Below are 576,716 nucleotides of genomic sequence, written 5' to 3'. Positions count from 1 at the left end.
ACAGTTATAAAAACTCAGCCTGCTGACCTTAACTGTTCAATATAACCTTCATAGAAACTTAAGAATTGTTTACTTGGTTTTGTGGATTAGTAATTCACAACCCTACGTAATATCTGAATGACTGAGATGCAGTCAAAAATAGAGCCTCTTAGGACTCATCACTAAGGCCTTTAATGAAAATATAGAGGCACTTAAAATATGAGATAAAAATGCTTTTAAAGACTATTAATCATTGATATTCATGGGAGTTCCTTCAATGCATAACTACATTAGACTTACTAAAATGTTATGTATATTAAAAGATAATTCCTTTTGCTGAAAGTGGACTATTTTACCTGCCCACTTCCACTCAATCCTTTCTCAGCTGACATGTCCAGTCACCTTTTGGCTGAAGCAAGATAAACCTCAGCCAAATCAGGAAAATTAAAAATACATACAACTCTAGTGCAAGAAAATGTTTTTAGTTCATTCAGAGCACATTACATTTCCCACACAGGCAGTTTGGCGCATTTATAATTTATATAATTATATCTACAAACAAAGGTGATTTGTTTCAAAGTCCTTGAAGGCACTTAGACTTTGAATGAAAGTCTTCTGAATTCCTAGAGGTCCCTGCTCTACCCTTCTACATTTTATGGGGTTGTCTAATCCAGGTCCTAGTTGTTACGCAAGAAAAACAATGTCAAGAAGCAAGTTTTCTTGCCTTCATCACTGGAATTTTCAGTAGTCTTAAATCCGTGGACCTGTAGCCTCCACTGGAGACCTACATGGCTTGAACTGTGTTACCTTGAGAAGCAGCAGGTAAATATGATTAGACAAATGCATCTTCAGAACACAGGCCACTCTTTCAATAGTGTGCGTGTAGTTTGAAACTAAATCATCATCATCTAGTTCCTTGATCAACTGTACTCACATCATAATCATCATCTGCTAAATCAAACTGTCAAACCTCTTGCCACAAAAATTTCATGTCTTGTGCATGTCCAGTAAGTCCACATGGCTATGCAGCTCTTCTCACTTTCAGAATTCAATTGTGTGCATTGCATATATATATATATATATATATATATATATATGCACACAGTCTTATATATATGACTCCTAAGAAAGAGATATACAAAGAAATGATGTTCCACAAACATATGAAGATCAATGTAAGAGGTGTGATCCAGCTTATTCCTCATGTAATACTACTTAAGCATTTCCTAATAATTCATTTTTTCAATTGCCTAACAGGAAAGAAGCATTTCCAACCAGTAGATATATAATATACGTGGAGTGTAAATGACAAATATATACAAGTAATAAAATGAATGTAAAAATCATCAAATTACATACAAAGTGAGCTAGGTTTCCACCTCTATGGCTCAGCACCATATCAATATTAGACCAAACGGAATTTCTCCCACCTTGTTCCGACAAGGCTTTCATACAACTTGGCATTCTGGAGGAGAAGCTTTCTTTCCACTGCAAACTTTTCCATAATGAGTCAAGGTTCCCAGCCTAACGGAGCGCACTTCAGGTCTGAAAATCATTAACCTCAGGGCACCTCAGGCTTCACACAGACATGCCCAAATATGTACAAGGATAGAGCCACTCTTTCTGATTAAAACTACAAAGACCTCATGAGAGGCAGCAAAGATGTCCTGATTAGACATAAACAGCTACCTCCAAATGAGTTGGTGGCAGCAGCTGCAGGCTTGCTAGGGGCAGCACACCACTCCTTGAGAACCACATTGACTTGTAGCACCTAACCTCCTGATCCCATCTGCATCACCTGAGGATGAAGTTAAGCTGGTTTTCTGCCATCCAGGAAAATGGAGACCAATCTGGTCAAAGCACAAAACCACAGAAAATTCCTATTACAAAAGGTAAATATATATTCTCCAAGCAAATAGTATGCATTGCTTGCTCATTTCTTTTATTTTAGTTCAAAAGTTATAACAAGTATATGAGTTGACTATAAAATCATATATATATATATAATTATTTATTGATGCAGGTACAGATGTGGGTGTAGATGCAGACATAGGCCTATACATCAATGTAATTCAAGATGATTTTGTCGTTTTCTTTTTCCTTACATTATTAGAATCATTCTCTGTGTATTATTCTGGGATTTTTCTTCTGATTTATAAGGTGTAATCTACAAACCATACATTCCAACTATTGTATGGTACAGTTCTATGAATTTAATCTACTGTTGTATGATCACATTCACAGTAGAATGTAGAATATTTCCATCATCTCCCAGCTTTCTTATGCCATTTTGAAGTCACCCTTTCCCCCACTTCCAGGCTGAGGCAACCATTGATCTACTATCTATGAGACTTAACAATATATCTTGGAAATTATTCTATGGGAATGGTAAAAATGGAATAAATTCCAGTGGTTCTGCAAAATATAATCTGTGACATGTTCCACACATTTATAATAGAGTTCTCATAGTACATTGGAAATGGAACTACAGATTTGTATAAAAGCCCTTTTCTATTTTTCTATTTTAAGATCTATAGCAAATGCTAAACAAGAGCCATATGGACCACACAACTTTTCTCCAAAAAGATTATCAAGCATTAGGAAAAATTAGCAGCTGTCAATTTACTGTCCTTCAATTTACTGAAAAGCAATGGGCGGGTTGGACTTCCCCGATGGTTCAGTGGTAAAGAATCTGCCTGCCAATGCAGGAGATGCGGGTTAGATTTCTGGGTAAGGAAGGTCCTCTGAAGGAGGAAATGGTAATTGACTCTAGTGTTCTTGCCTGGAAAATTCCATGGACAGAGGAGATTGGTGGACTATAGTCCATGGGGTCGAAAAGAGGCAGGCACGACCAAGCACAACACAGCAACAATGGGCACAGATAGGAAGAATTGGTAGAGAGTAGTGGATAAAGGAAAGAAATATTAAAAACAGTGTAAACTATTTTCTGTGTTTTTTAAATTATACAAATAAGCTTACTATGCATGATAGAGTAAAAATAAATTGAAGAGTTCCTCAGGGCCTGCGTTTTTCAGCTAAGAGGTCAGATCTGAAAATAGTAAGAGTACAGCCAGAAGACAAAGGACTTGGAAGAATTTCGGAGGGATTTTCATCTTCATAGGTTCCTGATGCCAAAAAATGGAACTTTGAATAATTTCTTTAGCACAGCATAACCATGACCCTCAAGTATCAGATTTAATATTCTCATTTCTCATTTCATAGCTTCTACAACGTTCCAAAAGAGAGAAAGTACATTTTTTCCTCCAGATTAATATTTTGGCAAACTAGAACTTGCCCAGAGGAATCCACTAGCCCTATTCATTCACATAATGCAAAGAAAGCTAAGGTTATTGACTAACAAGTTGATAAATTGTAACCTGGCCAACAGCTGTTTTCATGGAATTTCTCTGTATTGAAATGACAGAAGCAGAATGCCTGCATTTTCGCTACGTGGATTGCATCTAGTGGAGTATAGGATTACAAGAAAATATTGCTATTTTACAAAAAAAACCCCACAACCCTATTATTCATGTTTTGTGTGTTCAATTAAACTTGTTGGCTTAAGCAGGTGTAATCTGATGGCAGACATATCACCTGGATGTTCCTGGAAGGGATGACAGAGCTTCAGGCTCATGGGTCAACTAAAGGACAGTATTTTGGAAGTGCATGATAGGAAACTGCAAGGATACTGTTCCAAAGTTTATTCTTTTTAAGAGCCAAAGATTCTGAGTATTACACTGCCAGGGTTAACTCTAGAGAGGGGGATGCAAAATATGCTCTCACCAATATGACAGCAAGAGTGCAGCAGTTTCATAGCAGGGAGACCCTTACTCAGGGGAAGGCTGTTTTTTTCACTTACGATGCAGTTCCCCGATTCTGTTTTCCTGTCAGATTCAGTCCACCACAACACTTGAGGGAAGAATAATTCCATTCCTTTGCTTATAAAGTAAAGGCTTTACTTCTACAATATAATACTTCACCAAACACCACCAAATGACCCAGAAACCTAGGAGGCCCAGGCTAGATTTTATGGCCAAAGAGTTGCAGTTGTTGAATATTTAGTGCCAATATCTCAGTCAGCCTCAGAGAAACCCAGCTCCCAGCCACTGAGCACAAAGAGACTTGCAGATTTCCCTCCACCTGATCCATTTCAGCAATTCTAATCTTAAAGATTGGTGCAGCAGCAGATTCAATTGAAGAGATGACTTAAGAATACAGATCTCAAGACTCAGGTAGAAACTACATTCCTACTTTTCATTTCAAATACATTTCTACTTTTCATTTCAACTAACTATATTTCAAATAAGTATTTATAATTGGTGCAAAAGAAATCAGATCTATTGCTTAATTGAACTATATAGCTTTATTGGTCATTCACTGTACAAAACCCAATAATACCTAGTATTTGCTTCACACTAAATCCTCACAATAGCTATATCAGGTAGGTAGGGATGTGCTTGCTTTGTATGATATAATTGAGTCTTGGAAAGGTTGAGAGATCTGCCCAAGAACTAACAGTTTTTAAGTCAGAGAACTGGAGTCAGAGAACTGGAGGTAGAACCCAAGTCTTCAATGTTTTAGGTGATATTCTATTACAACACAGCTGTCTCCTAAGTCACTTAGTCCCCAAATGAAAGTGTGGCAGAAGTTACAGAGAGTGAATTAAGGAGAAGGTTGGAATTTGTGAGACTCTAATGATTTACAAAACTAGGTATTAAAAATGGTTCTCTAAGATCCTGAAGCCACTAAATGAATCGATTTATTAATACTGGACTCCCTTTATTTTGCCTTAAGTCCCCCAGGCTGAGTCATGCAGAATGTCCCAGAACTTGAAATAGGATCTTTCTTAGTCAGTAGGAATCAGAAGATGGGAATGAGAAATGAGATCTTGCCTGTTGTTGAGACAGAAAATCTCAGGGCTTTTGTTAGGCCGTGGAGATAATCTGGCTCCTGGTATTAAAATCATTCAATTAAAGGAATTGAACTTTTTTAGAAGAAAATAGTACACAGCTTCATTTGCATTATTTATTTGGGATATTTAGATAGATCAATAATTTAGATTTCCACTATAAATTAAACCTTAAGCACAAGATCAGAATAAAATTAGATTAGTATCCAAAAGCCAACCAAAACCACTTCATCATCAAACCAAATGACATTTTGTAACTCAAAGAAAGTATTTTTTGTGTTCTGTGTTTGAGCTCCTAAGTATACCTAGGTAAATATGAAACACTTGCTGATTTGGAGTAGCATGTTAGGGGCTATTTAAGATAATGTCACTTAATAGTAAAATGGATTAGGCCAGGTTATTTATACAATTTAGTGACAGAATGTGTATTTTGGTCTGGTTAGACTATGATAATTCATTCACAATCAACATTTGTTTCCCTACTTCTCAATTTAATCAATTTGATAAAATAAAATGTCACCCTAACATATTAATAATCTGCTCTTAAAATCTGTCTTGTATAATTTTAGCAAATAAACAAGCCCATATTTATGATTTTTGTCTACAACTCTGTTTGAACATGCAAACACATGAAGATAAAATTTTCAGTTATTCTAAGATCTTTGAAAATGTTGAATATGTTTGAGGAAAAAGCATTTTTTTTTAATGAAACAAATATTGATTCCAAGGCTTTCATTAGAAATTAGCTTTTTAACTGAGGAGACTCTACTCTTTCTTTCAAAATTGTTGTATCAGCTGTTTAGTTCTGCTTGTGGTAGACTCAATGATATTGCTGACTGGCTTATTTCAGAGCTTAATGTAGCATTACAATACCTGAGAGTGCATAAAAAATAGCAAGTCACTGTAAATAGCTTGCCTTCTCCTCAAGGTTCCACCACTGCCAAAACCGCCACTTGACTCTGAGTTTATTATGTAAATATATGCACCTGTAATCTATACATATCATTGCCAATACCTTCATTCAACTAGATCTAACTATCACTTCTCTTTTTCCTTAGTCCCAAAATCACCTAAAAGAGGTTTCTATTCTGAGATGGTAATTAAACAACTGCTTTTTGAATTTGGTCAGTTCATTCCAATGCCTTACAGTTGCTTTCAATAAAACAAGATCTCAGCCCGAAGCACAGGGCACTCAGCCATCTTCAGAGTCATTGGATTATGACATGTATTACATATAATCCCAAATGCTGAAGTCCTTCCGACACTCCATTTTTTGGCAACTTAGCCTTTTGGTGAGAGTAAGTCTGTTTGATGGATGGTCCTGAACAGGAGTTATGTGATCTCTGGCCTTTGTGTGAAAGAAAATGCTTTTTTAAAAAAACATGTTTTGTGTGATCCATCATGAAACAATCTTTCAATTTATCTGCTATGACTCCAGTCTTCCCGCACCGACAGAAATGTGCCTCAGATAATGTCAGTCCCAGTTCAGATGAAACTGCATTTGACAATCCACCTACCATTGCCAGCTGGAACGAGGCCTTTTTTAGCTAACAATACACATTTAAAATCCAGGCCCCAACATGGGACAAGCTATCTGTTGAATGCGGATCATGCGTGTGAACAGAGCACATGTGGAAATACTGCCACAGCCAGATTCACACCGCAGGCAGGAAAGGATTCTAGGGGCTCACTGTGATCCAACGGGACTGAGAGAGCCTGAGGGCCATATGGTCATCTCTACCAATCAGTGCTAAAAATGTCATTTGCAGTGTCAAATTAGGTATTTTGTTTTTATCTTATTTTTGTTTAAGTAGCAACATCACTTACTGAGAAGCCATTTTCTTACAATATTTGTGTAGGTGAGAACAAGCAAAATAATCTTGGTGAGTTAGAAAACAGAAAATCACGGATTGCCGCTTGAATTTCTACTTGGCATACCAAGGTTTTTATTTCTGTTTTGGCTGTGGTTTCACAACCCTGAAGGCAAACTGTGGGTGTGCAAATAAACCGATTACTTAAAACACAGGTTCTTCAATCACTTACCCTTCCTCTGTTTCAAATAGCATACAATGAACAATCTGTTTGCAATAATAATGGGCATAAACATCCCCCACATCCCTCCAGCTAAATGGATGCTAATACTAGAACTGCTGTGTTTACTTTGCACCTGAATTCCACTGTGGTGAGTATTTGGGAGATTCGGATTCCAACAGAATATTCCAAATGGCATTCTGGCAGATGACAAAGAATACAAATGTAGTTCATTTTTAGATTAATTTATAGCGTGTCCCAAGCCCCTTGGGCAACCTAGCAAAGTTAGGGAAAAAAAAAAAAAAAAACCTAGAAACCCATCCAAGAGAAATATATCCAAATAAAACCAAGATCGGGAGCTCAAAATAAATGATGCTATAATGAATACCGCAAACTACAAAGGAAAAACGAAGCTTCAGATTACTAACAGCCCTTGAGGCTGAAGAGGTGATTAACCAATTAACCATTGCATAGTATTTTGGAGCTATAAGAAAGCTTTCTATCAATGAGAGTTTTATGAGTTTGGAAGAATGACTCACAAGAAGATGCCCTTCCCAGCCAGTCCTTTCCTGCAGCCCACAGGAATAATTCCAGCTCTGTAAAGTCCTCCCAGCCGCTAAGGTAGGAACAAGAGCAGACTGTCCATCACTTTATTTTAATCATGTTTCAAAATAAACTGACAGAAGTGAATAAACAGCTTCTGAAAAGGAAGCTGTATAATTTCATCCTTAAAACAAAGCAATTACTAGCTTTCAATGGGGAAATTAGAAATTATAAAATGAAGATAAGAAAGATTTTTAATCTATTAAGAAGTTAATTAGATAAGTAACTATATTATGGATTTAACAGAATGATGGAGGTACTTTTTCCTAGAAATAGAAAAAATCATCTTCATCTCAGAATATTCACAGAATCTTTGATTCAAACCCAACTAATAGTGTTCATTAAAGTCTGAATTTAAGTGTTTTGGATCCTCTTTATGTGAAGTTAAAGAGAACAAGAAAATGTCAGAAAATTAATTGTATATATTTTTGATGTGTGATTACATAATGAAAATAACTGATTCTGTCTCTCATGTTTCTGGGACCTGAAACTAGCCCAGTAAGAAGGCAAGCTTAAAAATCTGAAAATGTGATTTAGGGTTGACCCAAGAAGTTGGCACTCCCCTCCGTACCACACCAAAGAGATGTTACTGAGACAAATTTTAGAGTACTGCCAAGACTGCATCTATGGATGAGTCATTAAGACCTTTGTCCAGGCATAACTGTCAATGTACTACTATCATATGAAAATCACACAGCAACAACTGTAAGAAGGTTTGCTTTCCTTAAATGACTGAAATTTGAATGTGAAAGTAAGAGGAAAATAAAACTCAGAATATACCATTAGCAAATCTGTTCAGCATCTGTTCAGTTAAGAATAGGTTGGCATCTGCCAACACTGAAACATAGATTCAGGCTCTTATCATATTTAAATTCAACTTTAACTACCATATAATTGTCTTTGTAAACAAATTACATATTACAATATACTAGGTCTCTAACATATTTAAGCAGAAGAGCAATGTGTATATACGTACACTTTTAAAGAGATCTTCAACAAATGTCAAAATTTTATCTCTAAGCAGACAAAAATAGAGCTGGTCTTAAGGAAGCCAGAGCAGGAGCCTTGTGCTTCTGGGTTGGCCCTCCTGCCTCCCACATCACATAATTATTCACTTGTTTTATTCTCCCATACCATCAGAAATTCATGGAGGCAGAAACTATGCCTGTCTTGTTCCTTCTTATGTTCTGAATATCATACACAATGCCTGATCATAGTTTTAATAAATAAATTTAGAAGATTAAAGGGAGAGGGGAAGAAGTGGGGAGAAGGGTGGGGAGACACTTCAAAGCTTAGAATTTACAAAGTACCATTCTCTACATTTATGTTTGGGTACTCAGGGCAGTGAGAGGTGTAAGCTATGCCTTGGAGGGGCTTTTATAAGGCAAACAGGAAGAAAGGTTCACAGAGATGTTCTTTGCACATTTCTGTATTGTAATATTCATCACATTTTATTTCAATGTCTGTAACATATGTGCATCATCCCACAAGACTGTGAGAACCTCAAAAGCGATGAGTATTTCTTATGCAAGTTTGTGTCCTTCACACTGTGCACAGTGCCTAGGACATAGCAGGTACTTATGAAATACTTGTTGAATGAGTGAGTGATCTTTTTAGCATGTGGAAGCTGGCTTGGAAAAGATCGTGTTTAGTTATAAAATTTTCATCTGAGACACATGAGCGCATATGTTGATTATGTACAGTAAAGCATAACTAGAAATTTTGTTACTAAGTAGGATAAATACCTTTTGTTCCACATAATTTATCCATTGGTATTATAAACCCTAGCGCTTTCAAAAATGCTTACTACACAAATTTTTTATAATTGTGGGAAATCAGAAATCAGTCAAATATCAAAAACTGGATAATGTTCAATTATGTAAATGATTATGCATCTACCTGATGGAAATATTAAATATCTATTTAGAGTTATTATTTTGAAGGCCATTTAGAAATGCTTAAAATAAACAAAAAAAAGAAATGCTTAAAATAGTTGAGATATAAGAACATAGTTATAAGAAACAGTTAACATATAAGAACATCTATTTCTCCTTGTGTACGCATGCACGCTTAGTAGCTTCAGTCGTGTCCAACTGTTTGCAACCCTGTGGACTGTACCCTGCCAGGCTCCTCTGTCCACAGGATTCTCCAGGCAAGAATACTGGAGTGGGCTGCCATGCCCTCCTGCAGGGGATTTTCCCAACCCAGGAATCGAACTCATGTCTCCTGCATTGCAGGCTGATTCTTTACTGTTGAGCTACCAGGGAAGCCCCCATTTCTCCTTAATGGGGATTAAATAATATTTGTTTATTTATTCAGAGAGTTAAAACGGAAGGAAACTAAGGTTTTAAGCGTTGTAATGTGGCAAGCATCATTCTGTTTTTATAGTGTTTGATTATTTCCAATTCCTTTTTCTCATTCTTTGGTATATGCCAAGAGAACAATGAGCAAAGTCACTTCCCCAAGGTGCCCCCTGTAAATGATATACTCTGTCTTAAGAATCTTGTCCTGCAAACTTATGGTTATCAAAGGTGGCAGGAAGGGATAAATTAGGAGTTTGGGACTAACATGCACACACTATTATGTATGTAAAATAGATAACCAACAAGGACCAACTGTATAACATGGGGAACTCTACTCAGTATTCCCATAATAAGCTATATGGAAAAAGAATCTGAAAACAGATATATGTATACATATAACTGAATCAATCTGCTGTACACCTGAAACTAACACAACATTGGAAATCAACTATACTCTAATATAAAATAAAAAAATTTTTAAAGAATCTTGCATATCTATCTGTTTATCAGTGACTTGGAATGGCTGAGAAATAATACCTACTACAATTTGGAACTGAATTAACACAAAAAAGTGAGAAAGATATCTGGTTACTTTGAAGACCTAACTGAAACCCAAAATGATCCTTACAAATTGAAATAAAAGCAAATAATTGGCAGGAAGGTAGTCAGGAGAGAAATATAAATACATCATGTGAATTCAAGAGGAGGAAAAAATGGTTTGCCACAGAGGCTAAGAAGTGCCACTGTGAATCTTTAACTGAACATGAGTCAGCAGCGCATGGTTATTATTTTTAAAAACTGCAAGATAGAGGAATGCAGTAACAAGAACAAAACATGCAAGAACCCTGAAGCAATTGTCCCACTGGGCATTGGTCAGGCACTTATTACGGTATTATATCCAACTGAAGGTCCAGAAACTAAAGAAGGCTAAGGAAACTTGGAGAGGAATGAGAGAAAAGCAGCAGAAAAGATGAAAAGTTCAAATAAAAGGGTCTATGAGGAACTGGAATTCATAGAGAAGGCCTGTAAAAGAGTGACTTTTCTACATGTTCATATAGTTACATGTTTTTCCCATAATCTTTTGCATTTATCGAGGAGATTCTATAATCTCTTGGGCCCCTCTAGCCTTCTAGTAACAGTGGATTCAAAGTCTTCGGGTCGGCAGGGACAGGAAAAGACAGAAACACTAGATGCAATCTGTGTCAGTTTGTTAATTAAAAAAATTATATAATCACCTGTAGAATATCTATTCCTGGTACTTCAAGTGTAAGAAAATAAATTTCCTCTGTGAGATATATTTTCCTTCTCATGTCCCCGTGTTTTTTTCACTATGCATCCAGACACCCAAAACTGACAGAAGCCATCTTGGACTTTTCCAGCTCCCTTATCAACTATTCCAAATTAATGAAGTTACATTGATTCTACCTACTAGTAACTTTCAATTGACCCCTTTCTCTCCATTACTCCCACTGTTGCCACCATCCAGGACTTCTTCATCTCTTACTCAGACTATCACCATGAATTCCTAATTCTGTCCTTTCTCTATGTGACCTTATTTTCCACTCTATCATTCAAAAAAATTTATTTAATTATATCCCTTTTCTGCTTGAAGACTTCTTGAGGCTGTATGCTTCCTGAGGGATAAAATCATAGCTTGTAGCACAACAGCTTTCATCTCAACCTAGCAGCTGGGCTCAGTTCCTTCACATCCTTTCCAAGTACCCTATATTTCAGCCACAATGATCTCTTTACCACTTCCTGACTATGCAGCACTCTTCTTCCATGTCTTCATGATCATACAGTGACTTTTTGCTCTGCCTCAACTGTTTCTACCTTCTTTTGTGTCTCTGGAACTTCTATGCATTTGCATTTTTTGAAAACTCATTAAAGATATTCCACCTCCCCAGAAGCCCCATAAAACCCATGCTCAAGACCTAGGTTGTGTTCCTTGCCTATATGCACCCTTGTGCTTATTTCTGTCACATCACTCTGTTAATATTTGGTTAATATCTCTCCATCCAAAATGTGAGCCTATTGAAAACAGAAAATATATCATTTGCTATTCTTATGTCTATATATTCTCAGCACATAAGGGCCAATCAATAAAATGCCCTCTCTCAAAAAATGTCTCCCCACTAGACTACAAACATCTTAAGAGACTATATCATGTCTTCTCCATATTTTCATATGTACTGAATGAAACTTGAAAGAATAAATAACTTAGAATCATCATTTACCAATCATGGAAACGATTTAGTTCTCCCATAAATTCCTTTTTATAAGCTGATTTTAAATTTCAGTAATAGCACGTAGGTTGGGTTCTAAATAAACAATAGCTTACCTCAGAAACATGATCTAATTTTCATTGGTGTTCACCTGCATCCCAGGAACTTAGCCTGGGTAAACTGTCATAGCTATGCAAAGAATAACTGACTACATAAAATGTATGTGATGTTCTCCTTATCAAAAAAAAAAAAAATATATATATATATATATCAATTCTAGGTAAACATTGGCAGCAGTTACAATTCTATCTGCTAGTTATCTAAAGGAAATATGGACTCTTTCAACCACTCATATACAGAAAATAAATAACTTACATTATTCCTAAATTTGCTCACAGACAGCCAAAAATACCTCTGTCAACAATTAGTTCATAAGGAGAAAACACATTAAAATTACAGAATAATAATAAAAAACCAAATTCTCCAAAATTACAATGAAGGAAAGTTTTTCATACATATTACTTAAAAAAAAGAACTCTTTAAATTATTTAAATATATTGTTTACAATAACTATGGCTATTTAGTTACATATATGCCTAATTTACAATTTAATGAATATTCTAAAATATTATAAGAATTATCATCTTGTAATCGCTCTGGATTTATTGTAAATCTGATTCATTTTAGTTAATAATAGCTGACAAACTTAGATATAAATGAGTCTTATATATATATTTCCTTGGGAGATAACCTGTGCTAAGTAAGGACTTAGAAAACAATGTTTCCTTCCTGTCTACATGTATTCTTTGAAGAAAGAAAATAAACATTCATGAAGAAATAATTTTTTAAGTTTATTAGGTTAAATGTCAATTTTCTAAATACAGTTTGAATGTATGTGTAGTGCTTTCAATTTTAGTTACTGTTTAGATATTTTGGCCAGTGTTATTTTTTGTTGTTAATTGAGATGTCATTTACCTAGTGAAATGTGAAATCCTAAGTACAGTTCCATGAGTTTTGAGGGATTAATAGGCTTATTAAACTAAAGTGAAAGTCACTCAGTCATGTCCGACTCTTTGTGACCCCATGGACTGTACAGTTCATGGAATTCTCCAGGCCAGAATACTGGAGTGGGTGGTCTTTCCCTTCTCCAGGAGTCTTCCCAACCCAGGGATCAAACCCAGGTCTCCCACATTGCAGGTGGATTCTTTATCAACTGAGCCACAAAGGAAGCCCTTATTAACCTACAGAAGTCTAAATAAGATTAACCTCACACAAGATTAAAAAAATTTTCTTGCTTCACCCCAGACAATTCCCTCAGGCCTTTGCCTGTCAATCTCAGGGGTGACCACTGTTTTGATTTCTGAACGGACAGTGGGCCGATTTGTGAGCTTCATATAAACATATATACTCTATCTGTACCTGGATTCCTTTCCACAGCATAACATTTTTGAGATTTACTCACATTGCCTGTTCATTCATTTTTGTTTCTCCCTTCATTTTATTGCCCTATAATGTTTAATTGCAAGAATATATTACTCTTTGTTAATCTATTCTCTTACAAATAGCTGTGAAAAGAAGAAAAGCCAAAAGCAAAGAAGAAAAGGAAAGATATACCCATTTGAATGCAGAGTTCCAAAGAATAGTAAGGAGAGATTAGAAAACCTTTCTCAGTGATCAGTGCAAAGAAATGGAGGAAAACAATAGAATGGGAAAGACTAGAGATCTCTTCAAGAAAATTAGAGATACCAAGGGAATATTTCATGCAAAGATGAGCACAATAAAGCACAGAAATGGTATGGACATAACAGAAGCAGAAGATATTAAGAAGAGGCAGCAAGAATACACAGAAGAACTGTACAAAAAAGATCTTCATGACCCAGATCATCACGATCGTGTGATCACTCACCTAGAGTGAGACATCCTGGAATGTGAAGTCAAGTGAGCCTTAGGAAGCATCACTACAAACAAAGCTAGTGGAGGTGATGGAATTCCAATTGAGCTATTTCAAATCCTAAAAGATGATGCTGTGCAAGTGCTCCACTCAATATGCCAGCAAATTCGGAAAACTCAGCAGTGGCCACAGGACTGGAAAAGGTCAGTTTTCATTCCAATCCCTAAGAAAGGCAATGCCAAAGAATGCTCAAACTACCGCACAATTGCACTCATCTCACATGCTAGCAAAGTAATGCTCAAAATTCTCCAAGCCAGGCTTCAACAATACTTGAACCATGAACTTCCAGATTTTCAAGCTGGATTTAGAAAAGGCAGAGGCACCAGAGATCAAATTTCCAACACCCTCTGGATCATCAAAAAAGCAAGATAATTCTAGAAAACATCTATTTCTGCTTTATTGACTATGCCAAAGCCTTTGACTGTGTGGATCACAATAAACTGTGGAAAATTCTGAAAGAGATGGGCATACCAGACCACCTGATCTGCCTCCTGAGAAACCAGTATGCAGGTCAGGAAGCAACAGTTAGAACTGGACATGGAACAATAGACTGGTTCCAAATTGGGAAAGGAGTATGTCAAGGCTGTGTATTGTCACCCTGCATATTTAACTTACACGCAGAGTACATTATGAGAAATGCTGGGCTGAATGAAACACAAGCTGAAATCAAGATTACCGGCAGAAATATCAATAACCTCAGATATGCAGATGACACCACCCTTATGGCAGAAAGTGAAGAAGAACTAGAGAGCCTCTTGATGAAAGTGAAATAGGAGAGTGAAAAAGTTGGCTTAAAGCTCAACATTCAGAAAACAAAGATCATGGCATCCAGTACCATCACTTCATGGCAAATAGATGGGCAAACAGTGGAAACAGTGGCTGACTTTATTTTGGGGGGCTCCAAAATCACTGCAGATGGTGATTGCACCCATGAAATTAAAAGATGCTTACTCTTTGGAAGAAAAGTTATGACCAACCCAGACAGCATATTAAAAAGCAGAGACAATCCTTTGCCAACAAAGGTCCGTCTAGTCAAGGCTATGGTTTTTCCAGTAGTCACGTATGGATATGAGAGTTGGACTATAAAGAAAGCTGAGGGTTGAAGAATTGATGCTTTTGAACTGTGGTGTTGGAGAAGACTCTTGAGAGTCGCTTGGACTGCAAGGAGATCCAACCAGTCCATCCTAAAGGAAATCAGTCCGGAATGTTCATGAAAGGACAGATGTTGCAGCTGAAACTCCAATACTTTGGCCACCTGATGCAAAGAACTGACTGATTGGAAAAGATCCTGATGCTGGGAAATATTGAAGGCAGGAGGAGAAGGGGGCGACAGAGGATGAGATGGTTGGATGGCATCACCAATTCAATGGATGTGAGTTTGAGTAAACTCCGGGAGTTGGTGATGGACAGGGAGGCCTGGCGTGTTACAGTTCATGGGGTCGCAAAGAGTTGGACATGACTGAGCAACTGAACTGAACTGAATCTATTCTCCTATTGACAGACATTTTTATTGTGTCTGAAAGTGTTAGTCGCTCAGTCGTGTCCAACTCTTTGCCCACCAGGCTCCTCTGTCCATGGAATTCTCCAGGCAAGAATACAGGAGTGGGTTGCCATTTCCTTCTCCAGGAGATCTTCCCAACCCAGGGCTCAAACCTGGGTCTCTTGCACTGCAGGCAGATTCTCTACCATCTTAGCCACCAGGGGAGCCCTTGTGGTGTCTAGGTTTTGGCTACTGGGATAAAGTTGTCCTTTTGTAGCTGTATCCTTTCATTTTTCTTAGGGTAAATGCCTAAGAGTGGAATTGCTGGGTTATAGGAATTGCTGAATATATTTCTGAACAACTACTAACTAGCAGCACTAAGTAATTGTGCCATTTCACACTCTAATCAGCAATGTATGAAAGCACCAGTTGCTTTCCTTGCCAATATTTGCTCTTTTCCGTATTTTTTACTTTTAGCATTCTGTGATTGTGAAAAGGATTTACTTCTCATTTCACTGATGAATAATGAGGTTGAAGTTTTGTTATTGTTTAAGTCATCCTTCCTTTGTATATAATCCTTACTGAATTATGTATTTCAGTCTGCCCACTTTTCAATAGGATGATTTTTATTACCTATCATTGTGTAATAAAAATTCTTTACATATTCTGGTGACAATTTTTAGATGTATGCATTTTTAAATATTTTCTACTAGTCTATAACTTCTCTACCCATTTTTATTTGTTTATTAATTTTTATTGGAGTATAGTTGCTATACAATGCTGTGTTAGTGTCTGCTGTATAGCAAAGTGAATCACATATATGTATACAGATATCCCTTCTTTTCTGGATTTTCTTCCCATTTAGGTCACCACAGAGCATTGAGTAGAGTTCCCTGTGCTATATGGTGGGTCCTCATTAGTTACCTCTTTTATACATAGTAGTGTATATATATATATCGGAGAAGGCAATGGCACCCCACTCCAGTACTCTTGCCTGGAAAATCCCATGGATGGAGGAGCCTGGTAGGCTACCGTCCATGGGGTCGCTAAGAGTCGGACACGACTGAGCGACTTCACTTTCACTTTTCCCTTTCATGCACTGGAGAAGGAAATGGCAACCCAATCCAGTATTCTTGCCTGGAGAATCCCAGGGATGGCGGAGCCTGGTAGGCTGCCGTCTATGGGGTCGCACAGAGTCGGACACGACTGAAGCGACTTAGCAGCAGTATATATATATATATATATCAATTCTAATCTCCTAATTCATTCCACCTTCTCTTTCATGCCTTTGGTATTTGTACAATTGTTTTCTAAGTCTGTGTCTCTATTTCTGCTTTCAAATAAGTTCCTCTCTATCATTTTTCTAGATTCCACATATAAACAATATTATATGATATTTGTTTTTCTCTTTCTGATCATTTGCAAATATTTTCTCCTAATCTGTGGGATTTTTCATTTTGTTTATTGTTTCTTTTGCTGTTGTAAGGGCAAGTTTTGATGAGCTTTAATATTGGTGAAGTTCATTTAATCATTGGTTTTCTTTTATGTTCTGATTAAGAAACCTTTGACTATCCAAAAATTGAAAATACATTTTCCTGTTTCACACAAGAAGCTTTATGGTTTAACTTCACATTTTGGTCTATGATTCATTGTAGGTTAATTTATCTGCATATTATGAAATACTTGTGAACACTGATTTTTTAAAATCTGGATGAAGATCCAGCTGATACAGCACTAAAAGCATTTCCCAACTGAATTGCTTTGATACCTTTATTGAATAAATTGATTATCGTAGCTTTAAGTCTTAAAATCAGATAATGCCAGTCCTCCAAATTCATTCTTTTTCAAGATTGTTTTGGCTATTCTACATTCTTTGCATCTACAGATAAATTTTAGAATCAATTTATCTATTTTCACACACACATACCAAATCTAGCTTTGGATTTTGTTGGCATAAGAATAAATCTAGAGATGATATTGAGAACTGACATCTTAACAACCCATTAATATGGCACATATTTCTACATTTATTTATATATCATTTCATTTCTCTCGATAATGTTTCACAGTCTTCATTACAGAAATACTCCATATATTTTTTAACTTATTATGTATCTTATATTTTACAATGGTATTGCAAATAACATTTTAAAATTTAATTTTCTGGTTGTCTGTTACTATTTTACATAAATACAACTGATTTTCATATGTTGATCATGAATTCCATGAGTTGTTACTTTTAGCCTGAAGCACTACAGTGAGCATTATATAAGGTGGCTAAAATTTGAGTAAAAGCTCAGTCTTACTTGTATGAAGAATTAAAAGACAGAATTCAGAGGATCAAGACAGCTACAAAATGAGGAAAGGAATATGGAAAGGAGAGAACTTTTAACTGGGTGCCTCATATTCTGTGTATAAATTCTCCTTGAAAGTCCTAAGCTATCCATGCACTGGATAAACTCAAACAGACCAGCTAAAAAGCAAAGATTTTAACTGTTGACCGTGGCAGGGGAGTCACAACATGATGTTTGAGCCCATCTATGCTAACTTTCTGATAAAGCAAAAAGAAATCAATACTCTGAGAAATGTATCAGAACCTCTAACCTCTACAATGTCATTCACAATGTCCAGGATTCAGCATTGATCATAGGGCATTGCAATGATACATTATAGTGAATCTGTATTTTGCTTCAGCCTTTAAAAAGTGCTCAGTTTTGTCCATGCAGTTAATTCACTGGTGACTCACCAGGAACATGTCAAAACTTGGTTTCAGGTTTTGTTAAGGCAGATCTAAAGCAGCCCTGGGATTCCCAGGTGGTGCTAGTGGTAAGAAACCCACCTGCCAATGCAGGAGACATAAGAGACAAGGGTTTGATCCCTGGTTTGGGAAGATCCCTTGGAAGAGAGTATGGCAACCCACTCCAGTATTCTTGCCTGAAGAATCCCATGGACAGAGGAGCCTGGAGGGCTACAGTCCATGGGGTCGCAAAGAGTTGGACACGACTGAGCAACAAGGCAGGCACACACAAAGCAGCCCTATGGTGTGGAATTATTTATAACTTGTTGCCTTTGGGGAACTTCAACTAAATGTTGCTTTCTCACATCATCATTCCAGAACCAAAATTCCAAAATGCTTTTATAAAAGTTCATATAAGTATACTAGCAGTCTTTTAAACTAGAGATACCAATTAGCTTCCATTTTACATTTAAACTGAAACCAGACATACTTTTGTTGGAATTCCCTGTCAACTGGAATAGATGTTCCCTGGAAAATCTGAAAAGTCTCATAGTCAAAACAACTACCAACATGTTATTTCTGCCTTAAAATACTTATATAAATGACTCCTTTCTTTTAAGATCTCCAAGGAAATACCAAAGAGGAAGCCCACTTCTCAATTCTCCCAATGAGAGAAAAAAAAATCTTTTAAAATTTTATCATTAGGTCCAGGTATCTCGGCTCTAAAAAAAGTTATCTCACAATTGACAAGAGTATCCAGGTCCTGTTCATAGAGCTTGATGGTCAACAAGATCTTGATAGTAGATGGAGGTCTACTCCACTTAAGATAGGATGGTATTGAGTTTGATCTTCTATTATTCTAGGACCTTTGAAATAGTTCAAGGAGACACCTTACCCTCACTGGGAAGGGCCAGAGAACCAGTGCTGATGTCATTATTATTTTAAGTTTATATCACTGCTGCTGCTAAGTCGCGTCAGTCGTATCCGACTCTGTGCAATCCCATAGACGGCAGCCCACCAGGCTCCGCCGTCCCTGGGATTCTCCAGGCAAGAATACTGGAGTGGGTTGCCATTTCCTTCTCCAACGCAGGAAAGTGAAAAGTGAAAGTGAAGTCGCTCAGTCGTGTCCGACTCTTAGCGACCCCATGGACTGCAGCCTACCAGGCTCCTCTGTCCATGGGATTTTCCAGGCAAGAGTACTAGAGTGGGTCGCTAGTGCCTTCTCTGAGTTTATATTAAGTAGATAGCAAAATAATTTCATTGAAAATGAATATGGTTCATTTGTCTCTAATAAAATATAATGTAACCTATTAAATTAATAGGGTGCTGGGCTTCCCTGATAGCTCAGTGGTAAAGAATCCACCTGCCAATGCAAGAGTCACAGGTTCAATCCCTGGTCCAGGGAGATCCCACATGCTGCAGAGTAACTAAGCCTGTGTACCACAACTATTAAGTGTGTTCTCTAGAGCCTGGGAACCACAACTACCGAGCCCTTGAACCACAATTGCTGAAACCTGTGAGCTCTAGAGCCTATGCTCCACAACAAGAGGAGGAGCCACTGCAATGAGAAGCCCACGCACCGCAACTAGAGAGGAGCCCCTGATCATCGCAACTAGAAAAAAGCCTGAGCAGCAAAGAAGATGCAGGACAGCCACAAAATACAATAAATAAATAATTTTTAAAAAATTAATAGGAGGCTGGCAAAAAGGAAGAAGTTCCCCCCGATCTTTATCACAAAGTACCCTAAATCTCCAACACCTAGTGCAAAAGTGATCTCTTCAAACACAATTTTACAGGAAAATGATTATTTTATCTATTTGTTTTATTTTTAAAGAATATTCTAGTGATGGATTAGTATTAGCAGAAATATATTCCTTGTTAAAATTAGAGTGTTTTCAGTAATATGTTCCAGAATGAGCAAACAGACAGTACATTTGGCTTATAGCCAGTCTTTTGCAATCCAATCCATATATGTCTCATAGGTATTTTAAGAGTAAGATACCATTGCTATTTCTCATGTTGAATTTTAAATGTTCACAAGAGAATAGGGGAAATGAACCAATGAATAAAGAACATTTTGTGTGATAGAAACACTTCGTTACACTTGCTTTAAATATTAACACTATTATTCTGCTACTTAAAAATTATATATTTGCAACAGAGCACCTTGGCTTATAGGCAGGAGCTGTGGTCTAGGTGCTGTGGGCAGGAGAAAGTAAGTTAATGTACATGGGGTTTTGTTTTTGCCTGGAGGAAGACAGAAAATATGGAGGCAGGAACTCTGAAAGGAGCAGAAATGAGGATAATGAAGGAGAAGTGTTGACTTTCATTCTCTTAGCTCCAAACAGCCTGACAGGCAGGTTTTGACCCTTTGTAAGTGTTTTAGGGGAAGAAGCTGAAGGAATTGTATAAATGAACAAGTATGCAACTGAGGAGGCATGGTAGGGCCTGAGGATTCAGGAAATATATGCAGCACAGAGTTAGGGACAGGCCAGTACCTGCCTCCTTGAGCCCACTGCCTTCAATACTAAAGGTGCTAGTGGTAAGGAACATGCCTGCCAATGCAGGAGATGCAAGAGACTTGAGTTCAATCCCTGGGTTGGAATGATCCCCTGGAGAAGGGCATGGCAACCCACTCCAGTATTATTGCCTGGAGAATCCCATGGTCAGAGGAGCATGTCAGGCTACAGTCCATGGAGTCGCATGAGTCGGACACGACTGAGCGGCTAAGCATGCCATGCTCAAGGGCCACTGATGGAGCCCAAGTGTGGGGAAAGATCTTACAGGGAGCAGGCAGAGGTGGCAGGAACAAGGATGACTCTGGGTCATTAATGAGGACTTTAGAAACTGGAGGAGACATAGAGGGGGTTTTAGAAAGAACTCACATTCCTATGGGAGCAAAGTTGGCATCCATAAGACCTCATTTATATACACAGGGTGGAAATACCTGGAGCTTTTAGGTTCTACTCACTAGTATATCTTAGAAAGTTGCATCCGCATATACACAAATAATCACATACGTATTACATCAGATGTATCCTACTTCTATTTTCTTCCTGAAAACACTTCTATCAGTGAAAGTGAAAGTTGCTCAGTCATGTCCAACTCTTTGCAACCTCATGGACTATACAGTCCATGGAATTCTCCAGGCAAGAATACTGGAGTGAGTAGCCTTTCCCTTCTCCAGGGGATCTTCCAAACCCAGGAATCAAATCCAGGTCTCCCACATTGCAGGTGGATTCTTTACCAGCTGAGCCACTAGGGAAGCCCAAGAATACTGGAGTGGGTAGCCTATCCCTTCTCCAGTGGATCTTCTGACCCAGGAATTGAACCAGGTCTCCTGCATTGCAGGCGGATTCTTTACCAGCTGAGCTATCAAGTGACTGCACTTAAATGTTAGCTCATCTGTGATATCAACCCATAGGTCTTCTTTTATTTGTCACAGCAGCAAATTCTTCTACAGACAGACCTTCACTCAGAGGTGGTGGTTGTTGTTCAGTCACTCACTCGTGTCCGACTCTTTGCAACCCCATGGACTACAGCACACCAGGTCTCCCTGTCCTTCACTATCTCCCAGAGTTTGCTCAAACTCATGCCCATTGAGTCAAAGATGCCAGCAAACCATCTCATCCTTGGTTGCCCCCTTCTCCTGCCCTCAATCTTTCCCAGCATCAGAGTTTTTTCCATAAGTTGGCTCTTTGCATTAGGTGGCCAAAGTATTGGAACTTCAGCTTCAGCAACTGTCTTTCCGAAGAATATTCAGGACTGATTTCTCTTAGGATGGATTAGTTTGATCTCCTTGCTGTCCAAAGGACTCTCAAGAGTCTTCTCCAGCACCACAGTTCAAAAGCATCAATTCTTCAGCGTTCAGTCTTCTTTATGGTCCAGCTCTCACATCCATACATGACTACTGGTAAAACTGTACTTTTGACTATATGCACCTTTGTCAGCAAAATGATGTCTCTGTTTTTTAATATGCTGTTTAGGTTTGTCATAGCTTTTCTTCCAAGGAGCAAGCATCTTTTAATTTCATGGCTGCAGTCACCATACCCATGTTTTAATCAGGGTTCTCCAGAGAATCAGAATTAGAATGAGACATATGGACACACATAAGAAGAAACTTATTATAGGAATTGGCTTACATGCTTATGGAAGCTGGGAAGTACCACAGTCTGCCATCTGGAGAGATAGGGGAGTCAGTGGTGTAATTGAGTCCCAGTCAGAAGGCCTGAGCTTCAGGGGCCGATGGTGTAGAGTCTTGATTTGAGTCTGAAAGCCCAAGAACCAGGAGTACTGATGTCCAAGAACAGGAGAAGAATAATGTCCCAGCTCAAGAAGAGATAGTAAATTTATTCTGCCTTTGCCTTTTTTTCTATTCAGGCCCTCAGTAGATTGGATTATGCCCACTCACATTAGTAAGGATGGTCCTCTTTACTCAGCCTACTGATTCAAAAGCTAATCTCTTTGGGAAACACCCTCATTGACATACCCAGAAAAAATGTTTTACCAGTTATCTGGGTAAAGTCCAGTCAAGTTGATACACAACATTAACCATCTTACCACACTTCCATAATTCCCTAAGAAAACTGCATCTGCCCTTCTTCCTCTGTTCTTTGTTTTACTTTGAAATGACAACCAAAAAAACTTACTGAAATCACATTTATTGAGTATGGATGCAATACCATGCCTTATGCTTTGTATAATAGAAGCTATCTTCTGTCTCTAGGGAGATTAAAATCATGTAAGGCAAAGGAGATAATATATAAATGAGTAGAAAACAGGATGGAATGTAATAAGTTAAAGATATATAATATATATAATATATGTATTATATATATTATATATATAATATATATTATATGTATATAATATATATAATATATAATGCTATTATATGAGCATTAAGAAAAAGACAAGTAATAACAGCAACAATATCAACATTTAAGAAGTACTTAATATATGCCAAATGCTATTCTCAATCCTCATAATAATTCACTACGATAGTTACTATTATTCCCATTTTTTTTTCAGTGAGCACACTGAGGCATAGAGAGATTTGGTAACATGTCCGAGGTCACACAGCTAAAAATTGACAGAGCTAGAGTACAGAATAATAACAATTCACTACATAAAACAAAGGAAAACTCAAACTTTCAAGTTGAATTGAACACAATAAAGGCCTGGTTCCATTAACTTCTAAAACACAATGCTGAGAATTTTCAAAAGACATCTTCAGCTTTTCACTTTTCACAGATTAAATTTAAAGTATAACTGCTCCAGATTATGCATGATTTCTTATTCAACTTTATTTTTCCATGTTTTCATCATGTTTTTGCACTGGTATTGTTTTTATTTTTTTCTTTATAATCAAAAGTATTTCAGACAATGGGTAAAGGAGACTTTTAATAGGCCAGCCTGGAAATATAATAAACAGATTTCTAAAGACCAATTTACAAATTAACACCTGAAACACTACTTCTTTGTGAATTGAGGATGTCTAAATAGATAGATGTGTGTTCGTTAGTATGTGCTGGGTGCTGGACTGGATACTGAAGTGTTGTTGTTGTTATCCAGTTGTGTCCAACTCTTTGCAACCCCATGGACTGCGTCACGCCAGATCTCCCTGTCCCTTACCATCTCCCCAAATTTGCCCAAGTTCATGTCCATTGAATTGGTGATGCCATCCAGCTATCTCACCCTCTGACACCTTCTTCCCCTTCTGCCCTCAATCTTTCCCAGCATCAGGGACTTTTCCAGTGAGTCAGCTGTTCATATCAGTTGACCAAAATACTGGAGCTTCAACCTCAGCATCAGTCCTTCCAATGAGTATTCAGGGTTTATTTCCCTTAAGATTGACTGATTTGATCTCATTTTTATACACTGAAGTGTACAAAGATCAATTAAGCAGAGATACTAACTTCAAAGGGTTTTTAATATTGCTTCTAATATAGATAGTATCTTCTTAGATAGGTATCTATCTTTCTAGTATGTGAGAGGAAATAAGACAAGTATATAATTAAAATTTTTATTAATGAACTAGTGCCATTAAAGAAAAGCAAAATATTTTCATGTCAGTTTGGAGAATTCTGTTATACATCAAATAATAGTGATAATCTTTGGATTGATGACAACAAACTAACAACACACTTCTATGAAAATTGAGCATTATTGGTCAAATATTGCTACCGCTAAATAATTGACATTTATTGCATTTAAGCAAGAAGAAAGAGAAAGTACCCCCTTAAAATAAAGCAAAACAACTAGCAGAAAAATTAGGAGACCACGTATACACAGGAGAAATTTGAAGCACTTATGCTTTAGCTTAGTGAGGAGTTTTTGTCCCAATTGGGAAAAAAGCAATTGCAGTATAAGAATCCAGTTCCTCTTGCCTCCCATTTCCTCCCACCTCATACATATACCCACACATAAGCATATACACAATACTTACACAACTTTAGAAAAAAGTCTATTTACTGAGTAAATAATAATTTTAAGTATATTCCTTTATCTTTGGAAATCAAAGATTCACATACTAAAAATACATCTTCCATATAATTTATTTCTGAAATTGGCATCCAAAGTGAAACAATCAGATCATAATATCAGTTTTTTAAATGATCACGTCTTGAAATTTAATGTTACATCTTAAAGAAATTCCTATATAGTAATGAAAACATTTTTTTAGTTGACTCCAAAGGATTTTGTACTTTCATCAATTAATTATCTTATTAAGGAAAATTATTTCCACCTCTCTTTTATTATCCATAAAGGAATCATTGTATTGAACTTAAATATCATTTTCTATCTGCTGTTTTAATTTATACCTTCCTATGAGAGATTACTTCCCTTGATTACTAAGTTAAACATGACTAAAAAAATGTGACTTTGAAGCAATCCTTAGGAAATAACATGAGGATTATCACAGAATACCTGTGATTTAGAAGATGGATAAATTTAATTAAAAAATCTCATTTTAAATTAAGAACAAGAAGGAGACTATCCTTCCACCAAAGCTAGCATATTTAAATCTCCTTCCTCAGATATTATCATTACTTAAAATTGTGGGAACTCCAATATGAAAGTGACTGCACTTCCAAATTAAACCACTCTGATTCAAATTAAATTCAAATTTACTCTTATTACAAGTTGTACCTGCAATTTTGACAAAGAATGGAATGACTTTAGAGGTGCTACATTTCATAAAACTTCCAACACATTTCCCCCTCAACTTTGACAGCAATGAAAACCTTTCCTTTCATTTTAAGTCTTTGTTTTTCAAAGGAAATTTGATTTTGCACATTTCTCTGGGTAAAGAGAAGCTTCTGTTAAAACAAACATCAAAAGTTATTCTAAGTAATTTAGGGGATAGATTCATTTTAATGCAGCATTTTGGAGCTGGAATTCTATAATAGCCATACGGAATGAGGAGCTTGAAAAAGTCTTCTTCGTAATTTATAGCTCATAATTTCTGTAGGATTCTAAGTTGAAGACAGTGGTTTCTTCCTTTTTAATTTAAATCTAAGATAACTTGGTCAGTTCTTTCTGGACGGAACTCTGTAACACTTAAAATGAATGCAGTCATAACACTATGGATACTTGGCTGCTATCTTCACACAGATTTATTTCCAGAAAGTATTTTAGGAAGGCTTGAAAAAAAAAATGGGCTTTTATATTACAATTCAATTACACTAGTGAGACTTAAAGAAAAATTCAGGGTGAGTAATTTTTCCCTTGGTTATAAAAGACATGTTTAAGAAAATATATTAATTAGTCAAACCACCACTTAGTAGTTTCTGTTCCTCTTGAGATATCTCCTGACTTTCTTAAATATGGGGTTTGATTTATTTTGCCACCAAAAAACTATAGTAGATTTATTTATGTGATTAATGATTTACTGAATTATAAATAACCATGATTTCTCAAAATGGTGTCAAGTAGCATAAACCAGAGAATACAAAAGGATTTTTCTCTGTTAGAAATAGATATGGAACATTTTTTCATGATCCTGTTTTAAAAATGGAAAATGTTACTTACAAAAGAACTCTGGCAAGGCTCAGAACTATATTTTGCAAATTTTACTTTTTTTATTAAGGCATAAAATACACTCATAGTCTTAAGTGTACAAATTTTTATAATGGATATTTGTAACCACCACCCAGACCAAAATATATCATTACCGGCACCCTGATTCTCTTAGGGGTCACCACCACCACCACATAAGGTAAGAACTTTTGTATCTGAAATATATCATCCAACATTATTTGTGATATTTTCCTTATGGTTCTATGTCTAGAAATTCATTATTTTCCCATGCCATATTGTATTCTACTGTATGAATATACCACAGTTTATTTATCAATTGGAATTCTGAAGGACATCTGAGTCATTTCTAGGGTCAGAATAGTTTAAATCATGCTGTCATGAATGTCCTTGAATGTTGGTGCAAATATGTATTCATTTCTTTTGGATATACATCTAGAAGTAGAAGTGATGAATCATAGGATACATGTAAGTTCACCTTTACCAGATGTTGCCAGACATTTATTCACATGTGACTTTTAAAGCAGTGTAGGAAGCACCCAGATTCTCCACATTATAGCCAACACTTGGAATACATATATATTTAAATTTTTACCATTCTGGTGGGCTTGTAGTGGTATCTCATAGGGTTTTAAAATTTTGCTTTTCCCTGATAAATAATGATGTTAAGTCCTTTTTCACATATTTATTTTATATATGGATTTTTTGGTGAAATTTCTGTTCAGATTTTGGAGAAGGCAATGGCACCCCACTCCAGTACTCTTGCCTGGGAAACTCTGTGGACGGAGAAGCCTGGTAGGCTGCAGCCCATGGCGTCGCTAAGAGTCGGACACGACTGAGCAACTTCACTTTCACTTTTCACTTTCATGCACTGGAGGAGGAAATGGCAATCCACTCCAGTGTTCTTGCCTGGAGAATCCCAGGAACAGAGGAGCCTGGTGGGCTGCCATCTATGGGGTCGCACAGATTCGGACACAACTGACGTGACTTAGCAGCAGCAGCAGCTGTTCAGATTTTGGGCCCATTTACTTTATCTATTACTTTGTTATTGATTTGTAGAACTGATATATATAAAGGAAACAAGTCTTTTGTTAAATATATTCACATATCTTCTCAACTCCATGACTTGCTAGGGTTTTTTTTGGCCCTTACTGGTGTCTCTTGATGAACAAAAGTGGTCATTGTTTAAACACACACTGCTTATACACCATTTAAGATGTCTTTGCCTACTCTTGAAGTTATGATATTCTCCTATATTAGCTACTAGAAGCTCTATTGTTTTACCTTTCATATTTTGTTGTATGCTGAGAGACGTGATCATTTTGTTTTAAGAATATGCAATTCATTTAGCATTATTTATTTTTTAAAAATCTTATCTATAACACATTGCAAGAGCTCTTTAGTCGTGAATCACGCTGTTACGCACTCTGCTTCATTGTTCTTTCTAGTCATCATTGTCCCAACACCACACTGCCTTAATTGCCTCAGTTTTTAAATGTCTTGATTTTAAAACTTGATCTAGACATTCAAATTTTCAACTTTTTAAATTCACTTTTGACTGTGCTGGGTCTCAGTTGCTGCGCACAGGCTTTCTCTAGTTGTGGCGTGCAGGGGCTTCTCACTGTGGCGGCTCCTCTTGTGAAGCACAAGCTCTAGGGCATGTAGGCCTCAGTAGTTGAGTCTTGCTGACTCTGGAGCGCAGGCTCAGTAGTTGTGCCACAGGAGCTTAGCTGCCCCTCAGCATGTGGAATCTTCTTGAATCAGGGATCAAACCCGTGTCCCCTGAATTGGCAGGTGAATTCTTAACCACTGGACCACCAGGAAAGTCCCAAATTTTCAACTTTTATGCTTTCATTTTCAAGATTACCTTGGCTATTGTTGACTCTTTGCATTTCCACATACGTTTTAGGATCACCTTTTTGATTTCTCTCAAAACACCTTGCTGGAATTTTATTGAGATAGTATTGAATCTATTAATCTGTTTGGGGAAAATTGACATCTATACAATATTAACTCTTCCAATCTCCTCTGTATTCTATGCACAGATCACTCCCAATCAGCAACTTTATACAGTAACAATATTTTTTTTCCTTATGAATCTGGGGATAGACTGGGCTCAGTCAGCATTCTCATGAAGTTACAGACAGTGACTGGAGCACAGACAGTGACTGGGTTGTGGAAATTTATCATGTTGCACACCTTAAATATGTTCAATTTATTGAATGCCAATTGGACTTAATGTATATAGAGACACTTTAAACCATTTTTTCAGCTCTCTTCATTTTGATTGTCTTTCAAAATAGAACTCACATGAAAAATGAAGCACCACTATTTACCAGCAGCAAGAATAAATGGAATGAGAGTGTATGGAAAGTATAAATCAAACTATACCTAATGTTTCAATGTTCTGAACTTAAATATAATCCTAAGTCTGGAAAGATAAAACCACAGCACTAACATAAACATCATAAAGCTTTTAAAACTGCTAGTACACTAAATATTTCTCACAAAAGAGTATTTTTATATTTTTATGTATATATATAGTAAAATATAAAAGTATAAAGAATATATGCATATACATATATAATATGTATAATATTATATATATATATATAAAATAAAGAAAATATAGAGGTTCTGTTTTCTTTAATATATACATGGGTTTTAAAAGCAGAGCATGAACTTTATTCTTTTATGGAATGTTTCCTGGATACATAACCCTGACAGCACCAAATAGCAAGTTATACCAAATGTGACTCTCCATATCCATTTTGGCAAATGTAACATAATGGAAATAAAATATTTACATTAACTCTTTTGACTAGAGAATGGGATATTAAAAAATAAATAAAAGAAAAAAATTTTGATTATATAATCGGGCCAATTTTCTATCTTGGGTTAAATTACTCATTTGGCCTGTTAGTTTCATCTTCACTCAAATAAACTCTTAGGCTTCAAACTTCTCTTTGGTCCAAGAGAGAACAATGAGCCACAACCTTCCCCTGGTAGATCTCCCTAATCCTCTAATACCTCTCAGTTCCTCATGTATTACCACACTATCAGAAAATAAATATCCAACGTAATATATATCTAAATATTAGCAGTGATTGTATCGACAAAACTAGGTATTCTTTTGTTCTCTTAAGTATTTATGTTTACTGTTTTGTGATTGAGATCAATTTTGGGTATATAATTAGATCAGATAGTTATCCACCCAAATGACTGATATCTCTCCACTAAGCTCCTAGTATATATGACCGTACAGTCATTAAAAAAGCCAAAGATGGTAGGAACAGATTTAAACTTTGAGTCAGAGAATATAAAGTTGTGTTCTGAGTCTTCTGGTTTTCTAGTTTTGTGATCTTGAAAAAAAACAGTTTTTATAATTTTCCACCTAAGAAATAGGAATGATATCATATGATAATCCATTGTATATATTTAATGAGGAAATGTGCACAGAAAGTGGTTTTTAAGCAACAAAGTACCATGCAAACACATACAGAAGGTATTGTTATCTGATTAGCAGAGGAAATAGAAGAATGTGTATTCCTATTTTGGGTCTTTCTAACTTCCTTGTGTTAACAGGTTCATGAATTGTTATTTCTTGCTGAGGATAAGCCCCTTAAAAGTGGCTTCAGTACCTGAGATAAATGGTTCTCCTTCTCTATAAACATTCAAATTTGAAGAGATACTCAACTTTGCATACCAACTTCAAAAATAAGTATCTACCATTATAATTATAGACTCAGTAGTCTATAGTTTACTGCCAGGCTGATGAAAGTGTTTTCCCTCATATTTTGTTAAGTTGCATAACTGACATGAATGATGCTCTGTTGACATGATTCCTTGATAGATAGGGTGATGAAATTAAAGCTGCATGATGCAGTTACCTCAGCATCAGTCACTCCATGAAAAAAATCATTGACATTTGAATTTGCACCCTTAAACATCTGATAGCTTTTTTTTAATTTGAAAATAACTAGAGTACCATTTATTTTACTGTTTGAGTTAGTCTTTTATAATTTATTTCCCCAACAATCTGGTCATTAGGATAGCAATGACTTTCACATAGATGACAAGACATGTCAGCACAGATATAAAATTTCTGCAAATAGCAACCAGTAGTTAATCATATGCTAGATCCACAACCGCTATTCTGGTTGCATGAAATAGAGGAAAGATGGTTTGTTAATAGGAATGAACTCACTAGCAAAGATCACAAAAAATTCCAGGCAAAGACTGAAATAATATATCATTACATGAAGTATTCTTTCCTGATCTTCAGTTGCACAGTGGAAAGGGGGAAAGGGTAGGAGAGCAGAGGAAGGATGGTGCTGTGGAGAGACAGAGCACTATGAAGTAATGTGAAAACCAGTAACTAGAAACTGTTTTGAGATTATTCAGCTTTTGATCCCATTTTATGTTTTTAAGACACTGCTTGAACTCAGCTTTAAATTTATGCTTGATTTTATTTCAGGAAAAGAGTTAGAAAGGAAATAAAGGAGTAAATCCTGTTGACTGGTGTTGCATCAGTGTATGAGAAAAGGTAGACATGGTAACACAGATTGAGGACACAATTTGCATATTGTAGTATTATTCCAATTCTGGCTCACCAGGTCCATATTCTAAAATCTGTGTCCATCAGGCTCTTCGTGGTAGTCTACATGAGCTGACTGTGGTACATGTGGTCAACATGAATGATTCGCTGTGAATTGGGTATGGGGATCACTTCTCTCTGCCTAACCCATACATTCCTATTTTTAGATGGTAGGAAATAAACTTTTTCCCCTATAATATTTAGTGTCTCCTCTAACTGCATTAAATAAACTCATAAGAAACAAAAAAATTCTTTAATGCTATGACTTTACAGAAGTCATAGTAATTGAGAATGTTAAAATGTATATTAATACTATATTTTGGGGCCTCTAAGCATAAAGATTCCATTTGCCTTTTCTCACTTCATTCAATTTCATCATCTTCTTTCAAGCTGCTTCATGCTCTCAGCAAATTATCCCACCCTCAAAACTGTATGAATTAAAAACCATATTTCAATAGGTAATTTATAGAATCCAATAATGATGGGAACATTTTCAAAAATAAATTAGTTTTTCATTTGTCTGTTTTTGTTTTAAACTTACTATGCAAGTACTGATAATACAACTTCATTGTGACTTTATGTAAATATTGATAAAACTACTACTATTCAATGAACCAACAAATAAAGTAATAGAAGGATGATAAAGAGATGGGAATACCAGACCATCTGACCTGTCTCTTGAGAAACCTGTATGCAGATCAGGAAGTAACAGTTAGAACTGGACATGGAACAACAGACTGGTTCCAAATAGGAAAAGGAGTACGTCAAGGCTGTATATTGTCACCCTGCTTATTTAACTTATATGCAGAGTACATCATGAGAAACGCTGGGCTGGAAGAAACACAAGCTGGAATCAAGATTGCTGGGAGAAATATCAATAACCTCAGATATGCAGATGACACCACCCTTATGGCAGAAAGTGAAGAACAAAAGAGCCTCGTGATGAAAGTGAAAGAGGAGAGTGAAAAAGTTGGCTTAAAGCTCAATGTTCAGGAAACTAAGATCATGACATCTGGTCCCATCACTTCATGGCAAATAGATGGGGAAACAGTGGAAACAGTGTCAGACTTTATTTAGGGGGGCTCCAAAATCACTGCTGATGATGATTGCAGCCATGAAATTAAAAGTCGCTTACTCCTTGGAAGGAAAGTTCTGACCAACCTAGATAGCATATTTAAAAGCAGAGACATTACTTTGCCAACAAAGGCCCGTCTAGTCAAGGCTATGGTTTTTCCAGTGGTCATGTATGGATGGTCGAGTTATACGGTGAAGAAAGCTGAGGGTTGAAGAATTGATGCTTTTGAACTGTGGTGTTGGAGAAGACTCTTGAGAGTCCCTTGGACTGCAAGGAGATCCAACCAGTCCGTCCTAAAGGAGATCAGTCCTGGGTGTTCATTGGGAGGACTGATGTTGAAGCTGAAACTCCAATACTTTGGCCACCTCATGCAAAGAGTTGACTCATTGGAAAAGACCCTAATGCTGGGAAGGATTGGGGGCAGGAGGAAAAGGGGATGACAGAGGATGAGATGGTTGGATGGCATCACCGACTCGATGGACATGGGTTTTGGTAAACTCCGGGAGTTGGTGATGGACAGGGAGGCCTGGCCGTGCTGCTGTTCATGGGGTCGCAAAGAGTCGGACGTGACTGAGCAACTGAACTGAACTGAACTGAAACTATAACAGTTGTTTCAGTAATCAAAATGGGCAAAGCCAGAAGCGAAGGATTAATTCACTTACCCAACAAGTATTTATCAATCAATTCACTGTGCACCAGGGAAAAACAGAGTAAACTGATGAGCAGAAAATCATTCTACAAAACTATCCTCTAAAGAAAACTGGATAAACACTATTGTTTCTATCGGTGATGGTATCATTCAACAGAAAGTAGAAAGATGTGATCCTTGGACAAGTCACTTAACTTAAGCCTTAGTTTTTCATCTAAAACATGCAGGTGGTAATAATAGTACTTGTCTCATATTGTTCTGATAATTGGTTAAGTAATACATATAATACACTTAGAAAAGTGGCAAAAAGTAAACCATAAATATATAAAAATAAAGCCTAAAAAGCATATTGCATTGTCTCTAGGTTATAATTAAACAACCTAATAAATGTAAGCCTGAATTTTTAATGTCTTAGAACAGAATCTGTATCATTTTCTCCTTAAGCACTAGATATACAGAAACATCTTTATCTCAAGCCGTTCCCATTTTCTGTGCTTTTGTCCTGAACTTTGTGATTTCTGTGTCTGTTCTGGTTATGTTGATCCTGAATAATCAATAATGGCGATCCTGAATAATAAATCAGTGTTTAAAAGAATCTGCTTCACCTGTTCTTCCTGAAACCTGCCAATATAATGCTATTACTGAATATAATTTCTAAGCAACAAGGGTGAAGGAAAATAAAACACACATTCATCCCCCAGATGAGGCAGACTATACATAATACATACAACTACTTGCAAGGATATTTATTGTTCCTGTTAAAAACAATTTTTTACGTTAGACTCTTTGCTTCAGAAATAGTCTACACCCATCAGTGAAACCAACAGAAATTCCACATTTGGACCTGAAAATCACTGAGAAAGGAAGGTATCTTTTCATGTACATACTGACAATTGCCACTGATTGACTGGAATTGGCAGGTACAAACTTATGAGAGATGATTTTGTCCATTTCCTTCCCATTTTTACATTCAGTGACAGTGGTAGCTTAAAACCAGCCAGCTCACTAGATTTTTTATTTTAAGAACAGTGCCCAGAGATTTTTTACTTCAGTCATCCAATTATCCAACCACCTGCCATCTTTCCTTCCATACATTATCCACATCTTTCCACCTATTCATTCAGGTACCCATCTATACATCCATCATGTACATCTATACATGTACCCATCTATACATCCCCTCATGTATTTACTCACCCACCCATCATTCATCCAGCTATATCTGCATCTACCATCTACATCCTAAGTTTCTAGCTTTAAATCACCCCATGGATGGCATAAGCTAACATTATTAACTTTGGGGTTTCTTTTAAAGAACTATTTGTACCACAGCTTCCTTATCCATTCGTCTGTTGATGGACATCTAGGTTGCTTCCATGTTCTGAGAGAATAGCATTGAAACATGTATATTATCACATGTGAAACAGAACACCATTCCAGGTTCGATGCATGAGACAAATGCTCAGGGCTGGGGCAATGGGATGACCCAGAGGGATGGGATGGGGAGGGACATGGGAGGGGGGTTCAGGATGGGGAACACATGTAAACCCATGGCTGATTCATGTCAATGTATGGCAAAACCCACTACAATATTGTAAAGTAATTAGCCCCCAACTAAAATAAATAAATTTATTAAAAAAAAAAAACTATTTGTTAAACAGATAGTGGTATTTAACACTAGCATTACACTGACAATAAACTAGTGACAGCTAGTGACTGTTCCCTTCTTCTGGACTTCTTTTTTCATTATCAAGTAGCAGCTTATTTTAAACTGACCATAACCTAGATAGCATATTTAAAAGCAGAGACATTACTTTGCCAACAAAGGCCCGTCTAGTCAAGGCTATGGTTTTTCCAGTGGTCATGTATGGATGTGAGAGTTAGACGGTGAAGAAAGCTGAGCACCGAAGAATTGATGCTTTTGAACTGTGGTGTTGGAGAAGACTCTTGAGAGTCCCTTGGACTGCAAGGAGATCCAACCAGTCCATCCTAAAGGAGATCAGTCCTGGGTGTTCATTGGAAGGACTGATGTTGAAGCTGAAACTCCAATACTTTGGCCACCTGATGCGAAGAGCTGACTCATTGGAAAAGACCCTAATGCTGGGAAGGACTGGGGGCAGGAGGAGAAGAGGATGACAGAGGATGAGATGGTTGGATGGCATCACTGACTCGATGGACATGGGTTTGGGTAGACTCTGGGAGTTGGTGAGGAACAAGGAGGCCTGGCATGCTGCGATTCATGGGGTCACAAAGAGTCGGACATGACTGAGTGATTGAACTGAACTGAAACATCATACAATGGTTGAGCACCCTGCTGTATCAGGCCAAGGGGTCTGTTTGCACCTTTCCTCATGTAGAGGAGTACACAGGGAACCTTAGACTCAGAAAAGGCTCAGCAAAGAGGACCTGGAATGAGGCGAGACAGTCAGGAGGCCAGGATGCTCAGTGTTTTAAGAGGTAGAATTTGGGGGGTGGGCAGGAGAGGACGGGGAAATAGATACACATTTTACTCTTACAGATAGTGTGAAATACATGAAGAAATTTACATTCTTCCCTATAATTGAATTTTTTTTTCTTTTGAGGTCTAGTCCCTGAAATTCTGAAGACTTAATCTCAGTCTTCCCTACCCTCTCTTTGGAGTTACACCTAAATTTAAGGCCAGAGTATCAGTGTAAATTGCAAGGGTTGTACAGTGTATCACTGGTGATCTCAAATACTCATACTGACAGCTCATCTGTTAAGGAATACACATTCCCACCTTCTTTCCCTTAACTGATTTATTCAGATCACCGTTAGATGTCTTTGTCACGTGATAGCTATTCTACTGCTCCCATAAACTCTGAGCCTTAGGAAACTGTGAGGCTAATTCAGAAAAGTCTGTCTAGAGAATCTCCACTCCCCCAGGCTCTACTTGGAGTGCTTTGGGGAAGGTGGTCACACAGGACTCTCCTGCGCTCAGGTACCTGGACTTATCTGAGGATTTGTGATACAATTTTCCTCCTCTTGGGATACAGCAGAACTCTTTCTATGGGATCTGTCAGCAGAAAATGATTTATTCTCCCTCATTCTCTCATCTCTCCCCCTCGTCCTGGGAATGCTTTTCAGTGTAGATAGAAAAGACGACTTTCTTCTACAGCATCATGGATTTTACATTCCCTAAGTTTTTCAATTCAAAGATTAAAATCGGGGCAATTAATAGGTCTTTTTTTTTTACTTTCTGCTCCATGTTTCTCACCTTAGAGGAACACCTCTGACTATATGAAACGCTGAGAGGTGGGAGAAAAGAGAAGTACAGAGAACAGCAAGTACATTTGATAGAACGTCAAATAACCATATCTCACCATACGTGGTTTAACATCTTTTCTTATGTGACAAAGGGAGAAACATCTTTCAAAATAATTACACGGCTTATATTTTATAGGTGGTTGCAGAGTCAAGTGAGGGGTTACAAGCAGAGTGCTTGGGCAGGAAACAAGCAAACATTTAAGGATAAAGTCCAGGAACATCTAGTATAGAATGTGATTTGACACCTGTATCACAGGGGGGTAGTTAAGGAGACCAGCATAGCTGCATGCATTAGAAGGCAGAAACACACACAGGCTTGTTTTATATTTTCCACATGTAATCTCCTTACCTTTTTCTCCTAAATCCTTGAAAATTAGAGTGAGAGCATAGGTCTCAGGGTACATATAAAAGTTGTCTTTTGACTTTCCATTTCAAACATTGGCTTTGGAGGATTAGGCTAAAATCTAATCAGGAATGTGAGATATCATAAAGGCCCATTAACTGCTGAAGCTCAGCAATGTTTCTGAGTTGTTAAAACATCTTAAATCATATTATCCCTAAAATATCCTTTTTTTCTGAAGAATGTGAACTACCGATATTATATTCACAACCGTTGGTACTCTTTTCCAAGCTTTCTCAATAAATCACAACTTCTTCTAACTTCCATAATCTCATAACAGGATGATGAATCATTGTAAAAGTGAGCTCAAAATAAGTTATTTCACTTCCCAAAGAGAGAAAGAAAATGTCACACAGAACATCTATATGAAAGGACTGATGCTAACCCCACTCTATTCCAATAGGAGGATTCATTCAAGTACATCTGTTAATCTTTCTCACAAAGACAAATTTTGCAAGAGTTGGCCAAGGAAAGACAGATAATATAACATGGAAATCCCCTGCATGATTATGGATTTCTCTAGAGCATGCTTATTATTAACTTATGACTTTGCACCTTCCATGAAGACTATTGGGAAGAAATTCTCCTAGGCGCTTTTATTTTGTTGAAGGTAAGTTCATAAGTAAGACAATTTATTCCAGAAAAAATTATAGGGCATTATGCAGTGTTTTAAACTAACTCTTGGATTCTTATTAACATCAGAAAGGAAAAGGGTAAATGATGAGTAGAGCAAAAGTTGTTTAATGATTTCTATACAACTCCCTCTTAAAAATGTTACAGTAAAAACCCAGGAGACCCAAATGACCAAACATGAAGAGAAAGTCAAAGGAAGCTATATATATATATATATATACATATACATATATATATATATTTATATATAAACACTGAATTAGGGAATCCCTGTGATGCCTAATGCTTATTTCACTAAGTGCATATAATCTCTTATATATCTAATGAGATATCTTTTATCCAGGATTAATCAATGCTAAGATAACACATAAATGACTCCCCATCAAGGAAGAATATTAGAATTTTCTTTATTTTTTTGCCTTGGAAATAACATCAAAACAACACTAAAAACGACAAGTCTATAGGTATCGCTATTGTCATTTGGAAAAAAAAATCTTTATGGCAAATGCCAAGACTGGGCTGGCAAAGCTACACACTGAATCATAAATACATGGATTTTGTGTATCAGTTATAGCAGCTTGAGGTCAGATTAGTTTAACTCCACAACACTTAGCAAAAACTAAGTCTTTTATAAAGACAGAAAATAGCATTAAGTTCAAGCAGAATGGCATCCAGAGGATAACCACTTGTAAATTCTCTTCAAATCTTGATCGATTCATGCTTATAAGCCACTTAAAATCAGTTCTTGCACATCATATCCTATTACTAATTTAAGTGGATTGACTGGTTATTTGTTTTTGGAGGCAAATAAATCTGGCTTTCAATTCTAATGCTTTCACTTAATAGCTATATGACTTATACACATTCCAATAAAAATTTGGGGGCATTAGTTTCCTCATTTGCTAAATAGAGATAAAATTATTTAAACTCCAAAATTATTATGTGTGTGTATATATATATACATGTGTGTGTGTATATATATATATATTCAGTTCAGTTTCTCGATCAGGTCTGACTCTTTGCGACCCCCTGGGCTGCACGCCAGGCCTTCCTGTCCATCACCAACTCCTGGAGTTTACTCAAACTCATGTCCATTGAGTCAGTGATGCTGTCCAACCATCTCATCCTCTGTTGTCCCCTTCTCTTCCCACCCTCAATCTTTCCCAGCATCAGGATCTTTTCTAATGAGTCAGTTCTTTGCATCAGGTGGCCAAAGTATTGGAGTTTCAGCTTCAGCATCAGTCCTTCCAATGAATATTCAGCACTTATTTCCATTTGCATGGACTGGTTGGATCTCCTTGCTGTCCAAGGAACTCTCAAGAGTCTTCTCCAACACCATAGCTCAAAAGCATCAATTCTTTGGCACTCAGCTTTCTTTATAGTCCAACTCTCACATCCATACATGACTACTCGAAAAATCATAGCTTTGACTAGATAGACCTTAGTTGGCAAAGTAATGTTTCTTCTTTTTAATATGCTGTCTAGGTTGGTCATAGCTTTTCTTCCAAGGAGCAAGCATCTTAATTTCATGGCTGCAGTCACCATCTGTCCTGATTCTGGAGCCCAAAAACATAAAGTCTGTCACTGTTTCCACTGTTTCCCCATCTATTTGCCATGAAGTGATGGGACCGGATACCATGATCTTAGTTTTATGAAAACTAAGTTTTCTTATATGTATGTATGTGTGTGTGTGTGTGTACATATATATATAAGCAGATATATAAAATATATATATATAAAATATATAATATATATAATATAATATAATATATAAATATATATTATATATAATATAAATATAATATGTAAAATATATAATATAAATATATATATATAAAAAATAAGCAGAGTAACTAACCCAAAATCTGTACTGGCTAAACACTGATTCTCTCTTATCTTCCTTCTCTTCTCTGTTACTAAACACAAAAGACATGTTGAGAAAATAGGAAAAACACAAATCATACTCACACTCAGTTCTGAAATCTACTTTGGAACATCCCCTTTGCCCAGGTTCCCTATAAATAGAGCTTGAGTCAGAGCTTGAGCACTGATGCTTTGTTGGGCGATGCCAGAGTAGCAAAAAAGGAATACAAGGCAAAGAAGAACAAGAAGTGAAAAGGTGTGAATTACCCAGAGGTCCGGGTTTCTTGAAGAGATATAAACTTCTCTTTTGTCACTTACAATATCAATAGTCAGGCTATAAAGAAACACTATGCCCCAAAATGGACAAAGAAGAGGAAATGGAGAGGGATTTTATGTGTCTGCTTCCACCATCTTCCATTGGTCAATGTTTGCCCATGGGGAGTTCTGGTTTGCATCTGACAGGTCAGATAATGGAACTGCCCAGAGTTCATTGGGAGTAGTCTCCTCAGCAGCAGCCAAAGCAGAGCAAAGGTTCAAGGGAGAGACAGGTAAACAGAGACTCTGAAGCAGCACCTAGGAAATGTCACCATGGATATTAATACCTTGTCTGTCACATCATTCGCAAATATGTCTCCCTTTCTGTAGGTTGTCTTTACGTATTTTTAATAGACATTTCTCCAAAGAAGACATACAGATGACCAGTAGATACATGAAAAGATGCTCAACATCACTAATTATTAGAGAAATGCAAATCAAAACTACATGAGGTACCACTTCATACCAGTCAGAATGGCCATCATTAAAATGTTTACGAATAACAAATCCTGGAGAGGGTGTGAAGAAAAGGGAACCCTTCAACACTGTTGCTGGGAATGTAAGTTGGTACAGCCACTATGGAAACTAGTGTGGAGGTTCCTCTTAAAACTAAAAATAGAATTACTATATATCGAACAAGCCTACTTCTGGGCATGTATCTGGACAAAACTATAATCTGAAAAGATACATGCTCCCCTATGTCCATGGAAGCACTATTTACAATAGTCAAGACATGGAAACAACCTAAATGTCCATAGACAGATGAATGGATAAAGAAGATGTGGTACATACATACAGTGGAATACTAGTGAGGCATTTGCAGCAATGTGGAAGCAACTAGAGATTATCCTACTAAGCAAAGTAAGTCAGAAAGAGAAAGCCAAATACCATACGATATTACTTATGTGAGGAATCTAAATATGGCACAAGCAAACCTATCTACAAAACAGAAACAGACCCACAGCCATAGAGAATAGACCTGTGGTTGCCAAGGGGGAGAGGACTGGCGGGGGGAAGGACCGGGAGTTCAAGATTAGCATATGTAAACTATTATATATATGACGGATAAACAACAAGGTCCTACTGTATAACACAGGGAACTATATTCAACATCCTGCGATAAACCATAATGGAAAAGAATATTAAAAAAGAATGCCTATATGTGTATAATGAGTCACTTTGCTGTACAAGAGAGATAGGCACAACATTGTAAATCAACTATACTTCAATAAAAAAAAATTAAATTAAGGTAAAAGAAAAATATGATCATCTTAATATATTCAGAAAAAGCTTTTGACAAAATTCAACACTAATTTATGATAAGAACTCACCAGAAAATGAGCAAAGATGGAAATTACCTCAACATAATAAAGGCTATACATGACAAACCCACAGCTAACATCATTCCCAATGGTGAAAAGTTGAAAGCATTCCTTCTAAGATCAGGAACAAAGCAAGGATGTTCATTGTCACCACTTTTATTGAACACAGTTTTGGAAGTTTTACTGTCTGAGCCACCAGGGAAGCCTTTGGAAGTCCTAGCTGTGGAACTCAGAGAATAAAACAAATAAAAATAATCCAAACTGGAAAAGAAGAAGTAAAATTGTCAGTGTTTGAAGATGACATGATACTCTACATTAAAAATCCTAGAGTCTACCAGAAAATTATCGGAGCTCATCAATGAATTTGGTAAAGTTCCAGGATTCAAAATTAATACACAGAAATATTTTGCATTCCTATACACCAACAACAAAAGATCAGAAAGAAAAATTGAAGAAGCAATGCCATTTACCATCACATCAAAAAGAATAAAATATACCTAGGAATAAACCTACCTAAGTATACAAACGACCTCTACTCTGAAAACTATAAGAAGCTCATGAAAGAAGTAGGAGATGACACAAACAGATGGAAGGATAAACCATGTACTTGAATTTGAAAAATCAACATTGTTAAAATGAATATAATTCCCAAGGCAAACTACCCAATGCAATCATTATCAAATCACCAATGTCATTTTTCATAGAACTAGAACAAAAAATTGTAAAATTTAGATGGACATACAAAAGACCCCAAATACTTGAAAAAATCTTGAGAAAGAAAAATTGAGTTGGAGGAATCTCTGACTTCAGACTATACTACAAAACTACAGTAGTGAAAATAGTACAATACTGACACAAAAACGGAAATATAGATTGATGGAATAGGATAGAAAGCCCATAAATAAACTCACGTACCTATGTTCAAATAATCTATGACAAAGGAGGCAAGAGTATACAATGGAGAAAAGACAGACTCTTCAATAAATGGTGGTGGGAAAAGTGGACTGCTATACGCACAAAAAAAGAAAAAATTAAATTAGAACAGTCTCTTAACAACACATACAAAAATCAACTCAAAATGGATCAAAGACCTAAAGGCAAGACTGGACACTATAAAACTATTAGAGGAAAACATAAGCAGAACACTTTTTGACATAAATCGCCATAACATCTTTTTGGATCCACCTCCGAGATAAATGAAAATAAAAATATAAGCAAAAGGGACCTAATAAAGCTTAAAAGCTGCTGCATGTCAAAGAAAACCATAAGCAAAACAAAAAGACAATCCACAGAGTGGGAAAAAATATCTGCAAATGAAGCAACCAACAAGGGATTAAGCTCCAGAATATACAAACAGCTCATGTAGCTCATTAAAAAAAATAAACCCAATAAAAAATTACATAGAAGATCTAAAGAGACATCTCTTTAAAAAAGTCATACAGGTGGCCAAAAGGCACATGAAAAGATGTTCAATATCACTAATTATTAAACAAATAGCTAACCACTTCCTGAACTCAAGCTGTCTCATGATACATCTCTCTGAGACATAGATTCCTACTAAGGTAAAGTAGTCTTTTCCTAAGAAGTTGTGAAACAGAGACTTACTCATGAGGGCAGGTGGAAAGAGCTATATTATACACTTCCAACACATTTTCTAAAAATATCCTCTGTATACTTACTGTAACACTGTTGATGAGACAACCTATGAAGTGTTTTTTTTTTTTGCAGTTACCCTTGATACACAATTCTAAATATTAACTATGAAATAGCATTTTTAAGCTAAAAACAAAAAGAATTCCATGCTAGCAGCCAAGATGCAAGGTTATTTCCCCTGCCTCCTACAACCATCACTGTATAGCTTAGTTTATAAAATTAAGAAGGTGATGAAAAAGTCACCATACTCACAATAGCAAGGGATATGAATCCTCAGGTGGTGACACACAGGCACAGAGATATTCAAGCAGAAATTCTGGGTGACAATCAGGAATGCTATGGAACATGTTAAAATTTCTCTTAATTAAGTAAGAGTCTCAGCAATTCTAGACTCTATGATTATTTTCTACCCTAAACTTCATGAAAGTTGTTTTAAAACAGGTAAGGAGAAGGGAAAAAAAATAGGATCTTATGACTTTAGATTTTCAAGGAGAATATTGCTCAAAAAAGATGGAAGATTCCTAAAACTAATAATCTGTCCCTACAATTTTATATAATTACATTAGGGAGAGACAACATCTAAACTAGTGGTTCTCAAGGCATGGTCCATAACACTGAGGGGTCCCTGAATTACTTTCATGTAGCTACAAAACCAAAGCTATTTTTCCTAATAACACCAAGGCATTATTTATGGGCTTTCCTGGTAGCTCAGGTGGTGAAGTATCCACTTGCAATGCAAGAAACCTCCTGCAATGCAGGAGATGTAGATTCAATTTCTGGGTCAGGAAGATCACCTGAAGGAGGCAATGGCACCCCTCTCCAGTACTCTTGCCTGGAGAATCCCATGGATGGAGGAGCCTGGTGGGCTACAGTCCATGGGGTCGCTAAGAGTCAGACACAACTGAGTGATTTCACTTCACTTTTCACTTTCATGCATTGGAGAAGGAAATGGCAACCCACTCCAGTGTTCTTGCCTGGAGAATCCCAGGGACGGGGGAGCCTGGTGGGCTGCCGTCTATGGGGTCACACAGAGTCGGACATGACTGAAGCGACTTAGCAGCAGCATGTGTATTTTCAGATATTAATTGTTTTTTCTCAGTACTTCAGTACCCATACTAGCTTTCTTCACTTTATTTCTTCTATAATCTCTGTGATGTTATTATCATTCATAACCATTGAATCTCAGAGTTTTCCTTTCACTTACTTGTAAACACAAACAGTTGGTGCACATTATAGTCCTATTTTGGAACAGTATTTTTAAATTTGTTTAATACAGGAAAAGTCTCACTCATCTTCGATAGTATTGAAGAGTATAAAGAGATCCTGATATGAAGTTTAAGAAGCGTTGATCTAAACAAACTTCTTTGCCTAAACATGGTGATCTCTAATGAGCACACAAAACTATATAAAATTTACAAAGAAGTGCCACTGTTGTTAAAGATAAATCCAAAAGGCTACACAAGCTAGAGCTATTAGTCAGAAAATCTAAATTCAATATCAAAGACTTGATCATTTTAGAAAAAATAAAGTTAGAAGTACTTTGCTGAGAGAAGATATCTAAAGCTAAATGAAGACAAAAAATGTTTCCAATATTATTTTTACAATTGAAAACAATAACTTCTGTGGTCAGTGGGCTTATTTTGGGCCAAAGGAAAATATATTTATCTACTACTCCCTTTCTGTTGTTGTGGAAAGATACTGCTATGGAGTATGTTAGCCTCTTTCTTTGTTGGTTGGACAGAGGAACAGAATCTTAAAAAGAGAGAAGGCAGACACAAGTTGTATATGAATAAATGTCTATCTTGTTTAACTGGTTAACCTTTTTGGTAGCTCAGAATGCTGAAGACTCCTACAGTAGCACTAATAAAACACCATGTATTAATGGTTAATAGCTTAGTAATCTCCTATGTTGGGAGAAAACATCCCATATATTTTATAAATTTCTGTGTAAGTCTCCTCCAAAGACAAATCACATTTATATTAAGGGCTCTTAACACAGGTTTTTTGGTTAGATTTCATAGATGCTATGAATATTTCACTTAATTGCTTAAAAAATGCTCATATGAGAATATGTGGACATTTTTCTGGGCAGATGAGCTAAGCATTGATCAGATGCTCAAGGAAGTTTCAGTCCCAGAAAATATTCTTAATATTTAATTAAAAATATTTATTTTTTAAAAAGTAAAATTAAGTTTATTTTATTTAATAAAAAACAAAAAGTAAACATTCTTAAAATGCTGCTTATGATTAATGTTTAAAATAACATTTAATTGAAATAGCAAAGTAATGCAGCAATATTTTAAAAAGTTATTGTCATCAGGGTCTAAATTTAAGAAACAATTCTTTTTTCTTATCTATAATTTACAAATATATATCCATATAAGCCTATGGAAATACCATCAGAAATGCCCTACATAATCAATCTTGAAGAAGGTCTGAATTTCTGAAAGCTGTCATAGTTTCCAAAATAAGCAAGACAAATGTATAGTATGTAATGTTTAATTGGGGATAATTCACATTCTTCTAATGTTTATCTTATAAGAAAGTATTTTAAGATAATATGGAAAGCAGTTGATTAAATAAGATTTATGATAATGTGTATTTCATTAAGTCTTAGTATTTCTTTCTTAAACTTTGAATGTGCCCTTTAAGACTAAAATGGGGTACTTCCTGTTAGTTTCAGCTTCAGACTTGGAGTCAAACTTTCCTCTCTTTTTTACTCTAATGGAAAAATAACTGAACTGAAATGCATGGAATGACATTTTGAACACAGGGAAAAAAAGAATTAGATACTACTAAGAAAAGTGAATTTATTTCATAAGTAATAAATATTTTTATAACTATATATAAATACGTAATTTCAAAACCTTGTTGTTGTTCAGTTGCTCAGTTGTGTCCGACTCTCTGTGACCCCATAGACTGCAGCACACCAGGCTTCCCTGTCCTTCACTATCTCCCAGAGTTTGCTCCAACTCATGTTTGAGTGGGTGATGACATCCAACCATCTCATCCTCTGTTACCCCCTTCAAAATCTTGGATCATATCTATTACTCATATTAAATATAATGAATTGGGAAGCGAAATACATTTAATTTTGTCAATCTGTGCTAGATATTGTAATGAGCTAAGAAAATGTTACAAAGTTTGGAGGGCATATTTTTCAGTAGTAGGTTCAATGACATATAACAGAAAAATTTTAATAACAGGGATTTAAGGAGAAATTATTTCTCTCTCATGTGAAAGAGACACAGACAGCTAAAATGGACTAACGAAATAACTTTTGAAAAGTATTCAGCCCCTTCCAGCTTCCCCTCTCCCGTCCCTGGGGTGTGGTCCTTGACTCCATTTTCAAGGAGGCTGCCCTGCTCCCTCAGCAGCAGGATGAGCACAGAATGAAAAAAGGAATCTCCTCTCCACTTGAAGGTAACTCCCGTGAGTCGTACACAACATCTCCATTTCCATTCATCAGCCAGAACCTCATAATCACCGACTGTGGTAGATGGAATGGCTCCCCCAAAATGTCTACCCCCAATTCCTGCAATATGTGACTATGTTAAATTAAATGGCAAATGGGACTTTGCCAATGTAATTAAGGTTATAGATCTTAAAATAGGGAGAGAATTCAGGTGGGGCCGACTTAATCATATGAGCCGGTAAAAAGTAGAGCACTTTCTCCAGCTGGAGGCAAAAGCAGGCCAGGGTATAAGGCGAAATCAGACATGCCCAGCATGATTCTAAACACAGCACCTCTATTGGCCCTGAGATGTAAGGACACACATGCAATGACCAGTGAGAGGCCTCATGGTGCAAAGAGCAGCCTGAAGCTGACAGCAGGCAAGGAAATGGGGTTCTGGTCCTACAAAACCAAGGAATTAGATTCTGCCAACAACCTGAGTGAGTCTGGGTATGAATCCTTCCCCAGAGCCTTTCAAATGAGAACACAGTCACTGTGACACCTCGATTTTTGCTTTGTAAAACTTGGGAGTAGAGAAACCAAGCTAACCCAGACTTCTGAACTGCAGAACCAGGATGTAACAAATTTGTGTTATTCTTAGCTACTAAATGTGTGCCAATTTGTTACAACAGCCATAAAAACTAATATACCTGGTCACACCCAGCAGCAATAAAGGTGGGGAAATATGATCTTTCTTCTAACTATAGGGCAGTATGTGCCGCTGAAAACTCTGAGCCAGTTTGAAAAAGAATGGGGAGAATACATTTTTGTTCAACAGCTAGTCTCTACCATAGAAGGAGAAGAGCGGTTTGAATTAATGAAAAAGGAGGAATAAAACAGACTTAGTATTTTAAGCATAGAATTGAATCAAAGCAAAAGTAAATGAATATAACTCTCAAAGAAGTTTGAAATTATTAGGGATCTTTCAAAATTGCAAACTCTTTACTTCTGATTTTGCCACTGAATGTGCTGTGCCTTTACAACTGAAATACAAGGTGATACTGATACAGTCAAAACTCTCTCAATCCCTTACCTATGAAACTGGCAATTGGTCAGTTAATAATTTTCTTAAAAGTCAGTTACATTGGGGAATCATAATTAAAACTACATACCTTAAAGATTCTGTTTTAACTTAAAACATAAGTGTATATTCATAAGCAAATGTTTTTATGTAGAGTCTAAACCATTCTTTGAATGTATGGCAAATAATAGTTTTATTGCTGCTGCTGCTGCTGCTAAGTCACTTCAGTCGTGTCAGACTCTGTGCGACCCCATAGACGACAGCCCACCAGGCTCCCCCGTCCCTGGGATTCTCCAGGCAAGAATACTGGAGTGGGTTGCCATTTCCTTCTCCAATGCATGAAAGTGAAAAGTGAAAGGGAGGTCGCTCAGTCGTGTCCAACTCCTTGCGACCCCATGGACTGCAACCTACCAGGCTCCTCCATCCATGGGATTTTCCAGGCAAGAGTACTCGTTCTAAAATCTCTTGTTTTAGTTTCTTTAAAATAAAGCAAAAACTTAAAATTTCAATGCAATCTGAGCACATAATCTTTCTAAAGTTTGTTTAGAAACCTATCTCTTCCCACAAGTAATTCTTTACCATTTCTTTTATCTACATACCCATATGCTTCTCAAAAGACTATTCAACTGTTTTCTACAACTTTCATTTTTGCACGCATTTCACCAGTGTGCATAATATCTATTAAAACACACAGTTCCAGCAATAAGTACTGTTTGCATGTACAGATTTGGCTGTGGACGAATGAGAAAGAAGTGAGGGGGATATGCTAGACTGTACTTGGTGCTTAGACCTTCTCAGTGGAGCAGGCAGAAGGCAGAATATTTGCAGAGACAATAGAGAGCTACTCAATTAGGTGGGTCAGTTAAAAAGAGGAGGATAAGAAGATTTACAGTTTTCCCTATGGAAAAACAAAACAGTAAATTGTATTTCTATCTATGGATTCAAATTCTAGCTTCATTGAGAGCTTTGAACTATATCTCCGTCAAGTAAGTAGAACCATCAAGCAGTTCTCACACTCAAGAAACTGTTATGGCCTAAAAAAAAAAATTTGCACCATTTCCCTCTTCCTTTGGAAAAAGCTCTTTTTCCTTTTTGAGCCCTATAAGTCAAGTAGAGTTTCTAGATAAGAGGTGTGGTGGAGGAGAACTCAGCAAGGAAGAAAGGTGCTTATTTGTCAAAATGGAGTGGGCTGGGACACGGAGACATGTAAAAGAGGGAGGAAGCAGTGTGAGACTCTATTCTATAAACATTCTTGTCTTCTGAAATGGCAACTGTAATGCAAATTTCTGAAGAGGAAAAATAAGCATTTTCTAGTAAACCAATTGAAAATTCACCCTCATAAACTAAACTTTGTCTGCCTGAGAGTTTCCATTATGTTCTGACCTCCCAAAGCGATTTCGTGTTTTAAAACAAGTTGTAATTTTCAGTTGAGAATGATTGCTTTCCAGCACCAAGCTTTAAATTTCCTTCACTGAATTAGTTTAATAGCTTTAATCTTTCTAATTTAATTTATAAAAATCTAATGGCAAAATTTCAACACTGAAAAATTTTAAATAAAAAATTAACTATGACTCTTTTCATTCCAAGAAAACTATTTTCCTTTTAAACTTCTACGCCCGAGTTTTGTCTATACGCATACAGAGTTTTGATATAATTGTAAACACAATGTATATGTTTATTATATTATTCTTTTTACAGTTGACATTATGTGATAAACATTCTTCCATGTTTGTTAAATAGTTTTTACAATTATCATCTCAGGAATTTCTTTCTAAACTAACATATGCTTCATGATAGGAACGAAATTCTCTGTATCATAACCTTGACCATCTTATTACAACATGCAGATAATTGTTCGTTAGCTATACACTGACACTAATAGCATGGTTTCAAGTTAGGGCTTTGAAATCAGGCATATTTTGCTTTGAATCTGGGTTCTGTCCTGTAGAAGTTATGTGACTTTGGATACCTGAAGTTGCCATTTGTAGTTTTGGGGAAAAATAGTATTTAAGTCCCAGAAAATTGCAAAGATTGAGTAAAATAATGTATAGACAGAACCTGACTACAATAACTGACACATAGTATTTAACAAATGATAGTTATTGTGAGATAATTAGTATCTGTTCTGTTTAAACACTATATATATTTCTCACCTTTGGGGCTTCTCAGGTGGCTCAGTGGTAAGCAATTCACCTGTCAATGCAGGAGATGTAAAAGACATGGGTTCCATTCCTGGCTTGGGAAGATTCCCTGGAGACGGAAATGGCAACCCACTCCAGCATGCGTTCCTGGAAAATTCCCTGGACAGAGGAGCCTGGCGGGCTACAATCCAGGGAGTTACGAAGAGTTGGACATGATTGAACATGCATGCAGACACTTCCCTCATTTATAATACTTCCTAACTTAAAAATAACAACTGAGAGAGAGGAAGACCTACATTAAACCCTACCCTCCTCATAATCTATTCCTTACCACATTAGCCCTTGATGTTGTACACCTGCTACTACCCTACTCACTGGCTCAGCACCTGCTATTGTGTGTTACTGTTTATTTTCATCAGAATAAGCCGTATCTCTTCAAATAAACTGTAAGCTATCCAAGGCCAGGATAATATTGTGTCTCTTTGGGGCTCAACAAGAAGATGTCATCACTTTCAGTCTGCTCCATCTCCAAAGCAGTGTCTTTGTCCAATATTTCCACATTGCCCTGGGTACTGGCTTTGCTTCCAGTTTGGCTCATTTTCTAACTGGATTTTATAGTTTTGACTCCTTTTCTTTGGCCTAGCTTTACACATCTTCTAAATTAATGTTAAGAACATTTGGATTTAAAAAGAAGAGATGGTGGAAATGGAGCTTTGGACGAGAAATAGAGTATTTCAAGCACTAAATGGATAAGTAAATTTAAAACATTTGTTTAAACTTGTTTTCCATTGTATTTATTTACTGTTACAAATCCTTTACTGAAGGAGTCTTAAACACAAGCGTATTTGAAACAAGAGGTTATTTTAAACATATGTGTGGGCATTGTCCAAAACTATGCAGTAAGCCTTAGCCCCAGAATCAGCCAATTTCACTAAGTTTGGCAGGTTTCAAAACTGATTTTTATGACAGGGCCCAGTGGAATCACAAACTTTGTTGTATTAGACAGGTTTATCTCTCAAGTCCCACACAAGCCAAACTCCACTGACACAAAGATTGAAAGACACCCATTTCAATGACCACAGGAAAGTCAAACGAAATTCAGGCAGAATAGCTTCACTGTACATTCATATCTGTGACCTGAAAATATCATCAGTCATGTGTCAAACTTAATGCTGGCAAGGATTTCATTTTATTCTGCTGTTGCCAAATCAAAAGTTATTACTCTTTAACTTGCTGGGTCCTTAACATACCACAGCATATAACAGGAAAATATCTAGCTGACCACTATTCAGGCACTAGAGGCATAGAAAATCACAAGTGTTGAGCAGGGATCCTGTGAAATCTCAGCATCATTTAACTCTAATTACACTTATGAGTTATAGATGGTTTCTAAACTGATGAAAGCTTTATTTGTGGTATTTAGAGTTTTCTTAGGACAAAAATAATATCTGATTAAAATTGAATTTGTAAAACTCAACCTCATAAACTTATGCTCTGGTAAACCACAGACCAAAGACATTCCCTGAAATCAAGTCTCCTCACGTTTTGCAGGGCAGAGCATAGGAGATGCCCAATCAGAGCATTGTGGGGGAGGGACACAACATTCTAGTTATACAACACCCGGAACTTCCACTGTTAGTGTCTATATTAGTAAAAGTCTGATCCATGGATGAGAACAATTATAAACTAAGGAAAGGCCAATCACGAGAGAGAAATAAAAGATGACTTCTAAAAAGAGGAGGAACTTTCATGAGCCTCTTCATGAGCGAGTAGAATTAAGTTGTTTGAAGTAGCATCCACTTGGAATTCCTTTTTCCCCATCTCTCCCTGGTGAACCCCTACCTTTGCTTCCGACACACTCTCCAGTTACCTCTTCGTAAATCCTTGCCTGGTGATACCATCTCGTGGCTCTCCCAATAGAGCCAGACTATCACAGCCTCCTGAGCCAGGTGTCTTTCCCCTGTTAAATTCCCGGCTTCCTGGGGGCAGAGAAATCATCTGTGATCTTTAGATGCCCCTACCTGGCGCCTAGCATAATGCCTCTTAAGTAGGAGGGACGTAATTTGAACTGACTCCTATCTGTATGGGGCTCTCCTACGCACAGTCCAGCAGATGGCAGCAGTGCTGCCTTCAGCAGAGGCAGTGGGGCTCTTAACATTCTGACCTCCACTCATTAATGAAAGCACAGCTGCACTTTCTTCTTTCTCCTTCATCCATGGCTGAGCAGTCATGAACGTTAATTCACAGCGCTGTGCACGACAACAATGTATGAGTCCCGGATTTGCAACTCTCTGTGTAATTACCTGAAAAATGGAGGTGGAAATTTTGAAATTTAATAATCCCCATTCCCCCTCCTCCCACTAACACACACACTTTGAAACACATGGGATAATTGCTACTAACATAACAGATCACACATATGTGACGAGTTAAGTGTGTTGGCGTAGCAGGCGGATCTGTCCGCCATTCCTCTTGTTTCCAGCTGGGGAGACTTTAGGTATAATTGCAGAAACCAGTTAGCTTTGCGTTCCACCTGGTCTTATCCCTCCTTAAGGGAGAATTAATTGGTCTAATTGGTGGATGGGGGGAGAAGTCACTGAGCAAGTTTATTCAGCCTTTTCCTTGTTTTCTCTCTTTCTGGAGTCATTTATGCAAGGACCCTGCCTTCCCTGTCTGCTCCATATCATGTGGTAAACATTCTGATCATGAGGGAGGTCTGTGTTATCAAGCATTGCTTATGCCAGATGAATTAGTGTGTCTAATAGTGGGACAGTGTTAGGAAGGATGAGGCTCCCAAGTGGCTTAGTGGTAAAGAATCTGCCTGCCAACGCAGGAGACACAGGAGACTTGGATTCTATCCCTGGGTCTTGACGATCCCCTGGAGGAGGAAATGGCAACCCATTCCAGTATTCTTGCCTGGGAAATCTTGTAGACAGAGGAGCCTGGCATGCCACCTCCACGGAGTCGCCAAAGGTTCAGCCATGATTGAGTGAGTGAGCATGCGTGCACCTTAGAAAGGATATTGTGGCTGCGAATCAAAGTGCTTTCTTCAGACCAAATTTTGATTAGTAATAAAGCTGGCATTTTTGATCTACATCTATCTGACACTTTAGTGTACCCTCATAAAGCAGAAGAGAGTATTTTATTTTGTTGTTCAGTCACTCATTCGTGTCTGACTCTTTGTGACTTCATGGACTGCAGCACGCCAGACTTTCCTGGAGAAGGGAATGACAAATCACTTCAGCATTCTTGCCTTGAGAACCCCATAAACAGTATGAAAAGGCATTTTATCCACCCCCCCAAACCTCAGCCTTACTTTTTAAAGCTTAATCAAAATTGAAATTTACCCTCATTTTTGCATACCTAAATATTTCTCTTATTTTACAGCCAACATTTAAATTAATGTTCTTTAAAATTTCTTTCAATAATTAGTTGCTTCATCAAATGCTGAAATTAAGTAATATTTTTTAAAAAATAAGCCCTCAAAGACTATTCTTTTTTTACCACGAAAAATTGGCAGCAAAATCAGTGGACATAAGCAACTAGTCTTTGCAACAAAGTAATTTTATGTGGACCTGACATCTCATCACCCTCCTCTACCCTCCTCCAGCTGGGGAATTTTCATTCCTTCTGCCATACTTTAAACATTTGGTTAACCAATTGGAACAAGGCATGCTCATTTACCTCACTGAATAAAATGCTCAAAAGCATTTTGCTTTTTTGACTAGCCAAGTCTTATAGCTTTGTATATGCTCTATTTCTTAATGAGGACTTAAGCAACTAATTATTTCAAAGCCTTCGAGTAGTCTTGAATCTACTCAAACTAAGCCTTGATGTTTCTAGTTGCTAATCAGCTACAGCTGAAGGGAAAGTTCAGAAGTGCTAATAAGATGGGATAATGATGTATACATGTTTATTTCAAAGCCCCAAATGCTCCCTTTTTATCCTAAAATTCACTCCAGTACTCTTGCCTGGAGAATCCCAGGGACGGCAGAGCCTGGTGGGCTGCCGTCTATGGGGTCGCACGGAGTCGGACACAACTGAGGCGACTTAGCAGCAGCAGCAGCAGTATCCTAAAATTAGCATAATCATTAACCAATCTGAAATCAAGACTCAAACAGCAACATTTGTAGCCTCATCACTCCTCTCCCAAAAACTCTTAGATTAGGGAATTTTATGAACTGTCAATAGAAATGCCAAGTTTACACTGTTTCCTCTTATAGTCTTCCTTTCACCCTGGTTCTTCTTTTCTATTTTGAGAATCTTATATGCATAGAATGGGATTAACCAAAATCTATCCGTTTGTGTTATATTCTTATCATTGGTATTCATGATATGCTTGTATTTAGTTATTCTGTTTATAATTTTAATAATAGGATAACTACCCATAATCCTACCACTCACACAAACAAAGATTCCTGTCCTTAAAGATATATTCAAAGATTATATTCTAGTGAGAGCAAAGAAACTAAACAAAAATTTAATTTTTAAGTAAATATACTCAAAGATAAATATATGAAACATACACACACAACACAAAGGAGAGGAGGATAGGCAGATAGGAAACGCCAAAGATGGGAGACATACGAAATAAGCTGGTCATGGTAGGCTTCATTTAGAAGGTGAAATTTAGTCAAAACCTTAAAGGAGACAAAAGTGTTGTCGATTCAGATATCTGGAGAAAGAACATTCCAGGTAAAAGGAATAACCAAATGAAAGATCTCAAGATAGAAGCGTTCCTAGCATAAGTGAGGAATAGCAAAGAACCTGCTGTAATTGTAGGAGACCGAACAAGGGAGTAGTAGGAGAAGTCAGAGAAGAAATGGAAGGTCTTACTTAGCCTTGTAGCCATCGTATGGACTATAGTTTTTACTCTGAATACAAGGGGGAGCTATGTCAGGATTTAAAGGAGAGAAGTACCACCTATTGCTGTATGATCCAAGTTTTAAGAAGCTCACACTGGTTTATTTGTTGACAATAGACTCTGAGAAGATGAGGAGAGCAGAAAAACTGATTTAGAGATTCTAGTGACTCAGTGGAAGGGATGAGAAATGGGAAAATTCTGAGTATATTTTGAAGTTACAGCCAACAAGATTTCTTAAAAGATTAGACGTGGGGTGTGAAAGGATAAAAGTAGTCAAAGATGGCTTTCTAGTTGTCATAAACAACAGCAGGGATAAAGTGGCCAGAACTGAGATTAGTGAAGCAGAATTGTATCTGGGTAAGAAGTTCGCTTTTGGACATGTTGAGTTTGAGTGGTACTCACATTTAGAGGAAATATACATGGATATGTGAATGTTAAGTCTGGAACATTCTGGAAGTTAAGTCTGGAAGATAAATGGTCCTAGAGGTATGAATATGAGAGTAATTACCATAGAGATGTTTTTAAGGCTATGAGTGTAGGCAAAGAGGAGGAAAAAAAGAGAGAAAATCTAATATTCCAAATTAAGAAATCAGGAAGAAGAGAATCCAGACAAGGAGACTGAGAAGGAATAACCAGAAAGGAGGGAGATAAACTAACAGAAAATGGAATTCTGGAAACTAAGTGAAGAACATTTATTAAGAAAGTGAATGAATGCTCAGTCGCTCAGTTGCATTTGACTCTTTGCGACCCCATGGACTGTCGCCCGCCAGGCTCCTTTGTCTGTGGGATTGTCCAGGCAAGAACACTGGAGTGGGTTGCCATTTTCTTCTCTAGGGGATCTTCCCGACCCAGGGATCGAACACGTGTCTCCTGTGTCTCCTGCATTGCAGGTGGATTCTTTTACCACTGAGCCACCAGGTAAGGAAGAGGAGTGATCAAATGTATCAAAATCTTTTGCTTGCCAAGAAATGTTGTGGTAGGTAGAGTTGAAAACAGGTAAGAGAAATATTTTTAAGATAAGAAAAAATTCATATTTATGTATTTGTGAGAATAATTCAGTAAAGAGGGAAAATTTGATGATTTGAGAGGTAGAAGGGAATATTGAAAGAACATTGTCCTTGAGTAGGCTACAAAGAAGTTTAGACAGTGAAGAATACAAGGCTGATAAAGGATCTGAGTTTTTATGAGGGTAGCAGTGTAGAAGGATCAAGGGAGGAACAAAAAATAAAATGGTAATGTCATTCCCTATATGGAGCTTCTCTTAATTTTTCAAACACTATGTAAATACAAACACTTCACTCCAAATTTAGTTTTTGGCAACTGACTGCCCAAAGTGTAGATTAACCAAGACTTTCCAGTCCATTGTTTACCCTAATCTCTGAGGGACTGGTAAGGAAAAGAAGTGGAGATAAAACTCAAAATCCATATCAATTACGAACATTTTTAGCAGAGCATCAGATTAAAGTTGAATAAGGATAAAAGATTATTCATAAAATACATTTAAGAATTTTCTGAGCACTTCACATACTTATTTACATTTTCCATTGCCACGATATTTTCAGGTTTCATGTCTGAGTATAATTCTATCAATGTACAACTCAAAATTATAATTTTAAAATAGAACAAATAGATTTTATGGAAATCTGAGATTTGGGCCATAGCTAAAGGAGAATAGAATTCCAATTATTAATTAAAGTAAACAAATGTGTCCATAAAGACAGCAAGGAAGCACATTTTTTCTTGTGAAAATAACCGATTGGTCGAGGACATGCTGGTCCAGTGGAATAGTATGTGGGCCTTAAAACAGGTGTATATTTATTACCTGAGGTGAAAACATTTCTAATATTTCCCTGGTGAAAAATGCTGGTTAAAACAACATGTCTAATATTCAATCAATATAAAATTAGAGAAAAAGTCAGATGACATTCCTATAAGAATATTCAACAAAATATAAAAGGCTGCCTTGTAGTGGTGAGAATTCAAGTGATTTTATTATTCGCTACACTTTCTATATTGCTTAAATTATTTCTATTACCTTTATAATTAGGAAAAAATATAATAACAGCCATTATTATTTTGAATAATAAAAGAGGCAACGATCAAGAAAATAACAGATTCAGCACCCAGTTATGTAATGCTAAAAAATAGTTTCAGCTACCATCACAGAACACAGAATGCTCAACTTTAACCTTAACTCTATCACCGTCTTGCTAAGGTGGCTTCAAGCAAATAAAAAGATCATTTACATGACTATTGTCTCATTGCAAAAAAGATAGAGTAATTACACCAGGGTGTGACAGATTAACTAAACTGCCTGAAAGCAACTTGGGGAAAGTGATATAAATTATTTTTAAGATTTTTTTGTTTGTTTCATAGATTAAAGTCTGGGCTTTTCCAAACAAAAAGATCAGAGCTCCAGAGATTTTTCAGCTCCAAAAGCCAAACTCTGCCCTCAGTTATGTGTATGCAATTAGCTGCATGTGTATAATTGAGGGAAGAATTTGGCATACAAAATTTGGAATAATCTGGAAATTTTTTAAATCTGGAAAAAATAAGAATCTGTTTGATAAAATAAATTATGATGTGATCCAAATTCAAACGGGCTTTGATGTGTTTAAAAAATGGTGTTTTCACTTACATGAGAAAAGAAAATTTTCATTTAGCCCAGTCTAGGAAAGACAATTCTGGAGGATGAGACGGAAGAAAATACCAGCAAGCAAACTTTTCCCAGGATTACAAATATCATGTATATCCATGATAAGAAGTGAGTTTGTGCTCCCTTACTATACTAATGGTGCATCACACAACAAAAGAAAGAGAGGAGAGGAGAAGAAGGGAGGGGAGGGTCTGTGTGTGAATACTCTTGAACTCCCCCGAGTATTCTTACTGCGGCTTTCCCATGCATCTGGTATACTTTTATTATCTACAAATCCCCCTCTCCTGCGCTCCCTGCTCACTATTAGGGTGAGCTCTTCTGCAAATCGCTCCTTCCCCAAGTCATCTATCAAGTATAAAATCAGCCCAAGCAACGCAGACTTTCTTCTCAGCTTTTGTTCCTACTTCAATATTCCTTTCACATGTCATCTGAACAGGACCACTAATGTTTTGCTTCTACTAATTTCTGAAGCCCCTTTCAATGTTTCATTTTAAACCAGAAATTGAAAATAAATAAAGTTCCATACCTAGACCTTTATCATATTCTAAACTTTTTCTTTCAATGTCACATTTTAAATTCTGACATATCCTTTTTAGCCCTGCCATGTCACCGAGCAAGGAATCAGAACAGAGGAATAACAAAAACCACAACTCCTTTCCCCCATTTCTGCCTTGCGGGGTGTGGGGGGCGGGGGGAGGCTAGCTGTGCAATGTGCAGAATGTTCATTCTTCTGGCTGTGTGTGTTGAGCTATTTATCAACCCACAAAGTATGATCTGTTTCTCCTTTATGGTCCTTTCAACACACAAAAAATATTGGCGTTGCTTCTCCCTGCCCCTCAAGAGAGTCATCTGGATTATAACCACACTACCCATGGGATTAAACCACTTGTAAAGAAGTGGAGTCTTTTGCTTTTGGATCTTGAAACTTTGAAAACAACCTTAAGCTATTCTCCTAAAAACATTAAAAGGAGCATTTTTGTGTGTTCTTCAGGCATCTTTACAAGTTCTTGTGAAAGGATAAATGTTGCTGGTTTGCATTTTATATGTTCGTTATTTTTCAGAATGGCCCTGCCTATCACCATAGATATGGTTATAAAATCAGAAGAGAAAAGCCAAAGTCTTTCTAAATGGCCTTTTGCCCCCTCTATGCGCCAAAGGCAAAATATTTTATAATTAAATATTAATATGGTCTCTGACCACTGCTTCAATAATCGAAACATGTAATTGTTCAGAGACCTGGTGCAGCCCATCTCGAAAACCCAGTAAATCTTGTTAAGTTTCAGTTCAACTTTTTCAAGAGGCTAATCTATTTTTGTCAGAAACTAAATAATACTCAACACTTCAAATTTTTTTAATTTATTTATTTGGCTGTGCTGGGTCTTAGTTGCGATATGCAGGATCTTTAGTCATTGCATGAAGGGTCTTTTAGTTTTGGCATGCAGCATTTTAAGTTGCAGATGCAAACTCTTAGTTGCAGCATGTGGAATCTAGTTCCCTGGCCAAGTATCGAACCTGGACCCCCTGCATTGGGAGTACAGAGTCTAGAAATCCTCCTTCCTAATATCAGCATGAGTTTTACCCTCTTTGAAGGTAAGCTCCTAGTTTTGCAGTATATTAGATTGCTAAGGATGCCATAACAAAATACTACAGCTTGGATGGCTTAAACAACAGAAATAAATTTTTTCACAGTTCTGAAGGCTGGAAGTCCAAGATCAAAATGTCAGCAGCGTTGATTTCTCCCGAGGCCTTCTTAACTTGTACTCATCACATGGTTGTCCCTCTGTGTGTGAGTCCCTGGTTTCTCTTTTTCATCTTATAAGAACACTAGACATATCTGAATTTGGGTCTCAACCTTAGGGCCTCATTGTAAATTAATCACTTCTTTAAAGACTTTATCTCCGAATACAGTTAGATTCTGAGGTACTGGAGTTTAGGGCTTTTAATATATGAATGAGGGGGCACAGTTCAGCTCATAATTTAACTTCTTTTTTTATATTACAGTCACCCACACTCCATTGTAAGAATTGTGGCCAGGCAAACATTTGGTTAGGTATATCTTGAGGAATAATATTACATCTTAAAAATACACAACAGTTTTTATTAATAGCAGTTTTGGAATATTTTGTTGTTCAGTTGCTACATTTCTTGTCTTAAGCAAGGTATGAAATCAGTAAATAACTGATAAGTTAAAAAGATATCAACTAACCAATGAAATGTTAGGTTGAGTAAAAAAGTTTGTCACTGGCATGGCAACTTTCAGATTGCATCACCCCACCATGCCAGTGGTCATGATGTGATTTTATAAATAAATGTGCTTCTAAGTACACCTCTAATAATCTTTTAATCCCAAGTAATTTCTTTTACTGGGATGAAAGACCTTTTTTTAAAATCCTCTACAAGACTTCCCTGGTGGCCCAGTGGTTAAGAATGCAGGGCACAATTGGGCTTGATCCCTGGTTTGGGAAGATCCCACATGTTACGGATCAGCTAAAGAAAGCCCGTGTGCCAGAACTACTGAGCCCATGCTCTGGAGCCCGGGAGCTGCAACTACTAAAGCCTGTGTGCCCTAGTGCCTGGGCGGCACAACAAGAGGAGACACCACAATGAGAAGCCCGCACACCGCAACTGGAGATTAGCCCCTGCTTGCCACAACTAGAGAAAGTATCTGGACAGCAATGAAAATACAGTGCAGCCAAAAATAAAATAACTTAAAAAATCCTCTACAATATTAGGTATAACTGATTTCATAAACTAAATCACTACAAATTCCCCCAAGGAATTATGAGTGTTCCACCTGGCCCTTCCACATAGACACTCCCCAAGGTCCTCTCATCAGCTGTCTTTTCAGCTCACTTTGCACACATTCCCATAGTTTTATTCTGACCTTCCCACCGGTGGCTCCCGAATCTATATCTTCCTGAGGACCCAAACTTACATTTCCACTGTCCAGTGGGTTTCTTTGCAGTGTTGCAGACATCTTACAGGAAAACCTTCTTCTCTAAAAACATGATTACCATACAAAGGTTGTGATTCCGTGACATAATTAGAAATTTATATATTTGGTCTTCATCCCTGGTTCTTGTCACAAAACTTCTAAAACCCTTGGAATTTCCTGGGTGGTAAAAATGAAAGGAGCATCATTTATTATTCATAAGAATACAAAAAAAGCTAGTGGAGTTGATGAATTCCAGCTGAGCTATTTCAAATCCTAAAAGATGATGCTGTTGAAGTGTTGAACTCAATATGCCAGCAAATCTGAAAAACTCAGCAGTGGCCACAGGACTGGAAAAGGTCAGTTTTCATTCAAATCCCAAAGAAAGGCAACGCCAAAGAATGTTCGAACTACCACACAATTGCTCTCATCTCACACGCTAGCCAAGTAATGCTCAAGGTTCTCCAAGCCAGGCTTCAACAGTACGTGAACCGTGAACTTCCCAGATGTTCAAGCTGGATTTAGAAAAGGTAGAGGAACCAGACATCAAAATGCCAACATCCGCTGGACAATAGAAAAAGCAAGAGAATTTCAGAAAAACATCTACTTCTGCTTCATTGGCTATAATAAAGCCTTTGACTGTGTGGATCACAACAAACTGTGGAAAAATTCTTGAAGAGATAGGAATACCAGACCACCTTACCTGCCTCCTGAGAAACCTGTATGCAGGTCAAGAAGCAAAGGTTAGAACCAGACATGGGACAACAGACTGGTTCCGAATTGGGAAAGGAGTCCGTCATGGTTGTATATTGTCACCCTGATTAGTTAACTTATACACAGAGTACATCATGCGAAATGCCAGGCTGGATGAAGCACAAGCTGTAATCAAGATTACTGGCAGAAATATCAATAACCTCAGATATGCAGATGACACCACCCTTATGGCAGAAAGTGAAGACGAACTAAAGAGCCTCTTGATGAAGGTGAAAGAGGAGAGTGAAAAAGTTGGCTTAAAACTCAACATTCAAAAAACTAAGATCATGGCATCTGGTCCCATCACTTCATGGCAAATAGATGGGGAAATAATGGAAACAGTGAAAGACTTTACTTTCTTGGGCTCCTTGGACTGCAAGGAGACCAAACCAGTCAATCCTAAAGGAAATCAATCCTGAATATTCATTAGAACGACTGATGCTGAAGCTGAAACTCCAATACTTTGGCCACCAATACTTTGGTCTTTTCATTAGAAAAGACCCTGATACTGGGCAAGATTGAAGGCAGGAGGAGAAGGGGATGACAGAGGATGAAATGGTTGGATGATATCACTGACTCCATGGACATGAGTTTGAGCAAACTCTGGGAGATGGTGATGGACAGGGAAGCCTGGCATGCTGAAGTCCATGGGGTCACAAAGAGTCATACATGACTGAGTGACTGAGCAATAATAACCTGAGTTTATGCTAACTATTGACTCTTGAGGTCTGGTGGGGGGTTGGTTGCCAATGGAGCTAGCCATGTGATTGGAGGATTGGAACTTACATTCAGGCCCACCCTAAACTTCTAGAGAGGGGAATGAGGCTAGGGATTAAGTCAAATCACCAATAGCTGATGATTAATGAACATGCCTAAGTAATGGACTGTCCATGAAAATCTCCTTAAGAGCTTCCAGGTTGGTGAATTCATCCATGTGCCAGGAGACTGGTATATCCCAAACTCCATAGAGACTGAAGTTCTTGCACTCAGGACCCTTCCAGAACTTCCCCTGTGTACCTTTTTAACTGATTGTTCAGTTTATACTTTATAATAAACCAGTAATGGGAAGTAAAGTATTTCCCTAAGTTCTGTGAGCCATTATAGCAAATTGTAGAAACTAAGGTGGGTGGGGGAAAGTCGTGGAAACCCCAAATTTGTAGCCAAGTCAGACAGAAGTATGAGTAATCTGAAGACCCACTACTTGTAATTGGCATCAAATTTGGGGGGGACAGTCTTGCAGGACTGAGCCCTTAATCTACGGAAAGAAAGTGAAAATGTTAGTCTCTCAGTTGTGTCCAACTCTTTGTGACCCCATGGACTCACCACACTCCTCTGTCTATGGAATTCTCCAGGCAAGAATACTAGAGTGGGTAGCCTTTCCCTTCTCCAGGGGATCTTCCCAACCCAGGAATCGAACTCGGGTCTCCTGCATTGCAGGCAGATTCTTTACTGTCTGAACCACCAAGGAAGTCCTGTGGGGTCTATGCTGACTCTGCATAGTTAATTTCAGAATGAATGAAATTGTAGGACACCCAGTAGGTGTCCACAAAGAATTGGAAAAGTTCTTGTGGAAAACTCATACATGTTGTGTCAGATGTGTTCTTAGTAGAAAAACAGTTTTCCTTTAAAGATAAAGAATATAACTGATCTAGGTTCCAATCCAAATGTTTATGCAAACAAACTGGTGACCTTGGACAAGTAACTCAAGTTCTCTGAGCCTTGAGTTAATTAATCAAGAAACCAATTAACTAAAATCTGACTCTTTTGTAGGAACAACATGAAGATTAAATAAAAAGTTTAAATTAAAAAGGATGTACTTAGCATTTACTCAATAGATTGAAGTGCTACAGACCTAAGAAAAGTAAGGAAGGGAAGAAGGAAGGAAAATGGGAAAAAAGAAGGAAGAGAGGGAAAAGAAGAAAGAAAGAAGGTTGAAATATATTATGTATATATATTCTTTAACTTGATTAATGAAATATCATTCTCCCAATTCATATTGTTGAAATTTTTGTCAAGTTCTGCTTCTTTCTTTTCCACATCTTTCACATCTGGTCAACAGCTAACATCTGTTGATCTCCTTCTAAAATGTGTCCCTAATACATATACTCTTTTCCCTGCTGACTGCTTTGGTTCTGACTTTTATTGCTACACAGCTGGATAAGATACCTAATCTAATTTTCGCTTGTTTTTTCTCCCTTCTCCCCTTCTCCCACTATTTCAATTCCTATCCCTAAATTTCCTTCATACTGCTCATATCTTCTTTATGTGACTATATCAATTAAATTTTTCCATGATTCTTCATTCCATAGAATATCAACAACCAACATTTATCTCCATTCTATTTTATCCAATATTTTTTCCATGAAAGTTCTCAAAAGCATCTCGTGCACCAGCCATAAAAGATGTATCACTCACAAACCCAAATGCAGAAGTGGGCAACCACTCTGCCCACTTTTATTCACATCACTCTGTGAATCTCCTTCCTTATATTCACCTACCAAAATTCTACCCAATTTTCTCATGTGAGAATAATTATTCATACCAACTCTGTGTTCCTCCCCATGAGCTGAGTTGACTGAGAATAGATACAGCAATCAGATGAATGTTTAGTCAAATAGACATTAAATCATTGTCGAAATATTGGTTTTACTATCGGCAATATCAGATTAACAAACACAGCTTGATCTATGACAAGGATTTGTTTTGTTTTACTCTCTTTCACCAAACCTACTGATCAGGACTGTTCCTCCAAAGAAGAGTTAAGATCTTCAGATCAGAAACACTTATCCAGAATCCTCCCATTAGGCTCTGGGACCCCATAGATGTGAGTCTTCAGGCCCTTAGACCCTGAACTGGGGGCACTTACTCTATGGAGGAGCCTAGAAAAAAGAAAGAAAGAAAAGAAAAAAAGAAAAAGAAAAGCACACTTCCTCAAAGCAGACAGATCTCAAAGAGGAGGGTGAGATATACTGAAGCCAAGCAAATGCAATGACTATCTTTTCAATTTCTCATATCAATTAAGTCAGTCTTCTTGAGGGAAGGAGAGGAAGAAATGCAAATGAGAGAAAAGGTCAAGCTTCACTTTTCATTCGTTACAGAAGGATCAAAATTTCTACCTCTTGTGTGTGTGCAGGCAGGAATACTGGATGAGGGAAAGTGTGGTCCCATTTATGCCCTGCCTTTCATTGTTTAACTTAAGATCCTAAAATGTGCATAAAAAGTAAATTGTCCTTTTGTGGGAAAGTTGAAGCTATAGCTAAACATATAAACTGCATTAAAAATATGAATAGTGAAATGAAGCAATCAGGTAATAGAAGGAAAAAGAAATGAAAAAGTTGACTTGCCAATATGGAAACAAGAAAGAACAAAAAACATATGGAAACTTTTTCAAAATTAATTATTAAGGCACATATGGCCAAAAAAATAAACACAAAAGTTTATGTATGTTTAAATACATTTGAATTCCTTTTTTCTCTGTAGTGGGTAACATCATAAGGCAGATTTGTGTTTTATTTAGTTGCTTTGTTTGTATTTCCTGAAAGGAAAAGTAAAGACTATTTAATACAAATAAAGAAATTTTGGTGCCTTTTCCCATACTATAAACGTGGAATTAGAAAGTTCAGTTTGGTTTTATTGCTGATAGTACCACAGTGTCATGGTATAATTACGATTGAGAAAGAACTTGAATAAGATATGAAAACAGGTACTTGAGTCCTTCTCATTAACAAAAATTTATTATATGAATACATATATATAATTTTTATTACACACATACATACACACACACACATGGGCTTCCCTAGTGGTTGATACAGCAAAGAATCTGTCTGCAATGCAGGAGACCCAGGTTTAATTCCTGGGTCAGGAAGATCCCCCGGAGAAGGGAATGGCTACCCATTCCAATATTCTTGCCTGGAGAATTTCATGGCCAGAGGACCCTGGCGAGTCCACAGGTCGCAAAGATTCAGACACAACTTAGCAACTAACACTACTACTATATATATGCATACATATACATATACATGTCTCCTTAGGCCTAATATTTTCATGCTCATTTTTCAGTTCAATTTTTTTTAGAAAATATTAAATGATTCCTCTTAATCATTTTTTATTTATATGAATATTATTAAATCATGCCTTTTACATCAAAAATAGATTTGTGTTTTTGTTGTATTTGGATGAGTCCAAACTATGCTTTTGAAAGAGAACTTTGAATTTGACATACATTAAAAGCCTTTTTGATATATTAGGGGAAAAATACACCTGGAATTATAAATAGCCAAATTGAAAAATCTTCAGAATTGTGCTTAAATTATCTCAAATATTGGATTTTCCACTAAAACTATAGTAAGACTCAAGGCAAATGAAGTATTCCAAATTCTAAAGTAATGAATATGCAAACATTATCACATTAAATCACTAACAAGCAATATAAAGGAATTTAGTCACTTATTCATTATTCAAACAATATTTACTTGCTGTCTATCATGTGTAGAGAACAATTTTAGGGTTTTTTTTCCACACTAACAAGCAAAAAGTGATAAAAATTTCAGCTCTGACTGTGCTTACATTTAAGGGAAGGGAGACAGATTATGAATAAGCAAAATGCATAGTTTATTATGTTCAAGTGGTACAAAGGAAATGGGCTTTCCCAAGTGGCGCCAGTGGTAAAGAACTTGTCTACCAATGCAGGAGATGTAAGAGACATGGGTTTGATCCCTGTGTCAGGAAGATCCCTTGAGAAGGAAATGGCAACCCACTCAGTATTCTTGCCTAGAGAATCCCATGCACAGAGGAGCCTGGCAGGCTACAGTCTATAGGTAGCAATGAGTTGGACATGACTGAAGCAACTTAGCACACATGCATGCACAAAGAAAATATAAAGCAGGAAAGGGAATATGAACTATTTCAGGGGATGGGGAGATAACTACTACACTAGAAACATTCATCAGTTTTCAAAGATCATGTTCTATCTCAGATTAGGAGATGGTGAAAGGGAGCCCTGAGCCTCACATTAGTTCACACCTGTCAGATACCCTCCCTTAGAAGAGCCACTGATTAGACTTACGAAGGATGTAAGAACAAAGTGGGTACCTCTGTGCTCCAACCTCTAAGGAATCAGCTCTGTTCTCCATTTACACATGGCCAAACGAAACCCAGGGAGTTTAAAACAGATACACCGAGTTTAGTTACTGGCAGACTGAGTGAAAGTGAATTTGCTCAGTCGTGTCCAACTCTTAGCGACCCCATGGACTGCAGCCTACCAGGCTCTTCCGTCCATGGGATTTTCCAGGTAAGAGTACTGGAGACTAAGCACATACTAAAAAGTGCTATTTAATGTGTGGTTCTCTAACAGCAGCTAGTTCATAAACTATTGTACTCATTCTCAATAAGAGAAGAATCGAAAAAAAAGCATTTGGAAACTTTTGAGACAAAATAGAGAAGTTTTATGTCTATTTCATCTAACAATACAAAAAGTTGGAGCTTGTTTCTTTTGTCTTTACATTTTATTTTCCAGTAATTCACTTTTTATATTTTATAGAAGACTCAATATGAGACAGATTGGAAAGTCCAAAGCAAACTAGTTCTTCTTCACAGTTAGTTTGAGAGGTGTTGAACTAAAATACTGATCCGACTCAAATTCATTCCAAAAACAACCACATATTAGGATGAGTGCCTTTTTTTAAATATGAAAAGTAGATATGTTTATTTTTTCAGATTCTTTGTTTCAACAAATATTTTTTTAAATTAAAAGTAGTTGCATTTGATAAGAGGGCTTATTCTGTATCAAGTTTACTTTTATTTTAATTCAATACAAGAAAGGAACATCAATATGAAATTAAATGATTTTCAAGTAAATGATTCCTTCTGTGATTTTTATTTTCATTATTTTGTGCGTGTGTGTGTGTGTGTGTGTATCAGGCACAGTGTTAAGGGCCATAGATTTAGAAACAGTCTATGCTTTCATGGAGCTTACAGTACAGTGAAACAATAAACAAGCAAACATGCTCTGGGCAGGATTTCAATGTTTTCCATTAAATCTCATTGTCTCCAGTTTGTATGGACTGAAACAAAATCTTAGATCATGTGGTCATTCATTCCATTCATGCCACTAGTTTTAGATTCACAGCTTCTGGGAACACATGTGTTACCCATGGTGACTATGTGTTTCTTTTGAGTAGGGACCTGAATTTGTCTGTCAAAGCAAGGGATCTTGGGGAATAAGAAATTGCCTTCAAACGATCTTACTGCTGCTGCTGCTGCTGCTGCTACTAAGTCGCTTCAGTCGTGTCCAACTCTGTGTGACCCCATGGACTGCAACCCACCAGGCTCCTCCATCCATGGGATTTTCCAGGTAAGAGTACTGGAGTGGGCTGCCGTTGCCTTCTCCGAATGATCTTACTATGTTGGGTGTATTCCACAGTATAGTAAAAGGGATATTCTATCTGCTGCTGCTGCTGCTAAGTCGCTTCAGTCATGTCTGACTCTGTGAGACCCCATAGACAGCAGCCCACCAGGCTCCTCTGTCTCTGGGATTCTCCAGGCAAGAATACCGGAGTGGGTTGCCATTCCTTCTCCAATGCATGCATGCATGCTAAGTCACTTCAGTCGTGTCTGACTCTGTGTGACCCCATGGACAGCAGCCCGCCAGGCTCCTCTGTCCACAGGATTCTCTAGGCAAGAAGACTGGAGTGGGTTGTCATTTCCTTCTCTGGTATATTCTATCTGCAATCCCCAAACCATGATTCCTATTCTTTTGCTTTAGACTGCCAAAAAATTTATTCACGAATATTCAACAACTTTGTGACCTACTATAGCTTTAAATATATTTTTAAATTTTAATCTTGAGTTTATAATCTTTGAATTAAATACTATAATTAATCATTAGACTAAACAAATCCTTTAAGAGGTATACTTAGAAAAAAAGTTCTAGAGTCTATAAGTACTCTAGCCTTGAATCTACCTTAGGTTTACAATGAGATTTAGCCTGAGATGATGGTATTCATTTTGCTTTGTTATTCTAAATTTTATTCAGTGGTTTGCCCATATAGCAATGATAAAAGGCTGAAATAAAAGAGATTGGGAAGAGATATGTGAGACATCTTGAAATGTCCATCCAGTGGTCTCTGTTTGGTAAAGAAGCCTCAAATTCATCTAGCAATAAAAAATAAGTGCTAACTGGTAACTTCTATAAAAATAGCAGAGCAGTTGAAAGAGGATTTTAAGTTGATATTTGATAGTCAGGAGGGGGAAAAGTAAAATTGTGCAACTGATTGAGGTGTGCAACTGATAGTGAAGGGTGTCCCAATATTTCACAGGGTAAAATAATGAACAACAGTCAGGAGTAATACTTTTGGCTCAGCTGTCTATACCACTGTGAATAAAGGGACTAGACAACTTAAAGCTGCTGCTGCTGCTAAGTCACTTCAGTTGTGTCCGACTATGTGTGACCCCATAGACAGTAGCCCACCAGGCTCCCCTGTCCCTGGGATTCTCCAGGCAAGAACACCAGAGTGGGCTGCCATTTCCTTCTCCAATGCATGAAAGTGAAAAGTGAAAGTGAAGTCGCTCAGTCGTGTCCGACTCCCAGCAACACCATGGACTGCAGCCCACCAGGCTCCTCTGTCCATGGGATTCTCCAGGCAAGAGTTCTGGAGTGGGGTGCCATTGCCTTCTCTGGACAACTTAAAGAGGGGATCTCAAAAATGCTACTGAGACCCTCTAGTTATTGAGAGATATTTCATTTCTTTAAAAGAAGAATGTTTGGTAAATTTACAGCTTGCATTGAAAATTTAATCTCTCTTTAAAAAAAAGGAAAGAAAAGAAAATTTAATCTCTGAGAAAGCTGATGAAGCAGTGAGAAAAAATTCCAACCCACAGGACTTGATTGTTTGCAAAGGGAAATCACAGCTATAAACATGTCACTTCCCAGCCCCAAAATCTTCAAAGACCACAAGTTGTTGGCTGAATAAAGTGCTAATAGTAAGGTCCCTCTGCAGTTCGTCTCAAGATTCCTTTCCAGACTAATTCCCACGAGTTACTTACAACAGAAGGGATAGAATGGATAAAGAAGTGATATAGATATTTATTTGAGGATGTACTATAAGCCAAGCACTGCATTATGTGATTCCATTTTATCTTCACAACTGTTACATCATAGGATTTTTGTGAGGACTGAATAAGGTCATTAATGCCAATTGCTTCACACGGGTATTTATATTAATAGAACTATTGTGCTTAGAACAATGTTGAACACATAGTAAGACCTCAGTGAATACAAGCACTTATTAGTTGTTTAGAAAAACCCAGGGAGAGGAAACATCAGCATCTTTCTTTTAGGATGAGGGAATGGGTGATGATAAACTTTAAGCTGTTTACCAAATTGACGGCAGGGCTGGGATTTTATGTGACTCACAAGTTCTTGTTCTTCCCACCATACCAACCTCTCTCCACCGTGGCACTCAATTCTTCAACTAAATTGGACTCTGCTCTTCCCCAAAAGACATCACAAGTTTCCCCAGCATTTTACCTTTGCTCATGCTTTTGATCTCTCCTGCACTGTCCCTGCCTTCAACCCTGTCTTCTTCAAGTAGAGGATCAGCTGGAAATAACTGTACATTTCATAGTTTTTCCATCCCATGCATTTGCCAAATGCCTGCACAATTTTTACCAAGCACCTACACAATAAGTGCAGTGACTAAAATTAACCTGGCTTGTTTAATTTTTTTCGGCATTTTGACCCTATTATTTCTGAATTTTTAAGGCAAGGAACAAACTCATATTTTAATTTATTTAAAATGTTTCAACGAATAATTATTGAATTCCTACCATGTGCCAGACAATGGATATATATCAGAGTATAACATGTACAGGATGGAGAAAAGAGACATATACCCACAGGACTTAATAAATACTTGTTGACTAATTGTTCTGTAAATATAGCTTTATAGAAAAGCAAGACCCATCTCCCAAAATATATAGAACAAACCTGTTAGATTTGAACTACCATTAGCTCAAATGATAACTTAATTCTATTTCTAACACAACCCCATAGCCGGTTAGTCTCTCCAGTCATGCCCGACTCTTTGCAACCTCTTAGCTCAAATGATAACTCAATTCTATTTCTAACACAACCCCTCATACACATCCTAACTGGGGGCAGCCATGTCCCTATACATTATTGGATTGATTTATTGTGTGTAATACTTGGGTCTTATTTTTCCTTATCATTTATCCCACAGTACCATTCCTTGGGGAAGAAATACAAAAACATCTCAATCTTGGAGGCTTGCAAAGTAATTTTTCTAGACTTGATAATAAACTGTTCATACAAAGCCCATCAAACATACTTATCCCAGAAAACACTGCTTCCTCAGAGACTAAGAAGAGATTGAGCTGTTCATAAATTCCTGTTGGCATTCTTTCCTCACAAATGCTGATCATCCTCCCAATTCCTCAAAGTCAAGCGACATCTGATTAATTGGAAACTTGTATTGCTATTTTATTAACGTTCCTCCCTAGTTCACTTTACTTTGTGTTTTATAGGAACAAGCCTTTTTGCCAGATAACTCATATTTTATCTCTATCACACTGTGCCATTTGGATTTACCTTGTTAACCAAAGACTATCTTCTTTTGGATGTTAGTGTATTTGATTGCTTGCTGTGGCTCATTAAAGTGTTTCATTTTAAAAGGAAATTGTTTAGCCATTTAATGCAAAGAGTTTAATGCCAATTGAACCATTTGGGTTTATTTGGTGGGGTGTTTAAAGAAGATTCTTTTTCAAACTGGACATTTATTCCAAATGGCATTCAAATAATTAGTTGAAAGTTCCCTTAGAAAAATACGATCCCAGATTTTACAGTCACCCTGCTATGGTTCAAAGTTGTGATAAGAGTTTATTAAGGCCTGGGTCAGATTCCTGCAACCCGTCTCCTGTGAGTCAAGTGTGGGAATCTGCAGACAGTGCTAGCCTGGGACATGAGGTAGCTTTCGATTGGCTGTTTTGGCATCCCTTAAAAATGATGGTCTTCAATTATGCTGCATTCAACTTCTCCAAAGACTCCCTATTGCCATGAGGGTGAAGTACAATCTCCCCACAATGCCTGAAGACCTTGTACCTTCAGGCTTCTGGAACATCTCCAAACCCACCTCTCCATTTCCCTCTATACTCCAGTCACTCACCTTATTCTCAATCTGCCTCTGCTCCTATGTCAGAGATGCTGAACTTATCCTCCCTCATCCTGGAATGTTCTTTTTCCAGATCCTCACATGGCTGCCTCGTTCATATCCCTTTGGCCTTTGTTCTGATGCGATATCTTCAGAGAAGCCCTTGCTGACACTCTACGGCTAAAGGCTCCAAACCTGTTCCTGTCCTCCCCTCTCCTCTCTCCCAGTAGCTCTCTACCCTATCACCCAATTTTGTAGCAAAATCTCCATTTCATAGTACATATCAATATCTTAAAATCCAATATTGAAAAAACTAAGATCATGGCATCCTGTTCCATCACTTCATGGCAAATAGGGAAAAAGTGGAAGCAGCGATAGATTTTATTTCTTGGCTCCAAAAATCACTGCAGACAGTGACTGCAGTCATGAAATTAAAAAACGCTTGCTTCTTGGAAGGAAAACTATGACAAAACTAGACAGTATATTAAGAAGCATAGACATCACTTTGCTAACAAAGGTCCATATAATCAAAACTAAGTTTTTTCCAGTAGTTATGTATGGATGTGAGAGTTGGACCATAAAGAAGGCTAAGTGCCGAAGAATTGATGCCTTTAAATTATGGTGCTGGAGAAGACTCTTGAGAGTCCCTTGGACAGCAAGGAGTTCCAACCAGTCCATCCTAAAAGAAATCTGTCCTGAATATTCATTGGAAGGACTGATGCTGAAACTGAACCTCCAGTATTTTGGCCATCTGATGGGAAGAGCTGACTCATTGGAAAAGACCCTGATGCTGGGAAAGATTGAAGGCAACAAGAGAAGAGGGCATCCGAGGATGAGATGGTTGTACGGCATCACTGATTCAAGGGACATGAATCTGAGTAAACTCCGGGAGATAGTAAAGGACAGGGAAGCCTGGTATGCTGCAATCCGTGGGGTAACAAAGAGTTGGACACAGCTTAGCAACTGACAACAATAACAAATCAATACCTTAAATTGTATTGATTATGTTTTACTTATAATTTGCCTCTCTCCACCAGAATATTAGCTCCACAAAAACAAAAACCTTTTCTCACCTGCAACTATATTCCCAGCACTTGGAATCCACCAAAGTTGGTGCTAAATAAATATTTGGTTAGTCATTAGATACAAACTTAATTATAAGAGGGACTAAGAATTTCATGTGGTAAGATCAAAGGAAGAAGTCTGTTAATGGCAGCTGAGGCCTCCACCCTGCTGTCTGAATAATTAAGCAATGCCCTACTTGGGAATCCTCAGTGCTGTGGTTCACTTGGCCCACCCTCACTGCAAGATGGCTTGGTGCTATAGGGCCATGCAGGAGTCTCACTTTCTTCACCATCTCAGTGGTGTATCAACTTTTTCATCCCAATCACTTACAGAACTATCTCTGAAAGGACTTCTTATAGGTAATAGTCTCCATACTAATATATTTCCATTGATGTTTTAAGGGCTCATATGTCTGTCTGATTGACCAATCTTCCCCCTGGTTTGATAGACCTTCAGTATAGTCCACAGAGACTTAATAACTCCATCCTCTTCCCATAGTTTGGAGGATGCATATTCATTCATTCATTCATTCCACGTGTACATATGAAAGATGAGATATTCTATTCTAGGCACCTTTCTAGATACTGGAGATAAAATAGTAAAAAATAATGTTTTAAAAATTAAAAATCTCTGCTCTCCTATAATTCACATTCTAGTAGAAGAATCAGACAATAAACAAAATAATTGGAAGTATATTACATAATATGCTCAATGTATTAAATGCTACTGAGAAAAATGTGGGGACTGAAAATGAATCAAGTAAAGGGGCATAATTTTAAGAGAAAGGTTACAGAAACTCCCAATAAGAAGTGAAAATTTAAGGAAAGACTTGAAGGAAATAAGGAAGCAGATCATGTGAGTATCAGCAGCAAAGGTAAATGTAAAGGATAAGCAAAAATGCTGACATGGCCAGAGTAAGTGAGTAAGGTTGGAGGAGGTGGAGATATGAGAGGTGGTGAGAGAGATGAGGGGGCCAGGTTACAGATGGTATGGACCATAGTGGCCACAGCTCTTACTCTGAGGGAGATGAGAGCTCTTTAGAAGGTTTTGAGCAAAGAAGTGACTTGATCAGCCATATGTTTTAATAGGACCACTCTGACTTCTGATTGATAATAGACTGTAAGAGAGCAAGGGCAGGAGAAGGACAAGGCAATAATTCAGAAAACAGATAATGGACCTTGGACGAGGGTGGTTATATGCTGTTAGGAAATGTCTGGATTCTGGATAATCAATGTTTGTTGACACACCGCTCAGCTCTCATAAAAAGGAAAAGCAGTGGAACACAGTGGATAAGAGCACAATCTCTAACACCAGATGATTTGCGTAGAGCTCGTGACTCTGACATCTCCTTAACACTTGAATTTATACAAGTTACTTGTCCTCCCTAAACATCAACATATTCCTTTGTTAAAAGAGAGATGGTATGAGTATTAGTTAAAGTAATGCTAGATATTCTAATAGATCCAAAGCTGAAAAATGGCTCTAACAGGACAGAAATTTATTTCAAATTGATGTAAAGTCTCATGACGGTATTTCTGATCAGTGAGGTTTCTCCCATAAAAAGTGATTCAGAGGCTCAAGTTGCTTCCATCTTATAGTGCTGCTGTTTTTCAACTTTTGGCTTCTGATGTCTCCCTGGGTATGGATTTGCAACCAGCAGATGGGACAAAACAGAAGTCTCATGTGTAGAAAAATGTTAATGGGCTGAGCCTGGAAGCAATACAATCATTTCTCCCCCCATTTCATTAACCAGTGAACTCACCCCTTGGTCCCACAGTCACTTCTGACTACAAGGGCCCTGGGATACTTGCTCTCCCTGTGTGCCCAGGAAAAAGAAATGAGTCTGGTGACAGCTTATCAATCTTCACTATCACTCTTCATCAGGGAACTACTGTGGGGTGAGACAACAGTTGAGAAGTACTAACCTGAAGGCCTGCAAGAATACAAGTGTGTGCTTAGTCGCTCAGTTGTGTCCGACTCTTTGCAACCCTATGGACTGTAGCCCACCAGGCTTCTCTCTCCATGGGGATTCTCCAGGCAAGAATACTGGAGTGGGTTGCCATGCCCATCTCCAGGGGATCTTCCCAAACCAGGGATTAAACCCAGGTCTCCTGCATTGCATTGCAGGTGGATTCTTTATAGTCTGAGCCACCAGAGAAGCCCATTGCTAGAATACATGGTTGTTACTAACTCAGGAAATCACAGAGGAAGGAGAAAGCCATACACACAGGTGTTTTTTATCATCCAACTCAGGGTCCTTTCTGCCCATTTGGTTGGAGGAGAGCTGGTCTTAGAAGAGTTCCCCAGTTCTCTCCTTCTGTGAGTACAAACCCAGAGCCTTTCCACTCAGCTTCCTCAATGTTAATTAAGACAGAATACCAACATTGATGTGGGAGCAATATTATTTCCTTTCACATACAATCTTAGATGCCATGCTTAGTAATATAAAAAGTAGGTATCAAAAATTCTCAGCCTTTAATAGAAATAGTCACTGAGCTAAACAGGGGGACCCACAATTCATCTTCTCTTTGTTAAAAATAAATTTCTAAACAACATCTATGAGTTATAATTTATATGCCTCACTTTACGAGTACAGTTCAATTATTTTTGGTAAATTTATATAATTTTACAACCATCACCACAATTCAATTTTTAAAAAATTTCCATCATCCCTAAAAGTTTCTTCACGCCCATTTGTGGTCAATCCCCTCCACTATACCTAGTCCCAGGCAACCATGAATCTACTTTCTGCCTCAATAGATTTGCCTTTGGGGGCACTTTACAGAAATGAAATCAGACAATATGTTGTCTTTTTGTATCTGCCTTCTTTCCCTTATCACAATTTTTTAGAGGTTCATCCATGTTGCAGTATGTATCAGTAGTTCATTCACTTAGGTTGTTTAATAACATACCGACTCAATGGACATGGGTTTGGGTGGACTCCGGGAGTTGGTGATGGACAGGGAGGCCTGGCGTGCTGCGGCTCATGGGATTGCAAAGAGTCGGACACGATTGAGCGACTGAACTGAACTGAACTAAACTGATTGTATTGATATGGCATTATTTTGTTTATCCACTTATCAACCAGCATTTGAACTGTTTCCATATTTGGCTATTGTGGATAAGTCTAGCAGGGTTCCCATCCTTGCAATGGTGGTCAGATGCTGTCCTCTTAGAGGCTTTGTCCAGTTGGCAGTGGCATTTACAATAACAGAGTGGCATAGTGGAAAGACAATCAGAGTTGATAGAAAAATGACTTGGACTTAGATCTCACTTCTCCTTTTTTTCTGAGATATCTGGTAGGGGATGACCTCACACTTGATGGTATAAAGAGCCTACAGTGGTTTTTGAAACAGTAAATGCTTCACAAATGTAAATTCCCACTCTATTGCCCTCACTCCATTGTCTCACATTCTCTGTAAGAAAACTCAGAACCTCTTATCAGCAACCCCAGGTGCTGAGCCAAAATTCCTCCTATTTACACGCCTTCTTTTATCAAGTCTGTGAGTAAAATAAGGTACCTTTTGTACCTTATGTAGAGGAAGCTATTTTTTCTCCCTCACTCTTCTCCTACTGGTCCATAAAATAAGAGCTCTGCCCTCTCAGAAGTGTTTATCAGAAGTGTTCACTTTTCTTCTAGATCTCATTGTTCCTCTCTACAGGAGAAGAATGACTATTCTGTTTGACAGAGTCTGATAGTTGTTGATCTATATTTCCCCAGTTGTCATAGTTAACAGGGTAAGTCACTGTACCCACAAAGGAGACCTCTTGCTTGTTTCCCTGACTGGGCTTCCTGGCCCAGCATGGTAAGTAATTGCTGGTTGGACAAGTTTTTGCTCTGGAGGCCTTACAGGCCAAGAAAATCCAAATTAAATCTGAAAAAAAATTAGGAAGCCAGATGGACCACATTCAAGCTACATTTGCCAATCAAGCTTTACCTTCAAAAAAGCTGACAATGTAATTTTCTGATTCCTCTGCTTAGTTCTCAATCAGCTGCCATTTTGAGGAGCAAAGGATCTGATTAATTCTCTCAAGCCCAACATATGGAGGCTGTTTGTCTCTTTTAGAAACAGAGCTGGGAATATATTTAGGCAAACTGATGGTTGTAGTCCTATTTTCCTTCCACGCGTAGAAGACTCTTCTTAGGACTAACCACCCAGTAATGTAATATTAGTATCCTATCATTTAGCACAAGTTTATCCAATCCCTCTTGGGTTTTCCAAAAGAATTTGTTAGCCCTCTTTCTCTGAAGTAACAAATTATAGTCTAAGTCTGCCTCATATACCACATCAATCACTTGTTCAGTCCCTGGGATTGCTAAACGGTTGACCCAATTGGGTAGCTTTAACTATCCAATCATTTGGATTTGGGGTGTTAAAACAACTGAAGTGGTCTGACTACTTAGACTTAAAATGCCTGACAAACCATGATGGAGACTAAAACATCCAATTTAACTGGAAAACAAAGTTGTGGAATCTTTTAGATGTGTTCACATGTGTTCACAAGCACACGAAGTGTCTCTTAGGTTCTCATTCTCTTTTCCCTTCCTCCCTCTCCCTTCTCCTTTCCTTTTTTCCTCTTTTCTCCCCTCTACTTTGTCTTTCTCATCTCTCATGTTTGGCAACTAATCATAATAATAAAATAGTCATTTTTCATTAGCAGTGCTTCCTTCTCATTTCACCCAACATCAGAATCCAATAAAGACTAAAAATAATTGTTACACTTGTTTTCTTGACAACTGAGCCAGTCAGTGAAATAGTTCATCCTACATAAGAAGAAACAATGTGATATTGCCAGAAGGAGTTGAGATACAAGGAACACCCCAGAGAATATAACAGGCCACAGCATATTACTAAGATACACCAAGCCTCCTTGCAGCCCTTGGCACTATTGAAATCTCTAGAATAACAACTTGAAGGTTGCCCTGTTCATTTACAATCCAATGTTATCCTCTTGGCAGCCATCCTTATCCTTTGTCTCTCTTCACCTCTGAGTGCTTTTGGCCAAGTTCCTTAAAGAATGGTAAATCCCTAACTCTGAGGATCCAAGCCTCCAAGCCCAAAAATGATCACTGAAGTAAGATGAAAGCTAAACAATTAGGAAGCGGCAGGAGACACGTTAAACTTTTAGCAGAGGAAGATCATCACCTCTGGGCTTCAAGTTAATCTCTGATATCACAAGGTCATCCTTTAAGACTGGGAAATTAAAGTTGCAATGCCCCTCATGTGGATTCAGAGAAGGCAATGGCACCCCACTCCAGTACTCTTGCCTGGAAAATCCCAGGGACGGCGGAGCCTGGTGGGCTGCCGTCTATGGGGTCGCACAGAGTCGGACATGACTGAAGTGACTTAGCAGCAGTAGCAGCATGTGGATTAGTGCTGAAGACACAGCTGGGCACTCCCAAGGGGATCAATGCCTTGTTAATGATACAGCAACAAGCCTTAGGAAAATCCTATAAGCAGCCCTTTAAAGCTGGTTGTCAGCCATCATGCAAAGTTAAACATCCTCATTTGAAGACATCTCTCAAGGGCTCAGCTTTTGAGATTTTGGCTTATCAAAATAAGTTACTCTCAGTACTATTGAAATCAACCATATTCAAAACACGACAGAGCCCTGTCTAAAAGAGAATGAAAGGACATAAAATTTTCTCTAATGTGTAAAGGGAAGAGTGCAAAATGTCTTAATTTAAAAAATGTGATGTTTGGAAAGTACTTTCTATTATGCAACAGACTACTTAGTACATCAAATGTTTGGGATTTTTTCCTGAAAAATGGAAAAATTTAACCTTAAGATCATTAATGTGTTACAAATTGACTTTTGTTTCAGTTTCTTTAGATTTCTTTTAAAATAAACTAACAATTGTCCTGCTGTCGAGACTCACCCTAAGATACAATAACATTTTAAATATTTAATTCTGGATTTCACTTAGACCTGAAAAACTAAATAGAGAGATGGGAAAAATTTTTATATTAATTTAATCATATTTATTTATTAGATTTGGACACATTTTAATGATATCTGGAGAAGGCAATGGCACCCCACTCCAGTACTCTTGCCTGGAAAATCTCATGGATGGAGGAGCCTGGTAGGCTACAGTCCATGGGGTCGCTAAGAGTTGGACACGACTGAATGACTTCACTGTCATTCAGTGATTCCCTGCAGAAGCAAATGGCTACCCACTCCAGTATTCTTGTCTGGGAAATCCCATGGACAGAGGAGCCTGGCGGCTACAGCCCACGGGGTTGTGAAGAGTCGGACATGACTAAGCGACTAACACTTACTTATGTTGACTTCAACTTTGTTAATATAGGGCTTTCGTTATTGTTCATTTGTTTCTTACTGGGAAATAAATTACTGATAAAGTTAAAATTGCCATTGTACACTTAACATTGTTATGTTTCCCTTCCTCTTTCCCCATATGCAATCTCTATCTTATGTTTAGTTTACACGTTCCTGTTCATATTTTTATTACTTCTCTCTATGGAAATAGAGATGATTGAGACAGAGATAACCAGGTCCAATGCATAGGCTATTTCATCATAATATACATGGTCTTCTTATTGTTTTCTCATTAGGTTTTTTTTGTTGTTGTTGTTCTAACAGTATCAATACATGTAGATATAGCTCTTTTAATTACAATAATCTACTGGATTAACCAAAAAGTTTGTTCAGTTTTTTCCATACCATCTTACAGAAAATTGTTTAGTTTGCTAGAAAAATTTATTAAGGCAATGCTTTGTAAAAGCATGGCATTAATTACTTGGGAGAAGATAGAAAATATCATACAAGTCCCTGCTGTGACCAAGTTGGTCTTCTGAGCAGCCCAAAAGAACTTCAGGAAAAATAATATCAGTAATAATAATGACTAAATTGTATTGAGCTCTTACTGAGCTTTTATTGTCGTATTTGAGCTGAGAACAAGTACTTTTCTCAGCACTTTACTCTCCTAACTCATTTAATCCTCACAATAAGGTAAGAAAGTTAAGTTGAAGTTAGTTTGCTTTTAAGCACACTGCTAGAAAGTAGCAGCACTTTTTAGTGTCTCTGAATGGAAAAATGTGGACTATTAGTCTTTTGTTCTCAACTGCACATGCTTAACAATAATTTTGAGTCAACAGGACATCCCTCTGGGTTCCTGACACTACCTGGGTCTGTATTTTGATTTACACTAATCTTATCATTGTTGTGGTCTTCACTGTAAGTCATTGCAGCTAAAGATAAAAAATTTCTTTCCCCTTAAATCTGCACCATCTCAATATGCTCCTCCTACATATTAAAAAGCAGTCACAATTAAATTCACTTTTAAGCCTTTTAAAAATTTGATATGCTAGCTGATTCAAATTCATCTGAAATCATCTCTTTCTTTGAAAAGCTCATGAACTCTTATTAACTTTTAAATGAAGAGTATATGTGATCTCATATGTTTATATTAATAAACAAAAGTCCTAAGAGACTATAGAAGTTTCACAGTTCAAGGTCTCATGGAGAGTTAGAGGCAGAATTGTACTTTCACAGGATTTCTAGCTAAGCTTTTTGTTTGGTCTTCCATAAAATGCAGATGGAGATCGGACACCTCAGATACTGAAAATTAGTTTAAATAATGTTTAGCAAGTGATATAATAATATCCTGGAGAAGGGAATGGCAGTCTGGTATTCTTGCCTGGAGAATTCCGTGGACAGAGGAGCCTGGTGGGACACAGTCCATGAGGTTGCAAAGGGTCAGACACTACTAAGCAACTAACATAGACAGATAGTAATAGATATCATTTCTTCAAAAAGAAGTTAAAATAATATTGCCCTCTTTCCCTGCTGCCCCGGACATAATTTGATTCTCTATATGTTAATAGCAATAGAGAACTTCAATTTCAGAATATGCATAAATCGAGTGAAATAGAACCTTAAATAAATTTATTTAAAATTTTATCTCCTTAAAATTTATAATCTTAGTTGAAGTTTGATTTTGTTTCCATACATTTTCAAGGATTCTACTGTCAAGCCTTGTTGTTGAAGAGCCCTAGCCATGTGACACATGAGCCCTTGCGGCTAGCTGAGTGTACAGGGCATAAGGAGACTCCCCCCTCTGCCCCCCCGCCACCAATCCCCGCTGGAAATCCAGGCCTCCACTCTTTCTCTCTTCATCCAGGGACACGATTGCATTAGAGTAGTGGTTCTAAACCCACTGTTTCATCTAATCAGCTAAAATGTCTACTTATCTAACTGCACAGCTTTTATTATAAGCCCATACAGTACAAGTCAGTTGTAAAGCAATAGACTACAACCTGAGGTCAAATGTAAAAAGGTTTGCCTCTCTGAAAGAAAACCACTTCTCAGACAGCACTGAATAAAGATTATGCAGTGCTATATTTATTTATTTGATGCTTTACATAGAGTTTAGTGTCTTAAGAGCTGGACTGGAAACATCCTCTAAAAATACCCCAGAGTGCCCTAAAGAACTGGCGTAATTCATTCTGAGCTTTTAGTTATTTCTGGCCTCTTCAATTTATTTGGCTTTGGTCCTGATACTTAGCGCTTGATTCTATTTCTGGCTGACATAACAATATATAAATAGCCATAAATGCAAAAGTTATTTTAAATCCACATCAGACCTGTAATTCAGTTCAACAAAAGCAGGAGTTTGTGGCATTCTGCCTTTAAGATGTCTTTGTTATGCCGCATGTTAGAAGTATTTAGCATTAATCTAAGATATGTGGTAATGATGCTGAGGTCAGAATTAAACATAAGTTGTGGACATGAGCTCCAGAGTATGAACCTCTACTCCTCCACTTACTAGCTGTGAGACCCTGGGTAAGAGACTTAACTTCTTTGTACCTCTGAGACAATAATGATACCTATTTCATAGGCTGTAAGGATCAAATGGAAAAACATCTATTATATACCTTGTATATAGTAAGGACTCAATCAACATCAAGTTGTAATACATGACAAATACTACAAACTGAGCTATTTGTTGTTGTTTTGTCACTAAGTCATGTTCAGTTCTTTGTGATTCCATGAACCATATGTAGCCCATGGGATTTCCTAGGCAAGAATACTGTTGTGGGTTGCCATCTCTCCAGGGGATCTTCCCAACTCAGGAATAGAACTTGCATCTCCTGCATTGGCAGGTGGATTTTTTACCACCGAGCCACAGGGAAGTCTAAAACTATGCTCTGTAACACTTCTAATTTTTATAGCTTCCGTTTGCCAACAATGGAGCATGATTCGACTTGCAATACAACTAAATGTATGCTATAATGAGCTTTAGTTTGTACACACAAATGACCTAGATTATCCAATTAACATCAAAAATTTTAATTTAAGAAATACTAATTAATGTCCATTAAAATTTCTATTTTTTGAATTAACATTTGTGTCAGTCTCTGGTTTTCAAAATCTCATAAAGTTATTTTTTCTCTACTGTTTTCTGGGACTCAACCTCCTCATTAGGCATTTTGTCATCTTCTAACCGGAGAAGGCAATGGCACCCCATTCCAGTACTCTTGCCTGGAAAATCTCATGGATGGAGGAGCCTGGTAGACTACAGTCCATGGGGTCGCTAAGAGTCGGACACGACTGAGCGACTTCACTTTCACTTTTCCCTTTCATGCACTGGAGAAGGAAATGGCAACCCACTCCAGTATACTTGCCTGGAGAATCCCAAGGACGGCAGAGCCTGATGGGCTGCTGTCTATGGGGTTGCACAGAGTCGGACACGACTGAAGCGACAGCAGCAGCAGCATCTTCTAACATTAACAACATTTAAATCCCTCCTTTGTCATCAGTTTTGTTTTTACTTCTATAGGTCATCTCTTATGTTAGAAACAATATTTTTTAAAAAAAGAAAATCTAGAAGAATACATATGCAGTTTGGCTCTGCCCAGCTAGACTCTACTGAGCAGAATATGGCATATTTTGACTAGGCATCCCTGATACACTTGCCAATTCTTCATTTGGTTCTGGGACTGTTGATTCCCTGCCTGCCTCACTATCATCTATCATCCTTGTTCCTGAGAATGGACACATTTTGAGGAATTATGCTGCCTAAGAAAAAGTTCTCTCCCTCTTCTGTCAAGTGCCAAGAAAGGGTGTGTTGTTAGATGAGACTGCTAGAGAGAAAGGAGAAATGTCTGTTGTGACTGTGGAATTATCAGAATGAATCTGGAGTTGGACTACTCAGAAGGAAATCATAGTTATCAATTGACAGGTCAGATTGTTTGAATCATCATTAGTACTTGGTAGTTATAAAATAATTTGAGAGAAAATAGAACCATTTACATAAAAGACTGCAAGACCAGAATGCTTGGTAAGTTGTTTGTCTCATGCCTACTTTGATAGTGGCTTTGATAACCAGCTGGTCCCTTATATTCACAAATTTAACTTCACCTTCAAATAAGGTTTTCTAGGCCTTCATCTTCCATGTGTTGGAACATGTACCTATATAAAAGTGTGATGAGGTTTTCCTGTCCTCAATGAATATTGCCTCATAGATCTCAAAGACTGACAATTCAACGTGTGCTTCTGTGACCCAACAGAAATACCATCTCTCTGAAATCGTGTCACACAGAGGTGTAATTTTATCTATTTTTAAATCATATTGTGTATTTTTATAAGGAAGGAGGTTTATATCAATGAGTATGTCTCCTCTAAAAGACCTGGTTTCTTAAAAACCTAAATTTGCTTTCCAAGTAAAATTTAAAAATAATAATACAAACACTTAAGGTTACATTACATCTGTTGTCTTAGAATAATTATAGCTCCCCCTTTCATCTTCACATGATGGATTTCATCCACTTTGGTTGCTCAATTATACGGTCACTATATAACACTTGCTAGGTGTTACATGCAATTTACATGTATTAACTTGTTTAATCTTCATAACATCTCAATAAGGTAGGCACTGTTGTTATCCCAACAACAAATCACAGCATAGAGTGGTTAGGAAAATTGCCTAAGGACAACAGAAGGAGTTTGAAGCCAAGCAATCTGTTTCCATACATTTATGACCCTACCCTCTATGCTACTGTAGACTATGTAAGTTTTGATACTTGTTTTTCTTCTTCCCGCTGTTTGTACTTTTAAATGACCCTGTGGTCATGAGGACAACTTCTGGGCATTCCCTAGAAACAAATTATATATGAACAAAAGGCCCCCAAATGCTTTGATACCCTGGGGTGTTCTTATGTAAACTTTCCAGAATTGGTTGTCTGAATAAGGACTCTGGAGGATGGGGATGAGGGAGAAGGAAGGCCTAAGTGCTATCATCAATTCCCTTTTAGGAAACCAAGCTTTTATTCTCCTGGGACCATGCTGTAAAAAATGAGTTGTGGAAATGAGAAGAGAGGATGAGTTGACATTTGGAATTTAGAGATGACTTAACTGCACAACAAAGAGAAAGATAAATCTTCATGTTTATGTAAAGATTATGACATCTGAGCTAAGAGAGCATTCACTGCAAGAAGATGCTTTTAAAAGGGACTTAAAATAAAGGAGAAAGAGCTCAGTTCCCACTCCCAGCACTGGAAGCCAAGGCTGTTTTTCTCAGCCACTGCCAAGATCCACCCAAATGTGGCAGGTCTGAGATCTTCAGTCACTTAAACCTGTGTAAAAAGATAGATTCACATCCAGGGATTTGTGTCAAGAGAACTTTTCAGTTTCTTTAAACTTGATCCAAGGAGAGAAGTCTGCAATTCTGTTTCACTGAAATCCTTATCTAAGCCATTCCAACTCACATTTCCAGGCAGCTTTGGAAGTTTCTCTGAGGATACTCAAAAATCCAAGAAGGGCATGTCGTCCTCTGTTTTCATCAGCTTATATATCTTCCCTAATCTCAACATATTGTTGGAATACAAAATGGTCCTCAGTATCAGCAAAATCACATCAATTTTGTCTTAAATATTTTTAGACATAATTTATTCATGGGTCTATAGCTTTTTAGTTTCATTTTAAACAATTTAATTTTTTAAAGTTTTTGAATAAATATTTTTCTGTCTGATCTTTTTTACTTCTGGGCCACATCCCCTACAATTATTAGTAATAATATTCAAGCATTTGGAAACTTATTTTGGAATTCATACTTAGTTCTAAGCTTTTTACTTTATACTTCAATATAATCATGAGGTCTCCAAGATCACCCCAAGGTTTGGTGATTTACTGGAAGGGCTCAGAGAACTCAGCATATAGTCTTACTCACAGTTAAGATTTATTACGATAAAAGGATACAAAGAAGAATCAGCAAAAGGAAAGGGCGTATGCGGTAAAGTCCAGTGGAAACCAGGCACAAGCATCCAGAGTCATCTGCTGATGGAATCACAAGGATATGCCTAGTTTCCCCAGAAATGAGTTATGACAACAAACGTGAGATGCCGTCTACCAGTAAAGCTTGTTAGGATCAGCACCAGGGTTTCCATTTGAGGCTAGTCATGTAGGCACCCTTTGCCTGGCATGCACACAAATTCCAGACTCCCAGAAAGAAAGCAGGTGTTCAGCATAAACCATATTATTTGTATAAGCATTTATGGCATAGCCAGTCACTCCAGTGAGGGAATGGGGGGAACTCTCCTGAAACCCAAGTTCCCAGATGCCAATCAAAGGCCAACTTGTAAGCAGGCCTTACTAATGACAGCAGTCAAGCTTGCTCTTTCCTCCACGTATTTCATAACCTGATTTTCCACAGATAAAAATAACTTAAAGAAATCACATTATCTTCTCATAACCATGCATTTCTAGTTGGGCCAGTCCCCAGTTATTCCAAATCCCTATCCAATACTTTTTCCAGTAGATTACACAGCTGCTCAGAAAAGCATCTGATATCCAAGCAACTGAAACTGATTTAAACAAATTGAAAGACTAATAATCAAAGATGCAGTTGTAGCTTTTTGTCACTCACATATGAACTAGAAATAATGATAGTCTCTAGATTAGCACTGAGAAGTCTGTGAGAACTCTCAGCAAGAATGGAAATCTATAATATATTCTGTCTAGTTCAGCAGCCACTATTAACATATATCCATTGGGCCCTTGAAATATGGTTAGTGTGACTAAAGAAGCATTTAATTTTGTTTAATTTTTTAAATTAATTTCTTTAATTGGAGGATAATTACTTTACAATATTGTGGTGGGTTTTGCCATACATCAACATGAATCAGCCGTGGGTGCACATGTGTCCCCCCTGTCCTGATCACCCTCCCACCTCCCTCCCCACCCCATCCCTCTGGCTTGTCCCAGAGCACTGACTTTGAGTGCTGTGCTTCATGCATTGAACTTGCACCGGTCATCTATTTTAGGTATGGTAATATACATGTCTCAATGGTATTCTCTCAACTCATCCCACCCTCGCCTTTTCCCACATGATCCAAAAGTCTGTTCTTTACATCTGTGTCTCTTTTGCTATCTTGCATGTAGGATTGTCATTAGCATCTTTCTAAATTCCTTATATGTGCATTAATATACTATGTAGGTGTTTCTCTTTCTGACTTACTTCACTCTATATAACAGGCTCCAGTTTCATCCACCTCATTAGAAATGACTCAAATGCATTCCTTTTTACATTTGAGTAATATTCCATTGTGTATATGTACTACAACTTCCTTTTCCATTCATCTGCATATGGACATCTAGGTTGCTCTTAATTTTAACCTTTTTAAATCTTATTTTAATTTTGTTTAATCTTATTTTAAACAGCCACATGTGGCTAGTAGCTACATACTGGAAACACAGTTCTACATAATTTAGGACTTAGTTTATTAAAGCAAACAATAGCCCCTGGAACACTAACGTTTCCTTCAGGTTTCTTGAGGGCCATATCAATACCACCATATGGTCTCTCAAAAGTCTTAATTTCTTGTGGTCTTAATCCAAACCTAGGAGGTATAACCAGAATAAAGAATACTATATGCGAGACAGAATAAGAGATACAGATGCATAGAACAATTTTATGGACTCTGAGGGAAAAGGTGAGGGTGGGACGTTCTGGGAGAATAGCATTGAAACATGTATATTATCATATGTGAAACAGAACACCGTTCCATGTTCGATGCATGAGACAAGGGCTCAGGGCCGGGGCAATGGGATGACCCAGAGGGATGGGATGGGGAGGGAGGGAGGTGGGTGGGGGGTCCAGGAAGGGGAACACATGTAAACCCATGGCTGATTCATGTCAATGTATGGCAAAAACTATTACAATATTGTAAAGTAATTAGCCCCCAACTAAAATAAATAAATTTATTAAAAAAAAAAAAAAGTAAAAAAAAAAAGAATACTCCAACACCACTGCATGGACTGTTTGTTTCTCTTGAGTCATTTAAAAAAATAACCTACTGTCTGGAGATTGGTAATAGTTCATCTGCAGCAGTGGCTCTGACTGACAGACCTCAGGAAAAGGAAGAGCAGGCATATGCACTGGTGCAAAATCAGTCAGTGAAACTCAATGTTTAATATCAATTCAAGTGTTTTTAGAGTTTACTGGTAACTATTTTAGAAAAGAGGGAAAGGAGAAAGCAAGCACAATAGTTTTCCTTAAAAAGGTAACTAATGAAATAAATTATAAAATTTAACTTACTTCAAATATTATGTTTGGCATACAACCTTCATAATATTACATCCCAAAAATCCATTAGAAATTATTTTTGCATATGTATAAAACATAATAAAAAATGAAAGCATATAAAGTAAGCAAGGTCATTTTTTAAATACAGTGAAAGTTCTATTTTTGTTATCTATGCCAGTAGAAAAATCACAAGTTTTCATCAATGGGAACTAAAAACAAAGGAGTGCCATCTTGTGGTGGCATCTACCACTCCTAGATGATACTGTAGATTGCTCCTACCTTCTAAAAAAGGCTTCTTAGTCCCTATTTTCTATGCTGTGACCTTAATCTCAGGCATTCTTTCAGATTTGGTCTCTGGTTCAGTTTCAGAATGTACAAAAGAAAAACAAAATTGAAGAAGTATATGTAGAGGGAAGGGCCTGAGATTGTCTACCTGAAGAGAAGTAAATACCAGGGTGAAAAAGATTTCTGTGAAAAATAAAGAAATATTGGGAGTAGAGAAAAAAATTTTAAAATTCATCAGGTGAAGCTGGCAGCCTAAGGAGAAAATAAAATTGTACATAATGCAAGGTCTCTTTAAGGGAGAAGAAGGAAAAACTACATAAATTAATGTTTACCCTACTGGTACTAAGATTGCTGATAAATGAAGGGAGTAAGAATCAAAAGTGAATATATGACTAAATCTATTTTATTCTACCTGTTTTTAAAAGACTAAAAAACACTACCATGTGTAAAATAGATAGCTAGTAGGAACTTGCTGTATAGCATAGGGAGCTCAGTTCACTGCTCTGTGATGACTAGATGGACAGGATGGTAGAGGGAGGCTTGGGGGTTGAATATACGCATACATATAGCTGACTCACTTCATTATACAGAAGAAATTAACACAATATTATAAAGAAATATTACTAATGTTACTAATATACTACTAAATATTACTAATATCATTAATACAAAAAGTGCTTTCTTACTAATAAATACAAAGTACTATTCAGAATAGAAAATGGCATTTGAAACTAGGATGCTTGACTGCAGTGGGAGACAAAAGTGAGATTTGCCTATGGATGCATCAGAGTAGTTTATGGCACTAAAACACAGTGATCCATGCATGACAAGTGTTAGGAAAGCTAAGATAAAAACAAAAGAGTTTCTTATGGCAGGATTATTCAGAATCTTTAATATGCTCATATGCATTGTGAATACTCGAGTCAGATTTGAGTTTCATTATTTTCTAAACTTTTATGGGTAAAAAACCATTTTCTCCCTTTGGAGTATATCCAAGTACTAATGTTCTACAAGAACATTTTGTGAAATGTTGTTCTCATTCAATAGTTCCAAATCCTTGAAGAAGACTTTCAGCATCTTTTCTCATTGCTCTGCCTGAATACGTTATCACAAAAGAAAAGTAAACATACAACTAGGGAAGCTGTTGTAACCCTAAACGAGAACCTGCCCTATTAAACATGAGTTGGACATCACTTAATGTTACCAATACAGCCAATGACTTCTTTTAAAACTTTTACTTGTAGCAGTGGGCTAATAATCCCATTCATAGCCTCTAGGAGTACTGACAGTCTTTTGCCAAAACAACTGACAAAATTAAGGAATATGGCAATGACTGTTGATTGCATGACCACTGGTAATATAGGCACACTATATAAAGCGGTCTTTGTGGATAAGTAATTTGTATCACAGACTGGGTAACTGTTCACCAAATTATTTCACTTTTCTCCTAGTCATAAACTAATGTACATTTTCTAGTTTCCTTTAGTTTTGAATGGTTTCCTCTGCCTAATATCTTACCAGTGAGATATGAATGAAATAATGTACATAACTTCCAGGTTTGACTCATAGATATCTTTTTTGTGGTCATATACTCTCTCTCTTTTCCTCAATTCTTCAGCAGGAATTAATGCCTAGAAAGACTTGGACACCATAGATTGAAAATGAGTCTTGTTCAGTGTGGATTCCTGAATAACAACACGGTGCAGAGGCCACCCTCTACTACCACCATTTCTGATTGGACTTTACATAAACAAAAAAGAAAGAGCTGTTATCAGATACCAAGATCTCAGGGTTTTCTGCTTATAACATCTGTGTATGTGTGAGTGTGTGTGTGTGTGTGTGTGTGTGTGTGTTAATCACTCAGTTGTGTCCAGCTGTCTGAGACTCCATGGACTGTAGCCCACCAGGCTCCTCTGTTCACAGGATTCTCCAGGCAAGAATACTGGAGTGGCTTTCCATTTCCTCCTCCAGAAGATCTTCCCGACCCAGGGATTGAACCCAGGTCTTCTGTATTGCAGGTGGATTCTGTACTGCCTGAGCCACCAGGGAAGCCCACTTATAGCATCTAGCACTATTTTAATTATTAAAGGAGGACATATAATTGTTTGCAATCAAAGACTTTGAGAAATTTGGCTAAATTCACTGTAAATTTTGTGGCAGTACTTTCTTTTTTCTTTTTCATGAACTTCCATATCTTCCGCATTTATTTTTCATATATTTGGAAAACTAGTGAGAAAGACAATGCAAGTAGAATCAGAAAGCCTGCCTTTAATCTCAGCCACTTGCTAGTCATTGATTTTGAGTGTGTGATTTTTCCTGAACTGAATCATCTTTGACTCTGTGATTCTCTTTTGTGATACATGTTTAGCTTTCTCACCACCCCCATCCCCAAACACTCTCCTAATGTATCCCCTTTTGTGGTTTTGACCTAAGCTTGTCTCTTATTCCGTCTTTCTCTAGTGCAAATTTCTAGTTCTGAATTTTGGTAACACAGCCTCACTATGTAATTATGTTTTCTTGCTCTAGCTTGCTCTTTAAAATCACTGGTTGGTATGAAATTCCTCTATTGAAATTAACAATATTTAACCCAAACACATTTACTCTATCTGGCTCCATGTCTGGTTCAGCCTCATCCAGGACAGGTCTCCTCACTAAGTTGTGACCATGTCCTTAGCATCCAATTAGGATACAACTTCAAGGTATGATACCAGGACTCAAGGCCAGGCTTTCTGTTACTGAGAAAAACCACATACTGGGCAATAAAACAAACCACAACAAATTTTAAAATAATTTAAATAATACAAAATGTGTCCCTGATATAATAGAATCAAACCAGAAATCAATAACTGAAGACCAACAGGAAAATCTCTAAACATGTGGGAATCAAGCAATACATCTAATTAATTCATAGGTCAAAGACAAAGTGTGACAGGAAAAAATTAAATGTGAAGTAAATGAAAATGAAAATACAACATATAAAATTATTTGGGCTATAGCTAAAGCTACAGCACCAGGAAAGATGTTTCTAGCAGTAAATGCTTAAGTTAGAAATAAGCAAATATTGCAAGTCAGTAATCTAAGTTCCTAACTCAAAAAACCAGAAAAGAAAGAGCTAAATAAAATGGAAATAAGCAGAAAGAAATATTAAAGAACAGAAATCAATGAAATTGAAAATAAGTAAAATGATAGAAATCTTCAATAAAACAAAACACTACCTACCTTTTTTTAAGCAAGAAAATTGCTAAATCTTTAGCAAGACTGACAAAATAGAAGATATAAATTACCAATATAAAAAATGAAATAGGAAATATCACAACAGAGCCTGCAGTTACCAAAAGGATAATAAGGGAATACTATGAAATACTTTGTGCTTGTAAATTTGACAACTTAGAAGAAATAAATCAATTCCTTAAAAAAAAAAACACACATGCTACCAAAATGCATCCAAGATGAAATATATAATCTGAATAGTTTTGTAACCAGTAGATAAATATACTTAATTTTAATTTAAAAGTTCTCAAGAAAGTAATCTCCAGCCCAGATGGTTTCACTGGAAAATTCTGTCACACATTTCAAAAACAATTACACTAATTTCTCACAGTCTCTCGTTTAGAAAACAGAAGGAAGAACACTTTTCAACTTGTTTTGTGAGAACAGTTTTACCATGATGCCAGAACCAAAACAAAACAAAAGCTATTGACCAATGTATATTATGAATTCAGGCATAAACATTGTTAACAAACCATTAGCAAACCACATTCAATAATGTATAGAAAGAATTATATACCATGGAATTTATTCCAACTCTTCAAGACTGGGTTCAACAACAACAACAACAAAAAGACTGGTTCAACAATCAAAAATTAATCAATAAAATCCATCATTACAACAAGCTAAGTAAACAAGTCATGTGATCATATCAACTAAAAAATTGATGCTGAAAAAAGCATTTGACAAAACCTAAAATCTATCCATCACAAAAACTCCCAGCAAATCAGGAATAAAGGAGAACTTCTTCAACTGACACAGAAAATCTTAAAAACCTCCAACGTGCTTTATGGTGAAAGACTGAATGCTTTCCTCTAAAATTAGGAAGATAGCGAGAATGCGTTTCACCACTTTTATTCAACATAATATTGAAAATTCAAGTCACTGAAGTTAAGAAACACTGAAAAAGAAGAAACAAAATATCCCTATCTGCACCTAGCATGATTGTCTACATAGAAAATTCCAAAAAATGTCATACACACACACAGAAAAAACTCACTTAGCAAGGCTTCAGGTACAAAACCAACACAAACAAAAAGTATATACATTTTTTATACTGACAGCGTGAATAAATAAAAATTAAAAAAAACAGAATACTCTTTACAATCACTCCAAAGAAAATGAAATATTAGGTGTAGATTTAACAAACATATATAAGAACTACATGTTGAAAATGATAAAATATTGATAAAACAAATAAAGAAATTAAAATAAATGCAGAGACATACCATATTGAAAGATTCAACAGTAACGATGTCAGTTCTTGCAGGGAGAGATAATTAGGGAGTTTGGGATGGACATGTCTACACTGCTGTATTTAAAATGGGTAACGAACAAGGATCTACTGTATAACACAGGCAATTCTGCTTAATACTGTGTAACAATAACCTAAATGAGAAAAGAACTTGAAAAAAAAGATACATTTATATGTATAACTGAATCACATTTCTGTACACCTGAAACTAATACAACATTGTTAATCAACTATACTACAATATAAAATAAAAAGTTTTAAAATGTCAATTCTTCACAAATTGATCTACAGATTTCATGAAATTTCCATCAAAATCTCAATAAAGTTTTTTGTAAATGTAGTCAAGATTACTTTAAAATTTATATGAAAAGACACAGGCCCTATAATAGATAGAACTGTTTTTATGAAGAATAAAGAGGGAGGGATCTATCTGACACTGAAGCTTACTATGCTGCAGTAATCATGACAGTGTGGTATGGATGGAGGCATAAACACATGTAAACTAATGAAACAGGACAGATAACTCAGAAATAATCCCACACAAATATTTCTAGTCTTTTCTATTCTATTGGTGGGAATGTAAATAATCCAACTACTCTAAAAATGTTAGACAATTTCATATAAAGTGAAACATGCAATTACTATATGATCCAGCAATTCCACACTTGAGCATTTATCCCACAGAAATGAAAAATTATGTTCACATAAAAAACCTATATAAGATGTTTATAGCAGCTTTATTCATAATAGCCAAAAGTAGGGAAATAAACTTTATCATTTTATATGATGAATGGTTAAACAAACTATAGTACTATGTATCTCACATACCATGTAATACATATGCTGTATAAAATTACTCAGAAGTAAAAAGGGAAAACTATTAAAGTTGACAACGATTTGAATGAATCCTCAGAGTTTATGCTGAATGAAAAAACATATCCCCCCCAATTACCTGCTATATTATTCAAAGTACAAACACATATATGTATGCATATATAATATATATATATATATACACATATTTGAAATACTTAAATTTTAGAAAAGTGGAACAGATTAGTGTTTTCTAAGGATTAGTGACAGGATGGCATAGGGTGGAAATGGAGAGGATAGAAGGAGGTGCATGTGGCTATTAAAGGGCAACAAACTAGGTGTATCCTAGTGGTGATGGAACAGGTCTGTATCTTGACTATGGTATGGGATACAAAACTTACAAATGCATTAATTTACATAGAACTAAATACAGACATAGAAACATACATACACACATACAAAGGATAAGTAAAACTAGTGAAATCTGAATCAATGTTTTGTATTGATTGTAATGTCAATATCAACATCCAGATTGTGATATAATTTTGCAAGATGTTACCACTGGGTAAAGGGTACACAAGATTGTTCTGTATTATTTCATACAACTACATGTAAATCTATAAAATTTCCAGTAGCATTTCAGTTAAAAATACACAGCCTTGATACCAATAGTTACTGTTCCTCCACCACCATCACCAGCAACACCTCAAGTGACCAACCATCACAGTTTGCCCAGTACTGAGAAATTTCCTAGGATGCAGTGCTTTCTGTTTTAAAACTCAAGACAGTTTCTCTGTAGAAAATCCTAAAAATTCCAAAACAAAACAAGACAAACCCTATAGAATTAATGAGCAAATTCAGCAAAGTTGCAGGATATAAAATCACTATATAAAAATCAGTTGCGTTTCTATACACTAAAATGAACTATCCAAGAAAGAAATAAAGAAAACAATTCCATTTACAAGAGCATCAAAACAATAATATACTCAGAAATAACTCTTAGCAAGAAAGTAAAACACTAGTACACTAGAAACTACAAAGTATTGCTGGAAGGTATTAAATAAGACACAAATACATAAAAAGAATTTGGGGTTAATGGATTGAAAGACAGTATTTACTTGAAGTAATTATACTTATACTCGAAATCATCTACAGATCTAATATAATCTCTTTCAAAATTCCAAAAACATTTTTTTGTAGAAATAGAAAAAAACATAAGGGAAAATCTTCTTGATATTGGACACAGCAACTATTTCTTGGATATGGCACCAAAAGCACAGGCAACACAATTAAAAGTAGACAAATGGGACTACATCAAACTTTAAACCTTTTTTGCAGCAAAGGATACAATTAACAGACTAAAAAGACAACCTATGTAATTAGTAGGAGAAAATACTTGCAAATCATATGTACCTGATAAGGAGTTAAGATCAAAAATATTGTAAGAACTACAACTCAAGAATAAAAAATCAATAACCCAATTAATGAATCAGAAAAAAACTTTGCATTTCTTCAAAGATTACATATGAATGACCAGTAAACATATGAAAAGACATTTAACATAATAAAACATCAGAAAAATGAAAACTATTGTACAACAAGATATCATTTTGTACCACTTGGGAGGGAAGACTACATTCAAAAAAGCAAAACAATAAATAATAAAATGAGGATGAGGAAAAACTGAAACACTTATCACTGTTGGTGGACTTACAAAGCAGTACAACTGCTATGGAAAACAGTATGGAGGACCTCAAAAATTAAAAATAGGACTACTATATGGTTTAGCAATCCCACTTTTGAATATATATCAAAAAGAATGAAAAGCAAAGTCATAAAGAAATATTTGCACAGATCCATGTTCATAGCACTATTCACAATAGTGAAGAGGTAGAAGCAACCCAAATGTCCACTGAGGGATATATGGATTCAACAAAATTTAGTATATACATACAATGGAATATTTTTCAGCCAAAAATAAAAAAGAAATCCTGTTTAATGCTACAATACGAGTGAACTTTGAGGATATTATGCTAAGTGGAATAAACCAATTACAAAAGGACAAATACTACATGATTTCACTTATATGAGGTATCCAAACCAGTCAGACTGATAGAAACAGAAAGTAGAATGATGGTTAGTAGGGGTTGTGGAGAGGAGGAGAAGGGGAGTTGTATAATGGATATAGAATTTGAGATATGCAAAATGAAAAAGTTCCAAAGATCTATTTCACAACAACGTGAAAATACTATATACTAATGAACTGTACACTCAAAAATGGCTAAGATGGTAAAATTTATGTTATGTGTTTTCTATCACAATTTAAAAAAATAAAACTGAGACAGTTCCAGGCAAACTGGAGCAAGTTATTCACCCTAGCACCATCGCTGAGCAAAAGGAACATTGTTGTAATTCCATATTAGGAATAATGAATCCTCCTGCTTCTTGGGCTCAAAGAAAACTGCTCTCCTGCAAACTTGAACACAGTACAATTTTCTTTAGTCCTCGAGGACAGGTGGACACAAGATTAAGAAAGACTAAGGAAGACTTAAATGAAACTTAGAATCAAAAGATTGAGACTCTTACATTTAGATCTTTAATTCATTTTGAGTTTATTTTCGTGTATTGTGTTAGAAAGTGTTCTAGTTTCATTCTTTTACAGGTGGTTGACTAGTTTTCCCAGCATCACTTGTTAAAGAGATTGTCTTTTCTCCATTGTATATTTTTGCCTCCTTTTTCAAAGATAAGTTGTCCATAGGTGCATGGATTTATCTCTGGGCTTTCTATTTTGTTCCATTGATCTATATTTCTGTCTTTGTGCCAGTACCATACTGTCTTGATGACTGTAGCTTTGTAGTATAGTCTGAGGTCAGGCAAGTTGATTCCTCCAGTTCCATTCTTCTTCCTCAAGATTACTTTAGCTATTCGATTAAAGATCTAAATGTAAGACCAGAAACTATAAAACTCCTAGAGGAAAACACAGGCAAAACACTCTCTGACATAAATCACAGCAAGATCCTCTATGACGCACACCCTAGAGTAATGGAAATAAAAGCAAAAATAAACAAATGGGACCTAACTAAACTTAAAAGCTTTTGCACAATGAAGGAAACTATAAGCAAGGTGAAAAGAAAGCTTCAGAATGGGAGAAAAATAATAGCAAACGAAGCAACTGACAAAGAATTAATCTCAAAAATATGCAAGCAGCTCATACAGCTCAATACCAGAAAAATAAACGACCCAGTCAAAAAATGGGCCAAAGAGCTAAACAGACATTTCTCCAAAGAAGACATACAGATGGCTAACAAACACATGAAAAGATGCTCAACATCACTCATTATCAGAGAAATGCAAATCAAAACCACAATGAGGTACCATCTCACGCCAGTCAGAATGGCTGCTATCAAAAAGTCTACAAACAATAAATGCTGGAGAGGGTGTGGAGAAAAGGGAACCCTCTTACACTGTTGGTGGGAATGCAAACTAGTACAGCCACTATGGAGAACAGTGTGGAGATTCCTTAAAAAACTGGAAATAGAACTGCCGTTCGACCCAGCAATCCAACTACTGGGCATATACACCAAGGAAACCAGAATTGAAAGAGACACATGTACCCCAATGTTCATCACAGCACTGTTTACAATAGCCAGGACATGGAAGCAACCTAGATGTCCATCAGCAGATGAATGGATAAGAAAGTTGTGGTACATATACACAACAGAATATTACTCAGCTATTAAAAAGAATGTATTTGAATCAGTTCTAATGAGGTGGATGAAACTGGAGCCTATTATACAGAATGAAGTAAGTCAGAAAGAAAAACACCAAAACAGTATATTAATGCATATATATAGAATTTAGAAAGATGGTAATGATGACCCTCTATGTGAGACAGCAAAAGAGACACAGATATAAAGAACAGACTTTTGGACTCTGTGGGAGAAGGTGACAGTAGGATGGTTTGAAAGAATAACATTGAAACATGTATATTACCATACGTGAAACAGATGACCAGTCCAAGCTCGATGCATGAAATAGGGCACTCAAAGCCGGTGCACTGGGACAACCCAAAGGGATGGGATGGGGAGGGAAGTGGGTGGGGGGTTTGGGGTGGGGGACATGTGTACACCCATGGCTGATTCATGTCTATGTATGGCAAAAACCACCTCAATTTTGTAAAGTAATTAGCCTCCAATTAAAATAAATTAATTAATTTAAATTAAAAAAAGATTGAGACTATGCACATGCTCTCTCCCTGAAATACATAAGGATGGAACACCCGAAGTGATCAGCAGAGAGAGAGATGTCTGACGAGACTGATTGTTTCATTTTTAATTGCTGGTCAGTGTCAGGGTTTGTCTCTCAGTCATGAGACCCCATTGACTATAGCTCACCAGGCTCCTTTGTTCATGGAATTCTCCAAGCAAGAATACTGGAGTGGGTAGCCATTTCCTTCTCCAGGGACTCTTCCCAATCCAGGGATTGAACCCAGGTCTCCTGTGTTGCAGGTAGATCCTTAACTGCCTGAGCCACCAAGACAGATAATTATTGGTTATGTCCTTATTGAAAAGCCACTATCACCACGTCTTTAGGAATGCCTTAATTACTGCAGTCTGGTCTGCAGGAATGTGAGGAACTGAGAGTTAGCTGGTGTGTCCACACTTGGGTCTTGGGGTTAAAAAGAGAAAAGTGTTCTCTTCAAACCAGGATTGAACAACTGCCCAATTTAAAGGTGAATGCTGGAGCCAAAACTGTGCAAGCAGCCACCCCTTCCCAAGTTGCAGCTCTCACTCTACAGACTCTCTTGGAACCTTAGTGATTAAATTCTTTGCCTTATCTACTTGACAAATATTTGCTTTAAGATATAGCTGAGTGAAATTTTCTTCATAAAGGTTTCTTCACATCTACCTCTAGATAGAATGATTGTCCCTAAATTCTCTCTTGCAGCTTCCAACACAAATAAGAATAGTTTCCATGGACCTCAGAGCACATTTTCCAAGACACATTGCATAGGACACAGCAGAATGAACAAACTGGACTCCTCCCATTCCTCCCCTATCACATCCTATGACAAAAATTGCCCCATTGTACCTTCTCTTTTGTCGACATTTTCCTTCCACATACCTTAAAATAATTGGACCATAGAATGACTTAATCACTTTCCAAATTTCCTGTTCTTAAAAAATTAAAAAGTATGGTTTTAATCAGAAAGAACAAAAGAAAAAACTTTCTCATTCTTTCAGAAGTTGAATATGACTTAAGAATTCCTTATGATCAAATTCTACATGCAGAAAAATTATTCCTTCAGGGTTTGTGTTCTGTATCCTCTGAATCAGGTTAGAATTAATGGCTAGTGTTTTTTTTCTTAACCCTATGGAATCATTCTTTTGAAAATGAAATGCTATTAGAACACTACCAGCAAGATCCCAGGCAGGGACTTTTGAAATTTCATGCTCTTGATTTATTTATCTACTGTGATATTCCCACCACATTGATCTCTTTAGCAGTTCCTAAAGCAAACCATACTTATTAAAATATTCCTTTGTCTTTGCACACGTTGTTCTCTTTGCCTGAAATATCCTTCCTGTTTCCTTATTTTCCCACCTTTCTCATTCTAGCAAAATTCTTCCCTTATTTGAAGTAGCAGACTATTTTTGTTCAGTCACTAAGCTTTGTCTCACTCTTTGCGACCCGATGGCCTGAAGCGTTCCAGGTTTCCCTGTCCTTAACTATCTGCCAGAATTTGCTCAAACTCATGTCCATTGAGTCAGTAACGCCATCCAACATTCTCATCCCCTGTTGCCCTCATTTCCTCCCGCCCTCAATCCTTCCAGGCATCAGGGTCTTTTCCAATGAATCACCTCTTCCCATCAGAGGCCAAAGTATTGAAGCTTCAGCATCAGTCCTTCCAATGAATATTTGGGGTTGATTTCTTTTAGGATGGACTAATTTGAACTTCTTGCTGTCCAAGGAACTCTCAAGAGTCTTCTTCAAGAGCACTATAATTTGAAAGCATCATTTCTTCAGCGCTCACCATATTTATGGTCCAGCTCTGACATCGACACATGACTACTAGAAAAACCATAGCTTTGACTATATGGACTTTTGTCGGCAAAGTAACGTCTCAGCTTTTTAATATGCTGTCTAGGTTTGTCATGGCTTTTCTTTTCTTTTTTTGTCATGGCTTTTTTTCTAAGGAGCAAGTGTCTTTGAATTTCATGTTTGCAGTCAGCATTTGCAGTGATTTTGGAGCCCAGAAAAGAAAATCTGTTGCTGTTTCCACTTTTTCCCCATATATTTGCCACAAAGTGATGGGCCCAGATGCCATAATCTTAGTTTTTTTGAATGTTGAATTTTAAGCCAGATTTTTCACTCTCCTCATACACCCTCATCAAGAGGATTTTTAGTTCCTCCTCATTTTCTGTCATTAGAGTGGTATCATCTGCATATCTCAGATTGTTGATATTTCTCCTGGCAATCTTGATTTCAGCTTGTAAGTATCCTGCCTGGCATTTCGCACAATGTCAGTTCAGTTCAGTCGCTCAGTCGTGTCCGTCTCTTTGTGACCCCATGGACTGCAGCACGCCAGGCTTCCTATCTCCCAAAGCTTACTCAAACTCATGTCCATCGAGTCGGTGATGCCATCCAACCATCTCATCCTCTATCATCCCCTTCTCCTCCTGCCTTCAATATTTCACAGCATCAGGGTCTTTTCCAAGGATTCAGTTCTTCGCATCAGGTGGCCAAAGTATTGGAGTTTCAACTTCAGCATCAGTCCTTCCAATGAATATTTATGGCTGATTTCCTTTAGGATGGACTGGTTAGATCTCCATGCAGTCCAAGTGACTCTCAGGAGTCTTCTCCAACACCACAGTTTAAAAACATCAATTCTTCAATGTTCAGCCTTCTTTATAGTCCAACCGTCACATCCATACATGACTACTGGAAAAACCATAGCCTTGGCTAGACGGACCTTTGTTGGCAAAGTAATGTCTCTGCTTTTTAATAAGCTGTCTAGGTTGGTCATAGCTTTTCTTCCAAGGAGCAAGCATCTTTTAATTTCATGGCTGCAATCACCATCTGCAGTGATTTTGGAGCCCCCCAAAATAAAGTCTCTAACTGTTTCCATTGTTTCCCCATCTATTTGCCATGAATTGATGGGACCAGATGCCATGATCTTAGTTTTCTGAATGTTGAGCTTTAAGCCAACTTTTTCACTCTCCTCATTCACTTTCATCAAGAGGCCCTTTAGTTCCTCTTCACTTTCTGCCATAAGGGTAGTGTCATCTGCATATCTGAGGTTGTTGATATTTCTCCTGGCAATCTTGATTCCAGCTTGTGCTTCTTCCAGCCCAGCATTTCTCATGATGTACTCTGCATATAAGTTAAATAAGCAGGGTGACAATATACAGCCTTGATGCACCCCTTTTCCTATTTGGAGCCAGTCTGTTGTTCCATGTCTAGTTCTAACTGTTGCTTCCTGACCTGCAAATGGATTTCTCAAGAGGCAGGTCAGGTGGTCTGGTATTTCCTTCTCTTGAAGAATTCTCCAGGGTTTGCTGTGATCCACACAGTCAAAACTTGGGCACAGTCAATAAAGCAGAAATAGATGTTTTTTGGAACTCTCTTGCCTTTTTCAGAATTTCAGAGTTTTCCACAGTTTATTGTGATCCACACAGTCAAAGGCTTTGGCATAGTCAATAAAGCAGGAATAGATATTTTCCCAGAACTCTCTTGCTTTTTCGATGATCCATCAGATGTTGGCAATTTGATCTCTGGTTCCTCTGCCTTTTCTAAAACCAGCTTGAACATCTGGAAGTTCACAGTTCACATATTGCTGAAGCCTGGCTTGGAGAACTTTAAGCATTACTTTATTAGCATGTGAGATGAGTGCAGTTGTGAGGTAGTGTGAGCGTTCTTTGGCATTGCCTTGAAAATTTTGAAAGAGATGGGAATACCAGACCACCTGACCTGCCTCTTGAGAAACCTGTATGCAGGTCAGGAAGCAACAGTTAGAACTGGACATGGAACAACAGACTGGCTCCAAATAGGAAAATGAGTACGTCAAGGCTGTATGTTGTCACCCTGCTTATTTAACTTATATGCAGAGTACATCATGAGAAATGCTGGGCTGGAAGAAGCACAAGCTGGAATCAAGATTGCCGGGAGAAATATCAATAACCTCAGATATGCAGATGACACCACTCTTATGGCAGAAAGTGAAGAAGAACTAAAGGGCCTCTTGATGAAAGTGAAAGAGGAGAGTGAAAAAGTTGGCTTAAAGCTCAACATTCAGAAAACTAAGATCATGGCATCCAGTTCCATCACTTCATGGCAAATAGATGGGCAAACCATGGAAACAGTGGCTGACTTTATTTTTCTGGGCTCCGAAATCACTGCAGATGGTGATTGCAGCCATGAAATTAAAAGATGCTTATTCCTTGGAAGGAAAGTTATGACCAACCTAGACAGCATATTGAAGAGCAGAGACATTACTTTGTCAACAAAAGTCCGTCTAGTCAAGGCTATGGTTTTTCCAGTGGTAATGTATGGATGTGACAGTTGGACTATAAAGAAAGCTGAGCACCGAAAAATTGATGCTTTTGAACTGTGGTGTTGGAGAAGACTCTTGAGAGTCCTTTGGACTGCAAGGAGATACAACCAGTCCATCCTAAAGGATATCAGTCCTGGGTGTTCATTGGTAGGACTGATACTGAAGCTGAAACTCCAATATTTTGGCCACCTGATGCAAAGTGCTGACTCATTTGAAAAGACCCTGATGCTGGGAAAGATTGAGGGCAGGAGGAGAAGGGGACGACAGAGGATGAGATGGTAGGATGGCATCATCGACTCAATGGACATGGGTTTGGGTGGACTCTGAGAGTTGGTGATGGAAAGGGAGGCCTGGAGTGCTGCAGTTCAAGGGGTTGCAAAGGGTCGGACAGGACTGAGTGACTGAATTGAACTGAACTTGCCTTTTTGATTATCCAGCGGATGTTGGCAATTTGATCTCTGGTTCCTCTGTCTTTTCTAAAATCAGCTTGAACATCTGGAAGTTCATAGTTCACGTATTCTTGAAGCCTGGCTTGGGGAATTTTGAGCATTACTTTACTAGCATGTAAGATGAGTGCAATTGTGCAGTAGTTTGAGTATTGTTTGGCATTGCCTTTCTTTGGGATTGGAATGAAAACTGACCTTTTCTAGTCCTGTGGCCACTGCTGCATTTTCCGAATTTGCTGGCACATTGAATGTAGCACTCACACCATCATCTTTCAGAATTTCAAATAGCTCAACTGAAATTCCATCACATCCACTAGCTTTGTTCGTAGTGATGATTCCTAAGGCCCACTTGACTTCACATTCCATGATATCTGGCTCTAGGTGAGTGATCACACCATCGTGATTACCTGGGTCATGAAGATCTTTTTTGTATAGTTGTTCCATGTATTCTTGCCACTTCTTCTTAATATCTTCTGCTTCTGTTAGGTCTATACACAGGGACAGGGGCTCTGGGTCAGTAGACTTGGGTATGGCATAAGCCCTCTTGAAAGTCACCATTAACCATGCCATAGAGCTGCCAGATCTTACACAGGACTGGCAAATAGACTCTTGGAGGGCACAAACAGGACCTTGTAGGCACCAGGACCCAGGAGGAAGGAGCAGTGACCACACAAGAGACTGACCTGGACTTGCCTGTGCGTGTCCAGGAGTCTCCAGCGGAGGCATGGGTTGTCGGTGGCCTGCTGCAGGGTTAGGGGCACTGTGTAGCAGTACATGCATGGGATCTTTTGAAGGAGGTCACCATTATCTTCATTACCTCCACCATAGTTTGGCCCAGGTAAATGGCAGGGAGGGAACACAGCTCCACCCATCAACAGAAAATTGGATTAAGGATTTACTAAGCATGGCCCCACCCATCAGAACAAGACCCAGTTTCCCCCTCAGTCAGTCTCTCTGATCAGGAAGCTTCCGTAAGCCTCTTACCCTTATCCATCAGAGGGCAGACAGACTGAAAACCACAATCACAGAAAACTAACCAATTTAATCGCATGGACTACAGCCTTGCCTAGCTCAATGAAACTATGAGCCATGCTGTGCAGGGCCACCCAAGACAGACTGGTGATGGTGGAGAGTTCCAAACAAATGTAGTCCACTGGAGAAGGGAATGGCAAACCACTTCAGTTTTCTTGCCTTGAGAACCCCAAGAACAGTATGAAAAGGCAAAAAGATAGGACACTGAAAGATGAACTCCCCAGGTCGGTAGGTGCCCAATATGCTATTGGAGATCAGTGGAGAATTAGCTCCAGAAAGAAAGAAGAGACAGATCCAAAGTAAAATCAGCACCCAGTTGTGGATGTGACTGTGATGGAAGCAAGTCCAATGCCGTAAAGAGCAATATTGCATAGGAACCTGGAACGTTAGGTCCACGAATCAGGGCAAATTGGAAGTGGTCAAACAGGAGATGGCAAGAGTGAACGTCGACATTTTAGGAATCAGCGAACTAAAATGGACTGGAATGGGTGAATTTAACTCAGATGACCTGAGTTATATCTACTACTACTACTACTGTATCTACTACTGTGGGCAAAAATCTCTTAGAAGAAATGGAGTAGCCATTATAGTCAACAAAAGAGTCCTAAATGCAGTGCTTGGATGCAGTCTCAAAAACGACAGAATGATCTCTGTTTGTTTCCAAGACAAACCATTCAATATCACGGTAATCCAAGTCTATGTCCTGACCAGTAATGCTGAAGAAGTTGAAGTAGAATGGTTCTACGAAGACCTACGAGACCTTCTAGAACTAACACCCAAAAAAGATGTCTTTTTCATTATAGGGGACTGGAGTGCAAAAGTAGGAAGTCAAGAAACACCTGGAGTAACAGGCAAATTTGGCCTTGGAGTACAGAAAGAAAGAGGGCAAAGTCTAATAGAGTTTTGCCAAGAGAATGCACTGGTCATAGCAAACACCCTCTTCTAATAACACAAGAGAAGACTACACGTGGACATCACCAGATGGCCAACCCCGAAATCAGACTGATTATATTCTTTGCAGCCAAAGATGGAGAAGCTCTATACAGTCAGCAAAAACAAGACCAGGAGTTGACTGTGGCTCAGAGCATGAACTCCTTATTGCCAAATTCATACTTAAGTTGAAGAAAGTAGGGAAAACGACTAGACCATTCAGGTATGACCTGAATCAAATCCCTTATGATTATGCAGTGGAAGTGAGAAAGATTTAATGGACTAGATCTGATAGACAGAGTGCCTGATGAACTATGGATGGAGGTTCATGACATTGTATAGGAGACAGGGATCAAGACCATCCCCAAGAAAAAGAAATGCAAAAAAGCAAAACGGCTGTCTGAGGAGGCCTTACGAATAGCTGTGAAAAGCAGAGAAGCAAAAAAGCAAAGGAGAAAAGAAAAGATATACTCATTTGAATGCAGAGTTCCAAAGAATAGCAAGGAGAGATAAGAAAGCCTTCCTCAGTGATCAGCGCAAAGAAATAGAGGAAACCAATAAGATGGGAAAGACTAGAGATTTCTTCAAGAAAATTAGAGATACCAAGGGAATATTTCTTGTAAAGATGGGCTCAATAAAGGACAGAAATGGTAACATCACTACCTGCTTACTATTGTTTTCAATTGTTGATAAACTCCAAGGCAGATAGAAAGGCAGTCTTTCTTGTGACCCCAAGAGCTAGAATTCATTCAGTGGTTTGACATCATCATCTTTAAGACGTTTTTATTGAGTGACATGAAAGAGTACTAACAAATTACAAAACAAAAACAAGAACCTAAAGAAATTGAAGACAAATCATAGAGAAAAAGTTAAAAAGAATTATTATACTAGTTCAATAGCTTTTCCCTCCATAGAAGACTGTGATTGTGATTTTTATATTGCATACAAATTACATAATTATTTTTCACATCTTTTTCTTGGAGAAAAATTTCTCCAAGTTTAATTTAAAGCATAATTTCCTGGAATTCAACCACATAAACATGTTTGAAAACTAAGACCCTCTTTCATTTTTTACTTTGCCTCCATCATCAACTCTGTCCTGGGCATTTTCTTCTGACATGAGCTGCTTCTATAACCTTTTAATATAAAAAAAGTGACAGAAACAATGAGACACTTTTAATCATAGAACTCATACTTCTCATAAGAAGACATATTCTAGTTATCAGCCTCAACTACAAAGTCTTTAGAAAGAACAGGCTTCTAGCATAAAACTAAAGTATAGGAGTTATATGAGTTAATTATCATAGGTAATAATACACCATCCTACCTTCTCTATACCTCCAGCGAATGAATTACCTCTCTACATGTTAAGGATTCACATGGTAATATGCCTTAAATAGAGGATAGCAGTGTGTATTACCGCTGTTTGTTCCTTTGTGGAAGGATTTATTTAAATTTCACTTTATCTATGTGAGCCTGGAGAATTCTCTTTAGCTATTGTTAAAAGGGTTTTTATTGAGTGGTCCATTAATCTGACATTAAAAATGGCTACCAATAGCACCCACTTACTGCATGCAAAAACTCTGATCCAGGGCATATATAGCCATTATGATATCTCAGAAGATCTAGAAAAATTATTTCAGGAATGAGAATGAGAATGTTGGTGGTAATGACGGTGGTGGTAGTGCTAGAAATAGAAGTCTGATAGTGCAGTAGAGATGATGTTATTGGTGGTTGAAGTTACAGCAATGACAGTGGTGATGGTAGTGGTGAGAATGCTAATGGTCATTGCTGGTGGCCATGATAACATGGTGGTGCTAATGGTTGCAGTGACAATGGTAACCATGGTAATGGTGATAGTGGAAATTCTGGTGATGATTTTAGTGGCTGTTTTAGATGATGATAATAATAGTGATGCTGGTGGTATTCACAGTAAACGGTGGTGGTGGTGATAGAGCAATGGTATTTGTGGTTGTTTTAGTGGTAATAGTAATGGTAGCAGCAGTGATGGTAGTGGGCTTCCCTGGTGGCTCAGATGGTAAAGAATCTGCCTGCAATGTGGAGACCCGAGATCAATCCCTGGGTTGGGAAGATCCCCTGGAGAAGGGAATGGCTACCCACTCCACTATTCTTGCCTGGAGAATTCCATAGACAGAGGAGCTTGGCAGGCTGCAGTCCATGGGGTCACCAAGAGTTGGACAGGACTGAGCAACTTCCACTCACTCACTCACTCAGTGGTAGTATAGTACTTTTCCTGTTTAGTATTTTAGATACTCAGCACAGGACTAAGAAGGGTGACTTTTTAAAATCAAAATTCAGTATTTTAATTTATATTTAAATGTTAGCTATGTAGTAGCTAAATATGTTTATATATGAAGAAATTTATAGTATACATACTTTATTTTTAATGAAATATAGTTGCTGTACAATATTATCTTATAGGTATATAATATGGCGATTCACAATTTTTAAAGGTTATATTCTATTTATAGTTATTATAAAAATTGACTATACTCCCTGTGTTGTATGAGATATCCTTGAGGTTTATTTCATAACTAATATTTTGTACCTCTTACTCCCCTACTTTTGCATTGCCCCTCCCACCTTCCCTCTCCCCACTGGTAACCACTAGTTTGTTCTCTATATCTGTGAGTTTGTTTTAAGAGAGATAAACTTTTGAACAAGCTCCTGACAACTCTTCTCCATGAATATACAAGATAAAATGAGTAATAGATTAATGCTAGGAAAAAGTCTCCCCTTTATATTTAAGTAATATCACGCTCAGAAGTGTGCCTCAGATCCTTTAAAACCATTTCTTGCTGAATGCCATCTGGTATCTGCCCCTCACTCCCAACCCTCAAGCCACACATTTCACACTTTCATTCACCCCTTTCAATATTTACGCAGAGAACTCAAACCAAATGTCATTTCCTCTGAGAAACCTCCCCTGATACCAACCTCATCCTAGTTCCCAGGGCTTTCCACTCACCAAGTATTTATCATAGTTTTAAACTATTTACTTATCTATCTCTCCAGTAAATAAAAAAGACCCTTGAAGAAGGCAAAAACTATGCCTTTTCATCTCTGTATTCCCCACATCTAGCACAGTGTGTGAAATAAATTTTTGCTGAATACCTACATGAAAAAGAATGAATCTTTCCTATAAAATGGTAGATTTCTTAGAAGGAATGGAGTTATGTCTTTTTCATCTTAGTAATTTTTTGCTGACTATCTCCCAATGTTTTCTACAGTTGGCTCTTTGTGATAATGGAGGAAAAATAAATTTAAAAGATAATTTTAATATTCATTTGATCCAGAAAATAACACTGAGACAGGTAGAGACATTAGTTCACTAATACCCCTTCCATTCCTAAGACTCAGCAGTGCTATGAAACTAGCGAGGTATAATTATACCTGAGAAGTTATACTGACAGCCAACAATGTCTTACTTCAGTCACCCAAGATTTCAGAAACAAAGTACAGATTGTGCCCAGACCTTGTTATTCCCTTTCTAGTTCTCCTTCACAAAATCATATTACCTTATTGCTCATTTTTTTCTCTTCTAATGGGTCTTTTTCATATGTTGTATTAAGAACTGACTAGAACAATCCTCTTCCAGTAAGTCATAGAATTAATAGTAGTCACACTATTTATGTTTCAAGAACACTACCTCCTCCCCAGTTAAAGCAAAACGAGTCACCTTAGAAAATAAGACCTGCAAAGATGTAAACAGAATTGATTTGGTCCAGATGGTAATGCTTGGCAGTTGCCTAAACATTCACATGACCAGAGCTTTAGGACAAATCAATTCCATCACACCTTTGCTTGGAGATGGGCTGAAGACAAAAACATGGTCAATCCCCAGTGTCATTGTAGTTTCTTTGATGTAGAGTCTCCTTCATTAGGGACATAGTTCTGGCACCAGAGATCAAAACAACTGGTCTTTATTATCTTTTGCTTGTTCCCTCTAATGCTGCTTGTGCCAAGAAAAGGAGGTGAATGATTTCCAACTCGGGTTCGGCCCTCCTGAGAACTTTGTGGTTTCATGAGTCTGAAAGCAGTATAGTCATCCCCAAGACTACTTTGTCCTATAGTGTTCATAGGGTCCCCTGTTCCCAAAGCAGACCTCTAAAAGCCATTTCTTCCAGTTCAACCAGCAGCCAAAAGTCAGCCTTGATAAATACGATTTTAATAAGTGCTAGAAAATCAGGAAATTGCCGGCCCTTGGCTCTTGTGATTTTTATCATACCGAGTTCCCTACAGAGAGCTGAAGAAGAGCCAGTAATGTGTTGTCCTTTCTATCAGAGTCCTGCAATAAAAAAAAAAAAAGTTTGCGTTGAAGAGATATTTTCCTGTCAGGTACTACTGTATTTCAAATGTATTCACCTCTAGGAGAAAAAAGATGAAATTAATTTGAAAACAAAGAGAAGAGTCTGTAGCAACACTGGCAGAGGACAGAGTTTATAAGCCGACCCAAGAGTACTCCAAATCTACCATAAGGGAAACATCTGACAAAGAAAAATGTGTGCTGGCAACTTGTTTGATTGTAATTTCAATGAAAAATTGAAACCATACTTCCATGGGATTAAGCTTCCCTCATTCACCAGAAGGAGGTTCCTGTTAACAAATACAGACCATGTTAGCATCCCCCACACTTCTCCTTTCAGGCTGCTTGCCCTTAAGTATACATCTTGAGCTGGAGATGGAAGAAATTTCCTCAATGTGCTCAGAGGTGGTAGAGTTGGATTTTAATATGCTGAGGACTAAAGTGGCTGCAATGGTGGCAAAACACAGACATATGCCTTGCAGATGCAGTATTAATTAAGGGAATAAATAAGGCCAAAGTGGTTCCCTTCCAGAGAGATAATAAGACTCTCTTGATAGTATACAGAAGAGGCTCATAGTTTACCTATTACAGTGTAACAATACTGAATAGTAGAAGATTCTTTATTTTTCCCATGGGTATGTATTTTCATTGTTGTCATACACAGGAGAGTGGTATAAGGAAACTGGTCATGTTCACGATTTGCAAAAGAATAAATGTTTGGAAAGGGAAAACAATGCACCAGAACCCAAGGGTCCTTCACAGAATGTGTCTACAAAGAATATCAGAGCTGTTTACAGTATGTAAATATCTCAAGGAGTTAGTCAAATCAGTGAAAATTAATGTGTTTAAAGAGTAATGAACTCAAGAATGGTATGTGGAAAATAGAGCTGAGAGTTTAGCAAAGGCAAAGGCTGGAAGAAGAAATTATTTTGTCTGCATTTTTACTTACTTATTTTAAATAAGACTGCTGCTTGTCTTGCATTATGGTTCCTGCTTACCTCTTTCACAGTCCTCTGACCATCCACAGAAATACACAGATATTGACCTTCTGTGAGAAGGTGTTCCATGGGAAAAAAAAAAATCAATCCTTGGGACAGAGAAAGGATTCTTTACTCCAGTGAAGCTATTTCACTATACAAAGCATTGAATTATTTGGGAGTGTTTGTAAGAGAAATACACATCTGGTGGGAGGAAGCAGAATGCATCTGAAGGTTAATCCCTTATGAAAGGGTCTCAGCCAAAGAATCTTCTATAGAGTGTGTGATGAAATACACTTTCCCCAGGTAGCCCTAATTATGCAGAAAAATGTCCAGTGTTGCCCTACCATGTCTACATTTTGCATAAGTTCCCAAAGGCAGGACTTATGTCTTTTAAACATTGACTCTATTATCTGGCATATGATTGATGCTCAATTAGTAGAGTCAAATGAAATACCCTTTATAGAAACTCTGCTTTTATACATTTCAAGATAAAGTATGTTAAATCAGAAGCCAAGAATTTTTTCATTACAAAAATCAACAAGAGCTGCTATAACCAAAGAAAAAGCAGTTAGGTTTTCAGATATGATTAACTCCAGTCCCACCAATATTAGCCCAAGCCTGATTTGTTTTATATATTTTGTGATGTGTATGTGATAAGTTGTGTCCAACTCTTTGTGACCCCATGGACTGTAGCCTGCCAGGCTCCTCTGTCCATGGGATTTCCCAGGCAAGAATACTGGAGTAGGTTGCCATTTCCTATTCCAGGCAATCTTCCCAACCTAGGATCAAACCCACCTCTCTTGTATCTCTTGCATTGGCAGGTAGATTCTTTTACCACTGTGCCACCTGGGAAGCCCCTATACACTTCTCCCATTACTTTAATGGTCAGCCTAAAACTTGAAATTATCCTAAGGCTAAATTGCTATGAGTGTGCACTCTGGGAGGAATCACTCCAATAATTCCAACACCTTTCTGCCTGCAAAGCAAGAAATGACGTACTACTTACTTCAGAATGTACACAGGTAAAAGTCTACTGGGGCACTGAAGATACTATACATTTCTGACTATATGTGTGGATCTCAACAAACTGTGGAAAACTCCTAAAGAGATGGAAGTACCAGACCACCTAACCTGTTTTCTGAGAAACCTGTATGCAGGTCAAGAAGCAACAGTTAGAACCAAACATGGAACAATAGATTGGTTCAAAATTGGGAAAGGAGTACAACAGGCTGTATAGTATGTTGTCACTCTGCTTATTTAACTTATATTCAGAGTATATCATGTGAAATGCCAGGCTGGATGAATTGAAAGCTGGAATCAAAATTGCTGGGAGGAATAACAACCTCAGATATGCAAATGATACCACTTTAATGGCAGAAAGTGAAGAGCCTCTTGATAAGGGTGAAGGAGGAGAATGAAAAAGCTGGTTTAAAACTCAACATAAAAAATAAAACTAAGATCATGGCATCAGGTCCCATCACTTCATGGCAAATTGAAGGGAGAAAAGTGGAAACAGTGACAGATTTGGGGCTCCAAAATCACTAAGGACAGTGACTGCAGTCATGAAATTAAAAGACGCTTGCTCCTTGGAAGGAAAGTTATGACAAACCTAGACAGCATATTAAAAATCAGAGATCACTTTGCTGACAAAAGTTCATATATTCAAAGCTATGGTTTTTCCAGTAGTTATGTATGGATGTGAGAGTTGGACCATAAAGAAGGCTGAGTGCCAAAGAATTGATGCTTTCAAACTGTAGTGCAGAGAAGACTCTTGAGAGTCTCTTGGACTGCAAGAATATCAATCAGTCCTAAAGGAAATCAACCCTGAATATTCATTGGAAGGACTGATGCTGAAGCTGAAGCTACAATATTTCGGCCACCCAATGTGAAGAGCCAACTCATTGGAAAAGACCTTGATGCTGGGAAAGATTAAAGGCAAAAGGAGAAGAATGTGGCAGAGGATGAGATGGTTAGATAGTATCACTGACTCAACGGACATTTATTTGAGCACACTCCAGGAGATAATGTAGGATAGGGAAACCTGGTATGCTGCAGTCCACGAGGTTGCAAAGAGTTGGCTACAACTTACTGACTGAACACCACCACCACCACCAGATTTTGTTTAGAAACTCTTCTTTAAAGAGGAAAGAATTGTTCTTCCACGTCCTGGGTCCTAGAAGGCAGGCCACATGTCTTGGTAGGAGGAAGTTTATATTATAAATGGCCTGAGGGAAAATCTCTTTACTCTGTGAATAGCTATTACAGCTCTACCAGATTATGATGTTGCTTGCAGGAAAAAGGATGAATGAAAACTCTGTTGTCCTGGATAGTATAAACAGAGAGAAGAGTTGTTTTCCAAAGTTCTGTCTTTCCAATGTACCAAAAGGCAAACTGAAGAAATGAAAATCACCAGAAACACAGGATACACAATCACAAAGATCACAAAATGCGGGCCCTGGATCGGCAGCATTAGCATCAACAGGGTGTGTGTGTGCTCAGTCACTCAATCATGTCAGACTCTTTGCAAACTCATGGATGCCCACCAGTTTCCTCTATCCATGGAATTTTTCAGGCAAGAATACTGGAGCGGGTTGCCATTTCCTCCTCCAGGGAATCTTCCTCACTCAGAGGTTGAACCCACATCTCTTGTGTCTCCTGCATTGACAAGCAGATTCTTTACCACTGTGCCACCTGGAAAGCCCAGGGAACCAGCTCCAAATGCAAATACTTGGGACTCTTTGAGACCTACTGATTGGAAACTCTAGAGGTGTAGCCAAGCAACCTTTGTTTTATCAAGTCCTCTAGGTTATTCTTTTTTTTTTTTTTTTATAAATTTATTTATTTTAGTTGGGGGCTAATTACTTTACAATATTGTAATAGTTTTTGCCATACATTGACATGAATCAGCCATGGGTTTACATGTGTTCCCCTTCCTGGACCCCCCACCCACCTCCCTCCCCATCCCATCCCTATGGGTCATCTCATTGCCCCGGCCCTGAGCCCTTGTCTCATGCATCGAACATGGAATGGTGTTCTGTTTCACATATGATAATATACATGTTTCAATGCTATTCTCCCAGAACGTCCCACCCTCACCTTCTCCCTCAGAGTCCATAAAATTGTTCCATGCATCTGTGTCTCTTATTCTGACTCGCATATAGGGTTATCGTTACCATCTTTCAAATTCCATATATATGCATTAGTATACTGTATTGTTGTTTTTCTTTCTGGCTTACTTCACTCTGTATAATGGGCTCCAGTTTCATCCATCTCAGTAGAACCGATTCAAATGTATTTTTTTTAATGGCTGAGTAATATTCCATTGTGTATATGTACCACAGCTTCCTTATCCATTCGTCTGCTGATGGACATCTAGGTTGCTTCCATGTCCTGGCTATTGTAAACAGTGCTGCGATGAACATTGGGGTACACGTGTCTCTTTCAATTCTGGTTTCCTCGGTGTATATGCCCAGCAGTGGGATTGCTGGGTCATATGGCAGTTCTATTCCCAGTTTTTTAAGGAATCTCCACACTGTTCTCCATAGTGGCTGTACTAGTTTGCATTCCCACCAACAGTGTAAGAGGGTTCCCTTTTCTCCACACCCTCTCCAGCATTTATTGCTTTTAGACTTTTGGATAGCAGCCATTCTAGGTTATTCTTAAACTTGCTGAAATTTGAAAACTACTGTGGACTAAGGACAAGGGCGGGGGTGGGCGGGTAACTAGAAACAAAAGCACTTGTTAGATGGCAAAGATTTGAGAAAACACCAATAGCTAAAAGATAGCACAGTGTAGATGATAGCTGTAGACAGTGGACTACTACAATATTTTAACACTGTAATTCTTAAGTATGCATTGTACTTGATCTGTGAAACAGTGATCTCATCGCATTCAGTACTTTCTGAACTTCTGCCTTAATATTGAATAAGGTCTAAAGTTGTGGAGGTAAGGAGAAACATGACATTTTTCCTATTAAAGGATCATATATAAATAGATGTCAAGTATTCAAAATAAAATAAAAATCAAATAATCTGAAAGTCAGCGTGAAGAAAATTCAATAAAGATTTTCGTTCTTAACAGATTCTAGTTTAGTAATCAATAATTTTTCTCCACAGGTGAATAGCTCCAAATTGTAACAAAGAATTTTAGTTGAGTAGGCTTGTTAAGCAATAGAATGGTTGACACAAATAAGGTGCATAATCTTCTTTTTTGTTTTGTTTTGAGATCTTAAATGAATTCTTATCTCCTGGGATGGTTTATGAGCAATCCAATTGAATGACACATTATTTTCATATTTATCTTTTGATCTCAGTTTATGATTTAATAAATACAATTTTCATAAAAATATATATTTCCAAGCCCTATATAATTTGACAAACAGATCTTTTCCTTCTGAAGAGAACTCAGGAAGCATTAGATGGGTGCTTAGAGATCAAGCATTTAAGAAACAATATGCTGGACTATATAATTTTAAATAGTTTTAATATCTTGACTGCATGAGAAGATTAAAGTCTTACCCTGTTTCTTCCTAGCTGTTTATCTTGAGACAAGTCTCTTGATCTTTCTGAAACATATTCCTTATATTTAATATGTGTGTAATCATACCTGTCTCAAAGGTTATAAACTTAGATGGAATAATGTATTATAAAGTCTTGGTGAAGTTTACTTTGTTTGGTATATGAACAAAAGATATGGCTTTTAAAATATGGAATATTCATATGCTTTAATATGCATCCTTTTAGAATCACTTAACATAATACTCTCTGAAGTATTTATCACCAAGAGATACAATATTTTGTGAGGAATCTTTAATTTTTATCAGTAAATTAAAATTTTCACTCTCTAATATAGTGACACTCAGTTTCTTCTGAAACTTTATTTTTTACATATTAAGTTTATTGGATTGAAATTGTCATTCTTAAGACTAGCCAAAATGACGCTGATAAGCATTATCTTGGCTTGTGCTAACACAGGGAGCAATTGTAAAGGGAATCCTTGGTTTTCCTTATTCACTTTGCAATTTATTGCCCAAAATAGTGATGCTCAAAGAGCTGTTTTGTAATATCTCTGTCCTTCAAATATGTCAAAAGGCCATATGATGTAGCCTCTGGGAAAAATAAGACATTTGGGGAGCTGTAAACAGAACAGCAGCTTAAATGCTCAGGTGACCTGAACTACAGACAGATCACACAAGGATTTGCCAAACAAGAATGAAGTTCTTATGACACAACACAGCTGAGAAATGAGTTGATCTGATGAACTTTTACATGATTCATAGTCAGAATATAATGAAACACAAGGAGACCTGAGAGATTCATTGAGATCCTATTAAACCTTTATCACTCTTTAGTCTCCAGAGAATCTAGTTATTCAAAAAATGTGACATATAATCTGGTTCATTCAACCTTTCAATGCTATTTCCACTTCCAGGAGGAATACTGCCCCTTGGCTCATTTTGCTCGTGGCAATATTTGATGAAATATTCTATTTGAGAGTGATGTGTGGGGGTGGGGAACTAATTCTCCTCAAATAACCTACCACTTCTATGAAATCCTGGCTTTGTAGTCTATGTCGTTGAATTTTACAGAGCAGGATTTTTTTTTTCTTTTTACATTGGGAGAAAATCCAAAATAAAAAGACTTGGGAAATAGGACTCACTTCACTCTGCAGATTCAACAAAGAAGCTTCATATGTGCTGAGAGTGTACTTTCTTAAGTAGTTACATATGGTTTGCATCTGTTCATCTCTTGAGCACCTTATATCTTTAGCATTTCTTTGTTTAGTGAAATTTCCATTAGCTTTAATCATATAATAAAAAATCTTTGCAAAATGGCACCCTTTTGAGTTGTGAGCCTTGTATCCTTTGCTAAGGTAAATCATTTTGTGGCTGTTTCAAATAATAGAAATCTCCTGAGAAAAGTGCTAATAATTTGAATCCATTCATTTCATTCAACAGATATTTATTGAATGCGTATTAAGCTAAACGCTGGATATTTCTTCTCAGTTTTTCCTCTAATTCTCACCATTTATTAAACATGCACTCTATACACTGATATTCCTTTGACTATTAATTGGAAATTTTCAAGAAGACCATCAATTTCTATTTAAAATAACACTATTTATTTATTACCCTATATGCAAATAAATTGGGATGAAGACTATGAATCCCAGGTTCTAGTCTGCACAGTCTTAAACAAGTCCCTTGATCTCTGTGGTCTTGGGTGTTCTCCTGAGTGAGTTAGAAAATCACTAAGGTCCTTCTCATTCTAGGACTTGTGGGTTCTCCATGGAATAGTGCACTATCAAAATGTGATCTGAGGGACTTCTTTGGTGGTCCAGTGGTTGAGAACTTGTCTGCCAATGCAGAGGACATGGGTTCAATACCTGGTCTGGGAGGATCCCACATGTCACTGGACAACTAAGCCCAAGCACTGCAGCTGCGAGCCCACGTGTCACAACTACTCAAGCCCACACACCTAGAGCCCGTGCTCCACAACAAGAGAAGCCATTGCAATGAGAAGCCTTCACACCATAACTAGAGTAGCCCCTGCTCGTCCATCGCAACTAGAAAAAAACCTGTGCAGTAATGAAGACCCAGCACAGCTAAAAATAAATAAAATTTTTTTTAAAAGTCCTGGTGATGGATGTGTCCAAAAAAAATAAAAATTATAATCTGAAATTTCTGTCTCCAATGGCAATATGCTCCTGACAATTCCTACATAATATTCTGTCTTCAGCATTCACTGACTGAGAGGAGGCACAGATCACTTGGGGTGAACACTATAGTCATCGACTCAGAATTACTTTTATCAAACACAATGATAACTACTTCCTCCACATTCAATGTCAAACTCAATCTCTAAACTAAAGGTTAACTGCTCTATGGTCTAACTGTCAGCTGCACACAGTCTGTCTGGTCGAACCTCTGATGACTGGCTCTGGCTGTCAGGCGAGAAGCTGGTTAGAAAATATTTGGATCCTGGACACTGACTCTGGGGCTTTCTGAACCAGAGGGAGGTATCAAATATTATGTGGATCAGGCACTAAGGCCCTTCCCAACATAGTCAGTTTCCGCCGTAATTGCAATGCTATAAACTGGATAGTTGCTGCCTCAGTGTGATGTGTCTCAGTCTAGAATGGTCTGAATGGTCCAGTGGGAGCACACTTTTAAGGCCCTCCCAAACATAGAGCTCACAGCAGCCTCCAACCCCACCCAGGCTGCACACAGCTGCTTGCAGCCTGCCTAACTTGTGCTGAACATTCCCTGACATATTTAAGTCAGCTGCCCTTGTATTTGAGGGGCCAGAGGGAAAAAGAGAAGAGGACAGAAAGTGAGAGAGAAGGAAACAGGGGTCTTCATGTCCTATATCCTCAAGGAGTTGGCATCTGAATAAGTTTGAAAATTCTTTCATTGTACCGAGTCACTGTGTTTCTCCAGATAAGAGAGATGAACCTCAACATGTTTAACAACGTCTGAAGCATTTCTGAAATTAGGTCTGTTAATTTGATTAAATACCCAGAGAGCAGATTAATCAGTCTTATTTCTGCCTTTCACAACTCCTTCACAAGCCCTACATCCCAGGGCCCTTTTTCATTCCTCAGCCTCCACCTCCACAAGCCCTCATCTCTCATTTCCCTTCTAACTCATAGTGTACATGTCTCTCTCTGAGTCTCTCAATGGTTCCCTGCATGTGTCTGTGTGTGTCACTTTCTGTCTGTCTTTCTCTGTCTGTTTCTGACTTTACTTCAACCTCTCTTGGGAGAAGGCAGTGGCACCCCACTCCAGTACTCTTGCCTGGAAAATCCCATGGATGGAGGAGCCTGGTAGGCTACAGTCCATGGGGTGGCTAAGAGTCCGGCACGACTGAGCGTCCTTGCTTTCACTTTTCCCTTTCATGTACTGGAGAAGGAAATGGCAACCCACTCCAGTGTTCTTGCCTGGAGAATCCCAGGGACGGGGGAGCCTGAAGGGCTGCCGTCTATGGGGTTGCACAGAGTCGGACACGACTGAAGCAACTTAGCAGCAGCAGCAGCAATCTCTCTTGGCCTATGACTATGTGAGTTTCTCTTTCTGAGTTTCTCTTTCTCCTTCCTTGCCTCTTCCCCAAATCGCTCCTGATCAAGTAGAAAATAAAACAAATATAATGTTTCTAAATACACATTTGCCACTGATATAACTGCCAATTCTTCTCTTAGAAGTTAGTGTCAATATAAATGTGTATTGAAAAAGAAAATATAGACTTGCTCTCTTCTAGGTATTTCCCATAAAAAAGGGGTTGGGGAAGACCTGGAAATTCTCTTCTCAGGCTTGAGAATGAGGAGTCAGCAGGGCTCAGATGATGGCTACCAAGGATCCCAAATTAGGCCTCAGCACCTGGACCCCCTAGTGGTGACACTCAGCCCTGGGGGTGATGGTATGTAGTATAGCTGCAGCCCATTCACTTCGTGGGGCCCTTGCTGTATCCAGGGGCTGGTGCTCATCTCTGCTCTGGAATCCTTCCAGTAAGTGTTTTTTTTTAGGTAGCAAAACAGATTTGTAGAGCACAGGCTTTTCTTCCCTTTTCTTTATATATGAAATGGAGATGACACTAATCTGCCTTATGAGAGTTTTAAGGTACTTGGGACAATGAAATGATGTGTAGTGTACGGGGAATTGCTTTTTGTTTGGTTTGGTTTTCTGGTGTATTAATTCTGAAGAGCAGTGGTTCTCAACTGAGGCAGTTTTGACTCCCAGGGGACATTTGGCAATGTCTGGAGACAATTTTGGCTGTCACAACATCAGGGATATTACCAGAATTGACTGAGTAGAAGCCAAGGATGCTGCTAAATGTCCTGCAGTGCACAGGGCATTTCACCACATCAAAGAATCATCCAGTCCAAAATAATGCCAATAGTGCAGAGGCTGAGAAACCCTGATTTAGAATGATAAACTTTTTAGAATGGTTTTATTTCTCTTATTATTGTATCATCATTTTATTTCCATTATTTTATTATTTTTAACATGCCTTTCCTATAAATGTATTTTACACATTTTATCACCCTGGCACATCTATGATGGTACTCCATGCCTTAAGCTAAGGGAAGTTGGCCACCTTCTGCTCTTTGGCCATCCAGCTCCTAATATCTGTTCCTTCGGTGAACCCCTGGGCAATAAATATAACATGTTATATTAAGTTATGGGCTTTCCTGGTGGCTCAGTGGTAAAGAATTTCCCTGCCAGTGCAGAAAATGCGAGTTTGATCCCTGGGTTGGGAAAATCTCTGGAGGAGGGCATGGCAACCTACTCCAGTGTTCTTGCCTGGGAAATCCCACGGATAGAAGAGCCTGGTGGGCTACAGTCCATGGAGTTGCAAAGAGTTGGACATGACTTAGTGACTAAATAACAAAAGCAACAAAATATTTAGTTATACAAAGATTCACAAGTCCAAATGACAAATATAGTAATTACAAGTCCAGTGACAACATGGCTCAATTTATTCACTCAACCATTTGAAAAATGATCATTAATTTGGGTGAGGCATTGTGATAAGTGCTGGGAAACAGATTTAAAATAAACCCAGATATGATCTCTACCACCAATTCACAGTTAAATTTTAATAAAAGTAAAAAAATAAAAAATCACAATTAAATTCGTAACTACGAACTAGAGTAAAGCAATAAGTATGGATTCTAGAATGCAAACAACTGAAGGGATTTTATTTTAAAGGTGAGAAACGGTTGAGAAGCATCAAGGAAGGTTTCTCTGATTGACAGCTGAGCTATGACCTGAGTAAGGGTAGGAGTTAGCCAGGCTAGAAACCTTTCCAGAAAAGAAAACAGCACGTGGCAAGACTTTAAGGTCAGAAAAGCTGAGTCACTTAAACAGTTGAGATTTCAAATATATTTGTCTCCTTGTCTTGAATCATCCAATTTCTTTGTGAAAACTGGTAACTGCATAAGGCTGCATTTCTAACTGCTTATAGTCTCATAAAATGATAAAGCTTTTTTGAGGGGAAAATATATTCATATAATCAGTTCAGTTCAGTCGCTCAGTCGTGTCCGACTCTTTGTGACCCCATGAATCGCAGCACGCCAGGCCTCCCTGTCCATCACCAACTCCCGGAGTCTACCCAAACCCATGTCCATCGAGTCGGTGATGCCATCCAACCATCTCATCTTCTGTCGTCCCCTTCTCCTCCTGCCCCCAATCTTTCCCAGCATTAGGGTCTTTTCCAATGAGTCAGCTCTTCGCATGAGGTGGCCAAAGTATTGGAGTTTCAGCTTCAACATCAGTCCTTCCAATGAACACCTAGGACTGATCTCCTTTAGGATGGACTGGTTGGATCTCCTTGTAGTACAAGAGACTCTCAAGAGTCTTCTCCAACACCACAGTTCAAAAGCATCAATTCTGCAGTGCTCAGCTTTCTTCACTGTCCAACTCTCACATCCATACATGACCACTGGAAAAACCATAGCCTTGACTAGACGGACCTTTGCTGGCAAAGTAATGTCTCTGCTTTTAAATATGCTATCTAGGTTGGTCATAACCTTCCTTCCAAGGAGTAAGTGTCTTTTAATTTCATGGCTGCAATCACCATCAGCAGTGATTTTGGAGCCCAAAAAAATAAAGTCTGACACTGTTTCCACTGTTTCCCCATCTATTTCCCATGAAGTGATGGGACCAGATGCCATGATCTTAGTTTTCTGAACGTTGAGCTTCAAGGCAAGTTTATTAACAAATGTGATATGATCATGAATAATAAGTCCCAAATAAGGAAAGTTAAAGTCTATAAATATTGTATATCTGTAAGAGATGCTTAACTCCTTAATTTAACAATTGAAAACAAAGAAACTGGGTGGCCTCCATGAACATCACACCTCAAATTATCTGTAGGGCTAGGACTAGACCCAGGATCTCCTGACTCCTGACTCTTGTCCTTATTTGGGATGTAGCACCCAAATATTGTAGTAGCATCATGAAATGCCACAGTTTTTCTATAAAATATCCCATGTTTCCAAAATCAAAGACAAGCATTATTATATATTGACAACCAGCCTAACATACCGTGGAAATTTTTTGGTCATTTCATTCAAAGATTAATAAATTAAGCAGATCTTCTTCAAATAAAATGATCAAAATATAGCAGATCAACAAAACTGAATCATACTTTTTAATAGACGAAATAATGTAGAGAAGAAAATATATTAAAAAATTTTTCTTGTGTATGCTGGATAAATTTTGGCTGAACTTTCAGATTCACTCTTTACCTTTCTTAAACTTGCTTATGCACAGGCTTGATGGGGGTGAAGGGTAGAGGTAGTGGCAGAGGCTTGATCTATATACACTGTATCAACACTGTATCTGGCTTTTGGTTAGGTTTGACCGGTTGGGTAGCATGGGCAGGAAGGAGGGAGGGAAGAGATTAGGATATTGATTAGCTCAGGCTGCCTCCATGCAGGGTGTCCATGGGATGGCTGCACCCCTTGATCACAGTCTCCTGTCAGGCTTCCAACTCAAGAATTTTCTTTCTCTCCCTCTCCCCCTCTTTTCCCACTCTTTTTCTCTCTCTCTGTTCCAATAACCACATCCCCCCTTCAGGTGTAGAGGCGATGGTAACAAAGCCCTATTTACTCACTAATGCCAGACTACCATATCATCCTTTTGGTTTACTTACACTCTTCCCACACCTTTGGAATAGTCATCTTTAAAACAGTCTCCTCAAATTAACTTAAATGTCCATCAGTTAGCTATGTTTCCTCAATCTGCCATTCCCAATACTGAACAGGAAGAAGGTACTGCCTATCATTAAACAACCTCCCTGTTAGCTTGTCACACATACATGAAAGTTGCAGAGTACAGTGGAGTTCTTTATTTCATATTTGAGTTGTATCTTTCAACCCCCAGAGATCTCACAATGAGATGAGGCTTCAGTGTTGCCTTCTTTATTCATTTTGTGTGTGTTCAGTCATGTCCGACTCTTTGCCACCCCATGGACTGAGGCCCACCAGAATCTTTGCAACCCACAGATTGAACCTGCCTCTCCTGCATTGGCAGGCAGATCCTTTACCTCTTGAGCCACCTGGGAAGCCCTCTTTATTCATAACCCATTCCTCAATGAGCCTGGATCTTTGACTAATGCTTTTGAAGCCTCTACAGTGACTATTTCTCTTGGAACCATTTGAGGCCAAACCCCTCCCTTTCAGACCCTGTTGTAGGTTGAAATGTATCCCCTCAAAAGATATTGAAGTCTTAAACCCCAGTACCTGTGAATGTGACATTTTATGGAAATAGAATCTCTGCAGACAAGTCAAAATGAGTTCATATTCAGTTAAAGTGGATTCTGATCCAGCATGACTGTTACCCTTATTAAAAAAAAAAAAAAAAGATGAGAGAGACAGACACAGGGAAAATACCATGTGACAATGCAAGCAGAGAATGGGTGATATGTCTACAAGCCAAGGAGCACCAGGGATTGCCAGCCGCACTAGAAGCTAAGAACCCGCATGGAAAAACTTCTCTGCTACACCCTTCAGAAAGAGCATAACCTTGATAACATCTTAATTTCAGACTTCCGGCCTCCTGAATTGAGACAGTAAATTTCTGTTGTTTTAAGCTGTCCACATTTGAAGCACTTTGTTACAGTAGCCCTAAGAAACTAACGTAGACCCTTTTCCTCCTTTTTTCCCTTTTGCAAGTCTCTTCCATCCTTTTACCCTTTTCTTCCCAGGCCCTACCCCTGAACTCTCACCTCACCTCTTCAGTCCTTTCCATGAGTAGCCATGTTAAGGACTCTCCAATTTCCTTCTGCATGAACTTAGGGCACTTAGATCCAATGTGTGGGCAGCCACAAAATAATCACACTTCAATATGACCAGATAGGCCTCTCAAATGTTTCCATTTCCAGAGGAAAATGTGTAGAAGTGGCGATGGTGAAAAAAATGTTAAAAGGCAACACACTAATTTTGTTAGACTTGCATCTAACCTAGTGTGTCTCATCCAGGGGTGATTTTCTCTCACCCCAGGAGGCAGTGTGTGGAGACAATCATAGGAGGCTGCTACTGGTATCTAGTGGGTAAAAACCAGGGATGGTGCTAAACATCTACATGGCACAGGACAGCTCCCTACCACAAAGGATTATCCAGCCCAAAAAGTCCACACTGCCAAGGTTGAGAAATCCTGCCCCAGCGCATGCCTTAAATATGTTCACTTCCATCTTGTCTATTGAAAGAGAAAAATGTGTTTGACTAAGTAGCAATGAGAAATAATTCACCAAGCAGCATGAAAATAGCTCTTCCATTCTGTTCTATTTCATTGTGATGAAGTTCTTTCAGAATCACTCTACTATATATAAAATAGATAACTAATAAGAACCTATTGCATAGCATAGGGAACTCTACTCAATATTCTGTAATGATCTATATGGGGAAAGAGTGAAGCTAAGACAGGGGAAAAGAGTTTAAAAAAAGAGTAGGTATATGCATCTGTATAACTGATTCACTTTGCCGTCCAGAAGAAACTAATATAACACTGTAAATCAACTATACTTCAATAAAAATTAACTTAAAAAAGAATCACTGTATGTATTTCAGAAGAAGAAAGATTGTCTTTCAGTCAGTGCTGCATTGCAAAATTCAATTTCCATGTCAATACACATTTAGATTCTTCAATCTGGAACTAAACAAAAAATTTTGGCACAAAGCAGTTTCCTTTTTTGGTGCCCTGTCCTCATTATGATATCTGCTTGCTCCTAAAGCTTACAATACAGACATATGTTTCAGTTCTTATTCCCTGTCTCCTCTTTTTCCTGTTTCTACTCTCTTTTTCCTGTCTCTAACCCGCCCAATTACTGGTTTTACTAAATTTTGCAAACTTGTGGACTTTTAAAAAGATTAATCTGCCAAAATTCTGAAACATTTTAAGGAAACCATAACTAACATAAAACATGTAGGTGTGTTGTTTTTTTTTCCTCCAGCCAAGACAGGCTGAAACTCAGTCTAAATGAGTTTACTTTTACTGAATTTGAATAGAGTTAATAAATACTTCTTCCCAATAAGTATTTTAAAGCATCTTGCCATGCTGTCATTTTTATCTTTTAAGTCAGAAACTTGCTAAACAAAATATCATCTCATCTGAGATTTCTTGATATATTTGAATTTCCAATTTTATTCTTCTGTAACCATTTGGCTTGATCTTCCTAAAAGATTAAAACTAACAGTGGGCATTGTAGTTCATATGAGATCTACCTTATGTGAAAGGAAATCCTGATTAGTAAGTTTGATTGCTGAGCTTCGAAGAAGTGAAAAAAAAAATGATGGTTACTGTTTTGTCCTTGGTTTGTTGTATAACTTTGAGAAACCTAATTCATCTTTCAATGAAATTATTTATGTTCAAAATAGAGATGATACAAATCCAAAAAATTATTTAGCCTTCCATTTGCTATAACTGAACTGTGAGTGTCCCCTCAATGCAGGTTGTTATGATTCATCTTCATCTCAGTTCCTAATGTTGAAGCATGAAAGAGTTGGTTCAGGGTAAAACATCTTTCCTCACACTTAGTCAAACCACATATGGACCCAATACTCATAATAGAATGCAGTTAGAATATAGAAAACAAAGAATATCCCACCCTGTTTTACCATAAAGTTTGAAATATTGGTTTTAAAGCTGTCTGAGTAATTTCAAACGTTTCAAACTCATTGAGAAGATTGCTAATCCCTTTTGTCACATCATCACATTGTCAAATGCCAAAATAAGTTTTCTAAGAATCAACAATGAGAAATTTGTTTCTTTTAAGTGACAAGAATTAAACAGTCTGGATAAGGACTCGAGTGAGACATCTTTTGAATAAATATGACAGATTTGGAAACCAAAATGCCACCCTCCATACTAATGATCTTATTTTAATAATCACAGGAGTGTTGCACTGTTGTAGGAAAGACTCTAGAACTTCAAATATGTCGCAGTCTGTTCCATGTTAAAACAATGCACAGTGTCAAAAAAATGTGGCTTATGCAAACTAGAAAAAAATAGCCTAACAAATTTTGTTCAATATGCAAATGTAAATGACAAGTCGTTGATCTACCAAATATGCAGTGATGACTGTATTTCATCAAATCAAAGACACTGTCAATTGTAAGACAAATCATTATTTTAAGTACAACTAAGAAAGGAAAAAACAAACACTGTTAATTCACAGTAAGACCATTATTTTAAATATAAGTAAAAAAGAAAAATTGATGCCAAGTGAATTATGACATAAGGCTTTCTAACTACATTGACTATAAAAGAGGCATCTCAGTTTCAGTTATGCTAAAATGTGAAAAACAGGCAACTTAGAATAAATGAAGTAAGAAGGTTTATCTCTTTCTTTGAGTTCTATTGCATGAAAAAAATGTGTTGAGAAAGCTTTTTTCTTCTCTCTAATCCCTTCTTGTGAGGCTTGGAATATTTTGAAACTTGAAAAACAAAAGGGGAATTTAATGGTATTCTTCAAGGCAGAGGGTTTCCCTGGTGGCTCAGTGGTAAAGATTCAGCCTGCCAATGCAAGAGACTCAGGTTTGATCCCTAGATTGGGAAGATCTCCTAGAAAAGGAAATGGCAACCACCTCCAGTATTCTCGCCTGGGAAAGCCCATGGACAGAGGAGCCTGGCAGATGACAGTCCATGGGGTTGCAAAGAGTTGGACTGACTGAATGACTAACACTTTCACTTTGGTTTTTTTTTAAGGTAGGAGAAGAAACAACAGAAACTCTTTTGGTGTCATCCTGAATGGAATTTGTTTGTAAACACTGGTTGGTGTCAGGGAGCCTTTTGCTCCTGGTAGACTAGCAGGCCATTTGGGGAGGCAATATTTGCTAAAGTGCTTACTGCCAAGCAGACTGCTTGCTATTACACTATCTGGCCAACTGTTTAACATTGTAACTTTTAAGATTCACCATTTCAACTAATCAAGAGGAAAATAAAATGTGAGAAAACAACTAGGTAGGTTTAGTCTAGCTGATATTTGATTAGACTACTTACAAGATGTACTATTTTAAGCAATGGAAAACTTAAAGCATTCAAAATGACTATCAGCTGCCACGGCCACCTGAAACTAATCAGAACTGAGTCCAAAACTGCCTTTGGATGCTCTTTACATCTCTCTCTAACCCAACTTTAGAATCCACCACTCCTACCAAGATCACTATATTAATATGTGTTCTGTTATACCCAACTGACCTAACATCCTAACAGTCTAACATAATAAAAGTTGCTTGTTCATGCAACAACTCAGAGCTGGCATTACTGGCCAGAAGTCCTGAATCTCTCCTCCAGAGACTCCCAAGAACCCTGCTATAGATCTTTAGAGCTCCTTTCACTAGTTTGAAAGATGGGGAAGTAGAATCATATGTGAGAGAATTCCACTGGACAGAGCTTATTTATGTGGCCGTATATAACTGAAAGGGAAGTATACTTGTGTGTCTGAGAGAAAAAAGGAAATAAAGCAGTTTCTGCTACAATTAGTAGTACTTCCAGGTGGCTGCATATATTTGTATTGCTGGAACTCTCAACAGAATTCAAGACAGTGACCATATACTTCTTATAGCATCATTACTTGGCCTCTATGACACCACACTTTACTAGCTCTCCTGTCTCAGGACTCAAAACTGCTCAGTCTTCTTTGCTGACCCTTTCTGCGCCCAATAGCCAAACACTACTGTGACCCAGGACTCATTAGACACCTTTTTTGTTATATTTTATACATCCTTCCTAGGTGATTTCATTCAGTCCTGTAGCTCCAAATTCACACACAGATGACTCAAAAAAATTATATTTCTGGTCCTGAGTAATCACCTCGTGTGGATATTATGTTCTAGGTTAAATAGTTGAGAAATTTATGTGCGTGTGTGTGTGTGTGTGTGTGTGATGAAAGAGTTACTTTTACCTGTAACTTATCAAAAAGACTCTATCATCCACCATTATATTAATACATATAAAGATTTATATGGAAGATTTAGATTAGATTTTTAAAGAAGATTAGATTAGATTTAAAAGAAGATTTTAAAGATTTATTTATAAAAGTTGGACTATAAGAGCAATATTGGAAAATATCAGAAGAACACAGAGAAGGAGCTAAGAATAGCCAAGTAACTTAGATATATGATATTATTTAATGAGTACCATTAAAGACATATAATTAAATATTTAACATGCTATTAATATATCTATTAAAACCAGCAAAGATTACATTTAGGGTGTCACCCTAGTGAAGGCTGGAGGGCACACTGTGGCAGTCTTGGCAGGTCAGCTAGAGCACCAGACACTTTTGAACCTGCTGCCTTTGCGCTGGCAGAGTAATTTACAGCAGAACTGGGACTGGAGGAAGTAAATTTGCGCATGTGCTCTTTAAAAGTAGAGTCTCCTTTCCCTATTGCCTCTAGTTCTCTTGGTCATTAACCTGCTAGTTTCCAAAACCAGTTAAGATGTTCACTTCCTGGTGCCAGATTCCAGGACAGGGGTGCCTAAGACAGGGCTTGAACCCTTGGGTCCTTAGGGAGGACTTTTGAGTTTATGATATGCTCTTCCTCTTTTGGATCTCCCACTGAGATGTGTGTGCTGACTAGATCATTTCTCTTCCCTTCTTATTCATCTCGGTATGGTACTTTTCTTTATATTCTTAGTTGTGGAAGAGCTATTTTGCTAGTATTCAGGTTGTTCTCAGAGAGGGAGTTGTTCTCTATGTCACTGTAGCTTTGGTGTGTCATGGCAGGAGGTGAGCTCAGGGTCTTCTGCTCTGCCAGGGTGATCCCTCTTTCCCTGTAACTGCATGCTTTGTGTTCCTTGGCTCATAGCCCCTTCCTCCATCTTCATAGCCAGTGTTATTGTGTATTTCTCTCTTGCTTTGCCTCCCTTAGTTTCTGTCACATGATCCTTTTCTCTACTGGGTCAAATCTCCCTTTGCCTCTTATAAGGACACTTGTGCTTGCATTTAGATAATCCAGGATAATGTCTCCTCATCTCAAAATCTTTAATCACAACTGCAAAGTCTCTTTTGCATTATGAGCTAACATTCACAGGTTCCAGAGATTAGAACCTGGATATGTTCAGGGGCCACTATTTAGCCAATTAAAAGAATATGCTTTTTGTATTTCATTCTGTTTCTATCTTTGTATAAGAATGGTTCTCTGCTTAACTTAACCATATTTCTGGAATAGCTATGTCAAGCTATGTTCAATATCCTAAACTCTAAACCTGGCTTTGGTTAGTGCACAAATATGTGCAAGGCAGCAAGCCAAGTGAAGGGAAAAGTTTTGTCAGCTAACCAAGACTGTCTGGTGTTCTGCCTATCAGGGAAAACATGAACTATTAACAGAGGATATCCCATAATCCACCTTCTATTTTCCAGACTTACTTTTTACTCTTATGAGTGGTTTATTCATGATGCCCTAAAGTTACTTTTCAATTATCAGTCTAAGTTATATAGGGGGTCTTGTTATTCTAGTCAAATTAAAATCCTATTCAGACTCAGATCTTATGTCTCAGAATTTAAGTTGCTAGGGCACAGCAATAAAAGCTTCTGGTAAAGAATTTTAAAATATGGGATTTTTAGCACAGTTTGAAATAGAATTTTCAAAAAAATAGAAATGCAATAGTAACAGTAAATAACACCATTATCACATGAGGGAAAATAGATCTATGCTACTCAAACCTTTTCTCTTTTATTCATTCAATACAGTTCCTATTATATACAAGTTCTAAAATAATTAACAGAGTATTTTTTCAACTAAACTGAAAAAACAGAAACACTAGAAAGCAAAAGGATGGAAAATACAGAAGAGAGCACAGAAACATACATGGAATAATTTTAAGTCTAACATATATATTTAAATGAAGCTTCAGGAAGGGAGATAAAGAATAGAATAGAATTAATACTTGAAAGATAATTGTCAAGAATTATCCAAAACTGACAAATGGATTATAAAATGTCTGTAAAACTGTCCATCTGAAGCAGAATAAACACATACATACAAAATCACAGGGCTTCCTTCATAGCTCAGTCGGTAAAGAATTTGCCTGCAATGCAGGAGACCCAGGTTCAATTCCTGGGTCGGGAAGATCCCCTGGAGAAGGAAATGGCAACCCACTCCAGTATTTTTGCTTGGAGAATCCCATGGGCACAGGAGCCTGGCAGGCTACAGTCAATGGGGTCGCAAGAGTCGGACACAACTTAGTGACTAAACCACCAACCACCACCACCATACAAAATCACAACTAGGTTCATTATAGAAAAAAAGTGTCTACAAACTAAAGACAAAGAGAAAAACATCTTCAAATAAGAGGGAGAACATAGATCTTTTTTGGGGTCTTCTAGGTCTCCAGGTATCAGTGTAAACTTGGGCCCTGTGACAACAGCCTTTCCCCAACAAAATAACCATACATCTGCTTGGGGAAAGACAGTGAGTTACTACCACAGTCACTTGTTTTAATGTTATAGGACTCTTACTATCAGTATAAGACCTCTTTTCAGTCAGGGGGTCAGTTATAATACTTGGCTAAGATCAAGAAACAAGCAAGGGACTGTGATGTTTTTGAGTGCTTCTTCTTAGACTTATCCATCTTCAATTTCACTGACTGTATATATTGAGAAACGCCCTTGTTGACTGCCCCTAGGAATATATTATTCTATAAACCATCTCCACATCTCCCTGTGGATCTGGTCCCCTGGCTGCTATTCTGACCTGGCGATCTTTTATAACTGTCCATACATTGCTTCTAGCAGTTAAATGCTGTCACGTGGGCCTCTCTAATTTTAAGACCCTAGTTCTAAGAACTAGGGTCTTGGGTGTCTGGGAGCCTAGTTTTGCAACAGCATCTCTTAGCATTAGCCTTGGCCTACAGAGGACAGCTACCACCTCACCAGTACAATCCTTGTGTTTCTGTTAGTTGTTCAGTCATGTCCAACTCTTTGTGACCCCATAGACTGTAACCCACCAGGCTCCTCTGTCCATGGGATTCTCTAGGCAAGAATGTTGGAGTGAGTTGCCATTCCCTTCTCCAGGGGATCTTCCCAACACAGGGATTGAACCCTGGTCTCCTGCATTGCACGCAGATTCTTTACCATTTGAGCTACCAGGGAAGCACAATCCTTGCCACTTTGCCGTATGAGAGCCTTCTGGGCTCTCTCACAGAATATAGCCAGGGTGGTGGATTTTCCAGTCTTAAGTAGTACATCCACTTCAACATCCTCACTTTCAATCCTCTCACTTTTCTGAGACTTGTAATCCTTTCTGTCATCTGCTGTGGCATTCAATTTCTATTTAATCTGGAGGACACCATAATTTTTTTCCAAGAACAATTCTCACTGCATATTAACACAATCTCCTGGGCCCCTAGCCAGGGTGATAAATATTTCATCATGTGAGAGTACTCCCATATCAATAAACTCTCCCTTAGTCAACTTTATATTCTACACCCCTTGATCCAACACTTCAGGATCTAGTACCATATATTTACACTACAGTGCATCTATTGCCCAAAATCTAGTACCACTCTTCCTTTCTCCTACCAATACATGTTGATTCGTCCTGACTTGTCCTGAAGCTCATCCAGTGTGTAATGCTCAGAGCATCCCTTATCATGCCTAACACATCAGTTATGACTTAATCCTGGCTATAGCTAAGAGGGGAAAGTAAACTTAGATACTGAAAGGATCTGAGTGTTGCTTTGCTGACCAGGGTCAATTACCCCTGGCAAGATGGTGACTCCTCTTGTCACCTTTTAATCTCTGAATTTAAGCAATCCATAGTACCCTGGTGGGAGCCGTAACTTATAATTCTGAGAGACTCAAGCTGTGTTATAAAAGGATGCAAACTCTTTATGGACCAGGATATTCTTCCCAGAGTTGCAGATGGAAAGCACAGAGTACCACAGTGGGTCATTGGGAATGATGATTAACGGGATCTCCTTGCTTCCACTGCTTTGATTCTCAGATTCACATATTCTTATTGGGGAAACAACATACAGAGATCTCTTGACTACTCCCGTATGTCCACCTGCCTTCCTTTTCTTAAGTCTAATCTTCCAGGCATTTTCCTTCTAGGTCTGGGCCAGCTGGGCAGGTTATTAGTCAAAGACCTCAGGATACTGCCCCTTTTACACAAAGTGAATGACCCTATGTACTACTCACAGTCTCACAAATCAGAAAGTTTTCTTTCCACTGTCTTTCAGGGCTATATTCCCTCCATTCCCTATGCTTCCGTGAATGTGGATGAAATGCAGCCATTATTTATTTTCAGCTGATATCTGTATATTGAACTGACTTCAATTCAGTTCAGTTCAGTTTAGTCACTCAGTCATGTCTGACTCTTTGCGACCCCACAAATTGCAGCACGCCAGGCCTCCCTGTCCATCACCAACTCCCGGAGTTTACCCATAACCCATGTCCATCAAGTCAGTGATGCCATCCAACCATCTCATCCTCTGTCATTCGCTTCTCCTCCTGCCCTCAATCTTACCCAGCATTAGGGTCTTTTCCAATGAGTCAACTCTTCCCATGAGGTGGCCAAAGTATTGGAGTTTCAGCTTCAACATCAGTCCTTCCAATGAACACCCAGGACTGATCTCCTTTAGGATGGATTGCTTGGATCTCCTTGCAGTCCAAGGGACTCTCAAGAGTCTTCTCCAACACCACAGTTCAAAGGCATCAATTCTGTGGTGCTCAGCTTTCTTCACCATCCAACTCTCACATCCATACATGACCACTGGAAAAACCATAGCCTTGACTAGACAGACTTTTGTTGGCAAAGTAATGTCTCTGTTTTTAAATATGCTATCTAGGTTGGCCAGAACCTTCCTTCCAAGGAGTAAGCGTCTTTTAATTTAAGGGCAGCAGTCACCATCAGCAGTGATTTTGGAGCACGAAAACATAAAGTCTGACACTGTTTCCACTGTTTCCCCATCTATTTCCCATGAAATGATGGGACCAGATGCCATGATCTTAGTTTTCTGAATGTTGAGCTTTAAGCCAACTTTTTCACTCTCCTCTTTCACTTTCATCAAGAGGCTCTTTAGTTCTTCTTCACTTTCTGCCATAAGGGTGGTGTCATCCGCATATCTGAGGTTATTGATATTTCTCCCGGCAATCTTGATTCCAGCTTGTGTTTCTTCCAGCCCAGTGTTTCTCATGATGTACTCTGCATATAAGTTAAATAATCAGGGTGACAATATACAGCCTTGATGTACTCCTTTCCCTATTTGGAACCAGTCTGTTGTTCCATGTCCAGTTCTAACTGTTGCTTCCTGACCTGCATACAGGTTTCTCAAGAGACAGGTCAGATGGTCTAGTATTCCCATCTCTTTCAGAATTTTCCACAGTTTATTGTGATCCACACAGTCAAAGGCTTTGGCATAGTCAATAAAGCAGAAATAGATGTTTTTCTGGAACTCTCTTGCTTTTTCGATGATCCAGCGGATATTGGCAATTTGATCTCTGGTTCCTCTGCCTTTTCTAAAACCAGCTTGAACATCTGGAAGTTTACGGTTCATGTATTGCTGAAGCCTGGCTTGGAGAATTTTGAGCATTACTTTACTAGCATGTGAGATGAGTGCAATTGTGTGGTAATCTGAGCATTCTTTAGCATTGCCCTTCTTTGGGATTGGAACAAAAACTGACCTTTTCCAGTCCTGTGAAGTGACTTATCCATTGACAAAGGATAAGGCCTTTTCCTTCAGTTAGTCATAGAAAACTTTATAAAAAGATGTGATCTGAAGGAAGAGCACTGGAGTGACTATAATAAATTTATTGATGTCAGAGTATTTGGGATCCGGACTACCTGCTTATGCAGTGTGCTTGATCTCTGGTCTTACTTTGACTTGATCCCAGATGTGTCATTTCCATGTTACAATAAAATGCTGCTGGACACACTCAATTTTATGACTTTGTAGACCTGACACCACCCAGTTCCTAATGGATATCTCTGGACACAGAGTCACTTGGCACTTCATGATCAAGCATTCTATCTTTACCAGGGCCAAGTAACATGCCAGGAGCTATTTTTTTCAAAAGGTATTTAGTTTTCTTGTGTGTGTAGATGACATGGCTTTGCCCTAGAATCCCAGATATCAGCATTGTGTATCTCCAACTGAGATTTGCCATAAATTCCACACTGCCTGTGTTTAGAGAATTAACACTTTCAACATCATAGAGTCCATCAGATCACATGTCCCAGGCAACAGTACTGACTGGATCACAGTCTAGACTACTGTGGATAGATTCCTGTACTGCTTCTCTCCTAGTCCCACTCAAAACTGGCAGCTTTTTGTGTAACCTGAAAAATGGTCCAAACAGTAGTTAATGTGTGAAATATCTTTCCTCCAGAAGGGAAAGTGGTCTGCTGGACATTTTCTTCTTTGTTTTAGGCAGTGAAGGATGCAGCACTTTGTCTGTTACTTTGTAGAGGAAACTGATATGGGCTTGACCTTTTGATACCTAAAATATTCACTAAAGTGGCAAGTTCACTCATCCTTTGGAATATATATCTTTCCAAGCCTTTAGCATACTATCCACCCCTTGCTCATCCTATCAATCATCGTGATATCATCAATGTAATACATTAGTGTTCTGTGAGCTATCAGGAAGATCCGGATCACTTAGAAGCATTTTATGACATTTTTTTTAAGGACCCCGTAAATAAACATTTTGTCAGTTCCACATAAATGGATACTCTTTTGATTCTGCTTTGTCACTCTGCTTATTTAACTTATATGCAGAGTACATAATGTAAAATGCCGGGCTGGATGAAGCACAAACTGGAATCAAGATTACCGGGAGAAATATCAATAAACTGACACCACACTTATGGCAGAAAGCAAAGAGGAAGTAAAGAGCCCCTTGATGAAAGTGAAAGAAGAGAGTGAAAAAGCTGGCTTAAAACTAAACAGAGGAACCAGAGATCAAACTGCCAACATCCCCTGGATCATCAAAAAAGCAAGAGAGTTCCAGAAAAACATCTACCTCTGCTTTATTGACTATGCCAAAGCCTTTGACTGTGTGGATCACAATAAACTCTGGAAAATTCTGAAAGAGATGGGAATACCAGACCACCTGACCTGCCTCTTGAGAAACCTGTATGCAGGTCAGGAAGCAACAGTTAGAACTGGACATGGAACAACAGACTGGTTCCAAATAGGAAAAGGAGTATGTCAAGGCTGTATATTGTCACCCTGATTATTTAACTTATATGCAGAATACATCATGAGAAATGCTGGGCTGGAAGAAGCACAAGCTGGAATCAAGATTGCCGGGAGAAATATCAATAACCTCAGATATGCAGATGACATCACCTTTATGGCAGAAAGTGAAGAAGAACTAAAGGGCCTCTTGATGAAAGTGAAAGAGGAGAGTGAAAAGTTGGCTTAAAGCTCAACATTCAGAAAACTAAGATCATGGCATCTGGTCCCATCACTTCATGGCAAATACATGGGCAAACAGTGGAAACAGTGGCTGACTTTATTTTTCTGGGCTCCAGAATCACTGCAGATGGTGATTGCAGCCATGAAATTTAAAAGACGCTTACTCCTTGGAAGGAAAGTTATGACCAACCTAGACAGCATATTAAAAAGCAGAAACATTACTTTGCCAACAAAGCTCCGTGTAGTCAAAGCTATGGTTTTTCCAGTAGTCATGTATGGATGTGAGAGTTGGACTATAAAGAAACCTGAGCACTGAAGAATTGATGCTTTTGAACTGTGGTGTTGGAGCAGACTCTTGAGAGTCCCTTGGACTGTAAGGAGATAAATCAGTCAATCCTAAGGGAAATCAGCCCTAAATATTCATTGGAAGGACTGATGTTGAAGCTGAAACTCCAATAATTTGGCCACCTGATGCAAAGAACTGACTCCTTGGAAAAGACCCTGATGCTGGGAAATATTGAAGGTGGGAGAAGGAGATGGCAGAAGATGAGACGGTTGGATGGCATCACTGACTCAATGGACATGAGTTTGAGCAAGCTCTGGGAGTTGGTGATGGGCAGGAAAGCCTGGCATGCTACAGTTCATGTGGTCTCAAAGAGTCAGACACGACTGAGCAACTGAACTGAACTGAACTGAATTTTTGATTCTATATTCCAGTCAAAATAGAAAACAATGCATGTGCCAAATCAATGGCTATAAACCATTGAAGCCTTATTAATCCTCTCTAGCTTCTTATTATATCACATCCAGTAAAACAGCTACAATCGTGCTGCTACTTGAATGAGTTTGCAGAGTCCTCAGGGAGAAATGAAAAATATCTTAGTGTTTTTATGCGCTTACGGAAAGAGGAATGAATTGAAGATACAAATGGAGAGGGCCAAGTGGCTGAAATGTAGAAACTCACTCACTCTTTCATTCAGTATATGGAGGTAAGTGACATGGAAAAAATAAAGAGGTAGGTGGAATAGAAATTGACAAGGTAGGGCTGCTATATTATATATGTTGTCAATAAAGAAACTCACAACATTAATGTAACATTTGAGCAGAAACCTGAAGGAAGCGGGGAAATGAATCTATGGATATGTGTAGAAAAAGCACAACTGATGGAATGATTGACTGAGTATGTTTGAAGAAGGCCAATGTGAGTAAGCAGAATGAGCTAGCATAGAATGGGAAGAAATAAGGTAAAGAGAGCAGGCTTGGGGGACAGAGGGCAAGGAATAGGGCAGGGACCGTAAATCATTGTAAGGTCTAAGTTTTTTGCTTTTGTTTTTTCTGGGTGAAGAAAAATCCATCTAAATATTTTGACCAGAGGGATGCTGTGATGCATTTATGTTTTAACTTAATCCCTTCTATCTTGAAAATGCACCACAGGAGAGCAAGAGTGAAAGCAAGGAGACCAGTTAGGCAAGTATAGCAAAAACAGAAAGTAATATTTTCTAACGCTCTGATAGAATCACCTTTGCATAGGAAGAGATTCTCATGTTCTAGCAACTTGGGAGGGGAAAATATTAAACAAATGGAAACAGAATGTAGCTGGGGAGAAATATGAAGGGAATTTCACCAGGTATTCTTTCCCCTATTAGGCAATGAAAATTTTATAGCCTACCGTGTTCCTTTTTGTTTTGACTATTAGGAAGTTCAGAGACAACTTTAATGCTTAATGAAATCATTCATTAATGTAGTCATTCACTCATTTCTGTGTTCAATCAATAACCATCTATTTCATGGCTAATGTGCTTACACTGTGCAACAAGACAGAGTCCCAGGGTCTTGAAGGTCTTGACAAAGACAAATATGTAAAAAGAAATTGCTGATTTTTTTTTCAGAAGATAGATACGTTAAATTTTTTATCTAATTTCTTAAAATTATACCACTAGTGAGTATTAAGGAACAAATTAAAATTTTAAAAGAATGCTGTGTATCATCTCAATACAAAGAATGGTTAATCTCACATAAATAATATACAGTCAAAATTACTATTTCTCAGAAATGACTAATTGATAAACTCTAATTTTCTTTTGAATCAGTGAATTGTGAATAAGATGTTCGTTTGAATCACTTTTGAATAGTGGAAATAACTAGCATACCCAAAGTATATAAAATCAATATTTGAGTAGAAACAGCTATTGTATTAATAATTTGTGGCAATGTTGCATAGAGAAAAACTATCTTGCTTACATAGTCTGACAAATTATACAATGAAACAGCAGTAATGAGAGCTGGAATGTTTGAAGTGCTCTAGTTTTACCTCACCACATACCTTCAGTCTAGTTAATTTAGGAACTTTAATGGTAATCCATAAGCACTCTTTTTATCTAGGATATGGTAAAAGAATCAATGTTGTACCAATAAGCTAGGCAACTCAAGCATAATTAGATTAAGAGAGGAAATAAAAAGAGTAATATTTATTTTAAAGCCTACTTTAAAAAAACCTGAAAATTGTTGTGGAAAATCCAGTTTTTAGAACATAAAAAGCCAGAGGGTATTAGGAAGAGAGTCACTTAATGAGAAGAATAATTTTGGGAGTTCAGATGTTACCAGACAGTGATTATTCAGAGAAAGAGAAAAAAGTGAAATTTCTCCACTTGCTAAATTGACAATTCCAGCAAAAACTTAATGGGAAACAAAATTAAATCTACTCCAAGTCACCATGAAAATATTTAATTATCTATGAATTCCATTTAGAGCCATTTTTCCAGTATTGGGGAATGCATTGGCAGTTACCATCTTTATTTTCAAGCTTTTTTAGTAAGAGAAGATATTTAAAAACCTGTACTAAAAACTTAACTATTGCTAGTGCAGTAAAGTAACCAGAAAACATAAAGTTTGGCTTTTTAAAATACTTTTTAACACTTGATCTTTTGTATTATGTATTTTTCAGTGATACTTGACTATAGAATTATTTTCTTGGTTTCTGATGAACCAGAATGTCTATGATTTCTCAACCTGTATGTGTTTTTACAAACCAAAATAAAAAGATAGTTCTTAATCATTTTTCCTTTTGGCAGATTTTGTTTAATTTTGTTTCAGTGAGGATATCATAATTAAGGGGGAAAAGTAGAAAATCCTTTCATCTTTTATTGAGCTAAATACTATTTGAAGACTGGGGTATAGTAGTGCAGTGTGTGTTAGTCATTCAGTCATGTTCGACTCTTTGCAACTCTATGGACTGTAGCTGGCCAGACTCCTCTGTCCATGGAATTCTCTGGGTAAGATTATTGAAGTGGGTTGTCATTCCCTTCTGCAGGGGATCTTCTCAACCCAGTGACTGAACCCAGGTCTCCTGCATTGCAGGTAGATTCTTTACCACTGAGCTACCAGGAAAACCCATAGTAATGCAAATTTCTCCCTAAAAATTTCTCAGTGCTATCAATTACCTCTGTGATGTTTAACTTCATGTGTCAATTTGGCTAGGTGTGGCACTCAGTTGTTTGGTAAACAATAGTTTTTATGAAAGTATTTGCTGTGAAGATAATTTTAAAATATGATTAAGTTTACATTAGTAGGTTTTGAGTAGATTTCCCTCATTAATACGGGTGGACTTCACCAGTCAATTGAATGTCTTAAGAGAAAACACTGAATTCCCCTGAGGAAGAATGAATTCTGGCTCTACACTGCCTTTGGACTCAACACTACAACACCAAATCTTTCCTGGGTCTATAGCCTGATGCAGATTTCAGGCTTACAAGTCCCCACAACTGTGGGAGCCAATTTTCTAAAATAAATCTCTCAGATAGATAGACAGAGATATATCCTATTGGTTCTTTTCTCTGGGGAATCCTGACAACCTCCATGATACTAAATCCAATTTTGGATGCTCATCCTCTTTTTTCTCAGTAATATTTGACTTAGTTGATTATCCCTCTTCTTTAGTATACTTTCTTCACTTCAATTCTAAAATACCACTCTCTTGATTTTTCTCCTACATCATTTTCTCTCCTATTCAAATCCCCTTGATGGTTGTTCTCTTCTCTTGATTTCTAAATGTTGGAGTGGATTTGGGTTACTGTACGATTCCTTTCTCTTTTGTATCTATACTTCTCCTTTGCTGATTTCACTCAGCTTCATAACTCTAAAAGCCATCAATTCTTGGGATTCCTCATAGTATCAATAATTAAATAATAGAAACAAAAATGTTTAAAAATGGATTTTCTATATCAATATGACAGTTATACGAATCTTTTCATTTTCTAGTAATAAAAGAAATATATGCGGCATAAACCTCCCCCAGAAAATTTTGAGATGATATCCAGGTTTCACAGTACATCAGAGTCACACATCAGCAGTACATTAAGAGAAATTGGAAAAAATATAATAAATACCAAAAAAAAGAGAAACCCACATGGAAAAGGAAAGTACTCAAGATTGCTCTTAACTTGAAATCAAGAAGATGCCAGTACCCATCCACTTTTTTTCCCCCTCACATTGTGCAGCTTGTGGGATCTTAGTTCCCTAACCAGGGATTGAACCTGGGCCCTTGGCAATGAGAGTATGGAGTCCTAACCACAGGACCACCATGGAATTCTCCAATCCACTTTAAAGATCTGGTTGATGAGTTGTCTAGATAATGTGCTACTAATCCACACCTTTACTGTGTTTGTAATTAAGCTCAGAGCTGAATGTAGTAAGAAAGAGCATGGTAAACTTGCTTTAAAAAATGTAGTTCCTTTCAGTTTGTCAAAACAATCTTGAAGTCATATGGTTTCAAATATACTTCTCAGTACTTAGTTCTTTTTGTAATTTATTGTGAAGAGAAAAAAGAATTTTATGATAACCTCTATTGCAGAAAAACCATGCTCCATTTTGTGAAAGGGAGAGAAAAGACTACAATTGAGTTTTATGATTTCATGCATTGTCTATTTTAGTATGGTTACAGAACATTTGCTAAACCAGGTTTTATTTCTTTAATAAATTCTTTCTCTCAAAACACACAATTAAAATTAATAAGAGAAATACAACCTTAAATGAGAGCTTATACACTGCATTCCTTACAACAGCTGCTTCTATTTCATTTTAAATCAGCCAAGATTTATGTAGTCTTTGGAGCTGATCTTACAGAACAAAATACTTTTAACCCTAAAGCACATGTTTCCGATTTTGTGTATCTAAGATAACATTTCTTATAAAATTTAAGAACTAAAAACTGTATTGCACCTGAGAAGAAAAAAAAATCTGCGTATTGTTTAAAATATCATCGAAATCAATATGAATGATACCACTGACGGCACAAAGAACTGTAGACTTTATTTCACTTTTACTTAATCCGCTATTTCTACTTTCTAGAGAGCCCTTTCCCAAAAAATAAAAACAGAGCCCACATCTTGACATCTAAAATTAACAATGTAAATATGATAAAAAGAGAGATTTTCATCTTAATTTTTCTTCCCAGTGGAAATTTTGTTTATGTGTAACAAGTTTCTTCTATGGAGCTTACAAAATCTTATGTACACTAATTGGTGAATTTCAACATCCTTATGAAATAGGCAGGAAATTCCTGCTCCTCAAGACAAGAATGAAGCCAAAGTTATGTTCATTGTTTTTCCATGCAAAAGGACATCTAATAAATTGTTGCAAAGAAACAATTAATTAGCTATTCTTCTCTGTTGAGAACCAAACAAAAGGAAATTGGTTTAAAATGTCCTTAAATTACAATAGGGGTAATATGGACATGAGTTTGAGCAAACTCGGGGAGATAGTGAAGGACAGGGAAGCCTGACGTGTGCAGTCCATGGGGCTGCAAAGAGTTGGACATGACTTAACGACTGAACAACAACAAAAGATAGCAATATAAGAGACTTTTTTAATGCAAAGTAAAAATGAAACTGAATTGGGTTGACTAGCCTATAGCATGCACATTAACAGTGGAATACAAGATGACAGGAAAGGGTTGGGATCATGAGAGGCTGTTTTGCACATCAATGTTCATTGTAGCATTACTTACAATAGCTAAGATATGGAAACAACATAAGTGACCAATGATAGAGGAATGGAAAAAGAAGATGTGGTATACATATACACCTGAATATCATTCAGTCATAAAAATAAATAAATAAATAAATGAAGTCTTGTCACTTGCAACAGCAGGGCTGGATCTAGAAAGATTTGTGCTAAGTGAAATAAGTCAGAAAGATAAATATCATATGATCTCTTTTAAGAGCAATCTAAAAACAAACAAAACAAAATAAAAACAGACACAGGTACAGAGAAAAAATGAGCGGTTGCCACAGGGGAGGGGGTTGTGGGTAGGTGAAGTAGGTATAAGGGATTAAGAAGCACAAACTTTCAGTTATAAATTAAATACGCTATGAGGATGTACAACACAGCATAAGGAGTATAGCCAATAATATTATAATAACTTTGTGTGGGGAAGATGGTTATTAGACTTATTGTGATGATTACATTCATAATGTATGAAAATGTCAAATCACAAAGTAATACATCTGAAACTAATGATCTTTTCACATCAAACATATTTCACTAAACAAATCAGTAAAAGAATGGTTTCAGGCAGACTATAAATGAATGCTAAAATCAGTGAGCAAAATTATGATGAAAACCAGGATATTTGCCATCTTAAAGTATATCTCCATTAGAAGAAAGACTCTTTCTAGAGGAGAAAAAGAGAAATTTCACATTGGAGAAAACTGACAGACATTATCTTCAACAAGTAATCAAGATATACATCTTCAGTATGAAGATATAGAACATTCTCTAACACCATATGAAAAAATAGACTCAGAATGGATTCAAGACTTAAATGTAAATCTGGAGTCAAAGTTGTTTGAGAAGCAGTTACATCCCTAGATATCTGCCTACCTCCAGGCTACTAAGCAACTACATGATTTTAAGGTAACCAATGTCTCAAAAAATTTACCATCCTACCTGAGAAAGCTATGACAAACCTAGACAGTGTATTAAAAAGCAGGTATATCACTTTGCCAATAAAGGTCTGTGTAGTCAAAGCTATGGTTTTTCCAGCAGTCATGTATGGATGAGAGTGTTGGGCCATGAAGAAGGCTGAATGCCAAAGAATTGATGCTTTCAAATTGTGGTGCTGGAGAAGACTCTTGAGAGTTCCTTGAACAGCAAGGAGATGAAACCAGTCAATCCTAAAGGAAATCAACCGTGAATATTCAATGGAAGGACTGATGCTGAGCTGAAGCTCCAATGCTCTGGCCACCTGATGTGAAGAGCTGACTCATTGGAAAAGATCTTAGTGCCAGGAAAGATTAAAGGCAAAAGGAGTAAGGGGTGGCAGAAAATGAGATGGTTGGATAGCATCATTGACTCAGTGGACATGAATTTGAGCAAATTCAAATAGTAGAGGACAGGGAAGCTTGGAATGCTGCAGTCCATGGAGTCACAAAGAGTCAGACACTACTTAGCAACTAAACAACCACCTGAGAAAGAGGTTACTGGAGAAACTGCTCATTAGGAAACCAGTAAAGAAGAAGTGTGGGATACAAAATATATGAAATGGAACCAGGAGAGAGATGAAGCAAAAAATAAATGAATGGGATCTAATTAAATTTAAAACTTTGGTACAGCAAAGGAAATCATCAACAAAACAAAAACAGTCTACTGAATGGGAGAAAATATTTGCAAATAATATGACTAATAAGGGGTTAATATCCAACAAATTAATAGCTCATACAACTTAACATCAAGAAAACAACTTCAGCAAAAAAATGGGTAGAGGAACTGAAAAGACATTTTTCCAAAGAGGGAATGCAGATGGCCAAAGGAGATCAGTCCTGGATGTTCATTGGAAGGACTGATGTTGAAGCTGAAACTCCAATACTTTGGCCACCTCATGTGAAGAGCTGACTCATTGGAAAAGACCCTAATGCTGGGAAAGATTGGGGGCAGGAGGAGAAGGGGACGACAGAAGATGAGATGGTTGGATGGCATCACCAACTCGATGGACATGGGTTTGGGTAGACTCCGGGAGTTGGTGACGGACAGGGAGGCCTGACGTGCTACGGTTCATGGGGTCGCAGAGTCAGACACGACTGAGTGACTGAACTGAACTGAAGGCACATGAAAAGAAGCTGAACATTGCTAATCATTAGGGAAATGCAAGTCAAAACCACAATGAGATATCACCTCACACTTATAAAAATGGTTATCATCAAAAAGATGACAAGTAACAAATGCTGGTGAGGATGCAGAGAAAAGAGAGCCTTATACATTGTTGGTGGGGATGTAAAATGATGCAACCACTATGGAAACAGTTTCTGATACAGAGCTTTCTCAAAAACACTACTACCATGTGACCCAGTAATTTCAATCCTGGGTATATATCCCCCACAAAGCTGAAAAGACTAATTTAAAAAGATACATGCAATGCAATGTTCATAACAACCTTATTTATACTTGCCAAGATATGGAATCAACCTAAGTGTCCATCTACAGATGAATGAGTAAAGATCTGGTACACATATACAATGGAATACTACTCAGCCATATAACAGAATGAAAGTTTGCCACTTGTGGCAACAAAGATATATTTGGAAGGTGTTAGGTAAGTGAAATAAGTCAGACAGACAAAGACAAATACCATATGATATCACTTATATATGGAATCTAAAGAAAAAATACAACAAATTACAATATAAAAGACACAGACTCACAGATACAGAGAACAAACTAGTGGTTACCAGTGGGGAAGTGGGGTGAAACAATATGGGGTGGAGGAGTTTGAGGTACAAACTTTTGAGTATAAGATAGGCTCAAAGATGTATTGTACAACACAGGAAATATAACCAATATTTTGTAATAACTATAAATGGAAATTGATGTTTAAAAATTGTATAAATTTAAAAAAAAGTTAAATAACTATTAAAAATACTAAAAAAAGAAGATATACCAACATCAGATAACTACTGATATGATTCACTGAGAAGGATGTGTCACTTCTGTGGTATTGCAAAAAAAAAGAACAATCTTAACGTAATATTGAGAAAACATTAGACAAACCTAAATACATTCTACAAAATAACTAAACTAAATTACTCAAAAAGTGTCAGGATCACAAAAAACAAAGACGGACTTTTATGTTTATTTTGTTATAATAAAAAAAAGTTAAAGAAAAAAGTTTTTCTTCAAGGTTTCTGAACACCAAGAATTTTTCTAAAAGCCTTTCTATGATTAATTAGCCTCTGAATTTAGACAAGAATAAAAGTCAAACTACAATAAAGCCTGTATCATGTTAGTTTTCATATGAGGCTGTAGTAAAAGGAAATCTAAAGAGTCATTTAAAACAACTTCACATTAGATTATACTTGAGGTTAAAAGTCACATTTAGGGTATGCAAAATATAAATTGGCAACCTCATTATTTTTACATCCTTTAGAGAAAACATGGGGAACTAAGAAAAAAACGCAAACACATGTAAGTGATTTTTTTGTGTGTGTTGTTTGGACTTTGGAAGCATAGTTTGTTTCAAAGCTGAGACCAATCAAGAAAAGAAAAAGAGAGCACTCCATGAACCACAGCAAAAACTCTAATGAAACAAAACAAACAACAACAAACTAAAAGTGAGAACACATACAGAAAACTGATTTTATAATTCTTCAGTATATGTTTTGCCTTTAAATATTCACATCACTTAACTAAGTAACTTCTAAAGTAGACTCAAAATAAAGTCATTTGTGGAGCAAAACTTTCACGAAGACAGTGATTAAAATATAGGAAGAAGATAATGCTTCTGGGTCTTCTTACATTTTTTCCATTCCATTTCTATGCAAATGATTTTACAGAAAAAAAAAATCTCCACTCAGAGCAATGAGTTTTCTTTGGAGTGGGAAAATCAGTGAGTACACAGAAATCGGCCATTTTCTCTCTCAGAAATTTTATCCCTGTGGGTTTTGAAATTCTTGGTTTTGGCTTCTTGAATTTCTAACTAGAAATTTCTTCCTGCAAACTGTGTAAGTGTATCAGAACGGCATAAAGTTACTCATTGCATGCTCTCTGGAGAAAAGAAGGAATGATCTTTCCCAATGAAGACAAGAGTGATAATGAAAATCGAATGTGAAGTAATCAAACTCATGGCAGTGCGTTTTATAAGGAAACATTTCATTATTTAAGTTAAGACATTAGCTAATGAACTGTCAGGGTCATAACATAACACGGAATTTAGTCTTGGATACACTTCAGGTAATAAAATATCTGAGTTTTTCACTCTTTTACCTCTAAATCATTTTATTCATTCATTCATTTAAAAACCATTTATCAGGCTTCCCTGGTGGCTTAGATAGTAAAGTGTCTGCCCGCAATGCGGGAGACCGGGGTTCGATCCCTGGCTTGGGAAGATCCTCTGGAGAAGGAAACGGCAACCCACTGCAGTACTCTTGCCTGGAAAATTCCATGGATAGAGGACTCTTGTAGGCTACAGTCCATGGGGTCACAAAGAGTCAGACATGACTGAGCGACTTCACTTCACTTCTATGTTGCCAAGTGCTACTCTTCTCAGGCCTTCAAGAAGCTCAGGATTTGAGAGCAAGCTGGACAAGAAAGTTAGTAGTAGCACAAAATAGTAAGTGCTTTGAGGGGTCTATGCCCAGAGTTTGACAGGTGCTGTTAAGAGAGGAATTTAACATGACTTGGAGTAAGGGCAAAAAGGTGCAAGAAAACTATTCTCAGTAGAGATTACTTGAAGGATAAGTGATTTTTATCAGACAGAGAAGAGAAAGGAAGGTTTTTAGCTGCAGGAAGAAGCATGGACAGATCTGAGAGAGTTTAGAAGGTGAAACAGCACCTGCTAATCAAATGTGGGAGATGATGGGGGAAAAGGTCAAATAAAGAGAAACAAATCAATCTCATTTCCCACATATGTGTAACTTCATCAGCACTTACTATCTACCAGGCCAATGAAAAATATATGGTCATTGTCCTTGAAAACTTCCAAGTTTAGTTAGTGTGGGGTATATGGGGAGGAAGTATAGGAAGACTCTCTAAAAGCAAGTGCAATTGTCATACTGTGATGTATAATAGGAAATATATAGTTGGTCTTTGTTCTCTTTCTGGCACAGAGCTCCTAAAACCCTTGTAATTTCCTAAGAGACCCAGGCACCTTTTGTTAAGTTAATGAGGTAACTTTTGGACCTTACCTAAAGGTGGGGGATGATTGCTACTGGAGCCAACCAGGTAATTAGAGACTTGAAACTTTCTGTGTCACTCCCTGACCTCCAGGGAGGGGAGAGGGGCTGGAGGCTGAATTACTCACCAATGACCAACGACTTAATCAATTATGCCCATGAAATGGAAGCCACCATAAAAACCTAAAGGACAAGCTTCTGAGAGCTTCTAGCTTGGTGACCATGTTGAGATTCTGGGAGAATGGCATGGCTGGAAGTTCCATGTCCTTTCCCCTTGCTCTGTCCTTAGCATCTCTTCCATCCAGCTGTTCCCGAGTTACACCCTTTTATAATAAACCAGTGCAGAAGGCAATGGCACCCCACTCCAGTACTCTTGCCTGGAAAATCCCATGGACGGAGGAACCTGGTAGGCTGCAGTCCATGGGGTCGCTAAGAGTCAGACACGACTGAGCGACTTCACTTTCACTTTTCCCTTTCACGCACTGGAGAAGGAAATGGCAACCCACTCCAGTATTCTTGCCTGGAGAATCCCAAGGACGGCGGAGCCTGGTGGGCTGCCGTCTATGGGGTCGCACAGAGTCGGACACGACTGAAGCAACTTAGCAGCAGCAGCAGCAGCAGCATAATAAACCAAGGATCTAGTAAGTATAATGTTCCTTTGAGTTTTGTCAGCTGCTCTAGCAAATTAATCAAATCTGAGAAGGGAGTAGTGTGGAACCTCAGTTCTGGTCAGTCAGAAGCCCAAGATCGGTGTCTGAAGTAGGGGAGGGAGGCAGTTTTATAAGATTGAGCTCTTAAACTGTAGGATCTGACACTTTCTCAGGTAGGTTGTGTCAGAAGTGAGTTGAATTGTAGGAGCCAGAGACTTGCTTGGTGCTGTGGGGACCTTGCCCCTACGTTGATACGGGGTCCCAGAATCTTTAGCAATGACATGTTGTGTGTGTGACTGAATTCGTTAACAGTATACAAGGAGAGACGAGGTCCATTTTATCTGGGTGTAAAGTAAGGACCAGTAAAGTTGTTCATTCAAGACTCCATCCCTCTCCTTTCACATGGTTAATCTAAAAAGATCACAGTATCCTCCCCCAAGCTAGATTAACTTTTCAAACTACTCTAAGCACCCACAGACAACCAGAAATTGTACTCACCAGCTGCAAAACTTAAGGAAGAGAAAGCAACATGGCCACACGTTGCAATTCAGTTTTTAGTTCTTGAATTCTATAAGCCTCAGAACAAATAGGGAGAATCCCTGAGATAATGACTTAAACTGGTTCTCGCTCCTAACCAGAGGGGAGAGGACAGAGACCAGGCAGATCCTCAGGTGGAAAGGCTGACGGCTTTGGCCTATGTCAGCCCTCTGTACAGTGTGTCCTCTAGAAGGGAACTGGAAAGAGCTCCATGGCCCACATACATCTTTGGTTTTACAGCAAAGACCAGAAACAGGCGGAGAAAAGAGAAAGAGAAAACCAGAAAATGAGGTCACAGGAAAAGATTTATGTTACCTAAGTGGGATAAGCTATGACCAACCTAGACAGCATATTAAAAGGCAGAGACATTACTTTGCCAACAAAGGTCCATCTAGTCACAGCTATGGTTTTCCCAGTAGTCATGAATGGATGTGAGAGTTGGACTATAAAGAAAGCTAAGTGCCGAAGAAGTGATGCTTTTGAACTGTGGCGTTGGAGAAGACTCGAGAGTCCCTTGGACAGCAGGAGATCTAGCCAGTCAACCCTAAAGGAAATCAGTCCTGAATATTCATTGGAAGGACTGATGCTGAAGCTGAAACTTCAACACTTTGGTCACCTGATGCAAAGAACTGACTCATTGGAAAAGACCCTGATGCTGGGAAAGATTGAAGGCAGGAGGAGAAGGGGACAGCAAAGGATGAGATGATTGGATGGCATCACTGACTTGATGGACATGAGTTTGAGCAAGCTCTGGGAATTGATGGACAGGGAAGCCTGGCATGTTGCAGTTCATGAGGTCGCAAAGAGTCAGACACAACTGAGCGACTGAACTGAACTGAACTGAAGTGGGGATAAAAGAGAGAGTAAATTACAGAGCTTCAGCAATACGTGAACCGTGAACTTCCAGATGTTCAAGCTGGTTTTAGAAAAGGCAGAGGAACCAGAGATCAAATTGCAAATATCCGCTGGATCATCAAAAAAGCAAGAGAGTTCCAGGAAAACATCTATTTCTGCTTTACTGACTATGCCAAAGCCTTTGACTGTGTGGATCACAATAAACTGTGGAAAATTCTGAAAGAGATGGGAATACCAGACCATCTGACCTGTCTCTTGAGAAACCTGTATGCAGGTCAGGAAGCAACAGTTAGAACTGGACATGGAACAACAGACTGGTTCCAAATAGGAAAAGGAGTACGTCAAGGCTGTATATTGTCACCCTGCTTATTTAACTTATATGCAGAGTACATCATGAGAAATGCTGGGCTGGAAGAAGCACAAGCTGGAATCAAGATTGCCGGGAGAAATATCAATAACCTCAGATATGCGGATGACAACACCCTTATGGCAGAAAGTGAAGAAGAACTAAAGAGCCTCTTGATGAAGGTGAAGGAGGAGATTGAAAAAGTTGGCTTAAAGCTCAACATTCAGAAAACTAAGATCATGGCATCTGGTCCCATCACTCCATGGGAAATAGATGGGGAAACAGTGGAAACAGTGTCAGACTTTACTTTTTTGGGCTCCAGAATCACTGCTGATGGTGACTGCAGCCATGAAATTAAAAGACGCTTACTCCTTGGAAGGAAGGTTATGGCCAACCTAGATAGCATGTTTAAAAGCAGAGACATTACTTTGCCAACAAAAGTCCATCTAGTCAAGGCTATGGTTTTTCCAGTGGTCATGTATGGATGTGAGAGTTGGACGGTGAAGAAAGCTGAGCGCCGCAGAATTGATGCTTTTGAACTGTGGTGTTGGAGAAGACTCTTGAGAGTCCCTTGGACTGCAAGGAGATCCAATCAATCCATCCTAAAAGAGATCAATCCTGGGTGTTCATTGGAAGGTCTGATGTTGAAGCTGAAGCTCCAATACTTTGGGCACCTCATGTGAAGGGTTGACTCATTGGAAAAGACCCTAATGCTGGGTAGGATTGGGGGCGGGAGGAGAAGGGGACGACAGAGGATGAGATGGTTGGATGGCATCACCGACTCGATGGACATGGGTTTGGGTAGACTCCGGGAGCTGGTGCTGGACAGAGAGGCCTGGCGTGCTGCGATTCATGGGGTCGCAGAGAGTCGGACACGACTGAGCGACTGAACTGAACTGAAATTACAGAGCTCTTATTATGAATGGCAGCAGTAACCAGTGAGACCTTATGGAGGAGGAAACCCAGGCTTTCTTGTTCCTCAATATAAAAACAATCTCAGTATAGCATCAGAAAAAGAATGGAATGCTCATCAATTATATTACAAATAGATTGGCATTAAAAATGCAGCAATGTTTGCCAAAAGCAGATGGAAAACAGAAATTCAAAACAAGGTGAGGTAATTTACAAAATTCCAGCCCTGCCACTAACTCCCAACAGCTGACAGGTCTTCTGCATCAGCATGGTGCTGATGGATGGTGTGGGGAAGAGAGGAGGCCAAATGGCGGGGTCGGGGTGGGGGTGCCAAAAATAGTTATAGGTCCTTTCCTCCCCATAATTTTCCAATATGTAGAAAGGCATCTCCCTTTCCTCTTCTATTTAATAGGCATTGGTGTCAATTTTAAGTCAGTGAATTGCTAAGTTGCATCCTTGTGGGAATCAGGATTTCCTCCATTATATCAACTCTATGTACGAGCTAATTAATCTCAGACACTGCAATTTAAAAACCAGCCAAACTCTTGATAATTTCTGATCCTCAGTATGGATGATAATTCTCTTTCAATAATATTGGAACTGTAATTCTGAAGCTTGAAATAATTTCATACAATCTAGTCTGTCTTCTGTTCCCTATTGGGGAAAGTTAAATTCAGAAAAGTCTGAGAATTTGCCTTAAGTTTACAGAGCATGTTAGTAGCAACTCCAGTGCTAGAATTCAGGACTTCTGGCATCTGGTACTCTATAAAACTGAAGAAAACGAACACGTTGGCTTTGAATAATTAATTCAAGAGTAAGGCTTACAAGACTAGTTATTAAGTAGTGATGTAACTAAAATAGCAGGAATGATAAGCATACATAAACATTACTCATGACTCAAATAATTTTAGGACACAGTTGTCCTAAAAAGCTTTACAAAAGCTTACAAATCTTTACAAAAATCCTCTAAGAACTCTTGCCATAATGAAGACTTACTTTGCTTAAAACAAACAACAGAGAGATGGGTGGCAAAAACTTTCCCACCTACTTCTAAAGGAATTAGAAAAAGCTAACATGACAGGCAGAAATTGCAAAAGCGAGATCATATTACTTTAATCATCATCATGAGGGAAATTTTTCTGACAATCACTGTAGTTTTGCACATTAAGTCACTATTCAATTATCTAAATTTGAAACAGAAAGTACTGTTTTCTTCTACAAAGGGATTAGAAATTAAGACATTACAAATTATGAGAAGTTGACTATAATCAGTCATTCTTGCATTTTCTTCTTTTCTTTGTGAATTCTTCAAATCAGGACATACAAAACATGGTTTCCAGAAAGGCATGTGGGTAGGTCTAGAAGCAGATAGAATACTTTTTCTCAAGATAAAGAAGCACTATTGAGTACTATAATTTTTAGAGTTAAAGAAAATAGTTAAATGCTTTTAAATACTAGAATCCTCACTGGTTTTAAAGAAAAGCAGGCTTCTGAAGAGAGATAAAATTGACAGATATATGTAGAATGCCTGGCATGCTGCAGTCCATGGGTTCACGAAGAGTTGGACATGACTTAGAAACTGACAACAACAATACAAATATCTTCAATGCTTAAGCCACTGTTAGTTGAGTTTTCTGTTATTAGCATCTTTAAAAAAAAAAAATCACATTAGAACTGTGGGTCAGTTATTTTACCAATATGAGTCCCAAGAAAGCAGTTAGTGCCACCACCTAACACTATTTTATGAACAACGGGATGCGGTGTGAAAGTATTTGCCTTCTGACCCTTCTACTCTATCCCTCTCTGTTTGCCAAAAGACTGACCTTTATGAATCTCCTCAGTGGACTCCTTCAGCCAGTGGAGTCACCAGTAAGAGAGAAGAGGGTGGGAAGGGAGTGAAGATGGGTTCTTACTTCCCCTCCTCTTTTCCTTGTGGGTCATGGTAATAGGCATTCTCTTCACCCTTTTTCTGGAGGCCACAGTTCCTGTCAGGTAACCCCTACTCTCTCTGAGTTCTAAAGGCTACTTCCTTCCTTAACCCCTCTGGGCAGGTAATCTCACACTCTCACCATAGGTTACCACTCCACCTTTGTTGGTTTCTCTTATCAGTGCTCACCTTATTAATATAGTCCCCTTATCAATTCTCTTTTATTACCTTATTTTTGTTTGTTATCTCTTTCTGGCTACCATTCTGGCTTTATTAAGTAGAATGAGTATGGGATTTTGCAAGTAAACCAAAGATACAAATTACAAATTATTAACTAAACTGACACCAAGTTATCAAAAAGGGATAAATTTTGCAAGTGGGGCAATAATAGCTACTCCAATGGGTTATTGTGAAGATTCACCTGAAGTGTCTTAACGGTGCCTGGGACACAAAAGATGCTTAATAAATGCAAATTCCCATCCCCTCCACTTCAGCTCTTCCACGAATTACTGACTGAGAATCTGTAACTAGAATAAAATTTCAAAGGCACCAACTTTGTGTAGAAGACCTAAGGCCTACTGCTTAAGATAGAAAATAAAGAAACAGCTCACATACGCCTACCCTCTCTTCATCACAGCCACGGCAAATATCAGCAATGGATTAAGGTACTTGTCCTCTCTCAGCTCAAATGCGATCTCAGACTCCTTCTGAAAAAATCTTTCTAAGATGTCTTTTCCTCTCGCCTTCCTCAGACATCTTTGTTTCTAATAATTCCAGAAACATGAACTTGCCAAATTTAAACTGTGTTGTTTACAGTAACAGACAAGAGTCCACATTTTAAAAATTATCTCTGACATCCTATGGCAGCTAAGTATTGGAATGTGCTTTGTGAGTGGTTGAAAAATGAATTGTATATTTAGCTCCTGGCATCATTCTATCATCTTGGGTGCAACTTGAAATAAATAAACAAGCTAATAAGGGAAGAAAACAAGAAACTCAAGGAGTTGTTTTTTTTTACAAACAACAGGTTAGTATATTAATGGAGTTGTGCAACATCTCTACTATCTAGTTTCAGAATATTTTCATCACACCAAAAGAAACTCTATGCCCATTAGTAGTCATTCCCCACTTTCCCATTCACCTGATGTCTTGGAAATTACTAACCTACTTTGTGTTTCTGTGAATTTGCTTATTCTGGACATGTCATGTAAAGGGAATATGTGGCTTCTTTCAGTTGTTATTGTTGTTAAGATGCTAAGTTGTGTTTGACTCTTTGCGACCCTGTGAACTGCAGCATGCCAGGCTTCCCCATCCTTCACTATCTCCCAGAGTTTGCCAAAACTCATGTCCATTGAGTTGGTGATACCATCCAACCATCTCATCCTCTGTCATCCCCTTCTCCTCCTGCATTCAATCTTTCCCAGCATCAGGCTCTTTTCCAATGAGTAGGCTCTTCCCATCAGATGGCCAAAATATTGGAGCTTCAGCTTCAGCGTCAGTCCTTCTAATGAATATTCAGGGTTGATTTCCTTTAGGATTGACTAGTTTGATCTCCTTGCTGTCCAAGGGACTCTCAAGAGTCTTCTCCAGCACCACAATTCAGAAGCATCAATTCTTCAGTGCTCAGCTGTCTTTATGGTCCAACTCACACATCCATATATGACTACTGGAAAAACCATAGCTTTGACCATATGGACATTTGTCAGCAAGTGGTTATCTCTGCTTTTTAATATGCTCTCTAGGTTTGTCATAACTTTTCTTCCAAGGAGGAAGTGTCTTTTAATTTCTTGGCTGCATTAACAGTCCACAGTGGCTTTGGGCCCAAGAAAAGAAAATCTGTCACCATTTCCATTTTTTTCCCACCTGTTTACCATGAAGTGATGGGACTGGATGCCATGATCTTCATTTTTTGAATGTTGAGCTTTAAGCTAGCTTTTCACTCTCCTCTTTCATCCTCATCAAGAGGTTCTTTAGTTCCTCTTTGCTTCCTGCCATTAGAGTGGTATCATCTGCATATCTGACGTTGATATTTCTCCCAGCAATCTTAATTCCAGCTTGTGATTCATCCAGCATTCCTCATGATGTACTCTGCATATAGGTTAAATAAGCAAGGTGACAATATACAACCTGGTCGTACTCCTTTCCCAATTTTGAACCGGTCCATTGTTCCATGTCTGGTTACAACTGCTCCTTCTTTCAGCTAACATGATGTTTTAAAGGCTTATCCATGCTGTAGTATGTGTCAGCACTTCATGTGTTTTTATTGCCAAATAGTATTCCATCATATAAATCTACAACACTTAATCTATCCATTAATTAGTTGACGGACATTTGGATTGTCTACACTTTTTGGTTGTTTTGAATCATGTTACTCTAGCTAGCCATGTAAGTTTTTGTGTGGACATATGTTTTCATTCCTCTTAAGTATGTATCTAGGAGTGATGTTATGGACCTGTCAAATTAACACTTAAGTGGAACACAGGGTGCTGGATGGTGAGTCACAGTTCAACAACAGACCATAAGAGCATATGAAAGAGAGATTTGTTAGTCACAGTTCCTAAAAAAAATTGCTCGGTACAGCTTGAGGAACCACACAGAAGGGTCAGGGCACAGAGTGACAGGACCCGGAGTACATGCTTTTACTAGGGTCTGTGGGTAAAATGTTTTGGGGTTCTTAGGTTAAGGCCAGATTGGCCAATTAAAACCAAGAGAGTGGGATTTTGGCAAGTCCCACAGGGTTCTTACCTAAGGATTCCCAAGGGGAAAGCACTGGAAAGCAGAAGAGATGAAAGAACTGTTGGGAAAGTCATAGTAGGAACTTATAACTGCTTGTGACTCTGTAGGCTGTTATTAAGTACATATACTTGCACGAGGGGCTAGTGTCAGTCTGAGATCCCTGAAGGGCACTTGGCCAAACACAGTGAATGCTAAGGGAGTAATATAATACCATGGATTAGCTTAGCTAAACTCCCAACAAGCGGAATTTCTGGTTTACATGGTGACTGTATACATTTAACATTTTGAAAAGCTGCCCAAGTGACTGCATCATCAGCCATGTAAGAGGGTTCTAGTTTTTCCATATTCTCAATAACACTTATTATTGTCTGTCTTTCTATTTTAGCTGTCCTAATGTGTGTGAAGTGGTACCTCATGTTTGGATTTGGTTTTTATTTTCTTAATGACTAATGGTGCCCAGCATATTTTATGTGTTTATTGGCATTGGTATAATCTTTGGAGAAATGTTTAATCTTTGCCCTTTGTTCAATTGGGCTGTCCTTTTATTATTGAGTTGTAGGAGGTTTTTTTTTTTTTAATATATTCTGGATTGAAGTCCTATATCAGATACGTGAGTTGCAAATGTTTTCTCCCATTCTGTGGGTTGTTTTTTCATTTTTCTTGATGTTCTGTAAAATGCTAAAGTTTTAAATTTTTATGATGTTAAATTCAACTATTTTTTTCCTTATCACATGCTTTGATGTCATATTTAAAAAGAAAAACATTGCCTAAGCCAAAGTCATAAAGATTTACTTCTGTGTTTTCTTCTAAAAGTGGTACAATATTAGTTAATTAATTTTGTCTATGATCCATTGAGTTAATTCTTGTATGTGATATGATGTAGGGATCCATTTTACTTTTCTACATGTGGATATCCAGTTGTCCCAGAACTATTTGTCGAAAATTCTATCTTTCCCTCTTTGAATTGTTTTAGCACTTTGTTGAAAATCACTTTACCATAAATGTAAGTATTTATGTCTGAATTCTCAATTGTATTCCATATTTTTATATATTTATCCTATGCCAGAAATATCTTTTGAGTCTTGAAAGATGAATGGGTTACATAATGCCAGTTAGACAAAGGTTCAAGTGAAGTGAGAGTAGGGAGTAGAGGGCATTCCAGACAAGGAGTGGACTTTGACTAAAGCATTAATAACTGTGGAGCACAGTATGGACAGAGAGAATGGTAAGAACTAGGACTAAGGAATTTGGTTTTTACCATACAGAAATGTGGAGCTTGTGAAGATTTTTACACATGATCACATTTGACTCTGGAAAAGTCTTTCCAGCAGCAATATGCAGAGAAAACTGGAAGACTGAAAGGAAGGCAGAGACATCATTTTAGAAACTATCTCAGTATGACCAAGCAGTCAGTCAGAAGAGCCTGAAGTCAGACAGTACAGTGGGGCCAGAGAAGAGGTATGGATGCATTGGTCAGATGTTTATAGGAGGAAAAAATTAGTGATGTTTCTTCAGCAGTTGTTAGATTGAGATAAAGGGAAAAATTATTTCTACAAAAGAGTGCTAGAGAACACAAAAGAAGCATAGGGTTAACACAAATACAATCATTTCCATTTGGGACATGTGTCAGACACTACCCCAGTTGTTTCCCTTATAGTATTTCATTTTATGTATATGAATTGTAAAAAGCAATCAATAAACAGAGATTTCAATTAAGTAGAGCTAGGACCAAAGTGGGGAGCTCTCATATCCTGCTACACAGAGGAGCCCAATAGGAAGAAGGAAAATCTCCTCTTCTTTCCCGACAAGTACTCAGACAATGAAAAATCAAGGACTCTTTGTTTACTATAGCCCTCTTCACTTACTTTCTCTATATAAAAGCATTCTCTTTCTCTGGCTATGCAGTCACTTGCACATGATTTGCCATGATTACAGACCCCAAATTGCAATTCTCTGCTGATCTGGAATAAACCAATCTTTGCTGGAGAAATATCTGAAAGTATATTTGTTTCAGATCATCAGCATTATATCACTAGGTTTTTATAGATTCTGTCTTATAGAAAAGAAAACTAGTCTGGAGGGAAGATAAAAAAACTTATACCTTTCTGCTCGTGAGTAGTGGAGCAGATATCAAACTCAGATCTATAGTTTTTAATAGCTTTACTATTTAAAGTACTTTCATAACCATATTTCACCCTAGAAGGCCACTATAAACTATGTGTAAGCACAAAACAGGAAATGTACCCAGTTCTTTACACTTATAATTAATTACCTTTCATTTCCTGCACTGTCATGTTTGTAGACACAAAAATGGTTTGGAATGAGATGCAGACTGGAAGAAAACTGTATATAAAATCTGCCTTATTATAAAGACAAACTCAAATTCAACTTATATTTATTAAGCATCTACTATAGTGAGAAATTTTGTGGAACACATTTGTATAGAACATCTGTCTTAACCCCTGCAATAACCATCTGAAGTAGATCATTATTTTTGTTTTGTAAAGAAGTGACCTACTCTTAAAGACTTCCTTGATTTTTAATCCATTTCTTTACGTTTTAGTTTCTATTCTTTGGCATTTCACATAAGGTATTCATGAAGTGATCATTTTTCTGACTGACTACAACTATTCTTTTAGGTGCCAATAAAGGAGAGAAACAAGGCAATTGAAACTTAATGATTTTATAACAATGATCTGGAGCCTGGGTGTGTTCAGATCCTGAAAAGGTTTTACTTGAGTCTTTGAGCATCTCCTATGGTATGAAACACATGTGAGATTTAAAGAAATATACCAATAAATCTTGCATAATTTAAATTGCCTACAATTATTTTATCCAAACTCTGATTCCTGGAAAACAAATGATGTACCTAGCATGCAACTGTACTCAACAGTATGTTTTGAACTTACTAATTAATTAGTTATCTTTGGGTTCAATTTGAATATGCTTTTACATCTTCTTTAATATTGACAGTGCTGACACATTTCCATGGTATTTTACTTTAAAAAATAAAATTCTTCCCCAAATAATTATCTTTATCTGAAACAATAGTGATATTTATTTTACTTATCTTTAATGCACAGGAGAAACAGCTTAGGGGGAAATATATATTTTCATACTATGTGTTGTAAATATCATTAATAATACCTATTGTCACACCAGATTGTGACACCATCTATGGATTTATTTTGTATAATATCTCCTCGAAATGTTTTTTTTTTGTCCTTTTATTATAATATAAATTAGTGCACACCACAGAGTTTAGAAATTGCTTTTTAAGGAAATCAACCCTGAATATTCATTGGAAGGACTGGTGCTGAAGCTGAAGCTCTAAAACTTTGGCCACCTGATATGAAGAGCTGACTCACTGGAAAAGACCCTAAAGCTGGGAAAGACTGAGGGCAAGAGGATGAGATGGTTGGATGGCATCACCGCCTCAATGGATATGAGTTTGAGCAAACCTCAGGAGATGGTGAAGGACAGGAAAGCCTGGTGTGCTACAGTCCATAGCCCATGGGGTCACAAAGAGTTGGACACGACTTAGCAACTGAACAACAAAGAATATCCGACGTTAGCCCTTAAAACCAAGTATTACAGGGGACTTCCCTGGTGGTCTAGTGGCTAAGACTCTGTGTTCCCAATGCAGGGGGTCGGGGTTCAATCCCTCGTCAGGGAAATAGATTCTACATGCTGCAACCAGGATCTGGCACAGCCAAATAAAAATATATAAATATTAAAAAAGAATAAGTATTACATAACATGGTTGAAAATAAAGTTAGTATCACACAAAGGACCACCTTAGGCCATAAAGCTGTTTTGCCACTAATGTATGCAAACTACTTCTTGCCATTTGTTTTGCCAAATTAAGCTTACTATGTAAACATGATCTTTATTCTATTTGCAACATCCTGTATACCTTCTCAAATTGGCCAGAAGACCAAATTCAACTCTTCCACCACATCTAAGCTTACAACAATATGTTTCAGATAAATGTCTCCAAATACTGTGGGTCTAGAGTTTGCTTTTTAGCCTAGCAATTTTATAGCAATACTGTAAAGCAATGACTTCAATTTCTCATAATCATGCTTGGCACAGATAGTGGCTCTTATCCAGAACTATTTAATTTCACCTTTTAGGAATTATGTAAATATCATATGTCTCTTTTCAAAATTTACCACTACAGTGTTACATTACTGAACTCATCTCTCAAAGACCACACAACATATCAACGTTAGCATTTGTCTTTTTTGCACTTAGCTCATGTGGTTTGCACCTGAAAACCATTCTTAAAACTTACCACCCACTCTCTCACCTGCTCTGCCTCTGACTTTTAAATCACGCTTGTTAATTTCTGTGCAGACTTGACTGACAAGCAGGAGGTGATGTACTGTGCAGGGCCATGTTCACAGAGGTACAATATGGGTCAGTATAAGATTTTAACAACGTGGTTATTCATGACAATTATTGCATATGACCAGAATTAAGTGAACATAAGCAAAGGACTTACGTGGAGCACTTAACATTTTCCTTTTTGCATTTATATCCATTTCATGGCATACTGAATAAGCATATGGTCTCTGGACTCAGGTAGGCCTTGGTTGGAGTTCTCCTCCTGCTATTTCTAAGCTGTATGACCTTGGGAGAACTCTTCTCCTGAGCCTTGGTTTCCTCACGAAGAAAGTGACAATAATTGTGCCTATGACACAGACTTGTTATGAGAAGTACAGGAAAAAATTCACATGAAACACTTAGTACCTGTGTGCCTCATAGCAATTGTCCACAAAGCACAGTTGTTATCACTATTGTTGTTATTGCTGCTATTATTTGTTGGGGTTTAATCTTTGTGATTAAAATGGCCTGGATCAATAAGATTGGGCCCAACACAGAAGCAAAGCACAACAGCCAAATTTCAACTAACTCGGGACAACTTTTACTTTTTTCTTAGAAAATCCATCACTTCTTGACTTTTATGTTTTAAATTTTTCCAAAACCATTCTGGGGAAAATAAGCATAAAAATAAGGTACCAATTTATCCATATCCCCATATCCCTCTGCCTTCTTCCAGTGCACCTTTTCCCCTTCTCCACACGCTGGCATACAAAACCCTACCATTCCGGCCAAGTGCTGCAGCTGAAATGAAAACAGTAACTAGTTGAGCAGATGTATGTCAACAACTACACTCTGAAAAACAAAAGCAGAATCCCAATTCTGCCACTTACAAAGTAGACAAGCATGAATACGTTATTTAACTTTTCTGTGCCTGAATGTCCTTTAACATGGCGTTAATAATAAACACTTCAGAGCGAGGGCTATATGAGTTAATATATTAAAGTGTCTAAAACAGTGCCTGGCATGTGTGCTACATAGCTTTCCTTTACGGTATGCTGAACTCATACAGGGCATTGCATGTACACATACACACAAACAGGGAACTGACTTTTCCTTTTCTGCACCGTTACTAACAACCTTTATTTCTATGCTGCGTCCTTAGGTAATCTGCACTGCACAGAAATCTACAAAGGATGACAGTCATTTCACTCCCTTCTCAGTATCTCCATCACTCCTCAGTATTGTTAGGAATCTGGAGATACCAATTTCCTATTTTAGCCATCTTTTTAAGGTTAAATGAAGGACTACCAAATAGTAAGAGGCTCCCCAGGTGGCGCTAGTGGTAAAGAACCTGCCTACCAATGCAGGAGACTCGGGAGACCTGGGTTAGATCCCTGGGTCGGGAAGATCTCCTGGAGAAGGAAATGGCAAACCACTCCAGTATTCTTGCCTGGAGAATCCCATAGACAGAGGACCCTGGCCGGCTACAGTCCATAGAGTCCCAAAGAATCAGACATGACTGAAGTGACTTAGCATGCACGCACCATACAGTAAAGCTTTGTCATCCAATACTTTATCTCCTAAAAACACTCAAGAACTGAATTTAATGCTAATAACTATACCACTCATATAGCTAATAATTCTTTGACAGAAGCCTGGTAAAAACATCCTGTGTCATGAATGATGCCTTTTGCATAGTTTAGTTAATGTTATAGTCCATCATTGGGTAAGTACGTCACACTCACACCCTACCTAACTTCAATATGGGATGGAAAGATACCAAGGGAATATAGGATTTTCTGACCTTTCTACAGTAATTAGCAGTATCTTTCATTGGTCCCAGTGTTTCAGATACTGTGTTATCAGCAAATTTTAGTGACAGTATCTGGGAAGTTAGTGCCATACCACAGCTATTGCTAGGAAGAAAAAAATTTTACATTTTCTTGGAAAGGAAAAACTAGTTATCCTAGAAATATTATAAGCATATTATACAAGTTACAGTTATTATTTGGGGTCTATTTTTCTTGACTTGGGTTCTCAGTTTTTTTTTTTTTTTAAAACCATTTCGCATAAAATGGGAGATTTTGTAGCATCAAGTCAAGGAAAAATCAGGTGTAGCATCTGATATCCATGGCTACCACTTTATCTGTAACTATTATCCATGGCATTCATGACACTTCGTATCATAATAAGTGAAGTTTCTAGTGTTTTCTAGAACATTACTAGAAGCATTTATAACATATAAATGCTTAAAACTGAATAATAATAAAGTCTCTAAGAAGTTGAAACTAGCCTAGTGTCTTGTCTCAAGGGCTAAGAGGTTAAAAACTTTACTAATTACTGTAAGACCCTCTGTTTCTGTGCATTTGGCTAATAAAATATATTTATCTATACAGGTTGAATACATGTTATATCCTGGGTATGAAGAATATATCATATAAGATCTTTGACATACAAAATTATTTTTGTATGAATATATTTGCAGTGACATTCTGTATTACACTATATTATCTTATTTCTCAAGAGTAAATAAGAAGTCTTTTAGCAAAGAGGATCTAAACTAGGGTAAAGAATTTAGCAGAAATTTTTCAAGAATAAGGCTTGGGAATTTCAAGATGACTTGAATTCAAACTTTACTGATTGTTCTCTTGCTTTCAAAGTTGTATTCATTTCTCCAATAATGACATATATTTGTATAATGACTCACTATATTGTAATTGAAAATGAGTGTACTTGTGATTCTCAATTTTCAGCATAATTGGCTTGAAGTTGGTGATCAAACATTTAGTTGTTGTAAGCCAAATCATTCATTATATCCTAGAGGTATCAGGTTATAAATTTCATTTATGTTCATGGAAATCCACTTCAAACAAAAGTACAAAAGTCAAATGCATACACATATGTGCACAAGTACATGTTCATATGTGCATATATTAATTAAGTATATAAAGTCAAACTCAATGAAAAGTCATTATAGAACAAGAAAAGGGATCTAATGCTAGAAATGGAGATAATTATACATTAAAAAATGAAAATAGGGTAAAGTGTGTTAATTATACAATGAATCACCAAAACTGACATAAGAAGAGTCAAATTACTATGGCAGTAATCTTTTTTAAGTTGTTCTGAAATGACCTCCAGAAAATTGCTGGGCCTGGTTGTTTTGTGAAGGTTTCTTTGAACTTTCAAGGGATCTTAATTGCCAAGGTATCTAAATTATTGCAGAGCATCATAAAATAAACAAATTTTCCTAATTCATTTTAAGAGTTTAGCACATTCCCGATCAAATATAGGATAAAAATAGAAAGCTACAAACCAGTCTTACATTAATAAAGTTGCTAAAATAATAAATATTAGAAAAGTGAGTGCAGTAAACATTAATAGGAAAAAAATACCATATTCTTATTAAGTAATTGCCAACAATTACCCTTGCCTACATGCACTTCACATGCTAAACAAAATCCCATTATTAATGCGTCTCATTACAGTAATGGATCTTAAAGATGAGAAGTAAACAGGGAGAACATGAGTTGGAAAAAGAAATGTATTTACTGTGTCATTCTCCAGAGAAGCCACTGGGCCATGGGTCCCAGGAAATAAAAGATTTTGAAATGATCCTACTTTTCTGTGTTCTTTTACCAATTTCCTGCTTTAAAATATACATATTTCACTTATAATCCTAAAAAATTAATCAGAAATATTCAAGGAAAACAAAAAATAAACAAAAATTGATAGTAACAACACCAAACAAAAACCAAAACATCATAAACATTCCTTTGTGGGGATGAGATTGGTAGGGTCTTTAAAATATGAAACCAACCAAGTTTGGACTGAAACCTTTTCCTATCCCCAGCAATATTCCTGTTTAAATATGGACATTCTTCATTGTTCCAAGAACCTTCAAACTATATTCAAATTAGAACCATTTGTCCAGAAAACTTAAACTGCTGATCAGCGTTCTCTAAAATTTTTGAAAGGTGCGATTTGAGTCTTACTCTAAGACTAGCTCAGGTGTAATCAATCAAGTCGCCACCATCTTTAGCCAGCTTGTCACTGTTTCCTTTGACTTAGAGCAGAGTTGGCCAAGGTTAAGATCATTTAGACATCATAAATACAGATTCTGGTTATTACTCTAAGGGTCTTCTTTATTATGAAAAGACATAACACAAGCAAGGGGTTCACAGTTCAATGCAAACTAGAATTTGTCTAAAATTTTGAGAGTACCTTTAAACCAAACTGCCATAAGTCAAGAGCTACTTATACTAAATCAGTTTTATGGCATATAGCAACATAATTTTACTGAGTATAGAGACACATAATTTACATAATTATGCTGCTGCTAAGTCGCTTCAGTCGCGTCCGACTCTGTGCGACCCCATAGACGGCAGCCCACCAGGCTCCGCCGTCCCTAGGATTCTCCAGGCAAGAATACTGGAGTGGGTTGCCATTTCCTTCTCCTGCAATTCATGGGGTTGCAAAGAGTCGGACACGACTGAGCGACTGAACTGAACTGAATGTATACATACACACATTAATACATGAGTGTGTATGAGAAATAAAATCTATATAATTACATAAACATATCTGTGTGTATATACACACACACATACACACATACCAATTAATATTTGATATTAATGTGTGTGTGTTAAGGGCTGAATTATGTTCTCCTGCCACCAAATTCTTACGTTAAAATCCAAACCCTCAGTACCTCAGAATGTGACTGTATTTGGAGATAAGGCCTTTAAAGAGGTAATTATGTTAAAATGAAGTGATTATGATGGGTCCTAATCAACTATGACTGGTATCCTTACAAAAAGAGGAAACCTGACATGCTGAGCAAAGTCCACATGAAGACACAGGGAGAAGACAGCCATTAACAAGCCAAGAAGAGAGGCCTCAGGAGTAACCAAGCCATTGACATCTTGATCTCAGACTTACAGATTCCAAAACAATGAGAAAACTAATTTCTGTTTTTTAAACCACTCAGTGTATGGCACTTTGCTATGGCGGCCCCAGGAAACTAATACAGTGTGTGTGTGTGTAATTTAAAATATAATTGTTACTATGTCAACTAGAGTCACCTTTACCACATAATATCTCATTTTATAGACTGGAAAATTCAAGGTCCTCCCAAAGATTCCTGCAAGGGCCTAGGGACTAGAGTCCTAGGTTCAACCTCCTCTCTCCTGATTCAGTTCATTTTACAATCTCCAAATTTTGTGGTCCTTTTCCTGTGCTAACCTAGGGTGGACCTCAGGTCTTTCCATAAAAATAAAATAAAATCAGGGAAAAGGTTAACAATAATTCAAAACAAAACAAAAACAAAAAGGTAATTGTGAACACAGCTGATTTTACAGCCCAGAAATGTAAAACATTAAAGTTGAACATTAGCTGTCTCTGCTCTAACATAGTCCCTTAGCCATTTCCATAAGTGGGAAATCCAGCTTCCTTTTATGTTCTAATGTTATAGCTCTTATTTTCTCCTTCTGTCCTTCACCTCCTCATTTCTCTTCTATCTGTCCCTTCTACTTTTCCACCCTCCTTCCCTTCCCCATCCTCTAAATACCCAGAAAATCTTTACTCTCCACATCCTCCCTCACCCCCACCACTCCCCTCGGCTCCAGCAGTTTGACTCCCATTGTCAGTTAATTTGGCTCATGCTCTCAGGAGTCCCTTCTCTACAAAAGGAGCTAATCAAATTATTTTCTCAAACAAGGACAGTTCCTGTTCTCAGAGAATTAATTCCTGAACCCACTATTAAAGTTATCCCTGCTATATTATGTTTAACCAAGTTACTAAAGAGAGTGAAGGTAACATTTCAAGTTGTTTTTTTCACCTTGATTCAAAAAGAATGAACATCAATCATTAAAAAATCATCAAACACCTACCAATATAATACCCTTTTATATGATCTCTAAATTGACACAGATCTAACACTTCTGTTAAATCTGTTGCAAATTGTTTTTAAATTCTGCAGTCTCATTGAAACTTTTCACTATACGTGTGAACTCTGAATTTTATTTTTTTAAACCATCAACTGTTGCACTCAGCAAATTATTTAACTATCATTTCAAAGAGGACACTTTGAAAACTCAAGATCTTCTACACTTGTCACTTGATATAAGGGACCTAAGAAAGAAGGCTTAGTTTTGCCTTTGCTCAAAAGATTTTCCACACAATTAATATGTATTGATATAAATTGCCTAGTTGGAGAATGTCAGGTTACGGACTGAGGAAGAAAATGAAAATAAATTCTGGTTCAAAATAACTTCTTAGGAAACAGGCTGCTACTGCCACCTGGGGGAGGCTCTTTCTGCTTCATTCAAAAAAGTTAAATGTGCTTCTCAGATGAATGAATACAGTTTATGTTTTCTTTGTTATATCCACACAGGAAGATTTTCTGCCCTTATGAAGTCATAAGTCATTCCAGATGTCTCCAAGATTCCTTCATACAGAAGTACATACTTCACAGACTTTTTGAGAGGTACAAGGAGATGAACCAGAATATAACAAAACAAAGGTTTCTACAACTTATACACTAAGAAAGTATGTTGGTAAATGTGGCTTATATATTAAAAAGTGTAAAAATCAAATTTAAGCTTTTAATAATAAAATAAAAACCTAATTTTAAAGCAAAGTTTATATGGCTTTAAGTTGTAGTTAATTGTACTACTTTTCTGAAATATGCTATCATTAATTGATATGGAAACTGTATATGTTGATATAATCATGCTAGTGATACCAAAATAATAAATTTCAATTGCATGGAAATAGCCAAGAGAGTTTTTTTAGAGAATTTTTAAATTTATGAACTAAATACTGTTATGAAGTCAATATCTATTGTATGTATATTACATATCTATTTGTTGAAAAATTTTCATGAATTAGTGATATGTCAATTACAAAGGAAAAAATTGTGACCTTTGCTTTTAAATGTCTAGTTTCTATTTAACACTTGACAATATTGCATTTCTTTAGGCTATATGATAAGTTGTTACCTATTAACAATTATCTTAAACAAATAAGTTAATCCTGGAAATAGAAATTTCAGGAAGTACCTATTGAAATTACATGTCTGTCAAGTGACATAAAAAAGTCAATGCTGATTAGAGGAAGACAGCTAATCATTTATAGAAAGTATTCTGGTAATAGATTAACTAAATAAAATACATACAGTTATCAGTCTCAGAGTGGTACAATGACACTATCAGAAGGTTGAAGTTCATACTGAACAACCATACCAGCTTGAGGCAAGTCTCTGGAACAAGCATTTTTAAGATTGGAAAAGGTACGTGACATACAGAAAACTGGTTGGGATTCCATAATTAATTCTTTAAAAAAAAAAATCAGACATCTAATTCTGGAGTAAAAAGAAATCTGAGTGACTATGGTGCAGCTGCCACAGCTGAATGAGCTGGGTAAGGTGGGATGAGGTCATCTTCAGGGCCTCCTGAGGTCCTGAAGGGTGTAAGTTTTATATGAGGGTTTAAGTTTCCTTCAACATGTTCATATTAAGGTCTGGAGTGAGTAAGGCGACAGGCATTAGAGGACAAGAAAGGCCAGAGGCACATAAAACTTTATAGTCGAAATACAAGTTATAAGCAAAAATAGTAATTATGCAATTTTAAATGTCTTTATTTCTGAATCAACAGATTGAGTACATTTGGTGATTGGCCAGTAGCTTTGCCTTATCGATATAATGAAAATGACGGATGACCTTAAAATACACAAAAATAACTACATTTTAGGGGTGTTTTAATGAAAGATTCTCCCAAGGTTCTCCTCCCTCCTAAATGAACTGTACAATGTGCTGGTCTTGCCTTTCTTTGTTGAAGAGCCAATACTGAGCTATGGTGAACCACGGAAATGATTAATTATTTCATAACAGAAATTAAAGTAATCATTTTCATCAGAATGTTGCCCAGTTGTTAAAAAATTAGTAAACAGAAACAGAAGTCATCCTTTAATATCATTCATGTTTCATAGGAGAGAAGCATTCAGGAAGTCAGGAAAGATGATTTTTTGCAGATGCCACTTCTATATTCAAGGGGTGGGGAGGCAGGGAGTGGGGAGAGGCAGAACATTGTTTAAAATGCAAGAAGGGCCATTTCTTCCACTGTACTGTTCCCATTTCTCCACCAAGAGTCAATCATTTTCAAATATTGCTGCCATCTTTGTTTCTGAACTGAGGGACCTCAGCACCCATTATTAAACCAACTCACCTACCACATTGATAAGTAAACAGTCCTTCTAAACATGGCTTACACCATCTTCATGTAATTTTTTTCATTTTCCTACAATTATTGCTTCCTCCCCCTTTCCTTATCTGTATTTGATTTCTCTCTCCTCTCCAAGTGTAAACTACTATTTCCACTTTCCCTCTGTCACTGGGGGGGAGGATCTCAGCTTCAGTGGTGTGCTACTCCATGCTTTAGACACGAAGGAGGGGAGAGCAAATCAGAGGCAATACTTGGGGTGCTCTAGGCCAGTTAAGAAGCCTTACATTGGCTGAGGGGAGATGCCTGACTGCTTATGCTGAGCTTTTGTTTACCCAGAGCCATGATGAATTCCAACAAGATGACCATCAACTTGGCCCTCTTTGGCATGACTCAAAGTGGAAAAAGTTCTGCTGGGAACATTATTCTGGGAAGCACTGACTTCTACAGCAGCTTTGCTCCATGCTCTGTGACCAAAGATTGTAGTCTGGGCCGCAGCTGTCACTTCCGCAGCTTCATGCGTCGAGGGGGGCAAGAGGTGACTCTGCAGGTCCAGGTGTTGGACACGCCAGGTTACCCACACAGCAGGCTGAGTGAGAAGCACGTGAGACGGGAGGTCAGGGAGGCCCTGGCACATCACTTTGGGCAGGAGGGTCTGCACCTTGCGCTGCTGGTCCAGAGAGCAGACGTGCCTCTCTGTGGACAGGAAGAATCGTCCCCAGTCCAAATGATCCAGGTAATGCAAAGAGCAGTCACACCAGTGACATTATCCCCATTTTGAATGGCATCACCTTAATAGGAACGAACTATGAAAAACTGGTTAAAAGTGATATTTTAAACAAGTAGTTTAAAACAGGTGCTGGTCACATAGGAAAAAAATTGGTAAAAATTACTTGATTCTCCCACCAAGAGTCATTTTTACAAATTCCTTTGAGGAATTCAGTCAGTCATTTTATAACTGGGAAATGTCTTATTTTATAAAAGAAAACAAAACAAAAATGAGATACTGAACTTAGGTTAACTAAATCTCAAACTCCTAAGAACTGAGAATTTGATTGTCTATGTGGTCGCAAACTATCTGCCTCAGAATCAACTGAGCTGTTTGTGAAAAATGCAGATTCATCCAAGCCTTACTGAAACAGAATCTCAAGAGTAGAGCTTGCCTATCTGTATTTGCTAAACTTTCCATATATTTCTCTAAAACAGTCAAGTTTAGAACCACTGAACTAAAATCCCGACTTGCATCCATTCAACAAGGGACAACCTCTTGCAGTTCACCATAAATAGGGGGCGGGCTGGTCACTCTGATTCAGTCATTGAACACTGTATTGAGTACCAGCACAGAGTTTAATGATTGGTGAGTGATACATGAGCCCTGCCCTCAAAACACTCACAGTCTAGAAGAGACAAATAGATAAAAAAGTATATGACAATACATTAAGTGCCAAAACAGTGCAATGTATAACTCCTCAGTGAAGGAAGCATAACTGAGACCTACACCATGGCAAACATTCAGGAGAGATTTATACTTTATTTATAGGAAAGAAATCAGGAATTGTAGAACCTTTGCTTGCTTCATCTGTAGAGTGAGTAACTGCTCCATGCCAGCCATGAGATCACAGGGACCTCAGGGTGAATAAAAATAACATACACTACCTTTCCCTAATGGTTCATCTGTTTGTTCATTTATTCAATTTCTTGATTCTCCAGTCTAGGACCACCCAAATTTAACTGCTGAACTTGACTAGTATTACTCAGTAGCATCATTAATTGACCTAGCTCAGAGATCTCATCTCTCCTAGAAGTTCCAAAGTAAACTACATGGAGAATAGAGAGTAGACATTGTCAATCAAAATGAATTTGAATGAATGCTACTCTATTTCTGGCCCAATCTCTGATTATGTTGATGTAGAATTTGTTACACTTAGGAAGGTAGTATACTTTGCTTTAAAGAAAGATACTCTCCTTTAACTAGTAAAGACATAAGATTGTTCTAAATGACAGACACACATTTTCTTTTTCAGTAACTGTGGCTGTTCCTAAAAAAAAAAAAAAAAAAAGCCATATGTGTAATCACAAGAAACTAGTGGAAAAAATTAGGGTGACAAGAGTATAAAAAATAATCCTCATCAACCAACTCCTGAAAAATCAAGAACATTCTGTACAAAAGCAAAGATGATTGCAATTAAGAAACAATGTGAAACCTAAGAAAGCCCACGAACCTCCTCTAACCTATTAAAGCCGGCATTTCAAACAATATTTCTGGTAGAAATCAAAAGGAGGGCCCTGGAGCCATACTGTCAGTGTAACTTTTAAGCAGCTTAAAAAATTCATTTAAAGCTGCTATTAAATAGACATTTAACTTAAGCTATAGATGGATGTAATCCAGTAAACTCTGTAAATGGATAAATATTTCTCAAAAACTAACCTTTCTCCATATGTCTCCAGATTTTTCTTTCTGCTGATCCAAAAAGGACATTTTAAGAGACATACATTTTGAAAATAGATTTTTCCAGTTTTAGGAAACAGGACTATATTGTAATCCCCTATTTTTTTTTTCATACAAGTGAATTTGTTTCATACGTGTCTCTCTGATCTTTTTAAATGGTATTCGGCATACATACAGCCTTCACTTCTTATGGCTGCCTTCCTTCAGTCAGTGTCCAATTCAGGAGTTGAAGGCAGAGAGAAGATGTGTGAGGGAAAAACTCAGATCCAGAATAATTTTTCAGGAGTAAGTAACCTGTCTCCCAGGAGAGATTCAGTAATCCTCAGCAGGGTCATGACCCCTGGGAGGCACTGCAGTCCGATTCCGGGCTTCCACCTTGATCTCTGGTTGAAGATTGCCTAAGCACAGGCTGGCTGTTTATGACCTTCTTCCTGAAGGTGCCTCAGATACTAGTGGCAGCCATCTGGATGTGCTCACAGATCCGGAGCAGCTGCAAGATGTCTGAATATTCAACAGGACCCACAGCTGTTAGGAAGGAGCAAGGAGTGGTTAAGGTCCTCTGCTTCCAGACACACCCTGGATTTCTTTTTCTTCCTGGCTCATGCAAAATGAGGAACAGAACATCTGCCTTCCCCTTTGCCTTTCTCCCTTTCTGGGGGCACCATGGAAGGAGTCTTCAAGACCAGTGCCAGAGAAGTGGCACCTTCCCTTCCTGCACCTCCCTGTTGTCTCTTTAAATATCTCTCAATTTGTGCTCGAATATTTTATAGAGGGGTTATAACCTGCCAGTTGTGACAACTGAAACGGTTCCTCAAATGATCCTTTTCTGTCAGGCCTTCCTTAATCCACAGCAAAACAGTAGAGATAGTGAGTTGTCTCCCCAAAATGGGGAAAAAAGGGAGTGAGTCATCTGAATTTTATCATTTGAATTAAAAAAAATCCATAAATTATAGATTAGAGCATATATAACGGGCTCCTCTGGTGGCTCAGATGGTAAAGAATCCCCCTGCAATGCAGGAGACCTGGGTTCGATCTCTGTGTTGGGAAGATCCCCTGGAGGAGGGCATAGCAACCCACTCCAGTATTCTTGCCTGAGGAAGAATCCCCATGGACAGAGGAGCCTGGTGGGCCACAGTCCATGGGGTCGCAGAGTTGGACACGACTGAGTGACTAAGCACACAGTATATATAATAAAGTCTCCTTAAAGAAAGTGCTAGCATGCAGTCAAACTGCACTAGGAATTGAATCCAGGAATTGATTACATTCTTTCTATGATCATGGTATCATGTTTGTATTATTACTGTATACAATCAGGTTTTCAAGCAAGTATTTTGATTTCGAATGAACTTGACTGCTGATGTTATAGATAGGTGTACACAGACGGGGTTCAGAAAGACCAATGCAAGACTGGCACATACTGAACAGAAATCATGGGCTTAGCTGTTCCACAGAATTCAGTTCAAATATAAGTCTGTTACAGTTCTAGGTATGACTATAGATGTTACTTATCGAAACTTTCTTGGCTTCAGTTCCCCATTTATAAAATGGGGATAATTTGCCTATGTTAAAGAGTTCTGAAGTCTGTATTTAATAAATGTAATGTGCTTGGCAACGTGCCTGAATTACAGTAGGTTCCTAATAGGTTTGCAGAAAATTGCTACTACTATTATTGTTTTGTCATCATCACTATGTAGACTGTGATGAGTAACTTATTCAAATGAACTACTAGATATAAGCAACACATTACAGAGGTTAAGAGCCTGGGTCCTGCAGTAAGTTATCCCTGTGTTCAATTTCCTATTTAGTTACTTGCTATGTTACCTTGGGCAAATAACTTCTCTAAACTTCAATCTTTTCTGTGATAAATTGGAAAAGATAATACTTTTCTGGGTTACTTTTGGAATGAATGTCATATTAACATAATGGTAAATTAATTCAAACACTACCACATGTCAAGTGCACAATAAACGTTACCTATGATCACTATAACATTTTTGCTAGTATTTGTTTTACCCTAAAATTGGGACACGGAGAAGGCAATGGCACCCCACTCCAGTACTCTTGCCTGGAAAATCCCATGGACAGAGGAGCCTGGTAGGCTGCAGTCCATGGGGTCGCTAAGAGTCGGACACGACTGAGCGACTTCACTTTCACTTTTCCCTTTCATGCACTGGAGAAGGAAATGGCAACCCACTCCAGTATTCTTGCCTGGAGAATCCCAGGGACGGCGGAGCCTGGTGGGCTGCCGTCTATGGGGTCGCACAGAGTCGGACACGACTGAAGCAACTTAGCAGCAGCTTAGCAGCAAAATTGGGACATATTATTTGTAGCCTTCTTTGGAATTATTTTGATAGGCTTCAGAAGAAAGAGTGAAATCAAACTTACACAGCCCTGATGTATAAGAACTTCCTTATTAATTTAGGAAAAGAAAATCTGGGGAAAAAAAATTCACTGGCTTAGTAACGTTAAACTGAGAAGCCTCAATTTAGTGGGAAGGACAGGGGCCTGGCAGTCAGGGAACCTCCGTTACGGGCCCAAGTCTGCCAATAATCAGCAATGTGGCTTTGGCCAAGCCATTTAATATCACAAGGCCTTAATATCCTCATCTGTAAAATAAGGCAATTTTGACAGATGATCTCTAAGGTTGTCTATTCTCTAAATCTGATCTAACAAGGCTTATCATTCAGCTTTGGCTCTCTAAGAAGAAAATGTGGTGCTCTAAATGGGAAGAGAATAAGGGAATAAATAACATAAAGAATGGTCCTTATTGTCCTCCTGATCCATGATAATTTTTTTTTCTCAGTTGATGTAATAGTTGGCTTTTTTTAAAGTTTCCCCCTAAAAAGACCAGATGCTATGATTTCATCAACCACAAACAAATGGGGCAGGGCTGGTGAGGTCCTGGGAAAATGAACACAATTCCTGGAAAACAAAGTTTATATCCTAACTAGTTGTCCCAAAAGGACTAGATGGACTCATACCCATTAGCACTTTGAAATCAAACAATTCATGATTGATTATAAATTTTCCATCTAGCTCAGTATTATATTTAAATTGTTAACACCAGATAACTTTACATTAACTTATCTTTCTTTTGGATTTTTATGTGAGGTATCAATCAACTGTGATTATTCTCTGGGTCCGTAGAGAACATTTGGCCACTAACATGATGACTATACACCAAGCGACACTACTTTCAAATATTCAACTATTTTCTGGCCAAAAATCAATTTAAAGAATATAAGCTAAGTCAACCATTCTCTTCTATTTTTGGCAGTAATTCAAAAGTGCAATTTCTCTCACAGTTTAGGACATGAGCATCTTTTCATAAATAATTACCAACATGTAAAAACTTTCCAGTGGCTGAACACACGGACTCGTAAGTGGTGTCAAGCTTACAAATCTATTATCCTTAGGTGCTTTAACTCATTTTTCCTAAATGATATTATGGTTTAAAGTATAGCAAATGTCTGGTGGAAACAAAGCGGGGGAGGCATGTTCATGTTACAATATAGAAAGCCAGGAACTAAAAACACACTGTGAATGTTATACCATTTAATGCAATAAGTATGAACCAAGCAAGAGGCGAGTTCTCTGTTATAATATATAACTCAGGAGAGAACCACTCGAGCCAAACAGTTTATTTAACATTAATTTGTATTATGGTGATGTTGTATAAATATTTAATAACAAATATAGCCCATGCATCAACCAATACCCAGAGAATAGTTCTGGCAGTAGCACTCAAGGGAGCTTAAGGGCAGTAGCTATTTATTAACTTATATTAAACATTTCAATATGAACACATCAATAATGCACTGGGGAATATAAGGTCTGGCTCTAAATTTGAGAAACTTCTAGAGACAAGGATGATGAAAGATCAATAGTTGTACTTGTTAAAAATAAAATCCCAATACTATACAATTCCCAGTAATGCTCAATCACTTTTTTTTACTTGGTATGTCTTTATCACCTGAGAAATTCCTTGCTAATTTCTATGCTCAAGGCATCATCACATGCCAGATACATTTTCTGATCCCTCCCTCTACCCCCACATTACCCCCTATCCAAAATTAGGCTAAATGTCTGCCTCTGTAGCACCAATGTATTTTCTATCACAGCATTTGCGAGGACAACAAATTAAATGTACTTTTCCCCTATGTGTCCCTCTTCCTTAGCCCTACGTTTAGTTAGGAAACAAGAATTTACAAGCAGGAAATGCATCTGTTTTGTACCATTCCTTGTTTGCAGAACAAAGTAGCCCCCTCAATAAGTATTTGCAGAAGGAATAAATCCCCCAGAGAGCTTTTAAAAGTTCACATCCCTAAAATAAAAAAAATAAAAAAAATAAAAATAAATAAATAAATAAATAAATAAAAATAAAAATTCACATCCCCACGTTCCATCCTTGAAGATTCTGATGCAATTTTAGCAAGCACCCTAAGTGATTCTGGTGTAAATGGCCTAGAAATCTTATTCTCAGAACCTAAATCTGTTATATTTAGCATGTCATTGATTTTTTAACCATTTGGGTTAATTTTCTTGGGTTGCAATAAAAATGCCACCAACTCAGTGGCTTAAGCAACAGAAATTTATTGCCTGTCAGTTCTGGAGGCTAGATGTCTGAAATAGATGTCAGCAGGTGAGCTTCTTCTGAGGGCTGAGAGTGAGGGATGTGTCCAAGGATTCTCCTCTTGGCTTATGAATGGCTGACTTTATGCTTACCTGGTGTTTTCCCAGTATTCATGTTTTTGTCCAAAGTTCTGTTTTATAAAGACATATTGGATTAGAGTCCCACCCTAGTGAATTTATCTTAATTAACTGCATCTGCAATAATCCTATTTCCAAATAAAGTCACTTTGGAGGGACTGGAGTTTAAGTCTTCAATATATCAATTTGGAGAAAGGGTTTATAAGCAATTCAATCCACAGTATGGTTTATTTATTTTCCAATTTTCTGACTTCTCTCCCGCTCTCTCTGTTAAGAGTACACCGAATATACAAAAAACTCAGGTCTGCTAATTTTCTATGTCACTATTAGCTAAAATGTGATGTTGACATTGCACATATACTTTGATTTACACAAGAGCTATGTTCTTCAAAGGTTGGGGTAAAGTTTTGCCAATTTGCATTTTAAAGGCACATAAAATATGCCAACAGAAGTCTCTCTCTGCAAAACTCTTTTTTGTAAAGTTAGAATCTGTTAAAATAATTATTCTCTAATGTACTGATCTTGAAATGTCTGAGGATTTTCTTGAAGCAGGGCATTTTTAGGAGAACCAGAAGCATACAATTATTCTATGGTGTAGACAGACCGATATGAGGAAAATTTGGGGACCTATACCTTGAGAGAGTCTCTCTGAATACAAAATAGAAGGTGCAGACCACAGGCGAATTTGTGTAGAAAAGAAAAGTTTCACAGGAAACTGCAATTTTGTGTCCCAAAGATTAAACTTCAAAATTGAGGAACCAAAGTTAATAAATAAAACCCTGAAGCTTCTATTTAAGATGATGGTGAGGGTCTAAATCCCAAGTTAATCCAACATATTTATTGAGAGTGTACAGTGTATTAGAGGCTTTGATTGATATAGGAAGACACAGACTTTCCTTCTAAGAAGTCATGGTCAAGTTATAGAGATGAATGTGAAAATAAATAACTCTGATAAAAGTTAGACTGTATTAGGAGCTATAACTGGTAACTGTGGTCGAGATGTTTCTAATTTTTAAATATATTGTTCCACAGTTCTTATATTTTCATATTAGATTTACAGATCCCAATTCTTCTGTCCTCCCTTCCTTCCTTTTTGTTTCACCCTTGTTTCCTTTATTTTTTCCAGTGGTTCAATATTATATGACTCATACTTATTTAAAAGTTTCCCAAACTATCTTTCAATTTTTCAGTATTTTTATAATCTAGAGTTTGTATTAATCTAATACGTCTCTATAGGTTTGTACTCAACCTCTGTACATCAGTTTCTCCATACCGTAACTGCATCTCCCACAAATCATCACACTGAACTTCAAAAGAGGTAAAGCTTTAGCATAGTATCTGGCACTAAATATTAGTTGTTCTCCCTTCTTTTAATTTTAGAGGTTCTGGATATTCATTATTAAATTATTCCTAAGTATTTTATATTTCTCTTGCTATTATGGTAGCAGTTTTGGAAATATTTTTGTAATGGGAGTGTTTGGAATGGAGTGAACTTTACTGTTGCATTGTCATGATTTCATATAACTTTGCAAATATTCACGAAAGTTAAATGGTTATTTCTAGATGCCTTTCATACTGTGTTAATGATCTGCAACATGCTATTACTTCTGCTTTACGTCAGCTTTTTACTAATCAAATAAGAATTTATTACATAACCAACTTCTACATATTACTAAACAAAGGAATACCAGTATTCAATATTTTTCACCCACATTAGAGGAAGTCACCCAATAAATTGGGTTTGAGTCTACGTATGTGAAGAGGATGTGAATCACGGTAATATTTTGTGTTGTTCCAAATGACCAACTGTATTTTGATAGCATTTCCATTACATGTCATCCGATTCATCAATAGATTGTAACCAGATTATGTAACTATAAATTCTCAGAAAATTCTTTTAGTGATGATAATACAATATTCCTACAGAAAAAGATATGACATTGTCCTGAGCAAGGTCCTCTGACTTAAAGGATTTCAGTGGTTCTAACAGATTCAGGTTGACAGGCAAGTATGTACGACTGCTGAATGCTGTAAAGGTAATTAAATCATGCAGCACTGATAATATGCAGTTTTGAAGCTGTAGTTACATAAATTACAACAAAATAAAATGGAGAACTTAAGCCTTTTTTAAAAGAAAGCCCACCCATCTCTCTGCATTTGCTTACATTATTTGACTCCATCATGACTTCCCATCATATATTTCAGTTTTAGAAACATAATGAGGTACAGGTCTGTTTACTGTCTGTGTTAGCTCATACTCTTCTGCTCATCTTTGAGAAATAAGTCAAAGGCAAATAGCCACTTACCTCTTTTCTTTCAGGAACTTCTGGGCCACGCTTGGATGAATTACACTGCCATTCTTTTCACCCATGCAGAAAAAATAGAAGAGGCTGGGTTCAATGAAGATGAATACTTACGTGAGGCCTCTGATACACTGCTAACGCTACTAAATTCTATTCAGCGTAGGTATATTTTCCAGTATAAAAAAGGAAACTCGCTTAGTGAACAAAGACTAAAAATCTTAGAAAGAATCGTAGAATTTGTAAAAGAAAATTGTTACCAAGTACTTACCTTTAAGTAAGATTTAGGTGAAAGGAAAAGGGCTTTGGGTTTTAGAGTCAGCAACCTGGATTCCAATGTGCCTTTGTGACCATAATGTGGACCATCAGAATTTCCATATGCTGCCAGTGAGCATGTACATTGATATAACCACTTTGGAAAACCGTTTAGCAATTAAAAATAAGATTCCTAAGGCAAACCCTATGACACGATAATTATATATGTACGAAAGAAATGTATAAATCTGTGCACTAAAAGACATGTATGTACAAGAATGTTCATAGCAGTACTACTTATAATAGCTAAAAACTGGAAATTACCCAAATGTCCACTAATGGTAGAATGGATAAACAAATTGTGGTATATTCACACTATGAAATATTATGCAGTAAGGAGAATGAACAAACTAAACTGCATGTAACATGATCAATGAATTATCCAAATGTAATGTTGAAAGAAAGAAGCCAGACATGAAAGAGTATATACTGTATGATTTGACTTGTATAAATTTCAAAGAGTTAAAACTAATGTAAATTAAACTATTTTGATGTGAGAATCACAAGGAAGTCAAGTTACCCTTGTGAGGAAGAGGTGGGAGAGTGAGTGAAAGCAAGCACCAGGGTGGCTTCTGAGATTCCAGTAATGTTCTATTTCTTGATCTGGAAGCTGGTTTCACACAGTGTGTTCCCATTGTGAAAATAAAACAACAAAACACTTCTGACTTATGAACTGTATACTACATATGCTATACTTAAATAAAAGTTAGAGATGAATAATTACAAATTTTCAAAACTTGCTCCACTGCTTACTTGATGCTAAAAACTTACACTTGTGAAGGCCTATTCCTCATGTGAGATACCTACTTCATATTTACTCTAATCATGAAACAACTTAGCATGTAGTAGATGCTCAATAAATGTTAACTTCCCTTTTCCACTTTCATATAATCCCTGGTTCCTATTTAGGCTTGGAAATGTAGGGAAAAGCTCAGAACCAAAGCCTGCAGCACAAATAATGGAAATAACTGTTAACCAAATACAGATAAAGCTTTGACTGAAAAAGAGGCTTCCAGTCTGCCTTGGAAGGTCAGTCAATCTGGATAGGGAGAAAGCTCCAGGATAATCTCAAAGACAGCAGTAAAGATCAAAGGAAATCTATTCGAGTTAATCACAACAGCCAAGTCCATCAACAAGTCAAAATCAGATCACCCCCAAGTTTAACATTTGCATGAGTGTTATCACTTACAAGATTCTTTCCTAATACAGTCTCCAATTCACAGCTTGTTTTCATAAAGATAATTTGTAAATGGCTTTAGTGTGCATTATACTTTATTTTCCATTAAAAACAAGATTACAGCTGGTGCTTATTCTCTCAGACTAGTCCTCAAATATGTACTTAATGTTTAATATTATCTGAACTTCTAACACAAATCTGTAAAGTGCTTCTAGGAGAAAGAATAATACAAGTTCCAACTTGAAACAACATCTCTATTTCTCTGCATGATCCTCTTCTATCGTTGTGGGTCCAGGATTGTGAAGTGGGAGCATCAACAATCAGGCTGAGTTTGGAAGTTAAGCAAAAATCGACACTTCCCCAGGGGTTGGTGGCTCACTGACAAAGAAACAGATTTGAGGCCGAGAAGTTGAAACTGCAGTGACTCGTGAAGAACAGAGTGGAAAATTTATGTTCGAAGTCCTTCATACTCTTCATGTATGTGATGTCAGATAACTCTTCATGGAACACAAACATTTTGTTAGCCTCAGGAAAGATATGTGGTGCAGAATCATGAAGGATTCAAGATCTCTGAGGCGGGAGTAGTGCTGTGTCTTCTAGTTTCAAAGAGGAAGACCTCTGTGATGTTCTTCCCTGAATTAGTTTAATTTGTATATATATATATATACATATATATATATATATGTATGTATATATATACACACATATTTTACATAAATCCCTGAATGTGATATTATCTATTTGACTTTTCTTTAGCAATCTTATATTTTGCTTTTTTCAGTTAACTTTTACCTCTCCTCCTTTTCATGCAAATCAGCCATTACAGATAGGTCAACAAAAAGGATGGTATACACTATATTTTCTGCATGGCCAGATAATCACATACATACAGAGTGTGCATACACATAAACATAGTTGTTGTTGTTTTTTTAATTTTCATAGTATACTATTGCTTTTTTTTTTAACATCACCTCATATAAATTACTGCAACTCCAAAATGTAACTTAAACTCACTGTTTTTAAAGGCTGCATAGCAGGATGTACATTTCTGGGAGCATATGTAATAAATTTATGTAACTATTCCTCCAGTTTTATGCATTTCAGTTTTCTGCCATGCAAAGTCATGCTCCAACATGTTCCTGTACATATTTAATATTGATTTCTCTTCTATAAGTTATATTCCTAAGAGTGAGATTTAGGTTGTAGTATATATATACTTTAACATATCTTTTTAAATATATCTTATGCAGTTTCTACTCATAAATGTTGCAACAAACTTAATTTTCAACAACAGCATTTGAGAACCCTTTTCCAATATTCAGGTCATCAGTGTTTTCTTACACATGAGCTTGGCAAACAAAATCATACCTTGCTTACCGTTTACCTTAATTTGCATGTTCCAGACTACTATTTAATTAGAGCATTTTTATAAGCATGTTTGTCATTTACTCTTCTATGAACTGCCTCTTCACATTATTTGTCTTTTTTGTCATTTTTCTATTCGATCACTTCGCACAAAGTTTCTTTGCTTGACAAAAACTTTAGTCAGGCTTCTGAACCTTCTAGGCCCATCTGTGCTTAACTTAGTTTTGGTAAGAACCTCGCCAATAAGTCAGTTACCAAAATCTACCCACAATATCTGATCAGGTTCCTTGTCTAATCACCCTGGTCTGTCTTCAGCAAAGATCCTATTGGGTGGGTTTACCCAGACACGCTCTGACCCTTCCTTGTGTTCAGTATTTCCCTCTTGGTAATTTCCCAGCCTGTTCCTTGGCTATAAATTCCCACCTGCCCATGTTGCATTCAGAGTTGAGCCCAATCTTTCTCCCTCACAGTAAATTCCCATTCCGGTAGTCCCTATACCTATCTTGATGATCCTTTCTTATCATCAAAAGTCACAAGTGTCACTGAATATGTTTTCTTTAACAGTTCCTGCTTTAAATAGGAAGAACTCTACATATATTACAGATATTGGCCCAGTCTTTCATGTTGTAATTTTTTTCAATTCTGTTATTTGTCCCTCAGTTTTGGTTATGGTAACTTTAGCCAACGTGAATTTTCTTTAGTCATACATTTCTAAGTACATGCTACAAAACGGTTTTAGATTCATTTCCTTGTAGATGGGTTACCAAGGATATACAGGTATATAAATATATATCTTCTTTATTTCTAGATCTATTCTAGATTCTTAATTCTTTTCCATTATCAATTTGATATATATTACTATCAATACCATAATGATTTAATTCAAATGATTTTTATATCCTTCCTTGGTATCTATGAGGGCAAGTTTCTCTTTTTCTTTTCTCAACATATTTTCTGACTACTCCCATTCATTTATATATATTATTTTAGATCTCATTTTACTTAATTTCAAAAAACTTACTTTGCAGTGTATTTATGACAAATGACATTTTGTAATATTAAAAATGACATTTTGTAATGATTGCTCCCATGCAAGCATACAAGATGTTTCTCCATCTTATGTTTATTATTTTTTTTAATATTACTGAATTTCTTACATTTTTCTTTTCCTCAGTTTTGCCAATTTGATAAAGCTGCTATTCAGTTTTTCCTCTCAATAGGAAGTTCTATTCTAATTTATACCCATTAAGAATTATTTCTTTGTCTCTGAATTCAGAATCAAGTACTCACTTCTCTACTATTGTTTGGTAACAAAGTAAGAACTGTTTCCCTAAGAACTCGATCCCCAATCCATTATTCCCTCAACTTATTTAAAGACCTTTAGAGCACTTCCATTTCCTTCCTATCCTTTTCTCTTAACCTCATTTTTCCCATGAAAGAAGTCTTTGGGATGCTTCTCCTTTCCCCTTCTTGCTAGATTTTGCTGATTATTTAATTCAAGATTTCCCCTTACAGATCACCCCTTATATTTCAAAATTCCCTTCTTACCGTTTACATTGAGCATCCGTTTACATTATCTCTTTTACTTACTTAATATACAAATATTAGATGGTCCACTCCTCACCAGTTTTCTTTTCTCTCATCTTCCCTCATCTTTCTAGTTAGTGCATTTTCCTAAAACACCTGCATTCTAGCATAGTATCCCAGAGGCATTAATTCCACATACGGTCTTCCATGAACCACTCTGCAATAGCAATTCTAGCTCCTCATGATAATCAACATAGTGGATGTAGGGAAATGATTGCTTAGTTGGTAATGAGGTTGTTAAAACATAAGAATACCAAGACACTGAAGCAAACACCTGGCTGCTGTGCCACCTAAAGCTGACTGGCTTTTTCTGGATGAGAGCACATGTGTATCACTGAATAAACTTACCACCGTTTTCATTGCTAAGTCTAAGTCATGTCCTACCCTTGCTACCCCATGGATTGTAGCCCACCACGCTCCTCTGTTCATGGGATTTCCAGGCAAGAATACTGGAGTAGGTTGTCATTTCCTTCTCTAGGGGATCTTTCCCACCCAGGGATCAAATCCACGTCTCCTGCATTGGCAGGTGGATTCTTTATTGCTGAGCCACTTGGGAAGCCCATAAACTTAACATTACTGGAGATAATTACAACTTGCAACAAAACAACCATGTGATCAGAATTTGCCCCAGGTACAATAAATGTTTAGAAAGTTCATCTTTAGTACGTTGCCACCTTTCCTATTAAGAGTCTGTAATTTGTAATCTTTCCTCACATCTCTCCAGGTGGCCGTCTGTATGCTATTCTCACTTGGAAGATGAAAATCTCTACTAAACTTTATATGTGAAAGTGCTTTGAACATTTTAGATAACTGGAGGATAATATACTTGACATTTTTGTGCACCTGGGGTTATAACCTCATTATAACCATACATACCATCCTAGGTACCTACCATCCTAGTGAATTAGAAATTCACCTCTAGTAACTCACCAGCTCTGACCCTTAACTAGGTTTGTTCATCTAGATACCATTAACTCAATTAGTAATTTCAGATTTCCTTTTTTTAGTTATCTACACTCTGCCTTTCTAAAAAATAACTTGCTTAGGTTTTCTCTTCTACTGATTTTCAGGTAGATCACAATTCTTTTACAAAAGGCTAATGCTTTAAGTGGCACTGCTATTTCCCAGATTCTCACTCAAACTTTATTTAAGAAGTTTCCTTTCACAAGTATCTAAAATTTTTATTATCAATTCATATGCTTTAAGAAAAAATGTTATCCTTTTATATGAAAACTGAAGGTTATGGAAAGAGCTATTTCTACCAAAATCATTCTTTTGCTAAACTTAGTAAAAGTGACTTTTGGTTTGTATTTTTCATTAGTCTTTTTCAAAGAGAAATCAAATTGTGTTGTTGATTTTGGATGACTTCTGCACTGTTCTTTCCAAATTCCCCAGGTGTGAAAAGTTGAGTGGGTTTTAAATTAACAAGTATCAGCCAAATATCTTAGGGCTGAAAACTTAAGTGTATGCATATATTGAGAGCCTATCTCTATTGGGATGTATGATACTCTAAAGAGCCCATTTACAGAAACAAATGTAAAACTGTCACAGCCTTGATGTGAAGGCTCATCATGTCAATGCCATTGTAGAAATAAGCAGACGTTAATAACTGCTACTTGAACAATTCTACATGCATTATGCCAATAAGAGAGTCAAGAGTAGTAGTCGGCCTTTTCATTTAAAAGGATTATTCTTTTTTCTGCAATTACTGAGCCCATGGCTTGTTTCTGCCGCTGTTGCTAAGGACAATAGCCTGCCAGATAGGAAATGATGTTGATGAAGACATAAAATAACACTTACACACATATTTAACTCAAAAATCCAGAGAATTGGGAATACGGTATGTTAGGAGTGAGGTGGGAGTAAGGAAAGGGAAGGAAAAAAAAAGGGAATACATAAGGGTGAAAAAATAAAATATACAATAATCTGCTGAAATTCCAGATGGCTCACTTTCAACTAACAATTATTTCATTGTTTTGAGCCCTTTCTCTAATTTTTTCTTATACTCCTATGAATTATCTCTGCCAAAACTCACACAAAGTTAAAATCATAAGAAGTTCAATAAGTAACAATGTATATATAAATTACTAATTCTTTTCCATTCCAAAGAGTTGCTATCTGAAGCAGATCCAGTTTTGTATAGAGGCATATTAGCCTTCAGCTATCTTTCATTATTACTGTAAAACTTTGGGTTATCATGCAAAGAGTACTGCAAGCGTGTACCGTTATAGAAGTGTTCCTGGTTTAAACATCTACTTTATCTAACCTACCTAAACTGAGTGATATCTTCACAGGCAGACTTCTGGGACAGATGTCATCACAGGACCACGCCCTTGGTAGCAGCGTGTTCTCAGAATCAAGGCACAAAATGGTTCTTTAGAAAGGCAACAGCCGCGAACAGCAGCAGCCTAGTTTTGCCAAGTGATTCTTCCTAATCACTTCCTCAGCAAAAAGAAAAAAATATATATATACAAATTCTCTTTGTAACCACTTCAAAGGAGTGCTTAATGATGTCCTCTCCTGTTAAAATCTCTTAAATACTCCACTAAAGGAGCTGCCCTAACCCCTTTACATGAACTACTGAAGTTTAGGTTTTTTTAAATTTATTATCATCTTTCCCTACAGTTTAAAAGAAAGAGAAGTTAAATCTCTCATTCAAATGAGAGAAATCACATTACTATTTCACTGAGAAAGAGAAAAGCAGACTATTAGTAAAATCTGTTTTATACCTTAGCATTTATGTAAATTGTTGTTTCCTTGGGGCAAATGGCTGGCTTACCTCTAGGGAATAAAACTGACAAGATGTGTTGAAAGTACTTAGCTAGCTATGAAGGATTAAATTTTTTTTACATATAGTTCTCTAATAAAACCTATGACAGTAGACAGATATGGGCTTCCCCCGGGGGCTCAGCGGGAAAAAAATCTGCCTGCTATGCAGGAGATCCAGGTTCGGTTCTTGGGTTGGGATGATCATCTGGAGAAGGAAATGACAACCAACTCCAGTACTCCTGCCTGAGAGATCCCAGAGAGAGGAGCCTGGTAGGCTACAGTCCGTGGGGTTACAAGAGTCGGACATGACTTAGCAACTAAACCACCACCACCCCTCTCACTTTCGTTAGAAAAGGAAATAGGTCTTCCTTAACTAAAATTTTGGAAGGTAAAGCTTTCTCCACAAAACAGCAATTAGCAATATTACTGTTAGATCAGTTAACATTAATTTGCTTCACTAGTTTATGTTTTGTATCTTGGCGAGAGTTTTAGTTTCCATACCACTGCACAGCACTTAGAACCAGGAATTGTGTCATAATTTAAGTAGCCAAAGTACACAGCTAACACAGTACACTTTGATATTCTTATATATTTAAAGGTACAACATATAACTCCCTAGAAAATTCAGTGAGTATACTCATGCCCGTTTTAACACCCCTGTCATAAGCAATAGTGAGTTGCTCCTCCACTTACCAAGAAACTGAAAGGCCAATTGCTTTTATTTATGTTACACTAACACACAGTAGTTATTAGCAGATGTACTGTCTTTCCAGTCTAAGAAAATTGCAAAACAATTTGAAACTTTATCAGTTATATTAAACCAGTGAAAGGGCATCAATGAACAGGGCTGACCAGCATCGAAACACCTAAAACAGGGATTTCAGTGGGAATGCAGGGAGAGAAGAGAAAGTTTCCATAAAGAATATCTCTAGTAAGGGGAGAGATACTACATCTGGTATAGAGGAAGAATCAGGTTTGTTGAAAGACAAGGTTTGTTCATTTCATATACACCAAGGTCTGTTCATTTCATATATACCAAGTAATCTTCTGAACAAGAATTCAACCTCTCAGGAACTCTCATACCATGAAACAGGATAGAAGAGAGAGAACATTAGTTTCTGTATAACACAATATACATCCTCACAACTCAATGAGGTAAGTACTATTATTACACCCATTTTACAGATGAGGAAAGTAAGGTATATAGAGACTAAACAGTTGTTCAAGATCACACAGGCATTTAAGTTGTACAGCTGGAATCAAAACTAGGTAATCTGGTTTCAAAATCAATATTACTAAGATCTACAGAATTGTCAGCATCTCTAAGAGTCATAAATACAAGTCCAACTTGATAATGTGCTTATTAAACTTCAGTGAGTTACTCTGAATATTTTGTAAATAGTATAAATGATAATTTACATGTTTTTTAGAAAGCAACAACAAATTATCTGTTTGGTGGACACAGTGCTCTTGTATTCACAGAGACTTAAAGCTCTTCATAGAAGCAAGGTAGAAAAATTTTCCAATTTTATATTAACATGTCCTGAAAATGACTTATAAGAATAATACACATGGAATTTCTACATATACAAAAAGTTAGTACTGTCAATATTCACTATAAGATATACTGGGTCAACACTGCAAGAGAAATTATCTTGAGGGAAGGTCAGCTATTGTTTTTCCTGGTTTAGTTTGCAATATATAAATATATAAATAGATGCCAAGAGGCACCAGCTCTTTAGTGTGTGACCTAATACCATTTCCTACTGTTGAAATTCTTAAAGGGCTGAATACCAGTCAGAAACCACAAGGGTTTTTTTTTATTGATTCTCTAAGAGCTCTCATTCCAGCAACATAAGTAAAACAGAATTAAGTTTTCTGTAAAAATAACAACTGAATGGGGTTAAGTGGATAACTTGATTGAATAATGCTTTCATGTAACTTGAAAAATTGAGAATAAATATTTCAACTACCTAAATAGTTGAAATACTTTAAATTTTATTAGAATTATTTATAGAAATGTAATATAATTGGGAAAAATCAGGAAATATTCATGAAATCTTTTTCCCGAAAGAATGTATCTTGAGTACAAAATAACTTTGGAAATTCATTTGTGTTTAATTATCAACAAATGTTAATGAGTCTGTTAATATTCAGTTTTTCATGAAGAAGATACAAATTTCTATGATATGGTAACACGTCTTAGCTTACCAGAACTCCTTGGATGTAAATGAATGATACTTTTTATAAATCAGCATGCAGGACTCAAACTATTTTGCTTTGTCTTTCCTTCTTATTGTAAGCTATAAACAGCAACAGTGCTACAATACTGTGTGTGATTTTTCTTTTAAAATAGATAGTCCTACCTCCATAGATGCATCTCTTTTTTGGTAACTCAGTCATCATCTCAAGGTGGGTGAACTTGAAGTTCATAGTGCCTAAGTTAATTTTCATTGTTCCTACAATATCTGAAAGATGAATGAAAATAGGCACTTGACATTTTAAACTTACGCATGTTAAATTTTTGGCTACAATTTATTTTAATATATATTCTTGAAATATATTTAATGTGTTTAATATATATTTAGTATGATGGTACATGAAAAATAAAATATATCAATCTGAAATGTTCTTCTAAAGATAAAAGCTATAAATAATCTTATATTAGGTATCTAAAGAATCTTTGAAGTCACCCAGGATAAAAAGTGGACTATTGCGTTTATGGTCAATTTAATGGAAACTACATTAGCAACACTTTACAATGTGTTTATTCTTTAGAGTTAGTCAAGATTTATTACTATTACTATTTATTATTTTGTTAGATGCAAAAATAAGTTCACTACACAGTTGGAAGTTTCAGTCTTTAAAAAAAAATCACTATAAGTATACAAATCTGGGTTACTCTGGCAAGCAATAACAATAATGTTCAAATGCCATGTCTCCTAACTTTTATGCTGCTTGGCTCTTTAGAATCAACAGATGGTCATTTTCAATACCATTACAATATGACTAGTTAATAAGCCTGACAGAAATTTTAACTTGTCTTTTTAAAGAGAAGACATTTATAATAAAGATACTAAAAAGCCAGGGGCTTCAAATTGTATGCAACATGTGTCTACAAATGAGAAACTAAATGTTAATCTGAAGTTTTCTAAATGTATAAAGAAAAAGCAATGTGCTAGCCAACACAATCACTGAACAATAAATCATCACGAAACACAGGCAAATTCCTCCTTGTAAGCTCAAAACCTACAGGTACAAATGTAGTGTTTCTCTAATCAATGGAAAACAATACATACCAGGTAAAAGACTACTCAAATCTAGAAGAGAAATAACCACAAAAGTGAGCCAGTTATATTTTAGGTATGAGTGACAAATGTATTTCTTTTTATTGCTTTCTCTAACGTATTTCAGAAACTGAAGTGTTTTATTTTATTCCACTGTTGGCCATAGTTTGAGCCCTACACACTCCCTTCCCTTTCACCTCAAAGGGAGAGCCTTTGTATGTAGCCACGCATACATCATTAGTGTAAAGATCAGGCTGGATCTGCTCCCAAATCTTCTTCTTAGGATTCAGCTCCTTGTCAGGCTCTCCTGTTGGGAGAGGGAAAATAATACATAGCTAACATACTAATAAACTGTTCTCAGAGATTTCTAGTGAATTGTCCTAGATACAATCTCTGATCTTTAGACCTGATAAGAATATAAATATTAACTTTTAACACTTACTTTATTTCTATGAACTTAGCACTTTTATATCCTTGATTGGTAAAACATTTTGTCATTTCCTTACAAATGTTAAAGGTATTATTTTTCACTCTTTTAAGAAACAGCTGTACAGCTAATTTATTCCCCAAATGACTAGAATGAAAATACAAGATAATCATTTTATCACTACATATAAAGAAAGATTTTGAACAGATGAAAGCATAATTTGATGTGTTGCATTTTTATACATGGCAGAAGCAGCTTATGCTTTACTATATGTTTCAACACAAAATGACTAAATTACTGCTACAGTACTTAAAGATTTCCTACAGTACTGGAAATAACTTATGTGTTAGGGTTATCTAGCTAAATATGATAACTACTCTGAATTTCATCTGCTGCCCATTCTACTTGGTGAGATGGAAAGAGAACCAGCTGAATGAGAGAATAAGATTGCAAACAATTTGGCTAGTAAGGTGCTGATATCTAAAATATATAAAAAACTCATACCACTCAATACCAAAAAAACACCCCATTTTTAAACAGTAATTGGGTGCAAAAGCTAAAGAGTCTTGCATATATACATGCTTTGAGATTAACCATCAACTCAGATTTATTAATAAGACTCAAAACTAACAGGAATAATCATGATATCAGAAAAGTCTGAATGCAAATTTCCATTTATTATGAGACTAAAACCAGTGCATTCTCAAAAAAAAAAAAAGGAAAAGAAAGAGGAGAGAGTGTCAATGCCTTTGTTTTCTTGCTGTAATATTGTGCTCAAGTTATTTTTGGTTGATACTTTAGGGACTAGTTACTATATTGAAATAATTTATGGCTTTATACATTTAAGACTAAAAAAGGAATGGGGAGGGGTTTTAGCCATTATTATAAATGTATTACGTGGTATCTTCTAAACTTTATGGAAGCAACGGTTTTGTAGTTGGAAAATTATTATTCAAAGCCAATTAGCAATTCAAAGGTTTGAGCCCCAAATGAAATTTCTATACCACACTTACTATAACATGAAATGTATATCTCTAGACACTGAGCACAGCAAATGAACATCAAAATGTACCAGCAGACACCTGAAGCTTTAAAATGTAAAACATATGCTGAAAATAAAGTATGGATAAATCATGGCTCTCTCTGGGAAAAGAAAAAAAAATACAGTAAGACTAATGATCTGTTGCATACATAGTATTAACTGTTATTTCCTTTCAGATTTACTGCTACAGAAGCCGTAACTGATGTGCATAAGCAGGATGAGAATTAACAGACCTCACGTCCCCAAGTTTATCAATAATTTGATGCTGTTCAGCTTGGTGAAGCATTTTATAAGTTACAAGAGTACAATTCAAACAACTGCATGGGCCACATAAATGTTAGTTTTTTTCCCTTTCACTTTAGAAAATTTTTTATGTTATCTACATATTCATTTACTAAAGCACAAGGAGCAACTATGAATATGAAAAGAATTTTAGACTTTGCAATGATGTATATATAAACACACACCAACAGCCAAACAGATTGAAAGATTAAAAAATATGGTAAAGGCAAGAAATCCACTCTGGGCTATTAGCATCTCTAATGCTAAGTCACCGAGTAGCTTAAAAAATCTCCACACTACTTAACGGTGATGTCCAGATAATAACAACTGATTCAAGTGCTGAAATATTTACCTGTTAATTCTATATAAGGTAAGGGGAATGAAAGCTGTCATAGAAATAAAAGAACTATAAGCCTTCTCTGATGAAATAGCCCATATAAATTCATAGCAAGCAATGATTCACCAACAAAAATGCTGGTAGTATCTGAGATTCAGGCACATCTATTTTTTGATCCTTCTACAAACCTTAAGTAATAGGTAGCTAAGTTCTATTGGGTCTTGGTTTCTAAATTTGTAAAACAGTGGGTTAAAATAAATGATTTCTTCCAGTTCTAAATATCTGACTTCACAATTTATATATAAAAAAATTTATATAGAAAAATGCACTATCAAATATTTAAATAAAAAGGAAAGCAAATGTTAATCTGAAAAGATAAACCAAGATTTTTTTTTCCTCAGTGTATGCTGAATCTTAAAAGAAAAAGTTCACTTTTATTTTCATTCCATTCCAATTTAGAAAAATAGAATTTCAGGTTTGCCAGGTATACACATGGCATCCTAACCAAAAGCATAAGGTTTGGGGAAGTGTTTTGATTTCCCGGTAAGCAGTGGTGATTGTGTCCTCCTAGAACCAAAAGGCAATATAGTCTTTCAATTTCTGTTTTTCCTCTTAAGAGGTCTTCCACTTTTATGAAAGAAATGTTTATTCTACATCTGCCAAACATCCTTTCTTTACTGCTTCAAAAGACCTATTTGAAGAAACTTTCTCACATATTAGGAAGCTTCATCTGTCTCAGAAGCACTTTACTAGAGAGAAGAAACAATATGAAATAAACCTTCCTTTTAGATTATTAAAAAAATATGAATTTCAATTTAGAGATTTCCTCTAAATCCTAAAGGCTAGTAAAAGCATATGCAAATATATTACTAGGTTGATTTTGAGAATTATACATTTTCGGCTCCCTGTCTGAACTTTTCATCTCTTCATTTTTCTATGTTGCATTCTGAGATAATCTATGCTTGAATGATTTTGTAGCACATTAACTGGTTCTCTATCCGTATTACACTCTTCTGTTATGTAGGTATCAAAATTAGTATTTCCCTTAGGGTACAATCTCTCTGGTGTTTTATACAATTTGAGTGTTCATGGGGAAGGAATAATTAGACAGTTTTGCTTAATGTACCATCTTATGCCAATCTCAATAAACAATAATATCACTAACAATGGTCATTTAGTGTCAAGTCTTGCAAGTCATATACAGGAGTGATTTTAAATTTAAACATTCCAAACATAGCTTTCAGAACCATGATTTCCAAACTACAAACAGTACTAATAAATACTTACCAGGGAAAGCATCAAAAGTAATCCTGTCCCCAGGAACAGATCCATCAGGAGGTGCCAAGATTTCCACTTTCTCTGGTGAACTTGCACACATCACCATTGCCTGAGACACTACTCCCCTCATCTTTGCAGGTTTCAGGTTACAAAGTAAAACCACCATCCGATTTTGCATCTGTGTGAAATATACATTGATGATTAAAGATGTACAGAGATTTAGAATAATCTTAGCTAGAATACATTAAGGTACATCTAATATGCTAAATATCAAATGTTCTATTTTTGTGGCTGTTTTATCCTTATCTGTGTCCAAAATCTTTTACGTTAAAGAAGCCTTGTATCAACGTGAAAAAAAAAATTCTACAAACTGACAATGCATTATAGATCAAACAGCAGAGGCAATAATATTTCACTTAAAAATAAGAAATGACTGAGTGAAACAGATTTGGTTTTAAATTTCATTGCTAGTTCTCATGTACTAGCGATGAGACTCATAAAGTTGATCTCCCTGTTTCCTTATAAAATGAGGGAAATTATATAAAGATGCCACAAGGATTAAATCACAACATATATATATAAAGCATTTAGCTTAGCAATAGCACTAAAATAAATGCCCATTTTTCCCCTACATGTTTGATCATTTTTAATACTATGCAAGATTCATTTCCCAAATTAAAAAGTACTGATCACTTAACAATTTAAGCTTTATGCACAGCACAACAAACAATGATAGCTATTTCTACAATTTGTTACATAAGTAAATATAAATTTCTTTAAACTTCACGAGTTGAAGTCTCAACTTTTTTCTCAATGAGCAAAAATAAGGGATACAGTTGTTTAAATTCTTTCAGAAGGTTTAAAACAAAATAACGTACAAGAAGAATCACTGCATGTGGGGACAAGACACATTCTAGATGAAAGATGGTTTTATAAATAAATGTTACGTGCAAATTTACCCCAACATTCTATGATTTAAAAAAAAAAAATGTACCTAAGGTTCAAATGGGAAAAGCCCCCTTTTTGGTGATCTTCATGAATTCTTATTCTCTTCAGACATTAAATAACTTTAAGATGCCACAAATATGGGAACTTAATAAAAAAGTTACACCAAATATGTATAAGAAAAACAAGAGGGTTAGCTAGATGCAATCTGTTAAGAATCAGATGACAGCTGTGGACTTTTACCTCAGAAAAATAAACAAATGTACAAAATTTGGTATACAGTTTTAGGGAGCTAAGTGCAGTTACTTTATAGACTGCTGACTAGTACTGACTTGATGGTTAGATACAGATATGTATATAAATCACTTTGCATATGGCTGTGAATGACAGCTTTTGGAAGAGAAGAACTAGTCTGTAACTTAGGAGAACAAAAAAGTTGAAGCCCCAGCGAGGAGGAGTTTTTTGAATTTAAGCTGGCTCAAGATCAATTGGTTCTTTCTCCAAGGCTCCTTATGAACCTAACTTCATAAGCAGCTATGAGAGGGTCCTGCTCCTATACAAAATGAATGTTAAAAAGAAAATGCGCACACCAGTGTCATCTATCTTTTTTCATAGATAAGAGAAATTTCTTCACAGATCTCAATTCCATCTTTCTTCCCTCAACAAAGCAAACAGATGATACTATTAATATGTGAGACAGACCATATTACCCCTTAGCTCAAAAATCCTCCAGTCGCTTTCATCTCACTCAGAAAAAAAGCCAAAGTCTTTACAATGATCTCTAGGACCCTACAGCATTTGGCATCCTTATCTCTGACTTCATCTCCCAAGACATTTCCCGTTATTTAGTCTGCTACAATGACAATGGCTTCCTGCTGTTCTTTGAACATCCCAGGATAACATCTGATTCAGGGCTGCCTGAAAATGCTATCTCATGTCATAAGACAGAACAATTTGTTTTCTTCATTTTCTTAGACCTTTACTTAAATACCACTTTGCTCTTCCCTGGCCACTTTTTTCCCCTAGCTTCAATACTTTCTAGATTCTTTCCTTACTTTATTTTTTTCCTGATATTAACACACTGTATATCATGGAAGTTCTGATTCTCCCATAGGGATATGAGCTTCACAAAGGCAGGGCCTTTTGTTTATTTTATTATTATTATTGGCCGTGATGGGCCTTTGTTGTGGCATGCAGGCTCTTAGCTGCAGCGTGCTACCTTTAGAGCACACAGGTTTAGTAGCTGCTACACACAGAGTTCTTTCTAGTTGTCCCATGGATGTGGGATCTTAGATCCTCAACCAGGGATCAAACCTACATCCCCTGCAATGAAAGGCAGATTCTTAACTACTGAACCACCAGGGAAGTCCCAGGGTTTGTTGTTTTTTTTTTTAAAACAAATCTATCATCCATCTATCTACCTATGTTTCTTTCTTTCTATTCACTTGCCTACAACAGTTCCTGGCACAGTGCAGATTCTCAGTAAATATCAGCATCTAGAAATAAGAATAGAGTCGGACACGACTGAAGTGACTTAGCAGCGGAAGAAGTAAGAATGAATTAACGTAGGGACTTATGCAGGTTCACAAAGTCAATCAGCAACAGAGATGGCAAAGAACCGAGAGGCAGAACTATTTTAATGTTGAAGACTATGGTCTTTGCAGTATCTCTGAGGCACCATGGAGCAGAGGAAATAGGTAGATGATGCAAATTTCTATAGAAGATGTCTAGCGAGAGCAAGTTAAAAATTATTAATGTCTTTGACACTGGAAATATAGATATATTTAAATATCTAAATAATAAAATTTTAAAACATGCTGTTTTTAACGAATAAAGGAATACCATTAAAAAAGTCAAGTTCAATCTTCACAATTCCCTCTCCTCTTCTTCTTCCAGTATGAAAATTCTTGAGTTATAAAGATATAAAGCTTGTTTTCTTAATTTTAGATTGGTGTTTTCGGAGCTTATATAATGGTGATTTTAAAATTAAAATCAGGGAATAGAATTCCATGATGGAACAGTGATGATAAAATAACAAACTAAAAATACTTTTAAAAATTGAGAAAAAACAATACATCATTTCCTTTTTCTATGGTCATGACTTTGATCTTAATTTACACATCTTTTGCAAGTTTTTGGTAGTTTTGCGTACTTTTTGGTGGATTTATCATATCAAATAATCAACTGAATTAATCAATACTGCCTCATGTTGTGTGGTCTGATACAAAATCACATGAAAAAACATTAAGCAAGAGGGATTGACAACGAAACGCATATGTAGAAACAATTTTAGCTATATAGATTACCTGTTCAAGAGGAACATGATTCACCAGGCCACTGACCACTGTTCTTGGGGCTATTTCTCCAACATCTACTTCTTCTACATACAAAGAATCTGCATCAGGGTGTTTTCTGGCAGTGATGATACAACCAATTCGAAGATCCAGACGGGAAACATCAACAGGCTTAGAGTCAGCACTTCCTGCTACTGGTTGCTGTTTTTTCTCCTTTTTCTCTCCTAAAAAACAGTTACAAAAGGTAAACTTCAGAAGTAAAACAAAAATACAGTATGAAAATCCACAGAATTGATTCTGATGAGTTTAAAAGAAAAAAACAGGAGGGTTTATCTTCTATCTTCATTTAAGTAACAAAGGAAAGAATTATGCATGTCACAACATCTTGAATCCCCTTTAAGCTCTTTCTCTATTGAACTGTCTATATCTCTAGTTAAAGACTCAAAGTAGATGTTGGTAATCTATGGCTCAAGGTCAAATCCAGCCTGCTGTCTGTGAAACAGTTTTACTAAAACAAAATCATGTTCATTAATTTATATATTGTCTATGTATGCTTTGGTACTCTGGCAGAGTAGAGTAATTTTAACAGAGACTTTATAGCCTGTAAATAACCCTCTACAGAAAAAATTTCCCTTTCCCTGAAACAGAGGGAAAAAAATCCTTTAAGATTTACCGTGACTCTACAAGAGTGAAAAATTCTTTAGAAAGACTATCATAAGTAGCCAAATGACAGCATGAACTACAGTCAAATATAATTTCACTACTAAAACGTGTTGCTCACCACTTAGATATACCAGTAAGCATACAATGAATTTCTCCATTTCTTATACTCTTCTGAAGACTTATTAGGACTTTAGATTTGTCTACAGAAATAACTTGAGTGGAAGAAAACATTTTATTCTGATTATGTTTTCAAAATTCTACTTTTATTTACATGCTGATAATATAACTCTTATAGCATAAGATCATATAGCAAAGTTGGCTTAAAGCTCAACGTTCAGAAAACTAAGATCATGGCATCTGGTCCCATCACTTCATGGGAAATAGATGGGGAAACAGTGGAAACAGTGTCAGACTTTATTTTGGGGGGCTCCAAAATCACTGCTGATGGTGATTGCAGCCATGAAATTAAAAGATGCTTACTGCTTGGAAGGAAGGTTATGACCAACCTAGATAGCATATTTAAAAGCAGAGACATTACTTTGCCAACAAAGATCCGTCTAGTCAAGGCTACGGTCTTTCCAGTGGTCATGTATGGATGTCAGAGTTGGATGGTGAAGAAAGCTGAGCGCCAAAGAATTGATGCTTTTGAACTGTGGTGTTGGAGAAGACTCTTGAGAGTCCCTTGGACTGCAAGGAGATCCAACCAGTCCATCCTAAAGGAGATCAGTCCTGGATGTTCATTGGAAGGACTGATGTTGAAGCTGAAACTCCAATACTTTGGCCACCTCATGCGAAGTGTTGACTCATTGGAAAAGACCCTGATGTTGGGAAGGATTGGGGGCAGGAGGAGAAGGGGACGACAGAGAATGAGATGGTTGGATGGCATCACCGACTCGATCGACATGGGTTTGGGAAGACTCCGGGAGTTGGTGATGGACAGGGAGGCCTGGCGTGCTGCAATTCATGGGGTCGCAAAGAGTCGGACATGACTGAGCGACTGAGCAAGCGAGCTAGCAAGCGAGCATAAGTTCACTTTAGCCATTAAGTCAAAATGCAACCTGAATACAGTTCAAATTCCTAAAGTTCACATTTATCTTCTCTGGCAGAAAAAAAAAATTAAGACAAAACAAAAACTTATTTACCTCCTAATCTATAGGACATAAGCTGCTATGACTTGAAAGCATTGTTTCTTAACTACTTCTTTGTTTCATCTTTGGATAAATATTTACTGATGTGCGGTATTTTGCTGAAAGTATAATTAGAGTGGCTTCCAAGGTGGCTCAGTGGTAAAGGATCCACCTGCCAGGCAGGAGACATGGGTTCAATCTCTGAGTCAGGAAGACCCCCTAGAGAAGGAAATGGCAACACATTCCATAATTCTTTCTTGGGAAATCCCATGGACAGAGGAGTCTGGTGGGCTATAGTGAATGGAGTTACAAACGAGTCGGACATGACTTAGTGATTAAACAACAACTAGAGTAATGGATTGGAGAAGGCAATGGCACCCCACTCCAGTACTCTTGCCTGGAAAATCCCATGGACAGAGGAGCCTGGTAGGCTACAGTCCATGGGGTCGCTAAGAGTCGGACACGACTGAGAGACTTCACTTTCACTTTTCCCTTTCATGCACTGGAGAAGGAAATGGCAACCCACTCCAGTATTCTTGCCTGGAGAATCCCAGGGACAGCGGAGCCTGGTGGGCTGCCGTCTATGGGATCGCACAGAGTCGGACACGATGGAAGCGACTTAGCAGCAAGGCACTGAAAAAAGTAAGATGAGTGGCCCACACTAGCCAGGCACCAAAAATCTCTTATAAGACAGACAGATCTGGGCTTCCCTGGTGGCTCAGTGGAAAAGGATCCACCTGCCAATGCAGGAGACGCAGGTTTGATCCCCACGATCCAGGAAGACTCTACATGTGGTGAAGCAACTAAGCCTGTATGCCACAACTATTGAGCCTGTGCTCTACTACTGAGCCTGCGCCCTGGAGCTGCAACTACTGAGCCCACAGGCTGCAACCACTCAAGTCTTGAGTGTCCTAGGGCCCATGCTCTGCAACAAGAGAAGCCACTTCAATGAGAAGCCAGTGCACCAAAACTGGAGAGCAGTGCCCACTTGCCACCCCACTAGAGAAAAGTCTGCACTGAAGATCTAGCATGGCCACAAATAAAATAAATAATATTAAAGAAAAAAAAGACAGATATACATAATGAACATGTGATAAACATTACAAATAAAAAGAAATAGAGAAGCACAAGGAAGAGCAATTCTGTCTGGAGTGGGAATAGATGATTTTGCATAAAAGACATTCACAATTTTCACAAAGATTGCTTATAAAAGAGGAGGTAGAGCTAGTTCAAAATAAATGACAAATTTTTAGTCTCATTAGCAAATTAAAAAAAAATATCACTTTCTATGTAACATATCAGCAAAGATTTTTTAAAATAGTTAAGAGCCTTAATGATAAAGAAATATATATATAATTACTACAAAAATCTTAATAGTTATCTTTGAGTGATAAATTATGTATTTATTTTAAAATACTACATATGGCAACCCACTCCAGTGTTCTTTACTGAAGAACCCCACAGATAAGAGGAGCCTGCCGAGCTACAGTCCATGGGGTTACAGAGAGTTGGAGACATGTAAGTGACTGAACAACAACAACATACATACTACTATAACAATATGATATAGCTATATTCATGAATTTTAAAACTTTAGTCTCTATGCATTTGAAATACCTTTTTCAGGGATCTACATCACACAGGTGATTATAAACATGAAATTCCATACCAAGAACTTTGATAGTCATCATAAAAGACTTTAGAAATGTTTCATTAACAAATGAGTGATGCTCATAAGTGTAGTACAGAAAGACTGTATGGGTGCCACAGCCCTTGAGAGAGCAGAATTTTGGAATCTGGCAATCTTGGCAGTCAACACTGATGAAACAGCCCTCTATTCCAGCACTGTCCAATACAGTAGTTGCTGACTCCATACAGTTTTTAACATTTAAATTTAAAATAATTTAAAATTCAGTTCTTTAGTCATACTAGACACGTTTTTAAACATTCAGCAGCCACACATGGCTATGTCTACTGTGTCGGATAACCCAGCTATACAGAACAGAAAGTTCTACTGAACACAGGTATTCAAGACCTAGATCTCCATTTGGTCTTAGATGCTCCCTCCTCGAAAGGAAGACTTTGTTGTCTCATTTAACCACAAGGTTGACTCATCTTGCAGCCACAATACTGCATCCTCTTTGAGGATGGACTTTTTACCAAACTTATAAAAACAGGTTGCATGAATGTTTTGTGCCTATTTTATGAAATTCATAAAGAGAAAGAATCAGTCTGACTTGCTTTCATTGTAACCATACCACCTAGTGGTGAAGTGATGTAGCAGAGGATATACAGCACCTAGAAGCTACTCACGCTTATCAAAAGGACTTGACAAGAGTTAGGTGCTAAAATGGCTTAGATCAGTTCACAAATCCCTCAGCTGTTTTATATTTTCCAATAAAATTTTAAAGAGCTTAAGTACCATGAGAGGCGTGTGTAATGAATTATAAAAACGTATTTTATGACATTTGGGAAAATGAAGTCCAGAAAGGTATAAAGGAAAGTTAATAAATAAGCAGTCGGATTTATGATTAGAAAAATAGCTTTAGCAGCCAGGTAAGGACAAACTAGAAAACATGAGGCTTTAACATTAATTCAGATGAGATCATGAGAACCTGAACTACCTGGTATCACAACGTGTTCAGTCCCTTGTGTTGGATTCTTAGTGACCCCATGGACTGTAACCCATCAGGATCCTCTGTCCATGGGATTTTCCAGGCAAGAATACTAGAGTGGGCTGCCATTTCCTCCTCCAAGGCATCTTCCCAACCCAGGGATCGAACCTGAATCTCCTGTCTCCTACACTGGCAGGTGAATTCTTTACCACTGAGCTACCTGGGAAGCCTGAATTACCTGGTAGCACCTAACAAAATGCAGGCACAGAACTGGGCTCCGGATAGGTTTTGGTGGTAGGAATTACAGCCAAAGCTGATTTTATTGTGCTTCCCTTTATTGTGCTTTGCAGATACTACATTATTTACAAATTGAAGGTTTGTGGCAACTCTGCATCAAGCAACCTTCTTGACACTGTTCTTTCAACAGCATTTGTCACTTTGTGTCTTGGTGTCACATTTTGGTAATCCTCAAAATATTTCAAAGTTTTTCATTATTATTATATTTGTCATGGTGATCTGTGGTCTGAGATCTTTGATGTCACTATTGTAAATGCTTTGGGGTACCACAAACCATGCCCATATAAAATGCTGAACTTGATAATTGTGTGTGTTCTGACTGTTCAACCATCAACCAACCCATCTGTCTCTCTCCCTTTCCTTGGGCCGAAATTAAGCCAATTAAGAACCCTACAATGAAGAAAGAGAATGCAAATATCTCATTTATAATTTCTATTTTGATTACATGTTCAAATAATATTTTGAATGCATTAGGTTACAATGTATTATTAAAATTAATTTCACTTGTTTCTTATATTAATGAGATTGCTCAAAAATGTTAAACTATATATACACTTCATGTTATATTTCTATTGGACAGAACTCTCTTAGAACATTATGGCCCAATAATACAAAAAATGAGTTTAAATGTGTATGTTTTTGTTGCATAAAAGTATGACCAGGACATCAATACAAGACTCTGAAGTGTAAAAGCAACAATAAAACTTTAAAAATCTGTCATTAAAAAAAAAGAACCCTACAATGGCCTTTAATAAGTGATCAAGTGAAAGGAAGAGTCACACATTCTTCACATTTAAAAGCTAGGAATGATTAAGCTTAGCGAGGCAGTCATGTTGAAACCCAACACAGGCCAAAAGCTGGATCTCTCGTGCCAAACGGCCAAGTTGTGAATGCAAAGAAAAAAGTTGTTGAAGAAAACTAAAAGTGCTACTCCAGAGAAGACATGAATGATAAGAAAGCAAAACAGTCATGATAATATGGAGAAAGCTTTAATGGCCTGGAGAGAAGAGGAAACCAGACATAATATTCCTTTAAGCCAAAACCTAACCCAGAGCCAAGCCTTAACTCTCTTCAATGTGTGAAGGCTGAGAGAGATGAGAAATCTGAAAAAACAAAAGGTTAAAGCTAGCAGCGCTTGGTTTATGAGATTGAAGGAGAGAAGTTGTTTTCATAACATAAAAATTCAAGGTGAAGCAGCCAGTGATGTAAAAGCTCTGATTCAGAAGGTCTAGTTAAGATAATTAATGAAGCGGCTACATTGAATAACAGATTTTCAACGTAGATAAAAACTGTAAGCCTTCTATCGTAAGACACCACCTAGGACTTCCATAGTTAGAGAGAAGTCAATGCCTGGCTTCAAAGGACAGGCTGACTCTCTTGTTAGGGGCTAATGCAGCTGGTGACCTTAAGTTGAAGCCAAGGCTCATCTACCATTCTGAAAATCCTCTGGCCCTTAAGAATGACACTAAATCTATTCTGCTTGTGCTCTATAAATTGAACAACAAAGCGTGGATGACAGTACATCTGTTTACAACACGGTTTACAAAATATTTTGAGCCCTCTGATGAGAGACTTTCACCTCACAAGAATGATTTCTTTCAAAATGTTACTGCTCACTGGCAATCCACCTGGTCACCTAAGAGCTCTAATAAATAATAAAGATGTGCAGTGAGATTAAGCTTGTTTTCATGTCTGTTAATAAAACATCTATTCTACAGCCCATGGATCAAGAAATAAATTTGACTTGCAAGTCTTATTCTTAAGAAATACACTTTTTAAAGCAACAGCTGCCACATACAGTAATTCCTCTGACAGAATGATGCAAAGTAAATTGAAAAGCTTCTGGAGATGATTCAACATTCCAGATGCCATTAAGAATTCATGGAAAGAGGTCAAATACCAACATTAACAGGAGTTGGGAAGAAGACGATTCCCACCCTCATGTATAACTTTGAGGAGTTCTAGATTTCACTGGAGGAAGAAACTTCAGATTTAGCAAGAGATCCAGAATTACAAGTGGAGCCTAAAGATGTGACTAAATTGCTGCAATCTCATGATAAAATATTAGTGAATAAGGGATTGCTTCTAATGAATGAGCAAAGAAAGTTGTTTCTTGACATGGAATCAACTCCTAGTGAAGAGGCTGTGAAGACTGTTGAAACGATAACAAAGGATTTAGGACATTACATAAATTTGGCTGATAAAGCAGTTGGCAGAGTTTGAGAAGACTGACCCCAATCTAGGAAGAAGCTCTACTGTGGGTAAAATGCTATCAAACAGAATCATATGCTACAGATAAATAGTCTGTAAGGCAGATTCAACCACACAGTAAACTTCACTGTTGTCTTATTTTAAAAAACTGCCACAGCCAGTCAACCATCAGCAACCATAAGCTTGATCAGTCAGCAGCCATCAACACTGAAAAAAGACTCCCCCATCAAAAAGATTATGACTTGCTAAAGGTTCAGGTGATGGTCAGCATGTTTTAGCAATGAAGTATTTTTATTAAGGTATGTACAGTTTTTTGTTTTTAGGTATACTGCTATTGACCACTTAAAGACCACAGTATAGTGTAAGCATAACTTTCATATATACTGGGAACCAAAAAATTCTTGTGACTTGCTTTCTTGTGCTACGTGCTTTATTTTGATGGTCTGGAAACGAATCTGCAATATCCCTGAGATATGACTATACAGGTTTTGGTAGTCAATTAGATACGAAAATTGAGGGACAGTGACAAGTTAAGGTGACTGCAAGATTTCTACTCTAGTTGTCTAAGTGGAAAGTGATATACTTTCTACTTCAGTTCTTACGGATTCCTAAAACATTAACACCCCAATGCTAGTTCAGACATTCTACTTTGACTGGAATATCGTTTTCCTATCTTCATGACTGCTCCTAAGCTAACTTTTTACCTGTGCTTTCTCTGAAATTGCTCCCTACAAATATATTCAAATTCAGTCATACCAAACTACATACGGTTCTCTACTTTCTGGTTTTAGTTTTGCTAGTCCCTCTACCTCAAGTCATGCTCTTACCCTGTCAAGCTGGTCAACCTTTACACACCCTTGAGGGCCCACCTTTAATGTTCCATTATCCTACTGTTCTTAAACTTTATTCTAATTCATAAAAGTTTGAACTTTCTTCTTGACACCATTATAAAAAATGTTGACATTTGGTAAACTGATCAAGTGCCAAAAAAATACCTTTCTTTTCAGTTTTCTCTTTCATCTTCTTTTCTTCTCCTCCTCCTCCTTTTACTTGCTCTTTAGCACCAGAAGATATGGTTGTTATTGGTATAGACTGTATCTCATTTTCAGAAACCATAGAATCAGTTTTTAGTGGAGTACCAGATGGAAACGGTATTTGTTTTACTGACAAAGAAAATGAAATAATGTCATTTATGTTAAACAAACGGGAAATTGTGTGTCATAAACTATTTTGAAACAAATACAGTTGATATACAATATTATATGTTATAGTGTTCAATATAGTGATTAACAATTTTAAATGTTATACTGTATTTATAGTTATTATAAACTATTGCCTATATTCCCCATGATGTATAATATATCCTTGTAGCTTGATACACAATTATTTGTACCTCTTAATCCCCAACTCCAATATTGCTCCCTCCCTTTCCCTCTCTCTGATGGTAACCACTGTTTTGTTCCCAATGAGTCAGCTTTTTTTTTTATTGAATTCACTAGTTTGTTGTAATTTTTAGATTCCATCTATAAGTATTTGACTTTTTCTGTCTGATTTATTTCACTTGGCATAATACCCTGAGTCCACCCATGTTGCTACAAATGGCAAAATTTCATGCTTTTTTATGGCCGAATAGTACTCGAATAGTACTCTATCGTGTGTGTGTGTGTGTGTGTGTGTGTGTGTGTGTACGCCACATCTCCTTTATCCACTCATCTGTTGATGGACATTTTCGTTGCTTCCATATCTTGGCAATTGCAAACAATGCTGCTGGAAAATTGGGGTGGATGTAATCCTTCCTAATTACAGTTTGGTTTTTTGGATATATAACTAGGAGTGAACTGCTTGGTCATATGGTCGAATATGAATTCTTCTTAAAAAAGAAAATTCAGCATATATGATTATCAAGTCTCTACTATCTAAGACTGTAAAAAGGCTGCCAGGAAATTAAGTATATTTTAACCATAAAAGAATAAATGCATTATTCTCCTTCAATCACTAATGACTAAACTGAGAAAATTACAGATAACAACCATATAAACTAATATTTATTATGAACTTACTGTGTCCCAAACACTTTTCCAAATGCTTTATCTGAATTAACTCTTACAATTCTTATAAATACCCTAAGCAGTATCCACATTTATAGATGACCAACTTGAGCAAGAAGGTTGATCAGGGAGATGAGAAGCACAGCTTTTAATTAAATCACAGAGATTACAAGTGCATCTTTTTAAACTCCAATTTTGATACTTTTTGCATGATTTTAGGCAAGATCACTTATTTGCCTTTTCTAAGTTGCTATTTTCTCTTCAGTATAAGATGATAAATGCATGCCGCCTTTCTCATGAGTAACCAAACATAAAATCTAACTTAATAAACAATATATGAAGTTAAGAAGCTGGTTCATCACATACATAGTGAATTAGGGATATAATATTTTATACCGAGGCAGTCTGTTTCCAGAGACTACACCTCTCATGGTTTGGCAAGATGGCATGTTTTTCACTCAGGTTTTCTCTTAAACTGAATGATCAATTGGAAAGATGTTTTAGTAATAGTCATTTTTATATCAGAATTAATAGACAGTAGCATTACTTGTTCATAATTTTATCTCAAAAAACATTTTAAAGAACACTGCTCCAGCAATGTGAAAAACATATTCACTGCCTAGTAAACATGGAAGAATATAATCTTGTGAGGGATTATGATGTGGCTTATTTTCCAGCCAATATTCAAACCACTCTTCTGAGGTACATGTAAAGTTCCTTGGAAGTTACTGCTTCATTTAGTAATGAGAAGCTCCATCTATTCCTATTTTATTAATGTCGTTTTATAATAATATGAATTTATCTAGACACTTTTAAAATAATTCAATAAAAACCTTCATTTCATTTACAGCATACCAGGTGAAATGATAATTATCTGCTGATTTGGATAACTTAAAAAACAGTATTTGATTTCAGGCAAATTACATCTCTAAGCTTCAATGTATAAAACAAGAATATTTGTGTACATAAGATTTTAAGGATAAAATATATAAGTTATATGAACCACCTGGTAGTGCCTGGCATACAGAAAAACTTAATAAGTGTTAACTAAATACTATCATGGCTTATTTTCAACAACTATTCAACAGGGAATAGTAAATGATCAAGTTTAATAGGGGATCAGTGATGATCACAGTAGAGATTAAAAGTGCAGCTCTCTAAACTCCAATTTTGGCATTTTTTGCGTGATCTTAGGTAAGATCATATATCTGCCTTTTCTAAGTCTGTATTTTCTCTTCAATGTACGAGGATAAATGCATGAGAAGGGCAGCTGTGAGGATGAGATGAGTAATCAAGCATAAAACGCAACTTAATAAAGAATGTAATAATTATTGTTATGAATCAACCTATCATTTCTATAATTAATCACCTCCGTTTTGAATTTCTGCCTTAATTAGCTCTTGTTTCAATCCTTCAATTTCTTTCTTCAATTTAGCATTTTCAACTCGAAGTTTCTTCTCTTCTCTTAAAGTTGCCTGCAAAACTGGGATCAAGAACCACCAGTTAAGATATAGCTGTGTTTTCTAAAAGGTTTCTTATGAATACTACTTGATAAAAGCATAGCCAGTATAAACCAAGCTAGAACCAAAAGTTTCACCAGTTCCTCTGTATCAGTTTAATATTTATTAAAACAACATGATATTTAAAAGAGAAAGGGAGAAAATCTGTGAAGTAAAAACAACAGAAGAGGTTTTGTTTATCAATCATTTTCCTAGCTTTTATAAAAATGCTGTGACAATGTAAGAACCTCGTTCAGTGTTAGTAACGGATTAACTGAGACAAATATCAGATATATTAAACTTTTTTCAAAAGTCTAAGATCTAATAATGATACCAAACAATAAAAAACTGTTCTCATTTCTTCCTTTTTAATCAGTATCTTGTAAAAAGATATGAAAACTCTTTAATTCCTAATGTCTCAGAAGTAGAGCTGGTCAAACATTAAATGAAATGATTTGCTCAACAGAGTGTGTTAAAGGTGAGCAATAGGGTATGCTGCTGCTGCTAAGTTGCTTCAGTCATGTCCGACTCTGTGCGACCCCATAGACGGCAGCCCACCAGGCTCCGCTGTCCCTGGGATTCTCCAGGCAAGAACACTGGAGTGGGTAGCAATAGGGTATACAAAATATAAAAGACAAGGATTCTCAGTGGGGTTGCTACTGCTCTCTAGGTGGGACTTTGAAAATCTGTAAGGGAATTTTTGGCTGTCACGAATAATGGGAGTCAGTACTAGCATTTGGAGGGCAGAGGTCAGGGATTTCAGATGTTCTGCAATAGGTTAGATATTCCTGTGAAATGAAGAACTGTCTCACATCCTGCAGGATTTTGCAGTGACATTGTACAGATACACAGGTGAAATCCTCTTTATTATTTGAGCCTAGATTCTAGTTATTTTTTACATTTAAACATTTTAAACAACTTCATTATACTCTGAATTTTCTAGGAATCAAGCATGCAAATCAAGGGTGGACTGTACTTTGTTCTGTTCAAGAGTTCTACCTAAAGAAACATCATTCATCATTTTGAGTAAATTAAAAACATGACTCAAAGCTGATTTTGGTATCTGAGTTGCCAACACAAAGGCACACTATTATATCAATCTGTACTATGCCTGTTGCATTTTTGCTGATTCCATGTATGCGAATCACATAGCATGTGATACTCTTGTATCAAGCAGTATAGTCCTGCCCATGTATTTACTTACATACACATATTTATTACTACTACTGTCCATAAATTACTTCCTTTTTAATTCTCTTCTATATTACATACATCTCTATAATCTATTCATCTTTCTAATGGAAAGAAGCATTAAGAATTTTAAAAAACAGTAAGAAAAATCCTTTTTAAATTTTAAGAAAAACAGTAAGAAAAAGTATTTATAAAACATTATAAAAATAATTAAAACAGTATTTAAAAAGAAGAAAAATTTGACAAAGGGAAAAATTTTTAGATAGTAAATGTAGGATTCTGTAAGTCATTCAGTTTTATGTAGCAGAGAAAAGCATTTATTTAAATAAGTGACGGTAAAAGATTTTGGAATTTTCATAGCATTACCATTGGCTATTGAGAAATAAAATACACAAAAAACAACCTAAAATCTGGAAGCAGAAATTTAGATTTGATATTTTTTGAATACATCATGGCAATTTCGAGGTAAAACTTAAGCACCGGAAAAACTGTAAAAATTACTTCAGAAAATACCCGAAAAGAGAGCAATGTGAAAGTAAAGATTTTCTTTTATATGAAGTTAAAGGAGATATTTGAGTTTCTATTTGATTTTACCCAGCTTTCTTCATTTTTAGTCTCTAACTCTATACTTACTTATTTTAAATATTAATTTTTATTAGTCTTGAATTAATACATTGTTTTCTCTAAATATTACGTGTTCACCATACACCAATTCTAACTTATCTTAATCCCAGAATATTTGTTCACTCATAACTGCAATATTAAAGGAATACAGAAGTCATCACCAAGACTGTGAAATAATATTGTCTGTAGTAAACACATTTTTTTTTGCTGTCACTATATGAATTCATTTTAAGTATCTCCCTAGAAAACTTAAATTTTCAAATTTTCTTTACTTGCTTTCTCCTTAAGAAGAGCAATTTGCTGCTTAAGATATTCAATAATTTGATCTGCTTCTGCACCCTTCTGCTCCAATCTCTTCAGAACAGCATCACCGGTTGCCATTTTTGCCAAGAAACGGCAGAAAATCCTAAGTGAAAAAATGGAAGTGATACATTATACTGTAGAATGAGTAAGTTTATTGTACAGGACACCATAAACAAGCAGTCTGAAAGGAAAAACATTTTCTACTGCAATAGAACTATATAATAGAAAAACAAATCAATTAAGAGGCAATAGGTTAATAGATTAATTCTTCACTCTGATTGGAAAAGAAAATCAATTTTTTCCCAAAAGCAGAAAGTATGATATTTAATCATATTTCAGGTTGGAAAGTTTTAAAGAGAGCTTTAAATACCGCAGAATATTATGACATAAGACAGGAACACTAAGACACAGACTAGTATCAACCTTAACTAAGAGATAACTGAGTACTATACCTGAGTTCCAAAGTAAAGACAATTACTGAATTTCTTCTTTATATGTTTCTTTCATATATTGGATATTTCTACTGTCTATTTAATTATGTACAAACTTACATGTAAGGAAGAACATGTAAGTTAGGAAAGAGAGTATTAAAGGAAAAAGATCAACAATTAGGAAAACATCAACATTAATCATATACATACTGAGATATAATGTCAGTGTGCATATATATATAGAATTCTTTATATATAGACATATATAGACACATACATACATAGAATTCTATATATATATAGACACACTGACATTATATATAGAACTCTGTATATAATTCTACATAATAGAACATACTCCAATATGATATATATTATATATACATACACTGACATGACATATATAGAATTCTGTATATATATAAATCTATTTTCTTTTGTAGAAGAAAATAGGAATTTAATTTTATAACAATTCATAGAAATTAGAAGCCATCCTATCAGTATGCAGATAATGCATATATAAGCAAAATTCTGAGATTAATCCATGTTCAAAAGTTCAAACTTTTGAAGCCAAATTCACAGTTTATACTGCCAAATATTAAGACAGTCACAATGACAAAAGGTTAATCATTAACAATACTAAGAATTGCTTTTTACCTAATTTAACATCAGTCTACAGTTCAAAGCATGACACAAACATTGTTGAAATAGTTCTAATTTTAAATAAATGATACACAGTGGGGAAATTTTTTTATTAAAAAATTGGCTAATAGTGGACAAATAAGATAAGATTGTTTTAAAATTTCAAATTATTAGGCAAAGAATACTGAGATGTTTATTTTTTTATAAAACGAAAACCAACCCTCAAAAATTTTTGTGCTAACGGAGACAATGTATGATATAGAAGCAGTTTTAAAAACCCTATAAAAATAAAGTTGTTAGTAATGAAGAAAATATAAATGGGGCAAAAGTGGTTAATCTGGAAAAGCCACAGTAAACTGCTCCATGGACTATTACTTAATAGCTTAGAAAAATAGAGGAAAAAAAAGTACAAGAGTGAAAATGATGATATAACTTCTTAAATTCTGCCAATTTTTTTTTACCAAAAGTGAATACACAATAACCCTGTTATTGTTCCTCAAATGTCTGCAAAGCCAGAATTCTAGAGAAAAATATATGGACATATGATGAAAATTTAAAGTAAAAAAGTTATGTTTTTTTGAACTTTTAGTATCCCAGTTACAGCATTCTTTTAGTCTGACGTCTACTCTATTTCAGTTTAACATAAGTAATGACCAAATATTACATATTTCAATAGGTGAAATACAGCTATTGCTAACGAAACAATGATTTGATTTGGCGTTAAGTTGTTTGGCGTAATTGTAACTTTTGCTTCCCTACCAATGAAAAATTTGATGAGTGATACAAAGATGAATGTGAAATTAGTGATACACATTAGAAAAAACCCTAGTAAACTTGTCTTAACAGACATGAAATAAATAGATTTAAGTGTAAAACAGGTCTCATAAATTGAACAGTAGGTCCACAAAGTCATCTCATAAATACATCAAGTTGCTTACAAAACCAAATATGAAACATGTGCCCTAACTTACAAAACACAGCTTCAAAACTAAGACTAAAAATAATTCACAAAATACAGGTAATAAATCCTAGTCTACAAGCAAAAAAGATCTATAATTTTACTGAAATAAATCTATTAACTACCTGGAAAACATAGTTATAATAATGAGTTAAGTAAAATATAACTTGTGATACATATTGAAGCACAGGCTAAGTTTAGGAAGAGAGAATGCCATGTTTCAAAACACAGAAACTCAAATAAGTCAAACATATAAATACACGTACACATAAGAGAAAACAATGCGATAAAGGGAGATGATAGAATAATCCTCAAAATCTTTGTTATCTAATGGTGAGGGGTTAGGATATATAAAGTAAAAAGACTAGCCATTCCAGGGAAACCAGTATATTATTATCACAAATTGAAAACAGGAAAAAATTACAGCTAGTTAAGACAAGTTAATAATTCATTTGGTAGAAAATGGTTTAACAATCAGCTTTAAACATTTTTATAAGTAAACTTTATTTTATAAGTAAACTTTAAACAAGAAAGTTTTTTCTCAATAAAATGTATGTATCTCTCACTCAAATACAAAGAGGTAAAACGCCATCCAACTTTTCTTATACTTTAAATATTGCAGGACACTAATATATTATCCATATAAAAGTAACTAATATATTTAATTAGAATATATTAACTTAGTTAGTATATTATAAAAATAAGTATAATTTATATCCTTAGCCGTAAGTGTAAAAATACTTGCTTACATTAAGGTCTAGTTTTAAATTGGTAAAAACCAGAACTTAGAAACATAAACTACCTGAAACATTCAGTAAGTGGATAAGCAAAACAGGAGAAATAAGAAAGAAAAAAGAAACAGTATTAGTAACAGAAATGTTACTGGAAAACACTTCTGTGAGCCATGAAATCTTAAAATACTGAGAATACAGAAGGATCCTATTCAACCATTCATACATAAAATAATTGTGGATGAAGCCATCTCGATTTTCTTCAGGTACTGGTTAAAGAAGCGACTGGCTACCCACTCCAGTATTCTTGCCTGGAGAATGGACAGAGGAGTCTGGTGGGCTACAGTTCATGGGGTTGCAAAGAGTCAAACACCACTGGGCAACTAACACTTCCACTTTCCACTTTCATGTTTAGGGCAACAGTGCTAGCTTAACAACATCATTGCTTTATGTTCAGACAAATGTTTTATCATTCAACCCGGTGCTCATTTCACTACTGTGTGCCGACTGCTCCACAGCGTTCAATTTTACATTGAGTATCCACTGGATTTCAAAATTTTAGGCCTGCTTAGTCTCCTCAGAGCTTTTAATATGCTAAATACATATAGGATTTCTCACAGATGATAAAGTTAATAATAGGTAACTTCTGCAGAGCATTTATCGTGGGCTGGCTAAATGCTTTACATAGATCAGCTACAAATACAGTAATTATCTCCATTATATACAGAAGAAAACTTGACTTAAAATTAATTTGCCTCAGGTCATGTGGCTAGTTAGTAAATGAGGATTAAAACTTAGGTCTGTCTGATTCTGGAGTTAGCTCTTTTAATGCCCAAGCTATAATTTCGATAAAGGATATGATTATGAAGCACTTCCCAAAGTATTTAGCCATGGAATACTAACCAATGAAAAGCTATTAAAATTTACTTGAACAAGTATTTTCCACAACAGTTTGGGAATGCTGACTTACTCTGTGCCAAAATTAAAAAAAAGAAAAAGATTATGTGATTAAAATAGATATAATACTTAACTGCATGCACAGTAATCATAAATCCAAAACATTTACAGAGAAGAAAAAGTATACCCAGTATGTTAACTGTATTTGGATAGTAAGAGTTAAAGCTTTTTTCCCTTTTTCCTCTACTAAATTTTAAAAACTAAACATTTTTATGATAAAAAGCTTTGAAAAGTATTAGCTAAGTTATTCTGCCCTTTCACATTGTTTTTTTCAACATAACCACCATATTTCACCAAACCTAAAATGCTGCTGTTAAGATGCCACTAATCATAAAATCAGGTGAAGCTGGTTTTATGAAATACATAAATTCAGACTGTATCTTAATCATTAAAACACATACATAAAAGGTTATTTCTGAGATTCCTATCATTTCTGTTTTCAAGGGTTTTTTTTTTTAATGGACCATTTTTAAAAAAAACTTTTATTGAATTTGTTACAATACTGCCTGTGTTTTATGATTTTTTTTTTTTTTTGGCCACGAGGCATTTGGGATCATAGCTCCCTGACTAGGGATCAAACTCACACTCTCTGCATTAGAAGGCAAATCATTAACCACTGGATCATCAAAGGAAGTCCCTGAGAGCCCTATCATTTCTAAACGGCTTCCCTTTACTTCAGCAATCTCTTTAGTAGTCTTCCCCACTCTGATTTTAAATTGCCAGTATTTAAAAAATTAACAAATCTTCGATCCCAGTCTATCAATGTTAGGAACCAAACAACCAAACAATTGCTTTGAAATGGAAGTTTTAACTGCAGATTTTCATTTTTACTTTAGAGTATAGAGAACTCCACAAAAATTTGGAAGTGATTCTCTATTTCTCAAAATATCTGATTTTGCTGTTTCAGAATTGCAATTAGCTAAAAATTTATATTCTCCTTAGACACTCTGAGCATTGTATCTCAACAAATACAAGATGCCGTCAGTTCTAAAATGGCTCCAGTAATTAAGGAAAAAACCATAGCTGATTTAACTGATCTAATGCTCTCTTACATTTAGTTACATCCTGTATTACGTACTGAAATACCTGCTTTAATTTACTGCTTTTTGCTTTCAAGTATTTGATCAGGGAATGAGTTCAAATTTCAGCTCTGCCACTCATTCATTAGCTGTGACTTTATTACTGAAGTATACTGATTTACAATGTTGTGTTAGTTGCAGGTGCACAGCAAAGTAACTCAGATACACACACACACACACGTTCTTTTCCAGATTCTTTTCCCATATAGGCTGTTACAAAATACTGAGCATAGTTCCCTCTGCTGTACAGTAGGCCCATGTTACTTAACCCATTTTATATAAAGTAGTGAGTGTAAGTTACTCCCAAATTTCTAATTTACACCCCCGTGCCCCATCTTTCCCCCTTGGTTACTATAAGTTTGCTTTCTACATCTGTGAGTCTGTTTCTGTTTCGCAAATAAGTCCATTTTTAGAATTTACATATAAGTGGTATCGGAGAAGGCAATGGCACCCCACTCCAGTACTCTTGCCTGGAAAATCCCATGGACGGAGGAGCCTAGTAATCCCATGGACGGAGGAGCCTAGTAGGCTACAGTCCATGGGGTCGCTAAGAGTCGGACACGACTGAGCGACTTCACTTTCACTTTACCCTTTCATGCACTGGAGAAGGAAATGGCAACCCACTCCAGTATTCTTGCCTGGAGAATCCCAGGGATGGCGGAGCCTGGTGGGCTGCCGTCTATGGGGTCGCACAGAGTCGGACACGATTGAAGCGACTTAGCAGCAGCAGCAGATATCGTATGATATTTGTCATTCTCTGACCTAACTTCACTTAGCATGATAATCTCTAGGTTCACCCATGGTGCTGCACACATGGCATTATTTCATTCTTTTTTACGACTGAGTAGTATTTCATGGTGCGTATGAGTGTGCACACACACGTGTGTGTCTATACACACCATATCTTCTTTATCAATTCATCTCTTTGATGGACATTTAAGTTGCTTCCACGTCTTGGCTGTAGTAAATAATGCTTAGGTAAACAATGGGGTGCGTCTATCTTTTCGAATTACAGTTTTCTTCAGCTATCTTCCCAGGACTGGGATTGCAGGATCATATAGGTAGGTCTAATATTGGTTTTTTAAAGAATCTCCATACTGTTTTTCATAGTGGCTGCACCAATTTACATTCCCAACAGTGCAGGAGGGTTTCCTTTCCTCCACACCCTCTACAGCATTGAATTTGTAGATGTTTTTGATGATGGTCATTCTGACTGATGTAAGGTGACAACTCATTATAGCTTTGATTTGCATTTCTCTAATAATTAGTGATGTTGAGCATTTTTCATGTGCCTTTTGGCCATCTGTATGTCTGCTTTGGAGAAATGTCTATTGGATATTCTGCCCATTTTTTGACTGGTTTGCAATGTGATCACCACAATAATCCAGTTAACATCCTTTACCATACATAGTTATAATTTTTTTCTTATGATGAGAACCATCAAGATTCAGTCTCCTATTTTCTAATATGCAAAACTATTATTAACCACAGTCACTACGCTGCACATTACATCTCTGTGACAATCATTTTACAACTGGTAATTTGTATTTATTCTTAATTGTTTTTCTTTACTCACCAGAGCCTTCTTCCCCTTTATGAATGAGGACACAGGGGATGCTGCAGGGCTTAAGGGATGGCTATGAGAGTATGGCTAAGAGAAGACAGTCCATGTATTTCAAACACTATGGCCATTAACACAGAAAAGCTTTTTGTCCAGTGACATATACATAAAATTTTAAAAGGGATACGTCTTGGTTTCCCAAAACCCTCTACCAAACAAGGTCATCTTTCACCTGGTCAGATTTTTCCCAATAGGATTTCACCAAACCTTTACCTTATAGGTGCACTCACCACTATTTTTTATTTTTTCCATTTCTAATCCAAGAACACAGTTAATAATAGTAGCCACTATTTTAATGGGCCTGGCATATTACATACTCTGTCATTTAATCTTTATAACCTTGTGACACAATATTTCCAGTTTATAGATAAACTCAGAGAAATTATGTGACTTGTCTAAAATCATTCAAATATTAAATAATAAAGCCATGATTTTAACTTTTGTATTTGATACTCCTAACCTCACACTAGGAGTCATTTTAAAGTATTCCCCAAACAAAATTTAAAAAGATTAACTCATCATCCATTAAAATTCTTGCATAACTAAATTATGAGGACTGAAAATCTCATTGGCCATTTCTTACCACCCCTAGTTAAGCCACCACCGTAACTCTCCAGAATTTGTGCACAAGTCTCCTACCTGGTCTTTCACCCTATTCCCTCCAGTCTATTCTGGACAGCAGCCAGGGAGATCCTTTCAAAAGGGCAGTCAGGATATAACACTTCACTGCGCAAAACCCTTCAATGACCTAGATGCCCTTCAAGATCCTTCATGACCTGTTTCTGCTCTCTGATTCTTTCTCCAGCTTTAACTCCTTCACTCAACTCTGACCTACAAGCATCCTTGCTGTTCAGGCGAGTTTCTGCCTGATGCCTCAGCCTGACTCCACTACCGCAAAAATATGGTTGTTGTTCAGTCACTAAGTCCCGTCTGACTCATTGTGACCCTATGGACTGTAGCCGATCAGGCTTCTCTGTCCCTGGGGATTTTCAGGCAAGAATAACGGAACAATTTGCCATTTCCTTTTCCACGTGATCTTTCTGGACCAGGGACTGAATCTGTGTATCCTGCATTGGCAGGTGGATTCTTTACCACTGAACCGCTAGCGAAGCCCCTCCCCCAAATACTCTTACAATTAACTCTCGTTTCTGTCACTTCTACTTGAGAGTGACCTTTTCAGTGAGACCTTCAATGGCCACACTAAAATTTCAAGCCATATCCCCCTTTCTTGCTTTACTATTTTTCTTTTCAGCACTCATTACGACCTAAGACACGGTAATGTTTTAAACCTTGTTTAATATGTGTCTTCCTCCATAAAACGTGAACTACGGGAGAAAGGAATTTTTATCTGTTTTACTCATTCCTTTATACCAACGCCTAAAACGGTGCTTGGAACACGGTGGACGTTGAATTACATGTGCAAAGAACAAATTCCTATCACTGCACCCAGTGCTCTCTCATACGCACAAAAGTAAACATGTTTGTGCATATACTTTTTCCAGTAACATCCTTTCCCTTGGCCCCGCGTTTCATTTTTAAAACTTGGCTCCTTCAAGAGGTCCCAAGCTCTTCCATATTTCCTCAGGCCTAGATCCGCGCTGCTGTGCGCGGGCTTCCCACTAGTACCCGCAGGCCAGGTCCTATCTTCCGAAGGCGAGTGAGGGAAAGGGGACTCCTACGATCGTAATCCGCCCTCCCCGGGACCCTCTGCGTACAACACTCACATGTATCGGTGGACTGAGGCACCTCAGCAGCCTCGGCCGGGAGCAGGTAAAGAGCGCCTCCGCCTCACGAAGGCAGCGAGAAAGGACCCAATAAGGTGTCCTCGCTAAACGCCCGAGCGGTCTACAGAGTTCACTCCAAATTCTCTGTCCCCCCCTTTCCTGTGCGCAGGCACACCACATTCCCTGTCGTCCATTCCCTCAGTGAATAACGCCAACCATCCTGCACCTCTTCCTCGGTCGCTACATTTTCTCGCCAGGTTGGGCAAGAGGCAAGATGCCAGACGCCGGGGTCTTTCCTTAGAATGCCGTCGCAGAATCTGTGATGTCAGAGGAAAAGGCCGAGCTGCGGGTAGCTGGGAGAGCTGGGAGCTGTCAGCGGAGAGCGCCGGGCTCGCCCTCCTGGGTGGATTCCGAGCTGGCAACCCGCGCTGACTTCGCTCGCGGGCTGAGGGCAGTCTTTGAGCTCCCGGAGCTCCAGGAGCAGCCTCTATTGTAGAAGTACCTGCAGTGCGCGGCCTGATGCCCTAAGCAGTAGCGGCAACACCAGCCACAGCGACAGCTCTGGGGCCCTGTGTAGCAGCTCCATCCCCTTGTCTTTGTGTCTGCCTGCGTCCTCAGACCCAGAGGCAGGTATTTGGGTTTCCCAGTTTTTTATGGGTGGGTGTGACGGGAGGTAGAGGAAGGTCAGGTGCAGCGAGTAGCCCCGCACTTCCCGCTGTGATTGAAAGAGGTCACCGGTGCTGCTTTTGGCTACTGATTACAGTATCCAATCCCCACCTACAGCCCTCCTTCTCCCTGCTCACCTGAGTCCTTGGAGAACTGTAGGCAGCTTTTTAACAGGAACTGCTGCCTGACTGTTCCAAAGGAAGGTTGAAAGAGGAGCTTAGAGAATGTGGATTCCGCTCTCCACCAGTCAACGTACATTCGAACTCTTGCTTTGGTTTGTTCCTTGTTTTCAAAGGCTTAGTCAGTTATCGAGATGTGATATTCACTTGTGAAGTGGAAGAATGTAAAAGAGTTGTCAGTGGTTGCTTTTCAAGGACTCATGTCCTTGTTTTTGTTTGGGCTAGAAAGACAACTGTTTGCGGAAAAGTATATAAAGTAAATGGACTAGTGTTATTAACCCATTAAAAACGTGTAAACTGTTTTATTTATAATGAAATAAGCATCTTTTGACCAATTTTTGACCTTTTTTGCCTATGATGCATTTCTACTTCAAGTTCTTTGAGGGCAAATATTGTCATGTTTGTTCACTGGTGGGGCAGAAGCTGGAAAAGGGCCTGACTTAAAATAGGAACTTCAGGATATTTGGTGAATGGATGAATGTTCAAATCCAGCTTCTTATATTGTTTCTTTTTTTCCCTCTCTCTCTCAACTAATCTCTCATCTCAGCTGTTTCCCGCCCCCCGCCCTCCCACTACTTTCTTCCACTCACCAAGTGTGAGGAAATCTATGTGAGTGTATTTGTTATATGTGAACCTTTTTATATATACCCACCTTAAGACGTAGTTGAAGCAGAACGTTGATGAAATGGTTTGTGCTAGTGTTTTATCGTTTTGAATTATTTGCGTTTTATTTGGTGATTTGATCTTTAGTTGTCTAAGTGATAGGTGTGTCTAATTGAAAATCAAAAGGCATAGGATTGCATAATAAAATACAGCAGCTCAGTGTCTTCCTTCCTGCCCTCAGTCCTGTTCCTTCAAAGATAACCACATTTAACCTTTTCTAATTTTAGGTATGTATGTTGAATAATATGTTAAACTGCTAATTCTTTTTTTTTTAATTGACTTCTTAAGATAGCCCACACCATCCACAACCTCTCTTCTACAAATTTTTGAGTGGTTATCACAATTTTTAGTATTAGTACTGGTTAATTTCAAAATTCTAAATAATATGTAAACTTTATTTTTTCACATCAACTTTTGAAAATACATATATTTGGCTCCTTATTTAGTAAAACGAGGAAAGTGTTGACTCTACCTTTAGATGGCAGAAACCACATCCACTCACTCCTGCCTTTCAGTAGATGGACTTTTCCTTATACATTGACAAGGTTATTAATAGTTACAGTGTATTTCTTAGCTCCAATTGTTTTTTGCTTTGTTTATGCGTATAAAAACCAGTAAAATGTTACAATATTATGATTTTGTAAATAAACTTCAGTGCATAGCCAAGAAATATGCCATTATACATTTTCTTCCAAGTGTTTAATTTCATAACCTATGTACCACACTAATGAGATTTGTAATATTAAAGTCAAATGGATTGTTCTTTCTTCTTCTGCAGTAACAAAAATTATGCCATAGTTAAGTGTGCTTAATTTTTTGGGTTATATACTTGTATAGTTTCTGACCCTCCTCACTTTCACAGAGGACTTTGTACTTTTTTAGAGGGAAAAGATTCATGTGCTTTATTCACCAAGTCCTCTTATTCTTTGTATGAGAACCTTCCTGACATTTCTCTGCTTGAAGACATTCCCCTTGGAGCCCCATTACTTTCTGTTTGATTTGAACAGATTACTTCTGGTCCTATTGACAGCTTCTATACTGGATTATATTCATTGAAATCTTGAATAAGGTACAATGTTACAATATTGTACAAAGGTACAATAAGGTACAATGTCTTTTACTACTTGGTTTTCTCCTCTATTTTGGTAGAATACATCCTTAAAAAATTTATTCATTAAAATATGTGGGTAGTAATTTTATTTTTTAATGTTTGCATAGTGTAAATTATTATTTTACTATTATGATTGATAGTTTGGCTGGGTATAGAAACTAAATTATGTTTCTTACAAATTTTCAAGGCTTCACCATCTTCTAACTTCCATTGATGTTCTTGAGAACATGAGAATGGGTGTTGGATCTTGATGTTTTGATGCCTGAACTATTTGTTTTCTCTCTGAAATGATTAACATTTTTAGTTATACTTGAAGCTTTGAAAATCTGTTATGACATGTTTTGTTCTAAGTTTGTTCTCCTTGCAATGAACTCATTCAGTGAAGCCTGAATAAATATCTCTGGTTAATTTAGTCTTCTTAAAATTAGAAGCCTCTTTAATTTCCCTTCAACAGTGGGGGATTTTCTCCTAGTCTTTTATAATTTTTTCCTCTTTTTCTCTGTTCTCTTTTGTTGAAATTCTTGTAATGTGGTTGTTGATTTCTTGGTTTGATTCACTGTGTTTGTAATCTTTTATGTTTTTATCTGTTTGTGCATTTGCTTCATGTTCTGAATAGTAGTCTCAACTTTATTTTCCAACACTTCTATCTAGTTTGATAATCATATGTTTAATTTCCAAACACTAATTTTTAAAATTATTTTTCTCATATTCCCTTAATTTTGTTTCACTGTTCTTTTTTTAATGAGATAAAATTTACATATACTAAAATGCACTGATTAAAAGTGACCAGTTTGGTGAGTTTTGATACATGTCAACAAACATGTAACAATCACCACCCTAATCAAGATGTGAAACATTTGTACTACTCAAGAAGGTTCCTACCTTTCCCTTTCCAAGACTGTTCCCACAACCCTCCTCCCCATCCCAGGCACTACATTCTCATTCTTATCACTATAGTTTAAAACTGTAGTTCTGTAACATTTAAGTGGAGCCATAGGATATGAACTCTTCTGTGTCTGCTGCTTTCATCAACGTAATTATTTTGAGATACGTCCATATTTTGGCATATTTATTCCTTTCTTGTTGCTTTGAATAGCATTTCATTGGATGAATATACCACAACTTGCTTAGCAGTTCACTTGTGTGATGTTTACATTGCTTCCAGTTTGGGGCTTTTATGAATCAAACTACTGTGAACATTCTCGTACAAGTATTTTTATGGACATTTTAGTTTTTATTGTGTTAATACCCACTAGGAATGGAATTTGAGTCTTAAGGGATACTATTAACTTCAGGACAGTTTTTCAAAGTCCTTGTGTCATTTTAACACCACCATAAGCAGCAGAGAATCAGCTCCAATTCCACATTTCTCTCAACACTTGGTATTGCCAGTCATTCCAATTTTAGCCATTCTGGTAGTTGTAAAATGGTATATTGTGGTTTTAATTTGCATTTTCCTGCTGATTAATTACATTGAGAACTTTTTCATGTGTTTATTGTCTATTTGTATTCCTTTTTTGTGAAAATACACATTTCAGATTTTTACCTATTTTGTGTTGACTTGTCTCTCTTTTTATTATTAAGTTGTAGGCATTCTTTGTATATTCTGAATGCAAGTCTGTTACCAGGGAAGCCCTATTATCACATATACAAACATACATACATACATATATATATATATTTGATTAAAATGTCGTATGTATAGATAGATAGATAGATATTTTGTAATTAACTTTAGCTTGGATTTGTATTTTCTCAAATGTGGCTTGTGATGGGCAAAGTTTTTAATTTTGATGAAGCCCACTTTAAAGTTCATCTCTTTAAAAAAATTCTCATTGTTTTGTTTTTAATCGCCTCAGATGAGATCTGTTTTCATTTTAATTTCCATTTATTTGTTGCTAGGACAGAGAAACAATAGATTTTTTAAATAAAGTGGTTTTTTGAAGATTTATTTATTTATATTTGGTTGTGCATTGCTGTGCATGGGCTTTCTCTAGTTGCCACGAGCAGGGCAACTCTTTGTTGTGATGCTCAGGCTTCTTATTGCAGTGGCTTCTCTTGTTGCACAGCAAGGCTCTAGGACTCATGGGCTCAGTAGCTGTGGCTTGTGAGCTCTAGAGCTGGGGCTCGGTAGTTGGCGGTGCATGTGCTTAGTTGCTCTGTGTCATGTGAGATCTTCCAGACCAGGAATTGAACCCGTGTCCCCTGTGTTGGCAGGTGGCTTCTTAACCCCTGGACCACCAGGGAGGCCCCTAACGCTCATTTTTTATGGCTTTTCTTACCCTGCTTGAGCAATCTTTGCCTATTCTAAGTTGCAAAACTATCCTCTTTTTCTTTTTTTCCTCTTGTGCAGAAGGCTTTCAGTTTTAGCTTTTACACTTAGGTCTATAATCCATATCAGACTTCTGTGGATGTAGCAGTAGGAATTAAGGTTAATCTTCTTCCCATATGAATGTCTTTTTGTAGTACCATTTATTAAAAAGATTGTCCTTTTCCTATTCAATTCCTTGGCCTTTGTTGAAAATCAGTTCATTGTGCTTAAAAATGTTTTTCAATTTAAAATGAGAAAAGCTTTCAATTTTATGAAATATATTGTATATAGCACATATATATAGATAGGTGGAGGTACAGAATGTGAAATTACGGAGAATAATGTGAACACCCTTAACCCGTCAATTAAGAACTAGGGTATTACTTAGTATTTTTGAAGTTTTTTATGGATTCTTCCCTAATCTCATGACTGCTTTTCATATAATCGTGCAGTAGTAACCTTATCCTTGGATAGGAGGATAAATAACTTGCCAGTAACGGGGGTCAGGTGGCAAAGTTGAGTCTTCTATTCTTCAGCCTTTCAAATGCTATATTTCTCATTTCAAATATTCTTCTGACTGCTGTTGTTCACCACTGTTCCCTCCTCCTCTGAATCTGAAGCCTCTGATCTGAAGAGGATGAGCACACCTCTTAACTATACCATAGATTGTAACCTCCTTCTCTCTGTTGTGACAATGCTCTTACCTATTCAGAATGCTTTATAGGAGTTTCTTGAAATCAGCTCTTTTTGCCCTCTTCCTTGTTATGAGTTTATACCTTTTAAAACAGTTCTTTTTAATGTTTTAATGAAGTTTCTGGACAGATATATGAAAAGCAGCCTATTGTCTTGATTTAGAATTCCAGGTTTTATTGTGAAACCTGAAAGGGAAGAATGCAATGCCTGACCAATCAATGTCTTTTTAGTGAGACACCTAGGTGAGAGAGATATTTTTTGTTGGGAGACCTTTTTTATTGTGGTTGCCATAATGTGATACAGATTTTAAACTAAGCTTCTTAATCTTCAGGCCATTTCATGATAAAATGCTGGACACCATTTGCTTTGGAAACTATGCTGCTAGGACCCCTCAGGATCTTCAGGTAGAATATCTATTTCTAACCTGGAGGCAATAACATCTGTCAAGATCAATGAGGGGAGTAAAACACCACTTGCAAAGCACCTGGCTTTAAAACAAAAATTGATTAGTTATTTAAGTAACATTATAAGGCTGTTTGTTATCTAGTTTAATTATTTTTATTTTTAAAAATTTATTTATTTTTAATTGAAGGATAATTGCTTTGCAATATTGTGTTGGTTTCTGCTATCAGCATGAATCAGTCATAGGTAGACATATGTCCCTTTCCTCTTGAACCTCCCTCCCACCCCATCCCACCCCTTTAGAAGAGCCCTTTGAAGAGCCCCAGTGTGAGTTCCCTAAGTCACACAGCAAACTCCCATTGACTATCTATTTTGCATATGGTAATGTATGTGTTTCCATGTTCTCTCTCTATTCATCCCACCCTCTCCTTCCTCCCCACCCCACCCCATGTCCATCAGTCTGTTCTCTCTGTTTGCATCTCCATTGCTGCCCTGAAAATCTGTTCATCAGTACCATCTTTCTAGATTCCATATATATCTATTAATACACATATGCATTAATATATGATATTTGTTTATCATTTTCTGACTTACTTCACTCTGTATAATAGGCTCTAGGTTCATCCACTTCATTAGACCTGACTTAAATGTGTTTCTTTTTATGGCTGAATAATATTCCATTATATATATGTACCACAGCTCTTTATCTGTTCATTTGTCAATGGACATCTAGGTTGCTTCCAAGTCTTAACTATTATAAACAGTGCTTCTTGAACACTGGGGTACATGTGTCTTTTTCAGTTTTGGTTTCCTCAGGGTATATGCCTATTAGTGGGATTGCTGGGTGATGTTAGTTTGATTCTTAATACTGTTAGTAGAGTCCTTGATTATTTAAAGTTCTGGTTGGTGTCCTTATTTCCTCTTTCCTGACTCCTTGCACTGTGAAAAAGAAAAGTACTTATAGTCTGTGGTATATTCAAACTTTAGGTAAAAAGAAGAGCCTTATTAATATGAATGTACAATAACAAACTTCTTCTGAACTCTTAAAATTGTCAGGCATCCTTGCAGAGGGAGTGTTCTGTCTTTTCCTTTATATGCTATTGTAAATCTTTGATTTTGATTTAGAGCTGCAATATAAATTCATGATTGGGTGGTTTTTCCTCTTTGATATTATCTTGAAATTTTCTCACATTGATAATTTTGCTGTAAAATGTACAGATTGACATTTCCCTCCAAATTGTATATGGTTAATCATATTTAAGGTGAGAAAACACTGGTTTAATGCTTAGCTGATCTATCAAAAAATTCTCTCCTTTTCTAGATTACAAGGGAAGATTTAGGACTCTGAGAATGTTTCCCTTGAAGGATGCCGAAATGGGTGCCTTTACCTTCTTTGCCTCTGCTTTGCCCCATGATGTCTGTGGAAGCAATGGGCTTCCTCTCACACCAAATTCCATCAAGATTTTAGGGCGCTTTCAAATCCTCAAGACCATCACTCACCCCAGACTGTGCCAGTATGTGGATATTTCTAGGGGAAAGCATGGTGAGTTGTTGTTTTCTCATATTTTGTGTTCTCTACCCTGTTACCCTGATTAGGTTATAATACATACAGTAAGTGTTAATCGCTCAGTCCTGTCTGACTCTTTGTGGCCCAATGGACTGTAGCCCACCAGACTCCTCTGTCCATGGGATTCTCCAGGCAAGAATACTGGAGTGGGTTGCCATTCCCTTCTCCAGGGGATCTTCTCAACCCAGGGATCTAACCTGGGTCTCCTGCATTGCAGGCAGATTCTTTACCATCTGAGCCACCACAGAAGCCATAATAATAAACAGTAAACATATAAAGTAATCAGAGTGTGTATGTTTGCTTGCCATCACTTTTCACTCCAGCCAAACTGAGCCATTTGAGTTTTCCTGACTGCATTTGAATGATTCATATTTCTCAGATCTGAGAATCAGAATTTTTAATATTCTTTTTTAAGGGAAGCCCCTATCCTCAAGCATATTTCTTCATCTCTCTAAAAAGGAAATGAAAGTTCTAATGTTAGAAACTCTGTGTTCTGTTACTCGTTATGTCCGACTCTCTGTGACCCCATGGGCGGTAGCCCACCAGCTGCCTCTGTCCATGTAATTTTCCAGGCAAGAAGACTGAAGTGGGTTGCCATTTCCTTCTTCAGGGTATCTTCCTGACCCAGGGATCAAACCTGCATCTCTTTCATCTCCTGCATTGGCAGGTGGATTTATTACCAGTGAGCCACCTGAGAAGCCTGATAGAAACTTTAGAATTGTCTATTAGAATGTACTTTATGATTGCAAGTAATACTTTGGGCTAAGTTTCTTCCAATGAAAAGAGGGTCACTAATATCTTTACCTCTTCGTAGCTGCATTAGTCTTTTTATATAGGATTTCATTTAGTAGAGTTGAATTCTATTGGTTAAAAAGTCAGTATTTCACCAGGAAGAAGTTTACTGCCTTTTTAGTAGTATAGTCGGGGCTTCCCAGGTAGCACTGGTGGTAAAGAACCTGGCTGCCAGTGCAGAAGATGTAAGAGATGTAGGTTCAATCCTCTGGGGGAGGGCATGGCAACCTACTCTGTTATTCTTGCCTGGAGAATCCCATGGACAGAGGAGCCTGGCAGGCTGTGGTCCATAGGGTCACAAAGAGTTGTATATGACTGAAGCGACTTAGCACGCACGCATGCAGTAGTGAAGTCACGTTCTTCTGTAACTTGTATCTTAGCCCATTCTCCTTGCTAAAATATGACACTATGAACCGAGTGGCTTATAAACAAGAAGAGTCCATTTCTCACAGTTCTGGTGGCTGGGAAGTCCAAGATTAAGGCAAGAGCAGATGCTATGTCTGGTGAGGCCCACTTCTTCATCAACAGTCATCTTCTCCCTGTAACCTCACTTGGTGGGAGGGGAAAGGGAGTTTTCTCAGGCTTCTTTTACAAAAGAAGAGCACTGATCCTGTTAATGAGGGCCCCACCCTAATGGCTTCCCATGTGGGGCTAGTGCCTGTCAATGCAGAAGATATAAGAGACTCGAATTCAGTCCCTGGATTGGGAAGATCCCCTGGAGAAGAGCATGCCAACCCACTTCAGTACTTGCCTGGAGAATCCCCATTGACAGAGAAGCTTGGTGGGCTACAGTCCATGGGGTTGCAAAAAGTCGAACATGACTGAAGCAACTTAGCATGGACACCCTCATGATCTAATCGCCCCCTCAAAGCCCCACCACCAGACACCATCACACTGAGGATTAAGTGTCAACATATGGATTTGGGAGGTGGGGCATAAATGTTCAATCCATAGCACCCCTGAAGGTGCTTATGGTGGCAATATTTTAATTATTTTAAAATTATTTTTGAAAGCTTAATTTCATGCTTAAAATTATTTTAAATGCGCTTCAGTGAAATATATTTAATTTTTCTAACAAAATGAATTGTGAAAGTTAATCCCATATACTTACTGATATTGTACTGTTTTTATTCCTTTAAAAATGGCATTTTCAGATGTTTCAACCTAATATTAAAGATGCTGAAAAAAAATGCAAACTCTATTTCCTTAGTTTTGCTGAAAAACAGGCTAAATGATACTTTCAAGTAGTCTAGTTTATGCCCCTTGAAAATAGTTTCTCTGAAAGTTTTATAGAATTTGAGTAGAAGATGTTTTTTGTAATAAATATTATTAATGGCTAACATTTATTGAGTGTTTATTACTTACTAGGCAGCATTCTAAATGCTTTACATATTTTAATTAACTTAATCCTTATAACATTACCATGAAGTAGGAACTCTCATTGTATTCACATTTTACAGATGAGGAGATTGAGGCACAGAGCAATTAAGTAGCCTAGGAACTTTTGGCAAGTTTGTTGTTTACAAACAAGCAAACAAAAAAAAAACCTTTTTGCTAAAGTTTTTGTTGCTAAAGAGCTTCAAGACAATAACTGAATTATTGATATCATTTGGGGCTTTTATATAACCAAATAGTTGACAGATATTGTCAATCCCTGAATGCCTCAAATACCACCCCACCCCCATCCAATTACAAATTCTAAAGAATTTTCGCTTGTGGAATTGGCCTAGTTCCAAAATCACTCCAATATGGCTATATGGTAGAGCATTATCATCTATAACCAAAATTTGCTGTTGTATATCTGAAACTTTGGACTATGCCTATCTTCCCAAATTCTTGCCACTTTACTCAGTTCTTGGGACTTTTTCATTTCTTTTTTTTTTTAAGATTGATTGATTGATTGATTTTTGGCTGTGCTGGATCTTCACTACTACTCGGGCTTTTCTCTAGTTGTGGCAGTCGGGGGCTACTCTCTAGTTGTGGTGCTCTGGCCTTCTTATTGTGGTGGGTGGTCTTGTTGCAGAGCCTGGGCTCTAGGGCGTGCAGAGTTCAGTAGTTTCAGCTCCCAGGCTCTAAAGCACAGGCTCAACTGTTGTGGTGCATGGGCTTAGTTTCTCCTTGGCATGTGGGATCTTCCTGGATCAGGGATGGAACCTGTGTCTCCTGCATTAGCAGGCCGATTCTTTACCACTGAGCCACCAGGGAAACCCCGGACTTCTTTATTCTTGTATCCTGAAGTGCGCTTTATTCTCTCCCACTGACTGGAAGCCTATTTGGAGCATCACTTCAGATGACTGGGGTCTTGCGTCTGTCCAGTTTTCCCTAGACTTTTTGGAATAGGCTTTTTGGGATTATTGACTCAATAGTCCTAGAGTCAAGAGTCTTGAGCTCCTTTTTTTCATCCCTCTACCTAAGTGAGCCTCTGTAAATACTGAACCAGAAAAACCTTATGACATAATCTCTCTGGGGAGCCCTCCTGCTAACTGCACAGGAAACTTCTTTTTAGTTATAAATGTCAGGTAGGAAGTAATCCCCTTGGACACTGTTAGGCTCTGATGTGGGTAGTCTCCTTAGGCCCAATCACCATGTTCCTGGTTACTCTGTTTCCCCTGATTGCCCTGCTCCTAGGTCTCCACAGCCCTCTCTTCCAGAGACACACAGATTATGGATGTGTATAAAATTCATATATTTTAAGTTTGACTGCCTGGAATGAAAATATGTTATTGTCAAAAGGTTAGGGAATTCGATTACCTTTTTTTTTTTTTTTTTACTGTTGGCAATGTTCATTGTCCTGAAAAGTCGTAAGCATAAGGAGTAACTCATGAAATTAGAGTAAGTGTTGTTGTGAAGGTCTGTTTGTTCCAACTATCCCAGTCATTTCAGTTACATTTAGCTTGAAAAATTTGAGAAGTCAACAGTCTCCTAAGTGAACAATGCATATTTCTCAATGATGTAATCATTTTGGTTTGGACTGTACTTGTCTCCTCAAAGAATCTTGATTTTGGTCCCTTTATTCTGTTCTTGCTACGCAGATATCTCTCATCTTGTCATTGTTAGTCCCACACTCTCCCCATTTTACTTGGAGTAAGTGTAACATGTGGTTCATTTTAGTAACATTATGTTTTCACATGTTAGGTTAGCTCAGAAGTCAAGCTTTCACTGTTTCCAACAGATCATTCAGAACTGATTCAAGATGATATTAGTTTCTTGCTAACTCAGCAGGTTGATGTATTTAATCTCAAGAATAGTTTACATTTGAATTTTTGAACTTGATTTATCAAAAGAGAAATTGAGTAAAATATTTTTAAAAGAAAAAAGATCAGTAAAGCCTGAAAGTACTTAAGTTAACAAACTTAATTTTTTTCTTTTGAACTTGAAATCTCAGCAGTTTTAGAAGCATAGAAAGGATCATGAATGGTAATATATTCCAATTGATTTGGTATTGATTGCCCAAAAATCTTTTTTTATTGCTAGGAAAATCAAGAAAAAAATTATTTTAATTAATAGATTTGAAATTTAGGTGAAGAATAATTGAATTGTTAAGGGCCTATAAGATAATATTGTATCTCTAACTGCATATATATATTTCAACCTGAGTGTCTGTATCAGTTTAGAGTTCCATCAGAGAAACAGAACCAGTAGGACATAGATGGCTGGATAGCCTGATAGCTATAGATTAATTGGTTGGAGTTGGTTTATGTGATTGTGGGGGCTAGGCAAGCTAGCCTGAAATCCATAGGGCAGATCATCAAAGACTAGGTGAATTTTTATATAATAACTGAAGTCATAGTCCCAAGCGTGGAGTTTCTTCTCCAGAGAAGACTGGATTCTGCTCTTAAGGCCTTAGTAACTGATTGAATCAGGACCACCCAGATTATCTAGGGTAATTGTCCTTACTCACATTAAACTTGCCGGAGTCCTGCTCCAGCTGGTCCAGGGTTCCCTCAGGATGGACGACGTCGGCGATGCGAATGAGAAGACACAGCGAGTCTCGGTGTTTCCAAGTGTCTCCTGACTTTATTGTTTTCAAGGCAGTTTTTATATTTTTAGTTGTACATAGAAACAAATGTAAAGTGTAGAGTCATGCCAAATCAGATCAATGGGTCAGCAGTTTTTGACCCTTATCGGAACCAGGACACTGTTTGTGTTTTTAGTTACAAAAAGTTTAAAGTTGTTTACATCATCTTATGGCCTGGAGGCCTGCTAACATCTGGTGACTCTTTTATTGATAAGGGTTGATCAGCCAGGACACTTTTTCTAAAAGTATTTTTGTATTAGGCACAGAAAGTACCAGGGTTACATTTTTTTAAAGAATACAGGCACAGCAGATTATGACAAAGAAAGAATTCATAAACTCAGAGTTTCAAGCTAAAACCTGTTTTCTGTACTCTATCTTATGCCTTGAGCCTAACAGAGAAGAATGTGGTCCCATAAAGTCATGGCACAGCAAGCTGAAAACAATGTAGTGCCAAGGTCAGTGCTTAGCAAAATCACCAGCTGAATTAACAATTGTCTTATTATTTGTATTAAAGCTAAACTTCTATTTATAAAAATCTCTAACTATTATGCTTTCATTATATAGGCTAAATACGTTAAGAGCAAAAACATAGTGAGTAAATATAGACTAAGTAACAGTTTCATAAAGCAATATCTCTTATATTTCCTAATAAGCCTTTTTTCTTACAAAGGGCTCTGTGCCCATTGGGGCTTTCTGTGTGGAGGCTCTCAATGCTGTTTATTGTTAAGGAGCGGTCATGCACATTAGCTCCAAAGGCACAGGTACATTTATTAAACAAACTAATATGCTAGCAAGAGGAATTTAGATTAGTATACCCTATATCTTAGATAATTTTATTAGGGTGTTACTGTTCAGGGGCCTTGTCGATTGAGGTTTCAGAAAGATCTATTTTAGAAGAGAATCAGGAAAGGCCTTTTGTCTAAGTTACAGAAAATAAGAGGTTTATTATAACAAACGTCAGAAAGACAGATATCATCTTTAAGGTGAGCGCTGAGGCAGCCTTCCGGGAATCCCTGAGGCCTGAGAAGCCGTGCTGGATCAGTCCTGCTCCTCATGACTCTGTCATGGGTGGGATCTCATGAGCTGGCTCCTGGCAAAACTAATTGTACATTTTAATCAATTATTTAATGCCTTCACAGTAACACCTAGGCTAGCGTTTGAATAACTGAAGACTATAGTCTAGCCTGTTGACTCATAAAACTGATCATCACAGTGACCTAGTAATGGTATTCTCTTAAGCACAGAATCACCCTTTATCAGTTCGACTGTATTAATATTTATTTAGATATTTTATGTAAAAGGTGATGAGCTAGTCTCAGTTTTTACTGTAAATAAAGAAAGAATGATGCAGTAACTGTATTCTAATAACCTTTAATATTATCTTAACACATTCACAATTTACTTCTTTCTCCAGATTAAAAGTTTTGTAAAATCTTTCATTTAGTCCCTCTTTTTATTCAACTACTTTATTATCTGTCTTGCTTAATATTGTACTCTCTTCCATTTCTTAGCATTGACTTAAAACTTACAGTTCAAGCCATATGTACACTACAGAGATACTTGGCACTCATCAAATATTTCATATAGGAAAGATTATTTCATGGTTCTTATATGTTATACTCTTTAAAATTCATCTTGGTGTCACATTTGTTTTTTATAAATAATGCCACTATATTGCTGACTTATATTTGGCATGTTATGATTCTCAAATATTTTTGTCATATTTTATTCTGTGAAATTATATTGTCTTATAACAAGCAGAAGTTATTTTCAAACAGTTGTTTAGAGTTTCAGGATGAAGTCTCTCTAATGATTTTTTGGAAAAAAACCTAGTTCATATTGGAAGCATTGTCTTGGAATATATTCCATTACCTCTGGGAGAATCTTTGATATTCTGCCAGGATTATGGGTCTGCTATATTAAAGTAATATTTACTTTAAAGTTCCATAGGATCCTGAAGCTTTGGCAAACTCTAGTTTATGAAGTTTTGAAGGATTTCCTGAAGAAACTTGATAATTTTTTTTCTAAATCATTGTAAAACCTTTTTTATACTAATGCCAAACACTTTAAAATCTTTGATAGATATGGAGACTTGTGAGTATCTAACTTAAAATTATTAATTAATGGAGTATGCACATTTTAGCATATTCTGATGGTCTTTTATATTAAAATCAGTGCTATTGTGATATTATTACGCCTTGTTTACAGAGCAGGCATATACTTTTCTACACAGGACAGATTTCTATTTAGAAAATGACAGTCATTATATGAGACTTATTCATTTCTAATGGCCACATTGAGCCTTTGCTCAAGTTAACTAATTTAACAAGTAATTTTAAATTAGATGTGTATGTCTGAGATATTTTAGAAACTGGTGATGCATTTTGAACAAGACCAAAATCTTTTCCTGCCATCAGGAAATGCATTATCTAGGAAAGAACAAAGACATTAGATAAAAATGTATACAAATCCTTAGGATTTCAAATGAGTGCTACAAAAGAAAAGTACATTGTGAAATAGATGATATTATAGGAGGAGTGAATTGATTTGGGGGGACCAGGAAAGTGTTTCTGGAGGAAATCACATTTAACTGTATAGTAATAATAATAGCTAACACTTAGTGATTCTTATATGCCAAGTCCTTATTTTGTATTAACTCATTTCAACCTCACAACGGCTCTATGAGGTAGGTCCTTATTTTTCCTTCATTTTGCAAAAGAGGAAACCTTGGCATAGAGAGGTTAGCAAACTAATGAGTATTAAACCTAAAATTTGAACCCAGACCATATAGTCTGTGCTCTTAATCACTGTATTTCATGATAGGAGTTCACTGGGGGAAAAACAGGGAAGATCATCTTAGACAATAGGAATCCATGTAATAGTACTTTAAGGTAGGAAAGGTGAAGGAAGACCAGTGTAGCTGGAAGTTGGTGAGCAATCCACAAAATAACAAAAAACAAGGCTATACCGGGAGTTACGTATTCAGTTTTATTAATTATTATTTTAGCACTTAGATTTTTGCATGAAAATATGTAGGAAGGCAGTAACAATTAATCGGAGATGATTGGTTAAGAGATTGTTTTAGTAATCTAGTAAGAAATGATGTTGGCTTGGACCCAGATTGTGGCAGATGAAGCAAACTGCAGATTCTGTAGACATTTGAAAAATAGAAAGAGCAGTGCCTTTTCTTTGGATTTGAGAAATGGAGATTACTCCTAAGTTTGTAGCCTGAGCAGCTAGCAGGATAGTGGTACCACTTACTGGTACTAAAGGGAAAGGCTTAAGGAGCAAACTATAAATTCAATTTGAGTTCTGTTGAGTTTGAGGTGACTTATATTAAAGTTAGAAATTGGCTATTGAGTTTAAAAGAGAACTCTGGGCTTGAGGTAAAATTTAGGAGTGTTTCAGCCTTGGGAGTAAATAAGGAGAAAACACAGTTGAAGACCCAGAATCAAAGGTGGAGGAACTAGAAGTATTTAAATTTGGGTAGAAGAGTTACCAGTCTACTGAGGAGACTAAGGAGTGGTAGCCAGTTAGGTGTAAGGAAAACTGACAGAAATGCTGCTTCCCATTTTGGTTTTCTGACAGTATTATTTGCTTTTTCCTTCTAGATCTTCATGAAGTGAAGTGAAGTGAAGTCACTCGGTCGTGTCTGACTCTTTGTGACCCCATGGACTGTAGCCTACCGGGCTCCTCTGTCCATGGGATTTTCCAGGCAAGAGTACTTGAGTGGGTTGCCATTTCCTTCTCCGGGGGATCTTCCCGACCCAGGGATCGAACCCGGGTCTCCTGAATTGTAGGCAGACGCTTTACCATCTGAGCCACAGTTGTGCTAAATCACTTGGAATTCAACTTTGCGTGCTCTTTTCTGTATTGAAGAACTAGACCTTTTATCTCACAGCTTTCTTTCCTATTCATTTTCCTTTTTTTCTCTTCATTTCATGGTCTTTCAAATTTAATTTTCTTCAGGTTCCTGTTCAGATCATCTGGAGCTTTCTTTTTTCCCCTGAAAGTGATGGTATTCATTTGTAGTAGTTTAAATTTTGTGTTTCAGGTCATTCTATATAATGCCAGCACCTCAGTTTGAACTTCCAAGAAGTGACCCATACGATATCCTGCCCTCACACTTCACATGGTTGCCTGTATTCCATTGTCTGTCATCTCTGCTATCAGCAGGCCAGACCTTACCTTACCTTGAACCAGTGCTTACTGAGATTTTTTCCTTTTACTAGATCTCCTCCTCTGAAATTTTTCCTATCTTCTGCTCTCATTTTTCTACCTTTGCCATTTTTCATTTTTCACCAAACCTCTATGTAGTCATCACTATTTCCGGTCCCTTTTCACTTTACTTCTTTTTCTTGTCTTAGTTTGCCATCTGAGAAGGAAATGGCAACCCGCTCCAATATTCTTGCCTGGAAAGTCCCATGGACAGAGGAGCCTGGTGGGATACAATCCATAGAATCACAAAGAGTTGGACATGACTTAGCGACTAAACCACCACTACCCTTTTGTGTTTACTTTCTTCCTTGTCTTAGAACTCATTTTGCATAGATATACATAGTACCCCAATTTCTTTTAAAAACTTAATCTCTCCTGAAATAACCTTATCAAATCCCCAGCCACTTGTGGGCCCAATTGTGTCTTTCTCTGGTTCCTCTCACATTGTTTCATCCCAAAAGAAGGAGTTTGTTGATCTGCTACTGTGTCAGACAATGTGTCAGTCAATAATTAACTAATGATTACATTAAAAATGTATGGACTGACCTTCAAAACTGTGCTGACTTATTCTTAGACAGTTGATCTGTTGGAAAATAAAAATTCCATCATACTATATATTGTGCTCATGAAAATTTTATATTATTACTAATCTCAGCAGGCCCCATGATGTTACAAACAATCGCAAGTTGATTTTCAGTTCTTTCTCCATAATCGTGATTCAGAACATTTCTACTTTTCTCCAGTTTCTGAATTCAGTTTTAAAGATCTTATGTTTGAGCCAGACTGTCAAGACAGTTGTCCCTAGATCCCAGTTTCCCCTTCACTTCAAAATTTCTTTATATCTTCATCCAAGCTTTTTCTTCTGCTGGCCTGTGTTAGAAGAAGGATCACTTCTTTTTGCCAAAGGTAAACCTTTCCAGCTGTTTTTCCTAATGCACAGGGGAGAAATCATAGAGAAAAACACAAAATGAAGATTGTTATTTGATATATTGTTTTATAACACATTTATCTTGTTATTCTAGATATCTGATTTTTATGTAGTTAATACAGACTTTGAAAAGCTCTTTTCAAACATCATTTGTACTATATGTTAATATCTTTAGTGGAGTATATTGTTTTGTTACTAAAACATTGTATTAATCAAATATAAAGTGCATTTGTTTTTTTCTTTTTTTTCTCACTCAGAGAGATTGGTGGTGGTAGCTGAACACTGTGAACAGAGTCTAGAAGACTTGCTTCGTGAAGGGAAACCCGTGAGGTACTGTGTGTAATATCAGCACAATTAAATGAAAAGCAGAAATTGGCAAACAAAAAGCCGTTTTACATAGAAACTGCAGGGTCTTAGTTTCTTCTGTTACTTGTTTAATGATACAATCCAGTTGTAAATTTTCATTTTAAGAAAATTAATTCACAGGCCTCATAGAAATTCAGCATTGACATTATCCAGTGTTCAGCTTTTGTAGGCATTCTGCAAAGTACTTGATAAAAAATTACCAAAGAGGATATATGTGAAAACTTGAAATCTTTTTAGTACTAGGCTTTTCTTTAGCATAGCTGAAGTTAAGAGTATTTTCCAGAGACAAGTACATGGTAATTTCTCACAGGGTACTGGTATTGCTAAGAACATGGTGAACTGTATAAACTAAGGCCACATTGAAGAATAGAGAGAAATAATAATCATGGCTTGGGTGGAATCTAATCATACAGTTTAAATTCAGTTATTTTGATGACATATGAAATTTGCTTTCCATCTCAGGCATTTTTGGCAAGAAAAATATATGATCTAAACTTTATTGTAAATGTACTTTTTTTTTTTTTTTCTTTTTTTTTTTTTTCCCTTTTTTTTTTTTTTTTTTTTTATAAATTTATTTATTTTACTTGGGGGCTAATTACTTTACAATATTGTAATAGTTTTTGCCATACATTGACAAGAATCAGCCATGGGTTTACATGTGTTCCCCTTCCCGAACCCCCCACCCACCTCCCTCCCCCTCCCATCCCTCTGGATCATCCCACTGCCCCGGCCCCGAGCCCTTGTCACATGCATCGAACATGGAATGGTGCTCTGTTTCACATATGACAATACACATGTCTCAATGCCATTCTCCCAGAACGTCCCACCCTCACCTTCTCAATGAGCTTCTTCATTGATTTTCTGAAATTATCTTAAAATTATGAAAAATATTTTTAATGGATAAAATTTTACTAAAGCAATGAAGATTGCTTGCCTTGAGCTTTTATATGATTGTAATTATCCATTCTAGATTGAAGAAATATTCTTATTCTTGGTCAATAGTTTTTAATCATTGCTATGTTATAGATAATGATACATCTTTTTCAAGGGAGGAAAAATGTGTGTCTTAATAAATGCTAGTAATTTAATAGCAGCAAAAGAAGTTAGTTGAATAAAAGCACTTTCATTGCTACTTTAAATGGTTTGGTTTAAGTGGTCTCTGGAATGCAAGATGCAGATATCAAATCCACTATTGCCTCACTTGCTTTTTTATAAAAGTCTAATGTGACCTGGAGAAGGCAATGGCAACCCACTCCAGTGTTCTTGCCTGGAGAATCCTGTGGACAGGGGAGCCTGGTGGGCTGCCGTCTGTGGGGTCGCACAGAGTCGGACACGACTGAAGCGACTTAGCAGTAGCAGCAGCAATGTGACCGTAGTAATAAAAGTGACTTTTCTGTATATTAAACATAACTTAGTAAATATGTTTTTATAAATATAATTTTTGCATGTCACAAATCTTTGATTGTATTTGTTAAAGAGCATATTGCTCTTTGCTCACCAATTTAATTTTATACTTTAATTTATAGGCCACCTATTCTGAAATAAAAAAAAAAGAAAAATCTTCATGAAAGTTCAGTTCAGTTGGTCAGTCATATCCAACTCTTTGCGAACCCATGGACTGCAGCACGCCAGGCCTCCTTGTCCATCACCAACTCCCTGAGTTTACTCAAACTCATGCCTGTTGAGTTGGTGATGCCATCCAACCATGTTATCATCTGTCATCCCCTTCTCCTCCTGCCTTCAATCTTGCCCAGTATCAGGGTCTTTTCAAATGAGTCAGTTCTTCACATCAGGTGGCCAAGGTATTGGAGTTTCACTTCAACACCAGTCCTTCCAATGAATATTCAGGACTGATTTCCTTTAAGATGGACTGGTTGGATCTCCTTGCAGTGCAAGGGACTCTCAGGAGTCTTCTCCAACACCACAGTTCAAAAGCGTCAATACTTTGGCGCTCAGCTTTCTTTATAGTCCAACTCTCACATCCGTACACGACTACTGGAAAAACCATAGCTTTGACTAGATGAACCTTTGTTGGCAAAGTAATGTCTCTGCTTTTTAATATGCTATCTAGGTTGGTCATAACTTTTCTTCCAAGGAGCAAGCGTCTTTTAGTTTCATGGCTTCAGTCACCGTTTGCAGTATTTTGGAGACCCCGAAATGATCTGCCGCTGTTTCCAGTTTCCCCTTCTATTTGCCATGAAGTGATGCTACTGGATGCCATGATCTTTGTTTTTTGAATGTTGAGTTTTAAGCCAACTCTTTCACTCTCCTCTTTCACTTTCATCAAGAGGTTCTCTAGTTCTTCTACACTTTCTGCCATAAGGGTGGTGTCATCTGCATATCTGAGGTTATTCATATTTCTCCCGGCAATCTTGATTCCAGCTTGTGCTTCATCCAGCTCAGCATTTCTCATGATGTACTCTGCATATAAGTTAAATAAGCAGGGTGACAATATACAGCCTTGACGTACTCCTTTTCCTATTTGGAACCAGTCTGTTTTTCCATGTCCAGTTCTAACTGTTGCTTCCTGACCTGCATACAGGTTTCTCAAGAGACAGGTCAGATGGTCTGGTATTCCCATCTCTTGAAGAATTTTCCACAGTTTGTGGTGATCTACACGGTCAAAGGCTTTGTCGTAGTCAATAAAGCAGAAATAGATGTTTTTCTGGAAGTCTCTTGCTTTTTCGATGATCCAGCGGATGTTGGCAATTTGATCTCTGATTTCTCTGCCTTTTCTAAATCCAGCTTGAACATCTGGAAGTTCATGGTTCACATATTGTTGAAGCCTCGCTTGAAGAATTTTGAGCATTACTTTATTAGCATGTGAGATGAGTGCAATTGTGTGGTGGTTTGAGCATTCTTTGGCATTGCCGTTCTTTGGGATTGGAATGAAACTGATCTTTTCCAGTTTTGTGGCCACTGCGGCTGCATGGCACTGAAACAAGCGGCGGTGTGGAGATACCCCATGTCCAAGGTCAGGAGTGGCAGCTGCTCTTAGCTGGAGCGGGTGTGAGGAGATACTACACTTCCAAGGTCAGAAAAACCCCAGTAAGACGGTAGGCGGTGGAGGAGCTGTAAGGAGATATCTCAGGCCCAAGGGCAAAAGAGAAGCCTCAGCAAGATGGTAGGAGGGGTGAATTTGCGTTTAGAATCAAACCCCTTTCCCGCCAGAGACGCTCAGAGGGCTCAAACAAACCTCGTATGCACCAGGACCCAGAGACCCCACAGAGACTGAGACTCCTAGGTAGAGTAACCCCTTAAATTTGTGCCCAAGAGGCATCTCATTTGCCTCCTTGTAGTCCCAGCCCTGCCTTGGTATTCGATCAAGAAAATGCATGTCCAACAAAATATTTGCACAAGAATGCTTCCAGAAACATAGTAGCCCCAAACTGGGAAGAACTCAAATGTCTGTCAATGGGAGGATAGGTAAGCAGATCGCAGTATGTTAATCAACAATAAAATGGACTCAACTACTGATATACACAACATGATGAACCTTAGAAATATTATGGTGAGCAAAAGAAGGCAGACACAAAAGTCATAATTCTATTTATATGAAGTTCTAAAACAATTAAAACTCATCTACGATGGTAGATATAAAAACAGCGCTTGACCCTGGTTGGGAAGTGGGAACAGGAACTGATTCCAAATGGCCTTGAGGGAACTTGCTGGGGAATGGAAATTTTTACATCTTGATTGGGGTATTACTTACATAGTACATATTCTTGCAAAACTTGTCAAAATTCACTGAATATGCCTTAAGAGCATGCATTTCACCTATGTAAATTATACCTCAAAAATTTGTAAGAGCCTGTTGAGATATTTACTTGGCTTGGATTGTGAGTCTCTCATATAGCAGCAATATTTGTTGTTAATGAAGATGCTTCATCCAGTGGCATACTTTTGTATTTTTTTGTTTCCATAAGAAGAATTATTATGAATTAGTTATTGTTGAGGAGAAGGGCCACTCCAGTACTCTTGCCTGGAAAATCCCATGGACAAAGGAGCCTGGTGGGCTACAGTCCATGGGGTCGCTAAGAGTCGGACACGACTGAGCAACTTCACTTTCACTTTTCCCTTTCATGCACTGGAGAAGGAAATGGCAACCCACTCCAGTATTCCTGCCTGGCGAATCCCATGGATGGCGGAGCCTGGTGGGCTGCTATCTATGGGGTCGCATAGAGTCAGACACGACTGAGGCGACTTAGCAGCAGCAGCAGCAGCAGTTATTGTTGAGTAACAAACTACTTCAACACTTAGCAGCCTAAAACAGTAATAAGCATTTATCAATTTATATAATTTCCCTGTGTCAGGAATTCAGGAATGTTTAGCTGAGTGGTTTTTTACCTCAGGATCTCATGTCATTGCAGTCAGTGTATCAGCTGGGGGTGTAGTCGTCTGAAACCTCCATTAGGGATTCAAGATCTGTTTGTAAGTTAGCTCACTCATCTGGTGCCAGTTGTTGACAGGAGGTTTAATTTCCTCCCTATCTTGAGGGCCTTTCTACAGACCTGTTGGCTGAATTCTTACAGTATGGTGTTGGCTTCTCCTAGAGTGAGTGAGTGAACAATCTACGAGATGAGAGGAAACAAAGTGGAAGCTGCAATGCCTTTTATGACCTCGCCTCAGGAGCCGCACATCACTATATCTTAGTGGATACAAAGGTCAGCCATTAACTCTATTCATTTGGGAGAAGACAATACAAGAATGTGAATCCCAGGAATCCAGGGGCATTGGGGATCATCTTAGAGGCTGGCTATCACAGAAGTCTTGAAGGTCATACAAGTATTAAAAAAAGCCGGGGGTGGGGAATAGGAATGAAATACTAAATCAACATTAACACTAGCTGAAAAATAAAGTTCCAAAATTATTCAATACTCATTTAGGGCACTTGGGATGGAAGAAAGGAAGAAGTTTACATCATGAAGAGATGATAAACAATTAAGGGAATATTCCAGAAGTACCAGAGGACAGAGCTCTGCTGCAACTGGAATTGCTTTACACATCTAAATTGATGTTACCCAAGGTTTTATGCTTCCAGCCATTCCTGAGGACTCTGTAAACCACAAGCAGAGTAGTTCTCTGTCATCAAGATGGTGGTAACTGTAGGATGTTCCTTCTGATCTCCACGTTTCCTTCTCTGCCCATATACTGATATGTCCTTCTTGGACTTACTAGAAGAACTGAAGGAGTGAGAAGCTGGTGACTCAGAAGATAAATTTCCATTTTCATCATTTTACCTCAACTCTGTCCTTTAAGTTTATTTACATTTGCACTGTATAAGGACACAATTGCCGTTGTTTTACCAATAAGATTAAATCCATTAGCTCATGAAAAGTTTTACTTTTCTTTTACTGTCATTGTTTATCCTTGTTTTAGAGATAATAAATCTCATAACATTAAATACCGTTAGTCTCAACCGTGTACAGGTGTAAAGAAGCCACCTTTCTTTAAGCCACCTTTCATGAAAAGTTTTACTTTTCTTTTACTGTCATTGTTTATCCTTGTTTTAGAGATAATAAATCTCATAACATTAAATACCATTAGTCTCAACCGTGTACAGGTGTAAAGAAGCCACCTTTCTTTAATGCCTTTTATATGTCTTCATGAGGATAAAATGTTATAGGTGGATGCATATTCTTTGAGTAGATAGTGGCACATCAATAGGATTAAATGCAAATTTCATGTTGTCTTTCATGCCATTTACATAGTCTTTCTCATTTATTTAAAAGAGAGTCCGTGATAGTCTTACAGGTCTTTGTAATTTCTTCAAGTAAGATATGTTTAAACATTTATGTAAAGTACTTTTTAAAATCATTTTGGTAATAGATTAAAATTCAGTATTTCCCTTTCTTGTTTTGGAATATAACATTCAGCAATTGCCACCTTTGAGTAAAAATGCTTCTATCTGGTTCAGTTCCAAGTTGTTATGTGATCTATCCATCTAAATTAGCTTTGTTGTAAACTATTTGACTTTCTACATATTTGGATTACTTTTGTGTCCAGTAACAGAGCCGTTTCATGTGCAGAGTTGATGTGCTGCAATTTTAATTAACTCTATAACTTGTTTATGGAAAGTGAGAAGATGTTCTTGTGGCTTATAAATCAGTTCTTTCCCTTAACTGCCAAAAGTAAGCATCCTGCACCTGTAAGAAAGGCTGATGAAAAGTAAACAGGAAATCTGTTTAGATGGGTTTGCTATTTGAGACCCATGATTTTTACTTGTCCATCTGTCTCTGTTGCAAAACTGTAAGCTTCCACTTGTCTAGTAGCTATTTGCAGTTAATTATCCAAATTAAGCATCATTTAAGGCATAGATCTTACTGGATTTATATTTTAAAGAAAATTTTGCGTCTTCTGTAAAATCATTGGTTCAGGGGATAGACTAATGAAAACTAAAAACTTAGAGAAAGAGTCTGATGTCAATTTACTCACTAATTTTTTTCACAATAAATTTAGTATCTTTAAAGCAATATGTGTACTAAAACATTATGGTAGTAATTTCTACCACAACTGTATTGTATTTAAGACTATAAGGAGTTTTCGGATCTCACTAGAAAATTGTGTTTTTTTTATAGTTTTAATAGCCATAAAATGCTTTCAAGAATTCATGTTATCCAAACCAAAGATAATAATTTTGTACTATGACCTGGAGCTAATTAATGAGTCAGTCTTTTATGAATTAATGTTATTTGTGAGGTTAGTTTGCTAACTTGGCTTGAAAGAGAAAACTCATCATTTTCTTTAGAATCTATTCAAGCTTGAATCTAAGGAATTAATTTTTGGAATTTGCTGCTCTCTTTTCAGTGGCTTTTATATGTTACTTGTGCCAGAGTTCTCTCTTGCCAGTATTCTCTCCAGTTTCACTTAAATGATCAAAATTATTTTCTGGAAACATAGAAGCATGGAATTCAATTAAACTCCTATAACCAGTACATTTCAAGGAAAAAAAATAAACAGTGTTTGAAAGATTTGTTTGAAGTCATCTCATATCTAGTGCCTGTAAATCTATTTAATTGCTACCCTAAAGCCAGATTCAAGATACTGAAAACTGGAAAATTTTAAACTATATCTCATTTCTAAAATATTTTCCAGAGAATGTTAAAGAAGAGATAACACCTTTGTCACTCCCATTAAAGTGAGCATGAGGAAAATGGTGTGCATTTTAAGTCTAGGTGCTATTTGGAAAGCATTCCCCGTTTGTGTTATTCAGAGCATGTACTTTTTCTTAATCTATAAAAGTGCCAGCAAGTAGAGTTCATAGGCAGATATTCAGCAGAGTTTTGGCACTTGAAGTAAAGTTCCTGCATTGTCCTTAAATTTGCAAGTGAAGGCAGGGTGAGTAGTGCAGGCATATTTCTTTAATAAAAGGTAGTTTGTCATATGTTTTTAGGGTTATGGTTTTGAAAATTTACCAGAGAAACATCAGCATTGCAGAGGTTATATGTGAAACTTTGATGGGAAGCAGGCTATGTCTGCAGTTGTTCACTAGCTTGATGGAAAACATGATCTGACTTAACTCGATGAGTAAGTTTTATTTGCCCCTATTAAAAGACTGCTCACTCACTGACTTAGATACTCCAAAAGTTTTTTGAACACATTCTAGAATCTGTTCCACAGATGGATAATGAGCCACAGGTCATTGTCATCAGAAATAGGTAGTAGATATTCTTATTTTAGAATATAACCTGATAGTAGAAGACTTTTGTACACATTTTTTGCCTTCAAGGGCCCTAGTTTCAGAATGCATTAGAAATTACAGTAAGTCAAGTAACTTAGAGATTTATATAATTGATATATATTTTTCTTCTCGGTTTACTTGTTTTGTTTAAAGACAGATTCTCCAGGCAAGAATACTGGATTGGGTTGCCATACCCTCCTCCAGGGGATCTTCCCAACCCAGGAATTGAACCCAGGTCTCCTGCATTGCGGACAGATTCTTTACTGTCTGAGCCACCAGGGAAGCGCTAAAGACAGAAAATAATGCCTCAAAAAGATGCTTTTCACTCAGGCATGGCATCTTGCAGCTATCTTTTACTTTCTCTCTCTTTTGTACTGTTTATCCCATTTGTCACTGAGTATTGTTCATACACCCTTGGTGATACCTCTTATCACTGCTGTCCTCTACATTCTTTAGTTCAGGCCTTAATTAACAAAGAGTTGGACTATTGCATTGCAACATTCTCTAAACTGGTCTTACTGCCTTCAGTTTTTCCATACTCCAGTTACTTCTGCTTTCTACTGCTATAAGAGTATTGTTAAAGATCAGTGCGTGCTAAGTCGTTTCAGTTGTGTCCAACTCTTTGAGACCCTATGGACTTTTGCCTGCCAGGCTCCTCTGTCCATGGGATTCCTCAGGCAGAAATACAGGAGTGGGTTGCCATTTGCATTCCTCCTAAAAACATCTGGTGGCTGTGTGTGTGTGTGTGTGTGTGTGTATGTGAAGAAAATGCATTTTATAGCCATTGGATTTGCCTTCAAACTCTCTAAGTTATTTTCAAAGAGTGTCTTGAGTTTTTCAAGTAGCTTTTACTGTTGCCAATATGTGATTGAAGAGATTGAGTGCCACAGAATTGAAATGTACCAAGAATACCAAGCTGTCTTTTTGCCCAGTGGTATATCTCCAGTCTTTGGTACAATGTACATAACACTTCTTCAAGTAATTCACTTACCTCTGTCCCCTTCTATACCATATCAATGAACCAAAGCAAAAACTATATTTTCTCCAAATTCCTTCTTTACATTGTATCTCTAATTGTTTCCCCTTCTAGCTTATAATTATTTTCCTGCAGTTATTTAATTAAGGTATAGCTTCCTTTCCTTTAATTAACCATACATTTTAACATGCATACAGTATTTTTAAATTTTTCTGTCTTCCAAAGTTGTTAGCGTAAGAGTTTACGTATAGTCAATGTGTTATAAATTAACTGTTGAATGAACTAATTTTTTAGTTTAGTCATGCAGTTGAATTCTGGTTCCCGATTATCTTCCTTTTAATCATGTGTCATAATTCTGTTTCCCAAACAAATGAGTTTTGGTGAAAATATGATATAAATGTACCTTAGCAACTTATTATTTTATTGGAAATACATTATTTCCAAGATTTATTGTTTTCTTTAAACATGGAGGGCTTCCCAGGTGGTGCTACTGGTAAAGAATCTGCCTGCTACGCAAGAGACATAAGAGACGCAAGTTTGATCCCTGGGTCAGGAAGATCTCCTGGAGAAGGGAACGACTACCCACTCCAGTATTCTTGCCTGGAGAATTCCATGGACAGGGGAACCTGACAGGCTACTGGGGTCATAAAGAGTCAGACATGACTGAGTGACTAAATTTTTTTTTTTTAATGGAATGATTGGAGGAAACAAATTGTCAATTTCCTTTCTCATGACTCTGGAGAAGAATTCACTTCTAAGCTCATGCAGGTTGTTGGCAGAATTCAGTTCCTTGCAATTGTAGGACTGATTTCCCCGTTTTCCTTGATTACTATCAGCGAGGGGCTCTCTCAGCTTCTAAAAGTCATCTTCATTCCTTGTCATGTGGCTGTCTCCATCTCCAAAGTCAGCAATGGAGAACACCCCTTATATCACATCTTGCTCATTGCAGGCTTATTCCCATTGTTGGTAGAATTTAGTTCCACACACTTGTAGGACTGAGATCCCTGTTTCCTTGCTGGCTGTTGGCCTAAATCATTCTTAACTTCTAGAGGCTGCCACCATTCCTATGTCTCTAACCTCTAGACCCAGAATTCAAGGACTCCTGTGATAAGTTCAGCTGCACGATAGAATATAACATGATCATTAAAGTACAGTTTATCCTATTTATCATCTTGGGGATTATGCCAGGTGTACATCAGAAAGTTTGCATTTGGGGAACCATGTTAGAATCCTGCCTACCACAATTTGGTTAGTAAAAATTTGAGAAAAAAAAATTTTAATTTTATAGCAAGTGTCATTTGGCATTCTCTTTTGTGTTAGTAAGTCATTTTGGCTGAGATGGTGGGAACTGTGATGTGTCCGGGGTCACCAGTTCCCAGCTTCAGTGATTCAATAGAAGCACTCACAGAACTCGGATATTATTTTACTCATGGTTTCATTATACTCACTGCAGCAAAGCGGTACAAAGCAAAATCCAACAAAGAGAAAACTATTGGTCAAGATAACTGTGGAAACCAGGCCCAAACCTTTCCAGAGTTTCTCTCCCAGGAGAGTTGTAGAAGATGTACTTAATTTCTCCAACAAAAAAATTGTGAGGGTATGTGAAAACTATTGCATATTAGAGAAACTTGTCTGAGCCTAGGAGTGAGGATTTTTATTGGTGGTTGGTCACAGAGGTACATAACACCTGTGTGACTGATTGCAGTTAATGATGCTCAAGACCCCCCCCAGAAGGAAAGCAGGTGTTCAACATAAATCACATTGTTTGCACAAGCTATTCAGACAAGCTAGAGTGATTCAAGGCCTCAAGTGGGCAAAATTTATCAGTTAAGTATTCCAAGAGCATAATTCCCTGAAGCCCACAAAGGGCCAGCTAGGAAAATAGGCACCTTTAGGAGAATGTGCAAGATTTGAGATTGATGAGAGATTCCTTTTTGAGGAAGTATTAAAAGTAGATTTTATAGCTACTCCAGTAATTCATGAAATATGTTGTGACTATGGACCAGTGATGGCTGGTCTTGTTCAGTTAGTGTGTAAAGACTCTTTTTTTCACTCATCAGCAAAGTATTAGCCCTCTTTTGTTACTGAAACATATTACCACAAACGTAGCTGCTTAAAACAACACAGATTCATTATCTCATGGTTCTGTAGATCAAAAGTCTGTTGAGTTTGGGTGAATTCTCTGCTTCAGGTCTGGCAAAGCCAAAATCAAAGTGTTGACAGAGGTATATTTCCTCTAGAGGCCCTAAAGAAAAATCCGTTTCCAGGCTTATTCCTGTTGTTGGTAGTATTTAGTTCCAGGCAAATGTAGGACTGAGATCCCTGTTTCCTTGCTGGCTGTTGGCCAGGAGTTGTTCTTAGCTTCTAGAGGCTACCATGATCCCCTGGCTCGTGGCCCCATTCCATCATCTTCAAAGCTAGTAGCAGCAGGCCCACTCCTTCTGAGGCTTTGAATCTCTGACCTCTTCGGCCACTCTCTCTGATTTTTCTGCTCTGCTTTCTACTTTAAGGGTTCATGTGATTACTGTGCCCCACCTAGAAAATTTGGGGTACTCTCCCTGTTTAAAATTCACTGATTAGCAACCTAATTCCATTTCTGCAAAGACCCTTTACAGCTGTATCTAGACTGGTGGTTGAATTAAAACCCTGGTGACAAGAATCTTGGGAGGATTCTGCATACTACATTCTTTAAACAAGTAATTACCAATGTTTTCCCTCCTCACTTGTATCTGAATTCCGTATTGTTAATTATACCTCAATTTCTGAAAAGATAAATGAGGGAATTCCATGGCAGTCCAGTGGTTAGAACTCTGTGCTTTCACTGCTATCTCCATGCTTTCACTGCTATGAGCCCAGGTTCTATCCCTGGTCAGGGAAGTAAGATCCCACAAGCTGTGTGGCATGGCTAAAAAAAAGATAAATGATTAATTAATTAATTAAGCAATACTCCTTTCAACAATTATAATCATGTTTAACTTCTGTATTATTGTCAAAAGAATTTTTTCTGAGTCATTCAAGTTGTCAGTTATAGTAAGGAAAAAAAATCAACCTTTAATAAGGTTTAAATTCAAACTTTATTATATGCCATTTTCCAGAATTATAGTCGAGTAAGCCCTTTGTTTGTTAATATAAAATTCCTTTTGTGGAGAGGGAGCTACTTCAGTGTCTATGCACAAAAAGGCTGGCCAGAGACCGTGTAAATATGTTGATATACAGTGCTGACCTGTTATTTTCCATTAGAAACATTTTTTTTTTTTTTAGGCCAAATACATCTTCAATTGAAAGTTTTAGTGAAGTAATAGGTGCGTGCTATTTTGATAGAAAGCATGAGCGAGAGTGCGCAAGAGTAAGGAACCAGAGTGAGGAAGGAAGAGAAGACTGGATTTGGGATGGGGAATATTTGTAATAGAGATTATAAACTCATTTGAGGTCAGGCAGGTAATTTAAATGAGTAAAGTGTACCGAACTGAAACTGGGGTAAACTGGGAAGCAGGTAACATTGAAAAGAGGCAGCTAATCTTCATTCGGGAGGTGCAGCCCCGTGTTGCCTTGTGAGAATGTGTCCTGGTGTTACCGTCTCTTTCAGATTTTCTAAAGGACTTAGATTCTGGATTCTTATATGAGAACCTCTGAATTTCTTAACATTTTCAACTAGTTAAAAAGTTTTAAAACACCATGATCCAAGCAAAACAAAGTAATGAGCTAAATTTGGCCAATGGGCAGCCAGTTTACAATAGCTGGTCTAAGAAGCTAAGTTATTGCTGGCAGATACTTTATGCTTTATCTGATTTAAATGAATGGGGGTCATGGTGAAAAGAAGGGAAAAGTACGGATTTTTCTTTTTAACTTTTAAGAGTCATTCACTTATTTAACACATTATGGAAAGAAAAGGTGAAATATCTGGATTTTCTAATTTTACTAGTGTGGTGGGAATTATATACTTGTAAAAGATTGTTTTTTGTTTTAATAATAGAATGATCTGAGAATGATCGGACCCATCTGTGTTGGAAATTATTTTCACCTATGAAAACTTTCTGCTTTAAAAAAATCTGTATAGCCTCAGTGGTCAACTTTCACAGCATTTTTTCCATTTGCTCATTGTTTTGCCTCTTATTAGGCAAATTAATTCCTTCAGTGAGTGAGGACATTTCAGTAAACTAACTCAGGAGATAGGAGTTACACTGACTTTAAGGGAACACCTTGAATTTTATTCTGTGGTGTTATCTATACCCATGAAAAGCAAAAGAAGGAGCAGATAGTAATGAAATTAACCAGTCCAATTTCCTATTGGGAAATGTTTGAAAAGCAGAAACTGCTGAGTTGATAAATTATAAGATGTCAACACATAAAGGAACACAAATAAGTACTTGCAATAAGTCTGTAAGAAGCTCAGAGGGTACTTTTTACTGTCTTATTTTTATCTTTGGTTTTTTTTTTTTTTACTATTTTTTTAAATGACTGTGGTAGTGGTTATAATATACATCCTTAATTTATCATAGTCTTCCGTGAATTAATATTATGCCAGTTCATATATAATGTTGGAATCTTATAACAATATACTTCTATTCACCATTCTCTTATCCTTTGGTATTGTTGTCATACATTTTACAGTCTATATTAAAGACCTTGAGAAATGAGGGAAAAAATTCTTTTGCATTTAACCACATATTTACCATTTCCTGAACTCTTAATTCCTTTCTTTTGATCCAGGTTTCCATCTGGTATCATTTTTCTTCAGTCTGAAAAACTTCCTTTAAAATGTCTTTTAGTTCAAGTATGATATAGGCAAATTCTTACAGATTTCGGTCACCTGAAAATGTCTTTATATCACCTTAAATTTTTTTCTGGTTAATATTTTGTTATTAAAAACTTAAAACATAGCAAAGTTGAAAGAAGTGTACAATATACCTATATCCTACAATTAACATTTTTCCATTTTTTGCCATATCATATAACTGTCCATCACACTACCTGCTCATTAACTCATTCTATTATTTTGATGTGTTTCAAAGTCAGTTGCACCATCAGTGAACTTTAACCCTAACTCTTTCAGCATATATATCATTGAGTATAATTCAGTATGTATTTATGATTTATTTTTAGGTAAAATTTATTTTCAGTGAAGTATGAAAACTTGTGTATCATTTGATGGGTTTTGAACAACAAATGCATCTCTGTAGCCCCAATACACATCAAGATTAGGTCACTACCATCACCCTAGAAATTTTCCTAGTGTCCCTTCCCAGTAAATCTTTGCAATTCACCCTACCCTTACCTCCCAGAGGCAACCACTTTTCTGTTTTCCCCCTAAGATTAGTTTTGCTTATTTCAGCACTTTATATAATTAGAATTATACAGTATATACCTTTTTTTGTAAAGATTCTTTCTTTTATCCAAATGTTTCTAAGAGGTATCTAAATGGTTTCATGTACTTATCTCATTCCTTTTTTTATTGTTGAGATGCATTATATTTTATTAATATGCATTTAGCAATTATCCCTTTATGAACTCCTGGGAAATTCCCAGGTTTTTGGCTGTTATAACAAGTTGCTATGAATGTTCTCATAAAGTCTTTTTTTTTTTTTTGTGGGCAAATGTTTTCATATCTCTGGGTATATATGTAGCAGTAGAATTGATGGCTTATATATGTATAAGCATATGTGTCTGTATATGTATTTATATAAGTATATAATTAATACTATTAGAAATCACCAGACCTTTTTCTAAAGTTTTGTACCTTTTACATTTCTGCTTACAGTGTATGAGGGCTCTAGTTCCTCCATATCGTTGTCAGCAGTTAATGTTTCATTCTTTTAGTCATTGTAGTTAGTATAAAGTGTATCTCACTGTAGATTTAATTTGCATTTCCATGATGATGTTGAGTGCTTTTTGTGTACTTACTTAGCATTCATATCATGACATACATATCTGTTCAATTTGAGGGATCACATTTTTAAGTGTGTTATTTGCCTTTTTATTACTGATTCATAGTCATTCTTTGTACACTCTCTATATTCTTCATAAACATGCTTTGCTAGATATTTTTTGCAGATATTTTCTGCCAGTCTGACTTGCCTGTTCTTAAGGTGTATCTTGATAAGCAGAGTTATTATTTATAATGAAGTCTAGTGTTTTGATTTTTCCTTTCATGGTTATTGTCTTTTGAGAAACCTTTACTTCTTCCCAAGTCATAAAGATATTCTTATATGTTTTCTCCTAGAAGCATTATAGTTTTAGATTTTATGGTGGATCTTTGATCTTTCTCAATTTAATATTTGTATATGGTGTTCAAGTTCAGTTTTTGCCATATGGATATACAGTTGTTCCAACTCTATTTGTTTAAAAGATTTTACTTGTCCCATTGGATTGCTTTAGTATTTTTATTGAAAATTAAATGGCCATGTAATTGTAGGTCTGTTTCTGGCCTTCTATTTTGTTTCATTTATCTCTTTTTCTATCCTTATGCCAGTGCCATACTGTCTTAATTATGCTAACTTTATAGTAAATCTTGAGTCAGGAAATAAAAGTTTCCAAACTTTGTTCTTTTGTTTCAAGATTGCTTTAACTATCTTTGGTTGTTGGCATTTCCAGATACATTTTATTATAAGCGTCTCAGTTTCTGAAAATGTCTGTTGGTATTCTGATTGGGATTGCTTTGCATCTACAGACCAATTTGGGAATAACTGACATCTTAACAATATTGTCTTCCAATAAATGAGCATGTTGTTTCTCTCCAAATTTTTAAGTCTTCTTTAATTTTTCTAAGCAATATTTTATAGTTTATAATGTAGATTTCTTGTTCTTTTGTTAAATATATTCCAAAGTATCTTAGGTTTTGTTGTGATTATATTTATTACAAAATTGTTTTATCTTCCTTGTGTTCCTAACTCGTGTATAAAAATGCAAGCAGCATAGGAATAATATATAAAAATACAAACATGAAATAGATCAAGAAAAACATAAGGCATGAAGATTGTAAGAAGAATGAAGCAGAGGAAGGATTAAAAGGGAAGGAAAAGTTGGAAACATTTCTAGTTAATGATGATATAGTTCTTTATGTGGAAAATCCTAAGGAATTACAAAAACTACTCTTTGAATTAACAAGTGAGTTTAGTAAGGTCATAGGAAAGAAAGCTGATATGAAAATATCAGCCATAAGATGTTCAAATATGTTGCTTGCTTAACAGTGAATTACCCAAACTACTTAGCCTTTAACTTTTTTCTTAAGTATTTTTGATTAAATCTTCCTTTTGGAAGATAAAGGAATCCAGTGAGGTAGAAAGTGATTGTTTAATGTAGTCTTTGAATAATATTAAGGTCTAGGATAGATTCACCAGCTTTTAGTCCCTAGAACTTTGGTGAAACTATTTTAGATAGGGTGCCAGAAATCACCAAACCGGGCACTTGTGCTACAGCAAAGACAAAATTGACATGCTAGTTTCTGTCTAGTGGTCATCTCAGATGAGACCGTTGGAACACTGAGATAGCCAGTGTATTTGAAGATACTTCCTTAATGTTTTAAGAAAGGACTGTTATTTGAGACTGAATGGAGGGTGATCTTATCTCTTTGTGAATATGGGTTGCTGTCATAATTGCTAGGAGGGTCAGAACTTTTCTCAGAGAGCAAGTTTGGATCTGATCAATTTCTTGAATACATACTTGATTTGAGCCCCAGGGGACAGCAAAATAAAACATGGGAGAAATTATCTTTGTTTGAAAACAGATTTGAGGATGGAAGCTGTCAAATGTCCTCTCTCGTAGAATAAGCCAAATGTGTCCCTCATAAAATTTTAAAATTTGAGCAAGTCTGCAAGGGTGAACTTGTCAAAATAGCAAAACTATCCCCCAGATACCTAGAAGAGTTAACTTGTTAAAAGGCGTACTTTAAAATTATTCATCTGGATGTCACCTAGACTCTCCAAAACGATTTCAGTTTTGGCATAATTAAAGATTAGAACTTCTTTCAAACAATGATTGGCCATAATTTCTTGAAGCTATTTCTGGATGGAGGATCATGTCATCAGTATGTAAAAGGACCACTCTGTACAATGTCAGCAGGCATACATCTAGTTCACATAAAAGCTATTCAGGTTAAGAAGGGGAGGACTATCCCTCGCTCTTTGTCTTTTTCTCTCAAAACAGATTTTTGCCCTGACAGAGTGGACTAATTTTGCTAATTCTTAGTCTTATGAATATATTTCCTTAAAGGCTTTTTGAGGAATGTTAAAAGTCTTGAGATAATGTTTATGTTTTATAGTTTGGCATAGAAGTGATGATCATATGTGTTGTCAAAAGCAGATGGTGTGTCGAAAAAATCAATCAAAAGATTTATTAACAGACACTGACTGTAATAGACAGTAATTATGACAATGGTCAGTGGTATGGTAGTTATAACTTTTCCTTTCCTCCTGTAAATGTTAGCCTGTAAAAATTATGTCTTTAATTTTTAATGACTAGGCAAAAATTAATTTATAGGCAAATTATTAGGTAATTAATAGGCAAAAAGTTTTTAGGAGTCTAACTGAGCATTGTCTACATTTTTAATAGGATATGTTAATGCTTAACTCCTTAACCCTAACCCTTGATATATACTGAGGGAATGATATATATAAAGAATTGAATAAGTTAATGTTGGCAACACTTTTAAGAGCTTTGGGACATTCTTTAAGTGGGGCAATTTTAAATTTAAAACAACCATGTCATTCATAAACAAAAAGATACAAAAAAGGAAGGGATACAGTATTTATTAAATATCTACTATATTCTAGTTATTTTGCTATATACTTTTTATAGGTAATTAGGGGTTTTGCTGGTAGCTCAGACAGAAAAGAATCCATCTGCAGTGCAGGAGACCCAGGTTTAATCCCTGGGTTGGGAAGATCCCTTGAGAAGGGAATGGCTACCCACTCCAGGATTCTTGCCTGAAGAATTCCATGGACAGAGGAGCCTGGCAGGCTACAGTCCACGGAGTCACAGAGAGTCAGACACGACTGAGCGACTAACACTTTTACTTTTCACTTTAAGGTTATTAGTCCTAGTTAGTGAGTAATCTAAAGTTTACAGAATATGAAAAGTCTGCTGAAGTCACAGTGTAGCATAAATAGTGAACTGTGCTTCTAAAAGTCCTGTTCTTTCTGTAGCCTTTCTTAGAGCAAGTAAGCCTTTCTTAATACTCCAGAATCTCTTTATGAGGGGTGCTGTTCAAAAAGCACAATTTTTTGAGAGAATGAGCAATTTAAAATTTCCAAGTTCAGTGAGCCCTGTCCATTAGTTATCAGACTATCTTGATGGCTCTGTGCAGATTTCTTTGTTTCCTAGCATTTTTATCAAACTGGAAACCAGAGAACCCTGTCTTTCCACTTTGTCACACAAAGCAGCAAGCAAAATTGGTTTCTTTATGACAAAAATCTTTTGGTATAACTCATGTCAAAATGAGTTCTGTTGTAAGATAATTGGAGTGGAGAAATGAAAATGCATATCTATAAAAGAATATACGTATAGAGTTCATGAGATTTCAATTCCATCTTGGCCTCCTCAGTCACCTGTTTTAATAATTTACAAATGCAAAGTTTAAATTAAATGATTTATTTATCCTAAATTATTCAGGACCTCAAAGGGGAAGGACTAGACAAAAATAATAATGATGATGGTAACAACATTGTAGTACTTTGTGCTAGACATTATCCTAAGCACTCTACAATGGTTATCTTTTTCTTATAGGAGCTCTATGATGTAGTTTACTAATATTACTTCCATTTGATATAGGAGGAAAGTTAGGCTCCTATGAGGGATCCTAGAAGTTAAGTAATTTTCCCTTGATCATAAAGGTAATAAGTTGTAAGAGTTCTAGATTATCCCCTATTGATGGCAAAATGGTCATCTCTCTTAATTTCATATCTTCTCAATCTTCCAGAAAGGAGCAAGCAATAACCCATTGTTATTGGTTGCTGTGTAAGACCTGAGATTTTTCAGTCAGAACAATTATTATAGCCAGAAGAAAACAGTTGGCAAGGCCTGATTCATGTTTCCTCCCCTAAAGGCAGAAATGTGAGCTGAGGAGTGTAGGAAAGAGTTGGAAACGAAAATGAAAATTTTAAGTTAGCATTAGAAGAAACGGACAGGTTACCAGAAAGGGAAACAACAAATGTCTACTGCATTTTAAAGATAAAGTACCTGCTCTAAACCTCAGTTATTATATCATTACCTGGAGCTCAAACTCTCTTTTGATTTCTCCATCCATGCTGTTAAACAGAGAAGCAGTATAGTGTGGTTTTTAAGGACTTGGACTGTAAGATCAACCAGCTGGATCTGAGTCAGCTCTACCATTTACTCACTTCCTTGAGTGCCTCTATACTTTGATTTTCTTACCTTCTAGGACAGTGGGGAGAATTAATGAACTAACAGATGTGAATTATTTATAATAGCATTTGGTATAGTATATAGATATTGTACTTGATGTAATACAAATTATCTAAGTGTTCCTATTAGTAGCAGTAGTGGTAATAGTGTTATTATTATAGCTACTGTGCATGCATGCTAAATCGCTCTAGTTATGTCTGACTCTTTGCGACCCTGTGGACTGTAGCCTGCCAGGCTCCTCTGTCCATGAAATTCTCCAGGCAAGAATACTGGAGTAGTTTGCCATTTGCTACTCCAAGGGATCTTCCCGACCCAGTAATCAAACCTGCGTCTCTTACTACTCCTGCATTGGCAGGCAGTTTCTTTACCACTAGCACCATCTGTGAAGCTTATTGGATATTGTTATCAATAAGCCTTGCCTGTGGATTATAGCCTTTCTATGATGACTAATTATGATGTAAATTATGATTAATCTACTCAAGGATTATTCTATACTTCTTCATTAAGTACATACATATTTCAGATACTGGGGTAGGTGCTAGTGTGTCTGAAATGAAAATAAAATGTCCTAGTCTTTAAAGAGATTGCTAGTTAGTAAGCAGGCAGAGTTGTAACAAACAATTACAAAATACCATTTTTTGAAAAGTACTTATGAGAGGTATATGCAAGTTGTCTTGCTAGACAGAGTTCCTTGCAACCAGGAGAATCCAGAAAATTTTTACTAAGAAAATAATGGTTGTATTGAATTTTTAAGGATAGTTAAGTATTAACCAAGTGGGCCAACTAGAAGTGCAGAGAAAATACCATGTGCAAAAAGACATTGATATGAATTGCAAGCATATGGATAAAGTAGGGGCAGAGGGTCCTAGTAGCTAAGTACCCTAGTAGAGGGTCCATGAGAAAGTGCTGAGCGTGTTCTCCTTATTTTCCTTTATAAAACAGTTTTGGAGGGTAAGAGTAGGCAGTCTTGTTTAAGACGATGAGTCTTAAATATTGGTGCTATTTCAGACAGTGACTTAAGATGAGAAAGTAGTTATCATATGAAGAATGAGAGATTTCCTGCTTATAAGCTCTTCCCACATTACCTAGAAGAGAGATTATGATTTTTCTCTGCTCTAGTCGTCTAAATCAATGAGAGTTTTAGCTCTCTTTTATAGGCAGTCTAGTCAATGCATTTGATGTGAGCTTGCTATTAGTATCTAATTGTACTTGTTCTATTTATATGTTAGTTTATTCACTAGCTAGTTATTTTGTCAGTTGTCAGTGTTGTTTGTCTTGGTGATAGGCCATAAAAAAATCATTTCTGTTTTTTACACCATTTACCTCAGTTTCAAATGTAGATAAGTACTTCAAAATTGTCATGATAATGACAGAGCATCCCCAATTCTGGCACATACATCTTAGACAAACCCCACATCCTTATTTTCATGTTCTGATATTCTTCCTTATTAGTTTAGGCCCATAAATTTTAATTACTTCTCCCATAACAACAGTTTTAAGAATATGTGACTCCCTAGAAATCTGGGACTCCTTCTTGTTCTTCATTTTCTTGTGAAATTTTATGTTTAATGTGTCTGCGTTTTTCCTGGTAAAATACTGTACTATGCTGAGCTGTGAAGAGTCTGAAAGAGAAAATGTCCTTCAACAGATGAGTAGATAAACATATGACATATGCATTCAAGTGAAGTACTATTCATTAATACAAAGAAACAAATTGCTAATGCAGGAAACAACATGGATAAATCTTAAGAACATCATGTTGAGTTAAAGAAAACAGGTTTGACAGAAAATAACGCTATATCATTTCCTTTATTTGAAAGTCTTGAAAAGACATACTTAATCTGTAGTAATAGAAAGCAATTTGTTTTCAGCCAGGATTAGGATATGGGATTGGCTGGGAAGGGGAACAGGAGAACCTTTTGAGTTGATGGAAGTGTTCTGTTTCTTGATTTTGGCAGTGCTTATGTTAGTATATACGTTTGTCAAAACTTTTCTGATGGTATGTTTAAAATGAGTATATTTTATTATACATAATTTGTATCTAAATAGGGGCTTCCAAGGTGGCTGAGTGGTAAAGAATCTACCTGCAATGCAGGAGACGTGGGTTCGATCCCTGGCTGGGAATATCTACTGGAGAAGGAAATGGCAACCCACTCCATTATTCTTGCCTGGGAAATCCCATGGACAGAGGAGCCTGGCAGGCTACAGTCCATGGGGTTGCAGAAAAGTCAGACATGACTTAGCAGCTAAACAACAACAAAGTTCATTTAAAGAAAAGTATCAAGCGGGAATTATCCTGTTATAATCATGCCATGATGGAGAAAAACAAGTCATCTTGATGTCTTGCACATCTTTCTAGATAACTATGTTTGTTTCTATGACTGCTGCTACAAATTTCCAGAAATTGAGTGGCTTAAAACAACAGAAATGTATTATCTCACAGCTCTGAATGTCAGAAGTCAGGAATCGAAGTGTTGGCAGGGTCTACTTACTCCCTTTGGAGTTTCCTGGGAAGAAGCTCTCCTTGACTTTTCTAGTTTCTGATGTCAGTATTCCTTGGCTTCTTTTTGGTTTATGGCCACACCACTCCAGTCCCTGCCTCCATCATTACATCTCCTTCTCCTCTGTGTGTCTCTCTCTTATAAGGACACTTGACATTGGATTTTTGTATACAACGGGATAATCCATGATGATCTCCTCAAATGCAAAGACCCTTTTCCCAAATAAGGTAACATTCACAGTTTCCAGTGATTAGATTGTAGACAATTTTGGGGAAGAGGGAATACAATTTAGGCTACATCGACTATATTATTATTCATTAATATAATGCTTCTTGGTGACTTGGTAAAAATCCTCCAATTTTTAAACAGTATTCTCTGGTCATTATGGGATTCCATGAGTGAAAGCTTTCTCTTACTCTCTCTTCTAAAAACATTGTGAAATGAATCTCGCATCATAGTAGTAAGACCTATGACTCTAGTTGAAGGTGAGGAGAAACAGACAGAACTGACTTATTTAGGCAATCTGACTTAGGACAAAGGAGTTAAATAAGTAAACAAAGCTCTGAAGAGTTCTGTTAATACATAAAGTTTGAGAACAAAGCCCTGGCTATTAAAGTTATCTTGCCTTGTCCTGTCTTCTCTATGAATGAAGAACCTTACAAAGTTGATAAAAGTAGTTAAGAATAAAATTTGATTATTTTTGGGTTCTTTGATCAAAATATGATTACTGTATCACTTCAACTTCTGATAAATAGAATAGGAAATTTTCAAAAGTCATATTTCTTATAATTTCAATGCAGACCAACATAGCATTGAACTAAACATTTCAGTTTGATAAATTTTTGTTTGCAGCAGATATTTTATTAACGTGCATACAATGCAGGCCATCTCCTGTTCACTGGTTTGATGATTGGGGGTGGGGTGACAAGATTGTCTAAAAAAAAGTGAAATGTTGATCTACTTAAAGAATGTAAATTGTTCTCAAATCAAAATTCTGAGCAGTAATATATTCATTCTTTGTTCACACAGTTATATGTAAATAAATTGGAAGTTTAATTGAAAAAAAAAAAAGCCTTTGAAATGAACTAGCATGTGTACATGCATGCTAAATCACTTCAGTTGTGTCCAGCTCTTTGCAATCCTATGAACTATAGCTCTCCAGGCTTCTCTGTCCATGGGATTCCCTGGGCAAGAATACTGGAGTGGGTTGCCATGCCCTCCTCCAGGGGATCTTCCTGACCCAGGGATCAAACCTGCATCTCTTAGGTCTCCTGCATTGGCAGACAGGTTCTTTACCTAGCACCACCTGGGAAGTCCAAACTACGGTGCAGATCCAACCAAATATGAACCATTATCGGTTCTGTCTTAGAGAAAAGTTACAGCTTTATATCATCCCAAATGCTGCCTGGGCTTGGCAAGTGGAACTTATTACCCTGTGCATTTGCACTGCCAGTATCAATAAACACTGATAAAAAAAAATGGTTTTGGAGTTTTCTGTGTCAGAATAGTAAAGCTGCTCGGGAGAAGAAAACATTGATGGGGCAGAAATATACCCAGATCACCCTGGGTCCTCCAGTTCTGCTTATCAAATGGTGATTTTATTCTTACAGAGAAATTAGAAAATCTTTCTTCTGATTGTGCTGTGTTTGGGAAATAATTGATGAGGCCAGTTTATAATCTTTGTTAATTTATACAAATATATACACAGATACATTGTAACAAAATGGTATTATATAATTTATTATAAACACCCCAGGGGTAGTTGCAGTTTGTTTTGTTCTACTTTTAAGATGGTCAGCATTCTGTGTAGGGCCAATAATAGCTCACTGATTTCCATTTAGCCCCTGTTTGGTGTTATATTTCCCACTTTATAAATTTGCAAACTGAGGCAGGATGAAGTTGGAACACTCTTCAAGCATAGCAAATCAGTGACAGAGTCTCCTGGCTTTATGTCTGAACCTCAAACCACTAAACTATGCTTTCCATATGTATTTTGATCTTCTCAAAGTAATTTTTTGCTGAGAAAGGAAAGTTATCTAGTATTCAAGTTAGAAAGTTAATTTCTCAATTTATTGTAGCCCATTGAGAATTAGTCACATTCCAGACTTATAGCTTTCAACCTTGTTTTTTTCTGGAGTGAGAATTGAATTATAAAGTGTGCTTAGTCTCGCAAGTTATGAACAACTTATGGACAGATGGACTTTTTTTTTTTAGATCTATTACCAAATAATCTTTTGGTAAGCAGTTAATCAATGCAACTTCCTTTTCAAAACATCTGAATCTGAAGCAAATTAATTCTTAAATTTTATATCCTTTTAGGCTCAAACATGTGTGCCAGTAGTGAAATGGGTTATTTCCTTTTTCAATTCCAAAAGCTTTCTTTTTTCTTTTTCCTTTTGAAGAAACATTGCTGTTTTAAATGTTATGATTTTTTAACAAAGTTTTAAAATTTAGTAATTGATAAAAGACAAGTTAAAACCATCAAATGCATTAATTCATCACTGAAAATACCCCTCTCCAAATTCTGAAATTACACACCAGTGAGTCATTAAAAATTCTGTACTAGTTGAGTTCTTTTACCTTGAAACTATAGGAGGAGAGTTTAGGTTAAAGATAACACAGTGTTATACAGTTGTTTTATTATCTGAACATTAATCCCTAGTGTTTTATTTTTCCTTTCCATTTCTTAAATCACACAGTAGCTAACTATATTTCATCTGTGCTTCCTCTTTCTAAACATTTTACCTCAGGCTAATACCTAGTAAAGAAAGCTTTAGACCAAAAGGAAAATTTCTGTGGGAATGATCAGGTTTTATAAGGTGAAAGAACATCTTGAACTCATAGAATCCAGAAGTGTGTTTCCTCTGTTGGTTTGCTGACTGTATGGGTACTTTGGCTTATGGAGGGGCCCTTAAATATCATGGATTATGGATCTGAGGAAACAGCATGTGTGATTTTAGTTACCATCCATCTGTGAGTGACTTCCAAATCTATGTCTGTGAGCCTGACCTCTCATTCTCTTTCTTGGCCTCTGTTTCATGCAATCTGAATAACATATCTTCTTGGAAACTTTGCAAATACTGTAAAGAACTGATGGTTTGAAGCGGATGGGAATAGGACTTTCTCATTTTAATTAATTTTTTAACATTTTTATCGAGTTATAATTAATATACAAGAAAACTGTAAGTATTTTAATGTATATGTTTGGTGAGTTTGGATATATGCAGGCACCCATGAAATCATCATGATGGCTCTAAAGAATCCACCTGCAGTGGAGGAGACACAGGTACACTCTCGGTGGGGAAGATCCCCTGGAGAAGGAAATGGCAACCCACTCCAGTATTCTTTTCCTGGAGAATCCCATGGACAGAGTAGCTGGCAGGCTATAGTTCTTAGGGTTGCAAAGAGTCGGACACGACTGAGCACGCACGCACTCACACACAGCAGAAATTTCCTTGAGTCTTATTTATTTGTGTGTGATCTCACTTAACATGAGATCTACTCTCTTAACAAATTTTTAAGAGTGCAGCACAGTATTGTTAACTATAGGCATGATGTTGTATACCAGATCTCTAGAACCTAATGACATTGCATAACTGAAACTTTACACCAGTTGAACAGTCCCCCTCATTAATTTTTTTAGCCTGTGCTTTCTTACATATTTTTGAATATTTATTATTATTATCATATACACAAAAAGGGACACAAAGGAACTTTTGAAGGTAATGGATATATCTGTTACCTTGGTGATGGTTTCATGAATGTATCCATGTCCAAACCGATCAAATTGTGTATGTTAAATATGTGCAGTATTTGTATATCAATTACATCCCGATAAAATTGTTTTTAAAAAGTAATAAAACTCTGCAAGACACTGAAGTAGACTTGAACAAATATTAGCGCTTCCTTTTTTCTTGGATAGAATAACTCAAATTCATAAAAATGTTGTCTCCCTTTGACATGTGCAGATTTAATGTGAATGCAACTCAGATACCAAATACTAACAAGTATTTTTTCTTTTGAGCTAGAAAAATTGTAAGAATTTAACAACTTAGTCTAATTTTCAATTTTAGCTAGATGATAAGATTATTATAAAAGCCACCATATGGTGGCTCATTCTTTTTTCAATAAATAAAAGACTAGAAGGAGAAGTGCATTTTTAACAAATTATTGATAGTACTTTTTGTGGATAAGCATTGTTTGAACTCAAGCAATTCATGCTTTCTTGATTTACTGAGGAATTATATACTCTCTTATAAATGAAGTTTACACTGTTAACCCATTACTAGCCTAACATACTTTTTTTGAGCTGTTATTTCCTTAGTGGTTATAAACTTGATCTTATCTTCACCCTCTTACATTGTCATGGATGTCACTGTATACATTTATGAAACACCTATTATTTGATACACATTTCTTGAGCACATTCCTTATAGACACAGTGACAGGCATAGGGATTCCATGGTGAATAAGCTTCAATGTACTCAAGGTACCACTGCCACAAGGTACAGTGAGAGAGACAAACATATACAGAAATTATTACCATAGAATTAATAAACCTTGCAACTATGTTTAGTTGCAGAATATAGAGATGTACAATTCTACCAGGGCTAGAGCCATTGAATGAGAAGCCACTAAGGATCCTGGCCAAAAAAAAAAAAAAATTATTGAAGTTACAGAATAGATCTAGAATAAAGAAGAATGTCAAAAAAAAAAAACAAAACGAAAAAATGGTTAAGATAACAGTGGAGGCTTAGAGAAAAGGGACTTCAAGGTCTTAATGAGATTAGAGAGCAGGTCCTCAGGAATGGGGAACAGAGAAATATAAGATTTTAGTTGAAAATCAAGATGTTTTGAGTAAGTAGCCATTGAGCAATGTCTCTTGACAAACTATCTGTATTTCAGGATATTGGCTGGAGTTAGATGAAATATCTGTGGTTATACACATGTGAAGCTAACTAATCCTTATAGATTTTAAACGCATGGTCTTGGCCTCAGTATATTTTAACCAACTAAGCTAAACAGCTGCAGATAATTTACAGATGATTGTCTCAGAAGAGCACAGTATAAATTTCCTTTGAAATACATCTGGAAAGGGATAAACAAAACATACTTTGTATTGTACTAACTTAATAGATTTGAAATTCATTAAGCCATATTTAAAATCCAAATACACCCAAGTTGACTCATGCCTAGAAATTATCAACATTTGCTCTTGATGGCAGTGGTGGTGATGGTAGTCATGTTTTTCTCTCTTTTAGTTTTTAATCTTACTTTCCCAAAATTTATGATTTTGTAGGTCATTTTGTTCTAACCAATGTAATAAATAAATTTTTCTGTTTTCTTGTCCTCTTAAGACCGAGGAAAAGGATGATTAATTATCATCTCCTAACTTATCACTGAATTCCAACTGTATCAAAATTCTGTTGAATTCAACTATATTAAAATTGTCAGTTTTTAAATCTGTCTTTTCAACTATACTGTGGGTTTTTTGATTGTAGAGATCAGTTTTTATTCTTGGTGTTCATGGAGCTTAAAATAGCAGAGGCCAAAAATCATAATGCCAAGCAGTTAATAGCCACTTAATTGATGTATTTGAATGTAAATGAAAGTATCTCAAAATATCATCTTGCTTAATCAGAAATTATCAATCATTATTTTAAAGCTATCTTTAGTCATATCTATGTATTTATAACAACCGAGGATTCTTATGCTCATTAAACTTTTCAGATTGTCAGAGACAGTGGTAACAAAGTAAATGTTTACCCCCCCCAGTCTCTGAAAGTAGCTAGTAATTAATAATTTCAAAAGGAAGAGAATATTTTCTGACCTGATTTAATTCACGTTTTCCAGGTTAGTGATAGATTTCTTTATTAACAACGTTCGAACTTAGAAATTGTGTAGAATAAAGTCCTGTTATCCTCTACATTTTTTTTTAATTGTACAAGTCCCATTCTCTTTATCCTAACTCTTCTTCTGGAGTCCATTTTCAATTAAACTGTAACATACTATTATTGAATATATGATGTTTTGCCTTGTTGTTGCATTATACTTATACTGGCTACTTCAAAAGAAGTTTTAAAAGGATTTCATAATTTAAGTTCTTGGCAGTGTTAAATACAGCTTTGAAAACAAGTAAGTATACAAAATTCCACGAGTATTGATTTCTTCTTCCCACTATAGAAAATAGCATCAGCTTCTAATATTTTCTTTTATACTTATATTTTAAAATAAATTTAAAAATTAAATCATAAGAGTACAACAGGCAGAAAAGCAAATCTGATTTCCTGTCTGATTTAAACTGAAGAATACTGGTTCCATTAACCATAATTCATGTATAGTCTTTAGTAGCAGCTATGTTTTATGAGCTTCAGCTTTATAATTCATATTTTAAAAAATTGTGTCAGTGTAAATGCTTATCAGCTCAGTAATAGCATGAATGTGCTTTTTGACATGAAGGTGTTTCCCAGTTATATCTTAGAATCAGCTAACAAAAGCTGGTAAATTAAGTAAAAGATGTAGTCTTCTGTTTTCAGCTGTTTCAGAACTGGTTTAATAAAAAAATCATTTTAAAGATTTGGTTTCAATCTCATGAGACAGACATCTGTATTGAAATAGTGTGCAACTGAGGTCCTCTAGTGTCGCAGCTGAATATGGCATCAGCTTTTAAGATTTTGTGAAGTGTTACGTGTGTATGTATTTGTGTGTGAGAGAGAGACAGAGACAGAGAGATACAGAAAGAACAAAGACGAGATATTACTACCTGAAAGCTGACTCACAACAAATGATCACAGGAAACTTTATTCTTATGTTTTATCTATCTATTAATCAACCTCGAGGAAAATTTTCCTTTGTTTTTAAGAGAGGAGGTGTTTGCATTCTTTAATGTGCACATTTTTATCAATATTATTGTAGTTGTTTTAAAGTTTGGAATCTTTTTGTTTACATAGTTGGTTTTTATTTTTATTTTTTGCAGATGTTAATGAAAACTATTAATTCTAAATTGTTCTTGTGCCACAGATTCCTTATTTGCTAAATACTGGCTATTGTGGTGCTTTAATATGGGAGGAACTATTTGATAAATTAGAATAGTTTATAGATCAGTTTAATAAGAATTCTTTGTAAATAGTAAATTCTATTGTTTTATTTTTTACATACTTCATGTAGAATATCAACTTATTGCTTTATTTTAAAATATGGCTGACAACCGGAACCTACCAGACATATGAGGGAAGACAGTTTGAGAGAAAGAGAGCTGAGGAAGAAAAAAATTTTTTTTAAAACTTAGCCCAGATGAAATGAAGATAAACACACTTTTTGTTTTCCTAAATTAAAAATAATTCTAATAATTATCCTCAGAGAGACTTAGAAGAATAATAAATTCATAGCCAAAGAACGGGAGGTACTGAAAAGGAACAACGAGAGACCAGAAGAGAGAGCTTGGAAATTAAATAATAGGCCATGATCATAGGAAATAAAACATAAAGTTGTTAGAATAAATCTAATTTTCATCTGCCGCATAAGAGTTCTGACTAAAAGATACAGTAGAGGGAGAAAATAATCAAAGATACAACAAATCAACTTTTCTTTGTTAATGTTTTTGTCTTAATGGAACATGAATTTTTAGATTGAAAGGGCACATCTAATACTTACAAACACAAATTCTCAAATGCCCACACACTGGACATATTGGACTAAATTTTTTATAGGTCTAAGAATATGAAGTATAAAAGGATCCTGAAAGCTTCCAGAGAGAAATAATATGGTATCTACAACAGAATTAAGATCAGACTGATACTACATTTATCACTATCAATAAAGGACATTTGAAGACAAGGAGAAATTCTATGTTTAAATACAATAGTAAGACATTGTAAGACATGCCATGCTTTAAAATATCTACTCCTGCCACCCTTATGAAAAATTTTCTTATGAGTTTATCCTAGCTAAAGAAAAAATAAACACAAAAATGAGGTATAAAAATGGTTGTTGCTGATGATAATCTTCATGAATAGAGTTATAATTATAAAATTATAGCATCTAGAGTTATAATTATAAAATTATAGCATCTATTAATCCTGATGATAGAGATATCTCTTGAGAGCTAGGGGTTAAGTTGGCTTAAGTTTTTATTTCCTTCTCTGCTTAGTTCTACTGTGAATTTTTACTGTATGTCGAAATTTTACTGAATGTTAACTGTACTGTACTGTATGTTGTGTAGCAGTGTACCAATCACTTCCCATCTGTCTCAGAGTAAAAGCCAAAGACCTAAATGGCCTAAAGTAATCTAGCCTCTGACCTTGCTACCTCTCTGACCTCATCTCCTATCAGCCCTACCCTTTGCTCACTCTACTCCATACACAGTAGCTTCATTGTGTTTTTGACGGTTTTTTCCCTAATTGTTGCATTTGTTCTTTGTTCTTTTCTCCTTTTATTCTACTTGCTTTTAGATTAACTTTTTAAAATTATTTCATTGTGTCTCTATTATTAGCTTGTTATTTATACCTTTTAAAAATTAATTTAGTAGTTATTCAGATATTAACTTAATTTTTTAAAGTATGATTTAAAATGTTAAAAAAATGAGAATAAAAGAAATCTATACCCTAATATTAGTGGTTTGGGGGATTGCGTTTGAACTAGTCTCCCCTACTTTTCTGTATATTCTTCCTAACTTTCTATATGAATGATGTTTTATTAAAAAAAAAAAAAAAGGAGAGGGAAGGAGAGAGAGAAAGAGAAAGAAACTGGGCATCCCTATGGAAGTTGGCTTAAGAGAGAATAGGATAGGAAAGAAATATTTGATAAATCATTAATTTCTGGACATTGCCTTGCAGATTGATATGGATACAAGTAAGCTCATGTCTCTCTGCCATAAAATATAGCTGTTTTTCAGGGACATAGGTGTTTTGTCTTGAGCAGGATCCATGGTTTTCATTGATTTGGTTCTGCCATATATCTGAAATTTCCTGATAATTTGTTAAAGCCCAACCTGCAGAAGGTCATTTGCACCCCACCAATATTAATCTCCCTTCCTGGAGAATAGGCCTGCAGTTGGAATAGTTGCTTGGAAACTGTAGGTTCTTTGTAAGATCAATTCTGCTGTAACTGTAAAATCAAATATGCCTGAGTAGATATTTTAGAAAATGTATAGGGTCTATTTTCTCTAATTAGAGCCGGTACAATAAAAAGAAAGCTCTTTGGGAAATTCCCTGGCAGTCCAGGGACTCCATGTTTTCCCTGCTGAGGGCCTGCCCAGGTTCAGTCCCTGATTGGGGAACAGGAACTAAAATCCCACAAGCTTCATGGTCAAAAAAAAAAAATATATATATATATATATATATATATGTGTATGTATCTAGGTAGATCGTTGAATTTTATCACTGAACCTCATTTTATTTCTTAAAACAGGTTCTATATCTGCTTTGTAATTGATCTATTGATCTGTGACTTTTTATTTTCTTTGTAGCTATTCAAAGGTTTTGTGCATAGCATTTGAGGTACTTCAGGGCTTGCAGTATATGAATAAACATGGTATAGTACACCGGGCACTGTCTCCTCATAATATCCTTTTGGATCAAAAGGTAATCATCAATAGTACATTAAATATTTGTTTTTTTATTGCAGGTTGTAACCTGATGAAAGAATTAGAATATGTCTTAAGAGAATTCAAAATGAAAAGATTATATGAATGTAATGTACTTGTGGTTGTTTAAAAAGAAAGTATCTCTAATTATATAAATCCGTGTGTCTTTTACACGCACTATTCTTTTTTCTCTGGACTCATTTTCTGCCTTCATGTTTTATTTTTCCTTTCACTCATTTTGTGAAATACACATTGAGACTTCCCAGTCTACTCTTTCTGTGAATTTGCTTTTATCTTAAAAAAGATTCTCTGATTATTTACATAGAATATTTTTCTCATAGTACAGCTGAATTGTGTTTTCTCCATTTTATTCTTCGTTACTACTTTCTTTTTTACTTTGTCATTTATTTTCTTTGTTTACCAGCTATTTGTACATAGCTTATTTTTAAAATTGGAGTGGTGATTCTCTGCTTGGAAATCTTATGGGGGATTAAATAAGAAGCTAGTCCACCCCTATTGTGGGTATTATGTGAATTATGGGTAGCAAGGTGATTTTTTCAAGAATTTTATTATTTTTTGATAAGCATATAAAATAGTTTGAGGAAACTTTTTCTGGGGTATTTTTTTTTGTATTAGTAGGATTTTCCTTTTTCTTCCAAACTTTCAGTATATGCTCTATGATATTAAAAATAAAGAAATAATGGTGCTTATAGTTTCATAGTTAAGATAGTAGAGTAACTAATTGAAATTGCTTTTAAAATATAAATGTTTTATAATTCTTGGAAAATGCAGTTCTTAAGAAAAAGAACTTCTAAACTGAAAAAAAGTTTAAGTTCTAAACATCTAAAAGGGGAAAAACTTAGGAGATTTATACAATGTGCATTTGCCTTTTAAGAATCTTACTTTTATGGTATTTATGGTTATTCTAAAGCAATATAAAAATTGTTGGGAATAAAGCAGATTCACTAATACCTTGATTTGTGAACATACCTTTTCAAATTAAAAGCTTCCATGTCAACTTTAAATCATAACATTGTGAATGGACTTGCAATTCCTAAAAACAATTTCTTTTGTGAAAATCAACACAAAATATTCTAAGCAAGGATTCAAGACAACTAACAACATATTTTGCTTTTTAAAGGAGCTCAAAATATAAGCAGCAACAATTTTTAAATGTTATTTGTCATTTTGATATATATATATATAATATATGTTGTATTTGTATATGTTTGTAATGAATATAAAGCAGATGTCAAACACTGACAAATTTTTTAAAATAAATTTATGATAAGTCAAAATATAATTTTTCTTAATGTATCTGACTATATGATAGTGTTACTTATAAAATGTATAATCATAATTTTCCCTGCCAGTCATATGAAAATATTTTATGTGATTTTTTTCTTCCTTTGTCATTGTAGGGACATGTTAAATTGGCTAAATTTGGACTTTATCACATGACAGCATATGGTGATGATGTTGATTTCCCAATTGGGTAAGAATATGTTTTGGGTTTGTTTTTTTGGGGGTTTTTTTTTGAGTTCTATCTTAGACTTTCTAATCTTTTATTAAGGGTATATTTGTTAATTTGTTATTTTTGACATGAAACTACCTCTTTAAAATTAAAAATGTCTTAATTTTCCATATACTTTTAAGAGGAGACAATGAGTTTTTCCCAGCATACAAAAGTTCCCTGACATTGATTTTTCATTGAGTTAGTAGTGAGGCTAACAGGTTATTGAATTTCTTCACTATCTATTACAAAAATTAACTTTATTTCATTCAGAATTAGGTAAATTTAAGGTAAAAAGGCTGACAAATGATAGTGTGTGTTCCTGAAAAGACTGAGAAAAATCACTCTCATGTTATTTTCTAATGTTTTTAATTTAAATCCCTGTTCTCTAAGATATAATGGGATATTAAGCCTCAAGTCAGGTCACTGTAACTATCAGTAATGGGGTGGATTCTATAACTGAAAGTCTGTATGTAAGTTTGGAGAGTTTCTTTATATGGAATTCCAGATTTATATTGGCTTCCAAAAAGAGAATGAAAGTTTACTTCATCCTGGACTCAATTAAGGCTTTTAATATAGACGTTTGTATTATATTTATTGTGTGCTTGCTTTTTAAATATGTTAATAATATAATACTTTTATAAGTGTTTAATTTTGACCTTATCTTAGGTAATAGAAGTTACAAAATAGTACAAAAAATTTCCCATATAGCCTTTACTTAGAGTCCCCAAATGTTAATATTTCACAACTTTTGTTTTCTCTCTTTCTCTTATATGTATATGTGTTGTTGTGTATAATTTTTTCTGAATTATTTAAGAATTATTAGTGTATATAATGGCCTTTACCCTTAAATACTTCAGTTTGTAATTTCTGAAGTAAGGAGTTTTCTTTCACAACCACAAAATAATTATCGAAATCAGGAAATTAAAGTTGATATAATACTATTCTTTAAAGGTCTTAAGGATATTTTTTAATTGCTGTGTGATATGCTTAATGGTATGCATTTGTGTTTTATTCTTTGGGCTCTCTAAAGTCAGTTTTTGTCACTCCATTGTTGGAAATTGTGGTTTGGAGTTATGGTGTATGTTTCTTCAGGAAAATATTGCTTAAAAACTTAAGTAGATGTTTTAAATTTCTTTTTTTTTAAATTGAAGTATAATTACTTTACAATGTTGTGTTAGTTTCTACTGTACAACTCTGTGAATCAGCTATATGTATACATATATCCTTCCCTTTTGAGCTTCCCTCCCACCCTCCATTCTACACATCTGCTGCTGCTGCTAAGTCGCTTCAGTCGTGCCCGACTCTGTGTGACCCCATAGACGGCAGCCCACCAGGCTCCCCCGTCCCTGGGATTCTCCAGGCAAGAACACTGGAGTGGGTTGCCATTTCCTTCCCCAATGCATGAAAGTGAAAAGTGAAAGTGAAGTTGCTCAGTCGTGTCCAACTCTCCGCGACCCCATGGACTACAGCCTACCAGGCTCCTCCGTCCATGGGAGTATCCAGGCAAGAGCACTGGAGTGGGGTGCCATTGCACAAAACACTGAATTGGGCTCCCAGTTCATAGCTATAAAGTAGCTTCCCACTAACTATCTGTTTTAGACATAATAGTGAATATGTATCAGTGCTACTCTCTCAATTTGTCCCACCCTCCCCTTCTCCCACTGTGTCCACAAGCCCATTCTCTATGTCTACATCTCTATTCCTGCCTTGCAAATAGGTTCATAAAAATGATCTCATTTATGATTTTTTTGTCTCTATAAGTTAACTTCTAGGTTTCTTACTTAAAATTTTCATTTGTTTGAACATAGCCAATCTAAAAATAAATTGTTTAACCATTCCTTCCTTTATTTATTAAGAAAATATTTATTAAACACCTTTTCTTAAGGCTTCTGGATATACAAAAATGGATAAGATAGGTCCCCAACTTCAAGAAGCTCATTATTTAATGGAAAATTTTCTGTTTTGATGACTTATTAATGTGCATGAATTCATAGTTTATAGTTTTGAACACCATGTGGCTGTAGGCAACAAATAGTTGTTCTCACAAACACAGAAACAGTGTTTTATAAAAATAGTCTATGCTTTATTTGTTAAAAGAAAACCTTTTCAAATAATAAAATTAAATTTATAGTAAGGCTCTGGTATTGTCATCATGTGTGATAATTACACTTTGAAATAGCTTTTAGGCAGCTGTAGTAAGCATGATCCTTCATTTTGTCTAAATTTATGTAAGTGAGAATTCCAAAAACAATACAAACAAAAATTACTTTAATTTTTTATCTTTTACTTAAAGGTGCTTTAGGTTTTAATAATGAATAGAAGAAAGGAAGTGATTTTTTTTAACCATATCAAACATTTTGAAGAGTTACATTTGAGTTTAAAATGCTTGGATAGAATTGGTCTCATGTGCCGTTTGGTTTGGCTTACTTTGAAGTCTTGGACGCAAAAGGTCTGACCAGAAAGTATCAAAGAGCAAAATGTGAAACCTTAGCCAGGAAAAATAAAGTGATCAAACAGCTAAGTCATGAAAGAAAATATTTACACCAGACGAAGCTTGCAGTTGATTCAAAAGACAAATATTAAGGAACAACAAAGTAAAACATTAACATCTGTTTCAAAATACTGTAATGAATTAGAAATTGGACATTCATTTCAGTTGGCCAGTAGCTTAATACCTTGTTAAAACATCAGACAGATGGTGAAAACCACTTACATTTATCTCACCAGTCATATTCACGGCAGAGTTCTGGTAATTTTCTCTGAGTGTTAAAATGTAGTGCTAAAAAAGAGGCACTTGCTGGAAGGAGATAATCTATATTAAAAAAATAAGCCTAACGTTTACTATTTTTATTAATTGACTTAACATGTCCTTGATTAAAAAGGAAATTAGAATATTTGGAGCATAAGTTACCTCTATACTTCCAGAGGTCATCAGTCAGAAGTTTTAGATATAACAGTTTGCCTGTAGTATTCCTTGACTTTTCACTACCCATTTTATTATTTTGGAGTTAGATGTGGTGGAAATCAGAGTTAAAGATGAACAGTTTGCCTTCTGGATGTATCGTGCTAATGATGACAGAAATAAAGCATTGCATTTGTGTCTTTTTTCATTTCTATAAAACTTCTGTATGTATTCATGAATATTTATAACAGTTTTGTGAGAGAGAAATTATTGTTCCTGTTTTACAGATTAAGAAACCCAAATCACATATAAAATGTGTGATAGGACTGAAATTAGAATACAGGCTTTATGATATAAAGGTCATTGCTTTTCCACTAGACTTCACTTATCTGAAGAGATTTTACACATTCATTTACAAGAGCAGTATGATCAACTAAGGGTAAAATGGCATCATAGTGCCAATTTTTGTGTGTGAAAATGTACCTCAACCTTTTTAGTTATCAAGGAAATACAAATTAAAACTATTGTACAATGATTTGTGAGTCTCACCTCCAGATGGCCAAATATTAGAAAGTCTGTCACTGCTGTCCAACAAGTAGTGGAGAAGTAAGAAATAGAATCTGTTGTAGAATCTGTTGTACACCGCTAGTAGGAGTATAAATTGGTACAACCCCTCTCAAGAAGCATTTGGTGTGGTGTTATAAAGTTGAAAGTGCATATGTCTTATGGCCTAGAAATTCAGTGCTAGGTTTATACTCCTGGGGAGACTTTTGCTGGAAGTGTTGCTATACAACAACATACTATGTGTAGAAATACACATACTATATCTAGCAACATAGTTTATAGTACAAAAAGAAAGAAAATAAATGCTCATTGACATTTGAATGAATAATATATTCGTAAAAGAGACATGAAAATTAATGACTTAAATCTACATACAGCAATGTGAATGGCTCTTTTAAATAAATAATGTTGACTAAAAAAGCAAATCACAAAGGAATAATGGCAGCGTAACTCCAGTTCTATAAAGTTCAGATATGTGCTTGACGTGGATCACAATAAACTGTGGAAAATTCTTAAAGAGATGGGAATACCAGACAAAGATAGGCTCGATAAAGGACAGAAATGGTATGGACCTAACAGAAGCAGAAGATATTAAGAAGAGGTGGCAAGAATACACAGAAGAACTGTACAAAAAAGATCTTCACGACCCAGATAATCACGATGGTGTGATCACTCACCTAGAGCCAGACATCCTGGAATGTGAAGTCAAGTGGGCCTTAGAAAGCATCACTACGAACAAAGCTAGTGGAGGTGATGGAATTCCAGTTGAGCTATTTCAAATCCTCAAAGGTGATGCTGGGAAAGTGCTGCACTCGATATGCCAGCAAATTTGGAAAACTCAGCAGTGGGCACAGGACTGGAAAAGGTCAGTTTTCGTTCCAATCCCAAATAAAGGCAATGCCAAAGAATGCTCAAACTACCGCACAATTGCACTCATCTCACATGCTAGTAAAGTAATGCTCAAAATTCTCCAAGCCAGGCTTCAGCAATACGTGAACCGTGAACTTCCAGATGTTCAAGCTGGTTTTAGAAAAGGCAGAGGAACCAGAGATGAAATTGCCAACATCCGCTGGATCATTGAAAAAACAAGAGAGTGCCAGAAAAACATCTATTTCTGCTTTATTGACTATGCCAAAGGCTTTCACTGTGTGGATCACAATAAACTGTGGAAAATTCTGAAAGAGATGGGAATACCAGACCATCTGACCTGTCTCTTGAGAAACCTGTATGCAGGTCAGGAAGCAACAGTTAGAACTGGACATGGAACAACAGACTGGTTCCAAATAGGAAAAGGAGTCCGTCAAGGCTGTATATTGTCACCCTGCTTATTTAACTTATACGCCGAGTACATCATGAGAAACACTGGGCTGGAAGAAACACAAGCTGGAATCAAGATTGCCGGGAGAAATATCAATAACCTCAGATATGCAGATGACACCACCCTTATGGCAGAAAGTGAAGAAGAACTAAAGAGCCTCTTGATGAAGGTGAAAGAGGAGAGTGAAAAAGTTGGCTTAAAGCTCAACATTCAGAAAACTAAGATCATGGCATCTGGTCCCATCACTTCATGGGAAATAGATGGGGAAACAGTGGAAACAGTGTCAGACTTTATTTTTTTGGGCTCCAGAATCACTGCTGATGGTGATTGCAGCCATGAAATTAAAAGACGCTTACTCCTTGGAAGGAAGGTTATGGCCAACCTAGATAGCATGTTTAAAAGCAGAGACATTACTTTGCCAACAAAAGTCCGTCTAGTCAAGGCTATGGTGTTTCCAGTGGTCATGTATGGATGTGAGAGTTGGACGGTGAAGAAAGCTGAGTGCCGCAGAATTGATGCTTTTGAACTGTGGTGTTGGAGAAGACTCTTGAGAGTCCCTTGGACTGCAAGGAGATCCAATCAATCCATCCTAAAAGAGATCAATCCTGGGTGTTCATTGGAAGGTCTGATGTTGAAGCTGAAACTCCAATACTTTGGGCACCTCATGCGAAGGGTTGACTCATTGGAAAAGACCCTAATGCTGGGTAGGTTTGGGGGCGGGAGGAGAAGGGGACGACAGAGGATGAGATGGTTGGATGGCATCACCGACTCGATGGACATGGGTTTGGGTAGACTCCGGGAGTTGGTGATGGACAGAGAGGCCTGGCATGCTGGGATTCATGGGGTCGCAAAGAGTCAGACACGACTGAGCGACTGAACTGAACTAAAACAATATATTAATACTTTTTAGGGTTACAAATGTGGTAAAACTGTAAATAAGTTGCAAAGAATTATCAACACAAAAATAGGGACTTTTAGTGATAATTTCATATTCATTATTTAAACTGGTTGGTAGGTACATGAGTGGTCTTTTAAGCTTTATTCTTTACACCTTATTCACATTTAATAGTCTGTATTTTATATTTACTAAAGCAATTTTTTTAAAAACTTATGTTGGTGAAGGTTAAGGAAAAGAGGCAGTCTTATGAGAATATAATTTGCCATAACCTGAAAGGGCAACTTGGCAACATATATAAAAATTTAAAATTCATCTACCTTATGACTTTGTAGTGCCATATCTAGGAATTTGTCTTTCATCTATATATTTATGGGCAGTGGGATATCTGTAATATATCCATGTGAGCATTTTAAGTAGTAGTCAACTTCCAAATATCCTCCTTCAGAGTTGTATCACATAAATTAAGTGTATCAATGCAATGAAATTATTGGCAGTTTTCAAAAAGAATGAGACAAATCTATACTTATTTTATAAGAATGATCTCTAAAATATATTTTGAGTGAAAAAGTACAGAATAGTGCATATACTATACTTCCCTATAAGGCAGTGATGATAAATGATCAACTTTATTTGTACATAAATATGTGAGAGTGCCTGGAGTACAGAGATTGGAGAGAGTCTTACATTTCAATTTATATGTTTTTACAGATTTTGACATTCTTACTATTCAAAAGAATAAATACTTTTTTCGCAGATAAAATTTAAATAAGAGTTAGGTATAAAGAGAAGATAGGCAATAAGGAAGAAGGAAAAACACCTGGAAACCTGGAAGTTGGAAGGCAATGTGTTAACACGGAGGAAAACAAAGAAAAGAGCTAAAGTCGAGATAGGTTTAACTTTCCTTGAGACTCGTATATTTCCTCTTGATTCCTAGACAAAAGGCCTGTATTATGGTAGTTAAGAATTCTTCCTAGCAAGAGTTGTTCATTTAATCTCATTGAGCTTTTGTATGGATTATACTGTACTGATAGTAAAAACGTACCACTACATACATATTTCCCCCTTTCTAGCTCATGGTAATAAATTCATTCTTAAATTATACCATTTTAGGTATCCATCATACTTGGCACCTGAGGTAATTGCGCAAGGAATTTTCAAAACCAGTGAACACGTGCCAAGTGAAAAACCATTGCCTTCTGGCCCCAAATCAGATGTCTGGTCTCTCGGAATCATTTTATTTGAGCTTTGTGTGGTATGTATAAAGAAATATTAAACTAATAAAATAGTGTGTTCATTAGAAAAATATTTTGGGGTAGGAAAGCTATTTAGTAATAGCATCTTTTTATCTTTTTTTGCAAATTGACTAGATATGGGGATAAAAGGCTGAAATCTCAATTTGATTTTTTAAAAAATCCCGCTTGACAATTTACGTGTATATTATTTTGGTATATATAGAAATATTTGCACCTGTACTAAGTATTAAAAACTTACACTGTATTAAGTGTAAAAAGCATATTTAGAAAGATTTGCACTAAAACTGCTTACACATCTCAGTATATTCATGCTCTCTTTCCCATCTATGGTATTCTTTTTTCCTTAAATACCTTTTCCTCCCCAATTCTGTCTTCAATAAGACTCACTTATAAGAGTTGGCTTTTTATGAGGCCTTCCTGAAATATCCTCTATATTTATTTGTGTAATAAAGACTATACAGCTATTGTAAACAAAGGAATTAAAAATGTAGTAGCTTAGAGAGTTCCCTGGTGGTCCAGCTGGTTAAGACTTTGAGCTTCCAATGCAGGGGGCACAAGTTGCATCCCTGGTCAGGGAACAAAGATCCCACGTACATGCAGCCAAAAAAATAAAATGCCAGTATCATCATAATAAAGATTTTTTTTAATGCAGTGCCCTAAAGAACACAGATGTTTTTCTCTCTCATGTAACAGTCCTCAGAAAGAGTGGGCTCTGTTCCCCCATGTCATGCCAAAACTTAGGCTATCAGGGATCGCTCCAAAAGATACTGCTTTATCCTCCCTTTTAGCCATAAGAAAAGGAGAGGAGTGAATTCTTGGTAACTGTCTTTAAGAAGATGATGTAAAAGTTGCAGGTATCAACTCTGCTTTTCACTAGTGACAGTTTACTCATGTGGCCATAGATAGGTGCCTAATAGATAGATCAGGATGAATTTGGAGGGACAGCTAATATTTTGTTGATTCTGCCTCCAAATACCTACCATGGTTAGTCTCTGTTTTCTTTGTTCTCTTCTGTTTTAGCATTTGTTATATTTGCCTACTTGGACAATGAGGTCTTTAGGGGCAGACAATTTTATTATTTATCTGTTGTTCTGTCTTCCAATGGATTGTTAAAATATTTTTGAAATATTAACTCATTGATCTTTACCATATCTAAGGATTAGGATGATATTATTTTCATTTTGTGTGTTTTGTGTACCAGTTCAACAGCAGAAGTAGTAAAGCATAATAGTTAAGAGACAGGCTTTCATAGTCAGAGAGAACTTGGTTTGAAATCTTACGCAACAAAGTGTAGTCGTGTGAGTTAAGGTAACTAATTTAACTTCTTAAGGCTTTGGTTCTACTTTCAAAAATAATAATAATATCTATATTGTAAACCTATTGGAAAAATTAAATGAAAAACATATATAAAGTACTTAGTATAGGGTATTACATCACAGTCCATAAATGTTAGCTTTTATTATTAACACTTAAATGTTAACAATAACATGGTAGCTTATACATTGGCATTGCTTTTTCTAAGCGAAAATGCCAGACTTGCTGATTCTTTGCTATCCTTTGTCTAGATCATCTTACTTTTCATTGGTATGAAAATATAGTAAATCTCATTTTTGTTTAAAATCATAGCCTAAATGAAGAATTTTGTTGGAATGTAAAGTATACATAAGTGTAAATGTGACAAATGTAGCTTTTCCTTTTTATTACCATTACTTATATTTAAACTACTTATGATCTAAATATTTCTTATATGAGTAATTCAGTTCAACAAATGCTGACGAGTATTTATTTTGTGTATAATAACACAACAGGAATAAACTGTGATTAAAATGTATTGTCAAGAAGCCTATAATGTAATGCAAATCCATAAACTTTGAAGATAAGCGCAAAGAACTGCATGAATTATAAGAAAGGTAATATTAATTCTGTAATAGGGGCAACGGAGAAGGCAATGGCACCCCACTCCAGTACTCTTGCCTGGAAAATCCCATGGATGGAGGAGCCTCGTAGGCTGCAGTCCATGGGGTCGCTAAGAGTCAGACAACTGAGCGACTTCACTTTCTCTTTTCCCTTTCATGCACTGGAGAAGGAAACGGCAGCCCACTCCAGTATTCTTGCCTGGAGAATCCCAGGGACGGCGGAGCCTGGTGGGCTGCCGTCTATAGGGTCGCAGAGTCGGACACGACTGATGCGACTTAGCAGCAATAGGGGCTTCGTGACATTTTAAGAGGTACTCAGAGTTTAGACAGTCCAGTTTTGGGATGGTTTAAATCTTCCTCTACCTCATCAAACCTTTAGGCTTCATACAAAATATTAAATACAAATTAATAAGTAAAATGGATAGGAGCCATATCCTAGGAGACTTTGAATGCCATATTGAGAGTATTATATTTATATAAGGTAGGGGGGACATTTAAAGTTTTTAAGCAAGCTGAAATCAAACCTGCAGTTTTAGAAGATTAATTTTTTTAAAGGTGGGTCTTTTTTAATTTAATTTCTATTGGAGTATAGTTACTTTACAATTTTGTATTAGTTTCAGGTGTAGAGCAAAGTGAATACACCCACTCTTTTTTAGATACTTTTCCCAGATAGATCATTACAGAGTATTGTATAGCACTTCCTGTGTTATACAGTAGGTCCTTAATAGTTATCTATTTTATATATAGTAGTGTGTATTATCTATGTCAACCCCATTATCCCAATTTATCCCTCCCTCCTCTTCCCCCCAGAAACCATAAAATTGTTTTCTACATCTGTGACTCTGTTTTGTAGATAAATTTATTTGTACCAGTTTTTTTTAGATTCCACATGTAAGCAGTATTACGCAATATTTATGACTTATTTCACTCAGTATGACAATCTCTAGGTCCATCCATGATGCTGCAGACAGCACTATTCCATTCCTTTCAATGGCCAAGTAATATTTTATTGTACATATCTTCTTTGTATTTTATTGTTTCATATCTTCTTTATCCATTCCTCTTTCAGTGGACATTTAGGTTGCTTCCATGTCCTGGCTATTGTAAATAATACTGCAATGGACATTGGGGTGCATGTATCTTTTCAAATTATGGTTTTCCTGGGGTATATGCCCACTAAATCATATGGTAGCTCTATTTTTAGTTGTTTAAGGAACCTCCATACTGTTCTCCATAAAGGCTGTACCAGTTTACATTCTCACCAGCAATGTAGCACTGTTCTCTTTCCTCTACACCCTCTCCAGCATTTTTTATTTATAGATTTTTTGATGAGGGCCATTCTGGCCAGTGTAAGGTGATACTTCATTGTAGTTTTGATTTACATTTCTCTAATAATTAATGATGTTTAGCATCTTTTCATGTGCTTTTTTGCCATCTGTGTGTCTTCTTTGGGGAAATTTCTATTTAGATCTTCTGCCCATTTTTTGATTGGGCAGGTTTTTTGTTATTGAGCTGCATGAGCTGTTTGTATATTTTGGAGATTAATCCCTTGTCAGTTGGTTCATTTGCAAATATTTTCTCCAATTCTGTGGGTTTTTTTCATTTTGCTTATGATTTCCTTTGCTGTGCAATAGCTTTTAAGTTTAATTAGGTCCCTCTTGTTTATTTTTGTTTTTCTTTTCATTACTCCAGGAGGTAGATCAAAAAAGATCTTGCTTCAATTTATGTCAGAGAGTGTTCTGCTTATGTTTTCCTATAAGAGTCTTATGGTATCTGGCCTTACATTTAGATCTAGAAGATTAATATTGATAGTAGTGTAAGAGATTGAAAAGAGAGAGAGGAGGGGCAATTTGTTTTCAAATATTTCTCCACCTGTAGTTCTAATTTCATAAGACTTTAAGAAAGTTTTTTCTTCTCTATTAAAAAAAAGAAAATCAGAGCCTCTTTCGCTGCATAAAGACCAAGCTGTCTTCTTAAACCTTCTCCTTCTAAGTCTTTTTAAATGATCATACAAGTTTACTTTGTTTATAATAATAGAAACATAATGATAGCCAAAATTTATGAAGCATTTTCGTTATGCAGAAAATGCTAAGCAGTTTTTTAAACATCATATAACCTTCACCGCAACCTACATGGCATGTATAGTTAATATTCCAATTTATAAATGTGGAAAGTGAGGCTTAAAGTGGTCAAGTAATTTATCGATAGTATATAACTCGTGGTGGAAAGTCCAGCTTGACATACAATAGTTGCTCAACACATAATCATTGAAGTTGTGCTTGATTCAAGACTCTTCTTCAAGGAGCCCTCTGAAGCCAACTAATAAGGAAACAACTAAAATATAACATATGTATCTTAAAATAAAGGCATATACCAGCTACTATGGAAAACACAAAGATAGTTGTCTTAAGTCATTTTGAGAAGAGGAAGGAGTGTTGTGGAATATTTCTCAATGGAGACAACAAATTACCTGGATCATGATATATAAGTAAGAATTAGTTGGGTAGATGAAAGGGTAATAAGACATTTTGGTCTGTTAATCAAATAAGACTCCTGGAGTCCCTCTAGATAACCAGATATATGTGGGTCTCAAAAATGAAGAATGCTTGAGATCAAACTAAAATGTAATGATTCTTAGATATACAAAATGTTTAAATGGTAAGCATTATGCAACATTAAAAAAATATATGTCACCAATGATTTTTCTTTAGAGGAGCCAGTTCAAAAAAATCTAATAAAACCTCTGAAGAGGAATAGAGATAATTGAAAAATCATTTTCAGCAATGAAAAATAAAACCTCCCTGGGAAGAATATGTAAATGTTAACAAGAATTTCTTTTATCTTTTATGTAGGGAAGAAAATTATTTCAGAGTTTGGATATTTCTGAAAGATTAAAATTTTTGCTTACACTGGGTAAGTGTCTCACAATTGATTATCCTTCAGTTATAAATATAATCTTTAGTGAGAGCAATTATGCACATAGAGAATGTGTTCTTCAAAATAGTGACTACACTGAAATATCTTCACTTTCTTCAGTTTTCCAATGATCAGTGAAAAGCATTAACAGGACAGTTTAAGCGCCCTTGAGGTACTATAGGAGAGCCTTTCCTTATTCACTGTAAGTAATTATAATGTCCTTGGATATAATCTTAGCTTTATGATCTAGCCAACCAAACTGATTTTTGAATCAAAATATGAAATTATAAAATTGTACTTCTCTGTAGCAGTTACCTTCAATGTACTGTAACTTTTTAGCTTACTGTTCAGTGAATTATATGTAAGTAATGACTGAGGAATAATGTTTATTTTACCTTATAACAAGCTCATATATTTCACATGTGTATACTTGTAATTCACATTTATAAAAATTTGTGCAATCCACTTTAGAGTAGAATAAGTTAAAGGATGTGTGGTAAAAAAAAAAGGAGAGAAAAACAGTGATAGACCACTTTGTATAAAAGAGTGTCAGATTGGTGTCCAGGTTAATAGGGTCTACAAATATGGATGTGTATAGAATAATATTAATGAATATTAAATAACAATGAACTGTAAATAAAATTGTATAAAATTTTATGATTTTATCACTTTAATTTCAAAGATTGGTAATATGGCTCTTAAGGAGTCTTGGAGATCTATAAATGGTGTCTATAGGATAAATCTTATACTCTAAAGACCAGAAAAATGTGTGTACATTCTTCAATTGTATTTAATAAAAGCAGTCTTATAATCATAAAAATAAAATAAAGCCTTTTTTCATTTATTAAACATATAAGGAAACTTGACAAAATCTCAAGCTTTTTAATATTCCAAGTTCCAAAATTGCATTATACAATTTAAAATAATGTTATTAAAGTTTAATTCCCAGTCTGGTAAGTTGTAAAAGCATCTTTAGTTCATGTAATTTTCCTCTTTTATAGACTGTGTAGATGATACTATAATAGTTCTGGCTGAGGAGCATGGTTGTCTGGACATTATAAAGGTTTGTCATTAATTTGTTATTGAAAATTTATTTGGCATACTTGGGATCCAGGAGCAAACTATTTTAAAGCAAAAGCTTTCCAAAAAAGTCAAAACTTCTTAAAGTAGAAAACGATGTAAGTAATATAAATTTTTAAGTGGATTGTTTATTTTTTATTTTTATTTTTTATTAATTTATTTATTTTAGTTGGGGGCTAATTACTTTACAATATTGTAGTGGTTTTTGCCATACATTGATATGAATCAGCCATGGATTTACATATGTTCCCCATCCTGAGCCCCCCTCCCACCTCCCTCCCCATCCCATCCCTCTGGGTCATCCCATTGCCCCAGCCCTTAGCATTTGTCTCATGCAGCGAACCTGGAATGGCGTTCTGTTTCACATATGATAATATACATGTTTCAATGCTATTCTCTCAGATTGTCCCACCCTCACCGTCTCCCACAGAGTCCATAAGACTGTTCTATGCATCTGTGTCCCTTTCTCTGTCTCGCATATAGGGTTATCGTTACCATCTTTCAAATTCCATATATATGCATTAGTATACTGTATTGGTGTTTTTCTTTCTGGCTTACTTCACTGTGTATAATGGGCTCCAGTTTCATCCATCTCAATAGAACTGATTCAAATGTATTCTTTTTAATGGCTGAGTAATATTCCATTGTGTATATGTACCACAGCTTCCTTATCCATTTGTCTGCTGATGTACATCTAGGTTGCTTCCATGTCCTGGCTATTATAAATAGTGCTGCGATGAACACTGGGGTACCTGTGTCTCTTTCAATTCTGGTTTCCTTGGTGTGTATGCCCAGCAGTGGGATTGCTGGGTCATATGGCAGTTCTATTCCCAGTTTTTTAAGGAATATAAGTGGATTGTTTAAAATAATTACTTTCTCTCTCTGTTTACCAGGAGCTTCCTGAAACTGTGATAGACCTTTTAAAGAAGTGCCTCACCTTCCACCCTTCCAAGAGGTTGATATCAAGAGTTTGAGATTATTTGAGATCTTAACATATAAGTACTTAATTTTTTAATACTAGTGGATTAGAATATTAACATATGTAGTAATGTATGATTGATATTAGTATCATAACTGTTAGGTTTGGCTTTAATGTATGGTCATAAGAGAAGAAAAAAATAATAAAACATGATCAGAAAGCTGGCATATACCAAAAGCAGCCAGTAGTTCATTTCCTAACCTCCAATTAGAAAATCAGCTAAACTATGGAAGGTAGATATGCCTAGATACAATGATATGAGAAAAATGATAACAAAAGTTTATTGGCAAATAAGTATTATAGAAAAAAACTTAAATAGTGAGGTAAATTAATAATTGTTGATAATGTAAAAGGATTTCTTAGAAGTTTTATTATTTTCATTTGATGATGTCACTGTTACCCATTCATTTGTCCCTAAACTCTGTTCAGTTCAGTTCAGTTCAGTCGCTCAGTCATGTCTGACTCTTTGCGACCCCATGAATTGCAGCACGCCAGGCCTCTCTGTCCATCACCAGCTCCCGGAGTCTACCCAAACCCATGTTCATCGAATCGGTGATGCCATCCAACCATCTCATCCTCTGTCGTCCCCTTCTCCTCCCGCCCCCAAACCTACCCAGCATTAGGGTCTTTTCCAATGAGTCAACCCTTCGCATGAGGTGCCCAAAGTATTGGAGTTTCAGCTTCAACATCAGACCTTCCAATGAACACCCAGGATTGATCTCTTTTAGGATGGATTGATTGGATCTCCTTGCAGTCCAAGGGACTCTCAAGAGTCTTCTCCAACACCACAGTTCAAAAGCATCAATTCTGCGGCGCTCAGCTTTCTTCACCGTCCAACTCTCACATCCATACATGACCACTGGAAACACCATAGCCTTGACTAGACGGACTTTTGTTGGCAAAGTAATGTCTCTGCTTTTAAATATGCTATCTAGGTTGGCCATAACCTTCCTTCCAAGGAGTAAGCGTCTTTTAATTTCATGGCTGCAGTCACCATCAGCAGTGATTCTGGAGCCCAAAAAAATAAAGTCTGACATATTTGAAAATAATATGTTCTAATTTATCTTTATGAAAATATCTTTACCAAGACATGTTCAAATTAGAGGAATGGTATTAAAAGTATAATTTTGGGTAAATATACCACATGAATTTAACTCAGATGACCATTGTATCTATTACTGTGGGCAGGAATCCCTTAGAAGAAATGGAGTAGCCATCATGGTCAACAAAAGAGTCCAAAATGCAGTACTTGGATGCAATCTCAAAAATGACAGATGAACTCAGTTCATTTCCAAGACAAATGATTCAATATCACGGTAATCCAAGTCTATGCCCAGACCAGTAATGCTGAAGAAGCTGAAGTTGAATGGTTCTATGATGACCTACAAGACCTTTTAGAAGTAACACCCCAAAAAAGATGTCCTTTTCATTATAGGGGACTGGAATGCAAAAGTAGGAAGTCAAGAAACACCTGGAGTAACAGGCAAATTTGGCCTTGGAGTACAGAATGAAGTAGGGCAAAGGCTAATAGAGTTTTGCCAAGAGAATGCACTGGTCATAGCAAACACCCTCTTCCAACAACACAAGAGAAGACTCTACACATGGACATCACCAGATGGCCAACACCGAAATCAGATTGATTATATTCTTTGCAGCCAAAGATGGAGAAGCTCTATACAGTCAGCTAAAAAACGACCAGGAGCTGACTATGGCTCAGATCATGAACTCCTTATTGCCAAATTCAGACTTAAGTTGAAGAAAGTGGGGGAAACCACTAGACCATTCAGGTATGACCTAAATCAAATCCCTTCTGATTGTACAGTGGAATTGAGAAATAGATTTAAGGGACTAGATCTGATAGACAGAGTGCCTGGTGAACTATGGACTGAGGTTCATGACATTGTACAGGAGACAGGGATCAAGACCATCCCCAAGAAAAAGAAATGCAAAAAGGCAAAATGGCTGTCTGAGGAGGCCTTACAATAGCTGTGAAAAGAAGAGAAGCGGAAAGCAAAGGAGAAAAGGAAAGATATAAGCATCTGAATGCAGAGTTCCAAAGAATAGCAAGGAGAGATAAGAAAGCCTTCCTCAGTGATCAGTGAAAACAAATAGAGGAAAATAATAGAATGGGAAAGACTAGAGATCTCTTCAAGAAAATTAGAGATACCAAGGGAACATTTCAAAGGTGGGCTCAATAAAGGGCAGAAATGGTATGGACCTAACAGAAGCAGAAGATATTAAGAAGAGGTGGCAAGAATACACAGAAGAACTGTACAAAAAAGATCTTCACGACCCAGATAATCACGATGGTGTGATCACTCACCTAAAGCCAGACATCCAATAATGTGAAGTCAAGTGGGCCTTAGGAAGCATCACTACAAACAAAGCCAGTGGAGATGATGGAATTCCAGTTGAGTTATATCAAATCCTAAAAGATGATGCTGTGAAAGTGTCACATTCAATATGCCAGCAAATTTGGAAAACTCAGCAGTGGCCACAGGACTGGAAAAGATCAGTTTTCATTCCAATCCCAAAGAAAGGCAATGCCAAAGAATGCTCAAACTCCCGCACAATTAGCACTCATCTCACACACTAGCAAAGTAATGCTCAAAATTCTCCAAGCCAGGCTTCAACAGTACATGAACCATGAACTTCCAGATTTCAAACTGGTTTTAGAAAAGGCAGAGGAACCAGAGATCAAATTTCCAACATCTGCTGGATCATTGAAAAAACAAGAGAGTTCCAGAAAAGCATCTATTTCTGCTTTATTGACTATGCCAAAGCTTTTGACCTTGTGAACCACAACAAACTGTGGAAAATTCTTAGGCAGGTCAGACCACCTGACCTGCCTCTTGAGAAACCTGTATGCAAGTCAGGAAGCAACAGTTAGAACTGGACATGGAATAACAGACTGGTTCCAAATAGAAAAAGGAGTACATCAAGGCTGTATATTGTCACCCTGCTTATTTAACTTATATGCAGAGTACATCATGAGAAACCCTGGGCTGGATGAAGCACAAGCTGGAATCAAGATTGCCAGGAGAAATATCAATAACCTCAGATATGCAGATGACACCACCCTTATGGCAGAAAGCAAAGAACTAAAGAGCCTCTTGAGGAAAGTGAAAGAGGAGAATGAAAAAGCTGGCTTAAAACTCACTATTCTGAAAACTAAGATCATGACATCCATTCCCATCACTTCATGGCAAATAGATGGGGACACAGTGGTAACAGTGAGAGACTTTATTTTTGGGGGCTCCAAAATCACTGCAGATGGTGACTGCAGTCATGAAATAAAAAGACACTTACTCCTTGGAAGAAAAGTTATGACCAACCTAGACAGCATATTAAAAAGCAGAGACATTACTTTGCCAACAAAGGTCCATCTAGTCAAAGCTATGGTTTTTCCAGTAGTCATGTATAGATGTGAGGGTTGGCCTATAAAGAAAGCTGAGCACCGAAGAATTGATGCTTTTGAACTGTGGTGTTGGAGAAGACTCTTGAGAGTCCCTTGGACTGCAAGGAGATCCAACCAGTCCATCCTAAAGGAGATCAGTCCTGGGTGTTCATTGGCAGGACTGATGTTGAAGCTGAAACTCCAATAGCTTGTCCACCTGACGCACAGAACTGACTCATTTGAACAGATCCTGAGGCTGGGAAAGATTGAGGGCAGGAGAAGGGGACGACAGAGGATGAGATGGTTGGATGGCATCACCAACTCAATGGACATGAGTTTGGGTGAACTCCGGGAGTTGGTGATGGACAAGGAGGCCTGGCGTGCTGCAGTCCATGGGGTTGCAAGAGTCAGACCTGACTGAGTGACTGAACTGACTGAACTGATACCACATTAAGAGAGTAGGAAGAAAATTAGAAGATAGTATTGGTTTATAATTTTATTATTTAATTAAGATATTCAGTGATGCAACTTTATGATGGTCAAGCTGAAAGTAAAAAATGGAGATGCTCATATAAAAAGCACAAAAGAGGTAAAAAAAGTCCATGTTTACTTATAATCACTTGATTCTTTTTTAAAGGTATATATCTAGACTCTAGTAAGGAGAGCTTTATTATTTTCTATGCTAATGAGGTGTTTATGACTTTTAATTATTCCCTTGTAAGTGTGCCATTATTCTAGGAACATTTTAATGAGTTTCATTCATGTACTGTATTTTAAATGTGTTTCTTAAGGCCAACACCAGATGAACTAACGCAGGACAATGTGTTCAGTGAAGTGTTACCCTTATACACTCCCTTTATCAAACCTGCCAGCCTGTTTTCTTCTTCTCTGAGATGTGCTGATTTGACTCTGCCGGAGGATATCAGTCAGTTGTGTAAAGGTAATGATAAAGAATACTAAGAATAGAAGCCATGTTTTTAAAGGAAGTACCTTTATCCTAGTTTCAGTTTTGAATTTGTCAACAATATATATTTATATTAGTGAGACTTTTTGTATACTTATCTGAGAATTAAGAAGTAATTTTGGAAGTGGCTAAAATATAACCTAACATTTTAATCGTTAAATTACTTTGGAGCAAGGACTTTAAGAATCAAAGAAAGGAAGTAGTATCAAACAAAAAAATTTTTCTTATTATGTAAACCAGGGTCCTAATGCTATAATCAGATCTTCTGGTTTCCAGTGGAATTTCTGTTACCTCTATTTATATAGATTTCATAAAATTTATTATAAATTATCTAAAAATCATATTATTGATAAGTCCATTATTATTATATTCCATGTTTGTAAGAGAATACCACCTTTTCTCTTTTTCATTCCTCTCTGAAAATTACAGCTCTCAAAATATGTTTTTTAGGGACGCCAGTTAGTTACGTTTATATAAAAAATTATCATGACATAATCATGGCAGGAAGTACTTACTAAACATTCATTCAGTCAAATACTTATTGCGTTTCTACTATGTTCCATACACTGTATCTTCAAGTATCATTTGTGCCAACTGGGGAGGTAAACAGACATTCAATCACACAGTTACTAGTATAAATGAAGATCCAAGACTTTTTGGCATTCCAAGTGGTTAACATTCTGCACTTCCTGTGCAGGGGGGATGGGTTCAATCCCTGGTCGGAGAACTAAGATCCCACATGCCGTGTGGAGTGGCCAAAAAAAAACTAAGTGAAGGTCAATATGAACATAGTGCAATGGAAGCAAAGCCTCTGTGAGACATCAAGACTTTTAAAAGAGGCAGAAATTGTCTCAAGACAAAGGATGGGACAGGGTGTGCTGGTTGCCTACTCAAGTGCTTTTTTTTGCCCCAATTTTTTCCTGCAGGGCTTGATATAGCTAATGTATATGTCTGTGTGTGTGTGTGTGTGTGTGTGTATGTGTGTGTATCTCCCATATATAGATATACATATGTATATATATCTCTGATATAGAGGATAAAAATCACACTTTTTTCTCCAAGAAGCTGGATGCACAACCAGTATGCATATCTGCATTTAATCCTCTATGCATTTTGTAGTATGAATATTGTAAGAGAATCTTACTGTGTAGTTCAGCTTTTACTGTTTTAAAATGTCAGCTATTATTGCCTGTTGCCTTTTAATAAAAACAAAGTGTGATAGCTATTTTTTTTAATTTTCCATTAATAGATATAAACAATGACTACCTGGCAGAAAGATCTATTGAAGAAGTGTATTACCTTTGGTGTTTAGCTGGAGGTGACTTGGAAAAAGAGCTTGTGAACAAGGAAATCATTCGATCCAAACCACCTATCTGCACACTCCCCAAGTAAGGAAAGAAAACATCTCTTCGAAATGAGAGAAATCTAATAATAACTTTTTTTAATTTGATAGTTTTTTCTTTTGGTAGGTAGACATTCTAGCTAAGTGATTGTGAAAACAATTTGAAATCAATACCTTGCTTTCTTGGCAGGAGTTTCTTTTTTTTTTCTTTCAATTTTTCCATGTTTTTTTAATTTTATTTTTTAATTGGTGGAAAATTGCTTTACAATTTGGTGTTGGTTTCTGCTGTACAACAACGCAAATCAGTCATAGTTATTCATATATATATACCCCTTTCCTCCTGAGCCTCCCTGCCTTCCTCCAGTCTCACCCATCTAGGTCATCACAGAGCACCAGGCTAGGTTCCCTGTGTTATTTAGCAACTTCCCACTATTTTACAGATGGTAATATATATATATGTCGATGCTGCTTTCTCAATTCATCCCACCCTCATTGTTCCCCTCAATGGACATGAGTTTAAGTAAACTCCAGGAGTTGGTGATGGACAGGGAGGCCTGGTGTGCTACGGCCCATGAGGTCGCAAAGAGTCAGACACAACTAAGCGACTGAACTGAACTGAACTCATCTTCCTCTGTGTCCACAAGTCTGTTGTCTACTAGGTTCATTATTACCATTTTTTTTTAGGTTCCATATATATGCATTAATATGCAATACCTGTTTTTCTTTTTCTGACTTATTTCACTCTGTATAAGAGGCTCTAGGTTCATCTACTTCACTACAACTGACTCAAATTTGTTCCTTTTTATGGCTGAGTAATATTCCATTATATAAATATACAACTTCTTTATCCATTCATCTGTTGATGGACATGTAGGTTGCTTCCTTCCTGGCTATTGTAACTATTGCTGTAATGAACATTGGGGTACTTGTGTCTTTTAGAATTCTGGTTTTCTTTGGATATATGACCAAGAGTGAGATTACTGGGTCATATGGTAGATTTATTCCTGTTTTTTTAAGGAATCTCCATACTGTTTTCCATAATGGCTGTATCAGTTTGCATTCCCACCAACAGTGCAAGAGGTTGACCTTTCCTCCACGTCCTCTCCTGCATTTATTGTTTGTAGATTTTTTGTTGATAGCCATTCTGACGGGTGTGAGGTGATACATTATTGTAGTTTTGATTTGTATTTCTCTAATAACGAATGTGAGCAGCTTTTCATGTGTTTATTGGCCATCTGTGTGTCTTTGAAGAAATGTTTGGTAGGAGTCTCTAACTGCAGAGTTCTTATCAGTGCTTTTGTTATTTTTTAAACTACTATTTTTAATAAATTATTTGCTTTATGGTCTGTTTGAAGTAAAGGTATTATTATGGAACATCTCACAATAGTTGGTGATCAATAAAAAAATTGTACAAATAGAACAGTAATATTTAAGAGAGTTAATATACTAGGCTAGTATGTCCATTATGAGGAACTATTTTTTTTTTTCTTCTAACAATATTTTAAAATGTACTCAGTGACCTCATTGCTTGTCCTAGAGATCATCATGGTACTAAAGCACTGTTGAAAAACTGCAGAGTTGTATAAGGTCTTAGACACCATCTTGTAAATTACTTAGAAGTTAAATGACAATACAATGCTAGGAGCCAAAACTGTTAATTGTTCCATTGCTCATCATATTCATTCATAAAAATGAGAACCTACATCCCTTTCCGTCAGTGCTTTAAAGTTTTAATTTTAGGTTTTAGGACTAGATTTGATCTTTGTAGGTAACTATAAAAAACATCTGCTGATCATTTTTTTCTTCATATATAAATTTTAGGTTAATTGTTTGAATACAGCACTAATTCTCTACCTTTCCCCCCTCTTAAACTGATTCTTAAATATTAACTTCAATTGTCCTGTTCACACGATGAATTAAGTAGAAAAATCAGAAATAAGATGATGGCAGTTCCAAGAGTAAATGGTTTGAAGGATATAAAAATTAATTCTCTAAAATTCTAAATATGTTTGTTACTCAGTATTCTTTCTCCTGAGAAGTTATCATCATTAGCATTTTATTTTCTTCCTCCTTTTATCATTTTTTACCCATATAAAGTTCCTCAGGAACGTATTACATACTGTCTGTAATTTTATCATTGCACCTGCATGAACAGTGTAAATCATATTCTTGTATCCCTAAAATGCTTTATATTTATATACTGTATTTATAGGGGCCCTCTCAAGTGGCTCAGTGGTAAAGAATCTGCCTGACAATGCAGGAGATGCATGCAGGAAACTTGGGTTCAATCTCGGGAAGAACCCCTGAAGGAGGAAGTGGCAATCCACTCCAGTATTCTTCCCTGTAGACATGGACAGAGTTGCCTAGCAGGCTACAGTCCATGGGGTTGCAAAGAGTCGGACACAACTGAGTCACTGAGCACACATGCACTGTGTTTATACAAACTCAACATATACTTAAAAATGAAGATTTTTTTTTGGAGAAATTTCAACCACCAATTATAGATTTTATTCAGTCTAAAATTTCTTTTGATGAAGAGATTTATGATTTAAAGTAAATTTTATTTTCTAGAAGAAACAGTAAATTGGATTTCTATGCTCGTTAAAATAACTTATTTTTTAAATCTCTTTTCAGTTTTCTCTTTGAAGATGGTGAAAGCTTTGGACAAGGTCGAGATAGAAGTTCACTATTAGATGACACCACTGTGACACTGTCATTATGCCAGCTAAGAAATGTAAGAATGGTATTTTGGCAAATTTGCTTCAGACTTTTTTCCTTCTTTGCTTTCTTCCTTCCTTCTTTCCTCCCTACCTCCCTCCCTTAGTGGCTTTTTTTTTTTAATAAAACCTTACAGATACACATGAAGCCTTAGATTCTTTCCTGGTACCATAAAATATGTGAGCATTTCTTTAAGATATGTGCCCAGGAGTGGCATTGTTGGAAAGTAGGATCTGCAGTCAGTCTAGTATGCAACATCATATATTGGTGAAAAGAACTGTTATAAATAGATCTTCAATGAAAGATTTCAAGTTTATCTAGCTGTTTACTATTTGTGTAGCTTTTTTGTCAGAGTAAAATCCTCAAATGTCAATGTTCTTATCTTCCTTACTGTCTTTAGATTTCTCTGGAAGCATAGAATCTGAGGCTTGCAGTTCTTTCAGCTGGAATCTCCTGTATCATACAGAAACTTTGTTGTTGCTCAGTCACTCAGTGTCCAACTCTTTGCAACCCCAGGGATTGCAGCTTCCCAGGCTTCCCTGTCCTTCACAGAAACTCGACACATGGAAATAAGATAGGGGAAGGAAAGTAGATTGAAGGGCTAATCCTACCATTAGGTCTCAGTGTTTTAGTGAGCCTGTGTCTCTGGGCTGTGGAATTCTCAGCTTCCCTCCCTGTTGCTTTAGGTGAGACAGGAAGGCTAGAGAGAGCGGTAATTGGGTATTTCTCTTCCCCACATCAAAGACTAGAAGGACCTAGAATTTGTATTTCCCTTACCGCAGGTCATCTAGGCTCTGGTAAAATAGTTTCCCTGAAGAGCAGGCCTTTACTTAAGACAACAGGATACCAAGTAGTTCAAAATGGTTATTTTGCCCCTTCTCGTGCAAGAGACAGGAGGGGATTTTTCTTAGTCCTTCACCCTGAGAACATGTTGGGACTTATGGGGGTAAAACTCAAGGAAGTATGAAGTTTCCCTTAGGTCTGGGCCTTCACAAGTTTTTATCTCTCAAGCTCCTATTATCTCTCAAATTGCTAAATCTGCAGCAGTCAATTACCCCTCAAGTGTTTTACCAGGCTCCAGCAGTGGCTTCTGTTCCAGCTTAGTTGTGATTCTTTGTATTTGTCATCACTCCACTTTTCTGGGTCACATTTTGCCCTAATTCTGATAGTTCTTTTTAAAGGGTTGTTATTTTCAGCTTTTTCAGCTTTTTTGTTGTTGTTAGGGCAGAAAAGATGACTTCCACGCTGATGGAGTATTGGTCTGAAAATCAAAATTTCTAGCCTTTTTATTTTTAATCATTTATGTGCATCCTCAGTCGTGTCCAACTCTAAAGATAAAATAGGTAATTTCCCTTGTCTGTCTCTAGGCTAGCAGTTCAGCACCCTCTCCCCAGGCATGCACGCACGCACACCTATACCCGGAGTTCTTTCTTTACCTGGATGTAGCAGAGTCTCCCTCCAGTTTGACTGCCTGTTGATTAAGTGCCTGAGGCTTTGTCCTGTTGAACTCTAAAACCCTAGTCCACAGTTCTCAGTGTCCTTTAGTACTAGCTTAGCTCCTTTCTCTCTAAATACAGCTTTGTGTCTTCTGTCACTGCATTTTCATTACTCTTACAGGCTTTTCCTCTCATTTAATATTTTAAATGTTATGCAGCAGGAGGATATTAGAATTTCTTACCTGCTTAAATGCCAGCAACAGAAAATTAAAATATATAATTATTACACTTGATATTCTAAACTTACCATCCCTTTGAATTGAAAGACTGTGTACAGTGGATAAAATAAGTAGCAATACAAGGTGGTAAAAAATAAAATATATCCAAAATAAATGTTTCAACTACTTTTGTTTAACTCTCAATTTGTTTCTTTAATTTAAATATGATACAAATGACATGAATACAAGTTAAATGAATGTAGACTTTGGTTTTATTTCCCCAATTCCCTTACAATTCCACTTTTGAAATTTAAAATACTTCTTTCTATAATTATTAAGAAAAAATTTTAATGTTAATTTTTAAAATAATATGGAAATAAATAATAATTTTACCTTATATTTTTCTATGTAAGAATTTTTGCCTTTATAAACCCATAATATGCTAAATTTTTAGCTAGAAAAAAAGCAGAAAAGATATTAACTATATTTATGACTTTCAGGACAGTAAAACTTAACAAATGTAAGTCAATAATACAGTAAAATTTGTGAAAATTTTAGTTTTCAACTTAGAATTTTAATCCATGAAAGAAATACCTAAAGTCTTAAAAGCAAAATGGGAAATGCATGTCCAATTTTAGAGAAAAGCTAGGTGTGAAGTCACTTTTTATCAGATTCTTAGTGTTGGGGTTTTTTTTGGCTTTTAAAAATTCTGGGAACAAGTTTCATGGATGAGTGCATATAGATGCTAATCAACAGAAGATCAATGCTGGCTCTACACAGAGCTCCATCTTCTATGTCAGTCCCCAGAGAAGCAGATACTCTGCCTTCCAGTTGGAAGTTGAACTGAGCAGCAGACAGAATGGCATTAACTTTAATCACCCTGCTTATAGTGTATCTAAGATTTTACTTTACTCTGACAGCCTTCTTCTGTTTTTAAAGAATATCTATAATTCTGCCAATATTATTATTTGGAGTAACATTTATTATAATGACTTTGTGAAAAAAATAAAATAATTGATTTTTGTTTGTTGATTTATCAGCTCTTGAATCATTTACGTTCAAAGTATGATGTGAGAAATTCTTTTGAATCCTTTTCATTATCCTCTTACTTTGTCTTACTTTTTTATTAATGTCAAAACAAAAATCTGACTTTTAATTAAGGAATATGTATTCAAAAGTACCTTTTAAAATAATCTTCCTATTATATGTAAGCATATAATTTTAAAATAGTTATCCATTTGTTAAAATTTATACTAACTTTAGTATTTCTGAACATCTTATTTAGTATTTATGTTTGGAAAACTTTTATAATAGGTATCTAATCTTTACAAGAGGTACCTAGAGGTAAAAAAATCAAAAAAACAAAAAGCATTTCTTCACAGATAAATTTAATCACTGGAGGCATGGCATATTTTCATATTTATGTTAGGAATGAATTTTAGATTCTATTTTATACTTGTTACCTTTATAAATTCATAATTTTATGTAATTTTTTCTTTTAAATATGGATCAGCATTTCTGTCACAGATCCTAAATATCAAATATTTTCTCTCTCAATTCATAGAGGTTAAAAGATGTTGGTGGAGAAGCATTTTACCCACTACTTGAAGATGAGTGAGTATATCACTCCTTTTACATTCATTTTTCCTATCTGTTTATGTTATGTTATGAAACTTGTACATTTTCTTTGGAAAGTTTTTCCTAAAAAGAACACAAAAATATGGTATTTTAACTTTTAAAATTTTTATACCTTTTGTCAATTTTTCTGCTTTTGTTTCTCTTTACAGTCAGTCTAATTTACCTCATTCAAACAGCAATAATGAGCTATCTGCAGCTGCCACTCTCCCTTTAATCATCCGAGAGAGGGACACAGAGTACCAACTAAACAGAATCATTCTCTTTGACAGGCTGCTAAAGGTAGAGATTCTAAAGTATAAAGTGTTATAAGTACTCATATACAGTCCTTATCTTTTATTCATACATAATTCTTAGGGAATCTTGATGTCATGCGAAGACTAATTCTTATGACTTATGTTTTCTGATTAATTTTAATTATAAATGATACCTGTTCATAGTATATAAAATTAAAAAGTAAACAAGATGCAGGAATCTATGCACGATCATATTAGATATTAATATCCTTACTATTTAAAGAACACCTAAAAACCAAAAGAAAAAAGCACTATTATCTAAACAGGGAAATAGATAAAGAACACAATAGAAATACAACTAGTCAGTAAATCTATTAGAGAATGCATCCTTACTACTAATAGAAATGTAAAAAAATAAAATAGCCTTTTCTTGCATACCAAATTAGCAGAGTAATTAAGATATATTAAAATTGGAACTCTCATTCTTTTGGAATAAGTGTAAGTTGATAGAAACATTTTGTAAAACAATTGAAGGTATATATCAAGAGCATTAACAACATCCATACCCTTTATCTTGATATTTCTCTTCTAGAAATTTCTCATGACATACAAATTTACAAATAGACAAATTTGTATGCAAAGATATAGGAAACACTGTAATAATTACTTTCTGTTATTTAATAAATAACATTTATTTAATATTTAAATAAATATTTAATACTTTAATACATATTTATTTAATACTTAACATATTTATCTAATCTGTATCATCAGATATTTTACAAAGAACCTTACTTACATTACTTTATCTGTATGGAACTGATAATATTATTCTCAGAATGAGTCTTTCTTATCTCACAGAGCACAAGATAGAGAGGGATGACTAAAAACAGTAGAGTCAACTCCTCTCATTGATTGTGTAATACAAGATTTACAGAAGATAGAGAACTATTTCACTGCTAACTTTATGTAGTAATAACACCAAAGTAATTTCAGGTGCTTAGAAATATTACAGTTCCCCTTCAACTTTTTCACTGGTATATTGAGAATTGGCTAGACTAGAGAGATGACATTGGTAATTCGAGGCGTTTTTCGTATCTTTTTTTTTTATCTGTAGGCTTATCCATATAAAAAAAATCAAATCTGGAAAGAAGCAAGAGTCGATATTCCTCCTCTTATGAGAGGTTTAACCTGGGCTGCTCTTCTGGGAGTTGAGGTAAAAAAGAAAAGAGAAGATTGGAAGCTGATTAATAGTACTAGGAAAAAAAGAATGAAAGTGCCTTCTGAATGCGTACTTTTCAAGTTGTTAGAAAATTATGTAGTAAAATATGAGCATTAAGAATCTTTGGCAATTTTAAGTGAAAGCAATAGAGGAGTAGATGAGATAGAGTAGAAGAATATAATTGAAAGGTTATTTATCCTAATATTGTATTTAATGAACTCAGATTATCTTGATTATTAATTTTAAAATCAGAATATTTTAAGAATATATGTGCATCATTTGTAAGTCTATAGACCTGCATATAAAGTATGTTCCTCTAGGAATAAGTTTGCCTATTTATAAGTAGTTCTGTCTAAGTTTGGAGAAGTCTTCCACTCTAATTTGAAGCTTGTCAGAAATCATTAACATAATTTAGTGCCTTTTGACACATCTGTCTTGTCAGAAGCACACTGCTAAGAGAAGTAGCAACTTTATCTTGTACTTTATCTCTTGCAGTGAGGAAAGGAGAGGTGTCACAAAATTATTAGGGTGACTTGCAGTGCTAACAGAGAACAGCAGTCATAATAATGAGCCAAATACTACCAGATTGTTCCCTTTCCTGTCAGTTTCCTTGGCATCTTACCTTCATCTGTTCTCTTATAGATATCTTATGGATGTCCATCACCTATTTTTTGTGTGTGAATTTTCCCAAATATTTTTAATCCTTTTCACTGTCTGTTGAAAGATTTCCTTTCTTCATTTTTGATTCCTTTGGTGAGAATCTCTGAACATTTTTGAGTTTGGTTGCTTTTATGAGAATGTCTAATGTTCTATACCATACATCAGTAGTTAGAATTGTAATACTTTAATATAGAATAACTTTAAGCATATAATGTAACTTTAAGCATATAATGTTCAAAAGTTCAAAAGGACTTCAAGGTCTAAATCCTTCATTAAACAGATGTGCCAGAGAAGTTGATGCAGCTCATAATGTAAGAATTCAAACCCCAAATTCCTGGCTCTTTCTCTACCATTAAAGTTTACCAGACCAGTAAGAATTGTTCTGTGCTTAGTCCTATAGAACATGACCAAAATTTTAAGTGGTTTATTCAGTTGTTCATTCTATAATGGTATAACTGAAAATGTAAATGATTCCTCTAGTCTCTTAATGATTTTGTAACTACATGATATTCCACTCTGATTCATCCCAAACTTCTGCTTCCTTGTGCTGAACTACCACTCCTGTAAACAGTTTCATTTTATTTTTGCTTTCATTACCAACTTTAAACAGGAATATTTCTTATGGGCTGAACCCTACTCCCTTCCCCTGAATTTAAAATAATTTTCTCCTTGAAGTTTACTATGCATGAGATACAGTGAATAAAGAACAGGAAGGCTGTGTTTTGTGTTATTGTGGAGGCTGGGAGATTGGCTAAGCATATTCATTGGCCATGTGACTCATTCAACATGTATGTCTTACAGTATGTATGATTCAAACATCTGCCCCAGCAAAATGGTAAATTGTTTCAGACTTTTATCACAAACTGTCAAAATGTAGAAAAGTTTTCTAAGGGTATACTTTGAGCTTGAGTGTACCTGTCTATAATTGAGTGTGTTTTCAAAGATAGATGTTTTTAAGTAGATTTTGCCTAAATTTATAATTTATCAAGGGTATGATGAAGTAATATATCTTCTCTTTTTTTTTTTTGCAGGGGGCTATTCATGCCAAGTATGATGCAATTGATAAAGATACTCCAATTCCAACAGATAGGCAGGTATGATATAGATTTTCTTAAACAACCTAGATGAGTTTGCCAAATCTTTCAACTTTAGAAAGGCATGAGAAATTTTCTTCCTTTCATCATGAATACTCAGCAGCCATTATATGCATATGATATTAGAGAAGCATAAGTCTTACCTCTCTCAGATATCGTCTAACTCATTACTGAATCAGAACTATTCCTTTAAGGAGTTTAAGCCAAGTAACTTTTCCTAGTATGTATTTTTTTTGTCTGAAGAATTTATGCTTTATTTAGACCAGATTGTGAAGTAAGATTTTTTGAAAAGTAAATTAACACATACTTTTCCAAAAGAAATGATCTGCTTTTCTTGTTTAAGTATACTGAAAACTTTTTAGTATTCCTGGAGGATTAGTATAAAGTTCAAACACTTCAAAACACCAGGATTATGTAGGCGGCCTATTCTTGAATTCATAATACAATTTCTCCTCTTCTTTGTCTTGTGATTTATTGGTGATCTGTCTATTATAGTTCTACCATATTGTTTTGCTCTTTTACAGATTGAAGTGGATATTCCTCGTTGTCATCAATATGATGAGCTGTTATCCTCACCAGAAGGTCATGCAAAATTTCGGCGTGTCTTAAAAGCCTGGGTCGTGTCCCATCCTGATCTTGTGTATTGGCAAGGTAACTTTTTCCCCCAATTACTAAGACTTTTTGAAGTGTTAGGAACATGTTGCATGACTGATAATTTTAGAATCAAAATGAACTATCAAATTATCTTTGGCTTTAAGAAAAGTCAATACTAAGCTATGCTCCATTTTTTGAGATGTTTATATGAGAACTTTTTTTAAAAACTTTATCTTAATGTCTAGTGAATATCATTTACATGCATGAGATTTAATGAGACAACTTGTCATCATGTTGATTAGCAAAGTATAACAAATATTTTGTACTATTATAGTCTTTGTGAATACATTTTTAATGCTTGATGCAAATAATAAAATAATTTTGTACTGTAAATAATTTGGGGCTAGTTTATATTCTCGACATTTAACGATTTACAACTTTTGCTTGTCAGATTAGGATATTATTAGGCTATTAAGAATTGGGGAATATGTATCACCCTGAAGTTCTCACTTTTTCTCTTTTTAAAAAATATCTATAATGCTCCATCTCCTTGATTTTTACCTTTTCTCATTACTCTTTTTGCTGTCATTTATAAATTCATGAGTGAGAAATCCATTCCACCTAGTGTTATTTTTTAATTTATTGTTATGAATAGTAGTCTTTTTATTTCAATTCTATGTCTATTTCTGGCCAAACCTGAAAATAAAGCTATTGTTTTCTTCTAGCTGTATTCATTTTAGAGTTCTATGTCTCCTTAACAGTTATAGATAAATTTATATACATTCTTTTAGCATGACAATGTGTGAATAAAATGTCATGTATTTATATTTTACTTCACAATTTTTTAAAGAATTTTTTTTCATCTAATAAACATGTAAGAAGAGAAACATGTAAGAAAAATTTTCATCTCCTTGACAAGAAAACCTGTTTGGGGTTAAGTGATTGCCAAAATCACACAGACAGGGAGTGTATTCAAACCTTCTATCATTTGTACATTTTTCTGTTACTATATTTCTCTCTTCAACTTATAATAACCTTAATAATAATAATGGTTGATTTATATTGGATGTTTACTATGTGCTAGTCACCATCCGTTACTCCTCACAATAACCCATAACATATTTCTGAATGGATTATATGTATGATACTGAATCTATATGGAAGTAATGCAGAGATCTAAATAAGGTATGTATCTACAATTCTGCTGGATTATGTTTATTTGAATTTTTTCCCCAATCTCTCTCCATCAGGTCTTGACTCACTTTGTGCTCCGTTTCTATATTTAAATTTCAATAATGAAGGTAAGCCTGTTTATCATTTAAATAATTGTTGTGTTTATTGTTCTAAAATATTTTATTCAAACATGAAAGCTTGCTCTCTTCCTAGTGGAGCCTGTAAATTTTTGTGAAATAATCTGTTGTGACTCATTTTAGAGGATGTAAAGGATTAATTTATTTCTGGAGGTTTTTAGCTGTAACTAGAGATTTAGAGAAGGCAATGGCACCCCACTCCAGTACTCTTGCCTGGAAAATCCCATGGACAGATGGGCCTGGTGGGCTGCAGTCCAGAGAGTCGCCAAGAGTCGGAGACGACTGAGCGACTTCACTTTCACTTTTCACTTTCATGCATTGAAGAAGGAAATGGCAACCCACTCCAGTGTTCTTGCCTGGAGAATCCCAGGGACGGGGGAGCCTGGTGGGCTCCCGTCTATGGGGTCGCACAGAGTTGGACACGACTGAAGCGACTTAGCAGCAGCAGAGATTTAGAGAGAACCTGATAGATTATTCTAAATGCATTCATCTACTTTGGTGACCATTTTTATGAAACTTTTGGAGAAAATTCTTTCCTCTAAAGAAGACATTTTTAGAGATTAGTTTTCATTTATATATACTTCGTAAATGATTTGTAAGGAAAACAATATTGATCTTGCATCCTCCAGAGTCTTTTATTTCAACTATTACTTCCTTTTTTTTAAACCACTACTTCCTTAATGAAGACTTTTCTTACCCCCTTGCGATTTGTATTTCCAGAAATTTGTTTTCTGTATGTTTCGTATCACAGTTACTTATATACTAATATAAATATATAGTGAAGGACAGGGAAGCCTGGCATGCTTCATTCCATGGGGTCACAAGGAGTTGGACACAACTTGGCAACTGGACAACAACAATATACTAATACAGTAACCCTTCTTTTGGTTAGTGGCTTTTTTTTTAATGACAAGGGTTTTTGTTTTGTTTTGTTTTCTGTCCCCTGACATAATGCCCTTTTTATAGTCAGTTTTTCGATAAATATTTAAATATTTATTATGAATATCCCATAGCATGAATCCTTAGAAGCCTTAATCTCAATCTCCATCTCTTCAAATTCTGTTTCATATCATAATTTGCATAGATTTCTGGAATTGAGTACTGGTAGCATAATCCCAGGGAACTTCACTATTTGAGTGCTTTTTAAAAATGCCTGTTCTCTAATATTACTTTTTAATCTAGACAAGAGGCCTTGCTGTGTTTAGTTAAGCATAATTCATTATGATACATATTGATCTAAGAATGGCAAAGGATCTATATTTGAAAGAACAGTTATTACTAATGTTTTTAAATCCAGTGTTCTCAGACTCTTTTCTTTGCATCAGTAAAAATTATGGGTATTGAAGTTTATATAGCACATTAATGATTATTATGTTTAGAGATTTTAAAATGCATAAAGTTCTAATAATAAAGATTTTTATTCTTGTAGGATAACGGTTTCTGCAGAAGTTTTAGTTTTAGTTTTGTTTTTTGGTTGTTGTTTTTTCTTTTTGCTGCTGCTGCAGTAGTTTGAAATTGAAAAGCTACTGGAGTGGTTATCTCTTGTTGTGTACATTATTTTCTGTAGGGTTTTTCCCCATATAATTTTGTGCTTCCATCAGTTATTAAGTAATTCTTGTTTAAAAATAGATTCAAGGAATGTGTGCTGAGTCTTTCAATGACTGCTGATCTTTTACCTCGTTGATTTGTTATATTTGCCTTACTCTTTCTTAGCTCTGGCTTATGCCTGTATGTCTGCTTTTATCCCCAAATACCTGTACAACTTCTTCTTGAAAGACAACTCACATGTAATACAAGGTAAGGAAATGTTTCTTTGCCTTTTTATAGGGAAAGTTATTATGTCAAAATGATCAAACTCAGTTAAATTTATGGTTTTGACCCAACAAAATATGGTGACAGTTTATTACTAAAACACATTAAGTTTAATCTTTTCTCCAAGTCCACAAAAAATTATGGTGTTTTTCTAATAATTATTTAATATCTAATCTGAGTTTGGTTCAAATTCAGGTATGCCAGTTTAAGAAAATAAAAGTCCAGCTGTTTGTCTCTGTCACAGTTAACGTTGCTTACAAAAAGCTTTACCATGGAGCAAGCCTACTAGGAATTAGTAAAAATGAAGTGTGACCAATAATAATAAAACTTTCCTAGTATGTAATAAAAAAGCTATGCTATAGGAGAGGAATAAGAATTTTAATATGATCATATTAGAAGAGAGAAAGAGTATTCATTTTATATCTCATTGCAAAAATTGTTTAAACTACAAAGCTTCGTTAAAACAGAAAATTTATATGAGACATGATGGTGTGGAAAAGTACACCATTAAACCTCACTTGAAATTTAAGTGGAAATTTCATAAATATCTTGATTTTTTTTTTTTTTAAATGACATTTACCCCAGATAGTGCAGTGTTAAAGAATCTGCCTGCCATTGCAGGAATATCAGGAAACATGGATTCAGTCCTTAGGTCAGGAAGATCCCATGGAGTAGGAAATGGCAATCTACTATAGTATTCTTGCCTGGAAAATTCCATGGACAGAGGAGCTTTGCTGACTGCAGTTCGTGGGGTCACAAAAGATTCAGATGCAACTGAGTGACTGAACACACAAACACACACACCCATACATAGGTCACCTATCAGAAAATACTATTTTGGAAGGTATTTTATCTCTTGATGGAAATTTTCATTATTATAAGCCAAAATTAGAGTATTTTATGGACATTTTAAAAGATTCAGTAGTAAATCCATGGAATCTATTGTTTTAATTTTATTACTAGTTTGTTTTTCAGTAGCTTCTGTTAAATTCTCTTAGATTGGTATACAAATCAAAGGACATATACATTTCAATTTGTTTCGTTTGTTCTAAGGAACTGTTAAATGCATTTTTGAAATAACTTGAAATTTGACATAGTACTGATATGACAATGCTGCTATCATCAGTTCTGCCATATCTTTTCCTTTAAAGAAATTTTTCTAAATGTAACAAGCCATACTGTATCTCATTCTAAAGCCTATCCTGAGCAACCAAAACTTATGCCAGCCTTATAATGTATATTTACATATATGAAATAATATATAGTATATAATAATATGCAAAATGATTATATCTACCTATTTTTGTGTGTATTATATATATATACACATATATTTGTGTCTGTGTGTGTATATTTTTGGACATGAACTTGAGAAAACTCCAGGAGATGGTGAGGGACAGGGAAGCCTGACATGCTGTAGTTCATGGGGTCACAAAGAGTTGGACACAACTTGGCAACTGAACAATAGCAACATATGTACAGTTATAATACATATATAAATCCAGCCATAAGTGTTTGGCAGAACTCAAGGGAAATGTTTTCATGATGGATTAGGTTTCTTCAGTAGATTCTTAATTAGCCATGTAATCCACCATAGTAATTATTTTCTATCAGGCTCAAATAAGAAAGACATTTAATAAACTGGAGCATAGCTGTGGAGAATTGCCTGAGGTGTGACTTTCTGGTTTAAAATGAAGCGTGCATGCGTGCTTAGTCGCTTCTGTCGTGTCTGACTCTCTGAGACCATATGGTCCATGGCCTGCCAGGCTCCTCTGTCCATGGGATTCTCCAGGAAAGAATACTGGAGTGGGTTGTCATTCTTTCTCCATTTTATTAATAAAAGTTAATAATCATATGCTTTCGTCAACATAAAGTTGAATGCATATGATTGTTGGTGTAGTATACCTCTGGCTTCTAGGTAAATTGGGACTATAAACATACCATCCCTAGCTGGAAAGAGAAAAATGAAGTTAAAAGTTAAATCCAGAAGTTCCCCCTTTGGATCTGTCCTGGATCTTCACTTTACTGGAACAAATTTCTACATCTGTATATGTAAATAAATTTGAGGTGTAATTATTCTATATGTGACAGTGTTATTCTCTATATAAGTATCTGTTTACAGTTTCTGAAAAGATGATAAATGTGAGACAGGTTTAATATCACTAGAGAAAATCATTTGTTGAATTTAATAGGGAAAAAGTCATTCATCATTTGAATAATTTGTGATTCAGGAAATGAACTGACAGCTCTAAAGGTAGAAAATAAGTTGTCACATAGCCTTTAACAAAAAGCTTTTCTTGTTTAATAATTAGCCATAAGTGATTGAAATAGTAACAAAACAGAAAATTATTTAATCAAGTGTGTTTTCTTCGTGGAGAAACTAAATCTAATTCAAAGTGTAAATAAAACTGTAATTTATGTGGATTTAATGTCTTTATTTGATGTACTATGTAAAAACAATGATTGTTTTAAACTTTATTGTCATTTCAGAGTATCTGACTGTGTTCTCTCAGATGATTGCATTTCATGATCCAGAGCTAAGCAATCATCTCAATGAGATTGGATTTATTCCAGATGTAAGTACTTGGTGCATTAATAGAAATGATGTAAAAAAAAAGAAAAAACACAGAAATTGGCAACACAACAGAATGAAACTGTTTTTAAAGTTTTGTTGCCATAAGACGTCCATCTATCTAAACAAGTTTCTGCTACTAACTATAGACTTTTATTATAAAGTTTATATGGTTATGTTCCATGTCTTCACTTAGTAAAGGGAAATATCTTGTTTTTCTTGATACTATCAAATTAATTTGAAAATCCTGTTAGTGGAGTGTTGTATTAAATTGTGCTGTCAGCAGTTTTCACTTGGATTTTATGATATTCAGGCTTGTTTTTGAAGAAGTAGGAAATTGGAACCTAGTCAATTCTTAAGTATTAATAGGTGCTTCAGGAGAAGGCAATGGCACCCCACTCCAGTACTCTTGCCTGGAAAATCCCTTGGACAGAGGAGCCTGGTAGGCTGCAGTCCATGGAGTCGCAAAGAGTCAGACACGACTGAGCAACTTCACTTTCATGCATTGGAGAAGGAAATGGCAACCCACTTCAGTGTTCTTGCCTGGAGAATTCCAGGGACTGCGGAGCCTGGTGGGCTGCCATGTATGGGGTCGCACAGAGTCGGACACGACTGAAGTGACTTAGCAGCAGCAGCAGCAGCAATAGGTGCTTCTGTGTTTTGCTTGAGATATTACTTGGAAGCTTTGCCAGATTTTGGCTTACTTCATTAGCTTCTCAGGTTCCTTATCAAACCAAAAGTCAGAGCTGACTCTTGTTAATCAAAGTGTAGCTTAGCCTGTTACTCACATGTAGCTTATGGCATGGAGTCAAACCTCTTTAAAAGGCAGTTAGAGTACAATGTCATAGGTTTTTGTAAAACTAAAAAAAATCCTTTTTGAGTTAGAGATCTCATTATTCCATCTTAACCTTCTTTGTTTCCTGATCATACTGCAATGGGGAACTGAGTTCTGTTTACAGAGGTGAAGAATACCTTTCCTTTTAAGGCTTATATCCAGAAAACAGTATGTTTATGGTAAGATTAGGAGTGAATATGTTTATATTAACACTATAAATGCAGTTAAAGTGTTAACACTTAAACAGTATAAATACTTGCAGGGTGATTTGAAGTTTAAAAATACTTTCATAAACATTTCATTTGATACTCAAGTCAAATATGTAAGGTGCATGAAGCAAGTAATTTCATCATTTAATAGATAAGAAATTTAGTGTTTGACAAGGTAATAAAACTTAATCTCAGGACATAAAATTTTAACATAGCATTTGACAACCCTCTGTCCCTAGTCTGGTTCATCTTTCGGCAGGGGAACAAAGGCAAAACATAAGTGTACTAATTCTAGTTCATTGCTCTGTGTGTTGTGCTGTAACTCTGTGGTGTGATCGTCAGGCCTAAAGTAACAATGCTTAATATCCAGTGGAATTTGCTTCTAGGCCTGTGGAGAAATACCTTTTAGTGGAGTACATGGCTTATTCAATGAGGGCTCCAAAGTATATACACATGTTATAAAACAACAAATAAATAAGACTAAACCCTACAATTATGTATGGAGATGAAAAATTATAAAAAATTAACCAATATAGATATATATTATCATATTAAGTATTTATTTTTATATAACTCTGCCTTTCTTGCTTCACATTGTAAATGTGAGATATATTACCAGACAATACTAGATTAAATCTTATGGCTGCAATTGAAGAAATTTCAGAGGAACTGATTGCCTAATTAGTAATGGTGTTACATTTCTGAGGGAAAAAATACTAAGCTGTAGACTTAAAAAAAAGGATTTCTTTTCAAAAAATTCCTTTGAAAGCACCACTGACCACTTGTGACTAAAACAGAAAACTATATTAATTTAGTTATACAGCTGGTGCTTAAAGAATCCACCTGCCAGTGCAGGAGATGTAAGAGACATGGGTTTGATCCCTGGATTGGGAAGATCCCCTGGAGGAGGGAATGGGCTGGGAAATTCCATGGACAGAGGAGCCTGGGAAGCTGCGGTCCGTGAGGCCACAAAGAGTCGGACACAACTGAGCAATATACAAAAATATGTATGAAATTATAAAGAGAGTCTGATAAAATCATTAGATATATTCTTGAACATAGGTAGTATTAAAACATCACATATGGAAAAATAGTTTATCGTAGTTAATCAGAATAATTAAACTCTGGAAGAATGTGGTATATGAGAAGAGGCAAGCAAAAAACAGTATTATTAAAAAAATAATAATATAAACATAATTTAAGTGCTTACTGTGCACCAAGCACTGCTCTAACCCTCTTTTAGCACTCATCTAATCTTCACAAGTTTGAAATCTAATTAAACAATGACTGTTAAATATTTATGCATAATATCAATTTCAGAAAGACTAATAGCATGGCAGAAATAAAAGTCTAGATAACAATAACATGAAAGGTAAGAGTCATTGGGGTTTCAACTTAAAAGTTTTCTAATGATTTTGCATCATTTGAGGGGAAATTAAATATGCTCTTTATAATATAGAAATAAAGTCAGGGATCCTTTCAGATCTTGGATTTGATTTTACCCTACTTAAATCTAATAAATGAGCCTCTTACTGTTTCATGGATACTGGGAGAAAATCCAAGACTCCTTTGTCAGAGATAAAGGGCTTTCTCACTCACAGCACAGCAAGCAGTGTGAGCATTAGCATGTTTCTCTTGATTTCCCTGGGGCTCCCCTGGTGGCTCAGTGGTAAAAAATCTGTCTACAATGCAGGAGCCTCAGGAGACTTCTGTGGGTTCCATCCCTGGGTCTGGAAGATCCCCTGAAGGAGGGCATGGCTACCCACTGCAGTATTCTTGCCTGGGAAATCCCACGGACAGAGGAGCCTGGTGGGCTAAAATTCCATAGCCTTGCAGAGTCAGACAGGATTGCCATGACTTAGCACACAAGCATGCACTTGATTTCCCTTGTTGCCAAGTCCCATAGAGATAAACCAGAAGATCCAGATGCTGCCTCCATATGCTGTGGATTGCACTACAGAGGGGAATCTTTATTATTAATTATTTAATAATTCCGTAATTTTTATCAGTTTAGTTCAGTTTAGTTTGCTCAGTTGTGTCCAGCTTTTTGTGACCCCCATGAACTGTAGCACACAAGGCTTCCCTGACCAACTCCCGGAGCTTGGTCAGACTCATGTCAATTGCGTCAGTGATGCCATCCAACCATCTCATCCTCTGTCATCCCCTTCTGCTGCTGCCTTCAATCTTTCCCAGCATCAGGGTCTTTTCCAATGAGTTGGTTCTTCGCATCAGGTGGCCAAAGTTTTGGAGCTTCAGCATCAGTCCTTCCAATGAATATTTAGGACTAATTTCCTTCAAGATTGACTGGTTTGATCTGCTTGCAGTCCAAGGGACTCTCAAGAGTCTTCTCTAACACAACAGCTCAAAAGCATCAATTCTACGGTGCTCAGCTTTCTTCATGATCCAACTCTCACATCCATACCTGACTACTGGAAAAACCTTAGCTTTTGACTAGACGGACCTTTGTTGGCAAAGTAACATCTCTGCTCTCTAATAATGCTGTCTAGATTTGTTTTGGCTTTTCTTCCAAGGGGCAAACATCTTTTAATTTCATGGCTGCAGTCACCGTCTGCAGTGATTTTGGAGCCTAAGAAAATAAAATCTGTCCCTGTTTCCATTGTTTCCCCATCTGTTTGCCATGAAGTGATGCGACCGAATGCCATGATCCTTGTTTTTTGAATGTGAAGTTTTAGGCCAGCTTTTTCACTCTTCTCTTTCACTTTCATCAAAAGGCTCTTTAGTTCCTCTTTGCTTTCTGCCATAAGGGCACTATAATATGCGTATCTGAGGTTATTGATATTTCTCCCGGCAGTCTTGATTCCAGCTTGTGCTTCATCCAGCCCAGCATTTCTCATGATGTACTCTGCATATAAGTTAAATAAGCAGGATGATAATATACAGCCTTGATGTACTCCTTTCCCTATTTGGAACCAGTCTGTTGTTACATGTCCAGTTCTAACTGTTGCTTCCTGACCTGGATACACATTTCTCAAGAGGCAGGTCAGGTGGTCTGGTATTCCTTTCTCTTTAAGAATTTTCCACAGTTTGGTGTGGTCCACATAGTCAAAGACATTGGCAGAGTCAATAAAGCAGAAGTAGATGTTTTTCTGGAACTCTCTTGCTTTTTCGATGATCCAGCAGATGTTGGCAGTTTGATCTCTGGTTCTTCTTCCTTTTCTAAAACCAGCTTAAACATCTGGAAGTTCACGGTTCATGTACTGTTGAAGTCTGACTTGGAGAATTTTGAGCATTACTTTACTAACGTGTGAGATGAGTGCAATTGTGTGGTAGTTTGAGCATTCTTTGGCATTACCTTTCTTTGGGATTGGAATGAAAACTAACCTTTCCAGTCCTGTGGCCACTGCTGAGTTTTCCAGATTTGCTGGCATATTGAGTGCAGCACTTTCACAGCATCATCTTTCAGGATTTGAAATAGCTCAACTGGAATTCCATCACCTCCACTTGCTTTGTTCATAATGATGCTTCCTAAGGCCCACTTAACTTTGCATTCCAGGATGTCTGGCTCTAAATTGGTGATCACACCATCATGATTATCTGGGTCATGACAGTCTTTTTTGTTTAGTTCTTCTGTGTATTCTTGCCACCTATTCTTAATATCGTCTGCTTCTGTCAGTTGTTTAGTTCTTCTGTGTATTTTTGCCACCTGTTCTTAATATCGTCTGCTTCTGTCAGGTCCATACCATTTCTGTCCTTTATCGTGCCCATCTTTGCATGAAATGTTCCCTTTGTATCTCTAATTTTCTTAAAGATATCTCCCGTTCTATTGTTTTCCTCTATTTCTTAATTCTTAAAGAAACTTTTTCTGAAATGCTAGGAATAGCTTTCAACCTGCAAATTATGAAATGTTATCAGGTGAACAGTAAGAAACATGACAAAGGCTGTATTCCAGTACTATACATGCCTCTTGAACCTACTGTCACTGCTAAAGATAACATCAACAAATTCAGTGATAAGTATGCTGGCAAAACCATTGTCATTTAACTACAATCTTAATGGATGTTTATACCACTGCTGATTTTCTCCTTCCCTAAACGTTTATCACTGTCATTCTCCAAAGTTCTATTTAGCCGAGTTTGTAGTAACTAAAAGTATGAAAGGATTTCTCAGAAATATTTATATAATCTATTTATTTGCTTTGTTTATTAATTGGTTCCATCATTCGTTCCTGGCCTCTATGTTGTTATTGTTGCATAAAGAAATTTTAGATTTTAATCTACAGAGATTGGTGACAATGAATTTTTTAGAATTTTTTCTATTTTTAGATTTTTGTCTAGTGTGGTTACAAGTGGAAATGGAAATGGGAACCCACTCCAGTATTCTTGCCTGGAGAATCCCATGGACAGAGGAGCCTGGTGGGCTGCTGTCCATGAGGTTGCACAGAGTCAGACACGACTGAAGCGACTTAGCAGCAGCAGCAGCAGTGGTTATAAAGTAAATTAGAAAATTGCACCTTGTTTAGAATCTCCATAATAGGAGTCCCTGCTAACCTGTCCTAGACCATCCTAGAGTGCTGTGATGTGTCCTTTGGCTGTTTCTGTTTACCTGTTTTTCTCGTTGTTCGGTAACTAAGTCTTGACTCTTTACAACCCCATGGACTGCAGCACGCCAGGCTTTCCTGTCCTTCACTATCTCCCAGACTTTGCCCAAATTCATGTCCGTTGAGTCAGTGATGCTATCTAACCTCTCATCCACTGCAGCCCCCTTCTCGTGCTGCCTTAGTCTTTCGCAGCATCAAGGTCTTTTCCACTGAGTCAGCTCTTCACATCAGGTGGCCTAAGTGTTGGAGCTTGAGCTTCAGCATCAGTCCTAATGAATATTCAAGGTTGATTTCCTTTAGTATTGACTGGTTTTATCTCACCGCAACCCATGGACTCTCAAGAGTCTTCCCCAGCACTACAGTTCAAAAGCATCAATTCTCTGGCACTCAGCCTTCTTTATGGTCCAGTCTCACATCTGTACTTCACTACTAGGAAACCACAGCTCCCCTGATTTTACTCCTAACCCATTCCACTGGCCTTGGATTCTTTAAAGCCCTTGAATACAAAGGGCTTGTTGAGCTCTCTTACAGTAGAGATTAAATTACCTTTCAGAAAGCACTCATATCATAGAAGCCCAAGACTAGTCCCATAAGCAATGACAAAGTAATGTTTTGGTATCTTCTTGCTAAGAACATATACATAGAAGTTAAGTATCCACCAGGTTTCCCTTGTTATTAAGTTCTCAAAGGCAATGGCAACTCACTCCAGTACTCTTGCCTGGAAAATCCCATGGACGGAGGAGTATGGTGGGCTGCAGTCCATGGGGTCACGAAGAGTCGGACACGACTGAGCTACTTCACTTTCACTTTTCACTTTCATGCATTGGAGAAGGAAACGGCAACCCACTCCAGTGTTCAGGCCTGGAGAATCTCACAGACGGTGGAGCCTGGTGGACTGCCGTCTATGGGGTCCACAGAGTCGGACACGACTGAAGCGACTTAGCAGCAGCAGCAGCTGCAACACAAGACAAGACTGTACAAATGGACATCACCAGATGGTCAACACTGAAATCAGATTGATTATATTCTTTGCAGCCAAAGATGGAGAAGCTCTATACAGTCAGCTAAAAAAAGACTGGGAGCTGAGAACTCCTTGTTGCCAAATTCAGACTTAAATTGAAGAAAGTAGGGAAAACCACTAGACCATTCAGGTATGACCTAAATCAAATCCCTTATGATTATACAGTGGAAGTGAGAAATAGATTTAAGGGACTAGATCTGATAGACAGAGTCCCTGATAAACTATGGACAGAGGTTCGTGACATTGTACAGGAGACAGAGATCAAGACCATCCCCATGGAAAAGAAATGCAAAAAGGCAAAATGGCTGTCTAAGGAGGCCTTACAAATAGCTGTGAAAAGAAGAGAAGTGAAAAGCAAAGGAGAAAAGGAAAAATATTCCCATTTGAATGCAGAGTTCCAAAGAATATCAAGGAGAGATAAGAAAGCCTTCCTCTGTGATCAATGCAAAGAAATAGAGGAAAACAACAGAATGGGAAAGACTAGAGATCTCTTCAAGAAAATTAGAGATACCAAGGGAACATTTCATGCAAAGATGGGCTCGATAAAGGACAGAAATGGTATGGACCTAAAAGAAGCAGAAGATATTAAGAAGAGGTGGCAAGAATACACAGAAGAACTATACAAAAAAGACCTTCATGACTCAGATAATCACAATGGTGTGATCACTCACCTAGAGCCACACATCCTGGAATGTGAAGTCAAGTGGGCCATAGAAAGCATCACTATGAAGAAAGCTAGTGGAGGTGATGGAATTCCAGTTGAGCTATTTCAAATCCTGAAAGATGATGCTGTGAAAGTGCTGCAGTCAATATGCCAGCAAATTTGGAAAACTCAGCAGAGGCCACAGGACTGGAAAAGATCAGTTTTCATTCCAATCCCAAAGAAAGGCAATGCCGAAGAATGCTCTAACTACCTCACAACTGCACTCATCTCATACGCTAGTAAAGTAATGTTCAAAATTCTCCAAGCCAGACTTCAACAGTACATGAACCATGAACTTCCGGATGTTCCAGCTGGTTTTAGAAAAGGCAGAGGAACCAGAGACCAAACTGCCAACATCCTCTGGATCATCGAAAAAGCAAGAGAGTTCCAGAAAAACATCTACTTCTGCTTTATTGACTATGCCATAGACTTTGACTGTGTGGATCACAATAAAGTGTGGAAAATTCTGAAAGAGATGGGAATACCAGACCATCTGACCTGTCTCTTGAGAAACCTGTATGCAGGTCAGGAAGCAACAGTTAGAACTGGACATGGAATAACAGACTGGTTCCAAATAGGGAAAGGAGTACGTCAAGGCTGTATATTGTCACCCTGCTTATTTAACTTATATGCAGAGTACATCATGAGGAATGCTGGGCTGGAAGAAGCACGAGCTGGAATCAAGATTTCTGGGAGAAATATCAGTCACCTCAGATATGCAGATGACACCACCCTTATGGCAGAAAGTGAAGAGGAACTAAAGAGCCTCTTGATGAAAGTGAAAGAGGAGAGTGAAAAAAGTTGGCTTAAAGCTCAACATTCAGAAAACTAAGATCATGGCATCTGGTGCCATCCCTTCATGGGAAATCAATGGGGAAACAGTGGAAACAGTGTCAGACTTTATTTTCAGGGGCTCCAAAATCACTGCAGATGGTGATTGCAGCCATGAAATTAAAAGACGCTTACTCCTTGAAAGGAAAGCTATGACCAACCTAGATAGCGTATTAAAAAGCAGAGACATTACTTTGCCAACAAACATCCTTCTATCAAGGCTATGGTTTTTCCAGTAGTCATGTATGGATGTGAGGGTTGGACTGTGAAGAAAGCTGAGGGTTGAAGAATTGATGCTTTTGAACTGTGGTGTTGGAGAAGACTCTTGAGAGTCCCTTGGACTGCAAGGAGATCCAACCAGTCCATCCTAAAGGAGATCAGCCTTGGGTGTTCATTGGAAGGACTGATGTTGAAGCTGAAACTCCAATACTTTGGCCACCTCATGCAAAGTGTTGACTCATTGGAAAAGACCCTGATGCTGAGAAAGATTGAAGGCAGGAGCAGAAGGAGATAACAGAGGATGAGATGGCTGGTTGGCATTACCAACTCTATGAACATGAGTTTGGGTAAACTCCGGGAGTTGGTGATGGACAGGAAGACCTGGCATGCTGTGATTCACAGGGTCACAAATAGTCGGACACGACTGAGCGACTGAACTGAACTGAACTGAACTGAATTGCTTTCAATCTCATGTATCCTTATACTGATTGAGAGACAATTAAAAGGAAGTATATCTTAGTAAAATAAGTCTGACAATGACAAATGCTCTATGATACCACTTACATATAGAATCTAAAAAATAATATAAATGAATCTATGTACAAAACAGAAACAGACTCACAGACAAAAACAAATTTATTGTTACCTAAGGGGAGAGAAGGAGCAAGGAAGGGACAAATTAAAGAGTATGGGATTAATGAAGACTGATTACTATACATAAAATAGGTAAGCAACAGAATTTACTGCATAGCACTGGGGATTATACCTAATATCTTATAATAACATATAATGGAATACACTCTACAGAAAACAAAACAAAACTGAAACACTACTCTGTACACTTTAAACAAACACAATATTGTAAATCATCTAGACTTCAATTTTGAAAAAAAAGTGTATAATATGATGCAGTAGTTCTCAAACTTTTTGGCCAGTCTCAGGACCCTTTCACATTTTTAAAAGTTAGCAAGTATTTCAAAGAGTTTATAGGTAGGGTTATATCTATCAGTATTTACTGAGACATTTTAAAAATTACATATTAATTTTTTAATGAAAATAGCAGAACTATTATATGTTAACAAAATAAAATTTTTCAGAAAAGTAATTGTTTTCCAAAACAAAATAATGGAAGAGTAGTATTGTTTTATATTTTTGCAACTTCTACTTAGTTGAGGAAAGTTAGATTCTCATATCTGCTTCTAAATTCAATCCTGTTGCAGTTCATCGTTCTGGTTGAAGTACATAAAGAAAATCTATTGGCCCTACACAGACATATAATTGCAAAAGGTAGTTTCTTAATGCTTAACTGCAATATACAATCTAAAACTATGTCAATGAACTTTTTATATTCTTTTATATTCAAATCTATCAGTCTGTCTTACACTTTGAATGGCTCTTTTACTCATATGTGATTTTGTGATGTTGTACATTGGTCATTTAGAAAATACCAGTGCATTGAATTATGCAGATCTTTCATAAAACATTTAGTTATATATATCAAAAAATCACATTCGTTGCTATCACCACTGATCTCATCCAGAAATTCATTAAGTATTGAGAAGCTGCCAAGCTCACACTGGCAGATACAATTTTCCAAAATTCTAATCTTCACCTGACAGCTAGAATTTTTTATTGAAGTGACAGGCTCACTTCATTTTCAAGAAATGTCCACCAGATATCCAAGCATGAAAAAAATTGTTTTTATTTTATTTTTTAAATATAACATTAAACATGGCGTTTCTTGAAAAAGTCACCTACAATGGCTCATAGCTCAAACCATTGCCCAAATGCTTTTTCCTCCAGGCAATCTTTTTTTTTTCTCTCTTTTTGGCTGAGTCACATGGCATGTGGGATCTTAAGTTTCCCAACCAGGAATTGAACCTGCAACCCCTGCATTGGAAGTAGGTTTACCACTGGACCATCAGGGACGTGCTTTCAAGACAATGTTTTACTTCTGTACACAGTACAAGTGCTTTATACATACTTCCCATTTTTCCTCATAGAACATTTTAAAAAACATTTTGCAAAATTAATCATTTTTAATTTTTAACCTTCACAAGATTATGACTTTTATACTTTAGTGCCCCTACTTTGATTTGTGATATTGTGCCAGCAGTTTTATCCACCATTGGTTTTGTACCATTAGCACAAGTGTGAACATAATAAAAAAAAATAGAAAAAGGATCAAAAACATCTTAGTATTGTTATAAACATAGTTTTGAACTTTGGGGCCCTGGCTCTTGAAGATCTCCAGGAGTCTGTGAACACAATTTGAGAATAAGCACTCAGACACAGGTGTGAAATGGGACAGAGTTCTAATCCTGACTCTTCAACTTAGTGGCAAAACAGTTAAGTTAGTTTCTTTTATCCATAGTCTTCTTTAACGTTGATTATAATAAATCTTATGTCTTAAGATTATTGTGAAGATTAAATGAGATAATATGTATAAACGGTTCAACACAGTTCCAAGTACACAGTAAATTTTAAGGAGTTAGCCATTATTAGTGTTCTTGTTTTATTTATTAGAGTCTGATCATGTTGCACTGTTTCTTTGGTCATATTCATAGGATTTATATTTAGAAAAGCATTCTATTACAAACTATAATGGATGTAGTATTTTACTGTATCAGTTAGCAAACACTTTGCTGGAGTAAATAATGATACTAACAACAGGAAAGACTTTCTTTTTGATTGGTAAGATTGCCACTCCATTTTAGATTTTAACATTTTTTATTTGCTGGATTTTTAAGGTACTTTTCTAAGTGCTGCATAGCATGTTTTATAGCCTTTTACTTAAATTAAAATTAATTATTTGAAATTTTTAGAAAACTTTTTTTTTTAAATGCTCAGTGAGATAATTGAAAAGTACTTTGGATGTATAGCTAATATTTTCCAAAAATGATAAATTTGGATTTCAGAACCATTAAAATGCCCAAGTGATTTTGTTATTGATTTCTGTTTTATAGTTTTTTGGTTCAGTATTATAAATCAAGTAATAATTAATAGAGAAAGGTATATCTATGCAGTTATTTTTAATATTATGGAAATCATTACTTGCAAAAAATATAACTAATATAACCTTTGGTATACAAGGGAAAACAAGTTAACCATTTAACATCTGGGTCCAATGGATCTTTTAAATTATTTTTGTATGTTTAAGTTATTTTTTTGAATAATTTATAGAAGTAGCATAAAAATGTAGTAAAAACCAAATAACTATTAAAAATTTTAGAAAGCATTTAAACATAGCAAACCCCAAATTTTATTCCATATATTGAAAGTGTGTGTATATGAAATGTATGGTGTCCTTTTCACTTACTCCTTGTCTGTCATGCATGAACCTGGAGCTTATCTATCCTGTAAATTTGATTCTAGATTTCAAATACACATCTTACAGGCTCTAGCTTTTTTCTGGTTCTTCTTCTTGTACTTGCACAGTCCAGACACAATTAGAACAAAATATTGACAGGACTCTTAACTTTGCTGAAGAACAGCTAATCTACACTTTAAATTTTTACAGTACTGTATGTCAATTATAGCTCAATAAAACTGGAAGAAAAATTAGAACAGACTGTAATGATGTCTCCATATATTTATTTATCTTCTTAAAAGATGATATAACACTTTGGATGACATAGTACAAAAAATGAAAGATGGTAATAATAATGATTTATTTTAGTACTGTGAAATGAAGTGAAAGTCACTCAGTCGTGTCTTACTCTTTGTGACCCTATGGACTGAATAGTCCATAGAATTCTCCAGGCCAGAATACTGGAGTGGGTAGCCTTTCTCTTCTCCAGGGGATCTTCCCAGCCCAGGGATTGAACCCAGGTCTCCCACATTGCAGGCGGATTCTTTACCAGCTGAGCCATAAGTGAAGCCCAAGAATACTGGAGTGGGTAGCCTATCCATCCCTTCTGCAGCAGATCTTCTTGACCCAGGGATCGAACTGGGGTCTTCTGCACTGCAGGTGGATTCTTTACCAACTGAGCTATTTAGTACTGTACCATCCTTCTATGAAACTGCTTTATAAAAATGGTGATGTTGTAACATGTTGTTGTTTAGTCGCTTAGTCCTATCCAACTCTCTTATGACCCCATGGACTGTAGCCTACCAGACTCCTCTACCCGTGGGATTTCCCAGGCAAGAATACTTGAGTGGGTTGTCATTTCCTTCTCCCAGAGATCTTCCCAACCCAGGGATCAAACCCACATCTCCTACATTGACAGGCGGATTCTTTACCACTGAGCTACCAGGGAAGCCTTGATGTAATGTGAGCACAATAAAGAAAGAACAGTTAGATTCTCTAATAAGCTTTAAGTCTGAAACCAAATTACCAGGGTAGTTTTTAAAAAGGGGGTGGGGGCTTCCATCATCATTGGTGGATCTACCATCAATAATCTGTCAGAGAATGCCAGATGATTTAGATGTAAATCAAAAAATCAGGGCTTCCCTCGTGGCTCAGATGGTAAAGAACCTGCCTGCGATGCGGGAGACCTGGGTTCGATCCCTGGGTCCGAAAGATCCCTTGAAGAAGGGAATGGCAACCCACTCCCGTATTCTAGCCTGGAGAATTCCATGGACTGTATAGTCCATCGGGTCACAAAGAGTCGGACATGACTAAGCAACTTTCACTTACCTGTATTATGTGTTTTTAAAATTTATGTTCAACCCTTTCCCATTCCACCTAATTTATCCTGATTTATCCTGAATCATCTTTGTTCATTTTTGAGAATGCTGATAGTCTTTTGAAAATGAAAAGCACTTTGAAACAGTAAACTCTTTTATGGAACATATTCTTGATTTTCAAGAATTCTTCTTTGTTTCAACACATATTATTCTGTACATGGTTAAGAAGGCAATAGCAGTCAGATACAGACAAAATAATGTATCTTCTAGAATTTGAAAAGTTGAGGGAAAAGATTTTATGTAAGAATATTTAAAATTTTGTGACCTCAGAGTAGCTGACGTGGGATTGAGGAATATAGATTTTGAGAGCTGGCAGAACTGTAACTACCTTAGCATTCATTGCCTGTGCCTTGCTTTAATTGAGTCTACCTCAACCTGTGAAACAAGTGTATAGTTCCCAGTGCCCAGGATTCTTTTCTCTTTACCTTCGAATCTTGTCTCCTGGTTCCAGAACATATGTAGCTTTTGTTAGATGTTTTCATGAGTTTGACTCAGAATTTTGCATCAAAATACTTAAACAAAAGTATTTTGTTGAAATACTTTCCTATTGTAGAAGCTTCTGGGCTGTTAATGAAGAAGAATAATTGTACTTCCTATGTTGACATCTGAAATGTGTCACATCTTCTGCCAGGTGTTTTAAAGCCTTTAACTAACCTTCACAACAATCCTGAAGTTTCAAAGGGATTTGTAGCTACCAGATCACAAAGTTCATAGTTTCAGGAAAATATATGGTCTACTCTGATGCTTTGAAAATCTGCTGTTTTTCAAGAATCCTTTATTTGAATGGCTAGATGTACATTTCCCTATTACACAGAATCATTGCAAGATAGTCAGCTTGCATTTTACAGAGGTGGCTGACATTAACTTAGATGTAAAAGTGCTTCTGACTTGAGGTAAAGAGAAAATATGCTCATAAAAAGATAAAAGTCAATTAGAAGGTACTCTCTTTTGTATTAATAATTTTTATTATTACTATATATGTATATATAGAGAGAGGTGAGAGAACACAGTATGTATGTATATAAATCCATTTTACAAAAGATTCATCTAGAGTTTTAAGAAATGTTTCCTTTTTTAATCTTTTACATTTTTTATACATTTGTAAGTTTTTAAGCCATAATTTATGCTCTTGAAAATCAAATTAATGAGCCCCTGCCTTTGTTTTTCCTATTGATGTTTCTTACATTACCAGACCATATAGAAAGATCTCATGAAATGGTAAATACCGCTATTCTTTCTTGATATTGCCAGGGGGCAGTATTTACTCATCTGACTCTTTCTAGCAGGCTAGCACTAGACCAAATCAATAATATACAATTTTATGATCTGGAGAAAATAATTAAAGGATGTATAATTTCTTTTTATGGTTTGTTTCTAACTTTAAATCAGGAGAGAGCTGGTAATATCTCCAACTTAATTAAGACTAATTATATATTTTTTTTATATTTGTAAGAAAATATTTCATTATTTGTTATTTTTAAAATTAAAGCCTATTACTAGCCTATTAGTATTCTCTATGGTGTCTTTTTGTGTATTACATTGTATTATGAACATATACCAATATGCTAAGAAATTATTTAAGATGAAAATATCAGTTAAATTTTTAATAGGGAGAAATATGGAAGGAAAGAATAACAGGCATTCAGTCTCACAGAGTATATCACCTATTTATTTATTTGACTTCAGTTGGTAAGAGGTGATTGGTGTTAATGAGCACCTAGGAGTTGTTGTATATTATATTAAAGAAATGTATTCTGCTTGAATTATTACTTGTCAGTACCCATTAGAATATGCTTCATTTTACTTACTTCTAATAACTGTTTTCATAATGGTTGTCAAAGTTTAGGTATTAGTATATAGTTTAACATTTCAAATTTAATATTTTTTCAGTATTCACCACTATTTAATATGAAGGATAAATATATATAAGTGCACACACATATACATACACACCCCCGCCCCAAGGAAGATTAACTGATTTTCTCATTATTACATATTTATTAAAAATTTCTTAAGAAATTATGTCATCTTGTGACTAATCTTTTAATCTGTCCCTTTCAGTTATCTTTATTATATATTTCATTCTTTCCTCAACAAATATTTGAGTGTACCAGGCATTTTCCTAGGCCCTGGGTACATTGATGGAAAAAGAAGACAAAATCTCTACCCTCATTCAACTTACATTTAGTGGGAGATAAAAAATAAAGATCAATATACTACATGATATGTTAGGTAGAGGTAAGTACTAAAGAAAAAAAAAAACCAGCTTAAGCAGGGATATGGAGTTAAGTGGTCAGGAGAAGAAGGAATTGAATATTTAAGTAAAGTAAAGCCTCACAGGTTAATTTTTGAGTAAATGTCTTAATGAATTGCTGTGTTATCACATTTACTAACCTTTTCTTCTGCAGTATCTGATCTGCTCTTAATCCTATTCATTGTATTTTTTGACTCAAATATTGTATTTTTCATTTCTAGAAGGATTTTTTTGGCTCTTTTTTTATCTGCTCTTTCTCTACATAACATATTCAGTCATTTCTTAGCTTTTTGAACATATGTAATACCGATATAAAAAACATTTTAACATCTTTGCTTGGTAATACAAACATTTATTCTGGTTCTTTGTCCATTTTGATTGAATGATTTTTCTCCCCATTATGATCATTTTTTTCCTCTTGCTTTACTGATATTTTTTAATAGATTCCAGTCATTGTGAATTACTTTGTTGCATATTGGATATTTTATGTCCTTGTAAATATTCCTGGGGCTTCCCAGGTGGCTCAGTGGTAAAGAATAAGCCTGCCAATGCAAGAGACATGGGTTCAATCGCTGGGTTGGGAAGATCCCCTGGAGAAAGAAATGCCAACCTGTTCTTGCCTGGGAAATCCCATGGACAGAGAAGCCTAACAGGCTCCAGTCCACGGGTTGCAAAAGAGTCAGACATGACTTACCAACAAAACAACAACAACAAAATATTCATGAGCTTCATTTTGAGATGCAGCTAGGCTGAGATGCAGCTAGGTAACACTGAAACAGTCTGATATTTTAAAGGCTTGCTTTTAAGGTTTGTTAAGTGAGACCAGGCAGCATAATTTGAGAGCATAATTTTGCCCCATTACTATGGCAATATCCTTGTGAGTACTCTACCTTATGCCTTGTTTATTACAGGGTTTTTTAAAATTCTGGCTGGTATTAAGATGAACTATATTTGGCTTTGTGTGAGCTTGGCATGTTTTTCCCCTAGGTTTTCAAGTGGTTCCTCCCCACTTTCTGTTTTTCCTCATATACATGCCCCCTTTGATATGTGGGAAAAAGTGAAAGTAAGTAACTCATAAGATTCGTAATGACAATTGGCTTTGATCAGAAGAATAGAGGATAATATAATTTATGTTCTGTCCTTTAAAAAAAGAAAAGTTAAATAATAGTGATGGAATTTATATCTACTCATTGTATATTTAAATTGAAATTAGGCTGAAGAATTTAGATTTTGTTATAGTTTTGCTGTTTTCTGCAGTCCATTTGTTGTTCACTTTCTCAGTCATGTTTGACTCTTTGCAACCTCATGGGCTACAGCATGCCAGGCTTCCCTGTCCTTCACCATCTCCCAGAGCTTGCTCAAATTCATGTCCATTGAGTCAGTGATGCCATCCAACCAACTCATCCTCTGTCATCCCCTGCCTTCAGTCTTTCCCAGCATCAGGGTCTTTTCCAATGAGTCTGTTCTTCACATCAGGTGGCCAACGTATTGGAGCTTCAGCATCAGTCCTTCCAATGAATATTCAGGATTGATTTTCTTTATGATTGACTGGTTGGATCTCCTTGTAGTCTAGGAGACTCTTGAGAGTCTTCTCCAACACCACTCTCACATCCATACATGACTACTGGAAAAACCATGGCTTTGACTAGACAGACCTTTGTCAGCAAAGTAATGTCTCTGCTTTTAAATATGCTGTCTAGGTTGGTCATAGCTTTTCTTCCAAGGAGCAAGCGTCTTTTAATTTCATGGCTGCAGTCACCATCTGCAGTGATTTTGGAGCTCAAGAAAATAAAGTCTGTCACTGTTTCCATTGTTTCCCCATCTATTTCCCATGAAGTGATGGGACCAACTGCCATGATCTTCATTTTTTGAAAGTTGAGTTTTAAGCCAACTTTTTCACTCTCCTCTTCCACCTTCAAGAGACTCTTTAGTTCGTCTTCGCTTTCTGCCATAAGGATGGTGTCATCCGCATATCTGAGGTTATTGATATTTCTCCTGGCAGTCTTCATTCCAGCTTGTGATTCATTCAGCCCAGCACTTCACATGTTGTGTTCTGCATATAAGTTAAATAAGCAGGGTGACAGTATACAGCCTTGATGTATTCCTTTCCCAATCTGGAACCAGTCTGTTGTTCTATGTCCAATTCTAACTGTTGATTCTTGACCTGCATATATGTTTCTCAGAAGGCAGGTAAGGTGGTCTGGTATTCCCATCTCTTTCAGAATTTTCCAGTTTACTCCACAGTCAAAGGCTTTAGCTTAGTCAATGAAGCAGAAGTAGATGTATATCTGAAATTATCTTGCTTTTTCTATGATGCAGTGGATGTTTGCAGTTTGATCTCTGGTTCCTCTGCCTTTTCTAAATCCAGTTTGAACATCTGGAAGTTCTTGGTTCATGTACTGTTGAAGCCTAGCTTGGAGAATTTTGAGCATTACTTTGCTAGCATGTAAGATGAGTGCAATTGTGTGGTAGTTTGAACATTCTTTGGCATTGCCTTTCTTTGGGTTGGAATGAAAACTGACCTTTTCTAGTCCTGTGGCCACTGCTGAGTTTTCCGAATTTGCTGGCATATTGAGTGCAGCACTTTCACAGCATCATATTTTAAGACTTGAAATAGCTCAACTGGAATTCCATCACCTCCACTAGCTTTGTTCATAGTGATGCTTCCTCGGGCCCAACTGACTTCATACTTGCAATCCATACTCGATAATGAAGTCTCATACCTCTGTCTTCCTCCCTTTCCCTACTTGTAATGACTGTGTCAGTGTGTATAAGTGATGATCTTGTGTAGAGCAGTGGGTTTATTTCATATACAATACTTAGATTTTAACGTAGGTCGGTACACAACTGTACTTATGGTTCGTGACTGGCATTTAACAATGTAAATGCTCAACTGTGTACAATGCAAAGAAACGTGGAACTTTAATCATAAATTTACAATTGATAGGTGCTGAAAAAACTATATTCATTTAAAACCCCATAGGTAGTACAAAAATATTTGTCTATTAGGAGCCAGCATTGACATAAAATATAAAATAAAAGTAGAGCTTTTTCAGATTTTTCTATAAATGACTATGGTTTTTTATACTTGTTATTAACAAAGGAGATTTAACTCTACTTTTAGAAATTAAGAATGAGTTCTTACTTCAAAATCTCACAAAATTAATTGGGGGATGTGTGTGTTTCATTTCTAGATATTGCTAGGAAGATAAATTTGTCATCTGAAAAACCATATTATTTCATTCCTAGGTCTCACAACTTTTAGTCTCTTATGAAGCTTTCTGTTAATTTAGAAAGTGGTAATAGAAGATATAAGCTTCATAAAAACTTTTTAATGACACATTTTGGATATTTTTCAAATATCATCACATCACATCTCAAAAAGTACTCGGTAAAGGTAACTCAACACTGATGAATACTGTTCAAATCTCAGAAATATTTTGTTCCTAATAGCAAAAGTTCTCCTTTGAAAAGTATGCCATTGAAGTTAACATGTTAATATTGTGTTTGGAGTAGGCATTGTCTTGAGTGTATTCCTTGATGAAATGAAAATACTCTGTGGAATAAGTCTTAGCAGAAGGGTCATCTGCAACATTTGTAATAGATGTCATTATGTAATAGAGTATTTGTGATAATAATTGTAATTATACTTTCTGTTATATTTTTCATTTTTATTGAAATACAATTGATTTACAGTGTTTGTTGTGTTAGTTTATTGAATATGTATATATATGTGGGGGGGTATATATATAAATATTTTAGATTCTTTTCCATTATAGATTATTATTCAATATTGTGTAGAGTTCTCTGTGTTGTACAGTAGGTCCATATTGGTTATGTATTTTATATATAGTAGTATGTGTATGTTAATCCCAAACTCCTAATTTATCCTCCCTCCTTTCCCCTTTGGTAACCATAAGTTTGTTTTCTATGTCTATGAGTCTGTATCTGTTTTATAAACAAGTTCATTGTATCCTTTTTTTAGATTCCACATCTGTGTGATATTATATGGTATTTGTCTTTGTCTAACTTACTTCACTTAGTAGGATCATCTCTAGGCCCATCCATGTTGCTGCACATGGCATTATTCCATTCTGTTTTATGGCTGAGTAATATTCTGTTGTATGTATCTATCACACCTTCTTTATCCATTCATCTGTCAGTGGACACTTGGGTTGCTTCCATGTCTTGGCTACTATAAATAGTGCTGCAGTGAGCATTGGTGGGGCATGTATTTTTTGAATTACAGTTTTCTCAGGATATATGCCCAAGAATGAGATCACTATGTTTTTAGTTTTTTAAGTGACCTTCATTGTTGTTGTTGTTTAGCCTCTAAGTCATGTCCAACTCTTTTATGACCCCATGGACTGTAGCCTATCAGTCTCCTCTGTCCATAGGATTTACCAGGCAAGGATGCTTGAGTGGGTTGCCATTTCCTTCTCCAGGGGATCTTCCCAACCTAGGAATCAAATGCATGCCTCCAGCATTGACAGGAGGATTTTTTACCACTGAGCCACCTGGAAGCCCAAGGAGCTTTCATACTGTTCTCCATAGTGGCTATACCAATTTACATTCCCACCAATAGTGTAGGAAGGTTCTTTATCTCCACACCTTCTCCAGCGTTTATTATTTGTAGACTTTTTGATGACTATTCTGACCAGTGTGAGATGATACCTCATTGTAGTTTTGATTTATATTTCTCTAATAATTAGTGATGGTGAGCATCTTTTCATGTGCTATTTGGCCATTTGTAGGTCTTCTTTAGAAAAATGTCTGTTAAGATCTTCTGCCCATTTTTTGTTTTTCAATATTAAGCTGTGTGAGCTGTTTGTATATTTTGGAAATTAATTCCTTAACAGTCACATCATTTGCAAATATTTTCTCTTGTTCCATAGTTTGTCTTTTAATTTTGTTGATGGTTTCCTTTGCTGTGCAAAAGCTTTCAGTTTAATTAGGTCATGTTTGTTTATTTTTCTATTTTCATTACTCGAGGAGGTGGATTGAAAAAAATATTGCTGCAATCTACGTCAAAGAGTGTTCTGCCTATGTTTTCCTCTAGGATTTTTACAATATCCAGTCTTACATTTATTATTATTCTTTAATTAATTTATTTATTCAAATTGGAGGATAAATACTTTACAGGATTATGATGCCTTTTGCCATACATCAGCATGAATCAGCCATAGGTACACATGTGTCCCCTCATTCTGAACCCTCCTCCCACCTCCCTCCCCACCTAGTCTTACATTTAGATCTTCAATCTAATTTGAGTTTATTTTTGTATATGATGTTAAAGAATATTTTTAATCGGTGGAATAGATTAAAACATAGCACTTTTTTTATGATTCAGTTTATTGGAAGTCATTCTAATTATCTCTTTTATTTCCTCTTTTATCCATCCCTTGCATCCTTTTCTTTTTCCACTCATAGCTCTATGCCATCCCTTGGTTTCTCACCATGTTTACTCGTAAGTATCATTTTCCATTTTCTTTCAATATTGTATTAGGAAAAGAACAGGTCCATTCTTCCCCAGGATATTATCAGATTTAATTACATAAGTATCCTTATGTAATTCTAAGGTAATATAGTTGAGTAGAAAGTTTTTTCAATTGTTCTGACTGGGGAATATCAAAAAGAGTATTCTATAGAATAAAAACCTATATGTCATAGCATTGATAAAATCTCTCCCCTCTATTGAAACATAAGTTAATATTAACTATACTATTTACATAAAGTTTAAGAAGGCAACTTTTACAACCAAATCAGACTCAATTTTTAGAGACTATCTAATAACTAATACTTTTGTTATTTCCTAAAGTAGAATTCTTCTAGAAATAGTTTATGTGAATATGTAATACTTTAATCTATTACACATATTAATCCAGTAGATATCTAGATTAAATATGCACATATGATAAATGAAATACAATCCTTGAAGTAGATCTGCATGCACTGGCCTGAAAAGGTGTTGAGAGTACTGATAAATTAAAAAAAAGAAAGTTTCAGAAAATAGAAAACTATTTATGGGAATTTCAAAAAGCAGTTCTTAGAGTGCATAATAGAAATATAATGATACAGAAATTATAACAATACTAAAATTCTTCTAAGTAAATAAACTTGTTAAAATAATATAACCAGAAAATTCTAGGAAGAAATTGAATGTAAGAGCTATACCGAGATTGATAATGGAGGGTAGGAAATGTCATCTATTTGATCAATTAGATTATAAATTTTTTAAGCCTATCAATTTTACTGCCTTGGGAAGCAGTAAACCTACAAAGCCAAGTAAACATTTTATAAAAATAGTTTTCCAATATTTGTTCTTTAGTTTTGACCATAAGGGCATTATCAGGAATTATGACTAGTAAAGCAGCTTGTTGTTGATTTAATTTTTATTTTGTTTTAAATTTTTTTAATTAATTTATTTATATTTGTCACTTTACAGATGTATTTCCACTGCACAAAATTTTCCACCTCTGGGATACCTTACTGCTTGGGAATTCCTCCTTCCCATTCTGTATCGGAGTAGCAATTCTTCAGCAGCTGCGTGACCGACTTTTGGCTAATGGCTTTAATGAGTGCATTCTTCTCTTCTCTGACTTACCAGGTATAGATATATAAAAATGGAATCACTAAGTGAAATTTAATTATGGGATAATGAGACATCCTTAAAACAATTTTCAAAAATAATCATCCAGATCTTCAGAATCTCTTCTGCTTGAGCCACATCCTTCCTCTCTGAACTCTCTCCCTTGTATACTACCTCTTTAGCTGGGCCAGCATTGTAGATACAAAGCTGGGTCATACTAGCTCACTATCATTTAGTTTCATGTTAGTGATGACGCCAAAAGGTGAAAGACAAGGGCAGGGGAAGGAGGAGAAGGGAGCAGTGTGTGACATATTTGCCTTGCTTGGGATAGGCCTATTTATCTTCAGGAGATAGATAGTAAATAAAGGCCACTTGGGAAGGTGTTTGAGAACCCAAGTTTTTACAAAGATGTAATTCTGATGGAACGTTGCCCTCTCCTATCCATAGTTAACTTGCTAACTATTTAATAGTTTAAAGAAAGGAAACACTGTCCTCTTGAGAGAGCAAATCATACTCCAGGGGAATTCTGTGTTATGCTGCATAGTAAGTAAAGTTATATATTGTATTCATAAATGAGGAACATGTAAGTCTAGGAGTTGAATGGTTAGTGTAGAAATATAGAATGCAAGTATAGTTTAAGCTTTTATGCTATAGCTGAAAAGATGGAAGTAGTATGGTTGCATAGGATATAATAATCTGTGGCAGAGAAAAAAAAACTAAACTACATTTTTGCAGAAACCAAAGTATTTTTCAAGTAGAAAAATTCTATTTCAAATTGCATTTCATTGGCTCCAACTCATCTATGAGTTTATTGCTATTCTTCATATTTGTAGGCAACCAAGGTGATTACTGAAAATAAACACACTTAAAATTATCCAAGAGATAAATTTGTCAAAAAATGAAAGAATAAAAGAAAGATGTCTTAAGATTTTATATTTAATAAATACTCTCAAAAGGAATAATAAACCGCTGCCTACCCCAGTTTTTATTTTTAGTGGCTGATCTGTACCTGGTATTTCAGCATTTTTCTGTTGTTGAAAATCTTCATCCTTTTTGAGAAACTAATAAGAAACATCATGGGATTTATTTAAAACTTCTCTTTCTACTTTCCTCTCAAACTAAAAGTATCACCAGCAGCTTCCTAACTTATCAAACTTTAATTAAAGTTAATAACTTCTTATATGAACAACTGGTAGTTTAGTTCTTATGTTTTTTTTTTCTGGGAGATTATTAATGTAAATCAAGTTATCTCGAGTTTTCCTGTTAATGTTGAACAGTTACCCAAAAAAAAGCTAGTTTCACAAACTACAAATACTGTCTGTAACCCTGAAGATGTTTTCCTCTTGTTCGTAACTTGCCAAAGTAAACAGAGGGTGATTGATTAGGATGAAAGGAATTTTTCTGGTCATGTCTAAAAAAATATACGTTAGAAATGATGATTGTGGATTTTTAAGCAAAGCAAATTTCTTGCCTTTCCAATTACATACATAAATGTTCCAGTTATACACTGGTGAAGGAATCTATTTTCATATTGAACAGGCAGATTAGTGGTAACTCTGCATGTACATTAAAATAAAGTCATTATTTCTGAAATCAGTAAGAGTTAGCACTGACTCATTGAAAAGGAAAACACTACTTAGTTTTGAAAGTAGGATAGGATGCCTTCTATTGATGTGATTTGCATGGACCCTCAGTGCCATTATTCTGGCTCATCATTTACTTGGCCACTGTATATGATTCCAGTTGGGAAAGAAAAAAGTTTATAAGAAAAAATGTGACTTAAAAAAAAAGAAGGGCAGAGGGGTTAAATGTAAACTTTGCCCTCAAGTACACCTATGTTTCTTTTTATTTTTAATCACAGTGCACTTATTTGGGATGTCTTTCCTACTTAGATCTAAAAGATGCCTCTTTTCATCATATTGAGCCCTCTCACTATGCCTGATGCTTAAGAAACTCAGAAGTGGTTATGGGAAGACCTAAAAAGTGAATCTGGATTAATATATATACAAACACACTGAATATGCCGTTTCTAAACAAAATATTATGTGACATAAACTTACGACGTATTTGAAAGAAAAAAAGCCATTTTTTTAAGACTGTAAAAAAAGAAGAAGAATAGTAGGCTAGCTCTATATTTTACCTTAATTCTTGAGATAGACTTTGTAGATAAAGATAGGTTAGGATTAAACATTAATTTGAACTCATTAAATATATTATGCTTTACTGAAATCCCCACTTAAGTGTGTTTGAAAACATAAGTAAGCAATAACAACAAATTTAGCTAAATTCTTTTCTGAAGCAGATTAGCAAATTCACTGTTCAAACATCTGTTGACAGTAATGTAATGGAATCACCATCCAGTTGGTAATCTTGTAAACAAAATGCCCTTGCATTTTTTTTTTTTAATTGTCCCATTCTGGTTGCTTCTTTGTACAAAGAGAGGTCCAAACGGCTAGTGACTAAGAGCATGGAATGTGGAGCCAGATCACTTGTGTTTTAGATACTAGCTCTACCACTTTCAATTGTGTAACCTTAGGGACCTGACTCAGCCTCTTTGTATGTGTTTCCTTAGCCCTGATTTTATGTAAATGATAACTCTACCTACCTCACAGGATTGTTGTACTAAGTAAATCAGTGCATCTAAACAACTTAGAGCAGTCCTTGCAAAGAGCAAGTGCTATGTAAGTGATTATTATTAATGTTATCATCATTATTATGACTTCCCTCACTTATTCCTTTCTATCGTGACTGCTTTCCTATTGGTAGAATAAATGAAGCAATCACCCCATTTGGCTTTTTCTATAAATTATTGAGATTGATATCAATCATATAGATTTCCTTATTAGCAAAAGCAATTGAGGAATTACCTGAGAAGCCAAGTAAGCCTTCAATGTATATATATGTATGCATATTATGACTAAGAAGAGTATTTCTTCATTGCTCAGAGACAATATAGTCTACTGGATAGAAAGCACAGTCTTTGGAGTCAAGACATAAGAGTTTGAGTCCTAACTGTTCCACTCACTACCTGTGTGATCTGGGAAACTTTCAGTATGGTTCTTTTGCTGAGAAGAGTGATATGTAGAGTGAAATAGATATGAGTTCACCCCCCAACTCTGGCATATATTAGCTTTGTGAACTTGAACAAGTTGTTAATCTCTTTGGAAAGAGAATCCTATACATTATGAAAGCTTTAGCAAAATGGAGCTAAAAATATCTGTTTTAGTGTTAGAGTGAGCACAACAGATAATATGCATAATGTACCTGACACAAAACCTGATACCAAATACTCATAACTATTTTTTAAAGTATTTGTCGCATTTAATACTTTAAACATACAAAGAAAGTGTGACATTCAGTCTTTGTAAATTTCTTCTCTTTTCTTCCTCCTTTGCATAACTACTTTGTACTAACCTTTTAATTCTTGAAGAGAGAACACAGCAGAAAGGCATTATTATTTTTGCCAAAAACTGCTTCCAAATTCTGTTCCCTTTAGTAAGTGATATAGTGTGATGTCACATTCCAAGGAGGTACAAGTGGTGCTAGAAAACTTTGCTGGACGTTCTTAACATGTATTGGTATGTGTGTCATTTAAGTACTAAAGGAAATAACCAATGAGAGCAGTATATTTGGCATTTTTCATACAATCTAAAAATAGTAGTAGGGTATTTTGGAAGAAATACTGGTTTTTCATAGCACCATTCAGTACTGGATTTTGGCCACTGGTGTTAAGAGTATAGTTTCCAAAGTTACCATCCGTTAAACCCAACTACAGAATGAGGTCTGTCAACCTTCAGCCATATTATTCTGCTATCGTGTCCATCTGGCTGACAAAATAATTTTTTTGAGGATACATCTAAGCAGTTCCCAAGATGAATATGATAATCTGACTCAAACCAAAATGGTAATAATTTTAGAGTGGATTTGTAATAGCTGAAATGTTTAATTGCTTTTTTGCTTTGTTGGTGTATATTCTTTTTACAGTTAAAAATTAATTCAACATGTTTATGTAATTATGGTTGAAATAAATTCTCAGAATGCATAACTTTGTACCTCTGAACATATTCAAAGATAGGAATCTTTTAAAATAAGAAAGAAGTTTTTCTTAGAGAATCTATAAAAGAAATTAGGAAATCTGTATGGAAGAACACTTCACTTACCCTCAGAGATTAAAATATTTACTTTACAATTGAAGGAAAGAAAGAAGTATGTATAAAGTATTTTGAAGGAAATACTGTGTATATTGAAGGAACTTGAACGTGTGAAAAGTAAATCCTTTTTGCAATTGAAGGAAAGAAAGAAGTATGTATAAAGTATTTTGAAGGAAATACTGTGTATATTGAAGGAACTTGAACGTGTGAAAAGTAAATCCTTTTTGCAGGAAGAAATCAGCAGTTGGTTGAAACATGTTAGTTGTCTGATGTATGTTTTATTACAGAAATTTGATTAAAACATTTTAAATAAAACTTTAAGATGTTATCTCAGTATTACCTACATACTTTACAGTAGCATTCAACACATACATGAAAACTACTGGTAATGTCTATCATATAGCACTTCACTAGTTCCTCAAAAATATTGTAGCTCAGCAAAGTTACTTATCCATTTTGACTTAAAGCAGTTTTGTAATGCAGTCTTTATCGTTATTTAGCATAGTATAGAATATGTCACAAAAATCACATGTATTTTGAGCAACACAGTTATGTACCAGGTTGCCTAAGATGTATGCTGAGAAATCCTAGCCATTTATTTCAAATAACATGTACATATTTTGAGACTGAGAGAAAAGTTATTAAAGTTATTAAAAACTAAGAAATAGAGCCAAGTACTAAAGTATGTAGAATCCTTAAAGCTATGTCTTGTTATTTTCCTGTTTGTCCACAAGACGAAACTGAAAATCAATGATAATGAGAGAGTGAGGAGGAAATTCAATTTAGTTTATGAAATCATAGATTTAAGGTACTGGTGACACTCCCTGTGATAGTAAAGTGGGAAAGAAGATCAATAAGAACTGATCTGGGTTTTCTTTTTTTTGGATAGGGTTCAGTGAATAATTTCTTGCTTTCATTTAGGGATAAGTATAAATTAAATAGGGTTTTCATAGTATTTATGTATAATCTCCCAATTGTAAACAGTGGCCCAGATTTTTTAAAACTATACTTATGACCCCTTTATTAAATAAATAGTTATAATGGTGATAAGTGCTGCAGAAAGCAGTAGGAATTTATCACAGAACACTACCAAGTCTGAGGGAGGTAAAGAACCTTCTCTAAGAGAGTGATGCTAAAGGTAATATGTGAAATTAATTGACTTTGGGAAGTAAGAAGTGGAGAGAGGGCAGCATCTTCTAGACAGAGGGAAAAAAGTGCTGCAAAAGCCCCCAAACAACTCAAGGAACTGGAATGGTGTCCTTGGTGCAAGAAGGAAAGTGGTTAGAAAAGAGAGTGAAGAGATAGACAAAGTGATCAAGCAGGATCTTACAGGCCACATTAGGGATATTTTTCAAATATATCTGTAGAGGTATTTTCTTTCTTTTCACTGTTTTAAAAGAATGAAAAGTATCCTTGAAAAGATACTTCTCCTTCAATATAGCATTCCCAAAATAGAATGCTGTACTGATATTTGAGGAGCATTCTAGTGTCTGAACATTCCTTTCAAGAAGCTCTATAATGAGCAAGAGGCAAAGGATTCTTAACATGAGTATTCTCAGTAGGTATCCACAATTTCTTTTTTTTCTGGCTCGTGGAGAGCTGATGAGATGAAAAAGTAGAGCAATAATAGTACCCAGTTATTCAGTGAAGGTTTCGTATTGTCAGCCCTCTAAGATTTTATACTGTTTTACCTGAAGCTGAGAATCCATAATTGTTTACATTTTCTGCTCGTAGCTATGTAATGTTAATGCATGTCTATTTCTAAGCACATCTTCATGGAATTGCAAAAGGAAAATCGTATTGGAAATTAAATATGGAGATTTTATCCCCACCCATAGAAATTACATGTTAACATTAAGATTTAGATGAAAGATTAAATTCTTCTGAATTTAAATTGGTTAAGGAGAGAAGAAAGAGTAATGTGTTTTTATTGACATGATCACATAGTCAGTGAAATGAAAATCATGAAAATGTATTTTCAAAATCTTACTAAGTTATCTCCTTGTTGGGAAGGGAATACTGTATTATTTTATGGAAAAGGGGAAAATATAAAAGCAGATGTTAGAAAACATGACTTCCAAGCTGAAAATAAATGTCTATGAAAAAACACAAAGCCAGTAGAATAACTCGTAAATATTCAAATTGTAAGCTGTTTTTCGGAAGCTGGATAAATTCCTTTAACACTGAGCTAGTTGTTGCAATTAGCACACCACTAATTTTGCAATACGTAAATAGTTTATAAAGTTAGAGGTTTCTTATGTATTGGGAACTATAATGAAAAATAAGGTTAAGGTTGATCAGAATTTTCTACTTACCTTGAAAGTTAAGAGTATATTAGAGTCCTAATACATCTTAAAAGTTGGTCCCAAGGTTTCAAGGCTCTTTTCCATAGGAAGACTCTTCCCCATAGGAAAGCGGTCTTTTTCATGATTGACAGGGATTCTGCTTTCTGAATTTTTTTGAGTAGTCCAAAAATTATCTTACAGTCTCAATCAGGTATTAAACGTACTTCGTTTCAGGACCTCAATGATGGAATTTGTTTATTTTTGTTTTACTGTTGAGTATTTATGTGTGTGTTAGGTTTGTAAAGTATTTTTAAAATATACAGAACAGTTTACACTTCTGAAGTATCTTAAAAGTAGTCAACCTCAAAAATCTTTAAAAGTCAGAAGATATGTTTAAAATTTTCCCCGTATATACTGCTGACGGATAATGAAAATAATAATGTAAGGACCAAAATGAGTATATATATATATATGTGTGTGTGTGTGTGTGTGTGTGTGTATATCAATATCATACCTAAAATGACTTTTAATATATATTGTTCTATATGTCATTTTTACTTTAAAATGTAATAATACTTTTCGACCGCATTCTTTCCAGTCCTCTACCTAGCCTTTTGCATGCATGTATGCTGTCACTTCAGTCGTATCCTGCTCTTTGAGAACCCATAGACTGCAGCCCACCAGGCTTCTTTGTCCATGAGATTTTCCAGGCAAGAATACTGGAGTGGGTTCCCATTTTCTCCCCCAGGGGATATTCCCGAGCCAGGGATTAAACCACTGTCTGTTACATCTCCTGCATTGGCAGGTGGGTTCTTTACCACTAGTGCCACCTGGGAAGCACCTAACCTTATATCACTATACAAAAATGAAAGTACAGATAACCCTTGAACAACGCAGAGGTAGGGGTGCCTTTGCTTGCCACAGTTGAAAATCAAAGTATAATTTACCGTCAGTCCTTTGTATACCAATTCCTCTGTATCTGCTGTTCCTCCACATCCACTCTTCCTCAGTGTCAACGGTTCTGCATTTATAGATTCAACCAACCGTGGATGGTGTAGTGCTGTGATATTTACTATTGAAAAATATCTATGTGTAAGTGGACCCATGCAATTCAAAAGCTTTGTTGTTCAGGGGTCTGCTGTAATCCGATGTGTTCTTATTGCCTTATCTTAAATAATGATCCTCAACAGAATGGAAAATAACTCCTTACTACATATCCCCTCTAAGTGTGAGTGCACTGAGTCACACAGAAAACAAACCAATAAACGAGATCAGAGAAAATGAAGAGGAATAATATGCCATATGCTTATAGGCCAGTTAGTAAATATTATATAACATAGAGGAAATAACCAAAATTTTCTTACTTTTATTTTAAAAAGCTACATTGGATTAACTTGAAAAATGTAAACCATTCAGTCCTTCAGTAAAAACATGTATCAGTCATATGAAAAGATGCTTACTGAACTTGAATACAAGGTTCTATTGCCAAGAAAGAATCAGATTTCCAGTTTTGTTTTGGATTCACTGTTAAGTATAAAAGAAAAGGAGAAAACGATGGCTACTGCTGATGTGGTGCTGGATCTTCCAAGCTGCTGCATTGCTCTTTTTTTCTGAAGTGATCTGTGTTCTATTAGCAACACCAGCTGCTTTGCATCATAATATGTATCTACTCAAGTGCTAAACGTTCAAGACAATTATGTTAAGAATAGAAAACAGTTTAAGTATCCGTGTGTCAGTAATGCTTATTGCATCTCCTATTTTATTTCTCACTTCATTGTAGGCACTAAGCAGCAGAGATGACAGATGCTTAGCAAAATGTGCCAGTAAGCACATGCACACATATCAGGAATGTGAAAGTCTGAGTGAAGTAAAGTAGGAGCCTAGTAATGTATTGTACCATCCTTTCCCCCTTAGACTGCATAACCAAGATTGTGCTTATAAAATGTGCTCAGTCCTTCACTCAACAAATATTTATGTGTGTGTGTATGTAATGTATACATATATGTATGTGTATAATTAATCTTATTACTGGTTTATCATTCTTGTACTGGCCCAGAGCATTTTTGCCTAACTATTTAAAGGTGATTCAATGGTACCCTGTAACTATGACTAACACTTCTAATTTGAATTATATTAATTCCATGTAGTATTACTTCCTGGTTCCATTAAGTCACTTTACTAAGGAGGGGTTAAAAATGACAGTATAAAATTAGGCTTTTAAAAGACTATTTAGAATGAATGAAAAGATGACAACAAATTACAAAACAAAAATAGCATAATATTTTTATTCATTAAATGTCTGACATATCTCTGTATTTGTCCTCCTCTTTTGCTTCATATTCATTGATTCATATAACAGTAATTATACATTATTTTCTATAGAAAACATGAATAATCAGTCTTTTGACAGGCTTAGTTGGTTGAAATTTGTTTTTTATTATTGATAAGAGTAATGCATACAACATATCACTTACCCTAGGTGTGACTTCTGTTTGTTTGCTGCAAGTTTGTTTCCTGTAAACACAGGAATGCTATTTTTTGTGAAGTTCCTGTCAAAAAAAAGAAAAAAAGTTAATGATGCACTTATAATTGTATATATAGCATTATTAAAGTTTATTTCTAGAAGGAAAGTATTTCTCTTTTGATGAGGCATCAATGAGAACCTAATTCTCTGCTTACAGTTTCACATGTTTAATGTTTTGAATTTTTCAGTCTTATTTTTGGCTGTGTACATGTCAACTATGTTTTTCCTGCACATAAACTTTTGGTGCTAGAACACATTCACATTGCTCCTATATAGTAGGCATTGGGGATATTCCAGGAAATCATTTCTAGAGTTAGCAATAACTTTACTATATTGTCAAAAATAAGCAATGCCAGACACTAATTAAAGTGGTAAGCACAGGTTTTAATCAGTATTACACTATTGCAATAATAGCCCAGCGTGAAGTGAAAAACTGTAAAATTTGTGAAGGAGGGCATTGGGTCCACGTGAAATACATCTGCATTTGCTAACAGACACCAAAGTTAAGCTCCTACCTTCCCACCGAGGTACCTATCTTCAGACAAAGACACTATCTTCAAGTATTTCCTGAAACAAATAGTAAATTCTTCTGGCAGCCTTGATTTGAGGGATGTGACCTTGAATTGCTATATATTATGTTGAGAGTTTTGTTCAGGCCAACTTTTTAGGCCAAGGTTGAGACAGAGTCGAGAAAAGGCTTAGAAGAGTGGCTAGACTTGGTCAGGGAGAAAATCTATGTCAATACCCAAAAGTGACTTCACATAACAGAAAAATACCCATTAAACCATACTAAATGTATCTCTAGTTTAGCTTAGTTATATCAGAGTATTCACAGCCACTATGTTGTCCAACACAAGAGGAAGTATAATGGAGTTGAAATTGGTATAAATAAAGACAAGTTTTCACTGATTGTGATTTAAATATTTTTACTTTTGCAAATTTTGCAAAACATGACCATAGAAACAGTAAATTTGGAGGTACATTCTTTGGAGTAGTAGAATCAAGAGACTTGAAACTCAGAATCAGCAGCATAGCCAAGAGCCAGAGTGAGGAAATGTAGACAGTTACAATTTACAGTCTTCTCCATGGTCAGCTTCTAGAATACTGGCAAGGATTAGTTTAGACAGGTTAAAGAATAATTCTCTGGAGAAATGCAATGTTCCCCAAAAGAGAAATAACTTGATTTTGGGAATCCTCTAACAAATGACCATATCCCCAAGCTACCTATAGTGAATCCACCAGTAACAAAGCCCTGCCCACATATTCAAAACTTCCAATCTAATTTTTAGTGCTGATCTTTTAAATATGTATATCACCAAACCTCTGAGGAAAGTCTCCAGCTAAAAAACACAGACTAGCACCAACTGAATAAAGGAATAGCCTCAGAAAAACAATTATGAGGAGATACAATAGCTATGAAAATTCAGGATTTTTTAAAGTATTAATATGACAAAAAAGATTTACTGGAAATTAAAAATGATGTGGAAATGCAGTGAGCTTTATATGAAAGAGTTGGATGATAAAACTTAAGAAAGCCCTCAGAGAATACAAGAAAAATACAGATGGAAAGTAAGGGGAAATGGCAAAATTATTAGAAAATCTATTCAGGATGTTCAGGACTCTTCTAATGAAAGAAAAATGAGAAATTATTACAGATATTACACAGTAACTTTTTATGCAACTGAAGGATTATAATAAGACCATCATTATGAAATTTCAGAAAACCAGAACTCCTAAAAGTTCACAGAAAAGAAGAAAATCACATATATGTGACCTTAAATCAAAATTGCATCAAATTTCTCAGAAGAAAGACAATAGAGCACTTGCCTTACATAACTCTGAAGAAAAATAAATCAATCCTAGATTCTTATGACTAGCCCAACTATCAGTCAGGGGCAGAATAAATACATTAAAAACATGGACAATTACAAAATAATTTGCTTTCTAGCATCTTTTCTTAGAAATTACTGGGAAATGTGTCCCACCAAAATGATGCAGTAAATCAAAAGGGAGAAAATAATATCTTAGTACCCAAGTTAGGGATCAAATATAGAGGGAATTCAGTTCAGTTCAGTTCAGTCCAGTCGCTCAGTCGTGTCTGACTCTTTGCAACCCCATGAATCACAGCACGCCAGGCCTCCCTGTCCATCACCAACTCCCGGAGTTTACCCAAACTCATGTCCATGGAGTCGGTGATGCCATCCAGCCATCTCATCCTCTGTCGTCCCCTTCTTCTCCTGCCCCCAATCCTTCCCAGCATCAGGGTCTTTTCCAATGAGTCAACTCTTTGCAGGAAGTGGCCAAAGTATTGGAGTTTCAGCTTCAACATCAGTTCTTCCAATGAACACCCAGGATAGAGGGAATTAGATGATGGTAAAGAGAAGTGCCATGTAAACAGCTGTTCACTACATCTGGAAAGCAGTTCATACTCATTAAAGCAAAAGAATGGAGGGCTTCAGGAGAGATGTCTTTTCCACTTACCCTTGCCCAAATGTAACATGAGTTGCATTTTATAATTTTAAAAATAGTTCAGTATTTATGAGAGAGAACAATAGTAATAGATAAGATAAAGAAACTACGATTTACAAAAGTTATTTTTCTGAGTGTACCTCATGGAGCTTGGAATCAAACCTGGGAAAGCATAATCCAGGGTACCTACTTTTTCACAAATGCATTATATCAAAATGAGAATGCAAGGTAGAATGTAGTAGTGCTCTGGGATGAGGTTATTTTTAAAAGAATAAATGCGTATTTTAATGTACAGTTTATAAAGTACTTTTCATAATATTTTGGTTATGATAAAGTACTTTGGAAGGATTTTGAGATAGAAGGATGACATGGGTCAAGTGAATGGAGAATGGGATATTTGCCAGTAGTAATAATCAGGCTCAAATCGGGGTGGATGCCAGTGAATTCTCACGATTCCCTGTAAACCTTTTATGGTATTGGTAGGGTGTTTTGGAAGCAGATATAAATGACTTTTCCATTGCCAATGATTTAAGGACTGAACTACAACCTCTCATCTGCATCAGTAACTTGACCTCAAGCTTTTAATGGGTGACAGATGTGTCAAACTGATTTGAGCACTACGGATGCAAAATTTATGGTCCAAAATTCTTTACCTTTGGAAATTAAACAATGTGAAGTAGATAAACTTTGTTTTTAAGATGACAGAGTTTTCTCTCCTTAGCTGCAAATTTTTATCTTAACGATATTAATTAGAAATGTTTTAAAATGTATGGAACATATCTCTTCTGTCTCAAGTGAAGTAGAGGAATGTATCTGAACTTTTATTTTTCTTCTCATTGGTGTCTGTATTCTCTTTGTGGAATACTAAGTTGATGATGTTAAAGAGCTTTTTAGAAGAATGTATTTCACTATATTGACAATTTCTCAAATAAATGGGCCCATGCTTCAAAACATGTTTAACTCTTGTTTTATAGAATTTATGTTAGGAATAGCATATGGTGGTGATGAAATCTGACCTCTTTGTGCAGCAATGGAAGTAACCAACTGTGAAGTTGGCAAGCATTACTAAGAGCAGATAAAGGAATGTTTAATTAAGTAACTGGTCTTTCTAGAGCTGCTGGCTATTGTTTCCCAAATCTAAATAAATTGGGAAATGAAAGATGCCTTATAATCCTTTAGTAACTTCAGAGATTCTACTGGTAGTAACAACACTTAACACATTCAGTCACTTAACTTCATTATGTGTTAATTTCTTCATTTTCAACAGAAATCAGGGGATTGCATTACCTGTCTACAGGAATCACTGAATTAAAGGAGCTAAGTGAAAGTATACAACACCTGTCACATAACAGATGTTCACCAAGGGTCCATTTCTCTGCCCTTCTCTAAGAGTTTTCCACCTTATAAAAGCAGACTATTCTATAAAGGCATGACTCGCACCTTTCACAGAATCAGTTGAAGTGCCTATTTCCTTTTTCCTTTATATATAAGCACTTCATTCCAAAAAGGGAAATAGAGACCTTATCCCCCTGTAAGGGATTTGATGTATTTTTCTCCATTGCTTATCTGAATTGACACACTTGGACTTTTACAGAGGAAATGATGATAACTACTATTTACTCTATGATGAATTTAAAAAGGAAAAAGCTGGTCCATGCTAAACTCCTTCATCCTAGCCAAATTCTTCAATTTCTACTGCTTTTCTGTGATAACTCCATTTTCCCCATAGAGTTATAGCTTTACTCTCCGTCAGGAATGTTAATATTAATCTCCTCATGGGTTGCAGTCTTATTGAAACACACACACAATAATTTGGCATTGTAATAAATTTCCTATGTATATTACCTCTGTATCAAAGGTGTTTAAATTTCTTTCAGATCAGAGAAAGAAAATTTTCTTTGAAAATATTTTCTATCATTTTAATCGGGTACATTTTATTTCTCTATATGTGATACCTCACTTAAACTTTTCTGCACTTAAATCAAGAAATTCTTTTTAAAAAGGGGATAAATACTGAATTTAGATTTTGATTAATTTTTGTCCTGATTATTTTATATCTTCTGTAATAGGTGGAAGTGAAACTGTTAGTACACTTTACTTGAAATCATGGCATATTAACATCTGAATCTTTTGTTTGCCCACTCCCAAATTCCAGCCTTCTTTCTACTCAACCTTTATTTTAATTTGAGAAAGTGAAAATATTATTAAAGTTAATGAAGCAGATTCTCTAAAAAGATGTATGATTAATATATTTAAATTTTTGAATAATGATATACTGAAATATACTCTATATATGTATCATGTATCTATATAATAATACCAGATACCCTCTACCATTCTAATCATATGTTGATTAATATCCATATTACTTTTTACTGACATCTTTTCTAATTAGTTATCATTTTAGCCATATTTGTGCATATGTATTTAGGAAAACTTGTGGTTCTTACATAAAGAGAGCAATAGCTTCTATATTTGCTTTTTTATTTTAATATTTTTTTCTATCTAGAAATTGACATCGAACGTTGTGTGCGAGAATCAATCAACCTGTTTTGTTGGACTCCTAAAAGTGCTACTTATAGGCAGCATGCTCAACCTCCAAAGCCAACGTCCGATAGCAGTGGAGTCAGAAGTTCGACACCTTATTTCCCCACTGAGTGTCCAGATCCTCCAAAAACAGATCTGGTATGTATTTGCTGACTTAATTTACAAACTCTAAGAAAAGATGGATACTATATTAATACACTTTAGTATCTTTATTGCTGATAATACGATTATCACTTACGTTCTTTTAACATAGCTATCTTCTAGTATGTTATTGTATTCATACAACTGTTTCAGGTCTTGAGGCCAACCAAAGGTGAGAGCTTAGTTAAGGCCTTCTCAGGTCTTTCCTATGCATGTAAACATCCTGTGTGTGCGTAGATAGACTTCTAGATTCCCAGGATCCTGTTAGCACTTTCAAATTCCCCTGTGGACGTTGAATTCCTCAGCTCTTAATTTTAGTGTTTTATTTTTACTGTCAGCTTTTTCTTTGCTCCTACTGTTATGGCCACTTCAGGCAGCCACAATATTAAATAATTGCTGCTGACTCTCTTTGACAGATATCTTCAGAGAAATGTCTCTTTGCACAGAGAAGGTTCTGAATCAGGTCAAATAAAGGCAAGCATTGTAAGGAGAGGTTTCTGGGAAACTGGAAGACAGGTCAAATAATCATAACCTGCTGAAATGACACTTTTGGGGAGATCTAAAACCATTCTGTCCTGTCCATTGGTTGCTGGATTTCTGGTTTGTGAGACTTGGTTTTTAAGGTGACTGTGGAACTGAGGAGAGGGAAATGAGAGTAGGGAAAATTAAAACTCCACAAAACTCAGATTCTTACTGAAATTCAGCTGTTTCTTTTGACTATATACTCTATAGATTGCAGCAGACAGACCTTTGTGTAACTTCCAGAATTCTAAAAAGTTTATTTTGATTCTGCCAGTATTCTCATTATGTTTTAAAGGAGCAACTCTTCTGAGATTCTTTGCCATTCTCACTGATGTCACTCATATTCTATGCTATTTGTCCACTACATTTTAATTCCTCAGTGAAACAAAATGATTGAGAAATAGTTGATTTTAAAAGCTCAAAAAGGAATAGCAACAGCTCAAGTAATGTGAAACTTTCATTTTGTGATTAAGTGAAATTTTACTAAGGAAAATTGCTGTTTATTTTAATTTTGAATAAGTGGTTTTAAACTTTGCCCTTACACTCTCATCTGACATGAGATTTTTGTTGAAAGTGTTTAATAGTTTGAGTGTCTCTAAACCCCAAGTCCCTTTATATGTTGCTAATTATGATAAGTCTCAGAGTACTGGGTCAATTTGCTAAAACTTTTAATACAAAGCTAACTTTTTTTGTGTACTCATAAATCAGATATATTATTCCCAACAACAATACTAAGAATGAAAGAGAAAAATATGTTATTTACATAAAATGTTGCTATCTGAAGAATATTCAAGTTTTGGTTCACTTTTGTTTAGAATTTATTTCATTCTTTTTATATTTCAACCATAAAGAAAAATATAATGAATAGTGTAAAAAATCAATGCATTGTTTTTCAACAATATGTCTGAATATGTACTGTAAAACAGATGTCATTCAAGTTACTGAATTAAGAGCACCTACATTCAAAATTTGCATTTAGTGGAGGATATACTGACAGAAAGCAAAAAAAGTAAACATTTAGTGTGTTTTCTAGAGTCTACCAGAAAAGGCAATGGCAACCCACTCCAGTACTCTTGCCTGGAAAATCCCATGGATGGAGGAGCCTGGTAGGCTGCAGTCCATGGGGTTGCTAGGAGTCGGACATGACTGAGCGACTTCCCTTTCACTTTTCACTTTCATGCATTGGAGAAGGAAATGGCAACCCACTCCAGTGTTCTTGCCTGGAGAATCCCAGGAACGGGGGAGCCTGGTGGGCTGTCATCTATGGGGTCGCACAGAGTCAGACATGACTGAAGCACCTTAGCAGCAGCAGCAGCAGCTAGAGTCTACATATAGCTAAGATCATGTGGTATTTGTCTTTCTCTGTCCAACTTATTTCACTTAGCATAATATCCTCTGGATTATCCATGTCGTTACAAATGGCAGGATTTCTTTCTTAATGGTTGAGTAATATTCCATCATATACATATACACGACACTTTCTTTATACATCTATTGTCAAATATTTAGTGGCATTTAGGTGCCATTGTGGAAAGTAAACAATAAGGAAAAAATAAATGGGACTAAATCAAACTGAAAAATTGTTATACAACAAAGAAAACTATCAATAAGACAGAAAGGCAGTCTAATGAATGGGAGAAGATATTTGCAAACTATATATTCAGTAAGGGGTTAACATCCAAATTACACTAAGAACTCATACAACTCAAAATCAAGAACATACAACCCAATTAAGAAATGGGCAGAGGACCTGAATAGACATTTTCCAAAGTCATAAAGTATATGTTAATTGCTCAGTCATGTCTGATTCTTTGCAACCCCATTAACTGTAGCCCACCAGCCTCCTCTATCCATGGAATTCTCTAGGCAAGAATACTGGAATGTATTGCCATTCCCTTCTCCAAGGGATTTTCCCGGCCCAGGGATTGAACCTGGGCCTCCCACATTGCAGGAAGATTCTTTGCAGTCAGACCTACCAAGGAAGCCCTTCCAAAGGCATATAGATGGCTAACAAATACATGATCAACATCACCAATCATCAGGGAAATGTAAATTAGAACCCCAATTTGATATGCACTCATACTGTTACAATTGCTATCATCAAAAAGACAACAAATAATTATTGGCAAAGATGTGGAGGAAAGGGAAACTATGTGCACTGTTGCTGAGATGTAAATTGATCCAGCCACTGTGGAAAACAACATAAAGGTTCCTCAAAAAATTAAAAATAGAACTGCCATATGATCTATGGCAGTTTCACTTCTGGGTGTTTACCTGAAGAAAGCAAAATTAATTTGAAAAGATATCTATACATGAGTGTTCATAGCAGCATTATTTACAGTAACCAAGATATGGAGGCAACCTAAGTGTCCATCAATAGATACATGGATAAAGAAGATGTGGTATTTTCATACACACACAATGAAGTATTACTGAGACAAAAAAGATTGAAATCTTGCCATTTGCAACAACCTGGATGAAACCTGAGGGTATTTTGGTCAATGAAATAAATCAGAGAAAGAAAAATATCATATTATCTCACTTATATGTTGAATTTAAAAGACAAAAAAAATAACAGAACAAAGTGAGACCGTACTTACAAATACAGAGAACAAACAGGTGGTAGCCTGAGGAGAAGGAAGTGGCAGAGGGATGTGTGTGAAATAAGTGAAGAAAATTAAAGGGTACAAACCTCCAGTTATAAAATAAATAAACCATGGAGATATAATACACAGCATAAGGAATATGGTCAATAGTACTGTTATAACTTTGTATAGGGTTATATGGCTAGTAGACTTACGGTCTTCCCTGATAGCTCAGTTGGTAAAGAATCTGCCTGCAAGGCAGGAGACCCTGGTTCAATTCCTGAGCTGGTAAGATCTCCTGGAGAAGGGTTAGGCTACCCATTCCAGTAGTCTTGGATTCCCTTGTGGCTCAGCTGGTAACAAATCCACATGCAACACGAGAGACCTAGGTTCAATCTCTGGGTTAGGAAGATCCCCTGGAGAAAGGAAAGGCTACCCATTCCAGTATTCTTGGATTCCCTTGTGGCTCAGCTGGTAAAGAATCCACCTGCAACACGAGAGACCTAGGTTCAATCCCTGGGTTAGGAAGATCCCCTGGAGAAGGGAAAGGCTACCCACTCCAGTATTTTGGCCTGGAGAATTCCGTGGATTGTATAGTCCTTGGGGTCCGCAAAGAGTCAGATATGACTGAACGAGTTTCAATTCACAGACTTATGGTACTGATCTTTTCATAATGTCTACAAATGTCAAATCACTGTCTCAGTTCAGTTCAGTTCAGTTCAGTCGTTCAGTCGTGTCCAACTCGTTGTGACCCCATGAATCGCAGCACGCCAGGCCTTCCTGTCCATCACCTACTCCTGGAGTTTACCCAAACCCATGTCCATAGACTCGGTGATGCCATCCAACCATCTCATCCTCTGTCATCCCCTTCTCCTCCTGCCCCCAATCCTTCCCAGCAGTAGGGTCTTTTCCAGTGAGTCAACTCTTCGCATGAGGTGGCCAAAATATTGGAGTTTCAGCTTCAACATCAGTCCTTCCAATGAACACCCAAGACTGATCTCCTTTAGGATGGACTGGTTGGATCTCCTTGCAGTCCAAGGAACTCTCAAGAGTCTTCTCCAACACCACAGTTCAAAAGCATCAATTCTTCAACCCTCAGCTTTCTTCATCGTCCAACTCTCACATCCATACATGACCACTGGAAAAACCATAGCCTTGACTAGACGGACCTTTGGTGGCAAAGTAATGTCTCTGCTTTTAAATATGCTATCTAGGTTGGTCATAACCTTCCTTCCAAGGAGTAAGCGTCTTTTAACTTCATGGCTGCAATCACCATCAGCAGTGATTTTGGAGCCCCAAAAAATAAAGTCTGACACTGTTTCCACTGTTTCCCCATCTATTTCCCATGAAGTGATGGGACCAGATGCCATGATCTTAGTTTTCTGAACGTTGAGCTTTAAGCAAACTTTTTCACTCTCCTCTTTCACTTTCATCAAGAGGCTCTTGAGTTCTTCTTCACTTTCTGCCATAAGGGTGGTGTCATCTGCATATCTGAGGTTATTGATATTTCTCCCGGCAAACTTGATTCTAGCTTGTGTTTCTTCCAGCCCAGCATTTCTCATGATGTACTCTGCATGTAAGTTAAATAAGCAGGATGACAATATACAGCCTTGACGTACTCCTTTTCCTATTTGGAACCAGTCTGTTGTTCCATGTTGTTCCTAACTGTTGCTTCCTGACCTGCATACAGGCTTCTTAAGAAACAGGTCAGAAGGTCTGGTATTTGCATCACTTTCAGAATTTTCTACAGTTTATTGGCTGCAAAGAATATAATCAATCTGATTTCAGTGTTGACCATCTGGTGATGTCCATGTGTAGAGTCTTCTCTTGTGTTGTTGGAAGAGGATGTTTGCTATGACCAGTGCGTTCTCGTGGCAAAACTCGATTAGCCTTTGCCCTGCTTCATTCTGTACTCCAAGGCCAAATTTGCCTGTTATGCCAGGTGTTTCCTGCCTTCCTACTTTTGCATTCCACTGTCTAGTACACCTTAATCGAATATAATATTGTATTCCAGCTATATTTCATTTTTTTAAAGGAAAAGAGGAAAAGGACAATGGAAAATGCCAAGAAGTGGGAGTCTGGAGAACATTAGAGAAGAGTTACTATTTTATATGAGAGACTCAAAGAAAATCTGTCTGATAAGGAGACACTTGGGAAGAGAACCTAAAAGAAGTGAGAGAGTGAGCTATTTATATTTCTTGAGGAAAAAATGTTCCATCTTGCAAGTGCAAGGTAGTAGCATTGCTTTGAATGTTAGAGGATCAGTAAGGATACTGTATCTAGAATGGAATGAGTGAAGAAGAGTGTTGTTTTTGTTGTTTAGTCACTCAGTCGTGTCTGACTCTTTTGCAAACCCATGAACTGTAGCTGACCAGGCTGTTCTGTCCTTTAAAGGTATACAAACTTACTATTACAGTAGTATGTATTAATATATTTTGAAAGAGAAACCAACAGATATTGCTGACTCGTTGAATGTGAGGTACAAAAGAGAGAGTGTGTGAAAGAACGTGTCAGTTGCTCAGTCATATCTAACTCCTGGACTGTAGCCTGCTAGGCTCCTCTGTCCATGGAATTCTCCAGCCATTCCTTTCTCCAGGGGATCTTCCTGACCCAGGGATTGAACCCGCATCTCCTGCACTGTAGGCAGATTCTTTACCATCTGAGCCTCTTCGTGGTTATCCAGGTCATTAAGACCTTTTTTATATAGTTCTTCTGTGTATTCTTGCCACCTCTTGGGCTGGCAAAAAGTAATAGAAATAAAATAAAATAAAAAAGAAAGTAATAGAAATAAAAACAAAGTTTTCTTACTACCTAGAAGTTAAAAAGAAAGCAAAAAATAAACAACTTCTTTTTTAACTCTTCAAATAAGGAAGACATTTCCAATAAAAAATTCTAGAATATCTAGAAAATAATCAGAACCTATTAGTATAGCACAAGTAGATATTTCTCTTACCACTTACATGATACCTCATGTATATTAGATATTGATTGATTGTCCCTATCAAGTCATTTTATTTCAGCTAGCTTTTAAAGATTGATAGGGTTTATATAAGTAAAGAAGATAAATAATTTCTTTTTTATCACCATGAGAAATCTCAACACCATTCTAAAGATTTATGGAAAATAAAAATAATATTCCGTATTCACCTAATTTTGTTTTACTTACTCTTTCCAAAGCATACTCTGCTTTGGTAAAGAGCAGATTCACTGGAAGAGGCCACATTTCCTCTGCTAAGGAGGGAACTTGCAACGCTATGGAGTTTCACCATTAATGTTCTGGAGTGTTAGGTATGCAGAGGCTAAGATTTTATAACACACGTGTTGTGACTTTGTGAATACTATGTAGAGAGTTGAAAGAAACTGGGTCATTGTAATTATTCATAGTGAAATAAAGGAGTTCTTAAATACACAGATTTGAAATTAAAATTTAAATTACTCATTACAGTTTTTCTGCTTATGTGTTTAATATCCTTTTAGTTTGAACATACCTTTCTTGAGTTCTATAGTCTAAGCCTACCAGAGATCATTTCTTCTTGTTAACTATTGATAGCATGGTATTGTGTGTGTGCAAGTTGTATTTAATTGTTACATTTTATTTAAGTGATGAATTTAGTACTTCCAAAAATTACTCTGTGTTAAATATCATGAGGAAAAACGTGTGACTTCGTATTTATAAAATGTAGCTCTGTAAGTTGCTGAAGGAGGAAAATGGAAAGTGGATCAAGAGAAGTGGAAAGCCAGGGAGGCATATTCTTAAACTCTAATTTAAGTTGGTTTCATTAGTACTGTATTTTAATTAATTATGAGACCTTATACAGAGAAGAATTATATTAGGGGAAGCTCAGAGTCCTTGGCAAGAAATATCTTGATTAGGTGAGAGGACAAAAACTACTCCAGCAAGACTTCTGGAGTCTCTCTAATGTTAAAAGGGGAATCTTGACATGAACAGTCATTCCTAAACAGAGCTGATGCTCAGAGGGAGAATATCTTTGATCTCTCTCTAAGCTAAGTCAGATTTTTCCTTCTGTTAGTCGAAGAGAGAATTCCTCCAGATTGGATAGAGCTAATGAGAACTTGTTTCTGAGGTTAAGGAAGTGAATTTCTCACACTGAGTAGTCTGTCAGAGTCCGACACTTAGGACTGGCTGGGTTAAAATTACATGGCAACGCTGTATCTATTAACATAATAAGGAAAATGAAGTATAATAGGTCAGGGCTTCCTATTTTTGAAATCCATAGTATCTGCTATTCTTTAGTGTTTAATAATATAGCTGATTATTTTCTATACATATAATTTATCTTGTTAGTCATTTATAATAGCCTAGCACTATATTTTAATCCATTTAGCATGATCATGAGGGTGCTAGATTATTCAGTTATTTAGTCTCTATATTTCCTACATTTAGCCTATATTTCCTTTATTAAACTAAATTCCTGAAGAGTAAGAACTGCATCTTAATGATTTTTGTGTTCCTTTTGTTTAGTATAATGCTTGATGCATCGTAGCCTCTTAATAAATGAAATAATAAGATACATCTCTGATAATTTACGTGTACATTAAAGATCCCCCGGGCCCAGTTCAATGGCCAGGAAATAGTGTGCTCTCAATATACATGTGTTTAGTTGAAGTAATTACCACAAATAAGGTTTTACTAGTGAACTCTCAGTTGAACAAAGCATTAATCCACAACTCATTATTCATCAGGCATGTTAACTTCATCAACTTTTCCTTCATAGCATACATTTTGCTGATAATTTTAGTGGTGCATGTTTGCCATTGCTTTCCGTCATTGACTGTTCATATTTTTTCTCATTTTAAAATTCCATTTGTTTCACTGCACCAGTCTAAAACTTGAAATAGTTACATATTGAATATCTGAAACATTTACTGCTACCCCTTTTTTTTGAAGTGTGAGAAATCAAAATTCCAGTTGCATAATAAAGATATGTCTTCTTCTGAGTTATAGAAATCCCTGGGTCTTCTTTTGCTAAATCATTAAATTAGTAAATGCCACTTTTCTGACTGTAGATACTTCAGTGTTCATAGTCTGTTCTGAATGGAGCAGTGCCCTCTTAATTCAGTGAGTGAAACAAGGGCAGAAAAATGCCCAGAGCCAGACAAGAATCAAATAATGACTGAAAGAGCAGTCAATTTCTCAAGTGTACTGTACTGAGGAAGGTTGGATTGTGGAGATGGATCTTGGGAAGGAAAAGAGATGTTTACAAGTTTTGGATAGGAGGGTATTGAGGATGGAGTTCTTGATAGAAAACACAAAAGAAGAAAATAATTAAGAAGTCTTGTCATCTTGGTGAAAATAACACTTGTCATGACTTAGGGTAGAGTATCCTGTTTAGAATAGGCCCAGGCCAGCAGCTGGACTGATCTGAGACACAGCACACTTCCCCACAGACATCAGGGTGAGACTTTGACACAACATTAGCATATCTACTTTGCAGTTGACAGGAACGTTATGCTGGTGACAGTTTTTATTCCTTTGCAGTTTGATTTAGTTCGGTATGAATTTGAGACAGTTCCTAAAGCAGTGTTTTTTCATAAGTAAGTCTATAGAATATATTTTCTTCATGAAGACTGTTGGGTACAGGTAGCACAATTCCAACTTGCTAATGAATATCTGGGTTCTTGGACTGAGATCTTCCTTACGCATACTCAAAGTCCAGGATGTCATTTCATGTATCAGTGACATTCCATGGCATTTAAAGAGAAATGGATTCTGGCGCTATTCTACAGAAGGGCTAGCAACAAGAGACACATACAGGATTCTGTGAGTCTAATGATTTTCACAATCCCAGGGTATAAATGTCTTGTTTTTTTCAGCTATCCTTCCAGGATATCCTATAAACTATGCAAAATAAATAAACAAGCCTTGTTATATGATATATACTACCAAAATTTCAGTTTGTTAACCTAATTTGTATATGTGCTAACAAATAGAGGTGAATAATTAAAAAGAAAAAGCAGCTTTTATCTGCAATATTCTCATATCTCTTAGAGAATTAATGTTAAAGTTTATTTGTTTCTTCATTTCTCCCCAAAGCCAAAATGAGCAACTAAACTGGAATTATTCCAGATATGTCTATCTGAATTATAGGTTATTGTTCCTAAATCCTATAGAAATTAAGTAAAACAAGCACTAGAAAGAGTAGATTAAAATCCTGACATACTTCATTTAATTAATGCATTTTAAACTTTCATGCTTATTAAATAGATACTTGAAATAGTTTAAGATTAATAAAATGTTTGTTTTCTTGAATAAACTAAATGGTTCCCGCTGAATTCAGATAGCCCTCTTACGGAAAACTAGATTCCCACATGTACTTATATCCATTTCCGAATCCTATTTTCAGTTATATTCCTCTGTTTCAGTTTCTTTTCCAGTACTACTACCAAGAGGTTATTTAAATTATAATTATATCATACGTTTGGCACTGTGTTTCTACATGAATTGTAGAATTGGCTTGTCTTTCTCCCTCCTCCCCTGGGAAGAATATCATTTTGGTATTTATGTTGTGATTAAGTTTATAAAAAGTGGAGAAAATCGATATACAGTAATGAGTTTTATATTTTCCAAAATCAGGATATGCCTTTCTATTTATTCATGTCTTGTAGTTTCTCTGTGATGTTTTATTTCTTATGTATTTCTTATTTAGCTTATTACTATTTTAACCTTTCTCTTGCCATTATTATTAGGGTATTTTATTTCATTATATTTTCTAGCTGGTTATATATAAAGAAAGATTGCTGACTTTACAAACAGTTTAATGTAATGGTAAACAACTACATTGTTTAGAATAGATTAGAATTTCAAACCCCAGCTCTGCCATACCAGCTGTATGACCTGTTTATCCATAAAACAGAGATTAATAATTTTACATACTTCATAGGATTATTGGGAGTATTAAATTAGTTAATATATTCAGAACATTGCTGGCACATAGTAAACACTCTGTAAGTTTTCACTTTCATCCTCATTATCATTATCATTTATCTGCCATGTTAATGTTCTCTCATTATTTATAAGTTTTTCAGTTGATTTAAATTTTCCAGTTGTATATCATCTAAAAATTGTAATTTTGCTTCTTTTCCAATTCTATCCATCTTATATCTATCTGTTGTTTAGTTAATTCACCTCAGTCTTCAGAACAGTGTTAAATAACAATGGTAATGATGGACAGGGCTTCCCAGATGGTATAGTAGTAAAGAATCTGCCTGCCAGTGCAGGATATGCAAGAGACGCAGGTTGCATCCCTGGGTCAGGAAGACTCCCTGGAGTAGGAAACGGCAACCCACTACAGTATTCTTGACTGGAAAATTTCATGGACAGAGGAGCCTGGCCGGCTACAGTTCATGGGATCACAAAGAGTCGGACATGGTTGAGCACGATGGTGGACATCTCTAGTTAACATTTAGAGTTAGTGACAATGTTTCTAGTGTTTTACTTGCTGAGTTTTGACTTCAAAGATAAATTTTATAAGTTATGAAAGAACCATGCATTCTGATTTCCTACGAGTTTTATCAAATGTCTTTCAACATGTTTTTTGGATATTCAGAAGTAAATAAAGAGAAACAATAACTATTTTTGGCTCCTGAGCTTTTTATTGTTTCAGCTTTTGTAGCCAGCTGTAAATCTAGGCTCTGTCCTCATTTCTGTTTATATAGAGGGTATTGACAGTAAATACCACAAGCTCATTAGAGATCTCACCAGCCTTGTCTTTGGTTCAGCAATCTCTAGACTTTCTCCCATAGGGATTTCTTGGCGCTTCCAGCCAGAGAGCATTTCAGTCATTACTTGACTTTGGTTATATAATGAGGAGAGTGATGAGAGAATTTCCCAAGTGACAAGGAACACAGGAGCAAAAATTTCCTTTTATGTATAAGGAAAAAAGTGAGAGAGAACGTTAATGATGTCAATAACCCAATTTAAGTAAACGCTGTACCTTGGAAAGATAGAGTTATAAATGAGAATATCAATTTAACTAACTAAAACGCCTCTTTGTCACCAGTTGGCTCTACTCCCTGAGTCTCTGTTGCCATTGAAAGTTGACTATAAAGTTCTGTGTGAAGTAGCAACTCTGTCGCATTCCAGAAGGAAGCTATCATATGTTCTACCTTTAGGAGCTTAGCTGAGGGGAGCCACTCTCATGTTTAACATATTCATCTTGTTTATCTCAACCTAGGAAATTTATCAAGTTCTGGTTTTATTTCAAAATTATTTCCAGGAGCTTTTAGAAAATTGTAGAGTAGCACCAGCACCACCACTGCCCATATACATCACGATGTTATCCATGTTTTTGATCCCTAGATCACTGTGAGAGTTCTCCACTTACTGCCTCGGTGTCTTCCACCCTCACTTCAACCACAAAATATTTCCCAGTTACCTGTCTTTGAAATGGCATAAGTTCTTATTGATCAAAATTTGTATGTATGTTTATACATACAAACAGTACTAAGCCTCATAATTAGAGTCATTCCTGAATCTCTTTAAGTAGAAACTCCTCTGATGTCATTAAGTGTTATGTACATGTTTCTAACTTTTGTCCTAAGAGATAGGCAAGAAATTTTCCAACCCATTAACAGTTGAAAAATCAATCAGAAAAAAATTGTCACAGAATTCTAGAGCTGAAAAAAACATAAGATGTCTGCTCCTGGCCCTTCATTTTATACATGAAAAAGCTAAGACCCAGAGAGATGAAATATCTCCAAAATATTGATATTGTATATCAAAGAGAAAATTACTTTCTTTACAGAAATTTAGCTTACACACAATTTGTTAGGAGCACATCTGTGAAAATTTTAGCATAAAATCCCTAATCACTGAAAAAGTTCTATCTCCATATGTTTCATATTCATGTACATTATCTCACTTATTTGAGGGAGAAAAATATTCTCTCTAGTTTGAGAGCTATATTATGCATCTTCCAGAGCATGACAGTTTTATTTCAGACTTCCATTTCAGATGGATCTTAGAAATAGTAACCTTTCCTAGTCTCTCTACAAGCAAGAGGGAGAAATGAAAATACTATAATGCCATTGAAACAATTTATTTTTTAAATATCTTTGCAAGTTGATAAAGTTTTTGAGGATTGTTTTTCTTTGTTAGTGTTCCTTTGAGAATGGTAGTTAATGGCACTGCCGGTCCCTCATATGTTAGCTAGAAATATCTATTACTAAGAAAGCAGAGTCTGCTTATGGTAGACATGTGGGAGAATAAGAATTACTGGATATTGCTCTAAAAACTCTCAACTTTATGTATTCTAAGCCTTACTAATAGTTTACATAATGTAAGATTTACGTAGCAGTGTATGGATGTACCTAACAAAAGTAACTTTTTTCCTTTCCCTTTTTCTTCAAAAATTGTTTAGTATTTCTTATGACCTAATCTGCAGTTTTTATGCTGATAATTCCAAAAATATGATCCTCTAGCTATTGTTGTTTGTTGTTCTGTTGCCCAGTCGTGTCTAACTCTGTGACGCCATGGACTGCAGCGTGCCAGGCCTCCCTGCCTCTCACCGTCTCCCAAAGTTTGCCCAAGTTCATGTCCATTGCATTGGTGATAACATCCAGCCATCTCATCCTCTATCATCCCCTTCTCGTCCTGCCTTCAGTCTTCTCCCAGACACCAGTTTCTGTCTCCAGCCACATCTCAACACTTCAACTTGGTAGAGAGACCCAGTGCATCCTGTTTCACAAGTCTAAATCAGAACTTGTCTTCCCCTACTGTCTGTCACTGTTACTGTCTTCTTCTCTCCTTTAACCACCCATGTCCAAAACATAAGTGCCATCTTTGCTCATCCCTGCCCTTTATCTTTCATAAATTTTCCTACAGTGCCTCTCATGTATTCTTCCTTTACCTTTAATCAATACACCCAATTTTACTGAACAGCTACTGAATTTCAGGCTCTCTGCTAGTTAGTGCAAGTATAAAAACAAGCCCTAGTCCCTGCTTTCAAGGAGCTCATGGTATATTTATTGGAAGAGACCAGTATGGAACAGGGTCTGTAAACCTGAGACACTCTGGTTGAATACTTGTGAACTAAACTTTAAAAAAATTGTTTCAAAATGAAAATAGCTTCCTGACAAATTTCTACCCTATTCATAGCAGGACGAATTGAAACAAATGTGGAAAGGATTTTAAATGAGAAATTTATTCAGCATACCTCCTAGAGGTAGAACCAAAGTTTTAGAATCAAAACAGCTTCCCAGTGTGTTTGATTGAATTGCTTCACACAGACTATGCTTCTAAACCCCCACTTCTTTTCTTCACAAACTCCTATTCATCCTTTTAATCTTTACTCATACGTTACCTTTTTAAAAAAATGTTTCCAAATTGTCCACTTGCTGCTGGGCAAATGAACCACTGCTTTTCCTGTATCATGACAGAAACCACATTTCAATGAGTTCAGGAGTGAATGAAAAGAAAGTAGAGGTGAGAAGATAGATAGTAGCTAGGAAAGTACTTGCCCCTTGGAGAGTAATTATATTGTTTAGTGTTTATTTTTACATTTAGCTTTCACTATGGATAGGAGAGAATTGAATGTATTTGTAGGCCAAGGGAATGACTGAAGGAAAAAAAGATAATGAATAGAGCAAAGTTCTTAGTTTCCAGTGTGATCACTTAATCTAGATATTCATAAAATTCACTTTATTACAAGACTTTCTGCCTATTATTTTTCACATCTCTAATTCATCCTGCAAAATATGGCCAAATTAATCTTCCTAAAATATTACTGTTAACATGTGACACATTCCTCCAAAAATCCTATCTATTTCTTATGTCCTTGAGCTTCTCTATCTTCAGAGCCCTCATGGTCTGTCGCCTACCTACTTATTCAGTACTATTTCTCTCTTTTCCTCAGGACAGATGTTCATTCAGTAAAACTAGTCTCTTCATTACCATTTTCATACCCACTGACTCTAAGTTCTATCAGAACAAGTATCTTTGTTTTGTTCATAATTGTATCCCAGGCACATTGTGTATACCTAGTGGGTGCTCAATAATTATTTATGGACCAGTTCCTTGCTCATCCATACCTTAGAACTCTTACAATTACCTACTTTTGCAACACTCCTCTTCCTTTTTTCTACTTTTCTAAACCTTACTGATTTTTTCCTGACTCAAGTCCTACTTCTTCCACCTATTTTTTGCTAACTACTTCTCCCCATTATTGTGTTTATTCCTTTCCCTGTATTCTCATAGTATGTAGCTGTGATTCCATACCATGAATCTTATGACAGAAGCAGTGTAATAATGTGGTTAAGAGCTCAGACTCCAGAGCCAAACTAAAATTGAATCCTGGCTCTGTTACTTACTGATTATGTGGCCTTTGTTATTTAACCTTTCTCTGCCCCAATTTCCTCACCTGTACCATGATCAAAATAATAAAATCTACCTCACAGAATTGTTGCAAAATTGAAATGAGCTCATATATGTCAAGTGCCTATCACAGTGACCAACACATAGCAAGCCCAATATGAATGTTTTCTGTCATTATTGTCTAGTTTTATTATTGCTTTTATATTAGTATTTTCCAATCAGATTAGGGACTCTTTGAGGTGAAAATGGTATTTTATTTCTATCAAGATGGCTCAGCACAAAGCTGGTTGATTAAATATTTTTTTAATTGATGATTTATTAAAAAAATTTAGACTATATTAAGACTACCATGAAATTCAAGATGCTTCATTTGGGATGTGATTTTTTAAAACAACTTATTTCATATAAAGATACACAGTCTACCAAACATTTTTACCCTTATTATATCAATTGATCCTTATAATAAATTGGTGAGGTGTCATTATTCTCACAGTACAGCTTAGAATTGTATGGTCAGAGAAGGTAAGCATCTAACACCCTCTCTCTCAGCACTACAACATCCCCTTACTTCTTGCCTGCTCAGACAGGTACAGGACAGATTGTTAAGACTTCTGTATAAACAGACATTGTACTACAAAAGAAAATATCACTACCCCTTCTTTCAAGTATGTCCAAATCTCTACAAATGACTGTCTTGGGCACTCCCCTTCACTTACCTTGTGAGAGAGCGAGAGGGAGTGATTTGAGTGTCCAGAAACACCTACTTCTCTACTCTGCAGGATGAGAAGGGAGGGGCATCTTATCTTGAACACTGTGCTCGCCATGAAGTTGACCCACACCACCTCCAACTAAAACTCCTTATGTAGCTTGGGAGGAGAGAGGACACTGGGATAATAATTGGAAGTTGTGATTTTAGTCACTTCTCACCTAGCCCCGGGCAGGAGGGACGGGGAGGGGACGGGCGGGGGAGACGTTGGTGGCTTCTGCTGGCAGTTTCTGTTTCTCCTTAGCATGTTAGAGCCTCTTTGTTTCAACCCAGGAACAACATCATTCAGCATCCTGTTACACATGCATACATTCATTTATCAAACATTTCAGCACCTTCTCTGGGCAGAGCCCTCTCATCTCTTGGTATGAGAGATACAAAAGAAATTTAAGTAATTTAAGCTGTTGATATACCTGGCTCTTTGTTGTCATCAGCATGTTTGTATTGATCCTGTCTCTCTCCTCAAAACATGATATGTCACTTGAAGGATCTTTGGAGTAGAGTTTTCCTTAAGAAAGTGTATTTCAAAAAAAAAAAATATTTTCATTGTGTTGAAATATGCATTATTTAATACATAAATAGCTAGCCCTGTGATGTTCGCCATCTTATAAGCATGCCTACTTTTGCTTTTCATGCTTTCTGATTTCCACCTTTCTTTTAGAAGTTTATCTTTATTATTACAGTTGGTGTTCTAATTCTAAATGTTTTTGCTCAAAATAAGTAGATCTCTCTCTGTAGGAAATGTATACAATATGCGTCACTTTCTGTGCTACCTCATTTTAGTTTCTTGAATTAGAAAGTAGATATTTAATAGATACTGCTTTCTTCCAAAATGAAGAAACTTTAAAATGACTGAAAGAATCAGTACTGTAGACATTCTAAGGTCATCCTGTCCCAGAGAAAAACCCTTAGAAGCTCCAGGAAACTATCAATCTATCGTGTATTTCCTGAACACCACTGCTGGCCTCATTTATACCCAGGTATGACTTAGCAACTAAACCACCACTGTAAATGTCATTTGAAATCCTTAATCTCCAAGTGGCTTTAGAAAGGCTAATTTTTTATATTAAGATTTTATCTTTCTTTCTCACCCTCCCCCTAAACACACACATACACAAAATAATATATGAAAACTGCTTCCTTCCATAGGGAAGGATTGTTGTTTTTAACCTTCTAATATACATTATAAGCATGATCACATAGGGAGTTGTTTCTGAATGCAGGATCAAAATACATTACTCTTAAAGGAAATGTAATTCTTGCTAAGAAAAATAATAGCCAGTAAGCAGTAATTGAAATAATTTCTAATCTTATATTAAACTAGAAAAACCTGTATAATTATTTAGTGATGGTAATGTAATTTACATTTATGTTGATAGAATCTTAGAAAAGTATATTAAATATTCTTCCATGTAGCCAATAGGCCCTTTTCTCTAAATTCTTCATACATTTAATGAAGAGGTGGATAAAGATCAGTTTATTCAAATATTTTTTCATGCAGAAGACAGGGTAGTTCTTACCAATGAAACATGGCAGTAAACATTTTTTCTTTTTTATTTAACATATTTTAAACATATTTCTCTACACATTTTGTAGTGCTAGATCTGGTTACATACAATGGTGACCATAAGTCACGAGTTCTCATTTGTGAAGCCTTTTTATATTGCTGTAAATATTTGGTAAGAATTATCTTCATACAGATTAGATTCATAGTTATGAAGTATTTAAGAGAAGTATATAATAGTGCTGGTTGAAAATAAACCTCATATTTTTATAAATGTTTAAATTTTCAAAAATAACTCATGCTTAATGATTAAAACTTAAACACAAAAAAGCATTAAGATAAAAAGTTGTTAATTCCACTGACTCACAGACTTTTACAATTTCTATGCATCATTCTTATATATATGAAAATATATTTATATACACATGCATGTGTTTATGCATGCACACATATTCACTATGATATATGTCACCAAACTGGTATTGTAGTGAATTTATTGGGTTTTTTAAGTATTTATTTTATCTATCTACTTATTTATTTGACTAGGTCGGGTCTTAGTTGTGGCACAGGATCTTCATTGTGTCATGTGGGATCATTCGTTGTGGTGCACAGACTCTCTAGTTATGGTGCTTGAGCTAGTTGCTCTGCAGCATGTGGGATCTTAGTTCCCCAACCAGGGATCAAACCCTCGTCCCTTGCATTGCAAGACAGATTCCTTAACCACTGGACCACAAAAGAAGTTCCAAACTTATTGTTGTATAGGATCTTTTTCCCCTTGATAATACATCTTTAATGTTTCCTCTATTAAGAAATATTTTTCTAAAATGTGATTTAATGGGTAAATGGTATTTCTTTACATGAATCTATTGTTTTATTTATCCTATCACCTTTTATTATGTGTTTACAGTATTCCAGTTTTTCATAATTTAAGAAAAACAATATATTTAATAAATATTTTCCCATACTGCTTTGTACAATCTGTGATTATATCCATGGAACAGATTTCTAAAAATAAATTTCTATTGCTTTCGTATTTGAAAGTTTTTTTAATGCATATTATGATTTTTTCCTCCAGGAAGTCTATGTTGATTCACATATCTAAAACGTGTGTATTTTATTTATTTTTATGGAAGTATAGTTGATTTACAATGTTGTGTTAACTACTACTGTACAGCAAAGTGATTCACTTATACATATTTACATATTCTTTTTTAAATATTCTTTTCCATTATGGTTTATCATAGGATATTGAACATAGTTCTCTGTGCTATACAGTGTGTGTGTGTGTGTGTGTGTGTGTGTTAAGTCACTTCTATTGTGTCTGACTCTTTGCGACCCTATGGACTGTAGCCCCCTCCCAGGCTCCTCTGTCCATGGGATTCTTCAGGCGAGAATACTGGAGTGGGTTGCCATTTCCTCCTCCAGGAGATTTTCCTGACCCAGGGATTGAATCCTTGTCTCTTATGTCTCCTACACTGGCGGGCAGGTTGTTACCACTAGCACCACCTGGGAAGCCCTGTGCTATTCAGTGGGACCTTGTTGTTTATCCATTCTACATATGAAAGCTTATGGAGAGGCTCCCACTCCATCCCTCTCCCAGGCTCCACCCCCTTGGACCCCATGAATCTATTTTCTATGTCCATGATTCTGTTTCTGTTTGACAGATAGGTTCATTTGTGTTATATTTTAGATTCCACATATAAGTGATATCATATGGTATTTGTCTTTCTCTATCTGACTTGCTTCACTTAGTATGATAATCTCTAGTTGTATCCATGTTGCTGCTGCAAATGGCATTACTTTGTTCTTTTTGTGGCTGAGTAGTATTCTATTGTATATGTATACCACAGTGTCTTTATCCATTGACCTGTCAATGGATATTTATGTTGTTTCCATGTCTTGGCTATTGTGAATAATGCTACCATGAACATAGGGGTGCATGTATCTTGTTGAATTATAGTTTTGTCCAGATATATACCCAGGAGGAGGATTACTAGATCATATAGTAGCTCTAGTTTCAGTTTTTTGAGGAATCTCCATACTATTTCCACAGTAGCTGCATCAAGTTACATTCCTACCAACAGTGTACAAGGGTTCCCTTTTTTCCACACCCTCTCTGGCATTTAATATTTGTAGATTTTTTAGTGGAGGCCATTCTGACAAGTGTGAGGTGGTGCCTCGTAGTTTTGATTTGCATTTCTCTAATAATTACTGATGTTGAGCATCTTTTCATGTGCCTTGAAACATAATGTGTTTTTGAGTTCTTCCCTACACGCTTACTGTCAGAGTTCAACCAACAGCAAAAGATTATATACTCACATTAGAATAATTCAAAAATGGTTTATTCAGAGAGATAATAGTTACAAAGATGATGGTGGAATGTTGTTGGTGAAAATATGAGAGATAATGCAGTAAATTATGAAAATTAGCAATAGCACTGTTACCACCTAAAAGCCAAAGGGATGAGGAAGGAAGAGATTATCAGAACACGGGAAATGAGAAGCAGGTTGAGAAAGCCATCTTGAGAGGAACAGTGACCTTTGGTCAACAAACATAGCTAGATCAAGGTGAATTTTCAAGTACGGAACCAGGGAATTCTATTACCTTGACCTACTCTCTCTCATCTGAACCACCTTGAAAGCCAGAGGACCTGGCTCCAAACAGAGGCCTTCTAGGTCCAAACAGAGGCCTCCCTCAGTAGAGAACAAGCAGGAACCAATGGAGAGTGAATCTGGAGAGACAAGCAAAAGATATCCAGAACACTTACCTACTTTTTCTATGTCTTTGATTGTACATATGTTTTTTATATATCTGTGATTGAGGTAAAAACTTTTTCTTTACTTATTTGTGTTTATTTTGTCAAGTATATGTGTATATCTCCCCTCCCTTCATTTTAACTAAGCAGGCTGTCTTTTCTTATTGGTTTGTCTTATTGATTAAAAGAGTTCTTTATATATTAAGGGCATCTTAAATTATTATTTTTCACATACATTTCTCTTATTTAAGAGTTCAGCTTTTGCGATATGCTTGAAATTAATTTAAGTCATCAGTTCTTACTCTTTTGTGATTCTACTTTTTACATATAATTTTTTGTTCAACTTACAAATCATTTTACTTTGTAGTATAAGATAGAAGCATGATTTTATTTTATTCTAAGTAATAAATGATGCCTACACTATATCCTAAATAATACACCATTTTCTCCAGTGATTTTTTATGGAATCCTATTCTTTTACAGCATTCTTTTGTTTATTTAGTTCTTTCTATACACCCCATTATGGCCTGTTAGTCTCATAGTCAATTCTGGTGAAATATCACATGGTGATATTTTACATGGTTTTAGCATATGACAATGTATTTTATTATTTTTCATTGTTTTCTTGACATTCTCACCTATTTAGACAAATGAACTTTAGAGTTTTTGTTTCAAAATCAAAAAGAAAGATCCTTTTAGAGTTTTGATTAAATTGTAATATGTTAATATATTGTTTGAAGAGGAAATAAAGATCTTGCAATACTGAATCTTTCTTTCCAGATAGCATTTTATGTGTCTCAGGTTTTTCAAATGCCCATCACAAAACTGTTTCATTTTCTTTAAATATTATTCTTTTATTTCTAAGTATTTTGTTTTGGAGGAATCTTTTGACATTGCGATTGAAAGCTTATGTTCCTTGGGTTTTTTGACTGGCTTCTGCTGCTATTGACAATAGCTAATGATTTTGTTGTATATATATTGTGACTAAAACTTTACCAATTTCTTACCAGTTTTATTAGACTTTCCTCTAATTAGTCTGGATTTTTCTAAGACTATTGTATTATCTAAGAAATACATTTTTTCCCAATAAGTCTGCTTGTATGATTCATCATTAAGTAGAATGTCAAATATTTGAGATGAAGAACATCTGTCTTAATGAAATCTTTCATCATTCAGATTAGCTTTCGTTCTGATATGTGTTTACCATGAGTTTTTCTTTTTCTAAAATTGGGAATAAATGTGAAGTTTTATCACGTATGGCTTCGTGTCACCTACAGTGATGAATTACATACTTTGTATCCTTTGACTAATTAAAGGTGATGAATTACTTTTCAAATTGTCCTTATATTGAGCCATCTTTCATTCCTGGAATATCCCATTTGGTCATAATATGCCATTCTTTTAAATTGCTACTGCATTCAATTTTCTAGTTTTGAGATTTTTTGAAAGAATCTATATTCATAAGGAATATTGAGGGGTTGTGCATGCATTTGTGTTTGATGCCATTTTTGTTAGATTTAAGTATTAGGTTAAGGTCACTTCATAAAATGATCTTTCAATGTTTTCTTTGCCTTGGAATAGTTATAAGATAGAAGTCCTTGGGGAAAAATTGTTTGGCACCTCTCTTTAAAGCAACTGTTTAAAAACTTTAAAATCTTACCCGTTTTTACACAGTCTATTTAGTTGTTTTTACAAAGTCTACTTAGACTTTGTAAATAGTCTATTGTATTGCAAAGCACACACACACACACACACACACACAGGTCATCATTCTCCTCAATTTTACCTTGGTCTATGAATATACAGGTCTATTTTCTATTCTTTTGAAAATATTTGGAATCAATTATTCTTTCAAATATTTTTACATGCTTATATTTATCTCATTTATAGATAATTAGAAAGGTATAAAGAAAGGAAAAGAGAGATATAAAGAAAATATAGAGAGAAGGAAAAAGAGAAGCATATTTACTTATATTTTCCTCATTTATCATCATGCACATGGTTCATATACAGCTTTTCCAGTTTTATTGATATTCCCCTAAGTTTCAGCTCTAGTATTTATCTATTTTTTCCTTCATTCATATTTTTTATTATCATTAAATTACCTGCTTTACTAAGGATAGTTTTGTATGTGTGTTTATTTTTGCCTTCTTTATATTCACCTAAGCCTTTCAATTAATTAGAACATGTTTTGTAAGCTTATATGGTAGCAGCTGTCATCTTCAGTTTTTCACTTGAGGAAAAGAGAGATGGCTGTGAGAAATTATTGAGGCAGACACAGGTTTTAGTATTCTTGATTAACCATCACAGTGCCCAGAAGCTAGAGAATCTGATGATTTGCCATCCCTGAAGAGTCTGTCTAGTGATCCAGACAAATAGCTTTGCTCTGTAGTGTTATTTAATCACATTTTTATTCACTCATTCATTCATTAGATACCTATTAACAATTTTTGGTGCCAGACCTTGTGCTGTCTTTTGGAGATACAAATATGAAAAGACGTAGAACCTGCATTTAAGGATTTTGTAATTCAAGTGAAGAAACAGATAATGTATTACAAGTATAGTAATTACTATGATGCAGGTATGTACATGTTTGGGGAAAATTTGTACATACCCCATAGCACAAAATTACTCAGGAAAAGTAATAGAAAATTTAGAAATACTATTTTATTCATTCATATTCAACAAATATATTATGTGTCAGATAATATGCTGAAACCTGGGGAAATCATAGGTGTAAAAGTAACTTTCCTTGTCTTTGAGGAGCTGTTAGTCTGATGGAAGTAAATAATCCTATTACAATAAAGACATCTACCAGATACCTGTGGGGACACAGGAGAGAAACTAAATGAGCCTGTCAGAGGTTAAAAAGACTTTGTTCACAGAGAGAGTAATGGTTGAACTGATACTTGTAAGGTGAGCAGGTATGTATTAAGTGGACAAGGTGTGGCATTCTAAGCAGAGGAAGCAACATGGACAAAGCTGGCACAGTGGTATAAAAAGGCAGATAGTCTGCTAATGCCAAAGCACAAGGTACAAGGTGGTGAGGGGTGAGAAAAAAGGTGAAAGATACCAAACATTTATTAAACTCTGACAGCATGTCAGACACTATTCTAAATGTTTTATACAGATTAACATTTAGTTCTTACAGCAGCCCAGGAGGATTTCAATAATTGCTGTTATCCCACTTTATAGATGAAGAAATTAGGTAGAGAGTTTAAGTATCATGTCCAAAGTCATATACTGTAAGTGGGCTGGCCAAAATTTGAGTCCTGGTAATCTGACCCCAAAGCCTATGGTCTCTTGCCTACTATAGACAGATACCAATTCATAAAAGACTTTATATTCTATACCAAAGAATTTGGATTTCACTCCATCAATGTCTAGAAGCCAGTGAGGTGTTCTTAATTATAAAATCTACATGATCAGATTTTCAAGTGTATGTTCGCTGCTCAGTTGTGTCCGATTCTTTATGACCCCAGGGACTGCGACCTGCCAGGATCCTCTGTCTATGGAACTTCCCAGGGAAGAATACTGGAGTGGGTTGCTGTTCCTTTCTCCAGGGGATCTTCCTGACCCAGGGATCAAATGCAGGTCTCTTTCATTACAGGCAGATTCTTTACCATCTAAGACATCAGGGAAGCCTGATCAGGTTTTTATATTAACTCAAGTAGCATTTGGAATATGGATTAGAAGGGCTGACTTTATGTGAAGACAATATTGGAGGAAAAAAAGAAATAGCAAGAGGGGCAAACAGCTTCTACAGTCCATTTGAGGGATGATGGAGGCCCTGAAGTAGGGCAATAAATCAGGGAACAGATTTGGATTCAAGAGTTATTTTGATGGAACTTGGGGATTTGTTATATAGGAATGAGAAATAAGGAAGGATGAAAAGTCTGCAGTGGTTTTCAGATTTCTGTCCTTGGTAACTAGGTTGAAGTTAGTGCCAGGACATGTGACAGAAAATATGGGAGAAGGATTCTAGACACTGGTTCTTTATTCTCGTAGTTAATATTTCCAGGGATAGAAGGATTTTTAAGTGTCTGCAAATCAATGTGTGATAATCACATTAACAAATTAAAAAATAAAACCATATGATTTTCTCAAAATATACAGAAAAAGCTTTTGATATAATTCAACATCCATTTATGATTTAAGGAAAAAACAACTCTCCAGATGGTGGGCATAAAGGGAAATACCTCAACATAAAAAAGGCCATATATGACAAACCCACATCTAACTCAATGGTGAAAAGCTAAAAGCATTTCCTGTAAGATCAGGAACAAGACAAGGATGCCCACTCCCACCACTTTTATTCAACATAGTATTGCAAGTCCTAACCATAGATATCAGACAAGAGAAAGAAACAAGAGGAATCAAAATTAGAAAGGAAGAAGTATCACTGTTAGCAGATGACATGATACTATAATAGAAAATCCTAAAGATACCATCAGAAAACTACTAGAGCTCATGAATTTGGTTAAGTTGCAGGTACAAAATTAATATATAAAAATCTATTACATTTCTATACAATAACAATGAACTATCAGAAAGAGAAATTAAGGAAACAATCCCATTTACCACTGAATCAAACAGAATAAAATAATAAATAAGGAATAAACCTACCTAAGAAGGTAAAGGACTTCCCTGATGGCTCAGACAGTAAAGCATCTGCCTACAATGCGGGAGACCCGGGTTCAATCCCTGGGTTGGGAAGATCTCCTGGAGAAGGAAATGGCAACCCATTCCAGTATTCTTGCCTGGAAAATCCCATGAACAGAGGAGCCTGGTAGGCTACGGTCCATGGGGTCGCAAAGAGTCGGACACGACTGAGCGACTTCGCTTTCACTTTCCATTTTCTTTCAAGGAGGTAAAAGATCTGTACTTGAAAAACTAAAAGACACTGATGAAAGAAATTGAAGATGTCACAAACAGATGAAAAGATATACCATGTTCTTGGATTGAAAGAATTAACATTGTTAAAACGATCATACTTCCCAAGGCAATCTACAGATTCAATCCCTATCAAAATACCAATGGCATTTTTCACAGAACTAGAACAAATAATTTTAAAATCTATATAGAAACACAAAAGACCCAAATAGTGAAAACAATCTTAAGAAAGAAAACAGAGTTGGAGGAATCATGCTCCCTGACTTCAGGTTATACTGCAACGCTACACTAATCAAACCTGGTACTGGCACAAAAGCAGACACATAGATCAATGAAGCAGAATAGAGAACCCAGAAATATACCCAAGCACCTGTAGTCAATTAATCTACTACAAAAGTGACAAAAATAGAGACAATTTCTTCAATAAGTGGTACTGAGAAAACTGAATAGCTACATGTTTAAAAAAAAAATCAGAACATTCTCTAACACCATATACCAAAAAAAGTCAAGTCTTCCATTACAGACTCTTAGGTACCATGACAGAGTGATTCTCCTAGTTTAATGGACACAGGAAAATAACTGTCATGTTACCAGGTTTGGATTTTTGCTTGCTTGCTCAGCGTTATCACTAACACATTTAGATAGCCCTTTCAGAGAATCCACTCTACTGAAAGATAGTTTTTGTCAGTAACATTACTAAATAAATTTTGACTCTAGTTTGGAAATGGAATATTATGCCTCTAAGTGGAAATTGTATGAATAGTGAAATTGTGTATAAAACTGTCTAATAAAAGAAAAACTCGATTCTGAATTTTTTAGTATTATAATTATTTTCTTCATAAAGCAAAGTTGTATAATTTATCCTAAGTATAATTTACTAATCTCCTAAATTTAATTTGTAGATGAACATGCTTGCAACATATTAAAGTTCTTTGATGATACACACTCAAATTTCAGAAAGTTATGAATTTGTCAGTGACTCCTGTTTCCTTCTTTTCTTACCATTTCATAAGACAATCAGTCTTTTCTTTGAAGAACCTCCTCACAAATGATGCATTTGATTGGAACCAACGCCAAGGTTAAATCTTTCTTTTATCAATCAGTTCTTCATAGAGAATACTTTGGTAAAATTCTTTCCTTCATCAGTCAGGCACCCCTTCCGTTCAGACAAAATCTCTTTTAGAAATGCCCCATTCAGCACTGAATGACTGAAAGCAGAACTAGAGTAATCAAGAGTTCTTTATTTTATCTTCAGAAATGTATAGCTTCATGTGAAGGCTGAGGAAAATACCTATAGAGCCAGCAATCTAATGAAAAAGAAGATAGAAGCATTGATTGTATGACTTGCTGATTTTAAAACTAATCTTTCTGAAGCAGTTTTAATTTCACAATGTTTAAGTAGATTTAATTTCTAATACTAAAAAGTTAAAATTCCTAATTCCTATTTTTTATTAAGGGCAATAAACTCATAAAACTTAGCAACTTCCATTTCTATTTAAAAGCTAATAAAGTGAGAGAACAATTGCTTTACTCTTACTACTAAAGAATTTATACCATACATAGTCACAGAAACCCAAGGGATGAGGGCTGACATTCAAACTCCAAAAACAATTGAGAACAATTTTTTTTTTCAAAATAAGTCTGTCTGTTACATAATTCATAGGCTTTATTCTCTCCTGCCTAGAAAGTCTAAATTGGGAATTATATATGTGGAATCCCAATATGAAATTGAGGAAAGAGAGAAAATAAGCAAATGAGATAATAGTTAGACTCAATCTTGAAAGCATATTAAGCATATAAGTAAAAATTTTTTGAATCCCCATATTTTAAATCAAGTGAATTTTGAAAGTTCTTAAATTTTCAAATTATGTTAAATAAGTTTTCAAGAGTGACTACTAGTGTTCAACAAGTTTGTGTTGAATTGAGATGTATTGTGTTTCCTTTTGTGAAGGTTAGAGGATCCTCCTGCCTACCAAATAACATGAAGAATAATTATGAATGGCCCTTAGTCTGAATTGGGCTTCCCTCGTGGCACAGCTGGTAAAGAATCTGCCTGCAATGTGGGAGACCTGGGTTTGATCCCTAGGTTGGGAAGATCTCCTGGAGAAGGGAAAGGCTACCCACTCCAGTATTCTGGCCTAGAGAATTCCATGGACTATATAGTCCATGGGGTCACAAAGAGTTGGACACAACTGAGCGATTTTTTTTTTTAAGTCTGAATCAGTATTATGACATGTAACAAACATATACAGACAGGTTAGATGGTCTGGAGTCTGATTTTACCTCCTTTACAATTAAGATACATTGTCAATTTGCTTTAATTATCTAAGAAAGCATTATGTTGTTCTTCATTTCTGAGAATCTAATTTCCACCCAACCATTCATAAGTAACATAAATCATGTTAAAAAAGTTCAATACTGAGTCACAAAACAATTTCTCATATTACCAGAGCTTTAATTAATGCAATTTACAACAACATAATAATACTTGAAGAAAAATGAAATGTGCTTAAAACAGCTGTTTTTAAAGATAAACAGTGCTCTCATAAGGAAAAGTCGACCTCATTTCTTTCTACCACATTTGAGCCAAGAAGTTGTAGTGAAGGAAAAGATTAATGGTTTCCTATGTGTGCTTTCCCAGGTGGCTCAATGGTAAAAACGTCTGCCTGGCAGTGCAGGAGACACAAGAGACAAGAGTTCGATCCCTGAGTTGGGAAAATCCCCTGGAGAAGGAAATGGCAACCCACTCCAGTATTCAGTTCAGTTCAGTTCAGTTGCTCTGTCGTGTCCGACTCCCTGTGACCCCATGAACCGCAGCACACCAGGCCTCCCTGTGCATCACCAGCTCCCAGAATTTGCCCAAACTCATGTCCATTGAGTCGGTGATATCATCCAACCATCTCATCCTCTGTCATCCCCTTCTCCTACTGCCCTCAATCTTTCCCAAAATAAGGGTCTTTTCAAATGAGTCAGGTCTTCGCATCAGGTGGCCAAAGTATTGGAGTTTCAGCTTCAACATCAGTCCTTCCAATGAACACCCAGGACTGATCTCCTTTAGGATGGACTGGTTGGATCTCCTTGCAGTCCAAGGGACTCTCAAGAGTCTTCTCCAACACCACAGTTCAAAAGCATCAATTCTTCGGCACTCAGCTTTCTGCATAGTCCAAATCTCACATCCATGTATGACTACTGGAAAAACCATAGCCTTGACTAGACGGACCTTTGTTGACAAAGTAATGTCTCTGCTTTTTAATATGCTATCTAGGTTGGTCATAACTTTCCTCCCAAGGAGTAAGCGTCTTAATTTCATGGCTGCAATCACCATCTGCAGTGATTTTAGAGACCCCAAAAATGAACTCAGCCACTGTTTCCCCATCTATTTGCCATGAAGTGACGGGACCAGGTGCCATGATCTTAGTTTTCTGAATGTTGAGCTTTAAGCCAACTTTTTCACTCTCCTCTTTCACTTTCATCAAGAGGCTCTTTAGTTCTTCTTCACTTTCTGCCATAAGTGTGGTGTCATCTGCATATCTGAGGTTATTGATATTTCTCCCAGCAATCTTGATTCCAGCTTGTGCTTCTTCCAGCCCAGCGTTTCTCATGATGTCCTCTGCATGTAAATTAAATAAGCAGGGTGACAATATACAGCCTTGATGTACTCCTTTTCCTATTTGGAACCAGTCTGTTGTTCCATGTCCAGTTCTAACTGTTGCTTCAAGGCCTGCATACAGGTTTCTCAAGAAGTAGGTCAGGTGGTCTGGTATTCCCATCTCTTTCAGAATTTTCCACAGTTTATTGTGATCCACACAGTCAAAGGCTTTGGCATAGACAATAAAGCAGAAATAGATGTTTTTCTGGATATTATTCTCGCTTTTTTGATGATCCAGCAGATGTTAGCAATTTGATCTCTGGTTCCTCTGCCTTTTCTAAAACCAGCTTGAACATCTGAAGTTCATGGTTCACATATTGCTGAAGCCTGGTTTGAAGAATTTTGAGCATTACTTTACTAGCATATGAGATGAGTGCAATTGTGTGGTAGTTTGAGCATTCTTTGGCATTGCCTTTCTTTGGGATTGGAACAAAAACTGACCTTTTCCAGTCCTATGGCCACTGCTGAGTTTTCCAGATTTGCTGGCATATTGAGTGCAGCACTTTCATAGCATCATCTTTTAGGGTTTGAAATAGCTCAACTGGAATTCCAACACCTCCACTAGCTTTGTTTGTAGTGATGCTTCCTAAGGCCCACTTGACTTCACATTCCAGGATGTCTGGCTCTAGGTGAGTGATCACACCATTGTTATTATATGGGTCATGAACATCATTTTTGTACAGTTCTTCTGTATATTCTTGCCACCTCTTCTTAATATCTTCTGCTTCTGTTAGGTGCATACCATTTCTGTCCTTTATTGAGCCCTAGTATCTCTAATTTTCTTGAAGAGATCTCTAGTCTTTCCCAGACAACAACAATATGTGTGACTAATGAAAAAGTAAACATCAGTGGTAGGAAATAGGTACACAGTACACTGCTAAAATGAGATATAGTTTTCTGTTCTCCCATATGCTATAATGATTGATATCAAAAACTTGAAGATATTCTCTACTGGCTATAGTTTGTCTCTCTATAATATTGTTAACATTTGTATTATTTGTTCATTTTTTTCAGTCAAGAGAATCCATTCCGTTAAATGACCTAAAGTCGGAAGTATCACCCCGGATTTCAGCAGAGGACCTGATTGACTTATGTGAGCTTACAGTGACTGGCCACTTCAAAACACCCACCAAGAAGACAAAGTCCAGTAAACCAAAGCTTTTGATAGTCGACATCAGGAATAGTGAAGAGTATCCTTTACACATTTGGTTTTAAAGGGTGGTCCTGCTTTATTCACATTGCTTCCTTTTCATTTAAAGGGCATGTGGTAAAAACAATGAACATATTTGGAATTCTTCTGAATTCAGATAGCTAAATAATTCTCAAACTGGATGCCAGTACAGACTTGCATAATATTAATATAATGTTTCATAAGATAACATAACATCCCAGAGACCTTAAAATACTTTCCAAACAACACTAGAATAGTGGGCTATTTTCTTGGTTTTTGTGTTTCTCGGGTGTATATTGGTGCTCCTGGGGGAACTTGAATCCTTCCTGGCATAGATAAAACTTGGGCAGAGATGAAGGGTAAGTGTTTACCTGGTCTACCTCATAGCCTAGAGAGGAAAGTTCACCAGATCTCAACACTGAACTTTTATTTATTATAATTGTCAAAATATTGGCTTATAGGGAACATGTTAAAGTATTTTCCACTAATATTTTACTATTAAATGTACCATAACTTATGGCGGTTTTGCTTGGCATTAAATATGAAAAGTTACAAAGTAGTAATAGTTTAGTCTTTCTCCTTATATTTTCATCTCTATCAGATTTTTGTAAAGCATGCCTTGATTCTTTATACTCTTAAATCCAGGTAAATGATTTTCTGTTTGTTTTTTTTTTTTGAACCAGGTAACTACCTCTTAAAATAAAATCTTTCTTAGAAACTCAATATATTTTCATTTCTAATTTTGTTGATTTGATTTTTCTCCCTTTGTTTCTTGATGAGTCTGGCTAATGGCTTGTCATTTTATTTATCTTCTCAAACAACCAGCTTTTGGCTTTGTTGATTTTTGCTATGGTCTCTTTTGTTTCTTTTGCATTTATTTCTGCCCTAATTTTTAAGATTTCTTTCCTTCTACTAACCCTGGGGTTCTTCATTTCTTCCTTTTCTAGTTGCTTTAGGTGTAGAGTTAGGTTATTTATTTGACTTTTTTCTTGTTTCTTGAGGTAAGCCTATATTGCTATGAATCTTCCCCTTAGCACTGCTTTTACCATGTCCCATAGGTTTTGGGTTGTTGCGTTTTCATTTTCATTCATTTCTATTCATATTTTGTTTTGTTTTTTGATTTCTTCTGTTATTTTTTGGTTATTCAGCAGCGTCTTATTCAGCCTCCATATGTTGGAATTTTTAATAGCTTTTCTCCTGTAATTGACATCGAATCTTACTGCATTGTGGTCAGAAAAGATGCTTGGAATGACCAGTTTTTTTGAATTTACCAAGCCTAGATTTATGGCCCAGGATGTGATCTATTCTGGAGAAAGTTCCGTGTGCGCTTGAGAAAAAGGTGAAATTCATTGTTTTGGGGTGAAATGTCCTATAGATATCAATTAGGTCTAACTGGTCCATTGTATCATTTAAAGTTTGTGTTTCCTTGTTAATTTTCTGTTTAGTTGATCTATCCATAGGTGTGAGTGGGGTATTAAAGTCTCCCACTATTATTCTGTTATTGTTAATTTCCACTTTCATACTTGTTAGCATTTGCCTTACATATTGCGGTGCTCCTATGTTGGGTGCATATATATTTATACTTGTTATATCTTCTTCTCTGATTGATCCTTTTATCATTATGTAGTGTCCATCTTTGTCTCTTTTCACAGCCTTTGTTTTAAAGTCTATTCTATCTGATATGAGTATTGCTACTCCTGCTTTCTTTTGGTCTCTATTTGCATGAAATACCTTTTTCCAGCCCTTCACTTTCAGTCTGTATGTGTCCCTTGTTTTGAGGTGGGTCTCTTGTAGACAACATATATAGGGGTCTTGTTTTTGTATCCATTCAGCCAGTCTTTGTCTTTTGGTTGAGGCATTTAACCCATTTACACTTAAGGTAATTATTGATAAGTATGATCCTGTTGCCAGATCATCAAGAAACAAAGGGAGAAAAATCAAATCAACAAAATTAGAAATGAAACTGGAGAGATCACAACAGACAACACAGAAATACAAAGCATTATAAGAGACTATTATCAGCAACTATATGCAAATAAAATGGACAACTTGAAAGAAATAGATAAATTCTTAGAAAAGTACAACTTTCCAAAACTGAACGAGGAAGAAATAGAAAATCTTAACAGACCCATCACAAGCACGGAAATTGAAACTGTAATCAGAAATCTTCCAACAAACAAAAGCACAGGACCAGATGGCTTCACAGCTGAATTCTACCAAAAATTCAGAGAAGAGCTAACACCTATCCTACTCAAAGTCTTCCAGAAAATTGCAGAGGAAGGTAAACTTCCAAACTCATTCTATGAGGCCACCATCACCCTAATACCAAAACCTGACAAAGATGCCACAAAAAAAGAAAACTACAGGCCAATATCACTGATGAACATAGATGCAAAAATCCTTAACAAAATCCTAGCAAACAGAATCCAACAACATATTAAAAAGATCATAGATGATGACCAAGTGGGCTTTATCACAGTGATGCAAGGATTCTTCAATATCTGCAAATCAATCAATGTAATACACCACATTAACAAATTGAAAAATAAAACCCATATGATTATTTCAATAGACGCAGAGAATACTTTGACAAAATTCAACATCCATTCATGATAAAAGCCCTCCAGAAAGCAGGAATAGAAGGAACATACCTCAACATAATCAAAGCTATATATGACAAACCCACAGCGAACATTATCCTCAATGGTGAAAAACTGAAAGCATTTCCCCTAAAGTCAGGAACAAGACAAGGGTGTGCACTGTCACCACTACTATTCAACATGGTTTTGGAAGTTTTGGCCACAGCAATCAGAGCAGAAAAAGAATTAAAAGGAATCCAGATTGGAAAAGAAGAACTAAAACTCTCACTGTTTGCAGATGACATGATCCTCTACATAGAAAACCCTAAAGACTCCACCGGAAAATTACTAGAGCTAATCAATGAATATAGTAAAGTTGCAGGATATAAAATCAACACACAGAAATCCCTTGCATTCCTATACACTAACAATGAGAAAACAGAAAGAGAAATTAAGGAAACAATTCCATTCACCATCACAACAAAAACAATAAAATACTTAGGAATATATCTACCTAAAGAAACAAAAGACCTATATATAAAAAACTATAAAACACTGTTGAAAGAAATCAAAGAGGACACAAATAGATGGAGAAATATGCCATGTTCATGGATCAGAAGAATCAATATAGTGAAAATGAGTATACCACCCAAAGCAATCTATAGATTCAATGCAATCCCTATCAAGCTACCAACGGTATTTTTCACAGAACTAGAACAAATAATTTCACAATTTGTATGGAAATACAAAAAAACCTCGAATAGCCAAAGCAATCTTGAGAAAGAAGAATGGAACTGGAGGAATCAACCTGCCTGACTTCAGGCTCTACTACAAAGCCACAGTCATCAAGACAGTATGGTACTAGCACAAAGACAGAAATATAGATCAGTGGAACAAAATAGAAAGCCCAGAGATAAATCCACGCACCTATGGACACCTTGGAGAAGGAAATGGCAACCCACTCCAGTACTCTCGCTTGGAAAATCCCATGGACAGGGGAGCCCAGTAGGCTACAGTCCATGGGGTCGCAAAGAGTCGGACACGACTGAGCGACTTCACTTCACTTCACTTCATGGACACCTTATCTTCGACAAAGGAGGCAAGAATATACAATGGAAAAACAACAATCTCTTTAACAAGTGGTGCTGGGAAAACTGGTCAACCACTTGTAAAAGAATGAAACTAGAACACTTTCTAACACCATACACAAAAATAAACTCAAAATGAATTAAAGATCTTAAACGTAAGACCAGAAACTATAAAACTCCTAGAGGAAAACATAGGCAAAACACTCTCCAACATAAACCACAGCAGGATCCTCTATGACCCACCTCCCAGAATATTGGAAATAAAAGCAAAAATAAACAAATGGGACCTAATAAAATTTAAAGCTTCTGCACAACAAAGGAAACTGTAAGCAAGGTGAAAAGACAGCCTTCAGAATGGGAGGAAATAATAGCAAATGAAGCAACGGACAAAGAATTAACCTCAAAAATATACAAGCAACTCCTGCAGCTCAATTCCAGAAAAATAAACGACCCAATCAAAAAGTGGGCCAAAGAACTAAACAGACATTTCTCCAAAGAAGACATACAGATGGCTAACAAACACATGAGAAGATGCTCAACATCACTCATTATCAGAGAAATGCAAATCAAAACCACAATGAGGTACTATTTCACGCCAGTCAGAATGGCTGCTATCTAAAAGCCTACAAGCAATAAATGCTGAAGAGGGTGTGGAGAAAAGGGAACCCTATTACACTGTTGGTGGGAAAGCAAACTAGTACAGCCACTATGGAGAACAATGTGGAGATTCCTCAAAATACTGGACATAGAATTGCCATATGACTCAGCAATCCCACTGCTGGGCATACACACCGAGGAAACCAGTATTGAAAGAGACACATGTACCCCAGTGTTCATCGCAGCACTGTTTATAATAGCCAGGACATGGAAGCAACCTAGATGTCCATCATCAGACAAATGGATAAGGAAGCTGTGGTACATATACACAATGGAGTATTACTCAGCCATTAAAAAGAATACATTCGAATCAGTTCTAATGAGGTGGATGAAACTGGAGCCTATTATACAGAGTGAAGTAAGCCAGATAGAAAAACACCAATACAGTATATTAATGCATATGTATGGAATTTAGTAAATTGGTTAAGATAACCCTGTATGCAAGACAGCAAAAGAGACACAGATATATAGAACAATATTTTGGACTCTATGGGAGAGAGTGAGGTCAGGATGATATGGGAGAATGGCACTGAAGCATGTAAATTATCATATGTGAAACGAATCGCCAGTCCAGGTTCGATGCGTTATACAGGGTGCTCGGGGCTGGTGCACCAGGATGACCCAGAGGAATGGGATGGGGAGGGACGTGGGAGGGGTGTTCTGGAAGGGGAACACATGTTACACATGACAGATTCATGTCAATGTATGGCGAAACCAATACAATATTGTAAGGTTAAAAAATAGATAAATAAATAAATTTTTTTAAAAAGAAACTATGTAAAATGCAAATGAAAAAATGTTTTACAATTAATTTTCTTTGTAAGTTATCATTTGTAACATTTACTAACTATAAATAAGGGTTATATGTAGATGAAGGATGGCAAGTTGGTGGTTTCTTATATGCTGAAGTTGGCATATAATATTTCATGTGAGTATTTTCAATCACAATCTTTGAAATGAAATTTAAAATGAAATTCAAGCCATACATTTCCAGAACTCCTGAAGCAATCCCTAGAATCTTAGATTACTGAAAATACACTTTGAGAGCCTTCTACTTCAAATGATACCTCGCTATCTTTTCTGTGAAAAGTTTCTACTTTCCCTAGACTGTGAGACCCCAAGTTTTGGGAGAATATAAATGTTCATGTTCCTGGGGTTAGGGCTTTAGGAATATTAAGAGTTCCTCAGCAGAGTAGAGTGGACTCCCAAAAGAAGCATTCGGTTCCCATTTACTGGTCAGGGACCCCTGATGTACAAGTTCTTCTTATCTATTATTTCGAATGTTTTAAGTACTTTTAGTTTCTTAATGTTTTAGTTTATGTATCTTTTGGTTGACCCTTTAGTTATTGACTCATAAAACCATCCAAAAAAGCATAATTTTACAGTAATCTATCCTGATGTTAAGAACTATTAGTAAAATAATTAAAATAGTTTATGTATACACCACACTCCTGATATTTCCTTTCAAGCTACTCAATTTTTGAAATTTTTAAATACACACAGTATGAAAGGAACATTCAATCCAAGTTTTCCAAAGATTGTAGTCTGACTTTAATTTTTATTAATACTCTCCTTTATTTTCTGCAGAATAAATAGAACAGCAGAAAGCAGAGCAACTCGCCTGAACATTGTTCTCTGATAAGTATAGGTGAGTTGCCCAACGTAGGAGTGTCTTTATGTCATCCTGCCACTCTTGGTTCAAGGTTGGAGCTAGGCAGAAACCTGGCTTCAGTGACTTTATCTCCTCTGATTTCCTCTCTTACTGTACTTGCTGGTTTCTTGCTGGTCCAAAATGGCCAACCATATTTATACATTAAGGTCTTTGCCCTCTCTCCTCCTGCCTAGAATATTTCTCCCCACATCTTTTATAGCCCACCAGTTTACATCATTCAGCTCTGCTGAGATATCTCCTTTTCTCAAAGGAGATAAAGTCACTGAAGCCAGTAGGTATGGCTTCAACCAGAAGTAAGAAATCTCTACAGTGTGATTTTACAGTTATTAACATACCTTTAATTACTTGACTACCTGTAATCACTATTCCAAAAAATCCACAATGAGAGATTTATACTGTTGGTTAAAGACTTTTCACTGTCCTGTTGAAGATACATGAATGTACGTAGTGGCAGTGTTATGCCTGACCTGTTTCTTTAAAATGAGACACTTAGAATGAATAATTTATTAAGATTTAATAGATTTAAGTGAATTGACTTCCAATAATAGCAATCATTAAGCTCTCACAGTGTGCCAAGCATGGCATAAAATAATATCTCTATTTTACTGATGAAGAAACAGAGGCTTGAAAAGGCTAATCAACTTTCACAAGGGCATATAACTGACAGTTGGTAGAGCTAGCCTCATGTTCCAAGCTTTATTCTCCAAGCTTTATCCAGGTGTCTGTTTGGTCTTTTCATAGGACTATTCAGCAAGCATAAACAAGATTGAGATATGTCACTTACTATAAATTAATGACTGAATGAGATGTGTATTGATTGCAAATTATGTGTTCATACACTGTATGTCCGTACGTGTTCAGTCGTGTCTGACTCTTTGCAACCCCATGGACTATAGCCTGTGAGGCTCCTCTGTCCATGCAATTTTTCCAGGCAAGAATACCGGAGTGGGTTGCCATTTCCTACTACAGGGAATCTTCCTGAGCCAGGGATCAAACTCGCATCTCCTGCATCTCCTGCATTGGCAGGTGGATTCTTTACCACTGCACTGCCTAGGAGGTCCCGTACATGGTATACATTCCTTCAGATCTTACACACAAACTCAACTATTAAGATTTCAGTGCCTCTGTATGTAGAGGGCTTAATCCCAATTAAATAAATCCAATAGTTATCTTTATACAGACATAGAATCAAAGAAAAATGAGTTATTTTAAATACTATAAAGAAAATTTGGCATGCTTTGAGAGAGGAAACATGTTAGAAAGGTTCTTTCCTACTGTAGTAACTTAATTTATAAGATCTAATGCTCTCAAAGTATGTTTTGTTAAAATTTTCCAAAACTCACTAAGATGCTGTAATTTTAAAACTAACAAATTAGGCCTGTTGAAATATTCATTTTTTGAAGGAATCATTTTTGTCGACTAACTTAATTTTTCAGTTAAACTCTGGGATTAACATGACTTTTCCTATCTGTTTAAGAAATGAATAAATATTTAACACTAGTATATTTTTAAAATAGTTTTATTTCTCCAGTGCCTACAAATTATAGTCCTATACAGTACAGTGGGGAGGAAAGAAAAAAAAAAAAACCTCTGTAACATCTTTTTCTTCCCCTAAGAAAGTTATTTTTTTAAGTGTTGTGTATAATACTTAATTGTTTATAGTCTTCTTATGTCATTTTTATGCTTCCCAGGTGGCTCAGTGGTAAAGAATCCACCTGCCAAAGCAGGAAACACGGGCGACACAATTCAGTCCCCAGTCAGGAAGATCTCCCGGTGTAGGAAACGGCAACCCACTCCAGTATGCTTGCCTGGAAAATTCCTTGAACAGAGAAGCCTGGCGGGCTACAATCCATGGAGTAGCAAAGAGTCAGAGATGATTGAGCACACACAATCATTTTTTATCCTCTATTTTGCTTTTATGGATCATTTAAGCAGGAAAATTTGGCTAATACAGTTCTTCATATAGGTGATACATCTTTATGTCGGTGAAAACTTTGTTTTTTCCTCATACATTTACTCTCCTGAAAACAATTTCAGGAGAGTAAATGTCTAGAATTAAATTTCATGTCATCTTTCTTCACCTATGTAAAATAATTTAAATGATCATTTATGAAAAGGAAGGAGGCAGTGTTATCCTTCAGCAAGATAAGTGACTGTCTACCAATGAATTCAAAGGACAGCCTTACCCCTCCCTAGAACTCTGCTATGCACATAGGGAAAGAAAAGTATCTTTTTCCTCTACTTTTCTAAGTTCTTTTCTATAGGGGCCCCTATAACAGAAGACAAATTCACAACAGAAAAGTATACAGGTTTTATTTAATAAAAGTTTTACATGACGTGGGAGCTTTCATAAGGAACACCTAAAGAATTGGCTAAACCTGAGTGTTTTAAAGCTAGGTCTGATGAAAAGTGGACAGCAATGGGAAAATGTGATAGAGCAAAAGCGGTTTGAGCTAAGTTTTGTAAGCTTTTGTAGTAAACCAAGGAAAACTTAGCAAGGCCTGTCCATTCATATTCCTCTTAGTGTTCCTCAGTCTTGAAGATAGGATGTTCCTATCCTCTAGGTATTAATATAAAGAGTGTGCGTGTGTACTAAGTCACTTCAGTCATGTCCAACTCTCCAAGCTCTTCTGTCTGTGAGATTATCCAGGCAAGAATACTGGAATGGGTTGCCATGCCCTCCTCCAGGGGATCTTCCCACCCAGAGATCAAACTTGCATCTCTTATGTCTCCTGCATTGGCAGACAGGTTCTTTACCACTAGCGCCACCTGAGAAGCCCAATATAAGCAGGGCATCTCTCAGTTGAAGGTTTTATGACCTGATGCAAGGGAAGGTCAGAAAGTCCTTCCTGCACATGACGTTTCTCAAATTCCTTCGGCTTAAAATATTCAGTATGTCAAGATGCTGTAATTTGGGGTGGCATGTCCTGAACCCCATCACCTGAAGTTCTGTTAAAGCTTTAGTCATTTAGCTTATGATATAAACATTACCAGTTCAAATAAAAATACCCTGCAAGAGATAATATTTTAATCTATTATCAGTTTTTGTGATTGTAGGTGAGGAGAAGCATGTCAAAAATCTGAGAGAACTACCTCTAACCTTAGAGGAGACCAGGAGAGGAGGGGAATTTAGGCAAGGAAAGCTGGAGGACATGAAGACAGACTTGATACACTTGCAATAGAGATATAATCCCAGCTTTAGAATACAAAGAAACCCTAGAGATAATCTAGTTCATATACTTAATAGTCGAGCTAAACGGCTTATATCAGGGAGGCTAAACAGCTAAGTTTTTGTTGAAATCTGATTTTATTTTTGATTTTATAAGAAGGAAACATGAATTGTTAATCTAGGTAAAGGTTCAGGTCAGTTATTTTTGTCCTTCAATACATAATGGAGATTTCAGAGCAAACAATAATTGAATATTTTAAAGAGGCAATAGAAAATGTTCCTCAAGTAGTACATAAATTTCATAAGTACTTAAAGATAATACACAAGTTTTAAAGATAATACACAAGTTAAACTGCTGTTTTCTTTAATATTTCTAAATATTTCATTTCAAATTTCCTAGAGTTCATATTTAGTGTGGTCTTAGTCATATAATTGGAGAAGGCAATGGCACCCTACTCCAGTACTCTTGCCTGGAAAATCCCATGGACGGAGGAGCCTGGTAGGCTGCAGTCCATGGGGTCACTAAGAGTCAGACACGACTGAGCGACTTCACTTTCACTTTTCACTTTTGTGCATTGGAGAAGGAACTGGCAACCCACTCCAGTATTCTTGCCTGGAGAATCCCAGCGACGGGGGAGCCTGGTGGGCTGCTGTCTATGGGGTCGCAGAGTCGGACACAACTAAAGCGACTTAGCAGCAGCAGCAGTAGTCATATAATGTGGGTCCAACTGTTATCTATGAACAGAAATACTTTGATGGTCTGTTCTCATTTGTTTGAAGTCAAGGTTGGTTTTGAAGCTCTATTTTTAAAACTCTTAACTTTTTTTAAATATCAGAAGCTATAAGAAAGACCTCAAGCTTACACTTTTTAATTTAAAAAGCACATAAATTCAGTTGTTTTCATTATTACACCACGTTATTCATCCTTAGTAAATGCTAGAATTGCTCTTGTCTCTATGTCCGGAAGAATTAATTTCTAATAAAGTCTTCAAAGTAATATTGAGGTACTTGTGTTCAGAGCAAAGTGGTAATAAAGAGGCTTAGTAAGATTTTTGTTTGGATCTAGATTGAAGATACTTGAATTACAGTTTCTATTCAAGTATATTACCATAGCTGAATGGACCTTGTATAATGTGGGAGTGTATGGTAGCCACTACTGAAGAATGTCTCCACTGTCTGGATTAATAGTTTTGAGAAGTACATCAATTGTTGTTCAGTTGCTCAGTGGTGTCCAACTCTTTTGCAACCCCAGGGACACTAGCCTGCCAGACTCCTCTGCCCATGGCATTTCCCAGGCAAGAATACTGGAGTGGGTTGCCATTTCCATCTCCAGGGGATCTTCTTGACCCAGGGATCGAACCCACATCTCCTGCATTATAGTCAGATTCTTTACCATTGAGCTACCAGAGCAGGAGAGCTCCTAGTTTCTCTGACACCTATCCATTGCCCCAGTTCGTGAGTTCCATCAACCTTATTTAAACAGCCCGTCAATCCTACCTGAGAGCCTACTTTGCTGGTTAAATCAGAGCCCCTGCCCACAGGAACTCACAGTCTTATGGCTAAGGCAGACAAATGAGATAGATAATTGCCATTCCGTGTGAAATGCTGTATGTCTGAGCCATACTCAGAAAGCCATGGGAATATAAGGATGGTCATCTAAGCCAGATAATGCCTGAAATGGGTCTTAAAAGACAAGTGGAAGTCACCCAAGCAATGAAGAGAAAGAGGACACTTGAGACTGAAAAAACACATAGTGTGTGGGTGCAAAGAATGTGAGGAAGACTCATTAAGGGAATTACAAGTACCCTGGATATACTTGGCTGGAATATATGAGGTTGGAAAATGAGACTAAAGTAGGCAAAGGCAACTTACAGAGAATGTTGTATAATGTGCTGGAAAGTCCAGGTTTTATTCCATAGGCTGTGAGAAAGTGTTAAAGAATTTTAATCAGTTAAGTGGCATGCTCAGATTTGTGTTGCAGTGAGAAGAATGACTATGGAAGGAATGGTGCAGGCAAGACTAGAAGGATGGAATCACCCAGAGATTTGATGTACTTAAATATTCCTTTATATTTGCAGTCACAGAGAGTGAGGTCTCTAGCTTTACCCTAAAATAAACTAGTTTTACTGGGTCCTTTGGGTTGGTATCTGTGCTGGAGAAAATCCAGGGAAATGACTCCTGTTGCTGTGTCTTTTGCCTCATACTGTATTTTGACAAAAGATAATTATGTATCATGACACTTACAAGTATTGATAGGTAGTGGTGCCACAAGCTAGGAAGGCTAGGAGGCATTTAGTGTGTTTGCCCCTGACACTAGTTACTCTAGGTTTGGCACAATTCTGAAATCTGTTTACTCAGCAAATATGTTAGATGTATTCTAGACACTAAATTGGAGAAGGCAATGGCACCCCACTCCAGTACTCTTGCCTGGAAAATCCCATGGATGGAGGAGCCTGGTAGGCTGCAGTCCATGGGGTTGCTAAGAGTCGGACACGACTAAGCGACTTCACTTTCACTTTTCACTTTCATGCATTGGAGAAGGAAATGGCAACCCACTCCAGTGTTCTTGCCTGGAGAATCCCAGGGACGGCGGAGCCTGGTGGGCTGCCGTCTGTGGGGTCGCACAGAGTCGGACACGACTGAAGCGACTTAGCAGCAGCAGTAGCAGCAGACACTAAATTAAGCATTGTAAGAGTTTCATAGATGAGATAAATACAGATCCTTTATATAAATCATTTAAAGTCTTGATGAAAGTCAGGTACATTAGTATGTGTTAGTGGTTTTAGTCGCTAAGTCATGTCTGACTCTTGCAGCCGTCTGGACTGTAGCCTGCTAGGCTCCTCTGTCCATGTGATTTCCCAGGCAAGAATATTGAAGTGGATTGCCATTCACTTATCTAGGGAATCTTCCCAACTCAGGAATCGAGCCCATGTCTCCTGCATTGACAGGCAGATTCTTTACCTTTGAACCACCAGGAAAGCCACATTAGTATGTGTTATAAAAGATCAAACACCTGTCATGAGAGATATACAGAGACTGTAGGAAGGGAAACTTTCCTTGAAGAATTCTCAAAAGATGGATAATATTTGAACACTCAAAAATATAGAGAAAAGCTATTTAAGTAGGGAAAACTACAGGAACTAGGCCGAACATACACTGGAAACAGTGTGTGATCCAGTTTTGTTGGAATTGATGTAGTTTGGTTCTGTTCATGAGAAACCATGGAAGGTTTCTCAGCATGGTAATCAGAACTTTGTTTTAAATGTTTTAATATAACAATATTGTGAATAAAATGGATTTCCAAAGGAAAAGAGAATTGGAGAAAACAAAAAGCTATTGCTATAATCTAAGCTCAAAGTAATGAGCGTCTGAAATAGGCAAGTGGTAATGGGATAGAGATAGGACAATGGGATTTATGAGTACAGTACAGTTGAATGTTACCTCGAATGAGATGACAAAAATGAAGTTTTAGAGTGACTTGGAGATGGTGATCCTATTCAAAGAAAGCAGCAATAGATTTAGCAAAGAAAAATGATGATATCGCAAGAGTATAGTTTTTATATCAGTTAATACAGCTTAGTTATATAATAGGAAGCTTTTGGCTTTCGATATACTAAAGGTATAGTCTTTCCTTTGAGCTCTTTAACACTAACTATAATTTGCTAACATAGCAAACAAAGAAGCCAACATATAACTGAGCATACCTTCTTGGTCTGGTAAGACACACAAGTATGCTTTGTGTATAGAAGTGTGATGTCACCAAGAGAGAAAAGCTGTGCACTTTTAGAATTTAGAAAACATAAGATTATTTCTGTACTGAATTTTGAACCATCAATTATTTAAAGGAATTTTAAAATCTTATAGTAAAGTAAAGAGTTTTTCTGGAATATGAAAATTTGCCTATGTAACTTACCTTTATCATGTATCCATATTATTCTTAGAACTGATATTTTTTCTGCATTCTTCATTAAAGTGTGATGCATCTTCTTGTACCATCATATAGACTGACTTGTGACTGTAAGAAAGTCTTCATATCTTAGAAATGTACAAGATAATGCACATCATTCTTACCTGTTAATATTGTTCTAATAACGCAACTCCTTTATCATACACAAAAATATTTAAGGTACAAACACACCTGACCTAGTGACTGCTATAGTAATCAGATGCTTTTGTGTTTTTATAGCTACTACCATTCCATAGAAGAGATTTCATTGTAAGTTCTATCAACTTCTTTAATCATGTCTTATATCTTTTAATTCCTTCAAATTCATCATTAAAGATCCTAATAGCAAAAATGTCTTATAAACACTGAAAAGATAATAGCTAGTGTTTATGTGTGTCATTGTTTTTATTGTGGTTTTTGCCAAAACCAATCTTAAAATTATGGTGAACATTGTTATAAGTACACTATCAAGATGTATATATGATTGAGGCTAATTACCACATAAATACTTGGGCTTCTATAGCCTTGGTCTCTAAACTGGATACGTGAAGCTGAAGCTTTTTAAGGTTATAGTTTGTAAAATAGTGTAACTGTCCGTCTGCTGGGAGTACACCCACTATAGAACCTCTTTAAGTGTAGGTGGATTCTTTACCACCTGAGTCTGCAAGGAAGCCCAAATGCAAAAGGCAAATGCAATGAATCCAAATTTTTGTGTAGAATATGAGGAAAGCAATGAAGTAACAGTCACAGTTCTAAAAAATATATTGTTGCATGTTCATCTCTCAGTTCAGTCACTCAGTCGTGTCCAACTCTTTGTGATCCCATGAACCGCAGCACACCAGGCCTCCCTGTCCATCACCATCTCCTGGAGTCTACCCAAACCCATGTCCATTGAGTCGGTGATGCCATCCAACCATCTCATCCTCTGTCATCCCCTTCTCCTCCTACCTTCAATGTTTCCCAGCATCAGGGTCTTTTCCAATGAGTCAGCTAAAGAACTTACACATATTTGTCCTCTACTGAAGTTCAATGAAATAAAACTTAAGTCCTTTGAACATGGAGAAAGTGCATATTGCAGTGTATTCTTATATCATTTTGCTCTCCTTGCCATGTTGTGCCCAGGATTAATCAGAGTTACTATATGTCAGAAATCGTCTTCTGTTTCACTGTACTTAATTTTTCCTATTAACACAAAATATACAGAATCTGTTCTTTGTTCATTTTTCAAACACCTAATACTTTATTATGATTATGAAAGACTGAAGATTTAAAAAAATCTTTCACTACCTGCCTTTACAATACAGTCTGACAGCCTCTCATGTGTTTAGAAATTGCCTAAAAAAGTTCTACTTCATCATATGATGTTTGCATCATATGAGAATCTCTGTTGTAGGCAGTGAAATGTAAATAATTGCCAAGGAAACAAGATCTTTAAATAACCAAAATTGTCTGCATTGTCCAACTTACTTAAGAAGAGAATGTTCATTGTAAATGTATTAATATGTAACTAGACCAGTCTCATTCTCCTCTGCTATTTGCCAGTCACACAGTTAATAGCTATTTAGAGGTTTGACCATTCTGTCTACAAGCATCCGTGTTTACCCAGTCTTATTTGCACTATAAGTTTTATGACAAGAGTATTCTTGGATGAGTGCTTTTATATGTTTTCCAGGATTTTTTTGACTGAACTAAACTAAAAATGGGGCAAGTGTGGTTTAAGATTTTTTTCTTTTGTATCTTATTGTCCAAAGTGTTAAAATAGCCTTAAAAAGGTTTGAAATAGTTTTGTATTAGATTCTAACTTTTCTCTTACCCAAAGGACTCTGTTGCCATCATACTTTGTCAGCATTTTAACATTTAATCTAGTGAATTTTTTTTAAACATCAAACCATAAAGCAGAAAAGCAAATTCTAGAATGATAAATTTATGACATACTTGTAGTGACTAAAAGGCAATTTGGGCTAAAATCTTCTTTAAAAGCACATAATAAATTGGTGATACTGAACCCAGAAACTCATCTAGATGCTTGTCTATGATTTTAGATACAGATATTAGATATTGGATATTTGGATACAAGTGGGTACTTTTTTTAAACCAAATATTTATAGAATTTATCTTGTAAAATAAATAATTTTATTTAATTCCTTAACATGTGGCTGAATAAATTATGTATAGAGAAGGCACTCAAATAAGTTTAACACGGTCTGAGCATTGTCTTTTATCTTTGATTTTGAAGAGGGAGAATCTAATTGGCTCAGCCTATGTCAGATATCCACCTTCACCCTCTCCCTCCCTACTATCCTATCAGTCTTGATTGTGGCAGGGTCACCTGACACAAACATGACAGCCTAGGCTCATCCTTTCATCAGGGTCAGCAGTTGAGGTCCTTTCAAACAAGAAAGCGGGGTTTGGGCAGGCAGTACAAACGTGTCTGCTAGAGCATTTAACTAGTATAGATTTGTATTGTTTTTGCTACTGAAAAAACACTAAAAAGGAAAAATGTCCATGGTTGATACTGGCTGTTTGATAAACACAGAAACTCTCTCTGACAGTTGATTCAGGCTGGCAGATGTAGATTCCTTTGCTGAAAATAGTTGAGTTGTCATGTTCACAGTTTGAGAAAAATCAAAAGTTTTTATTTTAAGGTATGTCCTATTAAAGGTTAAAGTGCTATTGTAGTAATTATATGCTGAGGACAAAGTCATTTCTGTTCATGAAAACTGAAGCCGATACTTTGAATACTGAGTCATTGTAAATGTTCCAAAAACTAGAGCTGATGAAATTGAAGGGTGATCTGCCTATGAACATAAATTCTCTGTTCATTCTACAACATTCTAACTAAACAGTGTACCTGGAATGATATCTATTCTACTTCTCATTTCATTTTCCAGAACTTTTTACATCCTTTCCCTCACTATTAGTGCCAAATGCTTCTCTTTAAAGAAAAATGAAGTAACAGCTGACTAGAAGTTTAAGATATGTGTTCAACCTCCACCATCAGTCTTGATAGTAGGAGCCTCAAATTTCTCCTGTGTTAATGAGGGAAAAAGAGAGATTGAAAGAAACAGAGAAAAGTAATACTCTAAAGATGAACCTACAAACTGGGGCAGTCGAGAAACTGTCATGTCAATAAGTAATTATAATTTTTGCCCTTCTATAGCAATGACTGATGAGTTTTTTTTGGGGGGTGGCAGATATTGGTTGCTTGTGATATAACCTTTTAAAATGCTATGACTTTTCCATTTTGTAAAGAACATATCTAAAGTGGAAGTTCAGAGGGAGATGCTTCTATTGAACATAAACATCTCTTCATGATTATCAGTGATTGTTAAGGAGGAGACAAGATACAGCCTAGACAGACGTCTCACAAACTAACCTTCACATTCACTCTCTTTCTAGCCTTTCTCCAACTTGTTGCCAAAGTGCAAATGTGATCTGTTACTTATCTGCTTAAAATACTTCCTGATTTTCATTGCTCTAGGAGAAAGACCAATTTTAACATGATCTGCAAGGTGCTGTATGATCTGACCTCTGCATTCATTTCCAGGCTAGTCTTATGCTGTCTTTGCTCTCTGCATTCCACTATACTGGCCTTCTTTCCTTTCTCTTGATGAGTTATGTGCCTCCCCAATACACACCTCACATTTCTGCCTGAAATCTTTGTCCCTTCCACTACCCTATACCACCTGTATTCTATTCTGTTGCCTAACTTATGAATTATTCAACTATAACTTCAGCCATCACTTGATTCCCTAGTGGAAACCTTCCCTGTCCTCCTCAAATTGACATGTCCTATCAAAACATCATATACATCTCTTTTAGGGTAGTTTTTGTAGTTGTTAATTTATGCTTTTTAAAAAAAGTGATATAATAATAATCTTTCTCTATAGACTATAGGAAGAATCATCTTTTTAATTGCACTTTCTTTTTTTTAAATTATTTATTTATCTATTTTTTTACTTTACAATATTATATTGGTTTTGCCATACATTGACATGAATCTGCCATGAATGTATATGTGTTCCCCTTCCAGCACCCCCCTCCCACCTCCCTCCCCATCCCATCCCTCTGGGTCATCCCGGTGCACCAGCCCCGAGCACCCTGTATCATGCATCGAACCTGGACTGGCAATTTGTTACACAAATGATAATTTACATGGTTCAATGCCATTCTACCATATCATCCCACCCTTGTCCTCTCCCATAGAGTCCAAAATACTGTTCTATATATCTGTGTCTCTTTTGCCGTCTCACATACAGAGTTATCTTTACCGATTTACTAAATTCCATATATATGCGTTAGTATACTATATTGGTGTTTTTCTTTCTGACTTACTTCACTCTGTATAATAAGCTCCAGTTTCATCCACCTCATTAGAACTGATTCGAATGTATTCTTTTTAATGGCTGAGTAATATTCCATTGTGTATATGTACCACAGCTTCCTTATCCATTTGTCTGATGATGGACATCTAGGTTGCTTCCATGTCCTGGCTATTATAAACAGTGCTGCGATGAACATTGGGGTACACGTGTCTCTTTCAATTCTGGTTTCCTCGGTGTGTATGCCCAGCAGTGGGATTGCTGGGTCATATGGCAGTTCTATGTCCAGTATTTTGAGGAATCTCCACATTGTTCTCCATAGTGGCTGTACTAGTTTGCTTTCCCACCAACAGTGTAATAGGGTTCCCTTTTCTCCACACCCTCTCCAGCATTTATTGCTTGTAGGCTTTTAGATAGCAGCCATTCTGACTGGCGTGAAATAGTACCTCATTGTGGTTTTGATTTGCATTTCTCTGATAATGAGTGATGTTGAGCATCTTTTCATGTGTTTGTTAGCCATCTGTATGTCTTCTTTGGAGAAATGTCTGTTTAGTTCTTTGGCCCACTTTTTGATTGGGTCATTTATTTCTCTGGAATTGAGCTGCAGGAGTTGCTTGTATATTTTTGAGGTTAATTCTTTGTCCGTTGCTTCGTTTACTATTATTTCCTCCCATTCTGAAGGCTGTCTTTTCACCTTGCTTACAGTTTCCTTTCTTGTGCAGAAGCTTTAAATTTTAATTAGGTCCCATTTTTTATTTTTGCTTTTATTTCCAATATTCTGGGAGGTGGGTCATAGAGGATCCTGCTGTGGTTTATGTCGGAAAATGTTTTGCCTATGTTTTCCTCTAGGAGTTTTATAGTTTCTGGTCTTACGTTTAGATCTCTAATCCATTTTGAGTTTATTTTTGTGTATGGTGTTAGAAAGTGTTCTAGTTTCATTCTTTTACAAGTGGTTGACCAGTTTTCCCAGCACCACTTGTTAAAGAGATCGTCTTTTCTCCATTGTATGTTCTTGCCTCCTTTGTCAAAGATAAGGTGTCCATAGGTGCGTGGATTTATCTCTGGGCTTTCTATTTTGTTCCACTGATCTATATTTCTGTCTTTGTGCCAGTACCATACTGTCTTGATGACTGTGGCTTTGTAGTAGAGCCTGAAGTCAGGCAGGTTGATTCCTCCAGTTCCATTCTTCTTTCTCAAGATTGCTTTGGCTATTCCAGGTTTTTTTGTATTTCCATACAAATTGTGAAATTATTTGTTCTAGTTCTGTGAAAAATACCGTTGGTAGCTTGATAGGGATTGCATTGAATCTATAGATTGCTTTGGGTGGTATACTCATTTTCACTATATTGATTCTTCTGATCCATGAACATGGTATATTTCTCCATCTATTTGTGTCCTCTTTGATTTCTTTCAACAGTGTTTTATAGTTTTTTATATATAGGTCTTTTGTTTCTTTAGGTAGATATATTCCTAAGTATTTTATTGTTTTTGTTGTGATGGTGAATGGAATTGTTTCCTTAATTTCTCTTTCTGTTTTCTCATTGTTAGTGTATAGGAATGCAAGGGATTTCTGTGTGTTGATTTTATATCCTGCAACTTTACTATATTCATTGATTAGCTCTAGTAACTTTCTGGTGGAGTCTTTAGGGTTTTCTGTGTAGAGGATCATGCCATCTGCAAACAGTGAGAGTTTTACTTCTTTTCCAATCTGGATTCCTTTTATTTCTTTTTCTGCTCTGATTGCTGTGGCCAAAACTTCCAAAACTATGTTGAATAGTAGTGGTGACAGTGGGCACCCTTGTCTTGTTCCTGACTTTGGGGAAATGCTTTCAGTATTTCACCATTTAGGATAATGTTCGCTGCGGGTTTGTCATATATAGCTTTGATTATGTTGAGGTATGTTCCTTCTATTCCTGCTTTCTGAAGGGCTGTAGGCTACAGTCCATGGAGTCGCGAGGAGTTGGACACAACTGAGTGACTTTACTTTCCCTTTTCACTTTCATGCATTGGAGAAGGAAATGGCAACCCACTCCAGTGTTCTTGCCTGAAGAATCCCAGGGACGGGGGAGCCTGGTGGGCTACCGTCTGTGAGGTCGCACAGAGTCGGACACGACTGAAGCCACTTAGCAGTTTATCATGAATGGATGTTGAATTTTGTCAAAGTTTTCTCTGCGTCTATTGAAATAATCATATGGTTTTTATTTTTCAATTTGTTAATGTGGTGTATTACATTGATTGATTTGCAGATATTGAAGAATCCTTGCATCACTGTGATAAAGCCCACTTGGTCATCATCTATGATCTTTTTAATATGTTGTTGGATTCTGTTTGCTAGGATTTTGTTAAGGATTTTTGCATCTATGTTCATCAGTGATATTGGCCTGTAGTTTTCTTTTTTTGTGGCATCTTTGTCAGGTTTTGGTATTAGGGTGATGGTGGCCTCATAGAATGAGTTTGGAAGTTTACCTTCCTCTGCAATTTTCTGGAAGACTTTGAGTAGGATAGGTGTTAGCTCTTCTCTGAATTTTTGGTAGAATTCAGCTGTGAAGCCATCTGGTCCTGTGCTTTTGTTTGTTGGAAGATTTCTGATTACAGTTTCAATTTCCGTGCTTGTGATGGGTCTGTTAAGATTTTGTATTTCTTCCTGTAATTGCACTCTTTCTTAATAGAGCTTTAAAATAATCACAGTAATAGTAATAGTAGTAATAATGAATTGAAAGCCATGAATGTTGTACAACCTATGTGATTGCCATTGATTTGCTGCATTCTGATCACTTTCACAATATTTCATTTAATCAAGAAAATCTCGTTTACATCTTTGGCTGATCTTTTTCCTTTCTGTCAAAAGTTCAGTGGAAAAAATAAGTAAAACTGATGAATACTAAAGTAGTAATTAATAAAAGTTAATTAATAAAGTAGTAGTTAATAAAAGTTCATTGTATACACACCAAAAGACAGTTTGCAAACCAGGAGGAGTTGAACCAAAACATGGAGTAAGGCTCAGAGGTATGTTGTTAAAAAGCAGCAGTGACTATTTTTCAGTGACTGGTTACAATATTAGAATTTTCTTAAATGAAAGAGAAATGGTTAGTGAGCATCAAATATCAATTTAGGGAGACAATTTAAGTTTCAATTACGATTTTCAGAGGCATAAACAAGAAGTGACCCAGGTCAAGTTAGCCTCACTTGTCTTGCAAAATAAGCTAACCTTTGCTTGTATGACTAAACTGGTTTTGTCTGTTCAGGGGATTTTCAAGTCTTATCTCCATTTGTGTTTGATTTTAATGGTACTCTCTTCTGAGAATTAATTCCCTGTGAGGTTCTCTCACACATTCAAATCTGCACACAAATAAATGTTTCCCTTAACCTTTTTTCTCAGTTTTATTCGGGGTCACATTTCAGGCAGCATCAACATTCCATTCAGTACTGCATTTACTGCTGAAGGGGAGCTTACCCAGGGACCTTACACTGCCATGCTCCAGAGCTTCAAAGGGAAGGTCATTGTCATCGTGGGGAATGTGGCAAAGCACACAGCAGAGGTAAGTATACTCAGAAATGTCATATGGACCTCTCGATGAGTTATTTACCTGCCTACTGCAACAGGTTGTCTAAAAGTCATTTCTTCAGGAGCTGGTTGCAAATCAAATGAGCTTTGAATATCTGTCTATATTCTTACATCAAAGAGATTGTCTGCCTTTTCCCAGTAAAAGAATTTAAGCTTTTTTTCCTCACTGTACAGTATCAGGATCAATACTAAGCTTAGGAAACTTCAAATGATAGCCTACTGTGTTTTGTTTTGGTTTTGATGTTTTGTTTTTTAACTGTTTTCTGAAATTACAAGAAGTAAATTCAGTTCCTTTCATTGGAGAAAAACAGTGGGACTTGATTCTGAAAAGCTGATCATGATGGAATTTGTTAAATTTGTGGGTTTTGTTTCTTACAGGCTCAAAGCTTTATGATAATAGAGAATTTGGGAAGGATATCAACTTTCAGGAGTTTAGGAGTATATGAAACAGTAAAAGGGCTTTGCTCTCTTCTGGCTGTGTTCTTAAAATTTTTGAAACATGAAACAGTAGATTCTGGAGGTCAAAACTTCACCTTTATTTTTTTTAATTTATTTATTTTTAATTGAAGGATAATTGCTTTACAGTATTGTGTTGGTTTCTACCAAACATCAACCTTTACTTTTCATAAAAGACAAGTTAGAGGCTATATGGAACATGAGAGCCAAATGTACTTATTTACAGATCCCCCAGTCAAACATTAAAATGTACACTTTGAATATGTATAGGTTATTGTATGTCAATCAGAGCTCTATAAAGCTGTTTTTAAAATGACATATCTAGATGTAGGCAACATTGAACCAGGACAGGCCCTTTTCTGAAAGGACAGAAGAATCTGCTCCTGAAAAAGTAGCAGAGATAGTTTGCTCCCTGAAGATAGCTTATGCAAATAAACTGAAAAATCCAGAAAGGATATCTATGGAAATGTAGTCAAGTGAGAACTTTAAGACTGTTGTCATAGGCTGTTTTAAGCATCTAATAATCTTGTTTCAGAAGTATTGGCTTTTGACACTAAATTAAAGTCATCCTTGGTAAAAAAGCTTAATTGACCAAACTGAAGAAATATCTGAGTGGATATTAGCTATATAAGTCTTAAATCACTCATCTCTCTTTTATGTCACTGAATCTAGTAACTGATAGGGAATCTAAATATACCTATTTCAGAGAAAGTCAGTATAGTAAGTGACTAATGTGTAATTTTAATAAGTGAGAACATTTTAGAACTAAAGTCTTGGTATTTCAATTATTTTTATGTAAATTGGCTTTTATTATTATTATTACTACTATTACCACAATACTGCTGCTGCTACATTAATCCATATTGCCATATCACTCCAATGAAAAATATCCATTTTCCATTACAATGCATATCAATACATTCAACTCACAGAAACAGTATTCAGAATCACATATTTCTGTGTTGCACATAATACACAGCCTTAGGAAGAATTGTTTTTTATTACTCCAAATGACCTGGACTTTTTTTAAAAAATTTTATATTTTGGCTGCACCATGAGGCATGCAGAATCTTAGTTCCCTGACCAGGGGTATAACTCACACCCCCTACAATGAAAGCATAGAGTCTTAACCACTGGATTGCCAAGGAAACTTTCAGGAAGAAATGACTGGTGAAATTACTGAATGAAATAACTGAAGAAATTACTGACTGGTGATTGTGTGCTTGGCATTGTGACAAGTACTTTATATGTTATCTCTTTTTATTCTTCATAACAATTCTATGAGGGAGGCATTATTTACACATTTTATATACAAGGAAAACTTAAATTTGGAGTTTATCTAATTTGCTTGTGTCAGAGCCAGGACTGAAACATAGGTCTATATGACTCTAAGCCCATACTCTTGACTTAGTGAGCAAGTAAGGCTTTTGAGTCTGAATGCTACCATTTGTCCTGCTTTTTCAAAATACACTTGTGCTGATTTTTCATGGATCACAATAGTTCCTCCCAATTATGCTCTCAGTGCTAACAAGCTTAAGGCTCTACTTTCAGAAAGCATTAACCATTTGAAAGATGGTATCAAGTGGACCTGTATAACTGAATCTTCTTAAATGTGTCAAATGCCTCCAAACATCCCACTCATTGTATTAATCTCTAGATTTATGTTTATTCTAAGTTTACTTTATCATAAAGGTCAAAACATATATACAAATAAGTGGGTAACTCATTTCTTTCATTAAATAATGAACTATAGATCATATGTCATGTTGTGAAATGCTAGTGTATCACAATGTGAATAAATTTAAGAGTTCAGCAAATGAAGGAAATCTGGAAGCAAGACTATTTAGATGAAGTAATAAGAATATATAATAATAATGGTATATAAAGAGCCATCACATTCCTAACAAATTATCCAGTGTTTTCCTTATCAGAAACCAGATGCTATCATAGTAGTTCCTTCTTCCTCAGACTCTACATGATGATTCATACTTGCAGACAAGTGACTGAACAGAGTGTATGCTGAGCTATTAGTGCTTCAATCCAATGTCAGAAAGTAATTTTTGAGGAACAGTTTTAAATATTTGTATAGAGATGTGTCAACTAAAGAACGCACAATCTAAAATCTGAGAATCATGTTTTATTCAGCAGACTTAGTGGGAACTTAAGCTGGAAATACAGCCTCTCAGCTCTTAGGGAATGTTCCAAAGAGGGAAGGGAGGAGCCAGGATATAGAGTTTTTGCTGAGGGGGAAAAAAAATGTAGTCAAACATCAAAGGATTACTGCTAATCACGAAAACAGACATCTCAGTGGTACTAATGATTTTAGTACCTTTCTGTGTGTGGCAAGATGCAAGAGTCTGGGCTTTTTGAAATTATTTCTTTGATCTACATCTTAACTATCTAGGGCCAGTATCCTGTTTTTATCCATCTGTAATTCCCTTCAACGTCCATCATCAGGGGCTTCTACCGTGGCTGATGGTTTTATGGCTGCAACATCCTTTGTTTATTGAAATGGCTAATGACATTCTTTTGTCCACAGATGTACTTTTAATATTTTTTCTCATCGTGGAGCTAAAGAGAGCTTTTGATATTCATTTGCTTGTATTGTTCCATCATCTTTTTGTCTGCTCTACAGATCTGTATGACTTTACTAATGCTTCCTTTCCCCTCACCCTCCTCTAAGTTGTAGGCATCTCAACTTAAAGCATATTTGCTAGAATTCTACTATGTGTCCATGGTACTAGATACCTTTTACTTACCCTACCTCCCATCGTAGATCCATTCTCCACACTTCTTCACCCTGCTCCCTGTGCCAGATGGCAGACTTCCATATCTTCTGGCTTCCAGTTATTGAGCTAATGGGGACCTCTGACAAGTTTTGGGAGGGAGGGAGGTCAGGATATTTATCCTCCTGGTTTCTCCCCTCAAAGTTGTCTCAGTTTTACAGTGTTCCTCTACTAAAGGTTAATGCTTCTTTACAATAAGCCTTCTCTATACTCACTTTCCAGCTCCTGGTCCCATTAGCTCTAGGGGCAGCCAACAGCTCTGCTTTTTGGTAGTTGCAAAGTTACTACATCATCTTATATGGTTCTCTTACATTCCATAATGTTGTAATTAATCTCACTGTAAGTAGAAACCCCTCAATTTATCCTGAGGGCTTGTAGGAACTCTGACTGTTACAAGAATGCTATTTAAATGTATGATTTTTTTAGTCAGACTGTATTAGCTGCTCTGTTCTGTTTCTTACTAGCTGTTAAACTGTGCAAATGGTTTAACCTCCCTAAGTCACCACTGATTCCTTTATAAGATGGGGAAAATAATACCTACCTCATGGTATTGTTGAAAAGATTGCAGATTAGGCAATAAGGGGTTCAGTACACAGCCTGATAATAGTAAGCACTCAATTAATTTCAGCTATTAATTTTATTTTCCAGTACTATATAATTTGCATATATGTGAATTTGGTAAGTACTGTTTTATATATGATGATAGTATAAAAGTTCTAGAGTTTGCAAGTAACATCAGCAAAATGGCAGAGTGAGCAGTGCTAATCTCCCATTCTTCCACAGAAACACTGAAAAAAAGTAGGTTCTATACTTTTTTGAATAGAAATGGCAAGAGCAGGCATCCTTGTCTTCTTCCTGACCTTGGGGAAACAGCTTTCAGTCTTTCACCATTGAATATGGTGTTAGTTGGATTTTTTTCATACATAGCTTTTGTCACATTAAGGAAATTCTCTTCTATTTCAGTTTTTTGAGTATTTTATCATTGAGTGGTGTTGAATTTTATTAAATGTTTTTTCTGCATCAGTGGAGATAATTATAATTATGATTTTTCCCTATCTTCTATGAATGTGGTATTGTTACATTGATTGATATCCATATATTTAACTATTCTTGCATTCCTAGTGTAAATTCCATTTAGTCATGGTACATAATCCTTTCAGTAGCCTCCTGAATTCAGTTTGCTAGTCTTTTGTTGAAGTTTTTACATCAGTAGTCATCAAGGGTTTTTGTCTGTAGTTTACTTTTCTTGCAGTGTTTTTGTTTGATTTTGACAGGAGAATGATGCTGATGTGTAGCATGAGTTAAGAAGGGTTCTCTCCTGTTCAGTTTGTTGGAAGGGTTTGAGAAGGATTTGTGTTAATTCTCACCAGAGCAATTAGGCAAGAAAAAGAAATAAAAGATATCAAAAATGAACATACGTTAGTTTCCTAGGCCATTAAAAATAATATAAACTGAGTGGCTTAATACAATATAGTTCTAGATGCTAGAAATCTGAAATCAAGGTGTCAGCCATGCTCCCTCTGAGGCTGTGGGTTGAATCTTTCTTTGCCTTTTCCTGCTTCTGATGGTGGTCAACAATCCTTGCCACCCACAAAATGGGAGAAAGTATTTGTAAATTATGTATCTATAAAGGATTATTATTGGAATACAAAACAAACACACAAACATTAGTTATATTTCTATTCACTAACAACTCCTACAACTCAACAAAAGAAAGGCAACCAAATTTTTAAGTGCACAAATTTTGGGACATTTTAGACATTTCTCCAGAGAAGATATACAAATGGCCATAAGCACATGAAAAGATACCTGACACCATTTGTCATTAGGGAAATGTAAATCAAAGACACAGTGAAATACCACTTGGCACCCAAACGTTGGCAAGAAGTTGGAGAAATTGGAACCCAGGTTCCAATTTCTGGCAGGGAGAGGGAGAATGTAAAGTAATGTAGCTTATGTAGAAAACAGTTTAATAGTTTGGCAATTCCTTCAAAATGTAAACATAGAATTACCGTATAATAAGCAATTCCACTCCTAGGTAAATACGCAATAGAATTGAAAACATGGACTTAAACAGGATACTTGTCTGCCAGTTTTCATAGCAGCGTTATTTATGATGTCCAAAAGTAAAAACAGCCCAAGTGTCCCTCAAGACATAAATGAATAAACAAAGTGTGGTATATACATATAATATACTTTGGAATAAAGTTCTGATACACACTACAACATGGATGAGCCTTCAGTTCAGTTCAGTCGCTCAGTCGTGTCCAACTCCCTGCGGCCCCATGGACTTCAGCACGCCAGGCTTCCCTGTCCATCACCAACTCCTGGAGTTTACTCAAACTTATGTCCATTGCGTCGGTAATGCTATCCAACTACCTCATTCTCTGTTGTCTTCTTCTCTTCCCACCTTCAATCTTTCCTGCATCAGGATCTTTTCCAATGAGTCAGTTCTTCACATCAGGTGGCCAGAGTATTGGGGTTTCAGCTTCAGCATCAGTCCTTCCAATGAATATTCAGGACTGATTTCCTTTAGGATTGACAGGTTGGATCTCCTTGCAGTCCAAGGGACTCTCCAGGGTCTTCTCCAACACCACAGTTCAAAAGCATCAATTCCTTGGCACTCAGCTTTCTTTATAGTCCAACTGTCACATCCATACATGACTACTGGAAAAACCATAGCTTTGACTAGACGGACCTTTGTTGGCAAAGTAATATCTCTGCTTTTTGATATGCGTCTAGGTTGGTCATAGCTTTTCTTCCAAGGAGCAAGCGTCTTTTAATTTCATGGCTGCAGTCACCATCTGCAGTGATTTTGGAGCCCCAAAAATTAAAGTCATTCACTGTTTCCCCATCTATTTGCCATGAGCCTTCAAAACAGTATAAATAAGACAAACACATAAAAGACAAATATTTTATGTTTCCCCTTACATAAAATATCTTAAATAGGCAAATTCATAGATTCAGAAAGTAAATTAGTGCTAGTAGGGGGCTAAGGGCTAAGAGAATGGGATTTTTTATTGCTTAAATAAAAAAGGGTTTTCTATTAATGATTAAAAAAAAAATGGAAATGACCAGTGGTCATGTTACTGGGTCCAAGCTTGCTCTGCTCACTGCACGAGAGGCCAGTGAATCTGAGAGATGAGGTGTTGAGGCAAGGAATACGACTTTATTCAGAAAGCCAGCTGACCAAGTAGATGGCAGACTTATGTCTCAAAATAACCATCTTTTTGGGGTCTGAATGCCAGGTTCTTTTATGGATAAGAAATGGGAGGAGGTGAGGAAGCAAAGTAAAAAGGCCGTTTAATCTTCTAAGTATCTCCTAAAATGGCAAGCCTCAGGCAGGGGGACGTGTTAATTTCTTCCTTCCTGCCATCTACAGGTGGACAGGGTTCTGAACAAAGGCACTTCAGCTTAACAGTCAGGCAGAGGGGCAGGATTCTCTGAGGCAGGCCATTATGTGTGATTATACTAACAAAAGCAGCCAAAGAAACAGATCTAGCGTGAAATAGTCAGACTCTTCCCTATTAGAGTTATAGTTATACAACATTGTGAATATACTTGATACCACTGAATTGTACACCTAAAATGGTTAAGATGGAAAATTTTATGTTATAAATTTTTTATATTGATTTTCTTTAAGTCCTAGAGTTTGATATCTTCAGGATACCCCCACTGTCCCCAGTTCGTATGAGCCCTACAATTTTTGGTCAGACAATAGTGAGGATCTTTCATAAAAGCTGTTCTGATCAGGTCTAATATTTTTCCTCTGTGTGTATCAAAACCAAAACAGTGATTTCTAAACAAGCAACAGCTTTTCTTCTAAGCTGAAATCAATGCACTGCAACTGGCACAGTCATATTTTGAAAAGATTAAGAAAGCCATAGTTGAATGCTGTGAAAAGAAAGCAGAGGTACCAATTCTAGTTAGTATGGTTACAAATTATCTTTGCAGATGTTTATGATTTTATGTCAAACACAAAGTGTTTATGATTTGGACTTAGGAACTTTCTTTTTGCAAAACAGTAGGCACTGATTATAATTTTTCTAGTTTTACATCTGCTGTTAAAACATAGTAATAAGTTAGAAAATTCATCAAATGAAATAGTAAATGAAATGAAGTATAGTTCAGTAAAAGAAAAATCTCTCAATAGTGGATTTACAACTAGCAAAATATCATTGAACAACTGCAAGAGAGAATAAATGAACCACTTATCTTGAATATGATAGTATTAAATCACTCATTTGACATAGCAATTAGGACTATTTTTTGTAATACAGGTATGAAGGAAGTACTCTACAGTGACCAGATATATTGAATGTATTGTCTAAAATCACATAGAAGACAGAACAGATCTGAGAAATATCACTTATTCATGTAACTGAGAAACTATAATCAGAAGATATATGATTCCATTTTAATTATGTATTCATGAACTATTTCCTGTAATTACAACTGATTAGCAACTCTTTGCTATGAGTTAGCTTCTTTACAATTACCACTTCATAAGGCTTTTGTTTTTGATCTTGCTGCCACATTAAATACATCAAAAAACTTTTAGAATCTGACATTTCTTATCTGGATAAAGCATTACTCTTCACCCCCGCCCCCCTCAGAATAGGACAAAAAAGGAGGACTACAAAGATCTTAGTTTAATTAGTATTCTATGTAGAGGCATCTTCATACCAGAGTTAAGTCCTACTAAATCTCACTTGTCAGTAATCTTTAATTCACCTTAACCTTCAGGTTAAATAAAGCAGTGAACCATGATAGAATCAAGCATTTCCAGATATTTTGTGAACAAAGTTATGTCAGCATCAAGGAAATTCAGATAGTCTCCAGTGAGTAGAATCCCTAGTCTCTGAAATGTATACTACTGTTCAAGGGTGGATCAGGTTTTGTGCTGATCCTTGCTGCTGTATAGTCAGAAAGCATTTGACAAGCCAAGTATTAACAGGCTGCATCTGTCGCTAGGGTTTATGGGAGTAGGAAGACCCCTGTATGAAAAGAAGGGTAAAGTCAATTCAAGCTTTGTGTCACATTTAAATGAAAAACATGGCAAAGTCTCACTCTTGTCTTCTTGCAGAAATAATCATGTCTTTGAAACTCACATGAGAAACTGCATCTTCGATTGTTAAACTAGAATTAGATTCCTTGGGCATACAATGAAACATGCTGAATTAATCTCAGAGAGCAAGTATATAAATCTGAGAATTAAGGCAATAGCTTTTCAAATCAATAGGGAGAGGCACAGATAGTCTACTGTCCATGTCCTGGATTAAATGAACTCAGGAAAGTTCATTGTTATATTCTTGAGTGGGTTACTCAATTTTAACAGAAATTTTTATTTTAAGCATTAATCAAATATTATCCATGGGCAAATGTATGATTTGTTTTGATTCTCTTAGCAACCATTACTCATGCTGTCTTACCCCCAGCCTAAGGTCAAAGTCTTATACATCTTAGCTTGACAAAACATCGTGGTGAATCCACTTCTTTCCTAGAAGTACATAATAATGTTTAGCAAGAATGAGGACTTAGCACAACAGCATGCTTTAAAGTGTTATTGGGTTTCCTTTTTTCCCTTGTGGGGAAAATAATGCAGTGGGATCCAACTCTTGAGCTAGTGATGGGTCTCAGACAGGAAAATGGCCAACAACATTGACCAGAGCAGGATGAAACTCCATTCAGTGTTTACTTTCAATGAGTCCTTTCAGCAGTACATCATATTACTATGTTAGTCACTGAAACACATGAAACTCTAAAAATAATTACTCTCTATCTAGATTATATTTAGTGGTTATAAGACCACAAAGATTTCATCACTGCTAGTGTATCCCATCAAAAAGTTATCCAAGAAAGAAATTGAAGAAATCTTTGCATTTCACTTTGACTTGTCAACAACACTTTAGATATCCTCTTGGCATGAAATCAGTGCTTTTCTTTTGTCATCAGAAGAAATATTCATCTGAGAACATAAGAGCCATCTTCAGTAATAAGCTATGTGTGTTATTATTCTTTTCTTTAAAACCAAAACAAAATAGCAAAACATAAACACTTCTGAATAGCATTTGATTCAGAAGCCTAGACAAGAGATGATTTTTGTGGCAATTCTATGACTAAACATTGTGTGTAGCTGATGTTTTCTATCCTTGGCTTGTAAGGATTAAATTTAAAATATGGCATTTGTTTTCAAATGAAAATAAGCATATTTATAATAAGCAAGGCATACTGTTGCAGCTATTTTTTAAAATAAGACACTTCTCCAATTGTGTTCATTTACAGACCTCTGGAGGCCAAGGTTATTTGACCTTTCGATGTCCGGTTGGAAGTTAATTTGTATTGCAGTAATAGGAGGCTCCTGCCCTCCAGTCCCACCCCGTTACTTCCTGGATCCCTTAACGAAGCTAAACCAAGATTTGTGATACTGAGATAATCACTAGTAGCCCTTGCCTTTTCCATTTTTCTCTAGCTCCATCTCCTTTCTTCCTCTCTACTTAAGCTCATCCCTTAGCTTTTGGCCTCAGGCATTTGAGATTGTCCTCCTCCAAGTGTGTGTTCAAAGGGGACCAAATGATTCTGGAAACACCTTAAACCAATTCAGTGTATGTGTTACCCCTATAGTAAATTTCTCTAGCCCCTGATAGTATCCGTCTAGTTTGTCCAATTAATATAATACCTTTACTTTGTATGAAACCTTCTGTCAAAAATACATTAGGTCTCTTTATAGTTGTACCTTAGGCATTTTGACAATAAGAAGGGAATCTCCTTTATAAGTTCCAAATATGTAAGGAATTCTTTCTTGGTCTTGTTAGAACTGTAGGCACTGGTTATGGTTAAACTTGGCTTTTCTCCTGACCTTTTCCTTGCCTTTTTGTCAGCAGATTTTTTGGTCTGTGGGTTTATATCAGATTATAAGGAAACAGTTTAGATATTAATGCAACTTGAAGACACTGGACATCATATGAGGCTTAAGAGTAACAGTGAAAACTCTTCTATATAACTTTACATCTGTTAAGCGATGGAGGATAATTTACTTTAAAAAGCCCATGAACTAAAATAAAACCTGCCCTGAGAATCCCTATTCTTATAACCTTTCAAAAATTATATGAATTTAAAAGCAATGTAGGAGTTGCAGTAACGGGAACCCTAAAACACCTAGCCCAGACTTTGGTTTCTCAACATGTTTATTGGATGTATTATGTATATAAGCAATTTTTTAAAAAACAGAGGGAGCTGATTTCCAATTTCCAGAAAAAAAAGCTGCCAAGTCATTATCTGAATCTTGTGATCTCTGGCACTATATTCGTGACCTGTCACTGGACAAAAGTTATTTTGTCTTAATATGTGTTATTCTGTATACCTAAACCTGCTCTCCATAGCCTGCCATTTAATTAATTATTCCTTCCCACAGGAATGTTTGTGGCTGAATGAGAAACTAACCATACTCACCCTCCCTCTTGACCTACAAAGTTTGGGGTTTGGCCGTGATCCATCACAGCCCTCACTTTTGAATCTGAGTTTTTATTGTGTACATCCCTTTCAGAGCATGGAATACTGTGTGTAATATGACTAGTGCCTTGGACACAGTATGGGTTTACTGTTCTCAGTTGTCTAGTATGATTGTTGCTGAAATTCTGGTCCCCAGTATTGCAGATCATAGGAAAATGTGCCGCAAAACTCATTAGAGCTCCTGATACATTGATGGTATTAGATGATGGAATTTTATCAAAAGAGGCTTATCCTCTAATACAAGCCAGTATGCTTTTATGTCATAAAAACAAACTTTTATGTCATATCCAAAATGTTTTCTCCTATTTCTTTAATGTCAGCTTTTCAGAAAACTTCCACACAGCCATTCTTAAGAGAACTTATTTGAGAGTATAAGCTGTTTTTAAACACTAATCTGTAAATCTATAGAAAGATCCCAATTTGCCTTATGCATAAATACTAGGTCACTATGAACTATCATAAATTTTTAAATTAAATGAATTAATGTAAAGGAAAAATTTTAACCTAGAATTCATATGAGTTTTAGAAATTCTTTGAATTAATTAAAATTTTATGCAAAGTATTATATACATATGTGCTATATAATATATTTTTTCAGAGAATAGGTTCATAAGCTTTCTTCTGATTGCCAAAACTATATGTGACCCAGCAAACTATAAGAGTCACTGGTATAAATTACTGTTCCAACATAAACAGTTCACCATTTACACTGTGAAGCCCTATATTACATTCCATATGGGAAGAACTCTGCTTTTTTAAGTTTGAGTCTGTACAATTGCAGGATGTTGTGAATTGCTTTCCTATTAAAGGATCATTTGGGGAAAGGAAAGAGGAGAAAAGGAGGAAACTAGCTTTATAGAAACTATTTAGTATGAATCAAGCACTTATACATACAATATCGAATATAAACCTCTCAACACTTTAAGTATACTAGTAAAATGTATTATTATTCCAGATTTAACAGGTGAAGAAACTAAGGCCAAAAAGGCTAAGTGACTTATCTAAGATCCCACAGCTAACCAGTGGTATTAACAGAACGCTGATTCAAAGTCTGTGCTGTCCAGCTACAAAGTTCCTATACCTTTCTCCATACCACCCAGCCTATCTGACTGAAATAGTGAATTTTCTCTCCTTCTTTACTGGTGGAATAAACTTTATGGAAAATTACTAATTGTCTTATCATCCTGTTAAGTAGGTCTGAAATTCTCTCATATTCATTTCCAAACTGTCTTCCCTGAGATCAATATCTCATGCCTAATCTACTACAGTTTCCCATTGTCCTTACCTGCAAGCAACCTTCTTCCCCTAGTTCTACCCTACAACCGATGAGATTTGTGAAATGGTATCTGATCATTGTCAGAATGCCTGTATGACTTCCCATTGCCATCAAAATTCAAACTCTAATTGTAGTTTATAAGGCCTTTCTTGAACTGGACTCTGTTTTCCAAGCTCAATCTCACTGCTCTTAGATTTCAGCCATAATTAAACTACTCATAGTTCCTTATATACTGTCTCTTCGTACTTCTATCTGAAGCATTCTTATTTCTATTTACCCTTTTGTCTTGAAAAGCTGTTCATATAGCATTTCTTCATGGAATTCATTCTTAATTCCTCAAGTCTGGAACTAAGGAGCCTTTCCAAGTGCTCATAGAAAATATTTTACTTACTCTTATAGTGGCATCAAGACCACTCTCATATACAGAGTTTCTGTGTGCATTAGATAAATATGTTCATTTAGGAACACAGTACCATGTAAGGCCACAAAACTTGGATCAGAGAGGATGGGGCTACATTTCATGCTTCACTTACTTCTTTTCCATGTTCTCTCATGTCAGGCACAATTTGCACAACCTTAAATAATGGTTCTGTGTAGCATTTATCAAGTGGCATTGTAGTCACCTGTCCACTCACCTGCATCTCCTACTGAACTCCAAGCTCACTAAGGACAGGGATTACATTGTATTCATTGTCATACCCCCAGCCCCTAGCATAGTGCCTTTCAGGTAGCAAGCACTCAATAAATATTTGATGGTTAAATTAATGACTAAGTTAAGAATGAACATCTTAAAAATAATAGTTTGCAGTAAACAGTGCACTTATAGAAATTGGTAAAAAGAAGATGATAGAAAAAATGCTAATATCAACTACAAATTTAGTTTAAGACAACAAACACTGAGTGTCTACACGATGGAAACTATTACGAGGAAGCAGAAATGAGAAAGGCAGTCTTTGGCCATATAAAACTTGCAATCTAATTAAGATAAGACATGTATGAAGTGAAAAAATCTAATTAAAAAGATAAGACACATATACAACTGATTAAAACAAAAATGGAATATGGCATGTGCTATGAGATTTATAGTTAAAGTTCTAGAAAATCAGTGAGAAGGAAGGAATTTCTTCAACTTAAGTGAAGGATTCCTAATGTTTCATGGGGAAGGTGATAATAGACCTAGATCTTGAATTATCAGGAGATTTCAGTAAGGAAAAGTGTTGAAAGGAGGGCGTAGTCAGGAGGGAACATTCCAGACAAAGGAAATAACACAGGCTGATTAGAAAGCACAGGGCTTCTCTGAAGAGCATCTTAACTACAGATAAGGCTGGAAAGATAGGCAGGGTATTTGGTTATAGAAGGTCTTAATTGCTATGCTAGGGAGTTTACATTTTAGCAGTGGGGAGCTATTAAAGATTTTAAAGAAGGAAAGTAACATTCTCAGCTGTAGTTTAGAAAATCATTTGGAAAGTTATTTTTAAGTGTCTCCCCTCTCTTTTGTCCATGTTCCCAATGAAATTGAAATTTTCAAACACCAAGAATTAGAGACCAGTTAAAGAATCTCACTCTTCCTACATTCCCAGTCTATTTCAGTGCCAGATTCTATCCAGATTCTACCTTTAGTTGACCTTCTGTCTTAAGCTTGCAGTCTCCCACTGTCTAAATAGTTTCTAAGCCCCGGGTGTCAGCAAAGCTCAAACGGCTGTTGAGAAAAGATAACAGAGGGGTTTGTTTGAGACTGACAGCCAAAGCTGTGCAACTTTCAAGAGATTTCAGGAAATGGCCTCCCTGCTATTATCATGTGACTCAAGGCATCTGGTAACATCCTGTCACTATCTTCTCTTACCTTATTTAAGATACTAAAGGACAACCTTCTCATTAAACTTTAACCTAAAGAATAAGCAAGTATAAGTCTAAAATGAATTTCTTTTGTCATTCTCAAAATTCAAAGAAACTTTAGGCTTAATATTATCAAAATGAAACTTTGAATAAGAACTTTTAGGTACTACAGATTGCCCATACTGACTATAAATAAGCAAGCTATTCCTTATAAGAAATCCACAGATCTTGCTGAAGGGCAGTAGCCCTACGAAGGAACATATCTCTACACAACAGTTACTGGGGATTTCCTAAGGGTCCTCCATAATGTTACCATGTTGGTAGCAGCGTACTGAGTAAAATGCAACGGGAAGAACTAAAAATGCAAGAACCACTGAGGGACTAATTCAAGAGTAATTGGGGTCTAAAATGAAGTATGAGCTGAGGAATGGAAAAGAGGGAATGGATCCAAGATAAATCACATAACTAACACAGTTTTGTGCCTAATTGAATATGGAGCCAAAGGAAGTTTTGATTTTTTTTAAGTAAAATATCACCTTAAAGTTTTCAGGTTTGGTTTTGGGAAGGTTGCCGATACCTTTAACAGATGAGGAAGAGAAAATAAAGTAGGTTTGGAGGGAATGTAATGATGTTGGGATATACTGAGTTTGAAGTGCTCATGGACACTAGTATAAAAAATGTCAAGTATTTAGAGGTTCAGACTGGAATTCAAAGGAGAGTGAAAACTATATGGTTATGTAAAGCAGAGACATTACTTTGTCAACAAAGGTCCATCTAGTCAAGGCTATGGTTTTTCCAGTAGTCATGTATGGATGTGAGAGTTGGACTATAAAGAAAGCTGAGCACTGAAGAATTGATGCTTTTGAACTATGGTGTTGGAAAGACTCTTGAGAGTCCCTTGGACTGCAAGGAGATCCAACCAGTCTATACTAAAGGAGATCAGTCCTGGGTGTTCATTGGAAGGACTGATGTTGAAGCTGAAACTCCAATACTTTAAAGGGCCACCTCATGTGAAGAGTTGACTCATTGGAAGAGACCCTGATGCTGGGAAGGATTGGGGGCAGGAGGAGAAGGGGATGACAGAGGATGAGATGGCTGGATGGCATCACCAACTCGATGGACATGAGTTTGGATAAACTCCGGGAGTTGGTGATGGACAGGGAGGCCTGGCATGCTGCGATTCATGGGGTCGCGAAGAGTCAGACACGACTGAGTGACTGAACTGAACTGATAGATTCCTTCCAGTTATAAACACTTAGTATTCTACAATACAAAACAAAAAGACATAGGGCTTTTCTTTGTGTGTGCTCACTCACTCAGTCGTGTCCAACTGTTTGCAACTCTATGGATTGTAGCCTGCCAGGCTCCTCTATCCATGGAATCTCCCAGCAAGAGTTGCCATTTCCTTCTCCAGGGGATCTTCCTAACCCTAGGATAAAACCCACATTCCCCTGCATTGCAGGCAGATTCATTACCACTGTGCCACTTTTTATAAATGTATTGTTTTAGGAGAGGAGACAAAGTCCAGCTGATAGCCTGAAAGGAGATTATCAAAAGACCATTAAAAGATATAACTTGTATTTGTTTCAAGAAATTGTAAAAACCAATTGTCTCCATTACAAAATATTAATATCTTATATATAAGAAAAATTTGCTTTAGTGCAAGTGATTGGATTTATTGTTGTTGTTCAGTCTATCAGTCAAGTCCAACTCTTTGCGACCCCATGGACTGCAGCACACCAGGCTTCCTTGTCTTTCACCAACTCCTGGAGCTTGCTCAAACTCATGTCCATCGAGTCAGTAATGCCATCCAACCATCTCATCCTCTGTCATCCCCTTCTCCTCCTGCCTTCAATCTCTCCCAGTATCAGGGTCTTTTCAAATGAGTCAGGTCTTCACATCAGGTAGCCAAAGTATTGGAGCTTCACTTTCAGCATCAGTTCTTCCAATGTATATATTCAGGATTAATTTCTTTTAGGATTGACTGTTTTGCTCTCCTTGCAGTCCAAGGAATACTCAAGAGTCTTCTCCAACGCCACAGTTCAGAAGCATCCATTCTTTGGTGCTCAGCTTTCTTCACAGTCCAACTCTCACATCCATACATGACTACTGAAAAAAACATAACTTTAACTTGACAGACCTTTGTCAGCAAAGTAATGTCTCTGCTTTTAAATATGCTGTCTAGGTTGGCCATAGCTTTTCTTCCAAGGGGCAAACGTCTTTTAATTTCATGACTGCAGTCACCATCTGCAGTGATCTTGGAGCCCAAGAAAATAAAGTCTGTCACTGTTTTCCATGGTTTCCCCATCTATTTGCCATGAAGTGATGGAACTGGATGCCATGATCTTCATTTTTTGAATGTTAACTTTTAAGCCAGCTTTTTCAGTCACCTCTTTCACTTTCATCAAGAGGCTCTTTAGTTTCTCTTTGCTTTATGCCATAAGGGTGGTGTCATCTGCATATCTGAGGTTATTGATGCTTCTCCTGGCAATCTCAATTCCAGCGTGTGCTTCATCCAGCCCAGCATTTCGCTTGATGTACTCTGCATATAAGTTAAATAAGCAGGGTGAAAATATACAGCCTTTACATATTCCTTTCCCAATTTTGAACTAGTCCATTGTTCCATGTCCAATTCTAACTGTTGTTTCTTGACCTGCATACACATTTCTCAGGAGATAGGTAAGCTGCTTTGGTATTCCCAACTCGTGAAGAATTTTCCAGTTTGTTGTGATCCACTCAGTCAAAGGCTTTGGCATAGTCAATAAAGCAGAAGTAGATATTTTCTGGAACTCTCTTGCTTTTTCTATGATCCAAAGGATATTGGCAATTTGATCTCTGGTTCCTCTGCCTTTTCTAAATCCAGCTTGTACATCTGGAAGTTCACAGTTCACATACTGTTAAAGCTTGGCTTGGAGAATTTTGAGGATTACTTTACTAGGGTGTGAGATGAGTGCAACTGTGTGGTAGTTTGAGCATTCTTTGGCATTGCCTTTCTTTGGGATTGGAATGAAAACTGACCTTTTCCAGTCCTGTGGCCACTGCTGAGTTTTCCAGATTTGCTGACATATTGAGTGCAGCACTTTCACAGAATCATCTTTTAGGATTTGAAATAGCTCAACTGGAATTTTATCACCTCCACTAGCTTTGTTCATAGTGATGCTTCCTAAGGCCCACTTCACTTTCCAGGATGTCTGGCTCTAGGTGAGTGATCATACCATCATGGTTATCTGGGTCATTAAAATCTATTTTTGTAGATATTGTGTGTATTCTTGCCACCTCTTCTTAACCTCGTCTGCTTCTGTTATGTCCATACCATTTCTGTCCTTTATTGTTCCATCTTTTCATGAAATGTTCCCTTGGTATCTCTAATTTTCTTAAAGAGATCTCTAGTCTTTCTCATTCTGTTTTCCTCTATTTCTTTGCATTGATCAGTGAGAAAGGCTTTCTTATCTCTCCTTGCTATTCTTTGGAACTATGCATTTAGATGGTTAATTTTTTCCTTTTCCTTTGCCTTTCACTTCTCTTCTTTTCTCAGCTATTTGTAAGGCCTCCCCAGACAACCATTTTGCCTTTTTGCATTTCTTTTTCTTGGGATGGTTTTGATCACCACCTCCTATACAATGTTAAACCTCTGTCCATAGTTCTTCAGGCACTCTATCAGATCTAATCCCTTGAATCTATTTGTCACTTCCACTGTAAATTGTAAGGGATTTGATTTAGGTCATACCTGAATGGTCTAGTGGTTTTCCCTACTTTCTTCAATTTTAGTTTGAATTTGGCAGTCAGGAGTTCATGAACTGAGCCACAGTCAGCTCCCAGTCTTGTTTTTGCTGATTGTATAGAGTTTCTCCATCTTCGGCTGCAAAGAATATAATCAATGTGATCTCAGTATTGACCATCTGGTGATGTCCATGTGTAGAGTCATCTCTTGTGTTGTTGGAAGAGGGTGTTTGCCATGGCCAGTGTGTTCTCTTGGCAAAACTGTTAACCTTTGCCACGCTTCATTTTGTACCCCAAGACCAAACTTTCCTGTTACTCCATGTATCTCTTGACTTCATACTTTTGCATTCCAGTCCCCTATGATGAAAAGGACATCTTTTTTCATATTAGTTCTAGAAGGTCTTATAGGTCTTCATAGAACTCTTCGACTTCAGCTTCTTCAGCATTGGTGGTTGGGGCATAGACTTGGATTACTGTGATATTGAATGGTTTGTCTTTGAAATGAACAGAAATCATTCTGTCATTTTTCGATTGCACTCAAGTACTGCATTTCTGACTCTTCTGTTGACTCTGAGGGCTACTCCATTTCTTCTAAGGGTTTCTTGCCTACAGTAGTAGATATAATGGTCATCTGAATTAAGTTTGCCAATTCTAGTCCGTTTTAGTTCACTGATTCCTAAAATGTCAGTGTTCACTCTTGCTATCTCCTGTTTAACCGCTTCTAATTTACCTCGATTCATGGACCTAACATTCCAGGTTCCTATGCAATATTGTTCTTTACAAACATTGGACTTTACTTTCACCAGAAGACACATCCATACCTGGGCGTTGTTTCTGCTTTGGCTCAGCCTCTTCATTCCTTCTGGAGCTATCTCTCCACTCTTCTCCAGTAGCATGTTGGGCACCTACCTACCTGGGGAATTCATCTTTCAGTGTCATATCTTTTTGCCTTTTCATGCCATGCATGGTGTTCTCAAGGTAAGAATGCTGGAGTGGTTTGCTGTTCTCTTCCCCAGTGGACCACATTTTGTCAGAACTCTCCACCATGACTCGTCCATCTTGGGTGGCCCTGCACAGCATGGCTCATAGTTTCATTGAGTTAGACAAGGCTGTGATCCATATGATCAACAAGGGAAACAAAAGTCAAAGGAAAATGGAAAAGGAAGAGAAGGAAAATATCATTTGGACGTGTGAGAGAAAAAAAAATCTGATATCGAGCTATAAACAAAGCCAATAATGGAGCAGAAGTTGCCTTGACTTCTGTTGTGCTGTTGTATCTTGTGACTTTGGGAAATATTTATTTTTCTTGTCATTTCTATTCAAAATGTATACTTTAAAACATTAAAATTATTTTCATTTCCTTTATTCCTCTGGGATTTTGTTAGAATCACATATGACAGTAAAATAAGAGACAAAGAAGAGAAATTTATAATTGTACATGAAAATATTAACATATCTTTTTTTTATATACCCCTTGAGTGGCCCAAATTACCAAACCCATTGAGAGAAAAGGGACTAAGAATGGAGGCCAAGAGTAGAAATGAAACTTGCACTGTATCGTCTTCATATTCATTCATCTGCTTTGGTTCCTTAACTGTGGAAATGACAGAAAACATTGTCTCTCATCTGACTACTCTTTGGATTCTACATAAAAATTATCACAAAGTTTATTATTTCTATATAAATTTCATCATAATTACTTTTTTGTATAAATGTTTTTTATATTGATAACTTTTAAAGACATATTTAAAAATCACCTTACCTCTTTCAACGTATGCAAAATTTGAAAGAATACCCTATTAGTAAAGGATAAAAAAAAAAATAGCATTTAACTCTTACCAGAACCAATTTCCTTGCTGTTTGCCCAAAAGTCCTTTTTACCTCCTCCATTGGCAGTAAGGCAGCTTAACCAGTACCTAGCATAATACCTGACACATAGTAGGTATTCAGAAAATATTTGTTGAATAAATGGATCTGTTATTCAGCAGATATTAGAGAAAATGCTATGGACTAGACACTGTTCTGGGACAAAGTCCTTACTTTTATGAAGCATACGGTATATTGGGAGAGATGAATGAGTAGGTAACATATATGAAGTAATTAGAAATTTGAACACTTACTGAATATTTAATTGTATTAGGGATTATTGTTAATATATTGAGTGTGATAGTCATCCTATGGTTATATTTTTCAAGTCATTTTATTTCAGAGATACATATTTATGTGCTAAGTGGTATATGGGATTTATGTCAAGATGATAATTGTGGTTGAGAGGCTTGAGTAGGAGGAATAAATGAAACAAATTGTCTATGAATTATAATTTTTCAAGCTGGGTGTTGGATACCTACAGGCTGATTATACTCATGTATGTCTATTTTCATTTTTTTAGATATTTTTCTTAATGAAAAGGTAAAGAGAAAGAGAATGGGAAGAAATGAAATGGAGACAGAAAATATTGGCAACAGAAAAGTAAAATGAGAAACACATTGAGTTAGTGCACTACAATTATTTATATGTCCTCTTACATAAAACAAAGCAAGTAAAAATGTTTTTTAAGATGAAATTTTTATACTATCACATTTCTTAATCCCCAAAGATTAGTTCTAAGAATAGAAGACTAATGTATACCATAGCATGGATTCTGAATATCCCAAACACCATTAGGATAGTTATCTCTAAAAAAAATCATGGACCAGAAAGCTTAGACCATATAATATCTGTTTTTGTAAATTCTCTTTTTTTTTCTTACAGCATAATTAACCATATTTCAGTATATAACATGCTAGACTAATACTCTGGAATTACCTATCCTGCTCCTTACTTGTCACAGATACCTTTGATAAGGGTGTAAGATGATTACTGACCTTGTGTTCACCTTCTTGGTTTTGCCCTCCTGCTGATTTTGCTTCTGTGAGTGAAATAACAAAGTAAAGTAGCCACTGCCTAATTGTTACTAGATGTTAATACCGTGGATGGAAACGGCTTCACACCTTATATAGCCCTCTTTTTTGTTTCGGTGTTAATAAGGTATAATTGACACAGAAGAATTGTATATGTTAAACGTGTACAACTTGATGTTTTGATATATATACATTATTAAATGATCACCAAAATCAAGCTAATTAACATATCCATCACTTTCACATAGTTACCATTTTCTTTCTTAGCAAATTTCAAGTATACCATGCAGTACTGTTATACTTGCTGTATATACTAACTGTAGTCACTATGATGTACATTTGATCTCCAGAATTTATTCATCTTGCACAACTGAAACTTTGTACCCTTTAGACCAACATCTGCCCATCTCCTCCCATTGATCCCCTCACTCCTGGCAACCACCATTCTACCTCTGCTTCTATGAGCTTGACTGTTTTTAATTCCACATGTAAGTGAAATCATACAGTATTTCTACCTCTTTCCTACTAATACTTGTCACAACTTTTATGTTTCTAATTGGGATCACTGAGTTGTACAATTAAAATGATCAGGACGTTTATTAGTGACCCCAGAAATCTCAGGGGTCAGGACAAGACAGTACTTGAGTTATATTTGACCCAAGGCTACCTTATTCTCTAGATGGAGAAATCACCTGTATTTTGTTCATGTTAGATTTCTCAGTTTGACTTTCACAAGGGAGTTGGTCAATTCATGACCATTATCAAGTCCCCGCTATGAACTTAAAGCTCACAAGGCCAGACTTCCACATCAAGGAACTTAATTATCTGCAATGCACTCCTTGCGGAATCTCGTAGAAGCCCAGTTTTCTTAAATTCCTGCTGCTACTATGCATTCTACTACAGAGTTTCCTAGGATACTCAGTGAGAAACAACATGATCCTGTTCTAGTCCCCTCACACCTTTTACGTGTTCTCAGCTGTGATTTCTTGGCCTTGGTTAACCTGTACTGCTCTGTGGCAGATCAAAAATCCCTCTTCTCCACTCACTCTCCTCCTACAGTAGAACTTGATTTCCTTGGACAAACATGCCAGCCTCTTACTGCAAGCTAAGATGCCAGATAAAGAGAGAAAACAAGATGAGTGGCACCCACAAGAGCCTGCCATTTTCAGACAGGGCTGATCTGAAATGTGCCTACCCTAGAAACGAATACCACTGCCAGATCCCACTAACCAGAGGCATGATAAAAATGCAAGAGCTTTGCCCTCTCCACATGGGGGTACATCCTACAAAAAATGCAGCTGCCGCTGCTGTCATAACCCCCAAAATTCTATCCCAGAAAATACTACATTCTGCCAACTCCACGTATGATGTTGTCTTCTTGTTGTTCAGTCGCTGAGTTATGTCCGACTCTTTGTGACTTCATGTACTGCAGCACGCCAGGCTTCCCTGTCCTTCACTATCTCCTGGAGTTTGCTCAAAGTAATGTCTCTTGAGTCAGTGATGCCATCCAACTATCTCACCCTCTGTCACCCTCTTCTCCTGCCCTCAGTTTTTCCCAGCCTCTGGGTCTTCTCCAAGATCTACACTGATTGTGCAGTTTGAGGAACCCCATTGTCTCCATACAAGACTTGGTCTTGCAAATTCCAGCCCCACAACATGGCAGCCTCTTTTAGTGCAAAGTAACTTGCTCTCCACACTGGACTATACTTACAAGAATTACAGTTTGAGGTCCCAAACAAACATGAACCGCAAATGAATCTCGTTATCTAATAAAGCTATCATCAATCGGGTTACACAATAAAATCACATTGCATTCTAGGTGAATAAAACAAAAATGATACTGGAGCTTCATCCCAATAAACTCGACTTCTTACTGATGTAGAGTGGACCTGGGTATCACTGTTTACTAAAAGCACCTAGATGATTCTGATGGCTTCATAGCACTGGTCTGGTATGATATATTGCTACTTCCACTGAGGATATTGTGCAGTAAGTCTAGGTTTGTGATTTCTGCTTGAAGTCAGGCCTCTCCCAGAGTTTCAGTTGCAGTCTACACCAGGCCCTTCACACCAAAGCCGGTGCCGGACAGAGAGCAGAAGTTGCCTGAAACCTGAACTCTGTACGCCTGGTTCTCCTCTCCTCCACCATGTATCTTCTCCATAAGTGATGTGGCTGTTTTCACACAGTGAATTCAAAACCCTTTCTTTCCTCCCTAACCTGTCCATCTATAGCCTCAAATGTTGGTATAACGCCTTTGGCCATCACACCTGGGTTCTCATTCCCTCCAGGTATCACTAATGAAAGAGGAGTGGGGAGAGGGCAACAGCTCCCTCTCCAAACCTCTGTTAAATACAGAAGTACCTTGAACTTCTGCTTGTGTAATAGTAATACTGCTGAATATTGTTACTGTCTCCTCCACTGTAAGTGCTGCAAAAACTGCAACAGGGCTTGGTACTTCGTGGGTGTTCAGTGAAATGTTTGATTGATACATAAATGAACGAACAAATGAATAGATGGAGAAGACCTATTTCTATCACAGAAGTGAAAAGATGCTGTCATGGCTTCACTGTTAGGGGCCAGCATGTTACATGGATCATTGGAACAACAAGCAGAGGATTGGGGGAGCAGAACTCATAATCTTAGCCTGAAAACTCAATACTTGCTCTTTTTCTTAAGCACAGGCTTGCCTCTTTTCAAGGCACCTAAACATGTGCCATCTCCTTGTGCTCCATTTCTGCTTTTCTTCTTAGACCTCCCACATTGTAGCGGTCTGATTATTATAAAATGCTCAGTTCTGCTTGCTTTGCCTTTACCATTTTCCAGCTCAATAGTAACCTACTCGTTATGTCCCTCCTTAAAATAACAGTGGGAGCTTTCCAGCTCTACAGCAGAGTTTCAGAGAGATTAGTTAAATGTACAGTAAGTCCTGTCTTACTCATTTTCTGACTTCTGCAGTGTTTTGAAAGTACTGAACGCTAAGACTGCTTATCCACAAGACCTTTTGAATAATGGTATGTTTATTTTAGAATTTCGACCTAAATGGTAATTGTATCACTGCATGTGGGAGAATGAAGCCAAGGTGTTTCAGTAATCATATAGTACCAGGGGCTTGCTGCCTCCAACGACTTAGGGCAGATGAGTCTGGTGCCTCTGTTCTGAAGGATTGGGGTTCAAGGAGAAATAAGCAGGAAGAACAGGATGAAAATCAGCTCCCTTTGCACTCTAGCTCACGTGATACATTTTGAATCAAGGGACACTGTTTCTCTTCAACATTAGCTACTGTTAAGCAGACCCTCAGTGGCTCTGGAAGAGTTTAGGGTTTGAAAGGTACATGGTCTTTGAATCTCTCAAGGCTCTACAGAAATGGAGAAAATAAGTGAGGTCAGCAATACTGAGGTCCATTTCTGTGAGTTCTGAAAATTACTAAGATCCAAATCCAGCAACATCTGTTTTACCTACTTACCAATACCTTTATCCTTTGGGCTTAAGATAGTATTTTTGAAAATATTGTGCACAGACCTGCTTTAGAATCATCTAATGGTGTTTGTTTAAAAACAAAAAACCACATTTCTGAACCCCAGATCTATTGCTTATTAGCAGAATCTCTGAATGAGGCCTCAAAGTTACCCTGACCAAACCACTCAGCTGATTCTCTTGAACCATAAAGTCAAGACTGCTGGCTTGAGATTCCACCAATATTAAGCTTCAGATAAGCTTCAAATATTCCCAAGAGACAATAGTATTGTGAGCAAGTGTTAGTCATTTTTCTTGAAGAATCTGAGATCAGCTTATGATAAAGTAATTGAGAAGAACGTGAGGACACAAACACCCAAGGAGGAGAAACAGGACACCACATATAGAGAGAGAATGCCAGAGAGCCCAAGAAAACCTTCTCTACTTCACTCTTTTGCCCTCAGTTATTTATCCTGTATCATAGTTTGGTTCAGACCAATAGGTGTATATTGAGTCCCTGCCATGTCCATGGCATTAGAGATAAAAAGATATGGGGAACTTCCCAGGTGGTCCAGTGGTTAAGACTCTGTGCTTCCACTGCAGGGGGCACAGGTTCGATCCCTGGTCAGGGAACTAAGATTCCACATGCCATACAGTGTGGCCAAAAAATAAATAAACATAAACAACACTGTCACTGTCCAAGAGGAGTTTACAATTTGCTAGAGAAGCAGACCCTTAAATAGGCAATTTACATTGATATAAGCCAAAGATAAAGATTTGCACAAAAAACCTGGGGGCTAAGAAGAGGGTCTCCTAATGCAAACTTGGCTCCTAGACAAGGAATTGCCTGAGTAGGGAAATAAATAGAAATTAGGCAGGTGGGGGTGGGTTGTTTTGAGGAGAAACTAAAACCCGGGAGTTGGTGGGAGCTGGAGCCTGTTTCCAACAGACAGTGTACAACAAAAAAGACTCTGAGTCCTAAAGTGATCCCTATCAGGGGACTGATTACAGTCCACAGCTGAAGTACAAGAAGTAGAGAAAGGTAATCAGTGATCCTGGATCCGTAGACATAGGCAAGCCAGGGAGATGTGTGTATGTCTTAATAATTTTTCAAAGCCCTCTTTGCTAGGCATCTAGACTTCTTGGAGCAGTCCTTCCTATTTATTCCAAGTTTATAGTCTCAAACTGTTCATTGCAGTTGCTCCAAAAACATGTTAGAACCAGTTTATGGGCCCTCCCTTCCCTGGTAGCTCAACAGTAAAGAACCCACCTGCCAGTGAAGGAGACATGGGTTCTGTCCCTCATCCAGGAAGATCCCCTGGAGAAAGGAATGGCAACCCACTCCAGTATTCTTGCCTGGGAAATCCCATGGACAGAGGAGCCTGGAGGGCTACAGTCCATAGGGTCAGAGAAGAGTTGGACATGACTTAGCAACTAAACAACAACATTGGCCCTCTCTGGGATGTTGTGCACATAATTGCAATAACTAATATGTTGAAAATACTATAAAAATTGTTCAAAATATAGATTTGAGAATGTTTTGGCAATCACTGGAAGGATATAGGAAAAATAGGAATGTTAATGATTTCTGGGAGTGGGGGACAAAGAAGAAATGTAAGAGGAGTTTAGGTCTCACTGCTTACCCCTTTATATTGTTAGAACTGTTTACCATGTATATTTACTGCCTATTCAGTTCAGTTCAGTTCAGTTCAGTCGCTCAGTTGTGTCCGACTATTTGCGACCCCATGAATCGCAGCACGCCAGGCCTCCCTGTCCATAACCAGCTCTCGGAGTCCACCCAAACCTATGTCCATCGAGTTACTGATGCCATCCAGCCATCTCATCCTCTGTCATCCCCTTCTCCTCCTGCCCCCAACCCTTCCCAGCATTAGGGTCTTTTCCAATGAGTCAACTCTTCGCATGAGGTGGCCAAAGTATTGGAGTTTCAGCTTCAAAATCAGTCCTTCCAATTAACACCCAGGACTGATCTCCTTTAGGATAGACTGGTTGGATCTCCTTGCAGTCCAAGGGACTCTCAAGAGTCTTCTCCAACACCACAGTTCAAAAGCATCAATTCTTCGGCACTCAGCTTTCTTCACCGTCCAACTCTCCCATCCATACATGACCACTGGAAAAACCATAGCCTTGGCTAGATGGACCTTTGTTGGCAAAATAATGTCTCTGCTTTTAAATATGCTATCTAGGTTGGTCATAACCTTCCTTCCAAGGAGTAAGTGTCTTTTAATTTCATGGCTGCAATCACCATCAGCAGTGATTTTGGAGCCCAAAAAAACAAACTCTGACACTGTTTCCCCATCTATTTCCTATGAAGTGATAGGACCAGATGCCATGATCTTAGTTTTCTGAACATTGAGCTTAAGCCAACTTTTTTACTCTCTTCTTTCACTTTCATCAAGAGGCTCTTTGGTTCTTCTTCACTTTCTGCCATAAGGGTGGTGTCATCTGCATATCTGAGGTTATTGATATTTCTCCCGGCAATCTTGATTCCAGCTTGTGTTTCTTCCAGCCCAGCGTTTCTCATGATGTACTCTGCATATAAGTTAAATAAGCAGGATGACAATATACAGCCTTGACGTACTCCCTTTCCTATTTGGAACCAGTCTGTTGTTCCATGTCCAGTTCTAACTGTTGCTTCCTGATCTGCAAGAGACAGATCAGATGGTCTAGTATTCCCATCTCTTTCAGAATTTTCCACAGTTTATTGTGATCCACACAGTCAAAGGCTTTGGAGTAGTCAATAAAGCAGAAATAGATGTTTTTCTGGAACTCTCTTGCTTTTTCGATGATTCAGCGGATGTTGGCAATTTGATCTCTGATTCCTCTGCCTTTTCTAAAACCAGCTTGAACATCTGGAAGTTCACGGTTCACATATTGCTGAAGCCTGGCTTGGAGAATTTTGAGCATTCCTTTACTAGTGTGTGAGATGAGTGCAATTGTGCGGTAGTTTGAGCATTCTTTGGCATTGCCTTTCTTTGGGATTGGAATGAAAACTGCCCTTTTCCAGTCCTGTGGCCACTGCTGAGTTTTCCAAATTTGCTGGCATATCGAGTGCAGCACTTTCACAGCATCGTCTTTGAGGATTTGAAATAGCTCAACTGGAATTCCATCACCTCCACTAGCTTTGTTCGTAGTGATGCTTTCTATGGCCCACTTGACTTCACATTCCAGGATGTCTGGCTCTAGGTGAGTGATCACACCATTGTGATTATCTGGGTTGTGAAGATCTTTTTTGTACAGTTCTTCCGTGTATTCTTGCCACCTCTTCTTAATATCTTCTGCTTCTTTTAGGTCCATACCATTTCTGTCCTTTATCGAGCCCATCTTTGCATGAAATGTTCCCTTGGTATCTCTAATTTTCTTGAAGTGATCTCTAGTCTTTCCCATTCTGGTGTTTTCATCTATTTCTTTGCATTGATCGCTGAGGAAGGCTTTCTTATCTCTCCTTGCTATTCTTTGGAATTCTGCATTCAGATGGGTATATCTTTCCTTTTCTCCTTTGCTTTTCATTTCTCTTCTTTTCCCAGCTATTTGTAAGGCCTCCTCAGACAGCCATTTTGCTCTTTTGCATTTCTTCTCCATGGGCATGGTCTTGATCCCTGTCTCCTGTACAATGTCATGAACCTCTGTCCATAGTTCATCAGGCACTCTGTCTATCAGATCTCGTCCCTTAAATCTATTTGTCACTTCCACTGTATAATCATAAGGGATTTGATTTAGGTCATACCTGAATGGTCTAGTGGTTTTCCCTACTTTCTTCAATTTAAGTCTGAATTTGGCAATAAGGAGTTCATGATCTGAGCCACAGTCTGCTCCTGGTCATGTTTTTGCTGACTGTATAGAGCTTCTCCATCTTTGGCTGCAAAGAATATAATCGATCTGGTTTCAATGTTGACCATCTGGTGATGTCCATGTGTAGAGTCTTCTCTTGTGTTGTTGGAAGAGGGTGTTTGCTATGACCAGTGCCTTCTCTTGGCAAAACTCTATTAGCCTTTGCCATGCTTCATTCTGTACTCCAAGGCCAAATTTGCCTGTTACGCCAGGTGTTTCCTGACTTCCTACTTTTGCACTGCCTATTCAAACAAGGTTAAAAGAGAACTAAAGAGACATTTATACCATAGTATGAATACTTTTGAAAAGAGGGATTTAATGTATATTAAAAACTAAATTAATGATTCGTTAATAGAACAGTGACAGCAGTGATATCACTATTGTTTTGTCTATTACAGCTTGAGAAAAAAATAGAATTAGACAGATACCAATTTTGTGTATCCTTTATAAATTTGTCCTTTCTTTTTTCAGTTTGCAGCTCATCTTGTGAAGATGAAATATCCGAGAATCTGTATTCTAGATGGTGGCATTAATAAAATCAAGCCCACAGGCCTCCTCACCGTTCCATCTCCTCAAATATGAAGAACAAGAGCATGGCTGTTAAAAGGACAGAGTAGCCTCACCCCCAGCAGCACAACTGTCCACAGCCTTGCCACTCTGACAGAACTAGACTTCCAGATTTTTACATCTTCATAAAGTTTTGTCATGAGACATTTATTTTTTAAAACGCATGACCCAAATGTTCAACTATCCAGGAAACAAACTTGGCTGTACATGTATTGCTGAAAGAATTTTCTTAATGGTGAAATCTGACCATGTATTTTTACCACATCAACACAAAGCCAGAAGAATTCAACTGACGAGGCAGGTTTAGCGTTATCAAGAAATCTTGTTGCACTGCAAAGGCTGTCTTCCACAGCACTGAACAGACAGTCCTGACAGAGGTACTCTTTAGAAATATAGACTGAATGTGGGCTGAAATCATTCTTGCATGATAAAAAAAAGTGAAAAGCTATTTACAATACATTCCTTATAAGTACATGTTATATTTGGTAACTCATTTTTGGCCCAGACGTGTGTGTGCATTTAGAGGGAGCATTATTTAGCCCATCGGAGAAAGTAATAACAGTTCTAGAAAAATGAAAGTCAGAAACTATTCATATTATATAGAATATTGTTCAGTTTCTGCAGCTGAGACACTAAAAATAGGAGTGACTTAGACAAAATAGAACTTTATTTTTCTCTCATGTAACACCCTACAGAGTCAGTGTAGGGTAGTGTATTGGATTCATAGTGATTAAGAACTCAGGTGTCTTTTTTCATTGCTCTACCACCCGCAACGCTGGGTTTCTGTCTCATAGATCAAGATGGCTGTTCAACTCCCACCATCACATTCAGTTTGGAAGGAGGGGAATCTCAGAGGAAGGAGGGGGAAAAAAAAGAGAAGGTAAAAATAGGGAGGAAGAAGAGAAGGGAGGGCATGTTGCTTCTCTTTAAGGGCACAAACCAGAAGTTGTACATGTTACTTCTGCATACATACTGTTAGCCAGAACTTAGGCATGTGGCCACAATTAGCTATCAAGAAAACTTGAAATATAGTTTTGATTGGGCAGTCACTTACCCAGTTAAAATTTTTATTACCGTTTAGGAAGAGGAGAACACATTGAAGGACAGCTGGCAGCCTCTGCCACATAATTCTAAAAATCAAGCATTTCATTGAATCTACGATATATCACAGTTTTATGCACCATGAAGAAAAGAAAAATGCAGCCAAATAAACTGTGACACCCTATCAATTATAGGATTCATTTCCATTTCAGAAATGTGAAAAAATATGCATCTTAGAATTATTAAAATACAGTATGTCTTTTTGACTATTTTCAATTTTGTTTTAACTAAAACATGTTCTTTTATCTTTAACTTGTATTCCTCTTTTCAGTATTAGGACTATGTAAGTAGAACATTTCAATAAGAGTCTCAGTCCAACTTTCTGGACTATGGTTTTATCACTGCAGTTTGTTTTGAGGTTTTTTGTTATCTATGTTTTTTATTCAGATATAATTTATATACCTTAAAATTCACCCTTTATAATGTATAATTCATGTTTTTTAGTAGATTCACAAATCTGTGCAGTAACCACTGTTAATTCCAGAATATTTTCAAAACTCAAAAAAGAAATCCTCTACCTATGAGCAGTCATTCCCCATTGACCCCCTCCCAAGATCTTTAATTTGATTTTTCTGTATGGAGTGAGACAAGTAGCCAACATCATTCTTGCACGTAGATGTCAAGGTGTCCTAGCAGCTGTGTTGGGTTTTTTTGCTCAATTAAATTATATGCAGTCATTCACCAAATATATTTTGAATACCACTACTTGCAAGACACTGACATAATCAATGGTTGTATCATTCTGTGATCTCCAGAGAATATACAAAGAAAAATGTGAGAATTAATGAGAAAAGAAAATTTTACCATGATTCCTCTAACATCATTTACCATCATCTACCCTGATTAGGAAGATAAGTCATCCTATCCATTCCTTCAGTCTTTGATGACTTATTTGACTGCATAATCAGTGTAGCACTGATGATTGTTTGGAAGAAGTGCTTCTGAGTCTTAACTTTGCCTTCCTGAAAAAGCAGAGAAAGATGGAGGAGCAGAAATTTGAACTGAATAGGATAATAGGTAGTGAGAGAGGGGGAAGACCTGAGTGTTGTGAGGGCATCTGTGTGAGAACACAATAGTAGCCAACCTGCATTACAACTTTGCATTTGTTCTTTCTTAAAATGATACATTTAGGCTTATTTTGAAAAACTTGGAAGTTTTTTTTAAACATTCAAATTATGAATAATATTTAATATTCTCAACAGTAAAATAAGCAAGCATACAATCCCTGCCACATCTACATGCAGGGTATGTTATTTGATGGCAGATGGTTTCAACAAAGTTTACCTCACAACTGTTTGTTGAATTAAACCCTATATAACCCATGACTTGTAGAGGTCCTTTTTAATATATTATTGACTCCTACACAGTCACTATCAGCACTGTTTATTTTGGCATCAGCAGTCTCTTCCCTCTGCCTGGAATGTCCTTATACCACCACCAGCTCCATAGACACACACACACACATACACACACACACACGCACACATACATTTACAGATTCTTCATAATCTAGCACCAGTAGCATGGTCTCCAGTTTTCTCTGACTTCTGTGTGCTGCATTGAGCCTCAAGTCTATCAAAGCATTCCATTCATACTTCTAGTAATAGACTTATTACATCATTTTGCAATTATCTGTTCACATTTGGAGCCCCTATTTTTAAAATATGAGCTCCCTTTAAAGTCAGAGTCTATAATTTATACCTTTTGTTATCTTCAGCAACCCAGTACACTGGCGATGCTTGATATATGCAGAACTGAATCTCTAGCTTAGAGATTTTATATGAATACAAGAAATCCAGGTAATTTTTTTCAAGTGCCAAACTCATCTGGTACCTGATGATATATAAATAAATTGAAATTTCAGTTCATGGAATAAAGATAGGATCTCTAATATTGTACCCAACTCTAAAATTCTATTCAACAGGATAAACTAAGTTAGTTGCATCTACTTTCCAAAACATAGAAATGCTAAATTTAGAAATATTAATAAAAATATCTCATCCTTAACCAAGACTGAAAGAATAAAACAAATTTCTGACGTCAGCTATGAAGAGGAGCTGGGATATCAGATATCAATATAGGTTCTAGGAGCTGAAGTTCATAGGGACAGAGGCCTTGGGTCTTCTGGTAAGGAGTTGGAACTAAGACTCCTTTACAAAGTGACAGTTTCAGAGAACTCTTTGCTCCATGAAATGACTAGAGATGGCTTTGAGCCAAATCGAGGAAACTATGGGGAAGATGGTCATGGCCTGATATTTAGGGGGAAGATATCTGTTATAGACAGATGGAGGCATTCAATGGAAAGGCTGTCCCCAGACTAGGACAGGCTTTAGGGCATGTATTTATCTGACTATTTAAAAATGAGAATAATGGACCTTCCCTGGTGGCACAGTGGTCAAGAATTTGCCTGCCAATGCAAGAGACACAGGTTTGATCCTTGATCTGGGAAGACCCTAGATGCTGCAGGGAAGTGTGTGCTCCACAGCTACTGAACCTGTGCTCTAGAGCTCGGGAGCCGCAACTACTGAAGCCCTCGCGCCCTAGAACCTGTTCTCTGCAACAAGAAAAGCCACCACAGTGATAAGCCTGCATTCCACAACTATAGAGTGCTCTGGCTCACAGCAACCACAGAAGAGTTCACATGGCAACAAAACCCAGCACAACCAAAAAATAATATTTTTTTTTTTTTAAATGAGAACAATGAATTATATCCAACTTCTGGAAAACATAGTTAGTACCAGATATTTGTTTGACTCCTTTGTTTCTTCCTCCAAATAGTTACCAAAAAATGCTTCTTTAGAAAAATTAATAGTAAAAATGTGGTATAGTCTTTCAAGAGGACCTCCGGCAGTAGTCTCATCTGGTGAAATCCACTGCAAGGAGAGAAGACTGCTGCCTTGACTGCCATGGGTTGTGGGCCTTTCACTCTGTCAAAGTCATATAGTCATCTCATTGGTATACTTTCTGGCTCTACGTATGCCTATTGTTAACCAAATAATGCATTTTTCTTGATCGTTCATTAAGCCAAAGAGTGGAAGCAAGATGATATTATGATTTTTATGATTTTTCTTTTTCAGTGTTCAATGTGTACTAGTTCTAATAGTTTTACCTCATTTAGTATTAGGACTAGTACACATTGTAAATAAGCTATTTAAAAAGTCGTGTTTTTTTTTTTAAGTTGCATGTATTTTTATCTTCTCTGAGTAATTTTCTTGTTAATATCTTATGATAGGTGCTTGTCACATGAAGACTAAACTTGGATCTTGGCAAATTCCATATTCTATAGATAGACTGTTATATTTGTAGCTGGTACTAGTGACTTTCAGGCCTAACATCTCCTCTTGGAGTGATGCTCTTTGATATCTTTTCTCTTCCCTTTGAGAGGACTCATTTTTAGTTTTCATTGTTTGCAGCATTTTAGTAATACCGCTCCATTTTAATGCGCACGGTGGCCAATAAGCAGTGCATGCATAGGTACCCAGGTACAGTATTGCCAGCATTCCTTGATTTCATATACTAATCCTCAGGGTGATGGAGATGTAAACACTGTCCTATCTTGGCTTAAGACTAATCTCAGAGCTATAGCAAATGCATTTAAAGCTTTATATCAGATTCTAAATACTGCTTCTTGCCACACTGTAAGAGTCAACTTTTGAAACTATTATTGTCGTAATAGGTAGCTGTGACTTTTTGAAAAACATTACATGGCCTACCAATCTTTTAAAAAGCTGTTATAGTGTGATCATTTAAGTATTAAAAATTGAGACAGTCCATGCATTAATTTTCTCATTAATGCTGGAAACACTTTTTTTTTAACCATTATTAATTTCTTCTCAACTATATTTGCATACTCTTCAGTCTTTTGTGGTAGAATAATTTACTGTTTTCAGGCTTATAGTTTGTTAGAACTGTTCCTAGTGGCTTGGAACTGCTGAATGTGCCCATTTCTTCCCAATTTCACATTCAGTGACCTTGGTAGCTTAAAATTGGCCATGGCAGGAGTATTAAGAAATAGACAGACATCATAAAACATGGCTTTCTTTTCACTCATTTTTATTGTTTTGAAAGCCAGTTAATAATATTTACCAGAAAGCTACTGACTTTAACCATCCTATGCTCAGTATATTATCTGTAGATTGTAAATCATGAAGATAAATTTAAAGATCATCCAATCCAAACATCATTACCCAAACAATAATAACAGTGAAATGATTTTGTGCAAATCACATAGCTAGTAAAAGATCCAAAATTACAATTCTGCTTTCCTGATTCTTAACACATTTCTCTGTCTACAACATACAGATGGAGAAGGTAAAAAACACCAATACTGACCCATTACACACTTATTACAGGACAAATTTAGGTCAGGCCTGTGTTATGTATAGGATATGAAAATGAAGCACAAAAAAATGTTGACTAAGCTCACTGTTAACTAACTCTATGATGTAGAAGCGTCACTTAGTATTAACTCCTAGCAGACGCCTCTCTCACTGCCCCTTCCATATTCACTCACAACAGTAAAGATTTCCAAGATAAGAAACAAATTAAGTATCTGCATTCCCCCAAACTGAGGGAAGAACCACTGTTCTCAGGAACTCCTGCTGTATATTAAGTTACCTCTTCAACTCCAAGACAGTATTACCCAGAAAACACTTCTTTGGTAGAGAACCACAGTGTTTTCTATAAACAGTCAAGTCCTTGAAATACCAGGTCAAAGTTGGCCTTTAACCTTTGCATTCTATGTCTTTGCTAGGCCCCAGGCTTGAAGAACTGGAGAAGTCCTTCAATCAGCCCCCCAGTCACATGTGGAAAGCCAAAGAGAGGGACTACAAGGAGAGAGGTTAGTTAGCTAGTTTCTAGGTCTATTAATCATAAAAGAAAAGAAATAGACTTTAGTTAGGTCATAGGTCAGATAGTTTACTATCTTAAAAAAATTAATTTTATGCCTGAGGTAAACAATCATGATAATTTATTACTTGTCAGATATTATATCTTTTCTAAAATTATCTTTAAGATCATTAATAATCTCATGTACCATGCATTCATTTCCATGAATTCAATATCGGGTTATAAAGGGCCTGAAAGTCATGGGAGGAATATGATCACTGGATTGAGCCCAAATGACACAAAGAGTAATTTGCATACTAATGTACAACCAATAAAAGAGAATCTTTTATTTCAATATGTAATAAGGATTAAAAGCAATCTCTGCGCTCACACACCGTCATTAATTATGTTTGGCAATACAAGATTACAGTATAAAACATCTAATGCAGTGGTCAGTATGAACATTTGTTTTTGTTCAGTCTTTAAGTCAAGTCTGACTCTTTGTGACCCCATGGACTGCAGCACACCAGGCTCTTCTGTCCTCCACTATCTGCTGGAGTTTGGACAAATTCATGTCCATTGAGTCAGTGATGCAATCTAACCATCCCATCCTCTGTCACCCCCTTCTCCTACCGTCGATCTTTCCCAGCATCAGGGTGTTTTCTGATAAGTAGGCTCTTTGCATCAGGTGGCCAAAGTTTTATAGCTTCAGCTTCAGCATCAGTCCTTCCAATGAATATTCAGGGTTGATTTCCTTTAGGACTGACTGAGTTAATCTCCTTGCAGTCCAAGGGACTCTCAAGAGTCCTCCAGAACCACAATTCGAAAGCATCAATTCTTCGGCACTCAACCTTCTTTACGGTCCAACTCTCACATCTGTACATGACTACTGGAAAACCCATAACTTTTGACTAGATGGACCTTTGTTGACAAAGTGATGTCTCTCCTTTTTAATATGCTGTCTACATATGCTGTCACAGCTTTTCTTCCAAGGAGCAAGCATCTTTTAATTTCATGGCTACAGTCACCATCCACAATGATTTTGGAGCCCAGGAAAATAAAATCTGTCACTGCTTCCACTTTTTCCCTTTGTATTTGCATGGAGCTGCCTGTGGCATAGATCATGAACTCCTTATTGCAAAATTCAGGCTTAAATTGAAGGAAGTAGGGAAAACCACTAGACCATTTCAGTTCAGTTCAGTTCAGTCGCTCAGTCGTGTCTGACTCTTTGCGACCCCATGAACCGCAGCACACCAGGCCTCCCTGTCTATCACCAACTCCCAGAGTCCACCCAAACCCATGTCCATTGAGTCGGTGATGCCATCCAACCATCTCATCCTCTGTCGTCCCCTTTTTCTCCTGCCCTCAATCTTTCCCAGCATCAGGGTCTTTTCCAATGAGTCAGCTCTTCTCATCAGGTGGCCAAAGTATTGAAGTCTCAGCTTCAACATCAGTCCTTCCAGTGAGCACCCAGGACTGATCTCCTTTAGGATGGAGTGGTTGGATCTCCTTGCAGTCCAAGGGACTCTCAAGAGTCTTCTCCAACACCATAGTTTAAAAGCATCAATTCTGCGCTCAGCTTTCTTTATAGTCCAACTCTCACATCCATACATGACCACTGGAAAAACCATAGCCTTGATTAGACGGACCTTTGTTGGCAAAATAATGTCTCTGCTTTGTAATATGCTGTCTAGGTTGGTCATAACTTTGAATCTTATGCAACAATATAGCAACTATTTTAAAATTTCAGTGGTGACTTTTATAACTTAACATAAAGCAAGACATTATATACTTATACAGAAACTATCCCATAAGATGACAATAGCTCAAGCAGAAGCTGACTTTATTAAGTGCCTTATAAATAATTAACTCTATAGTTATTATTAACATTCTGAAATGAATTTAAAACTGCCCCTTTTGATTAAGTGAAGTAATATAAAAAGTCATAGTGAAGTTCATTACTGTCAGCTACATTAATTCAATTAAATAAAAAAACATAAATTAATGAAGAAATTAATGCAATTATTTAGCCCTTTGAATTACCTTGTCCTGCCTAGGACATTAGCTGAGCCTTTTAAAAGGGTGCTAGGCATTTATTGTAAAGCCTGATTCAAATTTTATTAGAATTGTATTACTTACCAGCTAGAATAAAAGATGATTCTAAGATCTGAACAAAATGCTAAGTAAAATATCTGATACAAATTAGTTGTATAAAAATTACCAAAGGATCCCACTGGCAGCTCTAAAGTCTGTCATTCCCAACATAGATGCTAAACCTGACAAGTCTTGGCCCCTGGTCATGTTTTTGTTGCCCCATGAGGGCACATGAGTGATTCAGCTATCAATATCTCAAGGGTAGGTGATATCATAACCCCTCAGTGACACCTTGCCCCTGACATGGCATATATATTTTTGTTTACCCAGATCTTGGAAGGCTGGAATGAGGAAGAATTCTGGGCTGGGGTTTCAGATTGGCTGGCAATTGTTTAGTGCTTATAGTTGAGAGAGGGGTTGAACTTTCTCAAGGATCTTTCCTTTCACAACACTAAGTACCCTTAAGCCCCCCAGAATTCTGGTAAATCTCACTTCCTGCAGCACTATTTAGGAAGCTCCACCTCCATCCTCTGTGGCTGTCCTCAGAGCAGGGCCTCCCAACCTCCCATCAGAATTTAATCTCCAATAAGAAATTTTAATATGTTTCAAGATCCCAACACTATCACATGAAGAATTGTCAGAAGACCACTCTGAGAAAAAGTGCAAGTTCAGAAAGAGGAAGAGAGAAGAGTTAGAGTTTTCCTCTCCCTTAAGAAACCAGAGATTAAAAAAAAAAAAAAAGAAACCAGAGATTAGAGGGAGCATACAGGGAGACTGGGGCTTCTCAGGTGGCACTAGTGGTAAAGAACCCACCCGCCAATGCAGGAGATGCGGGTTCGACCCCTGGGTCAGGAAGATCCCCTGGAGGAGGGCATGGCAACCCACTCCAGTATTCTTGCCTGGAGAATCCCATGGACAGAAGAGCTTGGTGGGCTATAGTCCGTGGGGTCACAAAGAGTTGGACATGACTGAAGCAACCTAACACGCACAGGGAGACCAAGAGTAAGAAAATCTGGAATCTTCTACCTCTCCACTGTGGCTGCTGGCATGTCCCTGTGCAGTGCACTTAGGCTCTCAGGCTCAAGTTCCTCATGTATGAAACAGGAATAAGAGCGCTGATCCAGCCTGTCTCCCAGGCTTATGCTGGAGCTCATGAAAAAGCATTTTATAAAGGGAAAAGTGTTACTCAAGTGTAACATGTTTACAATTTTTATAAAAGTCCTAACTGTTCTATAAAACCATCAAGCCAAATTTTTTAGCTACCATGTTGTTTTTAAATAAGAAATTTGACACAATAATGATTACTCTTACAATCCATAAATATGGCCCTATTATATAATATACACACAGGGGAAGGCTCTATGAATGGTGATAAGATTGTACACTACACATTGGCTACTGTTTGGTGAAAAGCAACCATTTTTGTTAAGTCGATAAGTTTTATCCAAGATCTTTTCAGATTTCTCTTTCTTTTCTACACTCCCCTTCCCCTAACCCAGTTTTACCAACTTAAAATACCCTCTTTTAAGAATAATCTAAATTATTCTCTCTTGATAAAATCTAGCAGTTTCAGCTTCGCCAATAGTCATCTACACCTCGATGATAGAGATTAACTTCATTTCAAATCCACTCTTCCCTTCAGTTTTATCTCCTTCTTCCCTTGCAGCTCTCTCCTGGACTTCAAAGCAGCTTTGTGGTTTGCCTCGCAGAAAATCAATGGTTGGGAGATGAAAAGCAGCTCTTGTTAATCTCTACCCGCTGAAGGTCATTCTGCTCAGTAGCATCCGTGTGAGATCCACAGCCATTTTTCCTTACAGAGGACAGGAGTAAACTGAATACATACCTGAAAGCCATTATAAGGAGAGAGTGGTGCCCATTTTAAATGAGTAGGATCACAACAGAACAAGAATATATTAGTATGAATAAGTAGTATAATGGAGTACTGCTGTTTGGAGTATAAATTTAGACTGTTACTGAATATGACCCTGATTTAAAAGGAGAAAAAAAAGCTATGTCTGGACTTAGTTATGAGGCCTAAAATTATAGCAGATATGGCTAGAGTTGTTGGCCTTGCTTACCCAGGTTGTGTATTAGTCCCTTTTCAAACAGTGATGACACATTCTAACCCAACCCTGTCATATGTACTGCTTAGCTCTCGGGGTTCTTTTTGTTCCAAAGTCATTTCTTTGAGGGCAAGTTTTCATTCTGCTATTTCCCACAGAAACTAGTACATCATCAGCACAGAAGTGGGCTTCAATGTGTGTCTATTGAACAAATGGAGAGAATCATTGTTTACAACAAAAAGCGTCGATCAACAATGATTGATTAAGTACCAGGTATGTGCCTGCATCCTAGGATAGGCAGTGAGTGACATTAAAGAGGTAGACATGGTCCCTGTTAGAAGGGTTGGCACATACAGAGGAACTGATGTAACCTTGTGGCACAGGTTATACACTTAGTCTGTGTGCTCAGCAAAGCTAGGCCAGGCACTTCCCTGTGAGCCAGGGCTCTCCATAATGAGACCACTTCTCAAGATTGGGGGTTGGGGGGCTCTAGTACTTTGGACTTCAACACTTTGCCACTTGCTGAATGTGTGACCTTGAACAAGTTCTGTCTCTTTCAGCCTCAGTTTCCTAATCTGTTAAACAGGATTGATCAGGATTGATCAGCCCTGCTTTGTGGGCTGGCATGAAGAGTAAAGGGAAAAATGACTGTAAGGCACACAGTGCTTAGCACCTACAGCACATAAAAATAGAAGTAGCTATTTTTATACCTTTTATTGTTAACCTGCCAGAGGAAAGCCTTTTACCTCATTATTAGCTCACCTTTAAAAGCACAATTTCATGATGTCTCCATGCTTGAGGCTTTTTTCCACTCATTAGGTGGGAATTAACTAGCCAAGACAGAAAAGATGTTAAGGTTTACAGTGGGCATGACCAGAGCCAGAAAAGAAGGAAATAGGGTCCTTTCTTTTTGAAGTTCACCGTGAAATGAGGGCCATCAGGAAGCTGTGAGTGTTAAACAGCCATGCACTGGGCACCGTGGAATTCTGTGCAGTTGTTGCTAATCCTTGGGGAAACAGCACCTGTGTGCTAGAGTTATTTGCCAGGCATCCTGAGAGCCATCGGGCAATTGCCTGCTAAAAAGAAAGACGCAGCCGCGGCCAGCTGTTGCTGCTCCCGCACTGAACCCTTTTAGAACATCTGCCCTGTGACAGATGAGGAGCTCCTGTGAGGAGCTGTGCAATCCTGCCTCCAGAGCCAGCTTCCCTCTAGCTCTGATTTCTCAATTTCAGGGATCCTATTTTGAGTCAGTTGTACTGAGGGGCAAGCTGAAATGCCCTTTTAGCTGCTGCCTGTTGCTGACACTGTTCTTGCCTTTGTCCTTAACATGCATCCATTTCCTAAAAGCACTGCAAGCTAATTCTGCTGCAGGTGGTGATGGCCCGCCGTCCCGGGCACTTCAGCTCTTTCACAGATTAGTACATAATTCTGATGCCACTGAGCACATGAGTGCCATGATGAATCTTTCCTCTGCTGCTTGATTATTGATATCAGTAATAAGTTATTATTATATTATTTCTAATATTAATAATAAATTGGGATTTCCAACTTATTACTGCCACCAATGCAGTGGTAAAGAACCATCCTCCTAATGCAGGAGACGCGGGTTTGATCTCTGGGTCAGGGAATATCCTCTGGAGGAGGAAATGGCAACCCACTCCAGTATTCTTGCCTGGGAGATCCCATGGACAGAGGAGCCTGGTGGGCTACAGTCCATGGGGTCGCAAAGAGTCGGACACAACTTAGTGGCTAAACAACAACAACAAAGTAATAAGTTAGTATTTTGACTGTCTGAGGATTCATAGGCTCTGGTAAGAAGGAAGAAATTTTAATTCACGACCTTGTTACTCTCTTCCTGTTTCTACTCTAGAAGCAGTCTAATTGCTTAATCTAAAAAAATATATACACAGTGATTCCTTGAAACAAGTTTTCTATTGGGATATTTAACTTTAAAAACTACCTTAAATGTATCTCTTATTACAAACACTCCTACTAAACTGGAGCTAAAATTTAGCAGGTTAATTGTTTATTAATTAATTAACTAATTGTTTATTAATGGTTGCTCTATATTATTTCCTTAAGAAAACATACCGGCAGGTCATATAGGAATTTCTTCCCTAAGTATACCTCGATATGTTTAAACACATCTGTAATGGTTGGAGGAGTGACTGGACATTTCATGTGCTCAGGATGCCCTGATGCAGTGCTCTGAACAGCAGGAGGTGCTTCAACAGAGTGTGCGTGAAATCATTAGGTGGGAACCTGACTTTTCATTTTCCAGCTGTGGCCTGGGACATTTAATGTTGCTGAGCCTCGGTTTATGTCTCTGTCAAGCAGGTTTAATAACCATGTGTGTTTCACAGGGCTATAATGAAGACAAATGTGATCACAAATGTAAAGCACTTATCAAAGTGCCTGGCACACACCTGGGCAGGGCAGGGTTCAGTACAGGACAGCTAATATTATTAATGATATAAAAGCACCATCCTGGTGTGTGCTTTTCCTAAATTCTCGTGCTACTGAATGTAAGCAGTGGTGAAATGGGCCAAGCAAGATGCATTTCTTGGCTAATAGAAGCAGCTTCCTTTATTCACGGTGTCTATGGGCCCAGGAGGGACTGCTGCTGCTGCTGCTGCTAAGTCATTTCAGTTGTGTCCAACTCTATGCAATCCCATGGACCGTAGCCCACCAGGCTCCTCCGTCCATGGGATTTTCCAGGCAAGAATACTGGAGTGGGATGCCATTGCCTTCTCCACAACAGGAGGGGCCAGAAATACAAAGAAAAGGAGCAGCTGCCAGCAGTGCCTACAGAGGTGTTAGAAGATGGCCACAGGAGGCGGGTCATTGTGGAGCAAGAAGGCAGAAAGAGGCCTGGGTTTGCCGAGGTGACAGGAGACCATGTGCTGAAACCTAGTGAGGAGTAGACGAGGGGGCCAGTGCTGGCAGAGGGAAAAGAATGCCCAGAGCTAGGAGAAGAGGGGAGAAGTGGAGGATGTGCAAGGGGCAAACTGCCTGTGCTGAATACTTACTGGGCCTGTGTAAGGACACAGATGGAGGCCCTTCTGCACTGTTCTAAAGGGCACGGATCCAGTGGGATCTCTTTAAGAACTATGCACGAGATACAGTATTTCCCAAGGGGAATTCCGGGCGGTGTTACTTCTACCAAATGCTGAGGGGAAACAAGAAGCTGTCTACCATATCCTCTCTTGGAGACTCACATATCTCATACTAAAGCTTAAAAGGACCCTACCAAAGAGATACTCATTTAACGATTAAGCTGCTGCTGCTAAGTCGCTTCAGTCGTGTCCGACTCTGTGCGACCCCATAGACAGCAGCCCAACAGGCTCCGCTGTCCTTGGGATTCTCCAGGCAAGAATTCTGGAGTGGGTTGCCATTTCCTTCTCCAATGCAGGAAAGGGAAAAGTGAAAGTGAAGTCACTCAGTCGTGTCTGACTCTTAGCGACCCCATGGATTGTAAGCCTACCAGGCTCCTCCGTCCATGGGATTTTCCAGGCAAGAGTACTGGAGTGGTGTGCCATTGCCTTCTCCCAACGATTAAGCTAGCATTTTCTAAACTGATCTCACCTAGCACGTGCTAGCTTCTTCAAGCCCTGGTAAGCCACTGGACTCTCTGCAGGAGGCCGGCTGGAGGCAGCTCCATGGCTAAAGCCCCAAACCGGTTCCAGGTGGCCACACTAAGGCCGTGTGATTATTGACTCTCTGGATGTCAGTTTCTCATCTATAGTGTAGAGGAATTAAATGAGATGACCTTGAAGATCCCAGGGGTTCATGACATTGGGGAGATTCAGTTTTCTCACACTTCCTTTCCCAGAGCTCTGTGCCTGTCCCATTGCTGCCAAACTCCAAAGTTGGGACAAACCAGAAGAGCAGACTTCACACTAGATAAGCTGTCTCCAGGAGCCTCACTTTTCCATTCTAACTTCCGCTTTGATCCATCGCAGGCCCAGCAGATGCCATAGTAATGAGCTCTGTAATTCCATGGGAAAGACGTGGGAAACCCAATCATAACAGCAATAATTCAACAGCCTAGCAAGTGCCAGATTTAATGTGTGCTTCTCCCATAGCATGACAGATGATATATGAGAGCGACAGAATGTTCATCTCTGACAAAAGAAGTTCAACACATTTACTGAAATCTCTGATTTGCAGCAAGTTGAGTTCCAGTTTGTAGGTAAGTTAGTTTGCATCTTCTCATAACACAGAATCATTTGACATGGTTTAGACTCCCAGGAATGCCCTTTGCACTAAGCCCATTTAATCCATGATGAAACAATAGCTCTGACTGTATTCCTCAAAGACTGGACATGTGAAGGCATCCGTTTAGTCCTCTTCCCCTCATTCCTCTCCCTGGCTTTACAGCTTCTCTTATTTCATCATTCAGACCTCCCACACATCACTAACCTTACCAATTCACCAAGAGAAAAACATGGCTATCCCCCAAATTAATGCTCTCTGTAGTGAGAGGGAGGAGGCCACAAAAATGGTTATCTTCAACATTTAAGCAAGCCCCACCAACCCCACCCCCAGGATGGTGTTGTTCAACCCTTCACGCATAGTGTTAGTTGTTTTCTTGTCCAACTCTTTGTGACCCCATGGACTGCATCCCGCCCGGCTCTTCTGTCCATGGCATTCTCCAGGCAAAAATACTGGAATGGGTTGCCATGCCCTCCTCCACGGGATCTTCCCAACCCAGGGATTGAACCCAGATCTCCCACAATGCAGGCAAATTCTTTATTGCCTGAGCCACCAGGGAAGCCCCATTCACACAGAAATCACATGCAAGTTTGAAATTCCTAAGTCAAATCCTAAATTGCCACAATCCAGGCAAGTAATGTCGCTTTAAAAGCAAAAATAGAAGGATCAGCATTTTCTCATCTTCTTTGATGGTATTGGAGCTTGAACCTAAATTGGACCCTCTCCAAAGATCCACATATGTCCAGGCATGTCTGTCCTGTTGGTGGGCAGGAACCACCAGCAAGACAGTGGTTGGGACAGGAGCCCTGGGTCAGCCCAGTGCTGATCTAGAACCGTGGTTCTCACAGTGTGGTCTTCAGACCAGCAGCCTCAGCGTCGTCAGGGAATTCATTAGAAATGTAAATCTTGAGTCCCAATCCAGACTTGCGAAATCAGAAATTCTGGGGTTAAAACCCAGAAGGGCTTCTTAAAGCCTCCAGGTGATTCTAATAAATGCTAACGTTTGAGAAGGCTGATCTGCCTGCCTAGCCTTCTGAATTCTTGTCTGCACTGCACTAAAAGGGAGGGCTACAGGCAGAAGCTGAAGGATACATTCTCATAAGGTGATGCGTGACCTGGTAGCTTGATCGTCGCTACCTAGGAGGCAAAAGTGACAGAACAGGGGGGAGGTGGCATCACCCAGTGAGAACTTCCAGAAGTGCAGCAGCTCCTCGGCCTCCTGCTGATTTGGACCATGAGGAACTGGAGACCCTCGGGGGAATCTGGACTGTTGAAAACACCAGAGCCATGAGGAGGTGAGGAGAGGCTCAGCCACTTTCAGGTCCCCACTTTCTTGGTCCCCAACCAGGGAACCCTGAACAGAAGACCATAAAAGGTTGTTCCTGAGGTCACAGGAGACCCCACTGGGCAGTATCTGAAACTGGGTGAGACTTTAGTGGGGACGTTGAAGCTGGCAGGGGAGGGTGTCGGGGAGGAGTGGAAAGTGAAGGGAGAGTGGAGAAAGCCTGTGATATTCAGGCTATTGCTGCAAATCTAATCCTGTTAGAGGGGAGAGGCCTGGGGAGGCTTGAGTTACAGGAAAAACAGAAATTCATCTTTAGCATAGGCTTTAGTACAGAGAAAATTTTGATGCCTTCACCTCTCTCTGATGACTCGGTGGTATAAACACCAAGCCGAGAAAACTCTTAGCTTGGGTTTAAAAGCAAAGACGGCCATCCCTTCCCCTACACCTTACCCCAAAGGCATGCACACAGGGGTCTGCATACTACACTGTGGTGGGAAATTACCGAGGGCTTCCTGGATGACAGGGAAAGACTGCTTGCCCGAGTATCAGTCAGATCCATAGCTTTCCCTGATGATTACCCCATCAGCTTCAGCCCCTGGTAAAATAAATGAGCCCTTTCAAGTCTGCTGGAAGCTCCAGTCCCAAGCAGTGCCTCCTTGGATGCAGTGGTTTGGCAATTTGGGGTCTCCCTGGGCTCTCACGAAAAGGGTATCACATTTCTGACCGCTTTCCCTGTGGTTGGACTTACTCCTCCTCCTCTGAACCAGCATCTCCCTTTTCTTTCCTACTTGTTTACCCTCTTGTAACTTTGAAGGCAATAAAGCCCAAGTCATGAAAATTGTTAATCGCACCCTTCAGTTTTGTTGAACAAAAGAACTAGTGAAGACTTCGGCTGGGGCTACCAGGAAGTTCAGGGCCTGTTTATTTGGCCTGGGATGCCTGGAGCCCACACTAAACATCTTCTCACCTTATGGAGCTGCCTCCTTCCCGAGATGTCAGCTTAATATTCATATTGCTACTTTTTAAGCTACTGGGTATCTGGGGGCACTCTCTCTCCAGAAGGTATTTTTTTAGAAAATTAACATTGGCCGGAAGGGTGGGGGGTGTGTTCACGTGTTATATCTATTCATCCTAGACTCCTTCAGCTTGGAAGTGCAGTCTCCAGGCATTAGTCAGCACTGGTTCCTAATGAGTATATCACTTCCCCAGAGGCATCAAGACATGAGACAAGGACACTAAAATTCCTGTCAGTGGCTCCATGCCCTCTACTTCTTGTCTCCTGTGGCTTTGTGCCCCTGGGTCATGTAATACAAACCTCATCTTGCTTGCTATCTTTCCTTCCCAACTTGCAACTGGATTTCCTCCACCAAGTAGCAGGCGAGTCAAAGAATACAAATGTTTCCCAGTGCCAAAATCTGTGTGGAGCTCAGTCTCCAGGGAACTCAGCCTCAAGTACCTTTCCAGCTGCCCACCTGCCAGAGAATCCAAAGCAACAAAATCTTCCTGCCATCTGCCTCTCTGTCAATTTTGATGAGGGGGCCTTAATGCTGGAAAACTGACCACATAAAATGGAGCCGGGGGAGAGAATAAGTGGTCCACCACATCACACGCTCCACCGTTTTGACATAGAGACCCGAGAGTTGTAGGAAGCAGTGGAGGCCACCCTGAAGGGTGCAGACCCACCATGTGTGATGGAGATTTACTGGAACCCGTGTCCCAGTAGGGGCTTGCCGGGCATGTGTGATCTCCAGGCTCCCCTGGGTCAGGATGGACTGCTTAGTTCTGCAGTGGAAATAAGCCTCTAAACTGAGATCACATGTCTCCTGTGGAGGCGAAAGCAGAGTTGGTAACAATGGCTTCTTTGGTGACCTGGGAAGGGATGGCTGTTGGCACAGCTCACCCATCTCCCTTTGTGAGGGACATTGCTCCATCCTCCCTGTTTCCCTTCCTTCCTCCCCTCGTCCTGGGTGATAAACAGGCCAAACAGTATCATCCGTTTCACCTTGAACGAGCTCTCTTATCCTCCTGTATCGATGTCACTGACATTTGATGCCAGGTACTGCAATAGATGATAAACAACTTTACCTTTTATCTTACAGAGGACCCAAGAAGAGAGGATAATGAGAATAAGCAGGTTCATTGTTGACAGAGAGGCAGGCTATTCACTAGGATACTTTTCCTTCCTTAGAAATGGCCTCACTGATCTGGCAGAGCACAGTGATAGAGGTAGGGGGTAGAGGAGGTAGGGAGGTATCTTAGAGTTTGAGAGACTTGTTGCCCCTAAGTTGAAAGGTTTTCTGGCCTGATGTCAGTAGTGGTAATGTTAACTATTGGGCTGGGTTCCCATTCCGTGTTTCTCTTCCTAATCAATCCTAATGATATTTTGCTCATTCATGATCTCATAACCTAGTGGTGAGATACAACATCCTTCGTTTTCAGACTAATAGTGGAAATAGTTATCAAGTAATGGATATTTCCAGTTACGGCTTCTGTTGCCCATTTTGTGAAACCAATCTAGACATTTCCCTGGGTCAGAAAGCTTTACCTCATAAATAAAGAAGTAAAACATGATGATTCTTACTGTCTAAACTAATTGACAGGGAAGCCTTGTAGGGTCATTGGAAGGACCTCGCTCTAGAATTAGCCAGACTGGGCTTCAATTCCCAACTCTACAACTTACTGACTCTGTGACATTGGGCAGGTCACTGGACCCTTTTGAAAGTCAGTTTTCCAATCCATGAAATAGAGGCAATAATAGTCATCTTGTGAGGATTTAGTAAACTAATTTAGGATAAATTCCAGACACTTGCTCACCAACCATTGCATTTAATTCCATTCTATTCTTAGCTCCGTGAAGGCAAGGATATTTTGTTCAATCCTATGTCCTCAACACATATTAGCTATTGAGTAAAAAATGTTTAAACAGATTATTTGGAGGACAAAATCTCTGGGATTTCTTTCTTCCTCATTCCATACACCTTTTTGTTACCCCATCCTGTACTTCCTCACCAGTCTTCTGCTTCTGGACAAAACGGAAAAACAGGGGCGTAATCTACTCTTACATCTTGTAATAGGATGAATCATGTCCACCCAAAGATATCAAGTCCTAATCCCTAGGCTAGTAAATGTTACCTTCCTTGAAAAAAAAAAAAATGTTACCTTACTTTCAGATGTATAAATTGAGAATTTTAAGATGAGGAGATTGTGTAGGTGGGCCCTAAATGTCACAACTGTCTTTATGAGAGAGAAACAAAGGGAGTTAACACAGGCACACAGAGGAAAGGTGGTGTGAGGACGGAGGCAGAGACGGAGGTGATGCCAGAACATTCTAGGAACACCAGGACCGCCCCCAGAGGCTGGAAGAGGATTCTCCATTAGAACCTTCAGAAGGTATGTCCTTTGACACCTTGATTTCGTATTTCTGGCCTCCAGAACTATGGGAGAATAAATTTCTATAGTTTTCTGTTGTTTTCAGCCACCCAGTTTGTAATTTTTTACAGCAGTCCCAGGAAATGAATACACATCACAAACAACTGAAAAAATAGACAAAACACATGAAAAAAAAATGATTTTCAGATATTGGTCAATGGACACTGCCAGACACTGACCACTGAGAGAAGGGTAACTCTGCCCCAGCTTACCTCCAGAGGGTTTCCAGGCTGCAACACAGCAAGGAGACCATGGTTCTCTGAATTTGGCGGTTCAGCTAGGCATGCATGTGGAAGGGCTGGGCTGCTTTCCCAACATTGGTCTGGCAAGTTGTTTATTGTATAATCTCCTGAAGCAGTTCTTTCCTTTTCTTTCTTTGCTTGAATAGTTTTTTATTTTTAAAAAAGCCTTTAGTTAGCTTTTCCGTAGATTGTGAATCTCATTTAACTTAGATTTGTGTTAAATTTGGCAATTTTTAAAGAGAAGAGAAAAGGTTTCTTCCTATTGGTTATGTTCTTGATTAACATGGTCATAGAGATGTTCACTGATCTGTTCCTTTAACAGATGGGAAGTGGTCCTGGTTCCTTTCTTCTCCGCTAGGGTATAAACTCCCTGAGGGCAGGACCTCTGCCTATCCCCAGAGTCTGGACTGATTCCCAGCACATAGGCAGAGAATGAGACCATATCCTGCCCTCAGGGTGTTTATACCCTAGTGGAGAAAAGAGGAAACAGCACAGGTGAGGGAACTCTTGTGCCCCAAGACAAGTCATATTTCACATGAGAGATTTAAAACTTCTTTCCCTTATATTGCTTTGTTTAATAGATTTTGAATTGTAGGAGAGGGGGAAACTCAAGGCATATCTCCAGTTTTATTCCTAATCTGCACAAGTAAGAAGCAAAAATATAATCTGTCAAGCGGCCCTCCCTGGACGACTCTGGTTAATGTTTCCAAGTTCCTCTAGAAACGATTATCCTCATTTCAGGAACACACTGGTTTTCTAGTCCACACCAGATCCCACCAACTTGTTTTGTTCACAAGAAACAGGTTAGCAAAGAGGAAAAATCTTCCCTCCAGCCCTCTAACCTGCTTGTCAGAGAATTAGAGCCAGATCACTGACGTATCTGAAAACAAGCCTTTCCTGGTTATAGCAAAACCAGTGGTGCTCAAAGGTCTTGAATTTAGAGATAAATGAAGCACTTAACAGAGGCTCTTGGAGAAAGATTTTCTCTCTGGAAGTTCATTAGAGAATGATTTTATTAATGATTTGCTCGATAGGCCACCATTTGTTCAGAAGGTCATAGGATTTATTTTTACATTTTTTATATACAGAAAAGTATGTAAAAAACATAAATGTACAATTAAAAATAATTATAAAATGAGCACTTACATTAGGGCTAGACTCTAGAAATTTCCAGGATGTCCATTCCCAATCATAGCATGCCCCCTCCCCACTCTCCTGACTTTTGTTATAATTACTTCCCTATGACCTTTCTCCTGTGCATATATAATACTTCGCTTGGTTCCTATCTCAAGATGTTATCCCCAGAACTGAATATTGTCTTCCTCTAATAATCCAATGAGTGTACAGAATCAGATTCAGGGAGAAATTATTCTGAAGCATCATAAATATACATCAAGATGCAGGCTACTTGCCCAGAGAGCAGAAGCAAAACCATGCACCCCTAGGCTTTGTCTGTAGGGCAAACATGAGCAGACCACTTAACTATTATAAAGTTTTATGCTTTCTCTTCCTGTCTGATGAACTGAAAATCAATGGGACTGTTGGTAAAGGGAATCATGGTTGTGTTTCTGCAACCTCAGCAAAAGGCCAACCTTCTTTACCTTCACTTACTGAGGCTTTGTTCTCCCTGCCACTTATTTTCTGTGAGGAAGGGAAGAAGGGTGTCCTTTCCCCTGCTGCTTGAACACTTCAGAGGATGGCATGATTTTTTAGGAGAGCATCTAAAGTAAGGCTTCCAAGAGTCAGAAAACCACTGCAGAGTTAACGAAGGACATTCATTCTGAAGCTAGAAATGTGAATAGAGAAATACATGTATTTCAAGTGTTATAAAATAAGGAAATTACAACCATTTAAAGTGCAGAGGCAAATTGCTGGCACTATATTAACCAACTCATATGCAATGTCATATTTTACTTTCCCAAATCTGAGACCCAAGTATTCTTTGCTATTTCCCTGTGCCAACTTCAACCTGGAGCCCTCCTGCTCATGGTTCAGTGATCACCTGAAAAGCCCCTTCCTCAGGGAGCTGCTCCTGACCCTCCAAGCCACGGCTAAATCTAATTCCCATGCAGTCCACTGAACCCTGAATTTCTCTATGTTAGAATTTCATGGGCCATATTGCTGTCTGCTTTTTTGTCTCTATTTCTCTACTGGATTATAATTTCTAAGACTATTATCTGGAGAATAAATATATAGAAAATAGTATAGAATCAACTCATTATAATCTCAGTTTATGGTCCAGAATGGAGGTCAAATATATATAGTGGATAATTATTTTCATTTTAGGGAACTAAAACAGGAAACTAAGGCAAGATTAGAATTATGGTCAGCCTGAACTCCCAAGCCTGGGTTCCTAATCAGCACAGGACCATGTTTTCCAGTAAGTATAATACCTTCTTCTCTTTAACTGGCTAGTTTTTAACTGGCTAGGCTTAGTGCCGGGTGCTTTACGCACTGTAAAAGTCTCCATGTCTTGGAGATGGGTCTCCCCCACTGCCCCTATCTCAGATGATGAAACAGGGTCAAGGATTTTGATACCCTGCCTGAGAGCCAGGAGTTAAACTTCTTAGGCTGTATCTCTCCCTACTCACCTCTTTCCCCCTCCCACCCAGCATCTCCCTCTAAACAAACTAGGTGCATGGATTTTGTCCTTTTGCAGAGGAGACCAGAGTGTGTGAAGAAGACAACGTGCTTTGAAACTGTGGCTCAATACTTTCTTTTCACTTACTAATAAACCCTGGATAGAATACATCAACTGAGCAATGCACATGTTTACCTAATTATACGTGAGAAATGTGACTAGAACCACTGTGAGAGGCTCAGATTGGACTCTCAAGTCAACTAGTCTGCGTTCAAACACACACCAGCCTCTCCACGGTTGTGTAATGGGGGCATGTTCCTAAGCCTCCCCAGGCCGCCCTTCCTTGTATTCCAGCAGAGGCTGACAATGGTGTGTTTGGCATGGGGCTCTGTAAGGACTAAATGAAGTAATGCGTACAGAGCTGAGACACAATGCCTGGCACACACATGTGCTCATTAAGTGTGAGTGGGTTCATTAGGAGGCTTCTGTTGCCAATAACGGAAACTCGTGACTCTATGAGTTTAAACAACAACAGAAAGCACCATGTCAAATAACTCAGGTGGTGCCACTGTTAATTCAGGGTTAATCCCTCAAGGGCTCCTACCCACTCCAGGCTCCATCTTGACACCTCCCCACTTCCTCACAGAGGTTAATCCCTTGGCCCCACACTCTGATTAATTCTGCACCTAGGTCCAGGGCTTGACTTTACCAGCCTAAAGACATGGTTCCACTTACACCGGCTTCACTAACGTTTAACAGTAGCTCAGGCCAGTTGCTGAGATTGTCTGTGGGTTCATCCACTCCATCCGATCATCCCACCTCCCTCACCAAGAGCAGGCGCATCGCTTTTCCTGCTTCCTTTTCCCATCTTCTTTTACCTCCTTCTGAGGTACAGGAGTTTATGCTTCTCAGGCCCTTCCTCAGAAGCCCTGTCCTCCTTGAGGGCTGCCCCTGTACTCTGGGAAAATGTGAATTTCCTGCAAGACCTGCTCCAGGCCTCTCTTCGTGGGAGTTGGCTCATCTGTCTCTAAGCCACGAGGATGTGAGAGTGGAAATTAGTGGCACTGCCCCAGGAATATATGTTTTTTGAAATAGCTGTCATCCGGAAAGTGATAATGGTAGAAATTCCAAATACTGAGATAAATCTTTGAGGTGATCATTTTAGTGCCGGTAGACTCTTAGCTTTTCCTGTAGAATTTGTCTTTTTCATTCTTGCTTTTTTGTTTTGATTTTTAATGCTTATTTCAAAAGCAAAATCTCAAACCAGAAAAATTTGAAGATACAAAAATCAGAAAGAGGTAAACATAAAACACCCATAATTCTACATTATTAGTGATCTTTTGATTATACTTGGATACATCATTGGTTTTTGTTTTGTTTCTGGTATGCAAATATTTTTTATTTTCAAATAGGTAACCCACATTTGATCAGTGGCAGCTTTTATAACTCAGCAGTATAGTATGAATATCTTTTTATGTTAATAGACATGGGTCCTCAGAATAGATTTTAATGCTAAGTAGTCCACTGTTTAGGTGTACTGTAATTTATTTCAGAAAGCTACAGTGTGGGACAACATTCTGTCATTACAAACAGTCTCTTGGTATGTGGTGAGGCAGGTGTACCCTTGGGTTTGTTCTTAAATCTCATTATAAAAATGGGTACTTGTCCTTCCAGCTAGTGACTTGAATAATAAGGGATAATAAGGAATTTCTTTTCTCTGACACCTGTTTTGTTAATCTTAAAATAAGGCCTACCTCTCAGGGTCATCGACTTGATATCAGTGAAGAAATATAAACCATAGAGCATTTTAGAAAGGAAGCTGATATTATTATGGGTACTCCTGGATACAGTTCTCTTAGAATATTTAACTAAGATGACCATTATATCTACTACTGTGGGCAAGAATACCTTAGAAGAAATGGAGTAGCCAACATAGTCAACAAAAGAGTCCAAAATGCGGTGAAAATGAAGTTGCTCAGTTGTGTCTGACTCTTTGCAACCCCATGGACTGTGGCCTACCAGATTCCTCCACCTATGGGATTTTCCAGGCAAGAGTACTGGAGTGGGTTGCCATTTCCATCTCCAAAATGCAGTACTTGGATGCAATCTCAAAAATAATAGAATGATCTCTGTTTGTTTCCAAGGCAAACCATTCAATATCACAGTAATCTAAGTCTATGCCCCGACCAGTGATGCTGAAGAAACTGAAGTTGAACAGTTCTACGAAGACCTACAAGATCTTCTAGAACTAACACCCAAAAAATATGTCTTCTTCATTATAGCAGACTGGAATGCAAAAGTAGGAAATCAAGAACTACCTGGAGTAACAGGCAAATTTGGCATTGGAGTACAAAACGAAGCAGGTCAAAGGCTAACAGAGTTTTACCAAGAGAATGTGCTGGTCATAGCAAACGCCCCCTTCCAATGACACAAGAGAAGACTCTACACATCGACATTACCAGATGGTCAAGATTGAAATTAGATTGATTATATTATTTGCAGCCAAAGATATAAAAGCTCTATACAGTCAGCAAAAACAACACTGGGAGCTAACTGTGGCTCAGTTCATGAACTCCTTATTGCCAAATTCAGACTTAAATTGAAGAAAGTAGGGAAAACTACTAGACCATTCAGGTATGACCTAAATCAAATCCCTTAACGATTATACAGTGGACATGAAAAATAGATTCAAGGGATTAGAGCTGATAGACAGAGTGCCTGAAGAACTATGGATTTAGGTTGGTAATATTGTACGGGAGGCAGTGATCAAGACCACCCCCAAGAAAAAGAAATGCAAAAAGACAAAATGGTTGTCTGACGAGGCCTTACAAATAGCTGAGAAGAGAAGCTAAAGGCAAAGGAGAAAGGAAAGATACACCCATTTGAATGCAGAGTTCCAAAGAATAGCAAGGAGAGATGAGAAAGCTTTCCTCAGCAATCAATGGAAAGAAATAGAGGAAAACAATAGAATGGGAAGGACTAGAGATCTCTTCAAGAAAATTAGAGATACCAAAGGAACATTTCATGCAAAGATGAGCACAACAAAGGACAGAAATGGTATGGACCTAACTGAAGCAGAAGATATAAAGAAGAGGTGGCAAGAATACACAGAAGAACTATACAAAAAAGATTTTCATGACCCAGATAACCATGATGGTGTGATCACTCACCTAGAGCCAGACATCCTAGAATGCAAAGTCAAGTGGGGCTTAGGAAGCATCACTATGAACAAAGCTAGTGGAGGTGATGGAATTCCAGTTGAGCTATTTCAAATCCTGAAAGATGATGCTGTGAAAATGCTGCACTCAATATGCCAGAAAATTTGGAAAACTCAGCAGTGGCCACAGGACTGGAAAAGGGCAGTTTTCATTCCAATCCCAAAGAAAGGCAATGCCAAAGAATGCTCAAACTACCTCACAGTTGCACTCATCTTACATGCTAGCAAAGTGATGCTCAAAATTCTCCAAGCTAGGCTTCAACAGTACGTGAACTGTGAACTTCCAGATATTCAAGCTGGTTTTAGAAAAGGCAGAGGAACCAGAGGTCAAATTGCCAATATCCATTGGATCATTGAAAAAGCAAGAGAGTTTCAGAAAAACATCTATTTCTGCTTTGTTGACTACGCCAAAGCCTTTGACGGTGTGAATCACAGCAAACTATGGAAAATTCTTAAAGAGATGGGAATACCAGACCACCTGACCTGCCTCCTGAGAAATGTGTATTCAGGTCAAGAAGCAACAGTTAGAACTGGGCATGGAACATCATACTGCTTCCAAATTGGAAAAGGAGTACATCAAGGCTGTATATTGTCACCCGGCTTATTTAACTTATATGCAGAGTACATCATGTGAAATGCTGGGCTGGATGAAGCACAAGCCGGAATCAAGATTGCCAGGAGATATATCAATAACCTCAGATACACAGATGACACCACCCTTATGGAAGAAAGTGAAGAACTAAAGAGCATCTTGATGAAAGTGAAAGAGGAGAGTGGAAAAGTTGACTTAAAACTCAACATTCAGAAAACTAAGATCATGGCATCCAGTCCCATCACTTCATGGCAAATAGATGGGGAAACAATGAAAACAGTGACAGAGTTTACTTTTCTGGGCTGCAAAATCACTGCATATGGTGATTGCAGCCCTGAAATTAAAAGACGCTTGCTCCTTGGAAGAAAAGCTATGACCAAACTAGACAACATATTAAAAAGTAGAGACATTGCTTTGCCAACAAAGGTCCAAATAGTCAAAGCTATGGTTTTTCCAGTAGTCACGTATGGATGTGAGAGTTGGATTGTGAAGAAAGCTGAGCACCGAAGAATTGATGCTTTTGAACTTTGGTGTTGGAGAAGACCCTTGAGAGTCCCTTGGACTGCAAGAAATCCAACCAGTACATCCTAAAGGAGATCAGTCCTGAATATTCATTGGAAGGACTAATGCTGAAGCTGAAACTCCAAAACTTTGGCCACCTGATACGAAGAACTGACTCATTGGAAAAGACCATGATGTTGGGAAAGATTGAAGGTAGGAGGAGAAGGAAATGACAGAGAATGAGACGGTTGGATGGCATCACTGACACAATGGACATGAGTTTATGTAGGCTCTGAGAGTTGGTGATAGACAGGGAAGCCTGGCATGCTGCAGTCCATGGGGTCGCAAAGAGTTGGACATGACTGAGTGACTAAACTGGCTAACTGACTTAGGAGTCTTTGAGAAGCTCTCTGATTATCTGTGTCAACTTTAAAAATGATTGTGGGCAGCATTCCACGTTATCTGAGTGAGTGGGTTTGTGGTGTTTTGAAGGCATCTTACTCCCACAGTTTCTCCCTCCTCTTTCTACTGCTTCATGTCCAAATGATCTCATTTTAGCAGCCCAGGCTGTGTTCACAGACCAAGCTCATGGCTGTTGTGTGTTTCCTCCAGAAATTGTGTGTGAGCTGACTTGGGCATCCTGATTAATATTTAACCTAGCAGTACAAGCCGTAAGTCATTGTCCAAGGCTGGATGGATTGATCTGGAATGTAAAGGTTTATTTATTTACTGGCTCCCTAATGTGTGGGTTATGTTACTGGTGGTTGTTGCAATACCACCATGCAGGAAATGTGCACATTCTGAGGCCAAGGCTTAAGTCAGAGTCATAATAGTCCGCCCTGGTGATTTTCCACAGCACTAAAAAAAAAAGGCTTTAAAGATACAGTAGCAGCAGGAGTCCCAGCCCACTAAACCAGAGGCCAAAGCAGAGCAGAGACTCAAATATTAGATTTCATCTTCCTTGAGCCTTCTTCCCACACACATGTGCGCATACACACACACACATTCCACATCCTTTTTGAGGATTCTCTCAAGTCCTTCATCTTCCATAAACCTCCCCTGACCTTTTCCTCCCTCTAAGAATCCCAGCCCAATAAACACTTTCAGCTCTTCACAGTCTCTGTCATCCACAACAGCATTTAATTGTGAACTGTCATGTCTGTTACTATTTCATGGATGTTGGGTTTGTCTCTGCAAACAAACAACCAATCCGAGCCAAGGACCGGGTACACTTCCTGCCTCCACCCATAGCCAGGGTAAAGCACAGAGGGAGATCTCAAGCAATTCTTCTGCTAGATTGATTCAGACAGAACCGGCCCTTCCCTTCTTATTCAAATTTCCTTCCACTGACTTTTTTTTTTTTAAGATTTATTTAATTATTTGGCTGCCCTGGGTATTTGGTGCTGAGTGAGGGCATTCCCTAGTTGCAGTGAGTGGAGGCTACTCTCTAGTTGCCTGGGCTTTCCTCTCTGGTGGCTTCTCTAGTTGTGGAGCATGGACTCTAGAGCATGCAGGCTTCAGCAGTTGTGGCTCATGGACTCTGGACCATGAGTTCAATAGTTGTGCACAACAGTCATAGATGCTCCATGGCATGTGAGATCTTACCCAAGCAGGAATCAGACACATGTCCTTTGCATTGGCAAGTGGATTTCTCAACCACTGGACCACCAGGGAATCCTCCACCAACATTGATGAAGGGCCTACGTGCTCCAGTCTCCAGACAAGGCACTTCATGGATGAGAGCAATTCCAATCCCTTCTGAGTCCCTTGGAGAAAACACCATTGGATATTCAGAATGCCAATTTTGAATAGTAAACAGCTAAGTAATATTAAAACAGAGAACTTTCCTGTGACCCACTCTTGTATCTTACAGAGGAGGATCTGGCTCAATGAAGTTAAACAACCCACTCAAGGTGACACAGGTGTTTTTCAGGCATCAAAATCATAACCCTTTATGCAAAAAGCTATAAAAGTTTTTTTATTCCTCAGAGATGGGCACTAAAAAAATACATTGTTCAGTAAAACAATTGTATATAATGATTCCACTATAGCAATGGATTCTAAGAATTTATTCCCTTTCGTTGTGAAGAAAATTCTAATTAATTAGAAGTTTCCCAAGGAATTCTTTTTAATGTAACAATTCCTTCTAGGGTAAAGGAATAGGAAACAAATAAAAATTCACACCTTTCTCTGAAAGGCTGAAAGGCTGCAATAGTGCTTGATGGACCAAAATCATTCCTGTTTAGGGTAACACGATACAGCTCACAAATCTCACTTATCTTATGTGCTCTCTACCTGCAGCATTCAGTGTGCGTTAGTTAGTTAGTTCAGTCGCTCAGTCGTGTCTGACTCTTTGCGACCCCACGAATTGCAGCACGCCAGGCCTCCCTGTCCATCATCAACTCCCGGAGTCCACCCAAACTCATGTCCATCGAGTCGGTGATGCCATCCAGCCATCTCATCCTCTGTCGTCCCTTTCTCCTCCTGCCCCTAGTCCTTCCCAGCATCAGAGTCTTTTCCAATGAGTCAGCTCTTCGCATGAGGTGACCAAAGTATTGGAGTTTCAGCCTCAACATTAGAAAACTGTAAATATTTTCAGCCTCGTGATGGCAGATTAGTGCACAGGTCTAGCTATGAAAAATGTTTGTGTGTCAAGGAGTGCAATAAGCACCATAGCACCACAGGCTGCTTTCACAGATGCATTGAAAGATGAATAGTGAAGTATTTTTACTTCACAAAAGCATGTTTGCCCCTAGTCTGAGCAAAGCACAGTGTTAACAGATGTGGAGGAAACACAGACAAATCAGTCATGGAAGCAACTTTCAAGGACAGGAGCACAGTTCTCTGTGTTACAGCGACAGAAAGAGGGCTTAGACTACAGAGACACTTGCCTGGTTCACATAACTCAAAGGCCACGAGAGTACTGGCTTCAGGTGAGGCTTGATCCAGCAGCTCAGCCATGTCTCCAAGAACCCAGATTCTCTCCATCTTTTTCTGTTTCCCATAGGCTCAAGTTTATCCTCAGACTCCAAAGTTCTTTTGGCACCTCCAGATGTTCCTCTGATGGTGGCAGGTGGTTGCAGGTGGTTGCCATGGCCACAGAGCTGTCACCCTCATACTACATTGTCTAGGGAAGGGAAAGTTTCTATGTTCATTTTCTCAAACTAACTAGGAGATCTACTTGGTATGGACGAGCATGGGTGGAGGGCTCAATTTTGGATCAAGGGGAGTACTCTACTCAGCCCAGGTCTGTATAGCAGGCCAATGCCTGAACCACTTCCTGCTAATTATCAGCTTAAGCAAGCAAGTTCATCCTGGAGCTTGGGGCATGGGGGTGGGGGAGGGTCCAGTCTACCCAAATTCCTTTCATGACTGGGGAAACAGTGTTTTAACTAATTAGCATCAGGCTTCTGTCATCTAGAGAAGGGAAAACAGAAGTAGGGAAACAACCAAGAAATGCCCAAGAGTAAACTCAGGGTGTGATAAGATGTGACGATGCTCCAACCAGAAGCTATGTGTCACACCTTCAATGATGCTTCCACCACCCCTGTGCAGACAACCAGCAGTGCCCCATGAGCTGCGGTGAAGGTACTCACTTGTGAGAAAACTGCATGATCTTTCAGCTAGAGGATTAATTTTGCAGGAAGGTGGTTCTGCTACAAAAGACATTTCACTCTGATTGAAGTGGTAGAGGTTAGGAACTAAAAAGCCAGAGCAGTTGGAGCCATCTTAATAAAATCAGATATGGGGCTTCTACCAAGGCCAGCACCCCATGGTTCTACATCCCACAGCACCTTCCTTGGCAGTTACTTCTTCACACACATTAGTAAAACACTCACAATGTGGACACTGAGATGTGTTAGAAAATGGTGATACAATGTTCAGTTCATCTCAAGGAGGGAAGCAGTGTAATGACTGGAAAGGGCTTTGAAATAGATGCAGAAACACTTTGCTTCTAGTCTGGTCTGTGCCCCTAACTCAGTTGAGGCAGTGTCAAAACGTGGGCTCTGGAGTCAGGCAGACAGGCAGGCAGCACAGTTCCCAACAGTGTGCCCTTGGGCAAGTTACTTAACCTCTCTGATCCCAAATTCTCTCCTCTATATGATAAGGATAATAATAATAATAATCCTCATTGCTAGTGTGAAATCTTGCTATGTCTCAGTTTGTTCCCAAGTTAACAAATGAAGGAATGTTTTACGTGGCAAGTATTAACTGTCTGGTGGTTACGAAGGAGGTGGTGAGTCTGTGGGATGGAAATGAGCAGAGTTAATTGCAGCTCACACAGAGGGAGGATTTTGAGGTGACCACAAACCTTCTAACTCCACGTGTAAGTGACCCGACTGCTCTTCTGTAGCTGGGAGGACAGGACAGGATGTGGCATGTGGCCACGCACCTGCCCGGCAGGATTTGGGGCTGGCAGAGTAAACCGAGGGGAAGTCCTTATGTCATTGGAAGATTTCCTGCTTCACTAGTAGCCACTCTTTCTACTCTGAGAGTACAGAGGTCAGTGACATCAACCCCACGTGGAGAGAAGCATTTTCAAAGCAATTAACAGAAGTGATCCCAGGCTCCCATCTATTTCCCCCCCAGGTTCTTGCCCACCCAGGAACATACCTGAACCTTTATAACAAAGGCCAGCGGTGTGAATAGCACCTGCAGGGCCCATGGCTTGGCTTTGATTTCTGGTTCCACCCACTGACTTTGGACAACTCTCTGAGTATCACTTTCTTATCTGTGGAAGAGGATGTGGGTAGTGGTTTCCTGCAGGGTGGCCATGGGGATCATTCAGTGGAAAGTATTTTGCTCCATTCCAGGCTCACAGAGTCGGGGAGCAGGGCTTTATTCACTGAAACCCTGAGAGGTGAGGTGCTTAAGTGGAGATACTTCAGACCTATGGAATCATTGCTATATTTTAGAATTTGGACTCTGAAAATTACACTATCTTTTAAATAAAAAACATATTGAAAATTAAAAATACAGTTGGCCCTCCATGTCTTTGAATTCCATGTCCATGGATTCAACCAACCATGGATCGAAAATATTTTTTTAAGAAACTGCTTCCCAGGTGGTGCAGTGGTAAAGAATCCATCTGCCAATGCAGGAGATGCAAGAGATGTGGGTTTGATCCCTGCGTTGGGAAGATCCCCTTAAGGAAAAAATGGTAACCCAGTCCAGTATTCTTGCCGGAAAATTCCATGGAATTTTCTGAGCCTGGTGGGTTATAGTCCATGGGGTTGCAAAAGAGTCAGGTGTGACTGACCACACGCGTGAAAAAATATTTATTTATTTGGCTGAGCTAGATCTTGGTCACAGCACATAGGATCTTTGATCTTAGTTATAGCATGTGGGATCTAGTTCCCTGGCCAGGTATCAAACTCAGGTCCCCTGTTTTGGGAGCACAGAGTCTTAGCCACTGGACCACCTGGGAAGTCCCTGAAATTTTTTTTTTAATTCTAGAAAGTTCCAAGAAGTAAAACATGAATTCACTGCACACTGGCCACTATTTACATAGCATTTACATGGTATTAGGTATTATACATGATCTAGAGATGATATAAAGTATACAGGAGGATGTGTGTATGTCATATGCAAATACTGAGCTATTTTATAGGGGATTTGAGCATCCTTGGATTTTGGTATCTGCAAGGGTGCTGGAACCAATCCTCCTCAGACACTGAGGGAGTGCCAACTTGTTAAAGTGCCCAGGCATTATTTTGAAACATAGCCAATGAGATATGTGCTAATGGAAAGCACAGTTCAGGAGCCCATCACAGGATTTCTAAGAGAGACTCTGAAGGGCCAGTTTGAAAGTCCTGTCCATGTGCTCTCTACCTCATCCCTCACATTCTACATTGCCTCATTTACTGTACTTTAAAATGGCACTGTCTGTATACAGTACAACCAACTAGAGCAGTTATGGTTATGATACTGGCTTGGACAAAAAATTCAATCAGATTTTTCAGTAAGATAGTGTGGAAAAACCCGAATGGACTTTTTGGCCAACCCAATACAATGGATAGCGCAGGGGCACGTAGTTTATTTGAAAGAGGGCCACTTCAGACCCCCATTGCCGCCACTACCAAGTTGACTCTGCAAGAATTGTTTAAACTCTCCAGGCCTCAGTTTCCTCATCTATAGAATAGGGATAATAATATTTCTTTAAAAATTGTGATATGGTTTAAATAAAATATCTCAGCAGCAATAAACAAATAGCTTTTATTCTTTCTTGTGGCTTTGAGACTTTCTAGTTTTTCTCTGGTTCTTTGCCAGTTGTTTGGTGCATTCACTTTGTCCCTATATTAACTTTTCTAGATTTACACAACAAGAAAAGTGTGTAACTCATTTCTAAAGCTGTGTCTTGTCCTTTTGGTTAATTAATGATTTTTGTTAGTTTGGATGCCAAAGGTTTATGCTCTTTAGGAATCTGAGCCTGTCAGCCTAGATAAGGTTTGAATTCCACATGCCTTTTGATGCATGGATATTCTAAGGTGACTGAACATTCAAAAGTAAACAGTCATGGTCTCCTAACCACTAGCTAGTGAATTTCGTTGCCCTACATCTATTTCCTGAAGAGAATGCATTACATAATGCTATTTCTACTTATGTTGCTTTCACCATCTTGAAAAATACTCAAATCCTTTGCTGGACTTATCTATGTGTGGGTTAGAAACAGCTAAACAGAGACGAGAACAAGATAGCAGAGGAGTAGGTGGGCATGGAGTACATCTCTCTCCACGGAAACATCAGGAATACACCTTTAGACACAGAAATGCATGAAAAACACCAGCTGAGAGCAGACAGGAGTACCTGACCAATGGAAAAGAATATATAGAACTGCACAAAACTTGGTAGGATGAAGGAACTAGGGGGGAAAACAGGAGTGTTAGTAGGACTGGACGTGACCTCGGCCAGTGGAGGACCAGAGAACTAACCCTAGGGCATATCAGAGAGTGAGAATTCACACAAAGGAAACCACTTGAATACAAGACCCGGCATCACCCAACCACCAGTAGCACCCTGAGCAGTATGCCTCATCTAAACAACAAACAAAACAAAATACAAACCCAATCATCAGCAGACAGGATGACCCCTCACTTAGCCTTGCCCATCTGAGGGAAAACAAACAAACAAACAAAAACTCAGCACAAATCTCACCCTATACGAAGTTTACACAAACCACTGGACCAATCTTAGGAGGGCAGAAACCAAAAGGAAGAAATAATTCAACCTTGAAGCCTTGGAAAAGGAGACCTCAAACACAATAAGTTAAAAAAAAATAATGAAAAGGCAGAGAAATACTACACAAATGAAGGAACAAACTAGAAACACAGAAGTCCAAGTAAATGAAGAGGAAATAGGCAAACATCCTGAAAAAGAATTCAGAATAATGATAGTAAAGATGATAAAAAACCTTGAAAACAAAATGGAGAAAATGCAGGAATCAACTAACAAAGACCTAGAAGAATTAAAGAATAAAAAACATACAGAGACAAACAACAAAATGACTGAAAGTAAAAACACTCTAAAAGGAATCAATAGCAGAATATCTGAAGCAGAAGAATGAATCAGTGAGCTGGAAGATAAAGTGGTAGAAATAACTTCTGAAGAGCAGAATAAAGTAAAAAGAATGAAAAGAACTGAGGATAGTCTCAGAGACCTCTGGGACAATATCAAATGCACCAACATTCGAATTACAGGGGTCCCAGAAGAAGAAGAGAAAAAGAAAGGGTATGAGACCATTTTGAAGAGATTATAGTTGAAAATTTCCCCAAGATGGAAAAGGAAAGAGTCAATCAAGTCCAAGAGGCACAAAGAGTCCCATACAGGATAAACCCAAGGAGAAACACTCCAAGACACATACTAATCAAATTAACAAAGACTAAACACAAAGAAAGAATATTAAAAGCAGCAAGGGAGAAGCAACAAGTAACATACAAGGGAAACCCCATACGCTTAACAGCTGATCTTTCAGCAAAAACTCTGCAGGCAAGAAGGGAATGGGCAGGACATATTTAAAGTACTGAAAGGGAAAAATCTACAACCAAGATTACTATACCTGGCAGGCAAGAATCTCATTCAAAATTGATGGAGAAATAAAAAGCATTTCAGAAAAGCAAAAGTTAAGAGAATTCAGTGCCACCAAGCCAGATTTACAACAAATGTTAAAGGGACTTATATAGTCAAGAGATACAAAAGAAGAAAAAAGATCTACAAAATCAACCCCAAACAATTAAGAAAAGGGCAATAGGAACATATATATCAATAATTCCTTTAAATATAAATAGGTTAAATGCTCCAGCCAAAAGACACAGACTGGCTGAATGGATACAAAAACAAGACCCATATATATGCTGTCTACAAGAAACCCACTTCAGACCTAAAGACACATATAGACTGAAAGTGACAGGATGGAAAAATATATTCCATGCAAATGGGAAGCAAAAGAAAACTGCAGTAGCAATACTTATATCAGACAAAATAGATCTTAAAGAATACTACAAGAGATAAGGAAGGACACTACATAATGATCAAGGGATCAATTGAAGAAGAAGACATAACAATTGTAAATATCTATGCACTCGACATAGGAGCACCTCAGTACATAAGCTAAACACTAACAGACATAAAAGGAGAAATTGACAGTAATGCAATAATAGTAGGAGAGTTGAACACCCCACTCACACCAATGGAAAGATCATCAAAACAGAAAATTAATATGGAAATACAAGTCTTAAATGATACATTAGCTGAGACGGATCTCATTGATATCTTCAGGACATTCCATCCAAATGCAGAAGAATATACCTTCTCAAGTGCACATGAAACATTCTTGAGGATAGACCACATCTTGAGTCACAAAACCTTAGTAAATTTAAGAAAATTGAAATTGTATAATGCATCTTCTACTACAATGCTATGAGACTAAATACCAATTACAAGAACAAAACTATAAGAAACACAAACACATGAAGATTAAACAACCTGCGTCTAAATAACCAATAGGTTAGTGAAGAAATCAAAAGGGAAATCAAAAAATTTCTAGAAACAAATGACAGTGAAAACATGACAACTCAAAACCTATGGGATGCAGCAAAAGAGGGAAGTTTATAGCAATACAATCCTACCTCAAGAAACAAGAAAAATATCGAATAGACAACCTAACTTTATACCTAAAACAACTGGAAAAAGAAGAACAAAACCCCCCAAAATTAGTAGAAGGAAAGAGATCATAAAGATCCGAGCAGAAATAAATGAAAAAGAAAGGAAAAAAAAACAATAGTAAAGATGAATAAAACTAAAAGCTGGTTCTTTGAGAAGATAAACAAAACTGACAAATTTCAACCAGACTCATTAAGAAAAAAAGAGAAGGATCAAATCAACAAAATTAGAAATGAAAAAGGAGAGGTTACAACAGACAATGAAGAAATACAAAGGATTATAAGACACTATTATGAACAACTATATGGCAACAAAATGGATAACCTGGAAGAAATTGATGGATTCTTAGAAAAATTCAACCTTCCAAGACTGAACCAAGAAGAAATAGAAATTATGAACAACCAATTACAAGCACTGAAATTGAAGCTGTGATCAAAAATCTCCCAAAAAACAAAAGCTCAGGACCAGATGGCTTCACAGGAGAATTCTATCAAACATTTAGAGAAAAGCTAATGCCTATTCTTCTAAAACTCTTTCAAAAAATTTTAGAGGAAGGACTACTTCCAATATCATTCTACGAAGCCACAATCACCCTGATACCAAAACCAAAGACAACATGAAAAAAGAAAACTACAGGCTAATATCACTGACGAACATAGATGCAAAAATCCTCAACAAAATTTTAACAAACAGAATTCAGCAACACATCAAAAAACTCATACACCATGATCAAGTTGGATTTATTCCAGAATTGCAAGGATTCTTCAATATATGCAAATCAATCAATGTGATACACCATATTAACAAAGTGAAAGAGAAAAACCGTATGATAATCTCAATAGATGCAGAGAAAACCTTGACAAAATTCAGCACCCATTTATGATTAAAACTCTTCAAAAAATGGGCATAGAAGGAACCTACCGCAACACAGTAAAGGCCATATATGATAAACCTACAGCAAACATTATTCTCAATGGTGAAAAACTAAAAGCATTCCCCCTAAGATCAGGAACAAGACAAGGGTGTCCACTTTCACCACTATTATTCAACATAGTTCTGGAAGCCCTAGCTACAGCAATCAGATAAGAAAAAGAAATAAAAGGAATCCAGATTAGTAAAGAAGAAGTAAATCTCTTTTTACTGAAGTAAAAAGTGATTTTACAGAAGTAAAATCACTGTTTACAGATGACATGACACTGTATGTAGAAAACTCTAAAGATAGTATCAGAAAATCACTAGAACTAATCAGTGAATTTAGCGAAGTTGCAGGATACAAAATCAATACACAGAAATCACTTGCATTTCTATATACTAACAATGAAAAATCAGAAAGAGAAATTAAGGAATCAATCCCATTCACCACTGCAACAAAAAGAATAGGAATAAACTTACCTAAGGAGACAAAAGAAGTGTACACAGAAAATTATAAGACACTAAGGAAAGAAATCAAAGACAACATGAACAGATGAAGAGATATTCCATGTTCCTGGGTAGGAAGAATCAATATTGTGAAAATGACTATACTACCAAATGCAATACAGATTCAACGTGATCCCTATCAAATTACCAATAGCATTTTTCACAGAACTATAACAAAAATTTTCACAGTTCATATGGAAACACAAAAGATCCCAAATAGCCAAAGCAGTCCTGAGAAAGAAGAATGGAGCTGTAGGAATCAACCTTCCTGACTTCAGATTATACTACAAAGCTGTGGTCATCAAGACAATATGGTACTGGCACAGAAACAGAAATATAGACCAATGGAACAAGATAGAAAGCCCAGAAATAAACCCATGTGCCTATGGGTACCTTATTTTTGACAAAGGAGGCAAGAATATACAATGGGGCAAAGACAGCCTCTTCAATACATGGTGCTGGGAAAACTGGACAGCTACATGTAAAGAATGAAATTAGAACACTTCCTAACACCATACACAAAGATAAACTCTAAAATGGATTAAAGACCTAAATGTAAGACCAGAAACTATAAAACTCTTAGAGGAAAACATAGGCAGAACACCCGATGACATGAATCAAAGCAAGATTCTCTATGACCCACCTCCTAGAGTAACAGAAATAAAAACAAAAGTAAACAAGTGGAACCTGATTAAACTTAAAAGCTTTTGCACACCAAAGGAAACTATAAGCAAGGTGTAAAGACAGCTCTCAGAGTGGAAGAAAATAATAGCAAATTAAACAACTGACAAAGGATTAATTTTCAAAATATACAAGCAGCTCATACAACTCAGTGCCAGAAAAACAACCCAATCAAAAAGTTGGAAGAACACCTAAACTGACATTTCTCCAAAGAAGACACACAGATGGCTAACAAACACATGAAAAGGTGCTCAACACTGCTCATTATTAGAGAAATGCAAATCAAAACTACAATGAGATATCACTTCACAACAGTCAGAATGGCCCTCATCAAAAAGTCTACAAACAATAAATGCTGGAGAGGGTGTGGAGAAAAGGGAATGCTCTTGCACTGTTGGTGGGAATGTAAATTGATACAGCCACTATGGAAGACGGTATGGAGATTTCTTTAAAAACTAGGAATACAACTACCATATGACCCAGCAATCCCACTCCTAGGCATATATCCTGAGAAAACCAAAATTGAAAAAGACACATGTATCCCATTGTTCATTGCAGCACTATTTACAATAGCTAAAACATGGAAGCAACCTAGATGTCCATCAACAGACGAATGGATAAAGAAGTTGTGGTACATATACACAATGGAGTATTACTCAGCCATAAGAAGGAATGCATTTGAGTCACTTCTGATGAGATGGATGAACCCAGAACCTATTATACAGAGTGAAATGAGTCAGAAAGGAAAACATAAATATCATATTCTAACAGATATACATGGAATCTAGAAGAATGGTACTGAAGAACTTATTTACAGGGCAGCAGTGGAGAAACAGACATAGGGAATAGACTTGTGGTTATGGGGAGAGGGGAGGAGACAGTGACATGCATGGAAAGAATAACATGGAAACATATTCAGTTCAGTTCAGTCGCTCAGTCGTATCCGACTCTTTGCGACCCCATGAATTGCAGCACGCCAGGCCTCTCTGTCCATCACCAACTACCAGAGTCTACCCAAACCCATGTCCATCGAGTCAGTGATGGCATCCAACCATCTCATCCTCTGTCATCCCCTTCTCCTCCTGCCCCCAATCCTACCCAGCATTAGGGTCTTTTCCAATGAGTCAACTCTTCCCATGAGGTGGCCAAAGTATTGGAGTTTCAGCTTCAACATCAGTCCTTCCAATGAACACCCAGGACTGATCTCCTTTAGGATGGATTGATTGGATCTCCTTGCAGTCCAAGGGACTCTCAAGAGTCTTCTCCAACACCACAGTTCAAAAGCATCAATTCTGCGGCGCTCAGCTTTCTTCACCGTCCAACTCTCACATCCATACATGACCACTGGAAAAACCATAGCCTTGACTAGACGGACTTTTGTTGGAAAAGTAATGTCTCTGCTTTTAAATATGCTATCTAGGTTGGCCATAACCTTCCTTCCAAGGAGTAAGTGTCTTTTAATTTCATGGCTGCAATCACCATCAGCAGTGATTCTGGAGTGCAAAAAAATAAAGTCTGACACTGTTTCCACTGTTTCCCCATCTGTTTCCCATGAAGTGATGGGACCAGATGCCATGATCTTAGTTTTCTGAACGTTGAGCTTTAAGCCAACTTTTTCACTCTCCTCTTTCACCTTCATCAAGAGGCTCTTTAGTTCTTCTTCACTTTCTGCCATAAGGGTGGTGTCATCTGCATATCTGAGGTTATTGATATTTCTCCCGGCAATCTTGATTCCAGCTTGTGTTTCTTCCAGCCCAGCGTTTCTCATGATGTACTCTGCATATAAGTTACCAAATGTAAAATAGATAGCCAACAGGAATTTGCTGTATGGCTCAGGAAATTCAAACAGGGGGTTTGAAATTCAACCTAGAGGGGTGGGATGGGGAGGGAAATGGGAGGTTCAAAAGGGAGGGGATATATGTATACCTATGGATGATCCATGTTGAGGTTTGACAGAAAACAACAAAATTCTGCAAAGCAATTATCCTTCAATAAAAAAATTAAAAAAAAGAAACAGCTAAACATGCCTGCCGTGGATTGAATTATGTCTCCCCAAAGCCATATGTTGAAGCCCTAATCCCCCTCATCGTGGTGGTGGTGGTTGTTCAGTTGCGAAGTCATGCCTGACTCTTTGCAACCCTGTGGACTGTGGTATACCAGGCTGCCCTGTCCTCCACCATTTGCTGGAGTTTGCTCAAATTCATATCCATTAAGTTGACAATGCTATCTAACCATCTCATCCTCTGCCTTCCTCTTTTCCTTTTACCTTCAATCTTTTCCAGCATCAGGGTCTTTTCCAATGCTCTTCACCACAGGTGGCCAAATCTTGGAGTTTCAGCTTTAGCATCAGTCCTTCCAATGAATATTCAGGGTTGAGTTCCTTTGGATTGACTGATTTGATCTCCTTAAGGCCAAAGGACTCTCAAGAGTCTTCTCCAGCACCACAATACAAAACCTTCAATTCTTGGGCACTCAGCCTGCTTTATGGTCCAACTGTCACATCCATACATGACTACTGGAAAAACCACAGCTTCAAATATACAGATGTTTGTCAACAAAGTGATGTCTTGGCTTTTTAATACGCTGTCTATGTTTGTCATAGCTTTCCTTCCAAGAAGCACGCATCTTCTAATTTCATGCCATTTGGAGGTTATTAGGTTTAGATGAGACCATGAGGGTGGGACCCTCATGATGGGATTTGTGCCCTTGTAAAAAGAGATACCAGAGATCTTGGCCATGTGAAGACACAGTGAGAAGGTGGTAGTCTGCAAACCAGGAAGCAGGACCTCTTCAGGGAACCCAGTTGGCTGGCACCTTAACCTTGGACTTCTTGACCTCGTAACTGTGAGAAATAAATTCCTGTGTTTAAGCCACCCAGTCTATGGTATTTTATTACAGGAGCCTGGTTAGGCTAAGACACGGCCATCCATACAGTTGGCCAAGCCACCTATACAATGCAAATGGAGAATTAAAACCTAAATACTGCTCTTTTATCTCAAAACTAGCTATAGGGATAAAATTCCAATGTATATTGATCCTGTTACCCTGAATATAACAGTTATATTCTATACATAAATTGTATGTGCTATGCCTCATAATACAAGTGCTGGCCATGCAAAGATGTAAGTGTTTGGATGTAGAAACTAGTATGTATGTGAATATAGCTGACCCTTGAACAGTGAAGGTTTATGGACACTTAGCCTCTATGCAGATCAAGAAGTAACAGAACTGGACATGGAACAATGGACTGGCTCCAAATTTGGAAAGTAGTACATCAAGGATGTATGTATATGGTCACCCTGCTTATTTAACTTATATGCAGAGTACATCATGTGAAATGCCAGGCTGGATGAAGCACAAGCTGGAATCAAGATTGCTGGGAGAAATATCAACGACTTCAGATATGCAGATGACATCACCCTTATGTCTAAAAGTGAAGAGGAACTAAACAGCCTCTTGATGAGGGTGAAAGAAGAGAATGAAAAAGCTGGCTTAAAACTCAACATTCAAAAAACTAAGATCATGGCATCTGGTCCCATTTCATGGCAAATAGATGGGGAAACAATGGAAACAGTGACAGACTTTATTTTCTTGGGCTCCAAAATCACTGCAGATGGTGACTGCAGCCATGAAATTAAAAGATGCTTTATCCTTGGAAGAAAAGCCATGATAAATCTAGATAGCATATTAAAAAACAGAGACATTACTTTGCTGACAAAAGTCCATATGTCAAAGCTATGGTTTTCCCAGTAGTCATGTATGAATGTGAGAGTTGGACCATAAAGAAGGCTGAACACCAAAGAAGTGATGAACTGTGGTGTTGGAGGAGAGTTGCTTGGACTTCAAGAAGATCAAACCAGACAATCCTAAAAGAAATCAATCCTAAATATTCATTGGACACCAGGAAGGGGAACACATGTAAACCCATGGCTGATTCATGTCAATGTATGGCAAAAACTATTACAATATTGTAAAGTAATTAGCCCCCAACTAAAATAAATAAATTTATTAAAAAAAATAAAAAAATAAAAATAAAAAAAGAAAGGCATTAAAAAAAATAAATAAATAAATATTCATTGGACAGACTGATGCTGAAGCTGAACCTCCAATACCTTGACTACCTGATATAAAAGAGCTGACTCACTGGAAAAACACCCTGTTGCTGAGAAACATTGAGGGTAAGAAGAGAAGGGGATGACAGAGAACAAAATGTACATGAATTTGAGCAAGCTCCAGGAAATGGTGATGATAGAGTAGGCTATCCTGCTGCAGTACGTGGGGTCACAAAGAGTCGGACACCACTGAGCAACTGAACAACAAAGCCTCTATGCAGTCGAAAATCTGAATATAATTTCACAGTTGGCCCTCCTTATCTGAGATTCCTCAACTGTGGATTCAGCCAACCATGGATCATGCAGTCCTGTAGCATGTATCTAGTGGAAAAAAGCCTGTGTATAAGTGGACTCATGCAGCTCAAACCCATGTTGCTTAAGGGTCCACTGTATGTACATAGAGGTATATAACAAACATATTAGCATCAATTCAGTTCAGTCGCTCAGTCATGTCCGACTCTTTGCGACCCCATGAATCGCAGCACTCCAGGCCTCCCTTAGGCAATCTAAATAAGCTACCAGTAATAACAACAACAACAATGTTAATGATAACACTGGAAATAATAGTAATAATGACTTCTTACTCATTGAATGCCTATTATGGCCAGATGCTGTGTTAAGTGCTACAAAAATATACTATACATCAAGTTCCCTGATGGCTCAAGTGGTAAAGAATCTGCCTGCAATGCAGGAGACACAGAAGACACAGGTTCAATCCCTGAGTTGGAAAGATCCCCCTGGAGGAGGAAATGGCAACCTACTCTAGTATCCTTGCCTGGAAAATTACATGGACAGAGGAGCCTGGCGGGCGACAATCCATGGGGTCACCAAGAGTTGGACACAACTGAGCATGCACAAGTATATAAATCCTGAAAGAAGTATTGTATCTCTTTAAGATAAGGAAACTGATGATCAGGGAGGTTGACTAATTTGCCCAGGGTCACACAGCTGGCAATGAGCAGAGATGCACATCCTGGGTTGTGAAAAAAGGCTGTGACAATGATGATAACAATAAGCCTTCTGGGTCCAGGAGCCAGGATGACCTGGGCCACAGGAGGAGGACAAGTCACCATCACATACAGGTGAATGACCACACAGTTAGTGCCAATTGGTCTCAGGCAGTCCTGAGACCCCTTTCACCCACTCCATCTACCCACCTACCCCACACTCCCTGAGGCAAGCACAGACCTCCAGGAGAAAGAAGAGGGCTGCAGAGAGAGAGTCAAAACTGTAGGTCCCAGCTGCTGCTCTTGGTGATATGGTTGTGATGACAGGGTCCACTGTTTCTCTGTGGTCTTGAAGAGGCCTCACTGAAGCACTCAGTGTCAGATGCTGTATTTCCTTTGGTTTTAAGGCATCTCATTCAACAAACTTGCTTTCATCACCAAAGAGGGGATAATAAAGGCCTTCCTTTCCTTTCCTGCCTGCCAAAGATACTTATCTTCACTCACCCCAAGTGAGTGCTAGCAGGGGGATGTGGGAGTTCTTCATGATACATACTTGGGTGAAGCAGGACATTTTAGCTTCTGTGCATACTCTGTTCTCTGCATCCTACCATGGCCACACCAATTTCCTAGTCGGATAGGGCCCCTCCCCTATTTTTAACAGAACCCTTGAGTTCACCTCACTGAAGTCTGGGTTGGTCAAAGTCATGATTCTTAATATGGAGGAAGTGATTTGGGAACACATTGTTGTTCCTGCCTCACATACACTGGAAAGCACAATCTAGAAGCTGTGAGTACGCCTGCTTCCTCAGGGCCATGGCCAGCTTGTCCATTTCTGTCATCGTGACTCACTGAGGATGTCCATCATTTGGGTCTCTGAGCTGTGCCCTTGGTACTTGCTGGGTGTGTTTTTAGCAGGTTTCTCCAGCCTGGCTTCCTGCCCAGAGTCTCCACTGAAACTTTGGCACCCCTCCTGCGATTTGGCTGGAATCAGGAAGAACTAAACTTGGCTTGGTGGCCCACATCACAAATGCCCTCATTTCACAGGACATCCGGCTTTTTTTCTGCTTTCCTGAGCAGGACCCACGAAGTTGCTCTCCAGCTCTGCCGTCCATGAGACTCCTGTTGCCTTCCTCCCAGTCTCTCTCCCTGGGAGGTAGATCTAGGTTGATAGCACCTTATTAATATTTGAGGATATGAACTCATAGCACTCCCTTCTCTGCTAGATGAATAAATTTAAAAGTCTCTTGTCGGAGACCAAAACACTAGCTGTATCACTACTAAGCAAGATTTAAGAAGGCAGCTTGGATCTGCAACCCAAATGGCTTCCTTCCCAAGTGGCTCAGTGGAAAAGAATCTGCCTGCAACGCAGGAGATCCAGGTTTGGTCCCTTGGTTGGGAAGATCCTCTGGAGAAAGAAATGGTAATCCACTCTAGTATTCTCATCTGGAAAATCCCAAGGACAGAGGAGCCTGGCGGGCTAAAGTCCATAGGGTCACAAAGAGTCAGACACGACTTTGTGACTAAATGACCAATCACCATTCGCCTAAGAGGCGTTCTTAGCCAAAGCAGCTGGACAATTACAGGACTGTATCCCACCACCCTCCAGGAGCACAATCTTCCCTGAGGGGGGCTTATAAGATTGCGAAAAACATGTGGAAACTACAGGCAGGCAAAGAGAGACAGGCGTGAGGCTCCAGTAGCCCCACCCAACAGGAACTAAGGACCAAAGGTATGGCCTGACACCATTCACTGGTCCTAGGAAGACAGAGGGAGAGTAAAGAAAGAGAATGCAGTGACTTCCTTGCTACTTCAGAAAAGGAAGAGTTCCTAAATTTGTGGGTTGGTAGGAACCCAGAGAAGAGGGAACAGCAATCACCATCCACCCCTCTCTGAACCCCCATCCCTACACACATCCAAGAGTTGGATGGACAAGCAATAAAGGGAAATAAGAATGGCAAGAGAGAAAAAGGTGCCCCCCACCAAAAGTGTAAGGATAGAAGGAAATATTAGAAATATGAAATATCCTAAAGAATGATTCAAGGTTCTAAATATCTACTATCCTGTAGCCAGTTTTAAAATTACTGAACATTATGCACTGAGACATAGACACACTAAGGTTATAGAGGTTGACACGTTCAGGTCACAAGCTGTACACTCAAAAATACATCTTTCATGAGTTTTGCTGGGACAGAAGTTTTTTTAACGAATGATACTTTTTAATTAAAGCAGTTAAGATCATATGTTCATGAGTTCATATTCAATGAGTTTAGGATTTTAAAATTATTGAAACAAACAGATTAACCCATTTTGCAAGATGGCACTATTCACCTCCTCTGAAAATGCTGTGAGTTTAGAAATGGCCTTGCCAGGTCAAAGGGAAATGTTTCACCTTGGAAAAAATAGCTAGTGATCTCATAACAGGGGCGGCCAACCACTCCCACCAATGGGAGGATTTCCTTCATGCCCAAAGAAATCACAGATTTTTTATAGAAGAAGGTCAGGGGGTGGGAATCGAGCCAGTATTTAACAGTGAGCAGTGCTAGTAAACCCCCCACCCCAGGGGTGTCCTAATAAGGTCACACAAACTTCAAAGCCAAAACAAAACCTTGTTTAGGACAGCTGGCTAATCTTGGATGAATCAATTTGCAACCAACTTGAAAAGATACAGACTTGGTAGTAAGAGCAGTGCACACTGACAGAATTCCCCATTAATACTATTTTTAAAAACACTTAGAGACTTAACATTTTTATAAAAATAACTTGGTATTCTTTGCATACAAGTGTGACCCTTTAGAGGGGAAATTTATGGCAGCTCCATTCCTCAGCGATCTCATAAAAATAGGAATAGAGAAACATTTGCGTTTGAATGTAGGGTAAAAGCTAGCACATTAAAGTGGGAACAGTCTTTTGCAAAGTGTTCCTCTCAGGATGAACATAGCTCTTTGAAAGTTTGTGGTATGCAGAGGAACTTTCTTCTGATCTTGGAGGAGATAAATAATTCGAGGCTTTGATTGCCATGCAGGAACGACAGACACAAATCACATTTGCACATATTATAGGGCAGGACTTGGGATAATCTTTGTGTATTCCAAATTAGATGTATTTAAATGGACCATTGGATGATTACATGCACATGATTTTGTGATTACATCATAAAATATTTTAGTGCCCATCCTGCTGGTGTCTCTCTCTCCTTTGCTGGCTTTGAAGAAGCAAGTAGTCATCTTGAGGAGACCCACGCAGGAAGCCTCAAGGAGTTAAGGGAAGTTTATAGCCTTCATCCAGCAAGGGAATGAAGCATATGCAAGGATCTGAATTCTGCCAACAATGACAAACCTAGCTGACATCTTGGTTGCAGCCTTGAAAGACACTGAAGCAGAGAACCCACTTACACCTAGAATCCTGACTCATAGTATCTGTGAGATAATAAGTGTGTGTTGTTTTAAGCTGCTAAGTGTGGAAATATGGTTAGACTAATAGAAAACTAAGATAATCTATTTCCTACAGTGGAATGATGATCAGTCATTGGTGTCAGGGGATATCTTTAGGGAAGTCCATGAAAAGGTCAAATGGGCAGGTGGTGGTATAAATACCTCAAGTTACCATTAAAATGATGCCAGGTGTCTAACTCAAATCAGGACCTAGTCACCATGTAGATTTAGAAGATTGTTGTTGGTGTTCAGTCGCTTAGTTATGTCTGACTCATTGTGACCCCGTGGACTGCAGCATGCCAGGCTTCCCTGTGCTTCACCATCTCCTGGAGCATGCTCAAACTCATGTCCATTGAGTCAGTGAGGCCCTCCAACCATCTTGTCCTCTATCATCCCCTTCTTCTCCCGCCTTCAATCTTTCCCAGCATCAGGGTCTTTTCTAATGAGTTGGCTGTTCGTATCAGGTAGCCCAAGTATTGGAGCTTCAGCTTTAACATCAGTTCTACTAATGAATATTCTGGATTGACTGCCTTTAGGATTGACTGGTTTGATCTCCTTGTAGTCCAAGGGACTCTCAAGAGTCTTCTCCAATACCACAGTTCAAAAGAATCAATTCTTCAGCGTTCAGCCTTCTTTATGGTCCAACTCTCACATCCATACATGACTACTGGAAAAACCATAGCTTTGACTATGTGGACCTTTGTCAGCAAAATAGTCTCTGCTTTTTAATATGATGTCTAGGTTTGTCATAGCTTTTCTTCCAAGGAGCAGGTGTCTTTTAATTTCATGGCTGCAGTCACCATCTTCAGTGACTTTGGAACCCAAGAAAATAAAGTCTGTCACTGTTTCCCTTGATTCCCCCATCTATTTGCCATGAAGTGATGAGACCAGATGCCATGATCTTCTTTTTTTTGAATGTTTCCTTTTAAACCAGCTTCTTCACTCTCCTCTTTCACCTTCATCAAGAGGCTCTCAAGTTCCTCTTTGCTTTTTTGCCATAAGGGTGGTGTCCTCTGTATATCTGAGGTTATTGATATTTCTCCCGACAACCTTGATTCCAGTTTATGCTTCATCCAGTCCAGCATTTTGCATGATGTACTCTGCATATAAGTTAAATAACCAGGATGACAGTATACATCCTTGATGTACTCCTTTCCCAATTTTGAAGCAGTCCGTTGTTTCATGTCCAGTTCTAACTGTTGCTTTTAGACCTGCATACAGATTTTGCAGAAGGCAGGTAAGGTGGTCTGCTATTCCCATCTCTTGAAGAATTTTCCATGGTTTGCTGTTATCCACACAGTCAAAGGCTTTAGCATAGTCAGTGAAGCAGAAGTAGACATTTTTCTGGAATTCCCTTGCTTTTTCTATGATCCAGCAGATTTTGACAACTTGATCTCTGGTTCCTCTGCCTTTTCTAAATCCAGCTTGAAGGTCTGGAAGTTCACGCTTCACATACTGTAGAAACCTGGCTTGGAGAATTTTGAGCATTTATAGGGTCTTTGGCGGCAATGTATGCACAGCTTGCAGTTACAGAACTCTATACTCCCTGAAAGACCAAATGATTGACTCTCTGCAATAGGTTCTCATCAAGCTTTGAAAGGACATTGAAAAAACTTCAGTTCCCACATAGTTCTTAATAGACCAAAAAGATACCTTTAAAAATTAACCATAATGCAAATGCAGAATCAGTAGGTACATCTTTCTCATTCCTTAAAATAAAGAACAAACTTCTTCAGAACAGAGCTTCAAAGGTCATTATTTTTCTTCTTTGCTAGCAACATAACATGATGTGGAGTGAGGAAACTAGAAGAAAAAACTTAAAGAAAATTCTCTTTTCCCTGTTTTGTTTTCTGCTTCTGGATCATGACTTCTCCAGATTAATGGTGTTGTTGATCAAGAGGTCCTTGGGCTAACCCAGGACAGGTGCAGATGGCTCTCCCAGCCACCCTACCCCCAACCCCCTCAGTGACGATGAAAAAGAGAGAGAGGCCGACAGAGACCTAGTCTCACATTTCCTTATGGGAGAACAGATAGCCAAGCTTTTTCCCTTCCCTGAGGGTGGATATATTACAAAGCTTGACTGAATTCAACTTCCCAATGGGACCTAGGACCTTTGACTTGTTAAGAGACATCTACTCTGCTTGGAGAAGATCAAACTATATGTGAATGAGGGAGAATTGTGTGAACTGGCCAGGACCACCCAGAATCCAAAGTAACACTGGAGGGTAGGATGAGGACTCCTAGCTCTTTGAAAGCCACAAAACTGTTTAGAGCTTTGTTTGAAAATCAAAGGACAGACTAGCTCTAGGGTGGCTCAATGTGTGATCCTAGCTTGAACTGATAGAAATGGACTGCCTGACTGTGGGCCAAAGAAGGAGCTTGAAGGTCACTGGGACAGAGGAGTGATATGGGCAGTGTGTGCCTGGAAGCCTAAGGACAGCAAGCCAGCGGTGCGGAGCTATGACTGTCTCCACGTACACACAGGACCGCTTGCTAAAGTAGCCCTACAGGAAGGGAACAGACTCCCAAAGAGTTTTAACCTCTGTTGAGAAAAACCTTCTTTTGTTCTGTCAGGGGAGTGTGTAATTTCCTCGGTTCTGTCTCAACACAGCAAAAATTTGAAATGGCGGGCCAGAGTTACAGCTCTGTTATAGCTCAGTTTTATATGGCAAGCAAAGGAAAGTACATCCTTGAGGTGTGAGGGTGGGCCAACCCCAAAGGAGAGGCCTCAATCTGTCTTGGCTTCTTCCTTTTATACATTTGTCTCCTCCTCCCACCTTGAGCCTACCCTTTGCAAATGGAGCTGGCTGAGAAGGGGGCATGTTTGTTTCACCTGAAGTTCTCACTCTGGTCCATGGGGTTTTTTTGTTCTGTTTGTGAGGGCTTTTCCCTTTCTTTATCTTTTAGCCACCGCCATTTTGGACTCCTTTCTCCTATTCTAACTACCTAACATTCCCCCCCTCAAGAGATGGGAGACATAATTCTTTGGGAATAGGGTCATCAAGGTCCCTCTGGCTACTTCCTGCTGAGCTGAGATGGTGAGGGGCACTGGGTCTCCCCCTCCCACTAGTCTCAAGCATCAGAGTCCTTATAGCAGTGTCCATCTAAGGGTGAGTGATATTTTATGTGTTCAGGTGTAGTTTTATATATCCTTGTTGAACTGGCACTGCACGTTGTAGCTTGACAGGTGTATTGAGTGTCCTCTTCTATTTTCTTCCATGGCTTGACCTGTGAGTAGCGAATCCAGGAGTCATGTCCTGCTACCTTGACTGCTGTGGGGGTAGAAAGTATACAGGGTAGGAGCCTTTCCATGTGGGCTGGCATTGAGCCTTTGGGGACCCATCTTTCCAGGATTTAATTAGGACTTGAGTCCCTGGAGCATATAGTTATGGCTCTTTAGAATCTTTTGGATCCTGGTTGATACCCTACAAGCATATATCTTGTTGAAATTGCCCAATAGCCATTGTATAAGACCAGAGGGTCTGAGCCTCTCGATCTAGGAAGAGGTCATTGACATAAACAAAAGATCTCCCATATAGCATCGCATAAGGACTAAGACCAACCTATTCCTTAGGGGCAATACAGGTGTGGAGGAAAGCTATTGGTAAAGCCTCCTTCCATCCCAGGGAGGTCTCCTGGGTTATCTATTTTATTACTGATTTTAAGAATTGGTTGGCTCTTTCTACTTTTCCTGATGACTGAGGCCTCCAGGCACAAAGAAGATAATAAGTAATGCCCAATGTTTTAGAGACCACTTGGGTGACATTAGAAACAAATGATGTCCCATTGTCACTTTGTAATGACCTGGGCAGACCAAATCGTGGAATGATTTCATGGAGCAGTTTTTTTACCACCTCCTCAGCCTTCTCAGTCCTGGTGGGAAAGCCTTCAATCCATCCTGTGAATGTATCTATCATGACTAATAGGTATTTATACCCTTAAGAAACTGGCATCTGGGTGAAGTCCATCTACCAGTCCTCTCCTGGGTAGGTCTCATGGGCAGGGCCAGCTGGGGTCTTCAAGCTCCATGGGGGTTGTTTAATGGCAAGTGGGACAAGAGGAGACCAGGTGCCTTATAGTCCTTTGGAGGCCTGTTCCTCTGAAGGACCTTTCTAGTAATCTTTGGAGGGCCTTTCCCCCTAAATGAGTTAACCAACGTACATTGGAGGTTCCCAGACAGAAAAAGAGTCCCTCCTTTTGGAACCACCCCATATGATCTTCTTGAAAGCCCTCACTCTTAGCTTTAGGAGTCTCACCTTCAGTATATGAAGAAGTTTCTGGCAAATTAGTCTGTGGAACTAAGGTGGCAACTCCTATTAGGTCACTGTTCTGTAATGCTGCTCTCTTAGCTGCCTGATCAGCTGCTTGGTTCCCTCTGCCACTTCGATGCTCCCTTTTTAGTGTCCTTCACAATAGGAGACTGAAACCTCAGCGGGTAGATGGACTGTCTCCAAGAGCCTAAGAATTTGATCACCATATTTGATCGAGGACCCTCAGGTAGTCAAATGGCCTCTTTTTCCCAAATAGCAGCATGTGCATGTAGCTCTAGAAAGGCATACTTGGAGTCAGTGTAAATGGCTACTCTTTTTCCTTTTCCCAGCTCTAAAGCTCAAGCAAGGGCTATAAGCTCAGCCAATTGGGCTCAAGAACCTGGTGGCAAAGCTTTAGCTTCTAATGTCTCAAAATTGGAGACTACTGCATATCTAGCTCTTTTTTTTCCATCCAAGACAAAGCTGCTTCCATCAGTGTATCAGATTTCCTCAGGACTGGTCAGAGGATCTTCTGACAATCCCTCTTGGGGTTTTTTCCAGGGGTGGACTTCCTTAGGGGTGAGTCTTTCTGAAGCTTATCCTCCCAGGACTGTTGCAACCTGAGAGTCAGGCCTCCCCGGGTCAGGATGCAGATTCCCAGGCATGTTGAGGCTTCATGACCTCCTGGAGATCGAATCCCTGGGGAGGTCAAAGGCATGTCAGTCTCCAGAGAATTGGGTCCCTGGGCAAGTAGGGCATGTCAACCTCCTGGGACCCCTGGACTGGTGCATCCCCAAGCAGGTTGAGGTGTGACAACCTCCTAGAGACCAGATCCCTAAGTAGGTCAAGGCAGGTTGACCTCCTGGGACCCCAGGCTGGAGTGGGCATCTCCAAGTTCTCCTCCTCATAAGGTTTCTAGGCAAGAGTGAAAGGGGAGAGAGCCCTTGGGGATAGGCAGGAGGGTAGCTGGGTCAAGAACCTCACAAGGGGATACAGTCAGGCCTGGGTTTGCCATCAGCACTACTTGATATCTGAGGATCCTTTAATCAGACATCCATAAATGGCCTCTCCCATTCAGAAGTTGTTTCACTTGGTGGCTGGTAAAAATAGTTTGCCCCCGAGAGAGTTTTAAAGCATCTTCTATCTGGACTGCAGCAGCTGCAAGATTTCAAAGGCAGGGAAGGATCTCTTCCCACTAAGGGAGTAGGACACCTAGGGATCACCAGAAACTCGTAGGAAAATATTTGCCCATCCCATCAACAAAGTGCTCAGGTGAATCTTTGTGTAACTATTTTTCCTGTAGCACTCAAAATGGTACAGGTTTAAGGGGAGAAGGCTCCGGAGCAGGAGATCAGGACAGAGTAGGTAGCCCCTGTGTCAAGCAAGAAAGTCTCGGATCCACCTGCCACACCCAGTTGCACCCTTGGCTCTACTCCCATGATGGTTATCTGTGATGGGTGGGCTGACTGGAGTGGGCTGCTTCAGTCCTGTTGCTTCCAGTCATGAGGGAAGGCTTGGCGCTTGACCTTGAGGCCCTTGGATCCCAAGGGCAGAGTGCCACCCAGCGTCCCAATTGATGGCATTTGTAGCAAGCCATTTTAGAACACTTGTCCTTGCCTCGTGTCTTGTCCTTCAAGGACTCGGGGTTTGCCACAGGGCTTCCCTGGAGGGCGGCCAGCATGTGAGCATGCCTTATCTCTTTCCTTCTCTCCCTTTCCTGGGCCTTGGCCTCCCTCTCCTGTTCTTTGTTATAAAAGGTATTGGTGGCTGTCTGGCCCATCTCATCTAGAGAGGCAGCAGGGTCCTACTTCTGTAGCTGTTGTAACTTTATCCTGATGTCTGATGCATATTAGGAAAGGAATTTGTCCTTTAAAATCACATGTCCCTTATAAGAGTCTAAGTCCAGATTGGTAAACTTTTGGAGGGCCTCTTTTAGCCTTTCCAGAAAGGCAATGGGGTTCTTGTTGTGCTCCTGAGTTACTGCTGAGATTGGGCACAGTCCCACAACTAATAGTCTTCCTTCTATTTCCAGGGGTGGACTTCCTTAGGGGTGAGTCTTTCTGAAGCTTATCCTCCCAGGACTGTTGCAACCTGAGAGTCAGGCCTCCCCAGGTCAGGATGCAGATTCCCAGGCATGTTGAGGCTTCATGACCTCCTGGAGATCGAATCCCTGGGGAGGTCAAAGGCATGTCAGTCTCCAGAGAATTGGGTCCCTGGGCAAGTAGGGCATGTCAACCTCCTGGGACCCCTGGACTGGTGCATCCCCAAGCAGGTTGAGGTGTGACAACCTCCTAGAGACCAGATCCCTAAGTAGGTCAAGGCAGGTTGACCTCCTGGGACCCCAGGCTGGAGTGGGCATCTCCAAGTTCTCCAGTGTGACAAGTGCTGAGTAGGATTAAGGGGCTGTAATCTTAATTCATTGCTGGTTTGTCCACTGTGGATGGGAATAGATACCATGATGTAAAGCAATTCAAGCCTGTGCCCTGAGAATGGGAATCTGGTGAAACAGCCATAAGCCTTATCCTCTTATTGCTCTGAGGGAATATAAGTCACTGATTTCTTCTCCTAGTCCTCCATAAGAGAAATTTAGGGTGTTTCCAATGGTAAACATTTCATTGTCATAGACCCACCTAGGTAATAACAGAAGTAATGACAAAGGAGTGGGTTATCTGGTCCTGTTAGGGGCTTTAAGAGTATTTTAATAAAAAGCTGGGTGGAGTGATTTTGCCTATAGAGGGGGCAGGGTCCTGGTTGTAGGAATTAGTAAGGACAAATTGATAGGAGGCAACACCAGATTTTCCATAAAAGTGGAGTGGAGATTTGGTATGTTTGTAATTTTAGAAGAAGGGTGGTAAGGGTTTGGGCCCAAATAGCCTGCAGGGCTAACTTCCAAAGTGGCAAACATTGTCCCTGGAAGCCCAATTGCCCTTGAAGGGATGCTACTGACAGATGGACTTCTAGCAGGCATTGTGTGCCTGTCACCCACACTAGCAGGTACACTGAGAGGTGCTGTTGTCACACATGTTGTAGGAAACATGGAAGATGAAGGCCTGAATATCTAGAGAGATTGGATATTATACAGTATTTCCCTACCAAGGGCCAGCTATTTTCTGGTTGTCCTTCCAGAAGATTGCAGAGGCATCATTGTGGGCCTGGACTGGGCTCAGGAAAAGAGCATGAAACAGGACAGAAGAGGGCAGGGCACAACTTTCGGAAGAATGACATAGGCCAAGGGCATAACATAAACTGATTAAAATCAAATGGGTCAGAGATGGCAGACAAGTCAAATTCAGCTAAACCTTGATCCTCAATCTGCAAACTAAATGACACACCCAGAGGCACCATGACAGTTCTAAGACACTATCAAAAGACCAAGGAGTGGGTGGTTCCCCAATTGTTGGAATGATCCTCCTACTCATCAGCATATGAAATCACCCAGCTCATAAAAACCAACCACACCACATTCCATGGCCACCGCACTCGCCCTCTGTGATGGCCCATACTCTTGGAGTGTGCTTCTCTCTGAATCCGAACAAATCTACCTCTTACCTATTGCTGTTTCTCTCACTGAATTTTTTTGCAATGAGACTTCAAGAACTTGAGCTTCATTGGTCCTGAAACCAGGCAACATGGGTTTTGGCCAGACTCAAGTCCCAGTTGGACATGACTGAGTCCCTGAATAGCACAGAGTCCCTGCCGTGTGGGTTTGAGTCCCAATCTTAGATAAACAGTTTCAAACACAACTTTCAGAAATGGAAAGATGATGACCTGCCCAATCAAACAGTGTCATAGATGGAGAGAGAAGCTGAAGGATGGGAGGAAAAGGCAGTGGGAAAAACATGCCGAGGAACCCCTTTCATAACTTGCCAGAAAAACTGCTAAATGCCTGACCTGTGCCCACAATTTTCATTGGCTTGATCCTTGGCACAAAGGAGGTTAGGGATAGAAGAACCCTCTCCCACTTGGGCAACAGCTACAAGGGCACAGAGGATAGTGGAGCCTTTGGGACACACTGAGGAGTAGCCCCTACCAGAGTCCCTCAGTTGCACCCACTGCCACTCGCTTGTTCGCAGCGGGTTCAAGGAAACAAGAAATGAGAGATTGGAAAGGAATTAAGGTTTTGTTAGCCATATGTCCTTCCAGCCATCAGGGCAAGGACCTCCTACCTTCACCGGAGATCTTCTGGAATTTGAGACTGAACCACGTGAGCTTTCTACCGAGTTTGTTTTTGCTGTCCTGATTTCCAGCATGTTGGGCTTCTTGTTTTGTCCACTGTGCTGGGTTTTCTTCATGTTCAGCTTCCACCACATGAGCTTTTGCCAAGTTGGGCTTCTGCTGTGCTTGGCCTCCACCCTGTGGGGGCCGAGCCAAGATTGTTTCAGCAGGGTTAAATCCCAGAAACAGCACCAGATATGTCAGGGGAGTGTGTAATTTCCTCGGTTCTGTCTCACCGCAGCAAAAATTTGAAGCAGTGGACCAGTGTTACAGCTCAGTTACAGCTCGGTTTTATTTGGCAACCAAAGGAAAGTACACCCTGAGGTGTGAGGGTGGGCTGACCCCAAGGAGAGCCCTCAATCCATCTTGGCTTTCTCCTTTTATACGTTTGTCTCCTCCCCACTTTGAGCCTGCCCTTTGCAAATTGGGCTGGCCAACAAGGGGGCATGTTTGTTTCACCTGAAGTTCTCACTCCGGTCCACTGATTTGCTTTTGTTCCATTTTCACAGGCTTTTCCCTTTCTTTGTCTTTTAGCCACCGCCGTTTTGGACTCCTTTCTTTTATTCTAACTACCTAACAGTTTGATGAACACAGTCAAGGCTAAAAAGCAACACCTTTCCACGCAGAATCCGGCAAGGTGTTTGGTTTTGTGTTTGTTAGTTGTTTTGCTTGTTTTGTTTTCACATATCACCCAGAAATCCCTGGACCTGTGGGGTTTTATGAAGAATTCTTACAGCATTTAATCCCAAGCAATGCAATTTTAGCTGACATACAGCAGTTTAAGTAGTGTTGAAGTAAAATTCCATTTTAAACAAACCAGCATAGAAAATAATGTACGGTACTTCACTTACCCAAAGGGCTCCGCAGTCATCTAGACACATGACTGCAAGTTATTTCTTTCAACAATGGAATTGGTCTGGCCGCAAATTCATCAGGTTTTCCACCTTCAATGTGGCTCATAGGCATTTTTGCCTTCTGCAATAAACTTCCAGAATGAACCCATTATCTACAAAGGCATCTAAACTCTGACTCTAGCCTCACTGTTATAATGCTTTAATTATCAAGACCTTAGAGGAATAATCCACTGAGCTCAACTGCAAAAGCTTCAGATCTACAAATTTCCCTTATTGCCCACTATAAGTTCCCCTGCAGGTGGTCTGCAAAGCAGCTGGGAGGGAGCAGTGAATTTTGTTGTCCACTTTCTTATGTTGTTTTTCAGTGAAATGATTTCGAGTCTAAAAGATTCCTATTGGCCTGTGTCTTCCCTATTTCTATTTCTAAAGGACTACCAACCACTCCAGCCTGGCTTTCCTGGGAATCTAACCTCCTGCACTCGGTCCCAGGCCTCCAGGGAATGTTGCCATGGTTCACTGGAGCAAGTGAAGGGAAGGAAAGAGGCCAGCAATTACAAACAGCTTGTGACTCATTTTCAGCAGCATAATTAGGCTCACAGAGTCCCTAGAGGGCCTGTCAACTGAAATAGTCCAAAGTCCTGGAGAAACAAATGTTTATGGTTTATCTATTCAAAAGAATACTCAGCAGCCATTCAGACGAGGTGGTAGAGGCATGTCCAATTTCAGAGAAAGCTGTCCGTAAAGTGTTGTTAATTACAAGCCTCTACCTGGAGGTTTGGAGAGCAAACATAGGTTAACACAAAACAAAAGTTTTGAAAGAATACATACCCAAGTAGCAACCATGCCTATGCCAGGTTGAGGTACAATGTCTTCCTTTGTTACTTCTTCCCTTTTTTCTTTTTGAATTTTCTCAATACTTTCCAATGAGCATTAATGACTTTTGGGATTTCCGGAAACGTTCATTGGGTTCTCTGGGTATTCCTGAGTACATGTTCAGACCCTAAAGCCTCTTCCTGCTCTGGCCTTGCCCCACAGCTCTGTAGGGCCTCTGAGACTCCCTACTCTGGCTCTGCAGTAAATGAAAACACTTTGAAAATCAGGCCTGGTACTTATTGTCCAAGTGATCCTGGGAAGTTTTATTCCTCAGTGGCCCTCATATTTCTTGTCTGTGAAATAAAAAACTTAGTCATGCCTATAGTCAAGCACTGTGGTCATACAAGGGAATTGTATGTTATCCAATGAGGCCAAATGAGATAATAAATGGAAAAGTGTTTGTTGACTGTAACCCATGTGCAATTCTTAGCTCTTACAATTTCCTTGCTGTCCACACAGGAATAGGAGAGGTCAAGAGGACCCAAGCCCAGGTGACAGGACTGCTCCTTACAAGTGGCTTATGGATGTGTGGTGGTGTGATCATTCATTTTTGACAGAAATGCTGTTACTGAAATCAGATTTCCCTACTTGTCTCAGTAACGTCTTTCTAGTCATTGTTTTCACATTTTGATATTTCATCAAAAAGGCTTTTAGAAACCCCAGCTGTGAAATGTGAAGAAAGTGGTCTACAAGTATGAAAGGTCCTGAGACGTAGATGACTGTAGGTCCTGGCTTTAGGGCTGAAGGAATAGAGCCCCATGGCTGCAGCATGGTCAATAGCCAGATTCTCTAAAGACGTCCTCAGAGTCTCTGGTGAGACTGATCTTACACCTGGGGTTAGATTGAAACAACCATATTAATAAAAATTGTGATTCAGAATTGCCCCTTGGACAGTGAATTGTTGATCCCGTGAAGAATATTGGGATACATGAATGATCTTCACTCCAAGAGAAAAAAATGTAAATGCATTTTGCTTGTTATTCTTATGTCTATTCTCTGCTTTCTCACAATGCAGACATAGTTAAACTCTTTTATACTTAGAAGCTTTTTGATCCAAGTCTTAAAAACATACACAATGACAGATAAGAAGTATAGCATCTCATCCACTTTATTTTTTAATTTTTCTTGGTGTGCTGCTTAGCATGCGGAGTCTTATTTTTCCCAACCAGGGATGGAACCCTTGTCCCGTGGAATCTTAACCACTGTGCTACCAGGGAATTCCCACATCACATCTACTTTAGCACAGACACACATTAAAGCCCTGTGGGTATTATTTTTCCAAGAAAAGTTGCCAAAATTGTGTAATGAAAATTCAGACGTCTTTCCTCCGTAACACTTCCAAACTTCAACATTTTGCCTCATTCGTTTTATTGCTTTGTCTCTCTATATTCATATTTTTGCTGTTGAACCTTTAGAAAGAAAGTTGTGAATTTTATTTTTTATGGGTATTTCTTCATTAACCTGAATGTCTGGAATTTGTTTTCCAAAAGGTAAAAACAATTTGGTGTTTTCAGCCACATTTGAGAATTCTCCTCCATTTAACTTTCCAAACAGCTGGTAGAAGTTCTCTCTGCAATTTGCTCTTGGGTTCCAGGACTAGCTCTGCCCCTTCACATCCCTGTGCCCCTTAAAAAGTCACTGAATCTTTCTCACGCTTAGTTTCCTTATCTGTTGAGGGAGGCGGTTATATTTATGTCCTTGTATTTCAGTGAAGATTAAATAGCACGGAAAGCGCTTTGTAAATTGTAACTTTTGTGTATACCTGAAATGTTATTCACAGTGCCGAAGAACTAGCACCGACTCAGGTTCTCCTAATTATGAATTAGCCCTAAATTACGTTTTAGTTATTTGCTGGAGCTTGCAGCTGTGCTGTCATTTGCAGGCACTCATGAAGCTATTTGGAGAAGGCAATGGCACCCCACTCCAGTACTCTTGCCTGGAGGATCCCATGGACGGAGGAGCCTGGTAGGCTTCAGTCCATAGGGTCGCTGCGAGTCGGAGACGACTGAGCGACTTCACTTTCACTTTTCACTTTCATGCATTGGAGAAGGAAATGGCAACCCACTCCAGTGTTCTTGCCTGGAGAATCCCAGGGACGGGTGAGCCTGGTGGGCTGCCGTCTATGGGGTCGCACAGAGTTGGACACGAGTGAAGTGACTTAGCAGCAGCAGCAGCAACATGACGCTATTAGGGAAGGCAGGGAGCTTCTCCAGGAACTATGATCCAGAACTGTCCTCCCTAAGGCGGTGATTCTCTAGAATTAGCATTGAAATCACTGCAGGGCTGCCGAAACCCAGAGTGCTGGACCTCTGCCCTTAGATTTTGATTCAGTAGTCTCGGAGTAGGCCTATGAACCTGCATTTCTGGCCCATTCCCTAGTGATGCTGATGCTGCTGGTTCCAGGACCACACTGTGAGAACCCACTGTTCTCAAACATGGTCAGCTGGGTAGACTTATTGCACAGGGGCTTACATGTAGGAAAGCTAAGGTCTGTAGAAAATTTTTATACGCTAAAGTGCTGCTTTGAAAACCCAAATGGGCATATAGGTCACCTAGGGACTCTTGTTACTTGTGGATTGCGCTTCATTAGGTTTAAGATGGGCTCCTGAGTCTGTTTCTAAACGCACACAGGTGATGCTTGTTCTACTGGTCTGCTGACCATACTTTGACTAACAAGCTGAAAGGTACAGCCCATGGGTATGCATTTGATTTCTATTAAAGAAGAAGTAGAAGAGGCTGGTCCTTTTCTAATTCCTAGATATTCCAAACTTCTTACATCAGCCAATTGACTGCGCATGCTCTTCGCCTAGTGTGGACCACGTGTTCAACCCTGCGGGAACCAAGGTATGTCCTATTGTATTACTTACCTTATTGAATAATATGTTAGAAAGAGCTTGCAGAAGTGCATACAAGAAAAAAACTGGAAAAAAGTCTGTATCTGAGGCTGTCGCCTGCCAAAGAGACTAAACTAGTTCATGAGAAAGGACTGAGCAGTACTACTGACCTATCGTTTAAAATGCCTTGTGAATTAAATCATTCTCTCTCAACTTCAAATTTTAAAATATCATCTCAAATACTTTGCATTTTGTGTGTGTGTGTGTGTGAGGAGACACGCTCAGAAGAACTGTTCAGAAGCAGAATGATTAGAATTTGTCAATGATTTGAATAAATAGAAATAATACATAAGTTAAAAAAAACAGTGGCAGATTTCAAGAATTAATAATGTTGATAAGATGCTGCTTTTATCCAGAGAAAGGGGGAATTAGCAACAGGGAGCATGTTTGGGGGAAAGAAAAAATGAGAGGAAAAATAATAAACTATAATTCATACAGTTTGGGACCTCTTGGCTTTTTCTACTAACTGGTTGGAAATGTGGAAATGTAGAAATGTGTTTTGTGGAGCCCAAAGCAGAAGAAAATTTCCAAGAAGTGAGTATGACAACCCCCATGGCCAAATGCTGCTGGTATGATGTTGCATATGAGTTCAACAGTGGAACAAAGTACAAGAGAACACGTAGTCTTTGAAAAAGCAATTTTAACAAAACAGTTAAATTTCAGAGTCAAGCAGTGGTATTAAGGCACTGGAAGGTGAGTCTCATGTAAGTCACTCTTGTGGGTAGTGGGTGGAAACTAGAAAGAGAAAGGAAATTTAATCTCAAACCAACATATATCCCAATCCGTTGGGGCGCTTGTAATACCACTGTTTTCTGGGCCCCACCACCAGAGTTCCAGACTCTACAGATCAGATATGAAGCCCAAGAATGTGCAGTTCTAATACATTTCCTGCACTGGGGTTACATGGTTGGGGGCCACTCTTTGGAAATCATTGATTTAAATCAGGCTTTTGTAACCTTGGCAATATTGCCATTTTAGACAGATAATTCTTTGTTGTACAGAGCTGTCCTGGGCTTTATAGGATGTGTACCAACATATCTGGCCTCTACCCATTAGATGCCAGTAGCATCCGCAGGATAATACAACTAAACATGCTTGTAGGCATTACCAAATGTCCCTCGAGGGTCAAAATTGCCCCAAATGGGAACCACAACTTTAGATAATTCAACAGATCTGAAATGACTGTGAGAAAATCCAGAAATGATGAAGGGGCTTGGTCTGAAAAATGAAGATGCATGTGAAACAATGGAACAGAGTTGTAATCCATGCTCTGCAAAATTTAATGACCAGGTTATGATGAGAGCTCAATGTTTGGCTTTTAAGTGAATTAACACCAGATAATCAACTTGGAACTAATTTGCACTGTAATTCCAAGCTGCTTTCAGCTTTCTTCATCCTGGAGTCCTGCAAAGCATTTGTAGTCAACTGTCCCCAATACATGAATGTCCCTTTGTCTTCTAAAATGTGGGCTTTCTGGATCGCTGCCTCACTTACGTTTAAGTGTCCTCAATTACGACTTTCTTATTCTGAAGCCCCTGCTATTTATTAGACAAAGGAACATTTTGTACCAGGTTATCAAGTTTATAAATTCTGTGCTCCAAAGTTTTTTTTAATGTGTTTTTTGGGGGGGTCTTCTAGCAGCATATCATTAAGACTTGCTTTTTTTAAAATCCAATCTGACAGTCTCTTTAAATGGGGTGTTTAGGCACATTTATACACAATATGATTGCCATTAAAGTTCCATTTAAATCTATCAGCTTGCTCTTTGTTTTCTAGTTGTTTCATCTGTTTACTGTTCTTTCTCTTTTTTTCTACTACATTATTTGAAAATTTAAAAAATATTTTATAAGGTGAAACACACCTGACATAAAATTACCCATTTTTGAAGTAAACAATTCAGTGGCATTTATTACACTCAAAGCATTGTACAAACACCACCTCCAGTTGGTTCTGAAACATTTTAATCACCCAAAATAAATCCCTTACTATTAAGCAGTTACTCTCCATTCACCCTCTGGCAACTACAAATTTACTTTGTTTCTGTGGATTTATCTATTCTGGATGTTTCACATAAGTGGAATAATAGAATATGCAACCTTTGTGTCTGACTTCTTTTGTGCAGCATAGTATTTTTGAGGTTCATCCGCATTGCAGCATGTGGCATCACTTCATTCCATTGTGTGGCTGAATACTAGTCCGTGAATTGATGCACCATAACTTGCTTATCTATTTATCTATTAATGGACATACGGTTATTTCTACATTTTGCCTATTGTGAATAGTGCTGCTATAAAATTTGTATTCAAGTATTTGTTTAAATACCTGTTTTCAAAACTTTGGTCAGAGACCTAGTAGTGAAACTTCTGGGTCATAGGTTAACTGTTTAATTTTGTAGAAAACAGTTTGGCAGTTTCTCAAGGTATTTGCACCGTTTTATATTCCCACCAGCATTATTCAATTCCTCTACATCCTCACCAACACTTGTTACTTTCCATTTTCTTGAGTATCACCTAATTTGTGGGTATGAAGTGATGTCACGTAGTGGTTTTAATTTGTATTTCCCTAATGATGAATTATGATATTGTGATTTATAATAAATATATATATTCAGTCTTTGTCCTGTTTCTGGTGCAGAGCTTCTAAAACTCTTGAAATTTGCTAAGTGAGGTGAGCAATAAATGTTCTTTTGCTATTAGGTGACTTCTGGACACCACCTGAAGATGCGTGTGGTTGTCAGGAGAACTAACCAAGTGATTAAAAAGTTGAAACTTTTAGTTCCAAGTCCTGACCCCTGGAGAGGAGAGAGGGGCTGGAGGTTGAAACAATTTCCACTTGCCAATGATTTCATCAATCACGCCTGTGTGAGGAATGCTCTGTAAAACCACAAAAGGTCAGGGTTTGGAAAGCGTTATTGCTGGTGAACACCGCGGAGGTGCTGAGAGAATGGCACCTGAAGGAAAGGGCGTGGAAGCTCCCCACCCCCTCCCCATACCTTCCCTCTCCATCCTGCTGTTCCTGAGTTATATCCCCTTTTAAAACAAGCAGTAATCTAATAAATAAAATATTTCTCTAAATTCAGTGAGCCACTCTAGCAAACTAATCAAACCCAAAGAAGGGTTGTAGGAATCTCTCATCTGTAGCTGATCAGTGAAGCGCGGGTAACAGCCTGGGCTTGCAACTGAGGTCGGAAGTGGGGACTTGGGTGGCAGTCTTGTGACACTGAATTCTTAACCTATGGAACCTGTTACTGTCTCCAGGTAAATGACGTGAATATTTAACATCAGAATTGAGTTGAATTCTTGAAAATCCTGCTGGTGTCCAAAAATTGTTTGATGTGTGGGAAACAACCCCCCTTCCCTAACCCACATATACACCCATTGGAAATTGAATCTTGGAACACCAAGACTAATTATGATGAGTATTTTTTCATGTGCTTATTGACCAATTGTATAGACCTTTTTTTGAGAAATATCTATTCAAATTCTTTAACCATCTTTAAACTGAATTGTTTTGGTGAGTTGTGAAAATTCTTTACATATTCTGTTTACTAAACTCTTATGAGGTATGCAGTTTGCAAATATATTCTCCTATTTGATGGGTTGTATTTTCACTCTTAATTGTGTCCTTTGCACAAAATGTTTTAATTTTCATAAAATTCATTGTGCTCACTTTTTATTTTATTACTCATGCTTTTGGTGTCATAGCTAAGAATTCATTGCCAAATCTGAAGGTCATGAAAATTTACCTGTATATTTTCTCCAAGTTTTATAGTGTTAGCTCTCACATTTAGGTCATTGATCAATTTTGAGTTAATGTTTGTATGTAATATGAGGTATGGATGCAATGTCACTCTTTTGCACGTGGATATCCTCTTGTCCCAGCTCTATTTGTTGCTGTCCTTTCCCCAGTGAATGTTCTTAAAACCCTGCTCAAAAACAACTGACTATATGTATGGGTTTATTTATCAACTCTTAATTTTCTTCCATTGGCCCATGTATATGTCTTTATACCAGTACCACAGTTTTTATTACTGTAGTTTTGCAGTAAGTTTTAAAAATGGGAAGTGTGAATCCTCCAATTTTGTCCTTCTTATTCAAGATTATTTTGGCTATTTGGGGTTCCTTGAAATTCCATGTCAATTTGAACATTGGTATTCCAATTTTTTCAAAAAAAGGTCATTGGAATTTTGATAGGCATTGTTATGAATATATAGATCACTTTTGGTAGTATTAAGATCTTGATAATATGTTTTTTAATCCACAAATACAGAATGTCTTTCAATTTATTAAAATCTTCTTACATTGGTAGATAATTATTAATCAATAGTTGATCTAAGAAAGAAAGGGAAAATTTTATTCAAAGATTATAACCTGGGTGACAATCTTTCAGAAAGCTCTGAGGACTATTCTACCTGTTAAAGGTCAAAGCACAATTATACAAACTTTTGCGACAAAGGGTTATATGTCAAATGATGTATTGCTGACAGTTTACATTGTCCAGATCTACACATACAGAATGAGCAGTGGATCATAGGTTATCATGGCCCCTTAGCAGATTAAAAAGGAAGGTTATCTCCTAAGGAGGTCTGGTTAATGCAAATGCACAATACACCCTAAAGGGAAAGAAGGAGGCCCAAACAGGAGAAAAAAAAATTCATATTTAAATTGCTCCCACCTTGCCATAAAATATGAATTTTATTTCATCACATTATTTAAGCAATGTGTTTTTAGTTTTCTATGTACGATTCTTTCATCTCTTTGGCTAAATGTATTCTTAGTTATTTTATTCTTTTGGATGTTATAAATGAAATTGTTTTCTTAATTTCCTTTTCACATTGCTCATTGCTGATGCAAAGAAAAACTGAGTTGTTAATTTTGCAGCTTGCAACTTGGCTGAATTTGTTTACTAACTCTAGTAGCTTGTTTGTGGGTTTATTGCGATTTTCTATATGTAGGATCATGACATCTGCATTAGAGATAGTTTTGATCTCATGTGGTCTTGGCCTGCAGTGACTTAAAGCAGAGTTTTGGTTCTTGGCCAGAGATTGATGTCAGGTCATGGGGGTGAGAGCACCAAATCTTAACCACTAGACCAGCCACTGGTCTAGTGACAAGGCCCTAGCTCTTTAGCTTTGCAGAAAAGAATTTCCACAAAGATGCAATATAGTTAAACAAGTATTTATTAAGAGAAAAAGAGTACATATAGTAGATGGGGATAGACACACAGGCAGACTCAGAAAGAGTCACAGAGTCGTGCACTCATGGTAGTTTGAGTTACTTTTATGGGCTATTTCTTCCAGGTTTCCTTTGGCCAATCATTTTGATTTGCTGATTCAGAGTCCATAGTTGGTATATCTCAGGATCCACCCATGTATGCATACATCTCTTAGCCAAGATAGATTCTACAAAAGAGGCCTGTGGGTAGTTGGCATCACTTAGCATCACTCCCCTTTTGACCTCCAAGGAGCCTTTCTGTGTGTGTGTGTGTAATTGGTGAGGTCTCCTGACTTTGAGAAATATGTGGTCTCTTACCTTCTATCTGGGCAGAGCCCAGCCTCCTCTCTCAATTGTCCTGCTATTCTCGTCTTAGCGTACAGGTCCTCGGGGGTGTATGAGTGCTGCATGCTAAGTCACTTAAGTTGTGTCCAACTCTTTGTGACCCTGTGGACTGTAGCCTGCCAGGTTCCTCTGTCCTTGGGATTCTCCAGGCATGGACACAGGAGAATACTGAAGTGGGTTGCCATGCCCTACTTCAGGGTATCTTCCTGACCCAGGGATTGAACCTGCGTCTTCTGCATTGACAGGCAAGTTCTTTACCACTAGCACCATCTGAGCAGCCAGGTCCAAAGGGGATGAATCTCTAATTGCTTTACCTTGTGGGGCCCATCTACCTCTTGTCTCAAATACTCACTGAGAGACCTCAAGAAATCTTTACTGAGAAGACGAAGGGCAAAGGTCTGTTTTCTGTAGCTTCTAAAGCATGGCAGGGGGCTCTTAGACCCTACCTAGTTGGGGTCGCAGAGCTCTCAACCTGTCTAAGTAAGGAGCCCCAGAGTGACTTCTATTGTTATTTCGGCAGGATCTGCTTTGAGGAGTGGCTGAAGTCCCTGCATCACCGTTATCTTATGGTGCCCTGGAGAAAACAAACCGATTAGAGAAGCAGGGGTCTTTTACTAAAGACCAGTAAAAGACTATTACAATCAGAGGCTCAAGCAAGGGTAGGAATCTGGTTATGCAAGATCAGCGTATCTTTGTTAATCTCAGGCTTAAAATTTTAGTATCTGTTTCTAAAATGGAAAGTCTGAATCTGTTGGTCTCAGGCCTCCTTGTTGGACTGAGAGGTCTTAGTTGCAGATTTGCAATAATATGGAAGACAACAAAGCACTATGCAAAATATAGCATAAATCACGTTGGCTGAAATGAGGAAGGTTATAAGAAAATGGAAACCTCCCATCAGAAAGTTTTTAATACCTTGTGAGATCCAGAAGAACAAGTTAGAAAACTAGTTTTCAATTTTCCAGCCTGTATTGAATAGCGAGGATTGCTGGCTAATTGTTGAAGCCAGGTGGCATGCTGTTGAATTTGCTCATCTGTCTCTACCTGGGTAGAGGTGTTAAAGTAAGTGCAACAGGAAGTGTTGGCAAGTGCACATACTCCTCCTCCTTCTGCCAACAGACAATCCAGTGTCAGATGGTTGTCAAGTACAGCCTTGGCCAGTGAATCTAGAGACTTCTGTAAATTAATAATAGAGTTAGCGGTACTGTTAGCTATGGCAGTAAGAGTATGAGAAAAGTTTCGAAGGACATGTTGGTGCGTAGCTACTACCCACTATGGTAACAAGGTTTACCCGAAGAAATAGGTATCTCTGTCTGGGATGGCCCCAGGTAAATCTCAGGTTAATCCAGTAAACAGTTTTGATGAACTCGCCCAGTGCTTAGATTCATTTAAGGAGTGTATTGAGAAAGGAGTAATCACGGTTCCTGGCATGCACTGTGTAGGTGTGGAGTTATTGCATAGGCAATTAGTGGCCCATGGTTTCTCACCCCTCTGGCATATGAAAACATATCCTGGTGGGATACAATATAGACTAGTGGGCTTAAGGTTTCAAGGCCCAGCCACTCAATTCTATTGTTATGAAAAATGTTCTCCAACCTGATTATTGTTGAGTCGCTAAGTCATGACTGACTCTTCTGTGACCCCATGGACTGTAGCCCCCAGGCTCCTCTGTCCATGGGATTTCCAAGGCAAGAATACCGGAATGAGTTGCCATTTCCTTCTCCAGGGGATCTTCCTGACCCAGTGATCAAACCCAAAGCTCCTGCCTGGCAGGCAGATTCTTTACCACTGAGCCACCTCAGAAGCCCCTCCATCTTGATATCTGTTCCTTAAATGTTGATCCTTCTTTCTTTGGGTAGCAAATTAGACTCTGAGCACACATAGGTAACTGGGATTCTGGTTTAGGAGGGGACACTATGAAGTGCTGGGGTGTGTTAACACCAATTTTCATCCTTCCAGTTTGACTTCATTTTCTCTTTCTATTGCTAAAGGTAGACTTAGGCAAGAGACATTAGAATTTTCTTCAGTAGGAAGATGAACAATCCTGACCCTGTACATTACTGTTCTGAGCCTTTGGATCTCTGGTAGAAGAGCAATTTCCATCAGGAACTTGGTTAAAATTCCTTACGGGATGAGCAAGGGGGTCGTTCTGGTGCATGATGGAGTAAACAAATCCAGCCTTCTGTCAACTGAGTGGAGGAAACAAAAAGTTTGTGCAGTGCAAACCAGAGAGTTGTATGTCTGTCCTGTGGATAAGGGAAATAGTCATAGAAAAGCTGAGGCAATTAGTAGCTTTATAGCAGCACCAGTCAGGATCATATTTAAATCACCTAGCATGGGCAGAAAAGTTCAGTGAATTCTGAGAACAAGGGTGAGAGCAAAAAAAGACAATAGTTAGAAGTCCTGTTGCCATATTCTTGTTTAGGCTTTTGGATCTAGCCTAGGTTTATGACACCTAGAATACACTTCTTCCCTGGTGGCTCCGATGGTAAAGAATCTGCCTGCAAGGCAGACCTGGGTTCCATCCCTGGGTTGGGAAGTCCCCTGGAGAAGGAAATGACGACCCACTCCAGTGTTCTTGCCTGAAGAATTCCAGGGACAGAGGAGCCTGGCAGGCTACAGTTAATGGAGTCACAAAGAGTTGGACATGACTGAGTGACTAACGCTAGGTTTATGGTATATCTAAGTTGAGCTTGGTTTTCTGGATCACCTAGCATGTTCAGAGTAAGGAATGGTCTTACATATGTAATTTTCAAAGGGCTTAACTTAGTCGTTGTTTTAGGAGCTTCCCTGACCCTTAAGAGAGCTATTGGCAGCAGGCGATAACCATGACTCTAGCATTTCCCAGCAGAGTTTGTACAAGGTTTTCTTTAGAGTATAATTAGCCTGGTCCACTTTTCCTGAGGACTGAGGTTTCCAGGATGAATGGAGGTGGTAGCTAATTCCTAAAGCTGCAAAAACTGTTGAGTTACCTTCACTACAAACAAAGGTCCATTGTCACTCTGAAGGTGATGGGGCAACCCAAATCTAGGGATAATTTCCTTTAGGAGCACCTTAGACACTTCAGTTGCCTTCTCTTTTCTAGTGGGAAAGGCCTCTGTTCATTCAGCAAAGGTATCTATGAAGACTAGTCGGTATTTGAAGCCCTGAAAAGAGGGCATCTGAGTGAAATGTTTGTCTTCTCCTGGGTAAGTCCCATGTTGCTGCACTTGGTTAACAAGAGGGGGAGGCTTGACATTGCCTCCTGGATTACGGGTCGTGCGAAGGGCACAGGCTTGAGTAACTGTCTCCAGGAGCCCTTTGATAATTTTCCATTGGTCAGAAGTATGAGCAGTTTCTGATCTATGTGCCACCAACCATCTGTTCCCTTCATTCCCTCTCTGTCTGGTGCCCAGTGCTCTTTGGAAGTCAAGTACCATATCTAATGTTAAAAGGGATAAGGGATGGGATTAAAGCCACTTTGTTTATGGGCATCGAAGCTGCTTTCTTTGCTTCTCAATTTGCTCTGTTGTTTCCCTGGAAAATTTGAGAAGTTCCCTTTCGGTGCCTGCAGCCTGGAATGACGGTTACCTGTTTTTGTTTTTGAACCGCTTCTATGAGATATAAAATCTCAACCCCATATTTTATAGGGGAGTTTCTTACACTTAGAAGTCTCCCTCTTTCTAGGTAGTGTGTGGGCATGTAAAAATAAGAAGGGATTTTTTTAGTCTGTGTATATATTTACAATATTTCCTTCCCTTAGGATTAAGGCTCAGGTTAGAGCTATCAGTTTAGTCTTTTGGGCTGCGTTTGTTAGGTGGCAAAGGTTTTGCTTCTATGACTCTATGAGTGCTCACCATAGCATATCCTGCCCTCCTGACTCCATCTTTAATGAACCTACTGTAATCAGTAAACCATTCTTCCTCAGGGATTTCTGTGACCTGGTCTGTTAGGTCAGACCTATAGGCACAGTTAGAACTGGACATGGAACAACAGACTGGTTCCAAATCAGGAAAGGAGTATGTCAAGGCTGTATGTTGTCACCCTGCTTATTTAACTTATATGCAGAGTACATACGCTGGGCTGGATGAAGCACAAGCTGGAATCAAGATTGCCAGGAGAAATATCAATAACCTCAGATATGCAGATGATACCACCCTTATGGCAGAAAGTGAAGAGGAACTAAAAAGCCTCTTGATGAAAGTGAAAGAGGAGAGTGAAAAAGCTGGCTTAAAACTCAACACTCAGAAAACTAAGATCATGGCATCTGGTCCCATCACTTCATGGGAAATAGATGGGGAAACAATGGAAACAGTGGCAGACTTTATTTTGGGGGGCTCCAAAATCACTGCAGATGATGACTGCAGCTATGAAATTAAAAGATGCTTCCTCCTTGGAAGAAAAGCTATGACCAACCTAGACAGCATATTAAAAAGCAGAGACATTACTTTACCAACAAAGGTCCATCTAGTCAAGGCTATGATTTTTCCAGTAGTCATGTATGTACGTGAGAGTTAGACTATAAAGAAAGCTGAGCGCCGAAGAATTGATGCTTTTGAATTGTGGTGTTGGAGAAGACACTTGAGAGTCCCTTGGACTGCAAGGAGATCCAACCAGTCCATCCTAAAGGAGATCAGTCCTGAATATTCATTGGAAGGACTGATGCTGAAGCTGAAATTGCAATACTTTGGCCACCTGATGGGAAGAACTGACTCACTGGGAAAAATTGAAGGCAAGAGGAGAAGGGGATGACAGAGGATGAGATGGTTGGATGGCATCACTGACTTGATGGACATGAGTTTGAGTAGGCTCCAGGAGTTGGTGATGGACAAGGAAGCCTGGTGTGTTGCAGTCCTTGGGGTCGCAAAGAGTCAGACATGATTGACTGACTGAACTGAATGGGCATAGACCTGGTCAAGGGTTTTGAGGCAAGAATGTGTTAGCTCTGAGCTTTTGGTGGGCATTAATGTAGAGTAGTTAAGAGTGTGGCAAGTATTTTTTTATGTATAATTTTATTTATTTATTTTTGGCTGTTCTGGGTCTTTGTAGCTGTACAGGTGTTTTTATAGTTATGGAGAGCGGGGGTGACTCTTTGTTGCACTGTGCGGGCTTCTCATTGCAGTGGCTACTTTTGTTGCAGAGCACATGCTCTAGGTGCGTGGGCTTTGGTAGTTGTGTTGCACGGGCTTAGTAGTTGTGGTTCCTGGGCTCTAGAGCATGAGCTCAATAGTTGGAGCACACAGACTTAGCTGCTAAATGGCATGTGGCATCTTCCTAGACCAGGGATCAAATCTGTGTATCCTGCATTGGCAGGTGGATTCTTTACCACTGAGCCACCAGGGAAGCCCAAGAGTATGGCAAGTTTTGAGGGTTAGTTCTAGAGAGCCAAGGAGAAAAGCCGCTTAATAATGCAGCCTCCAGTTAGCCAATGGTGGCCTTTTATCTCTAGCATCCCTTGTACTTGATAAGTACCTGCACTTGATGAGGGGTCCGGCCTTCCAGGGGCTGTCCAAAGGTAAGTTTGTTAGTTTCTTCCACTAAGAAAGTGGTGGCAGCTACTGTCCAGAGGCAGCCATGCCAACCTCAGGCCATGGAGTCTAGTTGCTTGCAAAAGTAACCTATAGTTGAGGAACTTCCCCTAACTTCTGTATGAGGACTTTCAAGTCTGTCCCCTGATTTTCAGCCACATATAAGATGAACGGCTTTTTCAAGGTGGGAAGACCGTGAGCAGGGGCTCTGGTGAGAGCCTGCTCATTATCGTTAAAAATCTTTTCCTGTTCTCCATTCCAAAGTAACAGTTCTGTATCTGGGCCTTTAGCGGCTTCATATAGGGGCTTATGGCATCCCACTCCAGTACTCTTGCCTGGAAAATCCCGTGGATGGAGGAGCCTGGTGTAGGCTACAGTCCATGGGGTCGCTGCGAGTTGGACACAACTGAGCAACTTCACTTTTACTTTTCCCTTTCATGCACTGGAGAAGGAAATGGCAACCCACTCCAGTATTCTTGCCTGGAGAATCCTAGGGACGGCAGAGCCTGGTGGGCTGCCGTCTATAGGGTCGCAAAGAGTCGGACACAACTGAAGCGACTTAGCAGCAGCAGCATAGGGGCTTAACCATTAGCCTGAGTTCTGGAATCCAAATTCTACAAAGTCCTGCCATGCTCAAAAATGTATGGAGATGTTTCTTTGTCTTCAGAGTGCTTAGGCCTAACATAGCTTGTTTTCTATCTGGAGATAACTGTCTACTTCCAGGGTTTATCAGTTCAGTTCAGTCACTCAGTCGTGTCCGACTCTTTGCGACCCCATGAATCGCAGCATACCAGGCCTCCTTGTCCATCACCAACTCCCAGAATTTACCCAAACCCATGTCCATCGTGTCGGTGATGCCATCCAACCATCTCATCCCCTGTCGTCCCCTATATAATCCCAAATATTTAACCTGTTGCTTTGAGATTTGTGTTTTTGTCCAAGGGACTCTGTAACCCCAGGTCCCCAGGAAATTAAGGACTTCAATGGTATTTTGATCCATGGAAGGATTATATATTAATATATCAGCTACATGCTATAGAATAGCACCTTGTTTTAGGTGTATTTCCCTTAGTTCCCTTCCCAGGGCCTAGGTGAACAAGTGTGGGCTGTCTGGAAACCTCTGAGGCAATATTGTCCAGGTATATTGTTGCATTTGGCCCAAGTCAGGGTTAGTCCAGTCGAAAGCAAACAGATACTGTGATAAGAAATGAACTGGGATGCAAAAGAAGGCATCCTTGAGATTGAATACAGGAAATGATTTAGCATCCTCAGAGATCTGGGTTAATATGTTGTAAGGATTGGCCATGAGGGGATGTACAGTGACCACTGCGTCATTTACCGCTTTAAGGTCTTGTACCACCCTATGTTCCCTCTTTGGCTTAACAACTAGCAGAATAGGAGTATTACACAGAGTCTGACAGGGCAAAAAGAGGCCATGCCTTATGAATTTATCCATGAGAAGTTGTAAACCCTTCTTCGCTTTCAACTTTATAGGATATTGTCTCCTGCTAGGTTAGGCAAGATGGGCATTTATGGCCCTTCCAGGGATTCTTTTGTCCTGTACTGAGGGTCAACTGCTTGTAGAATATGGTGGGAATAACACCTGGCTCTTCTGGCTGGTCTGTCTTAGAGTCAAGATAAGGGGTTACTCAGGGCCTCCTAACCATAGTGTGGCCCCAAGGGAGCTCAGAAGGTCTTGCCCTCATAATGGGGTGGGATATTCAAGTACAACTGAAAAGGCGTGTGAAATCAACTACTGCTCTTACTGGCAAGTGAGAGACCCAGTAAGATAGTGGGTGTGAGGCTTTCCATCAACACCAGTCACAGTACAGTTTTTGGAGGAAAGAAGTCAATGTGAGAAATTAAGACAGTAAGTGGTTCCTGTATCAATTAAAAAATAGACTTTCTTACCTGCCCCTGCAAGAACTAGCCAGGGCTCCTCCATGGAGACAGACATCTCATTGTGGGGAGCTGCCAGAATCCCTGGGCTGTCTCAGTCATCCAGCATGGCCATCTCGAGAGCAGGAACCCCTGTTCCCTTTGAGGACTGAGGGCAGTCCCTCTTCCAATGACCTGTTTGTTGGCAGGCTGGGCATCCCGGGGAACTCTTTCTGGCAATCTTGGGCCCAGTGGCCAGTTGACTTGCATTTGTAGCATTCCCCCTCATTGGTCTTACCTCTAGCCGGATGGTTGGACTTTCTTGCCCCCTCAGATAGTCCTAAGGTACCAAGGCATGGCTGACAGCAACAGCTATCAGTTGTGTCTTAGCCCTGGCCTGCCTTTTCTCACATTGGATTCTCTTTTCCTCTTGAGCTTGGTCTCAATTATTAAAAACCTCAAAGGCCACATGTAGGAGCTGGGGCATGGGCATTTGTGGGCCAGATTGTAAATTTTGGAGTTTCCGCCTCATATCAGGGGCAGACTGGTTAATAAAGTGTTGTCCCAGAAAGGACTGACCTTCAGAAGTGGAGGGACCTATGTTGATATACATTTCCTATATGGCTCCACAAGCTGCCCATGAAAGGGGGCTGGGTTTTCTTTTTCTTCTTGGGTCACTCCTTTAAACTTCATGGTGAACTGACTTTTTGATAACACTTTCTCATCCCTTCTAATACACATTGGCTCATGTGCTTCCTGGCTTCTGTTCCCTTTCAGGAATTATGATTCCAAGGGGGCTCCTGGCTTAGGACTGCATCTCTGCCCATAGTATAATGTTGGGGTTGGTCTCCAATAAGCTGGTCAGCGTACCCCCAGGCTGCTTTCCAGATTCTGTTCTTCTCAGGGGTACAGTAAGTAGATAAAATGACTTGAACATCCCTCCAAGATAAATCAAAAACTGCAGTGAGGGCATGAAACCCTTCAAACAAACTTACTAGGGTCTTCAGAAAATTGGCTCAGTTCCTGACTGCATTGGGCTAAGTCGGTTCAAGAGAAGGGCATATGTACTCTGATTGTTCCTTCACCATTTGCCACTTCCTTGAGAGAGAATAAAATTAGGATCCTGAGTGATAGGAACTCCAATGAGAGTTACCCCAGAGGGACTAGTCTCTGTTTCTTGAGATAACAGAGGTTATGAAGGAACATAGGAATGTGGAGTCCGAGACTAATCAGAGGGATCAGGAGAAGTAGGTGCCTCTGGAGAAGTAAGGGTTCTGTCAGAAGAAGGAGGAGCTGGGTTTTCCCTCTGAGAGACAGGAGAGCTTAGAAGAAGATCATATAAAGTGTCAGGAGAGTGTTCTGGTCCTCCAGGTTTTAAATTACAAGAGTTACATCAGGCAGAATTTTGGTAAAGGACCACAAAAGCCTGAAAATAGGGACTCTCACTCCACTTTCCCATCCTGCAACAATAAAGATCCAATTGCAGAATGATATTCTTTAGAGACCTGTTTTAAGGCCATTTTTCTCCATCCTCCAACTTACACAAAGGCCAGGCACTGCTACAATAGAATTGAAGTTTTTCCTTTTTTAACCATTCAGTTAAAAAAAAAATCCCAATTCTTTTTTCCCCTCCAACCAGGCTTGTTAAACATAACAAAATTCTGTATATAAGGTGACCTAAACCTGCTGCTTCAAAACATGATACTTTCTTTCACTGCTGCTGCTGCTTCTGCTGCTGCTAAGTCGCTTCAGTCGTGTCCGACTCCGTGCGACCCCATAGACGGCAGCCCACCAGGCTCCACCATCCCTGGGATTCTCCAGGCAAGAATACTGGAGAGGATTGCCATTTCCTTCTCCATGGAATGAAAGGGAAAAGTGAAAGTGAAGTTGCTCAGTCGTGTCCGACTCGTAGTGACCCCATGGACTGTAGCCTACCAGGCTCCTCCGTCCATGGGATTTTCCAGGCAAGAGTACTGGAGTGGGGGTACCATTGCCTTCTCTGAATAGAAAAGTGCCCAGTGCATATTACATGAATGGTCTAATTACTGGAACTCCAATAGTTGTAGAAGATAATTAACATAAGTTATGACTGAGTCCCTGTGACCGGATGCTGGAGAACCAATATGAGTCACCAAAAGGCCATTTTGTGCACTGCCAGCGTGATGCCATCACGTCTCTAATGTTCCCGTTACCTTATTCTAGACATACCGCAGGAATATCAGTGGGGTCTGAGGTTAGCTTAGCTGCTTACTGGGCTGAAACAGGTGTCACCCCAGCATGCTCATCTGGCAGGGTTCCGAGGCAGCCCAGACTGAGCCATTGTGAATCTGTGCATAGGACTCCAACAATGGATGGATTCTTCATCGTGTCCTCCAAGTGCTGTTCTAAGATAGCTTCCATCCCACTGTGCGTTGCCTCTTTCTTCGTCACTGGTGTCAGGTCAAAAATTCTGATTCTCAAGCACACGCTGTATATAAGTATATAGAGAGGTGTTTTTTCTGGCTCAGAGGGGGCTCCTCCCGTGTCGAGTAAGCTACACCTGAGAACAAGAGATCACTCCTAGAATGGAATCCAGTGTCTCAGAAACATTTACCAGGAAGCGGTAACCTGGATATCAGGGAGTCCCCCAAATTCCCTTAGAATCTGATGGGGTTTCAAGCATCCTCTACTCTCCCAGTGATTTCTGACCAGACATCTCTGGCCCTCCTTTTGACACCGCGCAAGGTGCCTCCCCCAGCATAGCCAGAGGAGGAGTTTTGAACTAGTGCAGACCTGTTGTCAGGACTTACCTTAGGAGGTATCCCTTGTTTATAGAGCTTATGTCCTATGATAAGTCTTCCTACGCTGGGGTGTGGGCTTCCCAGGTGGCACTAGTAGTAAAGAACCTGCCTGCCAGTGCAGAAGATGTAAAAGACATGGGTTCAATCCCTGGGTCAGGAAGATCCCCTGGAGAAGAGCATGGTAACCCACTCCAGTATTCTTGCCTGGAGAATCCCATGGACAGAGGAGCCTGGCAGACTTGGGTCCATGGAGTCTATAGACTCGGACACGACTGAGTGACTTATCACCCACCCATTCATGCCCACTGGGGTGTATTCCTTGTGACTGAGCATCTGCAGAGTTTGTAGTGGTAGTGGTCAGCCTGATAAACCATAGCAGTGTGTAGGCTGCCAAGGCCTGGGGTGAAGGGAGTCCAATGGATGCAAAGAGGAACCCTTGGAGAAATGGGAGCTGGGTACTATGGAAGATGGGCTTCCTTGGTGGCTCAGATGGTAAAGAGTCTGCCTGCAATGTGGGAGACCTGGGTTCGATCCCTGGGTTGGGAAGGTCCCCTGGAGGAGGGCATGGCAACCCACTGCAGTATTCTTGCCTGGAGAATCCCCGTGGACAGAGGAGCCTGGTGGGCTACAGTCCATGGGGTCACAAAGAGTTGGACACAACTGAGTGACTAATTGCAGCACCCAGAAGTATGGAAGATGGCACAGGGCTCAAGGCTTGAGGGCTGAGAGAGAAATTGTCACACTAAATTTCTGAGGATTGAGTGAAATGAGAGACTAGACAGCAGAAGAACCCCAAATCCTTTGCCTTTTCTGCCTGGCAGCTAAGATAGAATGGAATCTGACACAGACAGTACTTGGTTTGACGGTGGGGCTGCAGTTTAGGAATGACATCCTAAACTCCTTCCCTAAAAGGGCCAGGAGATAAAATGTGGAAAGAGACTTGCTTGCATGAGTCAAGTGGGAAAGAAAAGAATAGTGGAGGGTTCCAGATGGGACAGTGAGAGAATGAGAGTGAGACCGCTTGGGTTCAGAAATCACGTTTCCACCATGTCCCAGAGGACAGCGTTAGCTGTCACCCAACCATTATTTGAATCTGCAAGGCCTGGGGATTCCCTTTCCAGCCACAATGTTGGGGGGAGCCATAATGCTGTGAGCAGACAGATTACACCTAGCATTATCTTGAAAAGAGAGCAAAGGGGAGAGCAAGAGAAAGAAAGCAAGAAGTAAGTTAGGGGCCTCAAGCTGCAGCCAGGTGAAGCCTGCAGTTTACTGTGATTTCCTGAATTCCTAGTTTTCGGCACCAGTTTTACTTCTTCCTTTCCAATACATTTTATTTCTTCTTGTTGTCTAATTGCATTAACTAGGCCATCCAGTAAAATGTTGAATGAGTGATTGTCTTATTTTGAACCACTTTTCCCTTCCTTGCACAAATCCTTGCCTTTCTGGCATAAATCCCGTCATGACATAGAATCTTTGGAATGGGCTTTTGGATTCAGTTTGCTAGTATTTTGTTGAAGATATTTGTACTTGTCCTCATCAAGGATACTGATCTATACAGTTGACACTTGAACAATGTAGGGATTAATGCACTCACCCCCTGGAGAGATTGAAAATCTGAGCATCACTTCATAGTTGACCATCCCACTATAAAGTGGTTCTGTATCCATGGATTTAACCAAACTGAGGGCATGTAGTACTGTGGTATTTATTGGGAAAAAAAAAATCCACGTATACGTAGACCCCAATAGTTCAAACCCAAGTTGTTTGAGTTAACTGTATCTTCTTTTCTTGTTATATCTTTATCTAGTTCTGTATCAGTAATGCTGGCCTCATAGAATGAGTTAGGAACTGTCCCTCATCCTCTATTTCTTGGCAGAATTTGAAAAGAATTGATGTTAATTCTTTAAATTTTGGTAGAATTTACTAGTGAAGACATTTAGGTGGTCCTGGAGTTTTCTTTGTTGGGTGGTTTTGATTATTGCTTCATTCTCTTTACTTGTAATAAGTCTATTGAGATTTTGTTTTCTTGAGGGTGTTTTTTTTTTCCCCCCCAATTTGTAGGAATTTGTTCTTTTCATTTAGAATATCTAACTCAGTAACTGTTAACTAACTCGTTAACTAACTGGCATATAATTGTTCATAACATTCTCTTATAATCATTTTAATTTTTGTCAGGTTAGTAGTAACAACCCGTTTCATTCCTGACTTTAGTTATATAGGGCTTTTTTTGGTTGTTAGTCTAGCTAATGGTTTCTAATTTTTGTTGATCCTTTCAAAGAACCAATTTTTACTTTTGTTGATTCTCTGGGTTTTCTCTGTTTCATTATTTTCATTCATATATATTTTCTTCCTCCTGCTATTTTTAAGTTTAATTTGCATCTTTTTTGGATGGCTCAGCAGTAAAAAATCTGCTTGCCAATGCAGGAGATGTGGGTTCAATCCCTAGGTAAGGAAGATCCCCTGGAGAAAGAAATGGCAACCCACTCTGGTATTCTTGTCTGGGAAATCCCATGGACAGAGAAGCCTGGCAGGCTACAGTCCATGGGGTCGCAAAAGAGTTGGACATGACTTAGCAACTAAACAACAACGTTGATTTGAGATCTTTTCACTATTTACTGTGTTTACTGCAGTCCCTGAGCACTGCCTTTGTTGCATCCCTTGTTCATGAAAGACGTAATATTGTTAAGATGGTGGTAATCTCTGAACTATTCTATATATGGATATTCTATACAGATATCCATTTTATATATAGATATTCTATAAAAGTGTATCCTCCTCCATATAGAGTTTACGAATACTTAGTGTTGTTGTTGGTTAGTAATAATTCTTAAATATTCAGTTTATTTCTTTGCTCTGTTGAAGCTCTTTGGGCATTTTCTTTCAATTGTGAAAAGTTTCTTTTACTATTAGCTCATTCCATTTACTTGCAATGTCTGTTAAAGTTTCTATTTCTTCTTGATGCAGTTTCAATAGTTTTTGTCTAAGACTCTACGTCATCTAGGTTATCTTAGTTCATTGACATTAGTTGTTCATAGTATTCTTTTAAAATCCTTTGTAGTTCTACAAGGTCAGTGATGTCCCCTCTTTTATTCCTGATTTTGTTCATTTAAATCTTTTTTCTCTTTTTCACTCTATCTGCTGCTGCTGCTAAGTTGCTTCAGTCGTGTCCGACTCTGTGTGACCCCATAGACGGCAGCCCACCATGCTCCCCCGTCCCCGGGATTCTCCAGGCAAGAACACTGGAGTGGGTTGCCATTTCCTTCTCCGATGCATGAAAGGGAAAAGTGAAAGGGAAGTCGCTCAGTCGTGTCTGACTCTCAGTGACCCCCTGGACTACAGCCTACCAGGCTCCCCTGTCCCTGGGATTTTCCAGGTGAGAGTACTGGAGTGGGGTGCATTGCCTTCTCCATTCACTCTATCTAAATGTGCATAAATTTTAATTCATCTTTTCAAAGAACCGACTTTTAGTTTCATCAATTTTTTATATTGTTTTTGTTATGTCATTTTTTCTGCTCTAATTTTTATTTTCCTTCCTCCTGCTTACTGATTTAATTTGTTCTTCCTAGTTTTATAAGGTTCTTTTTTAATACAGGCATTTATGAATATAAATTTCCCTCTAAACAAGGGTTTAGTTTATCCCATAAATTTGGGACTATTTTTATTTTTATTAATCTCAAAATATTTCTTAATTTTCTTGTGATTTCTTCTTTTAGCCATTGTTTAGAAGCAGATTGCTTAGTTTCCACATATTTGTGAATTTCTGATTTCATCCACTGTGGTGGAAGGACATATTTTGTATAATTTCAAGCCTTTTAAATTTAAGATCGTGTCTTATGGCCTAATTTACGTCTGTTGACCATCTCTATGCATTTGAAATAAACATATATTCTTGTGTTCAGTGGAGTGTTCTATAGATATTTGGTCCAGGTGGTTTGGGCTTCCCAGGTGGTGTTAGTGGTGAAGAACCCACCTGCCAGTGAAGGAGAGTAAGAGACATGGATTCGATCCCTGGCTTGGGAAGATCCCCTGAAGGAATGTATGGCAACCCACTCCAGTATTCTTGTCTGGAGAAGTCCATGGACAGAGGAACCGGGAGGGCTAAAGTCCATAGTGTCGCACGGAAGTTAGACACAACTGAAATGACTTAGTATGCATGCACGCATGCTGGTTGGTTTACAGAACTTTTCAACTCTTCTATATCCTTGTTGATCTCAAGTCTAGTTGTTTATCCTTAAGCGTTATCTTTCTTTTCCTCAAATTGGAAAATCTCAACTGACCAGTCTTCAAATTGACTGATTCTTTATTCTACCAGCTCAATTCTGCTGTTGAGTATTTTGATCATTTTTTTTCATTTTGGTGATTGTGCTATGATATCTGTAATCTATTTTTAAAATATTTCTCTACTTAATTGATATTCTCTATTTGTTGAGGCCCAAAAGTTTCTTGAAGGAAAGAATGCACTGGAACTAAGTGAATATTTGTGAATGTACATCTTGCTACCATGGGCTTTTATACCTTCCAACAATGAAGAGAAGGCCCTAGCAGAGATGAAGGCCCTAGCCACCACTCCCCACCCCGCCCAGTGTATTATCAGCAAGGGCTTGTAATCCAAATTTGATTCCAACACCAGGAACACGGGCATCACCTGGGAGCTGGTTAGAAATGCAAAATCTCAAGCCCCACTCCAGATTCCCAAATCAAGCTGAATTTTAACAAGATTGGGCTTTCCTGGTAGCTCAGCTGGTAAAGAATCTGCCTGCAATGTGGGAGACCTGGGTTTGATCCCTGGAGAAGGGAAAGGTTACCCACTCCAGTATTCTGGCCTGGAGAATTCCATGGACTGTACAGTCCATGGGGTTGCAAAGAGTCAGACACGACTGAGCAACTTTCACTTTCACCTCCCACACACATGTACATTAGAGTTTGAAAAGCAGTGGGCCAAAGGTCCTGGAACCCACCACATTTTCAGAGCCTTCAAGGTATACCAGTATTTAGAATAGCAACTTTGCATTAATTTGTATGATTCTGATAAATGTCCATCTTCCTCTCTAGATTGAAACTCCACAAAGGGGGTTGTACCTCAGAGCCAGGCACATAGTAAGTGCTGCAAAATCTGTCAAATAAATCAATGAACTAGACTCTGAGATCTTATTTGCTTCTTCCAACCTCAAACACTTCAGGAAAAGGTTTTACTTCTAACATATTCGGAAAACTTCAGTTTTCTCAGATCTCCTAGAAATGATTAGGAAGGATCTCTGAGATGAGGAAAAAACTCTGAGATAAGGAAGCTGCAGTTTTTCATTACCTTTTGCTTAAAGTATATATTTATACAAAATTTGAGCTTCCTAACCACTAAGGGTTCTCTGAGTACTGGAAAGGAAGAAGCCATTAACATATTGTCTATAATAATTCTGTAGGACGAATTTTTGATCTTTAGATTTGTTTGTCCATCAGGAAAGTTTATTGGACTAGGAATAAAATGTCACAAATTAACCAAATCAACACGTTTTTTTTTAAAAAAGGCTCATAATTCATATATATATATTTATATCTTCATCCTCCTTTATGTAAAAAGATTTAAGACAAATGTTTAGAAGTAAATGAGGCATGAGAAAACATAACGAAAGCAATTTGCTGAGGTATGACATGTTATAGTGATTTTCTGATCTTTCTCAGAAAGCATAATGTGGTAATATCTTTCAGCTAGAAAATTATTCACAACCTGAAAGTTGAGAGTTATATTTCATTCAGTGGCAATTTTTAGGACTTCAAGCCTGGGAGGCAGCATCTCAAATAATCCTGAGAGAACTGCTCCAAGAAGGCAAGGGAAGGAACCAGGTTATATAGAAGTCTTGCATTAAAGGGCAGGTAGTCTGAACATCAATTAAAGAAAAAAATTAATTGAAGAAAACTAGATATCTCAAGTTAAGGAATTTAGCACTTTTTTTGTATGGGAAGATGCAAGAGTCTGGGCTCAGTGAAATCATTACTTTGATATGCAACTCAGCTCCCTGGGGCTTCGATCCCTGGGTTGGGAAGATCCCCTGGAGAAGGGAAAGGCTACCCACTCCAGTATTCTGGCCTGGAGAATCCCATGAATTGTATGGTCCATGGGATCGCAAAGAGTTGGACACAACTGAGCAACTTTCACTTCACTTCACTACCCTGGGGCTAGTATCCTGTGTTTTCACATCCTGTCTGTCTTTGTGCCAGTACCATACTGTCTTGATGACTGTGGCTTTGTAGTAGAGCCTGAGATCAGGCAGGTTGATTCCTCCAGTTCCATTCTTCTTTCTCAAGATTGCTTTGGCTATTCGAGGTTTCTTATATTTCCATACAAATTGTGAAATGATTTGTTCTAGTTCTGTGAAAAATACCGTTGGTAGCTTGATAGAGATTGCATTGAATCTATAGATTGCTTTGGGTAGTATACTCATTTTCACTATATTAATTCTTCCAATCCATGAACACGGTATATTTCTCCATCTGCTTGTGTCCTCTTTGATTTCTTTCATCAATGTTTTATAGTTTTCTATATATAAGTCTTTTGTTTCTTTAGGTAGATATATTCCTAAGTATTTTATTCTTTTTGTTGCAATGGTGAATGGTACTGTTTCCTTAATTTCTGTTTCTGTTTTCTCATTATTGGTGTATAGGAATGCAAGGGATTTCTGTGTGTTAATTTTATATCCTGCAACTTTACTACATTCATTGATTAGCTCTAGTAATTTTCTGGTAGAATCTTTACAGTTTTCTATGTAGAGGATCATGTCATCTGCAAACAGTGAGAGTTTTACTTCTTCTTTTCCTATCTGGATTCCTTTTAATTCTTTTTCAGCTCTGATTGCTGTGGCCAAAACTTCCAAAACTATGTTGAATAGTAGTGGTGACACCCTTGTCTTGTTCCTGACTTTGGGGAAATGCTTTCAGTTTTTCACCGTTGAGGATAATGTTCGCTGTGGGTTTGTCATATATAGCTTTTATTATGTTGAGGTATGTTCCTTCTATTCCTGCTTTCTGGAGGGTTTTTATCATAAATGGATGTTGAATTTTGTCAAATGCTTTTTCTGCATCTATTGAGATAATCATATGGTTTTTATATTTCAATTTGTTAATGTGGTGTATCACATTGATTGATTTGCGGATGTTAAAGAAACCTTGTATTCCTGGGATAAAGCCCACTTGGTCATGATGTATGATCTTTTTAATATGATGTTGGATTCTGTTTGCTAGAATTTTATTAAGGATTTTTGCATCTATGTTCATCAGTGATATTGGCCTGTAGTTTTCTTTTTTTGTGGCATCTTTGTCTGGTTTTGGAATTAGGGTGATGGTGGCCTCATAGAATGAGTTTGGAAGTTTACCATCTTCTGCAATTTTCTGGAAGAGTTTGAGTAGGATAGGTGTTAGCTCTTCTCTAAATTTTTGGTAAAATTCAGCTGTGAAGCCATCTGGTCCTGGGCTTTTGTTTGCTGGAAGATTTCTGATTACAGTTTCGATTTCCGTGCTTGTGATGGGTCTGTTAAGATCTTCTATTTCTTCCTGGTTCAGTTTTGGAAAGTTATACTTTTCTAAGAATTTGTCCATTTCTTCCAAGTTGTCCATTTTATTGGCATATAGCTGTTGGTAGTAGTCTCTTATGATCCTTTGTATTTCTGTGTATTCTGTTGTGATCTCTCCATTTTCATTTCTAATTTTATTGATCTTATTCTTCTCCCTTTGTTTCTTGATGAGTCTGGCTAATGGTTTGTCAATTTTGTTTATCTTCTCAAAAAACCAGCTTTTAGCTTTGTTAATTTTTGCTATGGTCTCTTTTGTTTCTTTTGCATTTATTTCTGCCCTAATTTTTAAGATTTCTTTCCTTCTACTAACCCTGGTGTTCTTCATTTCTTCCTTCTCTAGTTGCTTTAGGTGTAGAGTTAGGTTATTTATTTGATTTTTTTCTTGTTTCTTGACGTACGCCTGTATTGCTATGAAGCTTCCCCTTAGCATCACTTTTACAGTGTCCCATAGGTTTTGGGTTGTTGTGTTTTCATTTTCATTCGTTTCTATGCATATTTTGATTTATTTTTTGATTTCTTCTGTGATTTGTTGGTTATTCAGAAGTGTGTTGTTTAGCCTCCATATGTTGGAATTTTTAATAGTTTTTTTCCTGTAATTGAGGTCTAAACTTACTGCCTTGTGGTCAGAGAAGATGACTGGGATGATTTCAATTTTTTTGAATTTACCAAGGCTGGATTTATGGCCCAGGATGTGATCTATCCTGGAGAAAGTTCCGTGTGCACTTGAGAAAAAGGTGAAATTGATTGTTTTGGGGTGGAAAGTCCTGTAAATATCAATTAAATCTAATTTGTATATTGTATCATTTAAAGTTTGTGTTTCCTTGTTAGTTTTCTGTTTAGTTGATCTATCCATATGTGTGAGTGGAGTATTAAAGTCTCCCACTATTATTGTGTTATTGTTAATTTCCCCTTTCATACTTGTTAGTATTTGCCTTACATATTGTGGTGCTCCTATGTTGGGTGCATATATATTTATAATTGTTAGATCCTCTTCTTGGATTGATCCTTTGATTATTATGTAGTGTCCTTCTTTGTCTCTTTTCACAGCCTTTATTTTAAAGTCTATTTTATCTGAAATGAGTATTGCGACTCCTGCTTTCTTTTGGTCTCCGTTTGCATGAAATATGTTTTTCCATCCCTTCACTTTCAGTCTGTATGTGTCCCTTGTTTTGAGGTGGGTCTCTTGTAGACAGCATATATAGGGGTCTTGTTTTTGTATCCATTCAGCCAGTCTTTGTCTTTTGGTTGGGGCATTCAACCCATTTACATTTAAGGTAATTATTGATAAGTATGGTCCTGTTGCCATTTACTTTGTTGTTTTGAGTTCGTGTTGAAACATCCTTTCTGTGTTTCCTGCTTAGAGAAGATCCTTTAGCATTTGTTGGAGAGCTGGTTTGGTGGTGCTGAATTCCCTCAGCTTTTGCTTGTCTGTAAAGCTTTTGAATTCTCCTTCATATCTGAATGAGATCCTTGCTGGGTACAGTAATCTGGGTTGTAGATTATTCTCTTTCATTACTTTAAGTATGTCCTGCCATTCCCTTCTAGCCTGAAGAGTTTCTATTGAAAGATCAGCTGTTATCCTTATGGGGATCCCCTTGTGTGTTATTTGTTGTTTTTCCCTTGCTGCTTTTAATATTTGTTCTTTGTGTTTGATCTTTGTTAATTTGATTAATATGTGTCTTGGGGTGTTTCGCCTTGGCTTTATCCTGTTTGGGACTCTCGGGGTTTCTTGGACTTGTGTGACTATTTCCTTCCCCATTTTAGGGAAATTTTCAACTATTATCTCCTCGAGTATTTTTTCATGGCCTTTCCTTTTATCTTCTTCTTCTGGGACTCCTATGATTCGAATGTTGGGGCATTTCATATTGTCCCAGAGGTCCCTGAGATTTTCCTCATTTCTTTTGATTCTTTTTTCCTCTCTGCTTCGTTTATTTCCACCATTCTACCTTCTACCTCACTTATCCTATCTTCTGCCTCCGTTATTCTACTGTTGGTTCCCTCCAGAGTGTCTTTTATCTCCTTTATTTCATTATTCATTATATATTGACTCCTTTTTATTTCTTCTAGGTCCTTGATAAACATTTCTTGCATCTTCTCAATCCTTGTCTCCAGGTTATTTATCTGTAACTCCATTTTGTTTTCAAGATTTTGGATCATTTTTATTATCATTATTCTAAATTCTTTTTCAGATAGATTATCATTATTCTAAATTCTTTTTCAGATAGATTCCCTATCTCCTCCTCTTTTGTTTGGTTTGGTGGGCATTTATCGTTTTCCTTTACTTGCTGAGTATTTCTCTGCCTTTTCATCTTGTTTAGATTGCTGTGTTTGGTGTGGCCTTTCTGTATTCTGGTAGTTTGAAGTTCCTCTTTATTGTGGAGGTTCCTCACTGTGGGTGGGGTTGGACGGGTGGCTTGTCAAGGTTTCCTGGTTGGGGGAGCTTGTGTCGGTGTTCTGATGGGTGGAGCTGGATGTCTTCTCTCTAGAGTGCAATGGAGTGTCCAGTATTGAGTTTTGAGATGTCTATGGATTTGGTGTTCCTCTGGGCAGCCTGTATATGGATGCTCAGGGTTATGTTCCTGCATTGCTGGAGAATTTGCGTGGTATGTCTTGCTCTGGAACTTAATTGGCTCTTGGGTGGAGCTTGGTTTCAGTGTATATATGGAGGCTTTTGGATGATCTCTTATTAATTAATGTTTCCTCTGGCTTTCAGTCTTATTCTTGCAGTAGCCTCAAGACTTCTCCATCCATACAGCATCGATAATAAAACTTTTAGGTTAATGGTGAAAAGATTCTCCACAGTGAGGGATACCCAGAGAGGTTCACTGAGTTACATGGAGAGGTGAAGGGGGGAGGGGGATTGAGGTGACCAGGAAGGGAAGAGGGGGACTCAAACGTGGAGAGAGCAGTCTAGCCAGTAAGCACTTCTCTCTGTGCTCTCCACAGTCTGGAACCCTCAGAGAGGTTCACAGAGATACATAGAGAGGGGGGAGGAAGGTAATAGAGGTGAGCATGTGTAGAAAGGGAGGAATCAAGAGGGAGAGAGAGATCTGGGCAGTATTCTGTTCCCGAAGTGTTCTCCGGTGCCCAGAACACCCTCAGAGATTCACAGAATTGGGTTGAGAAGAGAAGGAGGAGGGTGGGAGATAGAGGTTCCCTGGGGGAGAAGAAAGAGCGTCAATAGGGGGAGAGAGTAATGAAGCCAGTAATCACACTCCTGAGTAAAAATGGGTACTAAATATTGAGTTCTTAAATGTACAAAATTAATATCAAATATATAAAACAGATTAAAAAATCGAGAGTAGAGGTTAGACTCTTAAAAAATACAATATAAAAAAAGAAAAAAAGAAAACAAAATCACAAAAAGTATAAGATATATGTATGCAGTTTGCTTTAAAAATAGGGTTGTTTTTTTTTTGTAAGGTAATAGTGGGTTATAAAAATGAAAATTAAAGGTGTAACAGAGGACTTAAAGAAAAAAGAAAAAAAAATTTTTTTTAAATGATAATAGTAAAAATATATCCAGGACTTTCTCTAGAGCTGTTGTGAGCAGTGTGGGGTCTGTTCAGTTTCAGATAGATCCTTGTTCCTGCTTATACTTTTCAAGATCTATAGGCCCCTTTCAATGTAGTCGGTGTTAACTACAGGGATTTTAATCTGTTGGCCTTTCACTTCCAAAGCGCTTCCCTCTGTTTATTTGGCTTCTGTTTGCAGGTCTCTTCAGTGTCTAATTTCCGCCCTGCCACAAAGGGGCGGAGGTGGTCTCTTTAGGTTCGCTTGTTCAGTCGTGCTGTGGGGAGGGAGGAACACTGCAAACCAATATCACTGGCGTGTGTGTGGAGAGCTCACAGTGTCTCAGCAGCACTGGGTTTGCCCCTGCTCACGGCGTGTGTGCTTTCCCAGTCTGCCCTGTTCAGGTTTCAGGTTACTCTACCGGGGAGTGGGCCCTGAGATGCGTGCAATTCCCAGGTCTAAGCCGCTCAGGTTCAGGTTCCCGGGTACTCCACAAAGGCACAGACTCGGTTGGGCCCACGGTTTTTGCCGATCCCCGGTCGGAGCAGCTCAGGCAGCCAGGAGTTTGGCGAGCGCACTCTCCCCTGTTGGGGCGGTGCGGCTTATCACCTCCCTGGTCCCCGCCTCGGTTTACGGGCGCGCCCGGCTCCGGTGTGCTTTGTGTCGGTTCTGGGGAGCTGGTTTCTGGCTGCGACCCTCCCGGCGGCTGTCAACCCTCTGGGATCTCAGGCAGTCTTTGCTTAGAAACTGGGAGCCTGTTTGCAGTTTGGTAGGGGGTGCCCTCTCTGGGGCCGAGTTTGCCCCTTTCCGGCTCTGGCGGGCCCCGCCTGCCCGCTGTGTCCCGCGGGGGATGGGGCGGTCCGCAGCCGGCTAGCTCTCCTCTGGTATTGCTCAGTCCTTGGTTCTGTGTGCGGGCTGGCAGTGCCTTAGATTTGGGCTTTTTGTGGGATAGTTCTCTTTCTCTGGCTGTCCCACAGTTTAGGTTGCTATCTCACGTTAGCTCCCTCCGATTGCCCTCAGGTCATTGGCGCCCAGTCCTTATCCTAAGCAGTGCCGCCCGCTCCTCTCCGTTCAGCCCCCACTTGCTGGTGGCGGATGCGAGCGTCTGGGGTTCTTTGCTGGGAGTTGCCTTTAGGCACGTAATCTGTGGGTTTTATTTATTTTTTCTCCCGTTTATGTTGCCCTCCGAGATTCGAAATCTTCCCCCAAACCCACCAGTGAGAGGGTTTCCTGGTGTTTGGAAACTTCTCCTCTTTTACGACTCCCTCCCCGGGACGGGTCCCTGTCCCTAACTCTTGTCTCTCTTTTTATCTTTTATCTTTTGTCTTACCTCCTTTCGAAGATAATGCGCTGTTTTTCTGGATGCCTGACGTCCTCTGCCAGCGTTCAGAAGTTATTTTGTGAAGTTTGCTCAGCGTTCAGATGTTCTTTCGATAAATTTGAGGGGGAGAGAGTGGTCTCCCCGTCCTATTCCTCCGCCATCTTAGCCCCGCCCTCCCCAGATGTCCCAACTTCCTACTTTTGCATTCCAGTCCCCTATAATGAAAAGGACATCTTTTTTTGGGTGTTAGTTCTCAAAGGTCTTGTAGGTCTTCATAGAACCGTTCAAGTTCAGCTTCTTCAGCGTTACTGGTTGGGGCATAGACTTGGATTACTGTGATATTGAATGGTTTGCCTTGGAAACGAACAGAGATCATTCTGTCGTTTTTGAGATTGCATCTAAGTACTGCATCTCGGACTCTCTTGTTCACCATAATGGCTACTCCATTTCTTCTAAGGGATTCCTGCCCACAGTAGTAGATATAATGGTCATCTGAGTTAAATTCACCCATCCCAGTCCATCTTAGTTTGCTGATTCCTAGAATGTCGACATTCACTCTTGCCATCTCCTGTTTGACCATTTCCAATTTGCCTTGATTCATGGACCTAACATTCCAGGTTCCTATGCAATATTGCTCTTTATAGCATCGGACCTTGCTTTTATCACCAGTCACATCCACAGCTGGGTATCGTTTTTGCTTTGGCTCCATCCCTTTATTCTTTCTGAAGTTATTTCTCCACTGATCTCCAGTAGTATATTGGGCACCTACCGACCTGGGGAGTTCATCTTTCAGTGTCCTATCTTTTTGCCTTTTCATACTGTTCATGGGGTTCTCAAGGCAAGAATACTGAAGTGGTTTGCCATTCCCTTCTCCAGTGGACCACATTTCTGTCAGACCTCTCCACCATGACCCATCCGTCTTGGGTGGCCCCACACGGCATGGTTTAGTTTCACTGAGGTAGACAAGGCTGTGGTCCGTGTGATCAGATTAGCTAGTTTTCTGTGATTATAGTTTCAGTGTGTCTGTCCTCTGATACCCTCTCACAACACCTACCGTCTTACTTGGGTTTCTCTTACCTTGGACGTGGGGTATCTCTTCACGGCTGCTCTAGCAAAGTGCAGCCGTTGCTCCTTACCTTGGACAAGGGGTATCTATTCACGATGGCCCCTCCTGACCTTGAATGTGGAGTAACTCCTCTCAGCCCTCCTGTGCCCACGCAGCCGCCGCTCCTTGGACCTGGGGTAACTCTTCTCGGCTGAGGCCCCCGGCCTCAGGTGCCGGCTAGCTCCTCTCGGCCGCCACCCCTGATATGGCAATATTTTATTTATCATCTTTGTTACCAATATTCTTGGTATTAAAATGGTTCTACTATAGATGGCTTTTGTGAAAACTCAAATTACCTTGATAATTCTTCCAGTTTAAAAAAAAAAACTCAGACAGTTGGTATTATTAACAGTGTTTTTATTTACAAAGAATTATTTTTATTTGGCTGTTTGGAAAACCACTAACATTTTTCACTTTTAGAAAACATTAAATAATAAACAAGATGTTATACAGTACTTTGGATAACTTCTTCCATCAGTGTAGTGCAATGTATTATTGGCACCTAAAAGTGAAATTTTCTGTTTTCCCCTTTCCTCTCCAGTTGTATGACCAAAAAGGAAATGAATCATTAAAAGTGGATCTAAAGCTGTATTTCCTGGCCCCTAACTCAAAGGGTTACTGATTTACATTCCCCCTCCAGCCCTGCCTCCACCAAGTTAAATGATGAAAGATTCTATAGTCCTATTGTTCCAAAAACAATACCATTTTGTGGGGCTTGGAGATTCCAATTGATAAGAGAAACTTATGCTATTAGATGAAGGAAAGGTCCTGGCAGTGGTGTTGGGCATGGCACTCTTTCTCAGTAGCCAGGTTAAGTTGTCACACACATTGCAGGGAGTTTGCACCAGATAAAAATCTCTCTCAGCTATGTTCTGAGCTATAGTCTCTTTAAAAATTTGAAATTTCATCCATTAAGCAAGTGAAAGGGTTATAACTTTACTAAGAAAAAAATGCACACCACCACATTAGGATGTCACTGATATACTAAAATATCTGCCCATCATACTCTTTTGGAATAAACAGATTTTACATTTTTTCGTATTTTTTTTTGTTTTTGTAACACTTCTAGGCTTGCCATAAAGAGAGAGACTTTTTCATGAGCTCAGCACTGTGGCTTTCCCCCTTTTGATTCCTCTCTATTTGGAGGCCAAGAGGGAAATACCTCAGTTAGGCCTTAGGCTAGTCCGTGTTACTTAGGCCTGGAAATTGTCATTACATAGTAATACAATCAAGATATCTTTGGAGAGATTCTGTAATCTGTTACTCTACCTTGAGGTAAGAACACTTTTAACCATCTTAAATTAATAGAAAAGAATGCCATCAAATTATTTTAAAGTCTCAAAAAAATTCACACTTTTTTAAAAACAAAAGATTCTAATTTAACAACTGTCCCTGCCAGGAAATGCTCCCTCACACTCCAGTCTAAGCCTGTTTCCTCTTGTTCTATTCTTAGTGCATGTGGAGAACAGCTGGTCACCATCCTCTCTGTGCCAACCCTTTATATACTTGAAAACCAGCAATGGTTTGCCCCTCAGTCTTCTCTTCTCCATGCTGAATAATCCCAGTTCCTTTAACTTTTCATCATAGATCTTTTTTTCCAACCCTTTAATCATCTTTGTGATTCCTGGCAAAAACAGCAGAAAATATTTTGATTACTTAATCAGAAATGAAAGCCTCAGGAATAAGTTGCCTTTTAAAAGTTCTGTACGTATATTTTTAAACCTAAAAGTAAACTTTGCAGCGAGGAAATGTAGTTGGGGGCTCATTGATCTTAGAATTCCAATCTTGTCCTGTTGCCCTAGTGTTTGTATGAAACCCATTCCAGCACATCCAACGCCTCAAAGCATGAGATTTGCCTCCTATCCTTTCCTGACGCAACAGCACATAGGTCATGATCTAGACCTGCCTAAATTTATACTGGTTTAAAAATTAGTATGAAAATCAATTCATTGGAGCTTCCCCCATGCTTCCAAACACCCTGCTTCCACAAACTGAACCTTTTCTTCAAAACAACCCGAACTTTCATAACGCTTCTTACAAATTACCAGAAAGAGCTATGTTGTTACGGTAAAAGCCATTGGTTTTCAAGTGTAACCTGAAACAGTGAGGGTTTTATATGTTAACCTCAGTTTGCTGTCTATTACTGAATGGTCTACTGTCCTTTGTAGTGATCAAACTCAATGCCATTAAATTCACCTCCCTATGACCACAACCTGACACGTCTTCCAATTTTCTCTTGCTGCCAATATAAGGTCACGGAACTGGATACCATTCTACCATGTATTTTTTAACTCAAGAGATCACAAGCTGCCTTTCCCTTGCAACTAGAGTCTGTAACTATTAGGAACACATAACTACTTATTACCAATAACACATTTACACAAAACACAATACTACTAACGAGGGATTATGTGCCCACTTTACATAATTGTCTTTAGAAGAAAAATGCAGTTAACAAGAATAAATGCATCTTGATATGTTATACACCCTTCTTTTACAAAAAGAATGGCAGTGAAAGAGTTCAGGTCAGACAAGAACTATCAATACCAAGTGGAGAGGAGAAACCAAATTTCACAAGCACACTGTACAACACATCTTAGGGGAAGTCAATACTACTCGTGGTACAACACTGAACAGATAACAGAATGGCCATTTGCACAGATTTCTTTTGAAACCTTCTCCCTTCTTCTTGCTACAAGAAACACCTTGCAACCAGGATGAAGGATGGTATAGGTCACACACGCCAAAGGCCTTCTTAAGGGACACATCATGAAAGGTTAACACCCAAAAATGACTTTGGACATATCTACAGATGCTCCCCTGTATTTCAAGGAGGGTGTCACTGTTCATTGGGATTGCACAAAAGCAGGCCAGCAAGATGTGGGTCACCAACCAGACTTTCCTGACCCACTCTTTTCCTAGGCCTGATAAGAGGGAGGAGAGGACAGGAAATGAAGGTTGGAAAAAGAGGAGGGAGCAACACGGGGGTTCATTGCTAGTTCTGGAGTTGCTCACGTTCTTCAGAGCAGTGGCCTTTTTTCAAGCTCACATCATCCAATCCAATCTCCCCAGTGTGACCATGCCTTTTTTCACCTTTGAAGATGACCTAGAGAGAGAACGCATACACGGGTCAAGCCTCCTCTGCCCCTTTCCAACACCAGCTCATTTACCAAAATAAAGGCAACCTTTCCCCCAAAACTAAATAGTAAACTTAACAGAAGGAAACACTAGAACAGAGTTGAGAATGTCACTGAAGCTTGCCTTTTGGTAGGTATTTAAGTCATCAGTAGACTGTTCATCAGATCACGTTGCCCAGAATCAGTTCCTCTTTGAAAAGTCATTCTAAACAATAGACTAATTCCATTTAGGAATGATTATGAAGTGGAGACTTTGTCAAAGATTACCAAGGTCATAAGAAAAGAGTGGGATGGAATATAATGGTGTAGAAATGAGGAGCCAAAGATCTGAAAGATCACAATCATGCAGCCTATCTTAGATGTTTTCTAACTCCTCCTCTGGGTTAATTTAACATAGTTTTGTTGCTTAAAATGGAGTAGTACCAAACAAACACCCTAATGAAATCACAGCCTGTTCACTTATGTAAAGACCAAAGTCTTTCCTGCATTATATCTTCTGTAGAGCATCCCTGCTCCTTTTAAAACAGAAACCTGTGTTAGGATGTGAAACAACTTACTGTTTTTTATCTCCAAACAATGTAAATATTAAGAGAAAATTTTCAGAAAAACAGTAAAACAAAATCCAATTCTCTGATAAAAGCTGTCTTCATGGACTCCATCCTTTCTTTTTAAAGCAGTTTCTAGAAACTATACCTCTAAGTATAGATGCAGAATCTCCTAATAATTTTTATAAGTATTGCCGTAAAGACAACACATTTCCCAAATACATTCACTATTTCGGTGGGGTGTTAAACATCTTTTATTGCCACTTATAAATTGATTACTTCAGATAAAATTTATATATTCAATCGAAGCTTTCCCCACATCCTGTCCTAACAAGAATAACACTTTCCAAACATATTGTTCTGGTTCCCACCCAAGGCTGCTTAACTATGATCTCTGAGCCAAAGAGGGGAAAAAAAAACTTTAAAGAAACATTTAAAAAATAACCCACTTTAGGCTAGCTCATGGTAGATTACAGTTTGAAGTATAAGAAATTTGAAGAAAAGGAAAAGCAGGTTAAGTCCACCAGACCCCCACCTTTTGAAGTTTCTGTTAACTTTTTCTAACTTTTGCAACTCCTAAATTTTTTTTTCATTAAAAGTAGGGGCTGTTCACCAGGGTCAGGGGAGAAGTGATCAGAGGTGGCCGTGAAGAACATGTATGAAGGAGTATGGGGGTTAAAGAAAGAAGCAAGAGGCAGGGTCACCACGCCCAGAAAATGCAACAGCCTCCTGCCTGAATTCAGGAAGAGAGGAGGAGGCTTCCACTGCAGACCCCCGAGTTCTCCTCTGAAAGGAAAACCTCCCCGGTTCTGCCTCCCTGGCGGGTCTACTTACGCTCTTGATGTCGGCCCCTCGCAGGGTGATGTGCGTTTGCCTCCAGCCATGGCCACCATTTCTTCCCCACAGGGCTGCTCCGTGGGCACCGTGTTTTCTCACAAACACCTGGAGCGTGCCGGAGTGCAGCCCCGTCACCTTGTGCCTGAATGACAGGCACAGGTCCCCTGCATGCAGGAGGTGGCCGAGAGGGAGCAGCAGGCGGGCGGCCCTTCCCAGTGGGCCTTTGGCTGCTGAGACTGTCAGATACTGTCCACCTGCAGGGGAAGAGCAGGGCCGTGTGTGTGCATGCGCTCAGGTGTCTGCTGGCACCAGGGCGGGGACTGGCGCTTCACTTCTGTCCTTGTAAGCCTCAGGCTGTGCCAGTCATTTGTAAAGAATTGCAGACTTTTGAAGGAGGAAAACAGGACTTAGCTCTATGACTGTCTTAAATTCTGTGGTTTTATTAACAGAGAACACTTTGCTCATGAGGGGTACAGACTATGCCAAGGACAGGCAATAGTTAGTAATCCTAATGCTATAAATATTTCCAGTTAAATATGATCAGACACACACAGGCAAATACACACTCACCACCTCTTGATCCGCATGCATCTACTGCCTGGCTGGTGTGGTGGTTGCATTAAGTTGCCAGGGAGAATTTTCTAGGTGGATTTTCTACTTCCGGCAGTAGAGCCCATGGTGATTTAAAGGGACACTAGATCTGATTATTCTCCCTTCTCCCCACTTAAAAAAAAAAAAAAAATCTCTCAAGGGAAAAGGATCATTTACAAATGAGTTCACTGTGCTTCTCATACCTGACCTTAAGAAGATGTAGAAGTGTTCTGGAAACCTGCCACATCTTCCCAGAGCATCAGTATTACTTGGAGATAAATAGTTTAAAACATGCTTATATGAAAGCAAATCCATAATGATGCAATTAATATATACAATTTCCATTATGTAGACATGAATAGAAAGTGTTAATAAAATCTTTCCCTTTGGAAATGTCACTTTGATGATCTTGGATCCTCAGGGCTACAGCGTTTGCTTCCCCCTATTGTTAGAGGAACTGCAATTAAGGGGGAAAGATTTGAGCAGCAGTGATGTGGGAGGGGGTGCTGCTTCTCAGGACAGGGAAAGCTGCAGGTCATATTTTGAAACTCAGTCCATGTACAAATGACATTCCCCTCAAGCTGTTTTATTGCAACCAATTGAAAAACACACTGATGTCTCGACATCGACTTATCCATACGAAGAATGTGGTTGCAATGCTGAACATGTGTATCTGTTTTGGTAGAAACCCCACTTATATGTCATTGGAAATGATTTCTTAACACAAACTATACAAGACATGACAAGGTTTGGGATGTTATCCTGCAAGTGACTTCTCCTCTACCAAGTCCCCTCTGGGCCTTTAAAGACCCAAAGGGGTGACCTGTGTGTACCTGTGATATGCCATGCTCTGTACAAGTGCTCCACGGGGAGCATCTCAGTCAGCCTGCTAACCAGCCCTTGAGGTGAACACCTCTTAGCTTCTGCATCTGCAAACAAGCCTGAGGTTTTGAGAGGTGACGTTACCCAACATGTCATCCAGCCGCTGTGTAGCTGAGTAACAGTTTGTGTTCAAAACTCCCTGAATACTGGTTCAGCATGGGAATCACTGGTCTCCACATTTCCCTCCTCCAGGAGACTGTGAACTCTTTGTCGTAACCAACTTCTCCCCTAAACCCTGTTACATTCCTAGTACATGGTAGGTGTTTAATGCCATTTGTTGAATTAATGATGATCCAAGAATACAGCAAAAAACAAGAGAACTAAGTCCCTGAGTCATGTACTTGACTCACCAAAAACAAACACAATTTTTGGTACTCCTTCCGCCTCTGTCTTCCCCAAATTAATCCAAACAATATTTTGAGCCAAAATATTTAGATAGATTTAGAATGTCTCCCTGTTAGTCAGCTTTTTGAATCATCACAGGTATTTTGGTTAAGACAAAGATATAAGGTTATTACAGTTAATCTGTAATATTTAAGAAAACCAGGATTATCTTAAGTCCCTGTGGAATGGATACTAATATCACGATACCAGACACTGCCTGCAAACGAGACAATCTAACAAAAACCAAGGAATCCTATGAAGAGTCAAATAATCCTTTTATATAGATACTTAAAATTCTATAAATGAGGTTACAATTGCTCTCCCCCTATAGGGCTACTCTGCAGCCACTAGCAGTTTTTTATTTTGTTTTGTTTTTTAACCACAAAGAATTTTTTCCCTTTTTAATAAGTGGAGCTATTACAAATTTAGAATGGTCGTGAATGGAAAAGTTGATTGAGCATTCCAAACAAACTACCCTATTAAATATTTTCACTTCTGATTCCAAAATACTGGTTTAAATATAAAATTACATTATTTTCATGGATTCAATTTAAAGCATCACAGTATCTAAAGTTGGTTTTGGTCAATAATAGATGCCAGATATACAGGTGATAAAATTTTAATTTCAAACAGATAGGAAATTATATCTATAAAAGGTTACTTACTACAGCATTGTCTGAACTATCCAAAGGCTGGAAACAACTGAAACATCCCTCAGTGGATGGCTGCTTAAATACGTTTAAGGAGTAATGGAGTAACCACCATTTACAAGAGTGAGGGTGCCCTGTATGCAATGATACAGAACAATCTTCAGCAGCAACAGCTAATACTATTTTAATGGTAACTCTGGGCCAGGGACTGCTTTAAATGCTTTACATATGTTTAGCAGACACTACTGAAGTAACTTAACTTGCTCAAGATCAAAGCTAGTAAGTGGTGGTGCCAGGTTACAGCCCAGGCTTTCTGGCTTCAAAGTCCACACTCATGTTAACTCTTAAGATAATATCGTTAAGTGGAAGAAGCAAGGTACAGAAGAGGGGGCTGTTGTGTGGAAAAATATCTCTCTGGAAAGGTAACCAAGAAACGCGTTGCATCTGGGAGCCAGGGTTTAGGAGGGAGCTTTTCTTTTCCTGTTTTCGTGTATTTCAAAATAATGTTTCTTAATGCTACAGTAGACATACTTGTACATACACGCTAGCATATAATTTTATATTTAAATGAATTCCTTGTAGCTCTCAGTAGCAGGCTGAGTCAGTTGCTCTTAACTCTTGATCCCCAGAGACTAGGGTTCCAGGAAAAGGGTCCCAAGTTTAGCCTTGATACTATAGGAGAAGGACGTGTATTCAGGGTCACAGCTACAACATCACATCTATCAGGAGCACACACTCCCTAGAGGATGGATGAATTTCACTAAGTCACAATTAAGTTCAAGACTGAATGTGATAACAAAATCTAATGAGCATGAGGAAGGCAGCTAATAAATGCACTTATTTTGCAGCTATTTCTCAAAGTTGTAAGTTTATTTAATTAAAGCTTGTCTTAGAGATATTAGTATCTAAGAATATTTGCAAATCGGGATCTTGCATAAGAAATACACAACATAAAAATCAGTCATAACTGCAGAAATCCAAACATATGTTCCCCTACAAATGGTATAATCTAGATAGAAAGAAGCAGTTTGGTAATTAGAATAATACACAAAAGTGATTGATTAAATTGCTTATAGTCTTTTTCTGGCCTTAGCATGTGATATACGCACAATCTCACCTAGACTTCCTAGAAGAAAAGTAGGCTCAGAAAGTAAACTTCAATAGTATTTATCATCTGAGTGTGTTAGAATCTGTATATGGTTAGAATTTCCCAATATGTGCTAAAAAAACCCCACCTGCAATTATGCCTTGACATATAAGCTGTATCATCTTTGGTCTTCTAACCCCCTCTTCTAACTCTTTCATCTTTGGTCTTCCCATACATTTTCCAAGATAGAACGCTGCTCTCTGATCTCCTTGGATGACCTGGGATGTTCCATTATGGTTCAGAGGCTCCCAGGGTTCTAATCCAACCCTTGTCCAATTCTCAAAACAACACCTTGTCATGTGTCGCCCAGTCCAAGGTCTCCACTGACAACCCCCTGATCTCTCTTTATGGCTCTGACTATGGGAAAGTTCTGACAGTGAGCAAAAGTCAGCCCCCCTGTAATTTTTTACCTACTGATCCAAGTTCTTATCCCCTTGTGGTCACAGAACAACTGAGATAGATGTTGCTGGTCATATATTTGAAAAGCTGCCCTGTTCCATTATTTCTACTCCAGGCTAAACATTCTGGGTTCCTGGGTTTCTCACCTGTTTTTCTATAAGCTTTGAGATACCCTTCCACCAAGGTCATACTTTTCCAAGTCACTGACAATTACGTCTCTTCTCTGACTGGTAAGAACCAAAGTGTATTTTCCATTCTAGAAAAAAAGACCTATTTTTATGGAAATGACCCAACTTTCCAGCAGCAACGACACAGGGTCCACTCACATTGATTTTATCCACTAAAACTCTTAAGTCTTTCACGCTTACTGCTAAGTCACATCCTTCCATTCCCACAGTTGTGTGGGTTGTTCAAGAGCTACACTATGAATTCATCTTCAGGAGATGCCGCCTCTTAAGTGTGGCCCACTGGTCTAATCTTTGAAGGCTGTTTGTGTCGGCACACACAGTTGCTTTCTCCCTTGGCTTTAAGTTATCCACAGATTGGTTAGTATGCCTTCAACATCCAGTTCATCCAAGTTGTTGGCAGAAATCTGGAGCAACCCCAGAAAAGCATCTTTGAGGGGCCAGAGCCAATGAGCAGGAGCTATTATTTACCCAGGCAGCCACCATTCCTTTGCACTTGTTCCGTATTATCACAGCCAAAGGACCATTTCAGACCTTTTTCTGTCTACCATTCTAATTGCCAATCCTCTTTTCATTTTTCTCTGGGAGGGCAAGTGGATTTGGGGGGAGGGGGGCGGGTCACAGCAAATTTAAATATTTACATATGTGATAAATAATAAAAACTGTTGAAAAGTACTAAATTGGTTCTAAAAGACAGTATTTAAATTCTAAAAAGTCAAATATTTTACACGGGCTGTTTACAGACAATGAATTCTGAGTTGAGTGTGAATTACTCTCCCCAGTGTACCTTACTTAAAACAGTTATTCATTATGATCATGAGCATTATTCACCATTTTATCACATCTGGTTGCTAAAGATCCTTCCTTCTGTAGCATACTACTCCAGGTCAGTGGTCACTCAAATCTCCAGGCCTGAGACGTGCTAATCAGATCATGCACACAATCCCAGGACAGGGAGGCCAGGCTGGATGGGGAAAACCTCAGTAATGCTGCAGGGGTTGTGGGCACTGAACTGCTGAGGTGGCTGCATGGGCAGGACAGAGAGGCCTGGATGGGAAGTCTGTTCTTTAGCTCTGTAGCCTTAGAAAACTGATGTAACCTCTGGGCCTTTGTGAAATAAAAACATTACTTCCACAGGGTAGATAAGAGGATTAAATAAAACTGAGATGATGAATGAGTCAGGACTGTAGTAGGTATCAAATGAATGTTGATTTCTCCCTTATTCACAGTTATCTATGACATTAATAATAATGTCATCTGTCTCAGAGCTAACCTTAAATTAAGTGAGAATGAGAGAGATTATACTGGTATGTGTGTGTGAGATTAAAAATTATAGCTAAATCTAGAAACCTCTCTGAATTTATTGGGTACTTATTTTTAAAGTGAAAGTGTTAGTTGTTCAGTCATGTCTGACTCTTTGTGACCCCATGGATTGTAGCCCATCAGGCTCTTCTGTCCATGGAATTCCCCAGGCAGGAATACTGAAGTGGGTTGCCATTCCCCTCTCCAGGCAATCTTCCCAATCCAGGGACTGAACCCGGGTCTCCCACATTGCAGGCAGATTCTTTACCATCTGAACCACAAGGGAATTTTTTAAAAGCTTACCTCAAATTTCATTTTTTAAATATCTCTAACATTTCAGTCTTAGGGGGTCTAATGAATGTATTTTTGCCCCAAACCTTTAATAACTTGCTACTCAAAATGTACATGAGGGATGAACCTGAAAGTATCCCCAGGAAGTATGAGAAATGCATGAAAACCTACATTTTAACAAGGTCTCCGGCTGATTTGTATGCACACTGACCACTAAGAAGAGCTGGTTTTAATAGAGCATATCCTCAAGCTAACCTTTACATGTTCTGTGCTCTATCTCTATAGCTGGGATAGTATTGAGGAACTAGGCTTTTAAAGTGGTTTGCATCTTTCATTCCTGAGTCTAGAATCAGGAGTGTAAAAAGGAAAAAAAAAGAAACCAAACTTCTCACCCTTCCATTAAGTTTGACCCGCCCATAAAAGATTAACTACTAAAGGGAGGGGGGGAAACCAACAACAACATGTAGCTTTGTTTCCTGAAATAAGACGACAAAACATGTTGTAATTTCTGAAACTTTAGATTCGTAGGACATGTATAATTTAAAAGTCTTAATTTTCCAAGGGTCTATATTTCCATCTACCTTTCCAATAACATTCTCTTGTGGAATAAGTGGTGGTAATTTATAACTCATTTCTCCAGCATCCAAATTAGACTGAAAATTAGATTGTGAGAGATATTCACAACTTCACAGAAATTTCCACTGTTTCCTTCTACTGTTATCTTAAAGAAAGACATAATCAAGAAAACAACCAGGGACTATATGATGGCTGCTGTACCATGATGTTATTTTAATACTTGGGGAGGGGGCACTACACATAACTTTATATTTTAGAATGAGTCTACATGTTTTATATTTACACCAAGCTGTTTTGAGAGAGATTAGCTGGACTTTTAATAAATTACTTGTCTACTTATAATTCTAATTGCTAGCTAACAAATTCAGTTCACCTAAAAAAAATGGAAGATGAATGCTGGACACACTTTCTTTTCTATTAAGTAAACACAGAGCTATGTTACAGTATCCTTGATTTGCGGAACTGGGGTCCTCAGATAGGATCCAGCTGAAATGTGTACCAGGGTTAGACGAATGGCTTTACCTGCTGGATCCCTCACTGGTTCCCAGTGCACGTCACTGTCTTTTTCCCGGATCCATCCACAAAGCCCATGATCAAAATTACAACTGTGTATCAGAACACCTGCAAGGAAATTACCAGAAAGATGAGTAAACCACAAACCCAAGGGCTAACAACAAAAAAAGTCTTATGAACTAGGAGTATCTGTCCAAGTGTTCTCTCCTGTCCACATTTAAATATCCCACCAGAAGGTCTGTCCATGAGATCAAAAGGAAATCACATGAATCCTTTCTCAGCACAACTGTGCAGCAGTGCTCAGCTGTAAAAGTAGAACACACCATTGCTGCCAAATTATGACCTTGTTACATCATCACTTATAAAATATGACTTCCTCCTCAGCTTAATGCTGCTTCAATATTTTTTTAAAAGAAGATAATGACAATTCACTGTTTTTGCTCAACTGATCTAACTACAGGGGAAACCAAGTGGTAAAAAAAAAAAAATGTACAATTTTCTCAGATGTAGCCAAACAATATACAATTTAAAAGCTGCTTTACTTAAAGCTGATTCAGGTTGTTGTAAAGCAGAAACTAACACAACATGGTAAAGCAATTATCCTCCAATTTTAAAAAAATGTTATTTTAATAAAATAGAAATAGTGTTATTATAACAGTACTAAGAATATGGGGATCTACCTGGATCATCCTTTGCTTCATCATCTGCACTGACTCCTCTTTCAATTTCAAATATTTCAAACAAATCATTTGAAGGCTGCCGTGGAACTGCAAGAGAGATGCATTTTGTTCAGTTTCAATGAGGCATTGACAAAGAGGCATTACCTTTAACAATGGGGGAAAGACGTAGGTATTACACTCATCTGGAAATTCCAAAATATTTCATCACAGTTCATATGAGGATTCATAAAGTTTGTTCTAGAGAGATCTTATAACATTTATCTGGGTACAATTTTAATAAATGGGTTTCAAAAGCTTCTAAAATTCAACATAAAATACATTAAAAAAAAGTATCTGAAAAATACATTTTAAAACAGCTACCAATTTCTAGCAAAATATCTCTATGAAATTCTAAAATTTGTCTATGAAAGATACATTATGGACTCTAAGTCTGTTTTAATGGGGGGGCGGGATGCCTGTAATTGCAGCGAATGGTTTAACTTTCTAACCAAAGCATGAACTCATCTCCAGTGAACTCTGCATCTGCTATGGGCTTCAGGGCTTAAGCAGGTTCCCTTGCTCCTTCTAGATCAAATCCAAACTCCTTAGCACAGTGTTCACAATCCACTCCCTAAAACACACAGTACTGCCCAAACATGCTGTCATGTTCACCTCTCTGACCCTGTGCCCAGCCTGGGATGCTCTTCTTCCTCCTAATTAACCAGTCTAACCTCCCCTCTCTGTTACCAAAAAAAATATTTTTTTAGTTGCTCAGGCGTGTCTGACTCTTTGCCATCCCATGGACTGTAGCCTGCCTGGCTCTTCTGTCCATGGGATTCTCCAGGCAAGATCTCTGTTCAAAGATCAGCATAAACACCACTAAGTCTAAGTTGCTTCAGTTGTGTCCGACTCTGTGCGACCCCATAGACGACAGCCCACCAGGCTCTGCCGTCCCTGGGATTCTCCAGGCAAGAATACTGGAGTGGGTTGCCATTTCCTTCTCCAGTGCGTGAAAGGGAAAAGTGAAAGTGAAGTCGCTCAGTCGTGTCCGACTCTTAGCGACCCCATGGACTGTAGCCTACGAGGCTCCTCCGTCCATGGGATTTTCCAGGCAAGAGTACTGGAGTGGGGTGCCATTGCCTTCTCCCAACACCACTAGCCAGGTGAAAACTCTAACATTCTGAGTGAATTCAACTCTTCTCCCTTGTACTCTGATGGCTCATATTTACATGCTGCTATTCCACTCTTTCCTAAAGAACTACAGTCATTTACACACATGTGTGTTTCTCCGTCTACTGGCTTCTGAAGTCCTGGAGGGCATCAATCGTGTCTTATTCATGTCTTATTCATTTCATCATTCGTGTATTACTCATTTCCAGGGCTGAACCTAGTGACAGGCATTCAGTAAGCATTTGTTGAGCAAATGGGAAGATCTTGTCAGAAGCCCATGTACACTTTAAAAATGGATTCATATACATTTATTTACTCCTTCAACATACATCTAATTGCCATACATATGCCACGCCCTGGGTGAGGTCCCGAGGAGACAGACTGCACAGGAACAAGAAGGACCTGGCCCCCGCGGAGCCTGCATTCTAATGGGAGAGGCAAATTTTACACGTAGAATTTAGGACACTACAACTCCAAATTCTAATGAAAACTAGCATGGAAAAGCAGCAGATGATATCAGGGAGAGTAGCTGGGCTGGGAGTGAGGAGTGTGAGAGAATGTTGGTGGTAGTGGAGGGGATTCTTGGCCCAAGACCAGGGAATCCTCCCTTTTCTTTGCCAGAACTTAAATTAATTAGCTCTATTTTTATAAGGCAGGGAGTAAAGATGTAGAACACCATGGAACAGACATCAGTCAAAAGGGTTCTTTTTCAATAATGTTCCAATTATTTTTAGCAATAATTTTTAAAATTAAGTAACAAACCCGTAATATTTGCCCTGATTTTTTTAGCTTACTGCTTTTGAAGTTTTTCTTTTCTATTTTTTTTTTTGCAAAAGTCTAAACACTGAAGCCCCTTTCTCATCCACTCTCCCATCACATATACCCATCTAAAATACAGCCTCAGATGGATGGAAGCAGAGAGGCTAGTTAATGGACAAGATCTTGGGACACTTTTACACCCAAATGACTGACAGCAAAGTCGTCCAATTCTAGGTTTCCTTTCCTCATCTGGGGTTCTGAGGGGCAATCCACTTCTTATGACTAGAAATATTACAGGGTTGTAGGCACATGTGTTTCATTTCTCATGACATAGAGAAAGTTTTTTTAAAAAAAAACCAAATCCATAGAACAATCACTTTTTTGTTCCCTTCTCTGTTATAGCTTATACAAATCATCTCTGGACTAAAACAGCTCAAATTTTACATTACCATATTTTAAGGGCATTATGAAGGTTTATCAGCCTCTGTTTCTCTAAATGAAGGACATCACATGCTAAGTAGAGTCTTGGTGCAGAGGGGGAGGACAGGACAAAGGTTTCCTGGCACGAGGGCCTGTTTTATCAAGGAGGTCCTCTCTAAGCAAGCACTGTTCAGTCCGAGAGGGAAAGAAGATGGAACCTTCCAAGCTAAAAGCAAAGTGCTGGAGACGGGGAAGAGGGAGTGTTTAAGGCAATGAGTACAAAGAAGGGGCTCGGGAATATGAGAGAAAGGTATTCACAGGGTCTGGAGGATGCTCAGAAATGAAGAAAGTGGGAGGGATGGAGGTTAAAAGTAAGGGATGAGACCACACGTTTGGAAAACAGCCACTCAAAGAATTAGTCATCTAACAACCTGTGAGGTGCCAGATGGTTCATTAGTATTTTAGGCACTTGGTTTCCAAGAACCATTTAATTTAGCAGTGGATGGTCATGCCCACCTTCATTGCAATTCACTGGGAAGTATGCCAAGGAATTTAGACCTAAAACGCTCAGCAGCTATTAGTTCTTACAATTTTGTGCGCTGCAGTCTGTAGCTCTGCTAAATTTTCACCGAATCCTCCTTCCTTACACACACCAGTATGGACTGGTAAGGCTGTTCCACTGAAGTGTCAAGAGAAGGTTCACTACCCACCCCCTGGTATATTTTACAGTTTATATAAAAATTTAAATGAAATGATTTCTACTATGTACAAGAAAAACAAATGAACAAAGAAAAAAACAGACTAGAAAAAACAGTGATGAGATGCACACTCCCATGCTTCACACTTACATGGTCAATTAATATATGGCCAAGGAACCAAGAATCTACAGTGTGGAAAGAACAGTTTCCTCAATAAAAAATGTTGGGAAAACTGGATGGCCACATGCAAAAAAAAAAAAAAAGTGAAACTGGATCATTATCACACACACAAAATTACAGAATGGGTTAAAGACTCCCCAGGGAACAGGGGGCTGACCGGAAGACAGATGCATGAACATCTCTGAGACGAGATGCTTACACTGCGACCTGCAGGATGAGTTACTGTGAGCTGGTGCCCTAGAGACTGAGCAGGTATGAACGTGAACATCATTCCAGGGGCAGAGCTCATGGTGGGGAGGGGGAAAGAAGGGAGGGCTCCAAATAAAGCTAGAGGTGCAGGCAGATTCTGCAGGGCCTTTTACAGCACTGTGAAGACTGTGGACTTTATTCCGGTTGAAACTGAAGTCTCGAAGATGGTACCAGAGGGGCGCCAAGATCAGGTACAGCATTCTGGCTGGAGCATAGAGGATGATCGGGGGGAGTGGCTGTCAAAGGGCAGTCAGGACCACAATTAACATCAACCAAAGAATGTTTTCATATACTCTTCAGATGATTTCCTAAAAAATTTTCTTCCATTAGTCATCGTTTTATCCACCGAAACCTACCTCTTATAATCTTATGAACTAAAATAAAGAGAAGGAACAGTACTGAAGCCAACGGACAGCCAGATAAAATGTGGTTGGATGGAGTTGTCAGGGGCCTAGGATGTTCCTAATGGCTGGGGGACATAGGAGCCCTGAAGCCTGCAGAAGAACTGGCCACACAGATAAGCCAAAAGCTTCTTAAAAGGAACTCTGCCCAGGATGTTCTATTAAGTATGTTTTCCTCAAGGATAATAGTATTAATATATAACCTGTTTTCATAAATGAGGTTTCCCCAAAAGTCAACTGAATCTTTTTACCAAAAAACATTAAAATTAAGCACAGTGACATATATACACTACTATGTATAAGTGTTAGTTGCCTAGTCGTGTCTGACTGTTTGTGACCCCGTGGACTGGGGCCCATCCAGCTCCTCTGTCCTCGGAATTCTCCAGGCAAGAATACTGGAGTGGGCTGCCACTTCCTCCTCCAGGGGATCTTCCCGACCCAGGGACTGAACCTGGGTCTCCCGCCCTGCGGGCAGACTCTTTACCGACTAAGCCACCAGGGAAGCCCCTAAAGCCTATGGATAAAATGGATAACCAATGAGAACCTACTATATAGCACAGGGAACTCTGCTCAATTTTCACTGGTGGCCTAAATGGGCAGGAAACCCAAGAAAGAGATATATGTACACATACAGCTGATTCACTTTGCTGTACAGCAGAGACTAAGGCAACACTGTAAAGCAAGTAAACTCCAATTGAAAAAAAAAAAAGGTAAGCCCAGTGAAGTCAATGTAAATATTATCCCACACACCTACTACCAGACTTCTTTCAAAGAGTAACTACTATGGCAGAATGTAAGCACTATTTATTAAAGGTAGGTTTACAAATTCTGTTTCTGTTCCAGGGTGGCTCCCATGACATTACCCAGGCCAGTTCTGGCATTTGTTTTAGGACTAGAAGATTAAAGATAACACTGTCTTAAATTCTTTCTATACTTAGGGGTTTAGTTCATCTGGAGAAAATGGTACATATGTAACTTCTCTAATATTCTGAAGGCTCTTTCTTGTGGCAAAAGTGGGGATGAATGACAAGGGCTTTAAGAGGCTATCTCTTGCCTCTCTCTGCTCCCCTCCTTTCTCCTCTCCCTCTGCCCCACCTCCCTCTCTCCCCTGCCCCCTTCTTCCTTCTCCAGATGAAGAACATACACAGTACAGCTTTAAATCACCAGAAGGAAGCAAATAAAAAGATTAGAAAAGAGATTCTGAAATTTCCTTAACTACCTTAGAGAAAATTCTCAGTCGTCTACTGATCACGAACAAAACGCAAAGGGTTGCTGAGCTCCACAGAAATAAGCCCCACTGTGCCAAAGCTTTCACTGTGTGGGAAAAATCCCAAAGGTTCAAAATACACCTTTGGGCTGAGAGTAAAGAACAGAACTGGGAAAAATTAAATCTCTAGTGAAAGGTAGGAACACAGACACAGCTAACAATAATCAGCCCCATTTTTGAAATTCCCCTATTTCTCTTCTAGTAAGGTTTCAGGATGATTTGAAGTACTTGCCTAGGGCCGCACCAGGAGAAGAGAATGTCTAAGAGATGGCTTTTCTCTAAGTATGAACATAAGGGTGATGACTCATCTTTTCTAGGTCAGAGATCACTGGACAAGGAATGTGGAGGCAAAGAACAAGGAAGAGAGGAGGGGTGGGAGGCAAAAGACAGCATCTCAGACTCCTTGCCTTTCATCCCCACTCTGTTATCTCTGAAGATCCCTAGGTTTTACCACCAGAAATGTTTTGTCCCTTTGCTTTCTTAAAAGCCAAAGGAAGTTAGAAGGTGAGGACTGAGTCTGAGCCCTGGAACAGAACACAGGTGGTACCATAGCCGACAATTTGACTATTGCTGCCTGGATGAGTATAGCACCAATACTCTGGGTGACACAGAAGCCCACCTACTGTGAGGGACAGGCCTTGATGCCCTTGGGACTAATGAATCACTTTAAAGGAAAAGGGAAAGCTTTTATTATTTCTGATATTTTGAAGACTCATAAGTTTCCCATCTAGATAGATTCATCTCTGAAAAGGCTGTCATCACTATTTGCTCAGTAAAGAAGTTGAGGTGATACTCTCTCTGGTTTAACATTACCACTGTTCAATTAGGTACCATAAACACCTAAAAAAATAAAACAGGATATTCCAATTATTTGGTCACAAGTAATGAAACATGATAAAAAGCATCAGAAAAATATAAACTCAAAACTAGAACACAAAATAAGGCTGTGTTTTTATGAGTTAAGTGGGAAATGTTTTCATCACCATGTAAATGAATTCAATAATATCAACAGAAGTAGTACAGCTTTTGGGTATTGAGTTCTTATTGTATGCCAAACACTACGGTATGAGTTTTACAAGCACTCTCTCACCTGATTTTCACAACAGCCCAATGAAGCAGATATTGTTATTATCCCCACTTACAGACAAGGAAGCAAAGGCATGGGAAGATTTTGTAACATGCTGCAAATCACAGAGTGGCTATGAGCAAAGTATTTTTCATTACAACTCTAAATGTGCACAGCAACTCAACAAAAAAAATCTGATCTCTGACTTTGGTCATGTTCACCAAGAACTCAATTTATACCTTCCGGAGAGAGCTATTTTTTTTTAACAGCCAACACAGGATCCAATTAAAATATAAATAAAATGCCTTGAAAACTTGCAGAATTCACAGCATTCGAACCTGACCTTCAAGCAGTCCTTCAAAACATTTGCTGAAATTTCATCTTCAGGGAGATGTCAGACATTTTCCCAGGGTCTCTCTAGGCCTTACGGTCTACTAGAAAGCAAACTAGTTTGAAGACCTTTTCACCCCTCAGCAGAAACAATCTTTTTACTCATCACCACACAGAATCAGAAAAGAGATCACATTTCCATGACTATGGAACAATGTGATCACACCAGCCACAGACTCTGTAAAATCCGTAAAAGGGAAAAGAGAGAGAGAACTTGTGGACAGGAGGCAGCCAAGCAGCAATCATTAAAGTACAAACAACTCTGTCTTACTGATGGTGCTTGGAATTTCAACACTCAGTCATGATCTAGAATATTACAGCAACAATGAGTCTGGTTTTCTGATATGGCCACTCTTAAAAGCACCTAATACATATTACATTATATTCTATAATCTTTATTCTGCAACACTTTCCTTCTTGATATGGCCCAGATGCTATATGCTATGTTTTAGGCACTGCTGCTGCTGCTGCTGCGTCGCTTCAGTCATGTCCGACTCTGTGCGACCCCATAGACGGCAGCCCACCAGGCTCTGCCGTCCCTGGGATTCTCCAGGCAAGAATACTGGAGTGGGTTGCCATTTCCTTCTCCAGTACATGAAAGGGAAAAGTGAAAGTGAAGTCGCTCAGTCGTGTCCGACTCTCAGAGACCCCATGGACTGTAGCCCACCAGGCTCCTCCATCCATGGGATTTTCCAGGCAAGAGTACTGGAGGTTTTAGACACAAGTGTTAAATATTAAACAACCCATGTGTGCACGCTCCATCGCTCAGTCATGTCCAAATCTTTGCAACTCCATGGACTGTAGCCCACCAGGCTCCTCTATCCATGGGATTCTCCAGGCGAGTAGACTGGAGTGGGTTGCCATGCCCTCCTCCAGGGGCTCTTTCAGACCCAGGGATAAAACCGAATCTCTTGCACTGCAGGTGGAACAAACCACAGCTAGCTTTGTCTCCATTCAAGGCATGGTTCTGCTGTACTGAGTTGTCATTGTGTTTTAGGGAGCCCTCCTCTTTGGTAAAGAACTTGCCTGCAATGCAGGAGATCCAGGTTTGATTCTTGGGTCAGGAAGATCCCTGGAGAAGCAAATGGCAACCTCCTCCAGTATTCTTGCCTGGAGAATCCCATGGATAGAGAAGCCTGGCAAGCACAGTCCATGGGGTTGCAAGAGTTGGACACAACTTAGAGACTAAACCACCACCACCACTCTTCAGTGCAGTCAGCAGATCAGCAGATCCCTACTTGTGAGCTTGTGAAACATGCAGAATCTCAGATCCTCACCTAGACCCACTGAATCAAAGTTTTCATTTTTAACACAGTCTGTCTGATTTATACACACACTGAAGACTGAGACATGCCTCCCCAGAAAGTCCAATTTAGGTAATGTGTGGATTAGGACTCTACATCTTAAATAAGTACCCTAAGTTACTCTGGTTCAACTGGTCTTCTGATAACACTCTGAGAAAAATCTACTTCCTGATCCCGGTGCTATTATATTCCTTGCAGAGCTTTCTAGTTAAAACTGGACAAATCTGAAATGCTCAATTATAAAGAAATTTTGAAAGGTTAAAAATAGAAGTTAACAAAACTTTGATTGAGTTTTTAAAAACCAGCAAGTTCTAATACAGTTAACATGATTCACCATCAACATTCCCTGGGATACTTTTTCAAAACACAAAACTCTCTTGCTGGGAGAGTGGGATTCTACGGAAGACAGTGAAGGACAGGGAAGCCTGGCATGCTTGGGGTCGGTCGCAAAGAGTTGCGCATGACTTAGCGACTGAACAACAACAACCCTCTCCTAAGGAATGACTGTTATAATAAATTACTGTGACCAGTGACAGTGGGGATGGGAAGATTAAAAATCACTGCATGAGAATAACAAAAAGACAATGAAAATCACACCAAACATCAACAACTGGATAGATCCATGGTTACTATTTTGGTCTTTTTTCTTCCAGATGTTTGTATTCATCCAGACATAGGAAGATGTGTATTTTATACCTAATTGGGATCAAATGGTATACCCAGTTCTGTATATTCTCTTTCATTTAACATTTTTATAAAATAAGTACTTTTCCAAGTCAGTGAACATTTTTTTAGAAAAAGAAATCAATGCATAATATTTCACTGTATTGCTAGACTGGAATTGCATTTTTCCCTAACGTCCTTTACTTTGGGTTCTATACAGCATTTTTCTTTTTTTCTCTGCTCTGGGATACCTTCTACTGCTCTGATACCAGATTTTTGTCTTTGGTCTTCAACCTTTTAGCAATCCCCTGCAGCACACCTCTGGTATCCAGACAGGCAGCCCACCAGTTAAATCTGCCTTTCTTGCTCTAAATCTGCCCAATAATTTTCTGTCCTCCCTACACCCCCTTACTACATCCCCACCAGGCTCTTTGAGTCCAGGATCAACCCACTGGTTTCAGATACCACGCAAATGAGAGCTAATGGGAGAAGGCTATTGGGTTTGTGGTCTCTATAAGTCTTAGTTCAGCCCAGCCTGATCTGAAGTGGGCGATAATGAACTCTGATCCCAACAGTTAAATAATCCCACGGTTAAATCCATTTGGGAAATGATGCACATTATATGCCTCTTCAAGAGATTCACAATGACCACTAGCATATTGAAAAGCCCTAAACTTAACAAACCTATTTAAGTTGACTAAACCTGCAGGCTTACTCAGTTGCTCAGTCACGTCCAGACTCTTTGTGACCCCACAGACTGTAGCCTGCCAGGCTCCTCTGTTCATGGGATTTCCCAAGCAAGAATACTGGAGTGGCTTGCCATTTCCTCCTCCAGGGGATCTTCTCAACCCAGAGATCGAACCTGAATCTCTTGTCTCCTGTGTTGGCAGGCAGTTTCTTCACCACTGCGTCACCTGGGAAGCCCTGACTAAATGTAGGATCTCAATTTATTCAACCTCAGAACTTTTTAAGGTATACACTTGGCTAGTATCCCAGAAAACTAATGTTCTATGAAACACACTTTGAAAAGCATCGGTCTGTCCCATCAGTGGAGGAATAAGAATTTCATGCTGTATCAGGTAACTTTGAAAGTGAAAGTGTCAGTCCTTCAGTCGTGTTCAACTCTTTGCTTCCCTGTAGACTATAGTTCACCAGGCTCCTCTGTCCATGGGATCCTCCAGGCAAGAATGCTGGAGTGGGTTGCCATTTCCTTCTCCGGAGGATCTTCCCAACCCAGGGATCGAACTCAGGTCTTTCTCTTTACATTGAAAGATATATATATTTAATGGAAGAGGTTGTTAAACAGAACTTTTCTTTATAATATGAAGTCTTCATGTGTGTATGCATGTGTAGGTATGTATTGTCCCCCAAGAAAAGACTATAAAGATATTCTAAAAGGAAACCAAAGAAGAAAAAAACTATAACCTGTAGTTTACACCTCTTCAATATTGTCAGATATTGAGGGCTGATGGACACAGCCCTCAATGGTCATTGTCTCCAAAACCCATCTCCTGCATTGCAAGCAGATTCTTTACCATCTGAGCCACCAGGGAAGCCCATCAGGAAACTTCAGTGTTGCTTAAATCAAGCTAGGGCTAGTCCTGCAAATATATCTGATTGTGATTCTGTTCACACAATCTGAAAAACCTAGGGTTCCTCATGTTGAAAATTTTAAAACACACATGCTTAATATTCTAAATCACACATAAAAGTTATTGTCTTGATCACATATTATTTAAAGGCTCCCCATCACAGTCATTCTTATAAAATACAGCAATCTTTTACATTTCACAGTATTTAATAATTCACAAACGTTTTTACTTGTATTATGTTTGATCCCTGAAGCACTCTATGAGAATGGATGGCTCTATGAGAATGCTAAATACCACCGCCATTTAACAGATGAGAACATTTAGGTAGAAAACAGTAATCTGTCCAAAGTCACTGAACTCATACATAACAGAGGTAAGAATCAAAACCGCATCTTCTGATTCAATGTATTCTGTCCTCAACAGTAGCTAAAAACCTCTCATTTTCATATGCCTCAGTCATACTCTTTTCCAATATCTTTTGACTGTTTTTCAACATCATGCTTAAAAATTTAGATTTAGTTTTCCAGAGAATGTTTTATTTTAAAAGCTACATTAAGCTTCATCAGCCTAAGAGAAAGACCATAAGTCTGAAATAAATTAGATTATTTGGGGATAGACTATAAGAATCAGTAGTCTACTGAATAGTTGAGAAATAGTTGAATCCAATACAAAAATCCATTTCACTTCATTCAATAAATATTTTTGAGAGCCTACTGTGTACCAGGCATTATACAACCCACCTAAGGGGAAAAGCACCTGGTGATTAAATACCTGCCCATAAGCCTGCACTATAATATACCTGGCAACCGAGGGGAAAGATTTAGATTAGAAGAATGTGTTTTAAAAATTCCCCTTGTAATCACTACCAGCTCAGATCTGACTATTATGTATCTTTGGACCCCGCGTTTTAAGACAGACTGGGGAAGCAAAGAATGTTTAAAGGACAAGGCAAAAAGATTGCAAAGTAGGTTAAAAAGTTATATTTCTAAGAAAAGATTTATGAACAGGAATTGCTGTTCGTAAAAGAAGAAACTGTTCACAAAGAAGAAAACAGTTGTGTGATTTCCTAAGATGGGGTTTGGAGACAATGACCACTGAGGGCTGTGTCCATCAGCCCTCAATACCTGAACAATATTGAAGAGGTGTAAACTATAGGTTATAGTTTTTTTCTTCTTTGGTTTCCTTTTAGAATATAGTCTTTTCTTGGGGGACAATACATACCTACACATGCATACACACATAAACACTTCATATTATAAAGAAAAGTTCTGTTTAACAACCTCTTCCATTAAACATATATATCTTTCAATGTAAAGAAAAATACAGTTGAAGTAAGGGGCTATTTGGAGACTGCCCAACAGTGGCTGTAACTAACATCACCTGAAAATTCATGAAATGAGGAGAGCCCAAGTCTGTTCTCAGACCAGTGGAGAATAAGGATGGCTTAAGAAATTATGAACTTGGGCAAACTCCAGGAGATAGTGAGGGACAGGGAGGCCTGATGTGCTGTGGTCTATGAGGCTGCAAAGACTCAGACACGACTTAGTGACTGAACAACAACAACAGCAAGAAATTATTATGCCAGAAATGAAGAAAATATCCCATGAATAAATGGTGTTGAACTAATATAGTGCTAAGGTTCCTCTGTTTTCACAGTGAATGAATCCCAGTTGTTTGTTCTGAATTAAAATCTTAGAACTACTCCCTTATTTGGAATATATGCTATAGTCTCCAGAGAGCAAATTAAGAAGCTTCCAAAATATCCTCATCCACGCTAATTTAACCAGCAGCTATGACTGAAGATGAACTGAGAGTGGAATTTAATTTTTGGCAGGAGTATCCCAAAGCAGACACGCTATCTGCAGCATCCAACAGCCTTGGCATGGGATCAAGGTAATTCTTTCTGAGGGCAAGTCTTTAAGATCACACTCTCTTAGAACGAGTGCTCTCAAACATCATTGGAGCCCTACATCTCCCCAGTTTTATCCTGCTAAATCCTATGGGCGAACTTCAATGTTATTTTTAAATTCACATGTGTGTTGGTATAGAGAGGAATAATGGGAAGAAAGAGACTTTAAAAAAAGATAACACATTAAAAGGCTCAAAAAGAGGTTGAACAAAGCAAATTTTGTTCTGGTAATAAGGGGACAACCTCGTCCCCCCTTTCAAAACTTCTTTACCTACAGTCTCTATCTCCGTTGACACCCATTAAAAATCTGGAATCGTGAATCCAACCTGGCTCTCATATAGATCTAACCACCAGTTTACAGTAAATACGAGGGGTAGTTGGCCAGTTTTTCTCGTCAATCCTTGGCTCAACCTGCCAGTCTGTTGGTAGTTTTTGCATGTGCTATGCTGCTTCCTACCGTTGCACCCCTGTTGTGTTGTGCCTGTGAACCACGCCTCCCTTTTTTTAATATCCTTTGCCCCATTTCACTCAAGAAGCCTCCCCATTCCCCAAACTGTCCCTGGCCAGTTAGGTATCCCTCTTCTTTACCTCCACTTATCTCCCACTAATTAAGTACTATAGTTACCTTCAGGGCAACTGTCTTTTCCATCAGAGTATATGCTTTTCTGTTTTACCTTCGTAAGCCCAGTGCCTAATACAGGGCCTGGCATTCTAAAACGTACTGAAAATGTTTACTGGTTGAATGAATGAACACTTAGGAGGGGAGTCCAGGAAGGGGAACACATGTAAACCCATGGCTGATTCATGTCAATGTATGGCAAAAACTACTACAATATTGTAAAGTAATTAGCCCCCAACTAAAATAAATACATTTATTAAAAAAAAAAAAAAGTTAAATGGCATGTGCTATATTAAGCTCCCCATCTCTGAAAGTTTTCAAGTAAATTTGAACAGGTTAGGAGAATTCTCATACTGAACAGGAGCCAGGATCTACTTATTCTTTTCATTTCCATTCATATTCTTAGTTGCCCAATTGACAGACTTTGATATAGCTCTTTATAATATGTAACAATAGGGACATATGACTTATACTATGTATAACTAATTCTTATTCAAGACATGGCTTGTGGCTAACACAAAAGACCACAAACAGCCAAAGCAATCCTGAGAAAGAAGAACAAGGTGGTAGGCGCACACTTTAAGCTATACTAGAAAGATACAGTCATCTAACAGTACGGTACTGGCATAAAAACAGACATTGAGACCAATGGAACAAAATCAGGAGTTAAAAAAATAAACCCAAGCATATAGGTCAAATAACATTTGACAAGGGACCCAAGAATACTTAATGGAGAAAATTCAGTCTCTTTATAAATGGTGCTGGGAAAACTGGATAATCACAGGTAAAAGAATGAATCCAGACCCTTATCTTATACTACTCACAAAAATTAGCTTGAAATGAATTCAAGACTTGAACAAAAGACCTGAAACCACAAAACCCCTAGAAGAAAACAGGAAGAAAGTTCCTCAACATGGGTCTTAGCAATGATTTCCTTTGATGGGACCTAAAGCACAAGCAAGAAAATAATAAGCAGGATAACATTAAACTAGAAAGCTTCTGCACAGCAAAAGAAACCATCGACAGAATGAAGAGACAGCCTAAAGAATGAGGAAAAATATTTGCAAATCATATATCTGGCAAGGGGGTTAGTATCTAAAATATACAGGCAACTCATAACTTCATAGCAAAAAAAAAAAACAAAACCCCGATAATTCAATTAAAAAATGGGCAAAGACCTGGGTTCGATCTCTGGATTGGGAAGATCCCCCGGAGGAGGGCATGACAACCCACTCCAGTATTCTTGTTTGGAGAATCCCCACAGACAGAGGAACCTGGCGGGCTACAGTCCATGGAATCACAAAGAGCTGGACACAGCTGAGCAACTAAGCACAGCACAGCATGAGTCAAACCATTATGCTGTGTGTCCTTAAACTTCTACAATGCTGAATGGGGAACACATGTAAACCCACGGCTGATTCATGTCAATGTATGGCAAAAACCACTACAATATTGTAAAGTGATTAGCCCCCAACTAAAATAAATAAATTTATTAAAAAAAAACAAACAAAACTTCTACAATGCTGAATATCAATTACATCTCAAAAAAAACTGGGGAAAAAATCCCCCCAAATGTGGTACCATTTATGACTTACTGAACACATCTCCTCGAGGTTTCTGAGGATCCGTCTGTATCCTGTTGTCAACTGTAATCTCTCTTGGAGATGTGGTGGCAACTGGCGCTACAGTTGTCAGTCTGGTGGTTGGTCTTTCCGGGGCTGTTGCTGGTGGAGGTGTTCTGAGTTCTGTGGGTGGGGGTGGAGGTGGAGGTGGTGTAGGCTCTGGCATTGGCTTTGGTGTAGGCCCTACTGTTGGCTTAGAAGTGGGCCTGTCAGTAATGACGGGAGGTATGTATGGTGTCTTCAGAGGCCACCTAGTACTTCTGACATCAGGAATCCAATTACTGTGTCCTCCTCCACCCTTTGAGATGGTACCATTTCCCTTTGGTACATGAATAGGACCTGAAGGTTCAATCATTACTCTTGGAATATCTAGAAGAGTAAATATATTTCAATTAGTGCAGGACCATCTCTCCTTAAAAAGAAAGATATCGAATTGTAAAAAACACACACATCAAAATACCTCATGCCAATGAGGCTTATTTTTTACATTTAGAATATTCCCTTAATGTAAGTCACGCTGTTTAAAAAAGAAAAAAAGCAAATACTAGTGTGTATATATAATATATAAATATATATATACTCATAAACACATATCGCATAAACATATCTGGTGGATGTATACAAGAATTATATTGTGTTTCTATAGTAAAATGTATCGAAACACAGTTTTAAGTATTTGTAAAGTAGAAAGAAATAAGAATCAGTGTTTTTTTTAAATGCAGAGATATTCTAAAATTTTAAAGTATGAGAAATGTGTATTTAGAGTCAATGTTAAATGTCCCCATGGTACATGTATATTAGCAATATAAAATCATGTTTAGAATTGTCTAAAGACTAATACTTTTCTCTTCCACACTTTATATAAATTCAATTCACACACAAACACATTCTCACTAAACGTTCTATTTATTGTTTTATATTTGGTTTTCCTTCCCCTTTACTAATTTATACAAATGCTTTGTAGAAAAATGTCCAGAGATCATGAAGATCATCTGTGGAAACTTTGTCCTTGATTGTATTCACCAAAAGGAATTAATATTTAATCTTCCTGGAATGATCTACTCCAGACTGGGAGTATAACTACACGACCCTTCAAAAATCCTTTAATCCTGATTTTATGCCCCATGATCTTCAGTAAATATTTTACTACAGAAAATTTTAATTTATCTATTGCTGCATGAAATGTATGCTAAATTGTGGCCTTTGGTTTGTGAAACTTTCATCTTGAAGGGTATTTTTTTCCATGGCTAGTAACACAGCCATATTACAAACAGAATGTATAAAGTTTTAAAAAGCAAAACAGTTCTGAACATAGAGAAAATAAATACAGAAATGCTTTTTTAATAGCAGAATTGGAGGCATAAGCCAGAGGAACAAAAATGTACAAAATATTCAGATTATCCCATCATTATAGTCTAATGATAATGATAATGACAAACATACATTTATTTCTGATTATAACAAAATCAAATTCTCAGGAAGGGCTCTAAAATGTCTTACCAGCTAACGAGAAGCTATTGAGAGAGTTTAGTCAAGGAACTGAATGCTTTTAAGATTAGAGTCTATCATTGAGTCTTTAATTTTTTAAAACACCTGAGCAAGTGATTTTAGTTGTGGAAATCACAGACTAGTTTTACTAGCTATGAAAAATGATATTTCTTTGAATAATTAATCTTGTTCCTTATCTTCTCTAGCAATGGCCTTTGTGTAACCCTGTACTTCCTGCTGGAATTCAGAGCTGGGAGAGAAGCATGACTCACACACACAATTCAGTCCATCGCCCTGGTATCCGTCTTTACATTTACACTTGTAGGACCCGTGTATGTTGTAACATCGCGCAAAGCTGCTGCACTGATACTGCCCAAGGGAGCATTCATCTATATCTGCATCAGGAAGTAGAAAAAGAAGAGGTTTATTTGGGAGATAAATACGATGACTCACAAAAAATACATAGTTTTTTTAAAAAAAAAAAAGCCTCTTTTTTGCAATGTGAAGGTTCACGTAAAATCGCAGATAAAGGGAAGAAATAAAGTACATTTGCATCCAGAACTGCCACAGTTTGAATTTCACGCCTGCTTAATTTAATTGCAGTAACCTCCTGTGCCCTTGACATCCCAGTCATCATCATAATTAAGAGATCTTTCCGCTCCACAGGAAAAAACAACACAACGCAATGGTTGGGGTTTGTTACCGTGACATTGGTATTTGCCTCCTATGTACATGAGGTCGAAGCCTTTATGACATTTGCAGATGTAACTCCCAAAAGTGTTCACACACTGCCTGTATCTGGGGCAGGAGGCTCTTCCAGTAGCACATTCATCAATGTCTAGAAACAGAAGCCAGCTGCATTTTAGGAAGAGCAACAGCATGTTCAGGTGGAGTAGATTTTAAAATAAACAATTATCTGCAAACGGTTGCCTGACACGTAGTGGCTCATCATAAATGTTATCCGGCTGGTTGCCCTGAAAGGCAACATAAATTCTGTGTCTCCAAATTTCAATTCATCCTTCCAACCCAAGCTGTCCTCCTCTTGTACCACATCACAGGATGCACTACACCTGTATCCCCTTGTTAGCTTGAACTGGAAACTTGAGTCATCCTTGACAACCCTATTTCCTTTAACCTCCAAATCATTGAGCCCAGCTGTTTCTTTCTCTGGCAAATTCTGTGAACTCATTTACTCTGCTCTTCACCTACTGCCATGACTGTAGTCCAAGCTCTCCCAGGATAGACTATTATAGGAGCCTTCAAACTGGTCTTTCCTCTGCCAATCTTACCCCCTCCAAAGCATTCCCACTCAATTGCCACCAAATGATTTTATTAAGACATGAGAGACTTCCCTGGTGGCTCAGATGGTAAAGAATCTGCCTGCAATGAGGCAGACCTGGGTTTGATCTCCTGGAGAAGGGAATGTCTACCCACTCCAGTATTCTTGCCTAAAGAATTCCATGGACAGGGGAGCCTGGCAGGCTACAGTCCATGGAGTTGTAAAGAGTCGGACATGACTGAGCGACTTTCACTCTCAAGACCTAAGAAGGGATTGTTACCATGCTCAGAATTCTCGACTGTTTCTACTTGCTTTCTGAATCCATTCCTCATTCCTCACCATGTCTTTGGTGACCCTATAATAAACAGTCCTCACCTCTCTCACCGGCTGTATCTTAAGCCACCACCCCTCATACCGTGTACTTAAGGGTATGGTCTTTTTTCTTTCCAAACCTCAAAGAAATCAGCCTCTGTTTCACTGCAGTGCTCTATAATATGTTCACCTGCTTGGCTGATTCTTCATATGGCCAGTGGTCCAGGTCTTACTTTATGGCTATCTTGACCGTTATTTTCTAAAACAGATCCTTTCTGTTTTTCACTCTCTTAGTACCTCATATTAACAGTTGGTTTTGTTTGTAATTTCACTGGATATTTTTTTCTTTTCTGTCTCTCCCATTAAAATATCGGTTTTGGAAGGATTAAAATCTGGTCTGCTTTGTCCATTACTTTACATCCTAGCACTTAACAGTGTCTGGAACATAGAAAGTACTCCATAAATATCTCTTGAGTCCCCAAACACCTCCATTCACTCAGTGCTTACTACATGCAAGGTACTACAAGCTTAGCTTACTAGATGCTAAGCTCTTTGCATCCATGATCTCATTCAGTTCTCACAAAGGTTCCACGTAGCATTATTCCCATTTTAAAAATGAAAAGACTCAAGCTCAAAGAAAGGATGTCTCTTACCTAAGGTTACATATCAAGTCTATGGCAGAGCCAGGTTTGAAATCAAAGCCCACACTCTTATCTTTACTGCCTTCCTAATTCACAGGGAAAAAAATCGAATCCTTTAGTGCATACATGCACTCTAGCCCTGTCTACCCGCTCAGCTTCAACACTCACTGCCTCTTATGTCTTTCTTAGAAATACTGAGCTTTTCTCGTTCCCCGAACACTGTGCTCCCTCTACACTTCAGTGCCTTTGCACCTGCGGTTTCCTCTGCCTGAACCTTCCTCCTGTCCCTCACAAGGTTTTCACAGAGACAGGAGGGCCCCCTGTGAGACACGTGATATCCTCTCAAGGGCAACTAATTACCTGATATTATTTAACTGCCCTTTTCCCTTCCCTCCATCACATTTCCTTTTCTTCCTTACCCTCAAGAGGCTGCTGACAGAGATGCTTGGTCTTACAACTCACCCACACAGGTCCTCCCATCAGGAGCCAGCTGGAGGCCGGGAGAGGGGCACTTACACCGAATTTGACCTTTGACAACATCGCAGCCATACTGACAGTTTGCCATGGAGCATGTCAGGGCACCTGCAAAGACAGTGACTGTCTGACCCAGAGAGACAGAGCGCACGCCTGGTACCTAAAGCAACTATGTTTTCTACCTATCCTGAAATCAGTGACGCTGAATCAACAACGAACACAAGGCGGGCTTAATTTTCCGACAATCTAAAAAAAGTCAAAAATAGGAGGAAGGACACAGAGACCTTCTTCTCTCAGAGATGACTAAGAAGTGAACCAGTTCTGTTAGTATCTGGGGAAGACCCTTAATGCATCTGAAGAACTAAAAGACAAATGTAAAACTTAGGAAAATTATCTGGAAAATTTTCCAGTGGCCAAGCCGAATAGAAAATTGAGGTTATTTTTCCAGATTACTCATATTAAGTGCTGGTCTTAGCTAAAACATTCAAGTAAGTGTTTCAACCATCCCTTAAATGTCTCCAGGTACAGCATATTTCCCAGTGAGTTGTACAAGGATAGAGGATTCTAGCATCCCTCCCACTTGTTCATAAGCATGCACTCGCCTCACTGTAAAAAGTTCCATGCTCAATATGAAATGATACATAAAATTAGCTAACCTTTTTATTTTATAAAATGCAATCCAATTAGAGATAGCTGATAACTATTGATAATTAACCGATCTAGCTGATAGTTCAATAAAAATAAAATTCAAGTCATTAACTATAAGATATCATATAACCACAACCTCACTTCAATGTTCAGCCTGCAGAGAATTTTAGGCCATTTTCCACTTATAAAACACATCCAAATGATAGTAGGAAACACCATCCATTTCTTTCTTACCAAGACACATGTGAAATCTATTTTTAAGTTAGTATAAACATTTTTTTTTTCATTTGAACTACGCTTTTTCAAGAAAGAAGCCATAACTTAGTCTTCAGACTATTATAAAGAAATGTAAAACTGAAGTGAGTGGGTACTTATGGGGGGTTTATACTCAGTAACCAGGCTGGGTAGATTCCCTACCAGCAACAGTTTACTGTCCAGCCTTATGGAGAGCACAACAGTCCTCAAATGGTCACCGAGGTTCTTTTCCAACATGGAACAGTTCTAAAACCAGATGGAAGACGGGGAAATGTGCGAGGAATAACATCAGAAAACACATTAGTTGTGTGATGCATGTCCTAAAGACTGTTTCCAAGTCAATTTGACATTGGTACCCATGGTAAAAGAATGCTATACACCTACAGTGGGCAGCTCTTCTGGTTTTCCATTCCTCAGGCACACATACAAACACGCGCTCACATCCTGCTTCGGAAGAGGGTTAGGAGGCCACTTTCACACACTTCCAGAGCACAGCATGAAGTCAAGCCCAGAGCACTTATAAAGCAGTTAAGATTCTTGACATACTTGAGCAGGACCCATCCGGCATAAGCATGTATCCGTTGAGACAGTAGCACTTGTAGCTGCCGTAAGTGTTCATGCACCTGTGCTTGCAGGGCCGCGGCTTCAGGCCACACTCGTTTAGATCTGAAAAGAACGGGGTGGAAGCAGAAAGATGACAAAACCTCGACACCACTGCAAACCACTGAAAATGCTTCTCTATGCTGAAGAATGAAGGGAAAAAGTCAATCAAGCTATAGTAACCAGCCATAAATAAGAGATTGTTTGCTTACAGTGTCTTCATTTTAATGCTGGTTACACTAGAGCCGTGAAGAGTCTCCTATCAAAGGTGACCGGAAGCCTTATAACAACAGAAGGCTGTGTGAATTTCTGGGGCTTAAATAATCTAATACATGTGATCTCTGTTTACAGGACAGTTGGGGAAATTCTCCTCACTGACACATACATGGCTTATCATCCCTAGAAAGAGCAGTGCATACACCATCTATCTGACTTCAACATCCTCAAAATATCTGGGGTTATACTACTAGATTCACTCTGGCCAGTGTGATCTTCCTACTTCAATTTCTTCTTGTCTCTGTTTAAAGAAGATACTGTGTGAACCTATCTTAGTTTACAGAAAGTATACGGATTTTTAACATTAGACGGCTTTGACCTTCCCAAAGAAAGGCTATTTTTTTTTTAAGAGGATAGAAGCTCAATGAATTAGAGTGATCGTTGTTGAGGTTCCTCTTATTCATAGTCTATAAACTGATCTCAAAGAAGCTTCAGTCTCCTACTATAGTAAAGCATTCGAGTCACAAAATAAACTTAAAAAAAGACCCTCCAACATTATTTTCATTCATTCTGCAGTTAGGAAGGGCATATAGAAATACAAATGGACAATACATAATAGACTATCATCCTGTACTTTAGGTTTACTGGTTTAAATAGCAAAACCAAGGAAGTTAATAAACTTCACGTGAGACTTTTCTGACCCAAGTTGAACACTGCCTCAAGTGAAAATAAATCTCATGACAAATATACACTGAAACACTAATGCCCAAAATACAAATTTCATTAAAAGGAAATATGACATGTTTATTTTGTCAGGACTGCCAGCAGAGGCACCTGATTAGCCTAATTTAATTATCTATTAATCCATATCATCAAACTGGAAATGTATCTAGTTACAAGTTGTTTTCAAATCTAACTAAATTTAAATCTGACCTGCTCATTTATTAAAAATCTATACATATTTATATACTTAATGTAACCAAGTACATTGTTTTCTTAAAACCAAATAGTTATTTCATATAAAAAGTTTAAAACTATTTTACCAACTTGCCGACTTAGTCTTTTTTCTAACCTTAACACAACTGTAAGCAGATCCCCAGCTGGGTGAAGCCTGGGGAGGTTACATAAATAAACCAGATACCTTCATCATCTCCTGTGCTTTCTTTATTTTTAAACTTCGTATACTCTTGCCCAGTCAAGGATATTCAAAACAGAATCATAATTAAAATTTTTAAAAAAAAATTTCCTCAAAGAAACTGCTTTGCAAATTATAGTATCAACAAAAATTTGATTTTCCCCCCCATTAAAATGAGTAAAATTTTTAAATCAAAGAGAAAAGACAGAGAAATTCATTCCACTTCTTATATTCTTCTACCTTGTATTTCAATATTTATTAAAAATTAGAGTCAAGCAGTCTTTTCTCGTGTTCTAGGAGTTAATTACGATGCCTAATGTGTCCCCGCAGATTCACACCTGGCTTTGATAAATCCCTGACTGATATTATAGTAAACAGTATTTAAATCTGAATACATTAAGAGAAAGGCTTTGTGTTTTAAATATTCCTCTGTACTAAGCAGGAATAGAATAGTACAAGAAAGAATAGAGTAACATTGAATTCTATACCTCGAGGGAAGTATATTGATGGATATAAAATGTGTCAATTAAGAACCCTTAGGTTTACTCTTAAAGAGATCAGAAACTTCTGTGGGTTCCCGATGGGATTGGTTAGATGTGTACAGCACCAGGTAGCTTGTTTACAAGGCATATTTATGCCGATGGAAATGTCTGCGGACACTATGGCCATGAACTAAAGCTGAAGCCCAGCTGAGGTCGCTCAAGTCTTGGTAGATAAAGTGCCCCTGAGGATGGCCATGAGAGTCTTTACAACTCAGACTGGGCTTGCTGGTGGTCTTCAATCAAATTTATCTTTCCCTTCCCATAAGAAAAGAAAACACTTAGGGGTTAAGGACCATAAAACTGAAAGGAAATGAAAAATCAGTAAGATATCATAATTTCAATAAAAAAAGACCCAAACAAACCTGAGAATCACCTATAAAGTGATATGGAAAATGAAATAAACATGTAGCATTCGGGGGGCAAATATGGAGACACGTGTTGGCTATTTTACTATTATTAAATTGACACATAAGCATCCAAATAGGCTGAAAGCAATTTGAGAAAGCTGTACTCTAACAGCTGATGAGAGGCTGGGTGACACCCCTGACAGCTGGCCGCTGTCCATGTCCTCAGTGACTGCCACCATTGCCCCATCTGCCACACGCAAGTCTTTCCTAAAAATTTCCCACTGACCCTTACAAAACCACTGCAGAAATGATGAAATAGAATTCCACAATTATCCACGGTTTTCAATATTTACCAAATATTAGAACTCTAAGGCAGGACGCTTCAAAAGATTAAAAGCATCTGGTGTCCTGTGATGGATGAACTTCCTTTCCCTCAATATTCTTTAGAGGTTCTAGTCTATTATTACTATATTGTACTTTATTTCTGCCTGCAATGCAGAAGACTTGGGTTCAATCCCCAGGTTGGGAAGATTCCCTGGAGGAAGGAAATGGCTACCCCCTCCAGTATTCTTGCCTGGATAATTCCATGGACAGAGGAGCCTGACAGGCTATAGTCCACAAGGTCACAAAGAGTAGGATATGACTGAGGGACTAATACCTTATTTTCTTATTGACCTTATAAAATTGAGTTAATGTTTTCTGCTTCCAAAATCTCTAGGGTAATAGGCCTTGTAACTTTTATTACTATCAAATTAAGTCAGAAATTCGAAAATGACACTTCCAATTTCTAGGAAAGGCTCCTACAATAACAAGCAGATTATAAAGAACATGAAAATTCCCCTTGATCACACTTTCTCAGATCACTCTTAGAAGGTGACGAAAGAACCTAGGAAAGAAAACTTGTCTTTATTTTAAATTTACTTGAATTTTGCTCTTTCTCTAGAAGTTTGTAATGTAATATACTTCATAAGGGAAATCTATTATTAAAAAATGAATGACTTCTATCATATACCTATCTTATCACATCAAGGACAGAACTTTACAATTAAACCACTTACATTCAAATACTCATATTGTTATATATACAATTCTTCAGGAGTGTCTATTACAGTCAGGAGTATATTTAAGCAAGTGGGTGAATTCAGGAGCTTGGATGGGCAGGGAAGGCGGGAAGGAGCTAGTCTAGGACAAAAATGCAAGCTGCATAGCATTATAATTACACTTCAGGAAGAAAAAAGAATCAGAAATTTTATTTGCATGCAGACACTGAAAATTAGCTTGAAAATCTGGAAGAGATTCATTGAGTAAAATAATGCCATGGATTTTTAAGGAATATCATCTTTCATTCATTTAATGTAATTTGGACCTTTTTTCCTTCCTTTGAGGCTTAAACTATGCAATGCCTCAGAAGTCTAATAAGCTTTTACATTTTGTCTGACTCAAGTGGAGGTCACAGGCAAACAGATCTCAGTATGTCAACTGTCATAACTCTTACCCCTTAAATTTTCAATGATTCTGAAATTCATCCTATTGCCCCAGTTTCTTGATCCAAATCAAGTTCCCTATGAGCATAGGCAGTAATTAATAATTTAAATGAATTTAATTCAGTCATTCTAAGTTCCTAAATTTATGAGGAAAAGTCTTCCAGAAATACTGTAAAGTTATACTGCCATTTAATTTTTCTATAAAACTTTCCAGCCTAATGAAGACGTTAATATTTTTGTGTTTCTGTTTTCACACCAGCCCTGCAGGTGAACAGAACAGGAATTACTCTTACTAATTGGTATGCTTAAGATTTGCTCACAATTATAGAGCTACTTCGGACTTCCAAGGTGGTGCTAGTGGTAAAGAATCTGCCTGCCAAGACAGGAGATGCAAGAGACACGGGTTCAATTGCTGGGTCAGGAAGATCCCCTGGAGGAGGAAATGACAGCCCTCTCCAGTATTCTTGCCTGGGAAATTTCATGGACAGAGGAGCCTGGAGGGCTACAGTCCGTGGGACTGCAAAGAGTCAGACACGACTGAGCACGATGATAGAGCCTCTTAAGGCCTGTGCTGGAACCAGAACTCAGACTTGCTAATATCACAAGATGTTCACCAAAAGAGGGAAGCTAACGTATGGTCTGATTTCCAGGTGACCTAAAACTCTACACCCCAAATGAGGTGGTGGGGAAGAGGACTTGAACACTTCTAAAATCTATTCAGCAGAAGTCATCAAAACCCCAATCTCAGGTGCTGTGGAATTCCTGACTTCGCCTACATAAGCAAACAGAAGCTACTTTGTTATCTGATTCTCTGAGAAAACGTTTGAAACTCAGAAGAGAAGAAGAAAGGCAACGGGTACTTGAGGCAGGGAAAGGACAGCAGAGGCGCCAGGCTTTTTAGAGCACAGAGAATTGGCACCAGGTGACAATTCCTGCCACTTGCTTCACATGCTCAGGACATGGAGGACGGGGCGCTCCTGGGCCAGCCTTCAGGACGCTGGCAAGAAGTGACAATACTGCAGGAAGCCGGGCAGGTGGGAGGGGCAGGCCACCTGAGAGAAGGCACGCTCACCCCTTGAAGGCAAACTTGTGGCTTGTTGATCCGGGGGTTGTAAAAGAGGCTGTTCACTGCCTTGGTCAAGAGGCGTTGGGTGGAGGTGTTCCTCTTCACACCAGGAAGAAGGTAATAAGAGTCAACTTTGAACTGATGTCATTTTAGCCCTAAAAATCTTTGTAAGTATATATTAAACAATTACATAAAGTTGATGGATGCTTTAGATACTTTACAAAAATTAATTTCAAGTTCTTCTGGCTTCTCTCTTTCAGTTTTAATTTCTGTGTTTCTTAAAATTTATCACTGCCATCTTGCTTCCAAAGAATACACAAACATTATAAGTTAACAATCCACATCCTCATATCAACTTTTTTAAGCACACACAAAAAAGAGATGGTCATTTTTAAAAAGATGATTTTAGTCATCAACAAAGAAAACTCAAAGATTATACAAAAATTGACTATAATCAACCTGCTCTGTTTAGGTACATCTAGGTCTTAAATGACCAACTTAATATCTTTTCCTATATTAGTATGTTGTTCAACAGTTTAAAACCTTACATAATCATGCATAAACTTATCTGCATAAATATCTCATTTAAATAAGTAACATGATAGATCATTGATGTATTCATTCAGTTGTAAGAACTAATGTCACATTCAGATCACTTTTAATTAGAATATATGTAAGACACCCTGCTCAGACACAGATAGGATTGAGATATCAGGGGTTGGGGAAAAAAAAGAATATACATTAGAAGCTTTCTGCAAAAAAAATGGTGTTGCCATTATTAGCTTACCAAAATATTATGAGTAGTTACCAAAGTAGGTAATCACATCCTGTTTCAAGACTATCACATTATTAACAGCCAGTTAAATTTCCCAATTAAATTAATATTGGTTTCTGGGGTTGAAACCGCACGTCATTCAAAAAATAAAGCCTTAAGAAACTACCTTAATCTTAATGTTAAAGCACTCCGACTATTGTGCTAAGGAAGGCAATCAATTTAGACCTAATTAGCTTACCAAAGTTGACTGTCTGGTTCCCTGCTACAAGATACCTATTCTTTTCTCGGGATAAGGAATTCAACATTTGAAACAAAAACCATGCCAAGAGATTAATAACTGATATTTATGAACTGTTTCTTCTGAAATTATTATACTGTAAAGCACGTTGTAAATTCAGCAGGATATCTTTCATTCCTAAAAATATGCAATGATATAATACATTACATGCCCCAAATTATTCTCTAATGGTAAAGCTATGAAAAACACTATTATCTATAATAGTATCCTTTTTTGGCTGAGGAGAAAGGGATTTGTATGAGTACAGAGGCTCAAGGTGGGTGGAGAGGCGGAATCTTCATGAATAAAATTACCAGAGAAAGTAAGCTGGAAAAAAAATTCTTGCCAGAGTTCAGATTACAATGAATATGGTTAGTCCATACCTATGATTTTCTAAGTGATCTGGCTATGGCAAATCCAGAGAGTGACCCAGAGGGAAGCACAAGCCATGACTAGCAGATTCACACTAATCTTGTGCCAAGGCTTCTAAATTAAGCCAGTTCCAAAGTGGGCCTGCCCTGCTCTTCTGCTCTCTGGCAGCTCTGAAAGCACTCATTAAGTGCTTGTCATCTATTCGAGCTGTTCACTCAGCTGTTCAAGCAAGTCTCCGGGGGTGAGTTCTTAAAGTACACAGCTCATAACACAATTTTTAGTGGATATAATTTTTGCCTTATACTCAAACCTACTTTTACTCAAATGCTAATTTCCAGTTCTGTGGAAATTTATTTCAAGTCTAACTCTTCTTAACATTACTCTCCTCAAGAAAAAAGAAACTAGGGAATTCCCTGGTGGTCTACTGGTTAGGCTTCTGTGCTTCCATTGCAAGAGGCACGAGTTTGATCCCTGGTCAGGGAACTCAGATCCTACATGCCCTATGGTGTGGCCAAAAAATAAACAAAAACACCCTGGGTTTAAAAAAAAAAAAAAAAAACTGCTTGATTTCTCATATCTCTGAGGCATGTTTCTTATTTTATTAAAATGTATGGTCTGGATAAAATCAGTCTAAGTTAATTTGTTATGTAGCATATGTAGACACTTAGTTCTAATATTTAACATTTCTGGGGCTCTCTGTCTCAACCTAGATCACTGCGGCAGCCTCTCTGACCCTGACAAACAGTCCACAGATACAAAGAATAAAGAGCTATACCAAACAACTCCAGGGAACTCTTTCAGTTCCTATGGTGTTAGGACCAAGAACCATGATATGAAACAGTCACTAAGCAAATATTTCATGTGCACTTATCATGTGCAAATCATTTTGATAAAAATTTTCAGGAACCAAGAAATCAGAGGGACCCCACAAATGGTTCCTTCTCTCAAAGAATGTAACTTACCGCAATTGCTTATATGGTAAGAAAGGAAAAGAGAGAGATGATCAAAACATGTAGGTTTACTGTTGACTCAAGTTTTATATTCAGGACTGAACTTGAAATTACATTTTCAGTGGCTCGCTATTTTTGCAGGTGTAAAATCCCATTTTGTCACTGATAAAATCCTCTTCCCCCCCAACTATATTTAGTTTGGGAAGGCAAGATTTCAACTCAGTGTATTTTAATTTTTCTTAACAGAAACAGGTATTATTGCAGGGAAAGGTACACAGTAAACTAGTTTTCTGAAAATCAGAGATACCCAGAGATGGATCCATGTTCCAATGATAGTTTTAGTGTCTCTGAATCATATTAAAGTTGATGTAGCTCCTGCAAATAAATTTAAATGAATTTCTCTGCAACCTCAATAGTGGCTTCTTTTAATGCTCTTCTTTGTATACATTCCTGGCATGAGGACAACGTTTCATGGTGCTGACATATTAATGAAACCTGCGATGCTTTATGTTCGGCACTTTAAAAAAAGAAGCATGCTGGCACTGTAAGATGAACACTGACAACTCAATAATCAGAACTGAACATGCTGCTACTTGAGAACTTACACTGGAGAGGAAAAATTAAATGGGTTTTTAAAATCAAATGGGTTTAAAAACATGTCATATTTCACTAACATGGATTTCATCTGGTAGTTCAGGAACAATTACCCATAACTTCAAATTTCAGTGTGCCTCATTCTTGTGAAAACTATGTCTATAAATCACAAGTTTACATGACACGCTTCAAGGAACATCAGATACTGAAGAACAAGAATATTTCACCAAGATCATTTCTGTATCAGATGAGGTCAACTAAGTATCTATGGGACAGTTAGACCCTATACAAACTGTTTCATTTGACATTTAAAATGCTAGGAAATATTACTTTAAGGAATAAATGAAAAAATTTACTTTTTCTTTTTATCCTTGACTCTTTCTAGTGAAATCTAACCCTATCTTTTCTTTACATCTGTTTTTAGCTCTGAATGGAGAAAGGTTTTGGTTGAAATTAATTAAACAGACAAGCCTTGTCAGCCTTGTAATGCGGCAAGTCAAAGGATCACATTTTCAATGTTTTCTCCATCCAAAACTACACTGGTAGAAAGAACATGTGTTATATAGACAACAGCTCTAAGTTGACATAGATCTTTTACCAACTAATTTTGTGAACCTGGACAAAACACTGAGTATATACGCTGTCTCTTCAAGTGAAAAATGAAATATTATTTATAGCTTAATTATAATAAATAACATTCTACCTCCTAATACTGTTGCAGTGATAAAAACAGGTAATATATGCAAAATACCTTAGCACCATGAAGACTAAATAAAGATTTGCTTTTATAAGGAACTGACACCAAATTAAAAATAACTTGTTAATCAAAATCTTGATTTCTCAGAGGAACCTTACAAACTGGTCAAAAGTTGAAGGGAATTGAATCACAAAGATCAAAGAGCTCAGAGTTGGAAGGGACCTCAAAATTTCAAGCCAAACCTCCTACCTGACTTTGAGTATTAAAGTGTTTGTCATCTCACAGAGATCCAAGGAGGCTAACAGTTTGCTAAAGCTTTCCAAATAGTTAGTGGAAGACCGAGGAGGAGCAGACGTGAGGCTTCTACTGACGCTGTCATTTTCTTTTTCAAAATGCATTTTCGTAGTTAATAGTAAATGAAAGGATGAAGTTCTTTACCTGCCCCACAATTAAATAGATTTAACAAGATTTACCATTATTAGATTTTTCAGTGAAATGACATCTCATATGTTTGGGGACAATGGTCATGGAAAAGTGGTCAGCATGAGAACTTAAGTTTCTGTATCAGGCAGGAGTAGAGAGGGTTTATGACTGTTTACTTTTTGCAGGGTTTCCCTACCTTGATTGCAGGTCTTCCCTGCATATCCAGGATGACACTTGCATTTGTTTGGCCCAACACATTCACCATGTTTGCACTGCGGCCGGCACACAGCTGTGGAAAGAGGGTATCATGCATTATTTCTAGTTCAGTAGCACGTCAACCATGTAGAATCTATGTCATGTACTAGTCTGATAATCAAAGAAAAAACTAAGAACTTACAATACAGTGAGCAGTAAGCACTGTCTAGACTACACAATCACACACGTGTATTTTGTGTGTGTGTGTGTGTATTGCTTATGTGTGTATTGCTTGGGGCTGGAAATTTTGCTAAACTTGAGGGCAATATTCAAATAGCCAAAAAAGAAGAAAAACTGGAAAACTATATACAACTGATTTTTGTCAATGGTTATCACTTTACAATAACCTGCACCCATAATTTCAAAATGATTTTCTCAAATATGCTTCAAAACATAGTTCTCAATCCAAAGATATTAGTTAAAAATGAACCCTAGATAAATTTCCAATTAAATAACAAATATTTTACTGGAAATGATATTTCCAAGTATAAAATGCTTCAAAATGAATTAGAAACTAAAACTCAGTATTTTGGAAACTTCAACTTCAGTATACTTCTGTCATTTTGCCCTTCCTTAACCTTAAGTTACATCATAATTGCTCATCAATCTATAATAGGCTTCCTATAGCTTATCACAGGAAAGAGAATGTCCCATTTTACGTTGCAAATCTTGCATCAGCTGAGTTTGTCATCATTCAAGACCCCAAAATGCTGTAAACCATCAATCAAATCTTTTCATAGTCTTCAATTCCTGCCAAGATGCTGATAAGAATTTATTCTGTTTATACAGTAATTCTCAGCTGGGGATATTTTGCTGTCTATGGGGCTTTTAGCACAAATGAAGACATTTTTTATAGTCACACTGGGAAGAGGGTGCCACTAGCATCTAGTGAGTATATAGTGATGCTGCTAAACATCCTTCAATGCTCAGATAATTCCCCACAAAAAAATTATCTAGCTCAAAATGTGATGGTGCCAGATTGAGAAGTCTTGCTCTATACCAAATCTGTATATGGTGCTATACCAGATATTAAAATAGATGCAAAATCATTGTATAGTGTGGTCACTGGTCTCAAAGAGCTTACAATCTAGACACAAAGAAAAAGCAATCATGTTTTTAATTCAAGGCAATGTTTATAAACAAAAATGGTGGCACATGTGGGATTTGTGAAGAAATCATCACATATCCATACAGAGTTGTACAGAAAGCCTCGAAGAGGAGGTCTTGAGGTGGACTTGAAGTCGGGTAGACAGAGAAGACAGTGAACCATCCAAGGTGTGAAGAATTATACAGCAAAACGGGCCTCATTGATTTAGAGGAGGCTTATCAAGCCAAAGAGATGGGCAAACACTAGGAGAAGAATAAGAGGTAGACAATCATAGGTGAGTGGTACCAGATCATGATGTTCCCTAAATTCCAGACTGAGAAATATGCACTCTGTCTACAAGAAGTGAACACTTCATCATTCTCTTTAGGAGAACTACCTGATAAAAATAACCTGGGAATATTAGCATGGTGATGATATGCAGGATGGACTGGAGTCTGACATGCAGATAAAATGATCTATGTTTGTTGACAGGACGAGATGGGCTTCACTAACCCCTGAGTGAAGAGCCAATAGGTCTTGAAGACCAAGGGGAGAGGGGTCAACAGTGACCCTGTGTCTCTAGTACCTGACACCTGCTCCCTTCCATATCAGCCCACACTTTTCTCCAGTCTGGGAGATGCTCCCATTTTTGGACAGTTCTCAAACATCATATCCTTCAAAACACTAACACTTCTATGAAACTGTTGTGCATTTTATCTTTGGTGTTTTCTACATTTCCTCATTTGACTCACCAACCCTCCCCTTGCTGAGCACTCCACAGGTTTGTTTGCCAATCTTACCTTTAGACCTTTCCTGCCTGTGTTACTTACCCCAAATGAACCCTGTACCATGACTAATCCTTACTGCTGCTCTATAGGTATTTAATGTAAAAGCTTGCAGAAAGAAATGATGACCAGAGAGTCAAGTATAAGTGGTAGAGAAATGCACTGGGGGAATTCATAAAAATCCAATTTTAGATACGGCATGACATTCAACAGAAAGCAGTGAGAAGAAATGAACTATCTAGGAGGTCCTTCCAACATTATGCTTCAGTCAACTGTATACCTGGTAGATGGTTTATATGCAGTTTTAAAAAGAAGTCCCAGAAGTAAGCCATCCTTTATGTAAGTTCCAGGCCCAATCAAGAAATGCAAGTTAAAACATTTTTTTAATTTTAAAGGAAAGATATTCCATAAATCTTAACAATTATGTATGAATACAACCTGAATTGTTATCACAGATGCATCCCAAGTGCCATATTGAAAAAAAAATTAGTAAATCAACTAGACTGGAATAAAATAAATTTTTAAAAAAGAAGGGGAAAAAAAAGTCAAACACCTCAAAATAATTAAATGCAAGTCAAGGTAAAAACCTCCCCAAATAACTGGATTTTGAAAATATCTCTAAAACATGAAAGAGAAATTTAGAAAGTAGCACATGAAAAAGTTTATCAAACAATTACATATGAGGCACCCAGGCTGTGTTGCCTTTTGACCCACTGACCAGCCTGAAGTCCATCCATTTATAGTACTTTCAGGTGCTTTTCAGAAACAAAGGTTTTTATTGTTCCCCTTCTTTTTCATTGTTTGTTCTGAGTGGAGTGCCCTAATTTCAGGCACATCAAATGCCCTCATTCCAAGAGACCCAGACTGTTAATGTTTCCTACATGTTTAGGGAGCCAGTATTTTCAAACAAACTGCTATTTACACTTCTACCTAACAGACTATTCACTGAAGAAACCAACAACCTATATATTAGTCAACAGCTATTAAATAGACTAGGATACTCACAATGCTGATGTATCTTTTTTTTTTTTTTTTTGCCTTACAAAAAGAACACGCTTATTGCACAAAAAGACTTTCTCTTATTATCCTGCTAGCATTAGGTCTGCAATGGAATTCAATACACATGTACTAAGTATTTAGTAGATGCAATTATTCTACTAGGCAAGTGAGGGGAAAGAGGGAATCACATAAGATATGAAAACTAACTTTGAAATTTTAATACGTTGGCTGAAAGTTAACAAGAGCTGTGACAGATGAGTTGAAAGAAGGGGGGAGGGCAGAGGGTAACTGCGACTGTGGTCCTAGAAAGGCTTCCTGCAGGAAATGTGATCTGAGCAACACCTGAGAGGTAAGAAGCAGAGGCAGTTGAGATGGGAGACAAAGCCTTTCAGAATACGAGCCAAGGATGAGGGAAGGCCAAGAAAGGGCGTTGTCAGGGAGCACCGAGGCTCTGTGGAGCCAAACAGTGTAAAGTGCTTAGAAGAGCAGATGGGGGCAAAAGACGGGTTGGTGTAAGCCATAAAAGGCACTGGTGGCAAAAACTGCTAGGTTGTTACTAATATTTGTTTTTCCCTTCTTCTTTAAAATAGAGTGGCTTTTTTTTTTTTTTTTGAAGCAAGCAATGAGTTTATTGTTTAGTCAATGTCGTGTCTAACTCTTTCAAGACCCCATGGACTATAGTCCACCAGGCTTCTCTGTCCATGGGATTCTCCAGGCAAGGATCCTGGAGTGGGTTGCCATTTCCTTCTCCAGGGGATCTTCCTGACCCAGGCAGGGATCAAACCTGCATCTCCTTCCTGCTCTTCAGCATTGGCAAGCAGATTCTTTACCACTGAGGCACCAGGGAAGTCCTAAGTAATGAGTTAGCAATAGACAATTATATTCCCTATCCTCCCTGACATATTTGGGTAGTCAAGTGACTAAATTTTGGTCAGCAGAAATTATTGGGTGCAGCTTTTGGAACTTGAAAGCTACTTAAAAAGGTGACTGATTAGTATATCCTCTGTCTTCTTGCCTGAAATATAGAAGTCATGGCTGAACTACAATGGCTACTTTGTGATTATGGGATGACTCTTGAGAATGGAAAAGAGGCTGAACAAGAAGTCATAATATTAACCCTAAATGGCCATTCTAGTCTTTTAGGACACTGGTCTTTGTGTCAGTGTTACTTGCAGCCAAGTACAATTACAGTATAATTACAAGTAATACCTGATTATCCTTGAGCACAAGGCTGTGGAATCTGGGCTTAATCTGTGTTTACCATCAAGCCAGCAGATGCTGGATACACACTAAGGACAGAACTGTTGTGACTGAATCTTAGTAAAGAAACACAACTTGTCAAGTTATCTTAAACCTACAATATCATATACTCTAGAAGTATCTAAAGAACTTCACTGCTACATCTAAAAGTTAGATGAGAAAACACATATCCACCTTGAGATTAGAGAAAAATGATTCCCAACTTCTGTGTAAACAGACCCACCTTTTGACAACCCATTTCACTATAATGTGAGTTCTCAGTGGTCAGCACACACCAACCTTCACAACTTGCTGTGAATAGCAGGTCAAGGAAAAAAAAAATAAGTGGGCTATTTTTTTTAGCAGTCTATTTCAGAATAATGTTCTCAAAACAACAAAAATAGATGAGACACTGACTTGTAGGAAACATTGTGTCTGCTGTTGCTAAAGGTTACTCAGAAGTCAGCACTGTTTCTCTGAGCTTCATGTGCATCAGGGACAAGAAGTCTGGGCCACATTTGGTCCACAGAGGACCACTAGCATCCACACATGATTTAGCAGCTCAAGAAACCAAATTCAGGTGAGGATCACAGGTAGTCAGTGAATGACAGATTCTTTTCCCCACAAAATCAGCCGTTGGAATTAAGGTCAAATGGGCATATCACACTCAAAATTTACTCTGTAACATTCCTGCAACACAGTCTCCAAAGTGCCCTTAAAATAACCCCTAAACCATTACTTGAACTAAAGAAACAAGTCTCAACTGGCAAAGCAAACATAGTTCTTTAATGGCACATGTTCCTGTTTGACTGCAATCTAAGATTTTCCTCTTAAAAATTCATTCTAACTGATGTAACTGGGGTTCTGAGAGTTGGACAATGTTTTCTGACTCTAAGTTAGACAATGTTATCAAATAAGATAGGGGAAATTATACTCCCACATTAGTTCTATATAATATCTTATGTAATCTAATCACAGTTGGGAGTCAAGTGCCAACATCTGTTTAAAAAAAAAAAAAAAAATGAACATCCTGAGTCGCCCAAGCAGATAGCGGCTCTGGAGAGCAGCAAAGGAAAAGCCAACTCAACCTCAGGTGTTGTTGTAACCTGAGAAGTACTTTCTTAACGTAAATAAGATTGTCTTCTGAATCTTAAAAATCACTTGTAATCTTCCTATTCTATATCATGTTGTAACTTGAGAAGTATTTTCTTAATGTAGATTGTCTTTCGAATCCTGAGAATCACTTGTAATTTTTGCAGTCTCCATCATGTTGCTATTCAGACATGGCACCGTTAAAAGCAGAACAAAGAAACTGCTCTCCAGAGTGTATAATTGGAAAACAACGATGACAAAAGTATTCAAGAGCAGGGCAGAAGGATGAATGGATTCAAAACTGGGACATTTCCTAGAGTGCTCATGACACCTAACAAGCTTCGCAGAACTCAGATATGGATACACTCATTTTAAGGAAAGAGGAACATAAAATGAGGAGTATCTTTTTCAAAGAGCAACTGGCCTTGGAAGAGAGAGAGATGCTAAAAGAGGCATTAAGCAAGCCATTGCTGTATTAATGGGACCTGGAAGGAATGGAGGCAGAAGTTAAGAGGGCTCCACTGAAAAGGGCCTTGATCTTCCTTTATCATAGGTACCACAAACACAGAGAGAAGAATCCTACAGATCCGAAGATCTTCGGAGGAAAACAACTCTCCAGCCTCCTAATATCCTGTATTCTAGTGTTGAATATCCTATTTGCAAATCTAAGTCTCTTCTGTCGTAAAAACTGGAGTAAAAGTGCCTCTGATTGTTATCACTATAAAATACTATCTGTTAAACGATCTCATGAATATAGAATGCAAAACCAATTTATATGACTGATTAAATTTACCCTCACAATATCCATATAAGGCGAGAGAGAGACAGACATTACCCTTATTTTACCAGCAGACAAGCAAAAGCACAGAAAGTTACGTGATTTGCCCGATTTCAGAAAAATTTTCTTACAATCTTCTAATTCTTTTGATATTCAGAAAAACTCCAGACACCTAGCTTTTTGAGTGGATTTGGAAGAGAGAGTGAAGTTATAGTAAAAACACTAACCAGGAAAGGATGAGAGGGATAGAGAATATCAAAGGTAATTAAAGGCATAAACGTATTTAGGAAGGCATAAAACTTCTAGGAAGAAGTCACAGTTAAGAATACAATCTATAATTTGAGAAAATTATAGTAACCCTGCCAGAATATTTCAACATAAAATGATCTTTTTACTTCACTGCTTGTTAGGTACAGAAGCCAGATTCTGAATCATTAATGAAGTATATAGAGTTGTTATCTCTTCTGATGTATTATTACATCTATGATTTTTTTGCTCTCACATTTTAAGAAACGTTATTTTCATTAAGAACTTAAACTAATCATAAACTGCAGTCAAATATTAAGTCCATCAGTTGATAATTTAGAGTATGAAGTTAAAATAAATCAGGATAAGGCAATGGCACCCCACTCGAGTACTCTTGCCTGGAAAATCCCATGGATGGAGGAGCCTGGAGGCTGCAGTCCATGGGATCGCTAACAGTCAGACACGACTGAGCAACTTCACTTTCACTTTTCACTTTCATGCACTGGAGAAGGAAATGGCAACCCACTCCCGTGTTCTTGCCTGGAGAATCCCAGGGACGGCACAGCCTGCTGGGCTGCCATCTATAGGGTCACACAGAGTCGGACACAACTGAGGTGACTTAGCAGTAGCAGTCTGTTCTAGATAATGTTATTTTCCAAGAGCTGTCTGGTTAATTTATTTTTGTCTTTCTGGAAACATCCAATTCAAATTTCTCAACTGTCTATTTAATCTCTATTTAACTTTTAATTCCTGAAGTAGACGAAAGAAAATAAGTGCCTGCATCTTTGAATCTCAAGCCAACTTTTATTTACTATAATTAAGCACTATCCATTTTCACTTAAGGAATCTTCTTCTGAAAAGTACTGTCATTTTTGGTTTACTTGAAATTTTAACTTTTTTCTGTTTTCATTGTAGAGAACACTGGAACTTAGATTAATGCTAAATGAGACCTTAAGAACATTTCATAAAGTGTTATTACTTATCTGGGAGTGTGAAGTAGATTTGTGGGAGGTTTTCTTTAAGTAGGGTTAACAGTAGCAATGAGCACACGTAACACCCATATCTTTGTTTTCAAATACCATTCCACAATAAAATCAGGGCTGAAGCAGAGAGGCTGGAATAAAGCAGAGAGGCTGTGACAAAAAGCAAAGACATTCAAAAAATTATGGAAACAAGTGAAAATGACACAGGAGCTACTTGGAAGTGTTCCCACTAGCCAAATTTGGCATAATTTGAGCACCAAGAAAAAATAAGGATAGTAATTGATAACAACTGAATAATAAAAGAATCTGGGGGTCCAGACTGATTCTAAAAAGAAGAGAATATAGCTTCTCTTTACAGAGCCCCAGCAAACATGCAGAAGGAATGACAAAATCTGAAAAAATAATTCTACAACCACAACTGAAATAATTTGAGTAAAAATTATCCATAGATGTTAAAACTTTCGCTGGGTGAAATTTGTTAGGGAACAGAACATTCAAAGAGTTTCAATGTCTCACCCCATAGGGTGCTTACTAACTACAAAGAGAAGGTGCCTTTCAGTGGAAAAATCTGGTAGACTCCTTAATCAAGGAGTCTTAATCAAGGAATTCCTTAATCCTTAATTAATTAATTATTCCTTAATCAAGGAATCAATAAACTGACATTATGTGCAATGGGAATGTCATAATACATGACCATCTATGTAATATTTTTGCCAAAAAGGTTTAACCAGCATCTAATAATGAGGAAACTTCAAATTCAGATCTACAAAAAAGTAGCTCTAGAACTGTTCTAAGGAATGTCATCTAAATGAAACGTCTGTGATTGGCTCTGGATCCAAAAAAATCCATAAAAACCATTTGGAGATAATTTGGGAAATCTAATCATGGACTGTTTGCTACATAATATTATTGTACCTATGTTAAATTTAAGTGTGACATGGTATGCATGCTAAAGTATGTAAGTACAAAGAGCCATTATATCTAAGTTACTTTCAAATGGCTCACTAATTGTGTGTGTGTATGTGTGCAGATAAGAAGGGGGGCAGGGGTGGGGAGAGAGAAAGAGAGGGGGAAAGAGTGTATGTAGCATACCTGCAAATGTGCAATATGTTAACAACTGTACATGAAAAGTACACTGCTATTTACTGTTGCTATACTTTCAACTCCTGTGTGGATTTGAAATTTTTCAAGTACAGAAATGGGAAAAAATTTATAAACACGAGTAGGATAATATGCATACCTTGACAAATATTCCTTAATTACTCTGACAAATATTTCTTAACTTGTGAGCTGTAGTTTACTTAGCGCACTCTAGAGAAGGGGGTAAGAGCACATATGCTGGAGTTAGACCACTGGGGTCCCAGATTTACCAATGCAGAGTATCCAGCTTCTCTCTGCTCTAAAATAAAGATTATAGGTTGAGCCAGAGGAAAATGTCAGCGCTGCCATTTTTTACTTAAAAAGTAGTAAGCCAACAGGGTGCATATAGAGTTTATCCATCGGTTTATGGGGATGATTAAATGAGAAAATCCAAATAAAGTACTTAGAACAGTACCCACCTCATAGTAAGAACTCAAAAAAAAAAAATCTATAAACAGCATTATAAGAACAACAAAGAGGAATTGCTACAGTGTTTAAGAAACTGTATTAAGGACTAGGGATAATAAAATCAGTAAGAGATCAAGTCCTCACCCTCAACTAGGGAAGTCTAGCAAGGAGAGACAGAAGTAAGCAAAGATATCTTAATAACAGATATGTGCAGAGGATACAGGAGAGGAAATGATCAATTACATAGGTTCAAGAGAGTCAGAAAAGGTTTTGGAAAGGAAACAGTGCTAACAGACTTCTTTCAAACAAAATGAAATTTATAAAACACCGATACCATAATGTAAGAATTCATTGAGATTATGATGAAATACAGACTTCCAGGTGGCACAGTGGTAAAAATCCACCCCTCGATGCAGGAGATGTAAGAGATTCAGGTTCAATCCCTGGATTGGGAAGATCCCCTGGAGTAGCAAATGGCAACCCACTCCAGTATTCTTCCCTGGAAAATTCCATGGACACAGGAGTCTGGTCGGGCTACAGTCTGTGGAATTGCAGAGTCGGACATGACCGAGCACACAAGCAAGCAAGCAATGATGAAATACATATTAGGTGAAAATTATATTTGTTTTAGCTAAAGAGATGATGCTCTAATTTTGAATACGGGTACTAAGCAATCATCAAAAAAGGCCAGAAAGCGTTAAAGTAACCATCACCCCTTCCTTCAGTGACCAAAATCCTTACGTTTAAAGAGTCACTGACAGACAATGAGTTGAGCCATTTATTAGCCATTTTAAAAATGGAACCAACTTTGTGACTGTACACAGAAATGCAGGATGTGAGGCATTTTGTCAGTGCAGCTCACTTTTTTTTTTTTTTTTAAAGGAAAGCATTACTTCACTAATTGTTCTAAATTTATCTGATGGAGGACCTTACACAGAAACTTGGAAACAAATGTCCATCAAAAAAGGATTGATTAAATAAGTGGTGGCACACGGGTCTTCCTGCCTCCAGGATTGTGGACTTCAATTCAGGTATCATCTGCTATTAGAGGGACCTCACTAAAAAAACAGGCTTCACCATGATTTCACCATGCCATTCTCCCCATACACTCACTGACTCCCCTTCATGTTTACTTGGAGCTCATCATGCTGGTTCAAACTTTCTGTATGGCATTCAACACATTTCACACTCTGACTCCTGCCTATCCCACCAGTCTCATCTCCAGTCATATCCACAAACAGACCAAATAATGGTAGTTCCCAGGAAATCACATACTTCAATACTCCCACACTTTTACACAGACTGTTGTTCTTCCCTTTGTTTGCTGGACTAACATCTAGACAGCTTCAATACTCAGCTTAAATAATACTTGCTTTAGCCCCTCATTATGATTTTGGGGCCCTCCTCAGCACTTTCATAAACCTCTGTGCATAACTCTGCTGTAAATTATATATATATATATAATATATATATATAATACACACACACACACACCCCATCCTATATTATCACAAGTATTATTCTTACCTTGCTTCTCCATTAGACTTTGAGCTCTTTAAATACACAGTATCTGCTCTGAAATTTCACACAGTCTCCTAACAAAGACAGACATGACAGGTGTACAAGGTGTTAAAAGAATATAGAAGAAAGAATTTCTCGGCAGGCAGGCAGGCAGGAGTAGGGAAAATGTCAAGAAAGACTTGCAAGAGGAAATGTGAACTGAATCTTAAAAGATGAGTAAGAATTCACCGTGTGGATGGGTGAAGGGCCTTTTATTCAGAACAAGCAGCATAAGCAAAGTTAGAGACGTGTGAAGCATCAGAGGGTCTGGCAGCACACAGGCAGTCCACTGTGATTGTGTCCATAAGACAAAAAATAGTCCTTCTAAGATAAGGCAATCACCAGCTTAAAGACTCTAATACTCAAAGAATCAATATTCCATCCATAATGGCGAACAATCAATCGATTGTAAGAAGTAGATGTCACAATCAGATGACACTTTATATGTTTTCAAGCGTGTACATTGATTTAAGAACCTTCCTCAAGTGTTAAAGATCTTTTATACAATATGTAGTAAGGTCATAAGAAAGGCAGAGAAATTAAATATAGTTATTTGCTCAGTAAACTGTCTTTCCTAAAACTATAATCCGCTTAGTAAGATAACATCATGTTCACATTTTTTTATTTCTTTTATATAGAAGTGCCAGGCCCTTATACCTTCAAAGTACTGACTGAGCTAAAGAGGTATAAGACATAGCTCCCAGATTCATGGAACTAACAGTCTAGCAGAACAAATGATATAGATCCAGAAATAGTCCCAAAGTAGAGCAGGATGAAACAGGCGCCACACCAGTGTTATAACTCAATGTAGAGAAAGAAGAGACTTCTTGTTACTAAAATCAGGAAGACAGAATGAAGGTGGCATCTGAGCCAGGACCCGAGGCAGGGCTGTCACAGTATGTTCTAATAAGAAAGAATATTAACTTCTAACCTAAGTGTGGGATTCCCCAATGGCTCAGCTGGTGAAGAATCTATCTGCAATACAGAAGCCACAGAAGACTGCGGGTTCGATCCCCGGGTCAGGAAGATCTCTTGCAGTAGGAAATGGCAGCCCACTCTAGCATTCTTGCCTGGAAAATCCTATGGACCAAAGAGCCTGGCGGGCTACAGTCCAAAGGGTCAGAAAGAGTCAGACATGACTGAGTGACTAAGCGTGCACACCCACATGCACGCATGCGCGCGCACACACACACACGTGTGGCTATTCATTCCTAACAACAGTTCACTTTGAGTTGAGTATCTGCTTAGAATTAAAAGTGATAGTGATGGGATACAGAAACAGTTAACCAAAAGGGGAAGAAAGATAGAATGTTTGTAGAGAGTGGTTCTCTTTTTCAGCCCTTGATATAAACAAATGATGAATCACTCGCTTCTTTCAGCTAAAGGCCAAAATGGTAAACCGGAAAGAAACTTTGTCAAGAACCAAAAACTATCAGAGAACATTTCAGCCCACATGCAATACAGTATTTTCCCTCTCCCACATTCCTCAGATACGTTTAACGTTATTCTTCTGTGGAGGAAGTTGTGAGGATTATTAATGTTGACTGAAGATGATGGTGGGGAAGAAAGGTGTGAGTAGGACAGCAGTGAAGAGATCATTCAATCCCAGCCGGTGCCCGACTCAGATCCAGCCCTTGAGCTCTAGGCCTGGAATCCACCCACGTGTCACATCTCTCCACTTCCGAGTCTCACAAGAACTTCAGAGATGGCACATCCAACACTGAGGTCATCCCCTGCACTTTCCCCACCAAATCACACACCAGAAACCTGGGTGTCATCCTTGATTCCATCTTCCTCACACCATTCTCACACCATCTGCTGTCATTTTACTGAATGTGAAATAATAATTACTAAACTAAGTGCTTCACATTTTTTCATTTGATCTTCATAAAAAACCCTATAAGGAAGCTATTTCCCAAAAAGGTCACGTAAGTTTCTCAGAAACACAGGTCTGGTAACAACCGGGTCTGACCAGGAAGCCTGAACTCCCCACCCATGTCCTAATACACACCTCTCCAGCCTTTCTTTTTATTATCTGTCAACATCTATTTTTCTCTGTTCCCACCAGTGTCGCTTAAGATAAAACTCAGTTTCTCGCCAGGTTTACTGTAACAGCCTCTAGCCCTGAGCCTCAAAAGGCTATCTCTTAATTGCCAACCAGCAAAATGTTCAGAAAGTGGCCCTAGAGCCCAAATGCCTACAGATCCTGGGCATCTGTCCTGAAGCAGTGAGTCCTATGGTAAAGTGGAGTGCATGCTTCGTTCAAACAGGGCAGCACTAAGCAACTCCAGCCCACCAATTCCTTGTAGCAAGACTAGCGACTGATTTATCAACAAAGCCTGATCTCCATTTTTCCTTGGTAACACTGGCAACTATTTTTAAAAATGTTCAAACTCTTTGTGAGCAAAACTAAATTGACCTGTATGCTAATATGACCCACTGCATGTGTGTATGCTCAGTCATGTCCGACTCTTTGCAACCCCATGGACTGTAGCCCATCAGGATCCTTTGTCCATGGCATTTTTCAGGCAAGAATACTGACCCATGAGAACCAGCTTATAACTTCTGAAATACAAATCTGATTAGGTAATTCTGCTGCTTAAAATCTACTCAATGCTCCTCTACAACTTTGGGATAAACACTACTCTAAGATGCCATCAAAGGCCTTCCACAAGTCAGCTCATTGCTCCCTCTCCCACAGCATCTGTCATCACATACCTTTCAAACACACACCTCGATGCCCAGATGAAGGTTCTTACATTCCCTGGAATGTGCCCCTCACTCTGGCTTCTGAACCTTCAGTGTATTTTTTTGTCTGGCCGGGGTGTCCTTCACTTGACTTAACCCTCAGAATACAGCTGGGCCACCAGCCTGTCACTCTTGGCTGAGATACTGCCCACTGCGATGGGCTTTCACAGTGCCTATCTCAAAGCACACCTGCATCAAAACACACCTCTCATCCAATATTGTCTTCACCTGTGAGCCTTCAGCACGGACAGGAAATGACATCAATGCCTGTAGCTTCAGCTTACTGATGTCTGCAGTGGTTGGCCCATGATGAGACAGGGAATAGCCCTCAGTATGTAGCTACTGAATGAATGAATCAACTGAAGCCCACTGAGGCTGTGAAATCTTCCTTGATCCGCTCCGGCAGAAGTGGTTCTTCCTCTAAACAGCCTCAGCTCTTTAATCCCTAACTCTTGCCTACTTTAGAATCCTGGAAGGAATAAGAGCCAACCATCTTACCAAATCAGCTCCTCCCAAGCAAGAGTCCATGTTTTACTCAACTTGGATTAAACTTTTACTAAACATCTCTCTCTCGGCCCCTAACTTAGCTCCTTACCTTTAGTAAGCTCTCAAATGTGTGTCAAATAAATCTCTAAGTAACTCTACATGTAATTCTACAATTCAATTCTCAGTTCTTCCAGTTCCTTTTCCCTGGGCTAGGTAACCAAAACCATACCTCATTCTGACATTTGCAAATGGATGTTATTATAGAAGTGGAAAAGGAATGGTTCAGAAGCACAGGCAGTTATCCAATGATAATTTTTCCTTTAGACATAAATAATTTGAGAAATTTTCTACTACTTCCAATGGATTATTTCCAAATGATGGGCATGGTAAACAAAATGTAATTTAAAACATGCTGTATACCATGGATGCTATCATAGATCCCAGTAAAACACCATTTCAAAGTTCAAACACTTATCAAGAACTGTTCTGCATGAGGAGGAGGAGGTATTCTTATGGCCAGCAGCAATCCTGCCAGTAGGTTTAAAGATTAGGAAACCGTGGCTCAGAAAATGTAAATAAAATATCTAGTATGTCATAGTTGGTGAGTCACAGGAGAGAGTCCTGAACCCACATGACTTGGGGACAAAACCCAAATTATATTCTTTGGCACTGACTCCTTAACTTCAGCCATAGCTCTGCTAGTTAATCCTATAGCTGACGGTAAATATAAGATACATATGCTTTGATATTTTAAGTCTCTCTGAACAGAAAAAAAGTCTTAACATTTGTTTCTAGAACTATCAATCTTACTCCCAAATGGTTTTATTAAAATCACCCCTTAAAGACACTTTCTCTGACATGTAAAAATATAAAGTACATTGTCTTCTTGGTACCAAATCCATAAAACAGAATTATACATATTTCACCAAAAATTTCCAGTTAAGTATCATAAGGATGATTTCTCAGGTGACATTGTCCACTTTCAAAAATATTTAAAACAAGAAACTTCTTATGCACCAAAATCATAGCATGAACACTCCTAGGTGCTAGTATAACATCTTACATATGTTATACAATAAAAATATTTCTTACCTGATTTTTCCATGGAGAATTAATGAATATGAGACACAATTCCCTCAGGTTAATGATAGGATGGTGTTAGTAATCTCATTTGGTGGGATTTTTTTTTTTTGCTTCTATAAGTATTAAAAATATAAACTGTCCTTTAGGTTAGAATGGAGGTCAATTTATTAGATTCGTAAAACAGAAGAAAGGAATTATAAACTGAAATGGAAAAGTTTAATGTAAGAACTGAACAAAATTATGAACAGAATAAACACATCTCTAAGGAACACAGCTTCCCCCCAAAAAGCAACTCAAGAACACAACTAGTGTTAAGTTTTATTAATAACTTTATAAAGTTATTATTTAGAAGTATGCCTTTCAAGACATAGATTAGCCGAAATTATTTCAAAAAAGATGTTCATCTAACCTTTGAGCTGGCACCTTATCCTGGCTATTCTCTGCCTTAAGACGTAGAAAGCTGCAAAACAAATGTCCAAAAAAAGAAATTCCAGATCTTTTTTCTGTAAGGAGGCTGGACTTGGGTATTTATCAACTTGTTACATTCCCGGAGACTTACACATTTGCAACTTTCAGTGCTTTTCTGAAACAAAAAAAAAAATCTAGGACATGTTTAAAATAGTAATATTTTAGTCACCATTTTTGTCATTAAAAAACATTCTGTAACAAAAATATTAACCAATAATTGAAGTTGTGCTATTCTTTCATAGTTCAAATTCTAAATTAAAATATTTCAGACCTCTAGTGACATTGTACCTTCCAATCCAATTTTTAATCTTCAGAATATTAATTTTTGGTTCCAAGAGACAGTATCCTTTTATTTAAATGAGTATTGGACAAAATATCTGAAAAAAAATTAAAACTTTTGATCAATTAGTAACCAAGGCTGGTAGCTTTTTAAATTGATTTTTTTTTTTACTTACCTGTTTCTTACATACTGTGTTTCCCTTTTCTCTCCAACTTTGGGGAGGAAATATTATGGTTTTTTTTCTTTTCCTTCCACAGCATTTTCTTCTTGCATGGCTGCTTTGGTTGTCAATAGCAACGGGAATTAGTGGGAAAGCTCAGCCATTTCACTCGAAGATACAAATAACCCAGTTTAATGAAAGTAAATGGAAGAGACTTGAAACACTACTAGTAATGGTCACGGTTCGACCAGCCTAGAAATCCTAGAGGTAAGGGAAGAGATGATTTTATTACTTCTCTTTTGGATCAATGCCTTTATAGCATAAAATATTAGTCTTCTTTAAAGCACAAAATATTCACTTTAACTGTCCATTTGTGTTGTTTGTATAATTTAAAGCAAGGTGGATAGAGCCTTCTTTGGGGTAGTATCAGAAGAAAAAAATGGTAAGAATTTGATTCAAAGTAGTAGTATTGATCCAGAATGATTGCTTTATACTTTTAAAGGCACACATAACATTTGCTTTTTAGAGTATTATTTTCATGTCCGTTGGGTTTACAAGTTAGCATGTTGTTTTTGTTGTTGTTGATAACTTTAAAAGAACTACTGATGTTGATACATTTCTTAAAATAATGAGATATATCAGGCACAGTCTAAGCAAAAAGCTGAAAATAAATCAAAGCATAAATTGCAAACTATATTCTGGATCACATATTAAGGAAAACTATGACTATGGTTATGTATGAGAAGGAAAAATATAAAAGGATACTGTTTCTTTAATACTCTTTAAATGTCAATTTTGAATAATCAAGAAAAAATATTAAATGATTTAAAATAAAGGTGAAATAAGCTAATAAAGAATAGCAAACATCATTATTTTCTAACTAGTTATGTTAGTACCAAGCAGCCAAACAGTTCTGTATAGTTTATTTTTGTCTCATAAGATCTTAGTTGGGTCACATTTCTCCTACTTCATTTAAATCAGTGTTGACACACATAGATTTACCAAGTTTTATGGTATTGGTATCTACATCCATTAAATAAGACTTCCAGAATGAAATTTTAGCCAAGGTCCCATATTCTAAAATTTGCATTTTAAAACTATACAAAACTGCATTTTAAATCAAAGCAATGTTAAACTTGGAGTAATTATTTCCACAAAGTTTCTGGAATCTATTCTCTAATCATGTGTAAGGAAATTTTCATAGGCAACCATCACCACAGTTTTTGTGAAAGCTGCCAAAAACAAATGCCCTACATGTATTTTTTTGTGTGGTATAAAACCCCATGGTGAAAAGCACTAAAAGAGGATTCATTAGTAGCACATAATATAGAAACACCTGTCCATTTTCTCCTGATAATCAGTTTTCCAACAGCCACTATAAAAAGCCATAGTGTTTAATACATGCAATCTTGCCAGCTCCAAGCCACCCAGTGAGAATTCTCAACTGCAGAAGTCTCTCCTGAGACTTGCCCCAGACCACTGCTTCAGTTCACCTGAGGGTTCCCAGTGACACTCTGACTTTACAGACAGGTCTCCGTGATTATTAGGCATCCTTAAACATCATAAGCACTCCGATGACTTTATAAAATTGTAACTAATACAAACCAGAGAAGCTGAACAATTTGGGGATATCTTTTCTTGCCTGCTAAACACAGGTCACAGATTTGGAGTCCATTCTGGGCCCTGGACAGAGTTAGGGAAAGTAAGGGATAAGAAACCCAAAGGAATTGAGCCTCTGTATTATCCAAAGGGATCCCTATCTTACGGTGTATCATCACACAGCCTCTCAAGCATGATACATGCCCTTCCTTCAAGGCGATAAATCCAGGCTTCCAGATGAAAGGGACTGGTCCTCCCAGACTCTGCAACTCTTATCTTCCAACCCTAATCTCCAGCTGGAAAAAGTAGTAACTCTATGACGTTCTCCATGTCCCAACCCAAAATTTCATGTATTTCTCATTGTCAAAAAAGTTAATATTAGCCCAGGAAACACTATTTATAGACAATTCTGCATGTTTATTAAAGCAACATCCAAGACAACAGATCCCACGAATAGAATTTTGAGTAACAATCTGGAATCTCTCCACTACTTTATAAGTATTTAAGTTACAAAACTCATCAAACTTCAACACAAGATTAGAGAACAGAACATTTAACAAATTATCTCTTCATAATTTTGTGTTTTCTCCCCCATTTTAATTGCTTAAAAAAAACACACACAATTCTGCCTTAATTAGGAAATAAGCTATACAGGGAGATATCTTAATTTTAGACCATACACAAAGATGTAATGAACTTTTTAATTCATCAGTGATTTAAAAACAACCTAAGGGACAAAAGAACTTGAAACCAACATTATCAATATGAAACACCATGAAATATTTATGTAATCAGATGAACTTAGGACAATTTATCTAGTAGAAACTATTGCCATAGTAAATTATATAAACTCATGTACCCTAACCCATGTACATTAAAAAAATACATTTAAGTATAAGCTGCAACTTGTGTTTTTCTATTACTTGCTATTTGTTGGCATGAAAGCACTTGGACAATAGATATCAAGTATCTACAAAACCTTAACAGTGAAGAAAAACAAGAGGTCACAAAGGCTTTAGAAAAATATTTTGGGTGGCAAGAAGCTAATATTCAGAAAGTCCATCCAAGGAGTTAGTTTCTGTGATAAATACACACCTCTGACCATTTAAGGATTTTTCACAGAAGCTGAGTTTGAAAACTCTGATCTATGAAAACAAGGCTAAAGTTTTGTAAAACAGCATTGTTTTCAGCAAAGTTAAGCATAAATCCAAAAATATTAGTTTTTCCTTTGTGTACATTAGTGCAAATTTTAACTGTGATGACATAGTTCCTAAAAGTTGGGAATAAGTCAGTAATATTTACAAAAGACAACCTTAACCTTGTGATTTAATGATGTTATAATAGGAAAACAATGTCAGATTTGGAGAATTTTTATCATTAATCTACAGGACAGTTAAAGACATATTGACCAAATTAAATGTTCAGTTTTAAATTTTATTGGATTCTAGACTACCTTCATTCGAATCACCTACAGCCAATCTTTAGTCTTAACTTGGATTTCCCTGGCATCTGGTACCTACGAAGACTGCCTCCAGCCTTTGGTTAAATATGGCAAAAAAATGAGGGCTTCTAATTAAATATAATTAAAAAGAAAACTGCTTCTTCTACAAAATCAACTACGATAAAGCTAAGAAGCCAACTTGATTATTCATATCTCTTTCTGCTTCAATCAGATAAGAATAACAAGTTGACTTGTGTTTCATAGGCTACAAGGTAAAACTAAAATTCTTGAGAATACCTATAAAAGAAAATGTAGTAACACATGGGTATCTGCCATTATTTTACCATATAATAATACTTTTTCTCATCTAGGCTATAATGTTTTCCTTTATGCTGGCTTTACTAGGAATTTTATTAGTAATTATATTATGACCATAATTATCTGAACTAGGCACTAGCAGTAATTTAAGTGGCAAAACTGGAAAATTTTAAATGAAGCTTTAGTGCATTAAAATGCACTAAATATAATTTAAAATGCACAAGTATAAGTTCCTTATATTTGATATTACTTAACTGAACTCTGTATCTTGCAAGCACCAGTTTTTAAGTAACTAGATACATATTTTGCAACCAGTTTGCTCTGGTCAATTTCCAGGGATGCACCGTCAATCACATTAAGCCTATGCTAACAGTATTTTGCTATGGGCAGTGATTGATATCACTTTTAAATTTTTTCAAGCCAAATTATCTTTGCTTCGTTCTTTGAGAACTGATCACTTGTTTATCCCCACAAACAAGTGTAAGATCTTGGCCCTGGCAATGTAAACTCCTTGGCTCCCCTCCAGGTTGAAACAGGGTGGCAATTTTTGGACAGGTTAGATTCTCAGTTGGTGCTAATCTTTGAGGAAGGGCATTCAAAACCCCTTTCTGTGTTTCTCCTAAGGAGATGGGGGACTTACTGGATTGGTGCCCTCTCAAGATACATGGTGAGTCCTCTTCTTTTTTGGGAGAGAGAGACAGATACAGAGTGATTCTCCTGGGCATATGTGAACCCAGAGTTTCAAGTTCCAATGCCACTGGAGCTTCAGGAGTCCCTGAAGAATTAGCCTTTCCTCATGTGTGTGTGCTAAGTCACTTCAGTTATGTCTGACTCTTTGTGACCCCATGGACTGTAGCCCATCAGGCTCCTCTGTCCAGGGGATTTCCCAGGCAAGAATACTGGAGTGGGTTGCCATTTCCTCCTCTCCACGGGATCTTCTTGACCCGGGGATCAAACCCGTGTCTATATTATGTCTCCTGCACTGGCAGGCAGGTTCTTTACCACTAGCCCCACCTGGGAAGGCCAGGCAGGCTTTCCTCATGCCCCAGTGAAAGTAAGTTTGTGTCTGGATGGTGACCTGAGACTCTACTTTGAGTCTATTCAGGTCTAAGTAGCTTATTTAAAGCAGCCTTCCATGAGATCCAGGTGAACCAAATTAAAACTAAGAGTCATTTTGGTTCCTCTGCACATGTATAACAATCAGGAGCTTTGGGGAAATGAGCACTGGTCAAAGATTTTGTTATTTCTGGGCTCACTGGCCCTTATTGTATGTTACAGCGTAAGTAGGATAAATGGTGCCTGGAAGCAATGTTTGTGCCTCACCACTTATCCCAGGTCATAATTTGCATGAAAACGAGAAAGTACATGCAAAGTGATAATGGCTTTCACACTGATGTTCAATGAATACAAAAATTGTAACTTATATAAAATTGATACAAAAAAATTCTCCCACTGATTTCTTTGCAGAGCCTCTTTACACTGGATCCCAGGAGACATCTATCTGTATTCCATTCCCAGTGCCTCTAGGTACCAACTACATCAACTGCTGACTGATCTTTAAAATACATGGGCTAAAAAAGAAAAGATATATGGACTTGCTTTTAATTAATATTACAGAAAACTCGACATTGTTAGAGATCCTAACTTGAAACTGTCTGGTCTAACCTGGAATTGTCCACCCAAAATCCCATATAGTTCACCCATTGCTGCCAGATATTCTGGGATGAATCAAGCTGATTCATCAGAAAACTCAGTGTGTGATTCAAATTATACCATATATATATATTATTTTTAAAATTATTTTCCATTATAGGTTATTACAAGATATTGACTATAGTTCCCCGCGCTATATGGTAAAACTTTGTTGCTTGCTGCATATTTATTTTTTAAATTAGAAATCTAGCATTCTATTCATACTAAGTCAAACAACCACACAAAAAAAGAAAAGAATTCTACTTTTTAAAATTTAGCAATGTTTATCTTTTTGCCAGTTTTTCTAAATGTCCTGTGGACATCTAATAACAACATATGAGAAACAAAATTTCAAATATATTTGTGTAGGATATAAGATTAATATAAATTAATATAAACAGACATCTATTATGTTTAAATTATTAATGACATCATTCAAAATGCTCCTATTCTTATTTTTTCTGTACTTGATAAAATATTCAGAGAAATGTTAATATGTCTTACTATGATTATATTTTTTTTTTCTTTTCCCCTATATTTCTTCTGATTTTTGCTTTATGTATCTTTTGTCCCTTTATTGTTAGGTGTCTAATGGTTTATGATGTCTATCTTCTTCATGAATTGCACCTTTCATCATTAAAAATATTCATCTTTGTTTTATTTAAAAAGAAAGAAAGAAAAAAGTAGAAAGGTCAGTGTGTATAATGTTTCTTAAGATGCATATAGAATAGTTTTCTACGAACTGCACTTCTAGAGTAAAGGCCTCATCTTAGGTTGGCGTTCTTTTTTGGAACAGCTTTACAAAACCACCACTAGTTCATGATAAAAAATGTTGCTGTAGTCCCTTCCACTCCATCATTCACCCCTCTTCTCTAAATACCACATGAAAGTCTTTCAGAACTGTATGTGGTAAAAGCCATAATTTCCACCAAATAACTGGCTTGCTTCTTCCCTAACAAACAAGAAGAATTATATGAGCAATGAAAATTCCCTTTTCTCTTTGGCTAGGAGAAACTAAGAGCCAAATTATACAACAGAATTTGACTCCTATGGCTTACGTATCTGCATTTATTAACTCTCTCCCATCTTACATTTTGTTCTATCCTTTTTTCTTGCTCCAGACTTTGTTAATTCTATTTTCCTATTTTAAGGCATTCATTCCTGGAAACCACATCCTTTTCCAAACAAGGTAGGACATAAAACCATAGAAATAAATCCATTCTACTTGTCTTTTAAGGTATCTTCTAAGGAGCCAAAAATAGAAAGTGACTGAATGGAAGGTTTACGCTCAGTAATATTATCCATGACTTAATTTCCTTTAAGTTACATGTTTTATACAAGACATTTTATGAAAATAAAATGAGAGCTATTTAGTAACTGTACTTACATAAAAACAGAATGACTCTCCAATTCTCCCACATCTGTATGTATATACAACAGTGATGATGAATACGTAAAGATATTCACTATGGCTTATTTTGTAAAAACAAAGCACTGAAAACCACCTAAATATACATAAATAGGGGATTTTTAAATCAATTAATTTAAAATTAATTATGTTGCATCCACTTCAATTTACCTGGATTCATGGACCTAAAATTCCAGATTCCTATGCAATATTGTTCTTCACAGCATCGAACTTTACTTTCACCACCAGGCATATCCACAACTGAGCAGCATTTCTGCTTTAGCCCAGACTCTTCCTTCTTTCTGGAGCTATTTTCTCCACTCTTCCTCAGGAGCATACTGGACATCTACCAACCTGAGGGGCTCATCTTCTGGTGTCATATGCCTTTTCATACTGTTCATGGGGTTCTCAAGGCAAGAATACTGAAGTGGTTTTCCATTCCTTTCTCCAGTGGAATGGAGGAATTTAAATTAGATGACCATTATACCTACTACTGTGGGCAAAAAATCCCTTAGAAGAAATGGAGTAGCCATCATAGTCAACAAAAGAGTCTGAAATGCAGTACTTGGGTGCAATCTTGGAAAACAACAGAATGATCCTGGTTTGTTTCCAAGGCAAACCATTCAACATCACAACTAAAGAGCCTCTTGATGAAAGTGAAAGAGGAGAGTGAAAAAGTTGGCTTAAAGCTCAACATTCAGAAAACTAAGATCATGGCATCTGGTCCCATCACTTCATGGGAAATAGATGGGGAAACAGTGGAAACAGTGTCAGACTTTATTTTGGGGGGCTCCAAAATACTGCTGATGGTGATTGCAGCCATAAAATTAAAAGACGCTTACTCCTTGGAAGGAAGGTTATGACCAACCTAGATGGCATATTTAAAAGCAGAGACATTACTTTGCCAACAAAGGTCCATCTAGTCAAGGCTATGGTTTTTCCAGTGGAAAACTGGATGGATGTGAGAGTTGGACTGTGAAGAAAGCTGAGCACCGAAGAATTGATGCTTTTAAACTGTGGTGTTGGAGAAGACTCGAGAGTCCCTTGGACTGCAAGAAGATCCAACTAGTCCATCCTAAAGGAGATCAGTCCTGGGTGTTCATTGGAAGGACTGATGTTGAAGCTGAAACTCTAATACTTTGGCCACCTCATGCAAAGAGTTGACTCATTTGAAAAGACCCTAATGCTGGGAAGGATTGGGGGCAGGAGGAGAAGGGGACAACAGAGGATGAGATGGTTGGATGGCATCACTGACTTGATGGACATGGAGTTGGTGATGGACAGGGAGGCCTGGTGCACTGCGATTCACGGGGTCGCAAAGAGTTGGACACGACTGAGTGAGTGACTGAACTGAACTGAACTGAACCGATGCCCCTACCACCGATGCTAAAGAAGCTGAAGTTGATCAGTTCTATGAAAACCTATAAGACCTTCTAGAACTAACACCAAAAAAAAAAAATGTCCTTTTCATCACAGGGGACTAGAATACCAAAGTGAGAAGTCAAGAGATACCTAGAATAAAAGGCAAGTTTGCCCTTGGAGTACAAAATGAAGCAGGGCAAAGGCTAACAGAGTTTTGCCAAGAGAACGCACTGGTCATAGGAAAACCCTCCTCCAACATGTACATGTGTAGATGACTCTACATGTGTACACCACCAGATGGTTAATACTGAAATCAGACTGATTATATTCTTTGCAGCCAAAGATAGAGAAGCTCTACACAGTCAGCAAAAAAACAAGACCTGGAGCTGACTGCGGCTCAGATCACCAGTTCCTTATTGCAAAATTCAGGCTTAAATTCAAGAAAGTACAGAAAACCATCAGACCATTCAGGTATGACCTAAATCAAATCCTTGTGATTATATAGTGGAAGTGACAAACAGATTCAAGGGATTAGATCGGATAGAGTGCCTGAAGAACTAAGGACAGAGGTTTGCAATACTGTACAGGAGATGGTGACCAAAACTATGCCCAAGAAAAAGCAATGCAAGAAGGCAAAGTGGCTGTTTGTAGAGGCCTTACAAATAGCTGAGAAAATAAGAGAAGCAAAAGGCAAAGGAGAAAGGAAAAGATATTCCCAACTGAATGCAGAGTTCCAGGGAACAGAAAAGAGAGTTAAGAAAGCCTTCTTAAGTGAACAATACAAAGAAATAGAGGAAAACAACAGAATGGGGAAGACTAGAGATCTCTTCAAGAAAATTAGAGATACCATGGGAACATTTCATCCAAAGATGGGCACAATAAAGGACAGAAATGGCGAGGACCTAACAGAAGCAGAGATATTAAGAAGAGGTGGCAAGAATACACAGAAGAACTAAAGAAAAAAGATTTTCATAACCCAGATAACCATGATGGTGTGATCACTCACCTAGAGCCAGACATCCTGAGTGTGAAGTCAAGTCGGCCTTAGGAAGCATCACTATGAACAAAGCTAGTGGAGGTGATGGAATTCCAGCTGAGCTATATCAAATCCTAAAAGATGATGCCGTTAAAATGCTGCACTCAATAAGTCAAATTTGGAAAACTCACCAGTGGCCACAGGACTGGAAAGGGTCAGTTTTCCTTCCAGTTCCAAAGAAGCACAATGCCAAAGAATGTACAATTGTGCTCATTTCACATGCTAGCAAGGTCATGCTCAAAATCTTTCAAGCTAGGCTTCAACAGTACATGAACTGAGAACTTCCAGATGTACAAGCTGAATTTAGAAGAGGCAGAGGAACCAGAGATCAAATTGCCAACATTCATTGGATCATAGAAAGAGCAAGAGAATTAAAAAAAAAAAAAACTACTTCTGCTTCATTGACTATGCTAAAGCCTTTGATGTCGATTACAACAAACCTTGGGAATTCTTAAAGAGATGGAATACCAGACCACCTTACCTGTCTCTTGAGAAACATATATGCAGGACTAGAAGCAACAGTTAGAACCAGACATGGAACAGACTGGCCCCAAACTGGGGAAGAATTACATCAAGGCTGTATATTGTCATCCTGCTTATATAACTTACATGCAGAGTACATCATGTAAAATGCTGGGCTGAATGAATCACGAGTTGGAATCAAGATTCCTGGGAGAAATATCAACAACCTCAGATATGAAAATGATATCACTCTAACGGCAGAAAGCTAAGAGGAACTAAAGAGCCTCTTCATGAGGGTGAATGGAGAGAGTGAAAAAGCTGGCTTAAAACTCAACATTCCAAAAACTAAGATCATGGCATCTGGTTCCATCACTTCACGGCAAACAGATGGGGAAAAAGTGGAAACAGTGACAGACTTTATTTTCCTGGGGTCCAAAATCACTGTAGATGGTGACTGCAGCCCTGAAATTAAAAGATGCTTGCTTCTTGGAAGAAAAGCTATGACCATCCTAGACAGCGTTTCCAAAAGCAGAGATTACTTTGCCAACAAAGGTCCGTCTAGTCAAAGCTATTGTTTTTCCAGTAGTCATGTATGGATGTGAGAGTTGGCCCATAAAGAAGGCTAATCACTGAAGAACTGATGCTTCTGAACTGTGGTGTTGGAGAAGACTCTTGAGAGTCCCTTGGACAGCAAGGAGATCAAACCAGTCGATCCTAAAGGAAATCAACCCTGAATATTCATTGCGAGGACTGAAGCTGAAGATGAAGCTCCAAATATTTTGGCCATCTAACGTAAACAGCCGATTCACTGGAAAAGATCCTAATGCTGGGAAAGATTAAGGGCAGGAGGAAAAGGGGATGGCAGAGGATGAGATAGTTAGATAGCATCACTGACTCAAAGGACATGAGTTTGAGCAAACTCCAGAAGATAGTGAAGGACAGGGAAACCTGAAGTGCGGCTGTTACGGGATTGCAAAGAGTTGGACACGACTTAGCAACTGAACAACATGGTGCATCCATATTTAAAAGAATGAGTCAGGCTTACATGAATTGATAAGGACTAGCCTCCAAAATGTAGTATTATATGAAAAAATACTAGGTTTACTTCATGCCATTACTTTATGAACAGGAAGAATTTTGGTTAATGTATTATAACATAGTCATACGGTGGAATACTGCACATTCATTAAAAAATGAGCAATTGCTTCATGTACTGATGATAAAGAAAGACTTTCAAGATGCATTTTTAAGAAAAAGAAGGTAAAACGGTATATATAGCATGCTTTCATTTGCATCAAAGAGGTAGGGGTGGAGATATACAGGAATTTGCCCACAAATATGTAAAATATTTCTGAAAATTATACAAAAACCTGCTAATATTATTGTCTAACAAGGGGTATTTAAGGATCTGAACACACTTTCTCTTATAAAATAAATACATATTTTTAAAAGATTGGTGGGAAAAAATTTTAAACCTGTACAAAATTGCTGGGAGAGAGACAAAAGTATCCGCTATAGTTGAGGGGAGTGGGAAGTAATGAGAATTAAGGCTAAGAATTCACCCTCTCTTCCCTTTCATCTCCCCTGTGAATATCTTCCATTATTCACTGAAGGAAACTGCAGGGAATCACTCAGCATCACTGGATTGTCATTTTAAACGCATGCGGTTGATTCAATTGACTGAAAATGCATATAACATGAACTCTACAGTTGAAAACCGCCATTACAATTGCCACAGGAGGGGAGGGTGAGGACTACACCTACATTTTTCAAAGCTTTTCAAAAAATTTCGAAGGAGGAAACAGTGTCATTTCTGGGCCAGAAGCAGCTCCTTGGGACCAGGTGTGCATATGCTTTCAGGCAGCATCTCCATGTCGCAGGTATTTGAGGGCAGACGAAGCAGCTGAACTTCCAGCCACTGAAGTGCTTCCCTTCACTCGACCTGACATCCCAGGCTGAGAAGTGCTAACATTTCTGGTCTATAAAGACCCACCCAGATCAACTGAAATGGTGATCTTAGGAAATTGCCTGCGAGCATACTAAGTTGCTTCAGTCAGGTCCGACTTTGTGCTACCCCGTGGACTGCAGCCTGCAGGCTCCTGTGTCCAGGGGATTCTCCAGGCAAGAATACTGGAGTGGGTTGCCATATCCTCCTCTAGGGGATCTTCTCGACCCTGGGATGCAACCCCCGTCTCTTATATCTCCTGCATTGGCAGGCAGGTTCTTTACCACTAGCACTACCTGGGAAGCCCTCTAAGGAAATTAGTAGCTCTCAATAGTAAGATACAAAGATCAGTTCTAATCAGGGGAAAGAATGAAGGAACAAGGTAGTTTCTCTGCACCTTGACTTTCAAGAAGACTCATCCTCCAAAACTACCTGTGCGAAAAGGTCAAACTTCTTCAGCTCTGACTCTGACGTGGAATCTACATTCCAGGACCACTTGAAGTTACCCAAAGTATGTGCCATTCTTAAATAATCTTTTCATGGAAAGCGGGTGGTTGGATAATCTTGAAGACTAGTTCCTAAGGGTGTGGAAATTCAGATTGAGGGCTGAAAGTGTTGTAAGATGGTCCACTGCCTAGCATTTATTCCTACCTCCAAAAATAAACCATGACATTTTGCATACTCACCCCAAGATTAGAGGAGGCATTCTCACCCCAAAATTAGAGGAGGAAGCTGATAAACACTAAGACAGTGAAGCATGCTCAACTCCATTAAGCTGGCCCAGGACCTGCTGGCAATCTTCAACATGGCTCTGAGCAGCACAGCCTGCCTTGAGATTCCCAACCACTCCTGGTGGGATGCATACAGTTGTATGGGTATAGAAAACTGCTTCACCTAGAAAATGCTGATTCATGTCCAGTGCAGGCTGCCATAGCTGTTCACTACTAATGGAAAGGCACTCACTAGCAAGTGTGGGAACACTAGAAGTGGCCTTCAAAATCACTTCCAGTATTTCTCATTTACTCTTATTTTAAAAAAGGATTCAAAATCTAAATAATCAAAGAAGGGTGTAATCTATGTATTTTTGTGACTAGGGACATGAAATCAATGATTAATGTAGGGAGCAAAAATGAACAAATTATGTTCCTTTTATGACGCTACATTTCTGAAACCAGATGTGAATGAGGAAAAAAATATGAATTTTAAGTGTTTCATTTACTGTATCAAAATTCTCCGCTTCAACTAATAACCATTTCATTTGACATACAGAAATAATAAATTCAATAATTTGCTCATCATTCTTTCTAGTGATACACAATCATTAGCCATAACGCATATTATCCAAATGAAATTATTGGAGGTACAACTCCAAAACAGTTTCAGAATGAATTACTGTTTCTCGGTCTTTGAGATAGTCCTTGAACTAACCTGTAAGTTTATCAAGCGCTTTTAAGAATCCAGAATTTTCACTTTACATGGCAATTGTACAGTTGTAAGCAGCAGCAGCCGCAGCCTTTACTAACTTCAGGGTGGGGAGGAAGGAGGAAATGAGGTTTAGAACTAATAGAGTAAAATCAAACTCTAGGTGTGGGTTTTATTTCTCACCAAAATCTCCAAAGAAACATAACAAAATGCCCACATTTTTCCTGCTCTTAAGGAAAATTGCTCAAGGACAGCCAAAGAACTCAGAAACTGAATAGCTTTGTTGAAACCTAGAACTAGTTGCATTTTGAATTTTTCTTCACACCTTTACAAACACTATTTGTAACAATAGAAACACTATTGTTACAGCCACATAGGTAGCCAAACCTCCCAGTAAACAGAAAAACAGCCAGACAGAAATGCAATGTCTAGATCCTGTACGCTTTTCAATATAAAGGAAGTTCTCAGGTGGGATTCAGAGCTGCAGGGCACCTTAGAAAGCCACTTGTAAACTGGGAAAAGTGCAGCTGAGAAATGTTAAATAGCTAATCAAGTACAAAAGTCAGACTTCCACTCAGTTGCCTCAAATTGTCTAGTGCTTTTAGTTAAGAACTGTTTCCATGGCATACATGGCTTTTTAAAATCAGAAAAACATCGAGAAATCTTTATTACTGAGATCTCCACTTGTTAGCAGCAGAGAAATTGTTAAAATAATTGAAATGTGTCATTAACATGATGGGAAAGTTAAGGAAGTTAAGCAGAAATAACTACAGAGCAGGAAACAGGTAGTTTGTGATCCTCTGAGTGATTAAGGTGTGGTGTTCTGTAAACATAGACCGATCCAGTGTGTTGCAAACATATTAAGAAATCTCCCTTTTCCAACTCAGAGTTATATCAATAGTGAATAAAGGTAAAGTCCAAGACAGTTAATTAGAAACTCCAATTCTGAATCCTCAACATGTAGAGATCTGTTTGAGTTAAGAATACAAAACAAAGAATCAAAGAATAGAAGGAAGGTACAGGTATGACCTCCTAAAGCACAGTGAAAATGTAACTTATTTCTGGAACAGGGCGTGCTTTCCCCGGCCAGGTGGAGATGTTGGGTGGCACGGGCAGGATGCAGGAGGATGGTTTCTATGCCTGTTGGAGAGCATCTCTGGTCCCTCCTTCCTCAGTTCCGGAGGAAAAGGTGGGAGGTCTGGTTGAACATGGTTTTGTGGCTGGACTTGCAGGCTGAGCAATGCAAGCCCCATGCCAGGTGAATCGTCCATGAAAAGGTGGGCAGCAGGTGAAAATGAAATACAGCATCTTTTGGGTAAATACATATACTCGACTCACATAAATATTGAGTCAGAACATCTCACATGTGCTCAACCAAATGGAATAGACACCAGAGGGTCAGTGCTCTAGCGTGCGAGATCTCCCCCAGCTTACACTTCTCCTAAGGGATAAACTGGGAGGTACTGCACACAGGAGGGAATTGCTCCCTTTTGCTTTGCTGCGCTGATTTAAAGGAAAATTCCAAAGTGAATCACTCAGAAAAACGAGGACCAGGGCACCTTGTTGAGGAAGGGAGAATGCTCCTCATGGGAAAGGGACTCTGAGATTATATAAGGGTCAGAAAGGCAAAAGCATTTTTCACATTAGAGTTCCCAGAAGCTGTTCAGAATTTTTATAGGTAATCTATTACCAGATGTAACTGTTAAAGAATAGCAGGTCTATTTTCCTCGAATAAATATAGTGACAGGGGTTTAAATTTCACAAAAGCTTTCTTTAAAACCAATCAGGAGTTTTCCATCTGTCCTCAACAAGCCTCTTCTTGGTGCTGTTCGCTCCCACTTCGAGCAGACTCCCCCCCAGGATGCACATTCCTCTACCTGTTTATAGCAAAACAAAGACAGAGGGATCTCTGAACTGGTAAGAGATGCTGGGACCATCTGAGATTCTGCAAAAATAAAACACAGGCAAGGAAGCATCCATCTTTGAACTCATTTTTAAAACTCTACCATCTATAATATTAATGGTAAAGATCCATCTGGCCCTTTTCAAAGGCATTTTATTTTACTGCAACAAAGAATCTCAGAACCATTTTTTTTTTTTTAATTTAGGCAGTATAAAGAACAAAGAATCTGATGGCACATAAGGACCCATCCCACAACACTGTATCAACAGCAGCATTCCTTCATATTTCTTTAATTTCACCAGTCACACATAATAGGGTATGTCTGGAGTAGTTTTACATGCTTTACAAATGATAATTTACTTAAACTTTGTTATGGTCCTAGGAGGTATTGTACTATTTTACATCCATTTTAGAGATGAGTAAAACAAAGCACAGAGGGGCTGAATGATCTGTTCAAGGTCAAACAGTTAATAGGAAGTGGAACTAGTTTAAATCCAGGCAGTCTAGCTCCAAAGTCCACATTTCCTCCGTTATGCTGCCTCTCAAACTTTCATCAAATCTAAGATAAACTGGGATTTGTGCAGGATCACCTTAAAGCATTTATCACCATTTCAATAATTAACTCATGCCATGTTGCAGCTTCCTCAGATCCAATGCAAGAAAGATAAATACTATCAAATACTATATTTGACTGCTTGTGCTGTCTTTTAGAAACCAAATGAAGGTACAGAAAATTAGAGTGTCCTGTATCTGCTGGGAAAACTACTGCACAGAAAGTGAAACGTTAGGCAGTCACTTGGATGTTTAAATTTTGACATACCACTGGACTCTTCAAAGGTCTTCAAACTCATTCAAATTCAGAACTGCCAAGGCGGTGTGTATCAGAGAAAATTTAATTCCAAGATAAAGAGACATAAAACAGGTCTTTCTGGGGGAATTCCACAGTTGATGAACCTCTAAGAAAGTTTTCTCCTCAAAATTCTTTTAGCACAACTGGCAGAGTGCAAATATCCTCCTCCACTTGCCTCTGCCGACTGCCCTGGCACGCTGCCTTCACGGGACGTTCACTCCAGTGCTCGCAGCCAGGCAGCCTTGTCCTGGGTGGGGCTGGGGGCCTGTACACACCCCAGAGTGCTGCAACACTCACTTTGGGGGTGTTCAGAAAACTAAGGCAGTGAAGGAGGTGGAAACTACCTTCCTTCCTGCCAAGAAGCTACTTATCTTTTATTCAGGAGAGGTGTGTATATTGATTGGGTCAAGAGAAGAATCCTCTCTTCACCTTTCGCTTATCAACACCTGACTGCTCTTCAAATTCCACACCTGTGGCCTCCAGCTGTGCAAACACCTCTGTCCCAGTGGCATAAGTGGCATCATAGACTGTAGTCCATCAGGTACCATTCTTCTCTCTGACCATCTTCCTTTAAAAACAACGTGAAATAGACTAACCAGTAGGGGCACAGGAGGGGCTTTACCTTGTTCTTTTGTTTACCAAAAACTGGAGTTACTACCATCTGCCTTTAATAAAAGCAGCAGTGACCCAGCTGTGCAACAAGTCTGGCCCAGTGGCTTGCAAGGAGCAGGCAAACAACCATGAGTCCCCTTTACCTTTTTCCTCCCTAACCAGAGACATCAACCCAGGGCTGTTCCTCTCCCTCTTTCACAAAGTTAGGGGCAGACATCACCAAAGACTGAAATAACTAAGGGAACGCCTAGCTTTCAAACTGAAATTTACTTGATTCCTCACCTCACCAACACTTCTCTAAGGCAGCCTCCTCCCTTTCCATCTCCAGCCTTTTTAACTACCCTTCCCTATTTCTCTAAGCCCCTTTTTTATTACTGTTAAAAACACTGGAATACATCAAAATCAACTCAGTTCCACCATCTAACCAGACATACCAATCTAGGGATCCAAAGATATTGCAGAAATTTACTTGACTGTTTTGTGATTTTTTTTTTTGTTAGGGCAACTGGGAAAGATAAGATTTTTAAATGCAGATAAAAAAGTGGGAATGAATTTCTCAAAATTCTGGGATGTGGCTCTGATTTCCACCACTAAAATATCCATTTGTGATTATGGAAAAGGTAAAAAAAAATCAGTGCTCTGATTTGGCACTTAGTACATGATGTTGACTACTCATAGAACTTCAAAATGATTTTTTTTTAAAGTGCTATTTGATTATACTGGGTGGTCCATTTAGAATCCAGTCAATACAATCTCACTTCAGAAAAAAGATTTACAAATAGGCCACTTTATACAACAGCTATGGTAAGGAATTTATAAGTGCTGTAAGGTTCAGAGTTTATTTAGTGTAAATACAGTCTAGACTCATTATCTTACCCCCATCTCACAGCCCACAGCAAAGAGTAAGGCTGATGGGAAAACAAGAGCTGGAGGTACTGAGGACAAATGCTAAAATGAGCACCCTACGTACCTCTGTGAAGAACAAAACTGGTACCTTACTTTAGTAGGGGGGTTCCGGTTGGAAAGGGGCAGAATAAGAGGTCGGGGGCAACTCCCACGTCAGAACCACACCAGGAAGCCTTGCTCAGTAATGAGCCCTCCGATGTGCAGAGTGAAGCCATGACTGACAGTGGACAGCCCGCCCCCCACAGATGCTGAAGTCCCCGGGCTGATACTCACGCTGACACTGTCCCCAGGACCGGCGGGCCCAGCCCCAGCAGCAGTCAGTCCTCCCACCGTAACGACACAGGCCAATGGATGACACTATTTGCCTGGGCCACCTACCAAACAAAAAGATTCAAATTAAATAAACACACTCTTGAAATTAAAAATAATTTCCTCCTTATTACTTTAGAAAAACTTTTTAATCACACCCAGCAATTTTCTACGAACCCTTTCATGCCTGAAGGAATTAAACAACAGAACACCTTCAGGGAAATGGTTCTGCTATGATCTAATTTCAAACATCAGACAAACATACATACAACAGAGCAAGAATTGAGGGGAAAAAGGAGGGGAAGATCCTTTCTTACAGGGAAATAGCACCAGCTAAAACCAAGAATTCTCAAGGCTGCCACTCACAGGATGGTTTCTGAAGTTTGAAATAAAACAGATTCCTCTAAGGCCCACACCTGTTACTGAGAGGAAAGCCAGTTTTGGCTGATTCATGGTAAACCTAAAAGTATTAAATCAGACATGTCAAAGCAGAAGAAAAAAAAAATTCTGCCTTGTATAAGGGGGTACCTGTGGGAAGGGGCAGAAAGAGGGGAGGCTTCTCAAAATCAAATGAAACATAACTCTTTTTGAGATATGACTCTTCTGCAAAAAAAGTTTTCAGAAAAAAAAAATGTACTTGAGAAAGAAGACTAAATGAAACCAAGGCGAGTTTAAAGTGTGGCTAACATCTCAAGTGTCCTTGTAGTTTGAAACTTTCCTGCATCAACAATTCGTGTTATCGTCCTCTCTAACGTAAATAAGGACTAAAGCAAACCCTGGGTTTCAGGATACGATTTACCAACCAGATTCCACTTTGACACCTTATTTGGTACATCAGTTCCTTGTTTAGATTCACACCTACCTCGACGACTCTCCCCGCCCCTCACCACCCCAGAGGATCAATATTTTAATCGTCTGTTTTAGATATTTTTAAGACTACATGAAAATCTATGCATAATCATGTGATTATTTCTTGCTGCAAATATGTGTGCAAGACACGCACAGGATATCCAAATGTGGGGAAATCATTGCTTTAATAAAATAAAACAACCTCTGGCCGCAACCCCTCCCCACTTTTTTTTTTTTTAACTCTACTAATCTTTTCATTCCCCTTGCCTTCATCTCCCGCTTCTGCCCCCAAGCCCAAAGGACAAATAACCCCGAACTTTCCATTTCCTGCGACCAGGTGATAAACAAGCGGCTGCGCTTTTTCTCTTCAGCGCTCCACTGGCTCCCCTCCTTCCTTCCAGGCACAAGAAAGCCAATCAATCGTGGAATTGATTCGTTCCAGGACTGCAGGTAAAACAGGTGCGCAGTGTCTCGGGCTGCGCTGAGGAGGGGGTGAGGGTCACTGCATGAGGCTAACTGAGTGGCGGTGGGACCCAAGTTAAAAATCCCTCCTGGCTGCTGCTGCCTGTTTTCTGCTTAAGCAGCAGCGATGGACGCTCGGGGCGAGTCTGGTCTATAATTGCACCGAGGTGGAGTAACCAAGCACGCCCTCCCGACACACACGCAAGCACACACACTCTCGGGAGCCGATCTGGCAGCGGGGGCGAGGGCTCCTCGCTCTGCGGAAGGAGGAGCGGCTGAGTGACAGGGGAGCGGAGCAGAGCCTGGGGTTGTTGGGACCTGTCAGAGCACGCAGCAGTCAGGCTCGCCCGAGGTCTCGGGAGCTGTGTGTGCGTACAGGCACCCACACACGCGCGCGCAGCGTCCTCCCCCCGGCCCCTCGGTCCTTATTTTGAGTCCTCCCTCCCACCAAGGAAACCAAGTGGCGAAGCAAACGGGTCTCCCCCAGGAAGCACAGTGGCTTCCTCTCCCTACCCTTTGTGTGAGTCACCGTGACAGCCCCCAGCCGGGATGTGGCCCGGACCACCTGGAAGTTTCCCCATTGCAAAGCTGTCTAAAGCAAGAATTTCCCAGCCAAGCGATGTCCCGCACGTCACCGCCTGTGGGGCAGCTAACCCGCGCCCTCAGAGCCCACATGCCGGGCTCCAGCTCCCTTCTCCCGCAGCCCCGAGTCGGGCTCGGCGGTCAGCCCCGCAGGGCAGCTTCTCCCGGGTTCCCGGACGCGCAGGGGGCGCGCCCTCTAGGCCTTGGGCAGCCACTGGTGGAGACTGCAGCTCGACGGCTCTCCTCCCGCCGAGGCCGTGCTGTGGCCCGGCTTCTGGCCCGAGAGCCGAGAGACAGGACCCCAGGGCGGTGTGAAATTAGCGCTGGATAGAGCAGGAGAGGGTCCCCAGGTGCCGACTTACCTCCCGTCGAACTCCGCGGCCGCCTGCAGGTAGAGCGAGGACCCGAGCACCAGCGCCAGGAGGAAATCCATCTCCGGCGGCGAGTCCCGGGCGGAGGCTCGGCTGCAAGCGGGGAGCAGGTGGCGGGTGCTGGGGGCGCAGGAGAGGCGTGCTCGGCTCCCCCGAGGAGCTGCGGCCACCGAGGCTACTGCTGCCCCTCTCGGAGGAGAGCCGCGCGGCGCGCCGCCGGAGCAGGTCTGCTTGCGGCGTCCCGAGCCCCTCCGGCTCCCTCCCCGCGAGGGGAGGCGCTGCTGGCGAAGCCGCGCCGCCTGCGGGGAGGGGCGCAGGGGCGGGGGGCGCAGGGGCGGGGGGCGCAGGGGCGGGGGGCGCAGGGGCGGGGGGCGCGCGTGCGCTCGGCTCACCGCCCTCGGGTCCCCGGGTGAGGGTTGAGGGCGCCCGGCCCCTCAGCGGGAAGCTCGGGGGCGGGGGCACTGCGGGAAGGCAGAGTCTCTTGGGGACCAGCCAAGCGGGGCGAGCGCCAGGCTGGGAGAAAAGTTGCCAGCCCGGCCTGGACCAGGGGGAGCAGGGTGCTCGGCAGGAAAAGTCTGAGCCGGGGAGGAAAGGGGCCCGGGGCGTAGGTGCGCGCTCCGCGGGTTCCTTCTGAACAGGTGAGGACCGCAGGGGCTAGCCATAGCTTTCACCAGAGGGCGAAGTCTAAGATGAGAGGTTTGTAGGGCCGGAGCTGAGCTGTGTCTGCATTTAAGCGAAACCGCGGCACGACTTGGACAAATTAGCGAAGGCAAACTCCGGGAGTTTGCTTCTCCCGCAGAGCTGGCAAAGGCAGGGTTTTAAAAATTTTGTAACCAACCGAACGAAATGCTTGGCGCCTTCGAGCTTTGAAGAGAGGTGCGGACTGTTTGCATCTCCGCCAGCTCGACTCTGAGCACAGTAGGAGGATAGCAGCAGCTGCCCCTTCAAGGGGCACGTGCCCGCCAGAGAGGGAGAGCAGTTACTTCTTAAGTCTTGTGGTGCCTGATCCTCGGAGATCATTTAGAAAACCATTTCGAGCAATTATTGCTGTTATTGCTGAGTGAAATGTAGAAGGGCTGTGTTCAAATAAAAACACGCAATGATTATACTAAAATTCATGTTAAAGCATCAGTCCGATCAAGTCACGTCTCTTCCCACACTCCACCCGGAATGACTGCCCAGGGCACTGATCTGGCCTCCCATATCTCTCCGACCTA

At 37.7% G+C, this 576,716-nt stretch overlaps 4 protein-coding genes, 4 long non-coding RNA genes and 1 pseudogene across 47 annotated transcripts; 6 read left to right on the top strand and 3 right to left on the bottom strand.

Annotated features, from left to right (window-relative positions):
- Window positions 1–103,001: 103,001 nt before the first annotated feature.
- Window positions 103,002–210,941, bottom strand: AIMP1 (aminoacyl tRNA synthetase complex interacting multifunctional protein 1). 16 transcript variants are annotated; one of them, XR_014051901.1, is made up of 10 exons: window positions 210,868–210,941; window positions 202,694–202,827; window positions 200,477–200,590; window positions 198,055–198,222; window positions 190,159–190,370; window positions 186,917–187,085; window positions 183,739–183,848; window positions 182,621–182,722; window positions 173,048–173,100; window positions 106,400–106,541 (listed from the first exon to the last, which is right to left on the bottom strand). XR_014051901.1 is itself a non-coding variant. In XM_081484571.1 (9 exons), coding segments are annotated over exons 1-9 (906 nt in total). In that variant the 5' UTR covers window positions 210,870–210,941; the 3' UTR covers window positions 162,984–166,540. The 16 variants fall into 16 exon arrangements, 10 of the variants coding, with proteins under 10 accessions (XP_081340662.1, XP_081340697.1, XP_081340626.1 ...); XR_014051893.1 differs by lacking the exon at window positions 106,400–106,541 and adding an exon at window positions 162,984–166,556; XR_014051908.1 differs by lacking the exon at window positions 106,400–106,541 and adding an exon at window positions 169,657–170,355.
- On the top strand, window positions 163,926–173,395 carry GIMD1 (GIMAP family P-loop NTPase domain containing 1). Its single transcript, XM_081484606.1, has 2 exons — window positions 163,926–164,318; window positions 173,062–173,395. Exons 1-2 carry the CDS (start codon window positions 163,926–163,928, stop codon window positions 173,320–173,322), a joined length of 654 nt encoding a protein of 217 aa, XP_081340732.1. The 3' UTR covers window positions 173,323–173,395.
- Window positions 210,942–211,197: 256 nt separating the features above from the next.
- Window positions 211,198–412,435, top strand: TBCK (TBC1 domain containing kinase). 16 transcript variants are annotated; one of them, XM_081484391.1, is made up of 27 exons: window positions 211,198–211,493; window positions 218,214–218,435; window positions 228,673–228,745; window positions 233,335–233,445; window positions 259,765–259,879; window positions 261,303–261,376; window positions 268,190–268,331; window positions 273,101–273,161; window positions 274,166–274,227; window positions 275,138–275,199; window positions 279,412–279,560; window positions 280,834–280,972; window positions 283,561–283,660; window positions 286,863–286,912; window positions 287,086–287,215; window positions 288,287–288,385; window positions 290,083–290,145; window positions 290,670–290,796; window positions 291,990–292,040; window positions 293,763–293,846; window positions 296,352–296,437; window positions 317,183–317,219; window positions 318,198–318,359; window positions 332,280–332,455; window positions 361,479–361,654; window positions 382,448–382,607; window positions 410,893–412,435. In XM_081484391.1, the coding sequence occupies exons 5-27, from the start codon at window positions 259,817–259,819 to the stop codon at window positions 411,001–411,003; spliced, it is 2,364 nt and encodes a 787-aa protein (XP_081340517.1). In that variant the 5' UTR covers window positions 211,198–211,493; window positions 218,214–218,435; window positions 228,673–228,745; window positions 233,335–233,445; window positions 259,765–259,816; the 3' UTR covers window positions 411,004–412,435. The 16 variants fall into 16 exon arrangements, with proteins under 16 accessions (XP_081340517.1, XP_081340482.1, XP_081340528.1 ...); XM_081484356.1 differs by lacking the exon at window positions 233,335–233,445 and adding an exon at window positions 216,822–216,894; XM_081484402.1 differs by having other exon boundaries at window positions 211,198–211,497.
- Window positions 298,995–306,990, top strand: LOC145521302 (uncharacterized). Its single transcript, XR_014065305.1, has 2 exons — window positions 298,995–299,366; window positions 304,923–306,990. It is a non-coding gene; the product is annotated as an uncharacterized LOC145521302 (long non-coding RNA).
- LOC145503932 (uncharacterized) lies at window positions 319,609–322,820 on the top strand. The gene is made up of 2 exons (XR_014051923.1): window positions 319,609–322,609; window positions 322,707–322,820. It is a non-coding gene; the product is annotated as an uncharacterized LOC145503932 (long non-coding RNA).
- On the top strand, window positions 362,784–363,995 carry LOC145503927 (uncharacterized). Its single transcript, XR_014051920.1, has 2 exons — window positions 362,784–362,974; window positions 363,547–363,995. It is a non-coding gene; the product is annotated as an uncharacterized LOC145503927 (long non-coding RNA).
- A 17,402-nt stretch (window positions 412,436–429,837) lies between the features above and the next one.
- Window positions 429,838–432,999, top strand: LOC145503867 (uncharacterized). Its single transcript, XR_014051859.1, has 3 exons — window positions 429,838–429,963; window positions 432,531–432,624; window positions 432,904–432,999. It is a non-coding gene; the product is annotated as an uncharacterized LOC145503867 (long non-coding RNA).
- A 52,039-nt stretch (window positions 433,000–485,038) lies between these two features.
- LOC145515698 (ragulator complex protein LAMTOR5 pseudogene) lies at window positions 485,039–485,310 on the bottom strand (annotated as a pseudogene).
- Window positions 485,311–499,531: 14,221 nt separating this feature from the next.
- NPNT (nephronectin) lies at window positions 499,532–576,074 on the bottom strand. 10 transcript variants are annotated; one of them, XM_081484073.1, is made up of 15 exons: window positions 575,491–576,074; window positions 573,200–573,300; window positions 555,472–555,522; window positions 540,370–540,462; window positions 536,092–536,184; window positions 531,242–531,361; window positions 529,781–529,900; window positions 527,790–527,924; window positions 527,359–527,481; window positions 525,572–525,967; window positions 511,311–511,397; window positions 510,640–510,738; window positions 503,708–503,964; window positions 502,207–502,297; window positions 499,532–500,815 (listed from the first exon to the last, which is right to left on the bottom strand). In XM_081484073.1, exons 1-15 carry the CDS (start codon window positions 575,559–575,561, stop codon window positions 500,571–500,573), a joined length of 2,082 nt encoding a protein of 693 aa, XP_081340199.1. In that variant the 5' UTR covers window positions 575,562–576,074; the 3' UTR covers window positions 499,532–500,570. The 10 variants fall into 10 exon arrangements, with proteins under 10 accessions (XP_081340199.1, XP_081340283.1, XP_081340206.1 ...); XM_081484157.1 differs by lacking the exons at window positions 536,092–536,184; window positions 575,491–576,074 and adding exons at window positions 555,802–555,907; window positions 555,986–556,231 and having other exon boundaries at window positions 555,472–555,645; XM_081484080.1 differs by lacking the exon at window positions 555,472–555,522 and having other exon boundaries at window positions 575,491–575,964.
- Window positions 576,075–576,716: the final 642 nt, after the last annotated feature.

The sequence above is a fragment of the Giraffa tippelskirchi genome, chromosome 1 (assembly GCF_054371585.1).
Source record: "Giraffa tippelskirchi isolate mGirTip1 chromosome 1, T2T-mGirTip1v1.2.pri, whole genome shotgun sequence".
NCBI lineage: Eukaryota > Metazoa > Chordata > Mammalia > Artiodactyla > Giraffidae > Giraffa > Giraffa tippelskirchi.
This window is presented reverse-complemented; position numbering and strand designations above follow the sequence as displayed.

What these genes read in the sequence shown, in the direction of transcription:
- GIMD1 (XM_081484606.1), top strand. Translation starts at nt 163,926, where the DNA reads ATGATGAATTCCAACAAGATGACCATCAACTTGGCCCTCTTTGGCATG. An exon ending in CCCCAGTCCAAATGATCCAG is followed by an intron (nt 164,319 to 173,061) that starts GTAATGCAAAGA and finishes CTTTTCTTTCAG; the next exon opens with GAACTTCTGGGCCACGCTTG.
- AIMP1 (XM_081484489.1), bottom strand. An exon ending in TCTTCTTAAGGAGAAAGCAA is followed by an intron (nt 200,591 to 202,693) that starts GTAAAGAAAATT and finishes TCTTGATCCCAG; the next exon opens with TTTTGCAGGCAACTTTAAGA. An exon ending in ATCATGTTCCTCTTGAACAG is followed by an intron (nt 187,086 to 190,158) that starts GTAATCTATATA and finishes TATTTCACACAG; the next exon opens with ATGCAAAATCGGATGGTGGT.
- TBCK (XM_081484324.1), top strand. Translation starts at nt 218,243, where the DNA reads ATGTTTCCCTTGAAGGATGCCGAAATGGGTGCCTTTACCTTCTTTGCC. An exon ending in AAAATTTTTGCTTACACTGG is followed by an intron (nt 273,162 to 274,165) that starts GTAAGTGTCTCA and finishes CCTCTTTTATAG; the next exon opens with ACTGTGTAGATGATACTATA. An exon ending in TGATCTTGTGTATTGGCAAG is followed by an intron (nt 290,797 to 291,989) that starts GTAACTTTTTCC and finishes TCTCTCCATCAG; the next exon opens with GTCTTGACTCACTTTGTGCT.
- NPNT (XM_081484073.1), bottom strand. Translation starts at nt 575,561, where the DNA reads ATGGATTTCCTCCTGGCGCTGGTGCTCGGGTCCTCGCTCTACCTGCAG. An exon ending in GCCGGATGGGTCCTGCTCAA is followed by an intron (nt 529,901 to 531,241) that starts GTATGTCAAGAA and finishes CTGTCTTTGCAG; the next exon opens with GTGCCCTGACATGCTCCATG. An exon ending in ACCTCGAGGAGATGTGTTCA is followed by an intron (nt 511,398 to 525,571) that starts GTAAGTCATAAA and finishes TCTCTCTTGCAG; the next exon opens with TTCCACGGCAGCCTTCAAAT.